The sequence below is a fragment of the Rhodnius prolixus genome, unplaced genomic scaffold (assembly GCF_049639745.1).
Source record: "Rhodnius prolixus isolate KJV_2025 unplaced genomic scaffold, Rpr scaffold_5, whole genome shotgun sequence".
Taxonomy (NCBI): Eukaryota; Metazoa; Arthropoda; class Insecta; order Hemiptera; family Reduviidae; genus Rhodnius; species Rhodnius prolixus.
In genome coordinates, this window is record NW_027411624.1 from 4,741,234 (window position 1) to 5,314,374 (window position 573,141).

At 35.3% G+C, this 573,141-nt stretch overlaps 4 protein-coding genes and 3 pseudogenes across 6 annotated transcripts; 4 read left to right on the plus strand and 3 right to left on the minus strand.

The window, feature by feature from the left end:
* Window positions 1-112,832: 112,832 nt before the first annotated feature.
* LOC141458078 (uncharacterized) lies at window positions 112,833-122,751 on the plus strand. 2 transcript variants are annotated; one of them, XR_012460736.1, is made up of 5 exons: window positions 112,833-113,002; window positions 113,967-114,710; window positions 115,223-115,373; window positions 121,739-121,843; window positions 122,526-122,751. XR_012460736.1 is itself a non-coding variant. In XM_074135635.1 (5 exons), the coding sequence occupies exons 1-5, from the start codon at window positions 113,000-113,002 to the stop codon at window positions 122,661-122,663; spliced, it is 1,128 nt and encodes a 375-aa protein (XP_073991736.1). In that variant the 5' UTR covers window positions 112,834-112,999; the 3' UTR covers window positions 122,664-122,751. The 2 variants fall into 2 exon arrangements, 1 of the variants encoding a protein (XP_073991736.1); XM_074135635.1 differs by having other exon boundaries at window positions 112,834-113,002; window positions 121,752-121,843.
* A 22,441-nt stretch (window positions 122,752-145,192) lies between these two features.
* LOC141457697 (uncharacterized) lies at window positions 145,193-431,546 on the plus strand. Of its 2 annotated transcripts, XM_074134899.1 has the most exons (3): window positions 145,193-145,976; window positions 314,544-314,615; window positions 428,112-431,546. In XM_074134899.1, exon 3 carries the CDS (start codon window positions 428,118-428,120, stop codon window positions 429,378-429,380), a length of 1,263 nt encoding a protein of 420 aa, XP_073991000.1. In that variant the 5' UTR covers window positions 145,193-145,976; window positions 314,544-314,615; window positions 428,112-428,117; the 3' UTR covers window positions 429,381-431,546. The 2 variants fall into 2 exon arrangements, with proteins under 2 accessions (XP_073991000.1, XP_073990998.1); XM_074134897.1 differs by lacking the exon at window positions 314,544-314,615 and having other exon boundaries at window positions 145,197-145,976.
* On the plus strand, window positions 160,046-160,152 carry LOC141459016 (U2 spliceosomal RNA; annotated as a pseudogene).
* On the minus strand, window positions 194,699-195,223 carry LOC141458109 (uncharacterized). Its single transcript, XM_074135708.1, has one exon. The coding sequence runs from the start codon at window positions 195,221-195,223 to the stop codon at window positions 194,699-194,701; it is 525 nt and encodes a 174-aa protein (XP_073991809.1).
* On the minus strand, window positions 195,347-195,847 carry LOC141458110 (uncharacterized). Its single transcript, XM_074135709.1, has one exon. The coding sequence runs from the start codon at window positions 195,845-195,847 to the stop codon at window positions 195,347-195,349; it is 501 nt and encodes a 166-aa protein (XP_073991810.1).
* On the plus strand, window positions 247,659-247,817 carry LOC141459035 (U4 spliceosomal RNA; annotated as a pseudogene).
* On the minus strand, window positions 377,665-377,787 carry LOC141459034 (U4 spliceosomal RNA; annotated as a pseudogene).
* Window positions 431,547-573,141: the final 141,595 nt, after the last annotated feature.

Sequence of the window (573,141 nt, forward strand, 5' to 3'; positions counted from 1 at the left end):
TGGGGTCGCGTAGGTTTTCAAGGCCGCCCTGCTTGAATCTATTCTATTCTATTCTCCAGACTTCTAAGTCTAATCAATCAGACAGGGCTGAAGGAAATGCTCTTAATTACTGGGTGCCACAATAGTAAGTAAAGTAATCGCCTATTTTTTCAGGCGGGGCTTAACGTCCAACTACCAATTAGGTGTCGTGGACGGAGGCGACTAGCAAACATACTTTACTGTGAATTTCTTTTATTAACCATTAAATAAAATCCAAGGCCTAGAGACAGGGAATCGAATCCACTAAACCAACAATACATCTTAGCTTTGCGGGTCTAGCCTATAGCCGCTCGGCTACCGTGGCGCCTCTAGTGCCACAATGGTCTCATTAGGACGCCTTAGCATAGGCCTTATGGCCGGCCAATCCTCGTAGAATATAATCTAATCTAGGCTGGGATACCCTGTAGTGACGCCAAGATCCTTTGAAGAAATGGCTAGTCCATGTTAGTTCAGCTAGTTTTTATTCAGTTTGGGGGGAAAAAATGGTGGATCGCTCCGTTCGCCTAATTTGGATCCCTGCGTGGAAAGATTTAAATGAACGGATAGCAAGAGCGACGCATTCATTTGTAGTACCTGAGGCCATTGTTGCAGAAGTTTCTAATTATTCCTTTACTTTTTTTTCTCCTAAATGTAAAACACAGGAAATAGTGAAATATGCTTACAAAATACATTGCAAAGCTCTGTTATACGCACGCGCACAAAAAGAGGAGCTTTTTAATGGTTGTGCAGATAAGATAAAGACAAAAAATGAATAAAATCTCTCTGTCTATTCTCCTAAGAGAAGTTGGTAGACCTGTACAGATATCCGGAGGCTATGGGTCGTCGTGTTCACTTTGTAGTCATCGCGAAAATTTTTTGTTTCTTTCTTTCTCCATCTCTTTTCATTTAGAGTTACTGTCTCACTCGCTCTCTTCTTTCAACCAACTCATCTTGCCGGACTACTCTATTTTAGAGCACCTTTCACATACTCTGTAGCTCTTTTATCACCTGGTACTTATCTATATACCGTGGTGAGAGTAGGAACGCAATTAGCACCTTCTAGAATATTTATACTCGCTTAGAGGAGGTACCCAAGACTGTTATCTTTCAAATAGCCAAGAGAAGAGAGGTTACTATTTTAAAGTCTAGAAATTTCTTCGTTAGAGCTTCGTATAATTTTTGTATGCAAAGCAGAGCGGAAATTTAAAACAAAAAAAGAAAAAAAAACCTGCCTCTTCTAGGACAGGTTTCACAAGTTACCACAGCGTCTTTTAATAGCTGAAGTTCTTAGAAAGTATCCTAGAATTATAATGCTAAATATAGTTTCATTGTCTGACACAAATTATAGTGTTTATTTTGATCAATTTAACAGCTTCCAATTTGTCTAATTAACTATTAAGAAGAATAAATTATGCTAGGCATTAAAATCTCTTTTTGAAAGAGATGAAGTTGCCACTTCTTTAAGAAATTTAGCCACCTTGCGGATTTCTTGGCTTCAAAAACCCAAACGAACCTGCTCTAATTCTTTCTTAAGTACTAACTTGCACTGCAAACTCCAAATATTTGAGACTTATTTAATTCTTACCAAAAATAGTAACCCTAAGAAGTTCCTTTAATATAATTTATCGGAAACAACGTTTCAAAATAGAAGTAGATTTATATGTTTATGATCACTGTACGAAATTTAAACAAATATATTCGTAAGAATCGTATAAATATGTGAAAATCCCGAAGGAAAAACAAATATCGATTCCATGAAGTGGTATTTCTGGTTGTGCGTGACCGAAAAAATCTCATTGTGACATCATTGGTTTGCGTCTAAACGAAATCACAACTTACTGTGATTTTCATGGATTTTTTGGGTTACTATGGATTCAGACATACGCACTCTCAGATTATTTTGTAAGCATTTCTCAAACAGGTTAGGTAACAAGACCACAAAAACAATAAAAATAAATAAATTAAACAGGTTAGGTTGGCTGCATGTAAGCATCTAATCATACGTAGAAGCCATTTAGCGTAAAATCTCTGACGCAGAAATTTGTATATATCGTATATATTTATTTAATTATTACAAAGGCAAAACCTGGTCCTCTCTCCTCTTTGCGTAGATTGCAATTAAGAGGTTGATTTCAAACAATATAATAATGGTTATGTCCACGTTATGTGGTAGAAAAGAAACGAATGTTTGACGACTTATACAGGCACCATTCCGCTACGAAGACATAATATTCTCCACCAACATCTATGTGGTTAAATCTATAGCAGAGCTAGCAAAGAAATATGAATGTATTTAAAAGTTATAGCCGATTAGAATGAATGGAAGAAAATGATTAGAGAAGGATTACGTGGTTTTTAATTTCGGTTAAGCTATAAGGATGGCAGGAATATAGAGTACTGATCCATCCATTAGCTGTAAGTTTGTATGTAAATAGTTGTATATAGTAGAGGGATGAATGAGTGAAGGAATGTATTTATAAGTAAGAATGGAGAGTGAGTGATATTCTAGTGATAAGCACCTAGACGATGCTGGCTGTATGGCGGAAGCCAATGTCAAAAAAAAAAGGCAAAACCTCTAGTGATGCAGGCCTTTCTGAACAATAAAACGGAGAGCAGAAACTACCCAAGTGATAGGAATTCCCGGAAAGAGATTTAATAGCTTTTACTAAGTTGTATCTCTTCGAGCTAATCATGAGGTTAAATTCGGGCTTAAGACGTCTATAATCGTTCGTGAAGAAAAAAGCGATAGACTAAAGGATTCGGATGTGCTGTTAAGTTGATGAGGCTACTTTGATAACGGAAAAAGGATCTCGTGGCTATTATGTATGGTTCGGTTGGATACATAGGAAGGAACATGATCTTAGGGGAGTTGGACCACTTGGGGGAACCTTGGCCGAGGACCGTGGTTCCTCTAGTGATAGTCTCTTAATCCGTTGTCTAATAAGTCTTTTGAGCTGTCTATATCAAGTGTTCATTTCTTGTCGCTTAAGACGAGTGTGAGGCCTTTTATGGTTTTCAATGCAGGGATTTCAAATAGTGGAATTGGTTTTCTAGTGTTTCTCCCGAGAACTGGGAGGGAATTTTTGTGAAAGTCGCTTCCAGGTCTTAAAAAAAAATTCAGTTTATTGAAAATCATTTTTTATAGAGCAACAACAAGACCGTTACAATCATCTCAATTCATGCCTTGAGCGACAAAATAAAGAAGTCGAAATCGACAAAAAAAAAAACAAAAACTAACCCAATTGTAATATCCTCTTTACATAAGCTGGCGTCGTCCCTAAGGTGGGGTACATTCAGGTGAATGTGATAGCAAGTCAGCTGGTGAAGACGTTGATTGTTTTCAAATTGTTTATATATACCAATCGAGTTCTTCAATAGTAAACAACACACTGTACAACAAACAGCCATGATAATATAGTGTAATCTATCTTGGATAGGATATTCGTGCAGGTAAAAACAAGTGGAAAAGTGACCCTATTATTGGTGGGCGATGCAGTAGAAGGGATGCGAGATGGATCTCACGATATTACCTGCGGCACTCCCTGCTGTTCCTAGCCAAGAGTTTTACCTCTAACAATTTTTAGTTACAAATCTTTCTTTTTCTTTGTTTCCCCTACTTATGAAGGGAATACTTCGTAAAGAGTCCGGTACTCTGTGAATACTTGATGACCAATTTGAAAATGTTCTTCTCTCTGTGTTCCGCTGTAGATGAGTTTAGCCAAGAAAATGAGGTTTAAGTAGCTATTAATTTATAGGCACGAGCGGTATTTTGTGATTTGATTAGGCTAAGAGTTTAATGGCTGGCCTTAAAACTAACTTTAAAATCATCTGTATTATTGGAGGACATTGTATTTACTTTAAAGGAAGTAACCCAATAATTAATTTTGTCCCAATAATTTTTTATTGATTTTAGAGCTTAAAACCAGTTAAGCGTGGAATTTAGTTTAAAAAAAACCCACAGTGTGCGGAATTAAAATCAAGACAATGACGTGTATACACGTCGAACGCACAGAGCAAAACAACCATAAGTTTACAACGTCATAATATAGTCACTGCAAGCGACTTTTTCTGCAATCTCTCTGGGGGGCTTACAGATTACAGAGGAGCATTCTGTGCTCATTCAAAAATCTTGCACCGCTTCACGTATGCATTGCTCTAGTTATAACTAGGGATGCAAGAGCTTTTACAAGAAAGAAAAGAGCTTTGAATTCTGTGCAAAATGTAATCATGCTCGTACTGAGGTCCTGAATCTCTATCTAAAAGTTAAAAACGACATTGCACAAGGGTTGAGAGCTTCTACGTATTTGTGTGCGTAATTCCCAATCTTTAATGGGGGAGACCAAACATGTACCAACCACTTATCATTTGACTGGCTCCCACCGCAGTTCTATTGGTAAGATAAAGGAAACATCCCACCAAATAATATTCTTATTGTATTTTATTAAAATTTGGAGTTTTTATAGTTAATGGCAATTTTATATTTTGCACAACGAGTCTAGACGTCGAACGCACCGTAATAGAGATTTGGTTTGACGTGTATACACGTCAATCACACTTAACAGGTTAAATATGTTGCTACACTTTGCAATATTAGGTATATAATCTATTAGCACTTTTTTTTAAGTTGAAAGCAGGCTTATTAAAGGAAATTTTGCTCCTTAAAGCGCGGATTTAGGTCTTAAAATTAATTGGGAGATGTTTTAGGGAACATATGATGACAACATACGAGTCTAAAATAGATCGGCCCACAGGAACGCTTCAAATATCGCACCTAATACATCCGACTCTATAATTATTATTATTGAATACAGTGGTAACTCGGTTCTCGATCACAATTCGTTCCGGAAGTGCGGTCGAGAACCAATTTGGTCGAGAACCGAAACAATTTATCCCGCAAGAAATAATGTAAACTATGTAGCTTATTTCGTTTCTAAGCCCCAGAAATATTAAGCCGTTTTACTGGCCTAATTCTTATATTTAACGTAAAAACATGTATCTAAACAAGAAATAAGATCTAAAAGTGTAAATATAAAAACAACTCGGCTCATCTCGGTGGTGTTCGAGTTCCAAATGTTTGTTCGGATTTCAGGACATTATTTTCTCGAATTTCTTGATCGAATACCGATTTGTTCGAAAGTCAAGTCGTTCGAAAACCGAGGTACCACTGTACATGTTAGTTTTATGATGGGATTATTTGAATAAATTTTATTTCCTTAATAATTTTAGAAGAATCCTCCCCAGCTAGGGGCGACAAATTATTGGTTAGGCCTTCGGCACCTTCATACGTGTCTCTGTAACCCCTACAGGAAATTGGTCCACAGGAAATCCAGGCACTTTTCTTTAAAAAAAAAAACCGGAAAGAAGTTCATGCACTTTCCAGTTGCCTGGAAACCGGTATCTGGACAAGTTAGCGGCAATAATTACAAAACAGGGCAGTTACCATTTGCAAGCAAATGAAAGAAACCTTCGGGGGGTTATCGCTTTGTAAATTAGGCCCTTCTGGGGCAAATTATCCTAATTGTAACTGGTTATAACGAACGCCGCCGGCACTTGGACCCTTATTCCTGGTATTAGTTTTTGGGTTTCGAGACAGGAAATAGGATTGATTATTAAAAATTAATAAAATGTACACGCTTGAGTTCTTATTAAATTCTGTATTATTGTTTATAATATAACCAAATAATACTACTGTAAAATCTGGAGTTGTGGAATTAAGTTTTAACTTAAAAGAAAGATAGAAAAAAAGCTTAATACAAATAAGATTAAACGCTTACAAAATAAAAGATATTGGAGTGCCATCTTAGTACCTCAGGTGGACACTAGATGCTGCTGGCTGTACCACTTCTTCACGCATCTACAGCTTGCCTTCATCTCCTTGTAATTTTAGGCATGATTAGCAAATATATTCAAATAGATTTTCACTTTTTTAATAAATTTTCGTGCTATATAATACAGGGTGACCAGAGTTAAATGCTCCACCCACATTTTTTTTTTTAAACGGCGGGAAATTTCGAAAAAATAAAAAACACGTATTTAATCATTTTTAGTCTAGTTTATTTTCAGTGATTGACCCATTTTTTTAAACCCCTATATCTCGAGATACAGCATCCAACTTTTTTTGTTGCATATTTTTATAGTATTTGAGCTCCTAAAAAAAACAAAAAAAAATTTTTTTGAAATCGGTTAGGTTTTTCAAAAGTTATGGTAATTTAAAATGTGAAAAACAAATTTCAGTTTATTGTCAAAATTACGTTATTTTTGTTTTTTAAAGAATCTGTTCAAACTGGGCACCATCAACGGATAGGCAAGCCTAAACTCTGGACTCCCACGTTTTGCTTGTAGCAGCACTTTTTTTTGATGCTGCTTAAGTTGTGGGTTGGTGGGTGGGGGGGAAAGGTGAGAAAAACACGTACTTTCTCTTACTGCAATGCTTAAGACTATAATCTACAGGTTTTTAGACTACCAAAGTCCAATCAAAATTTGATTCTTACTTACACTGTCCTGATAACACTTTTTTTTTTGCATTGACGTTTTCATCGATTTGCAATAATTGTGTTGTCCATGAAACTAGTCGTCGATCACGATACCGGAACCATACTTTGCTTATGTTATTATTATTATCTTACTGACTTACTTCTCGTAGCTCTACAGCCCGGTGTGGGCCTTGACCACTTGAAAAACGTCATTGCAGATATCCCTACTTTTTGCTTCTTTTTTTTTACCAGTCATGCACTCCAACCTCCTGGAGCCAATGCCTACGTGGTCTACCAATTCTTTTTTTTTTTTTTTTTTTGCCAAACATTGTACCAAACAGTAATCTGCGCGGCATTCTGTTTTCAGAGTCATTCTTTCCACGTGACCTAGCCACTCCATTCGTCCGGACTCTTATAAAGTGCGTTACGCAGGACGTCTTTGTACAACTGATAGAGCTCCGGAGTTCCTTCTTGTATTCTCTAACTATCAGTTTCATTTTCATAAACTGTACCGAATATTTTCCTTAATATCTTCCGTTCGTATATCTTAAGACTGTTGTTCAACGCAATATTAAGGGTCTAAGTTTCGGCGCCGTACGTGAGGACTGGTCTTATTAGGGTTTTGTATAAGCTTACCTTTGTGGTCCTTGACAAGTTTGAAGTTTTAAATAACTTTATTACTATCTTACAGTATCGATTTCTCATCAAAATTTACGATTCTAAATTAAAAAAAAATATAAGATACTTTTTCTTGAGCCCATCAAAACCTCTAATTTGACAATTTTTGACGTTCATTCAAATCTTTCTTTCAACATGCTTTAAAAAATCATCCTCAACATCAGCATAGGTTAATGCCTAATTGGTGCATGAGATGTAGTATCAGCTTATCCATTAAAGCATCTCAAACCGATTTATAGTGTATCCTGCAAAAGAAATATTTATCCTCCAGCCGAAAATCATTCATTTCCTAGTCGAAAACATGGGGGGGGGGCGGCGGAAAATAATTAAAAACAATTATGTTTAAAATTTAGTTCTGCACGAGAAACGAGACAAGACTCTCCCTTCTTGGGAGGTGTATTTTTTTATTCACGAATCGACTTGTTATAGTAGGCAGATATGTTATCTGGGGTCTTTCATTTGGCGCGTTTTTAACATCTTTTTGAAATTATATAAAGATATATAACAGTAATAGTAATATATGATGCATTGAAGTGTAAGTAGTTGTCTTCTTTTACACACATTTTCATTACCAATGTATAAATTAAAATAATTATTAGAAAATAATAACATTTTTTGAAAAGATTATTAATAGCAAACCGCTTTTAATACTTAAACAAAAATTCAAAAAACCGAGACCGAGATATCTCGACGAGACCGAGACTGCATAAAGTCTCGCCTCGTCTCGGTCTCGTGCAGCACTATTAAAATTTAATATTGTAACTTCACAATAGATTTCTACTTTCTTTATATTTTCTTTGTCGAATTCAAGTGTCTTGAAACCAAAAAATTTCACATGCCCACAATAATTTTACTTTATTGAACAAAAAATTATTACACACACACACACACACACACAGAATATATTTTGGTCCATCCAGAAAAAAAGTTTTTAAATTCTAATTTTTATTAAGACAGCTAACAGAAAACATTTTCCCCCAAAATGCATAAAGCTAACCTAAAGGCACCCCCACCTGTGCCGATCTCCCCAATAAGTAACCTAAATAAGGTTGTAAACTATCCCTGTTTACGATACTAGGTCCTTTTTATATTGCCGCCAAACGAGGACGGGCGCGGAACTTTCTTTATCTTTTACCTGCCATACTGTGTTCACAATAATCTTTTTAGATTTGTTAGCTTTTGTGGACAATTATTGGTTTCAGGTTGCCAAATAGTTGTACGTATTTTTGGTTCATATAAAAGAAGAAGACCATATTAAAATAAAAAGCGGAAATAAACATTTACATTTTGTATATTTAAACGTGACAAATTTGAAATTAACTAATTCTGAATTTTTGCGCGTTATTTATTTTTTAATAAAATTAAATTTAAATAAAAATATTATTTAATTATAAATTTTTTACAGCTTTTCAAATTGATTTAAATTATACTAAAAGATTTGCTTGTAAAACCGACAACCAAAATACAATAATAAAAATGTCTGTTTATTTTATTGATTCAAATTAGACAGAACAAGTCAGATCATAACTTTCATAGACAATTTTACGCATATTTAAGACTATATTCAAATATTTATACGTGTTTATTTCCCCCCTTTAGTTATTTATGGGATTTGTTTGACGTGAATACGTCTTTAAATTTGCTATCATATGGAGGCAATCCAAAAAACCTAATGATAACAAAATCAGGGGATATAGTTTGGCATTATAGTTCTACGAATCTATCGTCTACATCCAAAATTAAATTAGACCACTGGATAGCTAAAGGATCAAAGTATTCATTACGATAAGCGAGGATTGTGACGCATCACGCGCGCGGTGGAGGGGGAAAGCGCCGCAATTTTGAGATCATTTTGCTGCGTATCGAGATTTTCAAATAGTATAACTTTTGACTCGGAGAAGCTACGATGTTCGGTTAAGTTTTAATCGTCAGCTGTCTTCACAATCTATCGATTGTATATAATACATTAGTGTAAAATAGTGACAGTGAATATAATAAGGTGGTAGAATAAAAAAAATATTATCAAAAATATATAATGTCGGCCTATACGCGTCGAAAAGCCAAAACCAAATACAGAGAGATCGTATACTGTTGGAAAGGGCTTCTCAAGAACAATCGAATGGTAATAATAAAACACCATATGACCGAGTCAAGCTGTGCCCGGGAACGTAAAAGAATGAATGCGGCCGAGCGGATCAACGACGGTACATCTACAGCTGGGGCGGTTAAAATTATGCAAGTGGATGATGAAATCGCTTCTACATCGACAACGGACTGTATAGGCATAGATTGGGTTCGATCGTCGATTTGTTTCCTTGATTTCATCCTAAATACATGAATAAAAATATTTTATATAATAAATATAACCCGTTAGGTAAACGTATTCACGTACAACACACGGCCGGGTCCATGACACAGCCACACGTTTTTGTTTTTTTTATTAATACAAATACGTTGGCTAGCCTGTTCTTATATTTTGTGATATTCAGGTTATTGTTTTTGAGCGCTTGTTTGCACATTAACCATTAACATCCTGATACAATTCTTTCTACTTCGCGATTTCATTTAATCCAATTAGTAATATTTATTAATTTAAATTCCTTACTAAGCTTCTAGTTTACAGCTTTTGATTTCATTTTTCTATAATTATAAATCACTACTTATCATTCAGTAATCTAGGTTGTCATTTTAAAGATAAAAATGAGAGTAAGAATGCAAAAAGAAAACTTACGTATATAAAATATTGTGCATAAAAATGCAACAAAGTGAAAACTTTATTTCTTTTACAATAAATCAGAATAGAAAAAATGCAATTATCTATTTAATGGTCGGTGTAAAGTGAGCGCATTTTAGCCATCACAGTTATTTAATCACATTAACGAGCTAAATGAATATTCAAGTAGTTATTCAGTGTTCAAGTAACTACTTGCATCAAACATTTAGTTAATAAATTTAAGGTTTAATTAACTGAACAACTTCAAGATTTACTCTTTAGCAATGAAGTTACATGATTTCACGTCATTTTGTGAATTAAAAAAAATAAATCAATCAAATAAAAAAAAAGTCAATATTCCTTAAGTGTATAGAATTAGATTAGAATTTAAGAACATTAATATTGATCAGAGTTGGGTAAAAATTTAATTAATTAAGTTCCAATTGAATTAAACCAAAATTTAACTTTAATCATAATTAAAATTACAAAATTTAGTTGAATTAAATTAAATTTACTTTCAATTTAATTGGAATTTATCCAATAGAAATTTTTAATCATTAAGAGAAATTAAAATTGAATAATCAAAATTTACTTTTAATCACGTTGGACAATTAAATTTTTTAATTTAATCAAAATTTAAGTGATTTCATTTTCAAAACCACAATTTTGCCAATACTAGAACCAGAATCAGGCCAATACCCCTTCATTCCTGCCTAGCTTGTGCCTCATAACCATCAATATTATCATTTTTTATTTTTGTTTAAACTCGGCACCTTCACTCTATTAAAACGTGGGCCATCAATTATTAAAAAGTGCTTGGAAAATTGGGGAAAAACTTTTTTGAAATATCTTCTCTCTAACCATTGTTCCTTTTTTATTCCTCAAAGTCCTGTTCCACAAAAAAGTTTTGAGATTGACACACTTTGTCCACTACACAATATGTTGTTAAGGTGATACATTGAGCATTACCGCAATCCGATCTTTGGAATAAGTTCTGATGATGTCTCTATTGACGTATCGCTGGAGCAATGGTTTTTGTTGAGGGGGGTGGCACCATGATCAATAGGATTACGAGTGATCTTTCTAGTCCAGGAACGTCCGACAAATAGAGGTTCTACCAGAGAGAAATAGCAAAGGTGAAGATAAGTAGCTCAAATCACTTACTTCACCATCATGGAGATGTGTAGTGGATAGATTGACAAAAAAAAAATAGGCTAATGCATACATAAGTTATACTTGTAATGCGGTAAAAAATAAGTTGAATATGAATGTATGTTAAGATAGTCCTATATAAGTCTAGTGAGTGTACATGGTTAAACAGGAGTGTAAGATTGTCCTAAATAAGTCTAGTTAGTTACCTACATCGTTAAATAGGAGTGTAAGATAGTCCTAAATAAGTCTAGTTAGTCACCTACATGGTTAAATATGAATGTAAGGTGGACCTATATAAGTTTAGTTAGTTACCTACATGGTTAAATATAAGTGTAAGATAGTCCTAAATAAGTCTACTTAGTTACCTACATGGAAAATAGGAGTGTAAGATAGTCCTATGTAAGTCTAGTTAGTTACCTATATGGTTAAATATGAGTGTAAGATAGACTTACATAAGTCTAGTGAGTCGTCAACGTTGTTAAATGTGAGTGTAAGCTAGTCCTATATAAGTCTAGTTAGTTACCTACATAGTTAAATATGAGTGTAAGGAGGACATGCAAATAACTAGTGACTTACCTACATAGTTAAATATGAGTGTAAGATAGACCTATATAAGTCTAGTTAATTACTAACATTGTTGCATGTGAGTGTGAGATAGTTCTACATAAGTGTAGTTGGATAGCAAAATAGTTAAATATGAGTGTAAGGAGGACATGCAAATAACTAGTGACTTACCTACATAGTTAAATATGAGTGTAAGATAGCCTAATATAAGTCTAGTGAGTCACCAACATTGCTAAATGTGAGTGGAATGGATGGACCTATATAAGTCTAGTGAGTCGCCAACATTATTAAATGTGAGTGGAAGATGGTCCTATTTAACTCTAGTGAGTCACCAACATTGTTAAATGTGAGTGGAAGATGGTCCTATATAAGTCTAGTGAGTCGCCAACATTGTTAAATGTGAGTGGAAGATGGTCCTATATAAGTCTAGTGAGTCGCCAACATTGTTAAATGTGAGTGGAAGATGGTCCTATATAAGTCTAGTTAGTTACCTACATTGTTAAATGTGAGTGGAAGATGGTCCTATTTAACTCTAGTGAGTCACCAACATTGTTAAATGTGAGTGGAAGATGGTCCTATATAAGTCTAGTGAATATGGTTAAATCTGAATGTTGAAACTGCATTTACGTTTACAGAAATAGCCGCTAGAGTTCTCCACCTGATGGAGTGTTAAGTAAGTTTACAGCCTATTTAATGGCGGCTAACAAGGGCTATTTCTCTATTATCTATTTCACGATTAAACAATACAAATTCTGAAGTTTTTTGTTTCAGTTAACGATAATAGTGTAATACATGAAGTATCATTCCAAAAGAAATATTATTTATCATATTTTTAATGAGAAATTTTTTTTCTTGTTTTAATCGAAAGTTTATCAAATACCTATGGGAGAAATGTTGGAAAAAAATTTTTAAATTAATTATTTCATTGAAATTATTGAGCTTAAAGTAGTGGCCAATCATAGCGTAGTAGGATAGCAGTCGGTGGGCGGGTCCTGCCCACCTCTAGTATAGTCACGCCCCATCCAATGATAACCAGTTATGGGCTGGTCAAAGCGTACTTAACAATGGTGGTTCAGTACCTTTCTCCTATTTTTCTAAATCTTTTATTATTTTCTCATATTTTATTAACATTTTTAGGTTATTTCAGAAATAATATTAACCTTACATAGGTATTGAGATAAAATTATAACAAATTATTCGAAAAAGAAATTATTCTTAATTTTAGATAAATTTTTCATAATTTATGATCTTTTTCGAATACTTTTCTCCAGTATTAGGCATTTTTACTTCACTTTCTCATGCAAAGAATTTTGTGTGAACACTCACATGACTTTTTCTTTCCATAATATTCAACTCAACCTTATTTGGTGAAAATAAAGGCTGTCCGTTAATAAAATATGTTAATCAATTCTAGGAGCCACAATAGATCCATGGGGTCTCGGTGACGTAGGCCTTTAAAGCCGCCCTGCTAGTATCTAATCAAATCAAGTGTGAAAGTAGAAAAGTTTACAAAAAAAGGTAAAAAAGTGACAGATGGCTTAAATTTGGTACTTTATTTTGAACTGTTGATGGTGCCAATATTACCGTTGGTATAGTTTTTAAATAATAGTTTGGAGGTTGAGAAATACTCAACAATACTAGAGTTGGTTTAGTTGTTTTTTAATAATTGTTGGGAGATGGCACCAATGCTAAAGTTGGTTTAGTTGTTTTTTAATAATTGTTGGGAAATGGTACCAATACTAAAGTTGGCTTAGTTATTTTTAAATAATTGTTGAGAGATGGCACCAATGGTAAAGTTGGTTTAGTTGTTTTTAAATAATTGTTGGGAGATGGTACTAATACTAAAGTGGTTTAAATACTAAAGTTGGTTTAGTTGTTTTTTAATTAATTGTTGAGAGATGCCACCAATACTAAAGTTAATTTACTTGGTTTTAAATAATTGTTGGGACATGGTACTAATACTAAAGTGGTTTAGATACTAAAGTTGGTTTAGTTATTTTTAAATCATTGTTGGGAGATGGTACCAATACTAAAGTTGTGGTTTAGTTATTTTTAAATAATTGTTGGAAGATGGTACCAATACTAAAGTTGTGGTTTAGTTGCTTTTAAATAATTGTTGGGAGATGGTACCAATACTAAAGTTGTGGTTTAGTTGTTTTTAAATAATTGCTGGGAAATAGTATCAATACTAAAGTAGTGGTTTAGTTATTTTTAATTAATTGTTGAGAGATGCCACCAATACTAAAGTTAATTTACTTGGTTTTAAATAATTGTTGGGACATGGTACTAATACTAAAGTGGTTTAGATACTAAAGTTGGTTTAGTTATTTTTAAATCATTGTTGGGAGATGGTACCAATACTAAAGTTGTGGTTTAGTTATTTTTAAATAATTGTTGGAAGATGGTACCAATACTAAAGTTGTGGTTTAGTTGTTTTTAAATAATTGCTGGGAGATGGTACCAATACTAAAGTTGTGGTTTAGTTGTTTTTAAATAATTGCTGGGAGATGGTACCAATACTAATGTTGTGGTTTAGTTGTTTTTAAATAATTGCTGGGAGATGGTACCAATACTAAAGTTGTGGTTTAGTTATTTTTAAATAATTGTTGGAAGATGGTACCAATACTAAAGTTGTGGTTTAGTTGTTTTTAAATAATTGCTGGGAGATGGTACCAATACTAAAGTTGTGGTTTAGTTATTTTTAAATAATTGTTGGGAGATGGTACCAATACTAAAGTTGTGGTTTAGTTATTTTTAATTAATTGTTGAGAGATGCCACCAATACTAAAGTTAATTTACTTGGTTTTAAATAATTGTTGGGACATGGTACTAATACTAAAGTGGTTTAGATACTAAAGTTGGTTTAGTTATTTTTAAATCATTGTTAGGAGATGGTACCAATACTAAAGTTGTGGTTTAGTTTTTTTTAAATAATTGTTGGAAGATGGTACCAATACTAAAGTTGTGGTTTAGTTGTTTTTAAATAATTGTTGGGAGATGGTACCAATACTAAAGTTGTGGTTTAGTTGTTTTTAAATAATTGCTGGGAGATAGTACCAATACTAAAGTAGTGGTTTAATTGTTTTTAAATAATTGCTGGGAGATGGTACCAATACTAAAGTTGTGGTTTAGTTGTTTTTAAATAATTGCTGGGAGATGGTACCAATACTAATGTTGTGGTTTAGTTGTTTTTAAATAATTGCTGGGAGATGGTACCAATACTAAAGTTGTGGTTTAGTTATTTTTAAATAATTGTTGGGAGATGGTACCAATACTAAAGTTGTGGTTTAGTTATTTTTAATTAATTGTTGAGAGATGCCACCAATACTAAAGTTAATTTACTTAGTTTTAAATAATTGTTGGGACATGGTACTAATACTAAAGTGGTTTAGATACTAAAGTTGGTTTAGTTATTTTTAAATCATTGTTGGGAGATGGTACCAATACTAAAGTTGTGGTTTAGTTGTTTTTAAATAATTGCTGGGAGATGGTACCAATACTAAAGTTGTGGTTTAGTTATTTTTAAATAATTGTTGGAAGATGGTACCAATACTAAAGTTGTGGTTTAGTTGTTTTTAAATAATTGTTGGGAGATGGTACCAATACTAAAGTTGTGGTTTAGTTGTTTTTAAATAATTGCTGGGAGATAGTACCAATACTAAAGTAGTGGTTTAATTGTTTTTAAATAATTGCTGGGAGATGGTACCAATACTAAAGTTGTGGTTTAGTTGTTTTTAAATAATTGCTGGGAGATGGTACCAATACTAAAGTTGTGGTTTAGTTGTTTTTAAATAATTGCTGGGAGATGGTACCAATACTAAAGTTGTGGTTTAGTTATTTTTAAATAATTGTTGGGAGATGGTACCAATACTAAAGTTGTGGTTTAGTTATTTTTAATTAATTGTTGAGAGATGCCACCAATACTAAAGTTAATTTACTTGGTTTTAAATAATTGTTGGGACATGGTACTAATACTAAAGTGGTTTAGATACTAAAGTTGGTTTAGTTATTTTTAAATCATTGTTGGGAGATGGTACCAATACTAAAGTTGTGGTTTAGTTGTTTTTAAATAATTGCTGGGAGATGGTACCAATACTAAAGTTGTGGTTTAGTTGTTTTTAAATAATTGCTGGGAGATGGTACCAATACTAAAGTTGTGGTTTAGTTATTTTTAAATAATTGTTGGAAGATGGTACCAATACTAAAGTTGTGGTTTAGTTGTTTTTAAATAATTGCTGGGAGATGGTACCAATACTAAAGTTGTGGTTTAGTTATTTTTAAATAATTGTTGGGAGATGGTACCAATACTAAAGTTGTGGTTTAGTTATTTTTAATTAATTGTTGAGAGATGCCACCAATACTAAAGTTAATTTACTTGGTTTTAAATAATTGTTGGGACATGGTACTAATACTAAAGTGGTTTAGATACTAAAGTTGGTTTAGTTATTTTTAAATCATTGTTGGGAGATGGTACCAATACTAAAGTTGTGGTTTAGTTATTTTTAAATAATTGTTGGAAGATGGTACCAATACTAAAGTTGTGGTTTAGTTGTTTTTAAATAATTGTTGGGAGATGGTACCAATACTAAAGTTGTGGTTTAGTTGTTTTTAAATAATTGCTGGGAGATAGTACCAATACTAAAGTAGTGGTTTAATTGTTTTTAAATAATTGCTGGGAGATGGTACCAATACTAAAGTTGTGGTTTAGTTGTTTTTAAATAATTGCTGGGAGATGGTACCAATACTAATGTTGTGGTTTAGTTGTTTTTAAATAATTGCTGGGAGATGGTACCAATACTAAAGTTGTGGTTTAGTTATTTTTAAATAATTGTTGGAAGATGGTACCAATACTAAAGTTGTGGTTTAGTTGTTTTTAAATAATTGCTGGGTGATGGTACCAATACTAAAGTTGTGGTTTAGTTATTTTTAAATAATTGCTGGGAGATGGTACCAATACTAAAGTTGTGGTTTAGTTGTTTTTAAATAATTGCTGGGAGATGGTACCAATACTAAAGTTGTGGTTTAGTTGTTTTTAAATAATTGCTGGGAGATGGTACCAATACTAAAGTTGTGGCTTAGTTATTTTTAAATAATTGTTGGAAGATGGTACCAATACTAAAGTTGTGGTTTAGTTATTTTTAAATAATTGTTGAGAGATGGTACCAATACTAAAGTTGGTTTAGTAGTTTTTAAATAATTGTTAGGAAAATTGTGTTTCTGGTGAAAAAAAGGAAATGAATTTTCCGTCTTAAAAAAAAACGGCTCCCAATTTAATTTAAACATTGTCTTTATTGGAATGAATTTAAGTTTTATGTTTTCTATTTGTGAAATCTTGACTAAAAATCCATACATATAAGACTTACCTTAATGAGATTTTGATTTAAAAGACATTTTGATTGACCTATTGACATTTTTTTCTTAAGGGTGTATTAGGAATTTTTATTATTGTAATTGTAAAATTCAGCCTTGTTTTAATTGGATCATTTAGATGTGCTTTATAATGTCATTAACATTAACTCAGATTATGTTGTTTTTAATTTTATTTTTTTTCTACTTTAGCATGTGATAGTTTCATTAGGATACAAAGTTTCTGTCCTGATTTTGGTTTTCATTTAATTGCTCCTAACTCAACTTTAATTTCTTAAAATGACTCTACTTTAATTTCTTCTAAAAATGGGTAAGCCTAATTTTAAAGATGGAAGTTAGCTCTCGGTAACATTTTAAATGAGCTATAAATGAGTCATTATTAGATATTGTAGCCTCACCCCCCCCCTAAAATTACAGGAAATATTAGATGATCTATAAACAAAAACAAAAATCTGGTAGGCACACTCACAAGACCTTTTTTTTTTCTTTTTTGGCATTGGCTTTCGCCATACAGCCAACATCGTTCCACACCCCTAGGGTGCGTTCCACTAAGCGACCACAACGACCACGCTCACGACCGCGATTTTGCCCGTTCCACTTGCTTGCGGGCGTTGTGATCGAAAACCCAAGTGGAATGGACTGTGGGCGTTTTAACCGTTCATGTAAACATTACAAATGGCGGCCTCGAAAATAAGTTAGAAGCTTGAAGAGGTTATTTTTTAATTTTAACCCCGTTTATAAGCAGTTATAATAAACTTTATAATTATTGGTAAAGTTGACTTATATGTATTAAAAAAATATATATAATTCAATTTTTTATATTACGTTTTAGTGGAGTATTTATAAAATTTACGTTTAAATAAAATTAAAATGTCTTTTGTGGCAACAGTTGGATATTTATTAATAATGCTTTAGAAAGTTCTTTATCTAGTTCCGACGAAGAGTGGAATGCAATGATAAAAAGCGAAAACTTAGGCCACGTAATTAGCTATCAGTGTAATTGATCTTTATTCAGATGAAGAATTTAAAAGTTATTTCAGGTAACTGATTTTGTGTTATTCAGTGATTTAGTATGTAAAGGGATAAGTAATTATTTATTTATTTATTTTTTGTAGACTTTCGAGAAACACATTCTATTATTTACATGAGATAATTTTTTCGGTCGCCATATTTTGTTTTAAAAATTGCGCCATATTTCTGAACGCCCACTTCGACCCAGCTCTATAGATGGGGCGTTGTGGGCTTCGCGTGAGCGAAAATAGTGACGTCATTAGTGACGTTTTCGCCACGATTACAACGACCGCGGTCGCCAAGTGGAACGCCTGAAGGTATGTTTTGGTCGTTGTGGTCGCTTAGTGGAACGCACCCTAGGAGGCTTAACACTAGAATATCACTCACTCTCCATTCTTACTTATAAAATACATTCGCTTCACTCATTCATCCCACTACTATATACAACTATTTACATACAAACTTACAACTAATGGATGGATCAGTACTCTATATACCTGCCATCCTTATAGCTTAACCGAAATTAAAATCACGTAATCCTTCTCTAATCATTTTCTTCCTTTCATTCTATAACTTTTAAATACATTCATATTTCTTTGTTAACTCTGCTACAGATTTAAGCACTTAGCTGTTGGTGGAGAATATTATGTCTTCGTAGCGAAATGGTGCATCTAAATACCTGTATATGCCGTCAAACATTTGTTTCCTTTCTACCACATAACGTGGACATATCCATTATTATATTGTTTGAAATCCTCCACCTCATTACAATCTACGCAAAGAGGAGGGGTGGACCTTTTTGTTGATCCTGTGAAGATACGGATCCACACACACCGCGTGGTTCGCTCTCAGCCTGCTTATTGTCGTAACAACCCATTTATTACTGACAGTTCCCTTAAACCATGGTTGTCTAGGTAACTGATCTGCCATAGTATTTTTATAGAATCGCCCTTGATTACCATTACTTGTAATCTGTCTGCCATTTTTGTAGTGCCGTTTTTGCAATTGTACCACTTGATATCGGTGTGTGGTAATTTATAGTTAGCCATTTCCCCCACTATTGGTGGCTTCCTTTGCAAGTTTATCTACAATTTCCATTTTCTTTTATACCACAATGAACCCTTTACCCACAAAAAATAAATGCAGACCCTCCTTCTCTTTGAAAATAGTTGAAAGCCTGTCCTACACTATAATAAGTTGTCGCCTCTTTAAAGGAACGAATCTAGACAAGAAGAAGTCCTTCTCTCGCGTCTCAACTACCACTCCTTCATTATTGATTGTGATTTATCAGTTATCCCCTGCAGCTGCTTTATCTTAACTTCCTTCGTCTTCAGTTGGCATGGCCAGTTCTTCAACTTCTTCGCGGAGAAAGTTTTTTTGTTTTGTTTTTGTTTCCGATCAGTAAATCTCCTGAATGAATCTCTTTGTTTCTATTTCTTGAACACAAAACCTCTCTCATTTAACCTCCCAATTACTGTGTATTCTCCTTGACTGAATTTGGCAAGAAATAGGTTCTCGCCTTAAGGTAAAACTAGATATAAAAAAAAGAAACCAACAAAATGATGCCTTAAGGGCATCCTTCTTTGTATTTTTTATTTCCTTGTAATGAAATAATTTTTATTCAACACGTGACTGAACAACAGTGGAAGAATGTTTAATTTTTTTTAAATGGTTATCGTAAATGTTTTGTGAAGATCTCATGAAGTGTTATTATCAGTTTAATTTCATTTTAAAATGTAATTTTTCTATTTTGTCTTACTTTTTGAGGTTGGTCTTAAAATGAAAAGTCTTTATTTTTCTCAAGTTTATTCGGAAAACTCAGTGGTTACTAAGCAAGCTAAAAAAAGCAGTTGTTACTAAGCAAGCTAAAAAAAGCAGTTGTTACTAAGCAAGATAAACAAAAGCAGTGGTTACTAAGCAAGCTAAAAAAAAGCAGTTGTTACTAAGCAAGCTAAACAAAAGCAGTGGTTACTAAGCAAGCTAAAAAAAGCAGTGGTTACTAAGAAAGCTAAAAAAAAAAGCAGTTGTTACTAAGCAAGCTAAACAAAAGCAGCGGTTACTAAGCAAGCTAAAAAAAGCAGTGGTTACTAAGAAAGCTAAAAAAAAAAGCAGTTGTTACTAAGCAAGCTAAACAAAAGCAGCGGTTACTAAGCAAGCTAAACAAAAGCAGTGGTTACTAAGCAAGCTAAAAAAAAGCAGTGGTTTCTAAGCAAGTTAAAAAAAAAGCAGTGGTTACTAAGCAAGCTAAAAAAAAAAAGCAGTCGTTACTAAGCAAGCTAAACAAAAGCAGTCGTTACTAAGTAAGCTAAAAAAAAACAGTGGTTACTAAGCAAGCTAAAAAAAAAGCAGTCGTTACTAAGCAAGCTAAACAAAAGCAGTGGTTACTAAGCAAGGTAAAAAAAAAAGCAGTCGTTACTAAGCAAGCTAAAAAAAAGCAGTGGTTTCTAAGCAAGCTAAAAAAAAAGCAGTGGTTACTAAGCAAGCTAAAAAAAAAGCAGTTGTTACTAAGCAAGCTAAAAAAAAACAGTGGTTACTAAGCAAGCTAAAAAAAAAGCAGTTGTTACTAAGCAAGCTAAAAAAACAAACAGTTATTACTAAGCAAGCTAAACAAAAGCAGTGGTTACTAAGCAAGCTAAAAAAAAAGCAGTCGTTACTAAGCAAGCTAAAAAAAAAACAGTTATTACTAAGCAAGCTAAACAAAAGCAGTGGTTACTAAGCAAGCTAAAAAAAAAAACAGTGGTTACTAAGCAACTAAAAAAAAAGCAGTCGTTACTAAGCAAGCTAAACAAAAGCAGTGGTTACTAAGCAAGCTAAAAAAAAAGCAGTCGTTACTAAGCAAGCTAAACAAAAGCAGTGGTTACTAAGCAAGGTAAAAAAAAAAGCAGTCGTTACTAAGCAAGCTAAAAAAAAGCAGTGGTTTCTAAGCAAGCTAAAAAAAAAGCAGTGGTTACTAAGCAAGCTAAAAAAAAAAAGCAGTCGTTACTAAGTAAGCTAAAAAAAAAACAGTGGTTACTAAGCAAGCTAAAAAAAAAGCAGTGGTTACTAAGCAAGCTAAAAAAAAACAGTGGTTACTAAGCAAGCTAAAAAAAAAGCAGTTGTTACTAAGCAAGCTAAAAAAAAAAAACAGTTATTACTAAGCTAGCTAGAAAAAACACTGGTTACTAAGCAAGCTAGAAAAGCAGTGGTTAGGAGTGCGGCAAATCCTTCTTTGCAACATAAACTTACCGTTCCGTTCAGATATGATTAAGTCCGTACGTGTGTTGATGTGTATAAATTAGTTATAATTGTAAAAAGCCATTTTACACTTAAGTATTGTTTTACTGATAAGATACACAATCCAAACCATACAGCATTACAGTATGTAGTAAATCCAAGATATTCCTTGACCTTCTAAGATAGTTCTTCCTTCTCACTCCCTAAAAAAAAATAAATTCATTCTCACAAATTTATAAATTTTATCAATAGAAAAACTTATGATTTTGATCGTAAACTATTTACTAAGATAGCAAACGTAATTTTTTAATCTTTAATTTTTGCTGAAGATGTTCGATTTATTTTCTGAAGAAACTTTGGTAGATACAACGATTTTTATTTTTATTTATTTTTTGTATGATTATTTATTTAAAGTGAGGCGCCACGGTAGCCGAGTGGGTTAGAGGCGAGACCTGCGACGCTAATATGTATTGTGGTACTGGGTTCGATTCCCGGTCTTAGGCCTTGGATTCTATTTAATGGTTAATATGAGAAAACAGTATGTTAGGCGGTTATAGGCTAGACCCGCAATGCTAAGATGTATTGTTGGTTTAGTGGGTTCGATTCCCCTGGTCTAGGCCTTGGATTTTATTTAATGGTTAATATGAGAAATTTATAGTAAAGTAAGTTAGACGGTTACAGGCTAGACCCGCAAAGCTAAGATGTATTGTTGGTTTAGTGGGTTCGATTCCCCCGGTCTAGGCCTTGGATTTTATTTAATGGTTAATATGAGAAATTTACAGTAAAGTATGTTTGCTAGTCGCCTCCGTCCACGACACCTAATTTAGTAGTTGGACGTTAAGCCCCGCCTGAAAAAATAGGCGAGTACTTTTTTTTTTATTATTATTATTATTTATTTAAAGTGACCTGCGCGGTAAACATGTCGAAACCTTTTGTGTTTATAAAAAAAAAATATTTTATAACTTAACCTTTTGAAGTTTAAAAACCTTCCTCTGAAGATGAAACAGCGCAGACGCAGTAGAGAAGATATGTATGACCTTTAATCTCATTAATACTCTTTATTATATATATATGTATATATATGTATATACATATATATATATATATATATATTTATTATAAAACATTAATAACAATAATAATTTTAAAGCGGCAATTTCTCAACCTCTTCGCTAGATGTAGTTGTTAGAGTTGAATTATTGTGCTTATTAAATATAGTCCTAGAAAGACTTACTAACTTAGAACAAGCAGTGTCGGTGGACTTATTAACTTAGAACAAGCAGCCGGTTACCGTCTCTTCTCTCTCTCTCTCTAAGAACATGGTATTTTATAGGTAACTAAAAAGCAAAAAAAAAAACTTATCTCATAAGGTACTTTGAAAAGATACGTTTCTTCTTCAGTAAATTATTTGATTAATTTGTAAATTCATAGGAAGTGGACTCGTTAGAGTTATCGGAAGCATTAGAGAAGTCCTTCTTGCAGATTGGTGGATATTGTTCAGTAGTTTTTACAAAGTTCTTAAAAAAAACTAAATTTTTCTTTGAAGAAAAATCAAAAAACAAAATTTCCCCAGTAAAAGTTTGTAGATTTATGTATCTACTATGTATGTATGTATGATTTATGTATCTGTAATCAGTATACAAAGTTTAAAATAAAGTCACCGCAGCCGTTAGCGAGGAAAAACCTTAAAATATGGAAAATTCGTTGCAGTAAAGAGGCACTTCCAGTCCGTAGATTTTATCATTAAATTTGGATAATTTTCATTTGGTTTTCCCGGCGAGAGAATTAGTATTTAGGTTATTCTCTGCTAGTAAATATTCATAAAAATAAATGTCTCCTGTATTATAGATGCAGATTAGTCCACACCTATTATTTTGTTTAAATCAGTTATAATCACCGCAATTATACCCCATTACAGCTATTATACAGCTTCTGATTAAATCCGAGAAATAAAATTAAAATGTATGCCTATATTTATTTATTTATTTTTTTTAAATAGAGCTTACATTAACCGGAAAGAGATTATTTAATACACTGTACTAGTTTATCCAAGTTTATTATTTTAATTGCATCATAAAGTGTAATTTAATTATTTTTAATGCACATTCAATTAACATATTACACGAGGATACTGCCGTGTAAATTACTTCAAATAGTTATATTAAATTAATTCTATATTATATAGTATACTCGTATATAGATTAAATTAAAACTAGCGTGTAAATCAGTGGGCGCTATAACATGACCATTCTTGTACTTTACAATTAACTTCCTTTTTGAAACTATCATTTCAAATAATAATGTCGTCTCAATATATTGTAGTCATTTAATTATATTATTATCAGTATAATATTGTAATGTGACAGTACGGTTCTAATTCTTGGATCTGTGTCCGGTTCTGTGAGTGATACTTCGTGTAAGATTAACGCCCTGTGATCAATATAATAATTAAAGCATCTGCGCTTTGAGCAATGAAATCAGCAGCGAGACCCATATTAATAAAAGCGAACTTGGTGGGTTCGTGAGTTCCTAAACAGAACTAGTGCTTTTACCGGTTACTTTTTTTTTTCCTATGAACTTTTGAATGAACTTTTACAGCCCTTTGACATCGATTTCAAGCAATGAATGATAGGTTTATTCTGTTACACCTTAAATAGCAGAAATAACTGTTGAAATTCCGAATCAGGCCGGAGATAAAATCAAAGATAGCACCAGTAACTTTGCATTTGCAGCTGCCACGTTTAGGCTAGACCCGCAAAGCTAAGATGTATTGTTGGTTTAGTGGGTTCGATTCCCCCGGTCTAAGTCTTGGGTTTTATTTAATGATTAATATGAGAAATTTATAGTAAATTATGTTAGGCGGTTATAGGCTAGACCCGCAAAGCTAAGATGTATTGTTGGTTTAGTGGGTTCGATTCCCCCGGTCTAGGTCTTGGGTTTTATTTAATGGTTAATATGAGAAATTTATAGTAAAGTATGTTTGTTAGTCGCCTCCGTCTGCGACCCCTAATTTGGTAGTCGGAAGTAAAGCCCGAATAATAGATTTTAATGGGCAATTACTTTACTTTAATTTTTTACTTTGCGTTTGCCTTAAACTTGTAAATTTTATATTGTCGATTTTATCTACATGTTTATGGTATCACTGACTGGTTTTGGACTTCCATCCATCATCAGAAGTTGATTAGATCAGTTTGGGGTATCCATTTCTAATTGACTTATCTCTCCGCCGTGCTCTACACTTGTTGACTCCGAATTTTATATTCTAAATTGTTATTTTCGATAAAAATGAATTCCTAAATTCTGCTTGTTTGCTTGTTCTGAACAGTTTCTTTATTAATTCAACTTTACAAGCACAGCAAAACATTTTTGGTTTTTACTTGATTTTACTTCTAGCTTATTGACCAATACCCAGATGAAATTTCGAAACAGCAGATCCGGTGTCGCCATGTTTAGAAATCTTAACGGTTAAGTAATAAAAAATGATGGTAATTTTAATTGGAAGCTCTGGTCAAGAGTTAAGAAGTAGTAATTAAAAATAATAAAAAAAAATTAAATTAAAAGTTAATTACTGAGTAATTAATTGTAATTCTGTAGTTTCTACCATTTTCGGTTAGTTGTGGTTAATATAATTGTTTTTGAAGAGGTTTAACTTTCCAATTTGAGTTTAAAAAAAAAAAAAAAAATCTTCTACAAATCCCGAAGACTAATTATATGTGATTAAGCATTTGTACAAGGGACTTGAAAGATGAGCGAAGTGCAACAGGTGTGGTGGGTAATTTGTAAACGTTCTACTCGTCCAAGCAATATCCTACTAAATCTCACTGTGTTTAAACTTCAAACTTTAAAAAAATAATAGAAGAAAATAATACTCCGGACATCCTTAATTATCCCTGAACTGTGGCTACTGCTTAGTTTGAAACAAACTTGGTAGCCAGAAGTTTAGATTAGTGGTTAAGATTATAGGTTTAGTGGAAATGATCCAGATGTACGCTTTTGTGATACAGTAGGCAGCGATTATAAAAGTGAAAACAAAACACTGCTACTACTATTTTAGATTTACTAAGAACTAGCCAACAATTTGGTGAAAATAGCGCTTTGTGAAAAACAAGATTTGAACAGCCAAAGAGATGGGGAATTACATATTGTTAGCTGTCGTACATCCTCTACACAAATATTAGGTTAACAAAACTTGTTCACTTCCGTTTGAAATTGTTCCATAAAAAAAAATGAATAAAATTTACATAAGCTAACGCTAATGCTACACAGAAGTCCTTTTATCAGGATGAACACATTCCTTGACCTGATATAATGGCACCCAAATGGGTTTCACTAACATGTCCAAACATGTCCGCTATAAATACCCCATAGAATCTGCAGAAGTGGGTTAATTTGCTTACAGCGAACCCAGTATTTAATGGGCTATTATTTTTAGGCGGGGCTTAATGTACAACTACCAATTGGATGTCACGGACGGAGATGGAAGCACATACTTTTACTATTTACATTTTTTTTTTTTTTTCTAATAAATAAAAAAAGTAGCTGAATGCAGGATTCGAACCGGAGATTCCTCACCTACAAATCCACGCTTTGTAACCGCTACACTTTTCTTTAAACTCCGTCCATTAATATTAACAAACATATGTTATAATTCTACAACTTCCGTTTGAAACATTTTCTCCCCCAAAAATTCGATAGGGGGCACCAATGGGAGAGGAAGTGGGGATAGATTCCCCTATAAGGTGCCATTTCTCTGTAATGCGTAGCCGTATTTCTTGGGTATTGTCAAGAAGGGATTATATCTTTTTTAAAATTTTTTATTGGAATTTACCACTGCAACGGTTGTTGCAGCAAGCAAATATGGTACCTGATAAAAAAAATAAAAGAAAATCATGAGTGGAGGAGGCACTCAGTGGTGTCACTCCAGTAACGTGCTTTGCTCTCACGTTAGGTGTAGATCACGAGGCCATCTTCTCTTCAATCTCCTTAGGAGGATTACCTGGTAATGTGGAGGAAGATAGGTGTTCTATGAGAGAAGGTTAGGATGAGCTGCTGTAGAGTGGAATGAAATTTGAGGAAAACGAGTGTTAGCAAGATCTGTAATGAAAGGGATTTTTGAGGTCATTATGGATAGTGAGGTTAGATACATAGATCGGAGCGTTCAGAAGTTTTGCGAAGTATTTTTTGACTGTAATGTCTGGAGGCGTTAGTGAGTTTGAACGGTTTAGTCGATCCCCACATACTTCGACGCCGTATGACCCAAATAGGTCGCAGTAACAGTAGATATAAGAGTCTTTTGTTAAGTAGGTTAAGTTTCGAACGTTTGTCAAGTAGTCTGGCGAGAAGTTTTTGTAGCGTTGGTTAGTTTCTTGTCTTTTCGAGTCTAATCTGGGGGATTCTATGTCAACCGTTTGCTTCTAGATGCAGTCCAAGGTATCGTACTTTGCCCACAGTTGGTATAGGAGTTTGGTTCAAGATGATGGGAGGTAGGATTTTCCGTCTGAGAGTAAATACTATAAACTTTGACTTCGTAACGTTAGTTTTGATTCTCCATTTGTGTAAGCCAGTGCTGTAGTGGTTGATGTGTGTTTGTAGAGCTCGTGTAGCGATAAAAGGATCGGGAATGAGGAGATAAGATTGCAGTATCGTCAGCGTAAGAATGGTATTTGGATGCTGAGGTATATCTACTGTATTATAAGGAGTAAAGAAGAGGACCTAGAACGGATTAAAAATTTATTGTCAAAAAATCGAGTTTTACAGCTAATTCCAACCAACGGAAGTATCCCTTTAGGTTTTTCAGAAAAACTTCGTATTAGTTGCAGTAGGCTTCTCTAATCGAGTAATATACGTCCTTTACTAACTATAATAATCTTAGCGAGAATTATTGTGGGTTAAATATTCTGAGTTTGGAGAGAATATTAAATGAGTTCGAACCTTGATGACGTAGTTGTAACAGGAAGTCGTAGTTTTTGTGCCGTAACATGATTCATCTCGAAAATGTATTTTTAATTTCCGGTTTTCTGTGTGTTGTTTTTTTTACTTTAAAATAGTTTTAATTACAAGTCTTGTACAATACTTTTTTTAACTAAAAATAAATATTTTTACGCAATATTTTGCATTTTTGTTTAAATTTTCATTAAAAAAACACTTACCCATAAATTTGTGCAGTTTCACTCGACATAAGGACCTTTATAAATCAAAGGAAAGAGATATTTAAAAAATTACGCTTCTAAACTGAGGATGCTGCGGCCGTTTTTGTTTTTTTTTCTTTTTCTAAACTATCATTAATATTACTAATATTTAATTGGTTGGAAGCAAGCAAAACATAGTTTAGCACGGATCGGTAGACATGGTATTTGTGCTAGAAGGTAATAATTATACCCTGTAGTTAGAAAGAAGAAAGCACTTTTACCATAACTTGTTTGTACATCTAGTTAGTTATGATAGATTTTTTAAACAGCGTATTTTGTATTGTGTTTTGGGTTACTTTCTGCATATTTTAAAATCATATATTTTTTGTTTAATTAATAAAAATTAACTTTCTGTTTTATGAATTTATAATACATTAATAATTATTCGGTTTTAGGAGACTTGTACTGCAAGTGGAAGTGGATCAGCTACTTATTTCCTCAGCGATCTTGACAAGAAATATGATTTAGTGAGTATAATCTGATACATTTGTTTATAATAATCAATATTCGTTTGTTTTGATCAAATATGTCGCACAAATTCTGTGTGATAACCATATAAATGAGTACGCTCACACGAAAAAAACCTAGTTTTACTGAAATCATATCGCGTTTAATCTATGTGTTACGTGAATCAGTGAGAAAATCAAATAACATAGTTTCTCTAAGTGGCTGAAGTCTTCATCATACAATAGTTTGGTGATTTCCAGAAGAGTGAAGCAATTAAAGTTAGTCGTAAGTCAGGCAATCAGTAAAAAAATGTAATTGGTGGTAAGCGTGACGTATAGGATTGTCAAGTATGGGATGGAAGTGCTACCAAATGTGGGGGTATTCAGTACTGAGACCTTTATAGATGTAACTTTGGGAGGCGATTCTGGGCATCATTTGCAACAAAAAATTCCATATAAACTATGGCTCGATTCGGCTCCGTTTTGTAGATATTTTGAATTTTATGTTTTTTCAAGGTACTACTACTTTTTAGCAAACAGTTGTCTATATTTCTCAAACTATTAAAGCTACAGCAATTTCAATAAGCTCATTAGAAAGAAGGTTACATTTCCTTTTAAATAAGCTAATTTATTTTTCAAAATAATAATATCAAGTGTTTCACTTTGTAGCCCAAACATAAGAAATACCAAGTTTCTAATTTTTTCCAAAAACTTTGACTTCATTTTTCTCAAAAACATTTTATATGAAAAAACCGTGCACTATTCAGGAAAAACATCTATATACGATCACCTTTCGAAAGGTATACAATGCATAGGGCATATTTTAAAAATTGATGCAGAAATCTGTGATTAATTGCAAAAAAAAAGGTAGGCCTCAAAACAGCGTCGGCATTATGAAAAGAATTCACCTACCATAAGAAAATAATTGATCAGAATCATCAAATCCAGTACGATTTTTTGCAAACGTGTAATTTAATAATAATTTGTTTAAGAACTATATTCAAAAATATATAATTTACATTATAAATAATAAAATAAACTAAAAAGAAGAAATTGGTGAATTTCCTGTATAATTAGATAAACCACAAGCTGTACAGCATCCTCGGAGATCTCTAGATCTATAGAGAAGCTGTAGGAGAATAATTGGTAATCGGTAATCGGGAATAACCACTCCCTTGAGCCTACTCTACCCTCTCCAACCAATTGCTTTTCCAAAAAAAAGTTCCTCTAAAGGGGATTTTAGGTAGGTGGATAGTTATCCAGGCTTTCCAGATGTTTAAAGAGGCATCTCTCCCTGAAGTATTCTGAAGAATAAATAAGTACTCCCAAGAGGATTCTAGGATAGGTGTTTTCATTCTTCAACACCTTGATAACCATTTAGGACAGTGATGGTGAACCTATGTATGATCTGCGAGTCAGACACTGTCCCGCACAAGCTTTTTCACTGACCTAAAATTGCTAGGCAACCATTTGTTTGTTTATGCGGGTTGATTTAGATTTTCTAATTGTGTGGATAATTTATATTCTATCGGTATTTCTGACACAAAAGCAATTTAAATGCTATCTATAACCTTTAGTTTGATCATTACAGTTTTAAAACGCAAATGGCGACAAATTCTTTTGTATATTTGAAATAAAAGTGTTTACAAAATATCAAATACCAGTAAAATGTATAATTTGACTCATATTTTGTTTGTTAAAAAAACTCGACAACCCAAAGCAAATAACCATATTTAGATTTTTCTTCAGATAAAACACACTTGGGTTCAGGTTTTGTTCAGTTATGTTTATTAAAAGAGAATTCCATAGCCACTTGTTTCTTCCCGTTTTACCCGTTAAGCCAACTTTTAAACTTAATGGGCATAGTGACCCAAGAGGTAGTACTAAAAAAAAAAAAAAAAAAAAAATGAACAAAATTTGACCCACGTCTCAAAAAGGTTCGCCATTACTGATTTAGGATATCTAGAAAAACTAAGAGATTCTTTACCCCCGCCATCTTCCCTATCAGATCGAAATGAGAAACAAGCTTACCAGAAAGGTTCAAGAAAGACAGCGGGAACTGGTTGGTCAAAAGTAACCTCCCTGTTGTCACCGCTCTTCGCAGAGTCCTAAAAAAAAAAAATTGTTTGCCCCAAATTAAAAGGATTGGGAGTCGCTTAAGGAAGCGATAGACTCCTCCAACTCTAATAACCACCTTTAGGCTCCTGAAAAATGAATGGAAAAACTAAAAAAAAAAAAGGCCCAAAAAGTGGGAAAATCTATTCAATAAAGTGACCCATCCGGTTTGGTGATACATCCGCAAAGCATCATGCCAAATCCTAAATTTCTACTTATACTGAATGTCGCTTTAGACATTTCCGCTGGCCACCTAGGCAGGCAAAAACTTGAATACTTGAAAACACGTATATTTTTGGTGAAAGAAAATACAAAATTTAAAATCTGCACCTTTACAATACTTCCGTATTACGAGATAGAAGAGAAATTAATAAATTACAATAAATAAATAAATAATTTCAAGTAAATAAATTCCAAACTCAACTCTTTTGTTTGATAATACAAAAAAAAAATTCTTTCAGCTGTTTATTTGTTTTGGTCCTGATGTATATTTAAACAGCTGACCAGAATGCCTTCTTGATCTAGATTTTGTTCTCGTTTTTTTGCTGTATATACATATATATATGTTCATGTTTACATTATGTTCTCTCTTTATTGTAAGTTGTTCGGTCTTTTGTTATAATAAAAAAGCTGATTCTTTATTCTCTGTCGCAGAATTCTTCTCTTTTTTTCTTTCTTTTCTCGATGTCAAAGAAAAAATGTCTCTGATTAAGTTGTCAAACTTTTTAAAGGGTGACGATAAGTTGTGGCGAGTTTGTTTTTTTCGGTATTTATTTATTATTTATATCTTTATTTTCTTCTCAGTCCAAAAAGTAAAAATAAAAGAAGGGCAATGCAATAAATTTATTTTTTGCGGCTTTATACTTAACTTCCTTAGAAGGGCTGGGCTTTTCCTTAGCTAACAATTTCAAATATTTCGCCAATTTTATATTATTTTTAAAAAATACTGTACCCAATGGTGTTTGTCAAATAGTTTTAGTATCAGTTAAGCATCGTACAAAATAAATCTATACATTTCCATGACAATAATAAATAATATAGTACAATCACACGCTTACAAGTTCTAACATTAAAATTATATTCAAATTTAGAATTTCAAAACATATTCAACTATTACTCCCATTAAACAGTTCATAAAATTAGGCACCACGGTAACTGAGCGGTCATAGGCTAGACCCGCAAAGCTAAGATGTATTGTTGGTTTAGCGGGTTCCATTCTTGGTGTAGCTCTTGGATTTATTTAATGGTTAATATGAGAAATTTATAGTAAAGTATTTAGGCGGTTATAGGCTAGACCCGCAAAGCTAAGATGTATTGTTGGTTTAGTGGGTTCGATTCCCCCTGGTCTAGGTCTTGGATTTTATTTAATGGTTAATATGAGAAATTTATAGTAAAGTATGTTAGGCGGTTTAAAATTTTTTGGGTCATGAAATTCTGTAAAATTGTGGCCGTTCTATATCTCCCACCGTAAACCACGTATTCGTATGAAATTTTGTTCTCTTGTACACTTTGTTTTTCTCAATTATAAACTATAGTTATTTTGTGCACAGATCTATAAATGTAGAAGATATAAAGGGTTGAAAATTTTTTGGGTCATGAAATTCTGTAAAATTATGGCCGTTCTATATCTCCCACCGTGAACCACGTATTCGTATGAAATTTTGTTCTCTTGTGCACATTGTTTTTCTCAATTATAAACTATAGTTATTTTGTGCACAGATCTATAAATGTAGAAGATATAAAGGGTAGAAAATTTTTTCGGTGATGAAATTCTGTAAAATTATGGCCGTTCTATATCTCCCACCGTGAACCACGTATTCGTATGAAATTTTATTCTATTGTACACTTTGTTTTCCTCAATTATAAACTATAGTTATTTTGTGCACAGATCTATAAATGTAGAAGATATAAAGGGTTGAAAATTTTTTGGGTCATAAAAATCTGTAAAATAATGGCCGTTCTATATCTCCCACCGTAAACCACGTATTCGTATGAAATTTTGTTCTCTTGTACACTTTGTTTTTCTCAATTATAAACTATAGTTATTTTGTGCACAGATCTATAAATGTAGAAGATATAAAGGGTTGAAAATTTTTTGGGTCATGAAATTCTGTAAAATTATGGCCGTTCTATATCTCCCACCGTGAACCACGTATTCGTATGAAATTTTGTTCTCTTGTGCACATTGTTTTTCTCAATTATAAACTATAGTTATTTTGTGCACAGATCTATAAATCTAGAAGATATAAAGGGTAGAAAATTTTTTCGGTGATGAAATTCTGTAAAATTATGGCCGTTCTATATCTCCCACCGTGAACCACGTATTCGTATGAAATTTTATTCTATTGTACACTTTGTTTTCCTCAATTATAAACTATAGTTATTTTGTGCACAGATCTATAAATGTAGAAGATATAAAGGGTTGAAAATTTTTTGGGTCATAAAAATCTGTAAAATAATGGCCGTTCTATATCTCCCACCGTGAACCACGTATTCGTATGAAATTTTGTTCTATTGTACACTTTGTTTTTCTCAATTATAACTATAGTTATTTTGTGCACAGATCTATAAATGTAGAAGATATAAAGGGTTGAAAATTTTTTGGGTCATGAAATTCTGTAAAATTATGGCCGTTCTATATCTCCCACCGTGAACCACGTATTCGTATGAAATTTTGTTCTCTTGTACACTTTGTTTTTCTCAATTATAAACGATAGTTATTTTGTGCACAGATCTATAAATGTAGAAGATATGAAGGGTAGAAAATTTTTTGGGTCATGAAATTCTGTAAAATTATGGCCGTTCTGTATCTCCCACCGTGAACCACGTATTCGTATGAAATTTTGTTCTATTGTACACATTGTTTTTCTCAATTATAAACTATAGTTATTTTGTGCACAGATCTATAAATGTAGAAGATATAAAGGGTTAAAAATTTTTTGGGTCATGAAATTCTTTAAAATTATGGCCGTTCTATATCTCCCACCGTGAACCACGTATTCGTACGAAATTTTGTTCTCTTGTACACTTTGTTTTTCTCAATTATAAACTATAGTTATTTTGTGCACAGATCTATAAATGTAGAAGACATAAAGGGTTGAAAATTTTTTGGGTCATGAAATTCTGTAAAATTATGGCCGTTCTATATCTCCCACCGTGAACCACGTATTCGTACGAAATTTTGTTCTCTTGTACACTTTGTTTTTCTCAATTATAAACTATAGTTATTTTGTGCACAGATCTATAAATGTAGAAGATATAAAGGGTTGAAAATTTTTTGGGTCATGAAATTCTGTAAAATTATGGCCGTTCTATATCTCACACCGTTAAACACGTATTCGTATGAAATTTTGTTCTCTTGTACACTTTGTTTTTCTCAATTATAAACTATAGTTATTTTGTGCACAGATCTATAAATGTAGAAGATATAAAGGGTTGAAAATTTTTTGGGACATGAAATTCTGTAAAATTATGGCCGTTCTATATCTCACACCAATAAACACGTATTCGTATGAAATTTTGTTCTCTTGTACACTTTGTTTTTCTCAATTATAAACTATAGTTATTTTGTGCACAGATCTATAAATGTAGAAGATATAAAGGGTTGAAAATTTTTTGGGTCATGAAATTCTGTAAAATTATGGCCGTTCTATATCTCACACCGTTAAACACGTATTCGTATGAAATTTTGTTCTCTTGTACAATTTGTTTTTCTCAATTATAAACTATAGTTATTTTGTGCACAGATCTATAAATGTAGATGATATAAAGGGTTGAAAATTTTTTGGGTCATGAAATTCTGTAAAATTATGGCCGTTCTACATCTCCCGCCGTAAACCACGTATTCGTATGAAATTTTGTTCTCTTGTACACTTTGTTTTTCTCAATTATAAACTATAGTTATTTTGTGCACAGATCTATAAATGTAGAAGATATCAAGGGTTGAACATTTTTTTGGCCATGAAATTCTGTAAAATTATGGCCGTTCTATTTCTCCCACCGTGAACCACGTATTCGTACGAAATTTTGTTCTTTTGTACACTTTGTTTTTCTCAATTATAAACTATAGTTATTTTGTGCACAGATCTATAAATGTAGAAGATATAAAGGGTTGAAAATTTTTTGGGTCATGAAATTCTGTAAAATTATGGCCGTTCTATATCTCCCACCGTGAACCACGTATTCGTACGAAATTTTGTTCTCTTGTACACTTTGTTTTTCTCAATTATAAACTATAGTTATTTTGTGCACAGATCTATAAATGTAGAAGATATAAAGGGTTGAAAATTTTTTGGGTCATGAAATTCTTTAAAATTATGTCCGTTCTATATCTCCCACCGTGAACCACGTATTCGTATGAAATTTTGTTCTCTTGTACACATTGTTTTTCTCAATTATAAACTGTAGTTATTTTGTGCACAGATCTATAAATGTAGAAGATATAAAGGGTTGAAAATTTTTTGGGTCATGAAATTCTGCAAAATTATGGCCGTTTCATATCTCCTCTTGTGAACCACGTATTCGTATGAAATTTTGTTCTCTTGTACACATTGTTTTTCTCAATTATAAACTATAGTTATTTTGTGCACAGATCTATAAATGTAGAAGATATAAAGGGTTGAAAATTTTTTGGGTCATGAAATTCTGTAAAATTATGTCCGTTCTATATCTCACACCGTTAACCACGTATTCGTATGAAATTTTGTTCTCTTGTACACTTTGTTTTTCTCAATTATAAACTATAGTTATTTTGTGCACAGATCTATAAATGTAGAAGATATAAAGGGTTGAAAATTTTTTGGGTCATGAAATTCTGTAAAATTATGGCCGTTTTATATCTTCTCTTGTGAACCACGTATTCGTATGAAATTTTGATCTTTTGTACACTTTGTTTTTCTCAATTATAAACGATAATTATTTTGTGCACAGATCTATAAATAAAGAAGATATGAAGATTAGAAAATTTTTTGGGTCATGAAATTCTGTAAAATTATGGCCGTTCTGTATCTCCCACCGTGAACCACGTATTCGTATGAAATTTTGTTCTCTTGTACACATTGTTTTTCTCAATTATAAACTATAGTTATTTTGTGCACAGATCTATAAATGTAGAAGATATAAAGGGTTGAAAGGTATTTGGGTCATGAAATTCTGTAAAATTATGGCCGTTCTACATCCCCCACCGTAAACCACGTATTCGTATGAAATTTTGTTCTCTTGTACACTTTGTTTTTCTCAATTATAACCTATAGTTATTTTGTGCACAGATCTATAAATGTAGAAGATATAAAGGGTTGAACATTTTTTGGGTCATGAAATTCTGTAAAATTATGGCCGTTCTATATCTCCCACCGTGAACCACGTATTCGTACGAAATTTTGTTCTCTTGTACACTTTGTTTTTCTCAATTATAAACTATAGTTATTTTGTGCACAGATCTATAAATGTAGAAGATATAAAGGGTTGAAAATTTTTTGGGTCATGAAATTCTTTAAAATTATGTCCGTTCTATATCTCCCACCGTGAACCACGTATTCGTATGAAATTTTTTTCTCTTGTACACATTGTTTTTCTCAATTATAAACTGTAGTTATTTTGTGCACAGATCTATAAATGTAGAAGATATAAAGGGTTGAACATTTTTTGGGTCATGAAATTCTGTAAAATTATGGCCGTTCTATTTCTCCCACCGTGAACCACGTATTCGTACGAAATTTTGTTCTCTTGTACACTTTGTTTTTCTCAATTATAAACCATAGTTATTTTGTGCACAGATCTATAAATGTAGAAGATATAAAGGGTTGAAAATTTTTTGGGTCATGAAATTCTGTAAAATTATGGCCGTTCTACATCACCCACCGTGAACCACGTATTCGTATGAAATTTTGTTCTCTTGTACACTTTGTTTTTCTCAATTATAAACTATAGTTATTTTGTGCACAGATCTATAAATGTAGAAGATATAAAGGGTTGAAAATTTTTTGGGTCATCAAATTCTGTAAAATTATGGCCGTTCTATATCTCCCACCGTGAACCACGTATTCGTACGAAATTTTGTTCTCTTGTAAACTTTGTTTTTCTCAATTATAAACTATAGTTATTTTGTGCACAGATCTATAAATGTAGAAGATATAAAGGGTTGAAAATTTTTAGGGTCATGAAATTCTGTAAAATTATGTCCGTTCTATATCTCCCACCGTGAACCACGTATTCATACGAAATTTTGTTCTCTTGTACACTTTGTTTTTCTCAATTATAAACTATAGTTATTTTGTGCACAGATCTATAAATGTAGAAGATATAAAGGGTTGAAAATTTTTTGGTTCATCAAATTCTGTAAAATTATGGCCGTTCTATATCTCCCACCGTGAACCACGTATTCGTACGAAATTTTGTTCTCTTGTACACATTGTTTTTCTCAATTATAAACTGTAGTTATTTTGTGCACAGATCTATAAATGTAGAAGATATAAAGGGTTGAAAATTTTTAGGGTCATGAAATTCTGTAAAATTATGTCCGTTCTATATCTCCCACTGTGAACCACGTATTCATACGAAATTTTGTTCTCTTGTACACATTGTTTTTCTCAATTATAAACTGTAGTTATTTTGTGCACAGATCTATAAATGTAGAAGATATAAAGGGTTGAAAATTTTTTGGGTGATGAAATTCTGTAAAATTATGGCCGTTTTATATCTCCTCTTGTGAACCACGTATTCGTATGAAATTTTGATCTTTTGTACACTTTTTTTTTCTCAATTATAAACGATAATTATTTTGTGCACATATCTATAAATGTAGAAGATATAAAGGGTTGAAAATTTTTTGGGTCATGAAATTCTGTAAAATTATGGCCGTTTTATATCTCCTCTTGTGAACCACGTATTCGTATGAAATTTTGATCTTTTGTACACTTTGTTTTTCTCAATTATAAACGATAATTATTTTGTGCACAGATCTATAAATGTAGAAGATATAAAGGGTTGAACATTTTTTGGGTCATGAAATTCTGTAAAATTATGGCCGTTCTATATCTCCCACCGTGAATCACGTATTCGTACGAAATTTTGTTCTCTTGTACACTTTGTTTTTCTCAATTATAAACTATAGTTATTTTGTGCACAGATCTTTAAATGTAGAAGATATAAAGGGTTGAAAATTTTTTGGGTCATGAAATTCTTTAAAATTATGTCCGTTCTATATCTCCCACCGTGAACCACGTATTCGTATGAAATTTTTTTCTCTTGTACACATTGTTTTTCTCAATTATAAACTGTAGTTATTTTGTGCACAGATCTATAAATGTAGAAGATATAAAGGGTTGAACATTTTTTGGGTCATGAAATTCTGTAAAATTATGGCCGTTCTATTTCTCCCACCGTGAACCACGTATTCGTACGAAATTTTGTTCTCTTGTACACTTTGTTTTTCTCAATTATAAACCATAGTTATTTTGTGCACAGATCTATAAATGTAGAAGATATAAAGGGTTGAAAATTTTTTGGGTCATGAAATTCTGTAAAATTATGGCCGTTCTACATCACCCACCGTGAACCACGTATTCGTATGAAATTTTGTTCTCTTGTACACTTTGTTTTTCTCAATTATAAACTATAGTTATTTTGTGCACAGATCTATAAATGTAGAAGATATAAAGGGTTGAAAATTTTTTGGGTCATGAAATTCTGTAAAATTATGGCCGTTCTATATCTCCCACCGTGAACCACGTATTCGTACGAAATTTTGTTCTCTTGTACACTTTGTTTTTCTCAATTATAAACTATAGTTATTTTGTGCACAGATCTATAAATGTAGAAGATATAAAGGGTTGAAAATTTTTTGGGTCATGAAATTCTTTAAAATTATGTCCGTTCTATATCTCCCACCGTGAACCACGTATTCATACGAAATTTTGTTCTCTTGTACAAATTGTTTTTCTCAATTATAAACTGTAGTTATTTTGTGCACAGATCTATAAATGTAGAAGATATAAAGGGTTGAAAATTTTTTGGGTCATGAAATTTTGTAAAATTATGGCCGTTTTATATCTCCTCTTGTGAACCACGTATTCGTATGAAATTTTGATCTTTTGTACACTTTGTTTTTCTCAATTATAAACGATAATTATTTTGTGCACATATCTATAAATGTAGAAGATATAAAGGGTTGAAAATTTTTTGGGTCATGAAATTCTGTAAAATTATGGCCGTTTTATATCTCCTCTTGTGAACCACGTATTCGTATGAAATTTTGATCTTTTGTACACTTTGTTTTTCTCAATTATAAACGATAATTATTTTGTGCACAGATCTATAAATGTAGAAGATATAAAGGGTTGAAAATTTTTTGGGTCATGAAATTCTGTAAAATTATGGCCGTTCTATATCTCCCACCGTGAACCACGTATTCGTATGAAATTTTGATCTTTTGTACACTTTGTTTTTCTCAATTATAAACGATAATTATTTTGTGCACATATCTATAAATGTAGAAGATATAAAGGGTTGAAAATTTTTTGGGTCATGAAATTCTGTAAAATTATGGCCGTTTTATATCTCCTCTTGTGAACCACGTATTCGTATGAAATTTTGATCTTTTGTACACTTTGTTTTTCTCAATTATAAACGATAATTATTTTGTGCACAGATCTATAAATGTAGAAGATATAAAGGGTTGAAAATTTTTTGGGTCATGAAATTCTGTAAAATTATGGCCGTTCTATATCTCCCACCGTGAACCACGTATTCGTATGAAATTTTGTTCTCTTGTACACTTTGTTTTTCTCAATTATAAACGATAATTATTTTGTGCACAGATCTATAAATGTAGAAGATATAAAGGGTTGAAAATTTTTTGGGTCATGAAATTCTGTAAAATTATGGCCGTTCTATATCTCCCACCGTGAACCACGTGTTCGTATGAAATTTTGTTCTCTTGTACACTTTGTTTTTCTCAATTATAATCTATAGTTATTTTGTGCACAGATCTATAAATGTAGAAGATATAAAGGGTTGAAAATTTTTTGGGTCATGAAATTCTGTAAAATTATGGCCGGTCTATATCTCCCACTGTGAACCACGTATTCGTATGAAATTTTGTTCTCTTGTACACATTGTTTTTCTCAATTATAAACTATAGTTATTTTGTGCGCAGATCTTTAAATGTAGAAGATATAAAGGTTGAAAACATTTTGGGTCATGAAATTCTGTAAAATTATGGCCGTTCTATATCTTGCACCGTGAACCACGTATTCGTATGAAATTATTTGTTCTCTTTTACACTTTGTTTTTCTCAATTATAAACGATAGTTATTTTGTGCACAGATCTATAATTTTAGAAGATATAAAGCAGTGGTTCTTAACTGATATAAGTGTAATATGGTCCAAGTGTTCCGCGAAATTTCAGTTTTAAATGTATTGAAATTTAGAAACTTTGGAAAGATACGAAAACAAAAAATTGTTCCTTTTTTTTAATTTGAATTTAATTTTAAGTTCTTGCTAAATACCGAATTTCAAATTATTTAATGTTAGTGTTCCGCGAGAAAAATATATACATATAATTGTGTTCCGCGTCTATGAAAAAGTTAAGGACCACTGGTGTAGCTCTTGGATTTTATTTAATGGTTAATATGAGAAGTTTATAGTAGAGTATGTTTACTAGTTACCTTAGTTACACTCAATTTTTTGGTAGTTGGACTTAATTGAAGTTAAATTCTCTACTCTAAAGTGAATAATCAACCTCTGACGATGAATGACTGTCCAAAACCGGTCTAGAATTACAATAAACATGCTTACTTCGACGGATAAGTCTCAAGATACTTCTTTATAGTTCTCTTTGGCTGATGTCTACATTAGGCTGCTAGTTAAATAACACTTTTTACAACTAAAAAACGAAAAAAGAATAAAAAATACGAGACGTCATTTGTTAATGGAATTTATCGCTTTATTGGCCCCTCATTAGAGCGGGCATAAATAATACTAACAACCAGATAATATATAGACCAAATATATTGACGGTAATGAATTTGCTTACCGTTTTTTGAATACATGTTACTGCCTGACACTTAACTACATTCTAATATCATGAAAGACCTCGACCTTACAAGACCATACTCACCTTTTCACTCAACTAGTCACAATCAAATTTTTTTTTAAAATGCCTATTCTAGAATTTATTTACATAATTTAAACTATAATAAAAAGATTATTTATGGGTTAAATATTTGGGTCAATATTATGTATGTACGAGATTGTTGTGAAATGTATGATTTCTATTTTGTTTTTTGCAATTATTTCAGATAAAATTGTTTTAACTTTTCAAATTTATGTGACTGAGAAACAGAATGGTTTTAGATCTTTAGAGAGCGCCTCGATCTGACTTCTCAGGTTCCTATAGTGTGGGCGATTTAAAAGTAAATCTGAGGTCGCCTTCCTCCCAGAAACTACAAACAAGTTTATTATCATTATAATCTACACTTTAAATTTCTGAAATGTAAATAATTAGCTCCAAAGACAAAGGAAAAGCTAAGAAAAGTTAATATAAATTCATATTGGGGAAAATTTTTACTAGTCTGATATTTTTGGATTTATAAACATAAACTTTTTTTTTTTTAAATGTTATATATTAAAGTAAAGTAAAGTAATTGCCTATTTTTTCAGGCGGGCTTTACGTCCAACTACCAAATCAGGTGTCGTGTACAGAGGCGACTAGCAAACATACTTTACTGTAAATTTCTTTTATTAACCATAAAATAAAATCCAAGGCCTAAGACCGGGGGAATCGAACCCACTAAACCAACAATACACCTTAGCTTTGCGGATCTAGCCTATAACCGCCTAACTTACTTTGCTATAAATTTCTCATATTAACCATTAAATCCAGGGCCTAGACCGGGGGAATCGAACCCACTAAACCAACAATACATCTTAGCTTGGCGGGTCTAGCCTATAACCGCTCGGCTATCGTGACGCCCGTTATTTATTAAATAATAAATAAAATTATTAAATTAGTTTCTATTTATTCAGACTTTCGCTAGATATCATTCTTCCTACCTGAATTTAGTTACTACCAGTTCAAGATAGACTTCATTTCCTCCCTATCCAAGGCTTTTTGCCGCCATCTTCTGCAGATCGCTTTTTGCCTCATCCGGCCATCTTATTCTGGGACAATCTCTAGGTTTAGTACCCTGTTGATGGTTTATATAAAAATTTTCTTAGTACTCAGTGACAGGGCATCCACTCAACATGGCCGAGACGTCTTTATCTACCTTTCTTGTCACGAGAAACTCTATCAGATTCTCCAAATAGTTGTGTTCTTTAGTTTTTGCGGATTCTCCTTTCGCCGTTATCATTTACTGGATATTGCTTCTTCCGCAACACTTTTCACTCCCGACATTCTGAGCAGATTTTGGCTTTATTACCCAATTCTTGCTACCTTACATCACAACTGGGGCTTATTGTGGTTTTACGAATTCTTAAATCCGCAAACCTTTTTTGTTGTCACACATCTCTATTTTATTTCAGCGTTGATGTCACTATTTGTCTGTCAGTGCGGAGCCAAGGTATTTGATCATATCGAACTTGCTCTTCTCGTTCACTCTTAAAGCCTTGAGGTGCGCATCAGCGTTGTCTTCGTCTTTTTTGCAGCTAGTCCAAATTTTCGTTCAAATTCAAATGCTGCTTCTAATCCTGTCCTTGTCCTAGCAATAATTTCTTTGTTTCTAATAATAATCACTTTGGATGTACTTCGAGAAAATCGATTCAGCAAAATATGATACTTCCGCTTGAAATATTTTTTTGAGTCGCTAAGTTTCTGTCAGATTCAATCGAGGTATCCAATCGATAAATCTCAAAACGGAACACTCAATATATAACATACAAACACGATCGCATTACTTCCTCTTACTTATAAGTAATATCGATTGGATGCTACTACAGATGAGAAAATGAATTCCCAATATTAAAGACAGATCTATCAGTGTCAGTTGCTAGTAAATTACCCACTTCTACTCAACGCTCCACGAAGATACTTCACTCGATTACAACATCGATCATTATCTTGTTCTTCTAAAACCTTTACAATTGATTGAAATTTATTCGCCGGTATATCATTCAATCGATGGTGGGAAAATAAAATAAAATTACTGAATCATTGGCTTCATTACTATTATTATCTGCAAGTTCCGAAATTTCAAATATAGATAGCGTAACTGATGATATGAATATTATAATTAAATATATAGCCAAAATAGAAAAGGAAATAATGACGCTAATTAACTGTCTTTACTTTGAAAATCTAAAATAAGACAGAGAGTGAAAAAAAAAATATCGATTCAAGGGATCGATAGATGAAACGATAAATGAGGTCAATGTATAGAAAAATAAAAAATAAAAATAAAGAAATGTCAATTTAAATTATATGGTAGCCGCAAAAAAAACTAGTAAATTAAGGTACCAGTGGCAAATATCTGGCTGAAGGTCACTGTTAATTCTCTACATTTCCTGTATTTATTTGTTAATTATTGTTTTTTTTTTAATTTATTTTATTTAACAAATATATTACCCCCATACTAGACTTAAAAGAACAGAACTAAACAGAAGCTATCGACTACTTAAAAGACTCTTAGACGACAAATCAAAACTCTCTCTGGACAACAAAAGACTGATTTATACTACTATTTTGAAACCCATCTGAGCGTATGGAATAGAGCTGTGGGGTTCAACCAAACGCTCCAATCTCCAAAGGATTCAATCGCTACAATCTAAAATACTTCGAACTATTGTAAACGCTTCAACCTCTGACTATACACACTGACCTTAACATTCCTTTTGTCACCACAAGTCGCTGAAAACAGGATACAGAAAAACTCCACTTCAGCCTGCAATCTCTCATATAAATCCTCTAGCTCCAGAATCTTTCTTCAAGAACTCTTCCTGACAACCCGGACAAGACGTCTTAAAAGTCAGTGGTGGCCTTGTGATCTCCTCTCAAGTGAAGAGAGTGACTAACCATATAATGTTTTGGAGTATTACCACTGGGTAACTTCTCCACTCATTTACTTCTGCTGTTCACTGTTATCATTGTTACTTATAGCGCTAACGCGCTGATTGCAGCACAATAAACGCCCCCCCCCCCCAAAAAAAACAAATATATTGAAACTACAAATAGATATGTCTGTTCAATCGGGTACATCGATAGTGTTTTGTTTGAATAGAAAAAATAAAGTAGCAGTAGGTGAGCTAAAGTTTGTCTGTGGGTTCGCCAAATCCAAATACGAGTCTTTGTATCAACTATCTTTTTCAATCCTAAGTGACTACTTGCCGAAAAAAAAACCTCTTTTGCGAATTAAGTGACTTTTAGGGGCTTTTTTTTTTTTTTAATGTAGGTGTTGTTTATGTTGTGAGGCTGGGATAACCACAGGGATTCTAAGATCTGTGAAGAATCGGTACAGTAGAAAGTTCTGTGAAGTAAAGTAATTGCCTATTTTTTCAGGCGGGCTTTACGTCCAACTACCAAATTAGGTGTTGTGGACGGAGGCAAACATACTTTACTGTAAATTTCTTCTACTAACCATTAAATAAAATCCAAGGCCTAAGACCGGGAATCAAACCCAGTACCACAATACTCATTAGCTTCGCAGGTCTCGCACTATTTTCGTTTTTAAGATACTCTTTGCCCAAGCATTGATACATAAAAGAGCTTTTACTGAGTCAGAAGTTAAAGAAGATCTTCTATTGGTCATTATCATTGCAGCTTGCGAAAATAATCTTTCCGATGGCACTGAAGTTGCACAGATACTAAAAATATCTTTCGCCATTCTAGACAAATTTTTGAAGGAATTCTCAAGTGTTTTCCACCATTCTAAAATGTCAACGTCTACTGGTGCTTGGTCTAATTTGGTGTAATTAATTATTTCTGTCTTCCATGCTTCGGTGATATTTGCTGCATTTTTGAGCAAATGGTGCAAAAATATTGATGCAGTCGTCGTCGTCGTCAAAAGGTGAATCATCAGATTCTTTATCTTCACCAACAGCCGTAACTAATGGAGCGGGAAGTTTGTTGGGAGGTGTATTTTTTATTTCACGAATCGACTTGTTATAGGAGGCAGATATGTTATTTGGGTCTTTCATTTGGCGCGTTTTTAACATCTTTTTGAAATAATATAAAGATATATAACAGTAATAGTAATATATGATGCATTGAAGTGTAAGTAGTTGTCTTCTTTTACACACATTTTCATTACCAATATATAAATTAAAATAATTATTAGAAAATAATAACATTTTTTTAAAAGATTATTAATAGCAAACCACATTTAATACTTGAACAAAAATTCAAAAAAACTGAGACCGAGACCGAGATATCTCGACGAGACCGAGACCGAGATTTGAGCGACCGAGACCGAGATCGAGATCGAGACTGCATAAAGTCTCGCCTCGTCTCGGTCTCGTGCAGCACTACCAACAATACATCTTAGCTTTGCGGGTCTAGCCCATAACTGCCTAACATACTTTACTATAAATTTCTCATATTTACCATTAAATAAAATACAAGGTCTAGACCGGGGGAATCGAACCCACTAAACCAACAATACATCTTAGCTTTGCGGGTCTAGGCTATAGCCGCCTAACATACTTTACTATAAAGTTGTCATATTAACCATTAAATAATATCCAAGGCCTAAGACCGGGAATCGAACCCACTAAACCAACAATACATCTTAGCTTTGCGGGTCTAGCATATAACCGCCTAACATACTTTACTATAAAGTTGTCATATTAACCATTAAATAATATCCAAGGCCTAAGACCGGGAATCGAACCCACTAAACCAACAATACATCTAAGCTTTGCGGGTCTCGGAATAGGTACAATATACTAATCGATTTTCCATCTGTAATATATTTTTTTAAGTTTCTCTGAGCCTCCCCTCCCCAAAATGTGCAGTAGTGTGAAGTTTTACAATCTTTAACATGTTAGTAAGGATTAAAATAAGGATTTTGAGAAAAGTGTAAGAACTAACAATCAAGAATTAAGGAAGTATGCTTGAGGAAGTCGGTGATTGTACTAGCATTGTCGCTTTCTAAGTAGCGCACTTTCTGGCGCATGCGCTCTTTCTCTCTCTCATCAATAACTTAATAGGCAATTATTCCACTTTCGAATTGTTATTGAAATAAATCGCTCGCAGCATCTTAGACCACCAATCCTGATCGTACTACACCACACAATGCAACTCCTGCAGGCCCCATTTTTTCTACAACATAATAAGTATTAATTTGCATCCGGGACGATTTTTTTTTAGGACTGAACTGGCTGGCCAAAAATTAATGCCTACGGGCATTAATGTTGTTAATGTTAATACTACTATGTACCAGGCGATATAGGACACATAGACTGGAGAGGAGTTCAAGAATGGCTATCTGTTACGTAGATACAGTTTCAGGGTATTTACAAAAAGAAACAGTTCTGATGTGCCGCCGTGTAGGTAGCTGGGGTATGTTACAAAGAGAAGCAAAGATCGTGCACAATCGCCCACGCAGCATGATCTTGTGATCTGTACATATCTTACTACATGCTCATAGTGGCCAAGCAATGCGTTTAGCGATTGGTAACACTGGCTTTGTTCCTGTACAGTAGGGTGTTTCAAAAAAATGATGACTTTTAAATTTAAAAAAGAGCGCCCGGCGGAAAAACGAAAGTTCATTTAAAAGCAAAAAGTTTCGTTCGAAATAGAGCAAAATCGATTAATATTTAGAGGTCGCTACCATCGATCAAAACATTTTTGTTTTGCTTTTTCTTCTTTTTTTTGAAAAATCTTAATTAAATGTTTTGTATCTTTTCAAATTATTAGCAAAACATGTAATTGAACAAAGTTTATTTAAATATAATTCGCTATAAAGACAATTTGTTTTTTTAAATTCTGTACGAAACACATTAAAAAATGAAGTGATTTTAACGTTACTTAATCGAAATCTTTCAAAAATGTATATTTTTCTTATTTTTTTATTTTTTTTTAAATACAGCTTCTTTAATTGTTCATAACTTTGAAAATAAAAAGGCCATTAAAATGATTCCAACTGCATTGTCTTTGTAGCAGATAATATTTAAATAAACTTTGTACAATTAAATGTTTTGCTTATAATTTTAAAAGATACAAAACATTTAATTAATATTTTTTATATATATATATATAAAAAAAAAATTTTTTGATCGATGGTAGCGATCTCTAAATATTAATCGATTTTGCTCTATATTGGACGAAACTTTTTGTTTTTAAATGAACTTTGATTTTCCGCTCGGAGTTCTTTAAAATTTAAAAGTCATCATTTTTTGAAACACCCTAATGTACCAGTATAACCAAAAAGCCAAAATCATTTCCAGCAAAATTGGCACTTTATGTTCATCAAGTTATGTTCAAAACTTTGGTCATGCATTTCCAATTGAATAATCAATAATCTAAAATCAGCAACAATACTACTTAATACAAGGTTTAAGAAGAAGAAGAAAAAAAAAGATTAGCTAACCGTAAAAGCAAAAAGACTTAGTCCAAAGAACTTAGAAATGAAGTACCATGCTTAGCTGGAATGTAGAATATTAATATGGAAGCGAAGGAAGAAATGAAGAATAATGAATGTTTGGTTGGATATTTTGACAAATACAGCAGCACTGTGCCCGCCAGAGTTGAAGGTAGCAGCGAGAGCGTATTATATATTAAGAAGGCAGAAGAATATCGCAGCTCGCCCACACGTTATTGGTTGAAAAAAAAAAAGAACTACACAACTTAATGTTCCATCAATGACAAACACTTTACAAGTCCCACTGTCAGTGATGTAATAAAAAATATACCTCTTCTTTTTTACAGAGGCCAAATGGAGGTAATCATTAATAATAACAAAAAGCAAATGTTCCTGTATAATATATAAAATATCAAGACCAACTATATAGTGTCATCTATAAAGAATTCACTAGCAGGACTGCCAACATTTACCTTATAGTTCTACCTTTTTTTAAAAAATAATTCCACCGGGAATTTTTCTTTATTTATTTATTTTTATGTTGGTACAACCAGAATAAACATATATATAGCTTAATCAGATTATTGGAGACAACGTCAACTAAAACGCGATGAGTTCCAACCTAACTCTGGAATTTTTTTGTGGTTTCTAAAAATGAATTTACTAAATTTTATAATTTTTTACTTCCTTTTATACGAAATAGGAAGCATTTGCGATCTTGCCCGATTTCCTGTATAGTTTTTCCGCTTTTGCTTTTTTTTTTTTTTGAGATTTTCTTCACTGTATCAGTTTTCCTACATTTTATTTATTTGAAAAGTTTTCTCGGGGGGAACACCCGTGTGGAGAGGGGGTAGTTTGGGTTTCCGTTTATAGGGTATGCCTAGGTAAGGGTCACTCTGCTCTTTCAAATTTCCCTAGTACGCCTAGAACAGGACAGGGAAGGTTCCCCGGGTAAAGAATTACGTCTAATTTCTGCTCCTTCATGATTGCAATTGGCCATTCCCGAAATAGTTACGTACACTATGTACTTAGTTATTTATCCCTTTTTTTTTTATTGATTAAGGGACTGCATTATTTATCCTTATAATAAATTTAAATACAGTCGAACCTCTCAATAACGGACACTGGCGGGGGAAAGCAAAGTGGCCACTATTTGGAGGAGGTCGTTAGAAGGAGGTAGGCAAGTTTCGTAAAGAAAAAATATGTTTTTTTTCTCAAACATCTATTTAAAAATCTTTATTATTAATAGATTTAAAAATGTACATAATTGCATAATTATTGCAGCTATATGATATGCATCAAATTTTCTCTTAATTATCCAAAAAAATTATCAAAAACTACATACGTATTATTGACTTAATTAATAATTTTTATAATAATCATCACATTTATCCATAACAATAATAATTTATGGTAAAATTATCATCATACTATCCATCTATTATTAGAGAAATAGAACAAACCTTTCGGCAAGTTGACGATGGCTCGATTTGGTTTTTGCAAAATCTTCCAACACATTTATTTTCTCTTCTAGGGTTAACCACTTTCGTTTGAGAGAAATATCGGAAAAAATAATATTGTTCGTCCAAAGTAATATTGAAAAATGAGATTAAAATAGTACAAGATGTATGGAGCTTATATAGGGAAACTTTAGGGAAACCCAGAAAGAAAGAAAAACTTGAGATGGGATAATTCTTTTTATCAAAGGAACTTTTAATAAATAAGGTGGTCGTTGGTTGGGAGGTGAAACATTTAATCCGTTCCCCAAAATCAATGCCCGCGCGGTCGCTATGTAGAGTGTGTCCGTTAGACGGAGGTTCTTTTATATAGAAAGTGGTATAGGGGTAAAACGGGGAAATCCAAAAACTTTCCGTAAATAGAGGTGGTCGCTAGTGAGAGTGTCCTTTATGGGAGGCTCGACTGTATATATATATATATATATATATATATATATAACACATTCCAAATACATGACTTATTTATTATATGTAGCATTATGTAGAACACATTTAGTTTGATAGTGTTTATTTATCAAATACATGGGTCCATTTGACCGTCCTTGTCACCCTGGTTACTGGAAGCTGTGACCTCCAGTGAGAGGCTGTAGAAAAAACTCGTAACAAAGGTCACATTCTTTATATTTTTTTAAATAAATTTTAATAAAACCATTTTGTATAATTTATATAAGTTACAAATTTGGGAACTAAAAGATAAAGTAAGGAAAGATTATTGCCAATTTCAATCAAATTTTTACTTTTATTATTTAATTTTTGCCAAGCTTTCAATCTTGAGAGGCTAGCTTTAAGTTCTGAGTAAACGTCAGGACGGAAGACACACTAACCTGAGTCCTTACCAAAATAAAGCGTAGTAAAATACAAAAATTATGACAAATTGAATTTAATTATTTATATTTTAATTATTTATATTTAATTTATTTATTTTTTAAATCATTTATTTAGTTACAATCAACGCATTTTGCGTTATAAGCAATAATGATAACAATAAATAACATTCAGACATATGTATCAGAGTGGACCCAGCGATAACACTCCAAAAACATTCTAAATTCTACTGACTCTCTTGATCAGAGAGGAGATCGCGAGGCCACCTGTCTTTTAAGACTGTCCTAGAAGTGTTGTCTGGAAATGTGCTGGAAGATACGAAGGGTCGTTTGAAAAGTCCGTGCAAAGTCAGAGAGATAGCACTACTGGCGCGTATCGAGGTTATGTTTAGTTAGTAGCATCTCTTAGAAGAACACACACCAAGTTTCAGCCAGATCGGTCTATTTCTTTGTGTTTGGCATTCGTTTGAATCAAGGAAGTCGAGTGATTTTCAAAAAATGGACGAAAAAGAATTTCGTGTGTTGATTAAACACTACTTTATGAAAGGCAAAACGCCTCAGGAGACTAAAGAGAAGCTTGATAAACATTATGGTGACTCTGCACCTTCGATTAGAACAGTTTATAAGTGGTTTCAAAATTTTCGGAGTGGCCATATGGGCACAAGTGACGCTGAACGTTCTGGACGCCCTGTTGTGGTTACTACTCCAGAAATCATTGATAAAATCCATGATATGGTGATGGATGACAGAAGAGTGAAGGTGCGTGAGATTGCTAGTGCTGTGGGCATCTCGAATGAACGGGTACATAATATTTTGCATCAACATTTGCACATGACAAAGCTATCCGCAAGATGGGTGCCGCGATTGCTCACGCTTGACCAAAAACGAAATCGTGTGAAGTGTTGCAAGGACGGTTTGCAGCTGTTCCAGAAGAATCCGCAGGACTTTAAGCGTCGTTTCGTCACTGTGGATGAAACATGGATACATCACTACACTCCTGAGGCCAAAGAACAATCTAAACAATGGGTTACCAAGGGGGAATCTGCGCCAAAAAAAGGCGAAGACCGTTCCTTCGGCCGGAAAGATTATGGCGACTGTCTTTTGGGATTCGCAAGGAATAATCCTCATCGACTATCTGGAAAAGGGTAAAACTATTACAGGTGCATACTATTCATCGTTATTGGACCGTTTGAAAACCGAGCTGCAAGAAAAACGCCCACGATTGGCCCACAAAAAAGTCCTTTTCCATCACGACAACGCACCAGCTCACACCTCAGCAGTTGTGGTCGCAAAATTAATGGAAATAGGGTTCCAACTCGTTTCACATCCCCCCTATTCTCCAGACTGGGCTCCCTCGGACTACTATTTGTTCCCCAATATGAAGAAATGGCTGGCGGGAAAAAAGATTTTATTCAAACGAGGAGGTGATTGCAGAAACGAATGGCTATTTTTCAGACTTGGACAAATCCTATTATTCGGAAGGGATCAACAAACTAGAGCAGCGTTGGACGAAGTTCTGAGATCCATGTAAGTCTTCTGTCAAAGTAAAGCCAAAGGTAGCGGACTACGTAAAGGAATTAGATTGTAAAAGGCAGGAGCAAGTGTCGAAGAGTGAAAGTAATATTTTGAGATTTTGTTTCGTTCAGTTTGATAGCCCCATTTTTTTGAACCAATTTTCTAAGGAGGTGAGGTGAGACTGAAGGTTTCTATGAGCTATTAATGGATCTGTATTTAAATTAAATTAAAAATAATAACCTTTCTTCCTTTTTTGGATTATGAGTCACCCTCCCAAAAAAAAACAAGTATCAAAATTTGTTTACTGTTTACAAAAGCTTAACCCACCAGAAACCGTATCGTTGCATCGTTGCATGTTACTTAATGATATAATTTGAAGCAATCGCTTGTCTTTTGAGCTTTTTACTTGATTTTTGGTCGTTATTTTTCGGGGTCCATGTGAACAATTAGCGCTGCATTTTTTTTTGGGTGATTTTGCATTGGGTAACTGTTATCAAGAATCTGCTACAGACATATTTACTATTAGTCCACCAATTGGATGGTCGAATACAGTAAATGCAATCGTTAATTATGAATTACTTTAAAAAAATATTCACAAGAATTTATTGTTGTTACTGGAAGAAGATAAATGCTGTATTATCCAGGAAAAATTGTGAAGAAACGTTTCCGACAAATAGTATTTCCGGTTATGAGATTACGTTCGTTAAGTTAGTCACATGTCCTACTCGTAATTGGTGTTCAAAAAAGACGTGTGAGTGTTCGCCCAAAAGTTTTTTTTTTTCTGCAACTTGGGTGCAGCCAATAATATTGCCTCGATTAAAAATCAATAAAGTACTACCTACAAGGATGTCCATTGGGCCGGAAGATGTCAAACGAACAATAAGATCTAACCTCGCATTTAATTTATATCACCTATAGAATTATTAATACAAAAATAATTTCATCATTAAAAGAACCGAACTAAATAAAAAACACAATAAATTCAAAGACAATGTTAAATCAATCACTATGAAAGCTGTCAATTTTATAGTGTGACTATAGTGTTTAGTCGTGTTTATATAGAGAATTTTATTCCATCTTAACTGATCATGTTTCACAATATGTATCCTACAATACGCGGAATATTTCTTGTTAATGAATTAAATCAAAAAGTAATTTAAGTCTTTCATAAATTAATTTCACTTATAATTATATTTAATGAATTGTAAGCGATTTTTATGCCTTGTAATATTAAGGAAGTATATTTTAATGTTGCAGATCATTAACCGGAAGTTAGTAGATACAAGGGGCTGTGGTTCCTTTACAAATCAAAGTCGGCACTGAGGGGGAGGGAATTGTTCTAGTTATCTTCCTAGGCGCCATGGTAGCCGAGCGATTAATTTACCTGTAAAGCTAAGATGTATTGTTGGTTTAGTGGGTTCGATTCCCTCGGTCTAAACCTTCGATTTTATTTAATGGTTAATATGAGAAATTTATAGTAAAATATGTTAGGCGGTTATAGGCTAGACCCGCAATGCTAATATGTATTGTTGGTTTAGTGGGTTCGATTCCCCCTAGTCTAGGCCTTGGATTTTATTTAATGGTTAATATGAGAACTTTATAGTAAAATATGTTAGGCGGTTATAGGCTAGACCCGCACAGCTAAGATGTATTGTTGGTTTAGTGGGTTCGATTCCCCCTAGTCTAGGCCTTGGATTTTATTTAATGGTTAATATGAGAACTTTATAGTAAAATATGTTAGGCGGTTATAGGCTAGACCCGCAATGCTAATGTGTATTGCTGGTTTAGTGGGTTCGATTTCCCTGTTCTTGGATTTTATTTAATGGTTAATATGAGAAATTTACAGTAAAGTAAGTTTGCTAGTCGCCTTCGTCCACGACACCTAATTGGTTGTTGGACGTAAAGCCCGCCTGAAAAAATAGGCACTTGCTTTGTATTCTTCACTAGCCAATCCCTGTGTACTATGCTTTGTTCGAGACGGGACATTAGGGTCATCCTAATGACGTTGAGTGAAGTCCATGCCATAATTGCACTGTATTCTTCACTAGCCAATTCCTTTGTGCTTTGTTCGAGACTGGGGACATTAGGATCATCCTAATGACGCTGAGCGATGTCCATGCCATAATTGCACTGAATTCTTCACTAGCCAATCCCTTGTAAATATGCTTAATCGAGACTGGGGACATTAGGGTCATCCTAGTGACGCTGAGTGATGTCCATGCCATAATTGCACTGAATTCTTCACTAGCCAATCACTTGTAAATATGCTTAATCGAGACTGGGGACATTAGGGTCATCCTAGTGACGCTGAGTGATGTCCATGCCATAATTGCTTTGTATTCTTCACTAGCCAATCACTTGTAAATATGCTTAATCGAGACTGGGGACATTAGGGTCATCCTAATGACGTTGAGTGAAGTCCATGCGCCTAATTGCTTTGTATTCTTCACTAGCAAATCTCTAGTAATTTGCTTGATCAAGACTGGACATTATGGTCATCCTAATGTCGTTGAGCGATGTCCATGCCATAATTGCACTGTATTCTTCACTAGCCAATTCCTTTGTGCTTTGTTCGAGACTGGGGACATTAGGATCATCCTAATGACGCTGAGCGATGTCCATGCCATAATTGCACTGAATTCTTCACTAGCCAATCCCTTGTAAATATGCTTAATCGAGACTGGGGACATTAGGGTCATCCTAGTGACGCTGAGTGATGTCCATGCCATAATTGCTTTGTATTCTTCACTAGCCAATCCCTTGTAAATATGCTTAATCGAGGCGGGTCTTCCTAATGACGATGAATGATGTCTGTGCCATAATTGCACTGTATTCTTCATTAGCCAATGCCTTTGTGCTTTGTTCGAGACTGGACATTAGGGTCATACTAATTACCTCTAGTCAGTCCCTATCTAGGGCTCGCTCCCTAACTTGTACACAGACTATTTGAAGTCCACGAAAATGTAGCACTTATTTGGATTTGACTTGATAAAATTAGCCTTGCAATCTAGCCTAATTTTTCAAAGTTATTGAATTCCAAAATTTTATAAAATGAAGCCTAAAAAAAAAAAGAATAAAGAAGCTTCTAAAATTAGGAATAAAAACAATAATCTCCCCCCCTCTCTCTCTTCTCGATCTCGGCCAAAATTTTAGAATCAATTTGCAACAAAATCTATTTCTTGTATTTCTTTTGATCTTTGCCGAAATTAAATACTGACAGATGTTTATCAAATATAGTATTATTTAGTGGAGAAGAAATATTTTCGCTAACCATAAATGAGATTCTATGGCCATAATGTCATCTAAAATAGTTTACTAATTAGGTTATAACTTCTTTTTAAGTTCATATTTTCTTTTTGGGGAACTCTGCAAAAATATTTTTAAAAGGATCATCATATTTCCATTTTTAGAATTCTATTTTTACAAATTAAGTTCCCATTTGCTTTAAATTTAGAACTGCGGTACTTTGTTATTTTATTTTTTGTGGCGAAACGATGGGAGGGAAAGATATTATTTATTTATTTATTTTTTTATTAAAGTCTCTTTTAAATTGTTTCGTATATTTTTTTGTTAATTTATGTCTTCATTAGATTTTTAACAGCATTCTTCTTTCTTAATTTGACGTCTTTTATCTTTCGGTTTTCCACTCACTCACAGATAAGATAAACACACTTACAGACAAATTTGGAATAACCACTTTGGGGGGGGGGAAGTTCCTCAAAAACCCGCACTTCCGGTGGAAAAACTTCGATAATAGAAATTCATATAAATAATGAGGGAAAGTAAAAAAAAAAAAGAAGAAAATTATATTTATATAAAAAGAAAAGTACCGCTTTTATTGTAGCTCCATATAAGCACAAATTTTAAAACCTCACATTACCATCTCTAGATACATAACCTGGAGCTTCTCCATTTCTTGCCATATAGTTTTGTAGCATTAAAGATTAGTTCCGTTTTATTACATTCAAGTCAGCACAGTATAGTGGGGATACCCACTATGTTTCCCTTATAATTCCATTTCCTCTTCTACATCCGCTTTTTTTCTATACAAAAATTCGGTGATGGACGGACAAGTCCGGACAAATCAAGAAGACCCGTAGCCAAAAAAAAAAAAGAAAAGAACAGATAATGATGATACAAAAGTATAATTTTCTTATCACAATTTGTGTCCAATCCAGACAAAGAGATGATTATGCTTTAGTGGGTTGAGTTTGTGTAAGTGTGTGTACGTAAAAATCATCATTTTTCTTGTAACAGTTATTTGAGGTTATACATTTGAATCAGCTGATCTGTGTTTCTCTATATTTACATTTTTTTTTTGTCTGTCTGTCTATCAGAATACTGCACACTCCCAGCTGTTCCTTTTTTTCTGTCTCTCTCTCTTTCCCAATTTTGTTTTTTGATCTTCAAAAAAAAAGAAAAAAAAAAGAATACATTTCAAAGACAGTTCAAAATTACGTAAAAGTTGGTAATGTGATTAGGTCAGCAGTGGTAGATAATATCTTTGGACTATATCTGTTCCAGCAAGCATGTTTGTTGTATCCGGTTCTGGAGATATTCAACCACCATCAGAGAGACTAGATTAGGTAGTTTCTTCTTTCATTCTTGTGGTCCAACAATAGCATTCAGTAGATTTAGAAAAAAAAAAAACTTGGAATTATAAACATTCTTGCTAAACCGGGAAAAATTAACACCGGATGAAGGGTTATAGTTGTTGTAGCACTCGTACACCGGATGAGGGTTATAGTTGTAGCACTCGTACACCGGATGATGGGTTATAGTTGTTGTAGCACTCGTACACCGGATGAGGGTTATAGTTGTTGTAGCACTCGTACACCGGATGAGAGTTTTAGTTGTTGTAGCACTCGTACACCGGATGAGGGTTATAGTTGTTGTAGCACTCGTACACCGGATGAGGGTTATAGTTGTTGTAGCACTCGTACACCGGATGAGGGTTATAGTTGTTGTAGAACTCGTACACCGGATGAAGGGTTATAGTTGTTGTAGCACTCAAACACCGGATGAAGGGTTATAGTTGTTGTAGCACTCGTACACCGGATGAGGGTTATAGTTGTTGTAGCACTCGTACACCGGATGAGGGTTATAGTTGTTGTAGCACTCGTACACCGGATGAAGGGTTATAGTTGTTGTAGCACTCGTACACCGGATGAGGGTTATAGTTGTTGTAGCACTCGTACACCGGATGAGGGTTATAGTTGTTGTAGCACTCGTACACCGGATGAGGGTTATAGTTGTTGTAACACTCGTATACCGGATGAGAGTTATAGTTGTAGCACTCATACACCGGATGAAGGGTTATAGTTGTTGTAGCACTCGTACATCGGATGAGGGTTATAGTTGTTGTAGCACTCGTACACCGGATGAAGGGTTATAGTTGTTGTAGCACTCGTACACCGGATGAGGGTTATAGTTGTTGTAGCACTCGTACACCGGATGAGGGTTATAGTTGTTGTAACACTCGTATACCGGATGAGAGTTATAGTTGTAGCACTCATACACCGGATGAAGGGTTATAGTTGTTGTAGCACTCGTACATCGGATGAGGGTTATAGTTGTTGTAGCACTCGTACACCGGATGAAGGGTTATAGTTGTTGTAGCACTCGTACACCGGATGAGGGTTATAGTTGTTGTAGCACTCGTACACCGGATGAGAGTTTTAGTTGTTGTAGCACTCGTACACCGGATGAGGGTTATAGTTGTTGTAGCACTCGTACACCGGATGAGGGTTATAGTTGTAGCACTCGTACACCGGATGAGGGTTATAGTTGTAGCACTCGTACACCGGATGATGGGTTATAGTTGTTGTAGCACTCGTACACCGGATGAGGGTTATAGTTGTTGTAGCACTCGTACACCGGATGAGGGTTATAGTTGTTGTAGCACTCGTACACCGGATGAAGGGTTATAGTTGTTGTAGCACTCGTACACCGGATAAGGGTTATAGTTGTTGTAGCACTCGTACACCGGATGAGGGTTATAGTTGTTGTAGCACTCGTACACCGGATGAGGGTTATAGTTGTTGTAGCACTCGTACACCGGATGAGGGTTATAGTTGTTGTAACACTCGTATACCGGATGAGAGTTATAGTTGTTGTAGCACTCATACACCGGATGAAGGGTTATAGTTGTTGTAGCACTCGTACACCGGATGAGGGTTATAGTTGTTGTAGCACTCGTACACCGGATGAGGGTTATAGTTGTTGTAGAACTCGAACACCGGATGAGAGTTATAGTTGTAGCACTCGTATACCGGATGAGGGTTATAGTTGTTGTAGCACTCGTACACCGGATGAGGGTTATAGTTGTTGTAGCACTCGTACACCGGTTGAGAGTTATAGTTGTTGTAGCACTCGTACACCGGATGAAGGGTTATAGTTGTTGTAGCACTCGTACACCGGTTGAGAGTTATAGTTGTTGTAGCACTCGTACACCGGATGAAGGGTTATAGTTGTTGTAGCACTCATACACCGGATGAAGGGTTATAGTTGTTGTAGCACTCGTACATCGGATGACGATTGTAGTTTCAATTTTAAGTGCAAATTAATTATTATCTGAATAATGTTACTCAGCCTTAAGTACTTCATAAAATTTTAAGATCTGAAATGGACTTCAACTAAGTCAGGGAATCGTAAGTGAAAGCGCGGTCGCGTGTGTTCATTCTTCTTAGCAACCAATAATATAATATAATTGCAATTTCTTTTGTTGCTGAAGTTCATTGTTATAAGAGCTAAGTAACGGCAAGTCATGGTTTTTACACGGAACTAAGAGTTAAATATATATTATATATATATATATATATATATAATTGGACCTTGAGTATGATAATAATAAATAACGGCTTTAGGCCATAATAAGGCAAGTCCATCAGTCTAATATAGCAGTTTAGACGTTTAAGCCTTGGGCAGATTGGACATGTTTTCAAAAACGCTTGAAGCGGATTTCTTTAACAAAGAGAGTTTTTACTTTGAGGCTTTATTTTTTATTTTTATAAAGGTGAGAGGAGTATTTCGATTAGTTTTTTATTTTTATTTTTGTTAAACTCTCTCGTTACTTCACTTTGTATGTACATTAGTAGGTACATAACTATTTAGGCAAAGTGCCTAAGATGAACATTCTGTATCCAGACTGAGTTCTGCGGTACTATCTAGCGGTGAAACTGAACAAGGTAAATCCCTTGCCCCTGGCTACCTCAAGTATCTATTGTACTTATATGTATATAACACGCATGCAATCTACCTTCACACACACATGTATATACAAATGTACATAATATGTGTTTCTATGTTTCCTATGGTAGGGGAAGGGAATAGAACAAAACCTCTATGTACTATCACGCACATAACAAGGCACAATGTCAGTGTTTTTTTTTTTTTGTTCCTTAAGCGAACGTACCAACCTAATTGGTAGCTCGTACTAATGCCTTAGGCGCCGATATCATCTACAAACTTCTCTGATCTCTATTGTGTTCCCCAACCCCGCACTGAATTGCTTCGTATCTTCTTCGCTTTCAGTCTAGTTGTCTTACTTCAACTTTATTTCGCCTTTTTCCTGTTCTCTCTCTCTCTCTCTCTATCTCTGCTGAATCCAACCTTTTTTTCTTGTTCTCAAATCTTTCTTTTTGGATATTCTAGTAATTTTGATCCAGAACATTTGGGAGAAAGCAGATCCCCGTGGAACACTTACACTGATTTCCCTTACTGAACTCATTCAAATTCTCTTCAGCCAAAGAAAATACAAGTTTCTTTATAAATTAATCTTAAAAAGAAGAGATAATAAGAAGATGCAGCAGCATCCTCCCCAAGTCTGGACCAGTTAGAGAAGACCACGTCCGTAAATGATGGATGAAGTACTATAGTGTGTTAGGAACATCCAAATACAAAGTGTTGCCGTCATCAGATGTAGTCCGAGATCGTAGTTTGTGTACCAACTGTTGGTAGTCGTAAATTAAGACAAATCCATCCATTAATAATAATAATAATAACAAAAAAAAAGAAGAAAAATATCTAGTGCTTAAACTAGCGATCTCTACAGACCTTTCTTGCAAGTTATTAATACAATTTTTGTCAGCTGATATTTATAAATTTTTTTGACCATAAAAAGCAACTTCTGGGGGGGGGGACTAAAATTGATTATGTGAATCAATTTCTCTTTCAACTGTAAGAGAAAGTAACTATTTTTTTCTGAAATGGTGTTAAATTGTTCTTGGAAAAGGGGGATTTTGGGTGAAATAGGTTGGCCATACTGGCGAGAGAGAGAGAGAGAGAGAAAGAGAATGAGAGAGACTTGTTCAAGTTGAAATCAGCTGCTGACTTACGAAGTTTCGAACCATTCATCCTTATGGGTTAGCTCCATGAAGTGTAGACAGTCTAAATCGTTGATTTGGGATAGTTTGTGGAGGTGCTGTAGGGTTTTTTGAAGGAGCTATCTCCGTTTTTTTTATTTATTTATTTAAGAAGGAGCTTCTAAAAATTGAGTAGGAGCTCACGCCCTTTCCTTTTTTTTTTTTTTTTTGTCAAGTTTGTGAATTGAAAATTCATCAATTTTTGTTAAGGATTGATTAGGATGTGAGAAGGCTAAGGAGCTTTGGGTCTTTAGTCCCAGAATTTGATAACGCTGCAGGAGCTTGGGCGTTTTTTTTTTTTTTTTTTACCTTTAATTTTGTTTTCCCTATTTGTTTTTCTTTGTCAATGCCTAATTATTTTTCATTTAAAATATTAAAATATAGGAAATTCAATTCTAGTTTGTTTAAAGGATGTTCGATCGTGCAACTAAAAAAGCGAGCAAACAATATTATATACAAGACACGCTGAAATTCCACTGCCTTTTAAATATAATATTTGAAACAGCAGACATAAATCATAACCTTATTATGTATGCATTAAATCTTACTTGCTAACAAAGAGAGAAAAAATATGGAAGTCAATTCAACAGCTTCCATTAAATATTACATTATGATTAATCCTTTACATCAATATCAACTTTAAAAAAATAAAATATTCGCTACAATTTTGTAGTCGCTAAAATAAATTTTAAAAAAGTTGCGATCTCGATCAAAAACTCTGGCCATTTATGGCGATGGAAATCTTGTAACTATGTCTGTCTGTCCTTCGTCGCGTGACATTTAATAATCTTTTGTTTTTTTGTTTTTTGTTATTTTTATTATTAAAGTACCCAATGTTTGGTTTTGTAAAATATTTGGATGATTTAAATGAGTAGAATGGTCTGGCAGCATGCCCACTAAATAACAGGAGTAGTATTCTTAGTTTGGGCCCTAGATAGGGAAGTTAGGAAGATCATGCAATATTTTATATAACATATGCTGGTGGAACTAATGCCTAAGGTTGCCCCATCTCACAGTATGTCACATGACGTTCTTGCATTATTAGTTTTTGCACAGCATCAATGTTTTCTGACACAACTGATTTTGGATGAACTTCACGACTTTCTTCGGTGAGCAAACGACGACCACGATTGAATTCGTTTTACCAGCGTTTCACAGTGGCAAAGGATGGGAGCTTCATCGCCAAAAGTGGAAGTAAGTTGATCGATGCACTCCTGTCTTGATAATCCACGTCGAAAGTCTTAATAAATCATTACATTTTTTCGATGAGACACAATTTTTTAAGTGGCCGTAAACAACACAAATCGCGCTCAAATAACAAAACGTTCTGAAGAAGGTTATTGGTCAAAAATGTGAAACTTTCAAAAGTGGAAACGTCAGATAGCACCTGACAACACTCAGTGTTGCCAATGCTCAAAATATAAGTAGTGCCCCTCGTATCTTTAGGGTTAAGCCCTTAGAAGTACAGGCGGGATTGGTGATTGATTAATTTGATTTAAGATTCTAATACGAACAGGTAGTAATGAATACCTCAAAGGAGGAAGTAAACGTGGCCTACCTCTTCAGGGAACACTGTGACTATCCCAGCCTAGCAATACAATCTCTATCGCTTAAAAAATAAAAATTAAGCAAAAAGAAAATTGTTTAATCCATAAATTTTCCACCAGATTTTAAATATATCCATTTTCTTCCGTGTAGCCCCAATAAATGAATCTCTAATTAGAGTTGCCTAGCAACAAGACCTTCCACTACAAGTTCTAGATTTATATTTTTCATAATTAATTATAAATAAATATTGCAAACAGATGACAGCTTATTTATACGGTTTCCTTATGCGTTTTTGTTTATTCGAATGTTAATTTATGTTAATTTTCCACTCTATTTATTAATATATTATAATCACGTCATTTATTAAAAAATGAATTTATTAACAGTATATATGTATATATACCTATGGAACTGTTCTAATTTTCACTTTTTTGTAAAGGTTAAATATTTAAAAAAGAAGAAAAAAATATATAATTATTAAATGAACTGCAAATTAACATTCAAAATTGAAATAACTGTTATTTGAATAATACTGAAACTGAAATCATTATTGGCATCCAAAGATTTGGACACATTTTTTTATGTGCTAAAATTTAAATTTTATTACGTCAGAAGTTTTATTTTAACAGGAAATTATGTGGTTGCCATTTTTATGTGTGTACGACTCAAAATTTCGATGTACTTCCTGTTCATTTGTGTAATCCATTAAAATCCGTCAAACGGTAGTAGGATTTTTACTTGAGTAATTTGTAACTCATTCTATTGTCGGCAACAAAAGGAAGTACGAACTGTACAGACAGAATTGATTTTATCGGTCGAAGAAATGCATGTTTATTATATACCTAACAAGTTAAAGACTTTTATTCATTATCAGATGTAATTAAACAGTTTGGTGTTGACTATTACTAAAATTATTTAAACTATTTAGGCGCCACGGTAGCCGAGCGGTTATAGGCTGGACCCGCAATGCTAAGATGTATTGGATGTATTGTTGGTTTAGTGGGTTCGATTCTCGGTCTAGGTCTTGGATTTTATTTAATGGTTAATTTGTGTAATTTACAGTAAAGTAAGTTAGGCGGTTATAGGCTAGACCCACAATGCTAAGATGTATTGTTGGTTTAGTGGGTTAGATTCCCGGTGTCTAAGCCTTGGATTTTATTTAATGGTTAATAAAAGAAATTTTACAGTATGTTTGCTAGTCGCCTTCGACCACGACACCTAATTGGTAGTTGGACGTAAAGCCCGCCTGAAAAAATAGGCAATTACTTTACTTTACTTAAACTGGGAAAATCTTGTCCACATTACACCAGATTTAGAGTCTATGCAGATTTTGCAGGTTTAGTAATGTTACTTCTACTTCCCCAGCCCCATTTCCATCCGCCAAGGAAATCTGGCGTCTCTGCGGATATCCCAGCCTAACAATACGATCAGCACTCCTTACTGATTGACACCTCCAACGCCCACATAATAATCTTAAAGCTGGCAGTCCCTAGTTAATGCGTGCAACTATTTTGGGTTCAGCGAACCCACACGCTGGAAATTGTGCTCATCATCACACGCACTTTTAAATGTAAATTTAACATCTATTAGACTGCTAACAGCTGGCTCAGTTAGTCAAGAAATGGTTTCATTTTCTTACATCTTTGTTTCTTTTAAAGATTCTTTATATATTAAAAAGAAGAATAAGAAGAAGAATATAGAAAATAATCACTATTTACAGGAAGATGGACATTTCGTGCCAAGTTTCAGAACCCATCATCAGGCGTGTGTCACGAGCATGACAGGAAGGCACATGCCAACTTGATCATGAGATGAGACATGCGCTGTACATCTATTTTTTTCCTCTTGTTCCCCTACCCTAATACACTTATTGAATCACTTTCATTTCCCCCCCCCAAGTTAGCACAAAATTACAATTAAACTTTATTATTACATAATTTAAAATTAGCAAAAAATAATAATAATTTCTTCCAAGTATTCGTAGGTAAACAATATGCTTCCGTTTAGGATTTTGTTAAAGGACTTCCTCTAGAAATAGAACTATTCAACTTACCGTAGAAATTGTCGAAATTCGGACAGCAAACCTGATCGTAATAAATTTGTAAGCAAAAATAAACTTAATGCTCAAACTTTAATCGATAACTGCCATCGATCGCCCACAACTAATATAATCATCGATAGCTAGTAGCGTAAGCAAAAAATACAAAAAATAAAAATAAACGTATATCTCTCTCGAAAAGATAAAGGAACTCTGTTTGTTCATACTGTAAGGCTAAGATAAAGACTGTATGTGACACGCAAACTTTGTGGTGTTGCAAAAAAAAAAAAAAAAAAAAAAAATAAATAAATAAAAAAGGTAAATATAGAGATCACGCGGTGAAGTTGGTAACATTGCATGTTCTTCTCCAGCTTCTTCTCAGTTCCATAGTTTATTGTTACGGTCAACGTGCATTCTTTTTTTTTTTCTGTGTTTCACGTAACTTATCTGCCCACCTACAGCATCACAAAAATGATCTCACAAAAGATCTGGTGCTTCTACTTTACATACTTAAGTTTATTATTATCACAAACTGGTGTAAAGTTTTTTTCCAAATTTTCGCAAGTTCATTTCCTACTGGAATTTGGGGATGTTTTGAGGAAGAGAACCCCCCAGATATCCCACAGGATCTGAAAGAGTTTCAAGGAGGAATAGTCTTCTTCAGATTAGATTAGACTAGGGCGGCCTCAAGGCCTACGCCACTGCGACCCCTTTGGATCTATTGTGGATACCCTCACTTTAAAACTCACCCTCCAGACCTGTCCTTTTAATCAGACTCTTAAAGCTCTCAGGCCTTGGCTTTTCCTCCCCGAGAAAGTAACATCCTTAGCCACACGAGCCCCTCACACTGACACAACACGTGCAGTGCCGTTTCCTCCTCTTCCTGACAGAACCTACAGAGGCTATCATCTGCCAGGCCCATGCGATGTATGTGTTTTCTGAGCCTGCAGTGGAATAGGCCTACAATCATCCTTATGCACGGCCTTGACGGATTAATTCTGCAGTCAGCCTCGGCGAATAGCCTCGGCTAGCCACCACTCCTGAGACCTACTCTGTACCCGTGAGTTAATGGTCGCAGTCTTCAGATGCCTTAAGGACTAATAATGTCCCCCGTGAGGAAACCTGTCTAATTATCTAGGAATGGCTGTTCCAAAATCCGGAAAAAAGACCGTAATCATATGTCAAGAAGTCTTGCATACGGGGTACATTAAAATGATATGATGGTTGCTTTTATTTGATGATAAAACAAATTTATCCTGATTCTCCCATAACCATTACATTACACTACATTCTTTAAAATCTTCAATTATTATTATTTTTGTTCTTTGCGTCAAAAATAACATTTTTCGCAGTCAGAGGACCTCCCAAAACGTGTATTTCTGATGGAAAATTAATATCGAAAACCAATCACGAATAGATAAAAATGTAACTTTGATCATAAATATCTCGACGAATATTAGGGATATCGAATCGGGGTTAACGGCATTTTTCACAATTTTTTATGTAGTTTTCATAATCATGGTCAAAACCAGTGGTCCTTATGAAATCTTAATTAGATTTTTGCCCGTAACTCCGCCAAAAATGATGTTACAGTATCGGGGGTTGAAAAATTTGAAAACTGGGCCAAAAAAACGTATAATTTACTTCGTGGGTTTTTTCAAAATTCCACTTTTCTAAAAAGTTATTATCGTTGGTGCGTTTTAAATGGATCACCCTGTATAATAAAAAATATTGGTCCCCTAAATTAAAGATTAGAAGTGCTGTCAGGAGGATGCAGCTCTGGTAACATCCTAGGCTTTTTCTCTCTCTTTCCCTAATGCTAAAACTCTCCCTTCTCCAATACCCGGAAAACACCCCTCTCTGGGAAAACCCCTCCTCAGGAGAAGAGAGGAGAACTAGCAGATTGTGTTCACCACTTCTTAAAAATCTTATTACAACCCCACAAAAAAAGGGATGTTCCCCCATCACTGTCCAAAATAGTCACGTAGTTCTTTCTGGAGAAGGTCCAACGGGTTGGGTTCAGTGCCTCTATTAGCGAACTGGACTCCCAAGAGGTGGTCCCAGGTTCGAATTCAGCTGCTGACCCTTAGTTTTTCTCTTCCTAGGAGCTTCTTACAGACAACACTGTCCGGTGATGGACAGTGTTATCTGTAACGAGAGAACACTGTCCGGAGGCCGGCAGTGCACTGATAAAAGCTCCGGGCGCCAATAACCTTAGATGTTGACGCGCCTTAAATCAATAAAATAATAAAAAAATAAGTGCCTCTACAGACGCACTATTGTGTCATCCATCTTTCGTCGCGGATAGCTTTGAGAAAATAGTTTCAGTAGAAATGGCACTTCCGCTAGATCTTAAGTTAATTACAAAGAAAAATTGACGCACATACAAACAGACTAATTTTGTAGATAAAATTTTTGTTATTTTTTGTCAGTAAAAATTTAAAAAAATTGTGTCCAAGGGCCGCCTCTCTAACCCCCCCCCCCCCCCACTTATCCCAAACTTCCGCCTCCACTAATCTAATCTTATCGTGCTAGAAACTAGGAAAAGTTATCGCAGAAGCAAGAATTCCAGCTACAAAGCTGACTCCTGCTGACTTCTTTGTTTTATACGTACGTATACAAGCTATAACTTACCAACTGTTTAGACACACCGTATTATATAATCTTATATTGAACAGCATCAACAAACACTTTAGTTCGTTCTGTGTTTTGTGCAGTATATTCTTTAAAAAGTAGTCGAAACGGTCGACATATTCACGCTGTGTCGAACTCTCTACACTCTCCTGATAACCGTTGTTGACTTGTCACCTTCTGCAATCCTAGTTACAGCTACAACAACTAAAAGTCCCTCCTTCAGGTGTGTCCTTTTTTTTTCTTCTTTTTCTAAATAAATCTTTGTACACACTTTATTGGCCTGCCGATATACTATATGTATAATGCAATCTATATATTTATATATTGTTCTATATATCAGAATACAGCACGAACTAGTTCTAGCCCCTCTAGTTACGTGGCACTCTCCTAACTATGCTAAAAACTAGATTTAAAAAAAACAAGAACAATATTGCAAATATTGTAAACAGTTTTAGCCGCCATTTATATTTTCAAACTGGTTTTTCTGCTTAGTACTTTTCTTTATTTTTAAACATATTTTACGATTTTATAATTGACCATATTTCTTTTCTTTTTTTTGTTTAATACTATCTATATTTAATTGTTTAATAGATAAACTAATGGAAATGTTTCTAACGGAATTTATTTCTTTGTTGTTATTATTGTATTTATTTTTTTACAACCAGCTGATCTCTCACTAATCAATCAGCTGGTTAGATTAGATTAGTGAGAGGTCAGCTGGTTAGATTAGATTAGTGAGAGATCAGCTGGTTAGATTAGATTAGTGAGAGATCAGCTGGTTAGATTAGATTAGTGAGAGATCAGCTGGTTAGATTAGATTAGTGAGAGATCAGCTGGTTAGATTAGATTAGTGAGAGATCAGCTGGTTAGATTAGATTAGTGAGAGATCAGCTGGTTAGATTAGATTAGTGAGAGATCAGCTGGTTAGATTAGATTAGTGAGAGATCAGCTGGTTAGATTAGATTAGTGAGAGATCAGCTGGTTAGATGAGTCCCCAAGAAAAAGTTTTTTAAATTTGGTTTTTGCTGTTGTTTATCCAATCGTAACTTACAAAATGAAAAAATTGATGAACGATTATATTTGTTATTATTGTCCTATTTACAACGCATTCAGAAAACATTATATTGATAAATATATAGAGGGTACCAATAGTGGACTGGCTGAACTTCTTACTATGGATAATTTGGTGAAAGTTAATGATTTATATTATTACACTATTGAGGCTTTTAAGTTGCGTTCATTCATTATTAACGAATAGCTCATTTTATCGTAATGAACAGATAGCTATTAACTGAATTTAATGTATAAATGTTTGAATTCCATTTGTTATACGAGGGTCGTTTGAAAAGTCCGTGCAAAAATAAAAACTACTTAATTTTTTGGGGTAAACCTTTTTTATTTTTCAACATAGTCTCCTTTCAGGCTTATACATTTCGTCCAACGCTGCTCTAGTTTGTTGATCCCTTCCGAATAATAGGATTTGTCCAAGTCTGAAAAATAGCCATTCGTTTCTGCAATCACCTCCTCGTTTGAATAAAATCTTTTTCCCGCCAGCCATTTCTTCATATTGGGGAACAAATAGTAGTCCGAGGGAGCCAAGTCTGGAGAATAGGGGGGGGGGGATGTGAAACGAGTTGGAACCCTATTTCCATTAATTTTGCGACAACAACTGCTGAGGTGTGAGCTGGTGCGTTGTCGTGATGGAAAAGGACTTTTTTTGTGGGCCAATCGTAGGCGCTTTTTCTTGCAGCTCCGTTTTCAAACGGTCCAATAACGATGAATAATATGCACCTGTAATAGTTTTACCCTTTTCCAGATAGTCGATGAGGATTATTCCTTGCGAATCCCAAAAGACAGTCGCCATAATCTTTCCGGCCGAAGGAACGGTCTTCGCCTTTTTTGGCGCAGAATTCCCCCCTTGGTAAACCCATTGTTTAGATTGTTCTTTGGCCTCAGGAGTCTAGTGATGTATCCATGTTTCATCCACAGTGACGAAACGACGCTTAAAGTCCTGCGGATTCTTCTGGAACAGCTGCAAACCGTCCTTGCAACACTTCACACGATTTCGTTTTTGGTCAAGCACTAGCAATCTCACGCACCTTCACACTTCTGTCATCCATCACCATATCATGGATTTTATCAATGATTTCTGGAGTAGTAACCTCAACAGGGCGTCCAGAACGTTCAGCGTTCACTTGTGCCCATATGGCCACTCTGAAAATTTTGAAACCACTTATAAACTGTTCTAATCGAAGGTGCAGAGTCACCATAATGTTTATCAAGCTTCTCTTTAGTCTCCTGAGGCGTTTTGCCTTTCATAAAGTAGTGTTTAATCAACACACGAAATTCTTTTTCGTCCATTTTTTTGAAAATCACTCGACTTCCTCCATTCAAACGAATGCCAAACACAAAGAAATTGACCGATCTGGCTGAAACTTGGTGTGTGTTCTTCCAAGAGATGCTACTAACTAAACATAACCTCGATACGCGCTAGTAGTACAGCTTTCTTAGCCAATAGTATTTATTTTTAGTTATTTAATATTTGTTAACGTTTATATTTCTGTTATATTTATTTTTTCTTCAATTTATAACTAGATTTGGTAGATTTCGCTTTTTTAATTTCTGATTTTTATAATTTTAAATGTTATTTTTGTTTTTTCTTGTATCGAAAAGTTAAAATTGATTTACAGTATTTTTGTTTATTAAAAGAATATCAAACGCAAACTTCTTGCAAAAAGGTATTGTAACCTTAAATGCAATAAATATATTATTATTATTATATTTGTTATTTTGCTCAGGTGTTACTGGATCATAACTGGGTTTGGTTAATATTCAATCAACCAAAGAATTTTATTGAATACAATTGTTAAAAATTTTTGGAATTGCGGTATAAAACATTGAAATTCACTCATTTTTCTAGAATATTTAACTTTCCACAGCGCATTAAATCGTGCAAAACAGTAGTATAGTTAACAGCTGTCTAATTGACAAGAAATCCGATTAAGGATGCCGTAGAAATTACGGCAACTTCCGGCATTGGCTAAAAAAAAAGGTTTGACCCTAAAATGACACTGTTTTGCCCATTGCCGTCTTAAAATTGAAAAAAAAAAAAATCTCACGTCAACGGATTATCTTTTTTAAGGAACTGGATAGAACCCTCTTCTAGAGAGGACCAAGCAAATATGGCGAACGTCAGTGTGCTTAATCCAAGTCTTCCTACAGTGTGATAGATGGGTGTCTAACGACCCCAGTTGTTCTAGGATACCCCGAACACTTCAAAGTGTATCAGCTTTCTAAACGAGACAAGATTATGGAATCTGACAGTGTCATACTTTAGGGTGAAACCTTTTATTCTTTTGGCCAATGCCGGAAGTTGCCAGTAATTTCTACGGCATACTTAATCCGATTTCTCGAGTTAATTAGACCGTTGTTAACTATACTACTGTTTTTTGACGATTTAAAGCTCTGTGGAAAAATTAAATAATCTAGAAAAATGAGTGAATCTCGAATCTAGAATGTGAATCTCATCTTCCACATTACCATAGGTTGACCGTAATGTGGGACTACCCTCCAAGGTCGGAAAAGCTCTAGACAGAAGTCTTTGGAACTTGTACTATTTCAACAGTTCCTTTTTCTAGCTTAACTTATTTTGGTAGCCCTCTTTTTTTCTCTCAAGTTTGAACTTATAAAAGAAAATCTTTGGAAAATTGCATTTCCCAATTGTCGCAATGATACTGGTAAAAAAAATTGGAAAAATAGTAAAGGGTTAATAAAAACAATTCTTTTCCCCCCTTGTTATTGGCCTCTTGAGCATAGCAAATCAGCCATTTAAATTCTTCTTTCGAAGTTTCTTCAATATTTTGAATAAATACTTGTAATAATACATTTTGTTCTGTATAAATGCTGCCATCATCAGATGGCAAGAATAGTATTTAGATTGGCAGGTAATGGGGGACGTCCAGTCGCTTATAACAGCCTTCCACAATCGTTTCTCTTCCTTTAGGTGTTGTTACCACATTCCAGGATTAAGATGGTTGTGGCGTCTGCTATTATTCCAGAAGTACTCGAAACAATAAAAAACAATGGCATATTCTTAAAAAGGCAGAAATGTTTTTGTAAGATATAAACTTTTTGCAATTCAAAAAAAAATTGTACGCAATTCGTTGGTAGTTTGCGTATCAGTCTGTGTAAACTTAGACGCATGCGCTAAATAGTTAATGTACAAGAATAAATAAGTTTACGTAATAAATAATAACAATAAAAAACAAAATGGCGACATTAAAGTTACTACCAAAGAGACTTTTTTTCCCCCCCTTAGTTTAGTTAACTTGATGATAATTTGTCTTTCTTATGAAATCTGTATTTAACCAACTACATTCTATGTTTGTTTGTTCGTACGTACGGTTAACCTTATTTCTAATGCGATTAATTAAAGTCCTTAGATTAAACTAAATTAAAAATAATAAAAAACTTTTCTCTGGAATTCAGATTAAAAGGCTACACACACACATACAAAAAAAAAAAATATGTTACTAGCAACTTGTACGTGTATTTGTATAATTTTAGATAGATTAACTGAGGAGGTATGTTTGGCACGCTATCTACCAGTGATAATTCTCTTGCATATTATCGGCGTTTTTAGTAATGACGTAATGAAAATAAGAATAAAGTCAAGAAGTATAAGGTTATATAGGAGAGGAAAGGTTTCTCTGGACCAGTTATCTCTCTCTCTCTCTCTCACAAGAGAGTGTATATGTTATGGTCGATTATTCATCAATTAAGAAGAGAGGTTGGCAGCATAGTTGGTACAGTAAGTAGAAGCCCCAGCTTCATTAGCTGGTGTGTAAACCAGCTTCCCCCCTGAGTCAAGTCTCCCCCCTCCCGCAAACCGCAAGGGGAGGACTTATTACATTTCCTGCGCTAACTAACACAAGCAATTCCTGTACGACGGCCGAAGGTCGTCTTAATGCTAGAGGTCAGGACGCCCAAGAGTGGTGTGCACACGCCCTTCCTGGCTCTTAGCAATTTACAAATTATAATAATATTGCTGCTACTCTTCTACTTAAAATAATTCCTTTCAAAAAACTTCGTACCGGAAGTACTTTCACTAACTCTACACTATGGTAAGTGGATGTATTGTGATCGTGTAAATACTTCTTCCTTTTTTTTTTTTAATATATGTATATATCGAATCTTCACAGGAAATACTAGTTTTGAGGTTTTTCTGACTTCCTTTTACTATTATTTCCGGTGGTTACTCAAAAATCAAAACTTCGAACTTTTACAATACCTTTCACATACGAGGAAAACTCAGTAGAGTTAGATTAGATTAGGGCGGCCTCAAGGTCTACGCAACTGCGATACCCTTTGGCTCTATTGTGGCTCCCCTCACTTTAAAGCTCACCCTCCAGACCCCGTCCTTTTAATCAGACTCTTAATGCTGGAGAGCGCGACTCTTGGGTGAAGCTCTCACAGGCCTTGGGTTTTCCTCTATTCGAGAAGTAACATCCTTAGCCACACGAGCCCCTCACACTGACACAACACGTGCAGAGTGCCGTTGCCTCCTCCTCCTCCTGACACAGAACCTACAGAGGCTATCATCTGCCAGGCCCATGCGCGATGCATGCGTTTTCTGAGCCTGCAGTGGGCCCAGTTTAATAGGCCTACAATCATCCTTATAGCCCCGCATGGCCTTGACGGATCAATTCTGCAGTCAGCCTCGGCGAATAGCCTTTAATAAACTCCTTCGCCTGTCTATGCCCAGTGGTGGTGGCAAGCCACCACTCCTGAGACCTACTCTGCACCCATAAGTCGCAGTCTTAACACACTTCGGAACCCCAAAACAGGGCTCCGGGCCAACGAAGTTTCCCGTAGAGCTTTTCCGGGCCAATAAATCTGCCGCTTCGTTTCCCTTATGTCCTGAATGACCAGGTACCCAAACCAGAAAGACCTTATTTTGGTCACTAATTTCCTTCAGGACACCCAGACAGTCCCAAACCAGCCTTGAGTTGACCTGGTAGGAACTAACAGTAGAGTTAGAAAAAAGAAAAACAAAATATTCAACAGTTTTCATATCAATCGAATCACAATTAGGTAGTTTTCCGTAATTTTAAAAAATACTATACAGATGGAATATTAAAAAAAAAATATGGAGAACAAAACCGCAGAAATTATTGGGGATTCCAAAAGAAACTGTTTATATTTTAATTATTTTTGTCGTAAAACTTCAAAAAAATTACCAATAATTTGAAAGGAGGAGATTCTAACAGGAAACTTTATAATTGTCAGGTATTTCCTGTATTGGGATGATTCTTAGCTGGTCAATCTATTGTCGGGGAAGATAAGTGCTAGTGGAAATTCTGTGACCGTCACGTTGTAATTTTCCATTCTCTATGAAACATCTGTTGATAAAAATGTCTGGTAATAATGAAAAAAGCCGATAGATTGCCAAAAAAGAAAAAAAACCGTTGCAAAAATAGTGTCTTTAAAGTCAAAATACGGTAGCCGAGCGGTTATAGGCTAGACCCGCAAAGCTCAGATGTATTGTTGGTTTAGTGGGTTCGATTCCCCCGGTCTAGGTCTTGGATTTTATTTAATGGTTAATATGAGAAATTTATAGTAAAGTATGTTAGGCGGTTATAGGCTAGACCCGCAAAGCTAAGATGTATTGTTGGTTTAGTGGATTCGATTCCCCCGGTCTAGGTCTTGGATTTTATTTAATGGTTAATATGAGAAATTTATAGTAAAGTATGTTAGGCGGTTATAGGCTAGACCCGCAAAGCTCAGATGTATTGTTGGTTTAGTGGGTTCGATTCCCCCGGTCTAGGTCTTGGATTTTATTTGATGGTTAATACGTAAAATTTATAGTAAAGTATGTTAGGCGGTTATAGGCTAGACCCGCAAAGCTCAGATGTATTGTTGGTTTAGTGGGTTCGATTCCCCCGGTCTAGGTCTTGGATTTTATTTAATGGTTAATATGAGAAATTTATAGTAAAGTAAGTTAGGCGGTTATAGGCTAGACCAGCAATGCTAAGATGTATTGTTGGTTAGTGGGTTCTATTCCCCATTGGGTATTGGATTTTATTTAATGGTTAAGATGAGAGTTTTATAGTACAGTATGAGTATGTTTGCTATTCGTCTGCGTCCACGACTTCAAATTTAAAGGCCATCTGAAAAGAAATAGGCCTTTCTTTACTTAAAGTGAACATGTTAAAATCAATAACTTTTCCGTTCAAAACTTGTAAATTTCATGAAAATTTTGTCATGCAAATTGCTGAAAATAAATTTAGATTTTCACACCGAATTTCTGTTTAAACTAAATTGCAAACAATTTTGTTACGTGCCTAATATTATTACAAGAGATAGCAAGCGATTGGTTGATTCACTATGATGGTAGTTTTATTCCTTCGGGGCTATGACTTACGTGAAGCATCCTCAATCCTTGTTTAGCCGGAAATCACTGGTGCAGGTTGTGTTTTTTTTTTGTTTTTTTTTTAAGACGAAGCAGGAGTAGAACTCGCGAAGAAAGGGAACGATTCAGCGGTAGGACAGGCCTAAACACAAGGGAGATGGTCCAGTATTATAGTGTACTCCTATTGTTCAGAGACAATCGCCCCGAGGGATACCTCTGGGAGGTGATACGCCCTCTCTCACTGTGTTTGAAGCGTTGCCCCTTTTTTTTTCTATGCTCACCTACTCTTCCAACTCATGTCCGGTGTATATACAAAATTTATTTCCCCTCCAGTCAACTATCGCGAGTATATAAAACATCTGCCTTCCCCCTCTCCCATACCCCTTGATGGAGGAGTACAGCGCACTCAAGCGTCACGATGACCCTATAATAAAGATGCTCCTCCTTGGTGCGCGTGCGCAAGCGATCAGCAAAAAAGTTGGCTAGATTAGACTTTCTATACACTGACCGGAATAATAATAATAGTAAAAAAAAAAAGAGCACTAAATTATCGTATTTTAGCGAAGAATACGATAATTCTATCGACTCATCATTTTTGCTATCAAACTGTTTTACTTCCCTCTTACCCAACTGTTAGTAAGAGAAAGTGTTGTAATCGAGTAGATTATCGATTTTTGAATCTTCACATGAGATCCGAAATCAATAAGCAGGCTGAGAGCTCTGTACCAAATCGTATCTTCACAGGATCAACAAAAAAGTCCTCTCTCTCCTCTTTGCGTAGATAGCAATGAGGAGGTGAATTTCAAACAATATAATAATGGATATGTCCACGTTATGTAGTAGAAAGGAAACGAATATTTGACGACTTATAACAGGTATTTAGATGCACCATTTCGCTACGAAGACATAATATTCTCCACCAACATCTGTGTGCTTTAAATCTATAGCAGAGCTAGCAAAGAAATATGAATGTATTTAAAACTTATAGAATGAAAGGAAGAAAATGATTAGAGAAGGATTACGGTGATTTTAATTCAGGTTAAGCTATATGGATGACAGGAATATAGAGTACCGATCCATCCATTAGTTGTAAGTTTGTATGTAAATAGTTTGTATATAGTAGAGGGATGAATGTGTGAAGCGAATGTATTTATAAGTAAGAATGGAGAGTGGGTGATATTCTAGTGATAAACACATAGACGATGCTGGCTGTATGGCGGAAGCCAGAAAAATGCCCCAAAAAAAGCTTAAGGCGCCAACGAGGAGGTTTTGGCCTTTAAATTGATCAGAATTAAGTATATCTCAAAAGACAGAAAAAAAAACAGGAAGTGGTTATGGTCGTGAACTGATAAGAGATTACCAGTTCAAACTGGAATAAATAAGCTATTGTGTTGCTAAAATGAATCAGAAAATAAATAAGGAAGCGATGGCCTACCTGGATCAGAACAGACATCTCCGTGTTTTTGATTTATTTAGTTTCAAATTATGATGAACAGCTTCACGATGAATGATCTGGTTGAATAATAATTTTTAATTTTTACAGGAATTGGCGAGAAGGGAAGGTAATAAACTGGTTACCCTTCTAAAGAACGCTACTGCCGCTTCAGGGAGGTAGCTAGGTTAGTTTTTATTTTTATATATATTTTTTTTATTTTAGTATTATTATTATAAAACTAGCCTCCACCGCCTCCGCTCTTGTCGTGCAGCAGCAGCAGCTAAACACGTGTAATTGTCCGGTGGCCGGGGCTAAAATAAAAATAAAAATAAAATAAATCAAGTATCTAAAGAGGCTCTATAGAATGAGCAGCGGGCGTTCCGATCACGTTTCTAATTTCCTGCACTGTCAGAAAGCTTTTGAGATGGGTTAGAACAGCTGGAGGAAGAAGGATGAACCGGGTACGTAAACTGGAGAAGAAGCAATAACAAGCGCGTCAAGTTAATCTCAGAGGAACTTCCTCCTTTACCAAAGTAATCCAGTGTTAGTAATACATCGTAATAATCTGATGGGCTGGAGTATCCAAGTGGTGGGCTTAATGTTTTGGTACAGATAAAAACCAAAGGAGTAGCCTCTCTCTCTGACAAGTTGATATGGGTGATCTTTTGGTTAACATACGTCTTAAAGGGTGAAAGACACTCTCAGTACGTAAATACTCACTTTCTAATACGCACAAGAATTATTTTGGTTCACAGAATGAGGAGGCTGTTGTAATCTTAGAATCAGCTGCAAGAAGAGTGGGTTCTTGTGGTTTATCCCAAAGTACTGAACCCTGGGGGAACAGAAAAAGAAATCCACGTTAGCAATGGACTGATTTGAATTCACGTATCTCCACCTAACGATGTTTTTGCCGAAATTACGGCCAGTATTTTGCCTCCTAATTGGATTGTGAAAAGCAGGTACCTGGACCTGCTGAGGGTTGAACAGAGGATTGTATTTCCAGATCGGTTTTTTGGATTTTCATCCAATATCAGAGGTATGTAAATTTAATCAGTTTGGTGTAAAGATTTTGACTTCACTACGTCACAATCTTGGACTACACTTACTGATTGAATGAGAGAAGAGTTACATGACGAATTTGTGGGTTATTCAAAAAATTTTAATGAATCATACGAAAATTGGGTAAAAAAATTAATGAAATCTGTTTAAAGTTTCCTTATATTTAGTGTACGTTTAATTTTTCACAATTAAATTACATTTTGAATAACATTTACACAAATCAGCAAGTGTAATGCGAGAAGGGAACCTAATTTCTACACCATCTCTGATTATGAATGAAAATTCGAAATCAGCCAGAAATATTATCCAGCACTTCCAATCTAACACTTTGATCTTAGCCAAAAGGCTGAGATACTCAAGCACCACCTGTAGCCGAGCGGTTATAGGCTAAACCCGCAAAGCTAAGATGTATTGTTGGTTTAGCGGGTTCGATTCCTGGTGTCTAGGTCTTGGATTTTATTTAATGGTTAATATGAGAAATTTATAGTAAAGTATGTTAGGCGGCTATAGACTAGACCCGCAAAGCTAAGATGTATTGTTGGTTTAGTGGGTTCGATTCCTGGTGTCTAGGTCTTGGATTTTATTTAATGGTTAATATGAGAAATTTATAGTAAAGTATGTTAGGCGGCTATAGACTAGACCCGCAAAGCTAAGATGTATTGTTGGTTTAGTGGATTCGATTACCCCGGTCTAAGTCTTGGATTTTATTTAATGGTTAATATGAGTTTATGGTAAAGTATGTTATGCGGTTATAGGCTAGATCCGCAAAGCTAAGATGTATTGTTGGTTTAGTGGGTTCGATTCCCGGTCTAGGTCTTAGATTTTATTTAATGGTTAATTTGTGTAATTTACAGTAAAGTAAGTTAGGCGGTTATAGGCTAAACCCGCAAAGCTAAAATGTATTGTTGGTTTAGTGGGTTCGATTCCTGGTGTCTAGGTCTTGGATTTTATTTAATGGTTAATATGAGAAATTTATAGTAAAGTATTTTTGTTAGTCGCCTCCGTCCACGACACCTAATTGGTAGTTGGACGTAAAGCCCGACTGAAAAAACAGATCAGATACTCAGTTTTGGTACTGCTATTGGGCTGATTCTTCGTTTATACGCGTTACCATTGGTAGATAAGTTGTCGGCCAGCATCTCTGAAAGTTATCCCCCCCTCAACTCTCCATCGCTCTTTGCCATATTAAATTAAAATGTTACTTTTATGTTTATATAAAATAATTGGGTAGATTAAATCAAGTATTAAAATCAGACATCAAATTAAACTAACTTAGACAAAACTCTAATTAAGAAAAAAACCGGTTCTATTCTAAATCTTAAATAATTTCTTATTCCTTTTTACCATATTATGCATCACCATATTATGTAGAAATGTTAAAATTATTTAACTCATTATTTGTAATTCAACCTTGCAAGTGATGCAAATTGCTGGTCACTTTAAAATAGGTCATTTGTTCGATTAATGCACATAAATTAATTTTGTAATTATTTATTTTTTTAATATGTTATATATCAAGAACTAGTTCTAATAGAAATATTAGACAAATTTTATCAATGATTTTTTCGCATCAATTTTGTTTTTTTCTTTAAAAATCTTCTCATAGACAAATCTAACAACTTTAGAACTCAAATTCTAGGATTGAAACGACGGGAGTCGTTCATATAGCTAGCGCAAATCATCCGCAATTATTAAAGAAAACAATCTTATTGAGGGTTTATTGCTATCTTCAGGATTAAAAGAATGTACTAGGAGTTCAGGACATGATTATTTGGTTGGTATTCGGCTGACAGTACTGCAGAAGAGCTACTGAACGATTTTCAAAAAAACTCCTGTACGGTGTAGGTCACTTGCAAGGAAGTTAGCAGTCTAAGAAAAGCCACGAATTGACTTCCTTTATTCACTTCCATTTCCTGCAGCTTATTCATATTTTAAATTTGCTCAAACGGTTTAATATTGAAACCAATTATAATAATACTAGATATAATTATCTTTTTAGTAAGAATTCTATGTTTTAAGAAAATTTTAACTACATTAAAAAAAAAAATACGAGAAAGTCACTTTATAAATTTATTAAAAAAAGCAAAAATGTGTCTCTTTTCAAATTTTAATTAAATATTTGATTTCTAGCAGAAATAAAAGAAATTTAAATATTATATAAGAACGATAAAGACTGCCTCAAATGTTTTGGAAGTCAGTTATTACCTTCTCTCTTTTCTCTCTTTTTTATAAATAAAGATTTACACGACGTGAAGAACTCGTAGAAAGACATAAAAAGAATATCCAAGAAGAAACGTTGACAACAACAAAAAAAAAATATCTTGTAGAAAATTTTGGGTAGGCGGCAACTAAAAATGTATTCTACAAGTATAACGGAGGTTTCTTTATTATCTGCTGACAAATGGTGGCAAGCAAGAAGAAAACGGAGCAAGGAACAAGAAATGAGGTATTTGAAATTTGCATTCACTAGAAAAAGAGGAACGACAAGAAACTAAGAAGAACTGAAGAATTATAATAAATATCTGTGGGGACGGTTGGGGTGGAGGATGAGAAAGAAGCAGGTTTAAACTTGTCCGTGATAAAGATGGCGCCTCTCTTTGAATATCTTGGAGCTACTACTGTATTATGGGGCAACAATTAGGAAGTAAGAAGGATACAAAGAAGTAGGAAAAAGGACTGAATAGATTTCTCGTCCACTTCATCAAACATCTTAAGAAGTACTTCATCTTTGAACCAAGAGAATTGCTTTAAGATTTTGTGCAGGAAGGAGTTACCCGATGAGGTCCAATCTCAGCGGGAAGTCGATCTTAGAAACTAATCCATACAATAGTAGGGAGGCCAAAAGTGGTGACTAGATCAGATCTCCTGCCGAGATATTATTTATTTAAATTTTTTGTATATTTATTTTTTGTGAACTAGATATATCGAATTCTAATTTTTTGTCAGTGATTATTCTTGCTGTCATCGTCAGTGCAATCTAGTGGCAAAAAAATAAATAATAATAACAACAAATAAATAAAATTCTTAAACGGAAACTAGCTCTCCCCCCTCTCTGCCCAAAATTTCCCCATTCATTTCGTGGCGTAGAAGTATTAGGTGGACGTTTATAGAATTAGAGGTTCCTATTCTGTGGAATGTCTATATCCCTAAACTTGGGCCGTTGTGTAAGCAAGCCATCATTTTGAAAATCAAAACTCCGGAACTGTGTTTAATGAAAATTTATGGAGGTTGAGGATTTCAGCTAGAAGGAAGTCATGTGAGTCAGCCATTAGATTTTTTTTGTTGTTTTCTTTTTGTTCTTTCTTAAAAGAGCGTATGTTTTAGAACGGAGCTTTTTCAGTGCACTGATGGTTCCGGACAATGTTCTCTCGTTGTTACAGACAGTGAGTTTGTAAGCTCCTAGGAAAAGAGAAAATCTGACGGGTCAGCAGCTAGGATTCCGGGATCTTCGCTTTGGAATCCAGTATCACTGAGCTAATCCCCTTCTCGATTCTTCAGTATTATCTGTCCTTATGAGTGACCAATATAAATTCTATTAAGGCGCCACGGTAGCCGAGCGGGGTTATAGGCTAAACCTGCAAAGCTAAGATGTATTGCAGTACTAGTACAGCCCTTGGAATTTATTTAATGGTTTATGAAAGAAATTTATAGTAAAGTATGTTAGGCGGTTATAGGCTAGACCCGCAAAGCTAAGATGTATTGTTGGTTTAGTGGGTTCGATTCCCTGTCGCTAGGCCTTGGCTTTTATTTAATGGTTAATATGAGAAATTTATAGTAAAGTATGTTACGCGGTTATAGGCTAGACCCGCAAAGCTAAGATGTATTGCGGTACTAGTCTAGGTCTTGGATTTTATTTAATGGTTAATATGAGAAATTTGTAGTAAAGTAAGGTAGGAGGTTATAGGCTAGACCCGCAAAGCTAAGCTGTATTGTTGGTTTAGTGGGTTCGATCCTCTAGTCTAGGCCTTGGATTTTATTTAATGGTTAATATGAGAAATTTGTAGTAAAGTAAGGTAGGAGGTTATAGGCTAGACCCGCAAAGCTAAGCTGTATTGTTGGTTAATGGGTTCGATTCCTGGTCTTAGGCCTTGGATTTTATTTAATGGTTAATATGAGAAATTTGTAGTAAAGTAAGGTAGGAGGTTATAGGCTAGACCCGCAAAGCTAAGCTGTATTGTTGGTTAATGGGTTCGATTCCTGGTCTTAGGCCTTGGATTTTATTTAATGGTTAATAAAAGAAATTTACATTAAAGTATGTTTGCTAATCGCCTCCGTCCATGACACCTAATTGGTAGTTGGTCGTAAAACCCTGCTGAAAAAAATAGGCAATTACTTTACTTTACTTTATAAATTCTAATACGTTTTCTTTTTCTTTTAAACATATTCTTATCAAAAATGTATTTTAGTATTCAATAAACAAAATTAAACGTAATCTAGAATAGGAACTGTTTAAAAAATCTATTAAATAAAATTGAACACCTGCTATCAGCTGTCTGGCTGAAACAGGTTCCTGTAGACTGACTGAATATTAGCCGTGTTATTCTTATAAATTGATTATGCCGGCTTATTTTAAGTAATGCACCATTCATTTTTAGATAAGCGCATAATTTTTTTTTTTTGTCCATGTTCTTAGGTAATATCTTTAAAATTACTCTTGCAAAAAAAATTATAATATCTTGAAAACTATTTTTAGAAATAAGAATTTGAATAGATAGAACTAGTATGTTCTAAAAAATAAAAATAAACTATATATACTTACCTAGAAAATAGATTATATAATATTATTGTTCTATATTAAAGCACTTATTTAAAGGATAACGAATGAATAAATAATATATATTAGTACAAATATGAGGTGACCATTTTAGGAGTCCCGTTTCCAGAAGTAGATTGCTAGCTCTTTATTTGTGTTTTGTTTTTTCAATTTTATTTTATATTATTTATTTATTTTTAAATAAATAAATAAATCGTATGCAACGTTTTAATAGAAAGTATTCTGTCAACAATGATGATTTATATATAAATGTATTTTGTTGTTATAGTGTGTGCTATAAAAAATTTATGCAATATATAAATTGTAAGGGAAAAGAGAATAAATAAATAAATTAAAAGTAAAAAAAAAGTGTACATGAGTAAATGAGAGCGAAAACATAATAATAACCGGATATCTTGCAAAACTCAACGAAAGGAAGCAATAGTTTCTTAACTATTATTATACGAGTATATATATTTTTTTTTTTAATTTGAGGCACGTCACAACATCTGAGGTCATTTCCATTGCACCGGGCAGTGTTCTCTCGTTAAACTGTCTATCACCGGACAGTGAGCTGTAAAGAAGTATCTAGGTAGAGAAAGAACCAGTGGGTTCGCGGCAGGATTTGAATCCAGGATCCCCGCGTGGGAATTCAGCTAATGACTGATCTCTTCCCCTTTATTATTATTATTTAAAATAAAATCTTTTTTGGGAAATTGATTTTGATAATAATTTTTAAGTAAAAGTTGAGATTCGTTGATTATTAAACAAATGGTAGCCGCCTTGTTAGGTTTTCCTCTAAAAGAGCCGCCTTAGAAGATTGGGGAAGCTAAACACAAATCTTTTGTGAATACAAAAATTACGTTATTTTTATTATTATTTTATAATTTTTATGATTTGGCGCCCGGAGCTTTTTCCAGTGCACTGCCGGCCTCCGGACAGTGTACTCTCGCTACAGACAACACTGTACCATCACCAGACAGTGAGCTGTAAGAAGAAGCTCCTATGAAGAGAAAATCTAAGGGTCAGCAGCTCTATTCGCACCCGGGACCTCCGCGTGGGAATCCAATTCGCTATCCGCATAGCTAATCCCTTCCCTTATTATTATTATTATTAGGACGATATAAGTACCTGGATAAGGCGGTCGTTCGGAGAAGTTGACTTCTATCTTACCCAACTCTTGAGTGGGCATGGCGTTTTCAGAGCATACCTCAAGAGGATAGGGAAGGATATTGTGTATATTGTCTAGGAGTGGAGAGATGACGCCTATCATACCTTTTTTTGTGTGTGAAAGGTGGGGTCGCTCCAGAAGAGATTTGGAGTCGATGGTCGGGCGGTTGACACCTGAGATGCTGGTGGAGGCGATGCTCTCTTGCAGGAATAATTGGTCGCTAGTGGCTGGTTTTGCAAGAGAAGTACTCGTCTCTAAGAAAAGAGAATGGAACACAGCATGAGCAGGGTCTCCTGAGTAGGGGTAGGACTGAGGCCTAGTCTGATGTAATGCTGAAATCACACAGCGAATCCACCTGGAAGTAGGGTTTTTTTTTTTTTAGCCGGTAGGCCGCGAGGGAATCCGGCACAATGTGCCTAAATTGCATTTCCCCCCCTCTTAATAATAATAATAAAAAAAATTATTATTTAACTTTAATGGTTAATGGGACGAACTAGTATGAAGCATTCTTCCTAAGCAAATATTTCTCCAGCTAAACAGCTGTAAGAGCTACAGATGGAAGAAGATTCAACTTTCTTTAGAAATGCCAAGACCGGGCCCTACGCCGATTGCCTAACGACCTTCTTTATTAGCCCAAAGTTCTAGCTCTAGCAAGCATACAAGGCTAGAAATATTTATCTGCTCTAAATAAATCCTGGCTACCTCTGCGGGACACCACCTAAGATCATGGAAATGTAAAAAAAAAAAAACACGAGCAATGATTATTGTAGGCTACTTCCTGCTACGTCAAATTAAAAAAAAATGAACCTCTGAAGATGGATGAAGATCTAAAACTGGCCGGGGAAAAAAGAGAAAGATACGCACAATGAAGGATAAATCCTTTTTTCTTTTTTCTTTTTTTGTAAATGTTATAGATTTTCTATAAAAAATAAAACTAATTATTATTTATAATTTATTCTTAATTAAGTATGCAATGATTGGCACTTCTGATTCACCACAGCCTTCTGTAAAAAAAAACATAATCACCTTGAGATATAACATGGATGTATAAATGCAAGGTGTACTACTCATACTAAGAAGAACAATTTTTGATTACAAGTAGGTAATAAAGTATTATCCAATGAACACCTGTTCCAGCTTTACAAGTATTTACATAATTCTTATCGTGTGTAAATAATAATTAAATTGTAATTAAAATGAGAAGATCAAGTAGTTGTTGTTGCGGTAAAGTGAAAGATTTATTATAATTGATTGTGATGCTGTTAGTGAGCCGTAAGAAGTAAACTTGAGCTTACCACCATTGTCTCGTAATTCCACCTCCTTTTACGTACGTATGAGTTCCTGTTTTGTAAAAGCCATTCTCCAATTGGCTTCAAACCTGTCAATAAAAATGTACAAGATTTCTTATTGGCTCTTCTGACACGTTTGTCGTAGCAGCAGTTTTGAATCTTTAATGAATTTATTTTAAATCAGAAGTGGCCTAACTTTTTGATTTTTTTTTTTTTTTTAATCTTTTATTGTAATTTACCACTGCAACAGTTGTTGCAACATGCAAATATGGTAAAAGGAAATAAAAGAAAATCATGAGTGGAGAAGGCACCCAGTGGTGCCACACCAGTAACGTGCTTTGCTCTCACGATAAGAGAAGATCACGAGGGCCATCTCCTCTTCAATCTCCTTAGGAGGATTACCTGGGGTATTGTGGAGGAAGATAGGTGTTCTACGAGAGGGTTAGGATGAGCTGCTGTAGAGTGGAATGAAATTTGAAGAAACGAGTGTTAGCTAGAAAGGGATTTTGAGATCATTATGGACAGTGAGGTTAGATAGTACATAGAACGGAGCGTTAAGAAGTTTTCGAAGTATTTTTGACTGTAATGTCTGAAGGCGTGTAGTGAGTTGGAACGGTTTAGTCGATCCCCATCCTTCGATGCCACTATGACCAAATGGGTCGCAGTAACAGTAGATATAAGAGTCTTTTGTTATTGTAAGTAACGTTTCGAACGTTTGGTATTTTTGTTTGATGAGAAAACATGTTATTGCGTCAGTGCGTTTTATTGGTATCCGGAGCTTCTTTTTTTTCAGTGTACTATCGGCTTCCGGACAGTGTTCTTTCTCTCAGTCCATCACCGAACCCTTAGCTGTTAGAAGCTTCTGGGAAGAGATAGTGCTGCACGAGAAACGAGACAAATCTCGGTCTCGATCTCGGTACCGAGACCGAGACGAGACTTGAGCAACCGAGACCGAGATCGAGACATGATATATATCTCGTCGAGAAATCTCGGTCTCGTCACGGTTTTTCAAATATTAATTTTTAGCTACAAAATTATAATATTGTGTTCTTTATTAATAAATAATCATTACGGGTATTGAATTAATTATTAAAAGATACGATTTTATTATATATGTTCAATATTACTACATCTATTTGACTTCGAATTACATAAGTAAAGTAATGCCTATTTTTTCAGGCGGGGCTTAACGGCCAGCTACTAATTAGGTGTCGCGGACGGAGGCGACTAGCAAACATACCTCACTGTAAATTTCTTCTACTAACCATTAAATAAAATCCAAGGCCTAAGACCGGGAATCGAACCCAGTACCACAATGCACATTAGCTTCGCAGGTCTCGCACCGCTCGGCTACCGTAGCGCCCCCTTCGAACTACCTAATTTTTACATAAATTCACTAAATTTACTATTCATGTCATTCGTTCATTCAATTTCATAAATTTCACTATTAATAATCTAATACTTTGAACTTAGATATTATTTGAATTATATTTTAGAATTTTATAATTAGTGAATTTGAAAAAAAAAAGACTATCTATGCATCTAAAAAATATTGCCACAAATTTTCTTTTTTAAGATATTCTTTGCCCAAGCATTGATTCATAAAAGAGCATTTACTGAGTCAGAAGTTTGCTTGCGAAAATAATCTTTCAGATGGCACTGAAGTTGCACAGATACTAAAAATATCTTTCGCCATTCTAGACAAATTTTTGAAGGAATTCTCAAGTGTTTTCCACCATTCTAAAATGTCAACGTCTACTGGTGCTTGGTCTAATTTGGGATAATTAATTATTTTTGTCTTCCATGCTTCGGTGATATTTGCTGATTTTTGAGCAAATGGTGCAAAAATATTGATGCAGTCGTCGTCAAAAGGTGAATTCTTTATCTTCACCAATAGCCATAACTAATGGAGCGGGAAGTTTGTTGGGAGGTGTATTTTTTTAAATTCACGAATCGACTTGATATAGGAGGCAGATATGTTATTTTGGTCTTTCATTTGGCGCGTTTTTAACATCTTTTTGAAAGCATAAAGATATATAACAGTAATAGTAATATAAGATGCATTGAAGTGTAAGTAGTTGTCTTCTTTTACACACATTTTCATTACCAATATATAAATTAAAATAATTATTAGAAAATAATAACATTTTTTGAAAAGATTATTAATAGCAAACCACTTTTAACACTTAAACAAAAATTCAAAAAACCGAGACCGAGATATCTCGACGAGACCGAGACCGAGATTTGAGCGACCGAGACCGAGATCGAGACTACATAAAGTCTCGCCTCGTCTCGGTCTCGTGCAGCACTAGGAAGAGAAATAACTAAGAGGCCAACAGCTGGATTCGAACTCGTTGATCTTTGCGTTGAAATCCAGTATTTGCTAACTATTGACCTAATCTATTCCCTTATATTATTATTACAACTAATAATGGCGCAAAACACGCACCATGACAAAATACATCGATATTGGTAAAGGTTAAATTATTACCAATAAGTTATACTTGTACTCCGTAGTCTGTAGCATAGTTTTTTATTCTAAACCATATGATGCAATTTACTGTAATGCGATTACATCGCCAGACTAGTTGAGGCCACTAGCCAACCTTCCCATTATTTATTAATAATAGTAACATTATTATTACATAATTAACATAACTAATGAATAGTAATGTAGTTTTAATTCCACTATCTGCTGGCCATAGTTCAATATTAAAGTATTTTAATTTAAAATGTTTAATGGCATGCAGTAAATAGTACTTTTTGTAACCTCCCTGAGGGTGCTCCTGTAATTAGAGATGAATAATTGAGAAAATAGAACACCCACACCAATTTCTCTTTATTTAATTACAGCTGTAATTAAAACACTTAAGATTTGTAATAAAAACAAAAAAAGAATTTATGATTGGCTTAAATATTGTGTTTAAAATTACGAACAACTATTACAAACTTTTTACTAATTTCGTAACATTTTTAAGATGGTGAATGAGGGAATCGTGCGAAGTAGTATTTTTTCTCTCTCTCAAATAAATCTGTAAATAATGAAAATTAACTTTACATGGCGGAAGATCAATAGAACAGAATGGTCCAAAAGATGGGCTATTAAACTTAATGAAAGCAAGTCGCAAAACATCATCTTCACTCTTGGTCGCATTACTCTTCCTCCAGTCTTCTATAACCTAAACACCTCTACTAGTAGTAAACGCTGCCCGCTGCTACCTTGGGCTTTACTTAGACCCGAAGACTTTTTTGGAACCTCCCACAGTAGACTAGAAAGAACAGAACTGAACAGACGCTATCGACTACTTAAAAGACTCGATAGACGATAGATCAAAACTCTCTCTGGACAACAAAAAAGACTAATTTATACTTCTATTTTGAAAAACCATCTGGGCGTATGGAATAGGAGCTGTGGGGTTCAACCAAACGCTCCAATCTCCAAAGGATTCAATCTCTTCAATCTAAAATACTTCGAACTATTGTACACGCTACTGACTATACACACCGACCTTAACATTCCTTTTATCACCGAAGTTGCTAAAAACACGATACAGAAAAACTCCATTTCAGCCTGCAATCTCTGATATAAATCCTCTAGCTCCAGAATCTTTCTTCTAGAACTCTTCCTGATAACACGGACAAGACGTCTTAAAAGACAGTGGTGGTCTCGTGATCTCCTCTCAAGTGAAGAGAGTGACTAACCATAAAATTTAGGTTTCAAGATTGGCGAGAAATCGGTCAAATAAAAAAACAAACTCGTCTTATTGCGAACGTTTCGACAAATATATTGACCTCTTCAGGGCCTGGATATTACAAATACACAAATACAAACAATGCAGTAACACAGAAAATCAGTAAAAAAACAGTAGTAAAAATATAAAATAAAATAAAAAGTAAAATACAATAAATTCTTTATAATTATTGAAAAACTTACGTGGCTATGCCGGGTTGGTTGAGTTACAGAAAACTAAGAGTCAGAACTGGAGAACAGGTAAATATATAGGTACAGATATAGCGGGACTTTACACGGGAATTTTGGTAATGACAATGGGACAGATACAATAGACTAATTACAACAAAAGAGTAATTACAATAAATATTGGGAAATTTCTTTTAATACAAAAAGCCTTAAATCAGAAAGTGTATTTGTAATATCCAGGCCCTGAAGAGGACAATATATTTGACGAAACGTTGACAAAAAGACGAGTTGTTTTATTTGACCGATTCCTCGCAAATCTTGAATCCCAAGTTTTTACAATTTACGGTCACGAAAACTATATTTTCATAACCACATGATGTTTTGGAGTGTTACCACAGTGATAACTTCTCCATTCGTTACCTAATCATTTGTTACTCTGTTATCATTGTTACTTATAGCGCTAACGCGCTGATTGTAGCATAAATAATCGCAAAAAAAACATGGCGGAGGAATATAAACTATTTTCAAAAAAAAAACTAGACCGGAGATTTTAATGGGGGGGCTCCTGCAAAAAACAGAGTGATGTTTGCTGGTCGATGCCTCCCAATTCTGTATTGTTAAAGACCTGCTCGGGGTGTCGTGCTCTGTTTTCCTCTTGGACCGTTCGCTGGAGAGACGCATTGGCATATTGTGGCGTTCAGATGGTGCCCCCAGGGATATACGTAGATTCCGATCCCCATAACTACTTCTCCTATAGTCCAGCCCTGGAATGGGATACTTTGTATTTGATAACACTTTTTTTTTACCAATGGTTTTTTGTTTTGTATTCTCCTTCTCTCGTAGATACCTATTTTGTGGAAAAAATATTTATTTATTTATTTGCAACTGTACAAAATATATTTCTAGCAAATGTGTATTTACAGATAAACATTTGATTGTACCACAGAGCTGGCTGGCCCAGTGCCACAACCAGGATGACGGGATGAGAGAAACCAGCCAGCGCTGGAACTCTCTAGGAACTTATTGGGGTTTAGGAACCAATGAGGTCACGTGGCCAACGCCGTTTTAAGAGTGACGTAGAGGGTTGTCAGGATGGGACGATATGGATAGTGATTGAGCCAGAGGATTTGGGGATGATCAGAGAGTTTGCTGTGGAAATTTCAGGAATCCGGGTGTGGATTAATTCATTTACGTAGGGAATATTGAGATCATGATGGTGGAGGACTTTAGACTGAGAAAGATTGGATAGATTGGATGATGGATGGTTTGGCGGAGCCCCACACAATTCTGCTCCATACGTCCACCATATTGGTCGTTAATAGTGTTTCGTAAAGTGTAAGTTTGTTTTGTACGTTCATGGAGGATTTCGGTCCAAATAACGTCTGTTCAGTTCTTTTAAGTCTTGTGCGAGGGTTCCCAGGTTAGACGGCTGTCTAGGTAGAGCCCTAGATAACGAACCTGTGTGGAAGTCGGTGGGTCAGTATTGTTAATAGTTAGTGGACAGGCAGGTCTGTCTTCGTAATGTGAATATCGTAGTGCTAAGTTTAATCCTCCAAGGTCGGCACCAAGCTTCTATGAGCTCAAGGTGTTCTTAGACAATGTTAGAGACTTGAAGAGGATCAGTGTGGGAAGATTGTGAAAAAAATATAAATTTTAAAATTTAGTTGCTTAAAACAGGAAACTTCTTTACCTCTTACTTCCTTTTTGTTTTGGAACAGATTTTGAATTTAGAATTCAATTTTTAAATTCAAAGCCTTGGTGTGATGCTAAGACAGTTCTGAAACTGCTACACCCTCTATTTCCAAACACCTAAACACTTCTTATATTACCACATCGATAATGCCAGCTTCTGATTTAATCGATTGTTCGGATTTCTTTTTCTACCATTCTCTTTCTTTTATATATTCGTTGTCTAAAAGAAACCTCTTTTGCTTATTACCGCAGATAAGGTGGATAATTTATTACTGATAAGCGTCTCTCTCCTGTTTTTTAAAAGTGTTAATGCTTGCAGCTTTCTAATATTTATGCACAGAATCGATACAAGCTGATAATAATAATGATTTCCATTGTTGGGGTATTGTTTTTAAATTTAGCCTCGAGTTAATTTATTCGCAGTTTGCCTTAAACTATATATTTTTTTTTAATACTTGAAAAAAAGGCGTAAATTATTGAGTAAAAAAACAAATGAATAACAGACTGGCCATTGATGTCTATTTTGATTTCTTGCTTGTTTAGCACAATTATTTTGACCTAATGAGGCACTACTACATCAACAGCGTCATACTTAGACAATTATTAACAATACACTGACAAATGTTTTTCATTCTTATCGACCACAGACTGGTACTGTAAGTGATGAGATCTTGGGTTCAAGTCCAGTTTTTTGTGGCTTTTTTTTTGGCATTGGCTTTCGCCATACAGCCAGCATCGTCTAGGTGCTTATCACTAGAATATCTCTCCATTCTTACTTATAAATACATTCGCTTCACACATTCATTCCTCTATTATATACAACTATTTACATACAAACTTATAACTAATGGATGGATCAGTACTCTATATTCCTGCCATCCTTATAGCTTAATCGAAATTAAAATCACCGTAATCCTTCTCTAATCATTTTCTTCCATTCATTCTATAACTTTTAAATACATTCATATTTCTTTGCTAGCTCTGCTATAGACTTAAAGCACACAGATGTTGGTGGACAGAAAATTATGTCTTCGTAGCGAAATGGTGCATCTAAATACCTGTATAAGTCTTCGAAACATTCGTTTCCTTTCTACCACATAACGTGGACATATCCATTATTATATTGTTTGAAATCCTCCTCCTCATTGCAATCTACGCAAAGAGGAGAGAGAGAGGACTTTTTTGATGATCCTGTGAAGATACGATCCGCACACCGCGTGGTTCGCTCTCAGCCTCTTATTGTCGTAACAACCCATTTATTAAGTGGCAATTCCCTTAAACCATGGTTGTCTAGGTAACTGATCTACACATAGTTTTATAGAATCTCCCTTTATTACCATTACTGTAATCTGTCTGCCATTTTTTGTAGTGCTGCTTTTGCAATTATACCACTTGATATCGGTGTGTGTGGTAATTTATAATTAGCCATTTCCCCCACTATTGGTGGCTTCCTTTGCAAGTTTATCTACAATTTCTTTTCTTTTTGTTTTTGTTCCTAGGTATTTTTCTTAGTGTTGTTTGCAATGAGAGAACCTTGCCTTGAAAAGCTGGCAGAGCATAGGTTGGCCAGAGGCGTTTAAATGATCTGTGATTATTGTAGGCGTGCCTGACGCCAAGAGACCCAAGCCTTAATCTAGCTCTTCTCCCCCACTTCTTCCCATAGCTCCTAAAACACCATTTCCGGGGGGCGCCCTGAGTAATATTCTTGAGCTCCAAGTCAACATTTCGCAAATTAACGTAACCTATCGTGGACGAAACGGGCATACTGACCTAAATAGTGGTTTTTACCGTATTCCCGTTTCTCCCATTATAATTCCTGAACAGGACACGCTGCTGTTCATTGTTTAGATGATTGCCACCCAAAGGCATGCGCCGACAGTACAATAATTAAATTTCACCCTACTCAGGAAAGCGAACGATCTCATTTTCTCTCATGAATATTTTTTTAAGGCAAAGCTAGAGTAAAATGGAGCAAGTTCCAGATGAGGTAACCATATTATGTTATAGCCTACGCAAGGCAGGCTTAAACAGGCCTATTTTCAACCTCATTCAATTCACTTTCATTCAAAAAAAAAAATTAAAACTAATACATGCACACACGAACTTACACCCAGAATCTATGCGGGCAGTTAATGTTGCTCGCTCTCCAGTCAGCCCACCTGGAACATACCATGTATCTCCTCCAGCAACACCCACTTCTAAACTCTGGAACAGTTCTCTCCCAGCTTCCATTCTATACCACATTACAATATATTTGCATACATTCATCTTTTATGAATGATGCATTCACAATATGCCCTCTCTCTCTGTCTCACCCACTCGAACACAGGCGGTAGTTACGCTACCTTTTTCTTTTGGAGCCTAGAATGATGATGCTGCTACCTAGTGTGGGAGTGCTTTAAAAAAGAATTTATTAGAAGTGGTCTTTCATGATGGCGGAGCAAAAAAAGATTAATTAAAAAAAAGTAAAAATTCCATGTTTTCGATTTCTTTTCAACGTAAATAATTTAAGTGGTGTACTTTCAAGTCCGGTAATTTAAGCACTTAAAGCTGAATGTACCCGTATCTTCAGCGACTTAAGAGGGAAGGCGTCCAGTGGCTCTAGTTTCTTCCTTAACCCTTGCGAAATTGGGCATTTCTCTTTCCTTTACTGATTCATGGACTCTTCCAGGCTTCCAGGAATGGGCGAAAATACTGATTGGGTGTCCCTTACAGGATTCTGTGTTTGTAATAGACAACTTCTCACACTGGTGTAGTTCCTACTAGGCATTACGATTTTACAGAGATTCCTTGTTCACTATTAGGCTCATATCAAATCGTGGAAGTAGCAGGAGCTCCATGACACTTAGTAGATGTTAGATTCAACTAGCTCGACCCTCAAGGCCTACGCCACTGCGACCGCTTTGGATCTATTGTGGCCCCCCCCCACCATTCTAAAGCTTGTCCTCCAGACCCGTCCTTTCCACGGAACTCTTCATCTCCGGAACACTGTGGGGGCTGCCAAGACGGGGCAGCAAGGACTAGAGTTAAGTTCTAGTCAGTGGAAGCTGCTCAAATTGCGACAAAAAGTGGAGAGCCTCTTGAACGGCATCCAGCACAGTCCCAAGTTACATTCCTCCAAGGGCTTTGGGGCAGAGCGGTTGCACTAGGAAAACCTTTGGAACGTTGAGACCAAAGGAGATTGTAGCGCAAAAAGGACTAATAGGGAAAGTACTCAACCTTTTTAGAAGGGGAGGTTTCAACTACTAGACTCAAAAGGGGAAAGCACCATAAGCCTCTAGTGGCTGCGGTGCCGTGGGGCGTAGGTCCCGTCCCATTTCCAATCTTAATCTTAATCTTCCTCCAAGGACTTTTGGGCTGCTGAGATGGGCTACTCTAAAGCGAGACCCGTCAAACGAGTCCTTCCCACTAGCAACGGCAAATGGTACAACGTTTGTACTCCGAGCCAAGCTGGGTGCCCATAACATCTTGTAGGACCTACTGAATCCTTGTATAACTCAATAGAAAACACATATCCTAGAGGTTGCCACTCAGGGTGATAACCCTTGCAAATTCCATGATATGGGAAGAAGATTTGATCGCTGACAATATCCTGAGCCATTGCGATGCACAAGAACAAAGAATCAGGAACTGCAGCATCTATTCAAGGAAGCAGACATTGTAAAAATAATTAGGCTTGGCAGGCTCAGATGGGCAGGCCATGTGGCAAGGATGTCTGAGATGCAAACACCCAGACGGCTTCTGCAAGAAAATGTACACAGAGTTAGGAGAGTGGGCAGACCTAAATTAAGATGGAATGATGGGGTAGGCGTGGATGCCAGAAACCTGCTAGGAGTGAGGAATTGGAAGGTTGCTGCAATGGATAGGGAGGACTGGCGGAAGCGGATTGAGGAGGCCAAGACCTAGTAATGGGCTGTAGCGCCAATAGTGGTGGTAGTAATTGCGATGCAAACACTAGTTTGCAATATAAGATCTATTAAGGAGAAGATAAGGCCCCCCCCAACCCCAAACAACTGGACAAGAAACTTTTCGGACTTGTAAAAACAGGAGCAGTTTTAATCCTTCCAGTTCCCACAGGTACACAATGATTGGTGGGTTCAATTGGCTGGAGTACCAATTCGTCGACGATTTAGCAGTATCCTTTCCAGTTCTCCTGCCCTTCAGGTGTTCAAGGCATTAGTCCCCATTAAATGCATGTCCCTTTACTAGCTAAGGACATGACCACCCCCCCTTCGCGAGATAAATTGCCTACTTTAATGGTTACGAGCAATGTCACATATTGTTTTAAAATGGTTGTTACTAGGCAAAAAAATCTGACAGCTACACTTTTATACTTGTCTTTACTAGGAATAAGGGGGAAAGAAGTAAATATTAAGATGTACGTACTCTTTGGACAATCTTCTGTTTGATCTTCACGGCAAAATACACACCGACCGTCTTCAAGAAGAAGAGAAAAGCCGCCTCCTGTAACCAGCCGTGAGAACAAGTGTTTCTCTAGCCTAGACGAACAAACCATATTTAAACTAGCGATGCACGTATCTAGGCAGCTCTAGGTTACGTGCTCTTTCTTACATTTTGAACTTCTTCGTCTTGGAGAGAGAGAGAGAGAGAGAGAGAGAGAGAGAGAGAGAGACGGAGACAAACAGACAAGGATTTAGGATTAATATTAATAAAAGAAAAGAAAAAAAAAAGATCTCTCTACTCCGCCATTTAAAAGATCCATAACAATATTGCGGAGGCAGTGTAATCTCAAAAAGGCGGTTACGTTCTAATAAAAAAATGAGCGCGTAGAAGCAATTCCCGCATTTCATTGCGTGCTCAAGGCCTATCAACTTTTTATATCAAAATGCTGTAAAACTTTGCCGCGCTTCAGTGCGCACTGGCTCTTCTTCCGTTCTCTCTTTTTAATTCACACACACACAAGAGGATAAGGCATAAGATATATAAAGATCATCTCCCTTTTTCCTGTACGTACATACGTACACACATGTGTGTGCAGTTTAAAGAGTATATACGTGCTTCCGGAACAGCTATTTGAAGAATAAAACAAACCATTTATTCTCTCAACTTAATTCTTGAAGCGCACCGCTTTATTCTGTATGAATAAAATATTTATTTCCTCTTAACAATAATATTGTAGCACACATTATTCCTGTTTAATTGTTAATTAATAAAGTAAAAAAAATAATTGGAATTTAAAAAACTTACTGCGATATTCCATTTTTAACCCTCCATCGGGCGCATTTAATCTGTGAGATGAATTGAGTTTCTTGATAGAAACTCAGGTATTTCTTAGAATGAGCCATGGCCCTCAGTAGCTTCCTCTTTCACCTTCTTCTAACCCAAAATCCTGTCGGTGGTGTTACGTGGTCTTCTTACTTAGCGTCCGCGTAATCTGTTGCGCCCGATGGACTTATTCTTCGAGTATTGAAATTTTCCAAGTTTTCTTATCAAAAAACTGTTACAAAGTACCATATTATCATTTAAAAGTCAAATTTCTACTTATTGACTATTTTTGCAACGAGTGTCTTTTGTTGAATAATATTGAATAGAAGAAAGAGAAGGGGATCCGGACACTAAACAAGCTTCTTTTTTTTTAAATTTTTAGAAGATCAAGATGCGGATGATTTTGAGTGCGTATGTACAGGATAAAGTAACCAAATTGTCGGATAACACTACTTCTATTGTTAGACGAGGGAGTACATAATATTTTATGGCGTTTGCCTGGTATAGTTGGGTGACAACGTCCGACAGAAACTTTCGGAGATGGTCATCATTTCGCTCTTCTGAACATAGGCGGGCATCAATGCTGAAAAACTAATTTCTTGGATAATGCTAATAAACCATCTCATACATTCATTCACAAAAATGTGCACCTCAAAATAAGGGATGTCTGTGATTTTTCTATTCACATTAATGTTCTGTTCCACTTTACGAGTTTTTTTTTCCTTTAAAGAAAAACTTAAACTGAAATTTTTCATACTTTTCCAAAACATTTTTGATGAAATTAACAGCTCATTTGGGTCATTAATCTCGACAGATTAGTTGCGCCCTATGGTGTTACAAAAATATTGCGCCCGATGAAGGGTTAAAGTTTATTATCATAGACAGACAGACAGACAGACAAATTAATTTTGTAACAATTATTTTGCGAACTCCTGGGAAAAAAATTTTCCTCACTGAGTTCGCCACAGTGTCAGCTGTGAATAATATTCTATTATTCTAATCACCATCTCTCAAATCCTTGCCCAGCATCTTCTCCTAGATCTCCTCCTGCCTATTGGTGCGCTGGTCTTTCTCTTCCTTCTAGGAGGAAGGGGATATAACTCCTAATATCTTCTCAGGCCACTTGTAATGAATGGGTCCTATATCCCTGCGGATATGGCCATATCATCTCAGCTTCCTTTCTGTTACTTTTTGATCGATCGTTTTTCTCTTATGCCCATTTCTTTCAAAAATCTCTTCATTTCTAACCAGATCAGATCTTGTTTTTCTTACATATCTTCTCCAATAATCCATTAAAAAAAAAAAAAAATCATCCCGGAATTTCATCCTTGAAATGGATGAAAAAAAAAAAAAAATTCAAATTGAAAATCTACACGATTCCTGTAAGGACTTCCTCAATAATGGGGAGTAAGAGAAAGTAAAATAGTTATTTCCTATTCGTTATAGATTGTAAAATACAGATTGTAGTGTTGCCAACTTGAATCTATCAAAACAAAAAAAAAACAAAAATACAAAATAGAAAACGAGAGATCCTTAGGCCAAACTGTTTGAATCTTATAAAACGAGCAAACTATTCCAGCAATATCTAGCCAGTAAATAATGGGAATTATTGTTATGCAAAACATAGCTTTCTCTCTCTCACTCTCCCGCTCTACAATAAACGCTGGTTGGATGATCATGTCTAGGAGTTGAAATAATCTGGCACGAGTCGATCTGGAAACGAAGGGAGAGGCCGTTGGCTAGCCTGCCGACACTCGGGGATGACATGCTCATTATTCTCGGCTTTGTGAGAGTAAGCTTCTCTCTCTCTCTCTGTCGGTGCAGAAAGAGGGGCTAGCTGTTACTATTTCATAGACAACCACGCCCAGATCTCCTGTAAGAGGCTGCAAAAGGGTGATTGTTTATCTTCACCATTACCACTGCACATTACGTAATCATACTTTTAACCAAATATTTCTTCACCTATCTTCCAAATATATTTTTATTATTTATGCTCGTAAAAACAGTTAAACGAGACTATTACCCGCTATCATTATTGACATTTATAATAATAATAATAATAATAATAATAATACTTTACTATAAATTTCTCATATTAACCATTAAATAAAGTGCAAAGCCTAGAGAGCGCGAATCGAACCCACTAAACCAACAATACATTTTAGCATTGCGGGCCTAGCCTATAACCGCCTAACATACTTTACTATAAATTTCTTTTATTAACCATTAAATAAAATCCAAGACCTAGACTGGGGGAATCGAACCCACTAAACCAACAATACATCTTAGCTTTGCGGGTCTAGCCTATAACCGCCTAACATACTTTACTCTAAATTTCTCATATTAACCATTAAATAAAGTGCAAAACCTAGAGAGCGCGAATCGAACCCACTAAACCAACAATACATCTTAGTTTTGCGGGTCTAGCCTATAACCACCTAACTTACTTTACTATAAATTTCTATTATTAACCATTAAATAAAATCCAAGACCTAGACTGGGGGAATCGAACCCACTAAACCAACAATACATCTTAGCTTTGCGGGTCTAGCCTATAACCGCCTAACATACTTTACTCTAAATTTCTCATATTAACCATTAAATAAAGTGCAAAACCTAGAGAGCGCGAATCGAACCCACTAAACCAACAATACATCTTAGTTTTGCGGGTCTAGCCTATAACCACCTAACTTACTTTACTATAAATTTCTCATATTGACCATTAAATAAAATCCAAGGCCTACACCGGGGGAATCGAACCCACTAAACCAACAATACATCTTAGCTTTGCGGGTCTAGCCTATAACCACCTAACTTACTTTACTATAAATTTCTATTATTAACCATTAAATAAAATCCAAGACCTAGACTGGGGGAATCGAACCCACTAAACCAACAATACATCTTAGCTTTGCGGGTCTAGGCCTTTAAACGCTCGGCTACTTTGGCGCCTTTATTATTATTTCTCTCGCAATGAATTGCGATCTTTCCGCACCGCAGAAATTAATTATACCTGAACTTTAAAGTACATCAGTGCGTCTGCTTATCTACCGGGAAGTACACATCCCGCATAACTTTAAAAAAAAAAGGTAAAGTTTTACAACCAAAAAAAAGTGCAAACCTATAAAAAAAGAAGTCCGACCGACCAACTTTGTACTACTTATGAAACTACTTCTTTATTTTCTTTGAGTTCAATTTTTTTTTGTTTTAAAGAAGTTCAAAGGGATCAGAAGTAGCAAAGGTTCAAGGCGATGAACTTAGTGATCTGCAACTGTACGAAGAAAGATAGATATACGGACAATCAGCGTGAGGGAAAGAGATAGAAGACAAATCGTTTTATCTAACACTCTTCTGCTTTGCCACCCATTCGGTGTTCTTACGTCATCACTGTACAGTGAACTAAAAAAAATAACTGAGAGAATATTTCGTCACCATTCTATTGATCAGAGACAACAGCTTAACCTAACCTAAATCTAATGAATTGTTTAAATATAACTTTTATTTCATTTATCTGCAATTTGAAAGCACGTCAACATTTACTGCACTTGGAGGCCACCAGACAGCTGTTCACTCGTTAAAAGAACAGCTGTACATAGCTCCTTGCAAGAGAAAATCTGAAGAGCCAGCAAGGAGCTGTAATTAAACCCCAGAATTTCAGTGTACTTGGCAATCCTTTTGCGGGCACCAATGCGTGGTGGCACATCCGATTTCTCTGTCTTAAAAATGTTTTCCGGTCAGTAATTCTGGCTCAAGACTACAGAACAATATCCATGTTGCCATCCTAACAAAAGCAAAGACAATTTTCCTGGCATGTCCAGCTATCCAGAAAAGAGCTTTTTTACATGACTACTGAGCTGTTCTTTTCGTATAGATACTTGAAACATGAGCTCCAGTTAATGCTAAGAGCTTGATGGACAGCCTTATTGCCCAACTCTGCTCAAAGAAGTGCAGATAAAATTTAAAACAAAAAAAAGTCGTACAAGAAATAAGGTCACCACAACTCTTTTCTGAGCCTACTTAATTCCAAGTAAAAACCTCTTTAAGAAGAAGACGAAATAAAAAAACATCATCCGGAACATAACGGAAGTTGTACAAAGAAAAAAAAACACGAAACAGGGGGGGGGTGAAGAAAAACAGAACCAAAAGTAGAACCGGAAAGGACTGAAAATGACCCAGTTTTGTAGAAGGACTGGTCTGTAAATATTTTCTCCATAATGAAATTGACCAAAAAAAGGAAACAGCGTGAACCAAAAATAAAATAAAATGACGAGGAATAAATAAGATAAAGATAATTAAAAATGAATTCTATAAAAACAAAAAATTGCAAAGAAAAGAAATGGAAAAAAGAGTCCAATTTATCATCAAACAAGCACCTCCCCCCCAATTACTCCGCGTAGCGTGTATCAAAACAAAGCTGGTGAATTCAAAGTTGTCAATTTAAGTCCCTAAATAAGGTTCCGGTCAAAAAAATTGGGGGGGGGGCCACCAAAAAAAAAATTACTCTTCAATAAAACTCAAATTGCCATTTATATACTATTTAATTAATTGGTTAAATTAATTATACTGTGTAGCCAATTAGATGATTTTTATTGTTAAGAATGATTTTTATTGGAGGATATAAATGGTGACTGATAGAGGGGGCAGTACTTAGGTGAGTTGTGACGTGAATTTTTAAATATATTTAGAAAAAAATAAATAAAATAAAAATAATAAGTCGGCCAGTTTAGCCGCTAGAGTGCTCTCTCTCACTTCTTTTAAGTTCCTATCTTTGGTTTCCCAAAAATGAGCCCCCCCCCAATTTAAAGCAAAAATTTTTTAAAGAAAACAAAAAAAAACATTCTCTCTATTATTTAGTGAAATACGGCCATTGTTAGGGTACGCATTAAAATAAATAAGATTTTTTTTTGTTTTTAACCATATTTGGCGTCCCAGTTTAGCTGGCCATCCTCCGGGATTGGCTGCTCCCTTTATTCCCCAAGTATCTTGATATTTCCAGACTTTTTCAGAAATGTTGGCTCTGTGTGTGTTGCTGAGAATAGAAATCCAGTAGCTCATTAGACACAACTCACTAACTGTCTGGACCACTGTTATTTTGTTCTTTTGGTTTCTTTTCTTTAAGTTCAGAATCTTGGGAGAATCTTAATTGGATGTTCCGCGCATTCTATTCTTCATTTTCTTCTCTTTTTTTGGTTTCCTTACATTGCTATCTATCTTGACAACTTATACTCGAGTCACTTTACTGACTTTCTTCTTGTATTTTTTATTTTTCTGTTTTCTTTGCAGTTAAATTGTAATCTTGACAAGCCAAACTCAAAACTGACAAACAGACTGACACCGTCTTAAATGATTTATTCCTTTAATGGAACACATAAAGCTTAAGCTTAACTGTGGCTGATTTTGAAACTTTGGCTAATTTTGGTATTTTTTTTTTGCGAATTCCCAAGGCAATATCACACGAACGCTGATTTATTTTACCACTTTTTTTGGGGTAGACTAAACGACTGAAATAAGATAATCAAGATAAAGGTAGAATTAATAATCTATGTAACGGGTTTGGTATTAGATCAGTTGCTTAGAGTACGGGATACTCTCGATTAGAATTCTAGACATAAGATATTTTTTTCCTCTTCCTAGGAGCTTCTTACAGCTCACTCTGTCCAGCATAGAAATTCTGTGTTGTTTGTGACGAGAGAACATAGTCCAGAAGTGGGCTGCACCTTATTAAATAACCTATGAACAGGCCGTGCTCTTTGAGACTAGTTACTAGTATAATCTGAATTTCCAGGCCTACCTTCAGGGTCTCCTGATTTTACGATGCACATCCGGCCATACCATGTTTAATTTACATGGAATAGCTTTTCAGGGTTTTTCTTATTCTCTATAATTTCATTGCCGTTTTTGCCTATTTTTATCAGGCGAGCTTTACGTCCAGCTACCCAATTAGGTGTCGTGGACGGAGGCGACTAGCAAACAAACTTTACTGTAAATTTCTCGTATTAACCATTAAATAAAATCCAAAGCCTAGACCAGGGAAATCGAACCCACTAAACCAACAATACATCTTAGCTTTGCGGGTCTAGCCTATAACCGCCTAACTTACTTTACTATAAATTTCTCATATTAACCATTAAATAAAATCCAAGGCCTAGACCAGGGGGAATCGAACCCACTAAACCAACAATACATCTTAGCATTGCGGGTCTAGCCTATAATCGCCTAACTTACTTTACTATAAATTTCTCATATTAACCATTAAATAAAATCCAAGGCCTAAGACCGGGAATCGAACCCACTAAACCAACAATACATCTTAGCATTGCGGGTCTCGCCTCTTAACCACTCGGCTACCGTGGCGTCTAATTCCATTGTTAAAACAGCTTGGTAATACCAAGAGCAATGAACCAATGAACGGGCGTGGATGCTCCCATTTCTGGACCAGCTGAACAGTAACTTCATTACCTCTGATGCCAGAATGAGAGTGTCATTTTAGAGTATGCTGTACGGTTCTGACAAAACTTGTAACGTTTATTAAATATTGAATATAATTCAAATATTAGCATTATTTGAAAATTTAAAGAAAATTCATGCTCGATTCTTTTTTTTTTTGGAAAAATAAATTACAGTTTTCTGGAAAATTGAATAAAGTTAATTGGCTTAAAAGGAAATGTCGTTCGTTATTTATTAATTGACTGCAAAGTCTAGGCGTACCATAAGCGATGTTAAAGATCAGTAAGGATGTCTTCGTACCTCTTACACGGACATCTTTAGAGAACACGGACGGCCATATCAATCTCAAAGTGAATAACTTTACATGGCGTGCTATTACTCAAGTAACAAGTCTAGAAATTTATTGTTTTTATTGCCCATGTTTAAAACTAGCGGAGAATGCAGCCAATAATAATAATGCTAACATAAATAGCACACAACCTTATTAGTTTACACTTTAGGAGAAGGCATGTTACGTCCGTCTGTCAGTGCGCAACATCTAATTTCTAAAACAACCAACTGGTGCTCTTTACAAACTAATAAATACTAAATAAACAGTTCTAACTTCTAGTTAATTTCATTACAACACAATAAAATACGTGACGTCATTGAAAACAAAAAAACAAAATGGGTGCCATTTCCTCCCTACTCCTGATTTTCTATTGAAAAGACAGTAACAAATAAAGAAAAAAAGCTCCGACTAAGCTCAGTTCATCCAATAAATAAACGTAAGGCACACAAAGTTAATAGAAACCAATAAAAAGCTTTTTAATACAAACTTTAATTAAAACAAACAATAGATAGATCGATTAAATCGATTCCTTTTCACAGCTTTACATTGTATTTAATGTTTAATATGAGAAATTTATAGTAAAGTATGTTAGGCAATTATAGGCTAGACCCGCAAAGCTAAAATGTATTGTTGGTTTAGTGGGTACGATTCCTGGTCTAGGCCTTGGATTTTATTTAATGGTTAATATGAGAAATTTACAGTAAAGTATGTTTGCTAGTCGCCTCCGTAATTAGACACCTAATTTGGTGGTTGGACGTAAAGCCTGCCTGAAAAAATAGGCAATTACTTTACATTTAATTGTTCATATCTACCGTTGTTATAAAAGCAAATAATTCTTTACTGGGATTGAAAAAATAACTGCCATTTCATGGACTCTATCAGGCCATGAACAGACAAGACAGAAGACACACCAACCCTGTAATGTAAAAATATTACTTTGTAAATTAGCCCTGAAGATGACCTAGTCCCTAGGTCGAATGCTCGGCAAAATAAACTCTACTAGACAGAAATGGCAGTTATTTTTTCAATCCCATTGAAACTATGAATCAGTCACCAAAAAGAATGAACAATAATTCTTTACACACTTTTTATTCTTATTCTCTTTTTACATTTCTGTTCCCAAATTTTTTGACCACTTTTCGGTGACATTTACATGTTCTAGATATTTACTCTACTTATTTTTAAAAGTCACACTAACCACTTACATTTTATGCCTAATAATTAAAGGGTGATTTAGAAAATTAATATTTTCATTTTATAAGTTCAGAAAAAAAAAATCTATAATTTAAATAATTATTATAATAATTGTATTTAACACCTGTATAACTGATTACTGGTTTTATGTCTCAATATTTTATCTGTTATCCACCTTCAAAAATCGGACATTAATAATAGTGATTTCAAAAATGTGCGAAATTGTCAGGGCAAAAATTAAAACTAAAATAAAATTATAACTAAAACATTTAATACAAGTTTTTTTTCGACGTAAAAAAAGTATATTATTACAGTTATCGAAATAATCGACTATAAAAGTGTCAATTAATTGGAATTTAAATTGTGACACAATTTAAATTGGTCTGCAATTTTATTTTTTTAGAGTCAGCAATTTTGACTTATTTTTTTTCTTTATTTAGTTTAGAATTTCATACCCGTCTACCTGTTTTGAATTTCGCTGTTGCCACTTAATTATAGTAGATTCCTTCTTCCAATCTCTTGAGTTTGGTTTTAGAACCTTCCTGGGCGTGGACTTAGCCAGGCCGGCAGGTCTTTTCTCTGAGATATCTTCCCATCAGAAATTCTTCAGAGATTTCCGCATGTGGATGAAAGTATTTCTGTTACTCGGTTCCTCAAAAAAAGATTTGTGGGTTCTACTCTTTGTTCGTATGGTACACATATCCGGTATTCTCTTTCTCAGAGTAACATACTTACGTTTAAATAGGATATAGCCCCATTCTTTCTTCTAAATTCGCAAAACTAAATGAACTTCATAACCTCCTGAAGATATTATGCCTGCCTTCACAAGAGGACTTTAATCCTCATTGGCCATTGGTGAAACATCTGGAACAGCTGACAAGAGACAAAAGTTCCGGGACTCAAACCAAGGACACAAACTCGAACTGATAAAGCCCGTAAAAAGTATTCTTTTCAAACTAGTAGACTACATGGTAGTTGAGGCGCTATGATAGCCGAGCGGTTATAGGCTAGACCCGCAAAGCTAAGATGTATTGTTGGTTTAGTGGGTTCGATTCCCCTGATCTAGGTCTTGGATTTTATTTAATGGTTAATATGAGTAATTTATAGTAAAGTATGTTAGACAGTTATAGGCTAGACCCGCAAAGCTAAGATGTATTGTTGGTTAGTGGGTTCGATTCCCCTGGTCTAGGTCTTGGATTTTATTTTATGGTTAAGTATGTTTGCTAGTCGTCTCCGTCCACAACACCTAATTCGGTAGTTCGCCGGAAAAAATAAGTTTTAATTAACTTGTTTAAATATATTAATTTATACAATTTTTTAATTATTATTTAGCAATTATGTATGATGTTCACAGAGAGCGAGAGAGATATGTTGTAACGTTCGTATTAGGCAGATATTCTCTAAACTGTTAAATAGAATATGTGGACTCGCGAAATACGAACAGACAGACTTATTCTTTCCTCTCTTTTAGTGCAATAACAAAAATAGTTCCACCCGCAAAATCTAGACAAACTGGAATTGCTAATAGCAAAACTAGCCCTAACTCCTCACTCACACGGCGGCCTGGTCGCAGCTTTGCCCCTAACCGGGGGGGGGGGGGGGGGGGGTTATGAATACACACACGTAGACATGCACACGCAGAAAATGAGCCAAATAGATGGGACAAGTTTCTCTCTCTCTGTTTTTCATACTAGCTGTTGCAAAGTTGCACTGTTCGTTGCACAAACTACTTATCTCGTCTACATTTTTTTATTTTTTTGTAACCACTATAGAGGGCGTTGTCTTCTATTTTTAGTACACCTAAGTCTACTAATATTGAGTATAAAAACGTTGAGATTATTTTAATAGAGAAGAAGATAAAAAAAAAAAAATAGTATAAAATATGAATTCTGGTTTATTAATATTAGACCATGTCTAACCAACTATAGAAGGAACTGGATCTGGACTAGAACTGGACATTAAAGGGTACTAGGTCTCATTAATATGGAACCGAGAGGGACGGAAAAAAATCAACTTTCTTTGTTGCATTTTATCTATAATTATAACACCTGTGGGTGTACAAACAAGACTGGCTAAAATGATACAGATTGTTGACCTGTGTCTTGAAATATATGAAGCAATCTGGAAGAATTTAAGATGTTGGATAGGTGTGACAAGGTGTGTCTATGATTGGATCTATGGATTGGATGTCAATCGCAATCTAGATTGGACTAGGGGCGGATCCTCTTCTTCTCCAAAGCACAGTAATCAAAAGATGCTTTAAATGGACCACGGTTTTTTTTTGTTCATTATCAGAGAGGAAGCAATCAGACGGACACCTTTCTTTCTCCCGTCCTGAGGAGATTTCTTTCTAAGCATGTTGTCCGTGTTAAGAGGCGTAGGGACGGATTAAGTAGACATCAGCTGTTAGCTTAGTCCCAACCTAGAGTAAAGTAAAGTAGTTATAAATTTCTCATATTAACCATTAAATAAAATCCAAGACCTAGACCTGAGGAATCGAACCCACTAAACCAGCAATACATCTTAGCTTTGCGGGTCTAGCCTACAACCGCCTAACGTACTTTACTATAAATTTCTCTTATTAACCATTAAATAAAATCCAAGGCCTAGACCGAGGGAATCGAACTTACTAAACCAACAATACATCTTAGCTTTGAGGGTCTAGCCTATAACCACTTAACATACTTCACTATAAATTTCTCTTATTAACCATTAAATAAAATCCAAGCCTAAGACCAGGAATCGAACCCACTAAACCAACAATACATCTTAGCTTTGAGAGTCTAGCCTATAACCGCCAAACATACTTTACTGTGAATTTCTCATATTAACCATTAAATAACATGCAAGTCCTAAGACAAGGAATCGAACCCACTAAACCAACAATACATCTTAGCTTTGCGGGTCTAGTCTACAACCGCCTAACATACTTTACTATAAATTTCTCATATTTACCATTAAATAAAATCCAAGACCCAGAGACCGGGAATCGAACCCACTAAACCAACAATACATCTTAGCTTTGCAGGTCTCGCCTCTTAACCGCTCGGCTACCGTGGCGCCTTCCAACCTAAATTAGGTTAGACTTAGGGCTGGATAAGGCTCTGGGAACACAGAAGCCGCCCTCTGAGCTGTTCATTGTAATGGATTTGGATCTATTTATAGCTCCTTTAAAGCTCACTTCTCTGTTTCATTATCAATGAACGCGGATTTACTTATTGTTCTTTTAACCGAAAGAAGGGAAAATAAACAGCATCATGGTCCATCATTATTGGCCAAAAACTAGAGTAGTTACTCTAAAATAGAAGCCTCTGTGCTACCACTTCGTGATGCTATCACAATCATGGACATGATGGCTGTAAATCTGAAGGGCACGTGCAGGATTACTATTTCCGCTCTTATACCTCACTATAGTCAGTTCATCAGTTTCATTAACCCAACATCCAAGTTACCAACTCTTACACAATCGATTAACCTGACAGATTTTCAGCAAAGAAATGAAATCGATACATTAATCGCATATTGTAGATTTTAGATTGTATTAGAAGGGCGGTTCCACCAGAAAGGGGAAGGAACGCAGGCAATCCGAAATGGTTCCCATTGTTCCCCGCCCACCCCTCATCTCATCAGAGATACCGGGGGCTTTATGACCAACAAATCCGGCTAATAACAGTACAATAAACTAATAAAGTAGTGACAGAACACTAGGGAGCATGGCGACTCAATCGCTCAGTGCACTGAAAAGTTCAGGTAAAGATTACCAGATGACACAATCTCTATAAGGCTGGAAACATAGTGGAGCGACGAGCAAAGCGGCGGAAACAAACACTCTCTATAGATAGCGTTGCTCTATCTTCGCTTTGCTCTCCACTATGCGCGGTCCCGTGTGTTAACTTGTGTTTGATTTCGCCGCTTTGCTCGCCGCTCCACTATGTTTCCATCCTAAGGGAAACATTTAACCTCTCCCGAAGATGAGAAATCTAGTTTTAGAATAAACGGGACACACCTCCTACAAAGTGCCGCACAGTCTCATTGGGGACTCACCACAGCCCTGCGCAAATTGGCCTGGACTGGGTAAGGCCGCTCACACATAATCGCCGATACTTGAAACTTCCTAAGATAAACACGAGCCGATTACGCAACTGATATTCCTGTATGATGTCGTCCACTCTGGGAGGGGGGAGGCGGAAATATTTTTAACCAATGTAATCCGGGGATCAAAATTGAGTTATTATCCTATCATAGACAACCAGATTTAACCTCCTATCATTAAGGAGAACGTTTGAAGGTTCTGGGTAATTTAGGTAGAATGGATTCAAGTATAATAGATGGCGCTCGTGGAGTGATCCAGAATATAGTTGTAACAATTCTGTAAACATCAGGAAGTTAGTTTTTCCCCCCCTTCCGCCATCAATTTTCTCGTAAATGTACGTTTAGTTTGATAGTTTGGACAAGAGTCATTATTATTTGTATAGTTATCATAAAAAAAGAGGGAGGATCATTATACGTCAAATAGAGGGCGGCGGTCCTAGTTAGAGCGAGAGAGATAATGGTAGCAATGACGTCATAGTGTAGGAGGCTCGTGCCGCATGTCTTTAACTTACTACTGCTGACAGTCTATTGCGTCACAACATCCTAACCTACGTTCACACAATCACCCGTGTGTATGTACGAGCACACTCTCTCGCCGCCCGCCGCGGTTAATGTTTCCGTTAAATGTTTTTGTAAGTGTATGTGTGTGTTTACTGTTCGCGCGCACCTAGTTTGTGAAACGAATTTGCCCTTTGACACTTCATACATAAAATATATATCTATACTACAAAACATTAGGACCGATTGCCTTATTTTGCTTTGGCTTTTTTTTTTCTTTTATCTATTCTCAGCAGATTGCTTTACTAAATCATTTCAGCATCCGCTTACGTAGCCTTGTCGAGTTCTTTTAATAATCAAAATAGAAAAAGGAATGGGAAACAAAAAATTAGATACCTACCAGTCAATTATTTGTCTGTTGTTAAGCGTTTTACTTTTTCTTACGTCAGTGAACTCTCACGACTTCCTCTTCTCGAAGTTCGAACATAGCATTTTAAACAGGCGAAGGAGTTCATTAGAGGCTATTCGCCGAGGCTGACTGCACAATTAATCCGCCGAGGCCGCGTGGGGCTATAAGGATGATTGTAGGCCTATTAACTGGCCACTGCAGGCTCAGAAAACACATGCATCGCGCATGGGCCTGGCAGATGATAGCCTTTTGTAGGTTCTGCGCCAGGAGGAGGAGGAGGAAACGGTACTCTGCACGTGTTGTGACAGTGTGAGGGGCTTGTCTGGGCTAAGGATGTTACTTCTCGAGGGAGGTAAAACCAAGAATTAAGAGTCTGATTAAAAGGACAGGTCTGGGGAGTGAGCTTTAGAGTGAGGGGAGCCACAATAGATCCAAAGGGGTCTCAGTGGCGTAGGTCTTGAGGGCCGCCCTATTAGAATCTTATCTTATATGTATTGGAGGCGAAGGAGTTCATAACGGGCTATTCGCCAAGGCTGACTGTAGAATTAAATCCGTCAAGGCCGCGTGGGGCTATAAGGATAATTGTAGGCCTATTAAACTGGGCCACTGCAGGCTCAGAAAACACATGCATCGCGCATGGGCCTGGCAGATGGCTAGCCTTTGTAGGTTCTGTGTCAGGAGGAGTAGGAGGCAGCGGCACTCTGCACGTGTTGTGTCAGTGTGAGAGGCTTGTCTGGGCTTAAGGATGTTACTTCTCAGGGGAGGAAAAAACCAAGGCCTGAGGAGCTTTACCCAAGAGTCGCTCTCCAGAATTAAGAGACTGATTATAAGGACGGGTCTGGAGGAGCGGAGCTCTAACGTTGGGGGAGCCACAATAGATCTAAAGGGGTCACAATGGCGTAGGCCTTGAGGCCGCCCTAGTCTAATCTAGCATTTTAAAAGACAATTTTCATCTACTTCTATTCTCTAGATTAGTGTTCCGCAAACGGTGGTCCAAAAAACGAGTTTTGATTGTTTGCATTATAAAGAGGCTGTTACAAAATCTGGGCATTTGCTCACTCAGCCAGAACCCTAAATTGTTCCCAGTCTTTCTGGCATGAAGCTTTCAACTTCCGCTGAATACGCCAAATTACTTCCGGTGACCTTTTACTTTTGTAAGCTATTTTTTTTTCCACTTTTTGGAACCAAGTTGCCACTAACCCGCAGGGGAAAAGTGGACTAGCCACTTCTTCAGGGATCTTGGCGTCGTCATCTGCGGCTAGCCCAGCCTAACAGCATGAACAAACGCTTAATACTGACACACCCCAAAATATTTACCGCACAAAATCCATAATAAGTAAAAAAAAAAGTAAAGTAAAGTAATCGCCCATTTTTTTATGCAGGGCTTAAAGTCCAACTACCATTTACTAGGTGTCGTGGACGAAGGCGACTAGCAATCGTACTTTACTATTTCTCATATTAACCATTAAATAAAATCTAAGGCCTAGACCAGGGGGAATCGAACCCACTAAACCAACAATACATCTTAGCTTTGCGGGACTAGCCTATAACCGCGTAACATACTTTACTATATATTTCTCATATTAACCATTAAATAAAATCTAAGGCCTAGACCAGGGGGAATCGAACCCACTAAACCAACAATACATCTTAGCTTTGCGGGACTAGCCTATAACCGCCTAACATAATTTACTATAAATTTCTCATATTAACCATTAAATAAAATCTAAGGCCTAGACCAAGGGGAATCGTACCCAGTACTACCATGCATATTACACAAAATCCATAATGGTTGTAGTGATAATATGCTGTTTGTAAAAACTATGTGGATTTAGCGAATCTTTAGGCAAACTTGAGCTCATCACCACATACACACACACACACACACACACACGCACGCTACATCTATTCACAAAGATTGGCACTTTATGGAACCACAATATGTCCCATTTAGTACCTATTTTTTTTGCTTATAGCCTCTATCTGTTGATTTATTTTGTCCAAACGATTTTTCCGTCGGATTTCGTCTCAGCCCTTTATTATCAAGCGTACTGCAATTTTCTGTGCACAATATACTTGTAGATCAATTATTAAAGAACCTTTGAACTTTTTATTTAAAGCGGAAAATAGAAAACCAAATTTTCACCATTGCAATACTTAGTGAAAGTAAAAGTCTCAGTTTAAAAGCAGAAAACAAAATATTAAAGCATGTACTTTGTTTAAGTCCTTAGCAAACAAGGATAGGTTACAAAATAAAGGACTTAATAAGTAAGCTAGATTATTATTGGGTCTCCTCTTTCAGCTTAAGTAAAGTTAGTTTTTAGAGTTAACTTAATTCTAATGACCTTTTATAAAGGAGGACTAGTTTAGATCGGGGAAACATTCATTCTAATTTGCTTTATTTTCAAACTGCACGCTTTATCATTTAGTTGGGGCAATTTTGTTCTATAAGATGGGTCGCGCAGTTCACTATTGTTAGTGTTCTCTCTCTAAGAGCACGTTTGAAAAAAGTTAAAAGTGATTGACTTAAATGCAACATAAATTAGGTCGGAATAAACTAAAATTGGAAACTGGTTGAGAAAATAGAAAAATCATTTACCATGGATTGTGATTCTATGTTTCTGGATTATTCTATGTTTTGGGAGCATTTAGTAGTATCTGGAAAATTCCTGCGCAAAACTAGGAATATTATCCAAACGGTGGAGAAATCAGTTCTTGTAGAATGGACAGGCTTGTCCATGGGACATATTTTTCTGTCCCATCCCACGGGATTCCCATTATAATATTAATATGGAATACAGTTCAAATAAAATTATTAAATTTATGAAAGTTTACGTTTAGTGCCTACTAAATAGGACTACATGTACAAAGGAGACATGCAAAACGACTAAATTTATTATCTTTAACACTCAAAAGTATAATCTAAGTATGATAATTCAGTATCATTCTATCGACTACTATGGGAAATACAAATGTGTGCTGTCCCATCCCATCCCATCTTATGGGACGTTTCCCATGGGATTCCCATGGGAATAACATTCCTATGGACAACACTGAGAATGGATTAGAAGCCAAATATATCAGGGAACCTATCTCTGAACAGTGGCAAGGAATTTTTCATCTAGTGTACCTATCTAGGGTAAGTGTGTTAAGTCTGCGGCCATTAACTTATGGGTATGGCAGAGTAGGTCTCAGGAGTGGTGGCTTGCCACTACTGGGCGGAGACAGGCGAAGGAGTTTATTACGGGCTATTTGCTGAGGCTGACTGCAGAATTAATCCGTCAAGACCGCGTGGGGCTATAAGGATAATTGTAGGCCTATTAAACTGGGCCATTTGCAGGCTCAGAAAACACAAGCATCGCGCATGGGCCTGGCAGATGATAGCCTTTTGTAGGTTCTGTGTCATGAGAAGGAGGAGGAGGAAACGGCACTCTGCACGTGTTGTGTCAGTGTGAGGGGCTTGTCTGGGCTAAGGCTGTTACTTCTCGGGGAGGTAAAACCAAGGCCTGTGAGTGCTTTACCCAAAGAGTCGTTCTCCAGAATTAAGAGTCTGATTAAAAGGACGGGGTCTGGATGGTGAGCTTTAAAGTGAGGGGAGCCACAATAGATCCAAAGGGGTCGCAGTGGCGTAGGCCTTAAAGGCCGCCCTAATTTAATCTAATCTATCTAGGGTACCACACAACATGGCTGAGCCCCAATCCGTGACTCCTCCCACGCATCATCAGATTATAAGAAAGTGGCCCATATTTTGGGGGGCGGGCTAATTTTTATGCAGAAAAAAATCTGTACGTCGCATGGTGCTTGCAATAGGTAGTCAATACAATAATTACAATACTTCCTCTTTGTACTGGGAAGAGATAGAAAAAAAAATGTCTAAATTTGGGGTATCTTTTCTTTGGGTTTTTCAATTTAAAAAATAAAATAGATTATCATAAAGCACTTCCTGCTTAAATATTTTATAAAATTGATTTTTAATTTTAATCCCCTTATATTAATATCGTACAAACATGACGTTAAGCTTCTATTCAAGGTGATTTTAAGCTTAAAATGAAGGAAGCTTAAAAAATATGAAAAACAAAATATAAAAATAAACGTATAACTAATACAAAAAAATTAAAATAACTACAAATCTTCTCATCTTCCTTTTAAACAAAATTAAAAAGTTATGTCAACATGTGGTTATTTGCATTTCGTTTTTTTTTTTTTTTGGCGTTTATTTTTGCTCCAATCAGCGCGTTGGCGCTATAAGTAACAGTGATAACAGAACTATAAATTACAGAGGTGTACGTGTGGAGAAGTTACCCAGTGGTAATAAATATTAGGCTATTAGTCGCTCTCTTCACTTGAGAGGAGATGACGAGGCCACCACTGTCTCTTAAGACGTCTTGTCCGGGTTGTCAGGAAGAGTTCTTGAAGAAAGATTCTGGAGCTAGAGGATTTATATGAGAGATTGCAGGCTGAAGTGGAGTTTTCTGCATCGTGTTTTCAGCGACTTGTGGTGACAAAAGGAATGTTAAGGTCAGTGTGTATAGTCAGAGGTTGGGAGACATAAAATGGAGCGTTTACTGTAATTCGAAGTATTTTAGATTGAAGGGACTGGAATCCTTTGGAGATTGGAACGTTTGGTTGAACCCCACAGCCTCTATTCCATACGCCTAGATGGGTTTCAAAATATAAGTATAAATCAGTCTTTTGTTGTCCAGAGAGAGTTTTGATCTGTCGTCTTTTAAGTAGTCGATAGCGTCTGTTCAGTTCTGTTCTTTTAAGTCTAGTGGACTAGAATCTAGTTCCAAGAAAGTTTTTTAATTTAAACATTATTTATAAAATGGTGAACATTTTAATCGTATTTCGAGGAGATTTATTTAGCAATATCACCAAAGTGATAAAGTACCCCCCTAAAAAAAAGTGTAAGTCCAGCGTGGATGACAGACATTCACGCGTGATGTAGATTGTTTAAATTTATTCTACTTTAGAAATTTAAATAAATATTTATATTTATATTAATTGCTTTTAAATTACCAGAGTGAAGGAAAAAAAATAAAATAAAACAAAAAACAACATGTGGTCCTTTTTGACAAAAATGTGATTGTGACACGTCAAAATTTCTGTTTAAACTGCTTTCAAGAGATTATGAAATAGTCCTGCGTAAATTGTGTATATATTATATACGTAGTATAATGATCAGAATGTTAGCAACATTCACAGTATCAAAAATAATGTAGGTTGTTAGAAACCAGGAAATTTTTTTTTTATAAAAATAACCAATTAGTGGCAAGCCCAAAGTATTGGTAGCAAAATTGATCTTAGTGGTTAAATTTAGGATTCCAGTGTGATTGGTTTTTTTTGGGTGGGGAGGGGGAGGAATAAGGAAAAATTGTTGGGAGATTCGTACTTCCAGAAAGGCCCAGTTTCCTTCAACTGTATAAGTGGGGGAAGGGTTGGCCAAAAAGTATATGGAACCCCCTTAAATTGGGAAAATAACTGGAAAATTGACTCCGACAATTTTTGTCTTTTAACATTTCACATTGTGCACAATTTATCCGGGAAAATGGTTGTTGCTCAAAGAAAATTGTATTTCTTCCAAAGTACGGTGTTGCGTCTTTTATTTAATTAAAAACGGTGGTTAAATGGATTGTTTGAATTCCAGATTTTAATGGTCAATCTCAGAATTGGATTTATAGGATGGATTTTTCCACATTTCTGTGATTTCCTAAGATTTGTGAAATCCCACGATTGTCATTCTAATTGAGTAGTTTAACTGCTTTTATCTGACCAATTTTATTAGAAAAATTGGATTTAAGGGACTTAAGAGGAGGGGATATGAGATGTCCTCAAGAACGGATGTATCATTAATTTTGGTTCTTTAAATATATTATTAAAAAGTAAAATAATGCCTTGTACCAGGAGCAGGATTTGGTAGGTTTGATTAAGAGGGGAATATTGAGATGGCTAGGCCATTTAGTAAGAATGGAAGATTCCCGATTTCCCAGGAAGATAATGAATGGACACTTAGGGGGGGCGAGAAAAAGAGGAAGACCGAGGATTAGATGGGCTGGATGATTTAGAGGAAGATGTTAGGATTGTGGGAGTGAGGACATGGAAAAGAATTGCCTTAGTGAGAGAAGAGTGGGGAAAGGTGTTAGAGGAGGCCAAGGTCCTTCGAGGACCGTAGAGCCAGAGGAAGAAGAAGAAGATAATAATGCCTATTTCTTCAGGCGGACTTTACGTTCCAACTACCAATTAGGTGTCGTGGACGGAGGCGACTAGCAAACATACTTTACTGTAAATTTCTCATATTAACCATTAAATAAAATCCAAGGCCTAGACCGGGGGAATCGAATCCACTAACCAACAATACATCTTAGCTTTGCGGGTCTAGCCTATAACCCCTGATGTACTTTACTATAAATTTCTCATATTAACCATTAAATAAAATCCAAGACCTAGACCGGGGGAATCGAACCCACTAAACCAACAATACATCTTAGCTTTGCGGGTCTAGCCTATGGCCGCCTAACATACTTTACTGTAAATTTCTCATATTAACCATTAAATAAAATCCACTAACTTACTTTACTATAAATTCTTTATATTAACCATTAAATAAAATGCAAGGCCTAGAGACCAGGGGAATTGAACCCACTAAACCAACAATACATCTTAGCATTGCGGGTCTAGCCTATAACCGCTCGGCTACCGTGGCGCCTAAATATATTATTATTAGTGCTCTTATTATGAATTTTTTTTTATTTAATTTAAGACGAGTCACCACCTGAGAACAATGGCGCCCGGAGCTCTCTCTCTCACTCACTCACTCTCTCTCTCTCTCTCTCTCTATCTCTCTCTCTCGTTATAGACGATACTGGTCAATCACTAAACGGTAAGCTGTAAGAAGCTCCCCAAAAATTAATTTTTTTTTTTTTTTAAATTTATTTATTTATTTAAAGAATTTATTAAATCGAGAGAGAACAAAAAATTAAATTACGAAATCTTATAGAACATATGATTTACCAAAATAAACTTTCAACACAATCACCAAAAAATATGGCTTCATAAAAAAAAAAAAAAAAAACTAAATATTTATTGTGAAATTCATCAAGATCATGTTTAATGATTTTGGAGTCTTAAAAAACTGGAAAAAAAATTAAAACCAATTACGAAATCAATTATTTAACTTTTAAGATGGTACGTAATTTAGTATTATTTATATTGAAGCTATTAAAGGTAATTAGTTCAATTGGATGAAAGAAAAAAAAATAATTGCCAATTTTAGTCATGTTATTTGAACTGAAGTTCATAAGCAGGCAAGACTGAGAATGCACTAACTCAACAATAACCACGTGAAAATATCACTTAGACAATAAGCCCTGAAGATGACCTAGTCCCTAGGTCGAAAGCTCGGCACAATAAATAAATATCTCGACTGAAATTCGCATTTATTTTTTTCATCCTACTGAAATAATTAATCAGTCACCAAAAATAATGATAATTATTTTTGTATTTTTACTTTTTAACATTTTATTATCGTTGTAAGAGAAATGTGAATTGTGGGAGAATTTAAAATTCTGTTTTTAGCCAATTACTATAACTTTTTTTTTTCATTTCATTTCAGAGTAAAATAATTGCCTATTTTTTCATACGGGCTTTACGTCCAACTACCAATTAGGTGACGTTGACGGCGGCGACAAGCAAACATACTTTACTGTAAATTTCTTTTATTCACCATTAAATAAAATCCAAGACCTAGACCTGAGGAATCGAATCCACTAAACCAGCAATACATCTTAGCTTTGCGGGTGTAGCCTATAACCGCCTAACACACTTTACTATTAAGTTCTCATATTAACCATTAAATAAAATCCTAGACCTAGACCAGGGGGAATCGAACCCACTAAACCAACAATACATCTTAGCTTTGCAGGTCTAGCCTATAACCGCCTAACTTACTTTACTATAAATTTCTCATATTAACCATTAAATAAAATCCAAGACTCAGAGATATGGAATCGAACCCACTAAACCAACAATACATCTTAGCTTTGCGGGTCTAGCCTATAACCGCTCGGCTACCGTGGCGCCTTATTTCTTTTTACATTATTTATAGCAAAGTACATATTGGTATTTTATAGTATTTTTTCAATTCCTACAGGATCATTCCTCTGGTGATCATACATCGTTTACTGGAATGAGCTGGCCATGTATCCAAGTCAATCTGGGCACAACATCCGACGAAGACACGGAAATGTTATCAACCACTTCTGCGGCTGCTCATTCCACCACTTTACGTGATAACGCCAGCAATCCATACGATTGGACAGACTTTCAGTATAACACAGAGCCCATATACGCGGATGGTACAAATTTTGCCGATTATTACCAGGAAGGTGGCGATTTCTATGGTGAAAACTGTGACAGAAGATTGGATGATGTTAGCCATACGGCTGTCTACGATGATACTGACGAAATTGAGCGCAGTGTGGATGATTTCCAAGATGATTTCGATTGTGATTTGATGAGCAATTTGTCCACATCATTGCCTGTATATACGAGCGAGATTCCAACGGCAGTTCCATCACCGTACGAAGCTGCCGTTCAAGAAGAAACCGGATGGTATCAAAGTTCTTATGGTGAAGAGTTCATGAATGATATCAAATTTTTGGAAGATTTCTGGCGAATAGATCGTCCACTGTTGAGATATGCTATGATCGATGATTGGAATCAGAAATTAGAAGACGCTTGGAGAGATTCGCTGATAAAAAGAAAATTGAATCGAAGTTCATCGAATATTGGAAATCGCAGGCTATCGTTGGCGATGACTGATGAACAACTGGACGATCATGAAACCTTGTCGCTAATAATCGATACTATCAAAATTCCCAGCCAAATCAATGAGGTGTGTCATTTTGTTTTTTTTTTCTAGGGGAGGTATTAAAATTGATAACTACCCAGGGAACTAGCTACTGGCTTCCGCGCAGGAATCCCCAGGCATACTTCTTCAAGTGTACTGCCTCGGCTAAATAGATAAAGTTAATGGGTGTCCTGGAGATGTTGAAAGAGTTCCGCGATCTTAGTCCATGAAGTCCCAATAATTTGGCAATCAAGATGTCATCTTCTTGCATTCCAGACCTCATTTTGAGCTTATACCTTCTGAATGAAACCTGAATTAAATCTTGTCTTTTTTTTCTTGACGACACTAAGTAAAATAGTAAAATTAATGACCTTTTTTTTTTTTTTTTTTTGGAGCGCGGCTTGAATTTCAACTTCCGATTAAATATATCCTGAATGAAGGCGTAAGCACGAGGGATTCGAACTGGGCAAGCTTCCTCTTTCAAATCCTCACTTTACAATCACTACCAACACTCGCCTCATATTAACTTACTAATTTATTATTAAAACATTTGGCAGGGCATACGTATGCTGCATGAATTCCACTTATGTCGACCCCAATTAGACTTGAGACCATATGTAGAAGAATTTGATTTCTATAAGAAGCGTTTTATTATCTGGGGCCTAAACTATTATTTCAATGTCGATGAACAGAAAAGGAAAAACAATGGTAAATTTTGGTTTATTTTTTAATAATAATTTAATGTTTAGTTCGGATTTTCGCTTAGGAAAATTCATTTTCCTTTTATTCATTAAGAGATAGGTGCTAGAGCCTTCGCTCTATAGTACATTTTCAGTGTGACGTGATTACAAACGCAATATTTAATCAGCTGTACACCATCAAATTAATTCGCGTAGATCTCACGCATGGGACGGAAACGACTAGAAATTTCCGCACAGAATGCAGTAGTTCCTCTCATCTGCAAAGGCTTAGGAGAGAAAGTAATTTTCTAAATCAAAACTACCACCTGCAGAAATTAGGTTCCCATACGATATTTGGTTTTAATCATAAATCAAGTTTACTAATCGATATTACTGTTCCTTTTAAGTTAGAGATAATGAATTATGATTTATAGACACTAGTACTCAACAACTAATCGATTATTATTTCCATCTTCAGACTAGCGTTGTAATCAAATCAACAAGTGTGTATTATACATCACTACGCACATCTTTATTAATACTTTCAACCTAAATAGGTCCTTCGAAAGAGATGACGAAGCTTCAAATTAATTAAAAAAAAAGATAAAAAGAAGCTTTTGATTATTTTATTGATTAATTATTTATAAACAAATCAAAATAATTTGATTTTATTGATCTGAAATTCCATTAAAAATTAATGATCTTACGTTTAACTTAATAAGACCCTGTTCTTATGAGAGTAGCATATTTTCAACTTGTTTTTGATTGTGTTCGTTTTGAGCTGAGTTTCGAAACTTGTTTGCCGTTCTTTTTCTATTCAGGAACTGACTTAACGATGAACTTAGCGACCAAAAACCCCTTAACCGGAAGTACCACTTTGCTGGCCTATTAGCCACTTCCTCAAAGATCTTGGGCGTCCCAGCTGATATCCCAACCTCTAACAACACGAAACTCATAACACTCACATATTGAGCCTACAGATATACCTATAGACTACCTATAGTCTGTGCAACTATTTGGGGCTTAGCGTACCCACAGACAAATTCGAGCTCACCTTACCCACACACACACACACAGAGTTTATAAAGACACCCACATTTATACACAAACAATTTTAAAACAGAAAATTTATTGAGCCCACCAGTCTTGCTGTAGATATTTTTGGTTGCAGTCGTATTGTTTTGTAGCCATTTCCTGTACAATCTGCAATTTGGTAGCTTGGAATTGGTAGATTTCCTTTAAGGTACCAATTATTTATTACAAAAAAGGTGTTTTTTTTGGGGGGGGGGCTATTTTTTTGGCATTGGCTTTCGCCATACAGCCAGCATCGTCTAGGTGCTTATCACTAGAATATCACTCACTCTCCATTCTTATAAATACATTCGCTTCACACATTCATCGCTCTACTATATACAACTATTTACATACAAACTTACAACTAATGAATGGATCAGTACTCTATATTCCTGCCATCTTTATAGCTTAACCTGAATTAAAATCACGTAATCCTTCTCTAATCATTTTCTTCCATTCATTCTAATCGGCTATAACTTTTAAATACACTCATATTTCTTTGCTAGCTCTGTTACAGATTTAAGCACATTGATGTTGGTGGAGAATATTATGTCTTCGTAGCGAAAGGGTGCCTCTAAATACCTGTTATAAGTCGTCAAACAATCGTTTCCTTTCTGCATATCCATTAATATATGTTTGAATTCCTCCTCCTCATTGCAATCTACACAAAGAGGAGAGAGGACCCTTTTGTTGATCCTGTGAAGATACGGTCCACACACACCGCGTGGTTTGCTCTCTCAGCCTGCTTATTGTCTCGTAACAACCCATTTATTAGTGGCAGTTCCCTTAAACCATGGTTGTCTAGGTAACTGATCTGCCATAGTTTTATAGAATCCTCCCTTTATTACCATTACTGTTATCTGTCTGCCATATTTTGTAGTGCTGTTTTTGCAATTATACCACTTGATATCGTAATTTATAATTAGCCATTTTCCCCAATATTGGTGGCTTCCTTTGCAAGTTTATCTACAATTTCATTTTCTTTTATACCACACAATGAGCTCTTACCCACAAAAAATTAATGCAGACCCCCCTTCTCTTTAAAAATGGCTTTACTTTCTACCAATCTCTGCGCATTTGATGCTTAAATTCTGAGGCTGTAGAAAATTCTAAAATACGTATATACAGGTGACGTAAACGGAAACACTATAAATCTTAACTTTGTTACGATATAGAGGATATCATGCGAGTATTTTACACTCGATTTATTTATTTATTTTAATTACATCGTTCAAATTAAAATTTATCAAAACTTCAATACATTGCTGACAGCCGGAAGCTGGGTAGAATATTAACTAGTACGCTGGCGCCATTATTGTCCAAATATGTAAACCAACAGCGGGTGGTTCTATTTTATTTATTTATTTAATTATTTAGCAAATAAATTTTAGATAGCGTGTGCAGTTGTATAAAAGAAACGAGGCCTTTAAAAAAATAAAAAAACGTTATCTCCAAAACGAGAACATTTTTCTGTGCGAAGCCTTATTTCTCCAAAAGTGGATAAAGACTTGCCGTAATTTTTAAAGAACAACCTTATATCCAGTTTTACATGTTAGGAGGGGGTGGAGAGTATAGTTTCCTTTTTTTAATTGAAAACCAATAAATAATACAAAATTAATTACAGTAATCTGGGTATAGTTAGAGTTAGTGCGTGTATACCCGCATGGTTGCGTTACAGTTGCGAATTTATATCAAAACAGCTGACTGTAGAAGGATGTCTAGGAGAAGCAGGTTATATCTTGCTGTTTATAATTCTTTTTATATCTTCTGTATTGCGGAGGTGGTAATTAAAGTTTTGGTTTTATGGAGGAAAAATCAGAACGGATGTGACTATATATGGCAACTAGGCGACATCTGGAGTAGTTAGTTGGTCTGAACTAGAAATGGGAGTCCAATCGTTTCTTTTTAAATAATCTTCAATTTTTTTTAGTTTTTTGTTTTACTATCTTTAATGCAAATAAAATTAAGTCTAATTTTTTGTTCAGTAATTAATCAAGGAATAATTGAGAGAAATGATGGAAGAGAATTAAAGGAGTAATTTACGATTCTCTCTTTCTTTTTGGTCCATGGAAGTGGGAGGCTGGTCTAATAATTATTCTTTTGTAACAGCGACACCTCATTGGCTATATATATTTCTTTTAAATGATTAACGCGCTTTAACATCCGAGATTATTGGCGCCCGGAGCTTTTTTCAGTGCACTGCACAGTGTTCTCTAGTTACAGACAACACTGTCCTTCGCCGGACAGTGTTTTCTATAAGAAGCTCCTAAAAAGAGGAGATCTAAGGGTCCAGCAGCTGGACTCGACCCCAGCTTCTCCGCGTAAGAGTCCAATACGCTAACCGCACAGCTAATCCCTTCCCTTCATTGGCCATTTAAATTATCATTATTTCCTTTTAAAAAATTACAACGTAATAAAATATCCAAGATTATGTAATTTAAATTTAAATTACTAAAATAAATGGAATCTCCGAAGGTTGGGATAGAATTAAGGGGGGTATCGCTAGATAGTAGACAAAATTCCCTAGCCTCCCGTTTGAGGCAGAACTTCCTAAAGAATTGTTCGAAGGAATTAGGACAAGCCCCTTCAAAGGAGAGGCTAGTTAAATTCAAGTGTTGTTAAGAGAACTATGCTGCTCTAATGCAGATCAATGATTATATAATGATATTAATATTAATTATTATTTTGAATTATATTTATTTTTAATATACCATTTTTAAATATTTACTACTTTTTCCAATGAAGGTTAACTTCTTCGACTTCGTCGTGTAACTTTTGTGAGAAGTCACTAGTAAAGTAAAGTAATTGCCTATTTTTTTCAGGCGAGCTTTACGTCCAACTACCAATTAGGTGTCGACTAGCTAACATACATTACTGTTAAATTCTATGTATTAAATAATATGCAAGACCTAGAACGGGAACTACTAACCAACAATACATCTTAGCTTTGCAGGTCTAGCCTATAACCGCCGAACATAATTTACTGTAAATTTCTCATATTAACCATTAAATAAAATCCAAGGCCTAAGACCGGGGGAATCGAACCCATTAAACCAACAATACATCTTAGCATTGCTGGTCTAGGTCTAGCCTATAACCGCCTAACTTACTTTACTGTAAACTCATATTAACCATTAAATAAAATCCAAGGCCTAAGACTGGGGGAATCGAACCCACTAAACCGACAATACATCTTAGCTTTGCAGGTCTCAAGTCACTAGTAATTATTGATGATTTAAAAGATTAAGAAACAACACCCCCTCCCAGAATATTATACAACAAAGTTTTTTAATGATTGATTGATAATTTAGGGGGGCTATCTTTTTAATCTCCTTAACAAAAACTTACAGTTTAAAATGTTAAGTATAAGGGTTGATTAAACGCCAAAAGGTACACAAATCAGCAAGTACCAAACATTTCATTCAAGCTTAGTTGATATAATTTAAGTAATTTTGCTGCATTAACTTTTCCTTCACATTTTTTAGAATTTATTAGATGTCACAGACCCTTGTGGCTGGGCCTTTTATCACTTATAAATATTTTTCTGTTAGAATAATAAAAGATGTAATCTCATCATTATAGTTAGTATTAAAAAAAGGCATTTCATGTTAACTCTATTCTAAATTATTAAAAATAAAATAATCGAAATCATTGATGTATGTTGGTGTAAGCATTTTTTTAAAAAAGTTTTTAAATTTTGTAGCCTCGTATTTTTTTTTATTTTTTATAACGTTTTCTTTTTAACCTGTAATTAATAGTTTGATTATTATAGATTAATAGATATTACAGTCAATCTACAGTGCTACTTGAACAAATTTTTTGTAGATGAAAATGGCCAGCATAAGGGTCTGTGACATCTAATAAATTCTAAAAAATGTGAAGGAAAAGTTAATGCAGCAAAATTACTTAAATTATATCAACTAAGCTTGAATGAAATGTTTGGTACTTGCTGATTTGTGTACCTTTTGGCGTTTAATCAACCCTTATACTTAACATTTTAAACTGTAAGTTTTTGTTAAGGAGATTTTTGTACCTTTTGGAAAGATTTTCATTTTTGTCTTTTTTGCTAAGTTACATATCTGCTTTACTGTTTTTTTTAAATTTGGAATAAGCAATTCTATCATTATAACCTGATAAGGTGTTAAGTAGGAACCGTAACTACCACTGGAGAGATCTTTTTAAAGAATGATTATAGTTGCGGTCCCCAAACCATCCTCAATAACAATTTTTTTGAGAAAGCCTTTTTATATAAAATAGGAAGGTATTTGTACGTAAAAAGCAAATTTAAACTGCGATTTCAGACCTTCCTTTTAAGAGGAGTAAGAAAAATAAACGGGCGATTACAGTACTTCTCCCTAAAAGGCAAAGAGGCAAAGATTTTGAATCGAACGACAATTCATTAATGTAAATAGTTTCACCCATTGATAATTTTAACGATTTCAGTACTTCCTCTTAGTAGGTGTAAGAGCATGATGGCACTTCACAGCCATGTAGAGGAGCTTTAATCACTTCTTCGTGCTAAATTTTATCAAAATCGGACAAAGCGTTATAGAAATATTGGTAATAATAGTTTTAGAAACGGCCTTACTTGGGTGGGGCAAACTCCCCTCCATATAAGGCGTAGCGACGAGACTTTTAAAGTGCAAATCTGTACAAAATTTCGATTCGAATGACACTTCATTCATGAAAATCAGTTCACTTGTCGATAATTTGAAACGATTGCTATACTTCCCCTTAACTAGTGTAAGAGCAGATCGCCACTTTAATGTTACGTAGGGGAGCCCTAACTCTATCATCCTACCAAATTTTATCAAAATCGGGCTAAGATTTACAGAGTAATTAGTAATAATAATTTTGAAGGGGGCCTTACATACAGGGGGCTAACTCCTCTCTAATTCGGTGTACAGCGTCGAGACCCCCAAAAGGCACATCTACATAAAATTCCGAATCGAATGTCACCTCATTCATGAAAATCGGTTCTTGCGTTTAGGCGCTACGTAGTTTACAAAAAAGGTAACAACAACAAGAAGAAGAAGAAGAAGAACAAGAACAACAACAATTTCTGAAAATGCCGTTTTTGCTCATTTTCGGCGACTTTTTTCTCGAAATCTATTAGGTCTGGGGGGTTGCAAAAAAATTACAGTTATAAAGGAGGGTTTGCCCTATATTTTAAAGAAAATTTGGGAATTTTATCTTTTATAGAAAAAGAGAAAAAAATTGTCAAAGTTGGGTGTTTTTTAACGTTACGCTTTTTCGTGCACTTTTTGACGATCAATCCTTATACAACTGTCCTACCGGACAGTTTTAATTTCATTTTAGTTTTTTTTTACAGAATTAAGCAGTAACAAGCCAGCCGATATTCCAATGGTGACTGAAGAAGAAGCAGAACATGATGCTAAGATGAAGATACTTTCTTGTAAGATGGTGAGTTAATAATAATTTTAAAAAATCTTATTGTTAATGGTATTTTACGACCGAATGCCTGTGGTTAGGCAAGTCAAGCATTTTGAAGTACTAACTTAGATCTTAAAATGCTGATTATTTGAGATATATTAAGGGAATGTGTATTGCAACAATTTCATTTTATACTTTAGTATAACCTGCTCTAGCAGGTGCTGTCCAAGAGGTCCTATAATGGACGGATTCAGATTTGAGTTAATCTGTACTTAAGTCCATATTTTGTAGGGCTTATCAAATCAGTATCGCAATGACCAATGTCTTGGGCTCAAAACTATGTCTTGGGTCTATTTAAACATCATCTTTAGTCAAATTGTTAGCCGCTTATTTCAGAAAAGAGAGAGAGAGATACTTTTACAACCTCTTCTTTTATGGTTGGTGGTATGGTTGCGGTACAATCCTAAATCATAAGAGTTGTCTAGATAAGAGTTAGCGCCAGAGCATTGAACAATCGCTAAAAGAGTCTACACATTATTTGCACCGCTATTAAAGTCTCCAAAGAAGACTTCTTTATCGGATTATTCACGCTTCCCTTTTTTTTTTGGAGCGCCAAACTATCCTGGCCGTTGATTGGCCAAGGAAAATTTAATTCTAGTCACTATTTATAGTCACTACAATCACTTTTAATAATCACTTCCTCCAAATCCAGTTACAGCCGGTGCAAGAGATGAATCAAGTATCCGATCTTTACTGGAACATCTTATTGGACTGGTTTACGGATTATTATGATTTCAAATTGAATAAAACTATCAGCAGCGTGGAAAACCTTTATTCTGCAGGGAAATGAAGAGAAAATGCTGCATAGAGAAAAGAAAAATGCACATGTTGTCACAAAATAAATCTTTTTTTTTTTTCTTTTGTAGACATAAAGAAAATTTAGTCTTATTTTTAATGTTAATTAAGTGAGGAATATCCGAAGTTATGATGATTATGATGATGTGCCTCGATTGTGCGAAAGAGAGGGAATCTATTCGGTGAAAAAAGAAAAACAGATTATTGGTGGAAATTCTCTGATTTAAGGTGGTTCATCAGCGGAGATAAAAGTTTCATAGTTTTGTACGGTTTTTTTTCAACATTAAGCGTTTTCGTGTTGTTCTTTTTTCTTTTTGAAGATGAACAACTGAGCTACCGGAAGTTCTTTTTTAAATAAAGCTTTTGACGGAAACGTTTCGTGAACATAGTTTTTGTTTTGAAAGGAAGTTCAAATTATGTATGAAAAGTGAACCAATTTCTAAAGTAGTTATTTCGTTCCTCGACATTTGAAAGCGTTATTTAATAAAATAGCAATATTTTAGTAAAAATTCACTCTCTGAGAAAATAGCATCATTTACAACTACAAAGAAAAGACAGACAATGCACAATAAGAGCAAATTATGCGTGTACGTATTTCCCCCACGCATATTTTTTTTTTTCCTTAATAGTAAATTTTCTTAATTTAAACTAAATTATTTTCTGAATTAAAAATCGATTAAATCGATAATTTATTAAAATAATGATAAAAATCTTTAATTAACCACAGCCAAGTAGGAGAAGGGAGAGCAAAGCGCACAATTTCAATGCTAATCGATCTAGGTGAACCGACCGGAATGGCCCTGATATTTGCAGCGAACAGAGAACCTGGCTTGTGGACGTGTTATAGGATGCGAACACGCCTTTACTTTTTATAATATAATATTAAATGATAAAATGCTTTAATATAATTAATTCATTTTAATATAACATATTTATGACGTTTTATAAAAAAAGAAAAGTAGAACTAGGTTTCTAATATTTTATGTTTTTATTATAAAATATTTTATTACTATTTTTTGTTATTATTTATTTTTATGAAAGGTACATCCTTCCGTAATGGCGGTTCAAACACGTTACAGCGAAGGGGGAGGGAAGTGACTCACTTCTGCGCATATTCCAGCCTATCTCTGCATCTAAAACAATGTTCTTCAGCATTATTGTTGAAATTGTGGTTAGTTCCTTAATGCTGGATAATATCAACTGATTTTATTCGTCTGTAATGCTTCCGGTAGCGTATTTTATTGATGGTTAACGATAGTTTTTGAGGCAATCACTCAGTAATTTTGTTATTTAGTTTGGAATCTTATTGCCCTGGAATTACTAGCGAATTATCTATCACGTTATTGCGGATCGTTTCCTTCAAAAACATTTTTCGCTACAACAAAAAAATTCTGTAGATAAAAAAAAAAGAAAAAAAGAAAATGAAAAATGAAGCAACAAGTTGTAACAAAGACGAAGAACTAAGTAAGGGAACTTAAGGATTGCTACAAACGCGTACTCCTGCTTTTAAATGTTGCGGCAATGAAACAAAAATTCTTTGCACAACACTTTACGATTCTTTGGGAACACTCTATTAGCAACAAGTCCACGATAAGGAGGGATTGGGAGTGTGAGAGAGACAAAGAGCTGTTAATAAATTATAATTGGTAAGTGAAAGGGAACGAGCGTGCGACAAAGATAGAGTAGACTCTGACCAAAGAAAAGAGAAGATTTTAGTAACATTTCTTAGTTGTGTAGTTGTAAAATTAATGAATGAGAGCAAGGATAGTGATAAGAGAAGTGGCCATTGATTGCCACCTCCAGCGGGACCCCCGTGAGAAAATCTCTTTTTTTTTTTCTTTTTGTTCTTTCTAAAACCGGAAGTTACGTTCGCTTTCGTCAGATCACTTTTCTGACATTTATCACCACTACAGACTACCCACCGCTAACTGACGTCTGATGCTTGGGAAATTTATTTTGAATAAGATCTGCGTGAGCTTAGAAATATATGTAATTCTGTATAATCTTTGTTAATAAATTATACGATATTTTAATGGTAACTTATTTTTAAATATTGCCAAAGTTGATCTGGTTATCACAGATTTCGTCAACTTGTATTAATATTGTTAGTTTAATTAAAAACGTGTCAACATCTATGGTTCTTATTAGCGCCCAGAGCTTTTTTTTTTTTTTTTTGCAACTCATTGCCAGTTTCTAAACAGTGTTCTTTTGGTGTTAAACAATGCTCTCCATCGCTGGAGAGTGAGCTGTTAAAAAGCTTCTGTCTAGAAAGAGAAAATCTATGGGCCAACTGGTTTGATTCGAATCCGTGAGCTCAGCAATTGTTTTTTCACTTTTTTTTTTATGTATTAGGACACATACCCCTACTGCGGCGCTGGAGGTACTTCTGGGGTTGGCTCCGCTTCAATATGTTATTCAGGCGGAGGCAAGGGCCAGTGCGTACAGAATGGCGAGCAATGGGCAATGGAGGCGTATAAGTTCCTGCATTGGCCATATGATTATTTCAGATAAGGTCGACCCTGGGCCGGTTATTGACATGGCAGGGGACAGTATCTGTCCTAAATACAGTTTCGAGACTCCTTTTCAGGTGTGTATTAAACCGAGGACTGAATGGAGGGTAAACTGGACGGATCAGTACCGGAAGGGAGGTTTACCGATGGCTCCAAGATGGACTGTGGGACTGGGTCTGGAGTGTATGGGGTCAAACCCGAGGTACTCATTGAGAGATCTCTTGGGAGATACGCCACAGTCTTCCAGGCCGAGGTTTTTGCTATTAAAATATGCGCTGAGGAAAACCTGCGGATGGAACCTAGAAATAGGGAGATTCGCATCTTTTCGGACAGCCAGGCTGCACTGAAGGCTCTCGTATCCTTCAGAATCACCTCTTCCCTGGTCTGGGAATACAGGAAGGCCCTAGAACTATTGGCGCGGCACAACAAAGTTCGGTTGGAATGGGTGCCGGGTCATGTGGGTATTGAAGGGAATGAAAAAGCTGATTATCTGGCCAGGAATGGGGCTAACACTCCTTTCATCGGTCCAGAGCCTGTCCTGGGGATCACCAGGGGTTCGGTTCGCGCGGCTCTCAGAGATTGGATCTGGAGGGAGCACGAAAAGAACTGGGTGATGTGTCCTGGGGTTAAACACAGCAAGACCTTGATGCCTTGGCTGTGTAAGCAAAGATCCAAAGAGACCCTGTGTTTGGGCAGAAATCAGATTACTCTGATTACAGGCCTATTCACGGGGCACGGTAGGTTCAAGAAGCATCTGCACAAGGTGGGGCTTATCAGCTCGGAGCCGTTGTGCAGATTATGTCAGGAAGAGGAGGAAACGGCCTCTCACCTGTTGTTCGATTGCGTTGCAATCGAACGTTTGCGCTATGAAACCTTTGGAACGTTGAGGCCGAAGGAGATAGTAGCGCAAAAAGAACTAGTAGGGAAAGTCCTTGACCTCTTTAGGAGGGGAGGGTTCGCCTACTAGAACTAAGAAGGGACTGGCACAAAAGTCTTCTGTGGCTGCGGTGCCTTGGGGCATAGGTCCCGTCCCATCTACTATCTTAATCTTAATCTTAATCTTAGGTGGGTTCTAGATGAGCTATGGATAGCGTAGGGTTTCTTTCCTCACTATCGAACAATAATTATTGGAACAGAAAGAAGTCCTGTTCCAAGGGCAGCTAAAAAAGGCTTATTGTAGCATTCTCATGAGAAGGTCTAAGTAGATCAAAGCACATCCTTCATTGTGAGCTCCCTGGGTTTTTTGTACAACCCCCAGCTCTCCTCCTCGCTCTCCTCAGCTCTCAGCATGCTACAGATCTCATGATATCAGCTTAGTGATTGCATCTCACTTATTCCCCAGCACAACTTGCAAAAATACCTATAATAGGTATAATCAACCCTAATTCTGTATAGAGAACATGGTTCATTGTTACAACCCTCTTGCTTTTGCAGCCGGAAAATTCTCGTCATTTTGTGAAAATTCCAGGTGTTTCTCACCAACACAATTTTTGTTTTTGTTTTTTTCCTTTAGTCTTGAATTCGCAACTGCGTAACACATAAACGCAACAAGCAAATGTGTTATCGTATAGTACATCATAAATGTGAAATATAGAACAAAAAACAAAATAAAATAATAAATAAAATAAGTAAATAAAATAAAATCACAGGAAGAGCTTGTGAGGGCCATCCAACGATGATCATCATAAGTCGGTGAATGGAATACGAAGGATGGCCTTGTTTATCTCTCGACCAGGTGATCCCGAGGCCACCGGCGCTTCAGTCTGCGAGGAGGTTAGTGCAGGACAGGTTGCTGATTAAGGGATTATGATGTAGGTAAAGTTTGGAGTGGAATTTGATGTAGCGGGAACTGGGCAAGGTCATAAACAAGATGGGATTCGCAGGCCGGTGTGGATGGTTGCTCACGTAGAAGGGTGCGACAGTGATGGTTGGAAGAATTTTTGACTGGAGGGTTTGGATCCTGCTTAGCTGTTCCGTACAGTTCAAGTCCGTAAGTCCAGATAGGAGCGAGCAGGGCTGAGTCAGTTTTGACCTTTTATCAAGAAGTCTTTTGAGCATTCGATATCTCTGGTTTTAGTTCAAGTCGTTTGAGTCTAGTATGCGGATTCCACGTGAGTCGCTTGTCAAGGTATATTCCAAGATAACGAACGGGTATACGCTACAGGAATCGGAATGTGATTCAGGTATACTGGAGGGAGTATTCAACACAATTTAAATTTTAAAACCTAATTGTTGGGGGGGAAAAATTAAAAAAGGGTTCCATTCATAAAGATAATTTCGAAATTAAATTATGAAACTCAGCTTCATTAACAAAAATTAATAAATATCGTACTTTAAAGTACAAAGTTGTTACGATAAAAATGCACACAAATTAATTATTATAAATAATGTATGCAAAAAGATAAAATATGAACTGCTATTAAATTTTTTTTAAAAAAAAAGAAACATCTAAGCAGAACATTATTAACATTAAAAAAGGTCAAACTTGTACGTAAATATTCATGTATAAATTAACCAATAAGAGGGCTGCTTATTAACGATGACACTTCTTCCAAGTTTAGGATTCCTGTCCAAAGCGTAATCATGCAGAAATTGTAAAGCTCTTTTTACTTATAAATTGTAGCGTAATATTTTTTTATTTTTTATCTTATTTAATTTAAGTTGAAATAAGCAAACAAACAAAGCTGAATTTATGAGGTGCATAAAAATTCAGTCGGCACTGGCTTCTTTTACATTTAGACGTCATTAATTTATATAAATAAAGAAACTTTACTTTTAATTTGAAACCAAATCTGCATCGGATATCTTTTGACTCTTTTTGTAAACAAAAACAAAATCGTATACATTAACAATGCAATTTAATGTGGAGAACTTGTAGTAAATGTATTAAGATTGCCGGGTAAAAGGAACATCGAATTGTTCCTACAACAGCTGGTAACCCGAAGAAGAATGTTATCTTAATTAGAATGTATTTCGTGTTTGAGAGGACCTCTCCAGAAATAAAGTAAGCTGTGAAAGGGCTGTTCGTTCTTGGTGGAAATATTGACTTTAGTTTAATGGAAAATTGTGCTAGAGATTTAGTCTTCGGGTCGGTCACCAGAAAGTCACCTTTAGCTTTTATTGACCAACATGGGCTTGGAAAAGTATTTGACATTCCTGCGTAGTTATTAACCAGAGGAAGAGGATGTACACTGACTTGTGAGTTTTTGAGACACTACAGAGATGTTATCCCGATCTGCTGGGCTACTCTCTCTCCCGCGGGATTTACTAAAGAGCCTTGGCGGTTTACCAGCGGTTCAGATAGACGTTCCTCCTGAAAGTAAGTGTTTGTCGCGAAGAAATAGTTACCTAAATGTGACTGCTCCCTGATTCTTAAGAATAAAGTGAAGTGATGCCCATTAAAACCTATTATTCGGGCCTTTAGTCCAACTACCCTAAATTAGGGATCGTAGACGGAGGCGACCAACAAACATACTTTACTGTTAAATTCTTTGTATTAACCGTTAAATAAAATCCAAGACCTAGACACTTGGAATCGAACCCACTAAACCAATGGTTCCCAAACTTTTTTGACCCATGGACCCCTTTTTATAGTCAAAACTTGCCCACGGACCCCCAAGTGAAAAAGCTACATAAATGCATAGTTTAAAAATTACAAATTTAAAAAAACATTTTGTTGAAGAAGTATTTATTGAAATTATAACTTTTGTTTAAAATAAAATTTAAAAAAATTAATAATTTGGATGAACGTGATGAGATGTTATGAGTGTATTTATATCCGGCTCAATGTTTGTGAGTAGCTACCGCAAATCCCTAAGAGTAATCTTTGGTTCCGGTCTGCATGAAGAGCCTTTAAATGTGGCAGAGAGCAAGCAAATCTTCATCTCTATTTTACAATTTTGAAAGATTTGGAAACTGAGAACGTTCTTCTCAGTATTTAAGTTTTGTATTTACAGAAAATATTTTGCAACAAACGGAGATATTACGCTTTTAGTTTTGATTAAATTTAATTGGTCACCTTGTTAGTCTCTAATTTCCATAATAATAAAAATGAATCATAGTTTTATTATTTTATATTGAACCTTGTGCGGACCCCCTGACGTTGTTCAGGGACCCCCTAATCAATTTTAATTTTCCACGGACCCTCTGAATAATACCGGGGACCTCTGGGGGTCCGCAGGGACCACTTTGGGAACCACTGCACTAAACCAACAATACATCTCAGCTTTGCGGGTCTAGCCTACAACCGCCTAACGTACTTTACTATAAATTTCTCTTATTAACCATTAAATAAAATCCAAGGCCTAGACCGAGGGAATCGAACCCACTAAACCAACAATACATCTCAGCTTTGCGGGTCTAGCCTACAACCGCCTGAAGTACTTTACTATAAATTTCTCTTATTAACCATTAAACAAAATCGAATCCACTAAGCAAAAGTACACCTTAGCATTGCGGGTCTAGCCTATAACCGCACGGCTATCGTGGATGTAATTTCCGTATAAAATAAAATAATGTAATTCTAAATTAATAAATATTTAGTAATTACTTTAATTATTCCCGCTTAAAGAAAAATACTTTTAGGTTAATGAATACTTTCTTCTTTTCGATAGACCTTAAGCACGAAGCCTATCTTATAAATTTTCTCTTTTTTTTGGCATTGTCATTTATGGCAATAAGTATTATATATCAAGTAATGTGAAACTTTGACTGAATAGGGTAATATCTAGATTGGCTAGAAAGGTTGAATCAGCCATGATTTAAAAGATCTTCTACGCATTCCTAGGGTGTTACGATGTTTATGATTGTTTGCATATTGGTGTGCTATTAAAACTGCCTGCTAGGACAGATAGAAAAAGCGTATTGTTCAAAAACACCCGTTCGATAGAAACACACCAAAATTTCTATTAAAAATTTTACACGACCAAATACTTTAAACTTCTTTCACTATTAACGGTAATATCATTAAAACAAACTGATCTTAAGCCCCCAGCTGTGAGAGCCTGAACATTGCCATCTAGATCTTTGCTGTTCATCTATTAAAGGGGTAGAAAACAAATAAGAACAATATTAATTAAAAGAAGCAAACGAATTAATAAATTGCCGTTTCAATCGAATTTATTTCACAATCAGATCAGACCATCGATTAGTTATTCGTAGCGTTACCAGTTCCGTTAAATATCTCAACTTGTGTAATATATATATATTATTTACTTTTACATATCGATTAATATTGGTAATTATAGAGTCGAAATTCTGTTACGTTTAATAAATTAACCAAACATAAAACAAATTAATTATTTCTTACTAATTACATATATTTTGCTTTTTTTGGTGGCGGCGAGGAAGGGAGGGGTTATCTTTGTAATCAGTTATATCTACATAAAATTTCATTTGGTTCAATTCATTTATTTTATTTTTTTGTTAATTACCTATTTATTATAAATAAATAATGGAGGAATTTTTAGGCTGTTATAATAAATAATTACTCACTGATATAATAATCATATTGTCAAATTAATAAATGAAATCGTAAAATTAATATCTGAAAAAAATAAATAATTACTGCTGAATAGATTGGAACTAATGTATTTGTAATATTTCAAATCCAGAGAGTCCTTGGATTGTATTTTGGAGAAAAAAGAAATCTATTTTAGTTTTCTTTTACTTCAAATCTTCAAAAGACGACGCTCGTAATTACGTTCTATTTGTTTCTTAAAAAAACTAGTCAAAATTCTTCACTTGCGAATTCCTCATTTTTATTAGATTTATTTGCAAATAGCTGTAATCTAATAAAGCACAACTGGTTTCGGGTTCTCAAACTTTTTTTCTCTAACGGAAATTTATGGCTTTCAGAGAAACCATGAACTGTTTCTCAAAAATTTAAATTAAAAAAAAAAACCTATTCTCAAGGTTTTATTCTTGAAAAAGTTTGGAAGTATATTTTTTATGTTTTTATATTTTATGTTTTATTTTAGTTTTTATGTTATCTTTTGTTTATTCCAAATTTACGGGAACTTCCTGTAACCCATTAGACTCATTAGACCTCTAGTTTTTTTTTTTGTCGCGGCGGCACACTTTTAACAATTTCAAAATTTGGCGGTACACTAACAGTAGGAGAAGTTTAAAAGTATTTTACTTAGCCATAATACCTACACTGTGTAAAATAGTTTATGTTTTTTTTTTTTAAAAAAAAGTAAAGTAATCGCCTATTTTATGAGGCGGGGCTTTACGTCCAACTACTAAATTAGGTGTCGTGCACGGAGGCGACTAGCAAACTTACTTTACTATAAATTTCTCATATTAACCATTAAATAAAATGCAAGGCCTAGACTAGTACCGCAATACATCTTAGCTTTGCGGGTCTAGCCTATAACCGCCTAACATACTTTACTATAAATCTCTCATATTAATCATTAAATAAAATCCAAGGCCTAAGACCGGGAATCGAACCCAGTACCACAATGCATATTAGCTTTACAGGTCTCGCCTCTTAACCGCTCGGCTACCGTGGCGCCTTAGTTTATGTTTATTTTCAATAAAAAATAAAATAATATGTACTACAAAAACAACGGTATATGTTTATTAAGGGATTAATTATTAGTTAATATTAAGAATATTTTTAATGAGAAATTTGAGCTTGATGTTCTTATTTTTGGTCGTATAAATGATAATGCTACTCTCATATCGTCTTCTTGCATTTAATATATAATTTTTATTTTGTATTCATTTCTACAATTTGGCGGCACACTTCAAAACTTTCGCGGCACAGTGCGTGATAATCACTGCACTTAGCTCCCTTATTAATAAGACTATTATTAGACCCTTACTACTAAGGGACATTAAACCCTTCTGAAACCCATTTCTTTGAGTATAGGTGACAGTTTCATTCAAAGAATTCTCTTCAAACTTAGGATTTTTAATTCACTTTTGAACACTTTTCAACGGTTCACAGGAAACCACATATGTTATACAATATGTTTACATTAGAGGGACTCCTAAGCATTATCTTATCCCGAACAGTTTCTATTTATCGGATTATTATCGGAAAAGTGTCTCCCGAGTTGATGGAAATCCGAATGGCAAAAAGTAACGCTTAAAGTTGACAGAATTTTCTGCAAAAGCCTTTAAACAGACGTGATCCTATGATTTGAAGTTTCGCTAGTTTCCGGTTTTTTCTTCTTTTTTTTTGCCACAGTGGATTCATACACTTCCGTATGCACTTACAATATACTTTTTATGGATTTTAGAAGCTCACAAAATTGATATTTCTATTGAAAATCTCCTAAAATCGAAAATCTTTGCGGATAACTAGAGATTCTCATTCGAGGAGTGGTAAGAGAGGGAGAGTGAGAGATAGTGAGAGAGAGAGAGAGAGAGAGAGAGAGAGAGAAATTCAGCTTAAAAACTAAGGGGGGAGCCCCCGTTAATGATTTATTGAGCGACAGTTGATTACAAACAAGCTTATAAACAAGTATCTGAACTTAAACTACATAACACATGTTACGGCAATAAACCGAACAAACACATACAACAACAACCTGGTTCGTAATTACAAACGCGCTTAGTATACTGACCAGAAAAATGTGGACCCATATTGAGGGGGGACTGCTGCGAAATTCTATTTCCTCATCATTAAACGCGGGAACAACGAACCAGGTTCCGGTCTAAATTAGTGCCATAGAGAATGCAATTAAAAATCGGAGAGAATTTAAATTATTAAAACCACTTTTTAAAATAAATTAGTTCTCGTTTGTTAGGTTCGAAACCTTTGTGTAGTGGTTTGAATTTTTTTTTCTTGTGGAGAATGCCGGGGGGAGTTCTCATTAAAGGTTTCGAACTACAAACATTATTCGGCGCTATTTTTATTTATTTTATTTTTTTAACACCTGTTATGCGGTTTAAGAATTTGCCTCGTCCGGCGAAAATTATTATTTATAAAACAATAATAAGGCCGGCAGTGATGTACGGTAGCGATACTTGGGCAATGGACACAAGAATGTGGAGAATATGCTGGAGGATATGGGAGCGAAAAGTGTTGCGAAAAATCTACGGCCCCCGGTGTACATTGACAGGGTGAATGGAGGCTCCGAAAGAAGGAAGAACTCAAGAAACTATACGGAGAACCCCCGGATATAGTTTCTTGTATCACAAAAAAGGCAGGCTGAGGTGGCTCTCGGCCATGTTGAACGGATGCCCCATCACCGAGTTCCCAAAAAAAAGTATTATATGGACACCCGGGGGGTGCAAGACTTAGAGGTCGTCCCAGGATAAGATGGTTGGATGACGTAGAAAGAGATCTGCGAAAGGTGGGTGTTAGAAGATGGCGCCTAGAAGCCGAGGACAGGGTGTGGCACTCTCTCTTGAATGCGGTCCAGGTCCTACTATTGGGACTGCAGCACCATGGGAAGAAGAAGAACACCTGTTAAGTAACAATCACTCACTCAAGGGTTATAACGGTCCATGAAGGACCCGAGCCCTCAGCCACTACAGCTCCACACCTATCTCTGTCTCTTGTCCGACGTAACTCCATCTCTACTGACCAAGGGCTTCCAAATCGTCCTGTACGTCGCTCAACCATCCCTAGTCTAGGCCTACCTTTTTCCACCAGGGTGTCCATATAGAGCTTTCCAGGGACCTCTCGTCTCCTCGATTCGGTGCAAATATTCCAGCTATCGTAGTTTTTTTTTTTTTACATATATAATTTAAGGCGCGTCAACATCTAAGGTTATTGACGCCCGGAGCTTTTTTTCAGTGCACTGCCGGCCTCCGGACAGTGTTCTCTCGTTACAGACAACACGGTAACCATCACCGGACAGTGAGCTGTAAGAAGCTATAGTAGCCTACCAGACTTTATAGTGGCTACTGTATCAGGTTCACCGAACTTCTCGATTCGTCCTGATATTTTATAACCATCTTGCAGGTCCTTGCAGGTCCGAAAATCCTACTTAATACTTTTCTTTCCCACATCTGCACAACCTTTGTTCGTCCGCTTTGGTTAATACCCATGCTTTCCGAACCGTATGTAACGATTGGACGCAGGTATAGTCTGGTATATTCTTATCTTTATAGCTTGGGATAAGCATTTTCTTTTTAAAAACAAGGCTGCAGCGCCCAAGAGACATCTACTATTACCGGCTGCGATTCCCTAACACTGTTATTAGAAGGTTAAGTAACAGGGGATACAAATTTTGAGTGACCCAATATTTTTCATCCTTATATGGTTATAATTGGAGCATTTTTTTTTTTGGTTCCGGTATAAAACGGAACAAAAAATTTGTTTTTATTTATTACCATCTTTTTATCGTATTTTTAATTTTATTTTTTGTAATTTAATAGATTTTTTAGAAACTGCTTACAGCTCACTAATTGTACGGTATTGTCTGTAACAAGAGGACACTATCAGGAGATCAGCCAATGCACAAAAACTTCAGACTTAGGATACCACAGAACGTGTACTGTGCCGATAAAACTCAAAATTTAAGATTTGATACGATTAATAAACAAAATTAATCAACTTCCTTTTTGAGCTCGTAAAAGTGTGAAACAGATATTACCTATAAAAAAATTAATGACCCAATAATCTTGGAATATATTCAGAAGTGAGAAATCATGAATATATTATATAAAATTGTGTAATCTAAAATGATGAAAATGATTATTAAAATAATTATAATTATAATAAAAGGAATAATTCTCATGATAGTAATCATTCATCAGTTTGCAACATCCACTAAAACATCTAGATCATGAACAACAACAACAACAACAACAACAACAACAACCAGTTTCTTACAATTAAAAAAAAATAAAAATTCGACCATTAAGTGGCTCATATTATCTTTTTGCAGTTGGGAAGAAATTGTGGAAACATTAGGTCAACCTGAACTTACCATATGTACGTACGCTTTTGTGTTCACATGCGATCTACTCAGGTTAGGTTAGTTTTCAAGATTTTTGTATATTTTCACACTGAACCAGGTTGATAATAGCGATCTCACATATAAAAATATGTAAACATTCGATTGGTACAAGATGGAAGTGGGGGAGGGGAACTAAACTCGTGCATATTATTGTTGATTTTGGTAGTTTTAGATTGTCAATAAACATATTATTGATTGTTGCTGGGAAAGTGAATTAAGTATTTTATGGGAGAAGTTTAAAAACAATTTAAAAAAACAACGACAAAGAGTTTTGCTAATCAATCACTTCAGGATTTGTGGATTTACTTTGTAAAGTAGGCCAAAAAAAAAAAAAATTATTCCCTGAGCTATGAAAGGGGATTAGCTCAGTGTGGTCGGCGTATTTATGGGTTTAAACGCGATGATCCCAGTTTCGGATCCAGCTTCCAGAATCTGTTTACAGCTCACTAATTGTACGGTGTTGTCTGTAACAAGAGAACAAAAAAAAAAAAAAAAAATCTCTGAGCTCCATGATATTTCAATTAAAAAATGAGAGGAGCTCAGAAATAACCAGGAGAATATAATGGAAATCAGAAAGGAGCATTACATTGTGTAGAATTTTTTCTGAAGCAATATTGTGTGGCTAGTTAAAAAAAAAAAAAAACAATTCTTGAAGTGGTGTTTAATGTAGGAGATTTTGGGGCATTTTCTAATAGAAAAATCTAGAATTTTCCAGGAGCTTCACAGAGCTGAAAATTTTGTAGTCCAAAACCAAAGCTGCATGTAATTGCCTATTTTTTCAGGCGGGCTTTACATCCAATTAGGTGTCGTGGACGGAGGCGACTAGCAAACATACTTTACTGTAAATTTCTCATATTAACCATTAAATAAAATCCAAGTCCTATAGACCGGGAATCGAACCCACTAAACCAACAATACATCTCAGCATTGCGGGTCTAGCATGTAACCGCCTAACATACTTCACTATAAATTTCTCATATTAACCATTAAATAAAATCCAAGGCATAGACCGAAAGAATCGAACCCACTAAACCAACAATACATATTAGCATTGCGGGTCTAGCCTATAACCGCCTAACATACTTAAACTATAACTTTCTCATTTTAACCATTAAATAAAATCCAAGGCATAGACCGAAAGAATCGAACCCACTAAACCAACAATACATATTAGCATTGCGGGTCTAGCCTATAACCGCCTAACATACTTAAACTATAACTTTCTCATTTTAACCATTAAATAAAATCGAAGGCCTAAGACCGGGAGAATCGAACCCACTAAACCAACAATACATCTTAGCATTGCGGGTCTAGCCTATAACCGCTCGACTATTGTGGCGCCTTCATCCCTTAATATTCTATTAACCTTATTTGGAAGGACCAGTACTCCGTTTTAATTTGGAACTTGTTTCTCTGCTCGTTGCAGTACCGACGTACATTATCTCAGTCGAGCAGTACAATCACAACAGGTGATTTTTCATCTAGATTTCCTGGTAACTATGGAGGGCAGAGGCGATCATTTGTTCGATTTACTTTGGTGTTTAATGTGTTGTTTCCAAGTGAGGTTGTCCAAGATATTCAACTATCTGGTCAGGTGCCTTTAGTTGCAGTTATCGTGTTGCTTTGATGATTTAGGAGGCTTCCGCTTAGTGTGTACATCATTGCTTCCAGAAGCTTTTTTAAAAAAAAAAATTATTATAAAAATTATCACATTATAAGAACTTTTTCTGCTGCAAATTAGCTATAGAATGACCATGTTTCATCATATCCACGGCCATTTGAATCTGGTAATCCTCCTCAGTTTATACTTTTTACTTACTTTCTTAGGTTACTAAGTATTTCTACTTTACTAAAGTATCTCTTTACAACACCTAAACCCATTGTTTCACCTTTAATTTTATCCAGAAAGTAAACATTTAATACCTTAAGTACATAGTAAAGTTCGTACGTATTTCATTCTTAATCACTAGTAATTAATAGACTTTAGTGGCCATTTTAAATTATGTACTTATTGAACATTGCCATGACGGGGTGCTTTTTCTTAACTTTGGCATTACGATCATCAAATACAATACAATTTATATACAATATAAGTTCTAAATTTAAATGTCGTAAATTTAACATATTATTATTTTAACTAGCTATTAACTTGAATGCTTAATTACTACTTTCTCTTTAAGTTGTGTTTACAAAGTACCTGTTGCATGAATAATGGGATCTTCAAAAAGACATTAACATCCGTTTTTTTGTTTTAGAGTTCTAGTCTGTTTTTAGAGCTAAATGCCAAAGGTGTGAAACTTTAAACAGACATTTTGTCTTACAAAATTTATTACAATTTCTTATTTTAAATTGACTTATTTTTCTATGATCCTTGAGACTAGAACCCTCTTATAGTTAGGCTGGAATTAGCTATTCTGTAGGTTTAAGTTTCTTCCTTCAATTTCCTGTTTGTGGTGGACACACCAAGGGGTGGACAAGGATTATAGGTTTCCGGGACTCGGAGGCTAGCTTCTAAGTTTTAAGCATGCATTAGGGGCCACCTCTTGGTAGGTTCTTGGACCATCTAGCACTGGGTGATTTCTAGGATACACTGCACTGTTCTGGCCCTGGAGGATCCTCTCCTTTTTCTTACAATAATCCAGATGTTTTTCAATTGCCAAATTTAGGGGGGCATAGCATAAACCTTGCAAGGTGCCCGCTGACAGGCGGTGTTGGGTAAAACTAACAAGAAGGCTGGACACGTAGAGTTTTTGGAAGAATAAAGAACAAACCAGCAGATCTCTCGTTTGAAGTTACACCTTTGTACTATTCGCTACTAGTAAAGTAAAGTAATTGCCTATTTTTACAGGCGGCCTTTACGTCCAACTACCAATTAGGGTGTCGTGGACGGAGACGACTAGCAAACATACTTTACTGTAAATTTCTCACATTAACCATTAAATAAATTCCAACGCCTAGATCAAGGGAATCGAACCCACAAAACAAACAATACATCTTAGCTTTGCGGGTCTAGCCTATAACCGCCTAACATATTTTACTATAAATTTCTATTATTAACCATTAAATAAAATCCAACGCCTAGACCGGGGGAATCGAACCCACTAAACCAACAATACATCTTAGCTTTGCGGTTCTAGCCTATAACCGCCTAACATATTTTACTATAAATTTCTATTATTAACCATTAAATAAAATCCAAGGCCTAGACCGGGGCAATCGAACCCACTAAACCAACAATGCATCTTAGCTTTGCGGTTCTAGCATATAGCCGCCTAACATATTTTACTATAAATTTCTATTATTAACCATTAAATAAAATCCAACGCCTAGATCAAGGGAATCGAACCCACTAAACCAACAATACATCTTAGCTTTGCGGGTCTAGCCTATAACCGCTCGCCTACCGTGGCACCGAGCTACTATCTTCAGTAGCAACGCTATCCACAGTTAGGAAGAAAGGCTTTCTCAAGGATAGCTGCCTCGCAGGCTTTGATCAGCTCGAAATTAGCTATAAAAGCATCCCAGACCTATCATAACTAACTAATAAGCCTTACAACCTCTTCATGGCAATACCATGGCATTTCTTGTTAAGGTTACTTTTAGAATCAAAACAAAAATAAAGTAATCAAATTCCAACTTCAGCTAGAATTTGGTAACGATCCAATATTCTTCTTCATGAAATAATTCAGTTGTATTACAAATTTAATGAAGGTAATAAACACTTTTATTACATTCATTTACAAAAAAAAATTCTTGTTAAATACGTTTTATTACATAAAGAATAAAACAAAAAGTAAAACAAAAACTGTAATTATACCTAGTTTATTACGCTAAGATTTAGGCTTTAGAATATTTACTTTTAATTATATATTTACCCTTTATATTTATTTATGATCCTGATGTAGGAAGCCATTCTGTAGGAATGGTTTGTAAAGATTGTGCCTGTCGCTCAACTAAGTCTTACAAATTTATAAAATGCCTAATAATTAGCCAGATTACTTCCTAGATTTATCTTTAATTTCTGAATAGATTCTTTATATCTCTTTTTTAATCATTGTGGGTGGAGAGATAGATCACATTCCTAAGTTTGATTGCAGATAATTAATAAACTAAAAGTGATTAGGTTAAACTAGGGGTAAGGCGTGGTTTTATATTTATTGGTAAGACATGACTATTATTTAATAAACATTCCTCGTGAAATCTACCAGATTTCCTACTAAATAAAACTCTCGAATTATATTCATTATTTCTACAAAAAAGAAAAAAACTACAGCATAAATTTCATATTTCTAGTAATTTAAAAAATATATAAAATTTTCAAAAAAAAAACAAGTGGTAAACAACAATTATTATAACATTTTATTCACATTAAAAGAATAAATCGATAAATCGAAACAAAAATATTGTAACGACGACGACATAAACTATAATAACGTATAATTGCATCCAAAGCATTAGTTTAAGAAATATAAATATTTAAATTTTTCACAGTTTCAAAAACGACGAAAATTAAACTCTCAATATTTCGTACGAACTACTAAACGCATTTCGACTAAATTAGCATCTATAGACGTACTAAGTATTATTGTGTTCTATTAATTATTTTAGGAGATAATAGCATTCAAAATTTTAAACTTTAAAGTCTCTGTTTCAAAAACCACGAAAATTCTACACCTTATAGCTCGTTCCACAATGATCAGATCTTCACGAAATTCTATGCATCTTTAGACAATAATGGTACCTACATACGAATATAGTGCGATTGCATTCGATGCATTATTTTAGGAAATATAAACGTTTAAAATTTTCATTGTTTCAAATACATAGAAAATTCAAGTTTAAATTTCTCACACAATAATAGTTAGATCCAAATGAAATTCTATACACTTTTAGACTAGTTTAGTATCTATAGGCGTGTTAAGTATTATTGCATTCTATTGATTAGTTTAGGAGATAATAGCATTCAAAATTTTAAACTTTAAAGTCTCTGTTTCAAAAACCACGAAAATTCTACACCTTATAGCTCGTTCCACAATGATCAGATTTTCATGAAATTCTATACACCTTTAGACAATAGTGTTACTTACATACGACTATAGTGCGATTGCATTCGATGCATTATTTTAGGAAATATAAGGAAACCAAAAAAAAAATATTTAAACAAATATTAGCATTACATAAATCAATGATTAGATTGATTGCTTCTTTTTTTGAATTAATTAAATCGTATATGTACGTTCTTATCCTGATCAGTACGCGAACTGATTGGATTGGTACAGAGTGGGTTAGATTTGGTGGACGTGAATGAAGGCGTGTAGACGCCATGGAGTGGCAATCGTAGCGTTATGTTGCTAACAGAGGGAAGTGGCGCAATGGGTTCACTGGGTGCAAGGCTGTTGACGGACGTTGCCGCTCGTGGCCGTGCGTCGCGCCACCTTCTCTTCAGTTCGCTGTTATTCACACCTACATAGACTGTATAGTCTTTACGCACAGTTTCAGTTTGATTGTAATTGGCAGCTGAATAAATGAAAAAAAGAAAATCTATTATCTTTAACTATTTGATCTATTTTGTGGCTAGTTTTCTGTTAGAAGTCAAATGAATGATGCCAAAATTTGAGATTTAGGTAGCACATCTGTGCCGTAACCTGTTTACATCTCCTACAAATTTTTCTTTCAGCCATTTGTATTATATAAGGAGTAAGAGAAAGTTATAAAATAACTCTAGTCTTATTTATTATTATATAGGTCGTAAGAATTTGTTGTATGCATAATGGTATACATGAGGTTACATTATACACCTTTTTATCAATGTGTGTATATCATAGAAATCTTATATACATAACGTAAGCAACAAAACACTAAGAGAAACAAACTATACAGTATCTAACCGACTGACGGATGGAGCATTACTAGTCAAATTTCAAATCCCATTGATTTTTAATTGTAATACAAATTCTCACAGAACGCTGCTGCTCTACTGTATATATCAAAATGGTGGGCATAACTGAGATCTATTCGACATAACTCACAACAACACAGGTGGTTGCTAGTTGAAAATAAAGAATGAATACAAAAAACGAATTCACTTGTTTATAAAAGTAGAACACTTTTACCTATTCAGTTTTGATTCTATTCAACCTAGTTGCAATTTTTATCAGCTGTTTGTTCTTTCGCTTTTTACTTTTTATTTTTACAAAACAGATGATCGGTCAGCTGATTTATTGTTTTGTAACTGTTTTTCTATTTTATTTGGCTACTTTTTCTTAATTTTTGTACCGAATTTTTATTTTATGATGACGCTTAACTGCGCTCATTCCGCGTCTTGTGAATTCACTTTTCAGATAAAAATGTTTCGTGATTCTTGGAGGCTGTATGAGATGAATTGCTCTTCCATTCTGACTTTAGATAATTAATCAGAGGTGAGTAATGACACTCTTTTTTTTATGAAATTTTTTTTGTTTTCTCATCAGTCAGAAATCATTCATTCCCTACACATTGGGATAACTAATCCTTATTGTTAAGGAGGATGAATGCTGCAAAAAAAAAAAAAAATTACACAGGGAAACTCCATATGGAACTTCTAGAAAGGGAATCATCACGCATAGTTTTAGTTTGGTTGTAATTGGCAGCTGAATAAATGAAAAAAAGAAAATCTATTATCTTTAACTATTTAATCTATTTTGTGGCTAGTTTTCTGTTGGAAGTCAAATACGAGTAAATGATGCCAAAATTCGGGATTTAGGTAGCACATCTGTGCCGTAACCTGTTACATCTCCTTCGTTTTTCCTTCAGCCATTTTTCTTGTACGTATTTTACAAGGAGTAAGACCATCAGTTCACATTCCATTCTCCAAGGCTTCTAGTCCCAACACCTTCAGTCGTTCCAACAAAAGACTCTCCCGAATTAAGTGATTCTGAGGGAGCTTTTAGGGAAGATATATTCTTCTCTAATATTCTGGTAATACTCAAGTTGATTAGCAGAAAATCAGTACCAAACTGGTGAATTACCCAGTTTTTGTAGAAGGTTATAGTTCTTCCAGTTTTAAGAAGGGATCAGATTCAGCTCCCAGGATAATCCTAAGAAAAAAAAGACATACACTTCTTTAGGTCGGTTAGCACTCCAACTGATGAGTACTTTGGCGGAATTTTTTCTTGCGATTTCTTTGATTTTTGATTTTGAAAACCAAGAAAATTTAACTCCTAATATCTCCCTCCACAATGATGAGATCTTTATAAAATTCTATAGACTTATAGACACGATTGGTATCTATGTATGAGTAAAATATGATTGCATTATATGTAAACTTCAGAATTGTAAAACTTCTTTTTTATATCTATTGTATGATATTGCGTCTTTACGATAAAGTTGTTTTAATAAATAATAAAATAAAATAGAACTTAAGCTTTCAACAACTTAAGCTTGGTTTAAGTTATAACTTTCATTTAAACGATGAATGTGTAAAAACCCAAACTTTTTTTCATACTTAAAGGGAATATAAAACATAAGGATGGCAAACTTTATATGATTTCTGGAAGCGCTCCTAACTTTTTGGTTTCTTTGTTCAAAGATAGATGTTTAGGGTTTCCAGGTAGATCACAGAACTGTTACTACTTTCTCTAGTCCTTCAGGAAGTTGTACGAGCAGATTACGATTCACCGGAAAGACAAGATTTCCCTATAGCTCTTAAATGGCTTTTTCTGGGTAATTAATAGTCTTAATGTTTCAGGATTCAGAGACTAAAGAAACGGAATACTGAAGTTACAATCTCCAGAAGGTCATTAAGTAAGTATTAACAACATTTTCTCGTTTCAAATATTCAACAACATTTACTCTTATCCAACATGTGGGTTACTTTTTAAAGATAAAGTTAAACGGTAACCCGTGTCGGATAGATCGTGCGATTGCCTTAGATGAAGAGACTAATTATTTCACAATTTAAATTCGTAAACTTTTTGCATTGCTTTAAATTTCCAATGTGTGGTCATAGTCTAATTGGAAAATTAATGACATGCGTATTTGAATAGTTACATCATTATTAACGTTCAATGGATCTCGAATTTGTTATACTCATTTATTTCTATTATTATAACAATTTTTTGGCTAATAATAAGTAAATAACGGAAAAATAAGGACAATACCTTTTTGTTTTTTGATAGCAGCAGTACTTTTGCGTATCCATTCAATGCCCCAAAATCATACCTTTTTGGGTTTTCATTAACCTTTAAGGTTTCTTAAAAAAAAAAATTGTAGTTTAATTATTACAAACATTTAAGGCGCCACGGTAGTCGAGTGGTTAGAGGCGAGACCTGCAAAGCTAAGATGTATTGTTGGTTTAGTGGATTCGATTCCCTGTTCTAGGTCTTGGATTTTATTTAATGGTTAATATGAGAAATTTATAGTAAAGTATGTTAGGCGGTTATAGGCAAGACCCGCAAAGCTAAGATGTATTGTTGGTTAGTGGGTTCGATTTTATTTAATGGTTAATATGAGAAATTTATAGTAAAGTATGTTTGGCGGTATAGGCTAGACCCGCAAAGCTAAGATGTATTGTTGGTTAGTGGGTTCGATTTCATTTAATGGTTAATATGAGAAATTTATAGTAAAGTATGTTTGGCGGTATAGGCTAGACCCGCAAAGCTAAGGTGTATTGCGTTGCTAGTCTATATTCCCCGGTCTATACCTTTAATGGTTAATATAAGAAATTTACAGTAAAGTATGTTTGCTAGTCGCCTCCGTCCACGACAGCTAATTGGTAGTTGGACGTTAAGCCCCGCCTCATAAAATAGGCGATTACTTTACTTTTTTCTTTTTTTTTTATTACAAACATTTACTACTTATATTTATGGCTGAAAAACATAAGAGGACTTAATTTTGGGCTAATGGCATGAATATAGGGCACAGGCTAATTTGTTTTCTTTTAAAGTGATTTTGAAGGGGCTTAATCGTCAGAATACGATTTATGGGGAAAAAATTTAAGTTCTAAACAGGTCCTCTTTTTTTTTTTTTTTAATAAACTTTGTACAGCAGGAACAAATCTGTTCCTTGTATTTGACTTACAAAAAAACAAAAAAAAATAACCTCTAGTCTTGTGTACACACCTTAGCGACAAACTTACTGAACGATGGACTTCAAAAATTTCAAAAATTATTTCCGTTTTTTTATAAAAAAAAGTTTAACCAAAATCAGCGGACCAAAATAGTATTCAAAGACACGTACTTGCAGATAGATTTATCTGTGCGAAGTCCACCAGTCAGCAGCAGTTTTTTTCTCCTTTTGGCTCAACAAAGAAATAGATTCAAATAATATTAATTCCGGAAAAAAAATAAAATAAGATAAGAAAACAAACGTGTGTCCACATTAATGGATGGGTAGCGCACATACGTATTTCCTGTTTACGTATTAAAAAAAATCATTGAAAGATCTATTTTTTTAAATTTTAATTATAAAATTTATTTTAATTGAAAGATAATCTTGGATAAAATTATAATTTTAAAATATTTATTTTTTAAACATTTATTGTGTACGTAAGTCACATATACTGGGTAGAACTAGGTGTGTGTAGAGTCTGCAGCGTGCAGCACTGTACTGGTGATCTTACCAGAACAGAACTGAAGACTAAGTGTCCCGTTACATACCCCCACTGCTGTTCATTAAGAAACTGTTTCCCCACCCTGTTCTCCTTCAGAGGAGAAACGGGCGTGTTCCCCTACCACCTGGCGGTATCAGGCAGGGCTGGTCCCCTCAGGCAGCGCAAGAAGAAGAAGAAGAAGAAGTAGAAGAAGAAGAGAGAGAAGTCAACACGAAGCGGGGCTCTTATTAAAACAACTGGGGCACTAGGACCGTGCGGTTCTACAGAGGAAGGCCTGAATACGGTGTGTAACTGTCCCACTCTTCGCTTGAGGAACTGTTCCTTTTTTCTTTCGGGAGGAGTAAGAAGTCACAAAGGAGAAAGGAAAAGTGCAAAAGAAGAATATACTAGTTATTTTTTTTTTTTTTTTTTTTAAAGGAGTTTCAAAAAAAAAAAGATATAGTGGGGAACCCCCTTTAGGTGAGCGGCGAGGTAGAGGTGGCCGGCACTGCCCCACACGGTGTACCATCCTGGGTGGGGTACCCGGGCATGTCTTCCCTCACACTCCCTCCCGGCCGGTACAGTGTTATCAGTGTACTCCTGCCCAGTGCGCTCCAGGATTACCGTCCTTCTTCTCCTAGATTCCCCTTTTTTTTTTTGCGTTGAGTGTGTGTGTGTGTGTTTAAAGTAAAACTCCCCCCAAAAAAATAGAATAAAATAAATAATAATAATAAATAAATGAACAATCTCGCCGTGCGATCTTCATGAGGTGGGGCTGCCTGTGACTGTAACGGTATCCAGGTGGGGCGCCACAGTCTTGTCCGCTGGCCTTTACCGCCAGTGTCCGTCCTGCAAGAGAACTCGCCCCTACCGGACAAAGTGCCCCGTGTAGTGTGCGCCCCTAGATTTTTTTTTTTTTTTTAAAGAAAAACCAAAAAAGAGGGAAATTCTTGCAGCACAACCCCATGGAACAAAATTTCCCTTTTATTAAAAAAAATTTTCTACTTCATTCATTTTTTGGTTTTTCGAAATAGTTTATATTTTTTTTTTTTTTAAGACTTCATTATTTTTTTAAAAAAAATAGTTTTTCCTTCTGCCTCGCCCCCCACCCACAAAAAAAAATCGGGGTTATTATTTTTTGTTTTGCGGATCTCAAAATATTACGTGACAATAATACTTAAGTGTCCAGTGTCTTCGAAGTTCACTGTCTTCAAATCAAGAAACTTCAAAACAGCGTGTGAGGACTATTAAAGAAGGAAGTGTTGCAAACCCGTGGACAGACAAAACGTCTTCAAAACTCCTATCAGGTGAGTACCGTAATTTTAATTTTCTTTTTTCTTTTTTTTTTTTAAAAAAAAGTGATATTAGTGCTTCGAAACTTCCCCCCAAAAAGAGGGTGACATCTCTTAAATACTCATATTTTAATCATAATGCAAAGAAAATAAAAATTCGCGTCCAATAATAAAAAGTAAAATGGAAAGCGTGCAAGAAAAGTCGATTCACACACAGACACACACACACACAGACACAGACAGACCATTGTGCGTGTTCCAGCAGATCCCCCATTAGCTCTTATGTCCAACAGTGGGCTTCCGTCAAAAAAGAGTGAGTTAGAGAGAGTGAGATAGATGGAAAACGCTCGCGCTAACTTGAACTCTCTCATACGTGCGAACCGCAGCGTAAGAAGATAACAATCAAAAACTGTTGTCAAGTGTGTCGATGAAAGTGAAAATTAAACTGGAAGTTAGCCGAAGAAAATTCGATCAGACAAAAGATGAATTCTCTGTTCCTTTGTTTGTTTTTTTTCCGCAACTCTTTTTTCTTTGCTTAAATCTTTTTTGAAAAATCAATTTTTATACAATTTTAATTTTCAAAATTCTATTTAATTAAAAGATGAACAAAAATTACTTAAAAATTTAAATTGATGGCAATTTCTTAGAATTAAGAAAAAAAAATTTACAAGAAATAACAGCTGCACTTTACTCTAGAATAAAAACGAGCCATGCTGAGATAAACATGAATTTCTATCAGGCATCCCTTAAAGTGTTAAAAAAAATTGAGAAAAAAATGATCATTCCTGTTATAACTTACAGGATTAATCCCTACGAAGAAATAGGGAGCAAATTTAGGGAGAAAAAAAAAAAAAACGTACGCACTATTCCTTTAAATGATTTTAGAATTACGTGACTTTTTTAAACCAAAAAATTTTTCTATCAGTTTTTTTTAGGAACATCCGGTAAAAACTGAAAATATCAATTCTGAAATATTTTTTAGCGTTTTTCAGCCCCCCCCCCACCCCGCCGATCCCGGTGAATATTTTGAAAACGCATAAAGTTTTACAACCACTTCCTCTTGAAAACGGATACGGGAATAATTGGTTGACTTTTCTTTTTTTTTTGGACGAATTTAGAAAATTTATATTTAAAAAAAATAAATAAATAAACGAAGTTTAAAAAAAAATTGTCAGTAAACCATTGATGACTTTATCAGAGATAAATAAAAAACCTTATCAGTTAAAGATGCGAACAGTAAAAACCATCTGACGTCAGTCATCTTTTTTTTTTAAAATAAAAAACAATTAAAATTAATTTTTAATTAATTTATCAAATTAAAAATTTAAAAAAAAAATAGAAATAATTATAATAAAAATGGCCAAAGAAATCAATAGTACAGTACACTTTAAGGAAAACTGTAAACTACGGGGAAAATTCTACTCAGATATTTAAAGTTGGAAATTTTTTCCTTTGCGGGGGATCTTATTTTACAATAGTTTTTCTGGAAATTCTTGTACCATAAAAATTGCACTCAAGGTACCACACTTATTGGCCATTTCCGGTGATAGGCTAGACCCGCAATGCTAAGATGTATTGCGGTACTTGTCTAGATCTTGGTATTTATTTAATGGTTAATATGAGAAATTTATAGTAAAGTATGCTAGGCGGTTATAGGCTAGACCCGCAATGCAAAGATGTATTGTTGGTTTAGTGGGTTCGATTCCTGGTGTCTAGGCCTTGGATTTTATTTAATGGTTAATATGAGAAATTTACAGTAAAGTATGTTTGGCGGTTATAGGCTAGACCCGCAAAGCTAAGATGTATTGTTGGTTTAGTGGGTTCGATTCCTGGTGTCTAGGTCTTGGATTTTATTTAATGGTTAATATGAGAAATTTATAGTAAAGTATGTTAGGCGTTTATAGGCTAGACCCGCAATGCTAAGATGTATTGTTGGTTTAGTGGGTTCGATTCCCCCGGTCTTAGGTCTTGGATTTTATTTAATGGTTAATATGAGAAATTTACAGTAAAGTATGTTTGCTAGTCGCCTCCTTTCACGACACCTAATTGGGTAGTTGGACGTAAAGCACGCCTAAAAAAAAATAAGCACTCAAGGAACCACACTTATCGACCATTTCCGGTGATGAATAAATATTTTTTTAAAAAAAATTCGATCTATTATAAAACTTCCTTTTAAAATTATTTGTTTGAATTTAAAATTTTGATCTGGCAACTTGACAATTTTATTTTGAGGAAAAAATATTTAAACTAAAGACGCGTTTTAAATACATTTTTGATATTTTACATAAGAAAATTCTAATACATGAAAACAGATTTTTGTATAAAGTAAAAAAAAAAAGAAATTTTTCGATTTAAGTGTTTTATTTTAATTAAATAAACCCCCCCAAAAATTTTGTATAAGTTTAACCCCCCCCCCCGTATTTAGGTAGAATCGCCATAGTGAATTTATACGGATATTTAACGTCAGGGAGATTTTTTTTTTTTTTTTTTGTCTTGTTTGTACGTGTGTCTGTATTTCTTTCTATTTGCATATTTATCACACATGAATAACCGATATACTGCATAACAATAAAGGGGAATAAATAATAAAAAAATCTGTGTAGGCCTAATTTTTTATTTATTTATTTATTTATTTTTTTGTGAGTCGTGATCGAATCTTTATTTTTTTTTCTATTACGAAAAAAATTGTCTAATATTTCTTTGAAAAAATTGTTTCCGGTTTAGCTAGATTAGAAATAAATTAAAATCAAATTTACTTTCAATATTCAGCTATCGGCTAAAGCTGATCAGTTTATTGAGTCTAAATTGATTGGTGCGTGAAATTTTTAAATAGATGGTTAAAAAGCTATATTAGAGAAGCTTACACAAATAAACTTAAAAAAAAAATGCTGTTACCTTATTAATTTTATAAATAACACGTGGAACCATACTTAGACGAAAGCTTAAAAGTTATTACAAAATTTAGTTGCCTAGGACTTTTGTCTTTCTAGACATTCTGTGCTTTCACGCACAAATTTAATATTACTGTTACCCACAGACATAAAAAATTTTTTGCAAAGATCTCCCATTATAAGGAAATGGTCCTTAGAATACGAAAAGTCTAAAATCCTCAAAGGTAAGTTTTACACCTCCCTCCAACCAACAATTCCAAAAAATACCATGGTTTAAAGAATACTGCGAAAGTAGAAGATTTTTTTTTTACAACAATGTTTAGACTCCGATTTAATCACAACTTCTCCCTCCATCACTTGTCACGTATTGGTATTTCTGCACAGAGTAACTGTTTCATGTCCTTCTAAATCAGTGGTTGATGCCAACCATCTGATCCTGGATTGTAAGAGCTACCAAAAAGATAGAAATAAATTATGGAATGCAATAATTAGAACAAAATGTCCACTACCCGCCACACTATCCTCACTAAACCAAACCATGAACTGTATCTGGCTATTTATGACTTCATAATCAAAAATGACATCCCTGTTTAAGAGCACAAAAGTGGCAACCCCAACAATAATTAATATTGTAATTAATAAATAATTAACCCCAATAATAATAATTACAGTGATAATAATAATGACATCAGAATAGTATGAATAAATATTATCCATCAGAACATAGGCAATCTCTGGCTAATCTGTCTCAGCAGGAAGCCATCAAAAAAAAAAAAAAAATTAATATTACTTCGTTTAGAAAATAAATCACGTATATTTTAATACAAAAATAAATAAATAATAATTAAATCCAAAAAGAAAGTGAAAAGAGATAAAAGAGGAGAAAATACAACGCGAGAGTTTTTACTGTGTAGGCGTTAAGGATGCTGTGGGGGGTATCTTAACAATAATTAAGGTGGTCCCGCCCTCCAAAAAATGATATCTTAAAACAAACGTACAAAATCGTAGGCAGAATTGTGTAAGTGATAAAATAATATGAGAAAAGATGAGCTTAGCAATGTACCATACATACAAACTATTCCCGTAATGTTTTTGTATTAAAGATGCAAATGTCAACTTGTGAACAATGGGCAGTTTGTTACAATGTTCCGTTTATATGTGGACACATCGAACGATCAATGATTGTCCCACGTGTGGTTAATATATAATAAAAAATAAATAAAATTAAGTTAAAATATTTAGAAATGTATTTTTAAATTTGCACTTTCACTTTCCCAAAGTTCTAACTTAAAAAAAAAAATTCAAAACCCGGAATTCGTTCGAAAACTTAGTTACAGGCGGCCTCCCCTACAATCTCCTTAAAATAATTATACTCTTTAAAAAAAAAAAAAATATTTAGTAAATAAAACAATCGAGTTTTTTCTTTATCGCGAAATTGAACGCAAAAAAGTATCGATATCCTGAAAAAATGAAAATAACTAAGTCAAATTGCTATTTTTGTGTCAGCTAGTCTTCCTCAAATCTTGAAAATTTCGTTACTAACAAATTTTGATTCATACGGAATTTGATCTTCGCTAAATTGCCCAATAATGGCGCTAAAATCAATTTTTCCAGTCGAATATTGCCAATCTAAAAGTGAATAGTATTCTCACGCAGGCGCCACGGTAGACGAGCGGTTATAGGCTAGACCCGCAATGCTAAGATGTATTACGGTACTTGTCTAGGTCTTGGATTTTATTTAATGGTTAATATGAGAAATTTATAGTAAAGTATGTTAGGCGGCTATAGGCTAGACCCGCAAAGCTAAGATGTATTGTTGGTTTAGTGGGTTCGATTTCCCCGGTCTAGGCCTTGGATTTTATTTAATGGTTAATATGAGAAATTTACAGTAAAGTATGTTTGTTAGTCGCCTCCTTCCACGACACCTAATTGGGTAGTTGGACGTAAAGCCCGCCTAAAAAAAATAAGCAATTACTTTACTTTTTTTAGAATTCTCACGCGGGCTACCCAGGTTCGAATCCAGCTGCTGCTGGCCCATTAAATTTTTTTCTTTCTTTGGAACTTCTTACAGTTTATTGCCCGGTGATGGATCATATGCTCTGTAACGAGAGAGCAATGTCCTGAAGCTGGGAGTGTACAGGAAAAAAGCTCCAGGCGCTAATGATCTTAGATGGTGTAGCGCCTTAAAAATAGTAACAATATTTAAAAAAAAAATAATCAAAAAAAGGAAAATTATTTCAGTTAATATGTTTTCATCTCCGTTGAATGAGGAAATTTCGATTTTGATTAAAATGGTGTTGAAAAGACCACCGGATGAACTTAAAATAATTATCAACTATTAACTTCCTGCGATCTTCCGTTTTGGTATAATGCTTAACAAAACACTAAATTATTTATTAATCTTCAGAAATTTTCTTGCAAAGGTGACTTTTTTTCTTGTTAATGATTGCTGCTTTTACCCATCAAGTTCTCTGCTAATCAGGATGCCCACATTCCTCTAAGCCCTTTTACAATCGCCTATCTCTCGTTTATTCATCGCTTACGTTTCCAGCATCAGTAAACACTTGATCTTTAGTATTTTGCAACTTCTCGTTTCGTTCCAACACTATTTACATCCTTGCCATCCTTGCAGAACCTAAAATCCATTTAAATACTTTTGCTCTTTGCCTCATCTTGCAGAACTACTGATCTTTTTGGTTAATCTCTAAAGGTTCACTCAAAAAATTTTTTTTCGCCCATGGAAAACTAGTTTTAATCGCCCTCCTAAAAAAAAAAGACTTTAATGCCTAAAGCGATTCTTTGTGCATACCTACATAAAAATAAATAAATAAATAAAATAATAATAATAAATACTACCATGTCCCATGCTAGCGTGTTATAAAAAGCAATAAAAAATAAAACCGCATAGTTGATGATTATGAAAATGAAAATTTTGTGCATAAATTTGCATTAATATACTTCGGTCTAATTAATTGAGGAATGCACGTTGCTTGTAATTGTAATTTTTGTTTAATACAGGAAGTTGAGAAAAACACGTTTTTTTTTGTAATTAAAAAAAATGTAAAATCAATAAAGTCGCATGTTTGTCTCGATCAGTGAAGTATGTGGGTATAGTTATGCAAAAATAGTAACGTTTTTTTTTCTTTAAAAAATCATTTTTATCATTAATTGAACACCTAAAAAACGATTAATAGAGAAAAGCCGGAAGTGCACCGAAAAAAGCTCTGGGCGCCAATAACCTCAGCTGTTGACGCGCCTTAAATCATAAAAAATAAAATAAAATAAAATGAATAAATATTAATAGAGAATAGTCAAATTGGCGCTTGATTATTGGTGAAAAAGAACCAGAGAAGATTGACACAATAGATGGCATAATAATTAATATAGTAAATTAAAGTAAGTAAAGTAATCGCCTATTTTTTCAGGCGGGGCTTAACGTCCAACTACCAAGTGAGGTGTCGTGGACGGAGGCGACTAGCAAACATACTTTACTGTAAATTTCTCATATTAACCATTAAATAAAATCCAAGGCTTAGAACAGGGGAATCGAACCCACTAAACCAACAATACATCTTAGCTTTGCGGGTCTAGTCTATAAACGCCTAACATACTTTACTATAAATTTCTCATATTAACCATTAAATAAAATCCAAGACCTAGACCGGGGGAATCGAACCCACTAAACCAACAATACATCTTAGCTTTGCGGGTCTCGTCTCTTAACCGCTCGGCTATCGTGGCGCCTGCATAATAATTAATATAATTATAGATTTATGACTATAAAAAAGGGTTCCGCTCCTAATATTTATGACAATCAAATGTGCCGATCAATGTGGCACTGTCTAGAAACAGCTGGTTGAAGGGCCCGTGACGTGTTAAATCCACCTTTTTAGTTCGATTTGTTTATTATTACTATTATTATTTATTTATTTTTTTTTTATTTGAGGCGCGTCAACATCTACGGTTATTGGCGCCCGGAGCTTTTTTTCAGTGCTCTGCCGGCCTCCAGACAGTGTTCTCTCTCGTTACAGACAACACTGTCCATAACCGGACAGTGAGCTGTACGAAGCTCCTAGGAAGAGAAAAATCTAAGGGATTCGAACCTGGGACCTCCGCGAGAGAGTCCAGTACGCTATCCCTTCCCTTATTATTGTTATTTTTTAAAGAATAAATAAAATCTAAAAAACCAGGAGCGCTAGAATCGAACCCAGTCCCTTCAAATTACAACTCAGCATTGCAGTTCTCGCCTTTTTTAGCTATCGAGTTGCCACTGTCGATTTTTTTTTATTTCGAACATTTTTATCGAGATAAATTGCCGATTTTACGTCCCTCGTTTGCAAACAATTATTATTGCCGTCTCAGCTCTACTTTAAATTTGTAATTAAGAACAAAATACAGGTTTTATCTCAGTTTAATATTAGGTACCAAGACAAATGTAGTATAAATTGCAAATATTAAGAAAAATTAATTGATTAATATTGATGTGAACATTTCATTTTTCTGTTTTTATTTGCTGTCATCAAGACACAACTGATCCCTTATTATGAATCATTCGTAATTATGTAATAAAATCTAAGAATGTTTTTTTGCTTTTTTCTATTAAAACAAAAAAATTGAACAATAATTAAAAACCGGGGAAGGGATTAGTTATGCGGTTAGCGTGCTGGACTCCTACGCGGAGGTCCCGGGTTCGAATCCAGCTGCTGACCCTTAGATTTTCTCTTCCTAGGAGCTTCATACAGCTCACTGTCCGGTGATGGTTACCGTGTTGTCTGTAACGAGAGAATACTGTCCGGAGGCCGGCAGTGCACTGAAAAAAAAAGCTCTCCGGGCGCCAATAACCTTAGATGTTGACGCGCCTTAAATCATTAAAAAAAATAATAATAATAGTAATAATAAACAAATCGAACTAAAATGGTGGATTTAACACGTCACGGGCCCTTCAACCAGCTGTTCTGGACAGTGCCACTTTGATCGGCACATTTGATTGTCATAAATATTAGGAGCTGAACCCTTTTTTATAGTCATAAATCTACAATTATATTAATTATTATGCAGGCGCCACGATAGCCAAGCGGTTATAGGCTAGACCCGCAATGCTAAGATGTATTGTTGGTTTAGTGGGTTCGATTCCCCCGGTGATGAACAGTGTTGTCTATAACAGGAGAACACTGTCCGGAGGCCGGCAGTGCACTGAAAAAAAAAGCTCTCCGGGCGCCAATAACCTTAGATGTTGACGCGCCTTAAATCATCATAAAAAAAAAATAATAATAATATTTAAAAAACGGAACTCGCCCGCTGGCTAACCTTTATACACCGGAAAAGAAATAAGTGCCCATATAAGTGATGAGCTCCACGGATTTGGCCCATAAATTCTGGCCTCTATGTCGGCTAAAGATGATCATGATGATGTGATAATGGTGTTTATTCAAGAGTGGAGGAGGGTGGTTGTGGTGGAATAAGCCCAAAGGGGCCCCGTAATATGGCTTTAGTCTCGCCTTCTCCGCCAGCTCTATCTGGAAGCCCCTCCCCGTAACTGCTCTTTTAGTTCTTTAGACTTTATTCATTCAGATCATAAAATATAAAAGAATAGCTATAAAAAAATAAATAAAAACTTTCTTACACAATTCGCAAAATACGTAATACAAATCATGTCTCTTCTCTTTTCTTCTCTTGTCCAAAAAATAAAGAATGTAATAGAATTTGTAACGCCTTCAAGAAATATTTTTATAAAAGTTTCACGCCAAGTTATCGTCTATTCCAATAGTTTACATTTTAAGCGAAGAGCACATACAGGTTTGTCTGCCCATCTGGTATCTAAAGATTACAACTTCCTCTTGTAAAAACCAATTTACACGACTTCCTTTTACAATTATTCTCGAACTTCTTACTCACAAAATTATCGTCAAATTTCGAACCTTTTGAATTAAATTATGTATTAAATTATAACTAAAATATTTGAAGCCGTATAGTGGTATGATAATAGTAAAATATAACTTGACAGAAAGGGAAGTCTAGCCCAGCCTAGAACTATTTTCGAGATAATCTCATAAACTAAAGACCTACTTCCGGTTACAGAATTATTTTTTCAGGTACATCAGATGATAGGTCCCTTACATCTTTACAAAAAAAAAAAAAAAAAAAAGAATCTACAGAAGACATCTACTTAACTCTGTCGGAGGTTACCCTCAATCAGTTTTTTCCAAGATGAAAATTTTTCACTTTTATTAGAAAAATTTCCCAAGAAAGGAAAAGAAAAAGAAATCGTTTTAAGTGATTTTAGGGGTGGTAGATATACCTACCGGAAATAGGATTTTCAAATTTTACAATGGCGTTGTTTCTATCAAAACAATTCAAAAACGTGTTAGTTATATTTATAAGCTTCTAATGTGTGATTAATTATTATTATGAATTACATATTGATATACTTCCGGCAGATAATGTGCGATATCTTGGATAAACGTCTTTCCCTGGAACACATGGACTTGACACAAGCGACGTGAACTTAACTTAGGTTACAGAATAATCAAAAGACTACTATAGTAAGAACGATCTGAATTGACTGTAATGGAGAAACTCTTCACAGTCCTGCTAGCCCGAATCTGGACTTAGGGACTTAATCTGTACCGTACAGCTGAGCGCTCCAATCTGAACTTAGGGACTAGATCTGTGCGGTACAGCTAAGTGCTCCAATCTGGACTTAGGGACTAGATCTGTGCGGTACAGCTAAGCGCTCTAATCTGGACTTAGTGACTAGATCTGTGCGGTACAGCTAAGCGCTCTAATCTGGACTTAGGGACTGGATTCTGTGCGGTCCAGCTAAGCGCTCCAATCTGGACTTAGGGACTAGATTCTGTGCGGTACAGCTAAGCGCTCCATTCCGGACTTAGAGACTAGAACTGTGCGCTACAGCTAAGCGCTCCAATCTGGACTTAGGGACTAGATTCTGTGCGGTACAGCTATCTTAATCGCTCCAATTCTACGCACCATCGTTAACGCATCTTCCTACGTTAGCAATCTGACTATTCACACTGACTTTAAAGATCCCTTTTGACCTTGACCTAGCCAAATCCAGCAAACATCAAATTTCATTCCCAACTTACCCAACACTTCAACCCGCTCTTACGCTAACTGTTCCAAAGTACGGCTTAAGCGTTGATGGCCTCACCAACTCCTGATCGCACGCGGTGTCCTGTGTTCGCCGACTCGTGATCGTCATTGTTCGATATTCTTAATTGAATTTTTTAAATTTATTACGTCTACGTATTATTCGCAACCATACATAACAGTTGTAAATTAAATAAATTTAAAATATGTATATTATAAGTTTTTCAGAATATTAGTTGTACCTTTTTATAATTGTTATTCTGAATCGTCGCAGTAGCTGAGCGCAGTAAGGAGTGCAACGCTAAGATGTATCGCGGTTAGAGGTTCGAATCTCAGTGTTTTTGTCTTCAATTTTTTATTTAATGTTTTAATATTAAATGAAAACGATTCTTACACTGTGTGGAGTCGCTGAGTTGCACAAATTAAAGGTTGGCTAATAATGTATTACAATAAAACCAAAAATAAGTGTAAAACAGACACCCGCCTTTCTCCTACGTACTTGGATGCTACTGCACAAATGTGGCAGAAGGGGTGAAAAATATCAAGACCGGAAACCATCCCCACTTCTTAATTTACTTTTCACGAAAAACGTATCACATGAAACGGATTTTCTTTTATCAGTTGTATTGGAAATCGCGAAAAACTGATAAAACTGTTTAAATTCAGGAAATTCTCTATTCTGGTTACTCAAATTTTTACTCAAACGCTTAACATTTCAGCAACCCAATTGAATCGTCTTTAATATTTTGTAAGTAAACAGGGCAGTGAATTTCTCTCAAAGTGTCTAAAATCGATTTTTTTTTTGGGTGAGAAAAGGAGAAACAATAAAAATTATCTTTTAAAAATTGTAGATCTCAAAAGTGGTACTTCCGTTTGAGAAATTCGGCTCGGTAATTTCCGCCCAGTATCACGAAAGTAACTAATCGAAATAAAAGTTTAAAGTATTTGCGGATTTTTTTTTCGGCGTTTTGAAGTTAGTGTTCTCGCTGAAAACGGAAAAAAAAAATCTCGTACCTACGGGGGACCTCGAAACGTAACTTCCGGGGAAAACGGAATTCAGAAAATTTGTCACTACCGCTATATTTCCTCTACTAAAAAAATGATTACAAACGATATTTGTAACGCGTTTCTTTTCCGCCCCATTTTGGTATCACAGCTTGTAGTAATAATCAGAACAGGAAGTTGTTCAATTGACTAATTTACGAACGAACAACGCCGAATGCTCTTTTCATGTCGTTTGGTATTTATGTTCTAAGTTACCAGGTTTTGCTCGCGTGCATGTACGAACACAAGTTTCTTAATTAATTCCACGACGTTTTTTTTTAAAAAGTATTTTTCTAATTCAAAAACGACTACATAAGTTAAAAAAAATACGTACATCAAAAAAATAATGGAATATTTTTTTTCCCCTCCAATATTACGTAAACAAAATATATGAACAGCAAACAGCTGATCACCAGCCGACCAGCAGGAATGCCAACCGAACACTGAGGTCTGTAAAGTTCTGTAGAACTGTTTAAATAAAAAAAAATAAAAAAAAAAGAAACAATAAAGCCAGAGGTGTAGTTTGGACACACTGACTGGACTACCTGTGGGACAGACTGGGCGCACCAGTCAGTTCTTAGCACTGCCGCTAGGTAGCGTTGGGGTCCAACGAACTGTTGGGTGCTCGCCGCTTTACTACCTGGTTGGATTTTGGAACGTTTTGGCGCATCGACTGTTTTTGGTCATCAGCGCTAACAACGTTTTTATATTGTCTGCTTATAATTATTTTAATTTTTTTTTTTAATAGACATTAAACAATTAAATCATTAGAATCAATTTACGCTATTTTTATGCTCAATTAAATGGTAAATTGAACGTGTTTTATGCGAATTACATACTTGTTTCTTTCATTAAAATCACTGCAGTGGTTGCTGTTCATCAAAGTACTTGGAGGCCACACTTCGTAATTTATTCTTAAGATATGAATTTAAAACATTACTGGTGGTGTACGAGGTCTGTAAATTAAGTAATGAGACTGAATTTTTTATTCAAAAAGAATTACAATTCTATATTGTCACCTTAAAAATAACTTTCTTCTGAAGCCACACAGCGCTGGAGACGTTTCTTCCATTTCTCATAGCAGTGCTCGAACTCCGATACTGGAATAGCCTTCAGCTGGTCGGTTACAGCCGTTTGAAAAGTTTTCGACTATCCCAAAATGAGTTCCCTTGAGGTGATATTTTTCAACTTCGGGAAGAGAAAAAAAGACACAAGGACTCAAGTCAGGCGAATGAGGAGGCTGAGAAGCCACAGGAATGAGCATGGAGTGGCACACTTCAACCTCTCCAAGGCCCAAAAAAGCAAGTATGGCGAAGTCGAAGATCTAAATGCATGCTGATTTGTTTTTTTTCGATATCCACAGGAATCGTCCACAAAGAGTTTCTACCTCAAGGTCAATCAACACATTTTTACCGAGAGGTTCTTGAAAAAAACTTCGAAAAAGGTTCTCATTCGTGTGAGACCAAACATCAAGAACAATTTGGGTGTTGTTGCATCACGATAATGCTCCTTGTCACACACAGCAATTTCAATAAACGAGTTTTTGGCCCTGTAAAAACTCCTTTGGCTCCTCAGCCTCCTTATTCGCCTGACTTGAGTCGTTGTGACTCTTTTTTTCTCTTCCCGAAGTTGAAAAATCATCTCAAGGGAACTCATTTTGGGACAGTCGAAAACATTCTGTAACCGACCAGCTGTTCCAGTATCGGAGTTCGAGCACTGCTATGAGGAGTGGAAGAAACGTCTCCAGCGCTGAGTGGCTTCAGAAGGAAGTTATTTTGAAGGTAGACAATATAGAATTGTAATTCCTTTTTAATAAAAAAAAAATTAAAAAAATCAGTCTCATTACTTAATTTACAGACCTCGTATGACAGAAACTGATAGTCACAATTGTTTTCTTCAAATTTATTATTAACCTCTGATGATGGATGTAAAGAAGCTAAAAAAGTGAATGAACCTTTTTTTTTTTTGTAAATAATAAGTTTTGATTGAGAATTTTTGGCCGTTAAGTTACTGTTGGGTTCAATCTAAAGTTAGGGTTTTCTATGTTATTTATTTATTTATTTTATCCCTAAAATGGTTGAATAACGTCACCCAGGACTGATGTTATCCTTAAAAGCTGATGATTTTGATGATAATTTCAAAAAACATCAAATTTCAGAAATTCAACATGATCGCTACGAGAGAGTTCTCTTGGTAATGGATTACACATTAAAACTTCTAGAGCTAGAGATTCAATTCAACCAGCTTTTCAGTTCATTTCGACTTGTGACACCCTGAGGCAGTCTTTCAAACGGCCAAATTATAGACAACATAAATCTTTCGTGAAATGTATGTAATTCTCCGTCTAATTCCTGGACATAAATGTACTGATGTTAAAAGGAAGATAAAGAGAGTTGATGAAATTTTTTTTTTTGTTGATGTTCTCTCTATTTCCTCCGGATATATTAACAAAAAAGATAAAAACAGAAAATGATAGCCTAGGCTCTTCTAATATGGGTGTTTTGTCTGTGGATATAAACTAAAATTTTTTTGGGCCAATTATTTTTGTTCTGTTTTTAACGTTAATGTGTAGCCAATGGATTGACAGAGTATCAAATACGATAAATACTTATTTTTCCAGAAATAGAAGTTTCAAAGTAAATTGTGTTTGTTTGTGCTTTTGTGATTGTGTGTGATCAGTGTTTGTGCTATTTTCACTTTATTTTCCGTTTGGGCTGAAATCCATTACCAGGAAGTTCTATCGTATTTTCCCCGTTTTCCTTCATTTTCTTGAAAATGTCTATTTTTTTTTTTAAATTTTGTTGGTTCAGGAAAGAGTAAGGGGTATCTCAATTTCAAAATTGAATAGTAGTAAAAGTAATCGCCTATTTTTTCCAGGCGGGGCTTAACGTCCAACTACCATTTGCTAGATGTCGTGGACGGAGGCGAATAACAAACCATTAAAAAAAATCCAAGGCCAAGACCCGGGGAATCGAACCCTGTACCACAATGCATATTAGCTTCGCAGGTCTCGCCTCTTAACCCGCTCGGCTACCGTGGCGCCTCGCTTCTCGGCCTTTTGGCTAAGATCAAAGTGTAGTATCTGTTCTTAGCAAAAATGAATAAATAAATTATATATAATTTGAAAAGTAAAACATATTAGACAATTTATTTTTAAAAAATATAACGAAATGTTAAGCGAGAGAGAGAGAGAGAGAGAGAGAGACAAAAAATAAACGTCTCAAAATGGAATCCGGAATGAATTAAAAATGGAAATAAAACTGATTAAATATATATTTAAAATGGCCTAAATTAATTGGACATTTTGACAGACAGATGGCACAATTCGATGTGGGTAATATTAAATGCAGATAGATTAAGTTGGCATTCCTGTTTATTTTTTTCTACTTCTCTTTTTTTTTTTTTTAAAGGTAGCGTATTAATAAGAATGATTGACAACTTTTTAAATAACTGGCAATTTTTTTTTTTAAGTTGTTTTTTTTGTTTTTAATTTTCAATAATATCGATTTCAGATATAGGATATACAGGTGTCGATTATGGATAGAAAGAATTTTATTTTAAACTTAGTCAAGTGTTTGCTAACATATAAACGTACAACTATTACTGTGAACGTTTATCCCGAAAAAATTGAATTAAGGGTACTACTAGAATTGGGGGAGTGGATAGGGTAATTTTTCTTCGACGTAAGGGGATTCTATTTCCACCGGAAGTACCTCTGAATTGATAGTTCACTTTCTCGAAAATGGGCTCTCAAGCTGCTTCTGCGAGCTTCCGTGTAACCTTAAGATTAGTAGTCAAAGGAAGTCGTGAGAGGATTTACATCAATCTTTTTTTTTTTTAACGTTTTGCAGAACGTTTGATCAAGTAAAAAAGGAAATATGAATTAATTTTCAATGAAATTATCTAACAATATTTTTTGTTATTGATAATCAATTCTATCGCAAAACTGAATTTTGAATTAAATATTCAAAATAGTTGGACACGGTCAACTAGCGATTAGTAACCGAGCATGCGGAGCGGGACGAGGAAGCGTACAAACGTACGCACAGTACGTTCATTACGTCACCATATGACGACGTTCAAGCGCGTCATGAGATGTACAACAACATATTCATCTTGGCCTGGCCTAATTTACATACTATACTGCTCATTAAATTATCACGAACTTTAGAAAAGAATAAAAAATAAATAAAAATAATAATAAATTATGAAATTATTTACATATTTGGATAAGGCGTATTATTTTATTTATTTTTGTATAATGCTTTATTATTAGTTATTCTTGATTTTGAAAATAAATTATGTTTCAATATATGAGGGCACTTCATCAGTAATAGCTGATCATCCAATAAACAGCTGATCGAAGAGGGTCCGATATGTTCGAGTAAACCTTTTTTTTATTAATGTCCTAATGGACGGGAACGTGAAACTCTGGTAGGCGCCACGGTAGCCGAGCGGTTATAGGCTAGACCCGCAAAGCTAAGATGTATTGTTGATTTAGGTTTAGTGGGTTCGATTCCCCTGGTGTATGCCTTGGATTTTATCTAATGGTTAATATGAGAAATTTATAGTAAAGTATGTTAGGCGTTTATAGGCTAGACCCGCAAAGCTAAGATGTATTGTTGGTTTAGTGGGTTCGATTCCTCCGGTCTTGGGCCTTGGATTTTATTTAATGGTTAATATGATAAATTTACAGTAAAGTATGTTAGGCGGTTATAGGCTGAACCCGCAAAGCAAAGATGTATTGTTGGTTTAGTGGGTTCGATTCCCCTGGTCTAGGTCTTGGATTTTATTTAATGGTTAATATGAGAAATTTATAGTAAAGTATGTTAGGCGGTTATGGGCTAGACCCGCAAAGCTAAGATGTATTGTTGGTTTAGTGGGTTCGATTCCCCTGGTCTAGGTCTTGGATTTTATTTAATGGTTAATATGAGAAATTTATAGTAAAGTATGTTAGGCGGTTATAGGCTAGACCCGCAAAGCTAAGATGTATTGTTGGTTTAGTGGATTCGATTCCCCCGGTCTAGGTCTTGGATTTTATTTAATGGTTAATATGATAAATTTACAGTAAAGTCTGTTAGGCGGTTATAGGCTGAACCCGTAAAGCAAAGATGTATTGTTGGTTAGTGGATTCGATTTCCCCAGTCTAGGTCTTGGATTTTATTTAATGGTTAATATGAGAAATTTATAGTAAAGTATGTTAGGCGGTTATAGGCTAGACCCGCAAAGCTATGATGTATTGTTGGTTTAGTGGGTTCGATTCCCCTGGTCTAGGCCTTGGATTTTATTTAATGGTTAATATGAGAAATCTATAGTAAAGTATGTTTGTTAGTCGCCTCCGTCCACAACACCTAATTTGGTTGTTGGTCGTAAAGCCCGCCTGAAAAAATACGCATTACAGCTGGTCGTATGGCTTTAGCTATAATTCTAAACTTCTTTTTCTACTACCAAAATAATGGCTTCTTTCAAAAATTTCTGTATATTGCCACGGAGCATTCGATGTAAATCGAAACTTTAGAATTCGATTTTTTTTTTTCTGATATTATTTTATAGAATTTAGCCGTGATCAATCAATAATTAACGCACGTTTAGTTTTTTTTAAAATGTCGAGGTTAAATAAGAATGGTTTAATCTATAAAAGTTTTTTGCGATTCATTTTGTATTTTCATTATTCTAATAAATATAATAATAATAATTTTTTGTATAAGTTTAATTTTTATGAGATGGTGAATGGGGTTTGAATTGTTTAAGATTCCATCGTGTTCTACACTCGTTTCTTACCTGCATCTTCATCTAGTTTTTCGTGTTCCCCCAGATGCTTCTATAGGACTTAACAATTCTCCTTTACCGCTGCAAAGGAATGAAAAAAAATATTAAAGAAAAAGTTGCAAAATATCTAAGCAGTTCTATCAGCTGGTCGACTTCTCACGATCTTAAGTCTTTGTAAGTGTTACACTTTACAAAAAAATCTTGCTCATGCGCACATACATATATAAATAGAACATATAGTTCAACTGTAGTTGCATATCATGAAATTTACATAAAATATGCTTTGTTTTTGTCATGACACTGAAACTTCCTTTAAACGGAAAAAAAAAGTCATAGTTTAAATGAATTTCTGTTTAGAATATCTAATTTAATCGTAGTTAGCACAGCCTCTTAGATCTGGTAAAAAACAAAAACAGGAAGTAAAATGTAATTGTGTATAAATTTCCGGAAATTGAAAGTCAATTTTACACGGAAGTATACGTATTTTTGAAAGACCTTCTGACTTAAAATAAAATTCTTCAGAAACCTTAATAAGTATTCTGTTTGGCAAGAAAATCTCAAAAACTGCAAAGCTCAAGAGGCAGGAAGTTGGGTATTCTGTGCCAACTTCGGCCATGATGGGATGTGGTACGTCGAAATTTGGTCGAAGACGTTTGGAAAGCGTTTGTGATATCCTTTAACGTCCTTCCTTCCGTAAGCCATTTAAGAGCGGAAAGTGTTCGAGCTTGACTTCTATCTCGCTTCCGGTATCTAATAAAAGCTAATTTCTTTACAATTATTTTTAAAAAAATTGGTTCCGATGTCTAATCTTTAACACCGGAAGTATCACACGTCACTTAAGACATATATTTCACTTTTCTTTTGAAAATGTTTTCTTTGATTGGCTATTAAACTTCGTAATTTAAATTTTATTCACTATAAAGTAATTTGGCTTGTGATAGTTTCGAGGAAAGATGAAAGTAGACTGTAACGTGTCGCTTTTGTGTAATCTACGGTTCTACCCTGTGTGAATGATTCAAACTGAATTTGAATCTTTCGGTTCCATCAAAACCGGTTTCTATGTTGCTTTAACGTTAATGAATGATTGTTAAATTTCTTAATTTATAAATAAATAAAAAAAAAATCTTGACATTTTTAAGTATAGTTAATTAACCCCAAGTTTAATTCCATCAATACTTTGGTTAGATCAAACCAGTGCTCTTTTAAGAGATATTGACAAGACAGGCGATCACTTTTAAGCGATCAACTTAGATTGTAATTATCTGATAACTGGTCGGAATCGATTGACCTTTCTAAATTTCATAATTGAATTTGTGAATTTTTAATATTAATATTAGATTAGAACGATCTAGATATTTATCTTGTAAATGAAATTAAATCCATGCACACTTTGAAATCGTATAACTGGGGTTTTGGGAGGCTGTAAAATTTATGGTTTATATTTTGTGCAGACTTGGAATTTTTTACTTAACCTAAAGTTAAATCTTAATGGTGTAATCTAAGGTTGTTTACAAACAAACGAGCCAAAAATGAATTGTTACCGATCCCAGAATAAGTTAACGATTTCTTTTGTTGGTTCAATTAATTCCAATAAAAATTATGGTTCTTTTGTAGAGTAAATTATAGGGTCTAAGGAGGAAGTAGAGTAGCCCTTTCTTCAGGATTACTGAGGGTGTAGAATCCCTAGGGAACACTAACTGGTACCTTGTACGCATTACAAAGTTCCAATACTGTGCCCTGTAGGTACTCTCTAGTAGTACATTGTGTTATTATTCTAAATAAGACTGGGGTACCTTCAGGATGATCGTAAGCCTGTATTTTGGGACACTATAGGCTGAGGGTAGACGCGTAGGTAATTCAGAGGATAGTGTGTAAAGTTTTGTCCTAAGTTTTCTTAAATAGAAGGACTGAAAGAGGCGCTGTAGTGGGCGCAATGGAGCCTCTGGGATCACACCGTAGCTTCTGGGATTTCCAGCCAACTAGCATTCAATCTAAACGGTCCAGCTTTTTCCCAAGGACCATAATTTTTTTGTTTAATCAATTTTTGTGACCTCAAGGTCTAAAGGTCTCTCGTATCGCAAACGGGGCAATGCAATCATGCATTGTAGGCGGCAGTTTCATTCTCTTGCGTCCCTCCTTATCTCAGTTTACTGACCTAATCCAGTCTTACGCTAAGAAGAACAGATTGAGCAGCTATAGACGCGATGTGTGCTCAAATAAGTGTGCTATCTAACCAGAGAGGAGCCTTCCTCACCAGGTCATTTGGAGAACGCTAATTATTTTACTGAGATGCCTACAGATCGGCCTAGGGGTCATCCAAACATCTTAAACTAGATCTTAGGCATTCTAGATTCGCAACTTAGTTTTCATAGTAAATTATTTTCTCCCCGTTGAAACCACACTGTCACAAACAAAAGGATATTCGACTTCAAGTGAGGAGGTATTTCTTGCTGATGAGCATCATAATGAAATTTGGTTTCCGGTAAAAAGATAGTAACTTTGCCACGATCATTTTTGCGCAAAGAAACATTTAAAAGACTACTCTATATTTGAAAGAGTTAATACAAACTCTTTTAAAAGACAAAAAAGTATTAAAATAATATATTATCTAAACTAGTTTAAAAAAAGGTAGCTCACGTATAAACAGTATAAAAAACTACACAAAACTAAAAGCACACAACTATCATGTCTGCATCAGTTTATGACGTCATATAACTGTCATGTTGCTTCTCCTTATCGTCATCAACAACAAAGTTGTTGATGATGATGTCGAGGATGATCATCATGCCAGTTTTATACAGACATGCTTACCAACCAACAACAACTGAAGCAGCATCATCATCTTCTGTAACATTATCTACAAACTACCCAGACCAGCACAGTCCTGAAATAGAGACGGAGAGTGAGGAAGAGAGAGAGAGAGAGAGCGCAGAGGAAGTGAGAAAGGTTGGCCAATCTTACCCAACACGGAGAATATACAATTCTCTATGATGACAATATAACACAAAACAACAGCAAAAATCATAATAATAATAAAAAAAAAAAAAAAAAAAAAAGAACAGAATATGCTTTCTTGTAGCGTTATTATAAACGCCCCCACAATGCTATATTGTATACTCACGACAGCTGAATATATCAATGTGGCTGTGTATATGTTACTCTAAGAGGAAGGTTTCATAGCTGTTATATTTTTCCAAACAGCTGTTTCGTGTGTACATGATTCCTAGTTATGTGTTCTGTTTTATATCTGTATATATATTTCGCTAGAACTCGCTTCTCTGGACTACCAATGTAGATAAATATCTACATAAATGCTCTACACACTATTTACATCAAATCTTCTGGAAAATAAATAAAAATAAACAAACAAAATAACTGGCTCATTTACAGGAGATTGTAGTCCACAAAGGAAAGCTTACGTGCTCTAATACGCGCGTTTAAGAGGAAGTGATGTGTGTAAAATTTTAAACGTATAAATTTCTCTGGAAGTACATATTTTGGGTTTCCTGTTTCGAGAGAGAGAGACAGAGGAGAAATTGTTTTAAAGGAGTACAAGCATTGCGTAGAACGCAATCTGTTGCCGTGGCTGGCGATACGTCAGCGTCACATTGAAAGTGCTGTATCTCTAGAAGCGATTCAATATCCGATTTACGTAGGCTTAACACTTTATTCCCCTATTCGTGAAAGCTCAACAATTCTTTCTTTCCACCAATCCCTGTGCTCGATAATGCATGCTAAAAAAGAACAAGGACTACTCTATATTTGCCCATGTCAGTCTCCTGATTTCGTTGGTTTTTGCAAAATGAAACCTTTCATTTGCCTCATCCTTAGACAAATAGAAGCAATCAGGGTAACGCTGGATCTTGCAAAAAGGACAGACTTCTTTTGTTAGACCTATAAAGGGTCGTCTGGTTCACGTAAGAGCCGGGGCACCACCTCTATATCTTACAAACCAAATTTATACATAAATGAACATTTACAAGTTTACAAACAAACTATTATTTTAATCTTTTTAATTTTTTTCAATAATAGTTTGTTTAGGGAAGGGATTAGGTTACTTACTGACTTATTGAAGGGCTATAAGGTTCATGAAGGACCCGAGCCTCAGCCACTACAGCTCCCCACCTCTCTCTGTCTCTTGCGGACATTCTCCATCTCTGCTGACCAAGGGCTTCCAAATCTTCCTGCAAGTCGGTCAACCATTCCTAGTCGTGGCCTACCCCTCGGCCTTTTTCCACCAGGGTGTCCATACAGTGCTTTCCTGGGGGACCTCTCGTCTCCTCCATTCGGTGCAAATGTCCCAGCCATCGTAGTCTACCAGACTTTATAGTGGCTACTATATCAGGCTCACCGAACAGTTCAACGACTTCTCGTTTCGTCCTGATCTTTTATAACCATCTTGCAGGTCCTAACAGGTCCGAAAATCCTTCTTTTCTTTCCCACCTGTACAACCTTTGTTCGTCCGCTTTGGTTAATACCCATGCTTCCGTACCGTAGGTAACGATTGGACGCAGGGTAGTCTGGTATATTCTTAACTTTATGGCTCGGGACAAGCATTTCCTTTTGAAAACTGACTGTAAAATAAAAAAAATAGTTCGTTACACCTCTAAACTTAACGACAATCTATCGACCGGATGTACGGTTATATTGAAATAGATTTCTAATTAGACAGGAACAATTAATTATTCAAATCATTAAAAAGTTTTATAATTTAAAAAAAGATTTTAACGAATTACGTGAAGTAAAAAATTAAATAAAATCGTCCACAAGCAGATGTCGTTTTTCTCCACATTTCTGACACCATACTGAGGTTCTGAATGTGGAGCAGGTTTTTAAAGGCCAACCTGACGTCAGGTCAAATCAGCTTTACGCTATTTAACTAGGTACCATTTAACAGATACAGAAAAATTAACGGTTCTTGTCGCTTAAAATTCATGCCATTAGAATAGATTTGTGGTTGTTGTAGATGTTTTTTGTGTAATAAAATAGAAGGTTTCCTTGAAGAAGATCGGAGTCATTGTTTGCTGAAAGTTTAATTTCCGGTTCAGGGGAAGTTTGCGTACGACACTTGGGATAAATTTTGATTATTTTAATGCAATGGTGTTAGGGCTGTAAAAAGTAGTCTTAGAGGGGCAAAAGGGCATTTATTTTTATGAACAGCACTAAAGGCACTACAAAGCCCATGTTTGGAAGTGAAGGTACACACTGGCACGCACTTCCGGCATAATAAAAATCTCATTTTGTAATGAAGTAGACAAGAAATGGAATATCTATTCCATTCATGAGTCTAGAACCTGTCTTCGGTAAAACTAAGGATCTCGTACAGAATCGCCCTGACTAGGGTGCGAAAAATTCAAGGATTTAACAGAAACTAGGATGAACGGGGGGCCATCAGAAACAAGGGATTTATCCAAATTCTAGTCCTTCTTAAAAATTCCTCTCCACCGAACCGACACAAAAAAGACCCACTCCGCATACGGGACTACACATTTGAAAATGTAGCTGAGTTTGTTTACCTAGGATCTCTCGTGACAGCGGATAATGACGTCTCCCAAGAAATAGGAAGGAGGTTGTTGACGGTTAACAGGTGCTATTATGGCCTAAATAAGCACCTTAAAAGTAAATTGCTGACAAGAGGCACCAAACGTAGGCTGTACCAAGACCCTCATTCGGCCTGTCTTGGCATACGCCTCAGAAACCTGGACCATTCAAACCAAGACAGACGAACACCTGCGAACACGGCAGAAAACTACTGCGCAAAATCTACGGCCCAGTAATTGAAGGCACGACCTGGAGACGTAGGAAGAATAGAGAGTTATATGATCTAATGAAGGAACCCCCCCAGTAGTAGCCTGGATTAAATTAAACCGGCTGAGATGGGCGCAGGCCATGTGGCGAGGCTGAAAGACCCCGGATAGGCGACGGAGGGTAGGGAGACCGTAGACTGCGTTGGATTGATGGAGTTGCCCAGAACGCGAGGAATATCATCCTCGGACTGCGTAACTGGCTGGCAGCCGCTAGAGATAGAGACGACTGGCGGAAGCATATTGAGGAGGACCGGCTCTGAAAACATCCATAGACTTGGGGATCATCCCACAAAACCCAGCACACATTATTCCAGGAGATGAAGAGGGGGGGGATAAACCCTTTATATTGTTTGATAACTTTCAAGATTTTTGGAAAACTTCGAGACCAGGGGAAAAATGATACAGGAAATCTTCTATCTCGGCCTTCAGTTTTAAGTTTTTTTTTGTATTTTTTAAATACAAAAAAAAAATACTTCAAAGAAAATTTCCTGCGGCAATCACAGGAACAAAGGAAGTCTGACACTGGCACTTCCGGTAGAGATTCGACTTGAATCTTAACGGCACAATCATAGTACTTCCTCTTACTGACCAGTAATTACTATTTTACATCATAAATTTTTTTTAGAAAAAGAAATTAGGACATCATTTAATTCAAGCAAAAAATTTTGAAGACGTCATTTTGATTTTTTATTTTATTTAAATTAAATAATGCTTAAGCGAACAGTTTGAATATTTTACAGAATACTATTAAGAGCTTGAACCTGAGATAAATAATAAGAATTCGTAGCAAGACGTTCAAATCGAACGTCTGCCCACGCGATGTTTTTTTTTTTTTTTTTTTTTAATTTCTTTATGATGTATCTCTTTTCAAGAATAATGTATATTTATTTCTTCTTCATCTTTTTTTTCCCCTTGTGATCCTGATTGGTCCTGCACTGCATCAGAGGTGGCGACCTTTCTGAATTTTAACACTCGAAAATTGAATGGGTTACAATACAATTGCTGACAGATTATTTTATAAATACTATTATACTCTTTGGAATAATGTCCAACGTTCATACAACATTTATTTAAAAAAAAAAGTTGCTTACATTGTTTCGGTTACTTCAGATGAATATTAATTTAAAATCATTGAGCAAAAAAATTTAACAGGAAATGACAGAGTTTGACAAATGAATGGGGATATTTAGTTTATTCAATTACACTTCCGCTTTCTATTTACATCCGCTTTACACCGGAAATATCCGTTTTTCAGGTCCCCTGATCCCAAAAAAAAAGAAAAAACAAAAACTAGACACTGTGATGTGGCTAAAGCTGGAACTGCCAGTACTAAAAAATATGTAAGCCTTAACATACTCTTAAGTTGAATATTCGACGTCGAAGTTAAAAATAAAAACCTTTAGTTTCTGGAAAATTCTCCCAGTCTAGGCCTTGGATTTTACTTACTGTTTAATATGACAAATTTGTAGTTAAGTTAATGTTGTAGTTGGTTTAATGGGTGTTCGAGTCCCCTGGTCCCTAGGCCACGGATTTTATTTAATGATTAATAAGAGAAATTTATAGTAAAGTATGTTTAGCGGTTATAGGCTAGGCCCACAATGCTAAGACGTATTGTTGGTTTAGTGGGTTCGATTTCCCAGGTCTAGGTCTTGGATTTCACTTACTGTTTAATATGACAAATTTGTAGTTAAGTATGTTAGGCGGTTATAGGCTAGACCCGCAAAGCTAACATGTATTGTTGGTTTAGTGGGATCGAGTCCTCTGGTCCCTAGGCCACGGATTTTATTTAATTATTAATAAGAGAAATTTATAGTAAAGTATGTTTAGCGGTTATAGGCTAGACCCGCAAAGCTAAGATGTATTGTTGGTTTAGTGGGTTCGATTCCCCCGGTCTAGACCACGGATTTTATTTAATGGTTAATATGAGAAATTTATAGTTAAAAGTATGTTTGGCGGTTATAGGCTAGACCCGCAAAGCTAAGATGTATTGTTGGTTTAGTGGGTTCGATTCCCCCGGTCTAGGCCACGGATTTTATTTAATGGTTAATATGAGAAATTTATAGTTAAAAGTATGTTTGGCGGTTATAGGCTAGACCCGCAAAGCTAAGATGTATTGTTGGTTTAGTGGGTTCGATTTCCCAGGTCTAGGTCTTGGATTTTATTTAATGGTTAATATGAGAAATTTATGGTAAAGTATGTTTGCTAGTCGCCTCCGTCCACGACATCTAATTGGTAGCTGGACGTAAAGCCTGCTTGAAAAAATTCCTTCTTCTACTTCTACTCTATCATTTTGATTAACCAGGTTTACCGAGAACCTAGACGAAAGGAATTTTGTGGTCTTCCCAGATTGATCTGTTGAACCGATTCTGGCGCTGGATTCTGGTAATGAATTTCCTAGTTTAGACATTCCAAAAAGTCGCCTTTTGTTATTGAGCTGACAGATGAGATCTTTCGTCAAGAAATCCTTGAAGGAAGTTCGTTTGAGTTGTAGGATGATGAGGATACTTTGTCTTGCTCAGTTAGGTCCAAGATGATCCAAGTCTATCGCTAATACAAGAAGGTGGTTTTTCAGGATAAATAACACAAACGAAATTGATAACCCTTAAATCATTCTCGTTGCCTTTTCTATATGATTTAAGGTTTTACTTCAAACACAAAATGGGGCCTCCTCCCACCCAAACTCATCGTAAATATATATAAAAAAAAAAAGATTAGACCAGATTAGATAACACAGTTGGACCGTAAACAATGAGATCCAAAAAAACCAATCAATTCCAAAAAGCTTGGCAACACTTAAATTAATTAAAAACAAGAGTTCCGTATATTCTGGGGCTTAAGTGATTTTGACCATAAAAGGGGGAAATGATAATTATATAGAGCGGAGGGCCCACTGGTCATGGAGGTGGCTGCTTGAATGGAGGGAAAGTTTCTGGAAGGAAGATGGTCCATGAATCTGAACCGACGTATCTCTACTGGAATAACGTAATCGGTGACAGTTTAAACAGGTAATTAGTTCTTTTAATTTGGGAATGGCGGTATCGTGTGTTTCTGTGTGTGTTGGTTGTGAGTGTGAGGGGGTGAGAGAGAGAGATATTAGAAAGAGATAACACTAAGGATACTAATTAAATTTTTGTAAAATAAAATTCTGTACGTATGTATGTACGTATTTTTTGTTTCTTTAATAAAAGTAACGTACTGAGTGCACTGAACTAACGGGCCACGTTGCCTTTGCGCGACAACTAGAGGAGATAGAATAGCATGGGTGGAGGGGAGGGGGAGAGAAAAAAAAGATCGATAAAAAAACCAGGACGACAAACAGGTAGGAAGGAAAAGAGTTTCTTGCTGGTATAATTGGTGGCAAAAGATAACTTAGCTACTGAAGAATGCACTTGTTAAAATATCTTGGGTAACAGATGGAGAGGAAGACTACTTCTGGTAGTAGACAACGGGCCCAATGCAGCCAATATACACAGACGCGCGCCTACCATTATATCTACATACGCGCACGCGCCGACACACCATCTTGATGTCACCGTGGTATCTCCTCTCCTTTATTATTTTATATACCCACCAGCTCTGATTTCTTTTTTCTTTTTTCTTTTAATGTTATTTCAAAATTATGTGATAATCTCTTGCGATTTCCTTCCTGTAGATTCCTTCCAACTTCCGTAAAAAATTGATAAAACTTATTGCTCACTGGTAAGGATTTAGATATTGTGAATAAAAATTTCCCGACAATAAAATCGTCTACACTTAACCATAACGGAAGTGCTGCATTTTCCTGAATTAGTTCTCTAGTTCCTCGTTCTCTCTAAATCGATTTCAAAGATTTTTTTTTTGATGCTTTTTGGTCCAGCACGTTTAAGGGCTATTTCTGGAGAAGATGGGAGGGAGCCGGAAAATTCTCTAAGGTGCCATTTAAGTGCAATGTACGATCTCATCAAAAAGTAAAAAAAAAGTAAAGTAAAGTAATCGCCTATTTTTTCAGGCGGGGTTTAACGTCCAACTACCAAATTAGGTGTCGTGGACGGAGGCGACTAGCAAACATACTTTACTGTATATTTCTATTATTAACCATTAAATAAAATACAAGACCCAGACCTGGGGAATCGAACCCACTTAACCAACAATACATCTTAGATTTGCGGGTCTAGCCTATAACCGCCTAACATACTTTACTGTAAATTTCTCATATTAACCATTAAATAAAATGCAAAGCCTAGAGACCGGGAATCGAACCCACTAAACCAACAATACATCTTAGCTTTGCGGGTCTAGCCTATAGCCGCCTAACATACTTTACTGTAAATTTCTCATATTAACCATTAAATAAAATGCAAAGCCTAGAGACCGGGAATCGAACCCACTAAACCAACAATACATCTTAGCTTTGCGGGTCTAGCCTATAGCCGCCTAACATACTTTACTGTAAATTTCTCATATTAACCATTAAATAAAATGCAAAGCCTAGAGACCGGGAATCGAACCCACTAAACCAACAATACATCTTAGCTTTGCGGGTCTAGCCTATAACCGCTCAGCTATCGTGCGCCTTCAATTCAGCACTAAATGCCTGCTTCCATCAACAAAGTTGCAGCAATGCTTCCGATTGAACTTATGGTTGCCAGCAAAAGATCATAATTTCTTTATGTAAAGAGGCCACGGTAGCACGCAAAACTAATGTGTATTGTGGGATAGTGGGTTCGACTACCGGTCTAGTACTTGGATTTTATTTAATGGTTAATATGAGAAATTTATAGTAAATTATGTATGTTAGTCGCCTCCGTCCACGAAACCTAATTGGTAGTTGGACGTAAAGCCCGTCAGAAAAGTCAACAATACTTTGTACGTATGTATAAAACAAGTTAAAATGAACTCAATCTTGACTAATTTGACACCAATTGCTATAATTTTTATAGGTATTAAAGTTTAGGCTAATAAAACTTAATTATAATATACCCGGTATTATACTGTATACATACATCCGGAGGAAATAAATCTTTCATGGGTCTAAGGTGCTTTCCATTGATGGAAAAGCGAGATGGAGTGTTGCTTGCAAAAATTTTTATAATGTTGACTATGTGAGTATGCTCGTAGCGTCGTCCTCCGCCTTGGCGTGTCTCTGTGTTGTTAGCAACATTATCACTGAATATGTGTACATCTGTTGAATAGAACAGTGTGTGCGTTTGTGTGTGACACAACATTGTTGTAGAAGTTGAGAATTGGAGCATCAACAATATTGCACCTCCGGTCGTGTTCTTTCACAATCATTATTGTCCCTCATTTTTATAGTGATACACCTAATTTGTAGGAGCAGTCCTCACATTTCTATTCCCTCAGTAATTAATTTTTCTAACAATTAAAACAAAGAAGAACTTTATGCAATAAAAGTGAATAAAGAATAGAAAATCTAAAAAACTAGCAACAAGTTGATTGTTAACTTGAAGAAACATTACTTTTTATTTTATACTTGTTTTGAAGATCACTATAGAGATAAAAGGAATTACAATTAAACTTGTTCTTCTCATGCTGTAACACAATCAACCACAAAAAACCTAAAACAAATGAACACCACTGGCGGCTGTACAATCAATAAAACTGTTAGATATTTCCTTCTGCCATCTCTTTGCCAATTGATCTTATTATTCTTCTTCTTCTTACTCCTCTGTTCCAAGAATGGGTGTTCCACTTCCTTATTTCCTGTGGCTATCTCTCGTACGGCATCCTCCACTTATGCTTACTCTTCATCAGTTATGTCCATTATAGTATCCTTGAATTACATTTCCCACCTGAAGTGGTGAAGAGAGTGAATAATAATAATAATAATAATAATAATAATTATTATTATTATTATTATTATTAGGGAAGGGATTAGCTATGAGGTTAGCATACTGGACTCCCACGCGGAGGTCCCGGGTTCGAATCCAGCAGCTGACCCTTAGATTTTCTCTTCCTAGGAGCTTCTTACAGCTCACTGTCCGGTGATGGACAGTGTTGTCTGAGGCAGGCAGTGCACTGGAAAAAGCTCCGGGCGCTAATAACCTCAGCTGTTGATGCGCCAAAAAGAAAAAAAAAAAAAAAAAAAAAATAATAATAACTTCTAGAAACTTCTAGAAAGGAGAAGTTTATGGAAATCAATAAATTTTGCAACGTAATTGACTCACAGACATGTGCACAGTATGTGAACGAAAAATATAACATATATCAGCATAGTTTATGCACGTGTGAACATTGAAGTAGTGACGTAACTTTAGTTAACAGAAAGACCTTACGGGTGGGGGATAGGTCTCCGATTATTTATTAAAAAAATAATTATTACTATTATAATTTTTCATAGCCTAATGATGGAAAATGTATGATGGTGGTTGTGTTTTTTCCTCCAGTTGTTAGTCATTTTTCCTAGGAATACTTAAGGGAGTACTGAGGAGTTAGAAGTAAGGTTCCCTTCTAGAGCAGAGGTCGCCAAAGTGCGACCCCAGGGGTCTATTTAACAAAAGTAGGGGGTTCGTCTGAGCCAAGGGGTAGATTGGGGGTCTTATTTATAATTCCTTATTATTTAATAAATATTAAGGTATTTAAATTTCAACATAAAGATATTTTTCATAAAACTATTGTTAACCTCAATGTAAAATTACTTTAATAAATGTTTAAAAATCATAAAATAAATGTACAAATAGATAGTTTTATTTTTAATTAACTGAAAATTACTTTTATGGGGGGGTCGATGGAGATTTCGGAAAATTATATAGGGGGGAGTCCATGATCAAAAAAGTTTGGCGACCCCTGATTCTAGAGCATCATTGGTAGTGTAATGTACGGCCTGATTACCTGTAAAATTTAATAAGATCTCTATATTTCAATAAAAAATTCCAAATTTAATGAACTTTTTCGGTAATTTTTTTGAAGATTTGTGGTTTCCTGTCCAAAATTCTAGGATACGTGAAACTTTTAATTACTCCTGTAAATTATGATAAGGGGAAAGTCGTGTGATTTTTTTTTTTTTCATGCCAGATTTTACTTACCGCTTAAACCGGATATCCCTTCTATGGATTTCCGTCAGGTCTACTACCCACAGTCAACCACCCTCAGATCTTGTCCCACCATCGTCTATTTTCTTCTGCCATCTCTTATTCTGCCATCTTATTCTTCTTCTTCTTATTCCTCTGTTCCAAGAATGGGTGTTCCACTTCCTTATTTCCTGTGGCTATCTCTCGTACGGCATCCTCCACTTATGCTTACTCTTCATCAGTTATGTCCATTATAGTATCCTTGAATTACATTTCCCACCTGAAGGTGAAGAGAGTGAATAATAATAATAATAATAATTTTTTTTTTTTTTATGGAGGGGGAAAATGCATAATGCATCGTCGTGGGTGAAATGCCCACGGGACCCTCACCCACTAAAAAAACCCACCTCCCCTAGAGGCATTGAAACCCACCTTGGAACCACTAGCGCATTACATCAAGGTGGTGCCTCACAATAGCTCATACGAGCTCTCACCGGATTTAATTAGTCTTAATTACGACAGGAGTAGACGGAAGTCCAGCTCCTGTTTCTTTCCCCTTAACACCACCTTAACAAAGGCAACCACCCGGTCCCAGCAGTCTTTGGGCTTTCTGTTTCTTTTTCCCGCTTCTTTGGACTATTTTCTTTCTTCTTGGCTCTTGACCTTTGCGTTTCCCAAGGCCATGCGACTTCCTCAGAAGTTTGTTCGCTCCACGCATCCACACTTGTTTTCTGTTCCTCCTGACTGATGCTCGGTGCTGAAGTCGACGCTTCGGTCACTGTTGCCGTTTGAGTCTGCGGTTGCAACTTCCTTTCAGAAACCATCCTCTTTTTAAGCAGGCTGTCCAGGATATCCACGGATTCGTCTAACTTCAATAATCCTTTTTTCACATCCATACTGACATTCTTTTGGACTTTCACAGCATCCTTCATCTTTTTAAGGACTGCCTTGATTTTATCCAATTCCTGCTCCTCTAATTTACTAATTTCTAAGTGTCCTTCCAAGACACCTGTCTTCTCCGTCCCTCTACTTGCATTTAATTTTATAGACTGATTTACCATAAGTTATTTGCCAGCGCATCGTACACAAGGGGGCGGGCCGAAATAGCTGGGAGCGGGTGTACCCTTGGATAATTTTATCCTACCCCAGTTCCCTGAGGCCCAGCCTTCGCTTAACCAATCCCGAGATCCTGACGGATTGGCGTTCGCTCGGAGCAATGACAGCCTTTAACATCCGTCATCCAGTGTGTACTCCCCGATCACGGCCCGAAGGGGCTGGTCCCTGATCCCAACTGCAAGAAAGGTCCAGCAGAGACCACTCACATCCTTCCCACTCAAAACAGAAGGGACCAATCACATATTAGTTGGGTAAGTGATAAGGAAAAAATAGGATAAGGGTGAGGAAGATGGAATAAGGGTAAAATGTAAGGGAAGGACGAAGGATTGGTCAACGGACAGTTGTCCCTTTAGTCGACTCTTACGACAAGCGGTAAATACTGTGGTCCTTTTCTACCCCTGGAACCACAGGGGGAAATAATAATAATAATAATAATAATACTCACTGTCCGGTGATGGACAGTGTTGTCTGTAACAAGAGAACACTGTCCGGAGGCCGGCAGTGCAATGAAAAAAGCTCCGGGCGCCAATAACCTAAGATGTTGACGCGCCCTAAATCATAAAAAAAAAAAAAAAAAAAAAAAAATAATAATATTAGGGAAGGGATTAGCTATGAGGTTAGCATACTGGACTCCCACGCGGAGGTCCCGGGTTCGAATCCAGCTGCTGACCCTTAGATTTTCTCTTCCTAGGAGCTTCTTACAGCTCACTGTCCGGTGATGGACAGTGTTGGCTGTAACGAGAGAACACTGTGCGGAGGCCGACAGTGCACTGGAAAAAGCTCCGGGCGCCAATAACCTTAGATGTTGACGCGCCTTAAATCATAAAAAATAATAATAATAATAATAATATTCCTAGGAGCTTCTTACAGCTCACTGTCCGGTGATGGGCAGTGTTGTCTGAAACGAGAGAACGCTGTCCGGAGGCCGGCAGTGCACTGGACAAAGCTCCGGGCGCTAATAACCTCAGCTGTTGATGCGCCAAAAAAAAAATAATAATAATAGTGCTTTCTTTATATCAAATAATTCCAAAAGTACTGTAGTTTAAGATACAGCTATTCAGATCTTGCCAGCATAAGTTGTGCCTCAGAAAATGACCAAGAAAGTGACTAATTAGTTCAATGTTTTGGATTGTTCTTATGAACCATAAAAGAAATATATATCCTCCTTTATATCATAAAACATACGTAATTCCATAAAATATTACCATAAATTCTAGAAATTAAATACCTTCATTTAGGAATACACCAAAATACTGTAATCCATTCTATGAAAACATGAAAATAACATTTTGTAAAAAAAATTAAACATTAATTTCATAAAATTAAATATAAATTAAAAATGAGTAAGAAATAGCGTTTTTTTTTAAAAAAAAAAAAAAAAAGAAAAAAGATTTAATAAACCTCTATGAGGCCAGAAATTGCGTCGATCTCCATCCAGGGAAGTTGTTAGTTAAGGAAGTCGGGCGACCAAAGAGGTATCTAAATGTACGAAGTATGTACACACGTATATACACATAAAATATATTAAGGTAGATATCGCACGTGCTTGATACCTCTATGGACTTGTACCGCTGCAGTAAATCGTTTTAACTTTTTAAAAGTAATCCTTCCAAAGAGGTTGTTGGGAAAAATAAATAAAATACTGGACAAAACACATTTTTACTAAATTTGGTTTCATTACTAATTCTAAATTTGCCTTTTTCTGACATGGAGATATATTGCTCATGGTTGGCTTATTAAATTAATGTCCGGGGCGATCCTAGATATTTTAGGTTCTAAGGGGGGTGGAGGGGCTGTACAGGTTTTTTAAAGTTGAAATTTGTGTTTTGTAATCTTCAAATTGCTTTCAGTTATCGTTATGGAAGAGTTTTGGCCACGAATCATTGCCTATTGCAGGTGTTTTTTTTTTTAAAGTACGTAACTTTGCTTGAAGTTAACCGAAAAAAACATTTTAGTTACAACTAATTTATTTATTATCTTTCGATTTTTGTAGCGCTAAAGACGATTTGAAGTCTTACTTGTGAGCGAGTGAAATGCAAGAGGTTATTAATGCAAAAGCGTTAAAATGCAAGAAGTCATTATTCGCTTGTGCTGGATAATAACCTGATCGGTTTCAAACTTTTATCCATTATCAGAGAGGTAGATTAATCAATTCGGTGTAGACATTTTGGCTTCACTTCCGTTTCCATCTCACATAACACTTGCTGGCTGAATTAGGGAGGTTACAGTGTGGGTTATTCAAAATGTTAATTACTTGTAAAAAAAATCTTAAACATTACACATACAGAAAACATGCAGAACCATTGTGGTCCATTCAGCCTCTCTTTCGTTTTTCTCTTCTTCCTCTTCTTCTTGGAATAGCCACATCAACTACCAGGTCTTCTGGATAGGACTCTGCATCTAATGGAGAATAATAAATTCTTTCAAAAAACAAACTGTACGGGAGAAGTAATCACAGAAGCTTTTTTTTAAGGATCCCAGCATCAGCTCAAAGTATCCCAGCATCAGCTCAAAGTATCCCAGCATCAGCTAAAAGTATCCTAGATTAGATTAAACTAGAGCGGCCTCAAGGCCTACGCCACTGCGACCCCTTTGGATCTATTGTGGCTCCCCTCACTCTAAAGCTTCACCCTTCAGACCTGTCCTTTTAATAACTCTTGATGCTGGCGAGCGGCTCTTGGGTAAAGCTCACAGGCCTTGGTTTTTCCACCCTGAGAAAAAAAAGTATCCCAGCATCAGCTCAAAGTATCCCAGCATCAGCTAAAAGTATCCCAACATCAGCTCAAAGTATTCCAGCAACAGCTCAAAGAATCTCAGTATCAGCTCAAAGTATCCCAGCACCAGCTCAAAGTATCCCAGCATCAGCTCAAAGTAGCTGGGAAGCTTAACCTCTCACAGACAACATTCGCGGCACAGCAAGATTATGCTATAGTTTAAGGATTTACCATAATTACAGCAATTATGTTAGATTAGGATCGAGAATATAGCGCGGACTAGTTCCCCAGGATGCTGTAGTTTTCGAACAGACTTATCCTACAGACTTCTTGCCATTTACAGGGATGGAACCGTTGTGCAGACCGTTGTGCCAGGAAGAGGAGGAGACGGCCTCTCACCTGTTGTTCGACATTGTGTTGCAATCGAGCGGTTGCGCTATGAATTCTTTGGCTCTTTGAGACCAAAGGAGATATTGTAGCGCAAAAAAAAACTAGTAGGGAAAGTCCTCAACCTTTTTAGAAGGGGAGGTTTCAACTACTAGATTCAAAAGGGGAAAGCACAATAAGGCGTAGGTCCCGTCCCGCTTTTCTCTAATCTAATCTATAGGTATAGGAAACTTCCATTTTGTCCCAAATCCAATGATTCGTCCAATAATGTGAAAGTATCCTTTTAATGGTCTCCATGAGCCAAAACCTTCTTTTCACAACCTTGCAGACAGGATTTAGGAGCGTTTCCTCTTCTCCTGCCATATATGTGCAGAGGGGAAGGTACTCAACCAGTAGGGATACCCTGAGATGTTTTTTTTTTTTTCTGAGAGCACTTCAGAACTGGGTACCCATTCTGATACCGGTTTTTTCGAAAACAAATACTACCACTGAATAAAACCGCAATTTATCCTATACGCAGGGCGCTTCATAAGATTTCAGAAGACTGGTGAATGATGAACAATGCATTCCCGTGGGACGTAGATTTCCTGTAATAATCCAAAGCATCACCACAGGATGTTGATCGCACTAAACCCACTTTAGTTTACCACGGCTTCTAATTTAGCCTAAAAAAAAAAATAATAATGAATACATCGATTAAAGCGAACACGAGTACAATATGATACTCGCCTCCGTTCCATCCTAAGCACATTATTATTAGCAGCTGTTACATATGCAACATGTTCCAACATGTTTATGCATAACTAATTACACCAATTTTATAATTACCTGGTATTGTTTACTGTTTTAATGCATTCCATTCATTGTTTCCTCACTCTCTTTATTCGTTCACTTTATTATGAATGAATCAATTGTATTTATTTATTCAAATGATCTAAATTGATCAGCGAATTTTTTTTTTTTGTAAGGTTGATCTAGTTCATTGTATCGTGTTTAATTATAATTTCAAAAAAATAGTTTGTCATCAATTTCACTTACTTTTTTTTCTAATTTGCATAATTTTTATATTAAACAAGAAACCTCTGAAGATGAATGAAAATTGTTAATATTCACCACATTTGGAACTTCGAAACTGGTGAATAAAAGTTCTCTTGTGAAGCACCATCGTTCTCTCTGGGGTCTTACAATTCTAATTTAATCAAGAAATTGTCTTCATTGGATCAACATTGTCTTGTGGGGACCCATTGTTGCAACTATAACCTTATAGGGATTCTAACTCCCTCACTGTTGCAGACCCCAATAACACTCTCCTTCTAGTCCAGAATATCTGAGAAATCTCCCAATCTGAGATAGTAAAGTAAAAGAAAAGTAATCGCCTATTTTTTCAGGCGGGGCTTACTTTACTATTTCTCATTTAACCATTAAATAAAATCCAAGGCCAAGACCGGGAATCGAACCCAGTACCACAATGCATATATCGCCTATTAACCCGTTCGGCTACCGTGGCGCCTCAATCTGAGATAGTCCCAGACAGGGTATATCCTACTTCAGCCCTACAGGTAGTAAGTCCAAATTCTCAGGTTTACAAATCTTCAGATAATGGCATCGCAGCCAGTTGTAAGGTGTTTTACTGGAGTTTAGTCCATCTTTCCAAAAAAAAGTATCCGCAAGTACCCATGGCGATCCTTTGACCAGTAAGCTCGCCAGATTATAGTACTTGCTAACTACCCAAAACTCTCCAGGAAGCATGGAACCTTGAGTAGACGTTCTCATCGATTAAACGAATTCCTTATTCGTTTTCTATTCTCGGATCTCCAACGGATTCTCCAAAGAAGAAGAAGTGAAACAGCCATAGATAAGTTGTCAGATATAATCTCCATGATGTCCCGCAATTGCGGAGGACGTTAGACCTTTTGTTTGTATCTTAATCAGGTCAAACCTCCACCCTCATTTATTTCTTCACAGCGCTGATTAAACAGGTTAACTTTGCCGAATTGCAGAAGCAGTTTTCAGATTATCTTCGTAGGACTTATTAAGTACTCTTTACGTTATAGCCGTCGGAAAGCGTGTCAAAGATATATTTATTACTTGAAACAAAAAGATATAAAGACAAATACTGCTCAAGACCACGACAATAATTCTAGATGAATCTAAAACATGACGTTCAGAGTGTTGCAATATTTCGTTCTCCTCCCACTCTCACAGAGACATTAAAGTAAATCTGGACTCTTGTAGTATTTAAAAGATTTCTGAGGGAGAGATTCACTTTTCAAAGTACGAACGCACAAGAACAAACGTCTTCTTACACCATAAGTTCCCAAGGTGTTGAAGAATAGAGTAAAGAACCAAAAGTATTTCTTAAGACGTCTGCTAAAACATTGTGTACGTACTCTCTCGTACAGTAGGTTGTTGCACAGTACACTTTATGACGTAGTGAATTCTCCCAGAGCATTGGGTTATTTTAATTTTCATTTCCCACAGTATTGAACTCTAACAGAGAATTCTCATCAAATAGCTGGTGGATAAAAGGACGTTCAAAGAGAGAGAGGGAAAGAGAGAGAGATATTCGCTGTCGTCATTTTTGTGCGGGTGTGTGTGTTTTAATTTAGACGAAAAGAGGTTGTTGTTGCCAGGGCGTTGGATTTTCCCAGAGATTTGAATGCTCTCTGTAGTGATGAGAATGTAAGTCAAGTGTCTTTGTTGCCCCAAATAATAGCTACAACAGAATGTTGCACAATTTAGGTTACAGGAAAATGGTAAAAAAAAAGGTAACTGGGTTAGAAATTAGCATTACTTTTTTACTGGCCACTCAGTTGAATATCTCAACTTCTATAGCTTAAGATTCTGTATTGCTTAAAACAAACTCTTCTTGTCTAATAATATCTGTCTTCTATTCTATTCTTATCTTAGTGCTATTAATTCCAGCAATTATTCCAGTTTTAATTTCAAAATTGCAAGTATTATCTTACAGGAATTAGGAAATTTCTGGGAATGCTCTTAAGAAATACTTTTGCCAAGGTCAAATCAGTTTTAAGTTCGTTTAAGAATGGCCTGGAGTAGCTAGGTTAGTTAGCCTCTTTTTGCCCTTCATCTCCGAGTAGTCTCTCTTTATTCCAATGATTATCCATGATGCCACGAAGAGTAAGAGACTGGAGAATGGACCACAGTAAAGATGTGAGGACTCTTTAATTAATTTAATTTCAGATGCCTAAATTCAGCGTTTCTCAACCTGTGGTACGCGTTGATTACTGTTATCATGAGGGACTCCTTGATTTTCTTTTTTGTTTTTCTGATGTGGTTTTGGCGCATTCAGATGCCATCTGAATCTGAAGGTGATATACACGATTAGAAGCAGTTAAAAAATAATAATAATAAAATCTGAAAGGCATACCTTATTGTTTTAAAGTTCATCCCTAAAGGTAGTATTTATCTAGAGAGCCCTTCATTGCCCTTAACTTCTCACCTGTAACAAATAATAATTTATATTCAATATTTTTTCAAATGAACCTAGATAAAGTGATAGATAAATCAGTATTGACTATCTAATGCTGCGGACTAGTGGTACGCGAGTTGCTGGTTGGTGGTACGCGAAAAATAATCAGTAATGGAGGACATAAACAATTTTTTAAAAAAAATCAAAGCATAAAAATCTCCTTTCCTATAACTCATAAAAATTATTTTAATTAATAATATTATACAGTAAAGTTGTTAATATGTACAGTAATAAGATTGGTCTATCTCAAGATATAAGTGAAAATATAATACATTTAACAGGATTAAAATTGTCTTTCATGGAGTATTTTCCCCAAAGCCCGAAAACACAAATGATAATTCGGATTTCAAACCCATTCTAAAAAAGAAAATTTAGGAAAAGCTACATCATTATCAATAAAAGATAAAGAAAATTTAATAGAATTATCATGTGACAGAACTTAAATGATAACTATGTAAAGATCTGCTTAAAGAGACTGGATTGTAATGAGTAAGCTCTATCCAAGCAACATTAAATTTAATTTAAAAAAAGTTTTAAAACTAAGATCTTACACTTTACAAAGTTTTATAAAGTGAACATGAACTTGTACTCCTTTGTAACAGATACATTGGTATCTCTATACAAATACAAGATAATAATAATACTCGGAATAACAAATTTCACGAAATACAATCATTGTTTACGAAGTGGTACAATTTAGCATGATTGGTACAACCAAGTGGTACGCGAACCAAAAAAGTTTGGGTAACGCTGTTCTAAATTATTGAAAAAAAATACTATCAAATGATGTGATTAGTGTATATTGGATTCATATTGCAAAGATTCTGGGTTCGAATACAGCTGCTAGCCTATAAATTTTTTTCTTCCTTGAAGCTTCGTTGTCTAGGGATGGACCTTACTTTTTTTTTGTTTTGGTAACGAGAGAATACTGTCCAGATGCGGGCAGTGCACTGGGAAAAAAGGAAGAAGCTTTAAGTTTTCTCTTTTACACCGCCAAAGAACATCTGCCAGCTAATCTGGATCCACCCATTACACATACAATCTAACTTGTACATTACTTGTGACCTACTAAGGTGCGCGTTCGTTCTATGTAATCACATTCTATGGAGCCATAGAACGAAAGAACGAACTGATTTAATGGCATTCTAATGGTGCAAGCCATCAATCATCCTACAATGACTTCACTTGACTTCAATCTGATTTCTAGTCAAACTCAAATGCACTTTAGTTAGACCGAAAATAGGGTTATATGGGTAACTACAAAATTATAGAAGTTCACTTTTACAAAAAAAAAAGGTAACATTTTTGGTGATAACTGCCAAAAAAAACTGCAGTAACCTAAATAGCATTTCAGGACGTACAATATTCTTCAAGTCCTTACAAGTATTTAATTAACTTTATCATTTTTAATAATACTTATTGTTAGGACGTCTACTTTCTCTAAATGATGAACTAAGGTCATCTTTGCGGCGTTCATCAACAACCAACGATGATGATGAAGCCTTAGCTCGAAGACCTCACTAAATCATTCAAATCGATACTAGCGAAGGGCGGTGTATACAAAAAAGGCTTTATGGTTAAATTAATTTAATCTTTACAAAAGATAAGGTGCTTCAATAGCCGAGCGGTTATAGGCAAGGCCCGCAAAGCTAAGAGGTATTGTTGGTTTAGTGGGTACGATTCCCCAGGTCTTGGTTTTGGATTTTGGAGAGACAAAAAGAACGCGAGCTTACTGGGAATTCCTACTTCATTGGGAACAATTGCAGACCACAGTTCCTAAAGTCGTACTTTTTACAGAAATAGAACACTAGAGAAATGCCCAACAACCCCCCCCCCCCTGAACAGCCCTTAATCGATTTTTTCTTATTATAAAAGTAGCTACTAATTCGCAAAAAAAGTATACGTCATTGAGAAATTGATTATAAATTGAGAACGACTTCATTCGCGAGATGTGAAAAAATCGATTCAATAAAACACCATTTCCGGCAGGCTGATTTTGTTCAAAAGCTCCTTAGTTAGTGGTTGGCTCCGATAGTGAGCACCTTAATCAGAAAGAAAATTTGAACGTACTCTACAGACTGACAAACACAAAAACATTCAAACAAACCACTTTGTAAAAACCACTTAGGGGGGGATACCGATCTTAAAAGATACATTTCCGGTAAAAAAAATCGATATCGATAATCTACTTCAATACCTTCTCCTACTTAGTGGAGTATGAGAAAGCAAAATCGACTTAAAACTCGATATACATACTCGTATTTACGTAGCACCACACTTAAAGACTCGTACTATCTGTATCTGGTAAATCTTACTTAATCTCATCTTTTTTTTAAAAAAAAAAAAATTAAATAAAATAAAAAAAAACATCTAGAGGGAGTTGAAGAGAGAGAGAGGTAGTGTTGGAAGGGGAGGTAATATTATGAATGGAAATTTAACCTTTCCGCGGTGTCGAACGTATTCATCAGAAAGGTGAATGTTAAACGTATATTTAAAAAAAATAAAATAAATTCTTCACCCATTCAAACCAGCATCATTGAATCATCGTTCCTTCATACTCCTCGCTGATTCATTATTCTTTCGCGGCTCTCGTTTAACTCTGATGAAATTAATTTTGAATTCATATCTTCTAGATAAATTATCTATTTATTAAATTATTCATTCTTCTCTCTCTCTCTCTGTTTTATTTTTTAAATATCATAATTTATGGTCAAATTAATTTAATCTTTACAAAAGATAAGGTGCTTCAATAGCCGAGCGGTTATAGGCAAGGCCCGCAAAGCTAAGATGTATTGTTGGTTTAGTGGGTTCGATTTTATTTAATGGTTAATATGAAAAATTTATAGTAAAGTATGTAAGGCGGTTATAGGCAAGACCCGCAAAGCTAAGATGTATTGTTGGTTTAGTGGGTTCGATTCTCCCAGAGTCTAGGTCTTGGATTTTATTTAATGGTTAATATGAGAAATTTATAGTAAAGTATGTAAGGCGGTTATAGACTAGACCCGCAAAGCTAAGATGTATTGTTGGTTTAGTGGGTTCGATTTTATTTAATGGTTAATATGAAAAATTTATAGTAAAGTATGTAAGGCGGTTATAGGCAAGACCCGCAAAGCTAAGATGTATTGTTGGTTTAGTGGGTTCGATTCCCCTGTTCTAGGTCTTGGATTTTATTAAATGGTTAATATGAGAAATTTGTAGTAAAGTATGTAAGGCGGTTATAGGCTAGACCCGAAAAGCTAAGATGTATTGCGGTACTAGTCTATATTCCTAATGGTTAATATGAGAAATTTATAGTAAAGTAAAGTTTGCTAATTGCTTTCGTGCACGTCACCTAATCTCTTAATTGGAAGCAAAGCCTGCCTAAAAAGGCTTTACTTTACAATGATTAGAAACAATTACTTCTAATTAACTGACCTGAATATTTCCTACACTGGAGATCTCTAGTCCTTTACCGTAACACACACATCTCCTTAAATCACATTACAGGTATCCTCTCTTAAACTAGACCCTTTCCAAGACCTGGAACTTTCTACAAGCAAAAAAAGAAACGCCAAAAGCAGATTGGAAACAATGCGTATAACATGGTAACTTGTCTTAGCTTGTAGAAGAGGATGCTGTGATTGGATGCTCCTGTTGATGTCACCAACTGAAGATGAGTGAATCTGAAAATGATTTCAACGCACAATAAGAAATGTGACTGAACGGTGAGACCAGCGTTCTGATAAAATCTACTCTATGTCTTCAAACTGGAAGATATTGTTTACTCATTGTATATATATTTTAAAAGATATAAGACTTTTGCGCTGAAGTGTTTATGGTATGCTGAGCAAATTGATGCAGAATAAAAGGGAGACTCTATTCTCCAGGCAGAGTCCAATATTCGATGCTAGTCGACAGTTGCCCTAATCGAGAGATTATTGCATAGGAATTCCTTCTATGCCTCCTCTGAGAGACGTAATCATTTCCGTCTAGAACTGTTAGTGAAAGGAGAATACAACGTTGAGGAGATATAATTGTTTGTCATCTATACTCTTTGTATAAAACTTAGTTTGCATAGAATAATGGGATTAAGGAGGCAAATAATTCAATTCCTCCCTATTCCGGTTTGCTCATCACCTTCTTCAAGCATTAACAACTTTTGAATATTAAAAAAAAAGAAAAGAAAAGAACAACTTGAGGGATTTTTTGTTTTGTCGTACTTCCTTATCGTTGATGCATAGTTAATTCAAATCTTGTGCGTACACTATATTGTCTGTCTGTTCGTAGTGTACAATAGTTTGTCTGTAGGCATAGTTTGTCACAATATGATGAGCCTATAACCTCTCGGCTAATTCTTACGGAGAGTTTTTATTGTTTTTTCTTTTTTTTAAATGTTCGTTTGTTTTGATTGTGTTCATTTAACACGTGATTGAAATAATTAATAAGCAAAAACAAAAAAAAAACTGTATGAATACCTAATTGTTTGAGGAGTAGACGGGTAGGTTTCAAATCTGGGGAGGTTCTGGATATTTGGGAGTAAACCCAGTCACAGTTCTGAATTCCATGATACAACCTTTTGAGCGCTTTTTAAGATGCAGAGGTGATTATTCAGAGCCTGCCCTTTGGTGGTATAGAAGTCCAGCCCACTAGCCACTGCTGACGGTGGTACTTGATCGAAGTCCAGTAGGTAACTGCCTGCAGGTCACGACAGGAATTACAGGCCATGCTGATCCAATATGGCATCCTTTTTTTATTTTTTTTAACTCTTGTAACTACTGTTGTTCAGTTGAGGTTCGAGCTGAAGGCTCAACCGAGTTGAGCCTTTACGGCTTGAGCTTTCAGAGATCGAGCCTTATAGCCCTCGAAGCTGAAGCCGTGAAGCTCAAGTTTTGGAGGCTCACAAACCCTGGAGTTGAAGGCTCTCACAAAGTGCAAGCCTTTTTAAATTCCTAAGCAGTGACGAGTAATCAATGAACAACGAACATTTTAAAAAATTATTGTATTCATTTATACCAAAAAATATGTTTGAAAAATTCATTAGCTGCTATAAGTTGATTTTATTTTAAGAAATGTTTTTTTTTTAATTAGTACAAATAAAATGCTTCATATAAAAAACAAAAAAAAAACGAAAAAGCTCGAGCCTTTTGAGTGGAGCCTTGGAGGCTCACCGAGCTCTCTGTAAGGCTTCAGCTCGAACTCTCTGACTCGAGCCACCCGCTTAGCCCTGAGAGCTCGAGCGCTCAAGGCTCGAACCTTATAGCCTTATAGCTCACAGCTCTTGAACAACACTACTTGTAACAGTATGATTGCGCATGAGGAGAAGTTTTGAAAAAAACGACTGTTAGAAGCGTCTTAAACTTTAAAGCTCGTGATGTGAGCAAAACGGAAGCTGTCACTAGCGTCACCTAATACTGGTAACTTCGTACGTTGAGATATAGAAACCTCCACAGGATTGGACATTTTTTCCCTCTTCAACTTCATCCACACAGCCTACGGCAAGTTGATAGAAACGATCTCTTATATTACACTAGATTGCGTTTTTTAATCCTCTGCTTGCCAGTTTCAGACAATAAGCACCGTTGAAACCATAACAGATTACACCGCAAAAACGACCCAAGAATGTAGTTTTTTTTTTATAAATGAAGTGGTTACAAACCAAAAAATACACTGGGACGTATTACAGATCTAATGTGGCTTCCTATAGTTTTAGTGTTTGTGTGCGTATTGGTGTAATTCTGAATGTGTTTACGTACGGGAATATCTTTGTGTGATAATAGAATTAGCGTTTTTTTTTGTCTGTGGGGGTTAGCTAATCCTATAAACACAGTTTATTAAATCACAATAAATCTCTGTGTAGACGCTATTGGAGGGAGTGTCTGCGGTGTCAGTAGAAATTTTGTTCGTGTTGTTAGGCTGGGGCACCCGCAGGGATGCCAAGATCCTTGAAGAAGTGATTTTATTTATCATGCAGATTTATTTTCTTCGTTTTATTCTCAGGGGGAAAAAAAAGAAGAGTAACTTGAAAAAGTCTAACTTAAGAAGATCTTAGTCGTAAGAGAGACCTGGAACTTCGTTCAGATCTTTAAAGATTAATGGTGACGTCGGCCTACCTACCATTCATTTCCTAACACCTTAAATACCGACAATTTAAGAGCAATTAGTTAATAAAAATTCCATGTTACGATAAAATTAATTTGTTCAATTACGAATATCAATGAATGAATAATTAGAGAAAGCATTAGGTTAATATCTTCTAATTTTTTTAAACAAAAATTCTAAACGCTTTATTGAACAATGTTTGATAAGGAAATTAATTGTTGGTGATAAACAATTAATTAGTGATTTAAAATACAGTTTGTACAAAACACTTTCTCTAATTAGTCTTTGTCACCAAGTGTTGTGAGAAAATTAAAGCAAGTAAAGGGTTCTTTAATAAATAAAATGTATTGGATTTAAATTAATACTTCTACTTTTATTTGATAAATTGTATTAATTCCTCTTATCGCTACACGAACTCTACAAACACACATCAACCACTTACAGCACTGGCTTACACAAATGGAGAATCAAAACTAACGTTACGAAATCAAAGTTTATAGTATTTACTCTCAGACGGAAAATCCTACCTCCCATCATCTTGAACCAAACTCCTATACCAACTGTGGGCAAAGTATGGGGGACATGGAATCCCCCCATACTAGACTGAAAAGACAAGAAACTAACCAACGCTACAAAAACTTCTCGCCAGACTACTTGAGACAAACGTTCGAAACTTAACCTACATAACAAAAGACTCTTATAACTACTGTTACTGCGACCTATTTGGTCATAGGGCACAGAAGTATGGGGGATCGACTAAACGTTCCAAGTCAATCAAAAATACTACGAAAACCACTTAACGCTCCATTCTATGTATCTAACCTCACTATCCATAATGACCTCAAAATCCCTTTTTCATTACAGATCTTGCTAACACTCGTTTCTTCAAATTTCATTCCACTCTACAGCAGCTCATCCGAACCCTCTCATAGAACACCTATCTTCCTCCACATTACCAGGTAATCCTCTAAGGAGATTGAAGAGAAGATGGCCTCGTGATCTTCTCTTATCGTGAGAGCAAAGCACGTTACTGGAGTGACACCACTGGGTGCCTTCCTAGGTGGAAGGCTGAACAATACCGTAATTGGACTGGACGGATTTATTTTCATTATTTGTTTTCAGTTCAGAGTTCGGTAGTAAATTGGAGGTAGTTATGGCAACGGTGCTGTAGTTATTATTGCCATTATTTTGTTCTTAACCCCTTAATGCACAGTTTTTTTTTAAAAAACCGCTATATTTTATATTTGATTAAGTAATTGTTAGAGCTTACAATCCCATGTAAATGATAAATATCTATAAAACGATTGCTTTTCTTTGCTTTCACATTATTTTCAATTCTCGATTATATTCGAGAGTGAAAAATTATAGTAGCATAAAGTGCAACGCCGCTCGAATTATCTCGAGTGTGCACAGTTTGGCCAGTTTAGCGTGCACGTTAAGGGGTTAATTTACAAATCTATCCACACTAGACTTAAAAGAACAGAACTAAACAGACGCTTAAGACTTTTAGACGATAGATCAAAACTCTCTCTGGACAACAAAAAAACTGATTTATACTTCTATTTTTGAAACCCATCTGGGCGTATGGAATAGAGCTCTGGGGTTCAACCAAACGCTCCAATCTCCGAAAGGATTCAATCGCTACAAACTAAAATAATTCGAACTATTGTACACGCTCCATTTTATGTCTCCCAACCTGGACTATACACACTGTGACCTTAACATTCCTTTTGTCACCCAAGTTGCTGAAAATACGATACAGAAAACTCCACTTCAGCCTGCAATCTCTCCTATAAATCCTCTAGCTCCAGAATCTTTCACCAAGAACTCTTCCTGACAACCCGGACAAGACGCCTTAAAAGACAGTGATCGCCTCATGATCTCCTCTCTAGTGAAGAGGACAGGCTAGATAGTTCACTCTTTTGGTGTGTAACCACTGGGTAACTTATCCACTCGTTTGTATCCACCACTGTTTACTTCTATCATTGTTACTTACGTATAGCGCCAACGTGCTGATTGTAGCACAAATAAACGCCAAATAAATAAATAAATAAAAATGACTATCTATTAAGAAATATAAAACATTTCTATGGAACAAAATTTGTACTAACAATGGGGGAAAAAATTAATAAAAGAATCAATAAATCTCAATGCAGATGTTCTTCGTTCTTCAATGACAAATACTCAGTATCAAGGATTCGAAAAACCATGAAGAAATCTTAGCAGTAATTCTAAGAAACTACCTTCGCAAACATAACCTGGTAGATAGGTAATTTATCACGGAAGAAGACAGTGTTAATATAACCTTCCTATAACCTACATATAACCTTTGCACTGAACACTTGATAGATGGCGTTCAATGTCCAGCGGATCTTTATTTTAATGCCTTTTTTATATTTAAATTTTGAAACTTACAAGACGTATAAAGTTTTATTTGAAATAAAAATGTATTTATTTATTTCTGTTGAGTTATTTATTTATTTCATTTATTTATTTATTTTTGTTGTGAGTAAAAGCAATAACAATAAATAAAAGTGTTTTATTTTGGGTACCTGGAGAGACAGGCCCCAAGATTGAAGTGTGGTCAGATAAGGAACATGTGATTCCAGCCGTATCACTCTGGAGTGTGAACCATCTTCTAAGTGTCCCTGTATCAGGACTCAAGAAGAAGATGGAAGGAATAAATAGAAAATAAGACGAAAAATAAAACAGAAAATGAAGAAATAAAACAAAAAAATATAACCGAAGACATCAGCTTCTTTTTCTTTGTCTTTATAAGCACCCCGCCTACACGAACGCGCATACATCTTTAGATTCATTTGGGTCTTTAAAAAACATCGCGAGATCCTGCTGGTACAGCTTCGATCTTCTTGTTCTGCTTTTTGGGCTGTGCCTATTCATCTTCCTGGATCGTGGAAGATAACAAGATACCAGGGAGTGATTTTTTTTTTCGTCTTAAATTCGTTGCTCAGAGTATTCTTGACCAATACTGGAACCATCACTGATTTATAGACTTTAATTCTCTTTGGAGCACTTCCGGCAGACGTATACGTTAAAAGGCGTACCAATAGCAATTCTCTTCTCTGCACAGCACAGCAAAGAACACTTGTTCTTCTCTCTTAAATCTCCTCTCTTGATCCATTTGTCCAATTTCTTCTAACAACTCCCTGGGTGGCCATCAAGAATTTTTTCTTAGCCATTCTAGTAATCACCATTTTAATGAAGTCATCTCCTAACATTTCATCAATTTTTTTGACGTGAATACGTCTTTAAATTTGCTATCATATGGAGGCAATCCAAAAAACCTAATGATAACAAAATCGGGGGATACAGTTTGGCATTGTAGTTTCCAATCTATCGTCTACATCCAAAATTAAATTAGACCATTGGATAGCTAAAGGATCAAAGGACTGTGACGCATCGCGCGCGGTGGAGGGGAAAGCGCCGCCATTAAAGAGATCATTTTGCTGAGTATCGAGATTTGCAATTACTATAACTTTTGATTCGGAGAAGCTACGATGTTCGTTTAAGTATTAATCGTCAGCTGTTGTCACAATCTATCGATTGTATATAAAACATTAGTGTAAAATAGTGACAGTGACCAAATACAGAGAGATCGTATACGGTTGGAAAGGACTTCTCAAGAACAATCGAATGGTAATTAATAAAACACCATATGACCGAGTCAAGCTGTGCCGGGAACGTAAAAGAATGAACGCGGCCGAGCGGATCAACGATGGTGTCCAGTACATCTGCAGCTGGGGCGGTTGAAATTATGCAAGTGGATGATGAAATCGCTTTTACATCGACAACGGACTGTATAGGCATAGATTGTGTTCGATTCGATCGTCGATTTGTTTCCTTGATTTCATCCTAAATACATAAATAAAAATATTTTAAATAAAAAATATAACCCGTTACGTAAACGTATTTACGTACAACACACGGCCGTGTCCATGACAAAGCCACAGTTTTTTTTTTTTTGGATCCATTCGTCCAAATTCCCACTTTTAGTGCAGTTCCCTTATCTTACTATTAGCACTACTTTGTTCCTGTTCCCATTCCTTAATACGGCCAAGGATTTTTCCTGTAGAACTTCCTTTTCTATGCGTTCAACTCGTCCTCTTCCGTTAGCCCGCTCCCCTGTCACCAATGTCTTAATAGTATTTTAATTTTAGTCCAAATTATATTTTATAAAAAATCCTTACTAGCATGCTGTTGGAAGTAACCACTAGTTTATTTTTAAACAGTTGCAAACGACTTAAAACAGCTGGGGTCATTTTGCAAAAAAGATTAACATCTGCTCATGCGTAGAACCAAACAATGAACTCGTTAATAATAAAAATAATAATAATTTGATTAGTGGGGGGGGCGAAATAACAAGGCGTCAAACTAGAATTATGACGGCCATGGCATTTTCTTAAAAAGAATAAAGAAAAAAAACAAAAAAAGTGAACAAACATATCTCTATAAAGGTGTTCATTGAGGTTTATTAAGCTAAATGGCATCGTATTAAGCGCATGCGTAATGCGTGCACGTTAGTTTATTTTTTTTTTTTTTTAGCATAATGCAAAATTCAACCCCTCATTTATCTAATAGAATTGTCCAAGATATTGTGAGCGAAAATTAAACTGAATAATATACGTAAATTACGACGCCTTATTTACGAGTACAGCTGTATTTCCGGTTTAACCAAACTTTTGCGTCAAAATTTGGAAAATTAACAGATAGATTTTAGGTTCTTTAATATTCTATGACGCTGAGAGGATATTTCATGCAATGTTTCATGAGAAAAAGATAAATCATATTTCCTGTAGATTGGTTTTGACTATACCGGAAGTGATAACCGTATTTTCCGTTTTTTCGTTATTCTATTAAACAAAGATACACCTAATCTGAAAGTTGGACGCATGCGCATTGACTCCCTCAACGTTTGCGAGCTTTCATCCGATCGTCAGACGTCAGATTGTTGGAGAGCTTACGACGTCACTTATGTTTCCGCCGTTTCAGTACACTTACTGACTGACTGAGGAAGGTTAAATGGTGTAAAAGTGGGTTATTCAAATTGTTATTGAAATGTAAAACATTTTTTTTTTTAAAAAAAATAATGAATTGAAATTATTTATGCGGGGTTCCGCTGAGCATGCCCGAATCCTTAAAATACAAAACCCTTCGGAAAATCGCTCCTTATCATGTCACCAATAAGATCATACGCGTAATGGTCTATCCATTCCTTTCCTTGTACGATCTGATACAATTCCGCTGTCAAAGATTCCACAAATCCTTATCCTTATCCTTTTTTTTTTTTTTTTTCCAATGCCAAGTCATGATTGGCGTTCAGCCATTCGACTTCGAGCAGTCCAATATAAAATAGATTGATACTTATAGTTATCAGTCTGCCTAATTGGTAGTTGTTGAATGTCTAAAAGAGCTTGGCACTCATCTAGGTGAGAGCCAGTCATGCTCCCAACGCCACACAACACACAGGTAGGGCTGTTCACGACTCCAATTCGGGCAAGATGAGCCTGCAGGTAATCGTGTCCAGTGGCTAGTCTGAAACAGGCAACTAATTCGTTTCTGGGGAGGTTATGGGGAATTCGTCCTCCCTGTTCAAGCAGAACCCTCCACTTTTTCCCTTCTGCCTGCCTTTCAAAACTCTCTATCGCCTCGGAGTTAAATTTATGACGTAGGAGTCTTTTCGTTGTCGCGTAATCCAGGGGAGCTGGATCTTTTAGCGATCCAGTTTTTGCAAGACGGTCTGCTTCTTCGTTACCCTGGATACCACAATGGCTGGGTATCCACTGCAGGCATATTTCCCAACCCAAGGACAAAAGTTCTTCTATAAGCATTTGTGCTTCTAAAACATCGTACGACTCACTACTCACAAGGCTGGTTAAAGCCTGAATGGCTGCTTGTGAGTCAACGAACAAAACTGCTTTCTTTATTGCCTCATTTTGGAGCGTTCTTAGTGCTTATAGAACAGCTTTTACTTCTCCGTCAAAATTAGAACAAAAACGTCCCACCGGTTCGGCGATCTGGAAGTCAGAAGTAAAAACACCTGCGCCAGCATTCCCACGTGCATCCAAGGCAGAGCCATCAGTATAAACGTGCTTCCAGGGTGGTGTTGGGAAACGAGTATGTATCGTTTCGAGAGCAGCGGCCTTCAGCTCCAATGTTGTTGTTTCATTCTTGCGCACCATATGTAAGAGGTGAAGATATCCCCTGGCTCTATAGAGAGAGTAGGTGTTTGTTGTTTGTTTGGGGAAGTGAAGCCTTTCTTTGAAGTCCAGGCAGGACCTGGTGATTAATTCCTCTGCTTTGAAGGTGAAACATTTCTGTGTCTTTAATCTCTGACAGGCCGGCCTGTAATCGTCCCAGTATACTATTCCCAAACGTTTCACTCTCTCATAAAGACCAATGGCAGCTTCCTCTCTTCTCACAGACAACGGGAGCACGCCAGTCTGGATTTGCATTGCCGCTATAGGGGTGGAACGGGGTCCACGGGTAATTCTTATCCTAACCTCACAATCCTCTTGTACGGAAGCCAGGATCAGTTTCTCTGAAGCTAGTCCACCTTTAACCCTGCCCTTTAGGGGCACCTACATTTTCCCAAACTGGGCAGAGACCTTGCTTTTTTTTTTTTTTTAAGGCTAAGCTAGAATTGAAAACAAGAGTGACTCTTTTTATAGATCTTGATGGTTAGAAGTGTTATAAGAAGGACAAGGTCCCGATTGGCCAATAACCACAGTTAGTCATCTGCAGACAAAGACTGTTCTGAAGACACAGTCTTTCGTATGCGACGTATGCTTATCTATAGATATAAGAACGCATTATGCTATACAACGCGTTTTATTTTTTTTACTATTTCCATTCTATTGTGCATGACATTTAGCTACAATCTGTTCTAATGCTATCCCCCTCCCACCCGTATTGTACAATACCTAACGCGGACGGTCTATTCACATATATATTCTTATTAATACGCGTAGTTGCGTACACGCATGAACCCAATTGACAGACACATTACAACCGTCTCAAGACAAAGAATTACCGAGTCCTCGACTGGGGCATGTCTTTCCGAAATGGGACTCCCAGTGGGCGTACACCTTCCTCTTTCTCTGGGTCTAACCAGGTCACCAGCCAGCCGTTCGTTCGTTCATATGAAAAAGCAAATTACCTATGAATTTAAAAGCAAGAAATTTTATTGACACGATTATTTAAATAATTTATTCATCTTAACCTTTTCATTATTATTATCATTTATTTTTTGATAGACATCAGTACAATCACATTCTAGACCTAGCAAGCGATTGTAGGAAACTATAGTTTTGAAGAAAGTCTATTGATATTAATTTGCAATAGTTGATGTAAGACGATTTTAAAATAGTAAGGGATGTGCACGCATAATTTTTTTTGATTTCCTCTTAAGAAGAAGCATTTTAGACAGTTCACTTCTTTGAGAATAGTTGCTGCTAAATCTGATGGAAGCTGCAATCCTTTCTACAAGACATAAGTAATATCCAATAAGATGTTCTGTACTAATCGACACGAAGCTATCCTGTATGTCCTGCACATTTTCAAATTCTATTGTACTACAACATACTTGTATCAATTTCATCTGTTGAATGTTAGCCTCATTCAAAGCATAACATCTTCCACAAGTATAAGCAAAAACACAAACTGGAGCTTCAGTAAATTATTTTAGAATGTACAAGATTTAGCTATACAAACCTCATGATAGAGCAAAAATAATTAAAAAAAAAAAAATCTCTCTACAGAAAAAGCTACTAGCCCTACACAACGATCTTGATATCGATGCTTGGATATCGATCCCAAGCCTCATCAACACTGACAATTCCTTTAACGTATATAGGGGGCTGCAGTTATGGTTGAACAAACATTTGGATTCAACGAACTCACAGTCCCCCAAAATTCAACTCAACAAATGCACTCACACACATCGTACCCTCTTCGGGAAGCTTAAGTTTTGATACCTAAAGAAACCACCTCCACTTAAAATAATCTATTTACTCTAATCAGTTATACCTATTGTTTCAGGTATGAAGCAGTGTTAACCTAAAGTACCGTGGCTTAGTTTCGCTACATTCAGGAAGAATGGTAAATATGTTTTTTCTTTTCTTTTTTTAAATTATAGCGTAACCGGATTTCGCTCTTCATCGAGCTCAGTTTCCGGTGATTCATTCAACTAAGCTGTATGTCTTAAGCAACCTATTTCATGTTTAAAGCTTCAAGCAAGAAGTTGGTAGTCACAAAAAAAAATAAAATAAAACCATTGACGAAGAAGTAGTTCCTGAAGATGGCGACAAATTTCTACAGAATCACGTAGTTAAAGAAGTATAAAGTCAACGGATGGCTAGATGTTTGTTTACAACCAGGTAGTCTTGCAGCGATAACCTTGTGGGGCAGCGCCAATCATTTAACGGCAATATTACTACTAGCTAAAGGTTGAAACTCCACCTCTTGTTAATTAGGCGTAACTGCGTGGCTTGACACTAATCAGATTTAAATACTGGTAAAAGCGGATGCTGCATATTTGAGAGTGCATCAGCTCTCTCACTCTTACTTAGATGCAAGTTTTATCTTCTCCTCCTTCCTAGCTACCAGATGTCAGGATAGTCGCTTTAATACAGGATGATAGTGACCTTCAACTTTATAGCCATCTCGTAAAAATATTGTTTATGATAAATAACTTCCTAGAATGTTTTTTTTTGTTTTTTGTTTTAATTTTATTATACGATTAGTTTTTTAAAACTACTGCACAGAGATATCGATAAATTGTACCCAATTCAAATCTGGAACTTTCAATTCGCATATATCTGTATTAATACTCGTCTAATCGCGATATATCTTCAAGTACCTCGCACGAAACCCATTTGTATCAATTGTACATGATCGTAGTTAAGGGTTTTTTGGTCAGTGAAGAGAATAAACTATTTATTACACCGTTTCCTCATTTAAAAGTAAAGTAATGCCTTTACGTAAAGGTAGTAAAGTAAGGCGTACTTTACGACCAGCTACAGAGGCGACTAACAAACATACTTTACTATAAATTCCTTTTATTAACCTTTAAATAAAATCCAAGAGCTAGATCAAGAATCGAACCCACTAAACCAACAATACATCTTAGCTTTACGGGTCTAGCCTATAATCGCCTAACATACTTTATTATAAATTTCTCATATTAACCATTCAATAAAATCCAAGGCCTAGACACCGGGAATCGAACCCACTAAACCAACAATACATCCTAGCTTTGCGGGTCTAGCCTATAACCGCCTAATATACTTTACTATAAATTTCTCATATTAACCATTAAATAAAATCCAAGACATAGTCCGCGATAACCCCCTTCAGATGTCCCAAAATTGGCCTCAAATAGTAAGATTAGAAGTGTTTACTAAAGGAGGCTGCAGCTTCCAGAGATGGAGAAAACCAGCAAATTAGGATAATGCAGACCAGAACATCAGAAAATCAGCCCCTGCTAATCAAGGTAACTTGGCTAACTTTCCTCAAGATGTTGCTAGAAACTGCCTGTGGGTATTTGCCAGGAACTGTGGCTGTGCACCCACATACAGAGATTGGGACAATTCCTGCTCGTGTGCATCCTGAAAAAATTTGTCCAAAGAGGAAAAAAAAAGAAGTATTGGTTCAGAAAAACGCTGCATCTTGAAAAGAAGGATAGATATCTTCAATTTGATTTTATAAAGGAGTCAGCACGATAATACTCTTTTGGTAGGCATGCCCTAAAGGATCAGGACCCCTCCCTTCTGTTACTAATCTTACCTAATCTTCAAGGAACTAAACAAAGTACAGGATCCTGTATTCAGTTTAATAAAACTTCACATAAGACACGACCTTTCGTTGTATGCATCAACAAGAGTGCATTTAAGAATCATTTTTAACAATTTGCAAAAAGTGCAATACCTTTTTATAGTCTCTAAACACTCTTGCGCTTATTGAACACAAATATATTGAAAAAATCGATATTAGGGAAGGGGAATTTCGATATTAATATATCAGAAAATTGCTTCTAGATTTCCTAAGAGCAAGGCTAAAAGATGAAAGAACAGGAGATGAAGGTGTCTCGACCTCCTCCTAGGTAGATTAAGGTGAACCTTTCCGTGGGTGAACACATCAAGTAATCATCATGCAATAATTTAGCGCAACTCTGAACTCTAAACTACTGAATCATCATCTCCTCCACCCCCGCGTTTACTTAGGCTCCACTTTCAACCAGTTCAGTAATGTAGTCATTTATATCCTCCACCTTCGCACTGTAACCTTGTACTCAAAGATAATCATGCCAATTTTGGTCTAGTAGTAATCATCTACTTAAAGTACTAACACGTATTACCTGGGTGGTATTTTTTTAGCCTCCCGAAAAATTGCCAATTTATCATACATTTTAAAAATAAGATGTATCTATAAAGGGTGTTCTGTAAAACAGGAAATTAGTAAAGCATTAGTAGCGCTTCGTAAAATTCTTGATGAAGCTTTTTTGCTAGAAACGTTGATAATACACAATTGGGGGGACTTCAAGCTTTTCTCCACAATAAGGCACCAGGCTTTCTACATTCTTAAGATTTTCTTATCTTCTTCCATCATCAGAGATTGGATTAGAGTGTAAAAGTAATCATCACTGATGATTTCTATTCCGTGTAATTTACACCGTTCTCAGCCACACAAAACATTTCTACTAAAAATCAAATCATTTTTTTAGTGACAGAAACTTCAACAGGAGCAAAAACTCTACACCAATATGATGGACCAATCTCAGAAGATGATTGAACTCAATTTACTGGAAGGACTGAAGAACCAAACTAATACACTTCCTTATGACGGATAAAATTATTTGCAAATAAATAAAGGAAATGACGTTTTGAATGTCATACTTGTGACAGGCCTGAAGCCCAATTTAATATCGCTATTTACGTAAAATGACTTTATAAACCACTCAACTCAACTATCATCGTAACGGGCTTATAACATCAAATTTACCTTTTTTTTTCTTTTTTTTTGACATATTGAAGAGCAGTAGATGTAAATAATTTAACATCACAGAAAGTACTGGGTGCAGAATTACATATATAAAAGTATACTTTGACGTTAAAAGACAAAATAATTGTTAGTTGGTTTTTTTTTGGTTAGTCGATCTAAATATTCGATTCTTTAACATCAATCCAACAGGATGTTATCATAGCACGCGATATTTTTTGAGTATATTAACTTGTTTTTTATTGTAATTTGTATTTATTTATTCCTTTAATTGTAACGATTAGTTAAGTTTTTATTTATTTATTTTTCTTTTGCAAACTGTAGAGACACCATTGCATGTACATGTGAATTAGTATGGCTGTGGTGAGCTAGAGTTTGGGTTCTATTCGTTGAATCGAATATATCAACCATTTTGTAATTGTAACCATTTTTATCAACCATCATGAAAATGATGGCATTGGAGGTTTTAAAAGAGTTTTATTTGGACATTCTGGAAGTAGGATTAGGCTACATAATATTGAAGTAATTTGATTAATTTGAATTCTTATGAGAATTGATTTTGAATTTATTAAAATGGAGGAGCCACGTTAGCCAAGCGGTTATAGGCTAGACCCGCAAAGCTAAGATGTATTGTTGGTTTAGTGGGTTCGATTCCCCTGTGTCTAGGCCTTGTATTTTATTTAATGGTTAATATGAGAAATTTATAGTAAAGTATGTTAGGCGGTTATAGGCTAGACCCGCAAAGCTAAGATGTATTGTTGGTTTAGTGGGTTCGATTCCCCTGTGTCTAGGTCTTAGATTTTATTTAATGGTTAATATGAGAAATTTGTAGTAAAGTATGTTTGTTAGTCGCCACCGTCCAAGACACCTAATGTAGTAGCTGAATCCTTAAAACATAAGGCATTACTTTACTTTCAAGTGAGGAAACGGTGCAATCAATAGTTTATACCCCCATCCTGTCAAAGAACCACAATCAGTGGCAATAGTTAATTTACATAAGAATTCGATTCTTTCAATAAATCGAGAATTTAAGATTTTTATTTAATTAAATCAAGCAAACAATTTTATAGGGTTAAAAACTATAAAATTGTAGAAAGTATGTCAAAAAGAACTTTTTGTATTAAGAATTGCGTTCAAAGAAAGTCAAGTGTGTTCTTTAGGCGGTTCTATGTATTTAGAAAGAACATAGAAGTGGTACATTTCTGGAGTACACATTTCCAGAAGAGATAACTATCCGGCAAACAGGATTATCTGAATAACCAGTGAGCCGTAGCGAAGTTAGCATCTCGGCTTGTATGCGAGTGCACATGCGCATATGTGGGGCGAGGTTCATTATTCCCAGCATAATATTGAATTAAATTTAATCATAGAAGAAAGATGGTAAAAAAATAAACAAGAGGAAGGTAGGAGCGATCTTGCAAACCGGATTTCCATCATTCCACTATCATTGACCAACTTAATAGATCTAAATTGGATTCACTCTCTACCTACTGGTTAAAAAAAAACACAGAAGAGAGATGAAGCAGAGATTATCAAACAGCATCTAATAAATAATTGGGCTAGAGTAAAATAAAAAATTTTTAAAACAGAACACAAAACTGGCTATTTAAAGTAAAAATAAAAAAACAGTTCGTGCAGAAATGTGCTGATTAATTTCAAAATACAATCACATCCGGTTTCCATTTTGATTGCGACCTAATATTTAAATAATAATCAAGTGTACGCTCTAGAACGATGATTACGAACGATGTACACGTCATTTTATTTTTTATTTTTTGCGTCATGCGTGTTATGATCATATAATCAAATTATAAAAAAAAAGAAGAAATAATCAAAGTAGGGTAAAGGCGTGTACAGCAATTTTGTACCAATGTGCATCCAGTAGTATGTATGCACATTGGTACATTCTTGTAGGGTGGCTTTGTAGCCTACGTCACCGTGACCCATATGGACCTATTGTGGCTCACATATTGGTGCCCGGAGCTTCTTTCAGTAAACTGCCGGACATTGTTCTACTGTTACAGACAACATTGTCCGAGCAGTGTGCTGTAAGAAGCTCCTCCAAGAAGAAGAACGGCTAACAGCTGTATTCAAACCCAGGATCTCTATGTAGGAATCCAGCATATACCCACTGAACTAAAACCCCTTCCCTAACCCAAAAAGGATTGGTAGAAAGATAAATGAGTTATCAGGTATGATCCTGAAGTGTTCACTTACAGGAAAGAGTGTCTTTGAGTGATAATTGAGTTAGTAGGCGCCACGATAGCCGAGCGGTTAAGAGGCTAGACCCGCAAAGCTAAGATGTATTGTTGGTTTAGTGGGTTCGATTCCCATGTCTAGGTCTAGGTTTTTATTTAATGGTTAATAAAAAGAAATTTATAGTAAAATATGTTAGGCGGTTATAGGCTAGACCCGCAAAGCTAAGATGTATTGTTGGTTTAGTGGGTTCGATTCCCCCGGTCTAAGCCTTGGATTTTATTTAATGGTTAATATGAGAAATTTATAGTAAAGTATGTCAGGCGGTTATAGGCTAGACCCGCAAAGCTAAGATGTATTGTTGGTTTAGTGGGTTCAATTCCCCCGGTCTAGTTCTTGGATTTTATTTAATGGTTAATATGGGAATTTTACAGTAAAGAATGTTTGCTAGTCGCCTCCGTCCACGACACCTAATTTGGTAGTTGGACGTAAAGCCTGCCGGAAAACAATAGGCAATTACTTCACTTTTACTTTACTTTAATTGAGTTAAGTGTTTGACCGTGGGTTAGCTAATCCCATTAATGCAGCTATGGTGGGATATCATTGTAAGTATTATTCATGTTGTTAAGCTGGGATTATCCAGCAGGGACGCCAAGATTCTTGAAGAAGTGGGCTAGTACACTTCCCTCCTAAGGGAATTTTCTTGACAATAGTTCATACTATAAATGTTTTAGATTTTAGATACGTAGATTTTTTTTCCCGTCCAAATTTACCATCCAGCTTAATGAATGCCGCTTATAAGTAATGCACTATTTACAATGTTAGAAGTATTAGCAAACTTATCAAGGATTTCTTTTGCTAGAAAGATTATTGCATTTACATCCTGGCAGCATCCTAAACAGTCTTCTTTTGTTAGCCTATATCCTGGGAAAACTATTTACTCTTTAAACTACGAGTAATTTACTCCCCATTCTTAAGGATAATGAAACTAAGTGAGGCTGAGGGATAGATATATGTCCATTACTTCGAGAGTAAGCGTGAACTGCCCCGCTGATTATGATGCAGCGTCATAAAGATGATAATCTTATTAGAGAGAGAGAGAGACAAAGCGAGAGAAGAAACGAGGAGAGGAGTAAGTGACATAACTGGAGAAAAAGTGAAGATTACACGAGCGTGTCTCCATAACCCTAATATTGTAGATACTTTACTAAAAACATCCTACCTGCTCAGAATTAATAATAACATTCATATTCCTACATACAGACAAACTGAATGCGTAAATAAGGATCGCAATATCTAGTTTTGTAAACGTACGTAAAAATAAATAAAAAAATAAATAAAAAAAAATTTCACTTTCTACAGCAACTTATAATGCTTTAAACTTAATGAAGCTAAGGATCTGTTCATGAAGCTAAATCACCTGACACTCTCAAGAAGCTTGGAAAGTTTAAGCTAGAAATTATTTATCCCTATCTAGCAAAATATAACTGACATAAATCTTATCACCTTTTTTGCTGGGTAAATTTGACGCCTTCTTTGACCTAATAAGATCTTTAGACGCTGTAACGCTTGATACGATTAAGTTGAGTCCTTAAGAAAAGATTTCTTTTTTTTTTTTTAAGACAGATTTATTACTAAACTTTCAGCATCTTTTTAGATTTGATTATGAATAAAGGACAAGAATTTTAAAAGGCCAAATCGGTGGTCTAAAAGATAAAAGATGGCTTTCTTTATGGTTGTGGAAGTCTAATGCCCTTTGTAATGGACGATTCCAAGGTCTCTTGAAGGGCTATGGAGTTCCAATATTGAAAGATATTTAATTTGTTGATCACGTTGTCTACCTAATTTTTTTTTTGTAGTATCAGTCTTTAGCAAAGACCAATCAGAGAGTTTCGCAGCTTTTAAGCGGCTAGATCCGCAAAGCTAAGATGTATTGTTGGTTTAGTGGGTTCGATTCCTCTGTTCTATGACTTGGACTTTATTTAATGGTTAATAGAAAGAATTTATAGTAAAGTATGTAAGGCGGTTATAGGCTAGACTCGCAAAGCTAAGATGTATTGTTGGTTTAGTGGGTTCAATTCCCCTGGTCTAGGCCTTGGACTTTATTTAATGGTTAATACAAAGAAATTTATAGTAAAGTATGCTAGGTGGTTATAGGCTAGACCCGCAAAGCTAAGATGTATTGTTGGTTTAGTGGGTTCGATTCCTCTGTTCTATGCCTTGGACTTTATTTAATGGTTAATAGAAAGCATTTATAGTTAAGTATGTTTGCTCCGTCCATTTTAACCTAATTTGATAGTCGGAAGTGAAACCCTTCAGGAAAAGTAGCTATTACTTTACTCACTAGTTTTACGTCATTATTCTCAAAAACCTCATTAATACTTATTGATACTTTATAGTTATATAGTCGCATAGAACGGAGGAAATTCGTACCAAATTGTGAAAAATTAAAGAGGAAATTATCGTACAAAATAAAGTAATGAAAACACTATGATTACCAAATTTAAGAGAATTAGTTTTTTTAAAAAAATGATTACAAACAAATTTACTAAAAACAAATTAAAATCGCCTTGGATTAGAAAGATAGTTAAAAAAAAAAGGAAAATATTAGAAGATTTTTATCTTAAAAAGATTTGTAACTTCGCGGCGGCCCCCTCGCTAAAAAAAAAAATTATTTCATTTATTAGTTCATTAGGGAGGAAGGAAGTTATTATTATTGTTTTTTAAACGTCATAATTATATTTAATAAAATATAAAAGGAGACATAATTAGTAGTTCTAGTTCTTTCCTTGGCCACAGATGGCGTAGGTTTTGATTTTAATTTTTTTTAGAAGCTATAAAAGGTGTTAGCGAAATTAGTTTAAGAAAAATACTACCGACAATAGCTTTGATTTTGGTTTAACAATATCTGCAATCTGTTTAAGGTAAGTCAAAGATGGCGTCTCTTATTCGCTCATCTTTGAGAATGACTTCGCTATGAACCATTAAATTTTATGATCTGAATGGCTGTCGTTACTTTTTTATTTTTTATTTTTTAATCTCTTGTTCGCCACTTAATGGCCTGAACAGCTGGGAGGATATAGAGCAGTGCGCAGGTCACACAGCTACAGGAAATAAATTTAAAAAAAAATACGATTAAAAGAAAAGAATAAGAAACAGCTCCGGGATAAAGGAGGCACGTAAAGATGTAAAAAGAATAATCGCCATGAGGATGGTGTAAATTAAAATACCAAAAATGGAGAATTATAGCGTTTTATTCTCTTGATATTCGTAAAATGAATGACGCGATGATAATTTGTTTAAAACGTCCAAAAAAAAAAAAAAGTCAATAATTGCTGGCATGCCTCAAAGGAGAAACTTTACGCGAGATGGAACATTGATGGCATGCTGCATTTCGAGTTGGTGCGTAGATGGGTGAAAGAATTTCACATCTGAACTTTATTAAGCCCAATTGGATAGACTTTGGACAGTGCCTAAATTATCCTTCTTTTAGTCCAAAGTCAAAAAAATAAACATGAAAATGGATATCCTGTCTTCAAAACTATGGGCAATAGTTTAATGTTCTTCCTCACACCGCTTATAGTTCGAGCTTTTACTATAGTGTGCACTTTTACTACTCACTATAACTCACTACAGTTAAAAGTGGATGAACAATTTTGGTAGAAGACTCCACAAAATGAGTTCATAATAACTGATAGCTTTTACTATAGTGTGCAATTTTACTACTCCACTATAGCTCACTATAACACACTATAGTTAAAAGTGAATGAACAATTTTTGGTAGAAGTCTCCACAAAATGTGAAGTACACAATAACTAATAGCTTTTAATATAGTGTGCACTTTTACTGCTCATTATAACTCACTACAGTTAAAAGTGGATGAACAATTTTGGTAGAAGTCTACACAAAATGAGGAGTACACAATAACTGATAGCTTTTAATATAGTGTGCACTTTTACTACTCATTATAACTCACTATAGTTAAAAGTGAATGAACAATTTTTGGTAGAAGTCTCCAAAAATGAGGTGTACACAATAACTAATAGCTTTTAATATAGTGTGCACTTTTACAACTCATTATAACTCACTACAGTTAAAAGTGGATGAACAATTTTGGTAGAAGTCTCCACAAAATGAGGAGTACACAATAACTGATAGCTTTTAATATAGTGTGCACTTTTACTACTCACTATAACTCACTACAGTTAAAAGTGGATGAACAATTTTGGTAGAAGTCTCCACAAAATGAGTTCATAATAACTGATAGCTTTTACTATAGTGTGCACTTTTACTACTCCACTATAGCTCACTATAACTCACTATAGTTAAAAGTGGATGAACAATTTTTGGTAGAAGTCTCCACAAAATGAGGAGTACACAATAACTGATAGCTTTTAATATAGTGTGCACTTTTACTACTCATTATAACTCACTATAGTTAAAAATGGATCAACATTTTTTGTAGAAGTCCCCCACAAAATGAGGTGTACAAAATAACTGATCAACGATGTCAAAAAAAACAATGGGTATTGTAGAAAATCACTTGAAGCTACACAGTAAGAAGACAAAGCTAGAGGAACGACTGACTACAATTGAACAAGTTGAAAACAAAGGAATTGTAAAGCTACTGGAATTAGATTAGCGGTTTCAGAGACCCCCCCGCTGAGTCCGGCCAATTCTACAGAGGACTCAGTTGAGAGGTTCAGCAGTTTGATCGCTTCTGAATTCAGATCAACAGTGTTCTTCCTCTCTCTCTTACTTCTTTAAAGTTGAATAACTTTTTTTCTTTTTATTTTTTTTGGACATAATTAATTCGGTTATAAGATGAATAGTTAAGAGATAGTTCATAGTTTTTAGAAGAAGGTCCAGATAAAGCGAGCCCATTGGCACTGCCAGCGTTCTGTATTAAACGAAACCTTCACATCGAAAGCGATTATCGATTAGATTGTCACAGAATCTGGAAGCAATATTTTTTTTAGGCGATTAATGAAAACCTAACGACCACAAATACCTTTTCCTACGATTGTAAGGAGGAGGATGTGGAATAAAAAAAGTAGTTACTCTAAACCAGTGGAAAAGCAATAGCGGAAGTTGTTAGACATGCGCTAACTTCCGTCGCTTTCAATGGAAGGTATTCAATGGCTGTTATTTTAAACAGTATAGAAAGTATGAGATTGCTCTGAAGAGATGACGTTCAACAGCTTCAGATTGTGCTGCTATTCTGATGAGCAAGCGAGAGAGAGCGACTGGAATCTCTGTTCGAATATATAACCACACTGTTAGTGTGGCTGTAGTGTACGTCTTTATAATAATACAAGATGATTGTCCCTATATCTAAACTTGAAGAGCTAACTTTCTGTCACGTGCCCGCACTTCAACGCGATGGACAACAGATTGGCGAAAGTGTCGCCATGTTTGTGGCCACTCCCCACTAACAGTTCTGCCCTCACTTCAGAGGACATTGAAGATTTTTTTTTTGTTTAATGATTTCTATCACGTACTTAATAAAACTTGGCCAAACATGGGAGCAAGAAATAAAACTGTAATAACGATTGCTAATAACAGCAACAACTTATTTATTTATTTATTTATTTATTTACTCGTCATGAACGGAAGTAATAGCAATTATTTCAAAAATTTTACAGCTCTGAGTATCCATAGGAAATACACACTTTTTGAGGTTCACTCAGTACAAAAGAAAGTTTACGTTCATCTACCAATTATCGTCATGTATGGAGGCGACTAGCAAACATATTTTACTATAAATTTCTCATATTAAACCATTAAATAAAATGCAAAGCCTAGAGACAGGGAATCGAACCCACTAAACCAACAATACATCTTAGCATTGCGGGTCTGGCCTATAGCCGCCTAACATACTTTACTATAAATTTCTCATATTAACCATTAAATAAAATCCAAGGCCTAGACCGGGGGAATCGAACCCACTAAACCAACAATACATCTTAGCTTTGCGGGTCTAGCCTATAACCGCCTAACATACTTTACTATAAATTTCTCATATTAAACATTAAATAAACTCCAAGGCCTAGACCAGGGAATCGAACCCACTAAACCAACAATACAGCTTAGCTTTGCGGGCCTTGCCTATAACCGCTCGGCTATCGTGGCGTAATAATAATAATAATGCTATATTTATTGCATATAAGGTTACAAGACTTTTTTTTGCAAGGAGTTCGTGTTTGAAAATATTTCAATAAACAGAAATAGTTTTAAATTAAATATCAACTTTAGGGAAAAATTATAAAAATCCAAAAATAAAGAGCCAAACTACTGAGAGATACCAAATCTAGTAATAAATTGAAATAAACTTATAAATATAACTGAAATATAAACTTTAAATATACAAAATAACTGAATAAAATATTATTGGCCAAGAGAGCTAAGCGATATTGCTGTATTACCAATCATATTCAGCACATTTATGTATTAAATACAGTTAAAAGCAATCTTTTTATTAAGTAAAAAAAGTTTAAATAAGAAGTATTAGAGTATATCCCGGGTTCCAATCCCTTAGAATTTCTCTTCCTAACTAGCTTCTTACAGCTCACGGTGATGAACAGTGTTGTCTGCAACGAGAGATCACAATCAGAGGACCAGCAGAGCATTTTTTTTTTTTTTTTTTTAAACACCTGACCCTCAAAATGCCCTCAAATATTAATGTGCCTTAAATTAAAACCACAAAATAATTGCAACACTTCGAATACGAATCATTTCCGGGTTTTCATGCCATTATTCTCCAATAAACTAACTTTTTTGATTAATTAAACAAATTGTTTTTTTTTAATAAAGAACAAAGAAAATGCATTTATTATTATATGGTGACAAGATTAATTATGACGAAGATATGGTCTAGTAAGATGTGGGATGCTGCTAAGTGACACACAATAAAAGCAGAGCATTCCTGTTTGTCAAACATTGAGTGTGTTTTATGGACACGATAGAGGAAGTGGTGGTGAGGGGTTTGTGTTAATGTCGTCACATATCCGGGAAGACCTCCCTGCGATCAATATAGTTTCCTTTGTCTAACAAGAAAATGTCACACTCAGACACACACACGCACATTTTTGGCTTATCTATTGTCAACAGAATTGTATCTATGACGCCCACAGCGTTTTGTACGTATGTATGTACAAAATATACTAAGCTAATAAGAGATAAACTAGTCCTTGTTGAGAACGCCTAGTTTGTATTACTTAGCTTCCTAGAGTCTGGCACATAATATGTTATATGTCATATAAAATGCTGTTTTATGTAGTGGAATCTTATTAATAAATATATACTAGTGTGCTATATGCATGCGTATATATTCACAGCTTGCATTTAAGCGACAGAGACTTGTAGCATTTATTTATGTGCATTGCAACACTACCGGCAGTTAATGTCAACAAACAAGGATCTAGATTGCATTCGAAATTAAAATTGAATAAAAAAAAATGATGCACTATATGCAGTAATTAATAACTTTGAACACAACCTTGGTAGTAATGTTTCACTGATTTTGACAGAGGGGCAGACTTAAAATTTGTTTTAACTCATCTAATACGCGTTAAATTTATACAGAGTATGTAACATTAGCAACAGCACGTCTTTGCCAACAACAAAAAACAACTCTATTTATTCAATCACTGTAAAAATAGAGCTCCCCATACTTAAGCAGTCCAAAGAATAATTTCCTCAGCTGTGAAGGATCAATATTAAAAATAGTTGAGGCAGAAGCTTGAGATCAAACTCATTAAAGTAGTTATGCCTAATTTTTCAGCGAGCTTTAGAACCAAATTAGAGATGGAGGCTAATAATATACGTACTTTATTATAAATTTCTTATATTAACCATTAAATAAATTCAAGGCCTAGACCAGGGGAATCGATCCCACTAAGCCAACAATAAACCTTAGCTTTGAGGGTCTAGCCAATAACAGGCTAACATACTTTACTGTAAATTTCTCATACTAACTATTAAATAAAATCCAAGGCCTAGATCAGTGGAATCGATCCCACTAAACCAACAATACACCTTAGCTTTGCGGGTCTAGCCTATAACTGCTCTAGCTTCACATTCTCTCTCATTAAGCTTCTACTTTAAGCGACCACTTAGCCAGATAACCTAAGCCTCAACAGATTAAAAGAAATACTAACATCTAATCAAATAGGTCACATCTATTACTCTTAGTTTAAAACCGCCTTCCCCAAAATAGTAAACAATTTTGAAAGTTCTACAAAAATTAATTGGATCTTATTCTCTTTAATTTTAGAGTACAAACGTCTGCGACAAGAACAGACTTTACCAAAACCTAATAAAGCAGAACATTCCATGCTATCCTGGAACTTGGTAAGCTTCTACATTGTTCTGGAAACTTAATACAGCGCCCTATTGGAAGAATAGCAAACTAATGCCTAATGCCTTATCCAGCCATCTAAAATACTGTCTCCTACTAAAACATCTATTTAGCCCAAAACAAAAAAAAATGTATTAGTTATGCTACCTTAAATGCGTCTCCAGATATTCCTGGCGAAACATTTATCTTAACATTGTCCAAAGTAATTAATCAATTACAAGTCAATTACAGTAATTACGGAAGTCAATGGAGAACTGAATAACTGAACAGTTTAAGACAAATATCTTTCTACAAGCTATCCATCCATTCAGAAGCTCTCGTTTCAACATTCTTCATCCTCTTATAATCCACTAATGACATACCAAACATTCAACCAAAAAGAAATCCCGTTACCATAGTGACGCCAATTTTTATCTAAACTTGATTAATTGATCCAGGTTCTTCCCCTCCACCAGCTGGGATGCTCCTTAATAAGCTTTCTTTGACAGGAGAACAAATGTTCTGCCCAGTTTAAATTATGCTACAAAAAATAGTTAAAGAGTTTTTGTGATCTATAAAAGAAATAATTAGCTGGTCTCCTTTTTAGATTAAAAAAAGTAGAGGATTTATATCAACATTGTTTACAATTTTAGTTCTTAATTCTTCATTTTCATGAATGATTTAATTCAGATTCTTACATAGCAAGATCGGTACACAAAAGAACTATAGCTTATTACTGAGGAAAACCGAGTGTATAAGAGTACCAAATTTCATACTAATATGTTCTATACAAAAGGAGATATATAGTGGGCCTAATTTCACAAAAAACCATGACCCAAAAAAATTTCAACTATCAATATCTTATCATTTTATGCATCAGTACACAAAAAAAACTAAAGCTAATTACAGAGGAAAACCGACTGTACTAGAGAACTAAATTTCATACTAATATGTTCTATACAAATGGAGATATATAGTGGCCCTAATTTCACAAAAGACCATGACCCAAAAAAATTTCAACTCTCAATATCTTTTCATTTTATGGATCGGTACACAAAATAAATATAGCTTATTACTGAGGAAAACCGAGTGTATAAGAGAACCAAATTTCATACTAATATGTTCTATACAAATGGAGATATATAGTGGGCCTAATTTCACAAAAAACCATGACCAAAAAAAATTTCAACTCTCAATATCTCCTCAATTTATAGATCGGTACACAAAATAACTCTAGCTTATTACTGAAGAAAACCGAGTGTATAAGAGAACCAAATTTCATACTAATATGTTCTATACAAATGGAGATATATAGTGGGCCTAATTTCACAAAAAACCATGACCCAAAAAAAATTCAACTCTCAATATCTCCTCATTTTATAGATCGGTACACAAAATAACTATAGCTTATTACTGAAGAAAACCGGGTGTATAAGAGAACATAATTTCATACTAATATGTTTTATACAAATGGAGATATATAGTGGGCCTAATTTCACAAAAAACCATGACCCAAAAAAATTTTAACTCCTAATATCTCCTTAATTTATAGATCGGTACACAAAATAACTATAGCTTATTACTGAAGAAAACCGAGTGTATAAGAGAACCAAATTTCATAGTAATATGTTCTATACAAATGGAGATATATAGTGGGCCTAATTTCACAAAAAACCATGACCCAAAAAAATTTCAACTATCAATATCTTATCATTTTATACATCAGTTCACAAAAGAACTAAAGCTTATTACAGAGGAAAACCGACTGTACTAGAGAACTAAATTTCATACTAATATGTTCTATACAAATGGAGATATATACTGGCCCTAAATTCACTAAAGACCATGACCCAAAAAAATTTCAACTTTCAATATCTTTTCATTTTATGGATCGGTACACAAAATAACTATAGCTTATTACTGAGGAAAACCGAGTGTATAAGAGAACCAAATTTCATACTAATATGTTCTATACAAATGGAGATATATAGTGGACCTAATTTCACAAAAAACCATGACCCATAAAAATTTCAACTCCCAATATCTCCTCAATTTATAGATCGGTACACAAAATAACTATAGCTTATTACTGAGGGAAACCGAGTGTATAAGAGAACCAAATTTCACACTAATATGTTCTATAAAAAAGGAGATATATAGTGGGCCTAATTTCACAAAAAACCATGACCCAAAAAAATTTCAACTCCCAATATCTCCTCAATTTATAGATCGGTACACAAAATAAATATAGCTTATTACTGAGGAAAACCGAGTGTATAAGAGAACCAAATTTCATAGTAATATGTTCTATACAAATGGAGATATATAGTGGGCCTAATTTCACAAAAACCATGACGCAAAAAAATTTCAACTCTCAATATCTCCTCATTTTATAGATCGGTACACAAAATAACTATAGCTTATTACTGAAGAAAACCGAGTGTATAAGAGAACCAAATTTCATACTAATATGTTTTATACAAATGGAGATATATGGTAGGCCTAATTTCACAAAAAACCATGACCCAAAAAAATTTTAACTCCCAATATCTCCTCAATTTATAGATCGGTACACAAAATAACTCTAGCTTATTACTGAGGAAAACCGAGTGTATAAGAGAACCAAATTTCATACTAATATGTTTTATACAAATGGAGATATATAGTGGGCCAAATTTCACAAATGACCATGACCCAAAAAAATTTCAGCCCTCAATATCTCCTCAATTTATAGATCGGTACACAAAATAACTATACCATATTACTGAGGAAAACCGAGTGTATAAGAGAACCAAATTTCATAGTAATATGTTCTATACAAATGGAGATATATAGTGAGCCTAATTTCACAAAAAACCATGACCCATAAAAATTTCAACTCCCAATATCTCCTCAATTTATAGATCGGTACACAAAATAACTATAGCTTATTACTGAGGGAAACCGAGTGTATAAGAGAACCAAATTTCATACTAATAAGTTCTATACAAAAGGAGATATATAGTGGGCCTAATTTCACAAAAAACCATGACCCAAAAAAATTTCAATTCCAAATATCTCCCCAATTTATAGATCGGTACACAAAATAACTATAGCTTATTACTGAAGAAAACCGAGTGTATAAGAGTACCAAATTTCATAGTAATATGTTCTATACAAATGGAGATATATAGTGGACCTAATTTCACAAAAAACCATGACCCAAAAAAATTTCAACTCCCAATATCTCCTAAATTTATAGATCGGTACACAAAATAAATATAGCTTATTACTGAGGAAAACCGAGTGTATAAGAGAACCAAATTTCATACTTATATGTTCTATACAAATGGAGATATATAGTGGGCCTAATTTCACAAATGACCATGACCCAAAAAAATTTCAGCCCTCAATATCTCCTCAATTTATAGATCGGTACACAAAATAACTATACCATATTACTGAGGAAAACCGAGTGTATAAGAGAACCAAATTTCATAGTAATATGTTCTATACAAATGGAGATATATAGTGAGCCTAATTTCACAAAAAACCATGACCCATAAAAATTTCAACTCCCAATATCTCCTCAATTTATAGATCGGTACACAAAATAACTATAGCATATTACTGAGGAAAACCGAGTGTATAAGAGAACCAAATTTCATAGTAATATGTTCTATACAAATGGAGATATATAGTGGGCCTAATTTCACAAAAAACCATGACCCATAAAAATTTCAACTCCCAATATCTCCTCAATTTATAGATCGGTACACAAAATAACTATAGCTTATTACTGAGGGAAACCGAGTGTATAAGAGAACCAAATTTCATACTAATATGTTCTATACAAAAGGAGATATATAGTGGGCCTAATTTCACAAAAAACCATGACCCAAAAAAATTTCAATTCCAAATATCTCCCTAATTTATAGATCGGTACACAAAATAACTATAGCTTATTACTGAAGAAAACCGAGTGTATAAGAGTACCAAATTTCATAGTTATATGTTCTATACAAATGGAGATATATAGTGGGCCTAATTTCACAAAAAACCATGACCCAAAAAAAAACTTTCAACTCTCAATATCTCCTCATTTTATAGATCGGTACACAAAATAACTATAGCATATTACTGAGGAAAACCGAATGTATAAGAGAACCAAATTTCATAGTAATATGTTCTATACAAATGGAGATATTTAGTGGGCCTAATTTTACAAAAAACAATGACCCATAAAAATTTCAACTCCCAATATCTCCTCAATTTATAGATCGGTACACAAAATAACTATAGCTTATAACTGAGGGAAACTGAGTGTATAAGAGAACCAAATTTCATACTAATATGTTCTATACAAATGGAGATATATAGTGGGCCTAATTTCACAATAAACCATGACCCAAAAAAATTTCAACTCCCAATATCTCCTCAATTTATAGATCGGTACACAAAATAACTCTAGCTTATTACTGAGGAAAACCGTGTGTATAAGAGAACCAAATTTCATACTTATATGTTCTATACAAATGGAGATATATAGTGGGCCTAATTTCACAATAAACCATGACCCAAAAAAATTTCAACTCCCAATATCTCCTCAATTTATAGATCGGTACACAAAATAACAATAGCTTATTACTGAGGAAAACCGAGTGTATAAGAGAACCAAATTTCATAGTAATATGTTCTATACAAATGGAGATATATAGTGGGCCTAATTTCACAAAAAACCATGACCCATAAAAATTTCAACTCCCAATATCTCCTCAATTTATAGATCGGTACACAAAATAACTATAGCTTATTACTGAGGGAAACCGAGTGTATAAGAGAACCAAATTTCATACTAATATGTTCTATACAAAAGGAGATATATAGTAGGCCTAATTTCACAAAAAACCATGACCCAAAAAAATTTCAATTCCAAATATCTCCCCAATTTATAGATCGGTACACAAAATAACTATAACTTATTACTGAAGAAAACCGAGTATATAAGAGAACCAAATTTCATACTAATATGTTCTATACAAATGGTGATATATAGTGGGCCTAATTTCACAAATAACCATGACCCATAAAAATTTTAACTCCCAATATCTCCTCAATTTATAGATCGGTACACAAAATAACTATAGCTTATTACAGAGGAAAACCGACTGTATAAGAGAACCAAATTTCATAGTAATATGTTCTATACAAATGGAGATATTTAGTGGGCCTAATTTTACAAAAAACCATGACCCATAAAAATTTCAACTCCCAATATCTCCTCAATTTATAGATCGGTACACAAAATAACTCTAGCTTATTACTGAGGAAAACCGAGTGTATAAGAGAACCAAATTTCATACTTATATGTTCTATACAAATGGAGATATATAGTGGGCCTAATTTCACAATAAACCATGACCCAAAAAAATTTCAACTCCCAATATCTCCTCAATTTATAGATCGGTACACTAAATAACTATAGCATATTACTGAGGAAAACCGAGTATATAAGAGAACAGAATTTCATACTAATATGTTCTATACAAATGGTGATATATAGTGGGCCTAATTTCACAAATAACCATGACCCATAAAAATTTTAACTCCTAATATCTCCTCAATTTATAGATCGGTACACAAAATAACAATAGCTTATTACTGAGGAAAACCGAGTGTATAAGAGAACCAAATTTCATAGTAATATGTTCTATACAAATGGAGATATATAGTGGGCCTAATTTCACAAAAAACCATGACCCATAAGAAATTTCAACTCCCAATATCTCCTCAATTTATAGATCGGTACACAAAATAACTATAGCTTATTACTGAGGGAAACCGAGTGTATAAGAGAACCAAATTTCATACTAATATGTTCTATACAAAAGGAGATATATAGTAGGCCTAATTTCACAAAAAACCATGACCCAAAAAAATTTCAATTCCAAATATCTCCCCAATTTATAGATCGGTACACAAAATAACTATAACTTATTACTGAAGAAAACCGAGTATATAAGAGAACCAAATTTCATACTAATATGTTCTATACAAATGGTGATATATAGTGGGCCTAATTTCACAAATAACCATGACCCATAAAAATTTTAACTCCCAATATCTCCTCAATTTATAGATCGGTACACAAAATAACTATAGCTTATTACAGAGGAAAACCGACTGTACTAGAGAACCAAATTTCATACTAATATGTTCTATACAAATGAAGATATATAGTGGGCCTAATTTCACAAAAAACCATGACCCAAAAAAATTTCAACTCCCAATATCTCCCCAATTTATAGATCGGTACACAAAATAACTATAGCTTATTACTGAAGAAAACCGAGTGTATAAGAGAACCAAATTTCATACTAATATGTTCTATACAAATGGAGATATATAGTGGGCCTAATTTCACAATAAACCATGACCCAAAAAAATTTCAACTCCCAATATCTCCTCAATTTATAGATCGGTACACAAAATAACTCTAGCTTATTACTGAGGAAAACCGAGTGTATAAGAGAACCAAATTTCATACTTATATGTTCTATACAAATGGAGATATATAGTGGGCCTAATTTCACAATAAACCATGACCCAAAAAAATTTCAACTCCCAATATCTCCTCAATTTAAGATCGGTACACTAAATAACTATAGCATATTACTGAGGAAAACCGAGTATATAAGAGAACCAAATTTCATACTAATATGTTCTATATAAATGGTGATATATAGTGGGCCTAATTTCACAAATAACCATGACCCATAAAAATTTTAACTCCCAATATCTCCTCAATTTATAGATCGGTACACAAAATAACTATAGCTTATTACAGAGGAAAACCGAGTGTATAAGAGAACCAAATTTCATACTAATATGTTCTATACAAATGGAGATATATAGTGGGCCTAATTTCACAATAAACCATGACCCAAAAAAATTTCAACTCCCAATATCTCCTCAATTTATAGATCGGTACACAAAATAACTCTAGCTTATTACTGAGGAAAACCGAGTGTATAAGAGAACCAAATTTCATACTTATATGTTCTATACAAATGGAGATATATAGTGGGCCTAATTTCACAATAAACCATGACCCAAAAAAATTTCAACTCCCAATATCTCCTCAATTTAAGATCGGTACACTAAATAACTATAGCATATTACTGAGGAAAACCGAGTATATAAGAGAACCAAATTTCATACTAATATGTTCTATATAAATGGTGATATATAGTGGGCCTAATTTCACAAATAACCATGACCCATAAAAATTTTAACTCCCAATATCTCCTCAATTTATAGATCGGTACACAAAATAACTATAGCTTATTACAGAGGAAAACCGACTGTACTAGAGAACCAAATTTCATACTAATATGTTCTATACAAATGAAGATATATAGTGGGCCTAATTTCATAAAAAACCATGACCCAAAAAAATTTCAACTCCCAATATCTCCTCAATTTATAGATCGGTACACTAAATAACTATAGCATATTACTGAGGAAAACCGAGTATATAAGAGAACCAAATTTCATACTAATATGTTCTATACAAATGGTGATATATAGTGGGCCTAATTTCACAAATAACCATGACCCATAAAAATTTTAACTCCCAATATCTCCTCAATTTATAGATCGGTACACAAAATAACAATAGCTTATTACTGAGGAAAACCGAGTGTATAAGAGAACCAAATTTCATAGTAATATGTTCTATACAAATGGAGATATATAGTGGGCCTAATTTCACAAAAAACCATGACCCATAAAAATTTCAACTCCCAATATCTCCTCAATTTATAGATCGGTACACAAAATAACTATAGCTTATTACTGAGGGAAACCGAGTGTATAAGAGAACCAAATTTCATACTAATATGTTCTATACAAAAGGAGATATATAGTGGGCCTAATTTCACAAAAAACCATGACCCAAAAAAATTTCAATTCCAAATATCTCCCCAATTTATAGATCGGTACACAAAATAACTATAGCTTATTACTGAAGAAAACCGAGTATATAAGAGAACCAAATTTCATACTAATATGTTCTATACAAATGGTGATATATAGTGGGCCTAATTTCACAAATAACCATGACCCATAAAAATTTTAACTCCCAATATCTCCTCAATTTATAGATCGGTACACAAAATAACTATAGCTTATTACTGAGGAAAACCGAGTGTATAAGAGTACCAAATTTCATACTAATATGTTCTATACAAAAGGAGATATATAGTGGGCCTAATTTCACAAAAAACCATGACCCAAAAAAATTTCAACTATCAATATCTTATCATTTTATGCATCAGTACACAAAAAAAACTAAAGCTAATTACAGAGGAAAACCGACTGTACTAGAGAACTAAATTTCATACTAATATGTTCTATACAAATGGAGATATATAGTGGCCCTAATTTCACAAAAGACCATGACCCAAAAAAATTTCAACTCTCAATATCTTTTCATTTTATGGATCGGTACACAAAATAACTATAGCTTATTACTGAGGAAAACCGAGTGTATAAGAGAACCAAATTTCATACTAATATGTTCTATACAAATGGAGATATATAGTGGGCCTAATTTCACAAAAAACCATGACCAAAAAAAATTTCAACTCTCAATATCTCCTCAATTTATAGATCGGTACACAAAATAACTCTAGCTTATTACTGAAGAAAACCGAGTGTATAAGAGAACCAAATTTCATACTAATATGTTCTATACAAATGGAGATATATAGTGGGCCTAATTTCACAAAAAACCATGACCCAAAAAAAATTCAACTCTCAATATCTCCTCATTTTATAGATCGGTACACAAAATAACTATAGCTTATTACTGAAGAAAACCGGGTGTATAAGAGAACATAATTTCATACTAATATGTTTTATACAAATGGAGATATATAGTGGGCCTAATTTCACAAAAAACCATGACCCAAAAAAATTTTAACTCCTAATATCTCCTTAATTTATAGATCGGTACACAAAATAACTATAGCTTATTACTGAAGAAAACCGAGTGTATAAGAGAACCAAATTTCATAGTAATATGTTCTATACAAATGGAGATATATAGTGGGCCTAATTTCACAAAAAACCATGACCCAAAAAAATTTCAACTATCAATATCTTATCATTTTATACATCAGTTCACAAAAGAACTAAAGCTTATTACAGAGGAAAACCGACTGTACTAGAGAACTAAATTTCATACTAATATGTTCTATACAAATGGAGATATATACTGGCCCTAAATTCACTAAAGACCATGACCCAAAAAAATTTCAACTTTCAATATCTTTTCATTTTATGGATCGGTACACAAAATAACTATAGCTTATTACTGAGGAAAACCGAGTGTATAAGAGAACCAAATTTCATACTAATATGTTCTATACAAATGGAGATATATAGTGGACCTAATTTCACAAAAAACCATGACCCATAAAAATTTCAACTCCCAATATCTCCTCAATTTATAGATCGGTACACAAAATAACTATAGCTTATTACTGAGGGAAACCGAGTGTATAAGAGAACCAAATTTCACACTAATATGTTCTATAAAAAAGGAGATATATAGTGGGCCTAATTTCACAAAAAACCATGACCCAAAAAAATTTCAACTCCCAATATCTCCTCAATTTATAGATCGGTACACAAAATAAATATAGCTTATTACTGAGGAAAACCGAGTGTATAAGAGAACCAAATTTCATAGTAATATGTTCTATACAAATGGAGATATATAGTGGGCCTAATTTCACAAAAACCATGACGCAAAAAAATTTCAACTCTCAATATCTCCTCATTTTATAGATCGGTACACAAAATAACTATAGCTTATTACTGAAGAAAACCGAGTGTATAAGAGAACCAAATTTCATACTAATATGTTTTATACAAATGGAGATATATGGTAGGCCTAATTTCACAAAAAACCATGACCCAAAAAAATTTTAACTCCCAATATCTCCTCAATTTATAGATCGGTACACAAAATAACTCTAGCTTATTACTGAGGAAAACCGAGTGTATAAGAGAACCAAATTTCATACTAATATGTTTTATACAAATGGAGATATATAGTGGGCCTAATTTCACAAATGACCATGACCCAAAAAAATTTCAGCCCTCAATATCTCCTCAATTTATAGATCGGTACACAAAATAACTATACCATATTACTGAGGAAAACCGAGTGTATAAGAGAACCAAATTTCATAGTAATATGTTCTATACAAATGGAGATATATAGTGAGCCTAATTTCACAAAAAACCATGACCCATAAAAATTTCAACTCCCAATATCTCCTCAATTTATAGATCGGTACACAAAATAACTATAGCTTATTACTGAGGGAAACCGAGTGTATAAGAGAACCAAATTTCATACTAATACGTTCTATACAAAAGGAGATATATAGTGGGCCTAATTTCACAAAAAACCATGACCCAAAAAAATTTCAATTCCAAATATCTCCCCAATTTATAGATCGGTACACAAAATAACTATAGCTTATTACTGAAGAAAACCGAGTGTATAAGAGTACCAAATTTCATAGTAATATGTTCTATACAAATGGAGATATATAGTGGACCTAATTTCACAAAAAACCATGACCCAAAAAAATTTCAACTCCCAATATCTCCTAAATTTATAGATCGGTACACAAAATAAATATAGCTTATTACTGAGGAAAACCGAGTGTATAAGAGAACCAAATTTCATACTTATATGTTCTATACAAATGGAGATATATAGTGGGCCTAATTTCACAAATGACCATGACCCAAAAAAATTTCAGCCCTCAATATCTCCTCAATTTATAGATCGGTACACAAAATAACTATACCATATTACTGAGGAAAACCGAGTGTATAAGAGAACCAAATTTCATAGTAATATGTTCTATACAAATGGAGATATATAGTGAGCCTAATTTCACAAAAAACCATGACCCATAAAAATTTCAACTCCCAATATCTCCTCAATTTATAGATCGGTACACAAAATAACTATAGCATATTACTGAGGAAAACCGAGTGTATAAGAGAACCAAATTTCATAGTAATATGTTCTATACAAATGGAGATATATAGTGGGCCTAATTTCACAAAAAACCATGACCCATAAAAATTTCAACTCCCAATATCTCCTCAATTTATAGATCGGTACACAAAATAACTATAGCTTATTACTGAGGGAAACCGAGTGTATAAGAGAACCAAATTTCATACTAATATGTTCTATACAAAAGGAGATATATAGTGGGCCTAATTTCACAAAAAACCATGACCCAAAAAAATTTCAATTCCAAATATCTCCCTAATTTATAGATCGGTACACAAAATAACTATAGCTTATTACTGAAGAAAACCGAGTGTATAAGAGTACCAAATTTCATAGTTATATGTTCTATACAAATGGAGATATATAGTGGGCCTAATTTCACAAAAAACCATGACCCAAAAAAAAAATTTCAACTCTCAATATCTCCTCATTTTATAGATCGGTACACAAAATAACTATAGCATATTACTGAGGAAAACCGAATGTATAAGAGAACCAAATTTCATAGTAATATGTTCTATACAAATGGAGATATTTAGTGGGCCTAATTTTACAAAAAACAATGACCCATAAAAATTTCAACTCCCAATATCTCCTCAATTTATAGATCGGTACACAAAATAACTATAGCTTATAACTGAGGGAAACTGAGTGTATAAGAGAACCAAATTTCATACTAATATGTTCTATACAAATGGAGATATATAGTGGGCCTAATTTCACAATAAACCATGACCCAAAAAAATTTCAACTCCCAATATCTCCTCAATTTATAGATCGGTACACAAAATAACTCTAGCTTATTACTGAGGAAAACCGTGTGTATAAGAGAACCAAATTTCATACTTATATGTTCTATACAAATGGAGATATATAGTGGGCCTAATTTCACAATAAACCATGACCCAAAAAAATTTCAACTCCCAATATCTCCTCAATTTATAGATCGGTACACAAAATAACAATAGCTTATTACTGAGGAAAACCGAGTGTATAAGAGAACCAAATTTCATAGTAATATGTTCTATACAAATGGAGATATATAGTGGGCCTAATTTCACAAAAAACCATGACCCATAAAAATTTCAACTCCCAATATCTCCTCAATTTATAGATCGGTACACAAAATAACTATAGCTTATTACTGAGGGAAACCGAGTGTATAAGAGAACCAAATTTCATACTAATATGTTCTATACAAAAGGAGATATATAGTAGGCCTAATTTCACAAAAAACCATGACCCAAAAAAATTTCAATTCCAAATATCTCCCCAATTTATAGATCGGTACACAAAATAACTATAACTTATTACTGAAGAAAACCGAGTATATAAGAGAACCAAATTTCATACTAATATGTTCTATACAAATGGTGATATATAGTGGGCCTAATTTCACAAATAACCATGACCCATAAAAATTTTAACTCCCAATATCTCCTCAATTTATAGATCGGTACACAAAATAACTATAGCTTATTACAGAGGAAAACCGACTGTATAAGAGAACCAAATTTCATAGTAATATGTTCTATACAAATGGAGATATTTAGTGGGCTTAATTTTACAAAAAACCATGACCCATAAAAATTTCAACTCCCAATATCTCCTCAATTTATAGATCGGTACACAAAATAACTCTAGCTTATTACTGAGGAAAACCGAGTGTATAAGAGAACCAAATTTCATACTTATATGTTCTATACAAATGGAGATATATAGTGGGCCTAATTTCACAATAAACCATGACCCAAAAAAATTTCAACTCCCAATATCTCCTCAATTTATAGATCGGTACACTAAATAACTATAGCATATTACTGAGGAAAACCGAGTATATAAGAGAACAGAATTTCATACTAATATGTTCTATACAAATGGTGATATATAGTGGGCCTAATTTCACAAATAACCATGACCCATAAAAATTTTAACTCCTAATATCTCCTCAATTTATAGATCGGTACACAAAATAACAATAGCTTATTACTGAGGAAAACCGAGTGTATAAGAGAACCAAATTTCATAGTAATATGTTCTATACAAATGGAGATATATAGTGGGCCTAATTTCACAAAAAACCATGACCCATAAAAATTTCAACTCCCAATATCTCCTCAATTTATAGATCGGTACACAAAATAACTATAGCTTATTACTGAGGGAAACCGAGTGTATAAGAGAACCAAATTTCATACTAATATGTTCTATACAAAAGGAGATATATAGTAGGCCTAATTTCACAAAAAACCATGACCCAAAAAAATTTCAATTCCAAATATCTCCCCAATTTATAGATCGGTACACAAAATAACTATAACTTATTACTGAAGAAAACCGAGTATATAAGAGAACCAAATTTCATACTAATATGTTCTATACAAATGGTGATATATAGTGGGCCTAATTTCACAAATAACCATGACCCATAAAAATTTTAACTCCCAATATCTCCTCAATTTATAGATCGGTACACAAAATAACTATAGCTTATTACAGAGGAAAACCGACTGTACTAGAGAACCAAATTTCATACTAATATGTTCTATACAAATGAAGATATATAGTGGGCCTAATTTCACAAAAAACCATGACCCAAAAAAATTTCAACTCCCAATATCTCCCCAATTTATAGATCGGTACACAAAATAACTATAGCTTATTACTGAAGAAAACCGAGTGTATAAGAGAACCAAATTTCATACTAATATGTTCTATACAAATGGAGATATATAGTGGGCCTAATTTCACAATAAACCATGACCCAAAAAAATTTCAACTCCCAATATCTCCTCAATTTATAGATCGGTACACAAAATAACTCTAGCTTATTACTGAGGAAAACCGAGTGTATAAGAGAACCAAATTTCATACTTTTATGTTCTATACAAATGGAGATATATAGTTGGCCTAATTTCACAATAAACCATGACCCAAAAAAATTTCAACTCCCAATATCTCCTCAATTTAAGATCGGTACACTAAATAACTATAGCATATTACTGAGGAAAACCGAGTATATAAGAGAACCAAATTTCATACTAATATGTTCTATACAAATGGTGATATATAGTGGGCCTAATTTCACAAATAACCATGACCCATAAAAATTTTAACTCCCAATATCTCCTCAATTTATAGATCGGTACACAAAATAACAATAGCTTATTACTGAGGAAAACCGAGTGTATAAGAGAACCAAATTTCATAGTAATATGTTCTATACAAATGGAGATATATAGTGGGCCTAATTTCACAAAAAACCATGACCCATAAAAATTTCAACTCCCAATATCTCCTCAATTTATAGATCGGTACACAAAATAACTATAGCTTATTACTGAGGGAAACCGAGTGTATAAGAGAACCAAATTTCATACTAATATGTTCTATACAAAAGGAGATATATAGTGGGCCTAATTTCACAAAAAACCATGACCCAAAAAAATTTCAATTCCAAATATCTCCACAATTTATAGATCGGTACACAAAATAACTATAGCTTATTACTGAAGAAAACCGAGTATATAAGAGAACCAAATTTCATACTAATATGTTCTATACAAATGGTGATATATAGTGGGCCTAATTTCACAAATAACCATGACCCATAAAAATTTTAACTCCCAATATCTCCTCAATTTATAGATCGGTACACAAAATAACTATAGCTTATTACAGAGGAAAACCGACTGTACTAGAGAACCAAATTTCATACTAATATGTTCTATACAAATGAAGATATATAGTGGGCCTAATTTCACAAAAAACCATGACCCAAAAAAATTTCAACTCCCAATATCTCCCCAATTTATAGATCGGTACACAAAATGACTATAGCTTATTACTGAAGAAAACCGAGTGTATAAGAGTACCAAATTTCATAGTTATATGTTCTATACAAATGGAGATATATAGTGGGCCTAATTTCACAAAAAACCATGACCCAAAAAAATTTCAACTCTCAATATCTCCTCATTTTATAGATCGGTACACAAAATAACTATAGCATATTACTGAGGAAAACCGAATGTATAAGAGAACCAAATTTTATAGTAATATGTTCTATACAAATGGAGATATGTAGTGGGCCTAATTTTACAAAAAACCATGACCCATAAAAATTTCAACTCCCAATATCTCCTCAATTTATAGATCGGTACACAAAATAACTATAGCTTATAACTGAGGGAAACCGAGTGTATAAGAGAACCAAATTTCATACTAATATGTTCTATACAAATGGAGATATATAGTGGGCCTAATTTCACAATAAACCATGACCCAAAAAAATTTCAACTCCCAATATCTCCTCAATTTATAGATCGGTACACAAAATAACTCTAGCTTATTACTGAGGAAAACCGAGTGTATAAGAGAACCAAATTTCATACTTATATGTTCTATACAAATGGAGATATATAGTGGGCCTAATTTCACAATAAACCATGACCCAAAAAAATTTCAACTCCCAATATCTCCTCAATTTATAGATCGGTACACTAAATAACTATAGCATATTACTGAGGAAAACCGAGTATATAAGAGAACCAAATTTCATACTAATATGTTCTATACAAATGGTGATATATAGTGGGCCTAATTTCACAAATAACCATGACCCATAAAAATTTTAACTCCCAATATCTCCGCAATTTATAGATCGGTACACAAAATAACAATAGCTTATTACTGAGGAAAACCGAGTGTATAAGAGAACCAAATTTCATAGTAATATGTTCTATACAAATGGAGATATATAGTGGGGCCTAATTTCACAAAAAACCATGACCCATAAAAATTTCAACTCCCAATATCTCCTCAATTTATAGATCGGTACACAAAATAACTATAGCTTATTACTGAGGGAAACCGAGTGTATAAGAGAACCAAATTTCATACTAATATGTTCTATACAAAAGGAGATATATAGTGGGCCTAATTTCACAAAAAACCATGACCCAAAAAAATTTCAATTCCAAATATCTCCCCAATTTATAGATCGGTACACAAAATAACTATAACTTATTACTGAAGAAAACCGAGTATATAAGAGAACCAAATTTCATACTAATATGTTCTATATAAATGGTGATATATAGTGGGCCTAATTTCACAAATAACCATGACCCATAAAAATTTTAACTCCCAATATCTCCTCAATTTATAGATCGGTACACAAAATAACTATAGCTTATTACAGAGGAAAACCGACTGTACTAGAGTACCAAATTTCATACTAATATGTTCTATACAAATGAAGATATATAGTGGGCCTAATTTCACAAAAAACCATGACCCAAAAAAATTTCAACTCCCAATATCTCCTCAATTTATAGATCGGTACACAAAATAACTCTAGCTTATTACTGAGGAAAACCGAGTGTATAAGTGAACCAAATTTCATACTAATATGTTCTATACAAATGGAGATATATAGTGGCCCTAATTTCACAAAAAACCATTGAAATAGGTAATCATTATTCTTCTTTTTGGATTTATGAATCAGTAATCAAGAAAATGTAAAGCATAATCTAAAATAAAAGAACTAGCAATGGCTTGCGCAATCAACAAATATTTATGCTTAATAATTGTGTTTCACTTACGTGTTACCATTTTCCTTGTTTTCCCTTCAGTAAATGTACTCGTCTTCCCTTTTCCAAATCTATTCAGCACGAATGTGAAGCCCATATTGGTGGCTGATATACGATATGATGGTAAGCACTATAACTTGAAAGAGGTTGATTCAAGAGGAGGTTATTACTGGTTACAAACAGGTGATTGCAATGGTGACTTGATTGAGTGTTTTGATTTATATGTTTGGTTTAAATTATTTTTTCTATCTTTTGTTTTTTAAATTAATTGTTAATTAATTAATCTCTTGATTAATTGTTAAGTCTATTTTGTCTATCCTAGGGTTATCACATATTTCTATTTTGGTTATTTTCTAGGTCCGAAAATCCTATGATTGTTTTTGTTGAACGTTCAAGGTAGATAAGAATTTAAGAACTAAAACTGTGATAATGATTTTGTTAAGTAATTGAATGAAGAATGATGAAAAGCATCGAAGAAATAATCATGATATTTGCATTGTACTAAACAACCATACACAATAAAAGAAATGTAACTTGTTTAATGTATTTATAATATATTTTATTTCAAAATAGATGTCCCCACTGCATTTTTTATTGCAATAAAATATGCTACAAAATAAAGTGCAATTAAAGTTTGTTTTCACAAAGCGAATAAAGTGTAAAGAAAAATGATAATAACTAGTTTTCAATAAATACTATTTATTATTTATATAAAGTTTATTGTTTTATCTTGTATATCTTTGTGTCTGTGAGTGTATGTTTGTATAAGTGCAAGATTAGAAATTGTAATGAAGTTGTTTTGTATAATAATATAGTTGCTAAATGTCGCCTCAATATTTTCTCAATACGACCTTTCGTATTGAATTGGTCTGGCTGCATCAAGTGCCAATAAGTAATAATCATATTTAGAAATTTATTATCTACATAAATATAGACCTTATTAGGATGAACTTTTTGTGAATATTGTAGGCAGTTATATACTGTCTACTTTGGCTTGTAAGACGACTGCAGTGCTATTCACCGTTATGGGCACTGAGGTCTCTGTTAGGATCTTATTATTGCAGGGTTCAGTACTTGTGAGTTTAGATTTCTAGGCTGGGTTGAACCAAGGGCAAATCGTAAATATAGCGCGACTGTTGTACTTCCGCTTAGGGTTAAGAGGAATTTAAAAAATAAAGGTAGAGAGAACACTTAAACGACGTTCTCACGTAGCACTTCACGTAATTAAATTTTCTAAAATAATTACCAGTTTTTACACACACTAAAAAAGTTAATTGACTTAAAAACTACCATTCCCGTAAAAATCGAAAGACTACAAAAATCGATAATGATTAATCACAAGATATTCGTAAAAAAAAAAATGGCTGTAAAAGTTAAATTTTCTACTTCCCCCCCCCCCGCAAAATATGTCTAAAAGTTGAAAGGAGAAAAAAAAGATACTTGGTAGGTATCCTAAATATTTCTAGCTAAGGATGTTACTTCTCGGGGAGGGAAAAACCAAGACCTGTGAGAGGTTTACCCAAGAGAGGCTCTCCAGAATTAAGAGTCTGATTAAAAGGACAAGTCTAGAGTGCTGTGAGCCACAATAGATCCAAAGGGGTCGCAATGGGGCGTAGGCCTTAAGGGACCGACCTATTAGAATATTATCTTATCCTAATTATTACTTAAAAATCTAGGGGGTCTACAATCCCCAAAATTAATAAAAGCTTTTAAATTATCTAAGAAAACCTTTTTCCTGATAAATTTCTAATTTTTATTAGAGTTATTTATTAATTAATTTATTAATTAAGAGCTGCCAAGAAACGTTTTCAAGTATAACTTAATTAAAGAAAGTGTGTAAAGGGCAATAAAGTTGAAAATGTTTTTTAAAGTAGATCGTCTTATACGTCTGAGTAACTTATTTAAAACTGGATGTTCCGTAGAAGAGTTGGTGAGAGAGAAGCAAGCGAGATGAGAGAAGGAAGCTGGGAGTAGAAGATTCTCGGAGAGATGCTTTTACTAATATCGCCCAGCTTAAGCTACAGCGGCTTTTATTAATAATTAGTTTAGAACTGGTTTGAACACCCTGATTGCGTAGGGAAATTCGAGAGCTTTGCTTAGAAATGAAGGAAGTATTAATATATAATCAGCGGATAAGACAGAAGTGATGCTGAGTGGAAGAGATGAGAGCCACTCTTAGTGACTGCCAACATCCGGCGTTTATATCAGTTTCACCTGATGATAAACAATTAGTGTTCAAAAAAAAAAAAATAACTCTGTTACGAAGTATAAATATCCAAGATCTATAATCTGTGCCGATTAGACGATTTTTTTAGACGATTTTTCGCATTTCTTTAAAAATAAAATATTCATCTAGATTAGGGATAAACCCTATACAAACATCTAATGACTTCGATAGATATCTCCTCTGACCTTTAAGGTCAAACAACAATCAGCTATTCTCAGCCTCATCTCTTCTACTGTGATGTATGCCCAATCAAATCTACCAGAGCCTCTTCACATCAAACAATCTGTCTTGTGAGTTGTTTCCTCTAGTCTTGTGCGCGTGCGCAAAAAAAAGCGGCCAGAAATCGCAATGCCCATTGAAGGGAGCACCTGATTTGGGGCTCTATGAACATAAGAACTAAGAACAACTCATTGAAGAACAACAATTAACAGAAGATACAGGCTCTCGGAGTAGATTCTAGGGACCTATATCTAGGTGATGTAGTCGAGAAGTCTTCAGTGACTTTAACGCAGCGTAATTAACGAATAGAAGCATACACTTATTTCTTTAATTTTTAAGCGAGTAGGTTGCATCGAATAGAAGCAAACACTTATTTCTTTAATCTTTAAGTGAGTAGGTTGCATGGAATAGAAGCAAACACCTATTTCTTTAATTTTTAAGTGAGTAGGTTGCATTGAACAAAAGCAAACACTTATTTCTTTAATCTTTAAGTGAGTAGGTTGCATTGAACAAAAGTAAACACTTATTTCTTTAATCTTTAAGTGAGTAGGTTGCATTGAATAGAAGCAAACACTTATTTCTTTAATCTTTAAGTGAGTAGATTGCATGGAATAGAAGTAAACACTTATTTCTTTAATCTTTAAGTGAGTAGGTTGCATTGAACAAAAGCAAACACTTATTTCTTTAATCTTTAAGTGAGTAGGTTGCATTGAACAAAAGCAAACACTTATTTCTTTAATCTTTAAGTGAGTAGATTGCATGGAATAGAAGTAAACACTTATTTCTTTAATCTTTAAGTGAGTAGGTTGCATTGAACAAAAGCAAACACTTATTTCTTTAATCTTTAAGTGAGTAGGTTGCATGGAATAGAAGCAAACACTTATTTCTTTAATCTTTAAGTGAGTAGATTGCATGGAATAGAAGTAAACACTTATTTCTTTAATCTTTAAGTGAGTAGGTTGCATTGAACAAAAGCAAACACTTATTTCTTTAATCTTTAAGTGAGTAGGTTGCATGGAATAGAAGCAAACACTTATTTCTTTAATCTTTAAGTGAGTAGATTGCATGGAATAGAAGTAAACACTTATTTCTTTAATCTTTAAGTGAGTAGGTTGCATTGAACAAAAGCAAACACTTATTTCTTTAATCTTTAAGTGAGTAGGTTGCATGGAATAGAAGCAAACACTTATTGCTTTAATCTTTAAGCGAGTAGATTGCATCGAATAGAAGCAAACACTTATTTCTTTAATCTTTAAGTGAGTAGGTTGCATCGAATAAAAGCAAACACTTATTGCTTTAATCTTTAAGTGAGTAGGTTGCATCGAATAAAAGCAAACACTTATTTCTTTAATCTTTAAGTGAGTAGGTTGCATTGAACAAAAGCAAACACTTATTTCTTTAATCTTTAAGTGAGTAGGTTGCATTGAACAAAAGTAAACACTTATTTCTCTAATCTTTAAGTGAGTAGGTTGGATCGAATAGAAGCAAACACTTATTGCTTTAATCTTTAAGTGAGTAGGTTGCATGGAATAGAAGCAAACACTTATTTCTTTAATCTTTAAGTGAGTAGGTTGCATTGAACAAAAGCAAACACTTATTTCTTTAATCTTTAAGTGAGTAGGTTGCATTGAACAAAAGTAAACACTTATTTCTTTAATCTTTAAGTGAGTAGGTTGCATTGAACAAAAGTAAACACTTATTTCTTTAATCTTTAAGTGAGTAGGTTGCATCGAATAAAAGCAAACACTTATTTTTTTAATCTTTAAGTGAGTAGGTTGCATTGAACAAAAGCAAACACTTATTTCTTTAATCTTTAAGTGAGTAGGTTGCATTGAACAAAAGTAAACACTTATTTCTCTAATCTTTAAGTGAGTAGGTTGGATCGAATAGAAGCAAACACTTATTGCTTTAATCTTTAAGTGAGTAGGTTGCATGGAATAGAAGCAAACACTTATTTCTTTAATCTTTAAGTGAGTAGGTTGCATTGAACAAAAGCAAACACTTATTTCTTTAATCTTTAAGTGAGTAGGTTGCATTGAACAAAAGTAAACACTTATTTCTCTAATCTTTAAGTGAGTAGGTTGGATCGAATAGAAGCAAACACTTATTGCTTTAATCTTTAAGTGAGTAGGTTGCATTGAACAAAAGTAAACACTTATTTCTCTAATCTTTAAGTGAGTAGGTTGGATCGAATAGAAGCAAACTCTTATTTCTTTAATTTTTAAGTGAGTAGGTTGCAGTATTGCAGGCAATGAATGCACTATAAATACCTGTAGATTCCTCAAAGAATTTCCATTATTTTCACAAAAGTAAAACGAATTTTCTTTTGCACTAACCATTCAATACTTTTTAAAAAGTATAAAACGTGATAGAATATTAAAAGAATATTAATATTAGAATATTAAAAGGTCAAAGTTTTTTAGAATGAAAAATGTAGAATATCACTGTAGACTTAAATAAAAATATTAACTGAGGACTTCTTAATTTTTTTTTTTAAGAATAAAAAATGTATTTAGATAAATTAGCCCATGATTCATCTCTCCCCGTTACCTCTGCTTCCTCTCCCACCCCCAAAGAAAAAGATGTTAGAGAGCTGTTCACATATAACTCAACTAAAAGAAACAACCTGATGCGCGTCTGAATAAAGTTCGAATAGTAAAGGTCACAAGAAGATTTGGCTACTCCATTAAAAATATGCCTATAAGACTGGCGGTGGTGATAATGGCAATGTGTCTTACTGAGCACTTTAGACTACAAAAAAAAATAAAAAATCCTGTTTTTATTATGTAATATTTTTTATTTTATTTTAGAAACAGATTTATTACTTACTGTTATTAATAGTATAATAAAAAAAAGAATGTTTTATTACAGCATCAAAAATATGAAATATCTTCAAACAGTTTTTCACCTGATAGGTAAAGTATTTTGGGCTTCACTAAAATAATTCTATTATAAAACTAGTACTTGTTTAAAATATTTCCTAATATTTTCTCAAATATTTTAGTAAGATCAGAAGTAAATGTTGTAAAGTGCAACTTGTAACTTTTGACTTCCTTATTTTAAGACAGCCTACTCTAAAAATTGACTACTGGTCTATCTAAAAGAGTTTTTTCAATGTATTAAATAACTTTAATACTGTTGTGGTGCTCGTGAACACCGTTTTCTTGCAAAAACAAACGTAGTACGAAGATAAAAAGGAATCCTGGAAAATGATAAACCGCGTTAGAAAGCCCACATTAGACATGGAAACTTTTTACAAAAAAGTGCCAGCACCTAGGTCTGATAATGATCACGTAAGGGCCTAATGAGTTTTCTTAAATCTTTCTCCCTGCGTTCGACGTGTATACACGGTCATTGTCTGATTTTAATTCCGCACACTGTGGAGGGGGTTTAAAACTAAATTCCACGCTCAGCTGGTTTAATTAAAATACCAACTAAATAGCTTTGGAAGAGCGGGGAATGCCAAGAAGTATAGAGAACACCATAGGAAGGTATAGAGACAGACTTAAGATGATCTTAAGACTTCAATGATTACCACTCCCTAAATTTCACGAAAAAGAAGACCACATCAATGTCAATGCTTTCACACATGGTCGCCATCATCAAATGGAAACTGAAAAAAGAATTAGTGAAAGATATTCTGTCATCTAATGATATTGATATGCCTCATCAAGTAATGATCTAAGAGAGTCGGAAATATTTACGTTGTAAAATAATATTCTTTAAGACTTTGAAGTAGCCTTCTGGCCCAATCTTGGCCGGAGCAGAGAGAGGGAGAGAGAGAGAGAGAGACAGAGAGACAGAGAGAGAGAGAGAGAGAGAGAGAGAGAGAGAGAGAGACAGAGAGAGAGAGACAGAGAGACAGAGAGAGACCAGGTGTATAAATAGAAAGTGGATTTATGTGTATGCTAGAAAGAGATAGCTTTGAGACAGCTAGAGAGAAATAGCATCGATCTAATCATAGAGCTATTGAATACTAGAAGGAGGAACCGTATGATGAAGAAGTAGCGCTCCTTGGTGGTGCTGTAGAGCAATGATATATAGAACATTACTACATCTACACGTCCACGCATCTTATAGACAGCCTGCACAGTCTGACATACCTACATTGACTGAAAAAGAAAACAACACACACACATGCACAACTAAGCATGACTTTGACTATAACAACACAACAATTGTACGTGATTAGATGGGCAACCTAAGACTAACTTCTCTTATTCTAAATATCCTTGTATTATTGATTCATTTTCTTATTTCTACATTGGTATGCATTTCCATCGTCTATTGTGTAAATACATACATCCTACTTGGCGAACGATCAACGACTCATCTTCATTTTTGGACTTAATTCTCCTACGAAGATCAAAGGAATCCTGGAAAATGATATACCACGTTAGAAACCCCATTAAACAAGGAAACATTTTATAAAAAGTGCCAGCACCTAGGTCGGATATTGATCACATAAGGGCCTAATGAGTTTTCTTAAAAATTTCCGATTACTTTTATTTTTCCAGTATCCAGGAGGAAGATTGAGGCTGAGCGGAGAATAATTATGCTTCGAAATGGTGTCAATTTTTAGAAAATTTATCTGTCTTTCTAACCGTGTCAACAGAATCGAATTCGGACTAAAACTTTCTGAGTAATAACATTTTTATTGGGAAAAAAGTGATGTTTTTAGGGGGAAAAAAATTAAATTGACTTCGCTCAAGAACAATATGAAGTTGGCATTGAACTCCACTTTAGATATATACTACACATAGGGTTATGTTCTTACAGGTTTATGTGGAAAGACCTGAACCGGATATCACAGACAGGAAACTGTGCTAAAAGCTCTGATAATCTGTTCTAGAATGTAGAGGGAGACTCGATTTCTGTACAGTGGCCACATTTTGGTGACATTATAATACTGCAATTTGACTTGGTTAACTTCTGTTCTCTTTTGATACGTCGATTTTACTACTTAATCATGAAGTTTTACCCGTTGAGATAATATCCATAAGCCGTTCCTACAAAACTTAAAAAATACAGAATACTTTAGTATATCCTACATCTTCCTTTTTTCAGTATAGTATCTCAAGAAACAGCTTCCAAACTGTTCGGTTGTTCAACTTTCGGCAGTTTATTGAAGCTGTAGCATTTGGAAGAAATCATAGCTTAGACCCAAGACCACTGATCTGATACCTCTACAGTATCCTATGAAAGAAACCCCAGTAGTAAAAGTAAAAAAAGTAATTGCCTATTTTTTTCAGGCGAGGCTTAACGTCCAACTACCAAATTAGGTGTCGTGCACGGAGGCGACTAGCAAACATATTTTACTGTAAATTTCTTTTATTAACCTTTAAATAAAATCCAAGGCCTAAGACTGGGGGAATCGAACCCACTAAACCAACAATACATCTTAGCTTTGCGGGTCTAGCCTATAACCGCCTAACATACTTTACTATAAATTTTTCATATTAACCATTAAATAAAATCCAAGGCCTAGACCGGGGGAATCGAACCCACTAAACCAACAATACATCTTAGCTTTGCGGGTATAGCCTATAACCGCCTAACTTACTTTGCTATAAATTTCTCATATTAACCATTAAGTAAAATCCAAGGCCTAAGACCGGGAATCGAACCCAGTTCCACATTGCATTTATAGGTCTCGCCTCTAACCGCTCGGCTACCGTGGCGCCTAAGAAACCCCAGTATCTTCTCTACCATTTAATCTCCAGTTAAAATCTAAAGTGATCCAAAAAAACCCGTTTTTTCTTCCCAGTTTTCGGCAACTTTTTTTTTCTCGAAATCTATTTGATCTGTGTAATTGTAAACAAAAATTACTCTTATAAGCGAGAGGATATTCCCTGTATTTTAAAGGAAGTTTGGGGAGAAATAAAAAAAAATAGTCAAATTTAGGAGTTTTAAACAACATTACCCTATTTTCGTACTGTTATTTGGCGATCAACGGTTATTACGATATAATTGGGCAACCGGACATTTTTTGTAAAATCTTTCTCTCCCCCCAAAACATAAGCCTCCAAGATTAATAGCCTCAAATAAATTAAGCCATTCTTTAAATAATTTTTAACTCCGTAAAGTTGGTTTGTCTTTTCTACTTTTTTTTTGGGCTGTGAAATTAAATAAGAACACTTAACGATTTATATTCTGCTTAAATTTAGAATGATAATATTACATGAGATTACTGCTAAATTTGTACAATATATATATTATATATCTCCTTCTGCAGAAGTTAAGATTTATGTAGCATGTATTTGCATTAGAAAGTAAGTACTCCACATAAAGTCTTAAGGAATTAATTCTGATAAGATCTGCTTACAGAAAGAGATAGAAAAGCAGAAAAAAAAAATAAGGTAGATATTTATATATTTGTAAGTAGATAAGCGTACAACTTTAAATCACTTACTTAAAACAAGGAAAAGTAAGTCTCTCTCTCATTTTAAAAAGCGGCTACAACTTGATAACAAATTACATTTAATTTAAATTTCTAATTTTAGGTAATTAATTAAGTAGAGAAATTTCATCTGGTCTTATCTAATGAATTAAGAGAGTGATGAAATATTTGGATGTGGGACTTTCATCTGAAACGAAGTACACCAGGTCGAGAAACAAATCTATCAAGTTTTGTAGTTGTTTAGGGGAAGTTTGTTTTTGCGCAGAACTTAATTTAAGTAAGCGTTATCTTAATTTAAGCGTTAAGCTTAACACTGTAGATCGTCTAATCACCACGATCAGCCATCGCCGACGGCCCACAGAAATCGTGTTCTGTGTTTTGGATTCTTAAAACAAGTAAAAATGGAATTGTGTTTAATGACGGAAATCCTTTTAATTTGTGAAGTAAATCTGTATTTCATTCTGCCTTTTAGGCATTAATTCCTTAAAAGATGTCCTTAGAGAATATTAATAAGGCCCAGGATAGTGTAACGATTTTAATGAAAAACATATTCTGACGATACACCCCCTACGTAGCACTACATCCAAACAATACGAGTACATCAGCTTCAAACAACTGACAGATACACTTTACACTAAAGACAATATTCTGGGCAACCCCTTAGAAATGGCAGCATCCCACGTTTACCCTCTTGACTTCTTCAACAGCAATACTCTTCCTTGACACAGATCTGGTTCGCTACCTTGGTCTCTCTCTCTTCATAGACAATTAGCATCACTTGTTACCCACGCAATGACAAAACGTGCAAAAAGACTTCTTTAAAAACCACTTAAACGTCGTTCCAAACTGTCTATGAACGATTCTATCCTCAAATCAATATCAAAAAAATCGATATCTCCTGCGTAAACTCAAAATTGTAAAAAAAAATCTGTAATATCGGAAAACGTTCTCTCCGTAATGTAGCAACAATTCTGAATTAACGGAAGTAAAGTCGTTCTGTGAAGGCACTGAATAAAACGTTGGTTGATCAAGACATTCAAAATCCTAATGTTACACCTTAAGAATTCGAAAGTTTAATAATAAATAATTATAATCAATATAATCAATCAGCATCCTTACTAAAATTACATCAAAATGCAATCGGCCAGAATGGAGGAAGTCGCGATGTCCACACAGAAAGCGCACATCCGGTGAAGGTACTAAGGACTGTGCGTGTACCACCTAAAGTGAAATCTTGCATTTTAAGTCTTCTACTCGTTATCTAATTAAAAAAAAAAATCAATGCATTTAAACTTGCATATTCAGAAAGTGCGCAGAACAATGTCTTTGAATTTTTTGTTTTTGTTTTAGAGGAAAAGAAAGTTTGATGTTATAGTTATTTCTAACAGATTTTGGCGTCTTGAAAAAAAAGAACAACTTCCGGATGACTCTGAACTGAATAAAGTTTCAGAGACATTTATCAGCTTAACATTAAGTACGTTATTCCAGCGTTATTCTACCCACATCTTTTTTTTTTTTCAGCATTACCTATTTCTTTGAAGTGGCACTGCGACCTTTATTGTTTTTTAATTCCTTTTTAATTTTATTTTTTGGTTAATTATAGATGAGAAACTGACTAAACGAGTTTACACATCATTTGAACAGAGCATCAAAAATTAACAATTCAAAACACGAGACAAACAAACAAAAAATAACAGCTTAACAAATTCGGGACAACGCCTCTTCATCGCTCTGGTGAATCGCGTTAAATGTGAAGGTCATAGAGGACTATTTAAAAACCCATTAATATATTTATGAATATATATATATATATAGTGAGAGAGAGAGAGAGAGAGAGAGAGAGGGATATATATGTATATAAAGTATGCATGTATAAATTTATATAATGTATAATATATAAGGCTCATATAAATTTAAATTATTGTGAAATCTTTGGAGAGTACGATATTAGGGCGTGGCAGGTGTCCTCCCTCTCCTCTCACTCTATCTCTCTCCCTCAGGACGAAACAAATTATAAATGCGAGGATACAAAAAGTGTTTTTTAAAAATTACAAAAAAAAAAAAATTATATATGTACTCGTATAATATAAGTATTAGGTTGGAAAGAAAGTTTTGAATAAAATATTTACTTAATACCGTGTTTTTAAAATTAGACTTTCTTAAAGCAAAAATTTTTTGGAATCTTCTTCTATTTTTTGGGGCTTATCTTTGGGGAGCCCAGGTGTTACTAGTTTTTTTGCAGGAAAGAGGAGAGATAGGAGAATAATGACGTTCAGACAGTAAGGAAGTCGCGGGGTCACTGGCGATTCAGTCGTCGAGGAGTATTGTTAGGGATGTCAGAGGAGGCGAGAGACTGTATACCTAGAGGATTTGAGCAAGTAGAAGAGAGAGCAGTATGGAATTTTTTTGGTATTTAGTCTTGGCGAGTTGGTCTATTGAAGGGAATGTTGAGGTCGTTGTGAAGAGTGAGGTTAGTCACCGTAGAAAAGGAGCGTCAGCTATCTGTCGGAGGAGTATTGACTGAAAAGTCCTGTACAGTCCGTATGTTTTGTAGGTTTAGCTGAACCCCACAGCTCTAGTCCGTTAGTCCCACATAGGTTTGAGGATAGTATTGTATATTAAGCGTTTGAGTTCTAAGGGCAATTTGGGAGCGTCATCCACAGTAGTCTGTAAAGAAGTTTCGCACGTTTTGACATTGCTTGTCATTTAAGTCTAGTGTGTGGGTTCCACGTGAGACTTTTGTAGAGCCCAAGGTAATTTATTAATTAATAAATATATAAATATTATTGCTAATACTTTTGGAATGTAATGTAAATAAATTGTAAGTAACATCACCACTCTCCATCTATATTGTACAAAAAAATGTATTTTTATAGATGTAAAATAAATAAATAAATAATAAATAATACTGGAACTTTTCTTGCTTGCATTGTACCGTACCCGTAATTTTTGGGTGAGGCCATACGCAAAATTTAAAGGGATTTTTTGGCGGCAAAATAGCGTGAATGCATCGAGACTGGTTATTCCAATTTGGGAGCTGGGGATGTGCTTCTCCTGAAGAGCTGGGATATCTTGCAGAATATATTTGTACTAGAATACTCAGTCAAAAAAAAAAAAGTCAGTCCTCTGACAGAATATCAAAGAGAGGGTGGTATTTGGGGTTAGATTGATTTTTGATGGATCAGCGAGTGGTTACCCCAAATTGCTAGGTTACCACTTTTTTTTGTCCCGCCCCTCCTAGAGAACCTAAGGGGTAAGTTGTTTCATTCATCTGAGGCACTCTAAGGTGAGCGGCCTCAGCTGGCGCCAATGAGGAGCACAATCGTTAGGTATCACACAGAATCAGACTAATCGCAGATTTTTGATGCACGTTACAATGTGTTGAAACTGTACAAAAAATTTGAAGCCAAATTATTGTTTGAAGAAGGGGTTCAATAGCAAACTTTTTCATTTCCAGGAAAATTTCAAATAGGTTAACCTGAAAATCAGTTATACATCAAATAAATGAAATACGCCTTAAATGAGGAAACAAATGAAAATAAGGAAGCCCAAGAAGAAGAAGAAGAAGGTAGTAGAATACGAGGACGCAAATTAGAAGAGAGAACACAAGAGAGATGATAAACAGGTCCATCTTTGTGAATCTGGTTTGGTTATAAAAAAAAAACGAAGAAGAAATAGAGAAACACGATTGCAAGTATGTGTACAGACAGACAGACAGACCAAAAATACAACCAGGTATTGGGACCACTCCCATACCGGTCTTCGGAGTCTGTGTCGTCCGTGCATATAGTGGACGGTCTGTCAAGGTCGCCTTGGACCTTCTTAATTTAGTTTTGTGTGTTTTTTTCTTTTTTAACCTTCTTAAAATTTTTTTGTTAAACTAGGAACATTTTCAAATTATGTCTCAATATTAAAAATAATATTTTAAATACACCCTGAAAGTTTTTTAAAAAACGTTTTTGTTCTAAGTCAATTTTTGAGGGGCCGTAAAAGATTATTATCACATTCTTTTGCCGTGATCACGTTAGGGTCAATCAGAGCTCTTAAGCTTTCCTCGCGAGTCCTGTGGGAACAGGAGTTTTACAGGAATTCCTTGGTATCCCTTTAATTTTTCACCTTACACATCGATTTTATATTTGTTTTTACTCAATTCCTTAAGTAAGAATATATAATTTCTTAATTTCCACCAAGTTCAAGCACTAAATGGAACTATACCAGGGATGGGCAAAGTGCGGCCCTTTTAACATTTTCCTGCGGCCCGCGGCACAAAACAGAAAAATAATAAAAATTTAAATCATAAAATATTTCAAATTTTATGTTAACCTTCCAGCGGGCGCGCCCAAAAAGTTACAAAAACAGGCGCGCGTATCTCACAGATAAACTTTGGTATTTTTAATTTTTTCTATCAATAGAAGAAATGAATTTAATTAAATAACATCTGTAATTATTAATAATGAAATAACAAATAAAAAATGCTCAGAAAACGGCAGTGCTTTTTATTTTTTACAAGCCAATAAGTGTAATAATTACAATCAGCATGTTCAGCCACTAGACTGTCTGAAAGCTTTCGCAGGTATTTCCTCCTCGTATCTGAGATATACGTACAATGTCTTTTTCTGTCAGTAGAAAACAATATTCTAATAAACAATGTTGAAAATAGTTCAATTTGATGAACACGTATAAAAGAAAAAATATAAATAATTTATAAGTCAGGAAACTTACTCGAATGGTCGCGAGTACGAGGGTCGTTTGAAAAGTCCGTGCAAAGTCAGAGAGATAGCACCACTGGCGCGTATCGAGGTTATGTTTAGTTAGTAGCATCTCTTGGAAGAACACACACCAAGTTTCAGCCAGATCGGTCTATTTCTTTGTGTTTGGCATTCGTTTGAATCGAGGAAGTCGAGTGATTTTCAAAAAATGGACGAAAAAGAATTTCGTGTGTTGATTAAACACTACTTTATGAAAGGCAAAACGCCTAAGGAGACTAAAGAGAAGCTTGATAAACATTATGGTGACTCTGCACCTTCGATTAGAACAGTTTATAAGTGGTTTCAAAATTTTCGGAGCGGCCATGTGGGCACAAGTGACGCTGAACGTTCTGGACGCCCTGTTGAGGTTACTACTCCAGAAATCATTGATAAAATCCATGATATGGTGATGGATGACAGAAGAGTGAAGGTGCGTGAGATTGCTAGTGCTGTGGGCATCTCGAATGAACGGGTACATAATATTTTGCATCAACATTTGGACATGACAAAGCTATCCGCAAGATGGGTGCCGCGATTGCTCACGCTTGACCAAAAACGAAATCGTGTGAAGTGTTGCAAGGACGGTTTGCAGCTGTTCCAGAAGAATCCGCATGACTTTAAGCGTCGTTTCGTCACTGTGGATGAAACATGGATACATCACTACACTCCTGAGACCAAAGAACAATCTAAACATTGGGTTACCAAGGGGGAATCTGCGCCAAAAAAAAAGGCAAAGACCGTTCCTTCGGCCGGACAGATTATGGCGACTGTCTTTTGGGATTCGCAAGGAATAATCCTCATCGACTATCTGGAAAAGGGTAAAACTATTACAGGTGCATATTATTCATCGTTATTGGACCGTTTGAAAACCGAGCTGCAAGAAAAACGCCCACGATTGGCCCACAAAAAAGTCCTTTTCCATCACGACAACGCACCAGCTCACACCTCAGCAGTTGTGGTCGCAAAATTAATGGAAATAGGGTTCCAACTCGTTTCACATCCCCCCTATTCTCCAGACTTGGCTCCCTCGGACTACTATTTGTTCCCCAATATGAAGAAATGGCTGGCGGGAAAAAATGATTTTATTCAAACGAGGAGGTGATTGCAGAAACGAATGGCTATTTTTCAGACTTGGACAAATCCTATTATTCGGAAGGGATCAACAAACTAGAGCAGCGTTGGACGATGTGTATAAGCCTAAAAGGAGACTATGTTGAAAAATAAAAAAGGTTTACCCCAAAAAATTAAGTAGTTTTTATTTTTGCACGGACTTTTCAAACGACCCTCGTATATGTCAGGCACGGATCGGCAAGTGCAAAGAAATGTACAACCCCAAACAAGATAAGATTTTTACTGAAGAAGTCATGAGGGAGTAGCATTGCTTAAAGGACAGCATTCTCCGCCGCTCCATCTCTAAACTGCGATTATTTTAGTCTAAGCTTGTATCTGTGAAATACGCGCGCCCGCTGGAAGGTTAATAAAGTTTGGTAATTTTCGCTAGTACAATTATTGTCTCAGCGTTCAAATCTTAGTAATCCGCGCTCTTTCTTTGTATGATCACTCGACTTTTAGTACGCCACTTTTTACACCGACACAAAGCGTGTTGTCGCCGTCGAAGCTACGGATTTTCGCTTTTTCTCTAGTTATTTATTTTATGGGGATATATGAATGTGAATGCAATCGCATTATTTTTATTTCGTCAGGCTTTTAATAGAAAAAATGATGAAGGAAGATATGAAGCAATTTCATAGAAGTAACTAATGCCGTTTTTTTGTTGATTTGTTAATAAATTTCATTTTCATTAATAATCTGTATTATATATAGATAAAAACAATTAATAAATAAGAACCCAAAATAAATATAAAAATAAATATATATGTATATACTGCGGCCCTCGGTAATAAACCAATAACCTTTTGAGGCCCTCGGTAATAAACCAATATCCCTTATGTGGCCCTTTACAGAGAAAGATTGCCCACCCCTGAACTAGACTGATTTCTAGTACAGGATGCATGCAGTATGAGAGAAACAGATATGATTAGTTTGAATTTAAACATAAACTGATGTTACAGCGGAAGTTGTTGTTGTAATATTAGCGAAGCAGAAGATGATAGAGGATTTCGTGAGTGGTAGATTTGTGCAAGAATGGTAACAAGTGTAACGACGGATATGACCTAATAACATTTCAAATTTTAATTACAGCCCAGAGATTCATGCACGAAATTTTTTAAAAAATATTATATTTAATGTTCATAGTGGCCAACTGTAAGCTCTGCGCCCAGTGAAGCCGAACCGAACTGAGAGAGAGAGTGGTTGTGCACCAACGCGGCGGCTCAATTAGCGCCATGAAGAAAGACTTTGGTGTGGAAGATTGCAGTCGGGCGTTATGTCGTCCTCTTTATCAAAGCTATGACGGGAAGTTGCGTAATATATACTGCGGCGAAACAGAAGAAGAAGAAGTGCTCACAGCCTCTCACACTATCTCTCTCACTCGCCTCCTCTCAAGAGACATAATACATCACACACTCGCACACTGAGTCACGTATCTACAAGAACCTCTTTCCTTCATTATTTAAATAAAACACCTTCACCGGACGTCCTGTATCCTGTATTTTGTAAAATAACATAATAAAATGATCAGTAATATAAATATTATATAAACAACATTATGATAATCCACAATGTGAGCATAATGTAAGCCTCTTCAACACGCGAACATCTTATCTTTCGAAGTTTGATAAAAATTTTGCGTTCTAATTATAAAAAAAAAAAGGTGCGAACACACGCTTTTTCTATAAGGCGCCACACGATAGCCGAGCGGTTATAGGCTAGACCCGCAAAGCTAAGATGTGTTGTTGGTTTAGTGGGTTCGATTCTTGGTATAGGCCTTGGAATTTATTTAATGGTTAATGTGAGAAATTTACAGTAAAGTATGTTAGGCGGTTATAGGCTAGACCCGCAATGCTAAGATGTATTGTTGGTTTAGTGGGTTCGATTCTTGGTATAGGCCTTGGAATTTATTTAATGGTTAATGTGAGAAATTTACAGTAAAGTATGTTAGGCGGTTATAGGCTAGACCCGCAATGCTAAGATGTGTTGTTGGTTTAGTGGGTTCGATTCTTGGTATAGGCCTTGGAATTTATTTAATGGTTAATGTGAGAAATTTACAGTAAAGTATGTTAGGCGGTTATAGGCTAGACCCGCAATGCTAAGATGTGTTGTTGGTTTAGTGGGTTCGATTCTTGGTATAGGCCTTGGAATTTATTTAATGGTTAATATGAGAAATTTATAGTAAAGTATGTTAGGCGATTATAGGCTAGACCCGCAAAGCTAAGATGTATTGTTGGTTTAGTGGATTCGATCCCCTGGTCTAGGTCTTGGATTTTATTTGATGTTTAATACGAGAATTTTACAGTAAAGTATGTTTGTTAGTCCTCGGACACCTAATTGGTAGTTGGCTGCCTGAAAAAATAGGCATTTCTTTACTTCATAATCGGAATTTACACACAAGAAGGCTTTACTACTGTACTAAGCTCTTAGGTCGCGGAATTGGAAAATCTACATTTTCACATAATTTCTTTTTAAACAAAGAATTTTAGGTGACATAAATATAAATGATAGAACTACACATAGCCCTAAAGTGGCACATTAGAGGGATTCTATGCCGAATTCCCTATACTTAGTAGTGCCCTTAATCAAATATATTTCAAATGATAGTTATACAATTATATATGCACGAAATATCTATGTTTGTTTAGATTAGTTTAGCAGTGGATGTAAAGTCAAAAATCCATCGTGACCTAAAAGATCCATTGTTCCTTCATTGTCAGCGATTACTCACAGACTATAAGCGTTTCAAAACTGTTTGTTTATTTTACTTTTAATATCATTCTCATAGTCCTAACAAACAAATGTTCGAACTCATTAATATTACAGAGTTTTTTTTAAAGGTGTGTTTGTGATTATGGAGCTAGAGTTGTTCCCTAAACTCAAATAGTTCCACGCATTAACTACCTAAAATACCCTAAGAGTATTAAGTAAGTATTGTGGTGTCAGTCCATATCGTAGAGTGTTGTGTCAGGCTGGGATACCCGCAGGGACGCCAAAATCCCTGAAGAAGTGGCTAGCCCACTTCCTCCCCCTACGGGTTAGTGTAGTTTAAAAACAAAGAGTGATGCCTGATTAATTAAAGAACCCTAATTAATTGTATTTAGGTTCCCGAGGGAGAGTGACGTCACGTTCCATGTACAATATTACGCAAACTGTGAAGAAAGTATGTCGAGTGCGTGTTCAAAATCATTCCAGATTTTAAAGAATTAATTAAAAAATAAAATTACTAAATTACAATAAATGAAAACACGTTTTGAGAATAGAATAAAGTGTAAATAGAATACAAAAGAGAACAATGCACTGCCACTGTGATAATAAATAGAAGAGCAATACAAGTATAGAACAAGCAATAGGATTCAATTGTTTTGATGATGTAAAACAGCTGATGTTATAGTGGAAGGTAACAACAATGCTGCTGAAGCACGTGAATAAACTTTACTGTTGGCTCGGCCAGCAGAACGCGCCGAGTTACTTTGAAAACAAACGACCACGCAGCATTCATACGTTCCAGTATCGTGAGTCCATGGAATGCGTCTTCTACTTCTACTTCTTCTACTGTTGCTCTTCCTGTTTCGCTCTATATGTGTCGCAGCAGATTTCCGTTCACCATTTTAATTTTTTATTTTTTATTTTTAATCCTCAATAAAATTAAATTAAAACCTATCCTAAGCATGATTTTTAACTGGAATGTTGGAGTAAAATTTATTGTAGGGAATTTTATGTGTAACCGTGGTCAGTTGTTACACCTGAATAGTTTTTGTTTCTATTTATTATTATTTTTATACGCAAAAGAATTATTCCTTTCCTTCCTCTTCGGCGCTACAGTCCTAAAAGAGACCAGGGCCTCCTCAATCAAGGCTCCCCACTGAGCTCTATCAAGAGCCTTCTGTCTTCACCCATTTTCCTCAGATTCCCCTCAACGTCATCAAGCCGTCATCTCATTCTTGGCCTACCTCTTATTCTGACGCCTCTGGGGGCCTTCCATATAATAGGCGGTGCGGTTATCCACCATCCTCTCCACCATGTACTAACCAACTTAATCTTTCTTTTTTTAATACATTGAACGATGTCTGCTTCTCCATAAAGATAGTAAGCAGTTCTAAGTTGGTGGGGATTTTCCATCTTCCTTCCTCATCCATAGGACCATATATTTTCAAGGCTGTCTGGCTCTCTTGGGTCCTGAACCCAGCATTCGCTTCCATAAAGCACTACCGGTCTTATCAGTGTCTTATATATGAGAAATATTTATGAGATTTTGTATATTTAATAATTCTTCGAAAAGAATTAGGGTACTGGATTCCCACGCTAACTTCGAAACCAGTAGGCCGCCTTTCAGGCTTTCTTTTTCCACAGGATTCTTACAATTCACTGATGAACATTGTTGCCCACCTCGAGAGAGCACCGCCTGGAGACCGGCAGTGCAATGAAAAGAATTCCGGAGGCCAATAAATTAAATAAATAAATTTAATATTTGTCTCAAAAGTGTGATTAATAATTTCAACTGTTTGTTTTTTGCTTAATACTTATCTTTTAACCAATTTTTTTTTAAATTTATGACATAAATAAATGTAAAAAAAAATAAGTAATCTAGTATTTTAATTACTAACATAAAATATACTGTGTTATAAATTATCTTTATTTCGCTCACATTTAATCTTTACTTTTTATCGAATGCAATTTTTATAAAATAACATTGCAAAATGAAGTTACGATTTACAAACAGCGGAAGTTACTTTTAAAAAAAAAAATAATAATAATAGGGTTTAGGGAAGGGATTAGCTATGAGGTTAGCATACTGGACTCCCACGCGGAGGTCCCGGGTTCGAATCCAGCAGCTGACCCTTAGATTTTCTCTTCCTAGGAGCTTCTTACAGCTCACTGTCCGGTGATGGACAGTGTTGTCTGTAACGAGAGAACACTGTCCGGAGGCCGGCAGTGCACTGGAAAAAGCTCCGGGCGCTAATGACCTCAGCTGTTGATGCGCCAAAAAAAAAAAAAAAAAAAAAAAAAATAGGGTTAAAAGAGTCCTACACTATCTTCTGTCAGTATATACCCTTTTACTCCCAATTAAATGCAGAACACTAAAACCTTTGTCTTTAAAAAATAAAAAATGTAAAGTAGAGTAAAGTAATCACCTATTTTTTCAGGCGGAGCTTTATGTCCAACTACCCTATTAGGTGTCGTGGACGGAGGCGACTAGCAAACATACTTTACTGTAAATTTCTCATATTAACCATTAAATAAAATCTAAGGCGTAGAGCCGGGGGAATCGAACCCACTAAACCAACAATACATCTTAGCTTTGCGGGTCTAGCCTATAACCGTTCGGCTACCGTGGCGACTAATAACCTTGTCGTAACCGGCAATATCGTAACCAATGAAGGCCTCCTGAGGTGCGATTATTGCTAGTTGAAATAAAAAATGTAATAGAATTCTAAAAACTATTCCACTAAATACAGGAAGAAATATTACGTTTTGCGGAAATCTCAAATAGAGTTCATAAACAACCAAATTATCATTTAACAAAATATATGACATTTATGAGATAAAAAATATTGTGAAGTGTGATTATATATAGAAAAAGATGGAATAATTAGAGACAATGAATGAGTGAAAGAGATAGATAACTTAAACACAGTGTAATAGGTCATTTATCACTTAATGACATCATTGAAAATATCTGTTAAAGTTGACGTGACTGAATCATCTGAAGGACGTCGCCTATGCCAGGAATTTTGAGAATTTTTTAGTCGAAAATATTAAGTAATGTAATTGAAATAATTTGTGTTATTTAAAGTAAAGTCATCGCCCATTTTTTTTTTTTTGTTTTTCGGGCGGGGCTTAGCGTCCAAACAACCGATTTTAATTGGTTTTAATTTAAACTATTATTAGACCAGTCATCACTTTTATTTTTGAGAATAGAAATTTGGTGCGGAACTCTTAGATGACATGTTCTTGATGTAATTATTCATCACCAACTAATTTAAATGATCTCAAATTTTTATTCTAACTTTGAACTTTTACGAAAGATTTTGCTTAACTAAAAGAGATTACCTAAATGTGGGAAAAGAAATTACAGTAACAAGGAAGCTGGAAGACTTATTGTGGCTTTCTTTTAAGATTACAGTCGCAGTGGATGCGTGCTCTGAACGGAAATAAGATCAAGATGATCAAAGAAGAATAACAGATGTTTGGAGAGCCTTAGGCTAACTGGTCAGATGACAAGAGAATGTCAGGAAGTCAATAGTTCAAATCATTATTAGGTTTCTGACGTCCTGTCGACACTCAAGTTGCTGTTCTTTAGAGATTTCTTTGCTCTTAACCCTAGATGATGTCGAAAAATGCATGATAATTGTGTGTCTAATAAGTGTCTTTCGGATATGTTAGTCAGTCTTGATTCTATTAATCGATAATACAATCAGAACATTACCTCGAATAGAATCATCTAGAACTGTACTTGTAGCTTGCTCAGAGTGTAGACAAAGTTGATTTGAAGATGAACTATCATAACTGCTTGGAGGCTACCATCACTTTTATAGCAAATTACTTGGCGAGCAGGACATTTCGAGATATCAGAGATATAGTAGCAATATCCTCCTGCATGATTTGCCCCTCAGATGATCTGAGCAAAGTTCTGAACAAAATAAGGGTTCCAAGTACTCACGGAAAGTACTCCTAGGACAAAAGGAAAATCAAAGGCAACCAGTGCCTAGCACTAATTCAATCCTTCACTCAATATTCACTCCTCCCATAAATACGAGTAGTATAATGGTGGGCTGGTCAGGATCAGAATTCTCAACGACAAGTTGAAGAGACCTAAATTTGAGGAGAATCCTTTCTGTGGGACAACTCTTTTCAGTATCTTTGGGTTACCTGGGAGAACTCCAAGGAATGGTAGATCTCTCTCTCTCTCTCTCTCTCTCTCCATCGCTCTGGAAGTACACACAACATGGACAACTTTTTGGAGAGAGATTGCAAGCTACACGCCATTTACAATTCAAAACCAACCCCAGCTCCTTCGGCGCAACTCCCAAACTATACAATTGATTTAATTGAAATTAGATTAAACTAATTCTAAATCTAAATATACACTTCACCAGGGTGGGTCCCTAGATTAGATCGAAATCGCAATTTCTTCATAATCTTTTAAGAAAAACAAATCAAGGGAGTAACAAAAAAACTGGAAATATTATTTATGAAATTATAGCTTGTTAAACTATTTTACTAGTAAAACTAGTTTACGGTAGCGATTACCAGATAGTTCGAGGGAGGTTACAATTATTTATCTAAAATCATATATGCTTAGAATACCTCGTACTACAGCCAATCTCAATGAAGCGATTACTGCTAGCTCTAATTCCATTGGTTGTAATAACAATTTCCAACTATATTATCAAAAATAAAAAAATAAAAAACCCAATTGATTAAGTTTTTCGATTAAAATAGTTTTTATTTTTATTAGTTTGTGTGTAGCCCAATTATATTACTATATTTCTTTAAAAATTAAAGGTTATTTCATAGTTTATTGCTTCATTACCATTAATCTATATTGATTGATGCTGAAATATTTGAGCTGGATTTGGTTGAGAGCCTTGCATAGGCTTCCTCCATATTGCGCGATTATAATTTTATTCAATGAATACGCGTAATAATTACTCCTGAAGTTAGTAATAATATAATCGTATCATAATTGAATAATTATTCATTTTTCAACTGAGTGAATGCAATTACGTTTTTTTCTTTCATTTTTTTTAAAGGCTGACGCTTATGCATTTTCTTTATAAATAAAATGGGAAATAAAGGATGATTTTCCTCGTCTTCTTGTACTGGAAAGACATATAAAGGATCTATTTTTCCTAGGATTTGTTGGGGGAAGGGGAATTATCGGAGAAAAACTGTCTTGAGCTTATAAAGTGGCCCTTGTACTCAAGTTTCTACGTAATAAAAGTGAAATTAGGAGCAATTCTGGAATAATAACTGATAAGAGCTCAATAGTTTTTCTTCAAAAAAAAGCATTTTATAGTTATTTTAGCGAATAATAAAGTACAATAAAAATTAAACAATGGTTTTAGTAAAGACGCACTTCCGCTTGGTTAAATTGCATAAAAAGTTACATACATACACATATAAGACCAACTTTAAAACTAAATTTTCGTACTAAACCAATTTTAAAACGTCTATTTCCGGTGAAATCTTCGCGAACGTAATATTTTCATTTATAAAGGATAAAAGAGAAAGTAAAAAAAAATTTGGTAATTCACACTTCCGGAAGATCCTGTATTTGTTGTTTTAAGTGCTAGGGTGAGGATGATTTAGTGGTTTCGCAATAAATTGTTCAGTAAGTAAAAGTAAAGTAAAGTAATCGCCTATTTTTTCAGGCGGTATTTACGTCCAACTACCAAATTAGGTGTCGTGGACGGAGGCGACTAGCAAATATACTTTACTGTAAATTTCTCATATTAACCATTAAATAAAATCCAAGACCTAGACCGGGGGAATCGAACCCACTAAACCAACAATACATCTTAGCTTTGCGGGTCTAGCCTATAACCGCCTAACATACTTTACTATAAATTTCTCATATTAACCATTAAATAAAATCGAAGCCACTAAACCAACAATACATCTTAGCTTTGCGGGTCTAGCCTATAACCGCCTAACATACTTTACTATAAATTTCTCATATTAACCATTAAATAAAATCGAAGCCACTAAACCAACAATACATCTTAGCTTTGCGGGTCTAGCCTATAACCGCTCGGCTACCGTGGCCGTTCATTATCTTCAGATTGAATGGAAAGAGCAAGGGGAGTTTTTTTTTTTTTTGAGGCGGAATTTGAGAGAGAGAGCTTAATTCTAACTTCCCGCTGGATTCCACGATTGTTGCCAGTTCATTTTAAAGGATTTTGGCCAAATTAGGGTAGGCCATCCTTGAGCGACAACGATATCGATTAAGTTATCTCGATTGAGTTTAAGGATCAATTCAATCATGACACCTCCTGCATGGTGAACAAATATAGCGAAGAAAACCTGAAGTCATATATGTTTGGACAACACGAATGGTATAAGGAGACGATTACCTTTACCTTTAAAGGAGCAATACGAACAATTACATTATGCATGTTCCAACAGGAGATCTGTAATTTTTGTTCGTTTGTATGTTAGTTAGTTTTTTTTTAATTTTGCACAGAACGTTTTTTTTTGACGTTTTATTTTTCTCAAATTAGTTAGTTCGTCACAAAAAACAAAATTGCCCCCCAAAAAAGCAGTCAATCAACTGTGAAATTGTTTTCTTTAATAATTAAATGGACCACACCTTAAAAGTTGCTTTAATCTTTAACTGAACAAGTCCTTTAAAAGTATAAATATAACTGCAACGGTTAATAATATACTTTAATTCAGTACAGAAATTGGGTGCATAAAAAATATTAAATTATTAGGTTGCACTTTTCTGTCAATTTTAAAGAAATCTTTATGGGACCGTTTTTAATGGTCTCACCATAAATTAATGGTTTAATGGACTTTAAGATCAAACTTATTTTCTGGTTTTCTTTTATTCAAGAACTTGACCGTTAAAAGTATTATTTAAAAGGTCATTAAATTCCAGTTTTTTTTTTCGTTAAAAAGAAAGAATAATCGGGATGAACAGGATCACATGGGAAGTGGAACAGAGATTGGCAAGGAATTGTTTAAAATGTATCTGGATAAGATTTATGAATGATAAAAAGAATCGAGAAAACTTTGGTTTGCTTTGGATTATATCGATTATTTTATTGCTTGCATTTATCTTCGTGGACAGCGAACCTGAATTGTTCAGAATTCTTTTTCGAGAAAAGAAATTGTGCTTAAGTTCAACTTAAGTATTATCATTCAAAAAAATTTTAGCTTCTCTTTTTCGGCTCTTAAAAATGCACCCAACACGTAGCATATTGTTTTAACGGAAGTTGGTTTTTAGAAATTTCATGCAATTGCAATAATATTTATGTCTAACCTTATCACACTAGTTTGACCTTAGCAGTTTTCATCTTGTATGTTTTGAACTCTTGGTTTATTGGGCCTACGTATTGTTGAACTCTTCTTTCTCAATTTGCTTACGTAGTAAAGGTTCTAATCAATGGCTGATATAATGGAAAGGATGTGGCAAGCGAGAGATTTAATGATCCCTGTAGAGGTTATACGTACTAGACTGTGGTTACAATTGGGTGACTTTAATGGCAGCTGTTTGCCACTGCCTTCTTGTTTGGATTTTGATCATGTGGTTATCATTGGTTTTCAAGTTATTTGTGTCCGTTTTTTTTTTTATTTTTTAGTTTATTCTGCGAGATATTATTGGGATTATTAAGATGATTATTGGGATCCTATGCTCCCCAGGTATTGATATACTCGTATCTCACCCAGGTTCTCTAGGCAAGTTCTAGGAAGAGAAATGGGTGCCGGAAGACAGATGTTCCATGTACAGCTCCCCACCAAATAAGGAAATGGCCTCAAAAATTTATACACGTCACCAATTTAATTAGTCTGTTGAGCAATCCCCAAAATTCGGGAAGCTGCCGAGAGATTAGGATAATCACTCCACTGATGTTCTAGCCCTTCCTCTTTTTCATCCTTTGTACACCCAGAGGAGGATATAACCACCACTTATAACTTTCAGAGCTAATCTTCGTTAAACCCTAGGATATTGCTACCATATCTCTAAATGTCCTGCTCGCCAAGTAATGTTTGCTATAAAAGTGATGTTAGCCTCCAAGCAGTTATGATACTTCAAATCATCTTTTTTCTACACTTTGTGCTAGCTAAAAGTACAGTTTTAGATGATTCTATTTGAGGCAACGTTCAAAATTTTCTGATTGTATTATCGATTAATAGAATCAAAGACTGACTAACATATCCGTAAGACACTTATTAGACACACAATTAGCATGCATTTTTTTCGACATCATCTTGGGTTAACAGCAAAGAAATCTCTGTGGAACAGCAACTTGAGTGTCGACCGGACGTCAGAAACATAATTGCAGCATAATTTGAACTATCGACTTCCTGACATTCTCTTGTTATCTGACCCAGTTAGTCGAAGGCTCTCCAAATAGTTCTATCAACTATCAACTACTTCAGAGTTTCCTAAGTAGATTATGAGAGTTTTTAGAGAAAATAATGTTGTGCGTTTTTTCTCGTTTTCTGTCAATTCATTTGCGCAACAAAAACGATGAATTATAGTGAAGTATAATTACTTGTGATTGGCTTGTGCAGTACCAAATGCTAATGTTCCTTATTTTTCATTAACAATTATTAATCGACTTACACAATTTAAAAGTAATACCTACAGGAACAAGGAAACATATTTGATTATAAATTCATAATTAATATACAAAAATATCAAATTTGCGATACTAGGGATTTAATTCAACCAAAACGATACTTGACTGCAAATAACAGACAAACTGTAACATATAATAAGTGTTAAGGCCGTCCGTCTGTGACGAACTAGGTGTGGCTTCGTATTGGGTAAACACATAAAATTACCAGCTTCGAAAACAGAGGCGGACATTAAGTAAATAACATATTATGTACCTTTGATTAACATCTTTACATATAATTACAATTTAAAAAAAAAATATTTTTTTATTAATTGATAATTAATTATCAATTAAGAATTTCGTAAAAATTATTTAAAAAAAAAAAATTATCAGCACATATAATTGAATTTGATGATTATGATTGGCTGTGTGACCGGATATGGCTCCCCCAACTTAAAATGCGTAATTATCACTATTTGTACTACGATAATACGTATTTTACGCAAACATGTCATTATTTAAATAAAATCGTTTCAGATGCTAGAGTAGATGTTAAAGCAGGAGTAGCCACTTCTTATTTTGATTTGGAAAGATTTTTTTTTTATCTTTTTGGTATTTTGTAATTAATGGTGGTTATTGATTGGGAAATCTTCCAGGTAATCGAGGGAGACTATCATTATTGAACTGGTCTCTTTGGATCAAGGCTGTATATCCGGTTCAAAGCGAATAAACGTAAATGTTTATTATATTGATTTCCTCCAAGTTTCTGGTGCTCAGCTTCCGCTCAAAGTGTACAGTCTTGTAATTTTCAGAGTTCAACATGGACGAATCCATTCAGAGGATGAAGTGATCCAGCCAAGGGGAAAGGTGCAGTATTCGGAAGAACAGTGAAAAAAGAGGAGCTGAACCAGGAGTAGGATGGATTAAGAGAGGAAGCTTAAGATGGCTAGGGCATTTAGTGAGGCTAGAGAAGATTCCTGAAGATTTCCCAGAAAAATAATGAATGGGCACCAAGGGGGTCGCGAGAAATAGAGGAAGACCGAGGATTAGGTGGGCTGAATGCTGTAGAGGAAAGCATTAGAAGTCTGGGAGTAAGGACTTGAAGGAGGATCGCTTTGGTGAGAGAGGAGTGGGGTACGGTGATACAGGAGCCAAGGTCCTTCGATGACCGTAGAGAGAGTATCTAATTGTAACTTAGCGATCAAAATTCCTGACGTGGAAAATCCAATTTACTGAACAGGTTTTTCTCTTATTGGAGATTTTCCCGAAAATGACTCGATCGTTTTACGTATGTAACGACTACATCGATACTTTTAGTTGAACGATTTTCCCTGGAAAAGTTAAAAGGATACTTCCGGATGATATGGTATACTTACTTTTAAGTACCATTTAAGTACTTTTAAACAGGATAAAATAAATTAAGTAAGTTTTAAAATTTATAGTTAGATATAGAAGAAATTCGGTGTTTGAATAGAACTTTTAAAGGTGGAAGGTTTACAGGAAGAGGAAGCAAGTCGTGGTGTGTTACCGGAAGGTTCTTAATGACGAAAGAAAGAAATCGTATGTTCATATAATTACAGGTTATCCTCTGGTGCCTAAGACAGGACCAGTGGATGCTAAATAATTGGTATTTTAGTGGCTGAGACGTACACCCTAAGAGATCAGCTCATCGCATTGTCCATACTAGAAGTAGCCAAAGAAGAAGAAGAAGAAGAAGACGAGCTGAAGATGGAGCCGACAACATATATAATAGGATCACGCCTCTGACCGAAGAAGTATGGTGAAGTGCCTGCAAGCTACATATAGTCTGATTCTATTAAGATTAAGAGCTAAGTATATAAGAACGGGGCAGTGCGGAGATGAAAGGTCGCCTCAGTCCGTGCGACTGGCCTTTATATCCGCATTAAGACACAGGTCTTCTGCGGTTAGCCAGATCCCTTATAGCTAACCAACTTACCAACAAACATGTCCATCAACCTAAATTGGCACAAACTATCTGATAAAAAGAAAAAAATTGTTCTTCTTGCTAAATTCAACATTAATAAAACCATAACCGGAGTGTCGTCATGACTTAATAGGAGAACTGCAAGGCCGAACTGATAAAAATAGTAGTTTTTCCTGTTTCCTGCTTCTGTTTCTAAGATTTCCCTCCTCTGGACTCTATTTGTTAAAACATAATATACAATATTATTTTTTATAATTTACAATAGGCACAATGAGTTATTACCCTTTGTGGGTGGTTATATAGCGTAGTTTTGAAGCAAGGGAGATCCCCAGTTCGAATCCCGCGTGTAGCTGGTTTTTATTTGTTAGAAAAACATGTTAAAAGTGAAGTATTTTCTTAGGATCTCAAATGGGGAAGGATGCTGCAATGTGTATTCTACGCTCTAAAATGGAGCTGCAGAAATGGCAGCATCTTTACTCTGCGACGGAGTTGTTGTACGCCTCCCTTCTTCAACAGCAATCCTACTCATTTGCAAAGACCAGAAACGCTATCTTAGGCTTTTCATACACTATGGTGAATCAACACACAAACTTATAAAAGACTAGCAATAATATAGTGAACCTCTAGACCAACTTTTCTGAAGATATTCTAATTACCAACTAAAATCAACTAAAATAATTAAAGCTATCTATAGCCTCAGGAAGCTGATGTTCATTTTTCTACGTCGCATAACCTTAATCTTCGAAACGATCATCATAAACATCCCTATTGTCTAGGGCATAACGAGTCGCCCCCGATCCCGCTCATGGTCCTAATACATGGTGTACACAATCTTGCCTCTCCAACCATTCCTGACAATCGATTGAAGCGCCCGAAATGGAACTGATATTTCCTTCAGTACTGAACAGCAAAAAGGTAGATTGCTCTTCAAAAAAATCCGTTAGTGAGAAAAAAAAAGAAATTTTCTGCAGCAAATGCTTTCTGGATCTATTATGAAGATAATGGGGGGGAAAAGGTACGGAAGGAACGATGTGCCCAACAAAGGTTTTTGCTTTGTTCAACACTACGTGGCTTCCGCCAAAGAAGATGGCATATTACGTGTCCTCAAAATACGTATATTTCCTGTGGACACTCAGGTATTCAAAATTTGAGACGATTACAGGAGGAAGTGGGAATGTTAAGAGAAAATTCCCTGGCAGGAAGTTCATCATCATTACTGAGACGAGAGAAAGAGGAAGATGTCCGTAGCAGAGATGCAGAGATATGTTCAGTTGCTCTACCAACGAGCGAACAGATTGGAACGGTTGTTACTACACCCTTTGGTTACAAAGACTCTCCAAGAAATTCCTATCTTCCACTTAACGCAACATAGAAGACACTAACACATATAACATGTCCCATTAAAGTGGAGCTTACATCATTATCGTGTTTCGTTTTTAGTAATTCACTGGAGATTGTGAGTACGCGGCGACCGACAAAACAGGAAACCTCTAGATCATGTTTTGCTTTTCCATTAAAACGCATACGTTATCCTGTCACGTGATAAGAAGCACGAGTATTTTTTTTTATTAAAATAAAATAATGTCTACTAATAAAAAATATATATACAATATATATACACACACAATTAATTCATTTTATATTTTTATTTGAAATTAATGCCCATATATGACCACTCGGACAGGTTGAGTAGCTTCTTCTCCATTTCTAGAAGAAACCTCATTAATTTCTTTTTATAATTAGATAAAAAACCTGAACATTCCTGGATTACACATCTCTCTCCTCCCTTTAACCAAAACAGGAGACAAATCGAGGACAAACAACTACTAAAAATTATTTATATCTTTTACTCATAAGTTTTTCAAATGGAGAATCAAAACCAACGTTACGAAGTCAAAGTTCATCAGGCGGAAAATACTACCTCCCATCATCTTGAACCAAACTCCTATACCAACTGTGGACAAAGTACGCTACCTTGGACTGCACCTAGCCAAACGGTTGGACATGGAATCCCCTTACTAGACTCGAAAAGACAAGAAACTAACCAACGCTACAAAACTTCTCGCCAAACTACTTGACAAACGTTCGAAACTTAACCTACATAACAAAAGACTCTTATATCTACTGTTACTGCGACCTATTTGGGTCATACGGAATCGACTAAACCGTTCCAACTCACTACGCCTCCCAGACATTACAGTCAAAAATACTACAGAAAACTACTTAACACTCCGTTCTATGTATCTAACCTCACACTATCCATAATGACCACAAAATCCCTTTCATTACAAGATCTTGTTGCTAACATTCGTTTTCTCAAATTTCATTCCACTCTACAGCAGCTCATCCTAACCCTCTCATAGAACACCACCTATCTTCCTCCACATTACCAGGTAAACCTCTAAGGAGATTGAAGAGAAGATAGCCCTCGCGATCTTCTCTTATCGTGAGAGCAAAGCACGTTACTGGAGTGGCAGCACTGGGTACCTTCTCCACTCATGATTTTCTTCTATTTCTTTTTTCTTTTGCCATATTTGCTTGTTGCAACAACTGTTGACAATAAAGGATTTTAAAAAAAAGAAGTTTTTCACAACTGAACTATTGGTAGAATTTCAAAATTTTATTCCAGACTATTCTTCCCCACAATTCCCTGAAGACATGATGATCTTAGAAGGAAAGAGAAACATTATAAAGGACATCAAGAAGTTTGGAATGTGTACATCAAAAAATAAGCCCGGAAAAGATTATTACCAATTTTCCTTGATTCGTTTGCTTGGAGCCCATATTTTTTGAGGAAAAAAAGGGGGATAGAAAGCTAGAAAGGAAGATTAGGCTAATACTGCCAGGAATAGAGAAATTGAAAAATAATTATCACAAAAATGCAAAATGGCTAACCTCAAATTTCTTTTAAACACAGGTTAATATTGCAAACTCATTGTCTCATTCTTAAAATAAGATTAGACAACTAAACACTTAAACTTTCACTAATAATATTATCTAATTAATATTTCCTCTAAATAAAAACACACAAATTATAATATCATTATAAATTTAAAATCCTGAACAAACAAACTATGATTATGCGAGAATTAAGTCAACAGGTGGCACTAAATTATTAATTAACTTTCTCATCGTCCTTAATAATTATTCTGATATCTTTGTATATTATTTATTCGTTATCATAATTATAATTTAGTAAATAAATTGTGTCAAAGTAATTCAAAGGAAGCAGGACGTCATTTCCTGTTGTAATGGCAGACGATTATTCGCGAAATCACTTTTTTCTGGAAAGGGAGGCCCCTTATTTAATTTTTAAGGTATTAAGGGGCAGGATTTTCCTCTAATATTTTCTTAGGATCTCAAATAGGGAAGGATACTGCAATAAGTATTCTACGATTTAAGTGGCGAATCAAAATGGAGCAGCAGTAACTTTAGAGAGAGAGAACCAATAATATTTCTCTGCTTTACTTACTTAAAGTAAATAAATAGAATTACTTTAAAAAGGTAATTGTATGATAAATAGGTACTTCTCCTCTGGTATTTGCTCACAAGTAGCGAGAGAACAATGTTAAAAGAAAAATTCAAGAATTTTAAATTTCCCTTATACATACGACAATTTTAGCTCTTTATTAGGTAACTAATACATAATACAACACTGAATTAAATTTTGACCTAATAAACAAATACTCTATTTACATAAAATTATTGTTTATTCTATTGTATTTATAATACAATACAAAGTAGATTGATTTACTAAGTGAAAAATGTTTTTAAAAAAATAATATTAACCCTAAATTTGCTCAACGGAAACTACTCTGTTAGGTACCTCCATCCCGAAAAAAAAAATCTGGGAAATCGATCTTGTAAAATGGCATTTCCGGTGAATGGATTTTCACCAAAAATGCCGGGGGACTAGTCTCCAGGTGGCACTTAATTGAAATCCAAAATTTGAACTTACAGCAATTTCATATTTTTTAGTTATGGCAGATCACACACACACAAAGCTACAAAGTATTAATAATAAAATAATTGGCCAAAAAAGTGTTTATTTTGTAGTATAGAATATCTAAAGCAGATTTTAGGCAGAATTCTCGCAAGACGCTATTAGTTTAGTAAAATTTATTTTTCTACATTTCCTGAACAAGACTTAATTACTTAAACCCATCTGGACATAGGGATCAGAGCTCAACTAGACCCTTCAATATCTCCTGATAATCCTTTCAATCAAAAATCCACCACCTTATTGTTGAGGCTTCCTATAATGTCTCACTGTACCAAGATCTGAACAATCCCCTTGGGCATCGAATCTATTCCTTCACCACGATTCCTCAATATCCACCACCTGCCATCCTAATAAATTGAACAGCTCAAAAACTCTTTCCTCAATAATCCATCCTGATAACCCACCAGGACGCCTTGAAATGACGTTGGCCTCCTAGATCCTAATCAATTCCTAGATCAATTAAATTCCCAAGAGTGTCAGCACTGACTGATTTCTCTCTCTTCCTATGCCGAACGGTTGGCTTTGTGCATCAGCTATGCTGGGGTCAGTTTTTTCATCATGTAATTGTAATGATTTATCAATACTCTCTGCCAAATATAAGTAAATTAATCGCCTATTTTTTCAGGCGGGGCTTAACGTCCAACTACCAATTAGGTGTCGTGGACGGAGGCGACTAGCAAACATACTTTACTGTAAATTTCTCATATTAACCATTAAATAAAATCCAAGGCCTACACCGGGGGAATCGAACCCACTAAACCAACAATACATCTTAGCTTTGCGGGTCTAGCCTATAACCACCTAACTTACTTTACTATAAAATACTCATATTAACCATTAAATAAAATCCAAGGCCTACACCGGGGGAATCGAACCCACTAAACCAACAATACATCTTAGCTTTAAGGGTCTAGCCTATAACCGCTCGGCTACCGTGGCGCCTGCCTGATACATACGATATATAAGGTATATAAATAAATAAATAAATAATAATAATAATAATACAAAAATTTGTCTGACGTTATACATTATTCAATAGCACGCCATTAAAAGATCACTTTTTGTTTTAGGTAAGCCAGCTTATGGGCAGACCAAATTAAGGTAATAATTTAGAATGCATTCTAAAATGCATGTTGGATTTAGATTTTATTTAATGTTTTAGCCCAAAAAAAAAGCATAGATATGCTTAAAAAAAAAAGTACGGAATAAATTCGAAACTAAGACCAATTTAAGCTAACATAGTTTTTTTAAAAATATTAATTCTTCGAACCTTGCGATTATATTCCCTAAATAACTCAATAAATTGAGGGAAAGTGTTACGGCCTATTTTTTTTATGACCATTTAAAATGCTATTAATTTTATCAAAAATAATTTTATTTCCAACTGAAAGTAATAAATATTTTATTATAGACTAATTAAACTTTTTCTGAATATCAAAGAGCAATAAAACTAGATTTTAGAATATGAAACGACGACGTTTTGAAACTTAATTTAGAAGATAATCATTATTTGAAACTACTTTTTATTTAAAAGACCGCATAAAAATGGTTTTATCTTTTAAATGGAGCCAATTAAATAATTTTAAATGTGTTTTTAATCAATTTACTGATGTTTGTTCTTAAATTTCGTTCGATTTTATAGCACGAGAATTAAATCACTCCATTAAGACGAAGTACTTCAACTTTAAAACTATTTAGAAGATGAAAATGTTTAACATTTGTTGAAACAATAAATACGTAATTTAATATGCATAGTTAATAGTAAAATAGTTGCTGTAACCGTTAGAACTATTGCAGTCGGTGTGAAATTTCACTCAGAAGGTCGCGGGGCACGCAACCGTAACTCACAAAGTCATCGCTCTTTACTTTCCATTATATTAAGAATTTAAACCGATTCACGAAATAAATATGGCGAATTCAAATATGAACAGGTTTAAATAATATGAATTAATGGTTATGCAAGATGTATTGTTGGTTTAGTGGGTTCGATTCCCCTGCTTTAGGCTTTGGATTTTATTTAATGGTTAATATGAGAAATTTTCAATAAAGTATGTTAGGCGGTTATAGGCTAGACCCGCAAAGGTAAGATGTATTGTTGGTTTAGTGGGTTCAATTCCTAGTCCCCAAACCTTGAATTGTATTTAATATTTAATATGAGAAATTTACAGTAAAGTATGTTTGCTAGTCGCCTCCGTCCACGACACCTAATTTGGTAGTTGGACGTAACGCCCCACCTGAAAAATTAGGCGATTACTTTACTTTACTAATTGGTATTCGGTCAAATTCAGTTGCGTCATAAAAGATCTATTGCGGCTCCCTTATCTGAGTTTGTTCATACTAGGCTAGCCCAAATCGGGCTAGGGAATCCATAATTCTCTCTCATCAGTTTCAAACCCGGCCCTGAAGGCGTGACATGTATGTCTTGGGTATCGGGGCTGCTTTAGAGCTTTGAGTCAGCCCAGTTATTGATTTAGAGCTTCCTCCAGCTAGACTTAGACTCTACCAGGAGAGCCAGATCAAACAGTGTCCTGCCTTGAAGTCCCTCATCCCTCTCATCTTTCGTGTTCAATGGTCCTATCCCAAAGAGGTTCTAGGTCTTAGTGTGCCTTTAAGCTCCCCTCCTAGGCTCGCCCAAACTTAGCCTTAAGCTGGTTCACCAGGGCCTTGATCCTTAGTTTAATATCCTTTTTTATTTTATTCAAGTTCACAGTATTTTAAGGGACCTAAACCGACTGCCCTATAATGAAAGAACAAGACAGCAGGACCTGGAGTCCTGCCACTGTTTAATATAAAAATGAACTCCAGAAAATGATCGATTTTGGATTTATTTTCGACTTGTTCAATTTTTTTTTTCTTTTTTTTTGTTCAACGCTAAATTACAAGTCCTAAAAACTAGTCGATTTCTCCCAAAAGAAACAAAGTAGTTTTGTTCTTTTGGAACAAAACTTTGACCTCCATTATCGCCATAAATATTTTTGTTCTCTCTAAATTAGATAAATTGCAAAATCTCAAACTTTGTTTTGTTGCGAAAGTTGCAATGCAGTTGTTACTTGCATTCAATGTTCACTACATGTGAATCTATTGCAATAATATGCATTTCAAACTATTTAATAACCTGTTCAAAAAAAAACAAACTTATTTATTTTATTAATTTCCATATATAATAAAGTTTTATTCCTTTATTTTTATGAAATCTACTTTATAATTTTATAAAAGTTAAGGAAAATTTCAAACAGTTTCACACATTAAAATAAGCGAATTAAGCAATTTTTCCATCCTATATTTTTTTATTACCGTGCTAAAATTGAAATCTTTTTTCTTTTATTATATTTATCGCTTTAGAATTTCCCGTGAGAGACATCTGTTATAGTAATTAACTTCCATTCGGAGTTTTCATCATCGCCAATTACGAAATTCTGAAATCATTTTTCCTCACCAATCATTTCGCTTGATCAATTGTCTCTCTCAATACAGAACTTGTACGAGGGTCGTTTGAAAAGTCCGTGCAAAAATAAAAACTACTTAATTTTTTGGGGTAAACCTTTTTTATTTTTCAACATAGTCTCCTTTTAGGCTTATACACTTCGTCCAACGCTGCTCTAGTTTGTTGATCCCTTCCGAATAATAGGATTTGTGTCCAAATCTGAAAAATAGCCATTCGTTTCTGCAATCACCTCCTCGTTTGAATAAAATCTTTTTTCCCGCCAGCCATTTCTTCATATTGGGCTCGGTTTTCAAACGGTCCAATAACGATGAATAATATGCACCTGTAATAGTTTTACCCTTTTCCAGATAGTCGATGAGGATTATTCCTTGCGAATGCCAAAAGACAGTCGCCATAATTTTTCCGGCCGAAGGAACGGTCTTCGCCTTTTTTTGGCGCAGATTCTCCCCTTGGTAACCCATTGTTTAGATTGTTCTTTGGTCTCAGGAGTGTAGTGATGTATCCATGTTTCATCCACAGTGATGAAACGACGCTTAAAGTCCTGCGGATTCTTCTGGAACAGCTGCAAACCGTCCTTGCAACACTTCACACGATTTCGTTTTTGGTCAAGCGTGAGCAATCGCGGCACTCCCATCTTGCGGATAGCTTTGTCATGGTCCAAATGTATGATGCAAAATATTATGTACCCGTTCATACGAGATGCCCACAGCACTAGCAATCTCACGCACCTTCACTCTTCTGTCATCCATCACCATATCATGGATTTTATCAATGATTTCTGGAGTAGTAACCTCAACAGGGGCGTCCAGAACGTTCAGCGTCATTTGTGCCCCATATGGCCACTCCGAAAATTTTGAAACCACTTATAAACTGTTCTAATCGAAGGTGCAGAGTCACCATAATGTTTATCAAGCTTCTCTTTAGTCTCCTGAGGCGTTTTGCCTTTCATAAAGTAGTGTTTAATCAACACACGAAATTCTTTTTCGTCCAATTTTTTGAAAATCACTCGACTTCCTCGATTCAAACGAATGCCAAACACAAAGAAATAGACCGATCTGGCTGAAACTTGGTGTGTGTTCTTCCAAGAGATGCTACTAACTAAACATAACCTCGATACGCGCCAGTGGTGCTATCTCTCTGACTTTGCACGGACTTTTCAAACGACCCTCGTACAATTTATATAATAATTATTATATTACAATGAATATGTATAATGTACCGAAATTTACAAAAATATTTACCCAATTTAGGAATTATGTGCAGCCTCTTTCCTCTTTTGAATCGCAACTCTAACTTAGATTTTCTAAATAAAAAACTTATCTACTATCTTTATATCCGCTCCGTACTCCTATATGCAGCCCCTGTATGGTCCAATACTTGTTGCACCAATTACGGGAAGTTACAAAGAGTCCAAAAGAAATGCTTAAGACTAGTTGGATCATATCCCCGGTGGACATCCGTAGATTACATGCATGCAGCACTTGATGTTGCCAGCGTGTCCACATTTATCTACAATGCTACGGAAAACTTTGTAACTTCCTGTACACATAGTCCCTACCCACATATAAAAAGTATTATGGACTATAACTTAAGTTCTCTTAATTATAGAAAATATAAGCACAAAAGGCTAAAACATATCTTGCTTTAATTAACTGCAAGTAGTAAGGTTTTTTTAAATTTTTTGCCTTAGTATTACGTTCGACTTATATCGACCAATGTAAATGTTGATATGTTGTGGAGAGGATATAGGCATGCAGCCTGAAACCTCCTTTTATATATATTTGTATAAAAAAATTTTAAATTGTAAATGTTCAACCAAACGCTCAAACTCACAAAAAATCCAGGCCTTTCAATCAAAAATTCTCCGTCAAATTACAGATGCTCCATTCTACGTTTCAGACTCTTCTCTTCCTAAAGATCTCAACATACCCTACGTGACTGAAACAGCTAAAACTAAATTCCATAACTCTCTTTCTCTATGCTCTAATCCTCTAATCCAAAATCTCGCCTCCATAGCTATTCCGGACAACCCCCCACGGCGGCTGAGGCGTTGCTGGCCCCGCGACCATCTCATGGATTGATAACCAACTCAAGCGGGAGTGTTGCCAGTGGGCAGCTTCTCTCCTCCAGCCAATCACGTCCATAGCATCATTCATCGGATTTGCTGATTGCATTGTTTGTTTTGTAGATAGTAAATGGCAAATAAAATTTAAAAAAAAAAAAAAAAAAAAAAATTGTAAATAAACATTTTCAAAATTTACCCAATTTAAAAAAGTTTACAATGTTTTACATCATTGGTTGATGTGTCTTCTGTTTTGTCTGTTCATGGACTGAATGTGATCCGGTCTGTATGTGATTGGTTGTAAGGAAGTCAGTGTTGCCAATTCTCACAAGTATTTTTGTAGTAGGTTAGCGTATTATGGTGTATAAATGTTTTATGTGTGTATAAATGTTTTAAATATCTGGCGAGAAATTAAAACTGTTCAAAGGTGCCCCCTCCCTTACCACCAACATAAGTTGATGTTCAAAATAAATTTGGCACTCTAAAAGAAATTTCAATCGTTTTTACTATTGGTATTTGGCTCTTCTGACTAGTGAGTTAGCCAATCACTGTTCTAGACCATTTTACTAGCCACTGAATTGGTGAAAGAGCAACCCCAACTAGGGTGGACGACTTGACCAATAGCTTGGAATTGACACAATCACCAGAGGATGCGCTAATATTCACTCAGTTGCAATTAAAGCTAAAAGTATGGGCGGCAGTGTTAAAGAAGACTGCAGCAATAATAACAATGATAAAAAAAACCTTCTACAGAAAACTAACTAGAGTCACAATTGCACAAATTGAATTACATCATCAATAAAAACACATAACATACACACACACTCTCGAAGATAGAACGTACAAACATAAACGTTGCACCAGAGTGTAAGGCTAAAGGCATGGGAGGAGTCCATGACAGTACATGGAAGAATGGGAACGCTGGGACTGGCTGAAGAGGAAAAGGACGATGATGGAAGCAAACCCCTCTTCCCCCCCCCCCCAACACCACCATGAGAATTGAAACACAATGAGCAAGAAGAAACTAAAATAGGATATGTTTAGCTTCTTGTTGCGATATCGCGTAGATCGTATTCAAGAGTGTGGTTGTTCTTTTCCTTTTCAATGTTCCATGATTTCATGTCTCCACCACTAGCAGACAGATTGACACACGTACACCAATAACAAGTGAACAATTAATAAATAAGATAAAGGAGCAGTTAGTTAGGATGGAGTAAAAAGAACTAGCTCTATAAAGTTAATTAGTGATTATACTTACATTTCTTGTAGATCATTAAAAAGACGGCATGTAGTTGTTGCGAGCTTGTTCTTTTCTTTTACCTTCTTTTAAACTTTTTTCTTTTTACAACTCTTAAAAAGAAGTTTAACTAGAAAATTGTAATCAACCTGTATTTAATAGATGCTTAACCGTGCTGTAAAACTTAAAAACTTTTGCTTAGTTCTATTACTAGAGTCCACTAATCTCTGTAACTGACGCTGTTTTGTCCCTATATACCTATTTTTTTTTTTTTTTTTAATACAGTGGTACCTCGGTTCTCGACCACAATTCGTTCCGGAAGTGCGGTCGAGAACCAAAACAATTTATCCCATAAGAAATAAACTAGTTCATTTCGTTTCTAAGCCCCAGAAATAAGCCTCGTTTTACTGGCCTAATTTTTATATTTTATACAGCCATACTCGACAGATAGATCCGAGACACATGTGCCCATTTCATATTTGATAATTATTTCTTTCTTGAGTTAAATAGTTCTTCTCGCAGCTTTTCTCTTACCTGTATCTTTACTATAACTGCTGGCTTTCTTTGGTCCCAAGGTCTAAGGATTAAAATAAGTGTAATGTAAAGGTAAACACTAAACGTGAATCTCCCCTCCGATCGCAGATTGACTCGTACTGATGCTGCGGGCGAGGCGCGCCGGGCCGAACGCCATTCGGCTCATCTCGGGTGTTCGAGTTCCAAATGTTTGTCCAGATTTCAGGACAATAGTTTCTCGAATTTTCTTGGTCGAATTGTACCGATTTGTTCGAAAGTCAAATCGTTCGAAAACCGAGGTACTAATGTATATTTTCACTTTAACCAGTTAAGTGCGTTTGATGTGTAGTACACGTCAAACCAAATCTTTGTTACGGTGCGTTCGACGTGTGTAAACTATTTGTGAAAAAATATAAAATTGCCATTAACTACGAAAAACTCGAAATTTTAATAAAATACAATAAGAATAATTATTTGGTGGGAGTTTTTCTTTATCTTACCAATAAAACTGCGGTGGGAGTCAGCCAAATGATAAGTGGTTGGTACATGTTTGGTCTCCGCACTAGAGATTGGGGAATTATGCACACAAATAGAAGCTCTCAACCCTTGTGCAATGCCGTTTCTTACCTTAGATAGAGATTCAGGTCCTCAGTACGAGCATGATTTCATTTTGCACAGAATTCAAAGCCCTTTTTTCTTCCTTGTAAAAGTTCTTGCGTCCCTAGTTAACTAGAGCAATGTATAACGTGAAGCGGTGCAAGATTTTTGAATGAGCACAGAATGCTCTGTAATCTGTAAGCCCACAAGAGAAATTGCAGAAAAAGTCAGCATGCAGTGACTATTACCGACTATTGTAAACTTTTGGTTGTTTTGCCCCCTACGTTCGACTTGTATACACGTCATTGTCGTGATTTTAATTCCGCACACTGCTGGGGTGGGGAAGGTTTAAAAAACTAAATTCCACGCTTAACTGCTTAACCGGAAATACTATTAGAGAACGCCACAATAAGGTTCTAGCAAAAAAAAAAAATTAGTCAAACTGAAGTACCAGTTTCGAAACAAAAATGGTTTACCAGCAATCTATGATTACTTATTTAAAACATCTGTTCCGGAAAATTCGATAAACGGGTTCTTCTGAGACGAGGAACGGGTTTATCCACTCTAAAGTACCATTTTTATGTGAAGGGCGGTCTTATTTCTTGTTTACAGTTAAATGAATTGTTAAAAAGAAAAAAAAAATCCTGAACCAGAAGTACCTCGTTATTCAAAGGATAGTTCACTTTACCGGAAATGGTTTCTAGGCTTTTTCTACTAAACTACGTATTAGTTTGGGCTAGGCTTCACATTAAAGTCAAAATTTCATTGTTAATATACTGTTTTACGAAGCCGTAATGTTAGTGAGAATTGAGAAGTGTCAACTACTCCATATTACTAAATATTCAAAACTATACTTTGTCCGGAAGTAGGAGAAGCTTGGAGCGAGTATTTCCGGAAAGAAACGCAAATTAGGAAAAACTGGAATATTAAGTGAATGTGAAAAGCTTTATTTAAAATAAATAAATAAATAGAAAAACATCGCAACAAATTACTTCAATTAAAAAAACAAAAAACAAATAAACTAAAACTAGACCAGTTTGTTTGTTCATAGTCAAGATACGGAATGTAATAAAATTTAACAAGTTAAGAAATGTTACAGTGGTGGTAAAAATAAAAGAAAATAAAAGAAACATGTTCTTATAAAGTGGAAGAAGTTTGTGTAAGAAGGAGATGTAAAAGACAAACTTAGAAGACATCAAGAGGATGCAGAAGATGGTAGAGAAAGTAGACGGACACCTTATAATGTCTTTTTAAGGCGATAGACAAACATACAGACATTCTGTCTTAGTTCGTTTGTAAAATAAAAAATAAGAAGAAGAAGTAGAAGAAGTTTTTAGCATGTTTACTGGTAGAGCAAAGGCCTCTGGTGGATAGATATATAGTAGAAATAAAATAGGGATGGTAGACTTGCTTAATAAATATTCTCATGTATAATATATTTATTTAGTTAGTTCACTGTATCTTCATTTCTCTCTCTCTGGCTCTCGGCTCTCTCGCTGAGCGCGCTAGACGCAGTTACAGCACACAGGTACCGGAGATGGTCTAATTATCACCTGTTGGGAGATAGAGGGAAGAGCAATTGGTTGAGCGAGCGAGAAAGAGAGAGGTATTCTAGGGAGTACACCTGTCTTCACCTGAGAGAGCCCAGCTTCAACTAATTTACTATTTACCGATATTTACAGTTAGCTTTCTACGTCATTAACATTTTTTGTTAATTTAATAGAAAAATAAAAAAAAAAACTCGCTTTATTGGTTAGTTATGCCGTTGACCTTGCATAGGTTATGCAGCAGCTTAGATGATGTAAAATAAGAATTTTTGAAATTTAACGACCAGCTGAAATTAATTCTTCGAGGTTTCTTGCACTCGTGCATTTTCTTTTGAAACTTTGAACTCTAAAACCATCAATATTTATTCAACAATAATTATTTCTGAGTCAAAAATGAAATGATTCCTTGTTTTATGCTAGAATTCGCGCCCCCCCCCTAACTTTACAGGTCTAAACGTGCACAAAAAAAATTAAGAACCCTTAAACAATCACCAGGTTTCATTAAATTTTATTCAGATTATTTTTACAAAATGTGTAACCAATTCATTAATATTTTTTAAAAAAGTTCTAGAGGATTGAGCTAGTATTGATGTGGAGTTTCCTGTATCAGATTTTGGCGACTTGAAAGGAACTGTATGATAAGTGTGATAAGAGTGATCAGAGTGATAAGGTCTGTATGTGTAGTCCGGTTATGGATGTAACAAGGAGCGATTACTGAGGATTGCGTGTTTTAGATTGGAATTAGAATTTAGGAATCTGAATTTAAATTTAAACATATTGTGACTCCCTAAAGTTTAAAAAAGTAAAGTAGTGCGTATTTTCGAAAGCAGACTGTATACGTGCAACTACCAAATTCGTGGATGGAGGTGACTAGCAAACATACTTTACTGTTAAATTATTTGTATTAACCATTAAATAAAATCTGAGTCCGAGACCAGGGGAATCGAACCCACTAAACCAACAATACATCTTAGCTTTGCGGGTCTAGCCTATAATCGCCTAACTTATTTACTATAAACTCATATTAACCATTAAATAAAATGTAAGGCCTAGACCAGGGGGAAACGAACCCACTAAACCAACAATACATCTTAGCTTTGCGGGTCTAGCCTATAACCTCCTAACATACTTTACTGTAAATTTCTCATATTAACCATTAAATAAAATCCAAGGCCTAGACCGGGGGAATCGAACCCACTAAACCAACAATACATCTTAGCTTTGCGGGTCTAGCCTATAATCGCCTAACTTATTTACTATAAACTCATATTAACCATTACATAAAATGTAAGGCCTAGACCAGGGGGAAACGAACCCACTAAACCAACAATACATCTTAGCTTTGCGAGTCTAGCCTATAACTAACATATGTACTTTACTATAAATTTCTCATATTAACCATTAAATAAAATCCAAGGCCTAGAATCGAACCCACTAAACCAACAATACATCTTAGCTTTGCGGGTCTAGCCTATAACCGCTCTACTATCATGGCGCCTCTATAAATTATAAATGAAGGGCATCCACAAACTGATAACTGAGTAAACGTGAGTGTAGTACTTGTTTGTGTGTATTGAGTGTAGTGATGAGCTCGAGTTTGCTAAGTCCAAATACGAGTAGTTGCACACATAGCAACTACCTCTGCAGGCTCTATTGGCCAAGCAAGCTTTACAGCTTCACGGAGCACTCTATAATTACTGTACTTTTTCTCCTCTGCACCAAGAGAAAGTACCCTTTGGGTAAAATGGGTATTTGTAGTTGTATCAGGTTCTTCTATAATAACTCTAATTGCAGCGCTAATGTGCAACTGCAGTTGTAACTTTCAATAAAGTAATTTCAAAAAAAAAAAAAACTACTGTCACGGATGCCAACTTATGAAACTGAAAGTACCGTATTTCTTATTAAAGGTATATTTCATTATTTATAGATGACACTCGTTGTTTACTCATTTTATGATACTTGCCCTTCTATTAGTGCACATATGATTAACTTTTTCTTTGCCCCATATTTCCTTTCTCTTTGTTTATAAGAATCGTATGTGATAATTTATAAGAACTGCATGTAAGAATATTTTATAAAACAAGGTTATTGTATAATAAATAAAATTTAATTCATTTATTTTACAATAAATGCAATCAGAAGATTCCAGAATGCAATAAATGGTTGAAGGTGATTCATTAGTTACTCTGTAGATAAATGCGAGTAATTTCAGCAATGTAAGCTGGTAACTCCAAACCTAGTAGCTCACAATAGCTCTCTCTCTTGCTCACACTTGAAATGTGTACTATATGGTTAAATATAATTTACTGCTCATAGACATACAAACACTAACACACAGGAGTACTTGTTCATTCTTGTTTTACTGTCAGGTGATGAGTTTTTATCTTGGTAGACTTTTGCAAGGTTGTTTAGTAAAAAAACTAAGCACTAATTGACTTCTTCGTAATGTATGGAATTTAGAAATTTATAGACTTAAACTTAAATAAAAATAAAAAACTTTAATATTTTTTTTGCCTTCTTTCTCTCTCCCTATTAATGACGTAATCCTAAGATTTATTACAATTTTAAATACTTTAAATTTATGTTATGTATGATGTCATTCAGGTCAATTTTATTTTGGGGTCAAGAAGGCAGTGCCTGGGCCAATCTAAGGACTTTCTCCTCCTTTTTTTTTTTTTTTTAGTAATTTTGGCCCTTCTAAAGGATCTTATGTCTTCCCTTTATAATATAGAAGGACCCTTAATAGTCCCTTAATTGTAACACTCTTTACAAAAATTACCCTAGCGAATAACTAAAGCTGCCAATCGCTAGCCTGCAAAAAATTCAGTTCCATATATGGGGGGGTTGATTTTATCCTGTCGTAACATGCATGTTTATTGTATCCCTGATTGGTTTCAGACTTTCATCCATTTTCAGAGGTAGATTTATCATTTTTTTTGTGTTGATTTCATTTATAGTACCATCTCTCACTGCACTTGCTGACTGTGTGAGGATGGTATGACTGTTATCAGCACTGCCAACCTAATCGTATAATAGTTATCGTTTATTAAGTACACAAATATCATTCAAAATTTATTACGTGTAACTGTTTTCAAAATTGAAACATTATTTTAACTTATTATTATTATTATTTTTAAAAAAATTTGAAATTCAAGCTTTGCTTTTAATATGAATATATAGTTTTCGTGACCGCAAATTGTTAAAGATAAATGATGGAAAATTTGCGAGGAATCGGTCAAATAAAACAACTCGTCTTTTTGCCAGCGTTTCGACAAATATATTGTCCTCTTCAGGGCGTGGCTCTGCGGGTTGGTTGAGTTACAGAAGTTTGCTTTTAATATTATTTGCTTCAGATTTTGGAAAAAATAGCATATTAAAACGGAAAACTAAGTTTGAGTTATGTGCTACTTATTATTTTTTGAGAGTTCTTTTTTTTTGCCTTTTTTTTTTGGCATTGGCTTCCGCCATACAGCCAGCATCGTCTAGGTGCTTATCACTAGAATATCACTCACTCTCCATTCTTACTTATAGATGCATTCACTTCACACATTCATCCCTCTACTATATACAACTATAGTACATACAAACTTACAACTAATGTGTGGATCAGTACTCAATATTCCTGCCATCCTTATAGCTTAACCGAAATTAAAATCACTGTAATCCTTCTCTAATCATTTTCTTGCATTCATTCTATAACTTTTAAATACATTCATATTTCATTGCTAGCTCTGCTATAAATTTAAGCACATAGATGGTGGAGAATATTATGTCTTCGTAGCGAAATGGTGCATCCTGTATATGTTGTCAAACATTCGTTTCCTTTCTATCACATAACGTGGACATATCCATTATTATATTGTCTTGAAATCCTCCTCCTCATTTGCAATCTACGCAAAGAGAAGAGAGGACCTTTTTGTTGATCCTGTGAAGATACGATCCACACACCGCGTGGTTCGCTCTCAGCCTGCTTATTGTCGTAACACAATTCCTTTTCCTGTTAACACAACTCAAAAAGTTATTTGGGGGAGAAAAAAAATCAATTTAGCAAACAAAAAATTTGCCCAATCGCAATTGAGAGAAATTAAAAACAGTGTAGCCAATAGTGCAGTACTAGATAAAAAGAAAAATACAAGAAAGTGGTGTGTTGAATGATGGAACAAGGCAACACTGTTCAAAGTTTGGCAATAATGCTGTTTACAGAGCCTTTGGCATTGATTCGGTTGCTTCATTGTTCTGTTTTCTTTTGACTGAGACAGAAAGTGGTTTTTTGATAGAGACAGAGTGAGAGGGTAAAGATGTAATCGACAGAAAACAAGTACAATTGTGCAGTACAGTTTTTGTCATCCTTTTATAGCTCAGTATTGAAACTCATCAATTATTATAGTGGAAATATCGATTGAAGAACACTCTGCCGGGCATAGAACCCAAATAATAGCTTTGTTGTTTACAGATGATGCCTTTAGAATTAACTGTTGCCCAGAATTAGGTCAGTAGTAATGTGCCTATTGGCTTAGTTGTTGTTGTTGTTGTTATATTTCGCCTGCTGCCTCAAGGCAATTTGAAGCGTGCAAAAAGAAAAGCAATCTGGCCTGCGACAGTATTGGACCATCGCACTGAACAAGGCAAAGCAGCAGTAGTGGCTCTCACTTTGTGTGAGACACAATGGGGTAACAAAACAACTTATTGTGTGACACAATAAGTATTCTCCCACCTCTTTCCTTTTAACAACGCGGCAACAAGTTGATGGTGTTTAATTAAACTGAAGCTTAAGTAATTAGGTCATTATTATTCATATGGTTTTGCGCATGCTCAGATGGTTTGTCTAATAAATAAAAGAAAATCTTTTTTATAAGCTTAAAAAGCTCTAAGGAAAATTGAAATTCTTTTAAAAATCTAAACTCCTGGAGAGTTTCTCTTTTCTATCGATCAAAATGGTCAATGATGAAATCGATACGCCTCTAGCGATTAGGCGAAAGTTTTTTTTTTTAAGCTACAGTTAGGTAGTTAGAGACCCTCTCAGCTTTGAACCAAGGGTAGCGGAAAATAACAAAGCTCTATGAAGTAATCAGTGCATCGATCTCTTTATTAACAACACTAGTTCTTTTTTTTTGTTAATTTCAAGGTAAGTGAAATTAGTAAGTTAAATCGAAGAAAACTAATTTTTGGTTACAATACGCTCCAATTTTTTCAATTATTACATTTACTACTATTAAAAGGTTTCCTAAATTCGAAACCAGTACATTACTTTGAATTAGTCAATAACTCAAAATATCTGTTTTGAACTATAAATAACCTTTTATTATCATAGTTTACGTAATTAATTTTTCTTGTCACAATTTTTACAAAATAATAATAAAAAAAATAGTTAACTTCAAACAGGGTAACCATGGTTACATGCTCCACCCACTTTTTTTTTAACGGCGGGAAATTTCGAAAAAATAAAAAACACGTATTTAATCATTTTTAGTCTAGTTTATTTTCAGTGATTGGCCCATTTTTTTAAACCCCTGTATCTCGAGATACAGCATCCAACTTTTGTTTTTCAAATGGAACGTTATATTTTTTGTTGCATATTTTTATAGTATTTGAGCTCCTAAAAACAACAAAAAAAATTTTTTTGAAATCGGTTAGGTTTTTCCAAAGTTATGGTAATTTAAAATATGGAAAACAGTTTATTGTCAAAATTACGTTATTTTTTTTTTAAAGAATCTGTTCAAACTGGGCACAATCCACGGATAGGCAAGCCAAAACTCTGGACTACCACGCTTTGCTTGTAGCAGCACTTATCGTGGCGAAGTCAAGATCTAGGCAGGCTAGAAATATTCGACGTTCAGGTAGCTTTTTCTACAAACGTTTAGGTGGAGTTATAGGAAATCAACTAATCGGCCCATACTTCTACAGTGAGAACTTAACTGGTGAAAGGTATCCAACTTTTTTTTCAGAGACATTTTGCCAGTTCCGCTTGAAGATGTTCATCTACAACGTCGGATAGATATGTATTTTCAACAAGATGGTTGCCCGGCGAGAGTGGTTCGAGGTTAGCTGGGCAGAAATTTCCGGTAAAAGTGCGTAAGGACTCATTGTCCCATCCAATGGCCACCTCGATCTCCGGACTTGGCCCAAATGGACTATATTTTGTGGGGATACCTAAAAAAATAAAGTGTAAAATATCCTTAATCCCGTGGCTTCAGTCGATGATCTGAAACGTCGAATTACTCTAGCCTGCCTAGATCTTGACTTCGCCACCATAAGTGCTGTTACAAGCAAAGCGTGGTAGTCCAGAGTTTTGGCTTGCCTATCCGTTGATTGTGCCCAGTTTGAACAGATTCTTTAAAAAAAATAACGTAATTTGGACAATAAACTGAAATTTGTTTTTCATATTTTAAATTACCATAACTTTTGAAAAACCTAACCGATTTCAAAAATATTTTTTTTGTTGTTTTTAGGAGCTCAAATACTACAAAAATATGCAACAAAAAATATAACGTTCCATTTGAAAAACAAAAGTTGGATGCTGTATCTCGAGATACAGGGGTTTAAAAAAATGGGTCAATCACTGAAAATAAACTAGACTAAAAATGATTAAATACGTGTTTTTTATTTTTTCGAAATTTCCCGCCGTTAAAAAAAAAAGTGGGTGGAGCATATAACTTTGGTCACCCTGTATACTTCCTTTACGAAAACATAGATAATAACTACAAAAAAAAATCGATTCTATGAAATGGCGCCCACCCAACGAGAAAATTTTTGTAAAGTTATGGGAGTTATTTTTTTTTCTGGAAAACCTCAATAAAATGGAAAAAAATCGATTTATCAAAAGAAGTACTTCCGTTTTTTTTTTTTTTTTATTTTGGCTACATATAGTAGGTATAATTTTTTAATTAAAACTGTTTCCGGTAGGGCAGTTGTATAAGGGTTGATCGTCAAAAACTGTACGAAAAAGCGTAACGTTGAAAAACACCCAACTTTGACAATTTTTTTCTCTTTTTCTATAAAAGATAAAATTCCCAAATTTTCTTTAAAATATAGGGCAAACCCTCCTTTATAACTGTAATTTTTTTGTAACAACATAAATGAAATAGATTTTGAGAAAAAATATTCATTAGATTTAATAAAGGAATAAAATGATCTCATGAGCAATAGTCATTTAAGGGTGAAGTAGTTCTGCCCTTGATCAATAACTTTGTGTACGTACGACTTTCTGGGTTAGTGATTACAAACAATTGTGCACTCATACGAGTTTAAAACGGCTACTATGAGTAGTTCTTCCCAGTGTTGTCCATAGGAATGTTATTCCCATGGGAAACGTCCCATGGGATGGGACAGTATTTCCCGTGGTAGTCGATACTTGATATTGTAAAATAAATTTAGGCTGAAATTTGCAGTTGCGTAAGTGCAACAAAATTGATAGGAAATTGATAGTGTGCTGAATGAGCAGAGTGACTCAGAAATAGAATGAGAGTGTCAGAATGATACTGAATTGTCATACTTAGATTATACTTTTGAGTGTTAAAGTTAATAAATTTAGTCGTTTTGCATGTCTCTTTGTACATGTAGTCCTATTTAGTAGACACTAAACGTAAACTTTCATAAATTTAATAATTTTATTTGAACTGTATTCCATATTAATATTATAATGAGAATCCCGTGGGATGGGACAGGAAAATATGTCCCATGGACAAGCCTGGTTCTTCCAAACTTCATTGTTGGCATCTACAATTACTTTACCGTACTATTTGCTACTTTGTACTTTATTTGTTCAATATAATTATTATCGATTACAAATCGATAATTATCTTTGTTTGTTTTTTTGTAAGTTCTGTTTCTCTTTTCAGGGTGCTTTATAAAAGTCGATTTTTCCCCCCCTCTTTTTGATCGAATTTGGCAACAAAATGAGCTGATATTTTCTCTCTCATAGTCATGGGGTTTAAACGAATACTGGCTAGTCTATGGAGTAGACTTTATAGATTTAGCAACTACAAATATTTTTGCCACAACTATTTGCAGCAAACTGCGAACACTGTTCTATATTTGTTCAATATAATTATTACTAATTAATAATTGTTTCGTCTCTTTGTTCAGTGCGTCTGTTTCCTGTTTGCTGAACTTCCTTTCTAGCTAGTTTTAAAGATGGTGGGACGCCTTTGTCGGCTTTTCCTTTTTAATGAATTTAGCAATAATATGAACTCATAGCCCTTAACTAATTTATCACTAATTACTAATGAATATCAAAATTAGACGTCTAATTATAATATCAAGAAGGCACCTTTCCAGATTAATGGCTATCATTTCCGCAATAATAATTAATATTAACCTCCTTTTACCTAATTATCATATACATCGATTGTATATCGATTAGCAAATGATATGGTGAAGAAAGGATAGATGATGAAGAAAAATTAAACCAATTATTTAGCAATAACCTGTGGACTAAAAAGAATAAGATTTTGCAATTGAATTCCGTCATACCATCTTTTGAGATGTAAACTTGCGTGTGTAAGTACAGATTTTTAATTTCTTTAGTTACAGGAAAAAAAAAAACTCATGTCGGCAGTGATTTCCGCTTATCCATTGTACCATGTAGACATTATTGACACATTATGCGATCATATAGTCCTCATAATTAAGACAACGGAAGTGAGATATGCGTATAAAAGTGAATTAATTTTTTGTTTGTTTTTGTTTTGCGGCCGCAATGATGGCCGCGCTTGGACTATTTTAGAGAATTTTCCGGGCCAAGGGAAAAGGGAGTGATTTGTGATGTTTTCCTTTTAAAATGGAAAGAGTTCTAATAGGTTGAATTTACTTGGGGGGGGGGGGGGTTTATTTGTCTTCGGGGGTGAGGAGAATCCGTTCTCTGCTACTCACGGATGTTGCTGCCAATATGATCAGTTTGTACAACCAGTGGTCTTCAGTGTAGGGATACCATATACTCCCCACCTTTGTGCAGAAGACTTGATAGACCTTAACTGCGAATAGACTTACGTCCAGCGATTACTCCATTCAATCACTTCGCCAATCACTATTCATATTGAACCATTTTAAATTAGAAAAAAAATATGGCTAGGTTGGCAGTACTGGTTAATATCTTTGATTTTATCCTGTCGCAGCATGCATGTTCATTTTATCCCTGATTGGTTTCGGACTCTCATCCATCATCAGAGGTCGAGTAATCAGCTTGGTGTAGAGATTTCGACTTCATTTATGTTTTCATCACGCACTATACTTGCTGATTGATTCTAGAGAGATTTGATTCGATTGAACGTATCATGAGCTAGAGAATATCTACTAATTGGGTTCCTTAAATCCAAATAGTTGAACAAAACAAATCAACTAGTTCCATAAACTGTATCATGAGAGTGTTAGGACCAATCAGAACTTGGAACATAAGAAGAATTTGAGGTAAACTGAGGATTCCTGAAAACGCGTTAAAGTCTCCAGCATAAGTGTGGCTGGCTAGTCCACTTTCCAATCTTCGAAAGAAGCGTAGAGAGCATCTACTATATTTAAGCTACATTCTTAAGAATCTCCATTAAAACATATCCAGTCTTAAGAATCTCCATTAAAACATATCCATTCTTAAGAAATCTCCATTAAAACATATCCAGTCTTAAGAATCTCCATTAAAACATATCCATTCTTAAGAATCTCCATTAAAACATATCCAGTCTTAAGAATCTCCATTAAAACATATCCATTCTTAAGAAATCTCCATTAAAACATGTCCACGCTCAATTTATTTTTTAAAAAAACCTATCTAAAAAGTCTTAAAGATTGATTTTAGCCTACCAGTTTATCTAAAACTCCAAAATAATAATAATAATGTAAATATAAACCAATTGCCGTCCACGACACCTAATTGGTTGGACGTTAAGCCCCGCCTGAAAAAATAGGCAATTACTTTACTTTACTTTTTATAAATCAATTATTGCCGCCTTCTCAGACACTTAAATACCTCCATTTTCTGAAACTGATTACGCCCAGCGTCCAAATTAAGTCTTTGGCAAGAGATTACAAGAAATTCCTCAAGAATTGGATCGAACCACTGTTGCGACATTATGGATTTTAGGCTAAAATTTCAATATACACATAAATAGTTCGCATGTTCATAGTGTGCGTGTGCATGTGTTGGTGACCGTGTGTACGAATATAATTAACATGTTCTTTCAAGTTCAATAATGAATGTGTGAAATTAACAATGTTATACAATAATCTATAGTCAACATTTTTTCTTAATAACGAACCAAGAACTGTGTTTATAATTAGAGAGAAGTGCGTGTCAGAATTAAGTTAACCTAGATTTCTGAACATGTTACCTTAATTACTTAAAAAAAAACAAAAACTAAAATTAACATTATATAATCCATATTTTTTGGTTGGTTATTATTAATATTTTTTTTTTTTTAAATAATAGAGATCGAAAGATTTAGAACAAAAAAGACGCCTCCAACAAGGAGTTGTAGCAAAGACTGGCATCACTGTGTGAGGCCGAACAAGGCCACCTCGACCGGTGGGTATTATCTAATGTTCGGGTGGAGGACCTAGAAATAGACGATCATATTACGAACAACGTTCACAGAGGATTGGATGACAGTGTCTGGTGGAACGCTAACCCTTACAAATACATTTTTTTTTTTTTAGGCGCCACGGTAGTCGAGCGGTTATAGGTTAGACCCGCAAAGCTAAGATGTATTGTTGGTTTAGTGGGTTCGATTCCCCAGGTCTAGGCTTTGCACGTTATTTAATGGTTAATATGAGAAATTTACAGCAAAGTATGTTAGGTAGTTATAGGCTAGACCCGCAAAGCTAAGATGTATTGTTGGTTTAGTGGATTCTATTCCCCCGGTCTAGACCTTGGACATTATTTAATGGTTAATATGAGAAATTTACAGTAAAGTATGTTAGGCGGCTATAGGCTAGACCCGCAATGCTAAGATGTATTGTTGGTTTAATGGGTTCGATTCCCCCTGATCTGTAGGCCTTGGATTTTATTTAATGGTTAATAAAAGAAATTTACAGTAAAGTATGTTTGTTAGTCGCCTCCGTTCACGACACCTAATTGGTAGTTGGACGTTAAGTTCCGCCTGAAAAAATAGGCAATTACTTTACTTTTACATTTTTTTTTTTTTTTAATGCATTATTTTATTCCGATAATTATGTATTTGCACATCCTGGATGAGCCACTGAATAAAACAGATACTTCTTGTGAAACCTACAGGATTTACTCTTACTACAATTGACTACTTCTGACTCGAAGTGAAGTGCGAGACGATAACATCCCAAATGGATTTCGGTTCGACGACGGTCCCCTTTTTGCTGGAAACTATTCAAGGTGTGGGGGTAAGAGAAAAAGTAAAAGAGAAAAGATCTCGTTATCTCTTTCTAAGTAATGCTTTCCAGTTGGTTTCTCTTAAGTTTGTTAGTCTTCATTAAAAAGAGATAAACTACCAATGCGTAAGTATTTATTGTATGTTGGAAAGAAAATGATCCCCAGCACAAAATGTCTTATTTATACAGAAGGCGCACCCTATACTATGTTACATTATTTATAGAAAAAGAATATGGTACCGTTCGTAATAGATGTACATGTATGTAACTCACTTTAGTGTTTATGTTTGTAAGTTGGTAATACTGCTATTTGGGAAGGAGAAATCTCTTCCTTTTTTTTTTGCTGCATATATGTGCGTAAATGTATAAGATATACATCCTTTACTGAAGTACCCGCCACATATATGCACGCACACGAGTCTGCCATTAAACACATATACATACATACATACACACACACTCAACAGAAAAAAAGGGGTAATTGGATCTGTCTAATGACCAGACTGACCGGTTTTAAATATTTAGTGGAAACAGTCGGTGTCCGCTAGATAGGGTTTGCCAATAGAAATAGAGCTTTTAAAAAAGAAGTGAGTGAGATAGAGTAAACGAAAGAAGATGGCGATCAGTGATTGGTTACTTACATTGCAGGCTATTTCCCAGTGTTCTAATGTAGAGCGCGCGCTTAGTCCTGTGTGTGACGTCACGTTAGCCTTTTTTTTTTTTTTTTTCTTTAAAGTCTAATTGGTCATTTTCACTGTAAATTGCTCTTCTTTAAATGGATTTTAAAGATATTTTAATGGAAGTTAAAAATTGTTCCTTTTAAGCTCCTCTCAAGTTTGAAAATTATATTACGTTCTAAGCTTTTTGATTATTTATTTACAAATAATTGTTCTCGAACAAATACCAGTTTATAACCACCTACAAAACTAAAGTTCTAATGACATAACAGGAACAAAATGATAATTCAAAAACAAAAAAGTAAATTATCAAATCACAAAAAACCTACAAAAGATAAAAATAATTGCCTAGTATTATAAAAAAAAAAAGTTACAGACAAAAACTATCGTTATGTTGTATTTTATCCATTAAAACAGTATGACCAACTTATAGTCATAAATAAAAAAATTCCCTACACATAATTTGTGTTTATGTACGTCGTAGCTTTAAACATATTTCCAGAGAAAGTAAAGACCGAATATTAATAAAGAATGGGAAATATTACCCCCTCCCCCCCAGAAAAAAAACAGTTGATGAGGAAGAAGGAGATAAATTGTAATCTTATTTCTAAAACAAACATTTGCGGTTTAGTTTTTTGTTCAACTTTCGAACAATTAGATAAAAATTTTCGTTTATGTTATAACACAAATTTAGAACATGATGTACTTAAATAAAAAAATAAATAATTGATTTTATATAGCTTTAAAGTCAATTTCAAACTTGCCTATACTTTAGTTTCGAGTCCAAAATTTGCAAATTTCTAATAAATTGTACTTTGGGGAGCTGACAAAAGTTTCTCACATACTTTGGAGCTTAAATAAACTGCGAAAACAAGATTGGTGATAAGATGAACAAAGGAATATTTACAGCCTCCTAAAGTTGTTTAAATCTCGACTTCTTTATCCAGTGTTGTCCATAGGAATGTTATTCCCATGGGAAACGTCCCATGGGATGGGATGGGATGGGACAGCACACATTTGTATTTCCCATGGTAGTCGATACTTGATATTGTAAAATAAATTTAGGCTGAAATTTGCAGTTGCGTTAAGTGCAACAAAATAGAATTCATTCATCATCTATGTAACTGCATGGTGCTATGAGAAGGATTTCTAGTCTAAAGAATCGATCTAAAGGTCGATGAGCAGGAAATTGATAGTGTGCTGAATGAGCAGAGTGACTCAGAAATAGAATGAGAGTGTCAGAATGATACTGAATTGTCATACTTAGATTATACTTTTGAGTGTTAAAGTTAATAAATTTAGTCGTTTTGCATGTCCCTTTGTACATGTAGTCCTATTTAGTAGACACTAAACGTAAACTTTCATCAATTTAATAATTTTATTTGAACTGAATTCCATATTAATATTATAATGGGAATCCCGTGGGATAGGATAGGATGGGACAGGCATAAATTGCCATGGGATGGGATGGGATGGGACAGGAAAATATGTCCCATGGACAAGCCTGCCTTTATCAAGACTGACCAAAATGAAGCTGTACCAAAACTCTGGTTAAACTCATAGGCATCATACGGGTGCCAGAGACGTGAACACTGAAAGTAGTTGACCAGCAGATTTTTTTTTGAGAATCTTCGAGTAGAGAATAATGAAACGTCTATTATTCAGACTAGGTGCAACCAAGATTTTGATGAAGATATAGGACTATTCATTAAAACTAGAAGAATAAGCTGCCTTGGACCTGAAGAAAGACTAACCAGTTGAGAGGATGGACTAGACCAGGAATGGCGAACCTATTTGAGACGTGGGTCAAATTTTGTTCTTTTTTTTTTTTAGTACTAGCCCTTGGGTCACTAATGCCCATTTGCACAAGAGTTAAGTTTAAACTGAATATTTTCAAAACTAAACATCTTCAAAAATTCAGTCGGCTTAACGGGGTAAAACGGGGACGAAACAAGTGCCTGTGGAAGTCTCTTTTTCCAAAACATAACTGAACAAAACCTTACAAAAGTGTGTTTTATCTGAAGAAGAATCTAAATATGGTTATTTGCTTTGGGTTGTCGATTTTTTTTTAACAAACAAAATATGAGTACAATTATACATTTTATTTGATATTTTGGAAACACTTTTGCTTTATTTCAAATACTACAAAAGCATTTGTCGTCATTTGCGTTTTAGAACTGTAATGATCAAACTAAAGGTTTTAGATAGCATTTAAATGCGTGATTGACAAAAATACAGATAGAATTATCCACACAATTAGAAAATCGCGTAAACAAACCAATGGTTGCCTAGCAATTGTGGGTCAGTGAAAAATCTTGCGCTTGTCAGTGTCTGACCCGCGGGTCATAGGTTCGCCATCACTGCACTAGAGAATAACAAGATAAGGTACACCCCCTGGAAAGAGTTAGAAGAGAAGGCCCTAAGAAAAATGCTGGAGCAAAGACATAGAAGATGATCTTCCTAAAATCGGAATGACCAAATGGAGAAGCTCAAGGACAGAGATACGTACTTGTAGATGAATGGTTAGGCAGCCAAAGCCCATCCTGGACTTTAGAGGCCAGTTAAGTGTAAAGTACATTTTTATATGGTTTAATAAGTATATGAAGTATCAGTGAAGTTGTAAGGGTCATTTCATGATTCCCCGCCCACAGACGAATAACATTTTGTGAAAAATAACCCTTTTTTTTTTACTCGGCTAACCTTTAAACAAGCGTTTCGGGTAAAAAACGGAAAAATAGAAAATCTTTACGATCTCAACGACTTCTTTTTACGCGAGGTAAGTGAAAGTAAAATAAAAAAAAAACAGTTTCTAATAGTATCAGGAGAATTAATTAGGTTCAAGATAGAAAGGATGTAAGTACGATTATAATAAACAAGATGAAAGAAATTGTGAATTAAAAAAGAAACACACCTTCTCTAACTAGATACAGTTATCAGTGAAATGACCGTCGAGAACGTTCGCCCCGGCCTGTGAACGGGCAATAATAATTGCCTTTCGATTTCATTTAGTCGACAGTAAAAGTGCTGTGGCCATTGACGTAATTCTAAAACGTCACCATGCCAGTGCCTTCTCAATCCTCTTACAGTTCGCTGCCACCATTCACCCAATCCATCCCTACTTCCGCTATAATTCTAACTGTCAACCGAGCTGTATTACCACTCCAACCTTGAATTGGACACCTCTTATTACAGTTATTATTATTAGTTATACTTATTCTTTTTTTATTTTTTTTCCACCTTTATTATGATTATAAAGTGTCTCGGAAGATAATGCGAGGTTAAAATAAATAATAAATCCTAATATTAAGCGAAACAGGAAATATTTAGCGTTCTAAATTTGTGTTTGTATGTTGAGTCACGCGAACGATAAGAGCTAAAGTAAAATGTGATCCGTTCTGCGATTTAACAATTTGAAGTGAAAATAATTTCGATAAGTTTCCATCATTTTTATTCCTTCTTCCAGGATCCAGTTTTGCTGGATTATTGGCGTCCTTAGAAATAGACGATCATATTACGAACAACGTTCACAGAGGATTTTATGACAATGTCTGCTGGAACGCTAACCCGTACAAATACATTTGTTTTTTTTTAGGCGCCACGGGTAACTGAGCGGTTATAGGCTAGACCCGCAAAGCTAAGATGTATTGTTGGTTTAGTGGGTTCGATTCTCGGTCTCTAGGCTTTGCATTTTATTTAATGGTTAATATGAGAAATTTATAGTGAAGTATGTCAGGCGGTTATAGACTAGACCCGCACAGCTAAGATGTATTGATGGTTTAGTGTGTTCGATTCCCCCGGTCTAGAGGTCTTGGATTTTATTTAATGGTTATTATGAGAAATTTATAGTAAAGTATGTTAGGCGGTTATAGGCTAGACCCGCAAAGCTAAGATGTATTGTTGGTTTAGTGGCTTCGATTTTATTTAATGGTTAATATGAGAAATTTACAGTAAAGTATGTTAGGCGGTTATAGGCTAGACCCGCAAAGCTAAGATGTATTGTTGGTTTAATGGGATCATCATGTAAAATAATATCTGGAGCCACATGACATTCTGGAACTAAAATTCTTGAATTTTCAACGTTTTTTTCTCCAAACTCCTAATTCGCTGATGCCATAACTCCCTCAGAAGTTTTCAAACCTTTCCATATACCAAACAATCGCCTGGTTTCTTGATGCCAAAGAAAAAAAGAGAGCAAATCCACTGCTGCACTCTCTCTAAGGTGGCTTATCTTCCTGGACGGAATTTCTTACGGAATTTTTATTTCCTGATCAAATCCATCTTTGAAGGGAGGGAAGAATAATTTAATTTCAATACTTCCTGGAAAGGAGAGAACATTTCTTTTTTGCGAGAGAGAGAGAGAGAAGCATCCAAAAGGGTTGGAAAAGGCCATAATGTTAGAAGAAGGGATTTTCTTCTTTTAGAAGGGCAAAACAAGATGTTGAGCGACCAGCTCCTGACCAGATCTTGGAAAATTGTAGTAATGGATTATTCCGAAGCACCGTCTTCTCTCTTCGGGATCCCCACACGAAGATTTTCCTAAGCTTTTCCTTCTTTCTTTTCTGTTGTTTATTCCGTAGAGTGAGATCCCCTCAATGGGAAATCTTACCATAGGACTGTCCTACGCCACACTGGTAACGCACTCACTTCTAAGAAATTTTCCCCAATTCTCTACAGGAAATTGAAAATCCAAATCCGGCAAGCCGTCAAAAAGGAAAATACAGAGCACCACTTCTCACAAGCGCTCCCTGAGTCTCACTACTCGCTCTCGCGAGCTCCGCGTACCCCCTACGCGCTGCTCTGTTTACTTCTTCGACAACAATCCGAAGTCCAACTTTACTCTATTATACTTCTACATAGAAATACGGATTTCTTATCTATATACATGCACATACAATGTATTTTAGGCATACACTTGCTATTAAATTTTATTATTCAATTTAAAATTGTTATTAATTTTTGTTACCCTTATTTTATTCGGTAACATTAGGTTTTAAGATCTGAATATCCACGCCATAAATAAACGCTAACCGAGTAATATAAAAAAAATAATAAATAAAATTGATAGACATATCTTGTGTACGCGAAGGAATTACAAATATTTTAATATATTATTTTGTAGATATATATATTATTATTAATAAATATAATAATAACGATGAAATGATTGCTAGAAAAAAAAATAATAATAACAAGGTCAATATGTAATTTATCTATCATCTGGTTACCTTGGCAACCTGTAGTATCTCCATCTTGTAACTAGGAAGTATATATCGCAGGATATGATATACAATTTTATGTAATTGCTAACGTTCCCAGTACAAATATTAGAATTACCTACTGGACAAGGTGGAATGGTGCATGGTAACATCTCCAGAGTTACTTCAAACTGGAGCCTGGACAAAGTATATAGTAGTTACAGGCTTCCTCCTTGAGTTCTGTTCCTTTATTGCCATCCAACGATAGATTCCCCGCTGTGTCAGCAACTTTAATCTGAAGTTTAATCATTTTTCTTCTGTTTCTTCTTCTTCGGCCTCTTCTTCTAACATATAGTTAGCCGATCTCTTGGATTATTATCAGGAATCTGTACAAGGACGTAGTATTGAGTTCTGTTTTATTTCTATTTTCTATTCTTTATTACTAATCTTACGACTATTTTAATTTCCGATAGAATCTGTTGGGCAATATAAAAGACGAAGAAAAATAGATAATTATGTTATTTTGAACTTAGTGAAAAATTCGTGATTTATTTTGATACAATCTTGACATATTGGCTAGATTGTATTTGTTAAAAACCAGATGCTGTATCCTAGAAAAACGACCTCATCTTGTTCACCGTGATGAATAAAAAGCGATTGGCCGAATATATCGGACCACCGAAATATGGTCATTTTCAGGCTTTTTTTTTGTGTTTTTAACGGATACCGTGTTTGTGGGCATTTCCTGTAACTTCCTGCTTGATCAATATTGCTTCCCCCTCGATCTTCCTCTAAACCAGGGGTCGGAAACCTATTTCAAGTAGAGAGCCATTTCTCCTTAAATAATTTTTATAAATCTTACCAAGAGCTGCAAGGATGATAGTGTAAACTAACTCTGTAGATCATTTGTATTCACAAATTATTATTTTGTGATATCCAATAACATTTAAATGTTTTATATATTTATTTTCACATATTACAAAGTAAATATACAAATAAATAATAACGAATGAAAAGGCGGCAGTGAATGAAAAGGCGGCAGTCTTACAATATAAATCAAGTACTCTATTTTGATATTGTATAATTCTACTCAATTTCGAACCTATCACATTTAAAATTATTTTTGGAAGAATATCTTTAATACCTAAATGGAATTTTCATTCGTTTCAATGGAATTAAAATATACAATATATTTTGGGCAGGCTGAAGAGCCACACAATTTGGATCAAAGAGCCGCATGCGGCTCCGAGCCGCGGGTTGCCGACCCCTGCTCTAGATCAATCAGAGCCCTTTTCCTGGCCTAGGCTTGTGGCCTTCAATAGCCAATCAATTCTTTGGCCAGCATCGAAATATCCTTTCTTTTTAGTAATGATTACGATGAACGACGTACATCCGTTTTGCCTGATTTTCTTTGATTCCATCTTTGATGGAAATTATCTTTAGAGATTTCCTGACATCCCTATTTATCATTTTTAGTTGAAACACGATATAATTGGGTAATATTAACAAAAAGAGGGGATGAAAAAAACATCCGAATATTTTGGGGATAATCTATTAGAATTCAAAAATTTTGATACATAAATTTGAAGATATATTTTCCAATAAAAATTCATATTTCAAGATATAGTTAGCATTAGACCTGGACGACGGAACCTGGAAGATCAGAAATGCATAGAGTATTTTTTCAAGAGTCTAGGTTTTAGCTTCATTTAAATATCTTGACACAGAACATAATATATGAGAACCAGCCACAATCAATTTTGGAACATACCAAGCGTTTCTTATTCAAAGCCATCAACTTGTTCTTCTTGATTAGATAATGCTCACTTTAAAGCTGTAATCTTATCTTTTCGTTTCCCAGTACTGGAGTCACAAAGCGTTCATTGTGAAGTTCCCTTGTAGAAATAGTAGTTAAAGAACTTATTTTTTAAAGTTATTCTCGACTTTGAGGGACAATACTTCCTTTAATGAAGGAAAAAACATAAAATTTGTAATTATTACAATCATAAAACACATAAATCACAAAATGAATAAATAACCCAAATCTGAACCAATAAAATGAGTATCAAATCATGTATCTTCTTTGTCGAGTGAGAATAGGTTGCTGTAAACGCTTATGGACTTCCGTCTACTTTATGCTGGACAAGAAAAAAAAAAGAGTAGAGAAAGTGAATAAACGGTTAAAAAGAATTACGAAGTGACAACAATGTTAATAAAAATATGTAACAAGACATATTGTACTGCCAAAAAGATCTACGTCACACGTAGTTGAATTGTTGAAGTATTGTTTAACAATAACGTGTTAAATTTAGATCTAAACTGTAAGCAATGGTTTTCGCTAAGAATATATATGTACAATATATAAAAAAATATAAGCTTAGTAAAAAATAAAAATGAATGAATATGTACATAAAAAAATGAGGCTGAAGTTAAATATATAGAAAAGTCTGTCCAGATTCCTGATATATTGCGTAGATTGTTGGGTAATCTTAGAGATTGCGGTTGGTCCCCCCGCAGTTGATGGATGCGGTTTTGAAACATGAAACGATTTTTTAGAGTGTGTGTGTATAGACATAAATGTGTATCAAAGGCCGGAAGTTGCTGCTGTCTCTTTATGTGCACGTTTCTCTATCTATTTGAGGAACTAATAGGTAATTTGGTATTTATAGTTAGTTTCATAAAGACTAAATTTGGGCTAAGATACAGGGGAGTGGATCAAAATGGGTCGTTAGGCCTCAAGCGGAAGCGCATTCAAACCTAGTGGAATTGAAACAAACCTCCACCCATAGCCGTTGCAGTTTTTGGGCTGGAGATGTAGTTTGGGATAGACGCAAAGCCCACTATACGACATTCAAATTCAGATTCAAGGTTGGGAAATCCTAGGGCCTTGTAAAAAAAAAGGGAAAGTTCTTTAACTACTAGATCTACGAGCTTCACAATAAACGCTTTGTGACTGCAGTACTGGGGAACGAAACGATAAACAGTTGAATAGCTAGCATTAAAACTAACTTAGGAACGAGTGGAAGTTACAATAACTAACTGGGGTATACAGAATATAAACTATTTCTTGCAATATTAACTAGACTAAATGGCGAGTAGAGAAAAGACGTGAGAGAGGGTAAGAATGAATCCTCAGGGAGTGAATGCAATGCCTAGATGCGACTGAATGTCCTTAAATACTCTTGGGCAGCTCCTATTGTCCTGGGCCTTTAACCCTTCTAACCTTTAACTTTTGCATTTCCTAATTCTGTGAGGAGACAATAATAATTATGGTGAAGAATGTCCAACAAGCTTCAGCGTATTCAAGAAATAAGGAAAGCTACAGCGGCGATAACTCTACAGAAATGCCAACCAGCGACCCATTTATCTAACTAGCTCATTCAACCGGAAATAGCTCATCTTCAACTAGTTTTATGACAAAGCATTCAAGTATTGGAATTCATTTCCGCCAGCTGTCATAATAAAGGAAATATCACATTACGAACATTAATCACTATTGATGATGCGCTCGGTTAGTTTGCGTAATTCTCTAGGGTTTCCGTCTAACTCATTATGATAATAATCTTACATTTTAATTAAAGGGTTTTTCTAAAAAAGAAGAAAAACCCTTTTTATAAGTTTTCGGGGAAAAGAAGTTAAAAAAAGAGGAAGTTTTTTTAGATTAGAAGGCGTTTTAAGAAGATAAAACGGAAACAGTACTAGAAATTCATATTTTCGATCAATCGATTAATCGTAAAATCAAACTTTATTGCAATTTATTTAATCTAAAGTCAAATTAATTAATTAAAAGGGGAAGCTTTAGCCCCAGAGGTCAGCGGAAATCCTGCGTGCGAATCAATCTATCCGGCACCTATGATTTCTTTACTTCTTGTCCGATGATGGACAGCGTTGGTCTGTAACGAGAGAACAACATTTTCCGGAGGCCGGTAGTGCTCTGTAAAAAAAAAAAAAATAATAATCTATGGGGCTCCAATGTAAATTGTATTCAATAAAATGACGGTTCCAGTTGGGGGCACACATTGGAAATATCAAATTTTAATATTCTACAATTTTCCGTGTTGAAGTGATGCTGCGATCAGACATACGAGGGGGTACCCAAAAATAACCGGAATTGCGTTGCCGCGCATGGAGCTTATGTAGTACGCATTTCTGCCGCTAGACGTGTATAGCGCAATTCCTTGCCAGTTCAGTCCTGCCTGTGTTGTCTGCCTGGCTTGTTCTGTTCATCTGCAGTGATTGTTTTTACCAGCGCTGTTTTGTTCTTTTTTCGTTTTTTATGATGGCAAGTTTAAGTGAACAACGTGCAGCTCTGAAATTTTGTTTTCTACTCGGCAAAAATGCTGCTGAAAGTGTTTTAATGTTGAAAACAGCTTACAAAGATGACGCTATGGGAAAAAACTCAAGTATACGAGTGGTTTACTCGGTTTAAAAATGGCGACATGTCTATTGATGACAAACCTCGTTCTGGACGTCCATCAACTGCCCGAATCGACGAAAATGTTGAAAAAATTCGAGAGCTGGTGTTCACAGACCGTCGACAGACAATTGATCAACTGTCAGAGAGTAGTGGGTTATCTTGGAGCTCGGTTCAGCGAATTTTAACGGAAGATTTGGGGATGAAAAGGGTTGCTGCCAAGTTTGTTCCTCGAGTTCTGACTGACAATCAAAAAGAACATCGAGTTGAATGCACATGTCGTGCTTTGAAACAACAGCTTGAAACTGATCCAGACTTTCTGTCAAAGGTCATTACTGGTGATGAGTCATGGTGCTATGGTTATGACCCAGAAACAAAGCAACAGTCGAGCCAATGGAAGACGTCATCTTCACCCCGACCAAAAAAATGTCGTCAAGTCAAGTCAAACATCAAAACAAAGCTGATTTGCTTTTTTGATGCCAAAGGCGTAGTCCATTCAGAGTTTGTCCCCCCCAGGTCAGACCGTCAATCAAACCTTGTATTTGGAAGTTTTGAAAAGATTGCGCAATAGTGTTCGCCAAAAAAGACCCGATTTGTGGCAAACAGGAGACTGGTTCTTCCACCACGACAATGCACCTGCACACACAGCCATCTCTGTTACACAGTTTTTGGCTAAAAATGGCATGGTTCCGCTGCCCCCACGCACCTTACTCGCCTGACCTGGCTCCGTGCGACTTTTTCTTATTTCCACGCATGAAAAAGGGCATGAAAGGTCACCGATTTGACAACATTGAAGAGGTCAAGAAAAAAACGAAGAAGGAGCTGTCAGCCATTTCTAAAGATGACTACAAAAAATGTTTCGAACAGTGGAAGCACCGGTGGGACAAATGTATTAGTTGTAATGGAGAGTATTTTGAAGGGGATAAGGTTGTTCTGTAAAAAATTTGTAAATAAATAGCTTTTAAAAAATAATTCCGGTTTTTTTGGGTACCCCCTCGTACATTTAAATTTGTAAAAAACCATTTCTTAGTCTTAGAGAAGCTCCAAAAGGGGTATTTCCGGTTGTGGAAAATGTGCACGTAAGAGATATTAATAAATTATTTACTACGAACAAATAATAACAACTTGAAATTCTTGTTTATAATAAATGAGCGACTTGGGTACTTTTTAATTAAAAAAAATAAAATTGTGAACTAAATATGGAGGAATCGAACTCATAACAGTTAGGCACTGATAGGTTACAGTTGTGGTTACAATTTTTAATTTTTACAAAGAAAAACTAAACTAAGCTTTATTGGTAGTTGTACGTAGTATTTCTTCAATATCTTAGTTATTGTTCTAGGAATATAGTCAATATAGTGAGTTGTTGTTGGTGCGGATTTCACCTGATGAATAATGGATTGGTAGGACTGCACCACTAGAGGTGGGTATTTGTTGGCTAGCCTGCGCCCACTTCTCCTCCCTCCTTTACCAGTCTTATCTTCTCTATTCTCTATCCTTTAGTTCAACGTCTAAGTTCTCGCTCTCTCTCTCTCTGTAGTCCAGCTATATGTAGAGCTAATGTAGAGCATCTATACACACGCACAAATACATAGACAAGTTTTAGGATTAGCTCTATAGAGAACAACACGCGCTATAATATAGACTCACACTTACTAGAAGATCTTAGTACTTAGGTCGTGCTCTGCGCGTGCGCTATTACATTCTTCAATATACTTCTACTTCTATCATGCTTCATTCTCTGCTCTTAAGAGAAGGAGTAGATACAGGGAAAAAAAACGATGAAATAATCGTGGGTGTAGAACCAGTAGGCAAATCGCCGTGTCCATCGGTTTGCGCTCTCTCTCACTTCAATTGCCACCTCTTTCTCTTCCGCCACCGGCAGCAGCCGACCTTTTATCCTAGCCCAGCATTCAGATCACTAGTCTCTGTCTCATTCACTCCCGATGGACCAGTAAAGAAAAAAAAAAAAAAAAAAAAGTAGCATTAAGTTCAATATTATTGAAGGAGTGGCCCAAGCTTTAGTTTTCTGTTTTCTTTTCTCTGATCTTTATTCACACTCGTACAGAAAAGAAAGAAAAATAATGAATACGCTGCAATATAATTATCAAAGTAAACGTCATTTCAAAACTACCAAGAAGGTCATAAAATGAATAAATAGGTTATGTTTTGAAGCCGAAGGCAATATTTCGAAAGGATCACAAGATGATTCTCCTCCTTAAAAAAAAAAAAAATCAAAAGAATCTATATCGGCCATTCTGATTCATTGATTCGGTCAGCAATTATTTGTATTTGTATTTTTAGCGGTCAAGGAATTTCTTACTAAATTGCTTCATCCGTTTACAGTAATTTATGTAAAATTTTGTATTATTTTTTTTTCAACTATTTTTTTTGGGGGGGAGAAAACATCGCAACATTTTCTCAGTTTAGAATCACTTCCGCTTTACCAAAATCAAAATTTTATGTAACCTTTTTTTTTGCTCCAATCAGCGCGTTGGCGCCATAAGTAACAGTGATAACAGAACTATGAATTACAGAGGTATACGAGTGGATAAGTTACCCCAGTGGTAACACACCCAAATCATTAGGCTATTAGTCGCTCTCTTCACTTGAGAGGAGATCACGAGGCCACATTGTCTCTTAAGGCGTCCTGTCCCGGGTTATCAGGAAGAGTTCTAGAAGAAAGATTCTGGAGCTAGAGGATTTATATGAGAAATTGCAGGCTGAAGTGGAGTTTTCTGTATCATGTTTTCAGCGACTTGTGGTGATAAAAGGAATGTTAAGGTCACTGTATAGTCCAAGTTGGGAGACATAAAATGGAGCGTTTACAATAGTTCGAAGTATTTTAGATTGTAGCGATTGAATTCTTTCGGAGATTGGAGCGTTTGGTTGAACCCCACAGCTCCTATACCATACGCCCAGATGGGATTTATAAAATAGAAGTATAAATCAATCTTTTGTTGTCCAGAGAGAGTTTTGATCTGTCGTCTAAGAGTCTTTTAAGTAGTCGATAGCGTCTTTTATATAATCAAAACGTAAAAACCTATAAATTCGTTAAAAGCAAGAAACAGAATTATCAACTAAGTAGATAAAATTCCATACACCCAAGATGTGCTGGTTTAGTATAACTCCATTTAAATTTCTTAATAAATAAATGAACAATATACCTAATACGAGTATATTTTTAGATTTTGTATGTCGTGGCCTCTATTATTTATTGTATTACTCGCCAATTTCGTATTTTCATCCACCATCAGAGGTAAAATTATCACTTTGATGTACAGATTTAAATTTCGCTGATGCTTCCTTCTCGCACTACATTTGCTAACTAGTGTGACGAGCTAGTAACGTCTAGAGTGTGCTAGGCGTTGAAATCTCTACTACAGATTGATTATCTAGCTCTTATAATGGTTTCAGATAATACGTGTGGACGAAGTGGCCCGACTAAATTGAACAGGAAGGGATTTAATTAAGGGCTAATTTCATGGCAATTTAAAAAGAACTAGCGTGGGGCTCCATGAAGTCGTATATGACGTTAAAAACCAAGTAGAAAAACAGAAATGAACTAATTCTGCAATTTTACTGTGTGTACTGTGTGTTTACTGTTTTGGCTAGGATACCCGTAGGGAGGGCTCGTGTGGCTAAGGATGTTACTTCTCGGGGAGGAAAAACCAAGGCCTGTGAGCTTTGCCCAAAGAGCCGCTCTCCAGCATTAAGAGTCTGATTAAAAGGACAGGTCTAGAGGGTGTGCTTTAAAGGGAGGGGAGCCACAATAGATCCAAAGGGGTCGCAGTGGCGTAGGCCTTGAGGCCGCTCTGGTCTAATCTAATCTAATACCCGTAGGGACGCCAAGATCCCTGAAGAAAAGTGGCTACACCCACTTCCCTCCCATGGGGAAAAGCTGACAACTGGTAGGAGATTTGTACTGAGAAAATAAATTCCCCTCAAAAATATTTTGAAGTAAAAAATTATAGATCTTCGTGTATTTCAAGTGGAGGAAAAGATTTAAGAAAATCTGTGGAAACCCCCAAAAATGAAAAATCGGTACTGAAAAATGAAAATCCATTAGTCTGTTTTTGGAGAGAGTATATTTTGAGAATCTTATTTGATGTTTTAAATTTAAATAATAATCAATTTAACTGGCAAACTCTTACACAGATCAATTTTTCGTATCCGGGGGACTTAAAACGTTTATTTCCGGTGGCCACTTTTAATCGAAAACTTGCTACACTTTCTCTGAAGAGAAGGTAAAATTGTTTAGTAGATTTTAGTTGAAAACAGACTCTAAACTTGATTGGTATTTAATAAGAAAGGCAGGTAGCCAAACGGAGGTGTTTACAGCTTCTGTTGAAGGGCGGTGCTGCGATGAGTGGAAGAGACCAAGAGTTGTCTAATCTGCTAGTCTGCAGTCTGCTAGTCTAACATATATGTAAATTAGTTTCAGAGGCGTGCAACCAATTGCAGTCTTACCCTCTCATTTCATCTAGCATCTGGTCTTTCTCTTTTTTAGCAGAAACAGCTCAACAACACTACTGCATCCTGGAGATGTAAGAGATCCATCTTACCCTGGCTGCATGTCTTCAACCTTAATGGCTGACCTTTCCTCTTTTATTTTCTACCTTAAATCAACTACAAGTTGACGTTTCGCGCTAGCAACAACCAGGGCCTCCTTAAGTAATACAAGTATCTTTCATTGCATTTCCCCCCCCCCCCACTCTAATCGTGAGCTTATAATTAAACTCGACTAAGTTCCTGGCCGGGATCGATGTACTCTAGATTGTTTAGAAAATTAGCATACTGGTAAGCACCATCTGTCCACCAATGGCTTCAGCAGCTAGCTTGAATAGGCTACTTTATTTACGAGGTGCTTTTGATACTCCACTATCGATATAATCCGCCCTTTAGCATGATATCACTTTGGGACACTTGGTGCCTCTAATAGCCAAATAGCCACTACAAATATCTTAGCGAGCCTTATTATTATATTGTGTGTGTCAGGACTGTTGATTGTATGTGTTGTTAGGCTAGGTTACTGGGACTAATTGACTAGCTCACTACTTCTAATTAATGCATTTTTCGATCTAATGAGATGAATCTTTAGCACCATCAAAGCATAAATAATAAATTAATAAATTTTCATTGAAATGCATTTTGTCTGGTCGAAAAAAAAATAATAATAATTTGACAAGTATTATACAGAAAGAACTTTATACTAATTTATGGCTAATATAGTTTTACTGTTAAAGGAAAGATTATTGCAAAGAATTTATTACAGATTAACAACGTTAGAAATATTTGAAATAACTTTACCAAAATGGTTCAATTAAAGTAGTTACTTAAAAGAACCTTAAAGTATAAAATTTTATTACACTAAAGTAGAAGCCTCATTTTGTTTATTAATTTTATTAAGAACAAACTGTCATCGCCGGCGATTTTTTACTCGGCAATAAAAATAAAATATCTTCTTTATTGTTGTATCATGATGATTATTATGATAATAACAGTAAAAATAACCTTCACAGGTGCAGGTTATAATGTATGGAATATTATACTTTACGATCACCTGATGATTAGCTTAATTCTATCAGATGTTTATTTGGAATATAACATATGATGCGCCTTCTCTCCTAAATTATTAATTTTTTTTTTTTCTGCTCAAAAATATGTTGCTATAGAAACTAGTAATTAAATAAAGAAAAGTTGTTTACTTTAGGTAGCTGTGATGATGTCAAAACCATGACATCATCCTTTAGTAATCTTATCATATACGTATGTAAAAGTTGGTTTTTATAAAAATTTTATTTTTACAAGATGGAGACGCGGTTAATTTCTGTGTTTTAGAATGTGAGTTTAGTTTTTCTGTAACAATAATTTTTATTTCGTATTAACGTCATTAGATGGTCTTCTCGTTTTAAATTTGAGCATGAAAAATTGATCTGTTTATTTATGTACAAAGTCCAGAGTATCATGCTCTCATTTTCCGCAACATCATTATTACATAATCCGGAGCTGGCACCTTAAATTAGGAGGTAGAGGGATTTCTAAAATAAGTTTACACCTATTTCTTGACGTTGGTAACCAGCCACACTATGGAAATCCCAGCAAGGCCAGCAGTTTGCGCCAGCCATTCCCAGTTGCTAGTCACCTTTCTCGCTATGCTTCCTAAAGAGAGGAGGTACATTGCGCCCAAAACAATTTAGGGAGCTTCCAGAAAAGGGGAGGTGAGCCAGTAGATTAGGATAACCCTGAAGCCTAAATACTTCTCCTCTCCCAAAAGGCAAGGGTATAACCGAACTCCATTGACTGACTACTAGCTATTCCAAATGCTTTCCATAGTTGGCATTGTCAAGGGATAAAAAAAAGCCTGCCTAGCTCCAGAGTCACCAAGTTATTGGGCACAGCCACCATTCAGGAGTCCATGACCACCTTGGATTAAGCTAAAGGAAGTTCTCTAAGAAGGCCTGGAAAATTGGCAGTCATGGAAATCTTACTTCCAGAACCATAAGATACCCTGCTCTTCCCCAAACAAACTTTTTTCCCAGACGTTCCGAGGGTGGCTGGACTTGGCCCACCTCTTAGCCAAAAGGTGATGAAGTTTAAACTCCTATTACGAGAAGTCCTAAATACCATTTAGGAGCAATTGTATAAGGTGTATTAAAGACGTGACAGATATAGTGTCATTAACTGAAAAATGTAATTAATTTGTAGGAATATTTTTAAAATAGTGTACCAATCAGATTCTTGTAATAATAATGGGGAAGGGAAGGGATTAGCTATGCGGTTAGCGTACTGGACTCCCACGCGGAGGTCTCGGGTTCGAATCCAGCTGCTGACCCTTCGATTTTCTCCTCCTAGGAGCTTCTTACAGCTCACTGTCCGGTGATGGACATTGTTGTCTTTATTAAGAGAGAACATTGTCCGAAGGCCGGCAGTGCACTGAAAAAAAGCTCCGGGCGCCAATAACGTTAGATGTTGACGCGCCTTAAATCATTAAAAAAATAAATAAATAAATGAAAATAATGGGGGCCTATCTATAAATGGTAGTTTTGGTTTTCGACCGTTGTTAATTGATGATTTTGGGGAATATTGAGGTGCTGTCAATAAATTCACGTACAAAATTTTTGTTTCTTCATACCAACGTTTCGGTAAATATATTACCTTCTTCAGGGTATTGTAAAATTTGTTGAGTTTAATGTTAATAGTTATTTATTTAACAAGTGTGGAAAGTAGTACTTTTCCTCACACGAGGCAGGGTTTGCACGCACGAGCGAGCGAAGCGAGGCGAGTGCAAGTGTAAATTGTCGAGTGTGAGGAAAATACTTTACACTCGAGTTAAATATTATATTTTTTCTGCAACCATTAGGGTTATTAACTTAAAAAAAAAAAAAACTAAACAGGAATCACTAGAATCCATTTTAAATTTCTATAAGGTAACACTATAACCTTTTTAACTGTTATAATTAAAAATATCTAATTATTTATTAAAGTATTATTTTTATTTCTATATTCCTTTCAATTTTTATTTTATTTTTTTAATATTCGTTTTTTAATTATTTAGTTACGTTAAATAAGCTTATTAAAGTTTTACAGAAAATATTTAATAACAAAACTTCTTATATCAAGGAAGCACAATAAAGTTTTTCCACTCACCAGTGAGGAAAGTGACACTAATGGGAATTTTCCCCCACTAGTGAGGTAAAGTTAGGCATACACAGCTGATTTTAATTGAGTAATGAGAACATTCCTACATGGTTGCAGAAAAACGAATTTTACAGCACCCTGAAGAAGGTAATATATTTACCGAAACGTTGGTATGAAGACATTTGTGAATTTATTGATCACAGCTCAATATGCCCCAAAAACCGTTATCTATAAAAATTATATCGCTTTTCTTCCTTAAACATTTTATCTGAATAAGTAATTTTTAAGGTTTTCAATTAATATTTAGCCCAAAAAATCCCTTTTGGGGGTGGGGGGAGGAAACATTTAAGAATTACATTTCAAAAAGAAATTCATGCTTCTTGTTTTCAAAATGAATTAATAAACGCGTCTAGTTCAATGTTTTGAAATAAGTCAGTATTAATAACAGTTTGGCCTTTGGTTTAAAGTGATAAATAAATTTCTGGTACCAATTATGGAGGGGCCCCTGAACGAACTGAGTCATACTGTTTATAAAAAAGGTAATCTGTTTTAAATAACTAGATTAATATAAAGGTCGCAATGGTTGACTAAAAAGAAAAAAAAAATGTTCATCTTTCTTTCAAAGTTAAATCAAAAAAAGAAGTACAATTTTTATAAAGATGTCCTGGATAAGGAATCAAGAAAAAAGATAAATAATCCTTAAGGAAAAAAAAATAAAAAATAATAAGGCTTATTACGCAAATATCCTTTAATGTAATACGTAAGTAATTCTTCAACTAGTTTCAGTACACACGTAACCAAACAGTTGTACACAACGATCGTTCTGTATATCCTGTAGAAAACCACACCCAAGTTTGGTAACCTTTGACCCATCCACCAGATCACTAATACAAATACACACACACACACACAAAACACTGGTTTTTACGGTCCTACACAACATAAACAACACACTGACACATAACCTTCTCCATTATTACCTTCTCATGCACCAAAAACAAAATGGAATATTGAAATCAGTTTGGAATAATACTGTAAAAGAAAGAAACACATTAATTCTAAAATCGTTGTTTCACAAAAAAAAACTATAACTATTTATATCTAACTATAAAAAGTAGGCAATACGTAATATATCACACTTGTTGACAGTCTTAGTTTTCCCATTTAGTTTTTTCTTTATTATAACCTATCTTTCAATAAACAGATGTTTGTCTTTTTTGTAGGTTATAAATAAATAAGCGGTTATTTTAATGGCATTCGTATTAAAATAATAAGGAAATTTGTAAATGTATTATTTATTGTTCAAGAAAAATCTACTTTTTTAATGTTATACGTCAATTATACTAGTATAAGGGTGAACCAGTAAGTATTGTCCACAGGCAGACAATGTGTAATACACCTAAAGTGGAGTTCAATGACGTATTGGCCAACTTCATTGAGTGACGTCACTTAATATTTTTTCTCTAAAAACTATACTTTTGTGCAATAAAAATGTTATTACTCAGAAAGTTTTAGTCCGAATTCGATTCTGATGACACGGTTAGAAATAGACAGATAAATTTTCTAAAAATTGACACCATTTCGAAGCATAAATTATTCTCCAAACAGCCACAATCTTCCTCCTGGATACTGGGAAAAATAAAAGTAATCGGAAATTTTTGAAGAAAACTCATTAGGCCCTTATGTGATCATTAGAATAGAATAAATATTTATTATAATAGATACATACCTAGAATAAATATTAAAGAAGTATAAATGTATATTACATTTCTAAGTGAAGTAAGAGGAAAGTTAGGTGAGGAGGATTGGAATGCAGGGAAAAAGGAGGAAAAACCTGCAGCTAGAATGTGATCATTATCGGACCTAGGTGCTGGCACTTTTCATAAAAAATTTCGTTTGCCTAATTGGCTTTCTAACGCGGTTTATCATTTTCCAGGATTCCTTTTTATCTTCGTACGAGAAACTACGTTTGTTTTTGCAAGTTAAAACGTGTTCACGAGCACCACAACAGTGTTAGTTTAATTCCAGTTGTTTAATTCATTAAATACTCTTTTAGACGGACTAGTAGTCAACTAGTAGGTTCAATGACGTATTGGCCAACTTCACATTTTCCACTGTTCTTGAGTGACGTCAATTTAATTTTAAAATTAACTACTGGTCCATCTAAAAGAGTTTTCAATTAAACAACTTGATAACTAACACTCTTGAGTGCTCGTCAACACGTTTTCTTGCAAAAAAACAAACGTAATTTCTCATAAGAAGATAAAAGGAATCCTGGAAAATGATATACCGTTAGAAAGCCCATTAGGCAAACGAAATTTTTATGAAAAGTGCCAGCACCTAGGTCCGATAGTGATCACGTAAGGGCCTAATGAGTTTTCTTCAAAAATTTCGATTACTTTTATTTTCCCAACATCCGAGGGAAGATTGAGGCTGTTTGGAGAATAATTTATGCTTCAATATGGTATCAATTTTTAGAAAATTTAACTGCCTTTCTTAACCGTGTCATCAGAATCGAATTCGGACTGAAACTTTCTGAGTATTAACATTTTTATTGCAAAAAAAAGTAGTTTTTAGAAAAGTGACGTCACTCAAGAACAGTGGAAAATATGAAGTTGGCCAAAACGTCATTGAAGTCCACTCTAGATGTATTACACACAGTTGGCCTATGGACAATACTTACTGGTTCACCCTGTATAGATTCATTCCTTTGCAGGAAGTTGATACCTCTGTACGCCCCAGCAAATATGGAGACTGAATTTCCAAATGTGATACAAATCCGGTTGATCAAATTTACTAGGAATAGAATTTTCCGCATTTTTATGATTTATTCGCAAACGGTATCTACGATTTCCATTAAACTTAGTACGAGGTGTGTTCAAAAAATAAGGTGAATTTTCATTTTTCTTAAAAAATATTTATTTATTCATCGATTTTTATTTTGTCTCCTTCAAAGTAGTCCCCCTCAGATATAATACATATGTGCCAGCATTTTTTCCAATCCTCGGAACAGTTCTGATATGCACTTTTTGGTATGTCCTTGAGCTCTCTCAGCGATTCGGTTTTTATCTCCTCAATCGTCGCAAATCTCCGTCCTTTCATGGGTCTCTTCAATCATGGGAACAGGAAAAAGTCGCAGGGCGCCAAATCTGGTGAATACGGTGACTGAGACATGATAATGTCATTCAACAATTCCTGAGCGATGCTCATGCGACGGTTTTTTTGATCAAAATTCAGCAATTTTGGAACGAACTTCGCTACTACACGCTTCATGCCCAAAATTTCCGAAAAAAATTGCAGGACATGTGCCAACCGATATGCCGACAACCTCAGCAACTTCTCTAATTGTGATTCGACGATTCTTCTCAACATTTTCATCGGTTGTTGATGTGCTGGGGCGTCCAGGGCGAGCGTCGTCATTCACATCTTCTCGACCTTCTGTGAAAAGCTTGTACCACTTGTAAACATTTTTTTGACACAGAGTACTCTCACCGTACGCCACTCTCAACATTTCAAGTGTTTTTTAACACTTAATTCCATTTTTTACACAAAATTTGATGCAAATTCGTTGATCCATTTTTTTCGACAGAAGAAAATCGCCGAACTCGCAAAACACTTGTCTTATTTATGCCTCTAACATACAAACTAAACATGCTATATAGCTACAACTTTGAAAATATGTTCGAGACAAGTGTACCAACATAAAAAAAAAAGACAATCGAAATTCGAATGTACGTAGCCCGCGAAATTTGAAAATTCACCTTATTTTTTGAACATACCTCGTACAGTGATTACAAACATATAAAACTACAAACATTTACTGGAAAAACATTTTTCCCCGGAAAATTTGAATTAAGGGCTTTTCTAAGAGAGAGAGAGAGAGTGAGAGGGAGCGGTAGCTGTTAGACTTGCCACTAAAAGTGATAAGAGTTTAAGTGGGATGAAAAAATAATTTGCCATTTCAGTCGTGATAGCATTTATTCTGCCGAGCTTTCGATCTAGGGACTAGGTCATCTTCAGGGCTAGTTTACAAAGTAATAGGGTTGGTGTGTCTTCCATCTTTTGTCCGTTCATGGACTCTAAGTCTCAGAGAGTGATAGAAGACACACCAACCCCAATAATGTAAAATATTACTTTAGAAACTAGCCCTGAAGATGACCTAGTCCCTAGGTCGAAATCTCGGCAGAATAAATGCATCACGACTGAAACTGGCAATTATTTTTTCATCCTATTGAAACTATGAATCAGTCTCCAAAAATAATGAACAATAATTGCAAAAACATGTTAGTAAAAATAATGAAATATAACGTTAAAGAAACTTAGTAATTGTTTAAGGGTTCTAGGTAATGGAAACGTACAGAACCCTATAGGGAAAGTAAATGATGTCATTATCTTTTCAGCAAACTGATTGATCAGTTTAAGTACCCAAAAACAAATCATGAATACAATCAACCAAAATATATTATCCAACAATTCTGATCTAACCATATTTCCAAACAGTTTTTACGCCAATGACGAATCAGTCACCAAAAATACGTAATGAACAGCAATAAGAATTTTAGTATAACTCATATGTTCATATTTTACAGGAAATGTGTAATGTTAGGATTAAGGGAATAGTAGAAGAAAAAGGAAGTCATCTGAAGCTTTACGTACAAGATTTTCAAAACGGAAATAGATCCTAGAAGTTTCTCTAAACCTGTACCTCCTGTTACAAACACCTCTGATCTACAAACATTCTTCTGAGGAAGAATTAAGATGTGGTTCTTTGGAAGAAGTTAATTTTTGGGTATTAGTACCTCAGATTATCGTAAATTCTAATGTTGAATATATTTTTCTTGAAATGTTGAGCTCGAAGAAATTAGAACTTAGAAAAAAAAAAGGAACGATATTACGATCCTTCACCAGATTTATTAAGTTTTAAATTTATTATTTTAGAATTTATAATCATGTCAGCCAGAGGCGCAACACCATCTATGAATGCAATAAATAACTGAGATGGATTCGAAAATGGGTATAAGGGTAATGTATTTGCGGTTTTTATTGAGAGTAAGCCGACAACCACAACCGCTAGAGCTCATCACTGTGCCACTTAAAAAAAATACTATGTGCACGAACAAAATAAAAAATAAAGTACAATAATAATAATAATAAATAATAAATAATAATAAAAAGAATGATAAAATGTTTAAAGAAAACCGCCCACTAATATCTTGCGGTACACCGGACCAGGAGTATCTACGGGATTACGTGGGTACCAGTATTGTACTCGCCGCTAACTAGCCGCTTCTTCCAGATCCCTGGAGAGGAGGATAACGAAGCTGGCCAAAGCAGGATTGGGTGCCTCTAACACATGTCATGTGATAACTATATGCTATTGATTTATGGGTAATTCTCTGTCTCTGTCTCTCTCTCTCTCTAGCACCCAGACGAGCGAAAAAAAGAGAAGTGTACAGGGCAGGCTGGAGTTTTTTGAAAATGATGATATTGCTGTGTGCAGTATTCCTGTAGCGAACCAAAGTTTCAGTTAGAAAAATCCCTGAGGCTGTTATGGTTGGTTTTGTGAGAGCAGAGGGTCCCTTCCTCGCCCGCCACCCCGGGGTGGGGCAGTTAGCGGTGCGATGTTGATGATGTGCTTTTGCTGCCTTCGCCTCCTATCTTTCCACCTCCACCCACCCACCCCCCATTCAGGCTCTCTGAATAATGCATGCATAATAAATAATCATTTTTTGAAATCTGTATTTGCCTCCTTCGTACCAAACAACTATACTATCGATCTAGACTATAGCTTCCGGCTACTCAATCAGACGTACACGCTTCCTACGCTCCACATCCGGCCAAAAGAGCATTCTTAACTTGTTGCACAAGTCGTGTTTGGTTGAGCAAAATGGCGTAACAAACATTTGTTGCGATTTTCCTAAAATGTTGTTAGAGATTGTTTATTTTTGTTTTCGAAACCCATTCCAGCTGATGAACCTAATATTTAGATCAATAATTGCCCTCACATTTTTTTTGTTGTTGCTTTTTTTTACCCAACTTGGGGCCAAAGTTTCTGAAAATATGTTTAGATTAGCGGTGCTGAATAATAAAAAGTAAAAGTCACGCTTATTTTTTACCAGCCAAGCTGAACTACCAAAATTAGGTGTCAGACGGTCGTAGGCGGATACTTTACAATAAAATATCTTGCCAAGAGTCCATCCCTTACAGAGACTTCGACAGATGAACAGAAAACGTCTTTGATACTCTTTTAATGTGCGCGTTGCTCAACTCTGCTACTTACAGAACTGAGGGGGGTAATACTTGAAAAATTTTTGGATAAGCCTAGCCCTAGGAGGAGTTGGACTAGCCTAGCCCTAGGAGGAGTTGGACTAGCCTCTGAAGTGACCTAAGCAAACTGTGATAGGACGAGTAGGTAACAGCCTCAATGTCTACAATCGCTAGATTGTGGTATAAGAGGACAAGCTGAGAACAGAGGAGATCATGACGTGAAGACATCTTAAAACCCTGGACCAAGTAAAGTGTAGTGGTTTAACAATTTAAAAATTTAGCGGTACACTAGCAATAAGATAAGTTTAAAAGTATTTTGCTTATCTATAATAGGGCGCCACGGTAGGCGAGCGGTTAGAGGCGAGACCTATTGTGGTAGTATTAGGTTCGATTTTCGGTCTTGGGCCTTGCATTTTATTTAATGGTTAATATGAGGGATTTATAGTAAAGTATGCTTGCTAGTCGCCTCCGTCCACAACACCTAATTGGTAGTTGGACGTTAAGCCCCGCCTGAAAAAATAGGCGATTACTTTACTTTACTTTATCCATAATACACTGTGTAAAAACTAGTTTATGTTTATTTTCAATATAAAATAAAATAATATGTACTACAAAAACAACAGTGTATGTTAAGGGATTAATTACAAGTTAATAATAAGAATACTTTTAATGAGAAATTTAAGCTTGATGTTTTTTGATAATTACAGTTTATATTTGGGTCGTATAAATGTTAATGCTACTCTCATATCGTCTTCTTACATTTAATATACGAGTATAATTATTATTTCGTATGCATTTCTGAAAATTTGGCGGCACACTTCAAAACTTTTGCGGCCCACAAAAGTGGTTGAGAATCACTGTTCTAGACATTTAGAAGGATATTACGATAAGCCTCTTAAGCTGCAAAGCTTTAGAGCAGTGGTTCCCAAACTTTTTTGACCCATGGACCCCTTTTTATAGTCAAAACTTGCCCATGGACCCCTTTTTATAGTCAAAACTTGCCCACGGACCCCCAAGTGAAAAAGCTACATAAATGCATAGTCTAAAAATTACAAATTTAAAAAAGCATTTTGTTGAAGAAGTATTTATTGAAATTATAACTTTTGTTTAAGAAAAAATTAAAAAAAAATTAATAATCTGGATGAACGTGATGAGATGTTATGAGTGTACTTATATATCCGGCTCAATGTTTATAAGTAGCTACCGCAAATCCCCACGAGTAATCTTTGGTTCAGGTCTGCATGAAGAGCAGTTAAGTGTTCGACAGTAAGCAAGAAAAATCTTCATCTCTATTTGAGAGATTCAAGAAACTGAGAACGTTCTCCTCTTCCCAAGTTTTGTATTTACAGAAAACGTTTTGCAACCAACGCAGATTTTACGCTTTTAGTTTTGATTAAATTTAATTGGTCACCTGGTTAGTTTCTAATTTCCATAATAATAAAAATGGATCACAGTTTTATTATTTTATATTGAACCTTGCGCGGACCCCATGACGTTGTTCAGGGACCCCCAAATAAATTTTAATTTTCCACGGACCCCCTGAATGATACCGGGGACCCCTGGGGGTCCGTAGGGACCACTTTGGGAACCACTGCTTTAGAGGAACACTAATCGCCCTTAGTACCCGAATAAGGCTTTAGAGTAGCTCAGTATTTAGTGCACTGGCTTAATCGATCTATAAAAGCGGGTTTATTCACCCACCTCTGCCCAAATGTTAGAAAACTAAAACGAGGTAACTAATATATTGACCAACTTCACCAAACTATTGATACCAACTTCTGAAAACTACTTTTTCGTATTTTTTCCCCTCTGTGAAAACACAAAATAAACTCTCAGACAAAATAAATGTACAAAAAAAAAAAAAAAAGATTCTAAAAATAGCATACTTAAAGATCACAGCCAAAAATAGCAACGCTATAAACAATATTTAAAAAATAATAATAAATAAAAAATAAAACTAGAGCTATATTTAACACGACATTTCAAGCCATAATACATGTGATTACGAAATTTACAAAAATATAAATCAGCTGACGACTACAAAACACGGCCAACTTGAGATAAATTACAAAAATAAAAAAAATTATTTTATGTATACATGTATACGTACGTGCACACAAAACATGGATGGATGATAGAGAGAAACAAAAACAAAAAATTGCGTAAAATTGACGAGGAAGAAGTCATAAAAGGAGGGAGGGGGAGAGAGAGAGAGAGAGTGAGAGAGAAATAATAATAATAAAACCTGAAACCCTGAGGCGATCCACTAACAATATCGTTTGGTACACGAAGAAGGCTGTGAAGACAGAGCCCCCGGCTTGGGCAGGTCAGATCACAGCATCCAATCTATGCTACCTTTACTGGACCAACTGTGTACTGTTTTTTTTTTTCTAGCTGCATTATGCTTTGCAAAGAATTGTTATTGGTGTTTTGTTTTTTGTAATGCATTATGCATAAAGATGTGCAATGTTATTACTCTTTTTTTGTGTGCTCCTTTATGCATTTCTTTTGTTGTTGTGCAGTGCAGCAATGTTGGCAAGATTTATTGTGAAGCTGTACCAAGATAGTCTGGTGTGCAATTCAAGCTACTCTATTTTATGATAGTTTCTTTTTTTTTTTTAAGTTCTAACTAATCATTTTTGCTTAAAGCTCTTGGAATCATCTTGGAGGCTTTCCTAGCAATGCAATAAGTTGTAGGGTTTAGGATGTGAGGAAAATGGCATAGCGAGCTCTTGCAGCAGGTAAACAAGCTGATCTCGACACAAGGTAGAGTTAGAAACAAAATAAGGAGAGTTTTTGTGATTTGAAAGAGTTGGGATGCTGTAGATATAGCAAGCCTTTGGCTGTGCCTCAAAAAGTTCCATTCCGTATTGTCTCAGAAAGGTTTTGAGTATCATCAGTTGTAGATTAGTCGATTGTTGTTTAGTTTAGTGCAGGGGTGGGCAACCTTTTTCTATAAAGGGTCACATAAGGGTATTGGTTTATTACCGAGGGCCGCAAAAGGTTATTGGTTTATTACCGAGGGCCGCAGTATATATATATTTCTTTTTTTAATACATTAATTTGTATTTATTTTGGGTTCTTACTTATTAATTGTTTTTATTTGTTTATAAAACAGATTATTAATTTATTATAATGCAATTTTATTAACAAATCAACATACAAACGGCTTTAGTGACTTCTATGAAATTGCTTCATATCTTCCTTCATCATTTTTTCTGTTAAAAGCCGGACGAAATAGAAATAATTCGATTGCATTCACAATTATACATCAACTGTTGCACCATAAAATAAATAACTAGAGAAGAAGCGAAAATCTATAGCTTCGACGGCGAGAACACGCTTTCACACTGGTGTCAAAGTGGGGTACTAAAAGTCACGTGATACTAATTGTAACGCTGAGACAGTAAATTGTACCAGCGAAAATTACCAAATTTTGAATAACATCAAATTTTGACATATTTTATGATTTAAATTTTTATTATTTGCCGTTTTGTGTCGCGGGCCGCAGGAAAATGTTAGAAGGGCCGCACGTTGCCGGACCCCTGGTTTAGAGAGTTTTGATCGTTTGTCGAAAAGTCATTGAAGAAAAGTTTAAATCGTCTGTTTCGTTCTTTCCGTTTAAGTCTAGCATGTGGTTTCCAGTCGGAATCTATAGTTATTTGTTTTCATTTAGTTTAATCATCCATTTCTTTAGACAAGGCTCAAGGAATGCTACATGGGATTGAAGGAAGCAATAGGCAAGGATTGGGTCTTGGGTCTTTGGAAGGGAGAGGATTACCGCCTATCGGCATAAGTACAAAGAAAAGTATGAGGATTGAATACGAGGGATATCAGTGGTATATTTATTTTTCTTGTCTTTATAAAGCTAATAGATTTTTCAATATTAAAAGCTGTAACCTGCTGGCAATAATTACAAGTAAAATGGCGGAAAATAGAAAGAAATAAAAAATAACGATGTGATATATATATATACACGATATATAAGAAACAAAAAAGTTATATACTATGGCTATTAAATACGACTTCAAAGAACAGTTAACAAACTAATGAGCTTCAGCGAATAAAAAGAGACAAAAAAAAAAAAAGAAATGTGGAAAATAACAGAAACCCGTCTCTTCTTGGTCTTTGAGACAGGATTATAAGAAAAATAGGAGTTAGCACAGCAGGAGTTCTGCATATTTACAAGTCGTCAGCGCTATCTAACCGGAGAAATCACCGGAAAAAAAAACCTTGACTAATTTTTGTCGAGAGATTTGGCGGCCGATGGTGATGCTGCTAGTTAGTTGTTAAGAGAGGATCTAGCCATCAATGAGCTTATAAAAAAACTCTGACACAGCAGACTGGCCAATCGATCAACCTGATTTAAATGAAATTTTATAAAAGGAAACAGTCAGTATTCTGGTGCAACCCAAAAAGAAAGAACACGTTCAAGATGTTTGTAAAATATTTAAGATAATATATGCATTTTTAAATTAGAAGCGACAGCCTTGAAAGAAACTTTTAAATTAAGAGTACAAAACTGTAAACGAAAAGAACTCAATTCAACCTGGATTCAATTAACAACCTTCAAAGAGCTAAAGTTTTTGATGATTAACACATTTTCATGATGGACAGAAGTGAATTAAAAAAAAAGCTGGAAGCATGATCCATCAAAGCAGAGGTTATAGTCTTCATTGACGAGTCACGTACTCCTTCAACAACTTGGAAGCTGTTCATTTCTTCAGGCCAGGAGCTGACTTGTAGTAGTCAAAAAGCTGTTGAGCTTAAATTCCACACGAAATGTCGAGTTCCCTGGCGACCAGGACAAAAATTAAACTGTGGCTGTGTCATGGACACGGCCGTGTGTTGCACATGAATACGTTTACGTAACGGGTTATATTTTTTATATAAAATATTTTTATTTATGTATTTAGGATGAAATCAAGGAAACAAATATTTACTGTGTTACAATATAACTATTAATTATAGGTCTGTGATACGAAAAGTACGACCCAAATGGCATACAAGATACATCGAGATTTCTGGTAAACGTTAAATCAATATAGGTATTACCTAACGTTGTTGGAGAAGTTTCAATATAAGACAAATTGAACTCGCTGAGCATGAAGTCCGGGCAATGAGCGGTTTTGTGAGACATCAACATTAAAGTCACCAACTATCATAATTGGTGAAGCAAGATCAGGCTCTTAATCGGGTATAATTTTAGAGATGATTGTGGAATATTTTAACAACGATCGTAAAATAAAGAGTTTAATTTCTGCTAAAGCTGTGCCCGGATGGATATACACACACCCGAGTACGAATTTGAAGATGCCATTGGCCTTTTTCGTTTACCAGACAGACATCACCAGCTTCTGCGTCTTTCATTTCCAAATAAATTTCCGAAATGTCAATGTTAACTCTATTACAATCAGTGAAAGCTATTGATGTTGCGATATATGGCGACTCCACCGGCTTTGCGACTTTTACCATTCGATTGTTCTTGAGAAGCCCTTTCCAACCGTATACGGTCTCTGTATTTGGTTTTGGCTTTTCGACGCGTATAGGCCGACATTATATATTGTTGATAATATTTTTTTATTCTAACACCTTATTATATTAACTGTCACTATTTTACACTAATGTTTTATACACAATCGATAGATTGAGACGACAGCTAACGATTAAAACTTAAACGAACATCGTAGCTTCTCCGAGTCAAAAGTTATACTAATCGCAAATCTCGATACGCAGCAAAATTATCTCAAAATGGCGACGCTTCCCCCTCCACCGCGCGCGATGCGTCACAGTCCTCGCTTATCGTAATGAATTCTTTGATCCTTTAGCTATCCAGTGGTCTAATTTAATTTTGGATATAGACGATAGATTCGAAACTATAATGCCAAACTGTATCCCTCGATTTTGTTATCATCAGATATTTTGGATTGCCACCATATGATTAGAATTTAAAGACGTATTCACGTCAAAAAGAGGAATCAGATCTTTTCCCAGTCATAGTTTATACAAGGAGTGTCTTATTTCTTTCAGTTTTTGGCAGGAATAAAGACCAGTTCAATGAACTGTTAAACTTCTCCTTCTCATTTACGGCAGTTTTTTGGTACGCCTCTTTGGGCGTTTATCTCCCGAATCAAGGCTAAGTATCTATAGGGAGCTTCGTAAAAAACAAAAATGATAAAAAGAGAAAAGACATGGAAGGCATAAATCGGGCAAGAAAAAGTCTGTTTCAGATCTTGATAGGCAAAATGAAGTAGTCCTAACAAGATTTGTGAGTCTTAAATGGATATGTAATGCAAAAAAAAAAAAAATCACAAAGTAACCATTTTGTTTTGCATGTTACAGCAGCAAGAACAAACAAACAAACTTTGTGCATAGAGACAGACAAACAAACGCTAACTTCAATGTTTTACACTACTTACTTTTTCTTTTTATTTATTTGTATTACCATAATGCAATACAATACAAAATGCATTTATCCCTTTTTTTACCTTACTACGTTCATACGCACCAAAAACATGCACACTACCGATTTGTACACTTTTGTTTACGAAACATGGAGATAGCGTGAGATAGAGAAAGGAAACGGTAACAGTGAAAGAAGGTTACATTCAACGAGCCAAGGAACAGAAAACGAGATCACTAAGGCTGTTGTGTGTAACCAACCTTCTCCAGGTGCGAATTCTCTTCAGATTTATTTACCAATACCAATACACTCTAAAATACAAGATGAAATTTATTACTTTAACCAGCGGGGACCTTTGTCTTGTATAAGTTAACAACGTTTCCTCCGTGTCAGCGTAAAACTAACCAGATGGTGGAATCCTCGATCCTAAAGACAATACCATTCTTCCTTCCGCCTACAACTAATACCGTTCTACGATTTCTTACGCCTGATTGTTCATTCATCATTCAGAAGAAGTTACTTCCTTTTCTACGTAATCATGTAAAAAATAATACTGGCGTTACTACTCACACGACTTCCTGTTACTACTACGTCATCAAGGTTCGAACTCGTTATATTTAATCCATATTCAATTCTCACCGACATTATAGTTTTTTAAAACCGTGTATTATTAGATCAGCCTGTAACCGAAAAATAGTCGTAGGAGGCAGGAGCTGCTACATAATATAAATTTGCACTTTGGACTACAAGACCAGGTGCTGTTTACAGCCAAGATTCCAAAATAAAAGTAAAAAAATTCATTCTCTAACGTGCGTTCGGCCTGGCCAGTGCCTGCTTATGTTATCTATCGTCTGTGAGTTTTATCTTTTTATTATTATTTCGTATCTAGTATAAGTTTTCCTTTTTGTATGATTATTTTCCTTAATTAAAGGTATTTTGTCGGTTGGTTCATTAAGCACAAGAGAGAATTTTATTTTACTCCCTATCGCCCCGGGAATTGTCTCCAGGACCCTTCATCCTCTCACCAGTGAGCTATCCCGCCAGAGGCACTCTTAAGGGTATTTTTCTTTTGAGGCTGGTTAGGGATATCGTCTCTGATAGCTTCGGCTATCTGGCGCCCGCAAGGATACCGTCCCTTTCCCCTGACCGGTCACAAGGAAAAATTATGGCAGTATCTGAAGTTTCCCAACCTTTTTTTTTTTTTTGGTTCGCGTACCACTTGGTAGTACGTACAATCATGCTAAATTGTACCACTTCGTAAATATGATTGTATTTCTTGAAATTTCTTTGTATAGAGATACAAATGTATCTGTTACAAAGGAGTTCATGTTCACTTTATAAACTTTGTAAAGTGTAAGATCTTAGTTTTTTTTTAAACAATTAAAAATTGCGTACATATTTTTCTCTTCAAAATTATTAATTAATTTACAAAGTTCTACTTTAGAATTATTACATTTGTGCCCAATCTTCTAAATTAATTTCTTTTAAGCAATCAACTACCACCTGTAAGTACCAATTAAGTTTAATGTCGCTTGGATAGGAGCTTACTCATTACAATCCAGTCTCTTTAAGCAGATTTTTTACATAGTTATCAATAGGATGAAAAAATAACTGCCATTTCAGTCGTGATAAATTTATTCTGCCGAGTTTTCGCAACGACCGATCACACTCATTCCATGAACAGACAAGACAGAAGACATACCAACCCTATAATGTAAAAATATTACTTTGTAAACTAGCCATGATCTGAGTTAAGACGACCTAGTCCCTAGCTCGAAAGCTCTCGGCATAATGAAGTTTAGCATGACTGAAACGGGCAGTTATTTTTTCATCCTATTGAAAGTATGAATCAGTCACTAAAAATAATGAACAACAAGTTCTTACGAGGGTCGTTTGAAAAGTCCGTGCAAAAATAAAAACTACTTAATTTTTTGGGGTAAACCTTTTTTATTTTTCAACATAGTCTCCTTTTAGGCTTATACACTTCGTCCAACGCTGCTCTAGTTTGTTGATCCCTTCCGAATAATAGGATTTGTCCAAGTCTGAAAAATAGCCATTCGTTTCTGCAATCACCTCCTCGTTTGAATAAAATCTTTTTTCCCGCCAGCCATTTCTTCATATTGGGGAACAAATAGTAGTCCGAGGGAGCCAAGTCTGGAGAATAGGGGGGATGTGAAACGAGTTGGAACCCTATTTCCATTAATTTTGCGACCACAACTGCTGAGGTGTGAGTTGGTGCGTTGTCGTGATGGAAAAGAACTTTTTTGTGGGCCAATCGTGGGCGTTTTTCTTGCAGCTCGGTTTTCAAACGGTCCAATAACGATGAATAATATGCACCTGTAATAGTTTTACCCTTTTCCAGATAGTCGATGAGGATTATTCCTTGCGAATCCCAAAAGACAGTCGCCATAATCTTTCCGGCCGAAGGAACGGTCTTCCGCCTTTTTTGGCGCAGATTCCCCCCTTGGTAACCCATTGTTTAGATTGTTCTTTGGTCTCAGCAGTGTAGTGATGTATCCATGTTTCATCCACAGTGATGAAACGACGCTTAAAGTCCTGCGGATTCTTCTGGAACAGCTGCAAACCGTCCTTGTAACACTTCACACGATTTCGTTTTTGGTCAAGCGTGAGCAATCGCGGCACCCATCTTGCGGATAGCTTTGTCATGTCCAAATGTTGATGCAAAATATTATGTACCCGTTCATTCGAGATGCCCACAGCACTAGCAATCTCCCGCACCTTCACTCTTCTGTCATCCATCACCATATCATGGATTTGATCAATGATTTCTGGAGTAGTAACCTCAACAGGGGCGTCCAGAACGTTCAGCGTCACTTGTGCCAATATGGCCACTCCGAAAATTTTGAAACCACTTATAAACTGTTCTAATCGAAGGTGCAGAGTCACCATAATGTTTATCAAGCTTCTCTTTAGTCTCCTGAGGCGTTTTGCCTTTCATAAAGTAGTGTTTAATCAACACACGAAATTCTTTTTCGTCCATTTTTTGAAAATCACTCGACTTCCTCGATTCAAACGAATGCCAAACACAAAGAAATAGACCGATCTGGCTGAAACTTGGTGTGTGTTCTTCCAAGAGATGCTACCAACTAAACATAACCTCGATACGCGCCAGTGGTGCTAGCTCTCTAACTTTGCACGGACTTTTCAAACGACCCTCGTAGTTACCATTTAAAGTTCTGTCACATGATAATTCTATTAAATTTTCTTTAACTTTTATCGATAATGATGTAGCTTTTCCTAAATTTTCTTTTTTAGAAGGGGTTTGAAATCCGAATTATCATTTGTGTTTTCAGGTTTTGGGAAAATACTCCATGAAAGACAATTTTAATCCTGTTAAATGTATTATATTTTCACTTATATCTTGAGATAGACCAATCTTATTACTGTACATATTAACAATTTCACTGTATAATATTATTAATTAAAATAATTTTTATGAGTTATAGGAAAGGAGATTTTTATGCTTTGATTTTTTTAAAAAAATTTTTATGTCCTCCATTACTGATTATTTTTCGCGTACCACCAACCAGCAACTCGCGTACCACTAGTCCGCTGCATTAGATAGTCAATACTGATTTATCTATCACTTTATCTAGGTTCATTTGAAAAAATATTGAATACAAATTATTATTTGTTACAGGTGAGAAGTTAAGGGCAATGAAGGGCTCTCTAGATAAATACTACCTTTAGGGATGAACTTTAAAACAATAAGGTATGCCTTTCAGATTTTATTATTATTATTTTTTAACTGCTTCTAATCGTGTTTATCACCTTCAGATTCAGATGGCATCTGAATGCGCCAAAACCACATCAGAAAAACAAAAAAGAAAATCAAGGTGTCCCACATGATAACAGTAATCAAGACTTAAGAACAGGTGTCCGCGTCCAAGTGGTGATAGCTAGCGGTTATCTTTATCCGTGTGTAGCCAATCAGCTAGCTGGTCCCCCCCCATAAAGTCTTCTTTCATTTCCCCAGTCTTAAGTCATAATTATCTTCTCATCTTTTTATCTTCCTGTTTTCTGTTTCCTAGAGGTTTGCGGGCATTCTTGGTTTCAGATAATTCTTTTTTTAGTGCATGAATAAGTTAGTAATGTGTATAGAGGAAGAACAGTTTTTAATTATTTAGTCAGCATAGATCTGACGTGTTTCTAAATCTACCGCTTTTTGTTTTTTAATTTTTTTTGTTTTTTAAGAAATGTTTGATGTCTCAAGATCAATTTCTTCTTTAGACTTCGATAATGAAATGACACATCCTTATCTAAGTAGACTGGGGATCAAAAAACGATCATTTAAGTGAATGGCGTTTCCGGTCATGGAATTACCTTTGGGAGAGTTATTTACGGTAAAAAGGAGTGATGCTGCCCAAAATGAGATCATATATAAGTGCTGGAGAATCACGCAGACTGAGGCTAGACTAAGGCGGAATAAGGAAAGAGTAAAGAAAAGGAAAATGGGGTAAAGTAGAGGAAAAGAGAAGGAAGTCGGTGGAGGAGACACACCGACCCGCCAGAGCCCTGTTAGTCGTCACGTCTAGACGCAACGCTTCCAGTCCACACTACGTGGAAGTAGGGTTGGCTTGCCGCTGGAGCACTGGAATCGCCCCAATAAAAAAGCTTTCTGAACCAGTGCCCCAGCGGCCTTGTGGACCAATTCAAGATATTAGCTAGTAGACTACGTTTGAATCAAACTACTAGAAGTAACTCAGATTAGGAAAGGAAACGCTGAAAGATTAGCGGAGATCCCGTATTTGAATCCAGCTGCTGGTCCTTAGATTTTCTTTTCCTAGAAGCTTCTTACAGCACACTGTCCGGTGATGGTCCGGTGTTGTCTGTACTAGAACACACTCTGTCCGGAGATCGGCAGTACACCAACAAAACTCCAGACACTCCTATGAGCTCAGATAATCATGCTACTTTAAAAAATTTTAAAAAAATATATAGGATTACAGCTAGTTGAGTAATGTAGTGTTTTGTCTAAGTTTGAGTGTATCTCTTTTATTCAAAATGTGAATTGATTGCAAAAAAATTAATGCCAGCTTCAGTCATTATAAACTTTATTCTGCCGAACTTTCGACCTAGGGACTAGGCCATCTTAAGAGCTAATTTACAATATACTGTTTTACATCATTAGAGAGTTGGTGTTCTTCTGTCTTGTCTGTTCATGAACTGAATGTCAACTAGTTTGACTCAGTTTGAATCAAATTACTAGAAGTAACTCTGGTAAGGAAAGGAAACGCTAAGTTTTCAAATACATTCAGTCCATGAACAGACTAGCCAGAAGACACACCAACTCTCTAATAATGTAAAACAGTGTATTGTAAATTAGCCCTGAAGATGACCTAGTCCCTAGGGGTCGAAAGCTCGGCATAATGAAGTTTATCATGACTGAAACGGGCAGTTATTTTTTCATCCTATTGAAACCATTATTCAGTCACCAAAAATAATGAACAGTAATTGCAAAAACATTTTTCGTAAAAATAATGAAATACAAAATTAAAGGAAACCTAGTGATTGTTTAAAGGGTTCTGGGTAATGGAAACGTACAGAACCCTTTAGGGAACTTAAATGATGTCATTATCTCATTGATTGATCAGTTTAAAGTCCCAAAAACCAATCATGAATACAATCAACCAAAATATATTATCCAACAATTCTGATCTAACCATATTTCCAAACAGTTTTTATGCCAATTACTAGTTAATTGGAGTTCATTTACGACAATACTGTGGAAAAAATTTAAAATAATTTTGTAGATGACATAATAATATTTAGACAGAAATCTTTAAATAACAACTCCTCCATGGTCTCTCTCTAAACGGAATATCCGCCATAGAACAGAGAAGAGGAAGTAATTAGACCACAATAAACAACATTGCAGTGAGCAGATGATTAGTATAAGTGGTAACGTCACAAAAAAAAGAAAAAAAAAAGGAAGTACATTATTTATCGATTGCAAGAAGCGTAATAAAACATGATACTTTTATAGTTATCCCTACCACAGAGAATATCATAAAATCGATGTTATACATCGATCGATAAAGAGATTAAATATAAGTGAAAGCGTAGATAATTTAGTTAGAGCGCTTTAGAGGCTATTAAATGAACGTTGCATCTAATATTTTCAATCGATTCGCTTCTTTTCTTTACTGCCCACAATAAAGATTGCTTGAATAGGAGTAGAATAATGCTAAATACGTTTGATATAAGATTTATATATACTTATATATATCTCAAATATTTCAGAGAGTTTAGAATTTTTTTTTTTTTTTAGCGCAATTTGTAACCTTTGACTTCCTTATTTTAAGACAGCTTACTTTAAAATTGAATATTGGTCCATCTAAAAGAGTTTTCAATGAATTAAACAACTTGATAAACTAACACTGTTGAGTGCTCGTGAACACCGTTTTCTTGTAAAAACAAACGTAATTTCTCATACGAAGATAAAAGGAATCCTGGAAAATGATATACCGTTAGAAAGCCCATTAGACAAGGAAACTTTTACATAAAAAGTGCCAGCACTTAGGTCTGATAATCATCACGTAAGGGCCTAATAAGTTTTCTTCAAAAATTACGATTACTTTTATTTTTCCAGCATCCGGAGGAAGATTGAGGCTGTTTGGTGAATACCTTATGCTTTAAAATGGTATCAATTTTTAGAAAATTTATCTGTCTTTCTAACCGTGCCATCAGAATCGAATTTGGACTAAAACTTTCTGAGTAATAACATTTTTATTGCAAAAAAGTATAGTTTTTAGAGAAAAAATATTAAGTGACGTCACTCAATGAAGTTGGCCAATAAGTCATTGAAGTCCACTTTAGATGTACCACACACAGTAGGCCTGTGGACAATACTTACTGGTTCACCCTTATACTAGTATAATTGACGTAAAACATTAAAAGTAGATTTTTCTTGAACAATAAATAATACATTTACAAATTGCCCCAGCAAATATGGAGACTGAATTTCCAAATGTGATACAAATCCGGTTGATCAAATTTACTAGGAGTAGAATTTTTCGCATTATTAAGATTTACGTATTCGCAAACGGTATCTACGATTTCCATTAAACTTAGTACAGTGATTACAAACATATAAAACATTTTTCCCCGGCAAATTTGAATTAAGGGCTTTTCTAAGAGAGAGAGGAGAGTGAGCGGTAGCTGTTAGACTTGCCACTAAAAGTGATAATAGTTTAAAGTAGGATGAAAAAATAATTTGCCATTTCAGTCGTGATACATTTATTCTGCCGAGCTTTCTACCTAGGGACTAGGTCATCTTCAGGGCTAGTTTACAAAGTAATATTTTACATTATAGGGTTGGTGTGTCATCTATCTTTTGTCCGTTCATGGACTCTAAATCTCAGAGAGTGACAGAAAACACACCAACCCTATAATGTAAAAGATTACTTTATAAACTAGCCCTGAAGATGATTAGGTTTATAGTTTCTCATAATTACGTGAAAATTTCACGTTTTCTGTAGACTGGGATTCACGTAGGGATGTCACCAAGATCCCCAAAGAAAATGGCTAGCAAATATTCCTTTTTTAAAACAAAATTAGTTTTTTATAAAAAAAAATGAATTACGTCGTTTTAACGATGAACTTCCTGTTACAAAAAAATAAATAAATAAAATATAGATATTTACAAAAATCATTTCCAGGAGACCTCAAAACTCGATAAAAAAAATTATCGGACCAATATAATTTTTTTTGTATCCTTTTGCCTATAAAAAAAGGATTCACAAATGGAACCTGCTTAATAGCCGAGTCTTATTTATTTTAAAGAGAGGAGGAGGGGATATATGGCAAGGATATAATCAAATTTCACGTAGGGTATAAAATAAACTCTTATCCCGATTTTGTCAGAATGGTATTTCAGATATTTGCTTCAATAGATCAAGTTTCAAAGATATGAATAAAATAAAAATACGAAGTTACGCAGAAGTAGCGACGAGAGAAATCTCATACAAGATTTGTGGTCATAATATTGGCTTTTAAGTGACCAAGATAAGAGAGATGGGAGGCTGTGCTTGTGGGAGACTTAACTTTGATCTTCTCTCTCTCTGTCTGTCTGTCTGTCTCTCTCTCTCTCTCTCTCTCTCTGAGAGTCTGCCATTAAGTCCTGGGATGCTGAGAGTAGGCAAACAAGTGTATATCCACTTTCTGTACGCTGTAATGGATGATTAGAAGTGGTCCAGATCGGATGCTGATAGCCTCTTTGCTAGCGGTCCTCTCTTTAGTTAATTTCTTTATTAATACAGGTTTGCACAAAATGTTCGCTGATCTGGATCTTCTTTTTTTTTATGTTCAATTATCCAAGGAAGGAAGCTGCTGGGTCCAGTTCTTTTTTTAATCTTTGAAAAAAAAGAGAAAAGAAGTAATTTTATTTAAATGTCGGGTTTTTGCTTTCCATCTCCTGCTGGCCAGAAAGAGAGAATCTAATTAAGTTCAGCATTCTTGAAGGTAATTGCCTGCTAAGATGTTCTGCCAATTTTGCACGAAAACTATTTATAAAGGGGTGCCTCCTCCTCCTCCTTGTAGGCTTTTCAGGAGCGAATATCTACTGGAAGGCCGGAAGAAGAAAAGAATCTTGGATATCCTTTTAAACGTAAGAAATGACTTCTTCGACTTTGAGGAAAATTTAAGGAAGGCTGTCTCTCTCTCTCTCTCTCTCTCTCTCTTTCTCTCTCTCTGTCTCAAAGGCAAAAATCCAGACAACGCTGACAGTCATCAATCAGGACTGAGCTGTAAGAAAACCACTTGGAAAAGAAATTCTAAGAGCTAGTAGCTGAAATACTAAGACTCATTCGCGATATGAGGTTAATCAACCTCATAACTGATCACCAGAAAAAAATGAAGATCTTTACAAGAAACTTTATATAGAAGGATTTAGAAGAAGAGTGTGAGAAATAGATGAGCATGGCAGGATGTCTTAGAATGTAGGTGTGATAATGTGGAAGATCCTAAATATTTAAGCTATCTATCCCAACAATAAGGTGCTGCGGGAGACTTAGTTGGCCTGGAGCCCTATTTTGGGGGTTTCCAAGAAGCCTTAAGAGTGTGGCCATTAAATTATGGGTGCAGAGGAGGTGGTTGGGCAGAGACTGGCGAAGAAGTTGTTCATTAAGGGCTATTCGCCAAAGCTGACTGCAGGTTTAATTCGTTAAGGCCGTGTGGTTATTTTTAAAGGATAATTAATTGTAGGCCTATTAAACTGGGCCACTGCAGGCTCAGGAAGCACATGTATCATTTGGGCGTGGCGGATGATAGCCTTTTGTAGGTTCTGTGTCAGGAGGAGGAGGACACGGCACTCTGCACGTGTTGTGTCAGTGCGAGGGGGCTTGTTTGGCTAAGGATGTTACTTCTCGGGGAAGAAAAACCAAGGCCTGTGAGCTTTACCCAAAGAGACGCTCTCCAGAATTTTAAGAGTCTGATTAAACGGACGGTTCTGGAGGGCGAGCTCTAGAGTAGTGGGAGCCACAATAGATCCATAGGGGTCGCAGTGGCGTAGGCCTTCATAGCCGCCCTGCTAGAATCTTCTCTATCTAACTACCCCCAACAATATAGTTCGCAATAATGTTAGCTGGCACAAAAAAAAAAAAAACCTGGATGCAGAGAATCTAGCAGAGCCCACAAGAACTTGAGAGAAGTCGCCTAAGACAGGAAGTTCTTGGACGTGAATGGTTTGTAAAACCAGGACTCGGTAATGAGTTCTAAAACTATTGGAAGAAGAGGGAGCAAAAACTTGATAGTTTACTGTAATTGCCTACTTAATATTAACTATTTTAAAACAAAATTGCGATCTTAACTGTTGAATTTATGAACAGAAATATTTATGTTATTTAACAGCACTTGTCCAGGAATAATAAACAGTTAATAGGTGGAATAAATTTTATCTAAATAAGTAAATCAGCAAATAAGAAATTGTGGATAATAAAGGAAGAGAAGGAAGAGTGGTAGTAATTTTGTGTGTTCGTATAAGTGTCCCCGTTGTAAGAACACTTACTTTCACTAAGAAAGTATCGCGGATAGTTTTAAAAGATAGTTAGGCTTTTTCTATGTATGTAACAACTATTTAAATAGGTGATTTATACCATTAGTTTAACAGATTTGTTCCAGTAGGTACAGAATCCTGGATCTTTTTTTTTGTCTCTCTCTCTCTCTCTCTCTCTCTCTGGAGACTGGAGACTGGAAGCCCGTGTACAGTCTCTATGGCCGCTCTCTAAAGGCTAGATAGTCCGTCTAGATTCACTGAGATACTAAGATATCTGATTATACAGAGAGAGACAGCGAGATAGACACAGCACGTGCCTTTTGCTAAGAGGACTGTCTGTATCAATTATCTCTAATAGTAAATTCTAATTCCGCAACAGCTGAAAAAAAAGAAGTAGTAAAGTTCAGATAGCGTACATACATACATACAAACATACGTACGATATACATACGCAAAGACAAACGTATGTATAGTAAAAATTCCAGTTAAAGATAGTAACGCATGTTTTAAGTTACTAACTATCCCTAAATAATGCAACTTACATCCCATGTAGAGTGCAAAAAACCGTTTATGGCATCACATTAGAATACATTAAAATACAAATATATATTCACACACACACAGATACATATATTTATTCACAATACTTAATAGAAAGTGAAAAGATAAACTATAAATACATAATAAATGCGTTCGTTGCAGTATAATTTCTACCTCTCTCTAAGTCCGCACTAAATGAATAAAAAAAGGACTTAAAATGTATTTAGAACGAGAACTTTAATGAAGGTACGACAAGAACTGTACTAGAATTTAAGCACGTTAAGTTTCACAAGACAAAAATCTTTGCACGCATGCTCAATAACAACTTTCCCTTATAGTTTTTTGTTTGTGCATAATTGAATTTTCTTTAAACATTGCATTTTTCAATTAAAAATAAATAATTTATAAAATTTGGTGTGAACTCTAACGCGACTATCTATAGTTGTAATTCTAGTAGGATTAACTTATACATGTTTTTTGGTTTTTCAAACTCAGAATTAAGAAATAAAAGTGCTACAGATTATAAAACTGTAAGAAAAGTGACTCTTTAAAGAAGAAAAATATTGGAAAAGTTAAAAGAATAAAAAAAAAGATCAAAATTCATTAAAGTGGACTGACTTCCGGTTCAGGAATAACGATAACTATCTTGCAAACCCTACGCAGGAACGCTAGGATCTCTGAACATATGGCTAGAGTCCATTTCCGCCCTAATTAGGGTTGGAATACGCAGGAAAAACTAGTCAAGTGAGGAAGTGTGAGTTTATTGTTGGTGAATTTTTTATGATTTAGAAAATTTGGTTCCAATGAATTTTCTTTAAATATTGTCTACTATTTTCATCCACCTAAATGAAAACTGTTTCCGGTAGGACAGTTGTTTAAGGGAATTGGATCGTCAAAAACTGCACGAAAAAGCTGTAACGTTGAAAAAACTCCGATTTTTTTTGCCTGTTTTTCTATAAAAAATAGGATTCCAAAATTTTCTTTATAAAGTAGGGCGAATCCTTCTTTATAACTGTAATTTTTTTGGGGGGGCAACCTAGATCTGATAGATTTTTATATTAATCTAAAAAGTTTGCCTGAAACAATGACATATCAGGACAAAATATACAGGCTTGTCCATGGGACATATTTTTCTGTCCCATCCCACGGGATTCCCATTATAATATTAATATGGAATACAGTTCAAATAAAATTATTAAATTTATGAAAGTTTACGTTTAGTGTCTACTAAATAGGACTACATGTACAAAGAGACATGCAAAACGACTAAATTTATTAACATTAACACTCAAAAGTATAAACTAAGTATGACAATTCAGTATCATTCCATCGACTACCATGGGAAATACAAATGTGTGCTGTCCCATCCCATCCCATTCCATGGGACGTTTCCCATGGGAATAACATTCCTATGGACAACACTGAAAATAAAGTTCCACTACCATTATTATTAAAAAATACATTGCTAGAATTTGAAATTTGTAAAATACTACGTTAGCCGGACTCAAGGCGGACTATCGGTTAGATAGCCCTCGTTTAAATCTTTGTCTAATTTAAAAATTTAAGCTCATTTACTTACAAAATAAACGACTTATCCTACACTATGATACTGAAACCTGCCTGGACTTTCGGGAATGGAACTTTGGGGCTCAGCCAAAGTTTCCAATATCTACAAGAATCCAATCCTTCCAGTCAAAAAATACTCCGTCGAATCGCTAATACTCCTTACTTTGTTTCTAACCTCTACCTTGCACCGGAGATTTCCTTGTTCCTTATGTTTTCAGAAGCTCCCGTTATATTAAATTTGACTCATCAATCACCCCACATCCTAATCCTCAAGTAGCTCAACTTCCCACTCTACCAGGAAATCCTCCCAGGCGGTTGAAGCGCCGCTGGTGGCCACGCGATCTTTTAAAAGAAGTATGTAAGTGCCAGTGAACAATAGTTGGAACTGTACCACTTTAGGAGTGCCACCAAAAGCTCATTTACCTATTCGCGATGGGCAATTGTAAATTACAGAGTTTCGTAATAAAATGTTCCCTTTTTTAATAATATATAATATGTATGTATATAATACATAAAATAGAAAACTAATTGTTAGTATATATTGTAAATTTAGTTTTTGTTTGTTTGTGTATATAAATTACAAACAATCAATAAAAAAAAAAGCAAACAGGAAAGAGGTAAAGAATGGCGTAATGTTACGTAGCGCAAGGTAATTAGTTGCCCCGTTCTGCCGCTACAAACAGCCCCCTCGGGCTTTAGAAGAACACACCACTCACCACACACACACACCACACAGTCTACTTCTTCCTCTGTTGGTCTAACATTGGACCTAAGTCGGCCAAATATGCTTCAGGGTTAATTTCGTGTAGGGGTCAGCGATCAAGTCATGCCCTGTACTTTATTTTTTATTATTTTTTGCACATCTGTGTTTATTTGAGAGTTTTGTTTTGTCTTCACAGCCTCTTTGCTTTTGCTGTTCGGTTTTAATTTTATTTTTTTTATTTTTTAGAAAATATTCAGCTCATCTTTATCTCCAGTTATCATCCGCTTTAAGAAGGTTCTTACAGGTTTACCACTTCCGTTCCAAAACTGTCCTAACTGCTACTCACCGGTAAATTTGAAATAAATTATTTGTAATCAAATTTTCTAATTACGCAATAAAATGGTTCTTTAAATTTTGTAATTGTTTCAATCTGTATAAGTATATACAATGAGTAAATAGGATGTAAATAAGATGAACTGGTGCGGGAAGAGCAGGAGGAGAGAAGCTACCCAGCAGTGGCACTCTCTATATGAGTTAGAGGAATGTGCAGAGGAGAATATGAGTAGGAGAGAGGAGAGATAGGAAAGTAATGGCGTTTAGTTCTTCTGACAGCAAGGAAGTCGCGGGGCCACTGGCGATTCAGTCGGTGAGTAGGATTGTTAGGGATGTCAGAGGAGGCGAGAGACAGTACAAGAAGATTAAAGCTAGCCGAGAGAGTAGTACGGAATTTTTGGAATTTAGTCTTGGCGAGTTGGTCTATGAAGGGAATGTTGAGGTCGTAGTAAGATTAGTCACGTAGAAAGGAGCGTCAGCTATCTGTCGGTGGGGTTTTGACTGAAATGTCCTGTACAGTCCCGTATGTTTGTAGGTTTGGCTGAACCCCAGTCAGCTCTAGTCCGTAAGTCCACATAGGTTTGAGAATAGTGTTGGTATGTTAAACGTTTGAATTCTAAGGGCAATTTGGAGCGTCGTCCAAGTAATCTGTAAAGAAGTTTCGCACGTTTTGTCATTGCATGTCTTTTAAGTCTAGTGTGTGGGTTCCACGTGAGTCATTTGTCTATGTAGAGCCCAAAGTAGCGCACCAGATTTGTGTACAAGGAAGAGGATTGCTGTTAAAGAGGACAGATGGACAGGAGCCCCGCCGTAGAGTAAACGTGGCAAAATTTCTGTGGGTTCATTTTAATCTGCCACTTCTTGGCCCAGGATTCTATTTTATGTAAGTGTGTGTGTAACTTGTATGAAGCTGATGTAGGATGTGTACTTGTAGCTAGTATCGTCTGCATATGTACAGAGTAGTGTAGAGGGTTGTACAGAGGTATGTCTGATGTGTATACTGTGTAGAGAACGGGGCCATGTATACTCCCCTGGCAAACTAAAAGTTGTTTTATTTTTAATGACGAGCTTGTAAATTATTTTATTTTGTCTACAAAAATACGTAAAATGCTTTCGATTCGTAAAGGATTCGTTCTTTTAATTGAAACATCGCTTTTTTCCCCCATCGATAATCGCTTTCCACAACCATCAATCCATCAATACAAGTGATCGATAAAAGTGATTAAATGTATGACGATCAGAAGCACTATGTGGCTAGGTGATTTCTTTTAAGGACGAAACAAATTACATTTTGTAAACTAACCTAAAAAAAATATATATAAGTAAATTTATATTTCATTTAACGTTGCAGTTACTTAACTTTTAAATACGCTTGAATGGGTTGTCAGTTTTATTGTCAGTCATTGTGTTGATACGCAATGCATTGTTTTCCGCTGGAATAAATTCATTGGAGAGTTTTGTTGCATATACTAATGCCGTTAAATCGATTATTATTTTTTTCATCAATGTTGTAAAAATTGTATCACATGCGCTTTTTCCAGTTAGTTTCTCCCCCTTCCACAATTAATTGCAATTGTACAGCTGAAAAGCGTCTGATGATGGTCCAGTGTTGTCTGGAGCAAAAGAATACTGTTCAGAGATTGACTGTGCACTGCTGAAAAAGCTACGGGCGCTACTAGGATCCTGGTGTTGTTGTGCTTAAATTATTAGCAAAAAAAATTCTTGGGAGTTGAAATATCTTTTATTAAAGATTTGTTTTAATCAATGGCGAGCCATAAGGTAGAATCGGAAATCCTTGCCCGTGGAACTTACTTTAAGAAGAGGCAACTGCTACCTAACAAATAATCAATCCCAGATAGGATATAGATAGATAGATACATGTACTGTATTTAGTGTTACATGTACTCGTACAAATACATATACAGGTATTTAGAGGCACCCTTTCGCTACGAAGACATAATATTCTCCACCAACATCTATGTGCTTAAATCCTGTAGCAGAGCTAGCAAAGAAATATGAATGTATTTAAAAGTTATAGCCGATTAGATTGAATGGAAGAAAATGATTAGAGAAGGATTACGGTGATTTTAATTTCGGTTAAGCTATAAGGATGGCAGGAATATAGGAGTACTGATCCATCCATTAGCTGTAAGGTTTATGTAAATAGTTGTATATAGTAGAGGGATGAATGTGTGAAGCGAATGTATTTATAAGTAAGAATGGAGAGTGAGTGATATTCTAGTGATAGGCACTTAGACGATGCTGGCTGTATGGCAAAAGCCAATGCCAAAACAAAGGCAAAAAAAAAAACTTATTTTTAAGGCTTCTATTATAAAAAAAATATATTCTATTCAAGTGGTCCTTATTTTTAATAAATAGAGATTTATCAGAAGAGCGTAGAAGGCTGCTGTTAGCGGCACAGGCTGAGTATTCGTGGCAATCTGCTTTGAGGTTAAGACTGAACAAGAAAGCAAACTCGATGCAACAAATCAAGGCTTCAACCACACGAAGATGCTGTAAAGAAAGCATTTTTAAGCCTAATTGTGCGTCCAGCAAACAAGTGGAAGAGGTTGCCGGAAGCCAAGAAGAAATCAAAGAAATTAAAGAGTATTAAACTCACAAAGGAGAAGATCCGGAAGTAAATCTTCAAGCCTTAAATGGACCAAATCTTTCAGCCACAAATCACGCGACCTAATATGATTTTGATAGCCACAATACTATTGGCTGCAAATTTTAACTGTTCATCTGCTCCGCCAATAATATTCTGCGAGAACATAATAAAATAAAATTTGAAAAAAAAATACGGAACACATCTTTCCATAATGTTATTCAGGTCAGTATAACATATGGGGTTATACCACAATTGTTAACTCAAATTTACATAATAAAAGAGGTGAACTATATTCTCTGCGTATATTCAAAGGGGGGAATATTTATTCTTTATTATATATGCCTTGTTATTATTATTTTTTTTTTAAATATAAGATGTTAACAGTTTGGTGACCATTTTATTTTATTTATTTTTATTACATTTTATTAAAGTTTATTCAGCGGTTCTCATTTTACCCGTTTTGTTAGTTCAGTTTGTAGGTACGGTATTTTTAAAAACTTGTCCCGATAAGTTATTGAAAATTATACATTTATTCGCGCCCTTTTTGTACCCACTGCTGCCTATTACTGCCGGAAATATATCGTTTATATTCGTGTAGCGATGTTTTTTTGTATAATACTTTTTACAAATTTATGAAACACCTCGATCCAAATATAAAAGAATTTGTAAAAAAAAAAAAAAATATATAAAAATAAATAATAATAGAAACTTGGGTAGGGTAAAAAAAATTAGCTAATGTATAGATGTCTTTTTACGCAGAATCCTGGACCAGAAACAGCAAAATTTACGAATTTATATATTCATATGTAGGGGTATACAAATGTATTATATAGTTGAGGTAATAAAAGTTAAAGGGGGGGGGAAGAAGATGTTCATAGCACCGGTATTTATGGGCTACATTAACATATTATTAACATAATCGAAAACATAATATATTAAATGACCACATTATGTGTATATAAACGCGCGTGCGTAATATATTTTGGTGATTTAACTCGTTCGGTTATTTCTTTTTTTCTTTGTATTTTATTTATTTATTTATTTATTTTGTAAGTTTCAATAATAATGGGAAGTATTTAGATCGCTTAAAAGTTTTTAAATTTGGTCACCGGAAATATATGTGTTCAGGTATTCGAACTTTTGGCAGGAAATGGTTTGAAGTGAACGTCTATGGATTAAATAGAGTATAATACAGAATGCTACATACTCGTACTCGTCTAGTGTATGCATTATGTACTAAAGTAATCGCCTATTTTTTTTTAGGCGTGGCTTAACGTCCAACTAGCCAATTAGGTGACGTGGACGGGGGCGGAAGCTCATACTTTACTATAAACAATTATTTCTTACAAATAAAAATTAGTCATTCGCAGGACTCGAACTGGGGATCTGTCACTTACAAAGCCACGCTCTTGGCCACTAGACCAACACCTGCCCCCCCCCCAATATGTACTATAAACGAATACAAATATATAATTTGAACCAGTTGGAGTAAGTTTGTGTATACATCGCAGGAAGAAAGGTTATTTCGCTACAGTAATTCCATCATTTCATTGATTTACTTGGGTTTTTTTTATTGTTTTTCCTCTTAGTATATAATTTAATTTCATTTGTTTGTACAGAAACTATGTCTGGAAGTTATAGTACTTAACTGGCACTCCAATGTATTAAAACTGTCCGGTAGGACGTCAAAAAGTGCACGAAAAAGCGTAACGTTGATAAACACCCAACTTTGACAATTTTTTTCTCTTTTTCTATAAAAGATAAAATTCCCAAATTTTCTTTAAAATAAAGGGCAAACCCTCCTTTATATGTATGTATGTGTTTTGTATATTAAATAAATTTTTGTCTTATCTTATCTTACCATCAGATCATTGAGAGAAGAGATTAAGCTTCTATCTACAGTACTATTTGAGCGTAATGTATTGGTCCTAGAAAATTAACAGGATCAAATGGACTGCTGAAATTTAGAATATTGCAGTCAATATTGCCGGAAGTGCATATTTTTTTTGGGGTGGGGGGGGGGGGGGTGGGGCGATTTCCTGGTGTTTTGTCAGTGAACAAGAGTTATGTATCCAGGGATTTCTACATATTTTCGGTTCAACCAGCATCCCTCTCTACCTGAAGCATGTTTTACTTAAGAAGGCTTTTTTTTCCCCCTACTTGGAAAGGAGGGCTTAAGTAATCAGAAGATATTTCTTATTTTAAGAACATAATATTTTACTTTAAACGTCACTTTTACCGTATTAAGAGATTTTATTATTAAATATTATTATAAACAGTAATTAAGAGCAATCTATTAATATCATAATTAATGAAATGTCATAAAACTTTCTAATAATCACATCAAAGGCAACCGACCCATACTACGATAGCAACAAAAACTTGGCGTGGTAACAGCTGTTCCATATAGCCTAGATAACATAGCCTACTACACGCCAAGAGACATTCATAGTCAAAGCAAGTCAATTTCAGTTTGATTGACAATGTAATGATCAAAAACTGTTGCGGATTTCTAGTTTTTTGTTTATGTTTTCGAAATCCTAGTTTCAATCCCATGATCATGCTGATTGGAGAAAAAAAAAACTCAGTTCACTTATAATGATCGTGTGATGTCACTGATCAGTCGTGGCGTCAGTTTAATGGAATTGCCATGAAAGGCACATAATTTGCATAGCCTCGTTATATTATTATAAATTTACAGGCAATTGGGCGTTAGCGGAACTATGTAACTTTAATCACACACACAAAAAAAAAACTGGGAAATCTATTCCTCTTCGAGGAAATCTTAAAATACGGGAAACTGTACTTGATAAAGGTGGTACTTTTTAGTCAGCTGATTTTCTTTCCAAATTCGGAAATATAGTTGCTAATTCGATATCCTTATTGTTACTGTATAGGAAAAGTAAGACAATACCATGCAAGAGGAAAGCTAACAACCTTTCCCGTCCTCTTAATCGAATTTTCTTCGGAAAAGTTTGCTAATAAATAGTCATAGATCTACATCAGTGATTCTCAACCACTGGGCCGGGAAATTTTGATGGTGCCGCCAAATTTTAGAAATGCATACAATAAAAATTAAAAATATTAAATGTAGAAGACGATATGAGAGTAGCGTTATCATTTATAAGACCAAATATAAACTGTAATTATCAAAAAACATCAAGCTCAAATTTCTCATTAAAAGTATTCTTATTATTAACTTGTAATTAATACCTTAATAAACATATACTGTTGTTTTTATGTAGTAGCCAAATTTTGAAATTGTAAAAGTAAAGTAAAGTAATCGCCTATTTTTTCAGGCGGGGCTTAACGTCCAACCAATTAGGTGTCGTGGACGGAGGCGACTAGCAAACATACTTTACTATAAATTTCTTTTATTAACCATTAAATAAAATCCAAGGCCTAAGACCGGGGAATCGAACCCAGTACCACAATGCATATTAGCTTCGCAGGTCTCGCCTCTAACCACTCGGCTACCGTGGCGCCTCAAATTTTGAAATTGTTAAAAGTGTGCCGTGACAAAAAAAGGTTGAGATCAATACAGTACATCAATACAGTTAGGACTCGCAGTTGAAAAGAAAATTATTGAAGCCATGCTGGAGAATAACAGAAATTGGCAGATCTTTATCTGGAAAAAATTTGCTGCAAACCGGATGAAGAGCTGGCCAATCAAAATCAGCCAATTACTGCACTTCACAGGTGTGCATAACCATAAGATCGGCCCCTCAACTACCTAATTACAAAGAAGTACACACATAAACTGCTCTGCCACGTAAAAACCTCACAAATATTTTTTTATTACTGGGGCACGAAAAATCATGAATCCATAAAGTACCAATTGCCGCTTTTTGTATGTTTTGTGGAGCATGTTTTTGTTTTGTCTTGCGTAAGAAGTGGGTACGCAATAGATAATAGAGATATAATGCTGCAAACATGTGTTTTTTGTCTTTGTTTTTTCCTTAGAGCATAAGTGTGAACAGTATGAACGATATACCTGGGCAACTAATTGCGTTTCACAACTCATTTCGCTTCCTTGTTTGTTAATCTCCTTCTCCCAAAAAAGGTGGAAGAATCAAAGTGCTAATAAAATCGAGTTAGTCTGTCCGTTGTTTGCTGTGAAGACAATAAAAAATATTTCATTGCTTTTTTTTTTTTTCTTTTAAAGTAGATTTTGAACTTTTATGGATCCCATATTTTATGTCAGTACAAATAAATGGCGCTACGAGTTATTCTAACAGCTGGCTCGGATAAACAATAAAAGAGATAAGAGAGGAAGCGCCCATTTTGGCCAACCTTTTCCGCCTCCATGTTTTGCGTAATCCCCTTTTTTTTACGATATTTAGTATCCAGGCCATAAAAAATATCGTAGAAGGCTTTTTTTTTTCCCCTGCCTTCCAAAAAAATCCAGAAAATCGACACATGGAAAAACGCCTCAGAAAATTTTCAATAATAATAACATTTTCCTTACAATAATCTGAGGGCCCTTCTCAAGATCTCCGTAAATTGGGGCTACTTTGGTCTAACGCCCAGACAAAAAGAAATAATTGATTTCATATGGTACCCAAAATGAAAGCTTGGCTGGAAATTAAGTTCTTAAATAATAATAATAAGAAGCTTAATTTAGGAAAATTTGGTACTTGTAAGTTTTTTAAAAAAACCTTCTTTTTTTCTTCAATTTAAGGCACGCCAACATCTGAAGTCATTTTCAGCTTTCTCAACGCAAATCATCCGATTACCTGATTAAGATGATATTTAAGACGTAAGCAAAATAAAAGTAAAGTAATTTTACCCCCCTCCCAAAAAAAAGATCAATGGTTTGATGAAGCAAAACCAGGAAGGAAGTCTCCAATCAGCTGATTGAATTGTGTTTACGTCTTTTAAAAGTCAATAATTACAGTGTAGCCAACGTATTATTGAAAACTATATCACTATGATGACTTCATTTATACTTTCGCTCACGTATAATATCCGCTAAATTTAGTCTTTCCTCTTCTTAAGAATGTATCATGAAAAAAAATTTGTATTACAGTTTCAAAATTTGTATACAACAGGTTGTTCATTTTAAAGACGGCTCAAATGCATTTCATGTTTAAACGGTTAATCTGAGCAAAAAATGGTAGAGGAAAAATTTGTTGCCAGTCACCTATAGTTTCAGAATATGTGTCTTGATTTTAGATTCCTGCCCGCATACGTGGCAGATGCGCATCCAAAAGTAAGGATTTGCAGATGACCCCCATTTTCATATACACAATTTAAAGAGTATATAAAGTTATGAAAGAAACCGGAAACCGTAATTCGATATTTTGAAAATTAAAGGTGCTAGGCCATTTCAAAATATCTGTTATTTATTAATCATATTTCAATTTTTTTAACTTATTATCAAAGAGAAAGAAGAGCACGCGATTGGTCATTTTTATTTATTTTTTTCATCCCCTTTCTACTGAAAATAATGTCAAGGCAGTGAAGCTAGTATTATTTCTTAAGAATCGGGAAATAAGTCGTTTTCCGAGTGATTTTCTAAGAAAAATCAAAATGTTAAGAGCTTTAGATGTTCTCGAGCATACACGAAATGGATAAAAAATATTTTTAAATCTGTTACAAACAAAAAGGTTTAATAATTATTTGGCAATTTTGGGAGAGTTGCTTTATTTACCAAAAATATTGGAAACATCCTGCCACAAGTTTAAATGATCAATTTCTTTCATTTAAAGAATCAAACTTATTCCTTAATTTAACAAATAATGCACTTTACGCAGCTTGTGCAGCATGTACTGTGCCTTCAAAGGTGCCTCCTCAGATACAGAGAGCAGTTAATAACCTCCTGGCTAACCTGGCTTGCGAGTCAACAATACATCTTAGCTTTGCGGGTCTAGCCTATAACCGCCTAACTTACTTTACTATAAATTTCTCATATTAACCATTAAATAAAATGCAAGGCCTAGACACAGGGAATCGAACCCACTAAACCAACAATACATCTTAGCATTGCGGGTCTAGCCTATAACCGCTTGGCTATCGTGACGCCTACAATACAACCAAGTACAATAAGGGAAGGAATTCGCTCAGAGGTCAGCGTACTAAATCTCTGATCCTCTGAAAAAAACAAAACAATTTCTCTAATTTTATCAAATCTAAGCATTAAAAAACTTTTTTTGTATCCCTATACTTCCGCCTAACACCGGAAACACATTACTTAATAGAAAAAGATCGCCAACAAAAATTATTATTATTAAAAATTATGGACGAATTAAAAAACGCGTCGATAACAAATGATTTCTTCTGCAATTACCCTGCAATACTTTCAACGCCCCCATTCACTAATCATATGGTAATGTTTGAATTGTTACAACATATTATAAAATTACATTATTTAATACGCCATATTTCGTGTATTAAATAATAATAATAATAAAAAAGATTTGAATATTTTAACATAAATAAATATGACTTTACTAAAACAAAGAAAAATAAGTTTTAATATCATGATTACTTTTCGGGATAATTATCCTGTAAACTTTTGCTAAGTACAATTTGAATTTTAAATAGTAAAGTACGATGCGGGTATTTAAATAAGAACTTAATTTAATTTTAGCTAAAGTTTGTTTAGGTTATCTATAATGTCAAGTTTAACTTAGAAGAGAGGGGAGTACTTTGACTTGAGGTTCCACATCTATTCAAGGTGGGGCTTATTAGCTCAGAACCATTGTGCAGATTGTGTCTGGATGAGGAGGAAATGGCCTCTTACGTCAAATCTTTGACTCTTTGAGACCAAAGGAGATAGTAGCGCAAAAAGAACTAGTAGGGAAAGTCTTCAACCTTCTTAGCAGGGGAGGTTTCGTCTTCTAGATCCTAAGGAGAGGACACAATAAACCTCTTTTGGCTGCGCTGCCGTGGGGGCATTGGGTTCCACCCAGATATTTTTAATCCTTAATCCGTAATGTTCCACTTGTTTAGAGAACTCGCCAATTGATGAAGACATACAGGAAAAAGATCGTTTCAGTCATCTGGTAGCGTTATTTAGAAGGTTTAAAGGTACCAAGTTAGACCTGCAAAGTTTAGATGTATTGTTGGTTTAGTGGGTTCGATTCCCCCAGTCTAGTTCTTAGAGTTTATTTAATGGTTAATATGAGAAATTTATAGTAAAGTATGTTAGGCGGTTATAGGCTATACCCGCAAAGCTAAGATGTATTGTTGGTTTAGTGGGTTCGTTTCCCCCGGTCCAGGCCTTGGATTTTATTTAATGGTTAATATGAGAAATTTCCTGTAAAGTATGTTTACTAGTCGCCTCCGTCCGCCGACACCTAATTGGTAGTTGGACGTTAAGCCCCGCCTGAAAAAATAGGCGATTACTTTACTTTTTTAGGTACCAAGTTTGTCTGGACTATAGGGGGGCTATCCTGGATTGGAGATTTTTTTTTTTTCCACTGCTAGCCATTTCGGCATCGAAAGGTGTTTGATTTGATACGAAGGAGTTGACCAATGTTTTTGAGAGTTAGTCGTATGAGTGTTTATAACAGATTTTTTGACTTCAAAAAGCACTTTTCGGTACATTTAGGGATGGTACAACGATTTCAGCACCGGAAGTACGAAGTGGTTGGTTACAATGAATGGATACGTAGATACATCGCATAAGATGTATCCCGATTTTTTGAATTCTATTTTACGCTCGGGGAATTCCAATATTTCTGGATCAAAGGTGATACACTTTAGAATGCAGAAATAATAATTAAAAAAAAATTTTAATATTGAAAAGAATAAAACAATAAAAAAAATAAACAAAATAAACAAAAAATAAAAAGGCCGTTCTAGTTGAGCGCCATCTAGAAGTATAAAAGTGAGTTAATGAACAGCACCCACCCATTTTATGTATGTAGCCTAGAGTTGCAGAGGTGCCACCAACACATAGACAATGAACACTCAAATGTCAAGGACGTCACGAGGACGTACTCACTCACACGCTGACAGTAAAGTTGTGTAGAGACTAGGAGCGCCCGGTCTCTGTGTGTGTTGTTACATTTAATGAGATGCAATGTTAAGGAGGGGAGGAACTAGGGCGCCAATAAACGTCACTGTACTAGACTTTTTTGTTGTCCTCTCTTTTTAATTGGAAGTCGATAACATGCTTGGCATATAGGTGGAGCACTCTGCTAATTGCTCTTACTAAACCAAGCAAGAAGTGTTGTGATCGTCTCAAATTAGCACCTGGGGGGGGGGGATGTTCATGTTCTAAAGTAGACTGAATACGGAAACAATCAGTCTGGATTGGTGTCTATTTCCGTCTAAAATATAGATCCAATTCTTTCGAAAAAAAAGGCTTTAATAGCTACACCAATCGCAATACGCCTTCATACCCAGCTATATATTACGAATCTACAGTGCGCACAATTTCTTATAACGTACTTAATCGCAACCACAATCAATAGTGGTAAGGGAAAAGCTTCCAGTATCGAAGATCTACGTATAAAGCGCATACAAAACGATAAACTAAATCAATCAATAAAAGTCGACAAGTTTATTACCTAGAAAGGGGGGCTCTCTTTATTGCTTTCCAGTATAATAAAAGCGATTTCCTGGCTCTTGGTGTGACAATATAAATAAAGCCATTAAATGAACGTAAAGGAATTTAATGTCTGCCACAGCTGTTAAGTTCTGCTTATTTGCAAAAAATAAAATAGAAAAAAGAACTGGTTTTTTTACTAAGTCATCTTTGAGTTAAGTTAAGATAATTTTTGGCTGAAGGTTCTTTAAGATGTCCCCACTTCTGAGAATATTTTAGTGATCTGGTGTGAACATTCTCGTCAATTAAATTCCCTTGAAACTTTAAATGTTTGCTAAAAAGTACTTCTTGGCATTAATTTGTATATCTAGTCATAAAAATCGCTGAGCAAAATTGAAGGAAATGTAAGTCCGCTGAATTAAAGTAAAAGTAAAGTAATGCCTATTTTTACAAGCGGGCAAACTTACTTTACTATAAAGTTCTCATATTAACAATTAAATAGAATCCAAAGCCTAGACCGGGGGAATCGAACCCACTAAACCAACAATACATCTTAGTTTTGCGGGTCTAGCCTATAACCGCCTAACATACCTTACTATAAATTTCTCATATTAACCATTAAATAAAATCCAAGACCTAGACCGGGGGAATCGAACCCACTAAACCAACAATACATCTTAGCTATGCGGGTCTAGCCTGTAACCACCGTTTCTTTAAAAAAACAATAGTATGAATACAAAATGATTAGCCTAAAACATAAGTTATAAGCAAGTTCATATGAAACAAAATTGTCTCAATTTCTGTATAAAACACCAACTAGCCACTCTTTATCGTCACATTTCCGGTATGAGCTGTTTAAGAACCAGTACAATGTACCTGTTCCTAGAGAATATGCTTATGTTTGACCATTTTGCTAAGCATACGTAGTTTGAATCAGGGTTTTAAAGAAAAGAAATTTTTAAGCAAGAAATGTAGATCTAAGTACACTGGATCGATTTTCTGAAAATTTCCCGAAATAAAAAGTTGAAATCTCTACACCGAACTGTTTAATCTACCTCTGATGATACATGTAAGTCCGAAAGTGGTCAGGAGTACAATAATAACGATAATATTTCTACACCCCGATTTATATAATTTTTGTATTTATTTTTTTTACTTTTAATACGGGGAGTATATAGGAGTTCACAACAAATATTCTTCCGTTTGAGGGTCGCCTGTGATCGAAAATGTGGTTTTAAAAACAATTGATTTATTAATCGATAAACCAAATATCGAGTTTGAATATACATATGCCGATTTTTCCACTTTTATGTTAACCTAGGCAGATAAACAGAGACGTATGCAGGCAATTTGTAGATACCAATTTTTAGGATTCAGTAGAAAAGCATACGTAAAACAAAATCGAAAAATCTACACGATTACAATACTTCTTTCTTACAAAGAGTTAGAGAAAGTTGAAGAGACATCAACGCTGGATTATAAAAGAAGGTATAAAAATAAAGAGAATAAGTATTAAAAGAGAGAGAGGGAGAGAGAAAAAGTACGAGTGAGAATAATTAGAAGGACGCTTTGTCAATCTAGGAAGGGCGTCAACAACTGTGCGCGAAGGAAGAAGAAGAGGATAGTTTGTACGCACGCGCATACTAGCAGCACCAAGAGAAGAGAGAGAGTGCGCATGACTTAGGGAATTATAGTAGTGCGAATGTGTGTGTGTGTGTGTGTGTGTAAGAGAGAGTGAGAGAAGGAGAGACTATATATATAGCGGCAAGAGTGAAAGAGATAGAGCAAGCGAGCCAATCAAGGCCGTCTAGCATGCCACGCCCTGGCATCTTCAAATCCACCACGCACACACACAATTATTATGAAACTGTACAGACGGAGCCACCATCGCCTGCTTTATATATCTCTTTCTCTATCTACTCTTTATAAAATATGTAGCTCTTTCTCCACAAACACACACACACACACACACACAACAACCAACAACAGATATCTCTCACTCTCACAGTAGGAGCTCAGCCCCTCTTCTTCAAGGCCAGAGAGAGAGAGAGAGAGAAAAAAAAGGAGCTCTGCACGCTTCCCTTTTTGCAACGGTAAAACAGGATCACAGCTATCAAGAGAAAAGAGAATTATCGACATAGAAATAGCTACATTCAGAGCTCACTATAGCACGCTCTAGCAGCTAAAGAGGGAGATTTAATTCTAAATACTAGAGATATTTATTTAGGAATAAAAAAAAAAAAATTCTACAGTGCCAGCAAGATATATAAAGGTCGCGAACCGGTGGCCATTCAGTTCTGCCCATAATTTATTTCCTTTCTTACCCACGCCTGCACAAACGCACATACACAGCTGCTGCATGTTATCCGTATAGTATGTATAAAAATACAATTAATGCTTAGGCAATATATAATATTAATACATTAAAAATAACATAATATAATTTATAAAAAGAACAACTTGTGAAGAATTTTACTTCCTTCCGTTAAATATACACGTACTTGTTACACATAAAATTAAAACAGCTGGTGTGAACAAGTGTAAATACTCGAAACTGTTCTAGATTTTCAAATTGCCAGTTCTTCTCCTCTCAGAACATCCAAAAACGTGTTTCCCCCCTCTAAAAAAAAAAATTATTCAAATAATTTGGGTGCACGAGTGCGTAATAAATTCGAGTGAAAAATCGTTAAAAGTTACTTTCAGAAAAAGTCCCAGAAAAGTCGATTCAGCAAAGCTTTAACTTCCTGTGTTGTATTTTTTTTTTTTTTTTTTTTATCAGGAGCTCAAAATTTAACGCTAGGATATCGAGACATATAGGAGCTTAGTTGGAATAACCAAGTTCTGTTCCAGAAAAAGGACCTTCCTGAATTTAACTGGACAAAATTTTTTAAGTAAAAGTTGTTGACCAAGAAAGAAAAATGCGTTTAAATAAAACACAAAAAATTAGTGGTAGGTGTTGGTGTATTGGTTATGAAGCGAGGCTTTGTAAGTGGTAGATTTTCAGTTCAAATCCTGCGTGTATAGCTAATTTTTATTGGTTAGAAAAAAATGTTAGTAGTCAAGTAAATTCTTCCGCCCCTGTCCACGATACCTAATTGGTTGTTGGAAGCAAAGTCCGTCCTGAAAAAAATGGGGCGATTACTTTAATATTTTAGAAGAGTTTAGAAGAGAAATTTATTCGAACCCTTAATTCCTGAAAAATAATTCATATGATCAGATCTCCAGTCTTCAGGTCTGGAGTACGAGATTACTCTCTATGACCAACATTATTTAGTTGCTCTCCATGCTTGGTTAACGAGGTTCATTCTTTCTGTCCAGCCATTTTCAAATAGCCCTGTCATTGGATTCCCCAACTAGAAAGGCATCTTCCCGCGCTTAGTCCCTGGCTCCCGGACTTAATAGTATCCATATCAGGGAAAATTCAATTTAAAAAAAAAAATTAAAGAAAACGAACGGCAACAGTTAACATATCTTTCCCATAATTTCCAAGGCTCCCACAGGCTCCCATAAATAATCAACTAAGCCTCTCCCAACAACAATCTTCTATATTTAAAAAATCCCCACCCCCTTAATGCTGTATTAGTTGCTCCTGTACAACCCTCTACTCGTGCCTAACCTGGTGCAGATGCTGACCTTGTAATCAAGAGTTTCAATATCGGTGAGTATAGTTCAAGGTGTTCAGCGGACGGAATTCTCAGGGCACGTACCCAGGATTAATTATGAGTGTGTTACTTCCACACACACACACACACACACACACACACACACACACACACACACACAAACGCACAGAGGTTATTATTATAATAGACAGGTTAGGTTAGAAAATTACACTGCCTCCTGTAGAACACAGTAGAAAAAAAAATGGCTACCTAACATTTACCTTCGTTAACCACTGCCAATTTGATTGCAATATTGATTAAAATTCAATATCCCACCCCCACAAAACCTTTTTAAAACACATACAAATACATAATATTACAGAAGCTAAAAGGCAATCTTGTAAGGCAATAAACTAGAAGCGAAAATTTTTGTAATAATAAAATCTAGCGGTTATAGGCTAGACCCGCAAAGCTAAGGTGTATTGTTGGTTTAGTGGGTTCGATTCCCCCGGTCTAGGCCTTGGATTTTATTTAATGGTTAATATGAGAAATTTATAGTAAAGTATGTTAGGCGGTTATAGGCGATTAAAATTCAATATCCCACCCCCACCACCCACAAAACCTTTTTAAAACACATACAAATACATAATATTACAGAAGCTAAAAGGCAATCTTGTAAGGCAATAAACTAGAAGCGAAAATTTTTGTAATAATAAAATCTAGCGGTTATAGGCTAGACCCGCAAAGCTAAGGTGTATTGTTGGTTTAGTGGGTTCGATTCCCCCGGACTAGGCCATGGATTTTATTTAATGGTTAATATGAGAAATTTATAATAAAGTATGTTAGGCGGTTATAGGCTAGACCCGCAAAGCTAAGATGTATTGTTGGTTTAGTGGGTTCGATTACCCCGGTCTAGGCCATGGATTTTATTTAATGGTTAATATGAGAAATTTATAGTAAAGTATGTTAGGCGGTTATAGGCTAGACCCGCAAAGCTAAGATGTATTGTTGGTTTAGTGGGTTCGATTCCCCCGGTCTAGGCCATGGATTTCATTTAATGGTTAATATGAGAAATTTATAGTAAAGTATGTTAGGCGGTTATAGGCTAGACCCGCAAAGCTAAGGTGTATTGTTGGTTTAGTGGGTTCGATTCCCCCGGTCTAGGCCATGGATTTTATTTAATGGTTAATATGAGAAATTTATAGTAAAGTATGTTTAAGCTAAGAGTCAGCGGATGTTGCCCTTTACTAGTCATATTTTTATTAATCAGGACACTTCCGCTCGTTATGGGAGAAAGTCGATAATTAATTAGTTAACATGAGACAGAGATGTGCACACTCAGTCTAGGCGTACGTAAACATCTTTATCTCGCAGCAATATGTGTTAGAAAGAGAGAGAAAAACAGAATTAATTTTTACCAATGCACTTTTTTAATTGCATGCCTAGTTCTCAATACAGTGTAATTTAATTCCTGGCTGTAGTGTGTGTTAGAGAGAGAGAGAAAGAGAGAAGAGCCATTAATTTTTATCCCCAATGCACTTATTTATAATTGCATACCTTGTTTTTCAAAACTAAAGCACGCATCTACAACACTGTGTAATTTTACTCGTATGTCTGGATTTATTTTTTTTTTTTGTAAAATGCAAAAGTGAAAATAAAAACTGTGCTATGAGTAAAGAGGAAATTGGCTGAGTGGTTAGCGTAAAACTGGGTTTCCCATGAGGAAAAACTGTCTTCAAGGGCGCCACCGGTAGCCGAGCGGTTAAGAGGCGAGACCCGCAAAGCTAAAATGTATGTAAAATGTCTAGGTCTTGGATTTTATTTAATGGTTATTATGAGAAATTTATAGTAAAGTATGTTAGTTGGTTATAGGCTAGACCCGCACAGAAGTATTGTTGGTTTAGTGCTGGGGTCGGCAACCCGCGGCTCATTTATCCAATTTGTATGACACTTCAGCCTGCCCAAAATATATTGTATATTTCAATTTTATTGAAACGAATGAAAATTCAATTTATTAAAGGTATTTTTTTCAAAAAGAATTTTAAATGTGATAGGTTCGAAATTGAATAGAATTATACAATATCAAAATAAAAATAAAGTACTTGATTTATATTGTAAGACTGCCGCCTTTTCATTCCTTAAGTTATGATTTATTTGTTTATTTACTTTGCAATATGTGGAAATAAATATATAAAACAATTAAATGTTATTGAATATCACAAAATAATAATTTGCGAATACAAATGATCTAGAGAGTTAGTTTACACTATCATCCTTGCAGCTCTTGGTAAGATTTATTAAAATTATTTAAGGAGAAATGGCTCTCTACTTAGAATAGGTTGCCGACCCCTGGTCTAGGCGAAGCAATAATGTTAATTTGTAAGTAATAAATGAAAACATGCTGTTTTCATGCATGAATAATAAAAATATTATTAAATAATTGATAATAAAGTCTTACCTTGTTTGTAGAATATCCAAATTCATCAGCATCTCAATAGATCACCAGTCCAATAGCACTTGACACTTGACACTATTTAAAATACTTCACAACACTATTCGCACTAAAACTGTATATTAGGCACTAGGTATAAATTAAACTCAATTTATAAAATGGAATTTCACTTTGCCACGAACTAATATTCACTTAAAAAATCACGTTAATAAAGAGACACCACGAACGAGTCAAAAATGGCCGACTGTAACTGGCCAGGCTGATCAGCTGGTAAGTGAAGGTTATCTAAGCAGCTGATTCCAGCTGTTTTTGTTTATTTTCATTTATTTTCATTCATAATCTACCAAAATGAAATGTAATTAATAAATTAAAATTTTATGAATCTTACCTACAAAATTAGATCTTCTAAAAAAAGACCGTATGATTTGAATACTGTAATTAATAGCGGAAGTCTACCTAATTTTCTACATCAGTCCAACAGTTAATAGAAAATATCAGAAATCTTCACTAAATTTGACCAGAAATAACTTTGTTTCCTTCAAAGCAAATTGCAAACTAAGACAGCGCATTTGGTACATCTAGGATCGTCTTAATGGAGGAATTGAACTTGAAAAAGTATGGAAAACACAGGAATCTTCACTTAGATTGATCGGATATATGGCTGTTTCTTTCTAAATAAACTGCGAACTAAGGCAAGAGCATTTAGTATAGTTAGGGTCGACCTCATACATAAGGTAAAAGTTAAAGAAGATAGTAAGTAAAATACTATTATGTACATTGAATTTGACAAGAATAACTACAGGAATCTTCACTTAGTTTGACCAGAAATAACATCGTTTCCTTCAAAGCAAACTGCAAATTAAGACACGAGCATTTAGTACAGTTAGGGTGGTCTTAATGTAGAAGTTGAAGTTTCAAAAAGGATGGAAAATACCCAACGGCAGCACTCTCTATATGAGTTTTAAATCCCACAAAAGGAACTAATCAAAATTAAAGCACACTTGAAAAAAGCAAGTTTTAGAAATAAATTCCAAAAAATCAATATAAGTAATCGAAGAAAACAATTTTTGAATTTGAACTCATAGTCGATTAAAAAGAAAAGAGCTAAGAATTCATAAAAAAGGTTTCGAAATTAATTTAAATACTTCTTTTAGTGATCAAAATTAAAGATGTAACTAACACTGAACATAGTCTAGAGGTTTAGTGGGTTCGATTCCCCCTGGTCTAGGTCTTGGATTTTATTTAATGGTTAATATGAGAACTTTATAGTAAAGTATGTTTGGTAGTCGCCTCCGTCTACGACACCTAACTGGTAGTTGGACGTAAAGCACGCCTGAAATAATAGGCAGTTACTTTACTTTTCCTGGCTTCAAATCCTGGCCTCTTAGATTTTTTTTTTTAATGTTCTAGGAGCTTCTTACAATTACAGAGATCGTGTAGAATTTTGCTGTTAGTCGTGTGATTGCCCACTCCTGATTGGTAGAAATGATTTGTGCATCTACTTGTATAAAATATATAAATATATAAAAAAAATTACAATAGCTTTGTATATATAATATTACAGTTTGATTGCAGGAAAAACTGGTTTATCACCAATTTTCCATTGTTGTCACCGTTGGCTGTTCTAACAATAGAATGGCCAATGGAGATCTTTTTTCTATTTCCTTTTTTGTTTTTTTCTGTTTTCTTCTTCACAGCTAATGATAAACATTTTCCGGTTAATATTTCTTCTTTGTGGTTTTCTTTTCTTGCACGTTATAAAATATTAGCTCTGACCACTATGACGTAATCGCCAGGATTATGTGGAGAGCACGCTGGAGATGACTGTCGTGGTGAGATGGTGAAGCTGGAAAGTTACGCTTGGATGGATTATTGCTTAGAAGTGTGTAAAACACAAAATATGTTTTTCTGTTTTTAAGAGAAAAGCGGATGAGAAATTGTGATGCGGAATATTTTCTTAATAAATGTAAGTAAAAGTAGTAAAGTAATCGCCTGTTTTTTCAGGCGGGGCTTTAAGTCCAACTACCAATTAGGTGTCGTGGACGGAGGCGACTAACAAACATACTTTACTGTAAATTTCTCATATTAACCATTAAATAAAATCCAAGGACTAGACCGGGGGAATCGAACCCACTAAACCAACAATACATCTTAGCTTTGCGGGTCTAGCCTATAACCGCCTAACTTACTTTACTATAAATTTCTCATATTAACCATTAAATAAAGCCAAGGTCTAAAGGCCGAGAATCAAACACACTAAACCAGCAATACATCTTATCTTTGCGGGTCTAGCCTATAACCGCCTAACTTACTTTACTATAAATTTCTCATATTAACCATTAAATAAAGCCAAGGTCTAAAGGCCGAGAATCAAACACACTAAACCAGCAATACATCTTAGCTTTGCGGTCTAGCCTATAACCGCCTAACTTACTTTACTATAAATTTCTCATATTAACCATTAAATAAAGCCAAGGTCTAAAGGCCGAGAATCAAACACACTAAACCAGCAATACATCTTAGCTTTGCGGTCTAGCCTATAACCGCCTAACTTACTTTACTATAAATTTCTCATATTAACCATTAAATAAAGCCAAGGTCTAAAGGCCGAGAATCAAACACACTAAACCAGCAATACATCTTAGCTTTGCGGGTCTAGCCTATAACCGTTCGGCTACCATGGTGCCTAATTCTTACTTAATAATCCATAATAAACCTTTTGATCATAAAAAATTATACAAAGAAAAATATTGCAGCCCAAAATTAATATGAACCTTACTGCTAATAAGGGCAGAATTATTCTCTTTTCTAGTTCTAGGACGGTGAGGGTTGCCATTTTTCAACTGTAGCCAGTTCCACTTAACCCCTACCAGCAAGCCTAGCCCCGGCGTACTAACAAAAAAACTCTCCTAGATCCTAGACTTGTGGCCAAACTAGGCTAAAGATCACTATCGAAAGCCTGGTCGCATGATAGAAAACAGCATCCTTCAAATTCTCTTCATCTTTATCCTGGAGTTGGCCGATTCATAATGATGGTCATCGTTGGATGGCCCCCCCTCATACAATTCTTTCAATTTATTTTGATTATCTAATATACGCCACCTATTTACTAGTTGCCAATAGACAGTTGTAAATTAAATAGAGTTAAAAAACTGGGGAAAAAAATAGACGGTCGGAACATTAATTTGTTACTTTACCAAAATAATAATGGCCATAATCGAGTCATTATAATCGCATTATTGAAATGGAAGAAAGTGCGGCTTTATAAAGGCGGAAGATGGGACCCAGTTTGTCTGTCTGTATGAGAGAGAGAGAACAGGAAGTAGAAGAGCTCTTTGACGGAGATGGCACACAGTTTAAAAGTGATCTAAATATTTCTATAGTTTATTGATGTTGGGCACTCAGAAACATGGGCTCATCTTGGCAGCCAAGCCAATCTACTGTAGATTACAATTTTTGAAGTGAGTAATATTTTTTTTTGTTTAAGGTAGTTGGCAAATGATTAATACTACGTCATTTATCTAGTCTGCAGTGTGTATATATCGTGGAAGTTAATGTATCTCAGAATACTTGGCTCTAAGGAAGGGGGTGGCCCAGTCATTATTACAGATTTCTACTTTTATTAATCAACTTTTTGCCGGCGGCATCCTCAAAAAGTTGTTTTCTGTTTAATGGCCGCTGATTATTTATTATTTAATTTAAAGAAATAAAATAAATAAAATTACTCAAGTCAACCGGCAATTTAAACTGGGTCTATGTAATTATGATTACGTCTTGGTTAAGTCTTACGCGGATCAATCGTACCACACTTTCAAATAGCACATTGGTTAGGGAGATTTCATTGGCCAGAGCAGTGTTCCTGGGTTTAAACCAAGCTGCCAGCCCTTAGAACGAGAGAACATTATCCAGAGGCTGGTAGAATACTCAAAAAAGTTCCCTGTATTGATGATTTTTTTTTTACTTTATTAGTACATGTACACAACTGCAATAAATGCTGCATCAAGTAAATTTGATGAAACTGGTCAAGTTCTCATGAATGTCATGTAATCACCCATCTTTCTCAGTGGATTGCACTCATAACAGTGGGTCCCTAGGCCATTTCCGCTTCAAGCATGACGATGAGGATTGTCTGGAAGGTTAGGAGAGTTGTTGGACAAGAGAATTAAAATGGAGAGCTAGGAGGCTGTGAAAGTTGCGGTAGCGAGACTTTATTTGATCGGTGACAAAAGGGATGTGAAGTTCAGTATGTATGGTAAGATTAGAAATGTAGTATGGAGCACTCAGGATTTTCCGTAGGATTTTAGACTGTGTAGTGTCTGCAGGCGTTTGGAGTTAGAGGGTTTGGTTTGAGCCCCACACTTCTGCTCCATATGTCCTTATAGGTCTTAACAGTGTCTTAGTAGATTGCCAGTTTGGGATTCAAGTCGAGTTTGGATCTGCGGTCAAGTAGTCTAGTCAAGTAGCTTGTAGCGTCTGTTCACGTCTTGTCGTTTCAGACGAGTATGTGGGGTTCCACGTGCGTCTCTTGTCAAGTATACAGTCCTATTGATGAACCTTAAAACTGTTATTATATTGTAAAATTTTTCCAAAATAACTTTACTTACACAACTAATGCCTGCCACTAGTTATTAAATATGTGGGTTTGATTAAATAATAAAACTCGCTAAAGTTGTAAGTAATAACCTGATTTATTCACACATTAACATTAACTAACATGAACATTTACTAGCAACTAACGCTATTCATTACAGTCACCATTTACAACAGTCACAACAGTTTACTGTTACTTACTCACTACGTAACGCCACAAAACTGTTCCACGACTGACCCCTGGTCCGCACTGCACCGAATTGCACTAGTCTCAGCTACACTAACACCGCTCTACTCATCAACTGACTAATTGCCCAACTAGCTACCACTGAAGCACTCCGCAACACTGACTCTCCAAGACTAACTCATAAACTTGACTAATAACTATAAACTCTAATAACTCCTTAAAACTTGCTTAAAAACTCGATTGAAACTTGATTGAAAACTCAATTGAAACTCGATTAACACTGACTTCTCCAGCTGTGTCGGCCTCCTTTTAACTGCGTGCCTCCCTCCAACTGGGACTGCCCTCCTCCAACTCTCTGAGCATAAGTTTCCACGCCCTCCTGACGTTCATTGGCTGGAGAAAACATACTGCCACCACCTCAGCTGTGAGCCGCCTCCTCCCATTCTCCGTCTCTCTCCAACTCCGTCTGTCTCACTCTCACCTGTCAATCACTGGCTGGGAAACACATATGCTACCACCCCAACTGAGGCCTTTCTCTTAGCTGGCTTTTACACAGGTCACTAACTCCTTGAACAATCTAGCCCTTTTCTTTCTAGCTAAGAGAAAGACCGGCCCTTTTGTCTACACAGTGGTGGCCTGTTACCGGCTTTAGCCGCTTAACCCCTAGAACAATCTAGGCCTTTCTTTTCTGCCACAAGTAGATACCGCCCCTTTTGTTTATGCAGTGGCGGCCTGTTACTGACTTTGGTCGTTCAACCTCTAGAACAATCTAGGCCTTTCTTCACCGCCCAGGTCAACTTCGTTACACTGCTCCCCTCTTAGAACTGTTCGTCCCGAACAGAAGTCTCCTTCGTGATGTAGGGCAGCAATCGGTCCAAGTGTACCACCTTCATCTTGGATCTGGGCGTACGTTGGATCTCGAACACCAGGTCGTTGAGCAGTGAGACAGTGGTGTAGGATCCTACCCAGCAACCTAGGAGGTTTTCCCTTTTTGCGGACACGCTTGTACGCCCAAATTTTCTGGCCTCTCCGGAACGTTCTTCCGATGACCTGCCTGTCATACGATGCCTTCTTCCGGTCGCTGTCCAGTCTTTTCCTGCCGCGTGCCTTTCCACGTGCTGCTCTCCACTTCCGGCGAAGTTCCGCAACGTAGCCGCTCACGTCCGACTCTTCAGCTTCCAGGCTGCCTTCTAGGGTCCTGTAGATTCGCTCCACCATGCCGTCAGAGTGAGGGTGTAGCGGCGTCGTCCTTGTCCTCCTTACGCCGAGGATCTGGTAGACCGTCGATGCTGCAGCCGCCATTGACGCGTCTTGATCTGCTACGACGTGGGTCTCTGCCCACTTACTGAAGTGGTCCATCGCAACCAGTTTAAAGCGCCTTCTTCTTCTGTACTCAGGAGAAGGTCCTGCCATATCGAAAGCTATCCTCTTCAGCGGTAACACCAACTTGTCCTGCCGCAGGGCGCCGTTGGTTCCTCGGCTGGTTCTCTTCATTGCTACCCACTCGGTGCTACGACTACCCCAGTCTACACCGTCCTCGTGGTAGCCTACCAAAGAGAACCGCCGCCTCTGCTTGGCCCTTGCCCTCTTCACTGCAGGATGGATCCCGGTATTACCTCCGTGGATGTCCGATAGCCCTTCTTCCCTTTTCGATCCTGGCAGGAGTACTTTATCTCCCTCTTCTTTCCTCGCTGTCCTCGCTTCAAGGCTCTCTTCCACAACTGGTATAACAAAAGTTCCCTTACCTTGCTCTTTCTCTTCCTGTCCGCTGCAGTTTTCTATGCTTTCTTCTTCCCTTGCAGCTTCCTGAACTTCTACACAGCTACGTCTCCCTTTATCCTGGTCACCTTTTAAGTCTGACCTGCTGTCTGTATCATCCTGGCTGCCTTCGTCTTCTTCTTGGATGTTGTTTGTTTCTGTTACGCCCTCAATTTCTTCTGGCATCTCGTTTACTTCCCTTTTTATTTTCCTTATTATTTCTTCTTTCATCTCAATTTGGCCTTTTCTAATGTTTTTCACTTTTTCTATCATCTCTAACTGGCCCTGCTTCAGGTTTTCATTCATCTCCTTCATCAGTGCTATTAACTCCTCCATGCTGGGCATCTTAGTACACACGGGCATATAATACTCGTCAGTTCTCTACAACTTTCCGGCAATTCACCCGAACTAATAAAATCAGCACTTACTCGTCTAGCGGTTTTACTAGATCCCACTTCTGACACCAATGTAAAGTTTTTCCCAAAAAAAAAAAAAAACTCGCTAAAGTTGTAAGTAATAACCTGATTTATTCACACATTAACATTAACTAACATGAACATTTACTAGCAACTAACGCTATTCATTACAGTCACCATTTACAACAGTCACAACAGTTTACTGTTACTTACTCACTACGTAACGCCACAAAACTGTTCCACGACTGACCCCTGGTCCGCACTGCACCGAATTGCACTAGTCTCAGCTACACTAACACCGCTCTACTCATCAACTGACTAATTGCCCAACTAGCTACCACTGAAGCACTCCGCAACACTGACTCTCCAAGACTAACTCATAAACTTGACTAATAACTATAAACTCTAATAACTCCTTAAAACTTGCTTAAAAACTCGATTGAAACTTGATTGAAAACTCAATTGAAACTCGATTAACACTGACTTCTCCAGCTGTGTCGGCCTCCTTTTAACTGCGTGCCTCCCTCCAACTGGGACTGCCCTCCTCCAACTCTCTGAGCATAAGTTTCCACGCCCTCCTGACGTTCATTGGCTGGAGAAAACATACTGCCACCACCTCAGCTGTGAGCCGCCTCCTCCCATTCTCCGTCTCTCTCCAACTCCGTCTGTCTCACTCTCACCTGTCAATCACTGGCTGGGAAACACATATGCTACCACCCCAACTGAGGCCTTTCTCTTAGCTGGCTTTTACACAGGTCACTAACTCCTTGAACAATCTAGCCCTTTTCTTTCTAGCTAAGAGAAAGACCGGCCCTTTTGTCTACACAGTGGTGGCCTGTTACCGGCTTTAGCCGCTTAACCCCTAGAACAATCTAGGCCTTTCTTTTCTGCCACAAGTAGATACCGCCCCTTTTGTTTATGCAGTGGCGGCCTGTTACTGACTTTGGTCGTTCAACCTCTAGAACAATCTAGGCCTTTCTTCACCGCCCAGGTCAACTTCGTTACAATATCTTGACTCTCTTTATTTCATTTAACGCTATGATTGCGTATAGTACAATGAACAAAATGAATTGAAAGAAATGAATGAGGGACATCATGAGTCGGCTAACACAGGATGTGAACTGAAGCCATCAAGGCCGCAGCCTTGGGGAAGGATTTGAGGGAATATCCATTCGGGATGGATTGGGAAAAGTTTGGAATGAAATATGGTGTAACTGGATTTTGGCCTGGGACAAGAACAAAAGAGAATTCAAAATACAAAGGTACCATAATTGCTGGTCACACATTTGACAAAACAAAATTTTTGAACTCAGAGGACAAAAGAAAAACCAACCCAATTCATTCACTTAAAAGCTACCGCATAAAAGTAAAAGCTTAAGAGGAAACTCTCCAGTTATGCACTGCAGGTTTTCCCGCAGGGCATTTACCAGGATGTGACTACACGTTCTAGACTTTCACTATCATCCAAACTATTCAATACATCATTATTGGCTGAATGAAAGAAAAAGAGATGTTTCTTTTTTAAAAAAAAAGAGGTCCCTCATTTTGGCAGGCGTGAAAAGTTTTTTAACAATGTGTGAGAAATTGGGATTTTTCTTTACTAGGAGTAAAGTAAAACAGTAAAGTAATTGCCTATTTATTCAGGTGGGCTTTACGTCTAACTACCAATTAGGGGTCGTGGACGCAAACATACTTTACTGTAAATATCTTTTATTAACCATTAAATAAAATCCAAGGCATTGAGACCAGGGGAATCGAACCCACTAAGCCAACAATACATCTTAGCTTTGCGGGTCTAGCCTATAACCGCTCGGCTACCGTGGCGCCTACTAAGAGTAAAATATAATGAATTCTACCAAGGTGTCAGCTACTTTACCACGTTATTATCGCGGAACATCCTGTACCGTATTGTGCGGGACTCAAATGTTTTTCATTTCTGTAGGGCTACTCTTCACCTTGAAGAGGAGTACAATCACGATTAAATTCAGTCAATAAAAGGGCAAACTCCTAACAAATCCTCCACAACTTTAAATGAATATCCCAACATTGCTGGACAATTCTGAATTAAACATCTGATGATGACATGAACTCTACTATTCTAAACAGCTGTTTAAAAACTATGCGACAGATCTAGTTGACTATAGACGAGTTACATATATCGAATTTAGAATCATAGAAGAAGGAAATCCCTAAGATAGAAGAATTGGCTGTGAAAGGTTAAGTAGTTGAAGCCTGCGCACTCCAGAGAACTTTTCACCCTACCGATGTACGGAGAAGTTTTAGTTTAGAACCACGTTATGAAGGAGAAAGATAAAAGAACATTTTTTTGGAAAACGGAAGGTTCAGTGCTAAATGGTGCAGTCCTGGAGCTGTGAGGAATCTTAGAGAATCTTAGACCTGTGTCTGTCCTTAGTACAAAATAGAACTAAGTCTTTTAGCACTAACTCACTAAATAACTAAGCACCTCTAATGCCACTAACAGAATGAAGCATCGTCTTAAGCTCAAACAGTGAAAGTTCCACCTTTTTTTCAATTGCAAGCTTTTAAAATGTAGAGCAAGCCACCAAGACAAATGATATAGATAAAACCACCTCTCATCCACTTTACAGAACTTAGCGCTCACTTAGTCCCCACCACTATTCTGCAGGAGACTTACAACTTACAGATTCACTTACAGATGACTTTTTTTTTCATTTAATATCCGCTAGATTTTCCTCTCTATCTACGTCATCTTAGATTAAACAAATTTTTGTGATGATTTCATTTCGAAAGAAGCAAACCCCCCCCCCCAAAAAAAAACAGACGAAAGAAACCGGACGCTAATATGACGTAATAAACATACAACATATAAATTATAAGACCAATTAGATAAAACGTCTTGACGTAATTACTAATTTTACAATTAATGAAAGTGTAGACTACTTTTTTTTTTATTACATCTTAAATTAGAGTTGAAACCTTCACAAATATCAAAATCTTACAAAGTAATAAGATTTAATAATTATAAAACTTTGTCGGCGAAGAACTTTTATAATTACCGCCGTTGCACTTATTGCTTTTTCAAGTTGAATTACAATTAAACTTAAATCATTATTCCATTTAAAATGATCATCTTTAATTTGAGAGAAAGACAAAGAGATCAAGGCTGAGAACTTAGTTAATTAATCAGAAGACTTTAATTCTTCCACTTTATTAATTATCCTGCTATTTTAGTTAATATAGATTTTTAATTAACCCTCTAATGCATGATTTTTTTATTTCTTTCAAATTTATTTTTTTTAATATTCTATTTTGATATAAAACAACGAAAAAATATTTTAAAAAATATTAGTCGCTTGTAATTTTCAGGAAAGTGAAATTTATGTTATGTATCATATATGCAACATCATGTTAAAAGATTGATTTTGTTGTAAAATGAGGATGGGATTATCAAATGTAAAATTTATGGGAAAAAAAGTTTATTGGTTATGATAATTATAAAAACAGTTTTTGTCTTTGCTGAAACAAAAATTTAAATTGCATTTCTTGCACTTTGCATAAGAATAACCCGTGCAACCAATTAATTTACATATATTTCGTTTCACATCCCATAAGGGCCAATGATCTAATTCATCTTTTCTGACGCTAGCTGGTGGTCTCGCTGATGCAGATTTTTTTTCTCCTCAAAGTATCGTCCAGTGAAGAAGATGGCCTTCCTCTTTTAGGCGCCATGGATTTGCATATTTTACACAAGGTCTCACCAAGTTCCTTTCTTGTACTCTTTTTGCGACATACATTGCGTTCGGGCAATCAACTTCCTTGCTTAGCCTGTCAAATCGTCTAATTTTATCTTTCGGTTCTATACTATAAATTGTGGACAGAAGATGTACTAATATAGTACATAACTTCAAGAAAAATTACGGAATTGATATCATCAGATATCTGTGTACAAAATTAGAAGACATATTATCTCATAACATGATGTTGCATATTTGCAACACAAATGATTTTCAATTTTTGGTCTAAGCAAAAATTGTTATCAAATTTATAAAGTAATAATAGATAAATACTAACTTTCCCAAGCACAGCAAAATTTTTAAAAATGTTAATTTTCAATAAAATAGGCACAAGAACGGTAATTTCTGCGCGCTCTTTACCACAGTCTACGGTCGTGTTGACTTTTTTTCACTTACTGGCTTTATATTAGCTCATTACTTTCTAGAACCGACATAAACCTTTTATAAACTGACACTAGACATGTTGTGGCATATATTCATCATATTTTAATTCAAATGAAATCCAGGAGAGTTCTCCGGCACAAAGTTAAAGATTATGTAGCAGATATGCAACACGATGCACTATAGGGTTTATTGTAAAATGATTTTAAGTTTTCTTTTAAGGACATTAAATTATTATTTTTTTCTAAGGACTAAATTTTGTTTTTGTTTTTCTTTTTAATTGAGAGCTCATCAATATCTAAGGTCATTAGCGCCTGGAGCTTTTTCCAGGGCACTGACGGCCTTCGGGCAGTATAGTCTTTCGTAAGCTATTTTTCTTCTCATTTTTATCTAATAATTATTTAATTTTTAATTAGTAATTGTTTGCACTAAATGTTTAAGATCTTGGCGTAAGCAATTTGCATAACCAAGTTTTTTTTTTGTTTTTTTTTTGGCATTGGCTTCCGCCATACAGCCAGCATCGTCTAGGTGCTTATCAGTAGAATATCTCTCTCTCTCCATTCTTACCTACAAATACATTCGCTTCACACATTCATCATTCTACTATATACTGCTATTTACATAAACTACTGCTAATGGATGGAGCAGCACTCTGTGCTCCTGCCATCCTTATAGCTTAACCAAAATTAAAATCACGTAATCCTTCTCTAAGCATTTTCTTCCATTCATTCTAATTCGGCTATAGCTTTTAAATACATTCATATTTCATTGCTAGCTCTGCTATCGACTTAAGCACATAAATGTTGGTGGAGAATATAATGTGTTCGTAGCGAAATGGTGCATCTAAATACCTGTATATATCGTCAAACATTCGTTTCCTTTCTACCACATAACGTGGACATATCATTATTACATGTTTGAAATCCTCCTCCTCATTGCAATCTACGCAAAGAGGAGAGGACCTTTTGTTGATCCTGTGTAGATACGATCCGCACACCGCGTGGTTCGCTCTCAGCCTGCTTATTGTCGTAACAACCCATTTATTAGTGACAGTTCCCTTAAACCATGGTTGTCTAGGTAACTGATCTGCCATAGTTTTATAGAATCTACCTTTATCACCATTATTGTAATCTGTCTGCCATTTTTGTAGTGCTGCTTTTGCAATTATACCCTTGATATCGGTGTGTGGTAATTTATAATTAGCCATTTCCCCACTATTGGTGGCTTCCTTTGCAAGTGTATCAACAATTTCATTCTCTTTGATACCACAATGACCCCTTACCCACAAAAAATTAATGCAGACTCCCTTCTCTTTAAAAATGGCAATAGTTTCTACAATCTCTGCGATAATGTGATTCATTCCTGCAGACTGGTTGTGTATATGTGATAATTTACACAACGCACTCTGGCTGTCACTAATAATGGTATATTTTTTCTCCGACAACGAATAAATATATGTTAAAGCCGTTAAAATAGCAATTAGCTCCGCTGTATAGATGGACGCCTCATCTTCTAATTTAATTATCGTAAAATAGTTCCGAACCGGATCATACACAGCACTTCCGACTTTATTATTGATTTTGGACCCATCTGTAAATAAACGATATGAGCCCGGATAATGGGAAGAAATGTAATCTACGAAGGCCGCGGTTCTCATCTTTTCCGGTACCTTTATCAAGTCGAAGGAAGTGTTAACACTTAATTCGCTCAATAAATGTTCGTATTTTAAGTTGTACACATCTAACTTATTATTAGAATATACCTTATCTCTAAAGGTAGAGATTCTAATAAAACTTTCTGTGTAAATGGGGCCTTTCTTTTTTGTCCAATATTTGTGAGTGAGGACTTCGGTATTTAATTGGCTTATTTTATTATAAATTATCCGGTTCGTGGCTAATTTTTTTAAGACATATCGATCGGACAGTACTTCTATTCTATAAGCGAGCGGTAATTCGCCAGCCTCTGCGTACATTACGTCCACAGGTGTGCTGTTCAAGAATCCGAGACACAATCTGATACATTTATTTTGTAGTACGTGAAGGGGTCGCATAACATACTTGCAGGCCTGACCATACAGAAAACACCCGTAATCCAGTACCGCTCTTATTGTGGCCCTGTAGAACATTAGGGACACCTCCGGGTCCGCCCCCCAACAAGTTAAAAGAAATTAGTATAATTTAACTAATTTTAATAATATCAAGTTTTGGTTCAATAAATATAAATAAATATAAGAGTATATCATAAAACAGTAGTCTTAACAGAAAGGCGAGGCAATAACAGTTTGTCTGTCATTTACATAGTCATTTATAGAGCTATGAATATAAATTTTGAAGATTAGTAAATAAAAGCTATCTTGTAAGGTGGCTCAAAATGGATCAAGATTTCATTTAAATTGTACTTTTATTAGTTCCATTCACTTTTAAAGTGGTCCATACAATTTTGTGAGCATTCATCTCACGGACACACTCACAGTTTGAGATTAAATGAGACAATATAGATGTAGATTTTTGTTCGCTTTTTTGTTGTTGATTTTTTTTTTTTTTTTTGGTTGAATTGCTGTAGATTACAAATTTATTCAACAGATAATTTTTTAGCCAATAATTAGACAACTAATTCTTTCAGAATCATTCTATTGGTCGTGTTCTTTCAATTTCAACCACACACAAACATGGATTTGCTATTAAAAAAAATATTCAACGAATAAAAATTCGTTATACATTATTAATCGGCGAGCAACATCCTGTTCTAATTAATTACTGTCTAAAACTTTGATTCTTCACAAATTTTTTTTATAAATCTGTTAATTTTCTAATAAATTTATTAGAATAAATTTTATTTCTCAAGCCAGAAAATTATTTATTCCTTAGCTGCCAATTTAAATTGGAATAAATGTTCCTTATTATCCCAACTTTATGCATTTTCTATTCAACTTTTATTTTAAAAGACCACCTTTATTTTATTTTTTTTAAATTTTATTACACTAGAATCCCACGATCTAGTTAGCAATGATTTGTTTATTTACTAATATTTTTTTTTTTTTATCGATTATTAATTAAGGCTGATATCTGATTTCACTTATCGATCATTTAAATATATTATAATGAGTGAAAACATTAACTTATTTTTCTGCAACTAGATTTTTTATTTTTTTAATTAATTATTTTATTTCGATTTGTTTGTATCAAATAAATGTTAAAAACGAGAAAAATATATTTGTTTTATGTTAATGGCAGTTATTTATTTATTTATTTATTTTTTTCGCAAAAAAAAATAAAGTAATAAAAAAAAGAAAGTAGGCGAACTCTAATTAAACATCTGGTTAGTTTACAAAATTTAATGTATTCGAAGCGAAGAAAACTTTACAAGAAGGGAGATCAGAATTTATTGATTTTTTTTTTTTTAAACAGGAGATATCTTTATTTAGTCGGCCATCTATTATGAGCGGTAGCACATTCAGGGTTTATACCCAGCAAAGTCGTTAATCACGATAGTTGGAGCGTTTATAGGCTAGACTCGCACAGCTACTACGTATTGATGGTTTAGTGGGTTCAATTCCCCTGGTCTCTAGGCCTTGGATTTTATTTAATGGTTAATATAAGAAATTTATAGTAAAGTTTGTTAGGTGGTTATAGGCGAGACCCGCAATGCTAAGATGTATTGTTGGTTTAGTGGGTTCGATTCCCCTGGTCTCTAGGCCTTGGATTTTATTTAATGGTTAATATGAGAAATTTATAGTAAAGTTTGTTAGAAGGTTATAGGCTAGACCCGCACAGCTTCGATGTATTGTTGGTTTAGAGGATTCGAGTCCCCTGGTCTCTAGGCCTTGGATTTTATTTAATGGTTAATATGAGAAATTTATAGTAAAGTTTGTTAGAAGGTTATAGGCTAGACCCGCAATGCTAAGATGTATTGTTGGTTTAGTGGGTTCGATTCCCCCGGTCTAGGCCTTGGATTTTATTTAATGGTTAATATGAGAAATTTATAGTAAAGTATGTTAGGCGGTTATAGGCTAGACCCGCAATGCTAAGATGTATTGTTGGTTTAGTGGGTTCGATTCCCCCGGTCTAGGTCTTGGATTTTATTTAATGGTTAATATAAAAGATTTATATATCAAAGTATGTTTGCTAGCCGCTTTCATCCGCGACACTTAATTCAGACGTAAAGCGTTTAAAGAAGATTATTTAATCTACCTCTGATAATGGATAGTTATCGTACACTTTTTAATAATCGGTCCAAAAGAAAAAAGAGAACAAATAAGAAGTCGCATGGTTCATACATAATTTCTTGGAATAAATTTCACCCAAATTTTGTTTTTATGTGGAGGGGGATCCTCTAAGGGGCTACGTCATCAGTTCGACCTTTCCACCAAACAATACTAGAGACATGAAAGGTTCTGATATAATTGCAGATTAAAGAATTTCCCGAGCTTTAGGGGGCCATCTTTACCTTAAAACATTCTACTTCGAGTTAAATCAATTTCAGACAATTTTGTTAGACCTAATACTTCCTCTAACAGACAAATTACTAAATAATAAATAAATATTAGTATATGACTTTAAATAATAATATGTATATATATATATTAGGGAAAGTATAAAAAAATCGAATGGAAAATTATTAAATAGCTATAATAAAGGCTGGAAGTCTTTTCTGCAATCGAGGTGGCCGAGTACAGACTGGGCGTTTCAATCGCCGGTATTACGTGGCATTATCTAAACCGTTTTTATACGGAGACTAGGAGCAACAAAGAGCGCGGGCAGAGGGAGAAGATGCTGCGTAGCAGAATTCTTTAGAAGTGCCAATAGCGGAAGTGCACGGCGATGTCTAAGAGATTAGAGCAGATTATTGTGTATGACGTGAATAAAAGGAAAATCACCAGCCAGCTGTCCAAACTAGGATGAAGAGGACAGGCGGGGAAGCAATTTTTCATTCAGTACGCTTTCACTGATCAAAAAATAAACTACAACTACACTCCCTTTTATAGTGTACGCTTCTCAATACTACTACTAATGGCCTACTAGATCGTTCTATTGTTACTAGTTATTAGGATTTCTGAATGATGGAGTTCTTCAGGTGGTGCTATTGTCTATTGAGACGCAGAGGCTCCGCTATTGCCACCTGTATGATATTAAGAAAAATCAAATGAAATACCAAATTTCCAAATAAAAGGAATGGGCAGAATCTATGATGTACAATAAATTCTAAAAAATATTAACGAAAAGTTAATAAAGTAAAATTATTCAAATAGTATCAATAAAATATGAATGAAATGTTGGGTACTTGCTGATTTGCGTTCAAACAGTTTAATCAAGGTTCGAAATTTGAAGGTATATTAAAACAACCAAAATTAACCTTCTATATCTCATTACCTATTACCACTAAATTATTGTAATTTATACCAGTTATAGAGCTAACTTTTTTTCTACAATTCAGTAAAGAATTCATAGAAATTTGAACAATACGAAAAGAGATATTCCACGTTTGATGTTTGAACGAATTTTAAAACCACCAAAATTTAACCTTCCGTAACTCAATAACTATTATCACTAATACAATGCTATTTATGTCTATTATAGAGCTTTCTTTTCCCTACAATTGGGTGAAGAAATCATTGAATTCGGAGCGATAGAAATAGAGATATAGAGGTTTGAAATTTGAATGATCTACAAAACCATCAAAATTTAACCTTCTATATCTCACTACCTATAACCAATAAAATATTGCACTTTATACTATTTACAGATCTAACTTTTCTCTACAATTCGGTTAAGAATTCATTGAATTCTGAACAATACGAAAAGAGATAAAAACGTTTGAAATTTGAAGGAAATGGAAAACACCAAAATTTAACCTTCTATATCTCATCACCTATTACCACTAAACTATTGCAACTTATACCAGTTATACAACTAACGTTTCTCTACAATTAGGTTAAGAATTCATTGAATTCTGAACAATACGAAAAGAGATAAAAACGTTTGAAATTTGAAGGAAATGGAAAACACCAAAACTTAACCTTCTATATCTCATCACCTATTACCACTAAACTATTGCAACTTATACCAGTTATACAACTAACGTTTCTCTACAATTCGGTTAAGAATTCATTGAATTCTGAACAATACGAAAAGAGATAAAAACGTTTGAAATTTGAAGGAAATGGAAAACACCAAAATTTAACCTTCTATATCTCATCACCTATTACCACTAAACTATTGCAACTTATACCAGTTATACAACTAACGTTTCTCTATAATACGATTAAGAATTCATTGAATTCTGAACAATACGAAAAGAGATAAAAACGTTTGAAATTTGAAGGAAATGGAAAACACCAAAATTTAACCTTCTATATCTCATCACCTATTACCACTAAACTATTGCAACTTATACCAGTTATACAACTAACGTTTCTCTACAATTCGGTTAAGAATTCATTGAATTCTGAACAATACGAAAAGAGATAAAAACGTTTGAAATTTGAAGGAAATGGAAAACACCAAAATTTAACCTTCTATATCTCATCACCTATTACCACTAAACTATTGCAACTTATACCAGTTATACAATTAACGTTTCTCTACAATTCGGTTAAGAATTCATTGAATTCTGAACAATACGAAAAGAGATAAAAACGTTTGAAATTTGAAGGAAATGGAAAACACCAAAATTTAACCTTCTATATCTCATCACCTATTACCACTAAACTATTGCAACTTATACCAGTTATACAACTAACGTTTCTCTACAATTCGGTTAAGAATTCATTGAATTCTGAACAATACGAAAAGAGATAAAAACGTTTGAAATTTGAAGGAAATGGAAAACACCAAAATTTAACCTTCTATATCTCATCACCTATTACCACTAAACTATTGCAACTTATACCAGTTATACAACTAACGTTTCTCTACAATTCGGTTAAGAATTCATTGAATTCTGAACAATACGAAAAGAGATAAAAACGTTTGAAATTTGAAGGAAATGGAAAACACCAAAATTTAACCTTCTATATCTCATCACCTATTACCACTAAACTATTGCAACTTATACCAGTTATACAACTAACGTTTCTCTATAATTCGGTTAAGAATTCATTGAATTCTGAACAATACGAAAAGAGATAAAAACGTTTGAAATTTGAAGGAAATGGAAAACACCAAAATTTAACCTTCTATATCTCATCACCTATTACCACTAAACTATTGCAACTTATACCAGTTATACAACTAACGTTTCTCTACAATTCGGTTAAGAATTCATTGAATTCTGAACAATACGAAAAGAGATAAAAACGTTTGAAATTTGAAGGAAATGGAAAACACCAAAATTTAACCTTCTATATCTCATCACCTATTACCACTAAACTATTGCAACTTATACCAGTTATACAACTAACGTTTCTCTACAATTCGGTTAAGAATTCATTGAATTCTGAACAATACGAAAAGAGATAAAAACGTTTGAAATTTGAAGGAAATGGAAAACACCAAAATTTAACCTTCTATATCTCATCACCTATTACCACTAAACTATTGCAACTTATACCAGTTATACAACTAACGTTTCTCTATAATTCGATTAAGAATTCATTGAATTCTAAAGAATACAAAAATAGACATAAACGTTTGATATTTCAACGAATTTTAAAACCCCCCAAAATTTAACAGTCAACATCTCATTACCTATCATCACTAAAACATTGCAATTTGAATCAGTTATAGTGCTTACTTTTCTCTATAATTCGGTAAAGAATTGATTAAAATATGATCAACACGAAAAGAGATATACACGTTTGATGTTTGAACGAATTTTAAAACCACCAAAATTTAACCTTCTATATCTCAATAACTATTATCACTAATAAAATGCTATTTATATCAGTTATAGAGCTTCCTTTTCCCTACAATTAGGTGAAGAAATCATTGAATTCGGAGCGATAGAAATAGAGATATAGAGGTTTGAAATTTGAATGATTTACAAAACCCTCAAAATTTAACCTTCTATATCTCAATAATTATCATCACTAATACAATGCTATTTATATCAGTTATAGAGCTTACTTTTCCCTACAATTAGGTGAAGAAATCATTGAATTCGGAGCGATAGAAATAGAGATATAGAAGTTTGAAATTTGAATGACTTACAAAACCCTCAAAATTTAACCTTCTATATCTCAATAACTATCATCACTAATACAATGTTATTTATATCAGTTATAGAGCTTACTTTTCCCTACAATTAGGTGAAGAAATCATTGAATTCGGAGCGATAGAAATAGAGATATAGAGGTTTGAAATTTGAATGACTTACAAAACCACCAAAATTTAACCTTCTATATCTCAATAACTATCATCACTAATACAATGCTATTTATATCAGTTATAGAGCTTCCTTTTCCCTACAATTAGGTGAAGAAATCATTGAATTCGGAGCGATAGAAATAGAGATATAGAGGTTTGAAATTTGAATGATTTACAAAACCCTCAAAATTTAACCTTCTATATCTCAATAATTATCATCACTAATACAATGCTATTTATATCAGTTATAGAGCTTACTTTTCCCTACAATTAGGTGAAGAAATCATTGAATTCGGAGCGATAGAAATAGAGATATAGAAGTTTGAAATTTGAATGACTTACAAAACCCTCAAAATTTAATCTTCTATATCTCAATAACTATCATCACTAATACAATGTTATTTATATCAGTTATAGAGCTTACTTTTCCCTACAATTAGGTGAAGAAATCATTGAATTCGGAGCGATAGAAATAGAGATATAGAGGTTTGAAATTTGAATGACTTACAAAACCCTCAAAATTTAACCTTCTATATCTCAATAACTATCATCACTAATACAATGCTATTTATATCAGTTATGGAGCTTACTTTTCCCTACAATTAGGTGAAGAAATCATTGAAATCGGAACGATAGAATGAGAGATATAGAGTTTTGAAGTTTTGAACGAGTTGCAAACTTACAAAATTCTGATGAATACGAAAAGAGATATAAGCTTTTGAAATTTGAACGTTTAGGGTTGGGGAAAAAAAGCTACTTTCGATATTATCATTTTGAATTAATAAACTTCCTAAAAAATGAAAGATAAATAATAGACATTAATCATTAAAAAAAGTTGATGTAAAAAATCGTGAATAAATCGCTAAATATATATCAAACTCTCCGCGATAATTTCCAGTTTTTACCTGTGTGAAACGGTACACTTCAAGTCATTAATTAAAATATTGGATTGGATGTTTTAAAAAATAAAAAAATTGAATACAGCATCAGGTTAAAAACAAACAAACAAAAAAGAACTCTAAGGCATAATTTTTTACACCTGCAAATAACCAGGAAGAGTAGTAGTTGTAGAAGAGAGCAATAAGAAGTAGGAGGGATTGATGCTGCGTACGTGGACCACTATAGGTCTAAAAGTTTGGATCAATTAATCTTTATTTCGAGATTCAGCCAGATTCTTTGGCTACCAGATTGTTGTGGTAAAATCGCCATAGTAAATCAATTAGACCAACTTTGGACAGCTTCCCATATTTGGACAATTTGGTTAAAGTTTTTGTAGTATTTTTTTTTCTTCTTTATATCGTAATAAATCTTTTGTTGGAAGTTTAAAAAGCAGAGAGAAGATTAAGGCAGGGAATCTGGGATATTCCAGAAACGAAGGGAGGAGGACTTTTATCCAATTATCGTTTCTAAAGAAAGGATGTCCTATCCAGAAATTCAGTGACAGAAAATTAAAATAAGAATACCAAAAAAAAAACAAATGACCTCTTCCACAAAGACAGGAAACGCCAACCCAGCTAAAAGCATTGAACAACCCAAGCTAAAAATGTAGATCATCAACTCTTTAATGAACCTAAATCTCCATAGAAGAAGAAGAAGAAGATTTAGTGGCAGAAGTGGAAGAAGATAAAGGAAACGAGGCTAAAGACAGGACAAAAACACGCATTTTAGTTGGACTCTTGGAAGCGGGGGGGATAAAAAAAGAGAAAGAAGATTTATTGAATACAAAGCCAAATCGGATCAACTGGTCTCCATCTTGTTGTCTCCAGTATTAGGACTAAAAAAAAGGACACGTTGAGGAACACGGGGAACAATCTAAAAGAAGAACATTTTCTTGTTTTGTGAATTTACTATTTAATGACCTGAATGAAACACTTGGTCCTTTGGTCGTTCATAAATTTTGTCACAATAAACCGGAAGGGTGGAGCTTTGCTTCCGGGCATGGGCCCAGCTTCTCATCTTTAAGGCAGACTTTGGCAGGTTCTCAAAAATCCTGGACCTGAGTGAGCGATTTTCATTTTTAGTATTATTATTATTACTATTACTACGCGCCACGGTAGCCGAGCGGTTAATAGATTAGACCCGCAAAGCTAAGATGTATCGTTGGTTTAGTGGGTTCGATTACCGGTCTAAGCCTTGGATTTTATTTAATGTTTAATACGAGAACTTTATAGTAAAGTAAGTTAGGCGGTTAATAGACTAGACCCGCAAAGCTAAGATGTATTGTTGGTTTAGTGGGTTCGATTCCCCCAGTCTAGGTTTTGGATTTTATTTAATGGTTAATATGAGAAATTTATAGTAAAGTATGTTAGGCGGTTATAGGCTAGACCCGCAAAGCTAAGATGTATTGTTGGTTTAGTGGGTTCGATTTTATTTAATGGTTAATATGAGAAATTTATAGTAAAGTAAGTTAGGCGGTTAATAGACTAGACCCGCAAAGCTAAGATGTATTGTTGGTTTAGTGGGTTCGATTCCCCCAGTCTAGGTCTTGGATTTTATTTAATGGTTAATATGAGAAATTTATAGTAAAGTATGTTAGGCGGTTATAGGCTAGACCCGCAAAGCTAAGATGTATTGTTGGTTTAGTGGGTTCGATTTTATTTAATGGTTAATATGAGAAATTTATAGTAAAGTAAGTTAGGCGGTTAATAGACTAGACCCGCAAAGCTAAGATGTATTGTTGGTTTAGTGGGTTCGATTCCCCCAGTCTAGGTCTTGGATTTTATTTAATGGTTAATATGAGAAATTTATAGTAAAGTATGTTAGGCGGTTATAGGCTAGACCCGCAAAGCTAAGATGTATTGTTGGTTTAGTGGGTTCGATTTTATTTAATGGTTAATATGAGAAATTTATAGTAAAGTATGTTAGGGGTTATAGGCTAGACCCGCAAAGCTGAGATGTATTGTTGGTTTAGTGGGTTCGATTCCCCCGGTCTAGGCCTTGGATTTTATTTAATGGTTAATATGAGAACTTTACAGTAAAGTATGTTTGCTAGTCGCCTCCGTCCACGACACCTAATTGGTAGTTGGACGTTAAGCCCCGCCTGAAAAAATAGGCGATTACTTTACTTTACTTTTTACTTACTTACTATTACTCTTACTCTTATTTATTACTCTTATTTATTATTATTATTATTATTTTTTTTTGGCGCATCAACAGCTGAGGTTATTAGCACCCAAAGCTTTTACCAGTGCACTGCCGGCCTCCGGACAGTGTTCTCTCGTTACAGACAACACTGTCCATCACCGGACAGTGAGCTGTAAGGAGCTCCTAGGAAGAGAAAATCTAAGGGTCAGCTGCTGGATTCGAACCCGGGACCTCCGCGTGGGATATTATTATTATTATTATTTAATCTCCAAAGGGGGACTGATATTATTTTTGCCAATGAATTTCAGAAAAATCGACCAGAGAAATTTCTCCTATGACATGATCTTAGCGAGGGCGTAGTAAAATATATATACATTTGGAAACCCAATGATTACAGCTAGAGTAGAAGAGTCTGCCTGATGGAATGATTAAGATAGGTGTCAGTTTGCTATTTGCACGGACTGTACACCTACTCTGGTTTCACTTTACAAGCAGGCACCGTCTTCAGCAGTATATATATATATATATATATACGTAGATGGGAGAAGAGTGTACGTACGTACACACGGCCAGTATCATCTAGCAGAGAAGTCGATGACCGCCTTACCATCTCAATTTCCGTCTCACTCTCTCACCCACATACGAGCATAGAGGATCTCTCCCTCTGTCTCTCTCTCTCTCGTTAGATGAACACCAGCTGCGTAATTGCCACATTATAACAGATGGTTGTTAGTGAAAATAACAAAACAAAATTTGTAAATATATTAAAAGAAATAGATCCACGAAAATGGAAAAATCTAGTAAAAAACCTACATGAAATACGCACATGATTTCCGGTCATGCATTTTCCGCTTTTTTCCTTAATCTAATTGTTAAAGCAGCACAGTCTTCTTCGGTTCAAATGATCGAGGTGAAGACTATCAAAAACTATAGTCACAGGAATGAAAAATGAGTTCAGTAAAGTTCTTCCGTTCACGAGAAGTTGAAGTTTAAGCCCAACACTTAAGCTACCTTAATTTGAGCTTCCTTAAGGAAGTGAAATATTTCTTTCCCCTCTCAGCACAACCAAAGAAACTATTGGTGATTTTTAACAAATTTTTAAAATCATGATATCATTGGATATATCCCATTTATATGGTCGCCTAAACCCGGAAGGGAAAAAATTGGTCGTTTAAAAAGTCCGTGCAAAGTCAGAGAGATAGCACCACTGGCGCGTATCGAGATTATGTTTAGTTAGTAGCATCTCTTGGAAGAACACACACCAAGTTTCAGCCAGATCGGTCTATTTCTTTGTGTTTGGCATTCGTTTGAATCGAGGAAGTCGAGTGATTTTTTCAAAAAATGGACGAAAAAGAATTTCGTGTGTTGATTAAACACTACTTTATGAAAGGCAAAACGCCTCAGGAGACTAAAAAGAAGCTTGATAAACATTATGGTGACTCTGCACCTTCGATTAGAACAGTTTATAAGTGGTTTCAAAATTTTCGGAGTGGCCATATGGGCACAAGTGACGCTGAACGTTCTGGACGCCCTGTTGAGGTTACTACTCCAGAAATCATTGATAAAATCCATGATATGGTGATGGATGACAGAAGAGTGAAGGTGCGTGAGATTGCTAGTGCTGTGGGCATCTCGAATGAACGGGTACATAATATTTTGCATCAACATTTGGACATGACAAAGCTATCCGCAGGATGGGTGCCGCGATTGCTCACGCTTGACCAAAAACGAAATCGTGTGAAGTGTTGCAAGGACGGTTTGCAGCTGTTCCAGAAGAATCCGCAGGACTTTAAGCGTCGTTTCGTCACTGTGGATGAAACATGGATACATCACTACACTCCTGAGACCAAAGAACAATCTAAACAATGGGTTACCAAGGGGGGAATCTGCGCCAAAAAAGGCGAAGACCGTTCCTTCGGCCGGAAAGATTATGGCGACTGTCTTTTGGGATTCGCAAGGAATAATCCTCATCGACTATCTGGAAAAGGGTAAAACTGTTACAGGTGCATATTATTCATCGTTATTGGACCGTTTGAAAACCGAGTTGCAAGAAAAACGCCCACGATTGGCCCACAAAAAAGTCCTTTTCCATTACGACAACGCACCAGCTCACACCTCAGCAGTTGTGGTCGCAAAATTAATGGAAATAGGGTTCCAACTCGTTTCACATCCCCCCTATTCTCCAGACTTGGCTCCCTCGGACTACTATTTGTTCCCCAATATGAAGAAATGGCTGGCGGGAAAAAGATTTTATTCAAACGAGGAGGTGATTGCAGAAACGAATGGCTATTTTTCAGACTTGGACAAATCCTATTATTCGGAAGGGATCAACAAACTAGAGCAGCGTTGGACGAAGTGTATAAGCCTAAAAGGAGACAATGTTGAAAAATAAAAAAGGTTTACCCCAAAAAATTAAGTAGTTTTTATTCTTGCACGGACTTTTCAAACGACCCTCGTATGTATGTCTATAGAGTTTTTGATCAGCATAACTCAATTAATTTTTAATATTGTTTTTAAATTTTTGAGTTTGTTTAGTGCTTTATTCTGTCATTGTTCTATGTGCTTAACTATTAAGTCGTACACGGAACTCCCTTATTGTGTTTAACACAATTACAGTATGCAAATTGTGAATTGGGAGTAGGTATATTAAAATTAATCAAACTGTGATAATCTTAATTTGGAAATTGAAAATTTTGATACGAACTCAATAATTTCATTTACAGGAAGTGAAAAAATAAAAAATATAAACAGGAACCTTTGTCTATTATTATAAAATACTTTGTGTAAAACTATTTATATAAATATATTTCAACAAACTTGTTTTATAAAATAGCAAAATTTTAAATAAAAAATATACATATGTAAATAACTGTTAAACATTAACAAAAAATATGATAGTTTCCTGGCAATCGTAGGAACAAAAACATTGTTTTAAATCGTAGAAAAATGCGTTTTTTATGATCAATGCGTAGGTGTGATCTTGGCGCATTTAGCTGTTCTTTTTTTTTGCAAAGGAATGAGATCTCATCTTATTTTCTTCTACTTTTTTTTTTTAGGACCATCATCTTGGGATGCTGTATCTTCTACGTTCTTTGTCTCTACGCTTTTTTTTTTTTCTTGCTTTACCACAACTAGAATATGATAATAGACGTAATATGTTAATGTATGAAATACTATACAAATGCAAATATGTATAATATAGTTTTTCATAAATATTCTAGACAAAGAATGGCTAGGAATATGTTGTTCTAGGTAGAAAAATATATGTAGATGTACACTGTACTTTTTGTAATGATTTTTTTCACATATATTGTTAAGTGGTAATGTTGTACTTAACATATAAACTTGTTTGAAAAGGTTAATACAATGAAGTCGGGTACTGGACTTGTCTCATGCCTACTTTATACTCAAAACTATTTATAATCTGTATCTTTCAACACTTAAATTCAATATCTATTTATTTCGTTTTAAATTATGCAATAAACAGGCGGAACTCAACGAGTCTTGGAGGCTCCTTTTTCGTCTCATGCAGCCTCCATCTGAACATATAACGTCTAGGATCTGAACTGCACTCATCAGCAGTTCTGACAAAAGATAGATTTGTCTCGTCAGTGGTACAGTACCTTAACATATTAGAGCGACTGACGAAAGCTTCACATCAGATAATTAGAAAACGATTATGTAGGCCTACAACTCAGAGATTAAAAATATTAAGGGAAAAGGCTCCAGTAGAGATTAGATCGGATTGTTTTAAAAGAACGACTCAAATCGAGGTAGGAACGTAGCCAACGAATGGATATTGTTCCTTGTCCACCTCCAATGGAGAGGATACTAGAGCGATAAGAAGAATTAAATTTAAACAAGTCGACAGAAAGTGAGAACTTCCAAAGGCAGATTCAAGCCAAGCTCCAGCAAACGGGAACCAAACCCAGATCTAACTTAATGAAAACACAACAGCAGGAAGTTACCGCGACAGCGGAACCCAACCGGGACAAGCATAGCGCAGGCAAGGGATAAGGATTAGACTAAGGCGGAATAAGGAAAAAGAATAAAGAAAAGGAAAATGGGGTAAAGTAGAGGAAAAGAAAAGGAAGTCGGTGGAGGAGACACACCGACCCGCCAGAGCCCTGTTAGTCGTCACGCCTAGACGCAACGCTTCCGGCCCACACTACGTGGAAGTAGGGTTGGCTTGCCGCTGGAGCTCTGGAATCGCCCCAATAAAAAGCTTTCTGAACCAGTGCCCCAGCGGCCTTGTGGACCAATTAAAGATATTAGCTAGTGGCCTCCGTTTGAATCTAATTACTGGAAGTAACTCAAGGAAGGAAAGGAAACGCTAAGTGGCTAGCGTAATAATGAGATTCTGGATTGGTGAGCTCAAGTTTGCCTGTGGCTGTACTGAACCGAAATAGTTCTCCACATCAACTTTTAATATTCTTTAATGTTATTCGAGTCATAGAACCATATATTAAACCACTGAAATGGCATCTTAAACCCCATTTGCTCGAGAATCTCAAAAAAATAAATTAATAAATAACCCCCACCCCCAAAAATTCAATTAAGTGGAACTTCCGTTTTATACAAAATTCTAACTGAAATCAAATTGACGAGTCCATTTGTGCTGCACATAAAGAGAAACCTTTGATGTCCCTGCCACTTTGAGTTCTTGAATTTGTTACTTGCTTAAACAAACAAAGCTACACAGGAAACCACAAAATAAACTATGAGTATTTTTCCAGTGATGACTCAATATTAAAAATGTGACTCGACTTCATAAAGCTACCTCTAAAAAGAGGTGTTTATATTGATTTTAGTGATCGTAGTAATATTATTTTAAGGATTCAAATTAGCTGATAAACTGGCCAGGAATGGAGCTAAGTACTCCATTCATTGGTCTGGAACCAGTCCTGGGGATCAACAACGGTACAGTACGTGAGGCTCTCAGAGATTGGATCTGAAGAGAGAACATGAAAAGAACTGGGTGATGCTTCCTGGGGGGTCAAACACGGCAAGAGTGTCATGTGTCCTTGGCTGTGTAAACAAAGAAAATAAAGAGACTCTCTGGGCTGGGACAGAAATCAGATTACTCTGGGGTTGCAGGCCTTGGGTTCACAGGGCACGGCAGGTTCAGGAAACAGTTCTGTACAAGGTGGGGGCTTATTAGCTTGAAAACGTTGTGCAGACTGTGTCAGGAAGAGCAGGAAACGGGCCTCTCACCTGTTGTTCAATTGTGTTGCAATCGAGTGGCTGCGCTACAATATCTTTGGGAACTTGGAGGCACCAAAGGAGATTGTAGCGCAAAAGGAACAGGTAGGGAAAAGTCCTCAACCTTTTTAGAAGGGGAGGTTTCATCTATTAGGCTCAAAAGGGGAAGAAGGCACAATTAAGCCTCTTGTGGCTGCGATGCCTTGGAGCATGGGTTCCGTCCCGCCTTTCAAAATCTAAAATCTAAATCTAAGAATTTAAATTAGCGAGGAATCGGTCCAAATAAAGAAACAAACAACTCCGTCTTTTTTAGCCAACGTTTCGACAAATATATTGCCTCCTTCAGGGCCTGGATATTACAGATAAAACGATACAAACAAATTTAGAGAATTGAAACACAGTAATAAATAAATAAATAAATAAATAAATAAATAAATAATAAATAAATAAATAAATAATAAATAAATAAATAATAAATAAATAAATAATAAATAAATAATAAATAAATAATAAATAAATAATAAATAAATAATAAATAAATAAATAATAAATAAATAAATAATAAATATATAAATAATAAATAAATAAATAAAAAATAAATAAATTTGTTTTATAATTATTGAAGCTTACGTGGCTATATGTGGTTGGTTGAGTTTTTAGAAAACAGTAAAAAAAGGCAAAAAGACGAGTTGTTTGTTTTTTTAATTGAACCGATTCCTCACCAATTTGAATCCTTAATTTAATATGAGGTTGAGAGAAGAAAAAACAAAAAATTAAAACAAATTTAGTGACAAATTAACGCATAAAATTTGAAAATATTTGCGCTGAATATTTTGAAAAAAAAAAAATTCCTTATTTTGGGAGGATAGAGGTAGGGAAACTTTTGATTAATTAAGTAATTGAAGAGTTGACTTCTAGATTAATTACAGTGTGAAATTCTTGCGCACATAGTTGGCCCATAATATAAATAAACCCTGCGTATAGAATAATGAATCAGGTGACGGAGTAAAGCGATTACCAAAGCGATTTAGTCAACACTGGGTTACTTTTTAGAAAATTCCGTTGGCATTTTTTTTTTTTTTTTTTTTTTAACTTGGGGATTATATTTTTCCTCGTCTTTCATTGTGACCAGTAGTATGTAAATTCCCAGTATCTTGGAGGCTGTTTATCTTCTTCTTTTACAGAATTCAGTGAATTGTAGAGCCTTCATTTTTAGTCCTTCGAAAGAGACAGCGCGTGCACAAAATAAAATATAAGGCCACCAGCAGGCGCCTAAAGAATTTGCGTCTGAAGAAATTGATGCAGACACTTTTTTCCTTTTTCTTTAAATACTTGTTTCGTCATTAATAGTTGTCATTTTTTATTTTTAAAAAATTTGGATTATTATTATTTTTATTATTATTGAAAAATGGGAAGGGTCCCGTTTCCTGAGGGAATGCCAGTTGGAAAAGGCTTCTTTTAAAGATCAAATATCTCACTTTTTTTTTTCTTTTTTTTTTTTTGCCAAGGTCCTGGTTTACCCATCAGTGGTTTTTTTTAGAAACATGATCCCCTCTGGTTTCAACGTGTCAGTGATCTAATTCCAGGCTACCTGTAGCGGTTGCTATGCAGGAGATACAGGATTTAATAAGGAATCAATCTACTGGAGAAGCTTTTCTTAAAGTTTTAAACTCTTTGTAGACATTCAAAGTTGTTTTCTAGTAATTTGTAAGTTGTTTCTCTGGCGTAATAAAGAAGTACACGTATTTCTTGTCATTGGCGCTGAGATGGAGCGCATTTATGCTCAATGCAAGACTCGGTCATGTGAACCGAGTGCGCCGAAAGGTTGGATGCAAAGAGCTGTAAGAGCTGTAGGCCCCCTTTCACGGACTAAGTAGCTTTTCCTGACTAACATGGGCTTGAGACGGGCGTTGAGGCTATAATGCTTCTTTTTTGAGGAGACTATACTTTTTTTTTTATTTATTTGTTTAACACTGAAATATTTGAGTTTTGTATTGGGCTTCGAGTTTGTCTTTAGACATAACTTGAGATTTTTTCGCTGATGGCTAAGCCATACAATGACCTAGGCGCCACGATAGCCGAAGCGGTTATAGGCTAGACCCGCAAAGCTGAGATGTATTGTTGGTTAGTGGGTCTAGGTCTTGGATTTCATTTAAAAGTTAATAAAAGAAATTTATAGTAAAGTATGTTTGCTAGTCGCCTGCGTCCAGGACACCTAATTAGGTTTAGTTGGACGTAAAGCCCGCCTGAAAAAAATTGGCAATTACTTTACTTACTGTTTTTTTTTTTGTTTTTTTTATGGAGGAGTCAGGGAAGATTGTTATGGCTCCAAGAGAATTGAATAGCGGCTCTTCAATCTTCCAACAACTTCCCTAGGGAGAACCTAGGAGAATCCTCCGCCCAGGTTTAATCACTAGTAGAGGGCCATTCCTGACGAACAGTGAAGAGCACGATAGATAGATCGCCTAAATTTTTGGCCAGGCCAAAAAACAAACAATATCAACACTGTAAACTCCCCAAAGAATCTGCAGCATACAAAAGATGGTAGCCACGTGCTAAAGCTCAACTTTTATTGTGACAATCTTCGTGAACCCTTCCAAAACATTCGTATACCTACAATTAGCCCCTTTAAACACGAAAATAACCACAAATTATCATAAGAAGCTAAAAATTAACCAAAATTAGTAAATTATTTGCTCATTAACAAAGTTTAATTTATTTTCTAAAGCAAAATTAATGACTAGTGTCCATCAGAGTGCTCTTAGTCCACTCTTCCTGTAGCGTCAATAACCATTTCCGGTCATTTATAACTGCTAATTAAAAAAAGAGGGGAAAAAAAATTATATGAGTATTACTACAACTTATATCGCATTTCTAGTTATTTTAAAATTACTCCATACCCAAGATTATGTTATAAATTAGTAATAATTAGGTTCAACTTTTGCTCTAAGATTACTATGTTTAACATTTTATATATTTTTTTTTAGAATGAATACATTTAATGAGAGGACGTACTTTTTTTAAAACTTTTAAAAAATTATCGTTAAATGTTCTAATATTTAAGTTTTAAACGCGAATCATTGCAATTTTATTATTAGCATTTTTGAAAATCAGGCGCCTAACGAGACGATTTCCGGGTTAAACTGTTCTAACGGAACAAAATAACAGAAATGACTGCCTAATTAACATCAAAAATTAAAGGATTTAATTAGAGTGTTCTTAACACAAAATAACTACAAAATTAAAATTATTCAAACTTATTAACGTATAAGTTTAAGACCTAGTAACCTTTTAAAAGAACTAATCCTTAAAAAAAAAAAAAAAAAGACAAATATTATCTCAAAACTAGTAACAAGTTGTCTAATTAAAAGTTTTTGACAAGTGTCTAAGAGTTGCTTTTAAATTAAACAGCTGATTTTGTTACAGTTTATTATTTAGTTCGTACGTTCAAAGAGAAAAAATGGGGGAAAATTATCTTTTTTTTTATAAATAACCAGGAACATGTAGAGTTAATTAGCCAACTCTAAATCAGGAGATCTGGGACATTCCCGGCCCTATCTAAGGAATCAATATTAATATATCTTGTCGCACAGTTTTAACTGAAATATATTATATTATATTTATAAACAAATTTTTGTAGATCAATATTTACATATTGAAACGAGGACAGATGAGCTTGTATTTATATCCGGTTTTGAAATGAAATCTATGTTACGTTCTGAACCACATTGATGTATCCACAAGAAACAATAATTTGGGTAGGTATTCCATTAGGTTTAAAATTTAAAAGTGTATCAGAGGCTAAGCCAGCAATGCTAAGATGTATTGCGGTACTGAGGTTCGACCCCCTTAACTTGTAATCGTGTTTCCATTAATTTATTAGTTATAGTCTGAATATTATAGACTAAGCCCGCAATGCTAAGATGTATTGCAGTACTGAGGTTCGACCCCCTTAACTTGTAATCGTGTTTCCATTAATTTATTAGTTATAGTCTGAACATTATAGGCTAAGCCCGCAATGCTAAGATGTATTGCGGTACTGAGGTTCGACCCCCTTAACTTGTAATCGCGTTTTCCATTTAACTATTTAATTTATTTATTTATATAATTTTCTCTCCTTTATTTGTATTTTAATCAACGCATTGGCGCTATAAGTAGCAATGATAACCGAATGAATCGAACAAAGAATAGGACCGAGAAGGATTTCAATAATTTTGCAATAATTAATATTTTTCGCTTCCGTCCTCAACTGATCGATAGCCTGCCTTAAATAAAAGTTAGGCATTACTTTAACAAGATGACCATACAGAATATATTATTGTAACACTATTTACCTTTTAAAACCAAGTTTATTTTAAAAAAAAAAAAGAAAACAGTAAAATAACCTTATTATTTACAAATAAGGTTATGATGATGGAAAAAAAAAATGTTCATGATATCATCAAAGTATCTTCATCTCTGATATACTATAAATAAAATTAAATAAATACAAATAAGGTTTTAAAAAAAGAAGAAAAATTGTGATGGAATCAACAAAATCGACTATAAGATACTGCATACTGTATTCTATTTTGGGTTATATGTAATCAGTTTAGAATTTCAAACTGATTACATAAAAACTACTTCTTTTAACCGCACTTTAGTTTTTATTTCTTAAGTTAGAAAAATATAACCTGATTTGTATATTTTTGTTCATACTTAGAGGAATATAATTTATTAAAAATACGAGCAGTTTTTTTAAATGTTTTACTTCTTCTTTTTTGTATGCGAATATTTAAGAATAAAGAATGTATTCAGAGATACAAAAATTTATTTTCCGATATATGATCATGTAAGCCGCTTTGAGAAGAGATCAAAAAAACAAGGAGTGACCCTATATATGTATCTATCTCTTCAGATAAACTATATTCCTTGACCTATTGACCTGTTACATCATCAATTTGACCATATTTGGTTTGGCATGTACCATTCTGGTGGCTAGCTTTTTCTCGTACTACATTCTGGTCTAATACAAATACATAGTACTTAAGTACAAACGCTCTTCATTCTAAAATAATCCACGCCCACACAGGATTACGCATACTCAAATATGTATTTATTTAAAACTTGATATTTAAATTTAAAAATAAAAAAAATCATCTCCAAGTTAGACATACTCTAGAAATGAACCTTGATGGGTCTGGAATTTTGATTAGACTTGGAAAAAAAAAAAAATGGAGATTGGAATTACTTGGATAGAGGTGTGGTTATTAAATCCACTTTAGACAGGAAAAAGATCTTTTGTGATTTATAAAGGCGTCAAAGGATGTTTTATTTATTGATTGTGGATTTTTTTAAAAATAAATTTATACCATTATTTATTTAAACATTAAATTACAACGGCCATCTTCATTTTGTTTCAGGTGAGAAACTGAACAGATTACATTCTCAGCAATAGAAGACTGAGCCCAAACTGGGTAATTTCATTTATTTAATTTTTTAGACAATACTCTATCCCAGATTAATATATAATAAATAAATAACTAAAAGAATTTATATATTTTATATACTCGTATATAGATTACAAATGTAGCTTTAGATATAATTCTCTAAATCTGTACTAGAATAACACTCTTAGAGTTATTGGTTCTATTTACAAAGAAGAGTTAAATATGTATTTCGTATTGGACGTTTCTGGTGATTCTGGTTTTAAAATTGGACTGGATATTAGAGGGGTAATTTGTACTAGTCAAACCACAAAAGTAATTTAGGCCATCTGTTATTCTGTAGCCTCCCAGTCATGGCGAGCTTCATGATGATATTGTATTGTTCACAATAATGTAGAACAAACTTCTTTTTTTTAATGCAAAGTTTGTTTTTTTTTACTTTTAAGCTGGGCTTAGTAACTTTTTTTTAGGTTAAAGTTCGACTTACATAAAACAGTTTTAGAGGCTAATAATTTTAGAAAAAAAAAAAAGGCAAAATAAATCCTGGAAAGGAATAGCATCCAATCGTGAAATTCTAAGAGTTCCTGTGGACAGTAAAGGATCGATCCTGTCCACTTCTACTGAGCAATCCTAATAAACGTAAGGATAATGTAGTGGCACAGAATTTGGGAATTCCAAATTTTTGGGAAAAAGGTGGCTGTGAAAGGTTTAAATGGTTTTTTAAGCCCAGGTAGGGCTCAGAACAGTAGAAGTTGCCCCAGATATAAGGACGCCATGCTGGGGATACTCAATTGCATTCAGGGCGTTGCATTCACTCCCTGAGGATTCATTCTTACACTCTCTTCACGACGCCACTCTACTCCGTCATTCAGTTTAGGCCAATTCTTTTAGAAGGGCTGAAGCCTAGGTAGGGCTCAGAACAGTAGAAGCTGCCCCAGATATAAGGACTCCAAGCTTGGGACACTCAATTGCATTCAGGGCATTGCATTCACTCCCTGAGGATTCATTCTTCACGACCTAACTCTACTCCGTCATCAAGTTTAGCCAATTCTTTTAGAAATAGTTTATATTTAGTTTACCCCAGTTAGTTATTGTAACTTCCGCTCGTACCTAAGTAAGTGATAATGCTAGCCGATAACTCTTAGTCAGTAAATCAGCCTTCCTAATCAAATTACAATATTCCTCTCGTGCCTATAGATTAATAGCTACTAAAATCTCCTTTTCGTGGCTGTAATCATCGAAAACCTCATCTACAGCGAACAACACTTCGGTAACAGCTAATCCACATACTTGTCAAAGATAACGTTTTTTTTTTTAATTTTGAACTTTACAGTACCAACTATGACGTTTATTAAACCTTAAAGCTCTCCCCCATGCCTCGTCTATGAAAAAGTGGCAAATCCAAGAAACGTTGAAAGCAGCTGAATTGAGTAAAAATTCAAAGATCATTGATAAGTCTCGATAAGAGTGAGTGAACTCATTACAATGATCTGATATGAAGTTTTGTACATGCTTAAGCCACTACACAATGAATAAGAAAGGTACTTATTTTATAAAGGTTTTTATTTATTATTAGAAATCAGCTGATCTGAGAACTCACAAGGACAAATAAAATTTTGTCTGATAGTTTGTATCGATAAACTCTAATTGAACCCGAAATTAATAATAATATATTGACTTTGTACAAGAATAATTTGATATCCAAGTTACTATGATAAAAATCGAACATAATACCGATTATCAAGGAAAGTAAAAGTGTTAAAATCACGGAAAGTGTTCGAGAGTAGAATTCATGACGAATCGAATATCTAGTTCAAGTAAAGTCGGCAGGGGCGTTGTCTGGGACGATGTAATATATATTTTTGTGTCTGTGCATGTAATAAATATTGATTACATAGAAGGCCAGATTAACCTGAAAGAAACTGAGTATATATAGTTCTTAGTGTGTTAGTGTTGTCTGATGTAATAAGGTGACTGGACCAAAGAGGTTAGCTTTGTGTGTGTCTGTGCATTGAATTGCCCCACGCGTGCGCAAAAAAAAAAAAATAGAGATCAGAAAGATGGCTCCTCCTTGATTGTGCAATCGAAGAGCTACACCTACGTTGATGCTCTTTTAAAGATGTATGTAATATCGTCCCATACAGCATGTTTGTCTGAGGCTGCGGTTAGAAGATATGTCAAGGGGTGTGGTGGCGTATTCTGTTCTGTTGATTTGAGCAGTAGCTGGAGGCTAATGCTGGACTTTGGTGATTGCTGGAGATTTCTGTTTACTGAATCTTCTTTTTGAAATCTTTTCCTTTTACTTTCAGTTGCCTTTACATCCCTTCTTACCATTGATTATCTCGGCGTGCCAATGTTTCTTCGCTAGGATCGTATTTCTTTCAATACCGTCGCCTCTCTAGGAAGTTAGTTCTTGGTTATCCATCATTCCTTTAAGGCGAAGAATATTCTAGAATAGAGGCGCCACGGTAGCCGAGCGGTTATAGGCTACAGCTAAGATGTATTGTTGGTTAGTGGATTCGATTCCCCCTAGTCTAGGTCTTGGATTTTATTTAATGGTTAATAAAAGAAATTAACCATTAAATTAATTAGTAAAGTATGTTTGCTAGTCGACACCTAATTTGGTAATTGGACGTAAAGCCCGCCTGAAAAAATTGGCAATTACTATCCTAGAATCGTTTTTAGGTACACTTTTTCTTCATCCTTTTTCTTTCATGGTCATATTCCTGAAGAGAAATTTCCTCAATTCTTTCTTCACTTTTTCATTTCTCATTTTCCCAGTCTGGACGCTGAGGCTGCCCTTCGTATTCCTAAGCCCGCAACTCATCATCACTGGTGCCTGCCTAAAATTGATCCCCTACCCTACACCATGCGAGAAAGTATGCTGCACATCTCTGTTAGGTAGATCTCTTTTCTTTACTTGTTTTAGACTTGGGTACTTCTTTGGGGTTTTCAACCAATTCATTCATTTAGCCACGTAATTATCGATCATCACAACTGCAACAACTGTTGCAACAAGCAAATGTGATTTAAGATAACTATATTAGGAATATGGATTGGAGAAGGCACCCAATGGTGTCACTCCATTAACGTGCTCTTGCTATACTGAGGAGAGTAGATGGCGGGGCCATCTTCTCTTCAATCTTCTTAGAGAATTACCTGGTGTTGCAAAAGAAAGATCGTCGCTTAAATTATTATTATTACCATTCAATAAACTTTTTACCAATCAAATTCATCTTATTTCTGTTAGCCCTTTTTCTAATATTCTATTCTTATCAATTATTCGCTCCGCCATTCGGGAATTTATCCCTCTTTTCTGGCTCGATATATAATGTTACGCGCACATTGTTAGGGCAAATTAAAAATCGCTAGTACCCGAAATATTGCTACAATCTTTTTCAACTAGCAATAATCGCACCTCAGGAGGCTTTCATTGGTCACGATATTGCCACTGCGCAAGGTTAGACTTGCAAAGCTAGAATGCATTGTGGTACTGGGTTCGATTCCCGGTTTTTAGGCCTTGGATTTTATTTACATACATACATAATCCGTCCTCTTCTACCGCCTAGACAGTGTAGAGGTCTTGCATATACTTTTCCATTCGTCCCTGTTCCTGGCGAGTTCCTTTCCTTTTCGCCATTCTATTCCTTTTTCCTGTAGGCTTTCCCGTATTTCTTCTTCCCAAGTTCTTCTAGGGCGACCTCGACGTCTTTTCCCTTCTGTTCTTGCCTCGTATACTAATTTGGCAACTCTATTGTCCTCCATTCTCATAAGATGTCCGTACCAGCGGAGTTGGTTTCTTTTTATTATGTCTATGGAAGGTTCTACACCTATATCTTTCCTCACTGTTATATTTCTTATCCTATCTCTTCTCGTCTTCCCCAAAATCTTCCTTAAATAACGCATTTCCATCGCTTGGATTTTGCTCTCTAACTTTTTTGATTTTATTTAATGGTAAATATGAGAAATTTATAGTAAAGTATGTTAGGCGGTTATAGGCTAGACCCGCAAAGCTAAGATGTATTGTTGGTTTAGTGGGTTCGATTCCCCGGTCTAGGCCTTGGATTTTATTTAATGGTTTATAAAAGAAATTTACAGTAAAGTATGTTAGGCGGTTATAGGCTAGACCCGCAAAGCTGAGATGTATTGTTGGTTAGTGGGTTCGATTCCCCCGGTCAAGGCCTTGGATTTTATTTAATGGTAAATATGAGAAATTTATAGTAAAGTATGTTAGGCGATTATAGGCTAGACCCGCAAAGCTAAGATGTATTGTTGGTTTAGTGGGTTCGATTCCCCCGGTCTAGGCCTTGGATTTTATTTAATGGTTTATATGAGAAATTTATAGTAAAGTAAGTTAGGCGGTTATAGGCTAGACCCGCAAAGCAAAGCTAAGATGTATTGTTGGTTTAGTGGGTTCGATTCCCCCGGTCTAGGCCTTGGATTTTATTTAATGGTTTATATGAGAAATTTACAGTAAAGTATGTTTGCTAGTCGCCTCCGTCCACGACACCTAATTTGGTAGTTGGACGTTAAACCACGCCTGAAAAAATAGGCGATTACTTTACTATTGCTATAATTTTTTTTTTTTTTTGCATATAACTTTTAAAAATATTGCGTAATAAGTCGGAAGTAGTATAGAATTCCTTTTTTTCAAATCAAAATATTTGAAATCTTTAAAACGGATTTGTAATTAGTGCCCTTAATTTTCACATCTTAATTTTGCCAAATGATTCGTCCAGCTTCCAGGAAGTAGGGTTTAAAAGAATGAAACAGTGATTTGAGGTTATTCAAGTTGACCATAGTTGGAAAACACCTAACTTTATTGAATTTATTGTTGAGGTGAGGACGATTAAAATTTTGTAGCGTAATTAAAAAATCAGGGTAGAACACTTCCTTAAAAATTTTAAGGCATTAATTAACTTGATTACCCACTAAAAAGCAATTATTATTTACATATTAGACAGTTAATTGTTTCATTTAAATAAAATTTTAATTATGTGAAATGGTAGCCCAAAAATAAGCGAGTTCTATTAATATAGAAAAGAACAAAAAAACTGAATGGAATTATTGAGGCTAAAAACGAAACAAGTCAAAAAAGTGATGATCCATACAGCTGAGGCTAACGTAATAAAACGTTTTTTGTTTTTAAAAAAAGGAGCACCCGAAGGAGAAGTTAGGTATGGAAAAGGTATTAATTAAAGAACGACCTGACCTCTACAGTTTGACCTGGAGAAGTTGCAGCATCAATGGACAGGATAAAGCTGAATGGAAAGGTGGGGCATGCCAACAGCGCTGTCTGTGTGAAACAAAACAAAACAAAAAAAAAATGAAGTAAAATACAAAAAAGAGAGAGAGAGTGTGACTGAGTGAGGAGGGAGGAAAACTAGCATTACGTAAGTAATTGTAAGAGTGTGAGTGCTGAGCTCTAGCGTGGTTTTTTTAAAGGTCAACCTTCATAATTGGCAAGAAGAAGGAGGAGGAGGAGGAGGAGGCTTCAAGTAAGAAAGGCTTCCCCCCTTTTTTTTCGACGGCTGCGCTTTTAAGTTCGGTTAAGTTCTCGACAAAGACGTCGTCGTAATTTTTGCTTTAATTTTATTTAAAAAAAAAAACATGTGCACACATGTTTACGATAGTAATAATTAGCCCTTTGGTTAGTTGCATTTATTACCGCACTCTCGCTAGTGTAGTTTTTTTCCTTGTTTTTGCCTTTTTTTTTAGCATTGGCTTTCGCCATGCAGCCAGCATCGTCTAGGTGCTTATCACAAGAATATCACTCTCTCTCCATTCTTACTTATAGATAAATTCGCTTCACACCTTCATCCCTCTACTACGAGGGTCGTTTGAAAAGTCCGTGCAAAGTCAGAGAGATAGCACTACTGGCGCGTATCGAGGTTATGTTTAGTTAGTAGCATCTCTTGGAAAAACACACACCAAGTTTCAGCCAGATCGGTCTATTTCTTTGTGTTTGGCATTCGTTTGAATCGAGGAAGTCGAGTGATTTTCAAAAAATGGACGAAAAAGAATTTCGTGTGTTGATTAAACACCACTTTATGAAAGGCAAAACGCCTCAGGAGACTAAAGAGAAGCTTGATAAACATTACGGTGACTCTGCACCTTCGATTAGAACAGTTTATAAGTGGTTTCAAAATTTTCGGAGTGGCCATATGGGCACAAGTGACGCTGAACGTTCTGGACGCCCTGTTGAGGTTACTACTCAGAAATCATTGATAAAATCCATGATATGGTGATGGATGACAGAAGAGTGAAGGTGCGTGAGATTGCTAGTGCTGTGGGCATCTCGAATGAACGGGTACATAATATTTTGCATCAACATTTGGACATGACAAAGCTATCCGCAAGATGGGTGCCGCGATTGCTCACGCTTGACCAAAAACGAAATCGTGTGAAGTGTTGCAAGGACGGTTTGCAGCTGTTCCAGAAGAATCCGCAGGACTTTAAGCGTCGTTTCGTCACTGTGGATGAAACATGGATACATCACTACACTCCTGAGACCAAAGAACAATCTAAACAATGGGTTACCAAGGGGGAATCTGCGCCAAAAAAGGCGAAGACCGTTCCTTCGGCCGGAAAGATTATGGCGACTGTCTTTTGGGATTCGCAAGGAATAATCCTCATCGACTATCTGGAAAAGGGTAAAACTATTACAGGTACATATTATTCATCGTTATTGGACCGTTTGAAAACCGAGCTGCAAGAAAAACGCACACGATTGGCCCACAAAAAAGTCCTTTTCCATCACGACAACGCACCAGCTCACACCTCAGCAGTTGTGGTCGCAAAATTAATGGAAATAGGGTTCCAACTCGTTTCATAGCCCCCCTGTTCTCCAAACTTGGCTCCCTCGGACTACTATTTGTTCCCCAATATGAAGAAATGGCTGGCGGGAAAAAGATTTTATTCAAACGAGGAGGTGATTGCAGAAACGAATGGCTATTTTTCAGACTTGGACAAATCCTATTATTCGGAAGGGATCAACAAACTAGAGCAGCGTTGGACGAAGTGTATAAGCCTAAAAGGAGACTATGTTGAAAAATAAAAAAGGTTTACCCCAAAAAATTAAGTAGTTTTTATTTTTGCACGGACTTTTCAAACGCCCCTCGTATATACAACTATAGTACATACAAACTCACAACTAATGGATGGATCAGTACTCTATATTCCTGCCAAGCCAGGGCCGAATTTTTCTATAGGCTAACTAGGCTTCAGCCTACGGCCTCAAGATCAAGAGGGGCCTACATTCAAATTGATAGCAAAATTAAAATTACACTATTCTAAAAACAGTGGACACTAAAACACTGAACCGTAAATAAGGAGTAATTCTACGCATATGACTAATAAACAAACATAAAAATGTAATTTACAAACTTAAAAATGGGAGGTGAAAGGGCCACATAAGTGGACTAGCCTAGGGCCTCTTTTCATCTAAATTCCGGCCCTGCTTGTAGCTTAACCGAAATTAAAATCACCGTAATCATTTTCTTCCATTCATTCTAATCGGCTATAACTTTTAAATAAATTCATATTTCTTTGCTAGCTCTGCTACAGGATTTAAGCACATATGTAGATGTTGGTGGAGAATATTGTGTCTTCGTAGCGAAATGGTGCATCTAAATACCTGTTATAAGTCATCAAACACTCGTTTCCTTTCTTCCACATAATTACGTCCAAGAATGTTTACTGAATTTAATGTTGCTAATAATACATTATAGGCGATTTGTACGTACTACTTTTTTTTAGCCTATTACTGTTAGCCTATATTCCTCGACTTCGGGGAGGTTAAATGTTTCCCCTACCGGAGATTGTGGCATCTGGTAATCTTTACCAGAACTTTCTAGGTTTATTCAGTGCACTGTGTGGCGATTGAGTCGCCATGCTCTCTAGTGTCCTGTTACTACTTTATTAATTTATTGTTCTGGCTATCTGATAATCTCAGATTCGTCTGTTTCGACGCCCTGGTGACTCTTATGAGGTGAGGAACAATAGGGTTTGCCTGTGTTCCGTCCCCTTTCTGGTGGAACCGCCCGTCTAAAACAATCTAATCTCGTAAATGTTAGCCTACACTGTTATCCCCACCAAAACATGTTCTCTTCATTTCTACTTTTATTATGGCATCCTTTGCCAGCATCTAAGCGAAGGCATCAAATTTCATCTTGCAGCGTTTCCTTTTGGTCGTTGTGTTACGGACAGACAGACAAACTCAAGTTGAACAAAAAAAAAACGCACTTTTTCGAACTCAGGGCAGCTCAAAATGGCCACTTCCGGTGAAACGAAATTTTTATCACGATCACTTCCTTTTTAACCCAATATATTAAGAGAAAGTAACAATACCAAATTAAAAATAAATAAATAAATAAAGCCATTAAATGACACCTGTTCTGAAAAAATAGAAACCTGACGTCAATCATTTATAGAATCAGGTATCAAAAACTGTTTATGGAAATCATTAAAATAAAGTATAATAAATTTAATGTATCTTTATAAAAAAATAAATAAAAAATAAATACCGGTTAGTTTGGTTGGTTAGAATGCTCCAGTTTTCTCCGAGTGTTTGTGTGTGTGTTTTTAGATAAAATGTCGGCATTTTAGTCAAAAGGAAGTTTGACTCTTGCCTTCCTGTTTTTAATAGCCTGGATCGAACTTTCTCTGTTCTTCCTAATTTAATTTCCACCTTATCTTCAGAAAATTAAACTTTGGAAATGGTTTATAGTTTTTGGTTTTACGAAAATGGAGCTCTGTTTTTTTTTTTTTTTTACTTTAATCACTTGCTAATTTGGATTGTTGTTGTTGTTGTTTCCTTAATCAACGACAACAGGTTTGAGAATTCTTGTTTTTTTTTTGCAACATTTTTAGCAAGAGATAGAGTGTCTCTATCGGTGTGTGGATCGTATCTTTACAGGAACAACAAAAAGGTCCTCTCTCCTCTTTGCGTAGATTGCGATGAGGAGAAGGATTTCAAATATATAATAATGGATATGTCCACGTTATGTAGTAGAAAGGAAACGAATGTTTGGCGACATATACAGGTATTTAGATGCACCATTTCGCTACGAAAACATAATATTTTCTACAGCAACATCTATGTGCTTAAATCCTGTAGCAGAGCTAGCTAAGAAATATGAATGTATTTAAAAGTTATAGCCGAATTAGAATGAATGGAAGAAAATGATTAGAGAAGGATTACGGTGATTTTAATTTAGGTTAAGCTATAAGGATGGCAGGAATATTGAGTACTGATCCATACATTAGTTGTAAGTTTGTATGTAAATAGTTGTATATAGTAGAGGGATGAATGTGTGAAGCGAATGAATTTATAAGTAAGAATGGAGAGCGAGTGATATTCTAGAGTTCTGATGAGCAGATAATGAAGAAGTAGAGAGGAAATCAGGCTTCATGGTTCGAGACTTACCATGAAGAAGAAACCAAACTTAGAACTGAAACTCTCAGCATGCACAGCTTCTCTGCACAGTTTCAGGATGTCACAGCATTTAATCGTGTTTACTGGTGGCGGAAAAGCGAAACCATAAGGGTTAAAAGCCGCTGATTACTATTAATCTCAAGGAAGGAAGATTAAGCTCAGAGGGAGGAACACCGGACATTCACCATGGAAGTCACAGGTTTTCCAGAACAAGTGGCTGCACCTTAGAATTTTTCACAGTCCACCATCCTCTGCAGACAGTGATGTTTGCCCAGAGACGGGAAATGCGCTTAAAGAGAAAAAAAGAGCCCCAAGCGCCAATGATTTGGAAACGTTCATGCATCTTAATTAAAGCTATATGTATTGAAGAATAAGTACTGTGCCCTAGTAAAGGGAATCGTTACAGGATTTCGTGTGTACTACAACTTCAGAACTATTAACAGCTACCTCCTTACCAAATTAAATGATTGATACTTTGGAATAGTAAGACGGGACACTGGAGTTCTTTTTTCATGTTCACGAAGAAGGGCTTTCTAGCAGACATGACCTCGGAATAGAGGTATCTGTTCTTCAGATCCTCTTTTAGGGCATTTTAGGATTGCCTTAGGCACTCCGTATATCCTCAATCACGCTACACTTTCAGAACTTTCAACAGCTTTCTCCTTACCTAATAAAATGAATGATACTCTGGAATAGTAACACAGAACACTGGAGTTCTTTTTTCATGTTCACGAAGAAGGGCTTTCTAGCAGACATGACCTCGGAATAGAGAGTTAATAATCCACTTTTAGGGCATTTTAGGACTGCTTCTGGTACTGGGCAATCAACCATCAACTCATTAGGTCAAAATAAAAAAACCCTGGGACAACTTTAAGTAGAAATTGAATAGAAATTATTCAGTTTCTAAGGACCAAAGGGGATACAAATATTACTACCTTATTCCTTAAGTAACGGAAGGAAAGCTTATCCTGACCAATCGCTGAGCAAGACAAAGAAAATCATTTGCAACCTATTTTAACGGTTTTATTATCATTTTACACTAAATTACAACACCATTACGAGACAACAAATTTAAACTAGTTTTACCTAATTTCAAAACAATAAAAAATGTCCAGCTAAATCATTAAGTGTTAGGTAATATAATTGGATAAAAAGAAGTAAGTAGCAAATAGTAATAATAGTTAACACTATTATGTTAAAAAAAAGAACATTCATTGTTAAAGTACATGATGAAACGCTTCATCAATTCTGATTTTCACGAACTAATCAATACTAAACGGAAATGGATTTTGTTCGGAAAATAAATGGTTAAATTTTAATTAGAAATTATCTGAATATAATTTAAATACGTATTTAAAAAAAAAGTTATAAACGGGACGCTTTAGAGTGCTTTAAGGAGGGGGATACCTCTGTCTTCTATGCAACTCTAAGTTACAAGAAAATTCAATTATATTCATAAATTACGGTAAGAAAAAGTCATGAGAGTGTTCATACTAGATTCTTCGAAAACGATTTTAACTTAGGAAAAATTTCTTGAAAATTGAGAATGATTTTTTTTGGCGAATAATTTGTTTGCATTATTTCTCAATATCTACGTAAAATTAATATTATTTATAAAATAGCCAAAAAAAGTTAATAAAATATGAGAAAATAATAAAAGATTTAGAAAAATGAGTAAAAAAGCAGTCAAGGCAAGGCCCTGGACTAGCTAACACTGGATGGGGCGTGACTACACTAGATGTAGGCGTGACTAAACTAGAGGTGGGCCGGACCCGCCCACAGTCTATAACCTTACTACGCTGTGATTGGCCACTACTTTAAGCTCAATAATTTCAATGAAATAATTAATTTAAAATTTTTTTCCACCATTTCTCCCATAGGTATTTGATAAACTTTCGATTAAAGCAATAAAAAAAATTTCTCATTAAAAATATTATAAATAATATTTCTTTTGGTATAACACTTCATATTTTACACAATTATCGTTAACAGAAACAAAAAACTTCAGAATTTGTATTGTTTAATCGTGAAATAGATAATAGAGAAATAGGCTTGTTAGCCGCCATTAAATAGGCTGTAAGCTTGCTTTACACTCCATCAGGTGGAGAACTCTAGCGGCGATTTCTGTAAACATAAATGCAGTTTCAACATTCAGATTTAACCATATTGACAACTCACTAGACTTATTAGAACTATCTTACAGTCATATTTAACTATGTTGACGACTCACTAGAGTTAAATAGAACCATTCTCCACTCACATTTAGCAATGTTGGTGACTCACTAGACTTATATAGGCCCACTTTACATTCATATTTAACTATGTAGGTAACTAACAAGACTTATATAGGTCCACCTTACACACATATTTAACCATGTAGGTAACTAACTAGACTTATATAGGACTATCTTACACTCATATTAAACTATGTTGACGTCTCACTAGACTTATGTAGCAATATCTTACACTCACATTTAACTATGTTGACGACTCACTAGACTTTCTTACGCTCACCTTTAACTGTGTTGACCACTCACTAGACTTATATAGGACTATCTTACACTCATATTTAACTGTGTTGGCGACTCTCTAGACTTATAGAGGACAATGTTACACTCACATTTATCCACGTTGTCGACTCCCTAGACTTATATAGCTCCACCTAACACTCACATTCAACTATGTTGACGTCCCACTAGACTTATGTAGGACTATCACACACTCATATTTAACCATGTTGACGACTCACTATACTTATACAGGAATACCTTACACTCACATTTAACGATGTTAGTGACAACAAATTTTATCATTTAAATTTTGATTAATTAAAAAATTAAAATTAAAAGTGGTTAAAATTTTGGCTCTTCTAAGAGCACCGTTCGCCCACCAGATTATAGGCGACTATAATATGAACAATGTACACAAATGTGATTGAGTCCATATAGATGAAGGGTTGTTGGTAGATTTATAATAAATCGGTAATAGCAGATATATGGCCTCAATCAGTTTAATTTAGATGAGTGGAAATTAAAAGAGTAGACTCGACTCATAAGTGAAAATACCAAAGTGACTAACTAGCATTGATTTAACTAGCACTGATGATGGTTGAAAATCCGAAACCAATCAGGGACACTCCTACGACGGATAAAATCAAAGATATTATCCAGTACTGTGGATCTAATCACATTTGCAACCGTTAATTATCTTTAAAGATTTGATTGCATATACGTAAGTATGGTGTAGCAACAGTTTACTAGAAATCGACAATTGAAATGGAAATCGATGTATCGATAATTTACATCGAGTACAGCATTAGAGGAGGTTATGGCGTAGCGATATATGTATCTCCTCTTGTTACATGAACGACGTATGAACATTAATGTCGTTCATGTATTTTAGCATGGGATATCCCAAAAGGACATCGGGATCCACGTAGAAGTAGTTGGTCCATTTTTTTACACCACATATATTGATTTACAACTTCCAAAATGGAAATAGTTAAACAATTTGCTATAGGTTTACTGCTGCCTAGTAGAAAGTTGGTAGCACTCTTTAAGGTTATTTATGCTAAGTAGAGGTTATACTTGTTTTGTTTATAGAAACAGAGTAGTTGAAAGTAAGAAGTAAAGAAGTTCATATAAACAAGGTGTGATATTACCAACATTCCCGGAAGGTGAATTTTGGTAACTATTAAATAAATAATAATTATAAGCTTTGTTCAAAAACGTACTCGTAAAGTACTACCATCTTGCACTGTCATACTAGCTACAACACAGACTGTTGAATTTACCAAGGAACCATGTTTTAAAAAACTTTAAGATAGGTGTAAGGTTAGGTCAGTGTCAAAGTTGTTAGAAAATGAAAATATAACCTCCGTCGCTGTTACTTTGGTAACAGCTGTTACTAAACACGTGTAAAGAAACAACTACCGAAAAAGATGTTAAATAACAAGCAGTTGACTACTTGATCTTTTTTTTGGGGAAATTTACAAAAAAATTTAATTCACCAGAGCTAACTTGTTTACTGGCTATTTTCATAGGTGATTAGCCTTTGTTTTGTCAGGTGATTTTTATTTTTTAAAGTGTATAATCTTGAAAGGATGCTTATCTTCTTGTTAAAAAATTTTGTTAGTTGATTACTATTCTATTGTAAGCAGTTAGATTTTTGGAAAGAACTATCTTTAGTTTAAAAAGAAACGGATAATTTAAAGAAAACTTCCTTAAGTAATTAAAGAAATTATTGCCTTAACACAGAACTTTAATTTTGACTCCTGGCTGGCTACTTTTTGGTATTTTTTTTTCAAGAAAATTGGAGAAGTAGATGTACGTAATATCTAAATGCAAAAACAAAAAATCATTGGCCCATTGCTCAGAAAAGTTACGAGCAATAGTGGGTGGAAATGAGTTATTTCAGAATTTCAGAAAAGATGTACACCGGAAGGAAATAACGGCTATAGTTGTCGTAAATATTTTTTTTAAAAAAAAGGGAAGTTAAGTTGGTGTGTTCAACTAGTGAATTTCCTTTGATAGATTTCGAAAAGGGCTTGCTGGGGAAAAAAACTGGAGGGGGAAGGCCGCCAAAACAAAAAGTGAGAAAATGGAGGTTGCTAAGGGATGGATACTGGATCGATCAAGAGATTATTATTTTTTTTTTTTGCGAGGGGAAAACGCCAAAGGACGATCTGTCGAGTGTGTGGGGCTCGACCCACTAAAAAACCACCACCCCTTCAGGCATAAAATGTACATCCCGGAACCGCCAAACAGCATTACTTGGGGATGGCGTCACGTAAACTTGGCTTTCCTTCTCTTTATTGACCCTTCAATTATACCTGCAATTATCCCAGGTCCTTTCTTCTTCTTATTAGGAACCTCTTTACCATGGAAGTGACCCTCGCCCAAGTTTCCTCATCTTCCAGCATCCGTCCGGCGATGCTATCCGGAGTTTTTTTTTGGACCGGTAACCTCCTGCAATCTTCTTCTTTCTTGTACCCAATCTGTACATTCAAAAAAAAAAAAAAAGTGTACACGGCGTCATCCGAGTCCGAGTCTCCGTAAATGCGCACGCCCCAGACGGCCTTTTCCCGATTTTATGAAGGAAACTTGTGAAATAACCGTGGCCAGTAAGGAATTGTGTCAGGTAATAATTATCCACCTCTCCATGTTCGCTATCTGCCCAGGTCATCGGGTCAACAATCAAATTTTGCAGTCCCATCGCCCATGGTCGTCATTCGCCCAGAAGTCGCCCTCTTTTTGGCGTCAATACTACCCAGAGACTTCCCCCACTCAGCAGGTAGGTCCTTCTTCTGGCCATTGCCACCAAGTCAATGTGGGTGGAACCCCTGCTATTACCAGGGGCCACCGACCCCCGTAACCGTCCTGTAAGCACTAATAGTCCTAAGTGCTCCTTTTCTTTTTGGACTGTCGCCGCCAGCCACTTCTTATATTTCCCTTTATTTAGGGGCTTCCATCCAAATCTCACTCCCATATAACATGGCAGCATTTGCTGCGGACATCAGGAGCCGTCTCTTGCTAGTCAAAGGTCCTCCAACATTTGCTATTAATCTGCTTAGTGCAGATATGTTTCAAGATATGGATTAAGAGATTATAGGAAGATAAAATTTGACGATAGTGATAATTGTATCTGCAGTCAGTATATTTTATGGCGAGATATTTTGATACATAAATACAATTTTCTCTCTCTCTCTCCCACAAACCGCGTCATTATATTCTCAGAGAACCTCCAAAAAATAGTATGATTACCTTATCTTCCATTTAAGCTAAGGTAAGTAAGGTCCCAATATATAAAAGCAATAAATCATTCAAATTTTTTTCTTAAATGTGAATACGAAGAGGATAGATAGTGAATACGATGTAGACTAAAAAACAATAAGCTTGAAGATCATGGCACAATATAAATCTTTAAGAAAGAAAAAGGAGAAAAAAAACTTATTCACTTAACCTAAGAATAAATCTTGAAAGAAGGAGGTAAGAAAACAGAAAAAAAAAAATCATACCTCCAGGCATTAAGATGCGAACTAACAGACAAAACTACACGAAATTCCATAATAATCATAATGTTCTTCCCTAATAGAAGATTCCTCCTCCCATACAGATGGATGTTAAAAAGTTGTATAAACAACAACAACAATGGATGAAGGGTTTGTTAACAGATGTTCTTTAAAGAGAATCTTTAAAAGTCTGGAAGAACAATTATTGTGTGTTTTTTTCTTCTTCTTTATTTAGATTTGAAATCTCCTAACCTTACATCTTGAATCATTCTTTCTTTGTAAATAACTTAAGTTCACCCAATGGACTAACGTACAAAACATAGATATCGGTTTTGTGAAATCTTTTACGAACAAGGGGTAAGACTGGAAAAGGAAAATAAGATTCGATAACTGCTAAAACATATGCATAAAAAGTAACCTCCCACTAAGTTATAGGTTAGAATTTAAAATATAAAAATAAATAAATAATTGAAGAAAAAAATCGATTGTAATAATCATGAACAAATAAAGATCAGCTTTAAATAAATCTATTGCTATGGTAAAGAATACTATATAACTTCAAAGATAAAGACTTTATTGTTTTCATTATTATTTTACCAAGCGATAAAAATACACGGTTCTTCAAAAAAAGTAATCATCCCATATTTCTTGGCCAATCTATTAAAGAAACAAGATAACAAAGTAGGAGAATCGATTACAAGAAGAAATTTCACTATTTCTTTATAACACAGATTAATAATTAAAGATGAAAAATAATATCAAAAGATTGGTCACAGATTAGTCCAAACTCTGGCCTTTTTTTTTTTAAGGAATCCATTGATTTTGTAAGATAAGTCCGCTTATAGCTAGCAATACAGTTGTGGTATTGATTTGGTAGACTCGTTATTGATTATATAGAATTAGCTAGAGAGATTTCTATGCCTCAATGATCATAGTACTCTTTTAGATTTTGCAATAAGATTATTCAAAAAAAATTTTTTTTTAAAATTACCTATAACTGTACGGACAGATTTACTTTCAAGTGTGTATATGTGTAACTTGATGCTTGTTTATGAAAGGGTATGCAGATTGTTGTTGCTAAGAAAAAGTTATTGATGTGTGACTTTGTACTGCCGTTAGAGGGGTGTTAGTTGTTGCTTAGTCCTTGTTAAAGAACTAGATCATTATATTATGGGGGGGGGGTCATAAATTGGGAACACAAATTGGTCTCTTTCTGCGTGAGTGTGAGCCTAACTAAAAACGGAGGCTTTACGTCCAACAACCAATTAGGTGTCGTGGACGGAGGCGACTAGCAAACATACTTTACTGTAAATTTTTCATATTAACCATTAAATAAAATCCAAGGCCTAGACCGGGGGAATCGAACCCACTAAACCAGCAATACATCTTAGCTTTGCGGGTCTAGCCTATAACCGCCTAACACACTTTACTATAAATTTCTCATATTAACCATTAAATAAAATCCAAGGCCTCTAGACCGGGGGAATCGAACCCACTAAACCAACAATACACCTTAGCTTTGCGGGTCTAGCCTATAACCTCCTAACATACTTTACTATAAATTTCTCATATTAACCATTAAATAAAATCCTAGGCCTGAACCAGGGGGAATCGAACCCACTAAACCAGCAATACATCTTAGCTTTGCGGGTTTATCCTCACATATTTAATCAAAACGCGGATTTCGCCTCATTTCCTAGTCAAGTTTCATTTGCTAAAACTGAAATGGAATTTCAAAATTTGGAGTATATATCATTGGAATTTTTTTTTTTAATTCAAAACAACTAATAAATAATTTAAACAAATAGTATAAATTTTAGGAGATTGTAACCAGAGACATATTTTTGATTTATTACAGAGAAATTTTCAAATTTTTACTTAGAATATAAAAAAATTAAAATAAAATGTCCTATTTTACACAATAATTGTCATATAATAAATTATTCTAAATTTTATCTAAATGTGTGATCATTTACATGACAAGGAGAATATATTATTTTTTTTTAGAATTTTTAGCACGGAAGTAAGGGCAATTTAAAATTTTTATATAACTACAACCTGCTCATATTATGATAAATTCTGTCGTAAAATAAATAAATGAATAAAGAATAAAACTTAACTATTTACATTAATCAAAATGTTAGAGATGTAAATCTGAAAAACCTTAATGTTGCTTTGTATAAGTAGCTGATCTATAAATATTCTACGATTTATGAACAATGCTTATTATATGGTGTATTATATCAAACATGGAGAGCGTAGTTAACCGGAAATAGAATGCTCTAGAAAGGATAGTAGCCTTAGAAAGGACAGTCGCCTTTCTAGGGCATTAGGTGCAGTTCAAGGCGCTAAGGACCCATTATGCTCTTTGATACTCGCTATTACATTACTTTGTCTTCTAAAGATACTACAGTTCCTTTCTTCTGAAATGGTAGAGCAGAAGATTTGAGAAGATAAAATGGAAGAAGTATCGATGTATTCTAGGAAACGACTTAGAAGACCACAACCACCTAAAATGGTTGATTGATTTTTATCCATTGTTAGTATCCATCCCTGAACTATTTCGATCTTTCATCAGAGGCACATTATTAAGTTTGGTGTAAAGATTTCACAAACTTCACTTATGAGTTAGTTAGCCAGTGTAGTGCTTTATGGTACCATAAATGAAGTCGGCTTCTCAACACCAAACTGACTCTGATGGTGCATGAAAGTCTGAAAACGGCCAGGAATGCAATAAACATACGTATCAAGCTTAAACGTATATTTTAGATTTAGATTTAGATTTTAACGGGCGGGACGGGACCTGTATACCCCACGGCACTGCAGCCACAAGAGGCTTCTAAGAAGGTTGAGGGCTTTCCCTACCAGTTCCTTCTGCGCTATAATCTCCTTTGGTCTCAAAGTCCCAAAGATGTCGTAGTGCAGTCTCTCGATTTTTATAACAGGTGAGAGGCCGTTTCTTCCACTTTCTGGCACAATCTGCACAGCGGTTCCGAGCTAATAAGCCCTAATTTGTGCAGGTGCTTTCTGAACCTAACGTGCCCTTCCAAGTTTCAAAAAATAAAAATAATTACGTAAACTGCAGTATGAGAAAGTCATGTGAGTGTATACAACAGATTTTCATCCATCATTAGTTTCATTATTTTATTGAGACAAAAAAGAAAAAAAAAATGTAAACCAGAAGAAGAAGAATTGAGAACTTATCCCATCTTTTATTAAGGACCACAAAAAAAAATATTGACCAACAGAGTAGTAGCACATCGATTACGCCATCGATTCTCACGCTCGAGTTTCCACGTGATGACGTGGTCAGCTTGTTAAAAATCTCCTCCTCTGTCTTCAAGTCTCCTTAAAAAAAACTCCATGGCCTCACTTAAGTATCTCCTCGCCAAGAGTCACCATACAACTCTCTCGATTATCGAACAATGTAGTCGATTATCTTGAAACATTACCAACCTATTAGGCCAGTAGTGGATTTCACTTTTCCACTAAAGGTGGAATAATAAAAAACACTTTGTTGTTTTTCTTTTTTTCTGGTCATGGTCGATTGGATCAGAGGACACATTGTTGCGGATACTCTGTGCGGTTTTTTCCACTGGAGACGCTCCGCTAGATAACAGTGAAGAGAGGTTTCTATTGTACCGAGAGTAATCGGTCATTGATGTCACAAGGGAGATTTTTTTTTCTTAACCAGTTTTGTCCTCGCTGAGTTTTCCTTGTCACCGTAGGATTACCTCACCAAATTATTCCACAAATTTTCCCTTTTCTTTTTAAGAGTTTCCTTTTTAAAAGTTTTCTTTTAAAAATATTATTTATTTATTAAGTAATTAAAATCAAATTTTTATAAATATTAATTTTAACAATCTTTATTTCCGAGTACACACTAAAAGGAATTAGATAATTCATTGTAACCAATTCTTAAATCAATATCAATAACTTACTCGAAAACGGCTTCTAGGACTTCGTATTGGTTAGGGTAGGCCTCCACGCAAAGTTACGTTTATGTTGGTGAATATGGGATATGAGTGAAATGTTCCTAGTTTGAAGAATACAGAGGAGAGATTAGGTGAGTGGTTAGCGTATACTGGATTTCCACGCGGAGATGCCGGGTTCGAATCCAAATTAGGGCTGCTGGGCCCTTAGATTTTTTTCCTCTTGTTTAGAGCATTTTACTGCCCACTATTTGGTGATGGATATTCGTTTTCGGTAGCATTCTGTTTAAAAGTCCGACCGAGTAGTAAAAAGTAAGCTAGATTAGATTAGATTAGATAGTAGATGGGACGGGACCTACGCCCCACGGCACCGCAGCCACAAAAGACTTATTGTGCCAGCCCCTTCTTAGTTCTAGTAGGCGAACCCTCCCCTCCTAAAGAGGTTGAGGACCTTCCCTACTAGTTCTTTTTGCGCTACTATCTCCTTCGGCCTCAACGTTCCAAAGGTTTCATAGCGCAAACGTTCGATTACAACGCAATCGAACAACAGGTGAGAGGCCGTTTCCTCCTCTTCCTGACATAATCTGCACAACGGCTCCGAGCTGAAAATCCCCACCTTGCGCAGATGCTTCTTGAACCTACCGTGCCTCGTGAATAGGCCTGTAATCAGAGTAATCTGATTTCTGCCGAAAGACAGGGTCTCTTTGGATCTTTGCTTACACAGCCAAGGCATCATAGTCTTGCTGTGTTTAACCCCAGGACACATCACCCAGTTCTTTTCGTGCTCCCTCCAAATCCAAATCTCTAAGAGCCGCACGAATCGAACTCCTGGTGATCCCCAAGACAGGCTCCGGACCGATGAAAGGTGTGTTAGCTCCATTCCTGGCCAGATGATCAGCTTTTTCATTCCCTTCAATACCCACATGACCAGGCACCCATTCCAACCGAACTTAGTTTTGCCGCGCCAGCAGTTCTAGGGCCTTCCTGCATTCCCAAACCCGGGAAGAGGTCATTCTGAAGGATACAAGAGCTTTCAGTGCAGCCTGGCTGTCCGAAAAGATACGAATCTCCCTATTTCTAGGTTCGATCCGCAGGTTTTCCTCAGCACATATTTTAATAGCAAAAACCTCGGCCTGGAAGACTGTGGCGTCTCTCCCAAGAGATCTCTCAATGAGTACCTCGGGTTTAACCCCATACACTCCAGACCCAGTCCCACAGTCCATCTTGGAGCCATCGGTAAACCAAATGCCTCCCTTTCGGTACTGGACCGTCCAGTTCACCCTCCATTCGATTTAATACACACCTGAAAAGGAGTCTCGAAACTGTTGAAAAAAAAAGGTAAGCTAAGGATCCAATAACACCTTAAATTAAAAAAATAAATTGAATCTTAAGAATACTAGTAAGAGGAATTCGTGTGAGGTAAAGAAAATTAAACGGAAGGAAATAGATTGAAAAAAAAAAAAATTAACAGCCAACTTAAAGGTACAGGAAAAGTGTAAAAAATAAAATTGAGTGTTAAACGTGAACTGAAAAGGAAAACAATAAGACCAGATGTCTTCTTTGTGAAATAGACAAACAGGTTTTTTGAAACGGAAGTAATTGGTTTGCTCATTATAATACGAGGTTGACACATATTTACTGACCACCAGAAGTGGCTAATGTTACTTTTATAGCCAAACATCAATTGGCATTAAAACTTGGTGGAAAAAGCTAGAGAAGTAGGAAGACTTCTACCAAGATACGGTCTTTCCTTTTTGCTTTATTTCTATAAACAAAACAAAAACCGGATACGCAAAACCACTACAGCACTAGTTAGTGGACAATCCGTCCAAAGGGGCGCTAGAAATTGGTTGTTATTGGTACTGACAAACAAACAAACACACAAAAAAAAGAGACAGATAATCTAAACACACTTGTATGTGCTGTCAATTTTACCTTTACAACTAGTTATCATACACCCTGCCGCCACAAACAATCTCTCTCTTTCTATCCTGCACATCTTTTACAGTCCACTTCTTGTTTTTTCGCTTGTTACGGGCGATCGCAACAAATAGCCTTCTCTATAGAGACCAACTGATAGGAAAAATGATGCTCCTTTTTTTGGGGGGGCTAACTAGCCGATTTATATTGAATTGAATGGAAACCCACTGACAGATAGACAGAAGAAAGGGGCGCCTACCTCTCCTCTCCACCCTCAACCCATAGTGTGAGATTACTACACCCGAAGCCACTTTATGTATTTTACATATGTAAAATCGTCTAAGAACAGTTGTCACACTACTACTCGTACTATATATTGGGTTAGTTAGTGTGAACTGCGTAGGAAATTGAATATGTATTCTGTGTTCGTTGATTTTGTATTAACAGGAAGACGATGTTATAGATTTGACAGATTGAATTTACATACTGTTCAAATCTATCTGGTGGGAGCACAGACATACGCACACGCGTACTAACTTTCTCCTGCACCAGATTTACGTAATTGATCTTTTTATTTTTAATCAAAAAAAGATAATTTACTATAAATATTATAATCACGTAGAAGAATGACATCATAGTTATACAGAATCCCAATAAAATCAAATCCTGAAGTTAATGTCGATTGATTACTACTTTGAAAAGGAGATTTAGTTTGCTATTAATTTGTAGACATGAGCGAAAAAATTGTGATTATATTAGGGGGGCTGTGGGGTTAAATAGAATAAAAGATCAAATTACTGATTAACAGTTTATTGGCTAGCATTAACACTAACTTAGGGAGCGAGCGGAAGTTACAATAACTAACTGGGGATAAACTAAGTATAAACTACACTTTGCTCTTAGCCAAAAGTCTGAGAGGGCGCCACGGTAGCTGAGCGGTTATAGGCTAGACCCGCAATGCTAAGATGTATTGTTGGTTTAGTGGATTCAATACTCGGTCTTTGGATTTTATTTAATGGTTAATATGAGAAATTTATAGTAAAGTAAGTTAGGCGGTTATAGGCTAGACCCGCAATGCTAAGATTTATTGATGGTTTAGTGGGTTCGATTCCCTGGTCTAGGCCTTGGATTTTATTTAATGGTTAATATAAGAAATTTATAGTAAAGTATGTTTGCTAGTCTCCTCCGTCCACGACTCCTAATTGGTAGTTGGACGTAAAGCCCGCCTGAAAAAAATAGGCAATTACTTACTTTACTTACTAAATATAAACTATTTCTAAAAGAATTGGCTGAACTGACTGACGAGTAGAGTAAGGTCGTGAAGAGAGTGTAAGAATGAATCCTCAGGGAGTGAATGCGACTGAGCGCCCGAACGTTAATCTGACGTCCTTAAATCGTATACATTGATATAACGCGGTTAAGATTGAAGCGTTTAGCTGTACCGCACAGATCTAGTCCCTAAGTCCAGATTGGAGCGCTTAGCTATCCCGCACAGATCTAGTCCCTAAGTCCAGATTGGAGCACTTAGCTGTACTGCACAGTTCTAGTCCCTAAGTCCAGATTCGGGCTAGCAGGGCTGTGTAGAGTTCCTATTACTCCATTAGAGTCAATTCAGATCGTTCGTCCAGTTGTCTTTTGATTATTCAGCAACCTAAATTAAGTTCACGTCGCTTGAGCTATGAAGGTTCCACAGGAGACGTTTTTCGAGCTAGAGTCTAAGATATTGCACTTTACAAGCCGGGAGGTTGAGAATATGATAATGTACGATTAAAAAATCGATTAAGTAGGATTAATATGTTCAGAGCTGAAAGTAAATTAATGAGTTCGATACCTGGAAGATAGTACTAAGCGGAAATCATATTCTCTCACTAGATTGTCCAACATTTTTCCCTTAATTTCGGTTGATGTAATGTTCGGCCATGTTTAATATTTTCAGAAACTTGTTAAAGTTAACTTGAAGTATGTTCGTGATTCTTATCATAGATCTTTGATAAACTTGTATAAAATAGAATTACAACTTTAACAAGAGAAAGAAAAAAGAGAAAAGAAATGAAAGAACCTTTAGTAATATTATAAGAGGGGTGAGGAGGGAAAGCAAAGAAGTTGGGTTGAAGAGGGTCAGTACAATAATTTAGTTACGTAGAGAATGGAGGAGATAACGAGGTAATCCAGCCAACTGCCACACATGAACTCACAGACATACTCATCAAAAAGAGGAAAAAAAATACAAGACATTCACATGTTAGCTTAATTTCACCTCTGGGCATCACGGATTTATTTGTACAGAGTACACAAAAAGAAATCCTTCCACTGATTAAGTACGTACATCATGAATGGTATTTTATTTTTTTTAATTTTGTATATTTTTTAAATTCTCTCAATTTTTCTACCTTTAGTACCCCTCCTCCTTGAATGGACAGGTCAAGGTGTGCCCTTCACCGCAATATTTTTTTAATATTCTTTTTCCTTATAATTTCCCTTCAAATGCAATGAATAAAACTATTTGTAAAAATCCTAATTTAAGGAAAAGGTCTTGGAAGCCCTCGATATTGGTATCGTGTCGTTCCGAGTGCAATCGTTTCCTTCCCCGCCCCCCCAAGTTTGATGTCAAAGATTTGACTGGCTTAAAAAATTGGGAAGATAGAGATTATTGGTCAGTTTCCTAGACAATAAGTTTTAATGCCAAATTTCAAAGACAACAGGAGTTAGATACCAGGAAACAAATCGACGATCTATGCCTATACAGTCCGTTTGTCGATGTAGAAGCGATTTCATCATCCACTTGCATAATTTCAACCGCCCCAGCTGCAGATGATGTACTGGACACCGTCGTTGATCCGCTCGGCCGCATTCATTCTTTTACGTTCCCGGCACAGCTTGACTCGGTCATATGGTGTTTTATTATATACACCATTCGATTGTTCTTGAGAAGCCCTTTCCAACCGTATACTATTTCTCTGTATTTAATTTTGGCTTTTCGACGCGTATATATTTTTGATATTTTTTTTATTCTAACACCTTATTATATTCACTGTCACTATTATACACTAATGTTTTATATACAATCGATAGATTGTGACGGCAGCTGACGATTAAAATTTAAACGAACATCGTAGCTTCTCCGAGTCAAAAGTTAAACTAATTGCAAATCTCGATACGCAGCAAAATGATCTCAAAATGGCGGCGCTTTCCCCGCCACCGCGCGCGATGCGTCAGAGTCCTCGCTTATCGTAATGAATTCTTTGATCCTTTAGCTATCCAATGGTCTAATTTCATTTTGGATGTAGACGATAGATTCGAAACTATAATGCCAAACTGTTACCCCCCGATTTAGTTATCATTAGGTTTTTTTTGGGATTGCCTCCATATGATAGCAAATTTAAAGACGTATTCACGTGAAAATGAAACAAAAGTCTGCAACAAAATATTCATCCATCATCAGCAGGTATAGTGCTAGTGATTCTCTACACCAAAATGATTAATCTCTCTCTCTGATACTTTGTCTAAAAGTACGTAAAACGGTCAGGGATACGATAAACATGAGTTTATCCAGCGCTGAAGAACTTAATTACACTTTCAAAAATTTATTACCAAACTTTGCATATATTTAAATTTGGGCCCCCCCACAATTACTAAATAAATTTAAAATTGTTTTTAATAAAAAAATTCAATTAAAAATTTGCTTAATTTTTATAATAATTAGAATAATTAGCTTTACTTTTTTTCATGTATATAAAAAAAAACAATTATTTGGAAATTAAATACGATATCGATTTATAAAAAAATAAATAATTAAAAATTAAAGTGAGATTGCAATTAAAACGTCCTCCAGATCAGCAGCACATTCACTTAAAACGTTGACTAACGTTATTATTAATTGAATCAGCTGGGAGATTAACGCCACACCCCTCGATATGTAGGTAGAATGTGCCATTTTTATAAATAATTATAAATAATACATAAAAATATACATAGCGCCGACATACAGAAGCTGATACATTTAAGGAGGTGGCGTCAAATATATACTTATTTTTACATGCATAGTGTTGGGTCTCCTAGTCTCAAACTAAATTACAGTCTACTTTTTTTTCTTTTTTTTTTGTAATTATAAAGACTTTATAAATTTCAAACTGCTGCTTTTTATTGAGCTTTATTATTTATTTTTGTATTTATTTTTTTTTAATGACAGTTATTAATTATTTCAATCAGATTTTTCTTTTAATTTTTTTCTATAATTTTTTCTTCTCCTTTATTATGTAACAAGTTTATATAAAAAAATTTATATATTTATATAAATAGACTTTTGCTGCTACTGGGTAATAATATACCAATTAATCAATCAAAAGAAGTCATTTATTTCATTTTATTTATTTATTTATTTTTATTTTTTTAGAAAGGGTATTTTACAATGCGACCTTCATTAAAAACCATTTGGCACACCACAAACACACACAAAAAAAGTGTTTTTCCGAGAAAAATCGAGATGGGAAATATGTCATTGAGGTAGTACATTGATTTAACAAGAGAAAGTCAAAATTCTAATCACCTGTTTTGTTAAAACTAAGAAACCAGCTGAGAGATAAACAGATAACTTCTTTTTTCTAATTTACGTTCAATTTTACCAGCTGATTTCTCTTTAAGGTTAACAGTTTATCTAATATTGATAAAAAAAAATACAGGAAAATTGAAAAATAATCAGCTTTACAAAAAAAATAAGTAAATAGTAAACTCTGTAACCAAAGAAAATACGAACTTCCTGTAAACAGTAAAGTTACATAATACGACTCTTCTGGACCACCTTCCCCCACTGGAGGAACCAATGAAAGGAGAAGATGATCTGACATGGTGGAAACACCATAATATCCAATTGAGAAGCGAATAGAAATGACCAATTTCCCGGTTAAAAAAAAAAAAGAAAAGAAAAGCGGTCAACTGTGAAAATGAAAGCAAAGCAATTTCCCAAAAAGTTTTTGCGGTATAAGCGTAATGGTTAAATTAGTGATACCCAAACTAACGGAAGATATTGTGGTCAGAAACAGTTCACCTCGAGATACATCATTTGTGGAAAAGATACACAGCGTGAGAAGGAGAATAATAAAATATTTTGATGAAAATATGAAAATAATACATAATTTTCCACAAAATTAGAAAAAATCTTCCTCAAAATAATGAAATGATAGCTGTTTACATTAAATTAAAGTCAAATTTACATAGTGATTTCTAAGCTTCTGCTCCCTGGAATCCCTAATATACAGGGTGTTCAGCATAAGACTACGGTAACTTCGGGAGGCGTTTCTGGGCATCATTTGCAACAAAAAATTCCATATAAACTATGGCTCGATTCGGCTCCGTTTTATAGATATGTTTAATTTTATGTTTTTTCAAGGTGTTACTACTTTTTAGCAAAAAGTTGTCTATATTTCTCAAACTATTAAAGCTACAGCTATTTTAATAAGCTCATTAGAAAGAAGGTTAAATTTTCTTTTAAATAAGTTAATTTGTATTCCAAAATAATAATATTAAGTATTTTACTTTGTGGCCCAAACATAAGAAATAGCAAGTTTCTAATTTTTTCCAAAAACTTTGACTTCATTTTTCTCAAAAACATTTTATATGAAAAAACCGTGCACTATTCAGGAAAAACATCTACATACGATCACCTTTCTAACGGTATACAATAATTGGGGTTATGTTAAAAATTGATGCAGAAATCTGTGATTAATTGCAAAAAAGTAGGCCTCAAAACAGCGTCCGCATTATGAAAGGAACTTACTTATCGCTCTAATCTCCAAGTTAAAAACTGATATGTTTTATCCTAATACGGCTTATAAAAACAAATAAATACAAGAAGAAGAAAAGATAGTTTAAAGTCTACATTTTCATTAGATATTTAGTTGTCATTTTGCTATCATTATGCCAGCGTATTCGAATATTGAATATCGCGATATGTTATACATCTACGGTTTCGTAGAATGGTGGAGAAGCTAGGGCGGGAGTATTCTAGATGTTTTCCTGATAGGGTGTTCCGAACGCTAAGACGATCGTGGAAGTGTACTGGCGGTTCGGTGAAGTATTCCATCCACTATTATTTAATTTGGGGATCAGAGCGAGTAATATGTTTTTGGCTTATTCATTAGCTCTCCACAATCTCCTGTGTTCGGCTTATTCATTAGCTCTTTACAACCTGTTAATTCCAAAAGTTTATTGAGTAGTTCAAAATGATGATTTATTCACATTATTTAGCATATTTCTTTAATTAACCAAAGAATAACACACAGATCTAAACTCGTTAAACGAAAATCCTTTCTTTCGAAATTGGTACCTAACATTCATTTAACATCATACACCATTTTCTTCTTTTTATTTTATTTTATTATTTATAATGTAAATTTTATATTTTTGAATATAGTCCTTAAATTAATTATTAAATTACACGTTTGCAAAAAATCGTACCGAATAGAGCCATAGTTTATAAGGAACTTTTTGTTGCAAATGATGCCTAGAATCGCCTCTAGAAGTTACCGTAGTCTTATGCTGAACACCCTGTATAATAAGGCAGAAACCAAAATATTGTGCCTTACAAGGATACATGTTATACGTAAAGACAACAGAACACACGAAAATTCTGTGGTTTTTTTTTCCCAAAATCAGTTTGTCTGTCCACAAACAGCGTAATTAAAATTAAAGAAATATCTCTATTTAAATTTTATTTTCAAACCCAAAGTTTTGATCAAAATTGATCTCGCATGAACTATTTCCTTCCGTTTTAGAAACTATTCAAGATGGCGGGATAGTTACTGTTGCCTCTAAAAATGCCAACGACCAATAATGAAAAGAATTTAATGAGTTGTTTGAATTTCAATTTAGTAATAGAAAAAAATCCGAAAACAGAAAAACTACTTCACATGATATCGATTGTATCACTTTCGATTTAATTTCGAAATCAAATCAAGCAAATCGATTTTTCTTAATTTTTTTTTGTTTCAATGAGTTAATGTCAGAATAAGTTCAATTTCCGAGGTGAGAAAAGTTTACAGGACCGGACTTAGTATACACCATTGCACGTCCAGCACTTAAAGTGGCTTTAAAGTTAAAAAAAAAGTACTAAGTAGGGTATTAAGAGATTCCTTCCCACCCTAAAGTCGCGATTCCAAAGCTCAAATTGAAGTACGCTCAGAGAACAACTAAGACTGTTTTGCTTGTAAAACAAGTTACAACATGCTCTACCATTTAAAACCTCTCCCCTAACCCCGCTAAAAAACGGAACTAATTGTATGACGTCACCAAGCCGAAACTAGGGAATGTTGAATAATATATGAACAAACCAAAAGCAATAAATAATACAAAAAAAAGAAAAAAAGAAGTCATTAAAAAAAAATTGTGAATGAAAATCGAATTACACACACACACACACACACACACACACACACACACACACACACACACGATGGAATAACCTTTAACAGCGCAGGCGTGAACCTGGTTAGCCAATAACCTTGCCTTGGTACGCTCCTTTTATTTCGATCGCAATCATCATCAATAATCTGCTATAGAATTTATACACGCATGCGCATATTAAAACGGCTCAAGTCTAAATCGACAAGGTTTGATACTAATCAAAATTTATACCATTTCTAGAAATAAAATTAAGCTACTTAAGATAAATCCAGTATAATAATAGTAATAATAATATTAATATCAAATTATAACCATGAGTATAACCTGCTCAAGACCACACCCAGCGTTGTTAGCATTACTTTCACTACAGTCACTTTATTAATGATGCTGTAAATGAGATTTAAGTGAATACTTCAGCACACTTTGATATAAGTTTATTTTAAAAGTACCCTCGTAATATAAAGTAAAGCCTATTTTGATGTAATGTAAAAAAACAGTAAAATAATAAGGTCTATTTTTTGAGAAGGGCTTTAAGTCCAAATACCAAATTAGGTGTCGTGGACGGAGGCGTCTAGCAATAACATACTTGACTATAAAGTTCTCATATTAAACATTTAAAAAAATCCAAGATCTAGAAACCGGGAATCGAACCTACTAACCAATAATACATCTCAGCATTGCGGGTCTAGCCTATAGCCGCCTAACATACTTTACTATAAACTCATATTAACCATTAAATAAAATACAAGGCCTAGACCGGGGGAATCGAACCCACTAAACCAACAATACATCTTAGCATTGCGGGTCTAGCCTATAACCGCCTAACACACTTTACTACGAATTTCTCATATTAACCATTAAATAAAATCTAAAGCCTAGACCTGGAATTGAAATTACTAACCAACAATACATCTCAGCTTTGCGGGTCTAGCCTATAACCACCTAACTTACATTACAGTAAATTTCTTTTATTAAGGTGACGCTGAATAAGTTTATTTCCTGGTGAAAACTCCACATTGAACATTGTCTCGATAGCAACACTTCCGCTTAGCAAAACCATGAGCAACGGAAAGTAAAGTTACTGCAAGGCAATGGCGCACCTGGACAACAGAAATCTCTGATGGTAGTTTCTAGCTGCAAAACAATCTATCAAGTGATAGAAACAATCTATCAAGTGATAGAAACAATCTATCAAGTGATAGAAACAATCTATCAAGTGATAGAAACAATCTATCAAGTGATAGAAACAATCTATCAAGTGATAGAAACAATCTATCAAGTGATAGAAACAATCTATCAAGTGATAGAAACAATCTATCAAGTGATAGAAACAATCTATCAAGTGATAGAAACAATCTATCAAGTGATAGAAACAATCTATCAAGTGATAGAAACAATCTATCAAGTGATAGAAACAATCTATCAAGTGATAGAAACAATCTATCAAGTGATAGAAACAATCTATCAAGTGATAGAAACAATCTATCAAGTGATAGAAACAATCTATCAAGTGATAGAAACAATCTATCAAGTGATAGAAACAATCTATCAAGTGATAGAAACAATCTATCAAGTGATAGAAACAATCTATCAAGTGATAGAAACAATCTATCAAGTGATAGAAACAATCTATCAAGTGATAGAAACAATCTATCAAGTGATAGAAACAATCTATCACCGTACAACGGTAATTCTTCCAGCTTCTAATTTCCTCTCAATCAAACTCTCCCTATCACTCTATCTCTCTTACTCACACGAACATAAAACAGCACAAGCCGAACAACAACAACAACTACTACTACTGAGTTTACGAAATAACACGATAGAGAGGGTGGCCCCCCCCAGCTCGTCTTTATCTTCTTTCTGACCAAAATAACGTGATCTTTTAATAATGGTCTAAGGAGTTAGATTTACTGTCCGGTAACCATGGTTACAATAGAGTAAGAGAGTATATTGTAATTATAGCAGAAGCTAGACAGAGATGGATAGAGTACAGCGAAGTATCATTAGTGTTATTTGGTTCTTTTTTATTACGCCATGAGCTATTATTGGCGGAAATTTGTAGACTAACTAGTAGAATGCCCGGTGGTTGGTCCTTCTCGAACCCCGGCCCTCGCCAGCGTCTTCCTTTTCTTGTTAAGTTTATGATTACGCTGATAGCAGATAGAGAGCGTAGAGAGTACCGCACGAACCTAATATACTCCCGTGGTGTTATCTGGCCGGGGTCATCTTCCCTACTTTACGATGCCACCCATAGAAGTGCTCTCTGAGCCTATTCTGGTCTATACTCCCTAGCCAACCTGTATTCCATCCAATAATTTATGTTTCCTTATCAAAATTACCCAAAGATAGGTAATGATGAAAAAGAAAGGTTGGAAACAATTTTAAGTGATGATCTAATTAATTAGATCCAGAAGATTACAGAATAAATGATGGGGGAGCGAGCGAAACGGTTCTATTGTAATTTTTCTCCAGTTAGCTGCAGTTAGATTAGATTTGAACGGCGAGACGGGACCCGCAGCCACCAAGAGGCTTATTGTGCCATCCCTTAAGTCTAGTAGATGAAACCTTTCCTTCTATGAAGGTTGAAGGCTTACCCTACAGTTCCTTCTGCGCTATAATCTCCTTTGGTCTCAAGGTACCAAAGATATCGTAGCGCAGTCTTTCGATTGCAACGCAATCGAATAACAGGTGAGAGGCCGTTTCTTCCTCTTCCTACAGCTAAGGAAAGGTTCAGAGCACATAGGCAAGCCGCCAAAGCCGCTTGAGAGGCGCGATCGTAAAGCACAACGTCGTGGGCGCTTCTAGGCTTAGTTTGAGGAACTTCTCTTCAGCCACACCTTCACTGGAGTAGAGCAAGCAAAATCAGCAATGACTGGATCAGCAGATCTCCCCGATCCTGTTACAGCAAACCCACCGGAAACTCTTACAGCCATCCGGCTCTGTTTAAGCCAGATTCTGCCGTAAATTTTTGGCGCGAATTCTCTAATATTTGCCTATTCAGTTGTCAGCTGGAAGTTTCTACTTCCGTGTTCAGGACTTAAAGATTGGGCCCATGAAAGGTTAACTAGAACGGAACACAGTTCGGCCACCTTTTAATTGACCATATGACCTCTTCGTGACCTGTTTTTTTTTTTTTTTTTTTTGTAGCATCATAAAGTAAACTTTAATGGTGTCTAACAAGAGCCTGTGGAGTTTCCATGAGTTCCAGTGGAATATGAACGGACATACAGGCAGATTTTTTTTACAATATAAAAGTAGGAAATGGTCAGAGTATTTGTACTTTTCACCTTTCCGCTTTTCCGTGCAGTTTTTCACGATCAACCCTAAAACAACTGTTTCACGACCTTGCACTTTTAGTGTGCATATATACAGGGACCAATTTGTAACAACCACTTTTTTGAACTAACGGAACCCAGTAACGCGGATATATTCGGTAAAAGATCAAAACTTTTGAACGATATCAGTACTTTCTTACTACTCAGTGGTTAAAAAAAGAGTAAATATAAGTACAATATTTTAAATAAGGACAACTTTTTTCTTTATTAATTTATTATTTATTTCTATGCTTATTTATTAAAATAAATAAGTAAATAAAATAATAAAGGAGGTTATTGATGCGAATTTTTTGTTTTTTAAGTCAATTATTTTGCATTAAACATCTGGTGTTATTATTTTTTTTTTTTTAATCACGAAACTTTTAAAAATTTTTAAAAGCAATTGAAATTTTATAATACTTTTAATTGCCTATAGTTCTCTACTTAAAGATCAGGATTATTGTACGTATAAAAACAAAGAAAGAATGGAAAAAAAGCTAAATCCACGGAGCAGTTGACCTTGAAGAACCAAGGTTTACCTAGAAGGCGACTTTCTGAAGAGTAAGCATATGGTGAGCACGCTATGGTACCGACCTTCGCTGCTATCCTAAATTGAGTGTGGACTTCCTATCTTTTCTCACTATTACCGTCCTGAAATCTCTCCTAACAGGCAGATGTTGCTGCCAACGCAGCAATCCACAACCTGTGGCTACTTAGCTAGAGAGAAACTATCCTTCCATTTTCTCACCAAACTCGAATACTGTACTCCTGTCTTTTCAGGCAGTAGTTACGCTGGACTCAGAACAGTGTTCTAAGGATGTTTCAGTATCCCGGATTCGCGGGCCCAATGACTGTAGAACTTAATGGAAGTTGAGCCAGAAAGCAATGCACACTATAAAGTTAGCCCTCGCTGGATGTGCGCGGTTACCAAGAGTCAGAGAGAGAGGACGGAAGATAGTCCTTACTAAGGTTACCTCGTAGAAACGCTAAGATCTCTGAATAAGTAGTTCTCTGAGAATATTAGCCCAGCAAGTTATTAACACTCATAAATTTAAATAAATAAATAATATAATATAATAAAAATATTTTTAACAATTAACTAACATATCTACTTCCGTATATGTATTATATATTTAAAGAGTGGAGAAAGGGTTAATGTAAGAATTATTCACAGCGTTCCCATAAATAAATCCTGTTTAAACATGAAATATGAGCTCAGAGTGTTAAAAATTGTTTATTTTTTTTTTTCAACGAGTAGTAAGAATGGTAGAAGAGGAATAGCCTAAACGATTTGTTAGCCTAGGCTTACAAAGAGAGAAAAGAAAACACAGAAGGAGGAGAGCTAGTACGACCCCTAACGGTCAAGGTCTGAACTATAAATTAACAAAACTCACTTAAAAGGATGACAAGAAAGAGTATGCATGCGCAGCTAGGTGGGGGATGAGTAAGGGGCGGCCAGTTTAAGCCTATATGTATATATATATATATACTCGTATGTATAGGGAAGTAGAGAATCGTCCAGTATTGCAACCAAGAAATGGCTGTTACATTATGCTGTTTATTACTGTTAACTGCGATATTTCATGTATATGGGCAAGTTACTGGGTATGTAGCAATATGTTTAAAACTGCACCAACGGTTGGCTTACACTTACTGGGGTTATACATGCAAGGGGCCAGAATAACGGCCTATACGGTGAACTCATGTAGATCGATGACCTTGGCCGTCAAGAAGGTAGGTCGTCGATGAGATTACAGAATCACAGTGGAAAAGTCCACCACCGAGGGGGGAAAAATATAAGTAGATGGTAGATGAAAAAACATGTATGTAGTTCTAAAAGTTTAATCTGCAAAAGGTTGTTACTTAATCACTTAGTGCGAGGTGCTTGTCTGGCTAAGGATGTTATTCCTCGGAGAGGAAAAACCAAGACCTGAGAGCTTGGCCGAAGAGTCGCTCTCCAGAATTTTGAGAGTCTGATTAAACGAACGGGGTCTGAAGGGCGAGCTCTTAGAATAGTGGGAGCCACAATAGCTCCATATGGGTCACGGTGGCGTAGTTCCTCTTAAAGGTTGCCTTACAGGAATCTTATCCTAACATTGTGCCGCTATTTCGAAACCTCCAAGTTTCTGGGTGCCAAAGAATTCACAATGCAAACTGCTTTCATCACCTGTTTTGTATTGAATTTTCATCCCATACAAAATGAACTACGTATGGACCAAACGGGAATTAATAATTGTCTGAAGAGGAACGTAGTCTGGAGCTGGTTGTCCCGGAAATTTGAATTTCTGGTTTACATAATTAACTTTCCGGTTTATGAACCAAGAAAGCACGCACATCCTTTATACATCATTTTGTTAAATCCTCTTATTCAGTATAATAGAGGAACTCAAAAAAACTTGTATTTGTGAATACTCAATTTCCACTTTACTGGGAAAACGACCTCTATTTTCTTGTCTCCTTAAAGAATAAGGAACTGTAAAGTGCGACATGTTTAAACCTGCAATAGTAACAAATTTTTTTTTTTATATTAAATGGCATAATAGTTGGTCTGAACTATCTACTCTGTACAATTAGAAATAGTTTCTCTCTCTCCTTTTGTGCTTTGTGGCGATTCTCTGTTCCCCCACTCTAGCCTGCACTATTGTGCTTATAACCACCCTCGTCTTTAGTTTCTATCTCTGTCGCTCATTCTCTAGTCTAGTCTATATCGCTATATGAACACGTGCTCAACAGTTTGCACAATATCAATATCTCTAATCCGGCTTCCCCTTTGCACCAACCTTTCTCTTTGATTCTCCTTTGTCTGGACGTCCCGGTTTCAAATAAACTACTGAGTTACTAAAGTATTGCTGGAGGGCAGCACCAGTTCTTTCACGATATCGGCTCGATTATTGCATATTTCTTTTATTCTTTATTATTATTTAAAAATTGGTGACAAAATCTCTATTCTATATAAAATAAAGCACTTGTGGTTTACACAATCGATCCATAAAGTTTTTTTTTTGTTCAATAAAACTGCATAATCGATCGTTTTATTATTGGAGCTCCTTGGAGATCAGTTTCAGTGAAGTACCATCTAGCATAAAGGTGGCTGAGGACAGTACCATTTGGTCTTCCAATGTTCTACATAATTCTATTTCTCACCAGACCATTTATTACAATATTATGGCAACAATTTTGGTTTCCTTTGGTTTGGTACCTCAAGTTTCGTAGCACATAAGCCTATCGTTTTTCCTTTAAGGTTTTTTCTCCCTCTGTACAATATTAGAAGGATTGTGGTAGTGCTGGGACATTACGTCATTTTATTACATTTTAAAAATTCCAAATTTCTAAATTAGAATGTTGAACAGTGTTAAGAGAAATCGTATAATTTTGAATCAATTGCAGATCTAATAGTTTACCATTTCAGTGGTTAAGTAAGTTTCCCATAGTTAACACTGTAGGCACTTTAGTTTTTAGACTTTAGAAGCTATTTCAATTAACCATTGGACTTGACCTCCGTTAAATGCAACAGTACTACCGCTCGGTGTTGCACGGCTGTGATCATTAATCAAAGATAGAATAACTGGAGATAGCAAGAAACTGGTTTACAGGATTGGCTATGCACGTATGCATTTATAAATATTTTATTTATTTACAAAAGGCGGAAGTTCAGCGTATTTATCTTCTTCACCATGGCAACTAGATTTAAAGCGAAGTGCTGGTTTTTGATTTTTTTTAAGTAGGAAATATTAGACTGTTCAGATATAGAAATGTAAAAATTAACCCTAAACAACTATTTAACTAAATATTTAAACTTTAATAAAAATAAAGACCCGTCTTATTTTATTGTAAATTATATTTTAATATAAACAAAGTACGCGCATGCGTAAATATTAACTTAAATATTAACACAAAAGGTTTACTTTTCTCAAACAACCAAAAGTTTACAATAGTCATAATTAGGGAACGGATTCGTATGTATTTACATATTTTTTTCTAGGCAATTTACAGACGTTTTTCAACTAGAAGTATTCATACTGACACTCTTTAAGCCGTTTGAGCCTACTTTTATTTCACATATTTCCACATATTTGGATGTTATCGCATATTTATACATATTTGATTAAAATAAATAAATATTTCTATATATTTAATCAAAATATGTACATATTTTTCATTTTGGGCATATTTTCATAATTGGGAGGTGGTTGACAGGAACTGTGAACCATAGACTGTGAATCACAGTGGTTAAAAAAGTGTTTTTAAAAGCACCAAGTCGCATTGAAATGCTAAAAGATCTCTATCCAGACTTGTGCCTTCCGCCAGAACCAATATTGACAAGATGGGGTACTTGGCTGGAAGCAGCTCAGTATTACTATGAAAACTACAATAAAATCAAGAATGTCCTTTCACATCTCGAAGACGAAGCAGTAGCGATAAATACAGCCAAGTCTTTATTCGAGAAACGTAATTTAAGGAACGACCTTGCATTCATTTCTGACAATTGCGTATTTCTTGCACAAGCCATTACCCAACTTGAGTCCCAAAATGTTCGACTGACAGAAAACGTGTCCAACGTTAAAAAAAGTCATCGAAAAGGTGGAAGGAATACCTGGGAGTAAGGGAGATCTGATCAGATCAAAACTGGTAGAAGTACTGAGCAAGAACAAAGGGTGGGAGACCATCTGTCAGATTTCTGATATTATCAGTGGAACAGAAGTCACCTCAGAACATCGTGTACCCTTTACAACCAACGAGATAACTTCTTTCAGCAAGGCACCTATAACATCTGTAGATGTTGAACGATCTTTTAGTCGTTAGAAGTCCATCTTACGCCCAGATCGTCGTCACTTTACGTTCCAACATTTGAAATTTCATGTGGTTGCAAACAATTTCGAAGAGTGAAGTTTTCAAAATTGAAAATTTAACACATCTTTTTATAAATAGTAAAAATGTTCTTTGTTGTATAAATAATTATAACTTGCCCCCCAAAATCCATTTTCATAAAAAAAAAAAAATGTCCATTTTACTTAAATATTCCAGAAAATATTTTAAGAAAATCACATATTTTCCACATAATTGACGAAAATAAATGCATATTTTAGTTAAATATTTGGCATTTTTAAATACATAAAAATCCGTTCCTTAGTCATAATAGACACTGCAAGCACTTTTTCTGCAATCTCTCTGGGGCTTCTTGAGATTACAGAGCATTCCTGTGCTCATTCAAAAATCTTGCACCGCTTCTTCACGTATGCATTGCTCTAAGTTGACTAGGGATGCAAGAGCTTTTTTTTTTTTACAAGGAAGAAAAGGGTTATTTGAATTCTGTGTAAAATGAAATCATGCTCGTACTGAGGTCTGAACCTCTATCTAAGGTAAAAACGGCCATTGCACAAGGTTTGAGAGCTTCTATTTGTGTGCGTAATTCCCCAATCTCTAATGCGGGAGACCAAACATGTACCAACCACTTATCATTTGGCTGACTCCTCCCTCCGAATAAAATACTTGGCAGTTCTGTTGGGTAAGATAAAGGAAACATCCCCACCAAATAAAATTCTTATTGTATTTTATTAAATTTTCGACTTTTTAATGGCAATTTTCATATTTTTCACGAGTATACACGTCCGAAATAGAGATTTGATTTGACGTGTATACACACGTCAAACACGCTTAACTGGTTAAAGCAGAGATTTCCTTTAATTAGAACTACACAAAGAGTGGCTACAATAAGCCTCTTTGTTGGCTGCACTGCTTAGAGGGCCGAGACCTTCCTCCCAAGTTCTAACCTAAAATTAAAGAACTGCACAAAAACGATTATTTATTTTTTTATGTGTGTAATTTTATCCCTTAATGTTTTTATTATCTTCACGATGTCCATCATCATAAATGTAATAAAAAAATTAAATAAAAAAAAATAAGTGCTTACATGGCCAATGATATCGCATAACAAAAGTTTGTACATATTTTTTTAACGGAAGTAACTTCGCGTCATATTTTGCACAAGAAATCTTTAAGCCAATCATAAACTAGGAAGAACAGGTGTTTTTTTTTTCTTTTTGTTGTGTGTAAATTCAAAAAATGTTTATCAACATGAAACGGCATAAAAACGAACAAACAGTACTTTTAAACTACGTGCGTAAAGTTTAGCGTAAGTTTGTGAGTACGTATATTAAGTTGATATATTAATTAAAATAAAGAACATAGATAAAAAAAAGTACGTATTTTATAAAAAAATAACAATTATAACAATCTCACGTACATTTAAATATTTATATGTTACACATCAGAATGTGTAAAGAAAATTATATATTTGCGGAAACGGCATTGAGGCAGACACATATCACGGCAAAGAAATAAAAAAATAAAGCTGTACTTTAAGCTAGAGACATTAAGCCACAAAAAAAGGCTAAAGTTGCACATTTAAGACGTGAGCTGGTGAGTAGCTACGTGATTTAATATAGATCCACTTTTTTTTTCGTCTAAGTTTTGTTTTTTTTCTTCATCTTCATCTAAAAAGCCGAGTTGATATTTTCAAGAATATTTGTCACCCACAGAGATAATGGGGGCCCCCGTTAAGAGTGTCGTAATAATGATAAAACGGAAATGTCGTAAATCTTAAATGCTAGAAATGCTTCTTAAAAAGAAAGAAAGAAAAAAAAAAAAAGTTTACATAATCAATTTTCATACAGAAAAATTATTCAAAGAAAAACTTTTGATGAAAATACCAAGTCTAGATGCAATGTTTCGAAGAAAAAACAAATCTCGAAAACGTGAAAAATCCTGTTTACTTCCGGTACTTTTAAAGTTTCCTTCGTATTCGAAATTTAGCCAAAATATTTTCCACCAATCCTTTACAATACGTAAAACACGCAGAGTCATAAATTATACTGAATTGGTAATTTTTATTTATTAATTTATTTATTTATTTATTAGCAACTGTACAAAATATACATCTAGCAAATGTGTATTTACAGATAAACATTTGATTGTGCCACAGAGCTCTGGCTCAGTGCCACAACCAGGATGACAGGATGAGAGAAACCAGCCAGCGCTGGAACTCTCTAGGAACTTATTGGGGTTTAGGAAGCAATGAGGTCACGTGGCCAACGGCGTTTTAAGAATGACGTAGAGGTTTGTCAGGATGAGACGATGTGAATGAGTGATTGAGCCACAGGATTTGGGTGATCGCGAGAGAGTTTGCTGTGGAAATTTCAGGAATCTGAGGTGTGGATTAACTTCATTTACATACGGTATGTATTGAGATCATGATGGAGGGTGCGGTTGGAGACATAGAATGGTGCGGAGGACTTTAGACTGAGAAAGATTGGATAGGTTGTGGATGTTGGATGGTTTTAGCGGAGCCCCACACAATTCTGCTCCATATGTCCACCATATTGGTGTTTTGTAAAGTGTAAATTTGTTTTGTACGTTCATAGAGAATTTCCGTCCAAGGAGTCTCCTTAGTAGTCCGTAACGTCTGTTCAGTTCTTGTCTTTTAAAGTCATGTGTGAGGGTTCCAGGTTAGACGGCTTACCCTTGATGTTAACTATATAGGTTTATATAGCAAAGAGTAAGGTCTCAGTCCTCGGCGTGTTGTATAATTAAGTAATGGGGGAAGAAGTTCAAAATCTTGGAGCATGGTTGAATCACCCCAAGATTCAACTTGGAAGCTGTAATGGTCTTTATTCCACCACACTCTCTTGCCTACCGAGAGACCATACTGAACCCCAGAATCCCAAGGCATTCCAAAAATTTCTTATGATTATAGTTTTTTCACCATGTCACAAAGTAAACAGACCAACATATTTATGTTTACCTTGTTTTACTTCCTTTGGTTTTTCTTTCCGCTTCTTTCAAGCACTCTTCAGCGCTTCCTACCCTACCATCATCCTCCTCTGGAGTTACCACACCAGTACTAAGTTGTCTTACTTACTACCTTTACCTTCTTGCCCCCACAATTCTGCTCCATATGTCCACCATATTGGTGTTTTGTAAAGTGTAAATTTATTTTGTACGTTCATAGAGGATTTCCGTCCAAGGAGTCTCCTTAGTAGTCCGTAACGTCTGTGTCAGTTCTTGTCTTGTGTGAGAGTTCCCAGGTTAGACGGCTGTCTAGGTGAATTGGTCATTTAGAGGGAAGAATACCCATCGCCGAATCTCAAGAATCCCTTTAATCGAATTATCCTGGATAAAATTATCCAAAAACAAAAGTCACAGCCCCAACACTAAGGCACAGAGAATAGAAAGTTTAATAATGGAAATAGCCAAAGCTACAAAAAGTAAAAAAAAAATTATTCTCGTCTTCGGCGGGCGAAGAGAAGAGGTACACAAAGACAGATTAATCAACTTCCTTTCCCATTTATTTATTTATTTTTTTACGAAATCTAATATTTTTTTGTAGCAAATAAATTGTAATGTACAAAATACTCGTGCCGTGGTATTGTACTTTTATCTATCTCTACAATGTGTCGAGTGAGACAGATATACAGAACGACTGTGAATCTGAGAGAAATAGAGGAGACTGAACAGCAGACTCTTGTAGAGAACAAAGAGAGAGACTCGTGCTTGATGCCCCGGAGCGGTCTTACGAACACACAGATGTACAGGTATTCTCTTTCTCCCACTTCCCGCTACTTCAAAAAAATAAGAAGAATGAAAGATTCGTGCTCTTCTACTGCAATATTATATATATATATATATATTTCTCAACACTTACTACGCTTTTTTTTGAACGCACGCGCACATACAGAGTGAGTGAGAGAGAGAGGAAACAATCTCTGCTGATTCATGGCTACCAACTTCTTCATTATCACAAATCCATAGCCTTCTTAATCAATTAAATTTTTCCCCTCATCTTTACGTACCACAAAGTATTTATTTCTATGAATTTCAGAAACTTAGTTTTATTGTTATTGTTATTAATCTATGAGGCGAGACCCGCAATGCTAAGATGTATTGTTGGTTTAGTGGGTTCGATTCCCCCGGTCTTGACGTTGGGTTTTATTTAATGGTTAATTTGAGAAATTTATAATAAAGTATGTTAGGCGGTTATAGGCTAGACCCGCAAAGCTAAGATGTATTGTTGGTTTAGTGGGTTCGATTCCCCCGGTCTTGGCGTTGGGTTTTATTTAATGGTTAATTTGAGAAATTTATAATAAAGTATGTTAGGCGGTTATAGGCTAGACCCGCAAAGCTAAGATGTATTGTTGGTTTAGTGGGTTCGATTCCCCCGGTCTTGGCGTTGGGTTTTATTTAATGGTTAATTTGAGAAATTTATAATAAAGTATGTTAGGCGGTTATAGGCTAGACCCGCAAAGCTAAGATGTATTGTTGGTTTAGTGGGTTCGATTCCCCCGGTCTTGGCGTTGGGTTTTATTTAATGGTTAATTTGAGAAATTTATAATAAAGTATGTTAGGCGGTTATAGGCTAGTCCCGCAAAGCTAAGATGTATTGTTGGTTTAGTGGGTTCGATTATCCCGGTGTAGGCGTTGGGTTTTATTTAATGGTTAATTTGAGAAATTTATAATAAAGTATGTTAGGCGGTTATAGGCTAGACCCGCAAAGCTAAGATGTATTGTTGGTTTAGTGGGTTCGATTCCCCCGGTCTTGGCGTTGGGTTTTATTTAATGGTTAATTTGAGAAATTTATAATAAAGTATGTTAGGCGGTTATAGGCTAGACCCGCAAAGCTAAGATGTATTGTTGGTTTAGTGGGTTCGATTCCCCCGGTCTTGGCGTTGGGTTTTATTTAATGGTTAATTTGAGAAATTTATAATAAAGTATGTTAGGCGGTTATAGGCTAGTCCCGCAAAGCTAAGATGTATTGTTGGTTTAGTGGGTTCGATTATCCCGGTGTAGGCGTTGGGTTTTATTTAATGGTTAATTTGAGAAATTTATAATAAAGTATGTTAGGCGGTTATAGGCTAGACCCGCAAAGCTAAGATGTATTGTTGGTTTAGTGGGTTCGATTCCCCCGGTCTTGGCGTTGGGTTTTATTTAATGGTTAATTTGAGAAATTTATAATAAAGTATGTTAGGCGGTTATAGGCTAGACCCGCAAAGCTAAGATGTATTGTTGGTTTAGTGGGTTCGATTCCCCCGGTCTTGGCGTTGGGTTTTATTTAATGGTTAATTTGAGAAATTTATAATAAAGTATGTTAGGCGGTTATAGGCTAGTCCCGCAAAGCTAAGATGTATTGTTGGTTTAGTGGGTTCGATTATCCCGGTGTAGGCGTTGGGTTTTATTTAATGGTTAATTTGAGAAATTTATAATAAAGTATGTTAGGCGGTTATAGGCTAGACCCGCAAAGCTAAGATGTATTGTTGGTTTAGTGGGTTCGATTCCCTGGTCTAAGCCTTGGATTTTATTTAATGGTTAATATGAGAAATAGTAAAGTACGTTAGCTATTCGCCTCCGTCCACGACACCTAGTAAATGGTAGTTGGACGTTAAGCCCCGCCTGAAAAAAAAACAGGCGATTACTTTACTTTCACTTTACTATACTTTATTATTCTATGTAAGAGTAAGTATTTCAATCTCGAATGTTCCATAAAGTGCACAAACCTTTTTGTAAATGTATACGATCGTACACGTTGATGAACTAAAGTTTGCCTGTGTAGGTTTAAACTAAACGCTATGAACAAATCAAAAGTTTATTTGTGCGACTGTGTCCCAAATATTGAGTGTTCATGTTGTTAGACTGGAATACCCGCAGGGACGTCAAGATCCCTGAAGAAGTGGGGCTAGCCTCACTTCCCTCCTACGGGGGGGATAATACCAAGTGTAACTACTTAATAAAGCGTGTAATTACTTCATAATTATAATTTTAAGGCAGGTTTTACTTGAAAACCTCAAAAATCGATCAGCTGAAAGTAAGTTAGTTAAAGCTAAGCTTTAAACTAAGTTTTTTTTGGCATAATTTTTTTGTAGTTTAAACAATTTATTTAGTTATTTAAGTTTTAAGAATAAGTAACTATTTTTTTTTTTTTTTTCACATATTTGGGGCTCATTTTACTAGAAACAGTAAACAATATAAATTTTCTGTTGTTAAATTAAAACATTCTATTTAGCTGAAGTTAACTATTTAGCTATTTATTAACCTAAGGGGTCAAGCACGTTTTTCACCATCCAACTTTTAAAAAAATCATGTTTTTTCATTTCTTAAATCAAAAACTACAAAATCATCAATGATTTCACAATCAATTTTCAATTTAACAGCTGATTGTTATTATTATTATTATTATTACCACTCTATTGAAATTAGAAAACCAACTTAAAATTACAAACTTTTAACAACAACAATCGATTATTTGTTGAATTAGGTATTCACACGATTATAGAATTTGCAGTATTTATTACTTATTTTTTTCGATTCGCTTAAAAAAATTCACGTCAACAAAAATCTTGAATAACTATTCAAGAATAATTTATTTTGACTTATAGTTTTCGTCCTTACTAAAACACTATTACTTTTTTGTGAATTTTAATCAAACTATGAACATGAATTCAATTTAAAAAAAATGAACAAAAAAATTAAACAATTTACACACGTTATGACAAACTATTTTTAAAAGTTTAAAAAGCAAAAGAAGGTTATGTGTAGGTTACATACAAATTATTCTAGAGAGGTCATTGTTTGGAAGCTGTATATTGCATTTTATACAAAATCTTTCAGGTGCTTTTTTTTTTTCAGTCTGTGAGTTCTGCGCATAAAGTTTTGTTCAGGCTCCTTTGACCCTGTTAAGCGTGGAATTTAATTTTTAAAAAGCAGACAATGACGTGTACACATGTCGAACGCAGGGGGGCAAAACAACCAAAAGTTTACAATAGTCGTAATAATCACTGCAAGCTGACTTTTTCTGCAATCTCTCTGGGGGCTTGAGATTACAGAGGAGCATTCTGTGCTCATTCCAAAATCTTGCACCGCTTCACGTTATGCATTGCTCTAGTTAACTAGGGACGCAAGAGCTTTTACAAGGAAGAAAAGAGCTTTTGAATTCTGTGCAAACTGAGGTCCTGAATCTCTATCTAAAACGTAAAAAAACGGGCATTGCACAAGGGTTGAGAGCTTCTATTTGTGCGTGTAATTCCCCAATCTCTAGACCAAACGGGTACCACAACCACCAATCATTTGGCTGACTCCCACCTCCGTATCAAAATACTTGGCAGTTCTATTGGTAAGATAAAGGAAACATCCCACCAAATAATATTGCTTACTGTATTTTATTAAAAATTTCGAGTTTTTTGTAGTTAATGGCCATTTTATATTTTTCACAACGAGTAAACACGTCGAACGCACCGTAACAGGGTTAAGTCATTCCCGCCAAAAAAAAAAAAAATCCCAGAAAAGTGAACAATCTAATTGGTAAGGTACTTCCTGTTCTAGTTATTTCCGATTTCACCCCCCCCCCCTCAGATTTTATCGCCATATTTAACTCATTTTAATAATATACAAGACCCAGTAACGTACATTATATTGAAATTATACTTTAAAATTAAGAAATTTTTTTTTTTACTAAAGTGTTCGAGGACTGAATGGAGGGTAAACTGGACGGACCAGTACCGGAAGGGAGGCATTTGGTTTACCGATGGCTCCAAGATGGACTGTGGGACTGGGTCTGGAGTGTATGGGGTTAAACCCGAGGTACTCATTGAGAGATCTCTTGGGAGATACGCCACAGTCTTCCAGGCCGAGGTTTTTGCTATTAAAATATGCGCTGAGGAAAACCTGCGGATGGAACCTAGAAATAGGGAGATTCGTATCTTTTCGGACAGCCAGGCTGCACTGAAGGCTCTCGTATCCTTCAGAATGACCTCTTCCCTGGTCTGGGAATGCAGGAAGGCCCTAGAACTACTGGCGCGGCACAACAAAGTTCGGTTGGAATGGGTGCCGGGTCATGTGGGTATTGAAGGGAATGAAAAAGCTGATTATCTAGCCAGGAATGGAGCTAATACTCCTTTCATTGGTCCAGAGCCTGTCCTGGGGGTCACCAGGGGTTCGGTTCGTGCGGCTCTCAGAGATTGGATCTGGAGGGAGCACGAAAAGAACTGGGTGACGTGTCCTGGGATTAAACACAGCAAGACCTTGATGCCTTGGCTGTGTAAGCAAAGATCCAAAGAGACCCTGTGTTTGGGCAGAAATCAGATTATTCTGATTACAGGCCTATTCACGGGGCACGGTAGGTTCAAGAAGCATCTGCGCAAGGTGGGGCTTATCAGCTCGGAGCCGTTGTGCAGATTATGCCAGGAAGAGGAGGAAACGGCCTCTCATCTGTTGTTGAACGTTTGCGCTATGAAACCTATGGAACGTTGAGGCCGAAGGAGATAGTAGCGCAAAAAGAACTAGTAGGGAAAGTCCTCGACCTCTTTAGGAGGGTAGGGTTCGCCTACTAGAACTAAGAAGGGACTGGCACAATAAGTCTTCTGTGGCTGCGGTGCCTTGGGGCATAGGTCCCGTCCCATCTACTATCTTATCTTATCTTATCTTACTAAAGTGTTCATAATCGATGACTGGAAAAAAGAAAATGTTTTAAAATTGATCGATGGATCGATATAAATGAATTGATTATTCAAAATTAAAAATCAATTGATTTTTTTTTAAAAAAACAATTATAGACACCATTTTACCCATTTTTTTTTTTCGGAATTCCCGAGGGAGCTCAAAACAAGAGGGTAAAAACTCGACATCGACCCCTCTTCCGGTCACAATCCCCCCAAAAGTGGTTAGAATAAAAAAATAAAATAAACAAGAAAAGGAAATGAGTACAATCAACTAAAAAATCAGATAAAACAGTAAAACCTGCTTTAAATCCTAGAATTGTAAAGGAAATAAAACTTTAAAAAGTGAAACAACCCACGCGAATCCTTGAATACTTTGCAAACTTTGCAAAATTATTATTATTATTTTATTACTTATTATAAGATTTATTCTAAATATTCATATTCCACCCGATCTTTACCATATTATTTCTATTTCCTAAACTGTTTTGTCATTCATATAGTTACTTAATATCTTTTAGAGTCACTTAAGGTTTCAGTTTTGTTTTGATTAACATTTAAAAAAAAGAAAAAGCGCAATAACATTATTTTGTTGTACGCTAGTGTGTGTGTAAATGTAGCCCGCTAATGGAACAATGCACATGTGTTTTATATGTTACAATATCAATTCTATTGTTCAATATTTCTATTTTAATTTATTTTCTTATTTAATTCAAGCCGCGCTAAATTCTATAATGAAATATTTTAAATGTTATAGTCCCAAAACGTTTATCTATAATTATTTTTATTAAGACTATGTTTTATTAAACTCTTTTTTATTTTAATATTTGACACACAACTAGATCTTTTTGTTTCTATTGTAATTTTTATTTTTTTTAAAAAAACTGCTAAGAAAAGGAAGCGTTATCTTTGATTTTATCCGCGGTAACGCGGTAGATTCTCATCATCTGATGATGCGGATAAGGAAATGTTCTTCTGGTTTTAAAATCCCTGAAAAAACAAACAAAAAAAATCTATTTCCATTCTCAAAATATAGAGCATAACTTAGGTTATAGGCTAGACCCGCAAAGCTGAGATGTATTGTTGGTTAGTAATTTCAATTCCAAGTCTAGGCGTTGGATTTTATTTAATGGTTAATATGAGAAATTTACAGTAAAGTATGTTAGGCGGTTATAGGCTAGACCCGCAAAGCTAAGATGTATTGTTGGTTTAGTGGGTTCAATTCCCCTGGTATCTAGACATTGTATTTTATTTAATGGTTAATATGAGAAATTTATAGTAAAGTATGTTAGGCGGTTATATAGGCTAGACCCGCAAAGCTGAGATGTATTGTTGATTAGTAATTTCAATTCCAAGTCTAGGCGTTGGATTTTATTTAATGGTTAATATGAGAAAATAGTAAAGTATGTTAGGCGGTTATATAGACTAGACCCGCAAAGCTGAGATGTATTGTTGGTTAGTAATTTCAATTCCAAGTCTAGGCGTTGGATTTTATTTAATGGTTAATATGAGAAAATAGTAAAGTATGTTAGGCGGTTATATAGGCTAGACCCGCAAAGCTGAGACGTATTGTTGGTTAGTAATTTCAATTCCGAGTCTAGGCGTTGGATTTTATTTAAAGGTTAATATGAGAAATTTACAGTAAAGTATGTTAGGCGGTTATATAGGCTAGACCCGCAAAGCTGAGATGTATTGTTGGTTTAGTGGGTTCTATTCCCACAGGTGTCTAGGCCTTGGATTTTATTTAATTGTTAATATGAGAAATTTATAGTAAAGTATGTTAGGTAGTTATAGGCTAGACCCGCAAAGCTAAGATGTATTGTTGGTTTAGTGGGTTTCATTTGGTAGTTGGTCATAAAGCACGCCTGCAAAAATAGGCATTACTTTACTTTTTTTTCCACGTAAATTAAATATAAAACTGGTTGAATCGATTATATCTATGTAGAATCTAGTCGTTGGAAAAATTTAGCTATAATAAAATTATTATCTATAATAAAAGTAAGTCAGCTAATAGATAAATAAAACCTTTGCAGTAAAAGCGAACACACCTCTATCTGGAACAATATTCAGAGTTTAAACACCTACTTGAATTTAATGACGTCATCTCAATAAATGTTATAAATTAAAATAAAATGAAAAAAAAAATGTATCGAACAAGAAATAAGCCAACTAAGCTCATCCTACACTATGACGCTAGACGAAAATAAATATAAATAAAAAGAATGTATAACGGGTAAAAGAAATGGAAAATTACAGCTTTTCAACTCAATTAATTCATGTATACCCCACATTTCCGCCTCCTCTAAATGTATCTAAATACCTTTCGCAGGTAAATCTGATGCCCACACACGTGGCTGTCCATCTTGTAATGTGGTTCAAATGCTTAAACGAGCAATTCTCAATTTTTTTATTTGTAGTTGCAAACGTCGTAGCATGATTGATTTATTACTACGAGATTTATCGTCTTAGAGATGGATAGAATTTTAAGTTCTAAAGTTTTGCAAAAAGCTCCAAGAAAATCGTACGGCTGGTAGATAGATTAAAACTCGGGACCTCCGCGTAGGGTAGTACGCTAACCACGTGTACACTATTACTGTAACATCATTCTATTAAACTATCACTTCCGGTTTGATGATGTTGTCAGCAGACCCAAAAATACGTGTAAGGCCTATTTTTTTTTTTTTTTAGAAACTACCTGCGAATCTCCAAATAAATAATAATATACGGTGACAACTCAAAATTCTAAAAATCTGCACGATCGTATCACTTCCGGTTGAAAAGGATAAGCGGAAATAACGAAGGAGACACATAACGAAGAAATTTAGAACTAGAAGGAAAGGATATTAAATTAAAATCACTAATACTCAAACCGGAAGTAAAGAACAAAAAAAAATTGTATTGCAAGTTGAAACTTGCATGGAGGAAGTTACGCTTCAGAAGGTGATACACGATAGTACGCTATCTCGTCGTGGATTTCAATTAAAACTTCTTTTTTTTAAGGCTTAACTGTCACTTAGTACACGTCAGAAGAGTTTAGTCTAGGCTTAGACGTCATCTATACCTTTTTATATTGTATAAGTATAGACTATTTTTATAATACAATCATTTCAGTTTCCTTTAGAAAATAATTAATTCATTAAATGACCTTTTTTTATAAGGTGAGACATGGCTGCCTTGACTGGAGCCCGACACGCTAAGGAACTGTAATTGGAAAATGTGAACACAAGCGACTTTAGCTCACCCAGAAGGTGCTATTTTTTACTGAAAGATATGGTCCTGCCTTTGGAATACTGTTACGGGAAGGAAGTTATTATGGTGAAATCCAGTTTTAAGAAAATTTCTACAACCGCCCAACATACTTTACTGTAAATTTCTCATATTAACCATTAAATAAAATCCAAGACCTAAGACCAGGGGAATCGAACCCACTAACCAACAATACATCTTAGCTTTGCGGGTCTAGCCTATAACCGCCTAACCAACTTTACTATAAATTTCTCATATTAACCATTAAAAAGAAATCCAAGGCCTAGACCGGGGGAATCGAACCCACTAAACCAGCAATACATCTTAGCTTTGCGGGCCTTGCCTATAACCGCTCGACTACCCCTGGCGCCTTACTACTACATTTACATATACAGAATAATTTATATAAACCACTGTTTTGAACTCTGGAGACTTTAAAACGAATAATTCCTTTAAGCCTTTATTCAATGGACAGTTCCCTTTCATGTATAAGGCTTCTAGGCTATTCCGTTGGGCTAGGCTAGGCTTCGTATTTTTAAACTACAATAAGAGATTTAATATGGGTCAAATTTGGAATTTTTTCGATCAAATATTTTTCATACAAGATATTCTAAATATTATGAAAATTTAATAATTTTTTTTGCGTTATTAATCCCTAAAAAACAAAATGAGCAGAGTGGGGGTAAGAAATGAGAGAGAACCTGACATTATACGAAAGAGTAGGGAGAATCTAAAAAATTTTTATTGAAATTCACACGCATCTACAACATTCATAAATTTATTAATCAGAAAATAAAGATAAAAAAAAAAGAAATCCAATGGGAACTCATTGCAACCATCGTACTCATGTTTTTGCGTTTTAATGAATGGAATGGACTTTACTACAGACACACTCTCTCGCACTTTTACACAATTACACGTAAATACACGAATAAAATCGAGGACGTTCAGTTTTTAAGAATCATCCAACTAGATACGGAATATCGTAAATACTATAATATCGTAACTTCAAGGTTAACCTTTATAACTTAGTATTTACATTTAATGAATTTATTTGTATAAGCTTTCCCATACTTAGTGATGCTCTAATTCAGGTACTAGATTTTAGACGGTGGTGGGGGAAGAGAGAAACGTATTACTACCTTTACTTCCTCTTACCAAACTAGGAAAGCGGAAGTATGTTGCGATCGGGTCAAATTTTCACCGGAATTATTCCTTTTAAAGACTCCAGAGTTCAAAACAGTGGTTGATACAAATTATTCTGTATATTATTAATCAAATTATTAAGTATGTTAGGCGGCTATAGGCTAGACCCGCAAATCTAATATGTATTGTTGGTTTAGGCTGGAAACATAGTGGAGCGGCGAGCAAAGCGGCGATGATAGCGAGGAGCAAAGCAGCGAAATCAAACACAAGTAAACATATGGGACCGCGCATAGTGGCGAGCAAAGCGAAGATAGAGCAACTCTATCTATTTCTAGTTTTTGTTTTTGCCGCTTTTCTCTTCGCTATCATCGCCGCTTTGCGCGCCGCTCCACTATGTTTCCAGCCTTAGTGAGTTCGATTCCCCCGGTCTAGGTCTTGGGTTTTATTTAATGGTTAATATGAAAAATTTATAGTAAAGTATGTAGGCGGTTATACGCTAGACCCGCAAAGCTAAGATGTATTGCTGGTTTAGTGGGTTCGATTCCCCTGGTCTAGGCCTTTGGATTTTATTTAATGGTTAATATGAGAAATTTACAGTAAAATAAGTTAGGCGGCTAAAGGCTAGACCCGCAAAGCTAATATGTATTGTTGGTTTAATGGGTTCGATTCCCCCGGTCTAGGTCTTGGATTTTATTTAATGGTTAATAAGATAAATTTACAGTAAAGTAAGTTAGGCGGCTAAAGGCTAGACCCGCAAAGCTAATATGTATTGTTGGTTTAGTGGGTTCGATTCCCCCGGCTCTAGGTCTTGTATTTTATTTAATGGTTAATAAGAGAACTTTATAGTAAAGTAAGTTAGGCGGTTAAAGGCTAGACCCGCAAAGCTAATATGTATTGTTGGTTTAGTGTGTTCGATTCCCCCGGCTCTAGGTCTTGGATTTTATTTAATGGTTAATATGAGAAATTTACAGTAAAGTAAGTTAGGCGGTTAAAGGTTAGACCCGCAAAGCTAAGATGTATTGCTGGTTTAGTGGGTTCGATTCCCCCGGCTCTAGGTCTTGGATTTTATTTAATGGTTAATATGAGAAATTTACAGTAAAGTAAGTTAGGCGGTTAAAGGCTAGACCCGCAAAGCTAAGATGTATTGCTGGTTTAGTGGGTTCGATTCCCCTGGTCTAGGCCTTTGGATTTTATTTAATGGTTAATATGAGAAATTTACAGTAAAATAAGTTAGGCGGCTAAAGGCTAGACCCGCAAAGCTAATATGTATTGTTGGTTTAGTGGGTTCGATTCCCCCGGTCTAGGTCTTGGATTTTATTTAATGGTTAATAAGAGAAATTTACAGTAAAGTAAGTTAGGCGGTTTAAGGCTAGACCCGCAAAGCTAATATGTATTGTTGGTTTAGTGGGTTCGATTCCCCCGGTCTAGGTCTTGGATTTTATTTAATGGTTAATATGAGTAATTTACAGTAAAGTAAGTTAGGCGGCTATAGGCTAGACCCGCAAAGCTAAGATGTTGGTTTAGTGGTTTCAATTCCTAGTCCCCAAACCTTGAATTGTATTTAATATTTAATATGAGAAATTTATAGTAAAGTATGCTTGCTAATCGCCTCCGTCCACGACACCTAATTTAAAGAAAATTTCATACTATCGCAATAATTATTAAAGTGTAAGATCCTCCAAAAATTTTTCCAGAATTTCCAAAACTATATTTCATTTAGGCACCGCGAAAAAAACTGATAAAAATCCGTTAAACGGAAGTACAACTTTTTCTTAACGTATTTTTTAATTTTTTTTTGGAAATTTTCTTTAAATTTCATAATTTAAAACTTGGGTCTATTACTGAATAATTTTTCAAGGGTAGTACTGCCATAAAATTCATTTCAGTTTCCCCCGGATTGACCTCTGCAACCCTAAATTATCGATCATTCTCGCATAAAAACCCCATATATTTCTTGTAGAAAGATAGTCTAGGCATAGTAAATAAATCTTGTAAAAGGTAATAAACAAATTTTTTTTTAGACAAATCACAAAGAAATCAGGGTCAAACCATTAAATTAACTATGTAATAAAATTCACCTTTTTATGGAAGTAACTAATTTTGAAAATGATTACTTTTATGGAACTTTTTTAAAAAAACAGAAACACAAAAACTATTTTTAATCAGTGAGTGAGAGAGAGGGAAGAAAATAAATACAATTTCCATATTTCAATGAATAGTTCAAGGCCAATGTTAATAAAAAAATAAATAAAGTGCAAGAATAAAGCCACGGTTGAAAGAGTGGGGGGAAAAATAAAATGCTTGTTAAAGACGACGTCATCATGTATGAATGCAGCAGAAATATATTCGAATAAATCTTAAAATTTCACTAAATACTGATTCTCTCTCTATTTTGAACTTCTCTTAACACTCGAAAAAGGAAGTACTGTGTACGAGGGTCGTTTGAAAAGTCCGTGCAAAGTCAGAGAGATAGCACCACTGGCGCGTATCGAGGTTATGTTTAGTTAGTAGCATCTCTTGGAAGAACTCACACCAAGTTTCAGCCAGATCGGTCTATTTCTTTGTGTTTGGCATTCGTTTGAATCGAGGAAGTTGAGTGATTTTCAAAAAAATGGACGAAAAAGAATTTCATGTGTTGATTAGACACTACTTTATGAAAGGCAAAACGCCTCAGGAGACTAAAGAGAAGCTTGATAAACATTATGGTGACTCTGCACCTTCGATTAGAACAGTTTATAAATGGTTTCAAAATTTTCCGAGTGGCCATATGGGCACAAGTGACGCTGAACGTTCTGGACGCCCTGTTGAGGTTACTACTCCAGAAATCATTGATAAAATCCATGATATGGTGATGGATGACAGAAGAGTGAAGGTGCGAGTGAGATTGCTAGTGCTGTGGGCATCTCGAATGAACGGGTACATAATATTTTGCATCAACATTTGGACATGACAAAGCTATCTGCAAAGTGCCGCGATTGCTCACGCTTGACCAAAAAAGAAATCGTGTGAACTGTTGCAAGGACGGTTTGCAGCTGTTCCAGAAGAATCCGCAGGACTTTAAGCGTCGTTTCGACACTTGGATGAAACATGGATACATCACTACACTCCTGAGACCAAAGAACAATCTAAACAATGGGTTACCAAGGGGGGAATCTGCGCCAAAAAAGGCGAAGACCGTTCCTTCGGCCGGAAAGATTATGGCGACTGTCTTTTGGGATTCGCAAGGAATAATCCTCATCGACTATCTGGAAAAGGGTAAAACTATTACAGGTGCATATTATTCATCGTTATTGGACCGTTTGAAAACCGAGCTGCAAGAAAAACGCCCACGATTGGCCCACAAAAATGTCCTTTTCCATCATGACAACGCACCAGCTCACACCTCAGCAGTTGTGGTCGCAAAATTAATGGAAATAGGGTTCCAACTCGTTTCACATCCCCCCTATTCTCCAGACTTGGCTCCCTCGGACTACTATTTGTTCCCCAATATGAAGAAATGGCTGGCGGGAAAAAGATTTTATTCAAACGAGGAGGTGATTGCAGAAACGAATGGCTATTTTTCAGACTTGGACAAATCCTATTATTCGGAAGTGATCAACAAACTAGAGCAACGTTGGACGAAGTGTATAAGCCTGAAAGGAGACTATGTTGAAAAATAAAAAAGGTTTACCCCAAAAAATTAAGTAGTTTTTATTTTTATACGGACTTTTCAAACTTACAGTCAACACTGCCCGAGCTAGGAGCTCCTAGGAAGTGGAAATCTGATACGCTAACTAATACGCTATTCCCTTCCGTTTTACATTTTCTGTTCAGTATTATGATGAAATGTTTTTGCTATTAATATTTTCTTTTTAAAAATTTTAGCATGGATTTAAATTTTTTTTTGAATTTTTTGTTTCAGGGAGTAATGAGTGTGGTTGACTCGTGGTATTGCTCCTACCAGCGAGTAAACAGCACACTGCCTCTCCAAGGGGAAAACAGGATGCGAGAGAAGGACTCCTCGCCAAGAAAAATGGTTGTGACGCCCACCAGTGGTCACAGCTCACCAAAACAGGCGGCTGTATATCCAGTTGGTTCTCGCGCCGAAGAAGGCCAACCGCCCGGCGGTGAAGAGATGCCGTTTGATCTGTCCAGAAATACAAGAGGTCCTCATATGTCACCAGCTGGCCGGCCGCCAGCCGATCGTGAAGACGATCAACCGTTAGATCTCAGGGTAGACCACAAGAAGATCACTATTAGAAGAGACCTAGAGGATGAGAATAGAAATCTGATCATTAGATCTCCAGATCGTGACAAAGAGACGCCCAGTCCTCCGCATGACAGGGAGAAGATATCACCGCCAGCTTATCCAGTACTGTTTCCACATCAGCAGATACCTACGTTCATGTTGGAGGCAATGTATCGTGATAAAGTGCCAAGCGCCACGGCGGCAACACTCTATCCGCCAAGTCCGCCCGCTTATCCGCCAAGAAACTATCCATTTCTACTTGGCCAAGGATACGATGTACGGCCTCAGCCCATACCACCGGCCAAGACATCCTTTGTGGACAGTTCGCCCGGAAGTGGTGGTGGGGGTGTGGTTGGTTCCGGTGGTAAAGGGAAGGATAGGTATTCGTGTAGATACTGTGGTAAAGTATTTCCTAGATCGGCCAATTTAACCAGACACTTGCGAACGCATACTGGTGAACAGCCATATAAATGCAAATACTGCGAACGATCGTTCAGTATATCGTCTAATTTACAACGTCATGTGAGGAATATCCACAATAAGGAGAAACCATTTAAATGCCCATTGTGTGATCGATGTTTCGGCCAGCAGACCAATCTAGATAGACATCTTAAAAAACACGAAGCAGACGGACCGACCATCATGGACGATCGTAACGATACGGGAAGACTAGGCAGCAGTGGCGGCGGCGGCGGCGGCGGCGGCGGCGGCGGAAATATCCCAGGTACAACAGGTAGTTTGGCCAGTCTTAGGCAATCACATCATCTAGCTACTATACCAACAAATGATGAATCCTATTTCGAAGAGATTCGCTCATTTATGGGTAAAGTAACGGCCGAGAGTACAAGACTCCAGCGGAGTCTCTCCTATTTAGGCGATGAAGACAAGAGTACCACAAGCTCCAGTGCTGGAGGCTCGCCTATGACACACGAGGAAACATGAGGCTATACCCCCTCAAATAATTTCCTATTATTCTTCTTCGCAAGGGGAAGACAAATAGGGGGTTTCCTAATTGTAATGGAATAAAGAAAAAGAATATACCTAAATTAATATCTCCTACTCCTTAAATTTAAAAAACGAAAAATTCAAATCCCTCTTACAATCCTTAAAAAAAAAAAAAAAAAAATCCTTAAAAGACGAAATATCTAAATTGGTGGAAATCTGCTAGTCAGTAGGTAGAAGGGGGATTCAATTTTTCTGTTTTGGTTTTCTTTTAAGGAAAACAAATCTTTGTTAATTTAAATTTTGTTAATTAAGTTTGTTGAACAAAATATATTTCAGTTACCAATTAAAACAAAATAAAAATGATAATTTTTTGTTTGTTTAATCATTCGTAAATAAAGATAAAAAGAAAAATAAGATTATATTTTATTAAATTAAAAATTTAAAATATTACGTACATTAAGAATTTAAAATTTAAAAAACACTGCCTCAATGTACAACTTTAAAATTTAACTTTTTTTAACTTAAAATATTTTTATACAATTTATTTTCAAAAAGAAAATTCAAAAAAAGTAAATAAAATTATAATAATATATACATAAATGTATAAAAATATAAAATTATAAATATGTTAATAAATATAAAAAAATAAAGTGTACATAAGAACAAATTAAAAATAAAGGAACAAAAATATTTTTTGTTCCACACAAAAAACAATACGAAAAAAGCAGTAAATTTTTGTTAATAAATTAAAGGGAAAAAAAATAAATTAACAATTTGTGTATCTACGTTCCTATCGACACTGCCAATAATTGTGACAATAAATTTAATATAAAAATGTTTAGCTAAAATTGCCGATATAAATTTTCTATGTTGAGAGGGGGGAGAATTAAGAGAAATGAATAATAAAAATAATAATTTATTGTTTGCTCATAAAGTAAAATAAATATTTAAAAATAGATAAATAAATAAATAAGGTCCTGATTTTTCAGTCATAACCACTATTTTTTTTTTTTTGCAGTCTTTATTTATTTTGATTTTATTCCTCTCAATTATGTTTCTTTTCAATGATTTAAGAATAATCTAGGTGAAAAGTGTAAAAGCGACAAAATGAAAATAGAACAGCAATCATAACACATTGAGGTCCAGAGTTGTGTGAGGCTGTGAAGAGCGAGTTTCCATTCAGTGAAATGCTAGCAATTGGTGTGGTAATAATGGCACGTTTTATGTATTTCCCCAAACACTTTATTAACGACTTATTTTATATAGAGATGTATATTTTATAGATGAATTTTAATGAGAAATGATTTATAAGTTTTTAAAAGGTATGGACATTGATAGGAGATGGATGAAGTCTCTGGAAATGGCCCAGCAAAGATAGCAGAAACGATACTTGTAATCGAACATTTAACTCAATCTGTAATAGAGTAAATTAACGCTATTCTCTTGGTGGACAACCAGAGACAAGTGAAATAAATAAAAATTTAACTTGCTGTGAGAGAGAAAAGTGTAATCAATAAAATCTTGCTATAAAAGAGAAAAGTGGAATCAATAAAACCTTGCTATGAAAGAGAAAAGCGGAATCAATAAAAACTTGCTATAAAAGAGAAAAGTGGAATCAATAAAACTTGCTACGAGAGAAAAATATGGCACTTTGCCAGATTAATTAAACGCAGAGTCACACATTGCACGTACATTAATAAAGGAGAAAAATGGAATCAATAAAAACATTTTGCTATGAAAAAAAAAAAAGGCACTTTGCCAGATTAATTAAACGCAGAGTCACACATTGCACGCACATTAATAAAGGAGAAAAATGGAATCAATAAAAACATTTTGCTATGAAAAAAAAAAGGCACTTTGCCAGATTAATTAAACGCAGAGTCACACATTGCACGCACATTAATAAAGGAAAAAAGTGGAATCAATAAAAACATTTTGCTACGAGAGAAAAATATGGCACTTTGCCAGATTAATTAAACGCAGAGTCACACATTGCACGTACATTAATAAAGGAGAAAAATGGAATCAATAAAAACATTTTGCTACGAGAGAAAAATATGGCACTTTGCCAGATTAATTAAACGCAGAGTCACACATTGCACGTACATTAATAAAGGAGAAAAATGGAATCAATAAAAACATTTTGCTATGAAAAAAAAAAAAGGCACTTTGCCAGATTAATTAAACGCAGAGTCACACATTGCACGCACATTAATAAAGGAAAAAAGTGGAATCAATAATAACATTTTGCTACGAGAGAAAAATATGGCACTTTGCCAGATTAATTAAACGCAGAGTCACACATTGCACGCACATTAATAAAGGAAAAAAGTGGAATCAATAAAAACATTTTGCTACGAGAGAAAAATATGGCACTTTGCCAGATTAATTAAACGCAGAGTCACACATTGCACACACATTAATAAAGGAAAAAAGTGGAATCAATAAAAACATTTTGCTACGAGAGAAAAATATGGCACTTTGCCAGATTAATTAAACGCCGAGTCACACATTGCACGCACATTAATAAAGGAAAAAAGTGGAATCAATAAAAATATTTTGCTACGAGAGAAAAATATGGCACTTTGCCAGATTAATTAAACGCAGAGTCACACATTGCACGTACATTAATAAAGGAGAAAAATGGAATCAATAAAAACATTTTGCTATGAAAGAAAAAATATGGCACTTTGCCAGATTAATTAAACACAGGGCCACACCTTGCACGCACAATTAATAAAGTTGAAGGGACTTTAAACTAAGTAAGTTAGCTCAAAATTGGACACAATTATTTCAAATCAAAAAACACAATTTTGTACAATAATGCATAATTTATTAACGACATATTGCAGTATTGTTACTTCAGTTCACTTTCATTTGTTGATGATATTAAAGAAGAAATTATAAAAAAAAAATAAATTTAAAATACTATGAAATTCTAGAATTAATTTAAGGGCAGATAACATTTCTGTAGGGCCAATATTTGATGTAAAAGTTTTGCGAGTAAAATTATAAGTTCTTAAATTTCTTTAAAGTAATCAACAGACCTTGGTTTTTAGGATAATAAACCAAAAGAAAAGATCCTATAAAATTTCAGCTTCAAACACCTAAATTTAAAATTTCAATAATTTACGTTCAACACGACTGTTGAAAAGAAGAAGAATAAGTGGTAATGACTGTAAAATAAATTGATTTAAATTAGGAAATAAATTAATTTATTTTAAAAAATTATTTTAAAAAATCATAAAAAAAAAAAGAAGTATGAATTTTTTAATAATGGAGAACGTTACCAGAATTTATGACCTAAGTGCTAATTTTGCACTAGTCACTATTAAGACCATGTCTAATTGAAAAATAAATTACCATTATTTTTTTTTGTTTGTTTTTATAATTATTTTTTTTTTTGCCTTTTATCAATTTTTATAAATATATATATAATTATAAAATAATATATAAATGTTTTTTGTTTTTTTTGTAAATAAATTTTTTTAAAAAAACCTATTATTATTATTTGTTATTAGTAAAAAGAAAAAAAAAAAAAGACAAAGAAAAGACAATCGAAATTTCAAATTAGTCTTTTTAATTAGTCTTTTTAAGTTTACAAAATGATAAGAAAAATACAAAAAATGCCTTAGCTACTGTTTTTTTTTGTTTTTTGTTTGTTTTTTTTAATTTTTGTGTTTATTTTATTTTATAAAAAATTAGAGAGAATTTTTTTATTAATTTTTTGTTTTGTTTATATTTATATAAAAAATAAATTTTAAAGGATCAAATCCAGGTTACAAATTTTATTTTACTTTATTTTTTTTGTAGTTCTGTAAATACATATTTTTTTTTTTAAGTTTCTTTTTCATAGTTTATTATCATTTGTTTTGAATTCAAATGTTTAAATTTTCTTCTCTGATGGAAATTGTAATTTTCTTTAAATTACTTTATTATTATTTTTTTTTTTTTAATTTTTCAAGAAAAAGGTAAAATATATTATTTAATAATAAAAAAGACAAAGTATAATTGGTTTGTTTCAATTTTGGTTTCTTTATTCATTCTCCTTTGTTTCCAAGATTGATATCAAGATACGAATAATCCTAAAAAGTGCTGCAAGAGTAAGAAAGAGCTTATTTTTGAAGGATGAGCTTTAAACATGTACTACAAAGGATTTCTAGGATTGTTGTTCATTCTTTTTTGGTGACTGATTCATAGTTTCAATGGGATTGAAAAAAATAACTGCCATTTCAGTCTAGTAAAGTTTATTCTGCCGAGCTTTCGACCTTAGAGACTAGGTCATCTTCAGGGCTGTGGAACATATTTACAGTTTGTTAACAATGGTTCTATTGAATTGAATATGTATAATAAAACGAAATTTACAAAAAAATATTTACCTAATTTATAATATACTATTTTACATCATTAGACGGTTGGTGTGTCTTCTGTCATGGACTGAGTGTGATCGGTCTATGTGTAATATATGTTAGATTGTATGGAAGTCAGTGTTGCCAATTGTCCAGTATTTTGCAGTAAGATGGCCGTATATGTTGTTTAAATTGTTCGTGACAGTTTCTGAAATTTAAACTGTTTTCTGTCTTAGATATGTATATATCAATTCTAGAACTTTCCTTTTTGGTGTGTTGGTTTCTGATTTAAGTATCTTTGTGTTTGGGGAAATCATCACACTTTTGATTTCCCCAAACACAAAGATACTTAAATCAGAAACCAACACACCAAAAAGGGAAGTTCTAGAAATGATATACATATCTAAGACAGAAAACAGTTTAAATTTCAGAAACTGTCACGAACAATTTAAACAACATATACGGCCAAACTTAATACAAAAATACTTGTGACTATTGGCAACACTGACTTCCACACAACCAAACACAATCACACACAGACCGATCACACTCAGTCCATGAACAGACAAGACAGAAGACACACCAACCCTCTAATGTAAAAACAGTATATTGTAAACTAGGTAAATATTTTTTTGTAAATTTCGTTTTATTATACATATTCAATTTAATAGAATCATTGTTAACAAACTGTAAAAATATGTTCCACAGCCCTGAAGATGACCTAGTCCCTAGGTCAAAAGCTCGGCATAATAAATATTATTAAACTGAAATGGCAGTTATTTTTTCAATCCCATTGATTTCTAGGATTATTTATTTTTTAATTAAATTGAATAGACGGAATCAAAAGAATTTTTTAAAAAAAAAATATCACATACCAATTCCAAAAATTGGGAAATACTAAGCACCAAATTTTACTACCAATCAAACAGCTTAAGCCATTAATTTTTTTTTTTTTTTTTTTTTTTTTACAAGACGGGCAATCACCCAGTTACAAAGAAATATAATTTAAAATAACATTTAATAATAACTCAATATTTATACAAATATATATCGTAGAATAGAAGTAAAGATAAAATAGAAATAATATATACACATAATTTACTTAATAGATGAAAAATACTTCAAAATATGTACTATAAAATATACTTTAAAAATAGAAACTTTACTCAATTAATAAATCTTAATAATATCACAAATAACAGGTTAATAATAATAATTAATTAATAAGTTTTCCCTAGTACCAATCACCGCAAAATCAGTCATTTAACAAACGTTTCAACTCGATCATGTTGGTGTTGAATAAATCAAATATATCAGCGGGTAGATGATTAACTTGATCCGCAACTCTTGGAAAATAACTGAACTTACGATAATTAGTACCATGGCATACTTTAGAAAACACTTGTCTTTGACGAGTACTGTTTGTTGGCACATGAAAATTTAACAATGACAACAGTTCAGGACAGTTTATATTATTATTTAGAATTTTGAAAATAAAAATTAAGTCCGTAGCTTCGAAACTGTAAAGTACTTAAACCAGTAAATTCCATTATGTCATCGTACGGTACTTCCGTCATGGCTTTTGTCTCTCGATACCAGAGCAATCTTAGGAATCTCCTTTGAAGTGATTCAAGTTTGTTGACGTAAGTTTTCTGATAAGGAGACCAGTACTCAAGAATAGGTCGCACCATTACTTTGTAAAGGATAATTATGGTTCTGACATCTTTAAAGTTTCGAGTAGATCTAGATATAAAGCCAAGCATTTTATTCGCCTTTGTGACTATGGAGTTCATGTGGAGGTTGAATGAAAGGTTAGCACTGAACGTAACACCAAGGTCCTTCACTACATTAGATCTACTTAGAGTTGAAGCATGAAGAGAATAATCGAAGTTTGTATACGTCCGACTACGATGATAGGATACTACCTTACATTTAGAGATGTTTAGGCTCATATCATTTTCATCGCACCAAACATTGAGTCTATGAAGAGAGTTTTGGAGGAGGAGAAAGTCATCCGCAGAGTTAATGGCGGTATAAATCTTTAAGTCGTCCGCAAAAAGCAGAAAGTTTACTGAATTGAGACATGTAGATATATCGTTGATAAAAATCTTGAATAAAAAAGGGCCAAGAATAGAACCTTGAGGTACACCAGATGATACAAGAAATTCTTCTGACATTAGTGATTTGTATTTAACAGATTGATGTCTTGCGGTGAGGTAGGAGTAAAACCAGGCCAGTAGTGATCCATGACAAATTTGCCAACAAATCTCCCCCTACAATCGACAATCGAATAGATTGGCTTCTCCGATTTTCGTCAATCATGTTAACAAGCTATCAACGAATATTAGATGTCAGTTATCCCATTGATTCAGTTTAACGAGTACAGGTACCAAATCGTGGTCGGGGGGGGGGGGGAGGGGAATGTGATAAAGTTCCCATTAATATTGGCCCCAAAAAGTCGGGCTCAAAAAACACACACACTCACACGACTCTTAACTTACTGCGAAATTTTTAAAGATTTCTTGAAATTTGCGATATATTATATTTTTGTATATTTAGTTTCTTTTGAATTGTAAGGTAACTTGATGAAGAGAAGCGCCATAGCCAGGTTTCGAGCTCTCTAATTAACGCTTTTGAAGATACAACTTCCGGTTATGGTACTTTGATCCTGTAGGTTTCATATAAATAAATATATAAAACTTCCCAGTTTCCTACAAAAATTTTTCGTCATCACACTCACAGACCCCTGTTTTTTGTTTTTTTTTTCCAAAGAAAAACACTTTTCCAGCCACACAGGGAAATTCAAAACAGTTATTTCCGGTGGAAAAAAATAAAAAATCTGGCAAAAATTTGGCATGATCGCAATATTTTCTCTTCCTTAGTTAGAGAAACAAAATAAGGCCTAAATCACAATAAATTTTCAACCTAATTATAAATTATGACTCATTCATAAAAAAATTAATAATAATTGCAAAAAATAAATAAATAATTTTTTAGAATAAAGATTTAATTTAGATCGTGTTTGTTATACTCTAGAATATTTAATTTAACGCCTACATTTCTTTCCTTATTCTAAATCTAGCTATTAAATAATTAATCACTTTCTCTTGTAAGAAAATTTGTGGGTATAAGAGAAAATGGGTTGTAACTAAGGTTCACCAAGAACATACTGATTGGCTAATAAAAAATCACGCAACCGGAAATACCCATAACAAAAATTAAAGCAACCAAATATAATTTATTTTTGAACTTTGAATGTGCATTGTCCGTAAGTATTTTTTTGTTTATACATTTAATGAGATAACTTAAAGGTAAGTGAATTTAACGTGCGACAATGAAAAATACTTTTTTCAAAACACAGGCATTGCATGTTATTACAGCATCCATGGGAGAAAATATGCCCCTGAGCTACAGTTCAGGAGAAAGTAATGAATAAGAAGGACGCAACAGTTGGTCACTGTGAGTTGAGGACAGCGGCGCGGTGTAGCGGTGTCCAAGGTTACTAAAGATTGTTGTTACGGTTACTAGAGTGAGAGAGAGAGAGAGAGAGAGAAAATTAAAAGAAATAAAAAGACTTGTCAAAGTTTCAAAAAAAAGATAGATGGCGCAGTCTAAACGACTAGTTCGCTGTGGAGATCTAGTAACTACTTCTAGGCAGCCAGCCACTGCCTCCTAGAGACACAGTTAGGCGGTCATTTTTACGCGCTCTCCACATGATCTGCCCCGCCAACACAGAAGAGAGCCTTCAAGTGTTAAATGTCACAAACCCCACCCGTTTTGAAAAATAATTGTTCCTACGCGCTGAATTTTTACTTTTATTCCCTCTTTCTCGCTTCCTCTCTCTCTCTGTCTCTCTCTCTTCATCTCTCTTTCTATTCCTCTCTCTCTTAATTTGTATTTTTAATCTATACTCGTTTCTTGACGTCCTCCAGTAGAAAACTGGATCGCCATGTGTGGGGGGTTAAATAAATTAAGGGAGAGAAAAATCTGCTTTGAACTACTCACACGACTTTCTCTTAGTACTACATCATCAAGGTTCGAACTCATTAATATTCTCCAAACTCGGAATATTAGACCACTCCCCCATATAAAAATCTCATAATAGTTCGAAAAAACTGTACATTAACACTGAAATTTTGACTTTAATGTGAAGCCTAGCCCAAACTAATACGTAGCCTAGAAGCCATTTCCGGTAAAGTGAACTATCCATTGAATAACGAGGTACTTCCGGTTTGCGATGTTTTTCTTTTCTTCAGATTAGATTTTAATAAAAACATTTTAATCCCTTCCTTCCCTTAATACAGCGGTTCCCTATTTTTTTTCATTAGTGTACCCCTTTACCTGATTGTTTCCTTAGTGTGTACCCCTAACGTATATTTATGTGGCTTGGTGCAGAAGTGCCAATGTCAGATTTTGGTAAAAATGAGTAAAAAATCTGTTTTGATATATTAACCATCAAAATTTTTCTTGCAAGGATTGCCGAAGTCAATTTCAAATAGTGACTGAGTTACTAAAACTTACTAATGCCAATGTCAAAATTTAGCATCAATATTCCCCCCCCTCCAGGTAAACCAAAGAGGACGAACACTTTTTTGACATTGGTACTTCTAGCACCAAGCCACAGAATATATAATATAAATAAAATAAATAAATAATCGTATTCTAGATTTTACGTATTGTAACTTTAAATTAACAGCAAAACAATCTGAATATCGGTATCGAATCATTCGATATTATATTGGTATCGAAAAAATACTGCAGTATTGAATGAGTACCTTATTCTTGTCAATTTATATGTTATTCAGTTTTATTATAATAATTTTGTAATTAAGTTGTAGGAATTATTTATTATATAATTTTTTTCTCATTAATAATATATCTGTATAATTTTTATATCTTCCGCCATAATAACTTTTTTTTTGCGTACCCCTAAACAATCTTACCCCAGGTTGGGAACCACTGCCTTAACAGTACACAATCAGTCAAGGCCGCGTGGGGCTATAAGGGATAATTTTTTTTTTTTTTTTTTGGCGCATCAACAGCTGAGGTCATTAGCGCCCGGAGCTTTTTTCAGTGCACTGCCGGCCTCCGGACAGTGTTCTCTCGTTACAGACAACACTGTCCATCACCGGACAGTGAGCTGTAAGAAGCTCCTAGGAAGAGAAAATCTAAGGGTCAGCTGCTGGATTCGAACCCGGGACCTCCGCGTGGGAGTCCAGTATGCTAACCTCATAGCTAATCCCTTCCCTTATAAGGGATAATTATAGGCCAATTAAACTGGGCCACTGGAGGCTGCAGAAAACACATGCATCGCGCATGGGCACCTGGCAGATGATAGCCTTTTGTAGGTTCTGTATCAGAAGGAGGAGGAAACGGCACTCTGCACGTGTTGTGTCAGTGTGTGGGGCTTGTCTGGGCTAAGGGAGGTTACTTCTCAGGGGAGGAAAAAAAAAAACCAAGACCCTGAGAGGCTTTACTCAAAGAGTCGTTCTCCAGAATTAAAGGGTCTGGAGGGTGAGCTCTAGAGTGGTGGGAGCCACAATAGATCTAAAGGGGTCGCATTAGCAGTAGGCATTAATGGCCGCCCTATTAAAATCTTATCTTATCTAATAGTACGCAAGAGAAAAATGTACCATACAAAAAAAAAATAGCCCTTTAAAGAAAATCTAAAACATCCCCCCTCCATCAGAAGTGTCCTTAAACAAATTTTCCGGAAAAACATTTCTCAATATAAAGGTTATTGATGCAATTCTTGTGATAAGATCAAAGAAAATCGCTGGTGCTATTTTTTTGGGAGGGAAATCTTCAAAAACCGGTAAAAATAGATCCATTAAAGGGATACTTCCGGGTTGATCGATCTAAACGGAAACCTGATTGTGAAGTTCTCTATTGAGATATCAGTGAAATTTCAAATTTAAACTTTCTGTCACCTTTCGTATTTCAAGTTGCGGTAGTAGATAAATGCACGCACATACCATTTCAATAAAAAAAAACATCCTTTCTGACCTAGCCAACCACAAAACGGGACATTTCGAGTGAAAGCAACCAAAATCTAAAAATCTACCCAATGACCGGATTATCTTCTCTTTCTAAAATTAGAATTAGTAAAAAGAAAGTAAAATACACGCAAACATAGATCAAGTTTTCTATAAAAAAAAAAAAAAAAAACTCCATTTCCAGGCTCAGAAGACCCTAAAAATGGTTATTTCCGGTTTAAAAAAAATCCCTATACCAAAAAGTCTACTTTATGAGAGAAAGTAATTAATAGATGTTTGAAAATAGAAATACAAAATAAATGTTAATTACTAAATGAGAGCAAAAACATCTGTTTTAAAGTTTTAGTAAGGTCTACCAATTTTTATAGCGTGATTAAAACCAATTCTACCAACCTCTACTTAGAAATGAGAAAAAGAGAGTAAAGAATAATTCTTTTGAATGGATGCTGGATAGAAGAGAAGTTATAAGCCGTGTTTTATTCATAAAAAAAAGAAAGGGTTCAATTAGTTCTATAATCACAAGCTATATCTTATAACATCTGTAAAATGAAATGATCTCATTTTAATAGCTCTAAATATAAAATTGGATTATAATAGCGGCCCACCTCATTGTACTGTTAAAATTGTACGATAGTTGTTGCATGTTCAGTTTTACCAACTTAGATTCTTCCTAGCACACGTGTACTTTTATAATGGAGGAAGTTAATGGAAGAGAAATTAATTGTATACTTGGGGGGGGGGAATTTTATGTGTAATTTTCTCTGGATCTGTTTCTTTTTTTAATATAAATATTTAAAATTAGTATAAAAAAGAGGAAGTAATAAAAAGCAGAACAGTGTTACCACTATAAATGTGTAAATATTAAAATTCCCTATTACATTTTTTTGTTTTTTTAACTTTCTTTCAACTCCTTTTAAGAAAAAGTATAGCATTCGAGTTAAATAGTTCTAGCCAAGACTTATAAGGTATAAAGTATAATCGGTGTCGCTAGGCTTATTATGCCTTGAAGGGCTTGTAGCAAGTTCGAGGGGCAATAGACTGATATGTTCTTAAAGTGGAACAAAGGAATTATAACTTGGTTGCGATTACAAACAGGAAAATGGGAAGACCAATTTCTTATTCACCTAAATCTCTGCTCTGAGGCTGGAAAAATTATTTTACCCTGTAGACCATGTTCTCAGAGGATTTTAATGCTTTGTACTAAGTGGCATTGTTTAATGAAACTTTTGAGGGAAGCCTAATCTTTTCAAATTCCCCAAAAAGTTTTCTTATTAAATTAACCATCCAAAATTTTTGGACAATTTTCCCCCCACACCAAATTGCCATTTTAAGTTAAAAATAACTTTTATTCGTAACGTCCCCCCCCCACCAGAAAATCGATTTTGAAGTGTTCTTTTGGGGTGAGCGGACAGCAGCTCTTAAGCATTCTTTTAAAATATCTCTCTATCTCTATCTCTCCAGAGGTAGTCACAGTTCTGCTGCTACCCAATATTTCAATTTCATTGAAACAAATGATAATTTCATTTATTCAAGTAGAAATAATTTTTTCAAAAAAGAATTTTAAATAAGATAGGTTGGAAGTTGAATTGATTTATATTAAAATAAAGTACCTAATTTATGTAAATAATTGTATACAGGGTGTTCAGCATAAGACTACGGTAACTTCGGGAGGCGATTCTGGGCAACATTCGCAACAAAAAATTCCATATAAACTATGGCTCGATTCGGCTCCGTTTTATAGATATTTTTAATTTTATGTTTTTTCAAGGTGTTACTACTTTTTAGCAAAAAGTTGTCTATATTTCTCAAACTATTATAGCTACAGCTATTTCAATTAGCTCATTAGAAAGAAGATTAAATTTCCTTTTAAATAACCAAATTTTTATTCCAAAATAATAATATTAAGTATTTTACTTTGTGGCCCAAACATAAGGAATAGCAAGTTTCTAATTTTTTCCAAAAACTTTGACTTCATTTTTCTCAAAAACATTTTATATGAAAAAACCGTGCACTATTCAGGAAAAACCTCTAGATACGATCACCTTTCGAAAGGTATACAATGCATAGGGGTTATGTTAAAAATTGATGCAGAAATCTGTGATTAATTGCAAAAAAGTAGGCCTCAAAACAGCGTCGGCATTATCAATAGGATGAAAAAATAACTGCTAGTTTCAGTCATGATATATGTATTTTTATTATACCGAGCTTTCGACCCCTAGGGACTAGATCATCTTCAGGGCTAATCTACAATGTAATATTTTTACATCATTAAAAGGGTTGGTGTGTCTTCAGTCTTGTCTGCTCAAGAACTGAGAGTACATTGAACATTACATTGTAAATTAGCCCTGAAGATGACCTAGTCCTTAGGTCGAAAGCTCGGTATAATATGACTGAAACTGGCAGTTATTTTTTTCATCCTATTGAAACCTATGAATCAGTCACAAAAAAAATAATGAACAGTAAGTACGTAATTATGTAAGACTGTCGCCATTTTCATTCAAACACAGGTTTAGCTATTATTTATTTGTTTATTTACTCTGCAATACGTGCAAATAAATATATAAAAATGTTGTTGAATATCATAAAATAACAATTTGCGAATACAAATGATCTACAGAGTTTGTTTACACTATCATCCTTGTGGCTCTTGGTAAGATTTATTTAAAAATTATTTAAGGAGAAATGGCTCCTCTACTTGAAATAGTTTGTCGAGCCCTGGCCTATTCTAAATGTTAAGAAAATCTGCAGACCGGAAATACGACATTATAATATGGACTTTTAAAGGTTTTTACAGTATGTGTAGTAAATTGTAGTAAGAGTGAACTATATTCTAAATTTGGGGAGTTGATAAAAAAACGTGGAGAATAGAAATAAGAAAAAGTTTTGTGAGTCTTCACTCCAAATTTAAAACAAAAAAGTTTAAGTAGCCACGAAGTTCCTGTAAAGTTCGTGATCCCCCCTCCTTGTAGGAGAAATTAAAAATGGAGGGAAGGAGAAAAAAATTTAAAAAATTAGATGTACTTTATTTGAACTCTAGATCTGTAAGAAAACTGAAATAAAATAACTACCTTGGGAACGGGTTGGACAGAACGATAGTTAAAAAATTTCTTTGATAATTACATGGAAGGCGAAGGCCTACCTTACTGGAAGATCTGTCTTAGCTTACTGTGTGAGACGGAAAGCATATTTAATAATAGAGTGCGCGACTTATGGTGTAAGTTTAGAAGAGAGGGGAGGAAGTGGCTAGTTCCAGGAGTGAAAGAGCCACTTGTTTGGTTGGCCACTTTAACGCTCACTGCCTTCTATATCGAACTTCTACTTTAAAAAAAGTACGGTACACGGCCACACCAAGAAACCACAGAAATATTACTTAGCGTTAATATTTTTCCCCCCGTGATTAGTCGATATGATGGTAAGACTGTGCAAAAAGGTTAAGATGTAACCTCTGCAAGAAAAGTAGATGAATTATGAACATCTCTACCCACAAAATGTAAACAGCAAGGTAAGTAATATAAATAACCACTACAAAATGAAAAGAACCACATAACTTAATTAGTGAACACGCTCCTGTACAGAGTACAAAAAAACTTTGTCGTGATTCAGGTAAACTAGTTTGTTATGAAGTTCGCGTAGTTTACTTATTTTTTTTTTTAAAGGTAAACTTAGAAATTAAGCACGATGTGCTGTTTAAAGCACGTTTTTCTTCTTCAAAAAACCTCTTAATTTAACTCCATGAATAGCTATCCCCATTTCATGCTATCCCATTGGATGAAAATAGACAAAAAAAAATACAGTTCATTGTACAACTTTTTTTTTTTTTATCGGGTCCAGGAAGGTCCTATATCAGGGGTCCCCAAACTACGGCCCGCGGGCCACATGCCCTGAGGACATTTATCCGGCCCTCGCCGCACTTCCGGAAAAGGCATCTCTTTCATTGGTGGTCAGTGAGAGGAGGAGCACTATATGTGGTGGCGGTGCCGCAAAGCGCTGTGTCGCTCATGGACAGTACTACTTCCGGTGACGCGCGGGACGCACGCGTCACGGCTCCGAAAAATAACAGCCACAAGTAGGAAGAAAGGCCAAGCGCCATAACTAAACCGGACATAATTCCTACAAAAATACAGGGCAGTTTGGTGATTTAATTTTACTTGTTCTTTATTTGAAATATTCTATTTGTTCCAGTTTTTTTTACTTTAAAATAGTTGGTTTTATAGTCTGGCCCTCCAACGGTCTAAGGGACAGTGAACTGGGCCCCTTTGTAAAAAGTTTGGGGACCCCTGTCCAGGGGCTCTCATCCTGGGGTGCTCGCACGATATTCCAGGGGGTGCGAGAAAAGTCCAGGTAAATAATAGGATATTATTATTCAAAATATTTTTCATATTTCTATTTCTCTTGCACATATTTCAAGAAAATTATTATTTGAATGTAAAGTATACTTTATTTTTATTTATTTATTTATTTTTGGCATTGTCTTCCGCCATACAGCCAGCATCCTCTAGGTGCTTATCACTAGAAAATCACTCACTCTCCATTCTTACTTATAGATACATTCACTTCACACATTCATCCCTCTACTATATACAACTATAGTACATACATACAGCTAATGGATGGATCAGTACTCTATATTCCTGCCATCCTTATAGCTGAACCTGAATTAAAATCACCTTCTCTAATCATTTTCTTCCATTCACTCTAATCGGCTATAACTTTTAAATACACTCATATTTCTCAGCTAGCTCTGCTATAGATTTAAGCACATAGATGTTGGTGTAGGTACTTATAAACCTCATGTGTTTGATTTTATATATATATTTATCTATCCTTGAGCAAAATATAAATTTCAGGGGGTGTGAGGTTCAAGTGAAATTTCTTTAGGAATACGGGGGCGAAAAAAAAAGGTTGGAAACCACCTGCTCTAATGGGAAAATCGGTCATCGGGCCTCAGCGAAGTCCCTGCTTTTAGTTTACTAGCTCTATTCATCAATTTTAATGAAAAATAAATAATTAAGGGAACAGATTAGCTCAGCTGTTTTGAGGCATTGCATTTCCACACCGGAATTTACGAGGATTCAAATCCCGGTACTGCTGGCTCTAGGATTTTCTCTTCCCAAGTGTTTTTTTTACAGCTCACTGTCCCGGTGATGAATAGTGTTGTCTGGAATCACCGGGAAAAGTGCACTGAAATTTTTTTTAAAAAAAGCTCCGGGCGCTAATCACTTTATATATTACACACTTTTTAGATTAAAATAAATAAATACGTAAATCTTGAAGACAAATAATTAGTAATAAAAATTAAAGATAGAAATAAATCGTAAAATTAGACGATACAAAATAAAAGTAATAACGCCATCTATAAAATAGATAAAAATAAAGACTAGCTATTGGTTTAGCCTAGCAAAATAAACAGATAAATCGTCAGTAGATGTAAAACAGATATAAAATGGTAGTTATTACAAAGAGCCGTATGTGTGTGTAGCACCATCTTTTTAGATCATTATTATATATTTAGGTTTCATTATTTGTTCTGACTTCTTGCGCACCATTATACGGACAGTTTTATGTTAATTGCGCTATCTGGTTTTAATGCCCGGTAATTATACTAATATTTAACTGGTTGAGCAGGGGTAAGTGGTTACTAAGTTCTAGCCCCGGCTACTATTACATGTACTATAAATAAGTGCTTAGAGAAATGGTTTGCCTATTTCTTAGCCAACATTACTTGTTCTAATGTCCCGATCTAAAATTATCATTAATATAGCCACACCTATAAGGTGCAAGAGCAATGATAAAGCGGAAGTAATTGCATCGGGGAAGTGATCAATTTATAGGTTTCTCTAATGTGCACATTTCCGATCTAGAGTGTTCACCGAAAATATCCGGAAAGGTCCGAAAAAGTGATCTATCTCACTCACACCACACTCTCTCATTTCTGGAAAACAAATCACAAGAAACGTGATGAATGCCGAGATTAATGGGCGAGGAATTATTAATTCTAAGGTCGCAATAGTCAGGCTGCTCTACGAGCTATAAGTTCCTACCAGGTCAACTCAAGGCTGGTTTGGGACTGGTCTGGGTGCCCTGAAGGAAATTAGTGACACACAATAAGGTCTTTCTTGGTTTGGGCACCTGGTCATTCAGGACATAAGGGGGGACGAAGTGGCAAAGACTTATTGGCCAGAGAAGGCTCTGCAGGACAGTTCGTTGGCCCGGAGCCCTGTTTTCGGGGTTTCAAGGCGGCCATTAAACTATGGGTGCAGAGTAGGTCTCAGGAGTGGTGGCTTGCCAACCACAGGGCAGAGACAGGCGAAGGAGTTCATTAGAGGCTATTCGCCGAGGCTGACTGCAGAATTAATTCTGTCAATTGGCCGCGTGGGGCTATAAGGGATAAATTGTAGGCCTATTAACTGGGCCACTGCAGGCTCAGGAAACACATGCATTGCATGGGCCTGGACTTTGTAGGTTCTGTCAGAAAGAGTAGGAAACTGCACTGCACGTGTTGTCTCAGTGTGAGAGGCTTGTCTGCCTAAGTATGTTACTTCTCGGGGAGCAAAAACTAAGGCCTGAGAAGCTTTGCCCAAAGAGTCGATCTCCAGAATTAAGAGTCTGATTAAAAAAGGCCAGGTCTGGAGGGAGAACTTTAGAGTGAGGGGAGCCACAATACATCCAAAGGGGTCGCAGTGGCGTTGGCCTTAAGGGGCCGCCCTAGCTGAATATTATCTTAACGTGAAGAATTTATAGAGAACTCGAAATTTTAGCTAGTTTCTGAACCTTTTTTTTTAAAACAAACTCCGAATTTGATGCAGACATTTAACAGCTAATAATATTATAAATCACGTAGAATTGTAAATTAAACTGAATTTGAACTTTAAAGGGAAGAATACAAACCCTTACTATCCCAAGAATCCCTTTAATTGTTCCAGAAAAATTCTTTCAGTGAAATGATACATCCGGTAATGGAATTCCCATAAAAACCTGGACTTTCACCATTTACAGGATACGAAACAGTAAAATTGGCCCTTTAGAAATGGAACCTAATCCCTTCCAACTCTCCAAGAAAAGCCCTTAATCTGATAATTTCCCTGGAAAAATGTTCCCTAAATGAAAGTTTAAGACCCCTTTTGAGCAAAAGTTTAAGAGAATATCGTTGGTGGCCACTTTTGATAAAATCTCAAAAAGGAAAAAGGAAAAGGAAGTACAGCTGGATACTTCCGAATTTTGATCGCTAAGTTCCGCTATTAGGACTCAATCTAAATATAAAGTTTCCCGCTTTTTAGATTTTGAGAGCTTTCTTTTCCCACACAAATATTCAGACCATTTTTTTAAGAACCACTTTTTTGGGGGGGACTCCGGAAGTCTCAATACGGATATTTCCGGTGATAGGTGGAACTTGATCGCTGTAAGAGGAAGTAAAGCGAAATCAGCACCCCTCCTACGCAATCAGCGAACTACAAGAAGAACAGTTTGATTGGCTAATCTGATATTAATACGAAATAGAGGCTAAAACGAAAAAAAATCTAAAAGAAGCTGTATATATAAAACTCTATACACATAAAGATAATTACTTTTTGCTTATCTTCGTCCTCAATTCTTGGCTTTATTTTTTGCTCTCTTTCGTATCAGTTCGTACTCCCATTTTTTTGTAATACACGCTAAGAAGTTATAAAAGCGGACATCTTGTATGTAACCTACAAGCAACTACTATTTCGTTAGGTTGGGTAGTTTGCATTTCGTTCCGTCCAGAGCCTCTTTTTTTCTATCTCTATCTATATCTCTCCCTCTCTCCCTCTCTCTCTCTAGATCTCCGCCTTGTCTGCTCTACATGTCTGATTGATCTCCAACACTAAATATTGAGAACGGGAGAGGCCGTAGAGCCCTCCATGTACGTGATATCCAGTGTAGCTGGGGAATGTCCGCCCAAGGTAAGTGCTCCACCCAACCGAGTGTTATCGCTTAATACGTGATATACTTAGAAGAAATTGAAGAAAAAAAAGAAATCATAATTTGAAAATATATACGAACTCTTAGGCCTACAATCTTAGATTTTTAATTTTTTAATTTCGCCCCCTCTCCTTGACAGATATAAAAATATTTTTTTAAAAAAAAAAAATATATATATATATATAATTTATTATTATTTTAATAAACTCGATATTTTGTAAATGTACGTAATGTCAAAGAGCCAGTGTTGCCACTACTAATTTTATATATCCTATTACAACAGCTGATTAATTCAATGTTATAACCTCAACAAAAAATTAGTTGAATTAAAAATTAATCTTTAATCTACATTTTGTTTGTCTCTCTCTCTCTCTCTCTCTCTCTCTCTCTCTACAACAATTAATCCGAAAACGAAATTATTTCATGTCAAATATTTAATAATTAGTTTTATTCATTAGAGATTCGAGGTTTTTGAGGTCACCTGGATACAAATTTTTTTTTTTTTTTTTTTTTTTGTAGAGTCTGTTACTTATGTGTGTTCGATAGCGAGCAGCGGATTTCCGTTTGAGTTGATGAGCTCAAGTTTGCCTGTGGGTACGCTAAGGCCCAAATAGTTGCATAGATCTAACTACCTCTGCAGGCTCTAATGAGTATTTTGTGAGAAGGCCGGAGATATATAGATCAATGGAATAAGAATTCATTCTTACACACTCTGTAACAGATAAGCGAAGAATACCCCGTTCATCTTATGGGATTAGAACAAAATTGGTGGGATCAAAGCGCTTTCTAGGATCTCAGGGGGGGGGGGAACAAAAGGATGAAGTTAGCAGAGATAACTTAGGCAATAACCTCCCAGTACTGATACCACCGCTCGGGACCTCAATCGCACTCAGACAGTAGAAACGTCATAAAGGCTATTCTCCTAGTCCAAGCCTAGCTTAACCACCTATGCAAAAGCTTTCCCTACAATAATTATTTACCTGTGAAGTCGTATCATCTAAGAACTTTTAGGTAGAATACGAAAACTAATGGTTTTATTAATTAAAAATTTAAGTTAAAACCAATACACAGGGACTTAATTTTTTTAATGAGTAAAAAGTGAAGCTCCATCCCTAAACTTAACCTGTAATGAGTAAAGGAATCTCTTCCAGCCTTTAGTGCATTAATTGGTAAACTAGGAATATCTCTTGGCAAAAATAATTGCATTCATTCCCTGAGGATTCATTCTTCACGACGTCACTCTACTCCGTCATTCAGTTTAGCCAATTCTTTTAGAAGGTTTAAAGCCCCAGGTAGGGCTCAGAACAGTAGAAGCTGCCCCAGATATAAGGACCCCCATCTCGGGACACTCAATCGCATCCAGGCATTGCATTCACTCCCTGAGGATTCATTCTTACACTCTCTTCACGACCTTACTCTACTCTGTTATTCAGATTAGGCCAATTCTTTTAGAAGGGTTAGAACCCCAGTTAGGGCCCAGAACAGTAGAAGCTGTCCCAGATATGAGGACCCCCAAGCTCGGGACACTCAGTCGCATTGAGGGCATTGCATTCACTCCCTGAGGATTCATTCTTAAACTCTCTTCACGACCTTACTCTACTCCGTCATACAGTTTAGGCCAATTCTTTTAGAAGAGTCTAAAGCACAGATAGGGCTCAGAACAACAGAAGCTGCCCCAGATATAAGGACACCAAGCTCGGGACACTCAATCGCATTCAGTGCATTGCATTCCTCCCTTAGGATTCATTCTTACACTCTCTTCACGACGTCACTCTATTCAGGACATTCAGTTTAGTCAATTCTATTAGTATTCCGTTTACCCCCAGTTAGTTATTGTAACTTCCGCTCGTTCCTAAGATAATGCTGGCCACTAAACTCTTAGTCTGTAACATGAACTTTTATTCTATTCAGCTCTTCCACAAAAAAAATTCTTAATTACTTTATTATGCCCTTAAAAATCTATAATTTTTGATTTTTAAAATCATTTTGTCCAGCAAAAAGTTCGTTTGAAGGGACTAGGTAGTCGGACATTGGTGATCTCATCATTCCAGTGTAATGTGCTGGTCTTAGCAATACCGTTATAAAAGATAAAGAAAGAAAGAAAATTGACAGCGACCCCACTTAGTAATTTAAGCAATTAAAATTGAGTTATAAAGTTTTTTAATTACTTTACTTGAAGAGAAAATGTTAAAAAAATTTAGAATTGTTGATGTAATTATTTAACTGACGCCAATAAACACACATACCAAAATTGGTACCGCCCTTCTCCTAAAAAAAAAGTAGAAGTTCTTTTGATCTACCGACAGAACAAAAGGAACAAAAAGTCTCTTTTGTGACATCTTAAAGTGGAGAGGAGAGAAAGACCTTAAAAAACTTAACAAACGAGTTTTTGGTAATCTATGAATTTAATTATCTTTTAAAAAAAAAAGCTTCTTTAAAAAAATTAGGACGTGTTTAAAATTCGTAAAAATTGATAGGAGGGAGCTGCAGCTTAGACGGAAATGACCGATGATGACCGAGTGCAATAAAACCATTAGAAAAACTCCTAAAAATTTTGAAAATTCCCCGATGAGTGGCTATTAAATAACGAGACTATTGCTGTAAAACATTTTATTTCAAAATGTATACATATTTAGTTATTATCACCTTCAATATACACCCCTCCTCTATCCCTACAACGCTCCACGCGAATTTACCATTGTTCAGAAACAGTGCTTGAAGTCTTTTTCTGTCTGAGCTCCTGCATGACCCGTTCCGCTTTTTCTTTCACAGCTTCAACCGGACTGAAATCGTGTTCCTTTTAATGCAGATTTGACTTTAGGGGAACAGTGGCGGGTTGTCTTAATGGAGAACCCCCATGACTTGTTCTTCCACAAATCGGGTCGTTTTTTTTCCTTACTCTTTCACCAGAGTTGAGCAAGCACCTCATGCGGTAGCAATGTTGATTAATTATAGGATTGATATTTTCATCCGTTTTGGACGTGGAACGGCGACCCGGACGGTCATCATCTCCGACGTCTTCTTGGCCATCTTGGAAACGCTTAAACCACTCAAAAACTTGTGCGCACGTGATACAACATTCATTGCCATAAACTTCTTTTAATAAAAGATCAAGTTTTAGTAACGGTTTTACCAAGTTTTGATGTGAAATTTCACGACAATTCGTTGCTTCTACTACATGTGTAGTAGTATCATGTTTTCGGGCAAAACGAAACTAACACCTCTAGTACACAAACGACGGTTCCCGGTCAGACGAGATTTCTCTACAAACTCGTGTGAGACGCTGCACAATCGAAAGAGAAGGCGTGATAAACATTCATCGCCATAAACTTCTTTTTAATAAAAGATCAAGTTTCAGTAGCGGTTTTACCTAGTTTCATATGAAATTTCATGACAATTCGTTGCTCTACTACATGTGTAGTAGTATCATGTTTTCGGCAAAACGAAACTAACATCTCTTGCCCAAACGACGGTTTCGTTCAGACAGATTTCTCTACAAACACGTGTGAGACGCTGCACAATCGAAAAAGAAGGCGTGATAAACATTCATCGCCATAAACTTCTTTTTAATGAAAGATCAAGTTTCAGAAGCGGTTTCAAACAAGTTTTGATGTGAAATTTCACGACAATTCGTTGCTTCTACTACATGTGTAGTAGTATCATGTTTTCGGGCAAAACGAAACTAACACCTCTAGTACACAAACGACGGTTCCCGGTCAGACGAGATTTCTCTACAAACACGTGTGAGACGCTGCACAATCGAAAGAGAAGGCTTTACTCCCGCACAGCTGTCGGTCGTTCAAGATTTGGCGCATGCATAGTTCTTCTGTAGCAGCATCAATCTCGTTATTTAATAGCCACATCTCGTATTCCTGTAATAATTACTTTTTTATAGCATTATTCCCCATTTTTCCTTTTATCAACCTCCTTCTTCGCTTTAATCTATTGTTTCCTAAAACAGGATGCCAATTTTATGCAATATTCAAACTTTCTATCAGTACTATCAACGGTTATTTATGTAATTGAGTAGAAATTGAAATACTGGAAAGCGAATATATTACCAAATAAATAACTATAAATAATAATAATAAAAGTAATAAAAATAAGTTGCAAAGAATTTGATAAAATTCGTAACAAAACGGTTTGATTTGGTGCATTTTTATCTGATGTTTTCTCTCTATATATATATGTATATATTGCAACAAAACGTTATTTCAATTCGATTATTTCTCTTTCTTCTCTTCTCTTTTTTGTGTTCTGTTTGTAAGTCTGTGCGTTCGATTCTTACTGATTTCGTATTGTATCAATTGCAATAAAATATATTTCCGACCATATCTATATTACAAATTTATCATGGCTGTTGTCATATCTTTGTCCGAGGTCACGTCTAAGAATTGTTAGTTTTACAAAAAAATAAAAAATAAATAAATAAATAAATAATAATATAGGGTTAACACTCGAAACGATTTTTTCCTTTTATGACGCAAGTTTTTTTTTCACTAGAGTTAATATATTTTATTGATGGTTTGCTTCAATATTGATTTAAAAGGGCTTTGAGGGAAACGAAAGTTACCAGAACATTTTCTTCAAAATCAGTTTTCATGAAAAGAATTTCAAAAAAAGAAATGGTACAGGAAAGGATAAACAAAAAGAGATCGTTGGAAAGATCCTACTTCCGGTAGGGTGATTATCAGAAAAAGAATTTATTTAATGTGACGTAGGCAAGGAAAAAACTGCTGGCGAAAGACTGCTATTACGCCAGGGGAAAACTTCTATTATGGTTTTCACACGTGGTGAACACTTTTCTGGCAATTGTTTATTACCATGTGTATGTGTGGCCATCAAAGAATGGAGGGGAACAGTAGATTGCAGGACAATCTACACCAGAAATGGGGGGGGAGGTCTCCAGGATTAGAAACAGACGATAAACGATTATCTACTCGTCCAAATTCACTCCAGGAATTACTCCAATAGATTGTAGATTGTATTAGAAGGGCGGTTCCACCAAAAAAGGGGAAGGAACGCAGGCAATCCAAAATGCCCATTGTTTCCCGTCCATCCCTCATCTCATAAGAGATACCGGGGCTTCAAGACCAATGAATCCAGCTAAAGATTGCCAGATGCCAATACAATAAACTAATAAAGTAGCATGGCGACTCAATCGCCCAGTGTGTACTGAATAAACCTAGAAAGTTCTGGTAAAGATTACCAGATGCCCCAATCTCCGTGATAGGAAACATTTAACCTCTCTCGAAGACGAGAAATCTAGTTTTAGAATAAACGGGGCACACCTCCTACAACGCGCCCCTAGTGATTACTCTGGTAAGTAATGGTTTTATTGAGGAAAAACAAATAAATACACATAAAATTAAATTTAAGCACGATTTAAAAAACAAAATATTGCTTCAAAGTAAATAATAACCAAAAATAATGAGTAAAGACAGCACTAAATAATTTTTCTACTTCCATTTTAAAGCTCCGATACTGGAGTTCAGCTAGCAGAAAAATGAAAAATTCAATTCTATCATCTATGCTCGTTTATAGCAGCGAGTATGAGTCACTAGTCGAAGCTTCGTTGTGCACGCTCACATAAGAATGTACTAGGTTATTCTATAAGCGCTGATGCATCACTGCTATCATCTCCGCTATCACCTATGCTCACAGCTCCGTTGTGAACGTACCCTAAGTCTTATCACAGTGATAAGACTCAATGGATTCCCCTAAAATGACCATTTCCATATGCACAATAGACCTATGCTTATACACTATCCACATGCACAATAGACCAATAGGTCGCAAGAGCCCGCTTGCAAAGGGATCAAAATTTGAATAATCACGGGGAAAACAAAATAAATAAAGCTGGAATAATATAAACAAACTGTAGAGAAATAAAATGGCAATAAAGTGCACCGAATTAAACCATAAAATAATGCATACTTTAAATAAATAAATAAATAATATATATCTAGTATAAATATGGGAACTTAGCGAGCAATACTCTACATAGCATACCAAAGTCCTGTTAAGGTTTTACGGGATAGGGGCAAAACAAGGAACAAAACAAAAACAAAAAAATTATTCAAGTCTGTTTATGAATGTAAGTCTCGCTGAAAGAGTAAATGTCACAAAAGAACACGCAAAACAAGAAAGAAAAGAAAGAGGTAACATGCAGAACTGGGAAGTGAATGTGATAACACCAGAGAAAACAGAGTGAAATGAGGAACAGGGCAAAAATACTGAAGATGTAGAAAAAAAGAAGAAGAAGTAGATAAATAGTTACTGCTCATTCTGGTCCATATGAGATGGGATGTTGAATAAGAAAACTTGATGGAAAAAAAAAAACAATCGGGTGGAATGATTTTCTAGTACATAACCATAATTGTATGGAACAGTATGTTGGCAGCTTAGCTGGAGAGACAACTGGAGGAAGTCTGAAGCAGTGTAAAGCAGAGAGCTAAAGAAAGAGACTGACAAAGCAACTCAAGACTGTCAAGCAAGGAGATAAAAGTGCTATATCACGGGGGCCATGTTCCTTGTCTATAACAGCAATTCCTTTTATATAAAACCTTTTATTTTATTTTTTTTAATTCTTTTTGTAGCGCTATTAATGTGTTAGTAAGTTCGGAAGAGGCTGGGGGAAAGGAAGACCAGAGAGAGAGAGAGAAAGATGATAAATATTGAAATGGATTAATAACAGGTTCTTTACCAATACTTTTATGTACAACAAAGAGGACGCTACATGTATGAAAAAAAAATAAAAAAAAAAAAATAAGCTAGGGAATCTAATAACCGACACAAGTAAAGAGAGACATGTCAGAACATGCAAGAAATTGGAAGAACTTTTTAGCTTTTACAATAAGAAGACAGTTGTGTGTGTGCGGCATTTCTCACGCATTTCTAATCTTCTGCCAATAAGTGCGTCACCTTTTCATATATACGATAGAGTGACTTGTAAATTTAAATACTTACTGATTCACTATATAATTATGTGCGATGCAAGAAATAATTATTTAAAAAAAAATAAAAAATAAAATTGAATTAAATCAATTAAAAAATTTTTAAAAAAATTGAAACCCCCCACCCCCAAAAATGGTGCCCTTATACTAATATGCAACACGGCCGTGTAGTGCGGGGCTGGCCTATTTGCTTTGCTTGACATGAAGACTACACATTGTAGACAATATTCCTCATTCTGTTGTACGTCTTTTTCACAATGGATTATTTTTTATTTTATTTATTTATTTTTACTCAAAACGAATAAAGTATTAGATTTGGCTTCAAAATTGATTAGGGTAATCTCAAGCACTTGCACGAGCAGAAAAATAACCTGAGTATTTTTCGTTTTATACTTCATTTTTCTGCAACCATGTAGGAATGTTCTCATTACTCAATTAAAATCAGCTGTGTAATGCCCAAATTTACCTCACTAGTGGGGGAAAATTCCCATTAGTGTCACTTTCCTCACTAGTGAGTGGAAAAACTTTATTGTGCTTCCTTGATATAAGAAGTTTTGTTACTAAATATTTTCTGTAAAACTTTTTTTTTTTTTTTGCGCATCAACAGCTGAGGTCATTAGCGCCCGGAGCTTTTTCCAGTGCACTGCCGGCCTCCGGACAGTGTTCTCTCGTTACAGACAACACTGTCCATCACCGGACAGTGAGCTGTAAGAAGCTCCTAGGAAGAGAAAATCTAAGGGTCAGCTGCTGGATTCGAACCCGGGACCTCCGCATGGGAGTCCAGTATGCTAACCTCATAGCTAATCCCTTCCCTTGTAAAACTTTAATAAGCTTATTTAACGTAACTAAATAATTAAAAAACGAATATTAAAAAATAAAATAAAAATTGAAAGGAATATAGAAATAAAAATAATACTTTAATAAATAATTAGATATTTTTAATTATAACAGTTAAAAAGGTTATAGTGTTACCTTATAGAAATTTAAAATGGATTCTAGTGATTCCTGTTTAGTTTTTTTTTTTTAAGTTAATAACCCTAATGGTTGCAGAAAAAATATAATATTTAACTCGAGTGTAAAGTATTTTCCTCACACTCGGCAATTTGCACTTGCACTCGCCTCGCTTCGCTCGCTTGTGCGTGCAAACCCCTGCCTCGTGTGAGGAAAAGTACTACTTTCCACACTTGTTAAATAAATAACTATATTTAGGTTGTAAAAAAACCCGAATATTTTCCGTTTAAACTTCATTTTTATATGGATTCTATTTTTTTATATAAAAACTGGATTTAAAAAAATAAATAAATAATTTTTGGGAGTTTCGATCCACTGATCCCTAAAACCCAAATGGTGCCAATTGACGATCCAAAAAAAATTAATCTTCACCAGTTAAAGGTTACAGTTTTTTCTTTTACAAAAATAACTGCCATTTTAACTGCCATTTCATTGTATTAATATAATAAATTTTAAATTAAAAAAAAAATATATATATATGATAAAATATTGCATTATCGTATTTAAACTAATATCTGAGCGGAAGTGTTTGAAAAAAATGTTCTAGTAAAAGTCATGGCCGGAATATCATATATCTTTGTCTCACAAGTGGTTTTTTGCTACCATTTGGCATTTTTTATTCTCTCTCTCTATCAAATAGTTAATTATTATTTATTATATATTTTGTATTTATTTATTCTAACTATTAGTAACTATGTAAATAATGAATTCAAGGTGAAATTAAATAGAATGCATTTCTGGTATCTGCTATTTACTAATATTGAACTAACTCTCTTCAACTAGATCAACTGCTGCTTAAAAAGAAAAGGAAGTACTAAGGGTTTTTTTTTGGCAATTTTCACCGGAAATACGAATCTGTAGTTCTAAACTATAATTTATACAGTTGGCCTAGTTTTTGGGTAGATTTCGGCCATTTCTTTGCTGTTTTCTTGGAGCTTAGATTAGATTAGATTCTAATAGGGCGGCCCTTGAAGGCCAACGCCCCACTGCGACCCCCTTTGGATCTATTGTGGCTCCCCCCACTTTAGAGCTCACTCTCTACATCTGTCCGTTTAATTGAGACTCTTAATTCTAGAGAGCGACTCTCGGGTAAACGCTCTCAGGGTCTTGGGGTTTTTCCTCCCCCGAGAAATAACATCGGTCAATTAAAAAACAAACTCGTCTTCTTGCCAACGTTTCGACAAATATATTGTCCTCTTCAGGGTTTGGAGTTAAGTTTAGTTACTAAATACAGTAAAAGCTCTTTTATCCGGCATTCCAACATCCGGAACGTTCTATTAACTGGCAAATTTTCAACTAGCTACGTACTCAAAAAAAAAAAATGTGTTGAAATGGCTTTTGTTATACAGTAATTGTTATTACACGATTTGATTGTTTGGAAATACAGAAATGTAGACTATTTTATTGATTGTTTTTGAATTGACTTTGTTATTAAGTAGGGCTATCTAATATTTGTTTGTTTACATCACCCGGCACGTACACACCGTACAGTACATTTCTATCGAACGTTTTCATATGTGACGCCATCGTATCAGTTGCGTTCATACAAGGTTCGGGTACGGTTTATCAAGCGGTTTATTGAAGCTTTACTGTTTACGTACTTTAGTGATAATGAGTGAGAAAAAAATGTGGTTCGCAAAAACGGAAAAGGGTAGTGCTGACTATCAAAGAGAAAATAGACATTTGTAACAGATTAGATAAAGGAGAAAATCGGAACACATTAATGGAGGAATACGGCATCGGATCGTTTACAATATACGATATTATAAAACAAAAAGATGCGCTTTTGAAATTTTATACAAATACCGAATCGAAGAAAGCATAAAAGCCATGTACAGTTCTGTATTTCACTGTGAAATGTTAAAGAATTATATTTTACATCTAATTTACGTGCGCCGAAATTAGCGTTCTATTATCCGGAGATTTTCGATATCCGGCAACATGCCGACCCCGAGGGTGCCGGTTATTAGAGCTTTTACTGTACTTAAGTTTCTGTAACTCAACCAAACCGCATAGCCACGCCCTGAGGAGGACAATATAATATATTTGTCGAACGAGTTTGTTTTTTAATTTGGACCGATTCCTCGCCAATCTTGAATCCTTAGTTTAATAATTTACGGTCACGAAACCTATATATTTATACTTACAATTATCCTTTATAGCCCCACGCGGCCTTGACGGATTTCTTTGGTCCTCATTCGGTGGTTTTTCAAAACATTTGTAGCGGATGAACAACCATGCAGTGATCATGTTTTCTCTTTTATAAATAGGTTTTCATCTTTGAGGAGTGTTTGTCTAGGTCGTGACTGTTTCCGTTTTTAAAGAAAATAGTTTCAACTTGATGAGAAAGTGTAAAAAATCAACCACAAATAAAATCAATAAAGTGATACTTCCGGTCGAAAGATTAATTTTGATCTCAGGAACCGTGAGAATACCGGAAACGAAATTTTAAGCATGAAATTTCTATGTTTTTGTACCCCCCAATTTTTGAACAGGAAACTGGTAAATCTCAAGCGGCCAAACTTCCTTTCGCAAAGATTGAAAAATAAATAAAGAAATACACGTAAATAAATTAGTGATAATTGATGATATTAGACTTTCGCCACGTAGCCAGACATACATAAATACAAATAAATAAATACTTCCAGTAAATATCTACTAAATAATATTTATTACTACAGCTAATTTGAATAATTTTACTATAATTCTTAATTATTTGTACGCACTGACATATCTTAAAGACAAAAAATCTTGGTATAGTGTTTTTATTTTGTACACGCATGCGTGGCAATAAAGATCGCATGTGCGCATGCGTGAAGATGCAAATTTTTGTTTTTTTTAGCTCGTCACTGTGGATATTGAATTTGCCGCTTTGAGCGCTAGTTCCGTTTTTTTTTTCTTTTGGGCCAACTCCTAGTTTTTTTTTTAAGGGCAAGCTCTCCCTTAAGGGCAACTGAATGGATTATAAAAGATAACTGAAACTTTTCTCAGATAAATGCACACATAAACACGTACAGGTAATTTTATAAATGGTTTGTTAGATAAAAAATAGTATACAATCCCACCTTTGGATATTCTGGCCATATATATGTACAGTCAGTGCTTTCATATGAAAGATCTATATTTGGCAATATGAGGGAACATTTTCAGAATTACCATATGTTTGGTAAAGTTCGTTATTCTGACCTCTTCACAGTGATACCAACTATTACTTATTAATAAATAAAATCCCTTTAATTTCAAATTTAATTTCTAATTTTAATTTTGCATTTAATCGATACTATTTAAAAGTAATCTTAGGAAATGGACTGTTTAAAGGAAGTATAGAAATTAAATCTCACATTTTTCAGAATTAAGTCTTTGGAAAAAGATATATTTTAGAATTCATTAAATTTTATAGCGTTTGTTTTCCTTATAAAATCAAGGAGAACTATACAGCAATAGAGTTGGACAGGTTTATAGTATTATATCGGTGAGGTTAACACGAGTTGCACAGAAAGAAAGGTTATCCCGCGATCAATCGGCTATCCGATCTTTGGGATTTTCTAAAAGTGCCTGGAAGGTTATCCTGTTAATTGCTGTTCATTATATTTGGTGACTGATTCATAGTTTCAACAGGATGAAAAAAATAAATGCCAGTTTTCAGTCGTGATACATTTATTCTGCCGAGCTTTCGACCCTAGGGACTAGGTCCATCTTCAGGGATAGTTTACAAAGTAATATTTTACATTACAGGGTTGGTGTGTCTTCTGTCTTGTCTGTTCATGGACTCTGACTCTCTGGGACATACAGATCCATGAACAGACAAGACAGAAGACACAACAACCCTATAACGTAAAAAAAATATTACTTTGTAAACTAGCCCTGAAGATGACCTAGTCCCTAGATCAAATGCTCGGCAGAATAAATGTATCACGACTGAAAACTGGCATTTATTTTTTTCATCCTATTATCCTGTTAACCATTTTTATTTGGGGATGCCATTTTAAAAATAATAGGAAAAGGTGCACACCCCTGGTGAGACTCCCTTTTCAACATAGGACTAAGTAACTTTTCTACATAGGGCTTAAGCGCCCAATCCACTTCCATTTGGGGGGTAGTATCCATAGAAAGTTGTACCAGTGTCTGGGATACCCTTAACAGCCGATTTCATGCTCTACCCAGGGCATTTCTAGAGAACCTGGGTAACTACCAGCTGTTTGAAGGGAAAATACCTAATCTTAGAATGTTCTGTCTTTAATTTTGGGCAGAGCTTTTCCCCCCCCTCCAGCAGGAAGGGATTTAGGGAGGAAATTGGCTGGGAGGAGTCATGTGACAGTGGTTATCCCAATAATCCTGTTCGGAGTTATTTCATCACTTTGGGTTTGGCCACTGCAGGCACAGAAAACACATGCATCGCGCATGGGCCTGGCAGATGATAGCCTTTTGTAGGTTCTGTGTCAGGAGGAGGAGGAGGAGGGCGCGACATTCTGCACGTGTTGTGTCAGTGAGGGGCTTGTCTTGGCTAAGGATGTTACTTCTCGGGGAGGTAAAAAACCAAGGCCTGTGAGAGCTTTACCCAAGAGTCGCTCTCCAGAATTAATAATCTGACAGGCCTGGAGGGCAAACTTTAGAGTGGGGGGGAGCCACAATAGATCCAAAGGGTGTCGCAATGGCGTAGGCCTTGCTGCCGCCCTAGCTGAATCTATCTATCTATCACCTAGGAGTTTTCTGTCGACAGAATGGTCACACCCGCCACTAACAGGGTGGGACACAATCCGGATCTATTTGGTCACCGTGCAGAATATCCAGGGAATAAAACCGGCTCCTTTGTGAAAATTATTTTTTTATTCAAATTCCTGGATGGTTACAGTAGCTACGTGACACTAGGTTCACATCAACGCGTAAATAAGAAGTTCTATCAGCCAACTAATAATTATTTTCTTAATAAAAATGGTCAAGGTAGTTAATAAATAAAAAATAAAAATTGTTCGTTAATTATAGTCATTAAAACCGCAATGATTCATAATTATAATTATTATCGTTAACCGCAATAAACCGTTAAAAATTACTAACAAAAAAAATCCTACGTCAAAATCAACAGGTATTGTTACTTTTACTTTTCTCTAACAAGTTTCGTATTAGACGAGAAGACAAAAAAAAAAAAGACCATGATGATGTAATCATCACAAGTGATATTGATTGGGTAACACGAATTTCAATATGAAGGTGGGAAGAATCATCATTTCACAGTAGATCAATCAAGCGTTTCAGAGAGCACTTTTTTTTTACTAGATCCAATGTCAAACCCTCGTCTGCGCGGCCCCCCCCCCAAAAAAAAAAGAATGAAAACATTGGGTCAGCCCCCTCTCACTCTATCCTTGTTATATTGATACAAAAGTACAAAAAAAAATCTTCTTACAAATAGATGATGCCTTCATCAGTGTCACAATAAATCGATAGTGTAGCAAATCTATTTTGTTTTACACCCACACATCTTAGAATGTATTTTGTAACTTCAAATATAAAAAGAAATAGTAATTCTGTCTCTCTTCCCTTCAAAAAAGCTGGTGGGAACACCAACCACGACTGTCGATTTCATTAATTACCTTAAGATTTTAAATTTTACAGAACATATTTAATTCTTGCAAATATTTTCTGTTTTGTAAAGCTCGTACACTGAGCTGAAACGGTACTTTAAAGGAGAAAGTGGTCTTATCTCCCTTTTGTTCACCACAAATGTCTTAAAAATCCTATGTTCTGGGTTGCTGGAATGGGTGCCGGGTCATGCAGGGATTGAAGGAAATGAGAAAGCTGACCACCTGGCCAGGAATGGAGCTAACTACTCCTTTCATCAGTCCGGAGCCTGTCCTGGGGATCACCAGGGGTTCGGTTTGTGCGACTCTCCAGAGATTGGCTCTGGAGGGAGCACTAAAAGAACTGGGGTGAAACACAGCAAGACTATGATGCCTTGGCTGTCTAAGCAAAGAACCGAAGAGACCCTGTGCTTGGGTAGAAATCAAGATTACTCTGATTACAGGCCTATTCACGCGAGGAACGGTAGGTTCAGGAGGCAACTGCGCAAGGTGGGGGCTTATTAGCTCGGAGCCGTTGTGCAGATTATGTCAGGAAGTGGAGGAAACGGCCTCTCACCTGCTGTTCGATTGCGTTGCAATCGAGCGTTTGCGCTATGAAACCTTTTTTGGAACCGTTGAGGCCGAAGGAGATAGTAGCGCAAAAAGAACTAGTAGGGAAAGTCCTCAACCTCTTTAGGAGGGCAGGGTTCGCTTACTAGAACTAAGAAGGGGCTGGCACAATAAGTCTTCTGTGGCTGAGGTGCCGTGGGGCGTAGGTCTCGTCCCATCTATTATCTAATCTATCTAATCTATTCTAAGTTCTGAGTTGAATCCAACTTCCCAGAAAAAGCTGTAGTATTCCATTACCACGATATATAACTCTGTCTTAAGAAGTATACCAACTTTAAAGCACATATGTTAATACCTTTGTGTCTGAAAAATTTGCAACGTTTATTTACAGTAACGATTGTAAGAAAAAAAGGAAAATTAAGTATTGCAAAGGAAATGGAAGAAAAAACAAAAAGTTCCCGGCACTTTTTCCAAAAATAAGTATTTTTCAATCAACCAATTGAAAGTAATAAAAAATAACCATTAAAAAACCAATAACCAATAAAAACCGCAATAATTAAGGAAGTTCTCAAGTTTATTTTTCTCCAATCACATTCATGGACAATCATTAAATATGAAATTACAATCACAATCACAAAAAAAAAAAAAAAGCAATCACCAAAAGTTGGTATTGAAAAATTGATCAAAAGCCCCCCCCAAAAAAGGACTTATTTGAGTACTCAAAAGATTGGCTCTTCCCGTAATTTAAATTATTGGGAAACTTACTGAAAAGGAAGTTAACTTCAATATCTTACAAAGAATTCTAACTGCTGAAAGAAATACGACTTTACAGCTTCTCCAGAATCACTATTTTGGGACTCAGAGTACCTGAAAACGGGTATTTCCTTTGAAAAAAACTCACATTTCTTTTATTAAATTTAATATGATAACCTTACTTCCGTTTGGTTATAATCAGAGATAGTTAAAAAAAAAAAACTATTAGCGCAATACAATAAAAAATCTTTTGATTTAAAGTCTAGAAAAATTAGCCACACTTTTAGTTACCTAATAGTTTCCAAAATTTCGTACAAACACAATTTATAGGGGACTTCCGGTAAATTTAAAAAAAAAAAAAAATTATTTCAAAAATTTGACGCCATACTTAGAAGAAAGTTAATAAAATTGTAAATATACTCGTATTATGAGTTCAGTTGTTTGTTTTTTTTAAATATTTTTTTGTGGCCCAACCAAAAACGAATATACATACTTACACACGCACAAGCCCTTAAGCAATGACCCACCTTGACCTACGCACTACGTACCAGGCCCCCTTACAATGTATAGCTCACCACAATAAAACCCCCTAAAGGGGCAAAAGTTTCTATCATTCATTCTTAAAAAAAAAAAAAAATCTTCTACAGGTCTACGCCTCACCCTAAAGGCAATATATATATATCATAATTCTGCAACGTCTGAGTAGGCCATTCAGTTTCTTATCTTGAAAGGGTATATTTCTTAGCGGGGTCAAGGACAATGGCTTTATCATCAAGTTAGAAAAAACAATTTTTTTTTGGTTAACTTCATTCTCCCTGAGGATACTTAATAAGATAACTTTATTTATTTTTATTGCGTAATAAATGGATTTTAAAATGTATGCACTGTAATAATGCAGAATTACCAACAAAAAAAAAAAATCCCTATCTTCAAATAAAATCCCTACAGCTATCATGAAAATTATTGATTTTAGTATAAATAGAAATAGAAAAAGATATATAGCCAGCCTAAAGCCTGGAAATACGCTAGTTCTTAAATAAATAACCAGCACTCCCTATTAGCAAGTGCCAGAACAAACTAAACTCAAAACAGCTTAATCTTTTTCTATAGAGTTTTCGTCGTTGAGTATCAGGCAAAGTGTAGCAACAATTTTGGCAACTTTATGAAAATAGAACAACAAAAATCCGTTCGCGGAACAATAAGAGCGATTTAAATAAATCAATTTTGGAATACAGTTACTTTTTATTACAATGACGATGGCAACTAATGGTTTCGTCATTTCCTCAGGGATTATCACAATTCTTCGAGCCGCCACCCCCCTCAAAATTCTGGTGTGAACACTCACACGACTTTAGCTATATAATTCTCCGAAACTTAGGCGCCACGGTAGTCGAGCTGGTTAAGAGGCTAGACCTGCAAAGCTAAGATGTATTGTTGGTTTAGTGGGTTCAATTCCCCCGGTCTCTAGGTCTTGGATTTTATTTAATGGTTAATATGAGAAATTTATAGTAGAGTATGTTAGGCGGTTATAGGCTAGACCCGCAAAGCTAATATGTATTGTTGGTTTAGTGGGTTCGATTCCCCCGGCTCTAGGTCTTGGATTTTATTTAATGGTTAATATGAGAAATTTACAGTTAAGTATGTCAGGCGGCTAAGGCTAGACCCGCAAAGCTAAGATGTATTGTTGGTTTAGTGGGTTCGATTTCCCCGGTCTAGGTCTTGGATTTTATTTAATGGTTAATATGAGAAATTTACAGTTAAGTATGTCAGGCGGCTATAGGCTAGACCCGCAAAGCTAAGATGTATTGTTGGTTTAGTGGGTTCGATTCCCCCGGTCTAGGTCTTGGATTTTATTTAATGGTTAAAATGAGAAATTTATAGTAAAGTATATTAGGCGGCTATAGGCCAGTCCCGCAAAGCTAATATGTATTGTTGGTTTAGTGGGTTCGATTCCCCCGGTCTAGGTCTTGGATTTTATTTAATGGTTAATATGAGAAATTTATAGTAAAGTATATTAGGCGGCTATAGGCCAGTCCCGCAAAGCTAAGATGTATTGTTGGTTTAGTGGGTTCGATTTCCCCGGTCTAGGTCTTGAATTTTATTTAATGGTTAATATGAGAAATTTATAGTAAAGTATATTAGGCGGCTATAGGCCAGACCCGCAAAGCTAATATGTATTGTTGGTTTAGTGGGTTCGATTCCCCCGGTCTAGGTCTTGGATTTTATTTAATGGTTAATATGAGAAATTTATAGTAAAGTATATTAGGCGGCTATAGGCCAGACCCGCAAAGCTAAGATGTATTGTTGGTTTAGTGGGTTCGATTCCCCCGGTCTAGGTCTTGGATTTTATTTAATGGTTATTAAAAGAAATTTACAGTAAAGTGTTTGCTAGTCGCCTCCGCCCACGACACCTAATTTGTTAGTTGGTCGTTAAGCCCCGCCTGAACAAGTAGGCAATTACTTTACTTTACTTTTTTTTTTCTCCGAAACTTATGAAGTTTTCTTCGAACTCAGAATTTAGCTAAAATATTTTACAATATAAAGCACGTAGAGTCCATAAATTATGCGGAAATAGTAATTTATGTAGGTGGGAAAGAATACCCATCGCCGAATCCCAAGAGAATAATAAATAGGATAAAATAAATAATAATAATAATAATGATATTATAATAATAGGATAGAATAAAGAGGATAATAGAATTATCACAGGGAAAATGTGTCCAATAAAAGTGGCACTACAGGTGGTAGAATTTTCCTCAAAATTTGGAAATAAATTTTATTTCTCTTTCATTATGCACGTGGAATTCCAAAAGAAAAACAGTTCACTATTGGTCACCTGCATTTCAGCCGTCTTGGAGTATTTCCAGGCAATGCAGTAAGTTTAAGATACCAGTGGATTGGGATGTGAGGTAATTGAAGTGTGGCATTTAATGTAACGAGATCTTACAGCTTCTGGAGACATAGAGAACAAGGAGATCTCGGTGCAAGGTAGAGTTTGATACAAAGTAAGGGAGCATTAGCGATTCTACTAAGAGTTTTAATTGGAAAGATTGGATTCTTGTAGATATTGGAAGCTTTGGCCGAAAATGAACATTTTCCTAAAAAAAAAAATCTCTTCAATCAAAATTATAATCTGGGAGGTATTTTCATTTTCGAATTATACCCACCAAAAGCATTAACCACCGACAGCCAGATATACAGCAAAAAACAAAACCACTTTTTACGTGAATACGACTTTAAATTTGAATCATATGGTGGCATTCCAAAAATCTAATGATAACAAAATCGGAGGATAAAGTTTGGCAATATAGTTTAGAATCTATCATTTACATCCAAAATTAAATTAGACCACTGGATAGCTAAAGGATCAAAGAATTCATTACGATAAGCGAGGACTGTGACTTATCGCGCGCGGTGGAGGGGGAAGCGCCGCCATTTTGAGATCATTTTGCTGCTTATCGAGATTTGCAATTAGTATAACTTTCGACTCGGAGAAGCTACGATGTTCGTTTAAGTTTTAATCGTCAGCTGTCGTCTCAATCTATCGATTGTATATAAAACATTAGTGTAAAATAGTGACAGTGAATGAAATAAAGGTGTTAGAATAAAAAAATATTATCAAAAATATATAATGTCGGCCTATACGCGTCGAAAAGCCAAAACCAAATACAGAGATCGTATACGGTTGGAAAATTATAGCCGATTATGAGCCTAATCTTACTACACCAATTATGATAGTTGGAGACTTTAATGTTGATGTCTCACAAACCGCTCATTGCCCGACTTCATGCTCAGCGATTTCAATTTGTCTTATATTGAAACTTCTCCAACAACGTTAGGTAATACCTATATTGATTTAACGTTTACCAGAAATCTCGATGTATCTTGTATGCCATTTGTGTCGTACTTTTCGTATAACAGATCTATAATTAATAAAGTTATATTGTAACACAGTAATTATTTATTTCCTTGATTTCATCCTAAATACATAAAAAAAAATATTTTATATAAAAAATATAACCCGTTACGTAAACGTATTCACGTACAACGCACGGCCGTATCCATGACATAGCCACATTAGAGCTTTTTTTTAAAAAAAAACGAGGAATTGAGCTTATTATTTTTTTTCAGAGAGTTCCTTTCAAAACATAAAAATTTTCTAATAAAAAACTCGGAAAACACATCCAAGAAAAAGTAAAATCGATAAAAATACTTTTTCACTCATCGTAAGAAAATCGCCATCAAGGTTTACCACCATTTTTATTTATGTCCACCTCGATTATCAGCTACCTCAATTACATAATCGATTGCTATGTTTACCGTTAAAGTGGGCGTTTAATTCTATTTTTTTATTCTTGAATAAAATTATTTATGAAGATTATAACATTAATAATAATGGATCATTTATTAATAATAATTTATTATTTATTGCTAATAATTCTTTGCGATCGAGAATAGATTATTTTATTATTTATTTATATTTTTAGAAATATTTAATTAATTAGAATAAGACCATATAATATAATATAATTAAATAATAATTATTATACTTTATTTCTTTATTTTTTTTTTAAAGTTAAAGTTAACCCATTGTTAATTTTTTATAATTTTAACTTATATTTATTGAGACATCATTTTTAAAAGCTACTTTTTGTTTTGTTCTTGTTGCTAGGCAATAAATTACTATAATAATAGTGAAAAATTGTAATAAATATTCTCAATCTTGGCTTTTTTTTATCGCGATCTAATTGATCGATCCATTAATCGTAATTATTGGCTTTGTTTTTCTATTGGTGAACTAACTGGGAACCAGTTCAAACATGAAAAATAAAGATATTGAATTTTCGTGCTTATAAAGAGTTTTTTTTCTCCTGTTTTTTCTCCTGTTTTTTCTTTTTCTTTCTCGTACTTAGCGGAAGAGAATTCAAGTACCAATGTGCGGTTAAAAAAAAAAAAACATGATATTAAAAAAAAAGGAGTGGAGAGGGGGTCGAATAAATGCTTTTTCAGGGTCGTTGAAAGTAGGGATAAAGATACGTTGCTAGATGTCATTAAGACTTTCATACTGCCAGGAACTACAATTTACTCGGACTGTTGGAAGTTATATGACTGTCTAGAAAACGAAGGGTTCAAGCATTTGAAAGTAAATCACTCCCTAAATTTTAAAGACCCGAAAAGTGGAGTGCACACGAATGCTATTGAGGGAACATGGAGTTCCATAAAAAGGCAGCTCCCAAGAAGGACCGCCACTGGCCAGTTTGACTCCTACTTAGCGGAGTATATGTGGCATAGGAGTCATTCTTCCAGTGGCGACCTTATGAGAGATTTTCTGGAGGGAGTCCGCCAAGTGTACCCTTTTCAGAAAAAGGACTCCACAGAATAAGGTAAGTTTCTTTTATGTTGTTCTTTGTAATTATTGTAATGAATCTTGTGACTCAAATTAAAAAGTTGAGGGTAATTAGGTAGGTTAGGAGGGGGATGTGGGGGGCGAAGCCCCCCATTAAGAAATAAATAAATTTAAATTGTGTTTAAATAGAATTATCAATCTTAAATAAATAATTCGAAGTGATTCTGATTCGCTGTTACCATATAACCCGTCAGATTTAAATGTAAATATAAAATAAAGAAATAGTTTTATATTTATATTTGAATATGGCGGGTTCTATAGTAACAGCGAATCAGAATCACTTCGAATTAGGCCACATCCCCGGGTAACTATTCTTTACATTTACCAGGATTTCAAACAATATAATAATGATATGTCCACGTTATGTAAAAGAGAAGAAACGAATGTCTGACGACATATACAGGTATTTAGATGCACCATTTCGCTACGAAGACATAATATTCTCCAATAACGTATATGTGCTTAAATCTGTAGCAGAGCTAGCAATGAAATATGAATGTATTTAAAAGTTATAGCCGATTAGAATGAATGGAAGAAAATGATTAGAGAAGGATTACGGTGATTTTAATTTCGGTTAAGCTATAAGGATGGCAGGAATATAGAGTACTGATCCATCCCTTAGTTGTAAGTTTGTATGTAAATAGTTGTTTATAGTAGAGGGATGAATGTGTGAAGTGAATGTATTTATAAGTAAGAATGGAGAGTGAGTGATATTCTAGTGATAAGCACCTAGACGATGCTGGCTGTATGGCGGAAGCCAATGCCAAAAAAAAGGCAAAAACAAGAACAAGAACATTTTCTGAAAATACCGCATTCGCCCATTTTTAGAAACGTATTTCTCAAAATCTTTTTAATCTAGGTTGTTGCAAAAAAAATTACAGTCATAAAGTAGGATTTGACCTATATTATAAAGAAAATTTGGTAGTTATATCTTTTGTAGAAAAAGAGAAAAAAATTGTCAAAGTTGAGTGTTTTTTCAACGTTACGCTTTTTCGTGCAGTTTTTTGACGATCAATTCCCTTAAACAACTGCCCCTACCGGAAGCAGTTTTAATGTGAGAGAAGATAAAAGACTTTGTTCAACCATTTTGGGTGAGCTCAAAAATTTCTGGTGGTAACCATTAATTCAAAAACCGGAAAAAAAAAATAATATACGACAGATTTTATAATCTGGTCTCTTTTAAGAACTATTTACGTTGTGCGTGTTTTAATTCACATATTTATCTGTCTGTAAATGCATGCGGAAATCAAAAAATTACTTCGAGTATTGGACAACCAAATAATTGGTGTTCGTTACATTTTATTATTATTATTATTATTATTATTATAATTATTAAAGATGTAATAATAATGGAACAATGTTACAGTAAATTATCATAAAAGTAAATCATACATGAAACATGCAATTTACTTACGATAAATAATAGTTCCATTTATTTATGGTACACACACTAGTTTATAATATAAAAAGTGATTGTGAATTAGTAAATAGAATAACCCCCCCCCCCTTAAAAACACCAATCAAACGTGTTCTAATATTTCTGTATCTTTTTAATTTTATTAAATTCACTCGTGATTAACAATTTTGAAAAAAAAAAAAAATAATACAGTAACACTACTGACATCTATTCAATTTTTTTTTAGATCAAGTTAACATTATTCTTTAATACAATAATAAATAATTTATAAGGGCAATAGGTCTCTTTATAAGTCCTTGGTAATTATATACGTATTACAAATACATATATCTATATTCCAGTATTATGAACAGATAAAGTAATTGTAGTAGTTTGCTCGTATGAGTGAATTGTATTAGCTCAAATAATATATATATATTTTTTGGGGCGTTTATTTTTGCTACAATCAGCGCGTTGGCGTTATAAGTAACAGTGATAACAGAATAAAGGGGAAAGGAATATCGAGTACTTTCCCCTTGGGTGAAATGTGGTGCGATTGTATTTATTAGCGTGAATGTATATTTTAGCGTGAATGTATTTAATGGTGTGAATGTATTTATTGGCGTGAATGTATTTATTGGCAAGAATGTATTTATTAGCGTGAATGTATTTATTGGCGTGAATGTATTTATTGGCATGAATGTATTTATTGGCATGAATGTATTTATTTGAGTACAAATATTTATTAGCAAGAATGTTGTATGAATGTTTAAGATAGATCACAGTCCGGGGTTGAAAGAAATTATATAAAAGTATTTCAACTTAACTAGGTTAAGTTTTAGATTAAGTTTATTTTAGAATGTGCAGGAAAATTTGTTCAAAGTACTGCACATTATCATAGTTCTAAGGAAATAGCCTCCTTATGGTAGATTAGGTTTAGTAATTAGTTATATTTGTTAATAAATTTTGTTTTGCACACTTTTGGTCTTGCTTTAATATCTTTAGTTTGTGTAAATAAGGGAAGGCACAAATATATCCCACTCTCCCCCTCGTCGACTGGATCGATGAGATAAGAGGGGATGAGTGGGATATACGAGGGGGTACCCAAAAAAAACCGGAATTATTTTTTAAAAGCTATTTATTTACAAATTTTTTACAGAACAACCTTATCCCCTTCAAAATACTCTCCATTACAACTAATACATTTGTCCCACCGGTGCTTCCACTGTTCGAAACATTTTTTGTAGTCATCTTTAGAAATGGCTGACAGCTCCTTCTTCGTTTTTTTCTTGACCTCTTCAATGTTGTCAAATCGGTGACCTTTCATGCCCTTTTTCATGCGTGGAAATAAGAAAAAGTCGCACGGAGCCAGGTCAGGCGAGTAAGGTGCGTGAGGCAGCGGAACCATGCCATTTTTAGCCAAAAACTGTGTAACAAAGATGGCTGTGTGTGCAGGTGCATTGTCGTGGTGGAAGAACCAGTCTCCTGTTTGCCACAAATCGGGTCTTTTTTGGCGAACACAATTGCGCAATCTTTTCAAAACTTCCAAATACAAGGTTTGATTGACGGTCTGACCTGGGGGGACAAACTCTGAATGGGCTACGCCTTTGGCATCAAAAAAGCAAATCAGCATTGTTTTGATGTTTGACTTGACTTGACGACATTTTTTTGGTCGGGGTGAAGATGACGTCTTCCATTGGCTCGACTGTTGCTTTGTTTCTGGGTCATAACCATAGCACCATGGCTCATCACCAGTAATGACCTTTGACAGAAAGTCTGGATCAGTTTCAAGCTGTTGTTTCAAAGCACGACATGTTTCAACTCGATGTTCTTTTTGATTGTCATTCAGAACTCGAGGAACAAACTTGGCAGCAACCCTTTTCATCCCCAAATCTTCCGTTAAAATTCGCTGAACCGAGCTCCAAGATAACCCACTACTCTCTGACAGTTGATCAATTGTCTGTCGACGGTCTGTGAACACCAGCTCTCGAATTTTTTCAACATTTTCGTCGATTCGGGCAGTTGATGGACGTCCAGAACGAGGTTTGTCATCAATCGACATGTCGCCATTTTTAAACCGAGTAAACCACTCGTATACTTGAGTTTTTCCCATAGCGTCATCTTTGTAAGCTGTTTTCAACATTAAAACACTTTCAGCAGCATTTTTGCCGAGTAGAAAACAAAATTTCAGAGCTGCACGTTGTTCACTTAAACTTGCCATCATAAAAAACGAAAAAAGAACAAAACAGCGCTGGTAAAAACAATCACTGCAGATGAACAGAACAAGCCAGGCAGACAACACAGGCAGGACTGAACTGGCAAGGAATTGCGCTATACACGTCTAGCGGCAGAAATGCATACTACATAAGCTCCATGCGCGGCAACGCAATTCCGGTTATTTTTGGGTACCCCCTCGTATATACCCCAACATACCTGGGCTCCAGCCTACCTTGCTCCGCAAGGTGCAGTATGTGGAAGCCCAAAGCAAACTCGTGCCGACCCAGCTCGAGTGGATAAAAAAAGAGAAAAGCTTACAACGATTAGGGGCGCTAATGACCTCAGCAGTCGATGCGCCAGAAAAAAAAAAAAAAAAAAAAAAAGTGATAACAGAACTATGAATTACAAAGGTATACGAGTGGAGAAGTTACCCAATGGTAACACCCCTAAAATATTAGGCTATTAGTCGCTCTCTTCACTTGAGAGGAAATCACGAGGCCACACTGTCTCTTAAGACGTCTTGTTCGGGTTATCAGGAAGAGTTCTTGAAGAAAGATTCTGGAGCTAGAGGATTTATTATATGAGATTGCTGGTTGAAGTGGAGTTTCCTGTATCGTGTTTTCAGCGACTTCGGTGATAAAAAGGTGTGGTTAAGGTCAATGTGTATAGTCAGAGGTTCGAGACATAAAATGGAGCGTTTAAAATAGTTCGAAGTATTTTAGATTGAAGAGATTAAATCCTTCGGAGATTTGGTTGAACCCAACAGCTCTATTTCGTACGCCCCAGGTGGGTTTTTAAATAGCGGCATAAATCAGTCTTTTGTTGTCCAGAGAGAGTTTTGATCTGTTGTCTAAGAGTCTTTTAAGTAGTCGATAGCGTCTGTTTAGTTCTGTTCTTTTAAGTCTAGTGTCGGGGGTTCCAAGAAAGTCTTCGGGTCAAAGTAAAGCCCAATGTAGCTGGCTACCTTTTTGTATCTTACACCGCTTCACGTTATGCATTGCTCTAGTTATAACTAGGGACGTCTAGGGAAGGGATGAGCTATGAGGTTAGCATACTGGACTCCCACGCGGAGGTCCCGGGTTCAAATCCAGCTGCTGACCCTTAGATTTTCTCTTCCTAGGAGCTTCTTACAGCTCACTGTCCGGTGATGGACAGTGTTGTCTGTAACGAGAGAACACTGTCCGGAGGCCGGCAGTGCACTGGAAAAAGCTCCGGGCGCCAATAACCTTAGATGTTAACGCGCCTTAAAAAAAAAAAAAAAACGGGACGTAAGAGCTTTTTTTACAAGGAAGAAAAGAGAGCTTTGAATTCTGTGCAAAATGAAATCATGCTGGTACTGAGAGGTCGGAATCTCTATCTAAAACAGTGGTGGGCAAACTTTTTTAATGGGGGGGGGCCACAAAGTTTAAGAAATTCTAGAGGAGGGCCAGAATTATAGAGAAAAAAATGCATTTTGTGTTAAAGCTTTTAATTATAATATTATAAAAACATTACAGCATTACACACTTGTGTAACTACGCGGCAAGTTTAGCTTCACCTATAGGTTATGCATCTATTATTCTACTAAGTAGAATCTACTTTATACTTCTCGACCGTCAAAACGTAATTATAGCGGGCCATTGACTATCCATGTCGATGGACCCTCGGCGGGCCGGATTAAATACTTTCGCGGGCCGTACTTTGCCCATCACTGATCTAAAAGGTAAAAACAGGGCAGTCAACAAGGGTTGAGAGCTTCTATTTGTGTGCGTAATTCCCCAATCTCTAATGCGGGAGACCAAACATGTACCAAGCACTTATCATTTTGGCTGACTCCCACCTCCGTATCAAAATACTTGGCAGTTCTATTGGGTAAGATAAAGGAAACATCCCACCAAATAATGTTGCTTATTGTATTTTATTAAAAATTTCTAGTTTTTTGTAGTTAATGGCCATTTTATGTATTTTTTATGACGAGTATACACGTCAAAAGCACCGTAATAGAGATTTGGTTTGACCGTGTAAAAAACCGTCAAACGCGCTTAACTGGTTAAAAGGAAAAATCATCATCAAAGTGAACCTGTTTAATGATTTATTATTGGATGTTAACTACTATTCTTTTTTTTCAATAAAAATGGTAAGTTTCAAGAAAATTGAATTATGTAAACTGAGAAAGAAGAGGAAGTCGTGTGAGTTTTTTCAGCAGATTTTTAGAAATATTTTTATTTATGTGACTAAAAAAAGAAAAAGGTTCACTTCCTGCGTAAACTAGATACGTAATTTGCACAAGACTTCCTCCTTATTAGTCAATAATTAAACGTACTAAAAAAAAAATCAAAAAAAATTAAGACTTTTTAAGGAGAAAATTATCGTTTACAACTTTAGAAAACCAATTATAAACCAATTACTGGTAAAAACAAAACCATAAAACAAGGCCAATAGAAATCATTTCTAGAAATATTAAAAAAAAGATAGAAAACCAAAACCAAAAAAAATCATTTATGCAATCTGCCCAAGTACCTACAGAGGCAATTCTAGTAATAAAATAAATCCGTATCTGATCTAAAACAAGAAGAAGAGGAAGGTTACAAAAAAAATAAAAATAAAATAACCTGCCAACCAAATATGGCGGCAATATCCCATCTGGTGATATTATCAACAAATAGAGAACAAATTAATTTCTATCCATAAATACTTACAACTACTCCTTAACAAAAACTTACAGTTTAAAATGTTAGGTATAAGGGTTGATTAAACGCCAAAAGGTACACAAATCAGCGAGTACCCAACATTTCATTAATACTTCATTAATAGTCAAGTAATTCTACTGCATTAATTTTCATTAATAAGTTATTTTTTAGAATTTATTAGATGTCACAGACCCTTATGCTGGCCACTTCATTTATAATATTTTTTTCTTATAATTATGATAAATCACTTTTATAACATACGTACATGCATGTTAAAGTAGAAAAAGACAAAGTTAGAGTAGGCTACTGTCTTGAATTCGTCTTACCGAAATATTCGTGAAATTCGTGAAAACTCGTATATATCCACTGTGACCTCAAAATCCCTATCGTCAAAAAGATCTTACGAAAAATAATTTCCCCAAATTCCATTCCTAAACAGCAGCTCATCCTTAACCCCCTACTAGAACACCTATCTTCTACGGCAGTACCAGGCAATCCTTTAAAGAGACTGCATAGAGATCTACTCTTATCGTGTGTACAGTGTAAGTGTTTACGATAAAGGAGTGCCTTCACCACTCAAATATTCCTAACATTGGGTTAAGAATTTTGTTGCAATAATTGTTCACGTTTCAAAATAAATAAGGTGCTCGGACGGGTAACCGAGCGGTTATAGGCTAGAGCCGCAAAGCAAAGATGTATTGTGGGTTTAGTGGGTTCGATTCCTCCTGGTCTAGGCATTGGATTTTACTTAATGGTTAATATGAGAAATTTACAGTAAAGTATGTTAGGCGTTTATAGGCTAGAGCCGCAAAGCAAAGATGTATTGCGGGTTTAGTGGGTTCGATTCCTCCTGGTCTAGGCATTGGATTTTACTTAATGGTTAATATGAGTTTATAGTAAAGTATGTTAGGCGTTTATAGGCTAGACCAGCAAAGCTAAGATGTATTGTTGGTTTAGTGGGTTCGATTCCCGCTGGTCTAGACCTTGGATTTTATTTAATGGTTAATATGAGAAATTTATAGTAAAGTATGATAGGCGGTTATAGGCTAGACCCGCAAAGCTAAGATGTATTGTTGGTTTAGTGGGTTCGATTCCTGGTGTCTAGGCCTTAGTTTTTATTTAATGGTTAATATGAGAAATTTATAGTAAAGTAAGTTAGGCGGTTAAGAGACTAAACCCGCAATGCTAAAGTGTATTGTTGGTTTAGTGGGTTCGATTCCCCCAGTCTAGGCGTTGGATTTTATTTAATGGTTAATATGAGAAATTTACAGTAAAGTATGTTTGCGCAAAATAGGCGATTACTTAACTTGCAAAATAAAAATAGTGTTAGCAGATTTGAGTTTGCATATTGAGATTTTTTTTTGCTTTCTTCACGATAAGAGTTCTAGATATGGGTGTGGCGGAAGTTGAAGGGTTGAATTGTATATGCGGACATCCTAGGGAGTGTAGTCTAACGTTCCAACAGAAACAATAAACATATACGCGGCCCTGACATTTCTACCAGTTAATTCACCAATATCTCTCTTTAACTCTTTCTTCACAATTATAACTACATCTGTATACGCACACACACTCTCACTCAGTTTGTCTGTCTATAAAGCTTTTAATGTTAAACTACGCTTTGGTGTTGTGTGTTTCTGTGTATGATTGTAAGCACATGTATTTGCGTCTAAAAAAAATAATGTGTCTGTGTGTAAACAGCTATTTCTTTTTCTACACACTGTGCATCATCAGATGTTAAATTAAACAACAATCTACACACTAATACATTGGCACTTCCATTCAAGGTCTTTTTTATGTTCTTTTAACATTATGAATGAGTTTAACATTAATGGTATCTTTAAGAAAACGAAAAAAAAATTCATTCTTAAGAATGTAACATTAATTATGAATTAAACTTTAAAGCAATAACAATCTACAACATACTACCATTATTAACTGATTTTTATTGAAGAGTTTAATTCAGAGGAATTTAAATTGAATTTAATTCGTGAGGCTGAAAATGGCCCCACCCTCTAGAAGTCTGGCCAAGTTGATTAAAATGGTTCAGTAATTATTTTAGCCCTAATTATTCAATTTTATTACAGAATCGTATAAATAATTTAAAATTAAAGTTTACAGAAACTGTGTGAACACATTTCATTCATAATTGGTTTTTATGCTACAAGCTACTTACTAGACTACTTGACCGCAGATCCAAACTCGACTTGAACCACAAACTGACAATTTACAAAACACTGTTAAGACCCATATGGACATAGGGAGCTGAAGTGTGGGGCTCAACCAAACCTTCTAACTCCAAACGCCTGCAGATATTACAGTCAAAAATCCTACGGAAAATCCTGAATGCTCCTTACTACATTTCTAACCTTACAATACACACCGACATTCACATCCCTTTCGTCACTGACCTAATAAAGTCTCGCTACCGTAAATTTCACAGCCTCCTAGCTCTCCATCCTAATCCTCTTGTCCAACAACTCTCCTCTCTAAACCTTCCAGACAATCCTCCTCGTCGCTTGAAGCGAAAATGGCCTAAAGATCTGTTGTGATTAAATCATTGTGAAGGAGTTTCGCCAGTGGGTGATTGCTCCAACCATGACTTTTCAAGAGAACTGAACCAATAAGATCAGATTTACTTGGTGCAACAATTGTTGCAGTTGTAAATATAAAAATAAAGTGAAAAAAAAAAAAATTGTTATTTATTTATTTATTTGGAGAAACAATGAATGAAATGGAAAGAAATGAATGGAGAGAAAAAGTTTGCGAACTATCAATGGAAAGTGGAAAGGAGACAAACCAGATTGGACAGGCAAATAAAAATATGAAAAAACAAATACTTATTGTATTGCGCATGACGGTAGGGATTAGATAAGTGGTTAGCGTTTACTGGATTCTGACGAAGAGTTGCTGGGTTCGAATCCACCAATGACTATGAGATGATCCTCTTTATAAGGAGATTCTTACAGCTCACTGTCTAGTGATAGACCAGGGGGAATCGAACCCACTAAACCAACAATACATCTTAGCTTTGCGGGTCTAACTTATAATCGCCTAACTTACTTTACTATAAATTTCTCATATTAACCATTAAATAAAATCCTAGACCTAGACCAGGGGGAATCGAACCCACTAAACCAACAATGCATCTTAGCTTTGCGGGTCTAACTTATAATCGCCTAACTTACTTTACTATAAATTTCTCATATTAACCATTAAATAAAATCCTAGACCTAGACCAGGGGGAATCGAACCCACTAAACCAACAATACATCTTAGCTTTGCGGGTCTAACTTATAATCGCCTAACTTACTTTACTATAAATTTCTCATATTAACCATTAAATAAAATCCTAGACCTAGACCGGGGGAATCAAACCCACTAAACCAACAATACATCTTAGCTTTGCGGGTCTAGTCTATAACCGTCTAACATACTTTACTATAAATTGCTCATATTAACCATTAAATAAAATCCAAGGCCTAGACCGGGGGAATCAAACCCACTAAACCAACAATACATCTCAGCTTTGCGGGTCTAGCCTATAACCGCCTAACATACTTTACTGTTGAATTACTCATATTAACCATTAAATAAAATCCAAGGCCTAGACCGGGGGAATCAAACCCACTAAACCAACAATACATCCTAGCTTTGCGGGTCTAGCCTATAACTGCCTAACATACTTTACTATATAAATTTCTCATATTAACCATTAAATAAAAACCAAGACCTAGATCTGGGGGAATCGAACCCACTAAACCAACAATACATCTTAGCTTTGCGGGTCTAGCCTATAAACGCCTAACTTACTTTACTATAAATTTCTCATATTAACCATTAAATAAAATTCAAGGCCCCTAGACCGGGGGAATCGAACCCACTAAACCAACAACATATCTTAGCTTTGCGGGTCTAGCCTTTAACCGCCTAACATACTTTACTGTAAATTTCTCATATTAACCATTAAATAAAAACCAAGACCTAGATCTGGAAAATCGAATCTGTATTGGCTGTAATGAGTGAATTCCAGAGGCCAGAAATCTATATGTAAATAATTATATATGAACTAAAGGGGCCAATTGCGATAGAAACGTAATAACGTGAACATGTCAATTAATTAGAGAAGCACTTCCGGTTGAAGAGCGGATTTTTGTAATACTTATATCTCTAAGAATATGAAGAATATTAATGTATTTAAAAGTTATAGCCGATTAGAATGAATGCAAGAAAATGATTAGAGAAGGATTACGGTGATTTTAATTTCGGTTAAGCTATAAGGATGGCAGGAATATAGAGTACTGATCCATCCCTTAGTTGTAAGTTTGTATGTAAATAGTTGTATATAGTAGAGGGATGAATGTGTGAAGCGAATGTATCTATAAGTAAGAATGGAGAGTGAGTGATATTCTAGTGATAAGCACCTAGACGATGCTGGCTGAATGCCAAAAAAAAGGCAAAACAAAAAATCTCTAAGAAGAGTACACAAGCGGGCAGCACCGTGCAATATACCAAAAAACTGCCACTTTAGGGTGATTCTACTCATAATTAAGTCTCAAAAGCCTCTTTAATCACGGAAACACTTTTTTGATAGTCTTGAAACAATTGAAAATTAATTTATAAAGTAGTGCCTTCCGGTGAACGGATTTTGACTAAATCCTTATTGTGGCGCCCACTAGGAAAATATATAAAATTTAAATTTCCTGCAATTTTAACGTGCACCCATACAAGGACCAATTTTCGCAATCAATACTTCCTCCAAAATGGATACAACCGGTGGGGGGGGGGGGGAACAAAAAATCAAAAATCTGCACGATTACAATTCTAATTCCTTTCGAGGAGCATGAAATAGTAATAATATTATTTTCAGTGGGGGGGGGAGTTTTTCCAAGAATTTAAAAGAATAAAAAAGGAAAAAAAAGATTGTACCGGATGTTGCTATAGTTACAATTTTACTTAATTGCTCATTTCTCCCTAAGATGTCGTCTGAATTCAAATATTCATTACGTGACTGGCCGAGGAACTTATTGATTACAGATTGGATTTCTATTTAATGGCTTTTCTCTACATGGTACAATAATATCAGTGTAGGATAAAAAAACTATCAGGTTATGTTTAAAGACGACAACAACAAAAAAAAAAAACATAAATAAAGACTGCAGCTGTAGAACTGGATAACGATGAAGATGGCACGTGCTTTTCTTTTTAACAGAGCATGCGCATAATGTAGCAACTGTGCCTTTGAGTTGGAGAGAGAGAGAGACAAAATGCAACTCAAAAGAATCATAAGCCATTAGAACTTGTAGTGGCCATTCTCTTTTCTTCACTGTTACTTTTAATTTTTCTTCGAACTGTATCGCATAAAGTACCAACTGCGGCTTCCTGGCTAGCCAACTGATACTCTGCTAAGTACCCCCACTGCCTTCTATGTCTTCTCGGCTGGTAATTTATAATTTATACATTCTTACAGACTATGAAAAAAGTGTTTTTTTTTTTAAAAAAAAGTATGCAAAAAAGAGGAATCTTAAACGCTTAACATACTTCACTATAAATTTCTCATATTAACCATTAAATAAAATCTAAGGCATAGACCAGGGGAATAGAACCCACTAAACCATCAATACATCTTAGCTTTGCGGGTCTAGCCTATAGCCGCCTAACAAACTTTACTATAAATTTCTCATATTAACCATTAAATAAAATCTAAGGCATAGACCAGGGGAATAGAACCCACTAAACCAACAATACATCTTAGCTTTGCGGGTCTAGCCTATAACCGCCTAACATACTTTACTATAAATTTCTCATATTAACCATTAAATAAAATCCAAGACATAGACCGAGAATCGAACCCACTAAACCAACAATACATCTTAGCTTTGCGGGTCTAGCCTACAGCCGCCTAACATACTTTACTATAAATTTCTCATATTAACCATTAAATAAAATCTAAGACCTAGACCGGGAATCGAACCCACTAAACCAACAATACATCTTAGCTTTGCGGGTCTAGCCTACAGCCGCCTAACATACTTTACTATAAATTTCTCATATTAACCATTAAATAAAATCTAAGGCATAGACCAGGGGAATAGAACCCACTAAACCAACAATACATCTTAGCTTTGCGGGTCTAGTCTATAACCGCCTAACATACTTTACTGTAAATTTCTCATATTAACCATTAAATAAAATCCAAGGCATAGACCAGGGGAATAGAACCCACTAAACCAACAATACATCTTAGCTTTGCGGGTCTAGCCTATAGCCGCCTAACATACTTCACTATAAATTTCTCATATTAACCATTAAATAAAATCTAAGGCATAGACCAGGGGAATAGAACCCACTAAACCAACAATACATCTTAGCTTTGCGGGTCTAGCCTATAGCCGCCTAACATACTTTACTATAAATTTCTCATATTAACCATTAAATAAAATCTAAGGCATAGACCAGGGGAATAGAACCCACTAAACCAACAATACATCTTAGCTTTGCGGGTCTAGCCTATAGCCGCCTAACATACTTTACTATAAATTTCTCATATTAACCATTAAATAAAATCTAAGGCATAGACCAGGGGAATAGAACCCACTAAACCAACAATACATCTTAGCTTTGTGGGTCTAGCCTATAACCGCCTAACCTACTTTACTATAAATTTCTCATATTAACCATTAAATAAAATGGTTTTAAGTCCATTACCTTGGATGTGTAATAAATGAAATAAATAATGTTTAGCAGAGGAAAAAGTGGGGGACTACGCCCCAAGATTAAATGATCGAAGAGTACTCAGTAGGATAAGTAATCTTTTAATGGTGAGCTAAAGTAATATTGAAGGACAACTTGGTTCGTAAACTTTTTTACTGATGCTAGCATACAGATATCGTTACAATATCATGTGCAAACCATTTCAAACACGTTCACTCTCATTTATATATATATTAGACTATGTACTATATATATATATATATATATATATATATATATATATGTCTGTTTAAAGAATGATTCAAAAAGGAAGGAGAAAAATTACGTAGATATAACCCGAGATCCCAAGGGCATTAGGCACGCTACCGATAGAGAAAGGCTAATTTTATTTTAAATATATATGTATATATATAATGCAAAACACAAATCCAAAAGGCTGTGCATGCCCGGTGGCTAAAAGTTAACCCGGTTATGAAGAAAAGAAAATCAATTTTTTTAAAGATTAAAATCAATAGATTACGCATGCTCCCATTAGAAATAAAAAATATATATATAGAGAGAGGGCTCATATGATACTAGCTTCCGGTTTCGTCAGAATGTCCGTTTCCTGAAATCCCCCTAAGAAGCTAGAAGACCCAAGACACTAGGAGATTAAAGGCTAATGAGTAGACGCTGAAGCAAAAGAAAGGAAAGAAAAAAGGCTAATAGAACGAGGGGCATTTAACATTTACCGATATAAAAAAACCTGTTGTGAAACACCCACAGGACTTCCGCTTACAAAAATCAAAATTCTAAATCACAAATTTTCTGTAATAGCTCCAAATATTTGGGTCATAATTAATTTCTAAGGCGCCACGGTAGCCGAGCGGTTATAGGCTAGACCCGCAAAGCTAAGATGTATTGCTGGTTTAGTGGGTTCGATTCCCCTGGTCTAGGACTTGTATTTTATTTGATGGTTAATATGAGAAATTTATAGTGAAGTATGATAGGCGGTTATAGGCTAGACCCGCAAAGCTAAGATGTATTGTTGGTTTAGTGGGTTCGATTCCCCCGGTCTAGGTCTTGGATAGAATAGTAAGAAGAATAAATATTTATTATAATAGATATATACCTACATAGAATAAATATTAAAGAAGTATAAATTTATAATACATTTCAACCTTAACTGAGTAACAAAGAGAAAAGTTAGGTGAGGAGGATTGGAATGCAGGGAAATAAGAAGGAAAAACCTGCAGCTAGTGTAGAGAGTTAGAGTAGGATATGTTTTAGTCTTCTGTGCCTGTATGTTGTAGAAGGATCTGTAGGAGGCCATGTTGCGGCAGAGTGGATTAGGATGATACTCTAGGATGGAAAGGAGTTTGAGTAGACGATTTTTGGATATAGGAGTGTACCGGGGGATATTGGACGCAGTCTCCGTGGAGTGAGTCAATTCTAGTGCGTCGTGGAGAGTCTGTTGCGAGTCTCCAGAAATTTTGTTTTGCGTTGTCCTGGAGTTTCTTGATGTTTGCTACTACATGTCAATGGCTCCAGGCGAAGCAACATCGGCCTAATCACCACTACTTTGTAGAAGAGGAGTTTGTTGGTCCACAGTCATTTTTGAGTCACGTGAGAGGAGAGGAAATAATAGTCTTATAGTCCAGTTTGCCTGCGTTTACTTTGTCCAGAACGTGGAGTAGTGAAAGTCAGTTTGTTGTCCCAAAGTTAGCCCTAAGTACTTCACGTGGGTAGGACCACGGAATGAGAGTGTTATTCCATCTGATTTGTCTTTTAAAAATGGGTCTGCGTTTAGTGAAGAGTATAGCGTATTGTCTTGTCGTGGTTAATTTTAATTTTCCATTTGCTGCAGAATTATGTAAGTCTGTCTATTGCAAGAGTAAGTCTGTTGCTGATGGTGTCCATTCTCCAAGTTGAGACGTGTAAAAGGCCACGTCATCAGCGTACAAGGCGAGGATGACATGAGGAGGTTTGGGTAGAGGATTTATGTAGTTGATAAACAGGATAGGACCTAGGATGGAACAAGGTCTTGGATTTTATTTAATGGTTAATATGGGAAATTTACAGTAATCGTATGTTTGCTAGTCGCTTCCGTCCACGACACCTAATTGGTAGTTGGACGTAAAGCCCGCCTGCGGAAAATAGGCGATTACTTTACTACTTTAATTAATTTCTAATTACACAGTTATACAAGTTTGTGAAACCATAATTTTATACTGAAATGTCGCCTTTAGAGGGGAAGCCTACCATAATTGAAACTGAAAGCCGAAGGAAAACCCAATCTTTGCAGTTAACGATGTAAAAATATTATATAGACAAAAAGTCTTGAAGATGACCTAGTCTCTACGTCGAAAGCTTGGGAAAATAATTAAAAAAAAACGCCAAAAACAATGAACGATACTTTTAGAACAGTCTAACAAAGTGGTCTAACAAGAATTCAACGTAGACTTAACGCTAACTGATGACAAACTTCTTTTCCTGGGGATTTTTACGGGGGGGGATAAAATGAATTTTTAATGAATAAGCATTAATATTAATTAATTGGAACTAACTGTAAATGTGTTTTAATTTTTCCTTAATTTAGAATATCTATTCCCATAAATAGTCAATTTAAAAAAAAAAAAAAAAAATGATTAGCATTGAATTTGAACCAGTGATCTTTAGCAGCAAAACTAATATTTATGGATACTAATTTGCAAAATATTATTTTTTTTTTCTGCAATAAATCTGCTATAATGAATTTTAAATTGAAGGACAACGAGCAAGGGGAAAAAGAAAAGAACAAAAGTGGGGGACGAAATAGGGGGGAGATTCACTCACACGACTTAATGCTCAGAGTAACATAAATTTAGAAGATTAAATTTTCCGTTTTTGAAATGAGTTTGCTTTTTATATTAACATTAACTGGATTGGCTAAATGAAAATTGCAATGAATAGACTCTTTAGTCTTTCCATTTGGCGGATTAATCCAAGAGGAGATGAAAGATTGTTGCCAATTTCAGTCACAAGGGTGCTCTGTGAATGGGGATGGATAGATTACTTCTAAAGTGATAAAAATTAAGTATAAAGCCACTGGCCAGGAATGGAGCCAACACTCCTTTCATTTGACCGGAGCCTGTCGTGGGGATCACCACGGGTGCAGTTTGTGAGGCTCTTAGAGATTGGATCTCAGGAGAGAACACGAAAAGAACTGGGTGATGCTTCCTGGGGGGGGGGGGGTCAAACACGGCAAGAGTGTTATGCCCTTGTTGTGCAAACAAAGATCCAAAAGAGACTCTGGGCTTGGGCCAGAAATCAGATTACTCTGGTTACAGGTCTATTCACACAGGGCATGGTAGGTTCAAAAAGCACACGCACAAGATAGGGCTTATTAGCTAGGAACTGTTGTGCAGATTGTGTCAGGAAGAGGAAGAAACGGCCTCTCACCTATTATTCGATTGCGTTGCAATTGAAAGACTGCGCTACGACATCTTTGGGACTTTGAGACCAAAGGAGATTATAGCGCAGAGGGAACTGGTAGGGAAAGCCCTCAACCTTCTTAGAAGGGGAGGTTTCACCTATTAGACTTAAAGGGGAAGGCACAATAAGCCTCTTGTGGGGTATAGGTCCCGTCCCGCCCGTTAAATCTAATCTAATCTAATCTAAGTATAAAGCTAAAGTCCGGAATTTGAAGAAACTTTTGTGAGTTAGAACTTAGAGAATAGTAGTGACCGGAAGTCATGTGAGCGTTCTAACAAGATGTTTCTTTTTAGTAAACATTCCAAGTTACACTAAAAAATAATTAAATACAATTAATAAAGGTACCATAGGCATGAGGCCTATATACTTATATCCTATTATAGATAACTGAAAAAGTGCTAGATATTTCACGCATGCGTCAGAGTGTTGACGTATGTGAGAGAGAGAGAGAGAGAGAGAGAGAGCGAGAGAGATTAATGAGAAAGAAGCCAGCAGAAATGGCATCTTTTGAACTTCTTCTTATAATAATAGAATCCTCCGAGGTGTTGTAATTGTGGAGAGAATGGAAAAGGATAACAGACTGCCAAAAAAAAAACAAAAAATGGTTCCTCCATGGTCGTCTAAGACCGAAGATCTAAACAGGTGTAAAGGTAGTAAAGTGTACAGGTGTCTGGGCAAAGCTTGTGGACAAGGCTCGCGAAGTTCTTGCGTCTTAGACGCAATATTTGAAATTGTAGACACACTGAAGTTAAACCAAATGTAAAGTAAAGTAATCGCCTATTTTTTCAGGCGGGGCTTAACATCCAACTACCAAATTAGGTGTCGTGGACGGAGGCGACTAGCAAACATACTTTACTGTAAAATTTCTTTTATTAACCATTAAATACAATCTAAGGCCTAAGACTGGGAATTGAACCCACTAAACCAAACAGTTCATCTTAGCATTGCGGGTCTAGCCTATAACCGCTCGGCTACCGTGGCGCCTAACCAATAATATGTTTACCCAATATTTGGTGAATGAACTAAATTCTAAAAACGATGCAAACCATTACTACGTAAATATGAGGGCACGCTAGGAGCTTCTGATGTAGGAGGTCACAGATCACAGAAGAAACTATCCAAGGTCATTTTTCTAAGAATCTATTGTTCCAGTAATATATGATTATAACGCGAATATATTTATATGAATAATATCTGGGAGATTTGTTCAATCAACTATGTCTACATGCGCATGCGTGCACCCCTTAGGGTGTGTGAAAAAGGAGGGCCAACTTCTTGATGTTTTATGTATACATGAAATCTATATGGCCTTGCCTTCAGGCATTTCAATCAGCTGATTATCAGCTGATTTGATTCTCATTATCAGGAAGCCTTTTCTTCATTTTCTTTCGTCCAGATTTTCTTCAATTCTCGTTTCAGTTTTCTTTTTGCTTGATTATAATATATTTAAAATTTGTAACATACTATTTACTGAGGTTATTTTTTTGGGGTTTTAAAATTAATTGAAAATGTGGTTTAGGTTGGCAGTGCTGGTTAATATCTTTGGCCATATCCGTCAAAGTAAGCCTGTTTATTGAAACCCTGATATTGTACCGGATATTCGTCCATCATCAGAGGTAGATAACTTAGTTTTGTGTAGAGATTTCACTTCGTTAGAGTCAGCAAGTGCAAGTGCTAGCTGGTAAAGTAAGTGAAGTTTGAAGACAAGTCTCTACACGAAATTATGTAATATACCTCTGATTATGGTTGAGAATCAAAACCGGTCTGGGATACAATAAACATAAGTGCTATGACGGAAAAACAAAAATCAAAGATCTTAAATAATTTTTCTGATAAACAGGGAATCATTTATTGTAAACCACAAGTGAAGAAAAGATTTGGAGAAAAACACCCCCCTAAAAACGGGGAAAAAACTAGTTGAGCATCACTTCCGGTTCCAAGAGCTTATTATGAGGTCAATAGTGGTACTTAAATTAAATAAAAAAAATTTGAACTCTTTACAGTTTTTCAGTTAGACTGACTTTATTTATAAAAACTTAATTTTCTTTTTTTTGGGGGGGACTTAGAGGACTCCCAAAGGAATACTTCCGGTTAAAGCACGATTACTTACTTCCTTTTACTATTAAACTATGCATGAGCTGTGCCTTCAAAGGCTCGCAAGCCAGGTTAGCCAGGAGGTTATCAACTGCTCTCTGTATCTGAGGAGGCACCTTTGAAGGCACAGCACAAGCTGCACAAGCTGCGTAAACTGCATTATTTGATAAATTAAGGAATAAGTTTTGATCCTTTACATGAAAGATATTGATCACTTAAATATGTGGCAGGAGGTTTCCAAATTTTTTTTGGGTAATTAAACGCAACTCTCCCAAAATTACCGAAAAATTATTAAACCTTCTTGTTTGTAACAGAGGTAAAATTAATTTTTAGCCATTTTGTGTACGCTTGAGAACATCTAAAGCTCTTAACATTTGATTTTTCTTAGAAAAAATCACTCGGAAAACGACTTATTTCCCGATATTAAGAAAAATACTAGCTTTACTGCCTTGGCAATATTTTTAGTAGAAAGGGGATGAAAAAATACATAAAAATGACCTATCGCGTGCTCTTCTTTCTCTTTGATAACAAGTTAAAAAATTGAAATATGATTAATAAATGTCCAGATTTTGAAAAGGCCTAACACCTTTAATTTTGAAGATATCGAATTGCGGTTTCCGGTTTCTTTCATAACTTTTTATACTCTTTAAAAGCGTGTTTATGAAAATGGGGATCAACTGCGAACCCTTACTTTTGGACGCGCGTCAACCACATATGCGGGCAGGAATCTAAAATCAAGTAACATATTCTGAAACTAGAGGTGACTGGCAACAAATTCTTCCTCTACCATTTTTTGCTCAGATCAACATTAAGCATAAACTCAAGCTTTTGAGCCGTCTTAAAATGAACACCGTGTATAAAAAAAAAAACATCTTAATGTTAGAATCATATGGGTCTGCAAGAAAGGTAAACCATACACGCATGGTTATAATAAAAACACAGCCAGTATGTTCAATTAAAGATGCAGGTTAAAAAGAGATTAGAAAACTACCAACATACGTAAGTAGTTTAAAAAAAAAAATATCGTACGACAGTAAAATAAGTATAATAGTATTAAATTACTGGGATAGACTGTAGAAAATTGTATATAGCTATGTAGGGGAGTTTTTTAAGTAGCAGTTAACAGTAGCTGCAATTCCAATCCCCTCAGTGTTGCCAACTGACTAACATAAGCAAAAAAAAAAATTAACCATTAACTTAGCTAATAGATTAGTGACTACACCACGTAGATTTATTTTAATAGGGGCGCCCGCCCCCCACTCTAGTTGGCAATTTCACCTTTATCCTTACAAATACACTGAATCTTGTCTAGTCAACTATTTCACTAAGAAATATGTAGACTATTTAATAAAAAAAAAAAAAATAGCAATAATAAAAGCACCTAGACCCCCAGCAGATCTCATCTATTCTGACCGCATATCTATTCCGGACATAAAACAATATACATATATAATTTTAATGTGTACTAGTAGCATATATAAGGTACATAAATGTTACATTAAATTCAATTTTATTTTAATTATTAAGAACTGGTAATAATGTGAAAGGGAGGTTTCGAATTTCTTTAAATACAGAATAGATTTTATACTTTACACTTTTAAAGTAAAGTAAGTTAAGTAATACCTATTTCTCTTTTTAGAAATGGCATGGAAAGGCTTCCAAAGGGAGACGAGTAACTCCTTAAGGATATCTAAGCTTTACGTTCTACCACCAATTAAGTGTTGTGGACGGAGGCGACTAGCTTTGCGGGTCTAGCCTATAGCCGCCTAACATACTTTAATATTTTCTCATATTAACCATTAAATAAAATCCAAGACCTAGATACCGGGGGAATCGAACCCACTAAACCAACAATACATCTTAGCTTTGCGGGTCTAGCCTATAGCCGCCTAACATACTTTACTATAAATTTCTCTTATTAACCATCAAATAAAATCCAAGACCTAGACCGGGGGAATCGAACCCACTAAACCAACAATACATCTTAGCTTTGCGGGTCTAGCCTATAACCGCCTAACATACTTAACTATAAATTCTCTCATATTAACCATTAAATAAAATCCAAGACCTAGACCGGGGGAATCGAACCCACTAAACCAACAATACATCTTAGCTTTGCGAGTCTAGCCTATAGCCGCCTAACATACTTTACTATAAATTTCTCTTATTAACCATCAAATAAAATCCAAGACCTAGATACCGGGGGAATCGAAGCCACTAACCAACAATATTCTGGAATTTTGTGTTTTATATTTAAGGCAGATACAAACATACATACTCGTATGTTACACATATCTATTTGGAAATTCAATTAGGGCATTAGCGCCATCTATTGTGGTTACTTTATTGTGGACTGGAAACTTTATATGTAAATAAAATTTTAGAAATGGCATGGAAAGGCTTCCAAAGGGAGACGAGTAACTCCTTAAGGATATCTAAGTAAGCTATTCTCACTGCTTCACCATTTCCTAGAGAAACTGCCTAAGAGTTTAATCACCCACTAGGATAATCAAGAAGATTGGTGTACTGGCTCTGTTAGCCTGCTTCAGAGAGCAGTTGTCCGGGGGGCACCTCGTGGAGGTAGAGCTCAGAATTTTTGCCCCCCAAAAATGCCATCCTGCCTTGAATTCAATAACTGATTTTCATCTTCTACTAAGCAGGCACAGTAGCGAATCTCAGTAATAATATAATGGAGATGCATTACCTGCGATGTACACAGAAGAATTGGGAAGAAAACCAGTAATGATCGTGTAAAGGGATACTATCATCTTGGTCTTTGGGTGGGCTTTTGGACATTTGTGGCAGGATGGCGGAAAGCAGGACGTTTATTTGGGGGGGGGCTGGGAAAATCGCGTTTGAGGTCGATCACCCCCCGAGAGGAAAACACCTAAAAACAGAATGAAACCAAGACAAAACCAGTGAAGAAAGAAGAAAATGCCAGAACGACAAGACAACAACTGACCAATAAAAAATCAACCTTAAAACAACATCAAAGAAATCGAAATAACAACGCCAACCATAAAAATTACAATCAACGCTGAACACGAAACGTGAAACAACTTATAAACTAAAACGCACCTTAAAATTTAAAAAAATTAAATTCCAACAAATAGAAATTATAAAAATTGCAAAAAAAAGATACTATGCAAATTATTGACCTACCTTAAACTGCTCTACTTGGACTTGAAGTTCCGAAGATGGATATTAATAAGTGGCCATATAAATAAGTTTTAAATAATTATAATTCCAATTATTTGAATAAAATTATTAGTGTCATTTTTTGCATGCAAAAAAAACATCATGCAAACAAAATATCATGCAAAAAAAACTTATTGCAAAAATTTCCCTGAAAATTGAGTTTAAGTTAAAAATAGTAAAAGAAGGTCTAAATTATTTTATTAATTTAAAAAAAAAAATTAAGGATAGTTCATCATTAAACGAACAATAATTTAATAGTAGCTACAGAAATCATTGCCGAATTCCTAGTTTCAATTTAATTAATTAAAAGTCACTAATATTTCAAACGATTTTTTTAATGTGTGTATGAATTAACTCTGATGATGGATGCAAGTCCGAAACCGATCAGCTGCATAAAAAAAAAAAACTTGCGTGCCAAGACGTGCATAAAATAAATGAAACTATAATAATGTTACTAGTAAACGTAAAGTAAGGAGGTTGAACTGATGAAGACACTAGTGGCGATATCGTGAGGATATATTAATCTTCCTTCTCTTCAATCTTCCCGGAGGATTACCAGGAGGAGGATATTGAGTAAAGGTGAGAAGGATTAGGATGAGCTGTCCTAGGGAATGAAATTTTCAATATTTCGCTAGAGATCGTAAACTAAAACGAATTTTAGTTCTTTATTATCAATGAGGATTGAGGATGGATAATTAAATCGATTAAATCGAAAATTTAAATCGATTTAAAATTTAAAAAATGGAAAGCGCGGATAAAATAGGTAACGCGATGTTAAATCCTGTAAAAAAGACATGATTAAAATATACAAAAATAATAATAATAATAGGAATTATAAAAAAAAGATTATTAATTATTGGATTATTTAGAGGAAAGAAAAATTGGCAGTCAGTAGCGTGCCAATCAGCTGATTGGCACACATACCTCCCGCCTGCATATATGGTCCACTAAATTAATTCCACACCTCTCCTTGGTTTTGCTGACGGATGGGATATGCGACTGCAATCACTTGCAGAGTACATATCCATCGATGTCTTCATCGCCTCATCATCACTGGACACTGGGCACAGGTTAAAATTGAGATTTAAACGGAGCAATAAAACTGTAAGCGTATTACTGGTGACGGAATTTTGAAAATAACCGAAGTAAAATTTATTTTTCTAGCTTGGGTCTGAACCAGTTGACCAGTAGTTTCCCCCTAACCAAAGGCCTAAGGGCAAGGGTGCAGTTTGTCACCTATATCTGGAGGAAGCATTGAAAGATTGGAAGAAGAAATGCAGGAACATGGGTATAAGAATAGGGGAGAACATTTTATATACTCTGTATTTTGCTGATGACCAAGTGGTAGTAGTTCCGAGCAAGAGGATCTTAGTTACATGCTGAGGAAGCTGGAGAAGGAATATTCTAAATGGGGCCTAGAAATTGGCAAAGGGAGAACGGAATACTTGGCCTTTAATACTCCTAAAATTTCTCTTCCTTTAGAAAATTGGAAGTTAATATCAATGAAAAGGGAACACTTGAAAGCGATATAAATGAAAAGATACAAAAAAGGAAGAAAGTGATTGGCATGATGAACCCCGGTACTGTGGAGTCCAGATGTTTCATTGGAAACCCCTCCCCCCCCCCAAAAAGAGGATTTTCCAGCTTCTTCCTTGAAGGTGTAATCCTTTATGGCTCGGAAGTGTAGGTGGTACGGGACGAGAGAAGCGCAAAGGCTGCAAGCTTTAGAAATGATATTTTTTTAAGGAGAAGTTGTCGAATTTCAAGGACTGAGCGTGTGACAAACTCGATTGTACGAGATGTCGTTAAGGTAGGCACAAGCATAGTGCACACCGTTGAGACCTAACAGCTGCAGTGGTACGGCCATCTCCAGAGATGGCCAAAGAAGTTTTTCCATTATGCCCCGGAGGAAAAACGGAGAAGAGGCCGCCCAAGAAAGAGATAGTTGCATGGGGGTAGAGGAGGCAATGACAGCAAGAGGCCTATCACAGGCACTGATTGGGAGGATAGAGAGTACTGACGACAGATTTTGTTGGGGTTCAGCATATGACCCGAGGTTGTTAAAAGCCGGAAAAAAAATTATTTTACTTATTTATTTTATTTTATATGCGCACAGGTTAAAAGAAATCTTGTCCATCTTAATAAAGGAAAACACTCCCGGAGATGTTAACACTTCCGCACTTATCTGTAACAATAAAAGAAAAAACAAGTATTAATAATACAGTTTTATTACTATTTTTTTATATTAATTTATTGAGCGCCGCGCCAGGAACATTTTTCAGCGCACTACTGGCGCTTGGACAGTGTATTCGCTTTAAAAAAACCAATTAGTGAACTGTAAAAAGCTCCTAGTTAGAGAAAATATTAGGGCCAGCAGCTGGATTCGAACACCAGAATCCCGAGACCGTGTGAATCCTCTAACACTAAACAGTTTGGTAACTGCTCTAGAGTTATAATTCTTTTTTTAGCGTATTAAGGTTATGCCAATTAACTCTTCTGATAAAATGCAAAAAACTTATTTATACATATACGATATATTAAATTATTCAAATAAAATGGAGCACGGTTTGTTGAACACATTTGTTTGTAGTGTTCAAGGAAGAATAAATCTACAAGTTGTCCACAATATATGCAAGTCTTTCCGGTAATATATGCATATTTAGGAACCACACCTAACTTCCGGTTCACAAGTAAAAATTAATGCCAATGACAACCAGTAAATTGTGGGCAAAAATTGGAAAAAAAAAATTAAAAATTAAACCAACAAACCTGTTCAAACTGGAATTTCTAAAAGTGTGGGAAAATAACGGAAAGTATGCAATCAATAAACATTTAATTAATTAATTTAATAAATAAATCAATCAATCAATTTTGTTTAGGGGAAAAAACAACAAATTAGATGAAGAATCACGATAGATGCCAAGATTGATTTGGTGGCGGAAGACCGATAATGATTAAACTGCGCATGATGTACGTCAGATATTTATTAAGACATTTAAATTTGCTGTGGATAACTTGGTTTAAACTTAAATTCAGATTAAAACTATATTTAAGATAATGAGAAAGATATAGCTGTTCATTATTTTTGGTGACTGATTCATAGTTTCAATAGGATGAAAAAATAATTGCCTGTTTCAGACGTGATACATTTATTCTGCCGAGCTTTCGACCCCTAGGGACTAGGTCATCTTTAGGGCTAGTTTACAAAGTAATATTTTACATTACAGGGTTGGTGTGTCTTCACAGAAGACACAGAAGACACACCAACCCTGTAATGTAAAATATTACTTTGTAAACTAGCCCTGAAGATGATCTAGTCCCTAGGGGTCGAAAGCTCGGCAGGATAAATGTATCACGACTGAGAAAGATATAATTTTTCAATGTTTTTTCTGGGCGCAAACAGTGCAACCTTTCAACATCTATTGTGTCCCACTACCAGGCCAGCATACCTGGGATCTTAGAGCAACCCCCCTTTTGTCCCAGATATTGCCAAATTCCCACAGAATCTGAGAGATTTCTGTGGAGAGTATATTTTTCTCTAGCACATGGGATCTACCAGGAACATATGGATATTGAAGTCATTTTGGAGGTTTATCGGAGTTTCCTCCCATCTTCCCACAGGTGATAATTAGCATTCCAGAACTAGTTTCTTCAGTTGCCCCCTTTGTTCCATCAATTTCCCAGTGAGTAAACTCAGTTAGTTTGTCGGTGGTATCTTATATCAGTTTTGGTTTCAGTATCAGACAGATTTTTCGTGCCGATATTGCGTATACGCCTGCTCCGCCTGGAGCCTGGACTTGTAGTAGCAACATCAAGAAACTCCAGGATAATACAGAACAAATTTCTGAGACTAGCGACAGACTCTCTCCACGACGCACTAGAATTGACTCACTCCACGGAGACTGCGACCATTATCCCCCGGTACACTCCTATGTTATATTCAAAATCTTCTGCTCAAACTCCTTTCCATCCTAGACTGCCATCCTAATCCCCTCTGCCGCGACATAGCCTCCTACAGATCCTTCTACACCCTACAGGACACAAAAGAATAAAACAGATACTCCTCTAACTCTCTCTACACTAGCTGCAGGTTTTTCCTCTCCTTTTTTCCCTGCATTCCTATCCTACTCATATTAACCTTTCTCGTTCCTCACTTGTTATGAAGGTTAAAATGTATTATACATTGATACTTCTGTATTTATTTATAGAAATAAATATTTATTCATTCATTCATTCAGATTTTTCGTCTGCCTTAACTAGGAGTAGGAAAGCCTATCTCTATTCTCTCTTCCATCTCTTCCCCCTGAGGGAAACCATCGCTTATCCCGCAAAAAAGGTTCAGGCACCGCCAGGGCTTCGTGAACATCCACAATAAGGTTAACTGATTTATCTTTGCTCGGGAACGTTGAGCTTTGTTAAAGTATTCTTTAAAAAAACACGTTCAAGCTTAGATAAAACGATAAAAGTTCAGCGCTTAGATGGATAGCATCCTGGCTATCCAAGAAGACGCCAAACAACAGCAAGATATGGTATTCCAATTATGCAGATATTCATTTTTGAGGGTAGGTTTTTACCCAAAGATAGTAATCCTATTGTAGGAAAAATCATTTTGCACATATTACGTAATCCATGCTCGTATGGCTAAGGATGTTACTTCTCGGGGAGGAAAAACCAAGGCCTGTGAGCTTTCCAGCATCAAGAGTCTGATTAAAAGGACGGGGTCTGGAGGGTGAAGCTTTAGAGTGAGGGGTTCCACAATAGATCCAAAGGGGTCGCAGTGGCGTAGGCCTTGAGGCCGCCCTAGTTTAATCTATCTATCTACGTAATCCATGAATAAAGTAAAAAGTTAGTTGTGACATTAGAAATCCTTATCACCACAGGTTACCCGATAAGAAGATATAATATGGCGCTTACATAGATTTTCGTCCTTCCCCTAAACTTTAGTTAATGTTAAGAAAGTTTAATGAAGAAACTACAGTTTAGTGTAGACGTAGTCGATTCGACATTCTCATCTGGGACACATTAAATTTGTCTGTGTGTCTGTCAGTGTGCATGTGTCCCACGCACGTCTTGTGTATAATATACCAGGTTCTATAATGTCGCCCACTTAGGAATTTTAGACGACATCCCTAATTATTAGTTAGTGAGGGACACAGAGTTCTGAATTTTTGACTGAGTGAAGGAAGGGAATTAGTGGGAGGGGAGGTAGGGAGTGGAATTCATGAAGCAAGAGTGATTTTGTTACCACAGGAAGAAGGTTACTATTGAGCATAATGTCCTTTCTGTTTTTTTTTGCTATAGTAAACAATCCATCTAAGGGAGTAATCTATTTAAACAATAAGAGATGTTACTGTTCTGGGAGTATGTGTGCAAGAGAGAGAGAGAGAGAGAGAGAACAGTTTAGATACAGAAATAATAAAGAGAAACCCTCCAGTAAGGTTATTATATTGTAATAAGTGGAGAGGTTATAGCCACGGCTAACTATATAGACAATAGCCTCCTCTTTCTCTTTTAACAATCCATATTCGTAAAGACAATGGACCCATTCAAAAAAAAAAAAAAAAAGAGCTACACATAAAAACAATTTTAAAACACATGAAGGCACACATCTACAAACAGAAATACAAATAAACTTATGCTATCAATATATCGAAGTTGGTTCTGTTATTGTACATTGTTTTGTAAAAGTTAGTATATTTAATATTTTAATATTACTACCAAACATAGTGCCCATGTTTATAATATACATAAACTTATGAGAGAGAGAGAGTGAGAGAGAGAGAGAGAGAGAGAGTGAGTGAGTGAAGTCCCTGTAAGAACAAAGTACCCCCAAACCAGCTACCCAACTTAAGAAGACCAACATCTTAACTTAGTCGGCCATAACTGGGTAAAAGGCGCCACTTATCTCGAAGTTAACAAGCTGCCCAATGAAGGTACCTAAAGAGTAAGAAAGACCTTTTTGCACTGGCCACAAAGCCCTAAAAAGAGATAAAGCTCGCTTTCATCACTTCCGCGCGCCCCCCTTTCCCCTGTTTACAAAGTCAAAGTGGGTAATTTGACCATAAAATTATGGAAAACAACAAAATGGTTGAATATATAGTGAATTGAAATACAACATGGTTGAACAGTTACTTACTGTAAATGGTATTCCCATTTCAGGGGGGAAGATGCAAAAAAGGGAATATTGCATTCTTAAATGTTTATGTTGGCTGTACTGTTGAAATGTGGAGTAAATTGTATGAAAACTAGATTAATGTAAATTTATTTAAAAACTGCAGCACTATAAAATTACTGGAAATTGGCGGAAGTCCTTCACAATGAAAAACAATATAAGTCTTGGATCTTACAGAGCCCTTCGTTTTTGACGTGAATACGTCTTTAAATTTGCTATCATATGGAGGCAATCCAAAAAACCTAATGATAACAAAATTGGGGGATACATTTTGGCATTTTAGTTCTACGAATCTATCGTCTACATCCAAAATTAAATTAGACTACTGGATAGCTAAAGGATCAAAGAATCCATTACGATAAACGAGGACTGTGACGCATTGCGCGCGGTGGAGGGGGAAGCGCCGCCATTTTGAGATCATTTTGCTGCGTATCGAGATTTGCAATTAGTATAACTTTTGACTCGAAAAGCTACGATGTTCGTTTAAGTTTTAATCGTCAGCTGGCGTCACAATCTATCGATTGTATATAAAACATTAGTGTAAAATAGTGACAGTGAATAAAATAAGGTGTTAGAATAAAAAAAAATATTATCAAAAATATATAATGTCGGCCTATACCCTTCGAAAAGCCAAAACCAAATACAGAGATGGTATATGGTTGGAAAGGGTTTCTCAAGAACAATCGAATGGTAATAATAAAACACCATATGACCGAGTCAAGCTGTGCCGTAAAACGTAAAAGAATGAATGCGGCCGAGCGGATCAACGACGGTGTCCAGTACATCTGCAGCTAGTGCCGGTTGAAATTATGCAAGTGGATGATGAAATCGCTTCTACATCGACAACGGACTGTATAGGCATAGATTGTGTTCGATCGTCGATTTGGTTCCTTGATTTCATCGTAAATATATAAATAAAAATATTTTATATAAAAAATATAACCCGTTACGTAAACGTATTCACGTACAACACACGGTCCATGACACAGTCACAGTTTTTTTTTTTTCTTCTTCTTGTAAGAAATTGGAAATACATCCGCTGTGAAGACTTATATGACTTCCGGTTCACTGCTATTCTCAAAGCTTCTAACTCATTATTATTCTTCAAAATTCCGAAATTTTTTGATCCAAATTAATTCTGATCTTAATAGTTAGCAAAATCGAAATTACACTGAAATTCATCTTTTACCTTTAAGGGAGGCGTTTCAAGTTTTTTTTTAAGAGAATGCTTATGTTTGACTGATTTACAATTCCATACTAAAACCCGCCTGGACGTACGGTATTGAACTGTGGGGTTCAACGAAATGCTCTAATCTTCACAGAATTCAATCTCTTCAGTCTAAAATTCTCCGCACTATCGTTAAACAGCTCCATTTTACGTTTCAAATCTAAACCATCCACACAGACCTGGAAATTCCGTTTTTAGGTCCAGGTTGCACGAACTCGCTATAAAAGTTTTCATCAGCACTTCAACACTCTCATTCCAATCCTCTTGCCCGCCATTTATCATCTCATCACCAACCACATTATCCTCCCAGACGATTAAAACGAGCCAGAGGCCTCGCGATTTTCTCTCTCATCTGGAGAGAGTAGCTAATCCTGGGAGACGTCTTAGGGAGTGTTACCTCTGGGGTAACTTCTCCCCTCAATTAGTGGAGTTTGTGGTAGTGGTGTCAATTATTGTCATGGTTACTTATAGCGTATCTAGCGCTGGTGTAACTTAACCAATAAATGAAAAAAAAAGAAGAGAATTCTTAACTCCCAACTTGTGGATATTCCCCAGGGAGCCTCTGTACAGTTTTTCATACATTAGGGATTCGCGAAAGATAGCGTTCTTAAAGCGATTTCCATCTTTTCAATTTAAAATTACAATATTCTCCATAATTTACTAAGGCTCAAACTCAATTCACTCGACAGTAATCCAAAAAAAAATGTCAAAAAACCAAAAAAATAATGAAGTACTTCCGGTTGGTTTGGGGCGGGTGTTGGTCTATTGGGCCAAGAGCGTGGTTTTGTAAGTGAGAGATCCCCAGTTCGAATCCCGCGTATGGCTACTTTTTATTTGTTAGAAAAAAAAAATTGTTTATAGTAAAGTATGAGCTTCCGCCTCCTGTCCACGATACCTAGTTGGACGTTAAGCCCGCCTACAAAAAATATGCGATTACTGTATTTTTACTTTACTTCCGATTGTTTGAAGGAACCTAAATGAAAAAAAAAAAAGTTAAGTCAAATTTTGACTAACGTACAGGCAGACTTTTTCCGGTGGAACTTAAAAATCGTTAATCTGCACGATTTTCAGTACTAGAATTAAGGAAGAGTTAGTAAAGGACTCCACATCCGGTAAAAACTTTTTCAAAAGCTGTACTTTTAAAACAAAAAAAATTATAAATAATTGCAAGTAAGACAGAATACGCAAAAGATTAACTTTTTTTGAAAAATTAATTATTGAAAAGGAAAAAATAATTTAAATAATTCGAATTTAAGTCCGTACTTCTGTATGAATTGCAAGAAGCGAAGATGAAAATAGAAATGGCTGCTCGTACCAGTAAATTATATAACGACCCCCCTACTTAAAAATATTAAATAATAAAAAAATATATATATAAATATATTCTATAATAATTTTTGTTTCTAAAAATTGCCAGCTAGAACGAGTTAGGTAATTTAAAACCTATCATAATAGGATATTATGCCTATTAAACTGCTGAGAGTTTAGGAACTGCGGTTTGAGGCCTTCGGCACCCCCCCCCCCTGCAAGGAAATAGCCATAAAGAGATAATGATAATCTATACTGGTGATTACAGTTATGGTAATAGTTTCAGTTACGCGAGCTTAATAATTGGAACCAGAGATTTTAATTCCACATTTATAATTTTACGTGTACTATGAATACGTGTGAGTGTGTGTGTGTGTGTGTGTGTGTGTGTGCATTACTTACAAGAGCATTAACTAAGTATTTATAGTATGCAAGTTGCTTGTCAGTCGGCAGCTTATAACTCCTTAGTTTATAAAATCCTGCTTAGGAATTGCTTTGTTTAAATACGAATCTAATGGCTGTATAAGTTTATTAGGTTGCCTTCTGAATTTCAGTGTTCATGTCATTTTCCGTTTACTCGGCTAATCTTAAAAAAAATACCCGGAATGAATTTTCACCTGAAATAATGTACGAAACTGGTGAACACAAAGAAGAGGTACCTAAAATGATACTTCAGGAGAAAACCTACCATTAAACCCTTTACAAAACTACCTAGGTAGAACTTAAAAGGTACTCTAGAGGAAATTGCATCTAATCCCTTCTTGAATAATTGCACTTAATCTAATTTTACCAAAGAATATGTTTCAATTAAGAAAATCGCACCACGTGTTCCAAAACTACTTTAGCCAATTCTCTTTTATGGTAAATATCAAAAATCTTGTTTCCACAGAAATAAACGCCGAAGTTCTTTCTCATTTTATAAATGCCTATTTTTCACAGGCAAGTCCATAAATGTGACTAATCTAACCCACTAAACCAACAATACATCTTAGCTTTGCGGGTCTAGCCTATAACCGCCTAACATACTTTACTATAAATTTCTCATATTAACCATTAAATAAAATCCAAGACCTAGACCAGGGGAATTGAACCCACTAAACCAACAATACATCTTAGCTTTGCGGGTCTAGCCTAAAAACATACTTTACTATTAATTTCTCATATTAACCATTAAATAAAATCCAAGGGCTAGATCGGGAGAATCGAACCTACTAACCAACAAATAAAATCTAAGGCTTAGACCGGGGGAATCGAACCCACTAAACCAACAATACATCTTAGTTTTGCGGGTCTAGCCTATAACCGCCTAACATACTTTACTATAAATTTTTCATATTAAGCCTTTTTTTTATCTGTCGTAAGCATGCATGTTTATTGCATACCTTGCGGGCATCAGACCTTCATCCATTATCAGAGGTAATTTCTACAATTTCCCCCCAATGTCTCCTAAGGGAGTTTATGGGGCGCCACGGTAGCCGAGCAGGTTAAGAGGCGAGACCTGCATAGCTAATATGCATTGTGGTACTGGGTTCGATTCCCGGTCTTGGCCTTGGATTTTATTTAATGGTTAAATGAGAAATAGTGAAGTACGCTTGCTAGTCGCCTCCGTCCACGACACCTAGTAAATGGTAGTTGGACGTTAAGCCCCGCCTGAAAAAATAGGCGATTACTTTACTTTTCTACAATTTTGTGTAAAGAATTACACGTACATTTCCGTCTCACACTGCTATTGCAGACTTGAGCACTTGTGGAATGCTGTGGAATTAGTGGAATGCAGGTAAGTGTTGACTTGAGGAGTCAACAGATGTAGTCAGCGAGAAAGAAACATAAATGATTTCGAACTCTCTAGACTTAAACTGTGTAGTTTTTACCTCTGATAATGGATGAAAGTACAAAACTTATGCGTGCTTCGATAATTAAGACCAAAGATAATTGTGTTGCTTCTAATCTCCCGTAAAATCTTCAGATCCTTCGGGATCCATTGTATTCTTTTTCTCTGCAGCTATCCATGTAGCAAATCAATTCTTCCAACACAATATTACATAATTTAAAAAAAGTAGAGTAATGAATTTTTTTCAGGTGGTTTTTATGTCCAGCTACCGAATTAGGTGTCATGGACGGAGGCGACTAGCAAACATACTTTACTATAAATTTCTCATATTAACCATTAAATAAAATCCAAGACCTAGACCAAGAATCGAATCCACTAACCAACAATACATCTTAGCTTTGCGGGCCTTGCCTATAACCGCCTACCACACTTTACTATAAATTTCTCATATTAACCATTAAATAAAATCGAAGACCTAGACCAAGAATCGAATCCACTAACCAACAATACATCTTAGCTTTGCAGGCCTTGCCTATAACCGCTCGGCTATTGTGGCGACCTAAAACATTCCCCTAAATCGTAATTTTTGTTCCCTTAATCCTACCTAGTATAAGCCACTTCCATTTGAAACCTCTTTATCAACAAAACTCCTTTAAACAACCATTTTTTTCCATAAGTCCTTCAAGATTAACAATCCTAAGATTGCAATAAAATACACGAACATCAAAAGATGAATTCTGTTCTCATTGGTTTGCAACTTGTATTTATAATGTCTAGTGAAGTGAAAGAGTTATTGGTTCGCACTGTGCTACGATATTAGAACTAACGGAGTCGTTGAAGAAGAAGAAGAAGAAGAAAAAAAAACTATCTGAAACTAAAGGAGATAATTAAGAAGATGGAAGGTGTAAGAAGATGATGTATAAGAAAAAGCAACATGTGGGAGGAGGATAGAATAGAAGATAGCAGCAGATTGAACGACTAGAACATATTAAAATGGAAATAGAAGAAGATACGAAGATAATGGTTAAGAAAGAAACTGTTGCCTATTTGTGGTAGTATGGTAACTACTTTCTTGAAAACTAGCTTTAGAAACATGTTTCTCCATACTGCGACCAGGCAGCGCTCTCATCTTTATATACACTGTTGGTATGAGAGAGAGAGCGGAAGGAAGGCGAAAGAGGTTTTTGTTTGATGTACCGCACAAGAAATTCTGTTACCTTAGTTTACTGGTTTTTTTTTTAAACTCTAAGCCACTTGTGTTGCTTAAATGAAACAATTTATCCCAAAGTAACTTATTTCTGGAACAAATCTTATTAGGTTCAGAGTAGGTGCTCGTATCAGGAGGATTATTATTGAACCGGAGTAGGTGGGTGGGAGGCGAAACCTATTCTTAACCTGGTGCTCTGCTTGCAAAACTAAGCTACATCGTACGCTGGCCATCGCCATCGCGGTCTTCCTTTTCTTTCTCTCTCTCTCTATACTTCCTTCCACAGCCACGCACTAAATACAATCCACTAACACCTCCAGTATATTAAAGGCTGTAGTAATGTTTCGCAGATGATTATAAAAGATTAAATATAAATTATCAAGAAGGCACTGCTATAACCTGCACATATGTTCCTCTTTCACTCACTCTCTCTAGTTTTAATATGGCGGCCGCCAGAGTGCATCCATGCGTATACCCTACTTATAAAACTTTGAGAAAAAAATATATATTATATATATATTTTTTTTTTTCTTCAAGACGCACCTATAAAGGTAACATGAAAACCAATTAAAACTGTTTTATAGACATTTTTTACAGCTCTTTTCTAAGAGTCAGTTTTTCGATGTCGAATGAGTTTACCGGAAATACATTCTTTAGAGGAAGACTGGAGTTTAAAAATCTGTGGGTTTTTACTAAGTGATCTGTGTGCGTGTGTTTGTGTGATGATTCCACCGGAAATGCAAACAGTTATGGATGGCTTTTTGATAAACGCGTGTTTACCAGAAATACGAGGTCGGTAAATTAAGTAATGAGACTGATTTTTTAAAAATTTGTTTATTCAAAAAGAATTACAATTCTATATTGTCACCTTTAAAATAACTTCCTTCTGAAGCCACACAGCGCTGGAGACGTTTCTTCCACTCTTCATAGCAGTGCTCGAACTCCGATACTGGAATAGCCTTCAGCTATTGTCGGTTACAGCCGTTTGAATGTTTTCGACTGTCCCAAAATGAGTTCCCTTGAGGTGATTTTATCAACTTCGGAAAGAGAAAAAAGTCACAAGGACTCAAGTTAGGCGAATAAGGAGGCTGGAGGAGCCACAAGAATGTTTTTACTGGCCAAAAACTCGTTTATTGAAATTGCAAGGATGGTGAAGTCGAAGATCTAAATGCATGCTGAATTGTTTTTTCGATATCCACCGGAATCGTCCACAAAGAGTTTCTACCTCACGGTCAATCGAACACTTTTACCGAGAGGTTCTTGAAAAAAACTTCTAAAAAGGAGTCATTCGTGTGAGACCAAACATCAAGAACAATTTGGGTGTTGCATCACGATAATGCTCCTTGTCACACACAGCAATTTCAATAAACCAGAGTTTTTGGCCCTGTAAAACCATTCCTGTGGCTCCTCCAGCCTCCTTATTCGCGTGACTTGAGTCCTTGTGACTTTTTTCTCTTCCCGAAGTTGATAAAATCACCTCAAGAGAACTCATTTTTGGGACAGTCGAAAACATTCTGTAACCGACTAGCTGAAGGCTATTCCAGTATCGGGAGTTCGAGCACTGTTTTGAGGAGTAGAAGAAACGTCTCCAGCGCTGTGTGGCTTCAGAAGGAAGTTATTTTGAAGGAGACTATAGAATTGTAATTCTTTTTGAATAAAAAAATCAGTCTCACTACTTAATAATAATAATATTTATTTACAAAACTTTAAATATGTACACAAATTTGAAATGAAATTGAGGTTTCAAGCTTAGCGCCTATATACACCCATCAAATTATTTAGTTCAGTTTAAAGGAACATATTTACATATTAAGGAAAAATTTAAAAAAACCTCAGCTTGATATACAGGTGGGTGTTACAAAAGATGCTTTAAACGTTTATATTTATATTTTTTATAACTGAGAGAGTTTATATTGTAATTAACAATGGCTACTATGTGTGGGTACGGACTATTGTTACAAGTGGAGACGAATTTTTCTAAAAGACAGTAAACAGTAGTGGAGATCCTGGGAACGTCAATTACTGCGTGCATGTAGTCTATGGGCGTCCATCTGGGAAATGAACCAATCAATCTCAGGCATTTGTTTTGCACTCTCTGTATTTTATTATGATTGGTTATGCAAGTTTGAGACCAGACAGGGGCTGCATAGAGGAGTATAGGTCGAATGTAGAGATAGTATATTAATTTTTTATTTTGGAAGTCCAAGGATGAGTGTCTATTAAGCAAGGAGAACAGACTGCACATAACGCCTAGCGCCTTATTACAAACATTATTCACATGCTTTGTGTACGTTAGTTTTGAGTCTAAAGTTAATCCTAAGTATTTAACTTCTTTTTGCCATGGTAGAGAGACTCCATTTACTGTAACAGTATGGTTGATTGTGGGTCTTCTTCGAGAGAATAGAATCAGCTCCGTTTTAGCGAGGTTAGATTCTCACTACTTAATTTACAGACCTCGTACATGTTTCTTAAGGACTACTTGAGTACCAAAAAATTGAGTTTTTACAAATTGCTCTGTGTTTGATGACTCAACCGGAAATGCAATAGTACTGAACGACTTGTTCGATATCGTGTTCTTAGCGGAAATACATGTTTTAAGGTTTTTTGGAGAACGAAAAAGTACTTTTTACAAATTGATGTCTGTGTGAGGACTCCAGCTGGTTTTTAAGAAGTTTACTAGGCAGTTGTTAAAGTATTTCAATTTAACTTCGATACAATGAATATTAAGCCAATAATTCTGATATAAAACTATTTTTTCTCAGGCAATTGGGTTGGAGTGACGTCACGCTTTCTTCAACAGTACCCTGTCATTGTAGTGAACATTTATAATAATGACGTTATCATTTTTTATTACTCAGTTTCAAGAAAATTATAAAATAAATAAATGAAAAGTGATGTGATTGTTCACACCTCGTTACTTCCTCCAAATTTGAAAAGGAAAGACAGAGACGATCGAACAGATTTTTCCATTTTGAGTTCACATTGAAAATATCTATCGAATGAGACGTCATTCATGAAAATCGATTCATACGCAATATCAAGAAGAAAGAGAACAACGAGAAGAAGAACAATTTTTGAAAATTCCATTTCCGCCCAGTTTTAGCTACAACATTTTTTTCTTAAAATCTATTAGATCTGGGATTGTTGCAAAAAAAAAAAAAAAAAAAAAAATGCAGTTATAAAGTAGGATTTGCCCTATATTTAAAAGAAAATTTGGGAATTTTAACTTGTATAGAAAAAGAGAAAGAAAAAAAATGGTCAAAGTTGGGTGTTTTTCAAACGTTACGCTTTTTCGCGCATTTTTTTGACGATCTCCCTCCACCGGTGTACAGCTGTTCAACCGTTTCAATCAATGACGATTAAATGAGTTGCTAAAATTCATCCATAAGCGTTTTTTTCTTATTTGCAATGCCAAAAGTGAGGCACGTATTTTGCCATAACCAAGCGTAAATGATTGTTTGTATTTGTAATATTACGAAATAAGAAAATACTTTTCTTTGTATCGAAAATCAATGAATTGTTCACGGAGAAATGGAACATGTATGTTCACATAGACACACGCATTTTCAATTTCAAATTTTCCACGATTTAAAAAATAGAATTTCATAATATTGATCGATAAGAAGATATTGAATTCATATCGAACAGTTACTACAACTTACATATTTAATATAGAATATAATCTTGTGTACGAGTGGAAAATCAATTTTCCGGCAGTTAGATTCGTATATAAATCCTACATTGTAGAAAGCACGGTAATTCTGTGGAAATATCATAATGAGATATACGGGCTAACTATTACAATTGTTATTTTCAAGAAGATTTGAGGAGATTCCATGGGATTTAAGGGTTTGTAAATATTTATTTATTATATTAACAAGCTTATAGGTGCAACACCTTTAGCCCGGAGTTGCTACAAATGAAAAAAGAACTTAAACTACACATTCCATAAATTAAAGTAATAAAATACAAATAATAACATAATACATAGTAAACATAAAAATACATAATAGAGGTGATGAAAAAACTAAGGAAGAAAAACATAAAAAAAGAAAAAGAAAAAAGGAAAACCCGAATGACATCATTCGTTCATCAAGAAACTTTTAATCTTTACAGCCTCAGAAACATAGTTATAAACATCACACATTTGCAATTTAGACCCAATTGATAACAAAGTCTGGTACTGATGTTGGGGAGGTGACAAGGAATCAATATACTTTGCTAAGTAATATGTACGTAAAACTTGGTAGACGGGGCAGTCAAATAGAAAATGGATTAAAGAATCGGGGGCCAAGTCATGGCACAGACTGCAGATACTATTACTGTCAAAAACATATTTAATGCCATTACAGTACAGAGTTGCAATTTTAAGGTTTGCTAATCTTAACTGAAGTACAATCCTTACTAAATTAATTGAACAATTCCAATCTAAATAATTCTCTGTTAGGCCTAAGGCGCTTAAATTTCTGTACTGTGCATTAAATCTGCAAGAATCTACAACATAATGGATATCTTCACTTAAACACATATTTTTAAATTGTAATATTAGATTCTTGTTTAATGAGCTCTTGTTTAATGACCCGTTGGTCCAAGGATCGTAAAATTTCTGCCGAACCTATAGGTGTTAAGAAGCTATTCAATTTAGATATCCAGTTATACTTACAAAAAGAACCATGTAAATGTTTTTGGTAAAGAACATCAAAGCAGATTCTGGGCAGTCTTCCTGAAGGCATTTTCAGAATTTTTAATAAAAAATTCAACATTAATTTAAAAACGGCTACTTTCAATGGGTTAAGTCCAAATTCTAATCTAATAAAACTATTAGGGGTGGACATATTTAAATTCAAGATACGCTTTATAAATTGGAGCTGTACTCAATTTGATTAACATAATCGACTGCCCAAATCTGTCCAGCATATAACAAAGTTGAAGTAATAAAAGCATTAAGCAATTTCTTTCTAACTTTATTACTAGTTACTCGAGACTTCATTAGAATATTACGAACTTTCCAAGAGGCCAATTTCCCTTTTGCCATAAAATGGTTACAAGCTTGATAAAAACTTCCGGTCGAACTAAACGGTAAACCTAGGTAAGTGAATGAGTTAGATTCGTATATAAATCCTACATTGTAGAAAGCACGGTAATTCTGTGGAAATATCATAATGAGATATACGGGCTAACTATTACAATTGTTATTTTCAAGAAGATTTGAGGAGATTCCATGGGATTTAAGGGTTTGTAAATAGGAAGAGATCCTATGTTTAGCTGGGATTTTTGTGGAATTTCAGATCAATGGTGACCAATCTACCATCAATTTGAAGGCCATATACGTATGTTTGGAAAATGGAAAATTTGTATTTGTAACACTTTCCTAGGAAAATAGGCATTAACAAAAAGATTTAATCAGCAGATTACAATCTCATTTTGCTATTTTTAAAACCTTAACAAAAAAAAAAAATTGCTTAAATACAGTATTCAATTTTGAAATTTCAAGATAATGACAGCGTTAAGTTCGTTCTACTTTAGGTTTCGTTTTGGGTAAATAAGACATAATTAAAAGTAGAGTTTTTGCCCTTATAATTTCGGGGAAGATAATTTGTTCCCCCTCCCCGCCGTCTTGATGCATGATAAACTTATGAAGGATAACTGTTAGCAGAGGGAAGCAAAAGAGATGGCTGGACTATTCAATTAAGATAGCAACTCCAAATAAGACCTGTAGAGATTAAAAGAAATCTTAAAACAAATCAGAACTGGATGGCAAGAAATACAAAATTAATACGCAACGAGTTAGTGACCTAAATATATAGTGGAATAGTTAAGTTACCAATATAGTTATTACTACAGTAGAAGAGGTTACTGTAATAATATTGACTAAAATGATAGGTATGGGTTACTATGTTATAACTACATATTTGTAATCTATGATGTAAATGGGAGCATTTTTCAGCTCCTATTTTATTTTTTTACCTGTATTGGAAACCCCTCTAAAAACAAAATTTTGGGGGTGAACACGCCACTTCTTACTTCCTTTTGTAATTTAATTTTTTTCCAGAAACTTGATTTTTCATCTTAGCTTTGCGGATCTAGCCTATAACCGCCTAACATACTTTACTACAAATTCATAATATTAGCCATTAAATAAAATCCAAGGCCTAGACCGGAGGAATCGAACCCACTAAACCAACAATACATCTTAGCTTTGCGGGTCTAACCTATAGCCGCCTAACATACTTTACTACAAATTCATAATGTTAGCCATTAAATAAAATTAAAGGCCTAGACCGGAGGAATCGAACCCACTAAACCAACAATTCATCTTAGCTTTGCGGATCTAGCCTATAACCGCCTAACATACTTTACTACAAATTCGTAATATTAGCCATTAAATAAAATCTAAGGTCTAGAGATCGGAATTGAACACACTAAACCAACAATACATTTTAGCTTTGCGGGTCTAGCCTATAACCGCTTAACTTACTTTACTACAAATTCCTCATATTAGCCATTAAATAAAATCCAAGACCTAGAGATCGGGAATCGAATCCACTAAACCAACAATACATCACAGCTTCGCGGGTTTCGATCATAGTCAGAGATTGTGGTGTCCTGGAATTTTATACTTCTGCAGTTTCATGAAAAAGTGGGCTAAGAGAACTTCTGAAGAAGATGTTTTTTTTGGAAGAGAAGATAGCTAGTTATCCCTTCTCTTGTCCTTTGTATTCTCCACCTATTCGATCCTGGCGAAGGAGGAGTAACTAAATAGAAAATGTATTTCCTGCGATGTAACAGCCGCCCGTTCGAATAAAATAGCTTTTTCCACTGAAACACCTGCTTGGAATGGCTTTTATCCTTTCCAGAAGACAAAGCCTCAGTTTAGGATAGTGGAGGAGAAAATATCCTCTCTTGGAGACGTTGGAGGGGGTGCATACCCTCTTTAGCAAACAAAAAAACACCACCCAACCTTCTTACTCTTCCTGGACCTTCCCTGGAGAAATCTTGGTTCCTTTTTTGCTATAGGGAATCCCTTCTTAGAACATCTTACCTTGGAACAGGTGAATTAGAGGGTATGCATATATATGAAAGGAGAGCCTCCACGCTCCTGATGGCATGGCTAGTTATCACGTGTGAGACGGGAATACAGCCAAATTGAAATTCACTTCCGGAATCTTTCCTCTAATTTTTTTTAATTTCTCCCACTAATAGCGAATTATTTTTCCAACTCACACTATAATAATTATAGTAATAATTCCGCCCCGTAGGGGGAAGTGGACTAGCCACTTCTTCAGGGAGCTTGGCGTCCCTGCGGGTATCCCAGTCTAACAACACTTCAACACACACACTGACACTCCTTAACACTCACACACTACACTTAGGACCTGCAGAGGTAGTTGCTGTGTGCAGCTACTTGGGTTTAGCGAACCCACAGGTAAACTCGAGCTCCCCACCACACACCTCACTCACACCATAACACTCACACTATACAGACGACTACACACACTGCACGAACAAGGACACGCACTCGTCGAGAGTCAGAGTATAAATATCTCTCCCTCGCGTGCCGTGGCGAGGCTTTGGGGCTAGGGTGGAAAAGAGGATCCTGGGCATTGAGGGAGACGTTGACCTGCGGGCTTCTTATCCCAACACATGTCTTTGGCCTCGGCTTCACCCGAGAGCTCCACCTGGAGGATACCCCTACTTCAGGAAATCGGCTAGGGAACCCTGTCTCAGACAGGTTCCTAGGGGTAGGAAGGGGGTCACGGGGGCACGGGTCGGTACCTGGTACCGGAACGTTGTCTTCCGTGGCACCTGACTATATCAAGGTTTGATGGTCCACCCGGACAGTAACCGGGTCCATTTGAGCGTCCGTGGAGGCGGGCCCACGAACCTTGATGAATCCCTTTTGATTACTATGGCTAATCAAATCAACCCCCTAGGGCTCAGCCCACCCATTTTCCCTATCCAAACCTCCAATCCCACTCCCTCCCCACATAACCCTCTCCCTTTACCTATCCTAATTCCGAACCCACAACCTCCTATTATTTCCCTCACTCCCCAACCTACTAAACCCCAAACGACCGTTCAAACTAGGCAACGACATGGCGAGGACATGGACATTTCTACAGGACCTACGACATCAGGTTTGCAGTTCACTCTGCAACCATTTGGCCCCTCTTCCCCGCCAAGGAAGAAAGCCAAGGGCGGCAACAAGCAGGAAAACAAGAGTCAGGTAAGTTATAAATTCATAGATCTCGAAGAGGACAACTGGGGAAGATTCTTCGTAGTTAAAAAGAAGGAGGGTACCTTTGTAAACGAGTGTTCGTTTAAGTTAAATAAATTTATAAAGAGTATTGTAGGCAAGACCAAAAGTGTAAAAAAACTCAGTGATGGCTCTATCTGTATAGAAGCTGAGAACCGTATACAAGCAGAAGCAATCTTAAAATTGCAAAAGTACATGGATGCTGAACTTGAAGCTGGTCCCCACAAACGGTTAAATAGTTCACAGGGCGTAATTACTTGCAGGGACTTTTTAAATAGCACAATAGAAGATATAAAAGAGGGTTTGGCAGATGAAGGAGTAGTAGAGGTGAGGAGGATTAAGAGAAGGCAAGATGGGTCCTTAGTGGACACCGCTTCTCTTGTTCTCACCTTCGATCGACCTAAACCGCCACAGTCAATAAATGCAGCATTCTATAAACTGAAGGTGCGCCCGTACATACCATCTCCAATGAGATGTTACAAGTGTCAAAGATTCGGGCACACCTCAATGCGTTGCAAAGCTCCAGAAGCGGTGTGCACATGCGGAAAGCCCATGCATGATGGTGAGTGCACACCCCCAATAAGCTGTGTAAACTGTGGTGGGGAACACTCTGCCAGATCCTCTGGGTGTCCCACATTAATAAAGGAAAAAGAAATCCAAAAAGTAAAGACACTGCAGCAGTTGCCCTACCATGAGGCGAGGGCAATAGTAGAAAGTAATGCTTATGCTTCAAGTGCAATATCCTTCGCAGAAAAGTTGAGGACACCCGTACCAGTGGCACACTTAACAAGCTCCGCCCAAATTCAAGGGCACTTAATAAAAGGCCCCTCCCCTGCCTTAAAGGGGACAATTGTAAAAGTGGGAGAAATCCCACCATTAACCACCTCCCCTGCTTTAAGGGGAGTAGTCCCAAAGGTGGGTTCCGCCCCACCATCAAAACTAAACTCCCCTCAGGGGGAGACAGTAGCCTCAGGGCTACTACCAACTGCTCCCACTACTAGTGGGGGCGCCATAAAGGTGGCGTTAAACCCACCTCAAAATGTAACCGCCTCCAAAGGGGAGTGGAAAGTGGTCAGTCCACCTAAACGCTCCCTGAGGCGGAAAGTAAAGACGATTCTGTCACCCCCCTACCCTACTAGGACTAGGGGGAGAAAATCATTAATGGAAGGACAAACGTCCTCCAAATCCAATGTTCGCTCCCCCAGGAAGCAGTGGCTTCTTATGGGGACGGACATTGAAGCATCAGAATCGGAGGGGGGAAATGCCTCTGACAATCCTCCCAGACGAAGAAAAAAGGGTTGGCCTAAAGGCAAGCCCAAGGATAAGTGTGCCACTGAGTAAATGTATTGTAGAGTTAAACCAAATCACAGCATCCATGTATTTTAGCAGCTATTTCCATACACTGAGTTTATTTTATAACATAATGAATAGTAGGTTACCTTTATTCAATATTTTAAATGCATTAGATATTAAAAAGATCCTGCCAGGTTTAATATTGGGAAAAAATCATGTTTGAGTCAATTATACAATGGAACATGCGGGGCTATACAAGTAATAAAGAAGGACTACGCCGAATGGTGGCGGAATATCGTCCTTTTGGGTTGTGCCTCCAGGAAACGAAGATACGCCCAGGTCATATCATTCACATACCTGGGTACAAAATATACAGTCATGAGGTACAACCTGCCCCAGGTGGGAGGGCGCACGGTGGTGTAGTCGTCTGTGTACGGGATAATATCCCTAGCAGGCGTCTCAACCTACAAACTAATATACAAGCTGTTGCCGTGCGTCTAGCTACACCACTACAGATCACGTTAGCTAGCATATACCTGCCAGACATCTATTGGCGTAGAAGTGATCTGGAAAATCTGCTCTCGCAGCTCCCTGCGCCGGTGTTGTTGATGGGGGACTTCAACTGTCACAACACCTGGTGGGGGTCAGCTGGGACTGATGCTCGAGGCAGAGCTCTTGAGGAGATTATAGATAATAGCAACTTGATGCTCCTCAATAGTGGTGAAGCAACACGCTTCAATGCACACTCGGGAGGCTTTAGTGCGATTGACCTGAGTGTTGCAACTCCCACCATAGCAGTACGTCTAGAATGGACCACACTAGACCATTTGTATAATAGTGACCACTTCCCAATCCTAGTATCGAGCTCCATCTCCAGATCCGACTTTGTAACTCCACGGAGATACGACATCAACAAGGCGAATTGGCCTGCTTATGCCGCCAGAGTGGTAATACCACCCTCTACAGGAAATACCACTCTGGATAGCGAGCTGTTTGTCAAGGCCCTGGAGGAGGCATCTGGTGGTTCCATTCCGAGAGCTGGCGGGAGAGTCCCACGAACCCCCGTCCCATGGTGGACCCCAGAATGTAAAAGCGCCATAGCAGCTACAAAGCAGGCCTTAAATAGATTCAAGAGGTATCCGACGGATGAAAATCTAATAAACTTTAAAAGACTGAGAGCCAGAGAGAGGCGTATAATCAATGAATCAAAAAAGGCAAGTCTCACCTCCTACGTGTCGAAAATTTCCACGTCAACGACTTTGAAGGAGGTGTGGAGTAAAATAAAAACCCTCTCTGGCGGACGAAAAACCCCGTCGGTACCAATATTAAAAGTCAATGATGTCGTCGTTACCGAGCCGCGAGAGGTAGCCGAATCCTTGGCTGGTTACTTTGCTGAAGTTTCCAGCTCACAAAATTACTCGGCAGAATTCCTCCGGCGAAAAGGTAACGTGGAGCAACAGCCACTCGATTTTGAAACCGCTATCAGCGAAGCTTACAATGAACCGCTAACCATACATGAATTAGAAAATACTCTAAAGAAATGTAGAGATTCCGCTCCAGGTGTGGACGGAATCCCATATGCAATGATCCGAAATTTGAATGCAACTGCAAAAGAAGGCCTCCTCCGGTTATACAACACCATATGGGAGACCGGCCAATATCCTGATGGTTGGCGGGAAGCAATTGTCATACCGATCCCTAAAGAAGGAAAAGATCCCAGCGATCCCTCCAGTTACAGACCCATTTCATTGACCACTTGCTTGAGTAAGGTCCTCGAATCTATAATCAATTATAGATTAGTATATGTATTAGAAACTAGAGGGCTTTATAGCCAGCATCAAGCGGGATTTCGCAGACATCGTTCCACGTTGGATCAAGTGAGCCACCTAGAGGCCTATGTGCAAAATGCATTTATGCGTAGAGAGCACGTGCTGGCCGTGTTTTTTGACCTCGAGAAGGCTTATGATACAACGTGGAGGTATGCGATTCTGCGGAAGTGTCACGAATGGGGTCTGCGAGGGAAATTACCAAAATTCCTTCGTGGGTTTTTGGAATCACGAAGGTTTCGAGTTCGTCTGGGGTCAGTACTCTCAGACCAGTACCATCTGGAAAACGGAATACCACAGGGATCGGTTCTAAGTGTTACACTCTTCACGATAGCGGTCAACTGTTTAGCCGAAGTTGTAGGAGATCCCCTAAAAATATCATTGTATGTTGATGACCTCGCCATTTATTTAGCAGGCAAGGACTTAGCCGAGGTTAATGTACTCCTACAACAGGCGATAGATAGAGTGGCTGATGAGGCCAATAGAAACGGGTTTAAGTTCTCTAGAACTAAAACGGTGTGCCTACACTTTTGTCGACTAAGACATGAGCATAATGCTCCAACGTTATACTTAGGAGGCACACCCATTCAGTACAAACCCAACGTTCGTTTCCTGGGCCTCATTTTCGATACTAAGTTATCCTGGCAGGATCACATCGACTACACTAGCAAAAAATCAAGGAGAACCCTCGACATAATAAAATTTTTGGGAAGCTATAAGTGGGGGACGGAGCGGGAAATTTTAAAACGAATTTTCATTACACTCACCCGTTCAAAATTAGAATATGGAGCCCCAGTTTATAGCTCTGCGCGCAAGTCACGCCTGAAACTACTAGATAGAATTTATAATGAAGGAATTAGATTATTTACAGGCGCCTTCCGAACCAGTCCGTTACAAAGCCTCTACGTAGAGTCAGGGATGTTGCCACCCCAGCTCAGGAGAGAACAACTCACCCTGGCCTACGCAGCCGGAATATGGGGGAAACGGTCTCATACCTTGTACCCCGCCATATTTGAGAGCCCACATGATATGGAATTTCGACACCAACGCACGCGGACGAGGCCCCTCGGGGTCCGGGCAAAGGAAATTTTAGCAGCGGAGGGCATCGAGTTGGGAGAAGTTATGAATTGGGGTTTTGCTCCTGACCCTCCCTGGCTATTGCCCTCTGCAAAAGTCCGCATGGACCTGGCAATCCACAAAAAAGAAGAAACTCCCCCCGTTGTCTATAGACAAAAATTATTAGAAATTATGAATTTTCACTATGACTTCCGACCTGTCTTTACGGACGGGTCGAAGATGGGCAACGGTGTGGGTAGCGCTGTGTACACAGAGGGAGTTACCCTTAGTTGGACACTCCCTCATTATGCATCGGTGTACACGGCCGAGTTGTTTGCTATTAGCCAGGCCATAACGCTCATAAAAAACAAAAATTATAATAAAGCGTTGGTGTTAACCGACTCACTAAGTGCAGTCATGGCTCTCCGGGATAAGTTCTCGACGGACCCATTGGTCTCCAGAATATTTTATTATTTATCTGAATTGCGTTCACGTGGACAAAGGGTGACGTTCGCTTGGGTCCCGGGCCACATTGGTGTGTCCGGTAATGAACAAGCGGACGAGGCGGCCAAACGTGCCGCCTCTACAACTACTGATGAAGTCATCCCTGTGCGTCCCACTGACCTAAAAGTATATATGAAACTTCTAATAAGAAATAAATGGCAAGGGCAGTGGGATCGCACAAACGAAAAATTAAAAGAAATTAAACCACGTGTTTGGAACGCTACAGTCGAGAACTACCCGCGGCACGAATCTGTGATTTTGACAAGGCTAAGGATTGGACATACACGTGTGACACATGGGTACCTCCTCATTGCCGAAAGAAGGCCGAGGTGCCCCCGATGTCGAGAAAGGCTGACAGTGTCGCACGTGTTGGAAGGGTGTCAGGCACTGCGTAGCCAAAGAGAAAGAGCAGGCCTGCCACATGACAAGTGCGCTATTCTTGAAGAGGGTTCTCCTTACATAAGGAGGCTATTTACATATTTAAGACATATTAATTTATATTGTAAAATTTAGGTTAGCATTTAGGTTAGTTTATAGTTTAGTTCTTTTAAAGGGGAAAGGAATATCGAGTACTTTCCCCTTGTGTGAAATGTGGTGTGAATGTATTTATTGGCGTGAATGTATTTATTAGCGTGAATGTATTTATTGGCGTGAATGTATTTATTAGCGTGAATGTATTTATTGGCGTGAATGTATTTATTGGCGTGAATGTATTTATTGGCGTGAATGTATTTTAAGCGTGAATGTATTTATCAGCGTGAATGTATTTATTAGTAAGAATGTTGTATGAATGTTTAGGATAGATCACAGTACGGGGTTGAAAGAAATTTTATAAAAGTATTTCAACCCCTCTAGGTTAATTTTAGACTAAGTTTATTTTAGAATGTGCAGGAAAATTTGTTAAAAGTACTGCACATTATCATAGTTCTAAGGAAATAGCCTCCTTATGGTAGATTAGGTTTATTTATATTCGGTAATAAAACACTTTTGGTCTTGCGTTAATATCTTAAGTTAATGTAAATAGGGGAAGGCACGAATATGTTCCACTCTCCCCCTCGTCGACTGGATCGATGGACAAGAGGGGATGAGTGGGATATATACTCCAATATACCTGGGCTCCACCCTACCTTGCTCAGCAAGGTGCAGTATGTGGAAGCCCGAAGGTGACGCGTGCCGACCCAGCTCGAGTGGATAAAAGATGAGAGAAGATAAAAATGATTAGGGGCGCTAATGACCTCAGCAGTCGATGCGCCAAAAAAAAAAAAAAAAAAAAAAAAAAAAAAAAAAAAAAAAAAAAAAAAAATAATTCCGTCACTGTAGCCAACATGAAATAAGCATTAAAAAAAAAGTATTATAAAAAACAAAAGAATAACTCAACATTATCGTGCTTATAAAAACAACTTTTGTAAAAAAGAAATATATAAATCACTTTGTATCCTAATTTGGATAAAGGTGGTATTTTTTATTTCTATTTTTTAAAAAATTCAAGAATACAACAATATATCAAAGTAAAATCGCCAGAATTACATGATTTTTTTGTGGGAGGTTAAATGGCTGTAATCTTTTTGTTATTTGTACAGTCTGACCGAATGAGACGGAAATATAGAGAGAGAAAGAGGTGAGACATTTAAATGGGCCATAAATCCAACTAAACGGCCCAATCACCAAATCCATGGATGAAAACTCTGTATTTTATATACAAAAAACATGTAATGTACTTATACTACATTTTTGGTGATGCATTGTGGGTTGGCTGTTTCATGTAACCTGTATTGGGAAATTTAGTAAATAATGTTTTCTTTTTAAAAATCAATAAATAAAAAATCAAATTTGTTGATTATATTTTGATCAAATCGCAAGCGAAGATCGGAAACAATTATTGGTTACTGCTAAGTATAGGGCGCCACAATAGCCGAGCGGTTATAGGCTAGACCCGCACAGGTAAGACGTAGGTTAGTGGGTTCGATTCACCCTGGTCTAGGTCTTGGATTTTATTTAATGGTTAATATGAGAAATTTCTAGTAAAGTATGTTAGGCGGTAGTAGGCTAGACCCGCAAAGCTAAGATGTATTGTTGGTTTAGTGGGTTCGATTCCCCCTGGTCTAGGTCTTGGATTTTATTTAATGGTTAATATAAGAACTTTATAGTAAAGTATGTTAGGCAGTTATAGGCTAGACCCACAAAGCTAAGATGTATTGTTGGTTTAGTGGGTTCGATTCTCCCGGTCTAGGTCTTGGATTTTATTTAATGGTTAATATAAGAACTTTATAGTAAAGTATGTTAGGCAGTTATAGGCTAGACCCGCAAAGCTAAGATGTATTGTTGGTTTAGTGGGTTCGATTCCCCCAGTCTAGGTCTTGGATTTTATTTATGGGTAATATGAGAACTTTATAGTAAAGTATGTTAGGCAGTTATAGGCTAGACCCGCAAAGCTAAGATGTATTGTTGGTTTAGTGGGTTCGATTCCCCCAGTCTAGGTCTTGGATTTTATTTAATGGGTAATATGAGAAATTTACAGTAAAGTATGTTTGCTAGTCGCCTCCGTCCACGTCACGTAATTGGTAGATGGACGTAAAGCTCGCCGGAAAAAATTAGCAATTACTTTACTTACTTTACTTTACTACCAAGTATAATCTTGGTAGGCCGACTGTAATCTGTACACACGTGTGAACCCAATGTAATAAATTACGTATTTTAAGGAATTATTTTATTTTCTCAATTAAAAAATAAGAAAAAAGTAAAAGAAATGGAAAATTTCCAAACGTTAGGCACAATAATGGAAACGTTAAATGGAGGCCCACCATTTTGGGCGGAGAAAATCGTAAAAGGTTACTTTTGGAAGAGAGATTTTTGAACTCTAAAGCTCGGATCATATAGGTGGTACCTTAATGAAAAATAATGTTGGTAGCTTCCCGTGACGTTTAATTTTATTTTTAAGAGCTACATGAAACTCACAAACCTACAACTTTTTGAAAACCCACTTTTTCGCAACACTTTATAAAACTATTAACGGTACCGGAAATTGATCGGGCAAAACTATCTACCCAGAAGTACGAATAGGCTTATAATTGATACTATTTTGTAAACAGTATTTTATTGATAAACAGGAAATCTTGAAAATTTTGACAATGGCGGTAACAATATTTTCTTTGGAATAATTAGTAGTCATTCTAGCCGCGGAAAAACGGAAAAAGAGTGATAGAGAGAGACCTTGATTACCTTCTGTAACATACTCACACAAACACAAATCACTTTCTAATTTGATAACCAATAGCTTTGTATGTTATGTCTGTACAATTTTTTTTTTTAAGTGCAAGGTTCACGGTCCAACATAGTTTAGTTTGTATGGTATGTACATATGTATGCACGTATGTGTAGTATATGTATATGTAGGTATAGAGTATGTAAAGTATAGATTTACAACATACAGTGTGTGTAAGTGTGTATCTATGCATGTGGCTTGGATCCAACCTCAAGGACCACAAAGTCGATGAGGCGGAAAATCCCGATCTTGCACGATGTTTTCTATGTGCTTCACAACAATAACATGGGTACCACACCCTCTTTGCATCTTTAATTAGTTCGCAGTGTTAAAGGTAAAAGAAAGAAAAAGTGATTTTGTTCTAAAGGGCAAATTTTATTATTCAATAAAACGTAAAAGTGATTAATTTCTAAATAACCTGAGGTTAAATTAAAAAAAAAAGATGGTGGTATCAATCAATAAAATTGGTATTTAAAACAGGAAGGAAAACTTGACTACTTCCGCTTGGAGATTTCGGAAAGCATCTCTTTGGGAAAAAGAAGACTTTATTAGCCTAGTAATGCTTATCTCTTGGGAGTAAGCGTTCTCTCCTCACTATGAACAGGTTTAGGAGGAAATGTGGAATTTTCCAGATATCCTAAGGAATTTAGCAGTGGTGGAGATTTAGCCACGAAGATTACCATAACCTTACGGCATTCTTCTCCAAGTGTTGGAGTGGGATATATGTATATACGTAAACTCCCTTAGGAGACATTGGGAAGATGATGTACCACAAGAAGTGATAGCGTCCCTTTGACCACTGGGATTCCCAACTTGGAGATTACTATGGTTTCATCCACTCTAGAAACCTCCTAATTCTTCTTCTATGCTACCATCTTTGGAATATCTGTAGCAGGCGTTGCGGCAAAAAGAGTGTACAGAACAATCTTCCTACTGGGACCAGAGATAGATTAGATTCTAGCAGGGGTGGCCTTGAAGGCCTAAACCTTCCGCGACCCCATTGGATCTACTGTGGCTCCCACTACCCTAGAGCATACTCTCCAGACTCGGTCCTTTTAAGCAGACTCTTAAAGTTCTAGAGAGCAGCTCCTAGGTAAAGCTCTCAGGTCTTGGTTTTTTTTTTTTTTTCCTCCCCGAGAAGTAAACATCCTTAGCCAAAGCAAGCCTACTGGGTCCATAGATTTTCCTAGATCATTTCTGGAATGTCTCACGTCAGACATTCTCCAAATGTACAGGAAGCGTGAGTTGCAGTAGCAAGGGGTTTTTTTTCCCCCTAGCTGCTGACTTCTGAAAGAAGGGGTATACAGGCCCCAGGGAGCGGTTATCCTTCGCGACCTGCTCCCGATTCCCTTTTCTAGCTTTCCCTAGAGAACTTACAAGAGTTTTACAGCCCCAGGAGGAGAATAATCTCATTTAGTTGCACGCTGAAATACCCTGACATAAAAAATAAATAATAAATTGTATTTTATCCTGTCGATTCGCGGGAAGAATTTAAATTTTTAAACCACATTTTCTTTACTAAATTTTTCAAAAATTTCTCCTATGATTTCCTTGAAACATTTCCCGAGAAAATCAGGAATATTCTGCGGATTATTGGGATTTCCTTGAAAATATCAATTCAGGGCAATGTACAGGACATATCACTTAATAAATATCTATGATCTATCCTAGTACGCCATGTTTATTGTATCCTTGACCGTTTTCGGGCCTTCATCCATCTTCAGAGAAAGAAGTAAACAGTTTACTCCTGCAATTACGTTATCGTCCCGTACTGCATTAGCTGACTACGTGAAGTAGTGAAACTCTACACCAAACCTATTGGCCTACCTGTGATGGACGATATAATGAACATACGTCCTACAACAGATAAAATCCAAGATAATATCCAGCCCTGCGGAAGTAACAACATTGTCAACTCTACTTCCTTTAACAGTTAAGAAAAAAAAAAAAGGTCTTAAAGGTCCTCAGTGTCGTGACGTCACATTGAAACTTTCAGGACGTTCGTTCTACACTACCACGGACGAGACTCGTGTCGTTCTTCTTCAGAAGAACCGCTCAGTGCGGGTAACATCGTCTAGGATCGTTTCCCCCTTCTTCCAACCCACATTTGTGACTATTTTAACGGCCAGCTACTGAATCACAAATTACCACCACACACACATGTTTTTCACTAAACCATTTGTACACTGCTCACTCACACACGGCTATGCTAATGATGCTGGCTAGATTCTAAGTACATTTTTTTTTATTCCTTCTTTAAGAAACATCACGAGCGAGCTTAGATTCTCTTTAACAATAGGATGTGCTGTTTGTATGTATGTATAGAACGACGAATACGCTATATATATATATATACAACTGCAACTATGTTTGTTCATACGTAAATCTGTTACATTAAACATAATGCGAAACATATACTCATTTGTAACCACTAAATAAAACAACATACACTGAAGTACACGACGACAACAATTGTCTAGTCAGCCGCCATTGAACTATTGGTTAAACCAATTGCCGACCCTGTAACACATACCTAGGATAAACTTACGAACAGACAACCAATAAAACAATATATTTTGACTGCAGGGAGAGGCGAGTGGCTAACAAATTTTGGATCAACTTAGATTTTCTTCTCTTATCGCTTATCAAGGAAAATATTGTTATCCTGTTTACTTATTATAACGATTTTTCACCGGAAATGCACATATTGTAGCCTTCTATACATGAAAAACGGAAAATTGGCGGAAGTTCTAATCCGTTTTTTTAAGACTTGATACCAAAAAATAAAGGATTTTATTTGTTAGAGCATTGATTGCTGCATTTTCTACTAAACATTTTTATAATATCGTATATAATAAAGAAAGTAATGCATATTTTTTCAGTTTGTTTGGGCGGTGATTACCCACCGGAACTCAAAAATTATATTTATATATATATATATATATATAAAACAAACAGAAACTGCTAATTGTAGACTTAATTTAGTAATTAATAGAGGACGCTACAATTGTCAAAATTGGTTTATCGGAAGTATCACTCAAACAAAAACAGAAACTGCTAATTGTAGACTTAATTTAGTAATTAATAGAGGACGCTACAATTGTCAAAATTGGTTTATCGGAAGTATCACTCAAACAAAAGCAGAAATTGCTAATTGTAGACAATTTAGTTAATTAATAGAGGACGCTACAATTGTCAAAATTGGTTTATCGGAAGTTATGACTTTATTGAATCAATTTTTCAAAAACTTGGTGTAATAATTGTAGCTAATTATAACTTTTAAATTGTAACTTTTTGCCCAAGAATAAATAGGGGGAAGAGTTTAGGCTAGGTTTTCCTCTAAAGTGTCATTACTGTTCATTGTACTGCATTACCACCTGTTTAATATTAATGAGGATCTAATGTGGGCCCCGGAAGTTCTAAATATGTGGTGAAAATCGGCTGACTGGAAATGCCACGCTACTGAATAGATTTTTCCAATATTTTAAGGTTTTTCTTCGCAAACGGCTGCGGCGATTTTTCATTAAACTTTGCACAGTGAATGACAGACACATAAATCGACAAACTTTTACTGGGGAAACATTTTGACCGGAAATGCGATTAGGGGTGGGAGGTTCCTACTTAGAGAAGGGGGGGTGGAGGATAGATTTCTTTAAAAAAAAATGTTAAGAAATAAAACTTTATTCAAACGTAAGGAGTTTGAAGGAAATTAGAAATAGAAATAGAAAAGAAATTTATTATTCTGGGACAATTGCCCCCTAAGAATAAATACAGGAACAAATAGAGGCCTTAACAGTTTGGCCTGTGATTATACAGAAACTAAATAAATAAATAAGTATTTACAAAAAGTGAAAATAAAAATAACAGCAGAAATTAAGGAAATAAATTAAAACAATTAGAATTTCGGAGAAAGCTGAATAGAAAGGAGATAACTGAATAGACGGGATTTAAAGATGGATAGGGATAAGATGGGGGACAGATGAAGGCAAGGAGTTCCAGAAAGAGGTAGCACGTATCAGGAAGGACTTGTCAAAGGATGAGATACGGTGAGAGGGAACATAGAGATAAGATGAGCGAGATCTAGTGTAACGGGAATGGAAGCTAGATGTCCACAGCGGAAGTCGTGTGAGTCTTCACAGCTGATTTATTAACGTAACTTTTTAAGTCAAGAATTTTGATTATTTTTTGTTTTTTTTCGTACGTATTCGTGCGTTTCATTGTTCAACATAAGCATCCATTCTCAATATCCATCGTAACTGTAGAAACATGACGTACTGCCAAGCAGGAAGGGCTAAGAAAATCCTGACGTAGCAATTATATGTAGGTATTGTAAGAAATTGAAGTTAACGGAAGAGAGATACATCTGGTGAGCTGGGAGGCTGAGGGTGGACCGCCGGCATACATAACTAACTTCAAACAGACATACGTACAGACAAACATATATATGATGTAGAAACAAAACATACAGCTGGTGGTGAGGGGGTAGAGGGAGGAAGGGAGGGAATAAAACCTATGCCTTTTGAAGATCACGAACATATCCAGCCTGAAGGCCTGCCAACTTCTTCTATCTAAAAGAAGAAAAACGTTAGCAATGGAGAACCAAGCTCAAGCCGTTCACAGACTAAGGTATTTATTTAAGATCTGACTATGACAAACAGAACTGATAGACAAACCACCTAAGTTGCATACAAAGTACATATAGGATGGATATTCACCATCTCTTCGCTATACTTAAATATGGTATATTGCATAACCAATAAATACTAGTATTTTCCAAGATATGTAACTTATCTTTAGAAGAACTACAATAAAAAACCACCCACAACAAGTCATCAACTTCTTCCTCGGCCTCTTCTTATGTTCCTTAAGGAGTACTCCTCACTTTGTCCAGTTATGGTTAACAAGTCATGTTAGAATTTATGTCATTCTTACAATGCACACATGTATTAGGATCCATTCAGGGGATATATTATGAACAATAGGGGATACACTGCCTTCTTTATTTTGGTTTATGTTTTACAAATGCAGGGATTTACAAAATAAACCGCTCTTTAACCTTTGTAGATCGACAGGATACTGTAAAATAAATCACTTTTCGTATTTCGTATAGAAGGACTTGCCAGAGATATCAATAAAGTAAAGTAATCGCCTATTTTTTCAGTCGGGGCTTAACGTCCAACTACCAAATTAGGTGTCCTGGACGGAGGCGACTATCAAACATAGTTAACTGTAAATTTCTTGTATTAAACATTAAATAAAATCCAAGGCCTAGACCAGGGAATCGAACCCACTAAACCAACAATACATCTTAGCTTTGCGGGTCTAGCCTATAACCGCCTAACATACTTTACTATAAATTTCTCATATTAACCATTAAATAAAATCCAAGGCCTAAGACCGGGAATCGAACCCAGTAGCACAATACATCGCAGATCTCGCCTTTAACCGCTCGGCTACCGTGGCGCCTCAATCAATAATTATACTTAGATAAGTATACGCTTGTCTGTGTGCGTTTGAGACATGGATGTTGGATACACGTTAAAAGGGAGTCGTATTGTAATCAAGTCAAAAGTTTCCTGCCTTCACCGGGAATAAAGAAAAAGTGGTTTATAGAGAATGGTCTGTAACCAAGAAAAAAAATAGCTCAAAATCACCAGAAAGTTGAAACTTTATTTACAGATTGGACTATACCAGGAAGACCTCATCGGAAGTGATCAAAATCTCTCTCTCTCTCTCTTAACCGGAAGTACCGGTAAATTTTTGAGATTTTTCTCGAAAATGGTACCACCGATTTTTGATTTTAACCATTTTGTATATTCATATTGTATTTCGTGGTGGTCTACAACTTTTTTTGATTAATTGTTTCAGGGGGAAAAAAAATCAATTAAATTAAAGGCAATCTAGACAGTGAGAAGGGGTGGCCAATCTTCCCTTAAAGGTTAAATTAAATTAAAATTTAATGTGGGGGGGGACTCTGTGCATTTTATGTTTTAACGGGGGTTAAATGTCTTGATCAAATTACGAGTAATTAGAAAATTCCAGCAGAGCCCTCCTCCCCAAACTACCATATTTCTGGAATGGATTTATCACTTTTCAGGGGGGAATTCAGGTTTTTTTTGGGGGGGAGGAGAGAGCATTTTGAGGGGTAAGTTGAAATTTTTTCCTAAACAAGGCAACCAATCAATAATAAGGTAGTAAAGGAAAGTGTAATTTGATAGGTCTATGAAGTTCGTTATTTTTTAAATAATTGGTCCATGAGCTTTACTTTTCCGAGCTTTTCCAGTTTATCATATTTTTCCTTCGGAAATACATTTTATGTGTGCGCGCGGGGGGAATTGAGGAACAAAACAGAAAAGATAAACGAGTATGAAAGTGGAAAACATAAATTTCCATACATTCATTGAACGTATAATTAAAATAATTAAAAAACACAAATAAAATGAAATTACTATTATTAAAAATTTATTATTATTATTATTATTATTATTTTAATTGCTAATTTATATAATGACCGCTTTAATGGCCGCTACTGCCTGTCAATTATTTGTAAGTAAAAATTAGATCAGTAAAATGTGGTCTTTAAAGAATGTATGCAAAAAAAATATATATATAAATAAATTATTTGCGATATATAATCAAGTGAAACGCAAATCATGGACAGTTTGTGGCTACTGTTTGCTCAATGTTGCCAACCTCAAGGATTTGGGTAATTTTTTTTTTTTAAATGTAGAGTCTGTTCATGACAGTGAAACATAGTTTTTTCTGAGATTAATTCTTCAAAAATGTTAAGAGTTTTATTTTCTTTGTTTCGTTCTTGGTAAGCTGGACTTCCTAGGCTACTTTACACGCTCATGATGAATGACTGGAAGATGCTGGGCAGAACAAACTACTCTACCTTGGTATCACTTTCGATCAAAACCTATCCTGGAAAAACCATGTTTCCCAAATCTCTCGTCGTTCCATCCATATCCTTAAGCAGTTTAATAGTTCCCTGACACCTTTTTCCCCAATTAAGACCCGGCAACTCCTTGTTTCCTCTCTTATATTCCCCCCATTTCGACTATGGGTTGTTTAGTGTATGGCGGTCTTTCTGGTGATATTGAAGCTAAGCTCAAGCGCCTCTCATGAACTGCTTCATAAGATTTATTTTCAGCATTTCCAGAGACTCTCGCATTTCGCCACTGCAACGATGAGTTGAAGTGACTTTTTCCTGTCTATCGCCGCCAATATCTTTTGGCTACTTTCCTTTTTCAAGTCATCCAGTCTCAAAGGCCTTCCTATATTTTTCAACTCCTTAAGTTTAAATCTTCCATCCATTCCCGTAACACTAGATTTCGCTCATCTGATCTCTATATTCCCTCTCACCATACCTCATCCTTTGACAAGTCCTTCCTAATACGTGCTACCTCTCTCTGGAACTCCTTACCCATCATCTGTCCGCCATGCTCCTACCCTATCCATCTTTAAATCCCTTCTGTTCAATTATCTCCTTTCTATTCAGCTTCCTCCGAAATTCTAATTGTTTTAATTTATTTCCTTAATTTCTGCTGTTATTTTTATTTTCACTTTTTGTAAATACTTATTTATTTATTTATTTTCTGTTTAATCACAGGCCAAACTGTTAAGGCCTCTATTTGTACCTGCATTTATTCTTAGGGGACAATTGTCCCAGAATAATAAATTTCTTTTCTATTCTATTCTATTCTACCTCTACTAAGAGGTCATCAGGATGGTATTTAGAGTTTTGCCAAGACTTTACAAATAAAAAAAGAAAGTAAGTAATCGCCTATTTTTTCAGGCGGGGTTTAACGTCCAACTTCCAATTAGGTGTCGTGGACGGAGGCTACTAACAAACATACTTTACTATTTCTCATATTAACCATTAAACAAAATCCAAGGCCTAAAGACCGGGAATCGAACCCAGTACCACAATGCATATTAGCATTGCAGGTCTCGCGACTTTACAAATAATTATAATTTTTCTAAAACACTATATTTACTCTTTACTAAGTAGGTCAGCTTGTTAGCAGTTGCCAAGTTAGAAGTATAAAAAATGCCATGTTTAAGAAATTCGATTATCCTATTCCGTGTATTCGGTGTACTATTGTTTTCATTGTTCTGTTTTTATCTCCTTAAACTGTCCTTTTTTCGGAAACCAATTCGCAAGTTCTCTTCGAATTACTCAGAACAATTACCCAGAGACATTTGGTACAAAGAGTAACTTGGGTTTTGGAAACCAACTGGCAAACTCTAGTTTATCTCTGTCTCTCTCTCTCTCTCTCTCTCTCTCACTCACACACACAAGACGTAACGTCACAAATACTTACAAATGAGCAACGACAAGCATTTACGAAATGTCACAGACACCAAAGAAACGACTATTTTAGGTCTTGGCGATAATGTTGAGTTATACTAGTAGCTTACGACAGTTAGTTAATCCACTTAAATAGAATTAACAATAGTAAGAGATAAAGAGAGAACTAGTAAGAGACAATGGTAAGAAAAACGATAAAAAACGAGACCATAACCAGTTAAGCGGTGGAATTTAATTAAAAAAAAAAAAAAGAACCACAGTGTGCGGAATTAAAATCAAGACAATGACGTGTATACACGTCGAACGCAGGGGGGCAAAACAACCAAAAGTTTACAATAGTCGGTAATAGACACTGCAAGCGACTTTTTCTGCAATCTCTCTGGGGGCTTGAGATTACAGAGCATTCTGTGCTCATTCAAAATCTTGCACCGCTTCTTCACGTATGCATTGCTCTAGTTAACTAGGGACGCAAGAGCTTTTTTTACAAGGAAGAGAAAAGAGCTTTCTGAATTCTGTGCAAAAATGAAATCATGCTCGTACTGAGGTCCTGAATCTCTATCTAAAAGGTAAAAACGGCATAGCACCAAGGGTTGAGAGCTTCTATTTGTGTTAGGTAATTCCCCAATCTCTAATGCGGAGACCAAACATGTACCAACCAAAGATCATTTGGCTGACTCCCTCCACCCCCCTCCGTAGCAAAATACTTGGCAGTTCTATTGGTAAGATAAAGAAACATCCCACCAAATAATATTGCTTACTGTATTTTATTAAAAATTTCGAGTTTTTTTTTTATAGTTAATGGCAATTTTATGTATTTTTCACTAGGAGTATACACGTCGAATAGAAATTTGGATTGACGTATATACGAGGGTCGTTTGAAAAGTCCGTGTAAAAATAAAAACTACTTAATTTTTTGGGGTAAACCTTTTTTATTTTTCAACATAGTCTCCTTTTATGCTTATACACTTCGTCCAACGCTGCTCTCGTAGTTTGTTGATCCCTTCCGAATAATAGGATTTGTCCAAGTCTGAAAAATAGCCATTCGTTTCTGCAATCACCTCCTCGTTTGAATAAAATCTTTTTCCCGCCAGCCATTTCTTCATATTGGGGAACAAATAGTAGTCCGAGGGAGCCAAGTCTGGAGAATAGGGGGGATGTGAAACGAGTTGGAACCCTATTTCCATTAATTTTGCGACCATAACTGCTGAGGTGTGAGCTGGTGCGTTGTCGTGATGGAAAAGGACTTTTTTGCGGGCCAATCGTGGGCGTTTTTCTTGCAGCTCGGTTTTCAAACGATGAATAATATGCACCTGTAATAGTTTTACCCTTTTCCAGATAGTCGATGAGGATTATTCCTTGCGAATCCCAAAAGACAGTCGCCATAAACTTTCCGGCCGAAGGAACGGTCTTCGCCTTTTTTTGGCGCAGATTCCCCCCTTGGTAACCCATTGTTTAGATTGTTCTTTGGTCTCAGGAGTGTAGTGATGTATCCATGTTTCATCCACAGTGACGAAACGACGCTTAAAGTCCTGCGGATTCTTCTGAAACAGCTGCAAACCGTCCTTGCAACACTTCACACGATTTCGTTTTTGGTCAAGCGTGAGCAATCGCCGGCACCCATCTTGCGGATAGCTTTGTCATGGTCCAAATGTATGATGCAAAATATTATGTACCCGTTCATTCGAGATGCCCACAGCACTAGCAATCTCACGCACCTTCACTCTTCTGTCATCCATCACCATATCATGGATTTTATCAATGATTTCTGGAGTAGTAACCTCAACAGGGCGTCCACAGAACGTTCAGCGTCACTTGTGCCCATATGGCCACTCCGAAAATTTTGAAACCACTTATAAACTGTTCTAATCGAAGGTGCAGAGTCACCATAATGTTTATCAAGCTTCTCTTTAGTCTCCTCAGGCGTTTTGCCTTTTCATAAAGTAGTGTTTAATCAACCACACGAAATTCTTTTTCGTCCATTTTTTGGGGAAATCACTCGACTTCCTCGATTCAAACGAATGCCAAACACAAAGAAATAGACCGATCTGGCTGAAACTTGGTGTGTGTTCTTCCAAGAGATGCTACTAACTAAACATAACCTCGATACGCGCCAGTGGTGCTATCTCTCTGACTTTGCACGGACTTTTCAAACGACCCTCGTACACGTCAAACACGCTTAACTGGTTTAAATTTTCAGATTTTTTTAAACACTTTTCATTTTCAACACTCAGCTGAAACAAAAAACACAGAAAAGCACATAAAAAACGACCGGAAAAAACAAAACACGCTCAATACATACGCTAAACACATTTTTTTGTTTTTGTTTTCGAGTTCTGGTGACTTTTAACGCTTCTATTTCCGGGAAAAACTCAATTTAGTAAAATTAGACACAATCACAATAAACTTAAAAAAAACAAAAAAAATAGACCCCATTATTTTATTTTTTACTTTAAAAAAAAAAAATAATTTTTTTAATCGTATTTGTCGTAATAAAAACTACAGAGTCGTGACCTTATGGCACTGCCTCTTTAATCAGACTAGACCTGGAGAGAGAGAGAGAGAGAGAGTAGAAAAAAAGGACCAACATTGAACTCTAGATTGCACAGAACAATGAGGGCAATCTAGAAATGAAAATTGTGTTATTTTTATTTTTATTTTTTTTTCGAAATACAGTCAGCAGTGCAGCTGACGGTGATCAACTGCTCATCAGCTGATGTGGCGCAACAGTGCTATCTAGTTTGAAATGTAGAAAAAAGAAGAAGGAGATAGAGAGAGACAGTAGAACACGGTGAATGACTGTTATAACTCTTGACAAGAACGACAAGGTCATTCAGTTGACTTCAATAGTAACTTAAAGTAGGATAATGTTAAGATTTATTTTTGCGATGATGTTGCCCAAATAGCCCTTCTTTTTTAAGGGACAAATTTGTTTTTTTTTTTTTTAATTATTAGACTTTTCTTTTCTTTTTTTGCGTTTATTGAGCTACAATCAGCGCGTTAACGCTATAAGTAACAGTGATAATAGGAGTAACAAATGATAAGTAACGAGTGGAGAAGTTACCCAGTGGTAACACTCCAAAACATTATACAATGTTTAGTCACTCTCTTCACTTGAGAGGAGATCACGAGGGCCACTATCTCTTTAAGGCGTCTTGTCCGGGTTATCAGGAAGAGTTCTAGAAGAAAGATTCTGGAGCTAGAGGATTTATATGAGAGATTGCAGGCTGAAGTGGAGTTTTGCTGTATCGTGTTTTCAGCGACTTGTGGTGACAAAAGGAATGTTAAGGTCAGTGTGTATAGTCAGAGGTTGGAGCGTTTACAATAGTTCGAAGTATTTTAGATTGTAGCGATTGAATCCTTTGGAGATTGGAGCGTTTTGTTGAACCCCACTAGCTCTATTCCATACGCCCAGATGGGTTTCAAAAATAGAAGTATAAATCAGTCTTTTGTTGAATTATTAGACTTAAAACTGGGAACAAGTTAATTAGAAGAACACCGTAATGCATAAAGGGCAATCAGAATATGAAAATCTCCATAGTTACTTCAGCCAAGAAGAAGGTAACCCTTATCTGTATTAAGGGGCACTCCGTCTTAAAAGGGAACGAGTTGGCTGATGCCAGAGCGAAAGACGCGATAAACCTACCACACCTTTCCATAAATTCAATAGTCCATTCTCACCTAAAAAAAAAAAACAATACAAAAAAAATCTTGTTACAACATCTGGAACTCAGAATCCATAAGCTCTCAGCAGTACAAGGGAAAATATCTACACGTCTATAGAGCCTAGAATCCCTACCAGACCGTGGTATCACCTCCATACTGAGGATAGACCCTTTTATGGAGTCATCTCCAGGTTAAGGTTCAACCACAATTATTCTGCACATCATCTTGGCAGAATTGGCATTAACACCGATCCAATATGTCCCTGCGATAGGGAATCCATAGCGGATGTTAATCACCTAATCCTATCATGCCCACAGTATACGCATGGTAGAGATATCCTCTGGCAACGTATCATCGAAGCTAAATTTCCACTTCCGCCACATCTCTCCATAATTCTAAACCGCCACACTAACGATCTATATGTAGATATAGTCAAATTTATCAGAGACAACAATATCAAAATTTAATGTTACCCCACCAATATTAATACCATATTAATATGGCTAATTTGTTAACCACAAAAAGCCAAAAAATAAATCTATATCAGGAATTACATTCAACAAGCTCATCAGATGGGCACGTCGTATGCAAGCAGCCTTTTTTGAGCCACAAATCTAACATTAGGTGAAAAAATAAATGCCAAGTTTTTAAAATTCTATTTCTTTTATTTTAAGCAGAAAATACGTGAGATTATTATATTTTAGATCACTAATTTTTGTGTTTTACTGAATAAAATAAACTGTACCTTAATTTAAAATTTAAAATTTAAAAAAACAATCCTCAACTTGAATATTTTTACATAAAAATGGAGCCTTTAATAATTATTTATATATTATAAAGGAAGTAAGGACCTTCTAAGTAATGCCATAACTTTGACCTTTGTGCCATAGAGCCCAGATATTAAGATAATCAACACGGTTGACCCTAATATTAAAGATTTAAATATAATTTTTAATGCAAATCTAACACGTATTCTAATATATTGTATTTTTTTAAAAAAATTATATTTTAGAGGACAAGGAATAAGAAATTTAAGACGAAAAAAAATTTTGATCTTTTGTCTGTCAATCTGTGTAAAGTATATCCTGATCCAAAATATTGATCAAATGACTACAAAATGAGTAAATACTTTGGAGTATAAAACATGAAGGGCGTGATGGTGGTTACTCTAATCGGAAGTAATACTTAATTTTTTTTATTTATTATAGAAAATACGTCACAATTTAGACGGAAGTGCGTGTCCCCTAAAATTTCCCCTCCTCCCCAGAACTGGCAAGAAAAAGTATTACAATTGCTCAAGATATTTTATAGAAAACATTTCACTGTAAGTAAGTAATTGTATACTTTTTCATGCAGACTATATACGTCCAACTACCAATTAGGTGTCGTGGACGGAGGCAACTAGCAAACATACTTCACTATAAATTTCTCATATTAACCATTAAATAAAATCCAAGACCTAGATCACAGGTATCGAACCCACTAAACCAACAATACATCTTAGCTTTGCGGGTCTAGCCTATAACCGCCTAACATTCTTTACTGTAAATTTCTCATATTAACCATTAAATAAAATCCAAGACCTAGACCAGAGGTATCGAACCCACTAAACCAACAATACATCTTAGCTTTGCGGGTCTAGCCTATAACCGCCTAACATTCTTTACTGTAAATTTCTCATATTAACCATTAAATAAAATCCAAGACCTAGACCAGAGGTATCGAACCCACTAAACCAACAATACATCTTAGCTTTGCGGGTCTAGCCTATAACCGCCTAACATACTTTACTATAAATTTCTCTTATTAACCATTAAATAAAATCCAAGACCTAGACCGGGTGAATCGAACCCACTAAACCAACAATACATCTTAGCTTTGCGGGTCTAGCCTATAACCGCCTAACATACTTTACTATAAATTTCTCTTATTAACCATTAAATAAAATCCAAGACCTAGACCGGGTGAATCGAGCCCACTAAACCAACAATACATCTTAGCTTTGCGGGTCTAGCCTATAACCGCCTAACATACTTTACCATAAATTTCTCTTATTAACCATTAAATAAAATCCAAGACCTAGACCGGGTGAATCGAACCCACTAAACCAACAATACATCTTAGCTTTGCGGGTCTAGCCTATAACCGCCTAACATACTTTACTATAATATTCTCATATTAACCATTAAATAAAATGCAAGACCTAGACCAGGGGAATCGAACCCACTAAACCAATTATACATCTTAGCTTTGCGGGTCTAGCCTATAACCGCTCGGCTACCGTGGCGGTAGTAACATTTCACTGAAAATGAAAACATCCTAGGGGGAGGGGAGCCATTCACTAGAACGTGAACTATCTGGGGTGTACTTCCGGTAGAGGAATTGGCTGTAAAACTTGAATTTAACAATAACGGGTAATCCCTCACTTAACAGGACACAAGAAATAGGGCTGTCCTTTACACCAAAATGGTACTTTAGAGTGAATATACCCATCTCTTGTCTCAGAAGTACCTTTTATTTGATTGTAAGCACTATATCAAATTGAAGAGAGATTTTCTTAAATTTAAGTATATAATCTAACATCTTAGTTTGATCGCAAACTTCATTTTACCAGAAGAAAGAAAAAATGAAGAATATTATTCGTTAAAACTACTCATTTATCTCAAAGATTTTTTATTTTTATTAAAAAAAAGCAAAAAATAAAAAAAAATCCGACTTACGTCGTAAGTAAAAGTGAATTCCCTTTATTGTGTAATTAATTTTTTTTTCCTTGAGCGGGGGGGGGGTCTAATACGAAAATCCAGTTACTTATATGCCAAATTATTTTTCTAACAATTAATCACCTGTCAATATAAAGCACCAACCACTGCCTTATAAATATTGTAAGTAGATATTTATTATTAAAATGGGTTATTAAATTAAATGGTCTTAATTGATTATAAAAAAAATTGAATCAAAAAAAGTTTTAATTTTTTTTTTTTGTAAAAGGAGAAGAAAAAAAAAATGATCCAATTTTTAGAAAGATAAAAAGCTTTTAAAAGCCATGAAACAACAATATCCCAATTTGGGTAACTAGACCTGGGACGTTAATTTTTTGAAAGATATAAATTGATTTCCATTTAAAGATTAGATTAAGAGGAGAAGTGATATATCGTCAGAATCGATTTTTTTTTTTTTTTTTTTTTTATTGATTTAAGATTGATTTTTTGTTTTCACTTTATTGATTAGACAATTTAGACAAGTGAACGCACTGTCTAAAGGAAGTGTTCATTTGAATGACGTAGGGTTTGTACAACAGATATGTAATGTGTATAAAAAAAAGCCTGACCAAGCATCTTGTTTTAAAATGCGATTAGATCTTTAATTGCTCTTATGAACTTTCGACGTTAGTTACATTTTTTCGACGTAATTTTTTTCGACAAAAAACGTGACGTGAATTCTTTAGTTTACAAAGTGTATTGCTTTATTTATTTAAAATCTACGAAAATTTATTCTGAGCGGTTTCTGATTTTAATCAATTTTCAGAGAATTATTATTCATCATCGAGAAAATTGTAAGTTTATGTGTGTGTGTGTGTCTGAGTAATAATGGAAAATAAATAACTAAATAATCTAACGTAATTTGAATTTTCTAAAAAGAAGAAAAACTGTAAATTTTTTTTTTTTTTTTTGTTGGAGGGGGCGCTAAAACTTGGAATTCGTCAACATATTCATTGTGGAGGAAAGAATCGATCATGTCTCCTACTTATATCAAATCAGAAACAAAAGGGCTTAAAAGGCTTAAAGGTTTTTTTTAAAAAAGGGCATAAATGTAATCAAATACTGCCATGCATGCAGTATAAAGCATGTGGACTAAATTGGGTGAATTTCGTTAACAGAAACAGAATTATGGATTTTTTAAGAGAGGAGTGTGGAAATTAGATCAATTTTGACGCCTGTTTCAGTCACAGAGAAGATAAAGACGAGGAAATGCCTAAGGCATTAAGAGATGATTTTTCCGTGGAGTCTTCTATCATCCCTCTTCTAACATCCCTAAATATTTTGAAGAAAAACTTCCCCCTATTTTTCTCTAGGGAGCCTTAGGGGCTTTCCACCCTAATCCTCTAAAGATGATCAGTCAACTTGGGTGATTCAAGTGTAGGGCGAGACGGAAACAGAAATGAAGTTAAATTCTCTACACCAAACTGATTATTCTACCTCTGATGGGGGATGAAAATCCAATAACGGTTCAAGGGTAGAATGAACATGCATGCTGCGACAGGATAAAATCAAAGATATTACCAAGCACTACCAACATGCCTATCACTTTGGATTGAAAGTTCCCCTTAAGGGAGTAGTTAAACGTATCCATTAACCGTAAGCTTTCATTACTGTGAACTTTTTCAAATTTAAAGCGGACCAATTTCTGTATGTGTAATAAAAGTTTAAATTTCAAGTAAATTGAATTATGTAAACAGCTGTTAGAGAGTATTTACTACAAAGTCTATTCTATTAAAAACTACCATGGAATAATTTAGTAACAGATTTCTTAAAATGGACACTTGAATGCGCAAAAAACAAGTAAATAAAATAGAAAGATGTGTCTAAAAGAAAATAAATAGATATCGCTAGCAAAACAGCGATTGACGTTGATTATGAAAAAATTACATATAAGTAATTACATTCGCAATTTCGTGACAGCTCATTACATTTAAATAAATTATCATTTTTAATAAATAAATAATTCTTAATTTTTTTAATATATATATATATGTGTGTATATATATTTAAATATATATATTTAAATATATATATTTAAAAAAAACATTCAATAAAATTTAAATATGAAATCGGAACCCCATGTTCTCGCCATGTCTGACTTCATATTAATTGCAATCTGATATGAAAATATATAACATGTTAGAATTTACATGAACTGATTATTAAATATATTTAATAAATTATCACAAATACATTGCTGACATCATTAGAGGATTATTTATTTTATTAAATATATAGATTGAAAAAAAAAAATTGCCGTTTATATTAATGTTATACTTCAATATCAATTAATCGGTGTCGACAATAGCCTCATTTGCTCTCTCTTTTCTCGGTCTACACCCACTCTCTCTCACACTCGCGAAAGCTTGGTAGGCTAAATTGAGTCCGGTTTAGAAAATCTGCAGAATAGCAATAAATTTTTGGGTTTGTTAATGGTGTCTCAAAGCTGAACAAAATCAAATGTGAAAGCTGACTCGATTTGATGTGTCACGATAGGTGAGCGGTTATAGGCTAGACCCGCAAAGCTAAGATGTATTGTTGGTTTAGTGGGTTCGATTCCCCCTAGTCTAGGCCTTGGATTTTATTTAATGGTTAATATGAGAAATTTATAGTAAAGTATGTTAGGCGGCTGTAGGCTAGACCCGCAAAGCTAAGATGTATTGTTGGTTTAGTGGGTTCGATTCCCCCTGTCGAGGCGTTGCATTTTATTTAATGGTTAATATGAGAAATTCACAGTAAAGTATGTTAGGAGGCTATAGGCTAGACCCGCAAAGCTAAGGTGTATTGTTGGTTTAGTGGGTTCGATTCCCCCTGTCTACGCGTTGCATTTTATCTAATGGTTAATATGAGAAATTCACAGTAAAGTATGTTAGGAGGCTATAGGCTAGACCCGCAAAGCTAAGGTGTATTGTTGGTTTAGTGGGTTCGATTCCCCCTGTCTACGCGTTGCATTTTATCTAATGGTTAATATGAGAAATTTATAGTAAAGTATGTTAGGCGGCTATAGGCTAGACCCGCAAAGCTAAGGTGTATTGTTGGTTTAGTGGGTTCGATTCCCCCTGTCTAGGCGTTGCATTTTATCTAATGGTTAATATGAGAAATTTATAGTAAAGTATGTTAGGCGGCTATAGGCTAGACCCGCAAAGCTAAGGTGTATTGTTGGTTTAGTGGGTTCGATTCCCCCTGTCTAGGCGTTGCATTTTATTTAATGGTTAATATGAGAAATTTATAGTAAAGTATGTTAGGCGGCTATAGGCTAGACCCGCAAAGCTAAGGTGTATTGTTGGTTTAGTGGGTTCGATTCTCCCTGTCTACGCGTTGCATTTTATTTAATGGTTAATATGAGAAATTTATAGTAAAGTATGTTAGGCGGCTATAGGCTAGACCCGCAAAGCTAAGATGTATTGTTGGTTAGTTAGTTATTAATAATAATTATTTTTGGCGCACAATATTGGTAAAATTACTTAATTTTAATTCGTTCCACTTCAGAATGAAAAAAAATGACATAATTATTTGATTATAACAAAATATAAAGCAGTACAATTCATGTAATACATTATATTATAATACATAATAAATGTATTTATGTATAACGAAATAAAAAAAAATTTGTACAAGCCACAACCTTTTATGAATATAACGCACATACAAAGAGGAACTAAATTGTAAAGGTAGTGGCGACAGCCTAGCTCTGGACCAGTTGGATGTCTTTATCTATCCATCAGACTATTGTACAAAATAAAAAAAGAAAAATTCCTATTTTTTCATCCTTTCAAAAAAAACTATTTTCCTACATTAACTAGATGTTTACTACAAAAAAAAACAACTTTTCACAGAATTTTCCACGCTATACTATGTTAAAAAAAGGAAGGAAATCTACCATTTTCACTATTTCATTAACGTATCGGCTATTTTGGGTACAATTTTTCAGTGATTTTAGCTTAAACATTGGTTTTCAACCATTTTTAAAGGATCTTAAGGTTTATTTTCGATTTCTCATTTGTTAACTAAAACAATTGAGTTTATAAATTAAGTAAGCCGTGGATTAAGGTGGATTTAAAAGTTCAGAAAATGGATAAAAAAAATTACTCAATCGATCTAATTAAGCTAATAAATAAGGTAAAAATAACTCTCGCTCTTTATTTAATTATTTACTTTAATTTGCAGCATTTATTTTTCTATTAATTGATATTATTAGATTATGGATTTGTATTAATTGAAGCTTATTCACCAGTTATGGTAAATGTAACAGCTAATCTGGTGGCGCAGTCTAAATGTGATTTCTTCACATAACCTATTTATTTGTTCTCACGTTATAAACATCAATGGAATTACGAAAATAATTACCAGTTTTAAATGATTGATGTTTTTTATTGGTTAATGGAATTGGTGACTTTATATGTTTTAGTTATCCATGTATTTCGATTTTTTTTTTTTCAGATTAATTCCATTTGGGATTAAAGATGTATTGAAGAAGCGAGATGGAAATCCTGCATTCAAAAGGATAACAAAAGTAGGATGCCACGGCGGAGGATGCCAGGCGTAAAAATGTTTCCCCCTCTGGGTTTATAGTTCAGGAGATAAAAGTTGAAGACTCTATCCTAAAAAAGAGGAAATCACTTTCCAAAGATCTGATGCAAGAAGGTCTAAATTTAGCCTTTAAATTTTAACAGTAAAGGCCATGTCAGTAGAAAATTAGCTGCCTTAAATGACAGTTCAGAAGAGTTTTGCCGTATTGATTGCTAAGCTAGCAGCTATTCTGCCAAAAGCTGAAGACTTCATTACTAATCCTCGGCGCTATTCACGTTCTCATGAAGTTCAGGGTACTGAGATTCCTTCCCACCTAGGCGTTCATCTGTACCCAAGACACCTAGGTTTAACTAAAAAAGGACCTCCACCGACATTAAACTGCATACACGGGACAAAACGAGCAACCCACATTAACTTTGACGTCACCAGATTGTACGTCTGTATATTTACTCCTTAAATCATTGGCTCCTCTTCCTAATCTTTTCCTTTACAATACCCCAATAAAATATTGTTCCTCTGTGAAAAACCTTGGTATCACTTTCGATCAAAACCTATCCTGGAAAAACCATGTTTCCCAAATCTCTCGTCATTCCATCCATATCCTTAAGCAGTTTAATAGTTCCCGTCACCTTTTTCCAATTAAAACCCGGCAACTCCTAGTTTCCTCTCTTATATTCCCCCATTTCGACTATGGTTGTTTAGTGTATGGCGGTCTATCTGGTGATATTGAAGCTAAGCTTAAGCGCCTCATGAACTGCTTCATAAGATTTATTTTCAGCATTTCCAGAGACTCTCGCATTTCGCACTGCTACGATGAGTTGAAGTGGCTTTTTCCTGTCTATCGCCGCCAATATTTTTTGGCTTCTTTCCTTTTTCAAGTCATCCAGTCTCAAAGGCCTTCCTATATTTTTCAACTCCTTAAGTTTAAATCCTCCATCCATTCCTGTAACACTAGATCTCGCTCATCTGATCTTTATATTCCCTCTCACCGTACCTCATCCTTTGACAAGGCCTTCCTCATACGAGCTACCTCTCTCTGGAACTCCTTGCCTTCATCTGTCCGCCATGCTCCTACCCTATCCATTTTTAAATCCCGTCTATTCAGTTATCTCCTTTCTATTCAGCTTCCTCCGAAATTCTAATTGTTTTAATTTATTTCCTTAATTTCTGCTGTTTTATTATTTTATTTTTACTTTCATTTTCACTTATTATATTTTCACTTTTGTAAATATTTATTTATTTATTTATTTATTTAATTTCTCTATAATCACAGGCCAAACTATTAAGGCCTCTATTTGTACCTGTATTTATTCTTAGGGGACAATTGTCCCAGAATAATAAATTTCTTTTCTATTTCTATTTCTATTTCTATATTAACTTAGTGACACTACGATTATAACTGATCCCAATCTTAAAGAACCAAAAAAAGTCAAAGCTTTTGAAAACACACGCGATAGTGACACTATGATTATAACTGAACATATGTAGTCTTAAACAAAGAAAAAAGTCAAAGCTTTTGAAAACCCACGCGATAGTGACACTACGATTATAACTGAACACAATCTTAAAGAACCAAAAAATGTCAAAGTTTTTGAAAAAACACGCAATTTCCTCATACTTTCACGAGGAAATTCTCGACGTTATAAAAATAAATTTTCCAAAATTTGTTTAAAATTAAATGAAAAATCAGGATTAAGTCAAGAGATTGAAGAGAAGATGGTCCCACGATCTACTCTCATCATAAGAGCAATATAGTATGTTCAGGATAATGGAGTGACACCACGCGGTGCCTTCTCGTATCCATATTCCTAATTAGTTATCTTATATCGCATTTGCTTGTTGCAACAGCTGTTGCAGTTGTGAATTTCAATAAAAGATTTAAAAATAAAAACAACGTACGAGGGTCGTTTGAAAAGTCCGTGCAAAGTCAGAGAGATAGCACTACTGGCGCGTATCGAGGTTATGTTTAGTTAGTAGCATCTCTTGGAAAAACACACACCAAGTTTCAGCCAGATCGGTCTATTTCTTTGTGTCTGGCATTCGTTTGAATCGAGGAAGTCGAGTGATTTTCAAAAAATGGACGAAAAAGAATTTCGTGTGTTGATTAAACACTACTTTATGAAAGGCAAAACGCCTCAGGAGACTAAAGAGAAGCTTGATAAACATTATGGTGACTCTGCACCTTCGATTAGAACAGTTTATAAATGGTTTCAAAATTTTCGGAGTGGCCATTTGGGCACAAGTGACGCTGAACGTTCTGGACGCCCTGTTGAGGTTACTACTCCAGAAATCATTGATAAAATCCATGATATGGTGATGGATGACAGAAGAGTGAAGGTGCGTGAGATTGCTAGTGCTGTGGGCATCTCGAATGAACGGGTACATAATATTTTGCATCAACATTTGGACATGACAAAGCTATCCGCAAGATGGGTGCCGCGATTGCTCACGCTTGACCAAAAACGAAATCGTGTGAAGTGTTGCAAGGACGGTTTGCAGCTGTTCCAGAAGAATCCGCAGGACTTTAAGCGTCGTTTCGTCACTGTGGATGAAACATGGATACATCACTACACTCCTGAGACCAAAGAACAATCTAAACAATGGGTTACCAAGGGGGAATCTGCGCCAAAAAAGGCGATGACCGTTCCTTCGGCCGGAAAGATTATGGCGATTGTCTTTTGGGATTCGCAAGGAATAATCCTCATCGACTATCTGGAAAAGGGTAAAACTATTACAGGTGCATATTATTCATCGTTATTGGACCGTTTGAAAACCGAGCTGCAAGAAAAACGCCCACGATTGGCCCACAAAAAAGTCCTTTTCCATCACGACAACGCACCTCAGCAGTTGTGGTCGCAAAATTAATGGAAATAGGGTTCCAACTCGTTTCACATCCCCCCTATTCTCCAGACTTGGCTCCCTCGGACTACTATTTGTTCCCCAATATGAAGAAATGGCTGGCGGGAAAAAGATTTTATTCAAACGAGGAGGTGATTGCAGAAACGAATGGCTATTTTTCAGACTTGGACAAATCCTATTATTCGGAAGGGATCAACAAACTAGAGCAGCGTTGGACGAAGTGTATAAGCCTAAAAGGAGACTATGTTGAAAAATAAAAAAGGTTTAACCCAAAAAATTAAGTAGTTTTTATTTTTGCACGGACTTTTCAAACGACCCTCGTACACGTGTGTAAAACGTGGGACAACGTACACCCGATTTTTTTAAAGGATTTAGATTTAGGAACAATTTTTAAAAGTGTATGATCAGATCAGGAAATAATGGAAAACAGGGAGATAACTTCAGTGTCCCGTTTAAGAATCAACAAAAGTAAAGACGAGATACTCTGTTGATATCACGAACTACGTCAAAACATTTGACAGACACATTTTGATATAAACTTGTGGTTTTCAATTTGAACCAATCAGACATTTTTTTTCTGTTTTTAATGAAAAAAAAAGATGCTTTGAAAGTTCAGTTGAAAATTGATGAACCGGAAATAAGATCTAGTCAATAGAGCGATAGAAATGCACTCTAGTGGTATGATTGTGGTCGATCATTGATTATATGCTAGATAAAATTGGAGACTATTGCATCCTCCTCTAGTAACATCTTTCTGCGCATGAATGTTTGTAACATACATTATTTGCTGGACCCCACAACAGCACGCACCTCAGATTTCTTTGAAATGATTGGTTTCATCCAAGTTATAGCAAACATACATACTCTCCTCCGGCTGCAGTGAATCTGTAGCAGAATCAGTACAACCAACAGGGGGAGGAGCAGCGGCAAATTGTATCACAGCTTCCTTTTAGAGTAAGAACGTGATCTCATTGCTGAAGGTTAAGAAGTACTACGACCACGGCTCTTCCTCAAACTTCCCTTTTTAAAAGTCGATGATTTGCCCTTTCATCCTGAGAGCCTCCAATAGGGGGGCCAAATAGGCCCTGAATAAAGAGGTTGCACCCCACAATACCCGTAAACCACAAACAAAATAAATAATTTAAAAAATAAAATGCAAAAAAATACTCACTGTTGCAGATCCATCAATGCCGCCTCTGCTCCTTCTCATCACACTGGACACAATTTAAAATTTATGAACGCAAAGAAATGAATTTACGCATTTTAGATTTCCGGAATTTAGAAGACGCGAATATATATATATATTTTTTTTACGCACTAATTAAAAAAATTAATCACAAAATTAACACTCCTGGTATACTAACACTTACGGAGACTTTAACACTCCTGGTATACTAACACTCCCGGTATACTAACACTCCTGGTATACTAACACTTCCGGTATACTAACACTCCTGGTATACTAACACTTCCGGTATACTAACACTCCCGGTATACTAACACTCCTGGTATACTAACACTTCCGGGGACTTTAACACTCCTGGTATACTAACACTTCCGGGGACTTTAACACTCCCGGTATACTAACACTTCCGGGGACTTTAACACTCCAGCACTACCTGGAAAAGACAACAAAAAAAATAGGTTAATTAATGGTGTAACTTAAATGTAAATAAAGATTGAATATTAAGTTTAAATTCAAAACAAAAAGAAATTAAGCACAAAATATTTGGTAAATTTTCAAATTCAATGAACATTACATCCATTCAAGAGGTTTTAAGGCACAAAGAATCTTATTATATACAAGAGTCATTCAATATAGGAACAGACAAACATATTTAGTGGAAGACGGCCCTTAATGTAGGGAATTTTTGGAAGCTTTAGTTGGCAATCTTGTTGAAGAGTGTCAGTCAGCTGTTCGATTAATATTTACTACGTGAACATAACCGCCAAGGTCTTAGTTACGATGGCATGTCCGCTCAAAGGAAATACTTTTAAAGAATAGCTGATTTTCTGTTTTTACGGAAAGTGTAAAAAACAGACAGAAATATCCTCTCGGATGAACAAACAATACGGCAGTAGTTGGCATAAACTGGGCGTGCTTTTTTTGCTGAGGAAATATCCTGGGGTTGTCAGAGGTTTATTCCTCAGCACAACGCTCAACTTCATAGGGCACAACTGAATACCCGGAAAAGTAATTGACAAAGTTGGTTGCCAGCCCCTAACTTATCCACTTTTTGCAACCTTGACATTGCCTCTTTGGGATTTTTTCCCATCTAATTTGGTCCAATGAAAGACGCTTTGCAGTGGCATGAAGTTTAACAGCAACGAAGAGATGGAGAATCTGGCTGCAAGATCAGGGTAAAGGGATTAGATTAGATTGTATTAAAAGGGCGGTTCCACCAGAAAGGGGAAGGAACGCAGGCAAACCAAAATGCCCATTGTTCCCTGCCCACCCCTTATCTCATAAGAGATACCGCGGGGCTTTAGAACAACAAATCCGGCTAAATGTTGCCAGATGCTAATATAGTAAACTAATAAAGTAGCAACAGGACACTAGGGAGCATGACGACTCAATCGCCCAGTGCACTGGAATAAACCTAGAAAGTTCTGGTAAAGATGCCACAATCCCCGGTAGGGAAACATTTAACCTTCAGAAGACGAGGTATCTAGTTTTAGAATAAACGGGACACAGCTCTACAAAGTGCCGCACAGTCTCATTGGGGACTCATCACAGCCAGCGCAAATTGGCGTGACTGGGTAAGGCCGCATTTAAAAAGATGGTACGCTAAATTCGCATGTCTACTCAACCAACCTGAACCAACTGGCCGGTTCCGGGACCTGCTAAAACACAACTATAGCCGTTTTTGACAGTCCAAGGATTTCCTTAGCCTGGCGGCAGTCAGCTCGGGATCTCCACCGTTTCCGATGGGTAAAGGGATAAGAAGACTCGTAAGAAGATGGGACAAGTGCACAGAAATTGTTGGGGATTTCGTGGTAAAATTGTACTGTTGTAATGAACTGATGTACATCAATTTAACTGTTTAATTACTGAATGACCCTCGAATACGCAATGAAAAATATAATATCCCCGATAAATATTTGAAGTAAATATCTAAGTACAATAGAATTCCAAATATTGAAGGGAAATATTACTAACTTGTGGTTCCCATCTTAAGTTTTTTGCAACAAAATAGTTACAAAAAACTTTTAGTTACTAAAAATAACGATCAAAAAAAGACCTGCGAGCTATTTACACCAAATTTCTAAGTTTTTAATTTAACTTAAAATAAAAAATAACTTAGTACTTATTCTATTACAAACATGCTTACATAAGTTTACTCAAGTATAGGAATAATAATAAAAGGAAAAACACATTTATAACTTGTCAATCTTTAACTCGCCTTCATTCACCTTAAAATAAAAAATAAAATTCAATTAAAAATAAGGAAAGAAAGATTTAATTTATATTTAATCTTAAACTAAAAACTATAACTATAACTATAAAAAATATAAAAAAAATCTAATTAATACCAAACTAGTAATAATTACTAACTGAAAGAAAATAAATAAAGGGGGTGTGGTCATATGACTCTATGACATTTTGTGCTTTTACGATCAAGAAGGCCGTGCCGCGCAAGACTAGCAGATTGCGATGCATTAAAGGCTAAATGACGGTGGAAGGGCAGGGTGGGGGCAAGAGGGTTGTTTAGTTTTTTTTTGTATGTGTGAGGTGACTTGGCTGACTGATTCCATGTATTATATACATAATATATTGTATATATAATGTATAATACAGGACGAGAATGATAGTGTAGGACATATATGTGTGTTTGTTGTATGTATATATATATATATAATATAGTAGATTACAATAATTACTTTTCTTGAATAATTAAATAGTGGTCTATATAACGGACTAGTTGTCGATCGACTCGAGCGCGCTCTTACAGGCTAGCATATAAACACTCCAGGAGATAAAAGAAACCAGATTCATTCCCTGTGTTGTCATGGTGACCGTTCTGACCTTTTCAATATTATATTATATAGCCTAAGAGACATTAGACCAGGTGTACGGTTGGATATGAAGACGCAAGTAGACCAACTTCTTGATATGTATACATATATATTTATATACTCGTTCATATACAAAAGTATATACTTCATATATAAATATCTTGCTAAAGTGTCAATATATCGGTTATTTTGATTGATTATCTAAAACAGTTTAGTTTCTGAAAACCACTTGTTCATTTAATTAAAAAAAAAAAAAAATGTTAACAATTTTTTTAATTAATTAATGAAATCCCATAAAAAGTAAGTTTAAAAATTAGCATAAACAAGGTTTACGCCTGGAGAGCTTTTTTAGAATCAGTAAACTGTCAGCCTCAAGACAGGTACTATCGAAGTTACAGACTATACTGTCGATCAGCTGTGAGCTGTAAGTAGCTCACTCAACTCGTAGGAAGAAAGAATCTAAGGGGGGTCAAACCCGGAAGCGAGAAGACACAGACAGGACTTTCTATTACTACAATTTCCTGAATTTTAAAACTCAAAAATTGTGTTCAAGTAGAACCTGAGAAAGGGCTGATAATCAGGAAGCGCTGATGAGCTCTAGCAGTTTGGGGAAAAAAAAGGAACTGTAGAGGTGGGCTGTCTGGTGCAATAAGGTAGAGTTTGAGTTGGTTGTTCTTTGAGTCATGCTCAGGTTTATCAGGAGTAACGACGTTGCTGATCAGGTTGCCGGGAATGGAGCATCTATAATCAGTTCATTGAGTCCTTGAAGCTGTCCTTGGAATTACCTGAGCGTATGCGTCTAAAGCATTGGTTTTAGAGGGAACACGATAAATGCTGGAAGCCATTACCAGAGCAAAAAGATTTGCCTATTTTTACTGGCGGGCTTTACGTCCAACTACCAATTAGGTATCGTGGACTGAGGCGACTAGCAAACATACTTTACTGTTAAATGCTTTGTAATAACCATTACATAAAATCCAAGACCTAGACCGGGGGAATCGAACCCACTAAACCAACAATACATCTTAGCTTTGCGGGTCTAGCCGATAACAGCCTAACATACTTTACTATAAATTTCTTTTATTAAACATTGAATAAAATCCAAGGCCTAAGAACGGGAATCGAACCCAGTACCACAATGTATATTAGCTTTTCAGGTCTCGCAGAGTAAAAAGATTAAGCCCTTAATCAATTAGAAATTAATCAAGACAATCAAAATCAGGACTAAGAAAACCATTAAGTTGAATATAAACCAGATTAAACTGGTGACCAGATCTCCTTCAAAACAGAGAAAGATTAAAGAAAACATCTCAATAGTGTGGGTTCATTTAAAAGCGGAACAAACTCTGTTTGTCCAGAAGTTCTCTCAAGATGCCATCAAGAGATATTTGGGCACGCTGCGGCTGCCAATGGGAGATCGCTAAGGGAACTATACGGGAAGATGACGGAAAACCTCGTAACTGCCTCTGATTACAAATAATCAAATCCTAAAACATTTTTCTTGGAAAAATTATTATACATATACAGGGTGAAGCAGGAAGTATTGTCCATAGGCCTACTGTGTGTAGTACATCTAAAGTGGAGTTCAATGACGTATTCGCCAACTTCATATTTTCCACTGTTCTTGAGTGACGTCACTTTAAATTTTTTTCAAAAAATCATAACTTTTTTTGCAATAAAAATGTTATTACTCAGAAAGTTTAAGTCCGAATTCGATTCTGATAACACGATTAGAAAGACAGATAAATTTCCTAAATATTGACACCATTTCGAAGCAAAAGTTATTCTCCAAACAGCCCTAATCTTCCTCCTGGATACTGGGAAAAATAAAAGTAATCGGAAATTTTTGAAGAAAACTCATTAGGCCCTTACGTGATCATTATCAGACCCAGGTGCTGGCACTTTTTATAAAAGTTTCCTTGTTTAATGTGGGCTTTCAAACGGTTACAAACGAACCACCCACTTCCGGTAAGAGAAGTCATGTGAGTGTTCCGCAAATCTATTATTTCCTCCTCCCCACTGTTAAGAACTTTGATAATTATAGAATTTTTTTTTTTTTAATTTATTAAATTAATTGTAATATAAGAATAGTATTTATAAAATTAAACTGTTTACAAAAAATTCTGGGGGGAGGGATAATTTATTGAGAACAAAATAGGGGGGGGATGATCAAGAACAGAAACTTTGAAAATCAACTCAAAAAAGACAGAAATGAGACATTTTGATTACCCAGTGTCTTTTTTGATTTCTTTTATAAGTTAAGGGGTAGTTATGCATTTCCAGACATACACCAATGTGCAGCATGCTTAGAATAACTACCAAATTCCAAAATTTTTTTTTTTTATAACTTATTTATACATTTATACTGCATATTTGACCCCCTTCTTTTTTTGTATATTATAATATACTTATACTTTATTTATACACTATAACATTAGAATATAATGACCTTGCAGGTTTTTCAATAAATTTTATAATAACATTGTTTTTTATAATAGTTATCCTTTCACTTGACTCGTGCATAATTGTCAAGTTGTACGCGTGCGCGCATTCACACTTTACTATGGATAGTTTGTACGTAAGAAATGGTACACGTCATAGTTCAGCTAGTGTTTTCTCACTCTTAATTTTATCAGTCTATCTATCTGTATATCTGTCTATCTATCTATCTATCTATATCTCGCCCTTCTTGACCAGGCGACCTCTTAAGACAACACAAACAAGGTTGCGGACGAAAGAATGGTACATACAAAAAAAAAATTAAATAGTACTAGACACACCAGATATATTGGGATAGAATAATAATGAATAACACGATAAATATAGAAATGAATATTGAATAAATTGTGGAGGGAGAGTGAATTCAGAATGAATGAAAAAGATGTAGTTACGTTGTATGAATCATATGTGGCCGACACATATGATTACTGTTTGGGGGGGAGGCGCGGGAAATCAACCTTGTCACCTGATTTCATGCAGCCGATAGTGTCTTGATTATATAAATATTTTTTTAATCAAATCTCTTATTTTACATTAATTTAATGTTAATATATTACCCAAAAAAATTAGCAAATTTTTTTGTTTTTTGAACAATAATTTTATTTCTTATTACCAAATACTTTTTATTTATTTTAATCACGTGGCCCTTTTCCCCCTCCTTTATATAAAATGATTTAGACGAATTTTTCTTAATGACGGAGAAGAAGTAATTAGCCGTCAAAGAAATAGACTCGTTTCCTGAGCCCAAGATAACCCTTGCAATGTCTTTTTATCTACAGGGTGTTCAGCATAAGATTGCGGTAACTTCGGGAGGCGATTCTGGGCATCATTTGCAACAAAAAAATTCCATGTAAACTATGGCTCGATTCGGCTCGGTTTTGTAGATATTTTTAATTTTATGTGTTTTCAAGGTATCACTACTTTTTAGCAAACAGTTGCCTTTATTTCTCAAACTATTAAAGCTACAGCAATTTTAATAAGCTCATTAGGAAGAAGATTAAATTTCCTTTTAAATAAGCTAATTTATGTTTCAAAATAATAATATTAAGTATTTCACTTTGTGGCCCAAACATAAGAAATAGCAAGTTTCTAATTTTCTCCAAAAACTTTGACTTCATTTTTCTCAAAAACTTTTTATTTGTAAAAAACGTGCACTATTCAGGAAAAACATCTACATACAATCATCTTTCGAAAGGTATACAATGCATAGGGGTTATTTTAAAAATTGATGCAGAAATGTGTGATTAATTGCAAAAAAGTAGGCCTCAAAACAGCGTCGGCATTATGAAAGGAATTCACCTACCATAAGAATATAATTGATCAGAATCATCAAATCCAGTACCATTTTTTGCAAACGTGTAATTTAATAATTAATTTATTTAAGAACTATATTCAAAAATATAAAATTTACATAATAAATAATAAAATTAAATTAAAAGAAGAAAATGGTATATGAGTTTAAATGAGTGTTAGGAACCAATTTCGGTTGTGAATAGCTAATGAATAAGCCGAGAACAGGAGGTTGTGGAGAGCAAATGAATAAGCAAAAAACTTATTAGATTTGGACATTTCCTTTTCAAATAAAAAACTGATACCGGAAATAAATAAATAAATTATTAGACGTTCAAAATTATTAATCTTCGTAAACTTACAAAGATATACCTATTTCAATTTACCTAAATTAATATTTATAAAACAATTTCACATTCTACAATTGATTTCGTCACCAATAACGTCATCATTGCACACTTATAGTAAATTATTTTAATGCGAGAGAACGTTGTTTTCCCATTATATGTTCATATTTTCAAATTTATGTACAAAAATTTTACATAATATTCTACTAAACAGAACTGTTATCTTATGTATTCCTTGTACTTTTTTTCTTGTCATAACTTTTTATTACAATATATGTATTATTAATAGCAACTAAAGTGAGGCCTTTTTATTGTTACTACGTAACAATATTGTAACGATATTTATTTTATACATTTTTCATTTATTTACATTATTTCCATACATAAAATAAAAATAAAATATTTTCATAGATTTAATTTGGTTATAATTTATTTTTATTTTGTTATACAATATTTGTATTAACATTTTAATTCGTAGCTTTTTAAATTTCGGTAAATTTATTGTTACCGGTAAAAGTTTGGCAAAACTTTCGTGGGTAAAAGTAAAGTAATCGCCGATTTTTTCAGGTGGGCTTTACGTCCAGCTACCAATTAGGTGTCGTGGACGGAGGCGACTAGCAAACATACTTTACTATAAATTTCTCATATTAACCATTAAATAAAATCCAAGGTCTAGAGACCAGGGAATCGAACCCACTAAACCAACAATACATCTTAGTTTTGCGGGTCTAGCCTATAGCCGCCTAACATACTTTACTGTAAATTTCTCATATTAACCATTAAATAAAATCCAAGATCTAGACCCTGGGAATCGAACCCACTAAACCAGCAATACATCTCAGCTTTGCGGGTCTAGTCTCTTAACCGCTCGGCTACCGTGGTGCCTATCGTATATAATTATTTATTTTTTTGTTAAGCATTCGCCCTAGTAACTAGGATCGAATGGGTTCATGCTTATTACCAATTATAATTAGTTTTTACATTGTTAACCTTAAAGATTTGTATTCTGTTCTGGTTGCTTAGATACGGAGTTGGAACGGTTTTAAAAATCTATCTTTAGGACTAGCATAAGTCCTGCAGATGCCCTAGTTACTAGGATTAAAACATTGCAAAATCTACGGCTTCTTCTTAATGTAGATTATAGAGTGTTTTTTCATCAACTTCCTTTTTTTTTTTTTTTTTTTTTTGCTCATCCAATCAGATTTAAGATCGAAGTAAGCTTGACCTCTCTTACGTAATCATTGTGACGACATATGATTATGATGATGAGAGGTTTGTGTATGTACGGAGAAGTGTATCTAAACAGTATATTATGAATGTTCTGTTTGCATAACTGTAGCATTCCTGGAAGCGCCAGGCCATGATGTTTTATCCCGTTTACCTTGATAAGATTCTCAGCAGCATCTACTGTTACCATAGGAACGCCCATGATGATCAGTAGCGGTTTCCATACTTAATAATAGACTATTTAATGATAGTTTCAGCATAAAAAAAAAATAATGCTGGGGAATTTTTATTTATTGCATATCCCTTTCTACAAGATCATTAAAGCTGGATTTTTTTGGTGGGATAGTCCGGACATTGCGGAGCATATACTAATGCTAATTATGGCATTAACGGGTAGCCTTATTAATTTAATTCCGGGATATCTGTTAAAGAGGAGTGTCGCTAGTTATTCATTGTGAAATGAATGCAACTTTTCCGCCATTCGCACTACCTTGCGGACGCTTTTAAGGTCGTTTCTAGAAAAAAAAAAAAAAAAAAAAAAAAAAAAAGAAGGCTTGCTGGAGATCGTACTGGAGAATTACTGGATAAGCCGCGAATCGAAGGGCTTAGAAGCTTCTAGATTGATCTAGGGGTACCACTTTACTGTTTTCCTGTTTGAGGGGGCCATTTTGCAAATCACATTAGTTTTTTTAAATTTGTTTATTTGTTTATTTAAAACTGTATCCAATACAACAAGCAAAAGGGATGAGAGATAAGGGATGGCGCAAATACACATGCACGTATATAGTTTTTTCCTCACTCTTTCACGGAGTTGAGCAACCATCTCACGGTAGTAATGTTGATTAATTATAATCGATACTTTAACAAAAACTTACAGTTTAAAATGTTAAGTATAAGGGTTGATTAAACGCCAAAAGGTACACAAATCAGCAAGTACCCAACATTTCATTAATACTTCATTGATATTATTTTAAGTAATTTTGCTACATTAATTTTCATTAATAAGTTATTTTTTAGAATTTATTAGATGTCACAGACCCCTATGCTGGCCATTTTAATCTACAAAATATTTGTTCAAGTAGAAACCATTTAACTTAGATTGACTGTAATATCTAATCAAGAAACCATTAATCACAGGTTAAAAAGAAAAACTTTATAAAAAAAAAATATGAAGCTAAAAAAATTCAAAAAAATGCTTACACCAACATTCATCAATGATTTTATTTTATTTATTTATTTTTATTTTTAAATAAAAATCGTCGGTTTAAGTTCATTCTTCGATTAAAGTAATTGTTATTTTATGTAGTAGTCAAACGTTTATAATAATAGGTAATAATTATCTGGCTTTATCGCAAATAATATAGTTTTCTTCAATTACATTCTCAATCTAGGTATTCATACCACAATGTTGTATTTATGTAATAAAGTAAATAAGATATGCATATTTTTATGACAGCTAACATAATTATTCCAGTATTTTACTATAAGTAAAATTAAGGGGACTAAATTAAATTACAATTGAGAAATGAATAATTATTGTTGAATAATTTACTTGATTTGTGCTCCTACGCGTTATTTGTGCTCACAAATACTTCGGAAAGACGAATTCTAGACTGAAATATTGTTTTAAATCCGTGATTCAAATTTAAATAGTAGCCGACTCTGCCTTTGTCTTTTTCTATTTTAACGTGCATGTACATACATGTATGTGACTACTCAGAATAAAGAGCATAATAAAGATAAATCAGAAGAGTAATTTGGAATAAAGCTAAAACAAAGTACCTATTTAATTATGAAGATATAATATACATTTTATCATAATTATAACAAAAAAATAAAATATTATGAATGAACAAAGGGAAGGGATTAGCTATGCGGTTAGCGTATTGGATTCCCACGTGGAGGTTCCGGGTTTGAATCCAGCTGCAGACCCTTAGATTTTCTCTTTCTAAGAGCTTCTTACAGCTCACTGTCCGGGTGATGGACAGTGTTGCCTGTAACGAGAGAACACTGTCCGGAGGCCGGCAGTGCACTGAAAAAAGCTCCGGGCGCCAATAACCTTAGATGTTGACGCGACTTAAATCATAAAAAAAAAGAAAAAGAAAATGAATGAACTGGCCAGCATAAGGGTCTGTGAAACATCTAATAAATTCTAAAAAATAACTTATTAATGAAAATTAATGTAGCAAAATTACTTAAAATAATATCAATGAAGTATTAATGAAATGTTGGGTACTTGCTGATTTGTGTACCTTTTGGCGTTTAATCAACCCTTATACTTAACATTTTAAACTGTAAGTTTTTGTTAAAGAGATTTTTGTACCTTTTAGATAGATTTTCCTTTTTGTATGTTCTGCAAAGTTACATATCTGCTTTACAGATTTTATTAAAATTGGGAATAATAAATTTTAATTGTATCATTATAACCTGAAAAGGTGTTAAGTCGGAGTTACTACCACGGGAGAGATCTTTTTAAAGAATGATTATAGTTGCGGTCCCCAAACCATCCTCAATAACAATTTTTTTGAGAAAGCGTTTTGAATAAAATAGGAAGGTAATTTGTACCTAAATAGCAAAATTAAACTGCGATTTCAGTACTTCCCTTTAAGAGGAGTAAGAAAAATAAACTGCGATTACAGTACTTCTCCCTAAAAGGCAAAGAGGCAAAGATTTTGAATCGAACTACAATTCATTGATGAAAATCGGTTCACTCATTGAAAATTTTAACGATTGCAGTACTTCCTCTTAGTAGGTGTAAGAGCATGATGGCACTTCACAGCCACGTAGAGGAGCTTTAACCACTTATTCGGGCTGAATTTTATCAAAATCGGACTAAGCGTTATAGAAATATTGGTAATAATAGTTTTAGAAAGGGCCTTATTTGGGTGGGGCAAACTCCCCTCCTTATGAGGCACAGCGTCGAGACTTATAAAGTGCAAATCTGTACAAAATTTCGATTCGAATGACACTTCATTCATGAAAATCGGTTCACGTTTCGATAATTTGAAACGATTGCTATACTTCCCCTTAACAAGTGTAAGAGCAGATCGTCGCTTTAATGTTACGTAGGGGAGCCCTAACCCTGTCATCCTACCAAATTTTATCAAAATCGGGCTAAGATTTACAGAGTAATTAATGATAATAATTTTGGAGGGGGCCTTACATAAAAGGGGCTAACTCCTCTCCCATTTCATGTACAGCGTGGAGACCCCCAAAAGGCACATCTACATAAAATTCCGAATCGAATGATACCTCATTCATGAAAATCGGTTCACGCGTTTAGGCGCTACGTTGTTTACAAAAAAGGTAACAACAACAACAACAACAACAACAACAACAAGAACAAGAACAAGAACATTTTTTGAAAATGCCGTTTTTGCACATTTTCAGCATCTTTTTTCTCGAAACCTATCAAACCTAGGTTGTTGCAAAAAAATTACAGTCATAAAGGAGGATTTGCCCTATATTATAAAGAAAATTTGGGAATTTTATCTTTTATAGAAAAAGAGAAAAAAATTGTCAAAGTTGGGTGTTTTTCAACGTTACGCTTTTTCGTGCAGTTTTTGATGATCAACCCTTATACAACTGTCCTACCGGACAGTTTTAATTTTCATCCGTTTTGGACTTGGAAGCGCGACTCGGGCGGTCATAATCTCCGACGTCTTCTCGGTCATCTTGGAAAGGCTTGAACCACCCAAAAACTTGTGCGCACGTGATAAACATTCAAAGGCCATAAACTTCTTTTAATAAAAGATCAAGTTTCAGTAGCGGTTTCAACCAAGTTTCATGTGAAATTTCACCGACAATTCGTTGCTTCTACTACATTTGTAGTAGTATCATGTTTTCGGCAAAACGAAACTAACACCTCTAGTACACAAACGACAGTTCCCGGTCAGACAGATTTCTCTACAAACACGTGTGAGACGCTGCAATCGAAAGTGGAAGGCTTTACACGCTGTACAGCTGTCGGTCGTTCAAGATTTGGCGCATGCATAGTTCTTCTGTAGCAGCATTAGTCTCGTTATTTAATAGCCACACCTCGTATATGTAGATACATATACGCGCACATGTATGTGCGCCAAGGGCGTGAGTGGAGTGAACGACGAGCATTCAGTGATGAAAGTCGTTAGTTCGCCACGTTGGCAAGCTTTTGAAGGAAGTGTTGTGGATCAGAGGGTTGTAATGACTGTCTAGATTTGAGTGGAGTTTTGTGTATCCGAGATTGGGCTATTTCAGTAACGAGAGGAATATTTAGATCAGAGTGTATTGTGTGATTGGAGTCGTACAGTGGGTCAAAAAAAGTATTCATACACTAAGTTTTTTTACTTTATCTACTGAACTTTTGTTTCTAGGATGACTACTTCTTCAGCACTGAAATCGAAGATAGTAACAATGAATTTAATGCTCTCATTTTCTTTTATAAACATAAAGAATTGAGTAAAAAGCAGAAAAATAAAACCCTATTGAAAATTCATTGTCTTGTTTGGAGCGAAAAATTCGAAAATTGAAATGTTCTTCCAGAAAAGAGCTCATAATAACCAATTTAAACAAATCATGGGCAGAAATCACATCTCAAGAGACACTAAACCTGGTGGAATCTACGCCAAGGAGGCTTCAGGCGATAACAAATGCAAAGGGATTGCTTACAAAATATTAGGTCTTTAGTTTTTGCGTTAATTATAACATTCAGACTGAGTGTATGAACACTTATTTTGCATACAATAAATTATTTTTCTGCTTTTTAATCAATTCTTTATGTTTATAAAAGATTAAATTCACTGTTACTACCTTCGACTTCAGTGCTGAAGAAATAGTCATCCTAGAAACAAAAGTTTAGTAGATAAAGTAAGAAAACTTAGTGTATGTATACTTTTTTAGACCACTGTAGAAAGGAGCGCTAACTATATTGTTCACAGGATTTTAGACTGTAAGGTTTGAAGTCGGTAGATGTTCGATTTTTTGGCACTTCCTTAGAGTTTTACGTCCATTTTGGGGCCAAGTAGGGCGGTATATAAGTCTCTTTTGTTCGTCAGGGTCAGTTTTGAACGTTAGTCTAGTAGTCTTTTTAACATTTTATATCTCCGATTGAAGTCAATACGATAGAGTCTCGCGTGGTGTTATTTTTATTTAGACATTTTTCTCTCCAATGCTCTTTCTATTTCTCATTCACTTTCCTTTCTCTTACAGTAGTAAGTGAACAAAGATAATTTTTCTCCTTTCTGCTACTACAACAGATGGTGCTTATTTTTATTCACCAAACGTTAAAACAAAAAAAACTTTAAGGACTAATTTTGTTTTCCTTCACCAAAGAGAAACTAAAATAAGGATGAATTTATGTGGTTAACTTCAAAACACACACACACACAAGTAAACATGGAACACTTAATTATCCTGTTCCTGAATTTGGTTAACTTTTCCTTCTTTTTTTTTCCAACCAATAAACTTCACGAAATTCCTTCTTTTCCCAACTTTGTGATACACTTTTGCTACTGTTAAGGATAAAAAAAAAATATATTTTTTTATATTTATTTTTATTATCCAATAAAATTAAATAACTGGATGAATAAATAGTAACATCATAAATAAGAGTGTGGCCTAATTTAAAAGATTCCAATCCTACATAACGTTTTTTCCTTTAAGATTTCTTCTTTTTTTTTTACAGTCTCCAACTGTTTTGTTATTTAAATTAGTAATCGATTTTAGTAAAAGTGGCACTACCAGTTGTGGCTGATTTTGTTAAAAAACGTTAATTATCGAGTAGTGGCGTCGATTAAAAATATTCAATTTTCTGTTTTTTTGAATTATAATGACTTTTACCGCTGGCTAACTTTTGAACAGAACCGTTTTTCGGACTCAGGGGACCTCATAAACGAAGGTTTCTAGTAATAGTGAAAAAAAAGGAGCTAAAATCTGTGGCTGTGTCATGGACCGTGTGTTGTACGTGAATACGTTTACGTAACGGGTTATATTTTTTATAATATTTATTTATTTATTTATTTATTTACTCTGTTTATGCCGTTAGACATACAGAGGGAGTTGGCTACATATGGAAAATTACATAAAATAATACTTTTGTTATAGTTATACAAAATTAATTAAAGTAAAAATAAAAATAAATTGAAATTAGAACACTTTCCTTACCTAACAAAATAGTAGTATGTTACTTATGTACATGAATTAAAACAAGTAAACAAAAAACAGAAAAACAAGCAAAAAAGCAGAATTACAAATAAAGAGAAAGAGAGAGAGACAGGAGATTTCTTGAAGTTACAATAATAAACCAATAACATTAAGATAATCAAGAATTTATTAATTTAAAACTTTCGGTACAAAACAAGTATATATCCTTTATTTTCTCTTCCGACGTATTAATAGAAAAACTTAATAATGAAATAAATTTATCCGTAGTCTGGGATTGCAGAAAAATGTTTTTCTAAATATTTAGTCCTGTGTGATGATGAGGCCGGGCAATTCAATAAAAAGTGAAATAAGTCATTTGGTGCTTGTAATTGGCAGAGAGGACAAGTTAAATCTGCATCAAATTGATAGCGCTGGTTATTAAAATGTACGCGACACATTTTTTTATATTTTTCATAATATATAATAATAAATTATTAAGCAACGGTAAGTGTTTTTCTTTTGTTAGCTTCAATGAGCGCAGAAACCAAAGATGATCACACACATCACATTTATTTCCGATTGGATTGTTGACAAACGTCGTTGTGAAACGTGCACTAGGCTGCTGCCCAATGTGTCTCTTCATAATCGACGATCCGAACACAATCTATGCCTGTACAGTCCGTTGTCGATGTAGAAGCGATTTCATCATCCACTTGCATCATCCAGCTGCAGATGTACTGGACACCGTCGTTGATCCGCTCGGCCGCATTCATTCTTTTACGTTTCCGGCACAGCTTGACTCGGTCATATGGTGTTTTATTATTACCATTCGATTGTTCTTGAGAAGCCCTTTCCAACCCTATACGATCTCTCTGTATTTGGTTTTGGCTTTTCGACGCGTATAGGCCGACATTATATATTGTTGATAATATTTTTGTATTCTAACACCTTATTATATTCACTGTCACTATTTTACACTATTGTTTTATATACAATCGATAGATTGTGACGACAGCTGACGATTAAAACTTAAACGAACATCGTAGCTTCTCCGAGTCAAAAGTTATTCAAATTGCAAATCTCGATACACAGCAAAATAATCTCAAAATGGTGGCGCTTCCCCCTAAACCGCGCGCGATGCGTCACAGCCCTCGCTTATCGTAATGAATTCTTTGATCCTTTAGCTATCCAGTGGTCTAATTTAATTTTGGATGTAGACGATAGATTCGAAACTATTACGCCAAACTGTATCCCCCGATTTTGTTATCATTAGGTTTTTTGGATTGCCTCCATATGATAGCAAATTTAAAGATATATTCACTTCAAAATCCAAAATCTGCAGATCACGATAGCTTGTCTTGTTAAAAGAATAAGAAAAGCAAAAAAAAATAAAGGTACTTGACCTAAGAAAAAATGTAAGTTACTATTTTGTATCAAAAGATATTAGTTAGCAAAAAAAAAAATAAAATAACAAAATGAAAGTCACAATGTAAGAAATAAAATAGTGATATAATTGCATCATCAGAGACCAATAAAACGCGGAAGGTGCGGGGGAGTGGAGGGAGAACTAAAGAAATCACGTGGCAGGCAACTAGAGCGATTTAATGAACAAGAAGCTGAACAATATTTGGAAATCATATCCTCCAGTGTGTAGTTGGTATGGAATCTGTTAGAAACGGAGGCCATGTTCGCGCGTGCGGACCTCACCTGGTGAAGAAGAAGGATAGTAAGATCGCTTGACACGGTAAGAAAAGAATATTGTTAAGATTTATGTGGAATTGAGTTCAAGTTTTTTCTTCAAAGTAATGACTGTGAACTGTAAGTTAGCTCACATTGTGAACTCCCTCTGTCCCAGTCCAATAAAAGCTTCCAGCTTTCAGAGACTGGTGGGAGAGGGGTGATAGGACTGCAGCCGACGACGGGAATGAGCGGCGGGGGCATGCTCATTGCCACAGGGCGAGGGCCGCCGGCCAGTACAAGGTCTTAAACGGCACGAACGTTCTCTCTATCATACATCTGCTTCTGGCAAAAAACCTCTCCAGGCCAAGGAGCGGTTACAAAGTTTCCACTCGTTCACCTCCACATTCCCGCGGGGGTTCAAGAAGTGGAAGGAAGGAAGAAAGAGAGAGAAGAACACGCGCGGATAGCGTCGAGCGATTGAGATGTTGCCATCACCAGGGTCTGGTGAACAGTGGCCGGGACTGCGCAAACTCTCCAGTTGAGAATTGAAGAAACTGGGCTGGACCACTGAGAGGGAGAGAGAGAGAGAGAGAGATGGAAAATACATTCTTCTGGACAACTAACAAATTACGAACTCCAGTGATTTACTGGTGTATCTTGCACAAATTCACCCAGCTGGACTACGTAACCACAAGAAGTTCAGTGCCACACGAATCGCTAGATTATTAACTCCAGGAATTTGTGCATTTCGCTTTTGATTCTCATTAGAAGAAAAGTATTATAATCTCAGAATCAATATGTGAATCACATATGTGGCTATCACACTAGAAATTGAAGTTCCGGAATATGAAAAAGAGGGTTTTTGCAGGGGGCTATTCAGGCAGATGTACAGGGGACTACATGGGCTTCCCTCTCTTCCTAGAATTGCCCGGGAAAACTAAGCATCTTTTTTGGGGGGAGCGGGAAAACTGGGAAAGACATTCTTAGAAACATCTGGAAAGCATTTTGGGAGAGTAGCTCTGAGAAGAGACTGAGTATTAGAACGGAATGTTCCCTTCTTAGAATCCTCCCGTAGGAGTTTTTAACAGAATATCTAGGGAGGACAACTGGGAGTGGGAATAGTTTAGCTCTAAGAAGAAGAGTTCTTTCTTAACTACCAGCTTCCTCTTCTCCTAGAACTGGGTGAACTGTTTTAATCCCATGGGATTGCTGTAGGTTCCCATTAAAGGTGATTGAAGGTCTCAAGGAGAATTCTCCTGAAATACAGACGGAAAGGGCAGACGTCCATAACGGATAACCCAGCCCAATAATACAAACAATGGACTCTCTGCTCCTAGAACTTTATTAGAGTAACTGGGTGAACTGGTTTTATCCCATGGGATTGCTGTAGGTTCCCATTAAAGGTGATTGAAGGTCTCAAGGAGAATTCCCCATCCATAACGGATAGCCCAAATCCCAATAATACAAACAATAGACACCCTATGGATACTTGTCTGTTCATGGACTGCCAAGACAGAAGACACACCAACCCTGTAATGTAAAAATATTACTTTGTAAACTAGCCCTGAAGATGACCTAGTCCCTAAGGGTCGAAAGCTCGGCAGTATAAATGTATTTTTTTCATCCTATTGATGTAGTTGTTTGTAACAACAATCTTTTCCACACAGGCTATAAATTGTAACCAGCACAGTATTAACTAGAATCAAATTTGAGACTCTGAATTTCCCAATTTAATGAAAATCTAAGAACCGGAAGTGCCACTTTACTGCAACGAATTTCCGTATTTTAAGAGTTTTTCTTTTCTCGCAAACGGCTCCTACGAATTGGTACAGTGATTACAGGCACATAAATCTATAGACAAATTTACTGGGAGCAATATTCCCTAGAAATCCCAGATGAAGGGTATTTTTAAGAAAGAGGAGGGAGATTCCCTGGGAGTTTAAAGGAAGTTCAAAATTAGAAATCTGGGTATAGTAGCTAGTCGTGGGAGTGTTCAAAAAACAGATTCCTTTTCCCTTTTTCTAATCTATTCCGTTTTATCAGAACTGTTCAAGGAGAGATACTTCCAACACTGACTCCCGGGTGAATGGTAGGATATTTGTTTTAGGAAGAGAGGGGGTGCAAACCAATCGCTAACGAAATAACATGTCGTCATCGAGAACAAATTGGCACTTTTTTTTTTATCAGCCAGTCAAATGTTTGTTGCTTAGGAGTTCTTTCATTGGTGCCTTTCTTCAGAAGCGGGTGAAGAATGGAGGAGGCAGGATATTGTTATTAAAAAAAGAAAGATTTTTCATTATGATGTCTTTCAATATTGGGTCGTGTTGAACCTTGACCAATTGATTAACAGGTCAAACCAGTCTTGCCAATGTAACACACCTAAATTTTAAAAAGTTCCACGTCTCTGCAATAGTCATTTCTCGGCCATCTTGATAATATTATTTATTTATTTTATTTATTTATTTATTTTATCTTTCTATCTCAGTCTTCTTTTTTTTTTTTAAGAAAAAGCAAAGAGTAGCTATAGGGGGGCGGAATAGAAGGAGAGAGAGAAGGAGCAATTGATTGGAAACGGAAATGGTGAAAAAATGGCTAGTTGCTTAAACTATAATTTTCGTATCAATATTTTCCAAATACAATATTGAATTTTCATTATTTTTACTCATACTTCCCCAAAGATCGATCAGTCCTAAATTTTCCCGAAGGCGATTTAACTGATTTTCTTCAAACTAATTATAAATATTGTATACGAGTATATACATTTCTTTTAATTAAATATTTTGCAAAGTAATTTTCAATTACTTATTTAAGCTAGTATTGAAGGTGAGGCCAATTTTTCTTCTCCAAAAAACTGTTTATGCTTATTATAACGGAAATGTGAGTGTACAGAATTATTTTTAAAAAAATGCCTGAGGAATTGCTTAAGACGTGAGAGATATCCTGGGACTGCGTTGCTGGTGATAAGGGATGACTGGAGGGAACATCTTGGGGAGGCTGAGACCTTACCCAACACTGAGGGGGGGAGTTGTAGAGCCTGGGAAGAAAAAGAACTTTTATTTTTGGTCATTTTAAACATTCCCCAGTGAACTTTGACCTTTAGAACAGTCATTCTAAAAGTGGGCGATAATGCCTCCTCTTGTGAAGCCTAACGGGGGCCAGTAAAGGGTCCAGAGAAAATTCGGGGGGGTGTTGAAGCGGTTTAGGGGGGCCAATGGCTAATTTAGGTTTTTCTAATATTTTAAACTAAACTCAAAACCTATCTACGAGGGTCGTTTGAAAAGTCCGTGCAAAAATAAAAACTGCTTAATTTTTTGGGGTAAACCTTTTTTATTTTTCAACATAGTCTCCTTTTAGGCTTATGCACTTCGTCCAACGCTGCTCTAGTTTGTTGATCCCTTCCGAATAATAGGATTTGTCCAAGTCTGAAAAATAGCCATTCGTTTCTGCAATCACCTCCTCGTTTGAATAAAATCTTTTTCCCGCCAGCCATTTCTTCATATTGGGGAACAAATAGTAGTCCGAGGGAGCCAAGTCTGGAGAATAGGGGGGATGTGAAACGAGTTGGAACCCTATTTCCATTAATTTTGCGACCACAACTGGTGAGGTGTGAGCTGGTGCGTTGTCGTGATGGAAAAGGACTTTTTTGTGGGCCAATCGTGGGCGTTTTTCTTGCCGCTCGGTTTTCAAACGGTCCAATAACGTTGAATAATATGCACCTGAAACAGTTTTACCCTTTTCCAGATAGTCGATGAGGATTATTCCTTGCGAATCCCAAAAGACAGTCGCTATAATCTTTCCGGCCGAAGGAACGGTCTTCGCCTTTTTTGGCGCAGATTCCCCCTTGGTAACCCATTGTTTAGATTGTTCTTTGGTCTCAGGAGTGTAGTGATGTATCCATGTTCCATCCACAGTGACGAAACGACGCTTAAAATCCTGCGGATTCTTCTGGAACAGCCGCAAACCGTCCTTGCAACACTTCACACGATTTCGTTTTTGGTCAAGCGTGAGCAATCGCGGCACCCATCTTGCGGATAGCTTTGTCATGTCCAAAAGTTGATGCAAAATATTATGTACCCGTTCACTCGAGATGCCCACAGCACTAGCAATCTTACGCACTTTCACTCTTCTGTCATCCATCACCATATCATGGATTTTATCAATGATTTCTGGAGTAGTAACCTCAACAGGGCGTCCAGAACGTTCAGCGTCACTTGTGCTCATATGGCCACTCCGAAAATTTTGAAACCACTTATAAACTGTTCTAATCGAAGGTGCAGAGTCACCATAATGTTTATCAAGCTTCTCTTTAGTCTCCTGAGGCGTTTTGCCTTTTCATAAAGTAGTGTTTAATCAACACACGAAATTCTTTTTCGTCCATTTTTTGAAAATCACTCGACTTCCTCGATTCAAACGAATGCCAAACACAAAGAAATAGACCGATCTGGCTGAAACTTGGTGTGTGTTCTTCCAAGAGATGCTACTAACTAAACATAACCTCGATACGCGCCAGTGTTGCTATCTCTCTGACTGCACGGACTTTTCAAACGACCCTCGTACTTACACTACATCGATTATTTCGTTTTTTCGTTAATTTTGAGCTACAAAAGCCAATCACGCAATTTTACCCCTGTATTGTGGCCGATTTGTTCAACGATTTTTTCCGATAGCATCATCGTATTTGTGTGAACGTAGATTTAATGCTATGGCAACGCTGCTAACTAGAAAGAGAAATCGTTTACATGTTACCGAACGCGGTGACTTATGGCTGTTTTTTTTTAAAGGTAAATTCGAGCCTAATATTAACAAAACTTGTTAAAAATCATCTGATTCATCCTTCACATAAGTTTCAAAAAATTTTAATTGAAATGTTGGCTTTAATTTGAATAAAACGTTTTTTCTAAATATTATTTATAAAGTTGCCCTTTTATTGCTCTCATTAGAACAGTCTCATTTAAAATGGTAAGTTCGAACTCAAAAACAGGATAAGACTCATTCGGTAAGCTATAATTGAATTAAACTAATGATTACGGGAGTATGATTTTTAAGATGTGGTAAAGTTAAAAAATTTTAGGGGGGCGCTAGAATTTTTTTTTTTTTTTTTCTAAATGATTTAAGGCGCGTCAACATCTAAGGTTTTTTGGCGCTCGGAACTTTTTTTTCAGTGCACTGCCGGCCTACGGACAGTATTCTCTCGTTACAGACAACACGGTCCATCACCGGACAGTGAGCTGTAAGAAGCTCCTAGGAAGAGAAAATCTAGAAAATAATTGATTCTTAAAGCGGGGCGGTAGACAAAAAAAAATTTTAAGAACCACTGCTTTAGAAATTTGTTTTTGGGGCGGGGGCAGGAAGTGAAATCACGGTGGTTTCCATGGTGCCATTCAAAGAACCAGCATGAAATTGAAGTCGACTATCTTTTTTTTTCTTTTTTTTTTTTTGACAGTAAAAATACTAAGTTTCAAGAAATTATGTAAACAGTGGTCAGTTAGAGTCATGTAAATGTACACATCGTATTTTAATTTTATTGCTATTATATGGAACGATTATTAATCTTTTCACGAACAGTTCAAACAAAAAAAAAACAAAAAGAAACAAAAAACGTAACAAACAACAAAAAACTTCACAGAACCATATTTAAATAAAATGATTAATAAAATTTAAAATTCCTAATAATAAATTAATTTTTTTATTTTTAATTCCAGTTCCACGGTATTAAATCAAATTAAAAAAAATTAAACAATTTTTTAAACCCTCCACACGTTAGCTCTCTCCATACGACACAATTTTTTTTGAATGATATTTTCGTTAATTAGTAAGTTTGGTAAGACCTAGTTCTTTCTCTTTTTTTGACAAATTTAAAGTTATTTGCCAAAAATATGATTTACTACGTAAGACCATATGGTCAAAATTTTAGATTTTTGTTTGTAAAAATTATATTTAGGTATATTAAAATTTAATTTATTTAAAACAATATTTTTGATTAAAAAAAGAAAATATTCGCCAAGATAGCCGAGCGGTTATAGTTAGGCTAGACCCGCAAAACTAAGGTGTATTGTTGGTTTAGTGGGTTCGGTTCCCCTGGTCTTGGTCTTGGATTTTATTTAATGGTTAATATGAGAAATTTATAGTAAAGTATGTTAGGCGGTTATAGGCTAGACCCGCAAAGCTAAGGTGTATTGTTGGTTTAGTGGGTTCGATTCGCCCGGTCTAGGCTTTGGATTTTATTTAATGGTTAATATGAGAAATTTATAGTAAAGTATGTTTGGCGGTTATAGGCTAGACCCGCAAAGCTAAGATGTATTGTTGGTTTAGTGGGTTCGGTTCCCCTGGTCTAGGTCTTGGATTTTATTTAATGGTTAATATGAGAAATTTATAGTAAAGTATGTTAGGCGGTTATAGGCTAGACCCGCAAAGCTAAGGTGTATTGTTGGTTTAGTGGGTTCGATTCCCCTGGTCTAGGCCTTGGATTTTATATAATGGTTAATATGAGAAATTTATAGTAAAATATGTTTGGAAGTTACAGGCTAGACCCGCAAAGCTAAGATGTATTGTTGGTTTAGTAGGTTCGATTCCCTGGTATAGTCTTTTGATTCTAGGGAGTTGGTTTACAGTAGATTTTGAAAAAAGGAATTTATCTTTCCCGAAGAGTACTACAAGATTTGACATCCAGCCTCTTCTAACTGCGGATTTAACACCCTAACCTAATGGTAATTCTCTCTGGAGATCAGCGTAGTTATTAGGCGTTGGAAAAGCATCTAAGGGTATACTTGAAAGCTTCCCCAGTGTGTTTTAATTGGAAAAAGTCCTCTTTTAGAATATCTGGGAAGGGAATTGGAATGAACGGGATTGGCACGAGAGAATGGTCAACTATAATTGCCAATTTCAATCTTAATTTTTGTATTTACTTTTGGGCTAGCTTTCGTATTCAGTGAAATCTCTACTATAGATTATATAGTAGACAAACACCTAAACAGTCAGCACAGAAGATACACCCAACCTTTGATGTTAAACATACGCAATCAAATTTATCTTCATTCATAAGGATGAGCCCTGAAGATGACGTAGTCCCAAACAGGAAGGTTATCAAAGAATTAATGACTAAAATTGGCAATAATCTTTCTTAAACAATAAAGTTCAACTCAGGAGACTTGTTAATGTTTACTTCCGGTCCAAGAGTAGAAGAAAGTATAAGTGTTGGGACGCAACTAAGAGAATCGATTAATCGTATTTAAATATTTATTACCCATTTCTGTAACAGTCCAGGCAAGGTTAGGCCATCAACTAGGCACAAAAATAAATTATTATATATTTATTTTTTTTCAATAAATTATTTAGTCATAAATAAATAAAGAATTTGTGGGTAGCCAATGTTTTTGCGTATGATATACGCAGTTTCCCCCACTCTGTATTTTTTGTATAATGATCCTACAGGTTGTAGATTATTTGTAATCAGGTCACAAGATCCATAAGTTACAATTTAGGCACGATAATTTTTATCGATTTTGCAAATCAAATGATCAAGAAAGGCTAAGCAAGTGGTGAAATCCGGTGCACGCAATGTCAATACATAATATGGGGTTTCCTTTATAATGTAAGATATTTATTGTCATCATAAAATATATTAGGTTTTATTTATTTTTTTAAATTCTATTTATATTAGCTTTTAAATTCTTTAAAGTTCAATATACTTTTCTTTTTCTTTTAAGCCGTTTTGTTGGAAAATTTATTGTTCTTAAATCCCCGGAAAACTGTTTAAAAGAATTTCACAATTGAATGGAAAAAAAATGTCTAGTGTGAAACTAGACCAATGCAGGCTCAGAAAACACACGTGCATTGCATGAGCCTGATTATAGCCTTTTGTAGGTTCTTTGTCAGGAGGAGGGGGAGGAGGAAACGGAACTGTGTACGTCAGAGTTAGTGCGAAAGGTTTGTCTTGGCTAAGGATGTTATTCCTCGGGGAGCAAAAACCAAAGCCTGAGAGCTTTATTATCCAGGAGCCGGTCTCCAAAATTTTAAGAGTCTGTTTAAACGGACGGGTTTGAAGGGCGAGCTCTAGAGTGGTGGAAACCACAATAGATCCATATGGGTCGTGGTGGTGTAGTCCCTCTTAAAGCTCGTCCTACAGGAATCTTCTCTTAACATTATACACAGGATATTCCCTTACTATTATTCTCAATATTCCCTAGCTCAATCCAAAGTAAGATTCCGGTTTTGGACTTCCTTCCACCATCAGTGGTAGATTAATTCAGTTTTCGTGTTCAAGATTTCAACTTCACTTAAGTGTAGTGTGAGACGAAAACATAGCTGACTTCAAATCCGGTCAAAGATATAATAAACATGCGTGATATGAACCTGATAAAATCAAAGATTTTCAAGAAACATCTTTAATTCTTATCAACTGATAACTTAGTTTTTTTTGGCTTTTTTTGTGGCATTGGCTTCCGGTATACAGCCAGCATCGTCTAGGTGCTTATCACTAGCATATCACTCACTCTCCATTCTTACTTATAACTAACTACATTCGCTTCCCACATTCATCCCTCTACTATATACAACTATTTACATACAAACTTACAACTAATGGATGGATCAGTACTCTATATTCCTGCCATCCTTATAGCTTAACCTAAATTAAAATCTCGTAATTCTTCTCTAATCATTTTCTTGCATTCGTTTTATAAGTTTTAAATACACACATATTTCATTGCTAGCTCTGCTACAGATTTAAGCACATAGATGTTTGTGGAGAATATTATGTCTTCGTAGCAAAATGGTGCATCTAAATACCTGTATATGTCGTCAGACATTCGTTTCCTTTCTACCACATAACGTGGACATATCCATTATTATATTGTCTTGAAATCCTCCTCCTCATTGCAATCTACGCAAAGAGGAGAGAGGACCTTTTGTTGATCCTGTGAAGATACGATAACTTAGTTTTGACTTTTTAAAGTTAGTCTAAAGACTTCATAATTGCTACATTGATTTGAAAAATGGAACATAATGTACAGAGAACTTGAAAATATTATAAGGAAATATTTGTCAAAGTTCTAGAACGGGATAGGATGGCTTGGAAGCTGTAGACTGCCCGGAAACTGAAGACTCCAACACTACCAGAGATAGTAGTAGTAAATAGTAGAGGGAAAATTAACTATTTTCCAAGCTCGATTTCGAAACAAATCACACAATCAAGCTCGAAACTCCATTCACTGAAACAAAGATGGGGCAAGAGAAAACTGAAATAAAGTTGTTAAAGGAAAATTCAAGAAATAAAGGAAATCTAGTGTGAAATTTCGAATTTCTATTATTGCGATGTTCATTTTCCAATAAATAATTTTACTCAAATTTGACATTCTTATGACATTTTCATTCTTTCCATTTTCTTTTTTTTTACCTCTCAATATTATACGGACGTATAGCACCCAACACTATGTTGAAACGTTGAGGGAAAAAAAGAAAAGAAAAATCTATTTCTACAAAACAAGAGAAAAATCTAGGACTGACAGATGTTCTCAAGTTGAAAGAAAATTAAGAAAATAAAATGATATTTGAAATAGAGTTTACAAAGAAGATGAATTACTATGCTTACTTGTGCTTATTCGAAATTCAACATAACCATTTTTAGAGAGACTTTTTCGGCGTCCAAAATTTTTTTTTTTTTAAATTTTACAAAATGTTCAATGTACATGTTCATACAAGCAAAAATCTATTGCCAGTGGTGGGAGATTCGATGTGGTACACAGATGGCTTCAAGACGGAGGAGGGTGTGAGAGCGGGAGTGTACGAGGTGAAGCCGAAATGTGGGTTTTCGGTTAGCCTAGGGAAACTAGCTACAGTTTTTCAGGCTGAGCTAGCTGCAATTAGGTTCTGTGCTGTCGAGATTAAAGGGCGAGGAATTACTGATTCTAAGGTCGTAATTTTCTCGGATAGTCAAGCTGCTCTACGAGCTATTAGTTCCTACCAGATCAACTCATGGCTGGTTTGGGACTGTCTGGGAGTCCCTGAAAAAAATTAGTGACCAAAATAAGGTCTTTCTGGTTTTGGGTACCTGGTCATTCAGGACATAAGGGAAACGAAGAGGCAGATTTATTGGCCCGGGAAGGCTCTGCGGGACACTTAGTTGGCCCGGAGCCCTGTTTTGGGGTTCCGAAGAGTGTTAAGACTGCGACCATTAACTTATGGGTGCAGAATAGGTCTCAGGAGTGGTGGCTTGCCACCACTGGGCAGAGACAGGCGAAGGAGTTTATTAAAGGCTATTCGCCAAGGCTGACTGCAGAATTAATCTGACAAGGCCGTGGGGCAATAAGGATGATTGTAGGCTTATTAACCAGGCCACTGCAGGCTCAGAAAACAAATTCATCGCGCATGGGCCTGGCAGATGATAGCCTCTGTAGGTCTTGTCAGAAAGAGGAGGAAACGGCACTGCACGTATTGTGTCAGTGTGAGGGGCTTGTCTGGGCTAAGGATGTTACTTCTCGGGGAGGAAAAACCAAGGCCTGAGAGCTTTACTTCTCCAGCATTAAGAGTCTGATTAAAAGCACAGGTCTGGAGGTTGAGCTTATAGAGTGAGGGGAGCCACAATAGATCCAAAGAGGTCGCAGTGGCGTAGGCCTTGAGGCCGCCCTAGTTTAATCTAATTCTAAGCAGTCATTATTTTCACCCAATTAATTTTATTAAAGGATGGCTGTTATACGAACGCGACCAATGATATCCTTAGAGCGTCTTTTAAAGCGACCAATGATATTCTTAGAGCGTCTTTTAAAGCGACCAATGATATCCTTAGAGCGTCTTTTTTTAAAAAAACACAATTTTTCAATTCATTGCAACGGTTTTGGTTGATGGAAACTGGTTCAAATACATGAGATGATCTGATTATACCTACAAGTGATGACGATAAATGTGTGTGTGTATGTGAGACAGAGAGAGAGTGAGAGAGAGCATGATGGAGAAGAGAGGAAGAATCACATGTTTCTCATTACAAAATATTCACAATTTCCCAACTCCCAATTATATAAGGTTGGTAACATTGTATTATATACAAAAGAAGCAGAGCACTCTACAGTAAAAAGTAAAAAAAACAAAAAAATAACCTCACAAGCATGCGCACTGTTACATTTAATACACATCCCCCAAGAGTACAATCTTGTTTACAAACGGTGGCAAAAGTGCCACAGTTCTACTCTACTGTTGGCTAGATAGTCGCGTGTGCTCTGTTTGTATGTCAGTCGCCGTACTAACAGCACAGTCTGCTTACATTCACTAGATACTAATCTTAATTTCAACAATAAGATAGAAAAAGATTCCGCACGCCTACTTTAAATAGCAAATCTTGTAAATGGTTGAAAATAGAATGCAAATGCAAAACTAACTAGAAAATGTAGTAAATACTAGAAACATCGAATTACCTACGAGGATTATTGCCTACGAATTTAAACGAACATTGGCTTCTTTACTATCTTGTCTAACAGATCTTCTTCTGTACGACTAAAGACAGTGTTCCATTCTTTCTCTTTCATTGGTTCTTTCAGTGTAATTGTGCTCATTAAACGAGAAAAATAAAGAACGCAATGTAGTAAACTGTAATTGTTCAGTAATTTCAGTTTAACGTTGTAGTACTTAATGATTACTTTTTGCACCCTTTCTCCAGTCCAAAAACAGAGGAAGTTGTGACTTCCTCTTGGAATAACTTTTTTATTTTCTAGGATAATTTATTTAGGTACCTATTTGCAGGGTTCCCAGGAAAATGTTTACCTTGAACAAGGTTATAGTTGACAAAAAACAATCACCGGGACTCACCAGAGGGGGAAATAGAAACACGAACAACACTTAATCCGGACATCCCTAAAGTATTCACAAACTACAGGGCAGGTATCTACAGAGGTTATTTGATAGGAGTTGATTATTTGAGGTTTGCAACTCTTAATTACAAAAATTAGGGATATCACCATTGACAAAAGCTGCCTTAAGTATAATCTACGAACTTGGTGCTATATGTCTCTTAAGTGGAACATCTTGGAACCATCTCTACCATGTACAATAATAGACCGATATTCCTACCTCACCATTGACAAAAGCTGTCTTAAGTAAATAACCCAAGAACATGGTGCTATGTGTCTCTTAAGTGAAACATCTTGAAACCATCTTTACTACGTACCATAATAGACAGATATTCCTACCTCACCATTGACAAAAGCTGCCTTAAGTATAACCCAAGAATATACATGGTGCTATGTGTCTGTGTCTCTACATCTTGGAACCATCTCTACTATGTACCATAATAGATAGATATTCCTACCTCACCATTGACAAAAGCTGCCTTAAGTATAATCCCTCCACACTAGACTTAAAAGAACAGAACTATGCAGAAGCTATCGACTACTTAAAAGACTCTTAGACGATAGATCTAAAATTCTCTCTAGACAACAAAAGACTGATTTATGCTTCTATTTTGAAGCCCATCTGGGAGTATGGAATAGAGCTGTGGGGTTCAACCAAACGCTCCAATCTCCAAAGGATTCAATCTCTACAATCTAAAATACTTCGAATTGTATATTGTACACGCTCCTTTTTATGTCTCCAACCTGGACTATACACACTGACCTTAAAATTCCTTTTGTCACACAAGTCGCTGGAAACACGATACAGCAAAACTCCACTTCAGCCTGCAATCTCTCATATAAATCCTCTAGCTAAAAATCTTTCTTCTAGAACACTTCCTGACAACCCGGACAAGACGTCTTAAAAGACGGTGGCCTCGTGATCTCCTCTCAAGTGAAGAGAGTGTTACTAATAGCCTAATATTTTGGAGTGTTACCACTGGGTAACTTCTCCACTCGTACACCTCTGTAATTCATAGTTTTGTTATCACTGTTACTTATAGCGCCAACGCGCTAATTGTAGCATAAATAAACGCACCCCAAAAAAAAGTATAACCCAAGAACTTGGTGCTATGTGTCTCTTAAGTGGAACATCTTGGAGCCGTCTCAACTATGTACAATTATAGTCCGCTATTCCTACCTATACCCTCAAATTAATGTAAAACACTACCGTCTGAACTTCTCACAAAGATGCCAGCAACGGCCACAACTGAAACCTTCAAATCCATCCTTCATCGTGGCAGACATGATTCAAAAGATCTAAGGTGCGTCTTAACAAAAATTGGCTAATTTGAGAAAGTTGATTTTTGTTAAGCCCATTTCACACCAGACCATGGAAGGCAATATTTGGGTTAACAAGTAAAAAAAAAAAAAATATGGTGCCATTTACAATAATAATAATAATAATAATAATAATAATAAGGGAAGGGATTAGCTATGAGGTTAGCATACTGGACTCCCACGCGGAGGTCCCGGGTTCGAATCCAGCAGCTGGCCCTTAGATTTTCTCTTCCTAGGAGCTTCTTACAGCTCACTGTCCGGTGATGGACAGTGTTGTCTGTAACGAGAGAACACTGTCCGGAGGCCGGCAGTGCACTGGAAAAAGCTCCGGGCGCTAATGACCTCAGCTGTTGATGCGCAAAAAAAAAAAAAAAAAAAAAAAAAAAAATTAATAATAATAATAATAATAGAATCAAAATTATGCGAACGAATCACCCACTCGCGATAACAATTGGAACAATGGTTCCCTACTGTGTAAATAGGTTTGTGCTGTAATCACGCCAATGTGGAGGTTGTACATCACGCCAATTGTTATTGTAAAGTTTACCTCTCTATCTCTTACGCTCTCTCTCTCTCACTCTCTCTCTCTCTCTCTACAAGTCTAAAACCAAACCCATGCCAATACGTGATTTATTATTGTCTTTATTTTGTTTTCTATTTCATCCAACTCTTTAATATTTATTGGCAAATTATAGTTTTGGTGCCGGTAAATTTATTTATTTTTAAATTCCCTTCTTTTAAACTTTGATTGATTGTAATATTTTTTCTTGATGTCTTGAATTTTCAACTTCTTTTTATTTTTTTTATTTCTATAACTCCTAGTTAAGGAAAGAAACAGTATCGTGCATCTGTTTTGGAAAGCGCGGAGAATAAAGAATGTTTAGAAACGCATACTAGATCCTAATGTAGGATTTGCTTGAATGAACATCGCTTCACGTCCTATTACTATGGCTAGAATGTGGCAAAAGCAACGGTTCCTCCAATCGGACAAGAGGAAACGCCCATAGTGTCGAGGTATGCGGAGGCGACTTAAGGGGTCTGCTAGTGAGAATTGGGTTCGTGCGAATGGCTTCTGAACCTACCTGTTTATTGGTGGTTAACCGAAGAAAATTAAAATAGACTGCAATAACTACAGGCTTTATTGGCCCACTGCGCACACTCTGTGCGATTCTATTGGGTGTAATCTCTGTGTTGGGGTATGTATTTGTGTGCTTTACCAACTCTCCTTAAAAATCAAAAAGTACAAATTTAGAACACCGTTTTTATTACTTCCGGACAATTTTTTTTTTCTCATACATTCCCTATAATTCCCTATAATCCTGCTCTAGAACTTTTTCTAAGTGAATTTAATGTGTGGTCAAGGACTCTTGAGAGAATAGGGACAGGAGTATTTGGGCCAAAAGAAAAGTCAGGTACTTAGAACCTGTGAGGAGTTTGTTAGCATCTACCAGATGGAAATTCACTTAATAAGAAGTTATGTTCAGTTTAACATTTGCAAGAGATTGTCTCCTGACATTCAGTTGTTATTAAAAGCAGGAAGCTCCTGTGTTATCAGGCTGGATGATGGTTAGGAAATACCTCAGTGTAATCCCGAACTGGTCAGAGATAAAACAGTTATCCTATTTTGGCGTTGTTGGGGATACGGCGCTAAAACCCATTTTATAGTGTTGAAGAATAGCAATTGAAAAAAAAAATGAGAGAAAGAGGACTACAGAGCATTACTCTGGACCAGTATCCCTGGACTAGGCAGGAGAAGATTTGGTTAGGCAAAATTAAATCAGGATTGATCTCAGGCGCGCATTATCTTGACTTAAAAAAAGAAGAAAGAAGTTGACTAGTTTTCTTAGAAAGCACTGACAATTCCAGGAGAATACCTGAAGAAGCTGGGTATGGAACACGATGGCATTGCAGCCTCTGGTTGCAGATGGAGATAACTCCTACTCGTACAAATCTGACTGACTGTAATACCATTAATCGAGTAAGATTTAGTCCTGCGCACCTGGGAGGAAGTAGACTGTCTTAGATCCTGCGATTTCTTAAGATATCTGAGAGGACTATAGATACTCGCCTATCACCAGAGAGAGGCTTTAAAAGTTCATAACAATTTTTTTTTTTTTTTAATAATCAATACAAAACCCATTTTACGAGTACATCATCTTTGCCACAAAAAATATTCTCTTCAGAATCCTCAACAGCAGAGGTCGCCAAAGTGGTCTATATAGACTCTTAGGGGCCTATTTAACAAAAGTAGGGGGTCGATCTGAGCCAGGGATTCGAAGGAAAAACAATTTCGAACCCAATATAGAGAACCTTGCAAAGATACACCAGGCACACCTATCTCATTAATTAAGAAGCAATACTGTAGTTACTTTACTTATTTATAATTACTTATTATTTAATGAATATTAGGGTATTTAAATTTCAACATTAAGATATTTTTCATAAAACTATTTGTTACACAATGTAAAATTACTATTAATAAATGTTTAAAATAATAAAATAAATGTACAAACACAGAGTACCTAATAGATAGTTTTATTTTTAATTAACTGAAAATTACTTTTATGGGGGGGTCGATGGAGATTTCGGAAAATTATGTATGGGGGAGTCCATGATCAAAAACGTTTGGCGACCTCTGCTCTACAGTAACCTAATCATCAACGAACCTAACCATTCATATTTAAAACGGATTTCCTTTCGTGTAAATAAATTGTTAATATTTCGATGTAATCATAAAATTTCCTTTTTTTATATACATATATATAAAACTAAAGGAAGGACATGAAATAGAAACCAGGCAACCCTCTTACGTAATTTTGACCTTACCCAACAAAATCCACCACGTTAACAAAAATCACCTGGAAGATGGTACAGAATAAAAAGGTGATTGGACACTCACGTGGGCTCTTCTTAATGTTAAATATTTATTTCGTATTACAATTATTATAACACGTTTTTTTTTTTCTCTCTGAATACAGCGTTGAATAATTAATATTTGGTTATAAGATTATCACATTTCACGTTTAAACATGCACAAGATATATGCGCGCGCACCGATACGAATCACCAAACT

Excerpts from the sequence above, each read along its gene's own strand:
- LOC141458078 (XM_074135635.1), top strand. Across the intron at positions 115,374-121,751 it reads ACAGAAAAGGAAAAACAATG|AATTAAGCAGTAACAAGCCA; the intron begins GTAAATTTTGGT and ends TTTTTTTTACAG. Across the intron at positions 121,844-122,525 it reads AGATACTTTCTTGTAAGATG|TTACAGCCGGTGCAAGAGAT; the intron begins GTGAGTTAATAA and ends CTCCAAATCCAG.
- LOC141458109 (XM_074135708.1), bottom strand. The coding sequence starts at position 195,223 with ATGCTTATAGAAGAACTTTTGTCCTTGGGTTGGGAAATATGCCTGCAG.
- LOC141457697 (XM_074134899.1), top strand. The coding sequence starts at position 428,118 with ATGAGTGTGGTTGACTCGTGGTATTGCTCCTACCAGCGAGTAAACAGC.
- LOC141458110 (XM_074135709.1), bottom strand. The coding sequence starts at position 195,847 with ATGCAAATCCAGACTGGCGTGCTCCCGTTGTCTGTGAGAAGAGAGGAA.